Source organism: Panthera tigris, chromosome X, assembly GCF_018350195.1.
Source record: "Panthera tigris isolate Pti1 chromosome X, P.tigris_Pti1_mat1.1, whole genome shotgun sequence".
Lineage (NCBI taxonomy): Eukaryota > Metazoa > Chordata > Mammalia > Carnivora > Felidae > Panthera > Panthera tigris.
In genome coordinates, this window is record NC_056677.1 from 17,226,651 (window position 1) to 17,746,333 (window position 519,683).

Sequence of the window (519,683 nt, forward strand, 5' to 3'; positions counted from 1 at the left end):
GGTAATGTATTTTAAAGGGGATATTTATTCCCTGCCTGGGATGTAATACTAAAACTACCAATGAAATACTACAACAAAGTATAGTTATATTTAATCAAGTACTACTCTTAGATTTAATTTCTCATTATAAGCTCATTTTTATAGGTAGATGGGAACATTTAGATAAAAAGTGTAATTTTATTCCTTTTTCCATTTGAGTTTTTATAAAAGAGAACTTAAGAATTTACTATAATTCAAGGAAAAAATATTAACAAAATAAGAATGTTTTCTATTTAATTGCAAATTATGTGATCATAAAAATGACAGTATATAGACCAAATACACTTTGGAACTGACTAATTATGCCATAAACAAATTAAAAATGTGGCAACACTCTGAAATCTGTACCTTCACATCAATTTTATAAGGGGCTTCTACTGTATTTGATGGGGATTTACTCAAAAAGGAAATTATAGTTCATCCTTAAGACAAGTATCATTGATCTTACTAGTCTCAGGAGAAAGCTTTAACTTACCCTATATATTTGCATGATTAAAATTTCCAAAGTAAGCATAAATTACCATACATTTCTTGGAAGGTCAATTGTACTACTGAATTACTTGGGACTGTACCACGAGTGCATATTTGCATAATTTCTTTCTAAGAAACCTATAGAAATGAAGAAACTAAAAATGAGAAGAAAATTCCATTGAAAATAAGGCAATGAACTCCGATCCACCCTCCCACACAGTCACACAATTCCCTTGTCACTGATTTTGGAGAAATATCTGTCATATACAATAAAATTTGAATCAAATTAAAGGAGGTCTCCAAGATTCATACACTGTATAGGGTGAAGTTATCAGGTAATAAATGAAAGACTGGTGGAGAGTTATACCAAAATCCATGAAGATCTGAGGAATGTTAGCAGGCCATAGTGGAAGCATTCTAGTAGGAGCCAGTTTCCATACAGCAGTATTACGAGACAGACCTAAAGTAAAGCCCAACATGTGTTTAAATATCTTCATTTTTCCATATTCTGCCTTTGAGTTAATCAACATTCCATGGAGATGAAGTGGGAGAAAAAAAATTGTAAACAGCAATGTGCTATTCAGGTAAAATATGGTTAAGGCAGAAGGAAACGAGTGACTTTGTAGTCAAAATATACAGCTGTTTAACACAGTTCACTGAGTAAAGGTAAAAAAAAAAAACATCAAACAAACAACAAAAGAAAGTTTTTGAGCATAAAGTCCTTACACATGAATCAAGAGAAACAAAATTCTCTTTTTCATCCCGCACCTCCCTCAAATAATAATCTAGAACAGAGAGTAGAAGACTCCAAAAATTTGGTGGGGAACCTTTAAATCACAGCAGCCAACTGTCTGTTCCCTCAGCTCACCAGCACTGCTTTTCAAACAATTGGATGACTATAGTGAAAAATACATACCTCCCAGCTCAAGGTCTGAAAGAATGATTCAAGTAGTGCCTGGGAAACAATGGTAGGATTCAGTCGAATTATCCATTTATTTTTCAGTGACTAAAGTGTTTGGTACTATTGCACCATTATAAAAAAAATAATAAGCTAAAAAGCCATAAATCCTTTTCAAAAGTATTAATAAATACAAACTATACACCAATTAGAGGAATAATTATTCAAGGAAAGTAGAAAAACAGACCAAAATTCTTTTTCACTATTACACAAATAAAAAACTCTTTGAAAGAAGAAATCCTCCAAAAATGTACGAATTAAGATATCAAGACACTAGATTTTTTAAAAGAAACTGATAAACTCAAAGAAAGCAAAAAGAAAAATATCATCATTAAAAACTGAAAATTGCATTACAAATAAATAATCTACAAAAACAAAAATAAATTATGGACAAATGAATTTACCCCAGAAATGAAAGATTGACTTAATATTAGAAAACTGACTAGAAGACTAATATTTAACTATACATTTTCATTTCAATTGATGTAGAAGGCACAGATATTAATATTCAATATCCATTCAAGATAAAACCTCTAAGCCAAAAGTTAAAAGTTCTAAAAGAGAAAGGAACTTAATGTGTTTAAAACAACTATAGCAAATAGGGGCTTCTGGGTGGCTCAGTTGGTTAAACGAACAACTATTGATTTTGGCTCAGATCATGATCTCATGGTTAGTGGGATCAGGCCCAGCATCAGGCTCTGCAGTGACAGTGTGGAACCTGCTTTGGATTCTCTCCCTCTCTCTCTCTGCCCCTCCCCAACTTTCTCTCTCTCTCTCTCTCTCTCTCTCTCTCTCTCAAAAATAAATAAACATTAAAAATAACTATATTAAGTATCATACTAAATGGAAAAACAATAAATCATTTCACACATAGTTAAAAGCAAAAGGAAAATATAAACGAATACCAGAGTAAATTGAGACCAACAACATTCATGCATCAGATAACTGAAAATTTAGAATCTTAATTCTTTTTATACTGATGATCCATAACCTTAATAAAAGTTCAATCAAAATAAAATTAAGTGTTTTTATTTGCAGAACATGACAAGTGTATTCTAAAATTGGTAATGGATAGAAAAGTACTAAGAATAGTCCAAAATCAAAAAACAAACAAAAACTTCTTGAAAACAAAAAACACACTGGAGAATTTGCCCTACCAAATATCAGTAATTTTCATAAATCTAGACTAATTTACATGTTGTAGCATTGGTTCACAGGCAGATACATAAAACAATAGAACAGATCCTCACACACATAAAAACCTATATTTGATAAACTATCATCACAGATAACCAGTAAAAGGAAGTCTTCTTCTTTTTTAATGTTTATTTTTGAGAGACAGAGAGCATAACTGGGGGAGAGTCAGAGAGAGGGACAGAGGATCTGAAGTGGGCTCTGCGCTGACAGCAGTGAGCCTGAGGCAGGGCTCAAACTCATGAACCGTGAGATCATGACCTGAGCCAAAGTTGGATGCTCAACTGACTGAGCCAGCCAGGCACCCACACAAGAATTTTCAATAACTCATGATGGGATAGTTATTCACATAAGAAAAATGAATTTAGATCTCTTATAAAACATAGCACACATAAAAATCACCTCCAGAAATAGTAAATATTTAAGTAAGAAAAAAATTTAACTTTTACAAAAAATTTGGGGATATATCATAACCTTGGGGTAAGGAAGAATTCCTTAAACAACTAAGGAAAAGTAATAAACCATAAAGGAAAAAATAATAAATTTTATTACATCAAAATGAAGGGTTTCTTGCAAATCAAAACCAAAATGAGATATCACCTCACACCTCTAAGGATGTCTAGTTTCAAAAACACAATAAATAACAAATGTTGGTGTGGATGTGGAGAAAAGGGGACGCTGGTACACTGCTGATGGGAATATAAATTGGTACAGCCATTATGGGAAATAGTATGACCGTTTCTCAAAAAATTAAAAATAGAACTACTATATGTTCTAGAAATTCCGCTTCTACATAAGGAATAAAAATCTAGATTTCAAAGAGATACCTGTACTTCCATGTTCATTGCAGCATTATTTCAAGAGCCAAAATGCGTAAACAACTCAATGTCCATCAACAGAAAATCGGATAAGGAAATTATGGTATTTACATATACTGGAATGGTTTTCAGCCTTTAAATAGAAAAAAAATTCCTGCTATTTACAACAACAAGGATGGACCAGAAGTACATTATACAGACACAAAAAAATAAATACTATATAATTATATGTGAAATCACAAATATTTAAACTTACAAAAGTAGAGAGCAGAATGTTGGGTTGCCAGCCTCTCAAGTAGCAATAAATGGGGAGGTGATCATCACAGGGGACCATCAAAGGGGAACAAATTTTCAGTTATGCAAGACAAATAAGTTCTAGAGGGGCCAAGATGGTGGAGCGGCACAGAAATTCTTGGCTTCACTCGTCCCTGAAAGGCAACTAGATCAGCAAAAAAAAAACCCAAAAACAAAAACAAAAAAAACATTTTGCACACCTAGAAAATTGATCTAAGGATTAACACAACAATCTGCATAACCTGAGGTGCAGAACTGGTAAGGTACTCGGCACAGAGAGATGAACTGGGGGAGAGAAGCCACGGAGGGTAGGTAGCTATTTTTCTTTGCAGAGAGAGAGAATAGAGGGGGGTAGAGTACAGGAAAAGCACTCCCCACCAGAAGCAGCTGGAGAGAAAGAGAAAGTGGAAGTACCCAGATGCATCTGGATGAGAAAGGGAGAAAGGATAAAGGACAGGGTTTCAATATCATTAGGACCCTATAAACAGGGGAGCGCAGAGTTGGAAACTCCCCAGCTTGATACGTGCCAGTGCTCTGATGGGAAGGGCAAATCCCCAGGATCAGACAGAGAAGTCTGAGGGGTCCTTGGGTCACACAGGGAGGGGCAGTTCCCCTGCTGGGAAGACATTTGGTAGAGGCCGTGTGGTCTCCACATAGGAAAAGGTCCCAGTGGACACTAGAGAAAAGCAACATTTGCTGGTGTTGAAACAAAGACACTAGGGTTCAATGAAACCTGGTGCCAGTTGTGTGTTGTGATTTGCCATAGTCCCCTGAACTGCTGCTGCTACATGACCACACAAACTTTCTGGGGCAGGCTGGTACCTGGACACAGTCTCTGGGCCTCTGAAGTAGTGTGGTTGCGTGAGCATTCCCAGGGGCAAGCTGGAACCCTGCAATTGGTCAATCAGACCCTCTACCAGAGAGTCAGAGTGGGCAACAGCCATAGGGCCCTCAGAAGTGAGGGGTTTGGAAATACAGCCTCATCTGAGATAGAATTCGGGAGAGAGGTGCTGCCTGGCAGTCTGATGGCTTGGTCACAGACAGTATTGAAGGAGGGAGTGGAGGGAAGCCAGAGACAAAGGGGTGCCTGATGGCCAGCTGGTGAGAGCATAGAGTTCTGTTTTTTTTTTAATTTTTTAATTTTTTATTTTATTCTTTCTCTTCCTCCAAAACGATGAAAAGAAGGAATTCACCCCAAAAGAAAGAACAGGAAGAAGCGACGGCCAGAGCCTTAACACAGATATAAACAAGATTTTTGAACTACAATTTAGAATCATGATAATAAGAATACTAGGTGGGGTTGAAAAAAGCATAGAATCCCTTTCTGGAGAGATAACAGAAGTAAAATCTAGTCGGGACAATATTAAAAATGTTAAAACTGAGTCCAATCTTGAATGGATGCCATGGTAGCAAGGATGGATGAAGCAGGGCAGCAAATCAGAGATATAGAAGAAAAATTTCTGGAGAATAATACATAAAAAAGAGGGAAACTAAGGCAAAAGAGCACGATATAAAAATTAGAGAACTCAGTGACTCATTAAAAAGGAATAACATATGAATAATAGGAGTACCAGAAGATGAAGAGAGACAAAAAAGGATGGAAGATTTATGTGAGCAAATCATAGTGGAAAAATTTCCTAACCTGGAGAAAGACAGAGACATCAAAATCCAGGAAGCACAGAGAACTCCTTTTAGATTCAACAAAAATCGACCATCAACAAGGCATATCATAGTCAAATTTACAAAACAGACAAGTAAAGAATTATGAAAGCAGCAAGGGAAAAAAAGTCCTTACCTACAATGGAAGACAGATCAGGTTCTCAGCAGACATATCCACAGAAACTTGGCAGGCCAGAAAGGAGTGGCAGGATATATTCAATGTGCTATTTCTGGAAAATATGCAGACAAGAATTCTTTACCCAGCAAGGCTGTCATTCAAAATTGAAGGAGAGATTAAAAGTTTCCCAAACAAAAAGTAAAGGAGTTTGTGACCACTAAACCAGCCCTGCAAGAAATTTTAAGGGGGACTCTGATGGGAGAAAAGACGAAACAAAACAAAATAGACAAAAAGCAATAAACTCTAGAAAGGGCCATAGAACATCACAGAAACTCCAATTCTACAGGCAACATAATGGCAATAAATTCATATCTTTCAGTACTCACTCTAAATATCAATGGACTAAACCCTCCAATCAAAAGACACAGGGTAACAGAAAGGATAAGAAAACAAGATCTATCTATATGCTATTTACAACAGACACATTTTAGACCTAAAGGCACCTTCAGATGGAAAGTAAGGGGATGGAGAACCATACATAATGGTAATGGTCACACACACACACAAAAGCCAGAGTAGCCATATTTATATGAGACAATCTAGATTTTAAAATAAACTATAACAAGAGATGAAAAAAGGCATAATACCATAATTAAGGGGTTTATCCACCAAGATATAACAATTGTAAACATTTATGACCCCAATGTGGCAAAACCAAATATATAAATCAATTAATCACAAACATAAAGAAATTCATTGACAATTATACCATTATAGTAGGGGAAATCAACACCCCACTTACAACAATGGACAGATCATCTAAGCAGAAAATCAACAAGGAAATAATTGCTTTGAATGACACACTGGACCAGATAGACTTAACAGATATATTCAAAACATTCCAACCTTAAGCAGCAGAATACACATTCTTCTCGAGTGCCCATGTAAAATTCTCAAGAAGAGATCACATACTGGGACACAAATCAGTCCTCAACAAATACAATGATCAAGATCATACCATACATATTGTCTAACGACAACATTATGAAACTCAAAATCAACCACAAGAAAAAATTTGGAAAAACAACAAATACTTGGAGATTAATGAACATCCTACTGAAGAATGAAATTATTAACCAAGAAGTTAAAGAGGAAATTAAAAAGTACATGGAAGCCAATGAAATGATAACACCACAACCAAAAATCTCTGGGATGCAGCAAAGGTGCTCATAACAGGGAAGTATATAGCAATCCAGGGTTTCCTAACAAAGGAAGAAAGGTCTCAGATACACAACCTAACCTTCCACCTTAAAAAGCTGGAAAAAGAACAGCAAATAAAGCCCCAAAACAGCAGAATATGGGAAATAAAGATTAGAGCAGAAATCAATGCTATCAAATCCAGAAAAACAGGAGAACAGATAATTGAAACCAGGAGCTGGTTCTTTCAAAGAATTAACAAAATTGATAAACCTCTAGCCAGTTTGACCAAAAAGAAAAAGGAAAGGACCCAAATAAATAAAATCACAAATGCAAGAGGAGAGATCACAAACAACAATGCAGAAATACAAACAATAATAAGAGAATATTATAAGCAATTATATGCCAATAAATTAGGTAATCTGGAAGAAATGGACAATTTCCTAGAAGCACAAACTACCAAAACTAAAACAGGAAGAAATAGAAAATTTGAACAGACCCATAACCAGTAAAGAAACTGAATTAGTAATCAAAAATCTCCCAAAAAAACAAGTATCCAGGCCCAGATGGCTTTCCAGGTTAATTCTACCAACCATGTAAAGAAGAGTTAACATGTATTCTTTTGAAGCTGTGCCAAAAAATAGAAATGGAAGAAAAACTTCCAAACTCTTTCTATGAGGCCAGCATTACCTTGATTCCAAAACCAAAGGCCCCACTTAAAAGAAGAACTACAGACCAATTTCCCTGATGAACATGGATGCAAAATTTCTCAACAAGATACTGACCAAAGAGATCCAACAAAACATTAAAAGAATTATTCACAACCATCAAGTGGGATTTATACCTGGGACGCAGGGATGGTTCAATATCCACAAATCAATCAATGTGATATATCACATTAATAAAAGAAAGGACAAGAACCACATGATTCTCTCAATGGATGGAGAGAAAGCATTTGACAAAATATAGCATTCTGGAGGTTGCCAGGGTGGCTCAGGCAGTTAAGTCTCTGACTTTGGCTCAGGTTAGGATCTCATGGTTCATAGGTTCTCGCCCTATATTGGGCTCTGTGCTGACAGCTCAGAGCCTGGAGCTGCTTTGGATTCTGTGTCTCCTTCTCTCTCTGCACCTCCCCCTGTCATGCTCTGTCTCCCTCTCACTCTTTCTCAAACATAAACATTAAACAAAAATTGAAAAAAAAAAACAAAATACAGGATCCTTTCTTGATAAAATCCCTGAAGATGGATAGAAGGATCATATCTCAAGATCATAAAAGCTATACATGAAAGGCCCACCACTAATAACATTCTCAATGAGGAAAAACTAAGATCTTTCCCCCTAAGGTCAGGAACATGACAGGGATGTCCACTCACACCACTATTATTCAACATAGTATTGGAAGTCCTAGTCTCAGCAGTCAGACAACACAAAGAAAGAAGGCAAGGAGGAAGTCAAACATTCATTCTTTGCAAACTGCATGATATTCTATAAGGAAAACCCAAATGATTCCACCAAAAAACTGCTAGAGCTGATTCATGAATTCAGCAAAATCACAGGATATAAAACCAATGCACAGAAATCAGTTGCATTTCTATACACCAATAATAAAGCAGCAGAAAGAGAAATCAAGGAATCGATCCCATTTACAACTGCACCAATAACCATAAAATACCTAGAAATAAACCTAACTAAAGAGGCAAAAATCCACAAACTGAAAACTATAGAAAGCTTATGAAAGAAATTGAAGAAAAAACAAAAAAATGGAAAAACATTCCATGCTCATGGATTGGAAGAAAAAATAATGCTAAAATGTCGATACTACCCAAAGCTATCTACATATTCAATGCAATCCCTATCAAAAAAAAAAAAAAAAAACACCACCATTTTTCACAGAGATAGGACAAACGATGCTAAAATTTATATGGAACCAGAAAAGACCCCAAATAGCCAAAGCAATCCTGAAAAAGAAAACTAAAGCTGGAGGCATCACAGTTTGGGACTTCAAGCTGTATTACAAAGCTGTAATCATCAAGACAACATGGTACTGGCACAAAAACAAACACTTGGATCAGTGGAAGAGAATGGGGAACCCAGAAATGGACCCACACACATATGGCCAACTAATCTTTGACAAAGCAGGAAAGACTATCCAGTGGAATAAAGACAGTCCCTTCAACAGGTGGTGCTGGGAAAACTAGAGAGCGACATGCAGAAAAATGAACCTGGACCACTTTCTTACACCATACACAAAAATAAACTGAAAGTGGATGAAGGACCTAAACGGTCCTTAATGACAGGAAGCCATTAAAATCCTATAGGAGAAAACAGGCATAAGCCTCTTTGACCTCAGCCGCAGCAACTTCTTACTTGACACGTCTCCAGAGGCAAGGGGATCAAAAGCAAAAATGAACTATTGGAAGCTCATCAAGATAAAAAGCTTCTGCACAGCAAAGGAAACAAGCAGCAAAAGTAAAAGGCAACTGACAGAATGGGATGACATTTGCAAACGACATATCAGATAAAGGGTTAGTATCCAAAATCTATAAAGAACTTAGCAAACTCAACACCCAATAAACAAATAATCCAGCGAAGAAATGGGCAAACGGCATGAATAGACACTTCTCCAAAGAAGAAATCCAGATGACTAACAGACACATGAAAAATGCTCGACATCATCATCAGGGAAATACAAATAAAAACCACAATGAGATATCACCTCACACCTGTCAGAAAGGCTAAAATGAACTCAGGCAACAACAGATTTTGGCAAGGATGTGGACAAAGAGGAACCCTTTTGTACTACTGGAGAGAATGCAAACTGGTACAGCCACTCTAGAAAACAGTATGGAAGTTCCTCAAAAAAATAAAAATAGAACTATCCTATGACCCAGCAATGGCACTACTAGGATTTATCCAAAGGATACAGGTTTGCTGTTTTGAAGGGGCACATGCGCTCCAATGTTTACAGCGGAGCTATCGACAATAGCCAAATTAGGAAAGAGCCCAAATGTCCATCGACAGATGAATAAAGAAAATGTAGTGTGTGAGTGTGTGTGTGTGTGTGTGTGTGTGCGCGTATATATATATTTACGTGTGTGTATATATATATGCATGCATATATATATATACATATATATACATATATATATATATTTACAATGGAGTATTACTCGTCAGTCAGAAAGAATGAAATCTTGCCATTTGCAACAATGTGGATGGAACTAGAGTGTATTATACTAAACAAAATTAGAGAATGACAAATATGACTTCACTAGTATTTGGAATTTAAGATACAAAATAGATGAACATAAGGGAAGGGAAACAAAAATAATATAAAAACAGGGATGGGGACAAAACATAAGAATGTTTTAATTTCATTTAAGACTCTTAAATATAGAAAACAAACTGAGGGTTGCTGGAGGGGTTGTGGCTGGGGGGATGGGCTAAATGGGCAAGGGGCATTAAGGAAGACACTTGATGGGATGAACACTGGGTGTTATATGTAGGGGATAAATCACTGGATTCTACTCCTGAAATCATTATTGCACTATATGCTAACTAACTTGGATGTAAATTTAAAATAAATAAATAAATAAATAAATGAATAAATAAAGTGTCTCCCTCAAAATAAATAAATAAATACTTAAGTTCTAGAGATCTACTATAATGCACAGTGCTTATACCTATCAATACTGTATTGGATGCTTAAAATGCAATATAAAAAGTAGATTTTTTGTTAAGCATTCTTTACATACACACAAATATAATAACATAAAAATAATAAATGGGTGGGAGGAAACTTTGGGAGAGGATAGAAATATTTAAGGTCTTGATGGTGATAATGGTTTCACAACTCTACAATCTCAGAGACTTGCATACATTAAATATGTACAGTTCTTTATATGTCAATCATATCTCAAATTGGATAAAAAATAAACTATAAAAAAATATATGTATGTATACACACACACACACACACACACACACACACACAAAGAACCCTTAAAAAGCAGTAAGCCAATAGAAAAGAGGCAAACATTTTTAAGAGACATTTTACCAGAAGAAAATATGTGTAAACCAGGTCTTCCTCAATTAAACGCAAATGTAAGCCAGAATGATAAACTATTTCAGATCCAACACTGGAAAAAAATGAAATTTATAATACACCAGGGTTTGCAAGAGAAAAGGAGAAAAGACAGTTTTTATACTCTACTAGCTGAAAGGTAAATTACTGTGACCACTCTGAAAAATAACGACATTATCTGGTAAACTAGAAGATATACATACCCTATAATCCAACAATTCTATTCGTACATATATTCAAGACAAAAACTGTAATAAATTTGTATGAGGAAACATACAAAGTTCTTAATTTTATAATAGATAATTAAAATGTTTTACAGTAAAATGAACAAACTGTCGTATACTCATACAATGGAATGAACTACTACCAAGTATATGAACCTGGGTCAATCTAAAAAAAAAAATGTCATTGAATGAAGAAAAAACAAGATGTAAAAGGATACACAGTAAGTTATTATTTCTTCAAAGTTCCCAAACCAGTAAAAGTATATATATATATTTTTTCAGGATTTCATATATGTATGGTAAAACTACAATGAAAATTAGAATAAAAATCTCACAATTCTTGGTAGTGGTTACTTCTAGGGTGCTAGGGTTAAGAGCGACTCTGTTCAGAAAATGACACAAATAGGGCTCCTAGGTACTGGTAATGATGTTTCATAAGTTGGGAAGTCAGTATATTGATATTCACTTTACCATAATTCTTTAGGACATATATATATATATATATATATATATATATATATATATATATGTAGTATATATTATTTTACTATTGTAATACATTATGATAAACGTATATTTTAAAAATCTATGGAATTATTTAGAAATGAATTTAATAAGGACTGTCCAGGACCTATATAACAAAACTATAAAACCGTAGAGGGGAGTAAGAAGGACTCAACAAATAGAAAGTCACATTTTTTCCTAGGTAGAAAGGTTCAATAATGAAATATGTTAATTCTGACCTTAAAAATCTAAGTGTTTTATAAAACCTAATCCCAAATTCCAAAAAACTATAAAATACATTTAAAAAAATAATCTTGTGAAAAGAACCAGGAATTTTCTGATTATAAGAATAATTATAAAAAAAAACGTAAGGATGCACTTATCCTGTCAAAATGTCAAACTTAATATATACCTTGGTAATTAAAATAGCATGTTACTGATTAGGAACAGACCAAGAGAAAAAATGAATAAATTGGTTAGGCCTAATATCTATAAGAATTTAGCACATAAAAATGGTGGAATTTCAAGCCTTTAGGGAAAACATCAATTGTCAAAAAATGGAGTTGGAACAAGTTGCCAAGTAGAAAAGAAAAATACATGCTAAAAGCAGTCCTTACACTGAAATAAACTCAACATGAATAAAATATTTTAAAGTAAAATATAAAATATAAAAATATTAGAAGAAATTATACAAGAATTTTCTGATCTTGAGGTGATACTAATATGACACAGAAGAAATAATTTTAAAAAACACTGATTGTGTGACTACACAAAAGTGTGACCACAGGTTTAAAAGAGAAATAAGGAATAGAGCAAAATATTTGTAACATGTATTTTTTAAAAAGTACTTTGGCAAAAAAAAATAATAATAATAGGAATGATAGCCATTAATAACTGGGTAAAAGACAAGAACAGGTAATTCATCAGAGAAATGGATAATAAAACCACATCAGTAATCAACAAACTAAATTAAGACTTTTATTTCATTTACCAGATTAGCCAAAATTAAAATGTGCAATAATACGCAGTAATGACAAGGGTATGGAGAATCAGGCACTCTCAGACACTGTTGTTAGGAGTATAAATCAGTACATGCGTTTGGGCAGTAATTCAGAATTTTCTATTAAACTGTAAAATATGTATTGTTCATGACTCGGTAGCTCCACTTTTAAAAACTTACTCTATAAAACTCTTGTGCAATTGCACAAAAAAATATATAGAATACATACTGCAGCATTGTTGTGAAAGTGATGATATAATGAACCTACCTGTCCTTTAACAGAAAGGGGTAAATAAGTTACCAAACATCCATATAATGAAGTATTGTGCCACCATAAAAAAGAATGAGGTATAGTTACATATAATGATATGGAAAGCTGTCCAAGATAGATTATAAATTATACCTATATATGCATTACATGCATCTATAAATGCTATGTAATATATACATGCATATATATATGAAGTCATGTTGTTCACATATGCAATAGCTACTTTGCCTCCACTGAGGGAAAACAGAGAGAATCTCAGGGAAACCAAGTCAGAAACAAACAAAAAAATCACTGTGATACAGAAGTTTAGAAAAATCTAACCTCCAGACTTCGGATTATATAAAGTAATAAACATCTTAATTAAGTCAGTTTTAGTCAAATCTCCTACAACTTAGCCAGAAAATGCATAACCCTATGCTCTGGTTTGTATTTGTGTATAAACACAAATGCTGCTTTGATTGACCAAAAACAATACAACAAAATTCATTCTGTAAATTCATTCTGGGTTATCAACACAACTGTAAATCAGTAACATGATAATTTAAAAGTAACTAATGGAGGGCGCCTAGGTGGCTCAGTTGGTTAAGCGTCTGACTTTGGCTCTGGGCATTATCTCAGGGTTTGTGGGTTCGAGCCGCACATCAGGCTCTGTGCTGACAGGTGAGAGCCTGGAGCCTGCTTCAGATTCTTTGTCTCCCTCTCTCTCTGCCCCTCCCCTGTTCATGTTCTGTCTCTCTCTCTCTGTCAAAGTAAATAAACATTAAAAAAATTAAAAAGTAACTAATGGGATATTTTGGTATTATATATATATGGCCTTTTGAAAGAAAGGAAGTCCATTCTGCCCGAATGAAATATGAACTCTACTTGCATTTTTCATTGTTTCTTTTCATGGGAATAAAATTAAATTAAGACAAATCTCTTAGATTCAGAGATCAGGGAACACAATATATATTATAAATATAAATTTTAAAACGTAAACAGTTATTACTTCTAAAATACATGTAAAAATTACTTGTATTATATTTTGAAAGGGATAAAAACTTTAGAAAGTATTTTTCCTTTAACATTCATTTTGCTTAATACCACATATTAGATTTATTTATATTAGTGATACTTTTAAGTCTATATGTCTTAGCTTGATTTCCCAAAAAAAGCAATCTGACACTAGGGCTTACATGCAGATGATTTATTTTGAGGAAATGGATATGCTGAAATAGAGAAGGAAAGAAAGCCAATCAAAGAGTGCTTTATTGAGCTACCTAATGCTGTTGGTAACTGGGGCTCAAATCCACTGGGAACCCTACTAGGAAACATGCAGAATGCACTGTAGATTTGCATCCCCAAGGCCTTCCTGAGGCTTCACTTACTTCAACTGCAAAGTGAGAATTTTTTCTCTCTGTGAATCCTAAAATCACATACAGCTCTGGTTTGTATTTGTGTATAAACACAAATGCTACTTTGATTGACCAAAAACAATACAACAAAATTCATTCTGTAAGCATGAGTAATTTTATTCATGTATTTTGAAATATATGCCAAACTCCTAGAATATTGTTGCATATAACAATGCATAATGGGAAATGCAGTCAAAAACAAAACAAAACCTTTAACTTACCAGGGTTTTTTTTTCTATTATAAAACATCTACTATGCCCAGACAGTGCTAGAAAATAAACCCAAATGACTGAAGTAAGAGCTAACAACAGTTGATCCTTTAGTTGAGGATGTTTGGGATGTTTTCACTCTGCCAATAAATATTTCATTATATTTTAATGTAAATTGATTCAGTCATAAAAACTATGTGGAATCAAAAGAAAAGAAAGGAAATAGAAACTGCTATGTCTAAAATAAGAGTTTGTTAGAGTGATTCCACAGAACAGGATAATTTGAAAGAAACTTTATCACAACTAGCATTAAAGTATTTGGAGTGCAGAAGCTTTTTATCTTCATGAGGTCCCAATAGTTCATTTTTGCTTTTAATTCCTTTGCCTTTGGAGATGTTTCAAGTAAGAAATTGCTGCGGCTGAGGTCAGAGAGGTTTTTTCCTGCCTTCTCCTCTAGGGTTTTGATGGTTTCCTGTCTCACTTTCAGGTCCTTTAACCATTTTGAGTTTATTTTTGTGAATGGTGTAAGAAAGTGGTCTAGAAAACAACCAATGGAATGGGAAAAAATATTTGCAAATGACATATTGGACAAAGGGCTAGTATCCAAAATCTGTAAAGAACTCACCAAACTCCACAACTGAAAAACAAATAATCCAGTGAAGAAATGGGCAGAAAACATGAATAGACACTTCTCTAAAGAACACATCCAGATGGCCAACAGGCACATGAAAAGATGCTCAACATCACCCCTCATCAGGGAAATACAAATCAAAACCACACTCAGATACGACCTCACGCCAGTCAGAGTGGCTAAAATGAACAAATCAGGAGACTATAGATGCTGGAGAGGATGTGGAGAAACGGGAACCCTCTTGCAATGTTGGTGGGAATGCAAACTGGTGCAGCCACTCTGAAAACACTGTGGAGGTTCCTCCAAAAGTTAAAAATAAATCTACCCTATGACCCAGCAATAGCACTGCTAGCAATTTACCCAAGGGATACAGGAGTACTGATGCATAGGGGCACTTGTACCCCAATGTTTATAGCAGCACTTCCAACAATAGTCAAATTATGGAAAGAGCCTAAATGTCCATCAACTGATGGATAAAGAAATTGTGGTTTATATACACAATGGAGTACTATGTGGCAATGAGAAAGAATGAAATATGGCCCTTTGTAGCAACGTGGATAGAACTGGAGAGTGTTATGCTAAGTGAAATAAGTCATACAGAGAAAGGCAGGTGCCATATGTTTTCACTCTTATGTGGAACCTGAGAAACTTAACAGAAGACCATGGGGGAGGGGAAGGAAAAAAAAGTTAGAGAGGGAGGGAGCCAAACCATAAGAGACTCTTAAAAACTGAGAACAATCTGAGGGTTGATGGGGGGGGTGGGAGGGAGGTAAGGGTGGGTGATGGACATTGAGGAGGGCACCTGTTGGGATGAGCACTGGGTGTTGTATGGAAACCAATTTGACAATAAATTTCATATTAAAAAAAAGTATTTGGAAGTGTTTATTACAATTGTTTACAACTGGTTTCTTTTTACATATATATGTCACACCATTGTTTATTTCAATCCAGTGTTACATGTTCATCTTAACTTACTTTAATACCACTCTAAATGGGTATTTATTATAATAATATAGGTTAGAGTAATAGTATAATGCCTTCTAAGGTGTCTGGGTGGCTCAGTCAGTTGACCATCTGACTCTTGATTTCAGTTCAGGTCATAATCTCTAGGTTCATAAGATTGAGCCCTGTGTGGGGCTCTGAGCTGACATTATGAAGCCTGCTTGGGATTCTCTCTCTCCCTCTTTCTGCCCCTCCCCCACTCACACACACTCACTCTGGCTCTCTCTCTCAAAATATATAAATAAACATTTAAAAAATAGTATAATGCTTTCTAATTTATTAATTCAATTCCTTATCTAAAAATGATAGTTTATTTATATGCTTATGAAAATTCCTTTTCTTAAGAAACAAAATAGTTGATATATTTTCCCTACATTTTTGGCCATTACCTTTATATTTGTAATTAACAATGACTTGAGGGAACATTTAAGAAAATTTTATTTTTATATTTGAATAATGAAAGAAATACACAATGCATAATATAATTTCTCTGGTCAGAATTTATCATATTATCTGATGGCTCTGACTTGGTGTTTTAGGTATGTTAAGATTCAAAAACCATGTTTTATATTTCTGAGATTTTAATTTTTTCTAATAACATTAACTACTCCTATATTTTAATTATTGAAAGAAAATCTGTTATATAATCTCTGTAAAACTACTCAAGCAGATCTGATATACACTCTGTATATGTACACTGTAACTATTCTACTTATCACCAATCATAATCAATTATTTCCCAAGTCACCTTTGAATTTAGTGGATATCTTGTATATTACAGGTAAGGCCTAAGTAGCATGGACAAAAAAGCATTTTATTCTAATATCAACAGTCTTTGCACTGTTCAGGATTTGTTAATATTGCATTAAATTCTCCAATGTGAAAATGTATACTACTGTGTAGATACTTTTGAAGGTGGGTATAAATCTTCTCTTAAGCAATGAAATGAACCAAAGATTTACATGTTCACTATGGTGAGTCTCACAATATTTTGCCCCTATCAAAGTCCTTTCCCAGTGCTAATCTTTCCTAATCCATAAGGTAACACATAGTACTCTGTGTTTTTCTGTGCTGTTCAAAGGGCCTCATAACTGAACTCACAACAAACTCAACTATGGCAAAATTATTTTCATTTTTCTGTAGATCTGTGTTTTGGAGAAGTGTCACCTAGGAAATTTTGAAAAACAGCACAAGTGTGAAACAAGAGTTTGCATCTCATTATGAACTTGGGATTTTCTATAAATTGTTCCTGACAAATGTTTAGCAGATGAACATTATATGTGATGGTTAGGAAGACTCATGATAGGAAAACAGCTGTGCTAGAAACCTCCTAGTCTCTAAACCACTGGAAAAACATAGAAGTGTTTAGAATTTTAGCAACTCACTTTACAGCTTTATACAGATCAACACTTATACAGTCTAGGGTCTGAAAACATGGATACCCTCCCAGAGGTTTCTATTTTTATCATGTAAATTTTTCAACCAGAATAAATTTATGCAATTCTCTAATTTTCTTTTTAATTCTCCTCCCTACCTCAACCCATACTGAATTATCCAATAAACAAATTAAATGTATGCTACCACACCAATACAAGAGGAACATCCAAAAATCCTTTATGAAAAAATGTGATATTTGATATGTGGACACTCTCCCCCACATTAAAGTAAAATCGGCAAAAAAAATTTAAAAAGTAAAGCAGAATTGGCAGTTACAACTCAGATGGAATTCCTTCCTTTAGTATTAACATCATTTCTTTTTACTTATTTATGAGGATAGGGCACCATACCCTTCCTTGTTTAGAACCTCTAATTGTTGTCCTCATTTTTAATGTTTTATTATAGATATTTTCAAACATATACCAAAGTAGACACACTAGTATAATGAACCTATCACTCAGCTTCAACAGTCTATAACTCTTGATAATTATTTCATGTGTATTTCTACCCACTCTCATTGTGTATATTTAACTGTGCATATCTAAAATAGACTTTTTGAAAAATTCAAGTATTCTAAAAATTATAAAAATAATACAATGAATACCCATATTTCTTTTGCCAAGATTACCAACTGCTAATATTTTGCCAGATTTGCTTTATCCTTTTCTATATAGTATACAAATATATGTGTAAATATATTCCAATTATTCCTGCTGAGTCATATAAGAGTAAATTCAAATTGCAAATATCATGAACCTTTACCCTGAAAGAATTCAGCATGTATTTCTTGAGAATAGGGATACTTCCTTACATAACTATATTACAATGATCAAAATCAGGAAATGTAACATTGATATAATACTGGTCCACATTCAAATTTCTCCAATTTTCCCAGTAATGCCCTCTATAGTAAATATTTTCCATCCTTGATCTAATCCAAGATTGTATTAGGTATCATATCCTTTTAAGCTCCTTTAATGTGAAATAATTCCTTGGTCTTTTTAATTTTTTTTTGTGACACTGACTTTTTGAAAAGTATAGATCAGTTGTTCTGGGAATGTATCTCAATTGTCTTACTGTAGCTCTGACATCAAACATCTTCACTCCTATTCTCTAGGCCTTTGACTTCTTCAGGGTTTGTGGATGCCATACAGACAGGTGAAGGTGTCTTCACCTAAAATTTCTCTTAAATGTAAAGAAATGAAATGTGTTTGGATTTGTAGGGAAGCAGAAAGGCAATGTGGAAACAGAGGAAATAGGAGTGGACACTGTTAAGAATAAGCTCAAAGTCATTAAGATTCAAACTTAATGTTGTCATTATAAGCTTTTCAACTGCTTCTTTCTGTTACTATTTTTAGAACTTCAGTTGCTCCATAAAGAACATTTTAATAAGCAAGCATGTGTATCTGATGAGATTTGGTGAACAGCTGAGACCAATGCTTATAATACACTAGTTTGCTTTCTACTTGCCCTAGGCTGTCTTGGCCTTTAAAGCCATCCTCCCACTGCAGTCAGAGGAACCTGTTTAAAAATATGCTATGACTACGCCATTCCACTGCTGAAAAATCACAAGTGAGTTAAAGTTCAAGCTACATGGCATGGCATGGCATGGCATGGTATGGCACAAAAACTCTTTCATGACCTGATATATCCTAGTCACCATTACAGTTTCTCATATTTCTTTCTGAGCTTCCCAAAACATAATATGTATATGCCCAGAGATTTGAAACACTATACCACAGAGATCAGTATAGCGCAGTTTCCGAGAGCTTCAACTTTACACCATAGTAAGAAATTGTGGCAAACTACATTTTCCAAAGATGGATGCCAAAATAGATCTTATCCTACACACTCTTCTTAAATGTGAAAGTTGGCAATCCTCCCATCAAGAGATAGGCTCTATGTTACTTCCTCATGAAAGAAACTGAGTGTGTGTGTGGTGGCGGGGGGGGGGGGGGCAATGTCTGCATCAGTTCCAACCACAGCATAAAAATGACTTCATCTTTAGAAACTGTCATACCTACAAATTTAGTAAATCCAATACCACTATAATTCTATACCACTAGTTTTCAATGTGGGAGGTATATACCCCAGGGGATTTGTCAAGCTATTCATGAGAATATGGGGAAAAATATTAGAACTTGGAACTTCTTTCGATGTATTTTTTATTGTCATACATCTTTAATTTATGTTTTATGTTAAAAAAGTATAAAACTATACTATCAGATACTGTAGCCATTAGATGCACATAGTTATTGAACAAGTGAAATGTGGTTTGTCTGAATTAAGATACAAAAACTTTTTTTTTTTAATTTTTTTTCAACGTTTTTTATTTATTTTTGGGACAGAGAGAGACAGCATGAACGGGGGAGGGGCAGAGAGAGAGGGAGACACAGAATCGGAAACAGGCTCCAGGCTCCGAGCCATCAGCCCAGAGCCTGACGCGGGGCTCGAACTCACGGACCGCGAGATCGTGACCTGGCTGAAGTCCGACGCTCAACCGACTGCGCCACCCAGGCGCCCCAAGATACAAAAACTTTAAAATATATACCAGATTTCAAAGACTTAGTATTTAAAAATGTAAAATACCTCATCATAATTTTATATTGATGTCATATTCAAATGATATTTTTGATATATTAGCTTAATTAAAACATCATTAAAATTAATTCAACTTATTTCTTTTTTTTTTTTAATTTGGCTACTAGAAAATATGAAATTACATAGGTAGTTGTCATTTTGGCTCATAGTATATTTCTATTTGACAATGCTGACATATAACATAGTTTTATAGTGTAGGGGCTCAGGGTAGGCCACCCCCAAATATGCCACTTTGGTATATTGAGTATTTTGAATTAAAGTTACTTAAGAAACAGCCAATGTGGGAAGAACACTTTGACCTTCCTTTGTCTCCAGAAAGCAGGAAATGAATCTTCCAGGTGAAAGACACTCTCCTATAACAGGAGGTAAATAGACATTTATATCACCCAAGATAGAGAATTCAAAGCCAAGAAGGCTGTATAAACAAACCTTGTTACTTTTACTAATTTACTACCCCAGCCTAAATACTGTTTATAATTCCTTACTATTTGAAGCTCCCAAAGTTAAGGTTTATTTGGCCTCTCAATTCCTCACAGATTTGTTTCTTTGTCTAACGTGTATAAAAACTACATATCTTGGTCACTTCTTGGGTTCTCAATTTCATTATTGGGCCTCCATGTGCACATAATAAAATTTTTTCCCTCTTGTTAATCTGTCACATGTCGATCTAATTCTTAGATCAGCTAGAAGAATGTTGAAGGATAGAAAAAAATTTTTCTCCCCATAATTAGTAATATGATATATATTTTTTAAACTAATAAACCTGTATTGCACAGATACATGTTTACACACTTTGACGATAGGAGTGGGCAATTAGAGATGTTTAGAAAAAGTTGATCTAGGGGGAGGAGTTAAGATGGAGTAGTATTAAGAGGACCCTGAGCTTGTCTCACCCTGGAACACAGCTAGATCAACATCAAATCATTTTAAACACCTAGGAAATCAATCTGAGGATTAAGCGAACAATCTGCATAATTTGAGGGAGAGAATGTAGCAGGTATGTGGTGCAGAGAGGTGAAGCGGGGGAGAGGAGAGCCGCTGTGCCTCAGAGGGGAAAGAGCACTTATCATGGAGAGGAGAAAAAAAGAGGGGGAGAGAGACCAGTGCATCAGGTTTGCACAAGAGAGCACTCTCCCTGAAAGCAGCTAGAAAGAGTGAAAACATGCACACGGTACTGCACAAGAAAACTGTTCCCCAAAAACAATGATGGGGGGAAAAGGAGAGGGTTTCAATACTGCCAGTTTTTTATTAACAGCAGAGCACAGAGTCAGAAGTTTCAGAGGTCAGGGACTAGCAGTGCTCTTGCAAAGAAGCAGAGTGGAACCCTGGGAGAGGGCTTCAAGGTCTGAGGATCCCTGGGTCGCTCGGGGAGAAACACTTCCTCTGCTTGGAGTGCATTTGGTAGAGGTGATACAGCCTCTCTGTGAGCAAAAGACCCAGCGGGTGCCATCAAGCTGCTGCATTCTCTCCTATAGGAACAAAGATGCTGAGGACAGCAAACCCCAAACCCCAGTGCTGGCTGTGTTGTGATTTACCATAAACTCTGGAGGTACTGCTGTTGTGCAGTCATACAACCATTTCCTGGGACAAGCCAGTACTAGCCACGAAATGGTGAGAACCTCCCCCAGAGGATCACTGTAAGTGTGAACCATTGGCGTCTCTGAAGTATGGAGTTTTGAAACACAGCCTGAGATAAAACTCTGGAGGGAGGGGTCACCTGGTAGGCTGAGAGCTCTGATACAGATAGGGGGAAGATGGGGAGCTGAAAGAAGTGGGAGCCACAGGAGGGGTGACTGAATGACTGTCTATTAGGGTGCAAACTTCCCGCTCTGGAGACTAGAGGACAGGGCCAAAGCCATTTTCACCACTACCCCAACATGGATGACCCCAGTGAGCTAAATAGTGCCACCAAGTAAAGAATGGTATTGTTACCCCAAGCCCCATTCCCTGTTTCCTATGGGCATACCTCCACTAGGACAAGTTGACCTGAGAATCAGAGTAGTGAGCTACTCTGCCAGAAGACCAGCAAAAATCCACCCATGAGCTACTGCAAACAATTAGCTCTAGGGGAAATAGGATCTAGCTTCATTTGGATTTTTTTGTTCATTTTTTCTTGCTGTTGCTGCTTGTGTTTTTCTTTTTGTTATTGTTGTTTTCTTTTATTTCTTGGATACAAAAAGAACAAAATTTATTTTAATTTTTTAATTTTTAGTATTTTTTTCTCTTTTCTCTTTTGTTCTGTCAAGCTTCTATTTTTCTTAAAGTTTATTTATTTATTTGAGACAGAGAGAGAAAGAGTGAGAGCGCATGTGAGAGGCAGAGAGAGAGAATGCCAAGCAGGCTTTACACTGTCAGCATGAAGCCCAATGTGGGGCTCAAACTCACAAACTGTGAGATCCTGACCTGAGCCTAAATAAAAAATCAGATGCTTAACTGACTAAGCCACACAGGTAACCCTCTATCAAGCTTCTGTTAATAAGCAGACTAAAACACACCTAAGATCTATCTTCCTTATTTTACTTTTAAAAAAATTTTATTTAATTCTATTATTATTATTAGTTTTTTCTTCCTCAAAAATGACAAAAGGAAGGAATTCACCTCAAAAAAAAATACACACATGCATACACACACACAGGAAGAAAGGACGGCCAGCACTAGGGAGACACTGAGCTTGTTTCATCTCTGAAATGCAGCTATATCAGCACCAAACCATTTTGAATACCTAGGAAACTGATCTGAGGATTAACACAACAATGTGCATAATTTGAGCCACAGAACTCGGCAGTGGTACATGGTGTGGAGAGGTTAACTGAGGGAGAGAAAAACCAAACCAAGTAGGGAGCTATTTTTGCAGAGAGGACAGAGAAAGAGAAAGGTGGAGAGTGCAAGGAAAGCACTCCCCCAAAAGTACCCGGAGAGAAAGAGAGATAAAGAGTGAAAACACAGGGGACTGAACAAGAAATCTCTTCCCCAAAACCATTGACGGGAGGAAAGGAGAGGGTTTCAATACCACCATGATTCTATAAAGAGTGGAGGGCAGAGTCTGAAGTTCCAGAGCTCAGTGCCTGGTGGTGCTCTGGTGAGGAAACAGGGAGAATTCTCAGGAGAAGACAGCGAGGTCTGAAGGGCCCATGTGCCACCCAGAGAGAAGTGGTTTCCCTGCTTGGAGAGCATTTGATAGAGGCCATACGGCCTTCCCACAGGCAAAGGTCCCAGTGGACCCTGGATACCAGTCATGTTTACTGGTATTGGGACAAAGACACCAGAGTATAGTGAAACCTGGTGCTGGATGTGTGTTGTGGTTTGCCATAATCTCTGAACCTCTGTCACTGCACCATCACAGGAACATTTTCTGAGGCAAGCCAGCACCTGGCCATTGCTCAGCAAGACTCTCCCCCAGAGAGTCAGGGCAGGTTGGTGCTGCTGCAGGGGCCTCCGAAGCGTGGGGTTTTGAAACACAACACATCTGAGATAAAACTCTGGAGGGAGGTGCCAAAGGCAGGCAGACAGTTTGGACATGGACAGGGTAGAGACAGGGAGTAGACACAGGCTTGAGACAAAGGAGGGGTGCTTGATTGTGGGTCGGTGAGAGCATGAAGTTCCTCTGCCAGAGACCAGGGAGGTGGGTGAAGCCATATCCACCTCTCCTGTGCAAGCACATGTGCGCCACACAGATCCACCCCAGTAAGCTAAGCAGTGCTACCTAGTGGAGAATGGAGCCCTTACACCAAGCCCCGCCCAACTATACCCTCAAAGCACATCCCCTAAAAGGCCAGCACAAGTCACTCTACCTACTTAGTATATGGATAATAGAAGGCTTCATAGATTCAGCTCTAGGGGAAACTGAATGTAACTTCATTAAGGTTTCATTCTGTTTGCTAGTTCATTTATTTGTTTGTTTTCTTTGTTTCTGTTTTTTGTTAAATTCTTTTCTTCTTTTCTTTTTTTCTCTTTCTTTTCTTCCTCATTCTTGGGTACAGAAAGAGAAAAATTTATTTTTTTTTTTACTTTATTTTCTAAATTTTATTTTCTATCTCATTTGCTTTATTTCATTTTATTCTATTTTAATATGTATATTTTTAAATTTTTAAATATTTTCTTGTCTCTTTTTTCTTTCCCTTTTTTCTCTATTCTATCAGGCTTCCTTCCACAAGCAGACAAAAACACACCTAGGAGCTAGCTTCCTTTCTTTAATTTTTTTTGCCTTTAATTTTTAATTTTAATTTTTTTCACTCTCCAAAATGACAAAATGAAGGAATTCACCCCAAAAGAAAGAACAGGAAGAAATGACAACCAGGGGTTTAATCCACAGATATATAAGCAAGATGTCTGAAATAAAATTTAGAGCCATGATAATAAGAATACTAGCAGGGGTTGAAAAAAGCATAGAATCCCTTTCTGTGGAGATAAACGAAATAAAATCTAGTCAGGATGAAATTAAAAATGCTATAACTGAGATGCAAACTAGAATGCATGCCACGATGGCAAGGATGGACAAAGCAGAACAGAAAATCAGTGATTTAGAAAACAAAATTATGGAGAATAATGAAGCAGAAAAAAAGAGAGAAACAAAGGCAAAGGATCACAATACAAGACTTAGAAAACTCAGTGACTTATTAAAAAGGAATAACATCCAAATCATAGAAATCCCAGAAGATGAAGAGAGAGAAAAGTGGGCAGAAGATTTATGTGTGAAAATTATATTGGAAAACTTTACTAATCTGGGGAAGGACACAGACACCAAAATCCAAGAAACACAGAGAACTCCTGTGAGATTCAACAAAACCTGACCATCACCAAGACATATCAAAGTCAAATTCACAAAATACACAGACAAGGAAAGAATTATGAAAGCAGCAAGGGAAAAAAGTCCTTAACCTATGAGGGAAGACACATCAGGTTCACAGCAGACCTATCCACAGAAACTTGGCAGGCCAGAAATGAGTGACAAGATATATTCAACATGCTGAATTGCAAAATATGCAGCCAAGAATTCTTTATCCAGCAAGGCTGCCATTCAAAATAGAAGGAGAGAGTTTCCCATAAAAACAAAAACTAAAGGAATTCATGACCACTAAAGCAGACTTGCAAGAAATTTTAAAGAGGACCCTTTGAGTGAAGAAAAGACAAAACAAAAAAAGACCAAAAGGGATAAAGACTAAAAAGGACCAGAGAACATCACCAGAAACACCAACTCTACAGGAAACACAATGGCAATAAATACATATCTTTCCGCACTAACTTTAAATGTCCATGGCCTAAACACTCCAATTAAAAGACAAAGGGTATCAGAATGGATAATAAAACAAGACCCATCTATATGCTGCTTATAAGAGACTCATTTTAGACCTTGGATATTGAAAGTTAGGGGATGGAGAACCACTTATCATGCTAATGGTCATCAAAGAAAGCTGGAATATCCATACTTATATCAGACAAACTAGATTATAAAATAAATACAGTAAGAAGAGATGAGGAAGGACATTATATCATAATTAAGGGGTCTATACACCCAAGAAGATCTAACAATTGTAAACATTTATGCCCCCAAGTTGAACACTAAAATAAATAAATCAATTAACCACAAACATAAAGAAACTCATTGATAATAATACCACATAATAGAGGACTTCAACACCCCAGTTACAGGAATGGACAGATCATCTAACCAGAAAATCAACAAGGAAACAATGGCTTTAAACGATACACTGGACTAGATGGTCTCAACAGATATATTCAGAACATTTCATCCTAAAGCAGAAAAATACACATTCTTCTTGAGTGTACATGGAACAATCTTCAGAACATATCACATACTGGGTCACAAATCAGCTCTCAACAAGTACAAAAACATCAAGACAATACCTTGCATATTTTCAGATAACAACACTGTGAAAGTAGAAGTCGATCACAAGAAAAAAATTGTAAAGACCATGAATACCTGGAGATGAAAGAACATCCTACTGAAAAATGAATGGGTGAACCAATAAAGAGGAAGTTAAAAATTACATGGAAGACAATGAAAATGAAAACACCATAGCCCAAAACCTCTGGGATGTAGCAAAGGTTATCATAAGAGAAATGTACATAGCAATCCAGACCTTTCTAAACAAGGAAGAAAGGCCTCAAATACACAAGTTAACCCTACACTTTAAAGAGCTGGAAAAAGAACAGCAAATACAGCCCAAAGCCTTTGGAAGAAGGGAAATAATCAAAATTATAGAAGAAATCAATCATACTGAAATTAAAAAAAAAAAAAAAACAGAACAGATCAATGAAACCAGAACCTGGTTCTTTAAAAGAATTAACAAAATTGATAAATCCCTAACCATTTTGATCAAAAAGAAAAAGGAAAAGACCCAAATAAATAAAATCATGAATGAAAGGGGAAAGATTACAACCAACACTGCAGAAATACAAACAACAAGAAGAGAATATTATAAGCAATTATATGGCAACAGATTAGGCAATCTGGAAGAAATGGACAATTTCCTAGAAACACAAACTACCAAAACTGAAACAGGAAGAAACAGAAAATTTGAACAGACCCACAACCAGTAAAGAAATTGAATTAGTAATCCATCCCCGGATGGATTTCCAGGGGAATTCTATCAAACATTTAAAGAAGAGTTAACACGTATTCTTTTGAAGCTGTGCCAAAAAAATAGAAATGGAAGGAAAACTTCCAAACTCATTCTATGAGGCCAGCATTACCTTGATTCCAAAACCAGACAAAGACTCCACTAAATAGAACTACACACCAATTTCCCTGATGAACACGAATATAAAAATTCTGAACAAGATACTAGAAAACTGGATGCAATAATACATTAAAAGAATTATTCACCACAATCATATGAGATTTACTCCTGGAATGCATGCTGGTTCAATATCCACAAATCAATCAGTGTGACACATCACATTAATACAAGAAAGGATAAGAACCACATAATCCTCTCAATAGGTGTAGAAAAGGCATTTGAGAACACATGGCATCCTTTCTTGATAAAAACCCTCAAGAAATTAGGGATAGAAGGATCATACTTCAAGATCATAAAGGTCATATACCACAGACCCACAGCTAATATCATCCTCAATGGGGAAAACCTGAGAGCTTTCACCCTATGGTCAGGAACATGAGAAGGATGTCCACTGTCACTACTGTTATTCAACATAGTGTTGGAGATCCTACTCTCAGCAATCACACAACACAAAGAAACAAAGGGCATCCAAATAAGCAAGGAGGAAGTCAAATGTTTACTCTTCACAGCAACATGACATTTTGTGTGGAAAACCCCAAGACTCCACCAAAAACCTGCTACAACTGATACATGAATTCAGCAAGATTTCAGGATATAAAATAAGTGTACAGAAATTGGCTGAATTTCTATACATCAATAATAAAGCAGCAGAAAGAGAAATCAAGGAATTGATCCCGTTTACAATTGCACCAAACACCATAAAATACCTAGGAAAAAACTTTACCAAGGAGACGAAAAATCTATACGCTGAAAACTATAGAAAGCTTGTGAAAGAAATTGAAGACACACAAAAAAAATAGAAAAACATTCCATGCCCCATTGGAAGAACAAATATTGTTAAAATGTCAATACTACCCAAAGCTATCTACATATTCAGTGCAATCCCTGTCAAAATAACACGAGCATTAACAACACAGGAAACAACAAATGTTGGCGAGGATGCAGAGAAAAAGGAATTCTTTTGCAGTGTTGGTGGAAATGCCAACTGGTGTAGCCACTCTGGAAAACAGTATGGAGGTTCCTCAAAAAATTACAAATGGAACTACCCTATGACCTAGCAATTACACTACTAGGTATTTTTCCAAAGGATACAGGAGTGCTGAATCAAGGGGGCACATGCACCCCCATGTTTATAGCAGCACTACTGACAATAGCCAAAGTATGGAAAGACCCCAAATGTCCATCAACTGATGAACGGATAAAGAAGATGTGGCATACATACACAATGGAATATATTACTCAGTCATCAGAAAGAATCAAATCTAGGGGAGCCTGGGTGGCTCAGTAAAGCATCCGACTCTGGATTTCAGCTCAGGTCATGATCTCACAGTTAATGAGTCCGAGCCCTGCATCAGTCTCCGTGCTGGCAGTGTGGAGCCTGCCTGGGTTTCTCTCTCTCCCCACTCTGTCATTCCCCAGCACTCTCACTCTCTCTCTCTCTAAGTAAACATTTAAAAAAAAACTTAGAAAAATGAAATCTTGCCATTTGAACTATGTGGATGGAACCAGAGTGTATTATAGTAAGTGAAATAAGTCATTCAGAGAAAGACAAATACCATATGATTTCACTCATAGGTGGGATTTAAGATATAAAACATATGAACATAAGGGAAGGGAAGCAAAAATAATATAAAAACAGAGAGGGAGTCAAACTATAAGAGACTCTTAAATAAAGAGAACAAACAGGGTTGCTGGTGGGGTGTTGGATAGAGGAAACAGTTAAAGGGGTGAGGGGCATTAAGGAAGCCACTTGTTGGGATGAGCACTGGGTGTTATATGTAAGTGATGAATCACTAAATTCTATTCCTGAAATTATTATTATACTATATGTTAACTAACTTCAGTTTAAATTTTGAAAAGTGATACTCAGTTTTTAAAAAAATAATAATAATATTTGTATCATAGGAGTTTAAGAATATGAAGAAAGAGACAAAGGGGCACAAGTTTTGCATTAGTAAATTATAGCTGAAAATTCCTAATATGTAGACGGACACCAACATAAAAATCCAAGAAGCACAGAGAACTGCCATTAAATTCAATAAAGGCCAGGTTTCACCAAGACATAGCATAGTCAAATTCACAAAAGAGACTGACAATGAAAGAATCCTGAAAGCATCAGGGGAAAAAATTCCTTAACCTACAGGGAAAGAAAGATCAGGTTTGCAGCAGATCTGTCCACAGAAACTTGGCAGTCCAGAAAGGAGTGGCAAGATCTATTCAACGTGCTGAATGGGAAAAATATGCAGCCAAGAATACTTCATCCAGCAAGGCTGTCATTCACAATAGAAGGAGAGATAAACAGTTTCCCAGACAAACAAAAACTAAAGGAGTTTGTGACTACTAAGCCAGCCCTGAAAGAAATTTTAAGGGGGACACTTTTAGTGCAGGAAAAAAAAAACAAAAGCAACAAAGACTAGTAAGGACCAGAGAAGATCACCAGAAACAGAAATAAAATGGCACTAAATTCGTACCTTTCAATAATCACTCAATGTAAATGGGCTAAATGCTCCAATCAAAATACATAAGGTTTCAGAATGGATAGGAAAAAAAAAAAAAAACAAAAAACAAGATCCATCTTACATGATGCCTACAAGAGACTCATTTTACACCTAAAGACACCTGCAGATTGAAACTAAGGGGATGGAGAACCATGTACCATGCTAATGGTCATCAGAAGAAAGCCAGAATGTCCATACTTACATAAGATAAACTAGATTTTAAAACAAAGACCGGAACAAGAGATAAAGAAATGCATTATATCATAATTAAGGGGTCTATCGATCAAGAAGATCTAATAGTTGTAAATATTTATGCCCCCAAATTGGTACCACCCAAATATATAAATCAATTAATCACAAACATAAAGAAACTCATTGATAATAAGACAATAATATCAGGGGACATTAACACCCCACTTACAACAATGGACAGATTATCTAAGCAGAAAATGAACAAGGAATCAATGTCTTTGAAAGACACACTGGACCACATGGACTTAACAGGTATATTCAGGACATTTCATCCTAAAACAAGAGAATACACATTCTTCTCAAGTGCACATGGAACATTCTGCAGAACAGATCACATACTGGGTCACAAGTCAGCCCTCAACAAGTACAAAAAGATAGAGAACATACCCTGTATATTTTCAGAACAGCACTATGAAACTTGAAGTCAACCACAAGAAAAAATTTGGAAAGCTCCCAAATACATGGATGTTAAAGAACATCCTACTAAAGAATGAATGGGTTAACTAGGAATTAAAGAAGAAATCAGAAAATACATGGAAGCAAATAAAAATGAAACATGACAGACCAAACACTTTGGGATATAGCAAAAGCAGTCCTAAGAGGAAAGTATACTGAAAATCAGGCCTATCTCAAGAAGCAAGAAAGATCCCCAATATACAAACTAACCTTATACCTAAAGCAGCTAGAAAAGGAGCAGCAAATAAAGCTTAAAGCCAGCAGAAGAAGGGAAAAAATAAAGATTAGAGCAGAAATAATAGATCAAGAGACAAACACCCAGAATAGATCAATGAAATTAAGAGCTGGTTCATTGAAAGAATTAATAAAATTGATAAATCCTTAGCCAGACTAAATGAAAAGAGAAAGGAATGAAACAGATAAAATCATGAATGAAAGAAATCACAATCAACACCACAGAAATAAAAAATATTATAGAGAATACTATGAAAATTTATATGCCAATAAATTGGGTAATCTAGAAAAAATGGACAAATTCCTAGAAACTCACAAACTACCAGGGAACCAGGGTGGCTCAGTCAGTTAAGCTCCCGATTCTTGATTTCAAGTCAGGTCATGATCTCATGGTTCATGAGAGCAATCCCCGCATCAGGAAATCTGCTGATAGCATGAAGCCTGCTTGGGATTCTCTCTCTCCCTCTCTATCTGCTCCTCTGCTGTTCATGCTCACTCACTCTCTCTCTCTCTCTCTCTCAAAATGAATAAACATTTGAAAAAAGAAACTCAAAAACTACCAAAACAGGATAGAAATGTAAAATTTGAAGAGACCCATAACCAGCAAAGAAAATGAATCAGTAATCAAAAATCTATTAACAAAGAGCACTGGGCCAGATGTCTTCCTAGAGGATTTCTATCAGACACTTAAAGAATTGAGTTAATACCTATCTTTTCAAACTGTTCCAGACAATAGAAATAAAAGGAAAACTTCCATACTCCTTCTATGAAGCCAGAATTACTTTGATTCCAAAACCAAAGACCCCACTAAAAAGGAGAATTACAGGCCGATATCCCTGATGAACATGGAGCAAAAATTCTCAACAAAATACTAGCAAATGAATTCAATAGTACATCAAAAGAATTATTCACCATGATCAAATGGGCTTGGTTCTTCCTGGGCTGCAGGGATTTGCTGTTGCTTGCAAATCAATCAACATGATACACCACATTACTAAAAGAAAGAATAAGAATGATATGAACCTTCCAATAGATGCATAAAAAGCATGTGACAAAAAACAATATCATTCTTGATTTAGAAAAAAAAGAAAACCTCAATAAAGTAGGGATAAATGGAGCATACCTCAGCATCATAAAAGCCATCTACTAAAGACCCACAACTAATATCATCCTCAATGAGGAAATCTGAGAGCCATTCCCCTATGGACAGGAACAAGGCAAGGATGCCCACTTTCACCATTATTATTTAACATAGTACTAGAAGTCTTACCCTCAGCTATCAACAAAATTAAGGACAAACAAATCAGCAAGGAAGAAATCAAACTTTCACTATCTGCAAATGACATGAGAGTCTATGCAGAAAAACCAAAAGAATCCACCAAAAAACTTGGTAGAACTAATACATGAATTCAGCAAGGGCACAGGATATAAAATCAATGTGCAGAAATCTGTTGCATTTTGATACACCAATAAAAACCAGCAGAAAAAGAAATCAAGGAATCAATCCCATTTGCAACTGGACCCAAAACAATAAGATACATAGGAATAAACACAACTAAAGAAATAAAACATATACTCTGAAAACTAGAATACTTATGAAAGAAATGGAAGAGAACAGAATGAAATAAAAAAAAAACATTCTGTGCTCATGGACTGGAAGAAGAAACATTGTTAAAATGTCTATACTACCCAAAGCAATTTACATACTTATGCAATCTCTACCGAAATGTCACCAGCATTTTTCACAGAGCTAGAACATATAATCCTAAAACTGTTATGGAATCACAAAAGACCCTGGATAGCCAAAAGTATCCTGAAAAAGAAAAACAAAACCGGAGAGATCATGATTCCAGATTTCAAGCTATATTACAAAGCTGTAGTCATTAAGACAGTATGACACCAGCACAAAAAAGAACACAGATCAATGGAACAGAACAGAAACCCTAGAAATGGACCCACAACTATGCAGTAAACTCATCTTCAACAAAGCAGAAAATAGAATATATAACGGGAAAAAAAAGTCTCTTCAACAAATGGTGTGGGGAAAACTGGATAGCGACATGCAGAAGAATGAACCTGGACCACTTTCTTACACCATACACAAAAATAAATTCAAAATGGATGAAAGACCTAAATGTGAGCCAGGAAACCTTCAAAATCCTAAAAAACACAGGCAGCAACCTCTTTGATCTCGGCAGGAGCAACTTCTTACTAGACACATCACCAAAGTTAAGGGAAACAAAAGCAAAAATGAACTAGTGAAGCTTCATCAGGATAAAAATATTAATGTGGCGTGCTTCTGCACAGTGAAGGAAACAATCAACAAAAATAAAAGGCAGCTTACAGAATGTAAGAAGTAATTTGGAAATGACATATCAGATAAAGGATTTGTACCCAAAATTTATATAAAGAACTTATCAAACTCAACACCCAAAAAACAAAAACCCAGTTAAGAAATGGGCAGAAGACATGAATAGACACTTTTCCAAAGAAGACATCCAGATGGCTAACAGACACATGAAAAGATGTTCAAAATCACTCGTCATCAGGGAAATATAAATCAAAAACACAATGAGACAACACTCCACGCCTGTCAGAATGGCTAACATTAACAACTTAGGAAACAACAGGTTTTGGCAAGGATGTGGAGAAAGGGGAACTCTCTTGCATTGTTGGTGGGAATGCAAACTGGTGCAGCCAGTCTAGAGAACAGTACATAGGTTCCTCAATAAACTAAAAATACAACTACACTATGATCCCGAAATGGCACTATTAGGTATTTACCAAAAAACCCAGATTCAAAGGGGTACATGCGCCCCAATGTTTATAGCAGCATTATCAACACTAGCCAAACTATGGAGAGAGCTCAAATATTCATCAACTGATGAATAGATAAAGAAGGTGTGGTATCTGTATACAATGGGACATTACTCAGCCATCAAAAAGAAAGAATTCTTGACATTTGCAATGACATGGATGGAACTAGAAGGTATTACGCTAAATGAAATAAGTGAATCAGAGAAAGAAAAATACTGTATGATTTCACTCATATGTGTAATTTAAGAAAAAAAATTGATGAACCATATGGGGAATGGGACAGGGAGAGAAGAGTAGGCAGCAAACCACAGGAGACTCTTAATGTTAGAGAACAAACTGAGGGTTGATGGAGGGAGGTGGGTGGGAAATGGACTAGATAGGTGATGGGTACACTTGTGATGAGCACGGGGTGTTGTATGTAAGTGATGATTCACTGAATTCTCCTGAAAACCAACATTATACTGTATGTTAACTAAAAATTTTAAAAACTGGTGATCTAGAAAGCCAAATGGGAAATCCATTTTAAGTAATGTAGGACATAAAGTACCAAAAGAACATCCATCTCCATCCTTTTCCCTTTCTTCCTCAAAAATCCCCACCAAAATTCATTATTCTAAAAATCAATACTCACCTCCTAGAAGGGCCCAATTTGCACTACTTTCTATGCTATAGTTTTCTCCAGGTACCTTACTGGCAAAGCTGCAGCATAGGTCTTTCTCACTAACCAGCTATTTCATACAAAAGTTGCTACTCAAGCGACCTCAGCTCAGAAACTAGCTACTTATTACAGTGCTCAAAGCAAAAGGAATGTAGCGTCCCTTATTCAAAAATTAAACATTTCAGGAACATAAAAGCACAGCATTGAACAAAGTGCAAGGCCTTTCTTAGTCCTTGGCCCTGTGCATCTACACAGGTCAGATATGCGTGAAGCTGACTCTGCTTCAGGTCATACACCTTCTCAGAGCTTCCAAGTGTTCTTAGTTCTTTCATTCCCCCTAGATAATCACTGTGAGGTGCTTAGAATTCCCCACCCTAATTTAGCAGGATGATTATAGGTCTTTATAATTATAGCTCCTTAAGTAAAGACTTGGTTCTCTCATTAAGCTATGAAAACCATATGTCTTCTTATGTCTTCTCTTGATTCTCTCAGACTATCTCTGGATGAAGCATTCCTGGCCACAGCAAAGAGGGACCTTTTACTGTCTTCAGAAGAAATATATCTCATTCCTTTAGCATTCTTGGCAGTTGTTTGATTAAATTTGAAGTAGAATATTTTCCATTTTGACTAAGAGACAATGTTTTATTGATAGTTATTTTTTCACACAATATAAGGCCTAAGTGACCTAAGAAATGTTAAAAGAAATATGGAGGGCTGTCATTGTCACTATTTCAATAAAATATAAGAAATACTATCAAATTTACATATTTTATTATTGTGTGAGATTTCTATCCAATTTAAAATATCATTATTATGCCAGAATGTTGTTTAAGGATGATAAAAGGAAGGTACTAATGTTTCTGTTGAATTTAAAAAAGTGAGTTTTTATTAGAATACAAAGAATTGGTTCTAATTAACTTTGTACAAATAAATCAGAGTAATGATTTCACCACAATATACATTGATATTTTTTCTTCATAAACTGGCCTGCAAGAAAGTATGCCTTCTGAAAGTAGAGGAAGGTGAAAACTATGTATCTTATTGTGGAACAGAATAGCAGCTAGTAAAGGGATTCAAAGATACAATAAGAGGGCACCATTTCTTTAAACTGAGAGCTGCCATAAATCCCATGACCTAATTTCACTCCAAAGAGAGATAGTTTACTTTTAAATAACTTATGCCCCATACCATGCTTGCTTTCATTTTAAACTTAATTGAGTATGAACTGAATACAAAATAAAATGTGAACTTCTAAGTCAATGTAAAAAACCAAAATACAGTATTATGAAATTTTCATGAAGCTATCTTGTATTTTTGTAATAAAGAATTTGTGTATCTAACAAAGTATATATTTTTCTTCACTTTTTAAAATTTAAATTCAAGATAGTTAACATACAGTGTCGTCTTGGTTTCAGTAGAACGCAGTGATTCATCTCTTACATATGACACTCAGTGCTTATCCCAAAAACTGCCTTCCTTAATGCCCATCACCCACTTAACCTATCCCCACACCGACATCTCCTCCAGCAACCCTCAGTTTGTTCTCTGTACTTGAATCTCTTATGGTTTGCCCCCTTCTGTGGTTTCATCTTATTTTTCCTTCCCTTCCCCTACGTTCATTTGTTGTGTTTCTTAAATTCCACATATGAATGAATTCATATGTTTTTCTCTGAGTTAGTTATTTTGCTTAGCATAATACCCTCCAGTTCCAGTTCCATCCACGTTGTTGCAAATGACACGGTTTCATTCTTTTTGATCGCCAAGTAGTATTCCATTGATACATATGCCACATCTTCTTTATTCATTCAACAGTTGATGGACATTTGGGCTCTTTCCATAATTTGGCTATTGTCAATAGCACTGCTATAAATACTGGGGTGCATGTGCTTCTTCGAATCAGCACTCCTGTATCCTCTGGATAAATACCTAGTAGTGCAATTGCTGGGTCATAGGGTAGTTCCACTTTTAATTTTTTGAGAAAACCTCCATACTGTTTCCCAGAGGGGCTGCACCAGTGTGCATTCCCATCAACAGTGCAAGAGGGTTCCCCTTTCTCAGCATCCTTGCTGCCATCTGTTGTAACCTGAGTTGTTAATTTTTGCCATTCTGACAGGTGTGAGGTGGTATCTCATTGTAGTTTTGATTTGTATTTCCCCAATGATGAGCGATGTTGAGCATTTTTTCATATGTCTGTTCGCCATATGGAAGTTTTCTTTGGAAAAGTGTCTACTCATGTCTTTCACCTATTTCTTCACTAGATTATTTGTTTTTTGGGTGTTGAGCTTGGTAAGTTCTTCAGAGATTTTGGATACTAACCCTTATATGTCATTTGCAAATATCTTCTCCCATTCAGTCAGTTGCCTTTTAGTTTTGCTGATTGTTTCCTTTGCTGTGCAGAAGCCTTTTATCTTGGCGAGGTCCCAATAGTTCATTTTTACTTTTATTTCCCTTGCCTCCAGAGACATGTCAAGTAATAAGTTGCTGTGGCTGAGGTCAAAGAGCTTTATGACTGTTTTTTCCTGTAGGATTTTGATGGTTTCCTGTCTCACATTCAGGTCTTTCATCCTTCTGAATTTATTATTGTGTATGGTGTAAGAAAGTGGTCCAGGTTCATTCTTGTGCATGTTTCTGTCCAGTTTTCCCAACACCATTTGCTGTAGACTGTCTTTTTTTCTATTGGATCCTCTTTCCTGCTTGGTCAAATATTCACATGCCATACATTTATGGGTCCACTTCTTAGTTCCCTATTCTGTTCCATTGATCTAAGTGTCTGTTTTTGTGCCAATACCATATTGTCTTGATGATTACAGCACTGTAATACAGCTTAAGGTCCAGCATTGTGATGCCTCCAACTTTGGTATTCTTTTTCAACATTACTTGGGCTATTTGGGGTCTTTTCTGTTTATATACACATTTTAGGATAGTTTATTCTAGCTCTGTGAAGAATGCTGGTGGTATTCTGATAGGGTTTGTGATGAATGTCAACACAAAATTTCTAACATTATGTGTGGTCAATTATAATACCAAAAGAATAGAATTTACTTTTACAATGACATGTTACCTAGCAAATACAGTCAGTGTCAAAATTTATTTGCTTTTGGTAAGCATCCTTCTCCCCAGACATATATAAAATAAAGTAGTGGAGATCTTCTAAATTATACTGTAAGGTAAACATATACTAAACGCCCAACTGAAATGTATCCTTACTTTTAGTAACCACTGACTGCCCATTAAGAGCAAGACACTTGTTCATCTCTAAAAAATAATCATAATGCTTGCTCTGCTAACTCACCAACTAAGGACATTCAAATGAGAGAATAATTATTAAAAAAGCTTTAAAATCTATAAGTCACTGTGTAACTGTGTTATATTTGTATATCTTATAATATAAGGATTGCTTTAGTTTGGGGTTTATCTGGAGTCTCTTTTCAGGCAATTACTTCCTTCTTGTAGTTTAGGGATTATTTTTCAACTATGCTGAGACTGTCTTCCAAATGCTACCATAGCATGTTTCTTCACACTATGGACAAGCATGTGGTGAGTATGATCTCAGGCATAACATAAAGGAATTAAGTTTTATGTTATATCTTGATTAACATGACTGCCACTTACAGAAAGCATTATAAATAAAATTCATCTGCATATGCTGCCTAAGTAAACAATCCAACCTAATCACTACAGTTGAACTTTCAAGCTAATGTGAATTAAGTAGAAGAAGAATGGGTCTTAGCAGGCTGTATTTTCTTTGGATAGATGACTCATTTTTCACATGGTGGTTGATTCCTCTGTGACACATGGAAGACAGCAGGTGAATGTGAATGAGAAAGGTCACTTTGTTCAAAGTAACAAAAATTGCTGTGATGTGATCTTTATAACAGTCAATCATATTTATCCATACAAATGTTGACAGTGACAAAGCCAATTCTAAAGTGAAACACTTCTCATTAGATATCTAAGGAAAAGGAAAAAAAACCCTTCTTTATGAAGATCAATCCAGCATCTTCAGTGGTCATTTAGTTCTCATTCCTATAAATGTATCGCAATCATCTTATTTTAGTTATGTATTACAAATGTGGTAAACATGTTTTAGGGGGGAAATCTACTTATCCAAAGGCATTCTATCACAATAGTATAGCTATAATGAAATAAGATAATAACATGGGCTTGATTCAACTACAGCACCCAAAGAATTGGTGCCTGCTACTTATTAAGCATTAGAAAAAATATGTATACAGTACAGTCTCTAATTTTATTCTAAATATTCAGCTCTATTCTGAATTCTGATATTATAATTTTTCATCCTAAAATCCAGTTTTAAGGGACAAATTTTTAAAAGACAAAGATCATGGTCCTCACATTAGTACTTCATATCATAAAATCACAAAATACTAATCTGGAAAAAACCACAATGATTTTATTTATTTTATTATATATATATATATATAGACACTAAGGCCTAAAGAGTTAAAATGACTAATAGAACAGAGAAGAGCCTAAACCTGGGACTGTGAGATCCTAGTATACGTGTTTTTTAATATGAATTAACTTGCTTTTGTTACTTTTGAAAAAATGTTATCAAATTTTTCTTTCTAGGATTTTGGTCATATCATATAGATACTTGATTAAATCCTAAATTATGTTTTTTTCTGTCAGTTTCTCTCTGCCTTACACACTAGCACTATCATAACAACAACAAAAAGCTAAGTAATAAAATATTTGATATCCAAATATCACCCTCTTTCTTCCTTGAAATTGCCCTATGACCCATTTCAATTTAGATCTCCTAATATTATTATCTCTGGAGCCTCACCTGAGAAACGGTAAAAGAAAAAAGGCCTGATTAAAGAACAGTGGAGACCTACAAGCACACAAAGGCACTCTCAGTCCTCTCAATAGACTATGTTCCTGAGAAAAAGCCATGAAATGTTGCAATTTCTCCTATGGTTTATACCAGAGCTACACAGGGCATCTATTTAAACCAACTGTTTGGCTGTGTGGTTGTTGTAAGTAGACTAAAGGGTTTCACTGGCAACTATAAATGCCACAATATACCATAGAGCCTCTTTTGGCTACTGCTTCTTAGCTCATGTATCATTTCTACTCCAACAGTCTCTTTCCAACAATTAACATTTAGCAAGTATTTTTTAACATCTTTTGTGTGTCAGGAATTGTGCTGGCACTGAAGACATATGGATAAATAAGATAAACCAGGTATCATTTCCATGAAGCTGACATCCTAATCTGGCATGAGAAGAAACAAATAAAGCTAACAACTGGTTGTGATAAAACAGATTTGAGGAAATTTAAAAAGTAATATGATAGTGCCTGAATAACTTCCAAGAGGTAGCTTAAGTTAAATAAAGGGCTCAAGGGAAATCTTCCTAAAAAGGTAATGTTTGAGTTAATCCCTAAAAGGTTAGGAAGTCGAGGTGGCTGACCTGTAGAAAGTGCAGTACCATGACATAAAATGGAAGGAGATACAGGCAGGGCTGATCATGTAAAGATTTAAAGGCTGTTGAAAGAGGTTTCGATTTTATTAGTGCAATAGAAAGTCACTGACAGGGTTATGTAAGGATTGACCTTTTTATAATCTTAAAATATAATACTGGAAGAGACCGTAGTGATTATTTTAACTATTATACAGATGAGGACGGTAAAGCCTGCAGAGTTACAGTGACTAACAGAGTAAGTCAACTGCAGAGCAGAGCCTAAACTTAGGTGTCTAAGCTCTAGAGAAAGGCAAAAAAGGTAAATGTCAGGAAAAAAATAAAGAGGATATTTTTTAATCATTATATAAGAGTAACAAAAAACCATGGGATAAATATGATTTAGGTAATTTCTTCTCAATGAATAAAATGTTCAGACAAAGTAATAGCCCAAAAGCTAAATTTCAAGGTCCAAAAAAATGTATAGCACCTTTTCTGACAAACACAACATGGGACGTTTCTGTATTTTTAGGCTATCATCCTCAAAATGTAAAAAAAATACAGTCCGAAAATATCCTAGTTTCTCCCAGTAATCCATTATGACTGTAATTAATAAACTTTGTGCTGTCTACATACATTTTCAGCCATTACCATCTTTTATACCACTTCCAATGTTTGCTACCTATGATATATAACTCAAGAGTGATATTAATAAAATTCTGAAAGTTTTTTTAAATTTCTTAATTACTCTTAAACATGTTTTCAAATACCACAACAAATTTATAAAAATAACAATTAGCAGTTAATATTTGTTGAACATTATCACTAAGTGTGAAGAAAACATTTTTTAAATTATTGACTGTTTCACGTATTCTAAAGAAAACAAAGTTTAATTTAGTAGATACTTGTTTATTTATAAATTTATTTTTCTTTATGCTTTCAGCATGGTAGGTAATCATATTCATTAGTTATTTCTCAAATTATATTTATAACTATGTGTAATACCCTACACATATTTTATTTTATTTTGTTTTATTTTATTTTATTTTATTTTATTTTATTTTATTTTATTTTATTTTTGGTGTCAACTCTTTAAATTCAATTACCATTAACATCCAGTGTTATATTAGCTTCAAGTGTACAATATTAAAATTCAGCAATTTTATACATTTATCAGTGCTTATTCAGGTAAGTAATCTTTTGGGGCAGCTGGGTGGCTCAGTCAGTTGGGTGTGTCAGACTCTAGATTTTGGCTTAGGTCATGATCTCACAATTCAGGGACTGAGCCCCGTGTCAGGATCAGTGTTGGCAACACAGGAGCCTGCTTGGGATTCTCTTTCTCTCTCCCTCTGCCCCTCTCCCCTCTCGATCTCTCTTGCTCTCAAGATAAATAAACATTTTTTTAAATAAATGGGAATATGTACAACTCATACATTTGATAATAAAGTTTATGACATTAGGACAATGAACCAGTCATGCCATGGTTTATATGGTCTCTCTTTACCTTATTTACATACATTCTGTAGGCTCTGCAATCAATTTATAACCAATTAAGATGGTAATTATTGCAACTGCTTGTTGTTTAGTAAGAAACCAGAAGAAAGTACAATGCTGATTACAGAAGAAAAAGCACTTCTGTGACTCCTTAAATAACAATTAAAGCAGTAAAGTGACTATTAAATCATTATGAAATGCATGCTATAAACTTAAAAACAAGTATTTTATCCATTGGTCCTAGTAATGGCAATTCTAGGAAATTATCCCACAGATATAATATACACATATATAAAGATAAATGTAAATGGATTTTCAATGCATAATTTTTATATAAAGAAAAATCATAAAAAATTCAAGTAACCTTCACTATAAAGGAATAGTTAAATAAATAATGGTAGATACACAAAGTGGAATATTGTGCAGTCATTTTAAGAACAGAGACTCTAAAAATGTCCAAGACATATTGTTTTTGAGTTACCAAATGATATGACTACACACACACACACACACACACAAACACACACAGACACACACATATACAACACACACTAAAATTCTCACAGAAAAATATTAAAAGGTTTCTTACTAGATAATAGGATTTTAGGTGATACTCTCTACTATTTAGATTCCTGGCATTTTTGAAGGCTTACTTTTCCCCATAGTCTAGTATGTATTGTTTTTTTTTAATCAGAAGTAGTTAAAGGTTAAAATACAAATTATCTGAGTAAGAATTACTATGTATTTTTCCTTAAGTAAAGTCTAAGCTCAACCTGAGGCTTGAACTCACAACTCCAAGATCAAGAGTCACATGCTCTACTGAATGAGCCAGCCAGGTTCCCCTAGAGTTACTACATCTTAACAATAAAATATAAGAGTGTATATGTTGAAGGTTAACTTTGGAATGTGTGGATAAAAATCCTATTTACTTAAAAAATATAGATAAAAGAATTAAGAGATAGAATTGAGGCAATCTCAACATAGTGAATAAGAGACTCATATTAAAGCATGTGATAATGAAACTTCAAAATACTAGGCATCAAGCATAATTCCAAAAGCTTCTGGAAAGAAAATATACCACACACATAAAAGACTAGAAATTAGAATGCCAATGCACCTCTTAAAAGAACACTAGAAGCTAGAAGAACACATTGTCTTCAAAATTCTGAAGAAAATTTATTTCCAGCTTGAAATTCTATATATAACCAATCTAATGTGACAGTTGTATAAAGACATTTTCTGACAGATAAGAACTAAAAATATATACCTTTTGTGTCCTCTTTTTCCAAAAACTACTGGAGGATGTACACCACCAAAAGATAAATAAACCAAGAAGACATGGGTTCTAAGAAAAAAAAAATCAAATCACTCCTCACAGGAGAGATTTGAAGGAAATTCCCAGGATGATGGTAAAGGGAAGATTTAGGCAGCAAACCCAGAAAGTAACCAATCAGGAAGAGAGAGGACAATGGGTTTCAAGAAGGGATCTCCAAAGGGGGAAAAAAAGCTGATGGTTATCTAATGCATTTGAATAAAGAAAGATTAACAGGTATGTTATTTTTGTAAATTTATTTACACCAATGTGACTTTAAAATTTTGCCTGACAGATTGGAGGGTGATCTGGCTGTAACATATACCACCCCACCGATTACCAGGGGTGATTCAGCTGATTTGACTGGCTAGGCTAGACGGGTGTCCTCTTCCTCTTTCAGTACTTCATGTGTGTCCCTCGCAAAGCTGTGTTCTCAAAGAGGATGGAGGACAACCATTCTTCAAAGGTCACTGCATCCCCCTAATTGAACATCCAAAGAATCTCTCAAGTCCATTTGTAAAAGAGTATAAATAAGGTAGTGAAGCTTATAAGACTTCAGATACAAGCAAATGAGGTGCTCTATGTAGCAGTCTCCCTTCAGAAAAAAAATGCCTAGTAGGGGAATTACATTGTCAACCAAGTAGCATTTACTTTCCTTCCAAAGGTATTTCTTCAAATGTTTTACTCTATGGTGAAAGATACAGGGATTGAACATGAAAAGTACTTTGGGCTTAGAGTTACCCTCTGCTTTGCTGGTTTGAAACAATGAGTCCTTCACTGACAGAGCTAAGGATCTTCCTGTGGTATTGCTAATTCATTTCTACCATTGAAAATTCAAAAGTGGGTATTTTGCCTTGCCCTTAGAACTGAATGATTATCATGTTCATTGTTTTCAAGTGTATTTGTAAGGGGCAATACTTACAAAGAGAGATGGGATGCCTGATAAACAGTTCTTACTCCACCTAGTGTTTATAAAAATGGCCCTTCAATTCTTAGTTTTAAGAATTTAATTTTAAAATATAAATAGGCATGCCTGGGTGGCTCAACTGTTGAGTGTCTGAGTCTTGATGCTGGCCCAGGTCATGATCTTATGGTTCATGAGACTGAGCCCCCATGTTGGGCTCCACACTGAGTATGGAGCCTACTTGGGATTTTCTCTCCCGCTCCCTCTGCCCTCCCTACTCATGCTCTCTCTCTCTTTCTCTCTTCCTCTCCCTCTCTCTCTCTCTCTCTCTCTCTCTCTCTCTCTCAAAATAAATAAACTTGGAACAATAAAATATAAATATATACGTGTATGTTTGTGTGTATACTTAAAACACAGCAATATGACAATCAGTGAATGACAGACACAAATAGTACCCAAATAATCTCCCCTCATAGGTTTTAATCCAAAGGAAAAGGTTATAATACATTATTATAAGCTTGGTGACTATAATAAAAACGCACATGACAAAAGGATTTAACCTAATCTAGTCACACATGCTAAACCTACTGCTATTCACAGCTCTATCTTCTTAAACAACATACCTACTTAAGTAAAAAATACGCTTTGAGTCAGTAAACAGAGTTAGAAGTTTTTTCCACTTTCACTGCCTCGTTTAACCATCAGTGTGTCAGAAATCAAACATACAGATCCTTCAAAAATACAATGCTTGTGCATATTCCTGAGCAATTATGTTTACTTGACATAGATATGTCCTAAGACCCACTGTTTTTCTTATGCATATTCAAAATAATTAATCCAGCCTAGAATTCTATACCTAGCCAATCAAACAAGGAGGTCAGCAAACAAAAAACTTTCTACATGTCTAATTCCCAAAATCCAGATTTGTATGTCTCTGTTGATATCTCATATTTCACAGTTCTGCTGAGTCAACATTTCAATTTGTGGCTATATATTTTGATATTCTATTCATTCAAAAAATATACAATAGAATGAACCTTTATATATAAATATATAATAGAATAACTGACTTTAGGTAGAATTAAGGTACACTGAGAGATGTGCCAATTTTGTGGTGGGTAGTATGTAGTCTGATTTATGACAAACCATAAACCAAAAGACTTTAAATAAGCAATAATTAATATAAACAAATATTGATAGTACTGAGCATCTTCTCTGGTTCAGAAGATGCTCATTAAATCCACATCTTAAATCAGTTATGAAAATGAGACATATGATTTGAGAATAAACACTTGAGCTGTCTTTATTCTGAAAACTCAAAAAAAAATTGAGATTTCCTGTCTCAGGATTTTCCATTTCCATCAATGACTTTGATATCCAAGGTAGAACATAGGAAGATAAGAATAATGCTAAGGTAGTTCCCCAAATTAAAGAAATATATAGAACAGTTATTTCTTAGAACAGTTAAACATCATTCCTATAATTATATTATGATAGACACTTTATTTTCATCATAAAGCTATCATCCTACATGAATGAATGTGTGGAGTTTCTAGGATAGTCAGATTAAAGACTAGTTCCCCCAATCAACCTCTTAACTAAACAAGAACATCTTTTTAAGTGCATTGGTAAGCTGATACAAAAGAATTCTGTAGAAGTAAAACAGTGAAACCTGGGGTTTAAGTTAATATTAAAGTCAACCTCATCCTGGAAGTTTCTACTGGATCCTAGACACTATATGCTTTTGCCTTGTTAGCTGCATTAACATGGAAGGGGAACAGGAGATAAAGCTAAGACATTGAAAGTGTGAAGTATAAGAAACCCCTCATAAAGATGGGACCCAAAGGTGGAAGAGTAAATGCCTAAGAAAATCAAATAAAAATTAAACTACATGTACAAGGGACAGAAAAAAAAAACTTGCTAATCTTGACTGTAATACTGGGTGGAGCAGAGAAAAAGTCTGCCTTGAAAACTCATGCATAACCGTAAACTGGTTACCTCAAAAACCTATAGTCTAAATCCAAATTACCGGCATGGCCAAAAAATACCTTGAGCAAAGAATGCAATTTGAAGTGATTCAGAGATCCTCAATAAAGATGGCAGATGGCAGCATATGAGGATCCTGAGCTCACCTCATCCCAGAGACACACCAAGGCTGCAACTATTTATAGAGTAACTCTAAGAATGACCTGAAGACGACCAGAACAGCTCTTCCACACCTAACAATATAAGGAAAACACACATCAAGAAGGGTAAGAGGCAAAGAGAAGTGGTCTGATTGGGACTCATTCCCCAACACAGTGCGGAGAAATATGGGAAGATGAGCCCCCATAATGTCTAGCTTTGAAAATAAGTGGGGCTTAACTCCAGGAGAGCCAAAGGGCTACAGGAAACCAAGACTCTGCTCTTCACAGATCCATGCACATTGACTCAATCCAAGACCAGCACACAGCAGCAGTTTGAAAAGCATCTGGGTTGGAGCACGTAGGTGGCTAAGTCAGTTAAGTATCTGACTTGTGGTTTTGGCTCAGATTATGATCTCACAGTTTCGTGAGTTCAAGCCCTGCATTGGGCTCTGCACTGACAGCGTGAGGGCTGCTTGGGATTCTCTCTCCCTCCCTCTCCTTCTGTTCCTCCCCCACTTGCACTGTTTGTATCTTTCTCAAAACAAACAAACAAACTTTGAAAAGCATCCGGACCATACCTAAAGGGCATTTATTGACTAATTTTGTGGCAAGTGCTGGAGGGGAAGGAATCTTTAGGAACTTTATGTGGTAACAGAAGCACTGGCAGGTGCCATTTTACTTGCCCCCTTCTGCCTAACTGTACTGACTCTGGCAGGCACCAGATCTGACACTTTCTATCTACCACAGCACTCAATTTTCCCATCATGGCATTCCCCTGCTGACCACCCCACCAAACACACCTGCCCTGGCAGGCATCCTTACAAAGCAACTCCCACCTCACCATACCTGGTGGGCAGATTTGGCTGGGACTACCCCCCGCTCCAAAGTCATTGCTATACCACCACACCTTGTGAGTAGCCTTGGCTAGAAATAGTACCTCTCCAAAGTGGTTCCTGGGGAATTAGGAGAGGGGGAGAGGCCACCCACTAGGATATCTGCAATAGTAGCAACCAGGACTCACAGCCAGCCATACTTGGGGCTAGACCCACCAACAAGTGATCCTACAGCAGCCACAAACAGGCTTTTCAACCAACTTCACCAAGGTGCCAGACCCACTGAACAGCATATCTACACCAGTTGCATTCCACCACAAGAGGAGGGCAAACACAGCCCACACAGAGAACAACCTTGGAGGGCCTGGTTCTAGTGACAAGGGGAATGGTGCTTCCAAAGCACACAGGACACATTCTAAATAAAACCACTATTTCAAGACCAGGAGATGAAGATCATCAACTCAAAACATAAAAACAAACAGAGAGTCAGGCTAAATGAGGAGACAGAGGAATATCTCTAAATGAAAGACCAAGAAAAAACCTCAGAAAAAAAAAAACTAAACAAAATGAAGATAAGCAATCTACCTGATAAAGAGTTCAAAGTAACGGTCATAAAGATGCTCACAAAATTGAGAAAAATGGATGAACAGAGTGAGAACTTCAACAAAGAGATAGAATATATCAAAAAGAAAGTTGAAAAATACAATAACTGAAATGAAAAATATACTACATGGAATCAAAAGCAGAATAAAGGATAGAAAAGAATGGATCAGTGATCTAGAAGACAGTGTAGTGGAAAACATCTAAGCTGAATAGCAAAAAGAAAAAATAATTTAAAAAATGAGGACCACTAAGACAAAATCAAGTATACTAACATTTGTATTACAGGGATTCCATAAGAAAAGAGAAAAAAAGGAGTAGAAAACTTATTTGAATAATGGCTAAAAACTTCCCTAACCTGGGGAAGGAAAGAGACATACAGGTCCAGAAAGCACAGAGAGCCCCATATAAGGTGAACCCAAAAGATAAACAAAGAATCTGAAAAGTAGCCAGAGAAAATGACTACCTATGTACAAAGAAACACGTGTAATATTGTAAGCTTATTTTTCAGCAGAAATTCTATAAGCCAGAAGGCTATTCAAAGTGCTAAAGAAAAAGGAAAAAAAAATACAACCATGAATACTCTACCAAACAAAATGACCATTCAGAATTTAAGGAGAAATAAGGAGTTTCCCAGGCAAACAAAAGTTGAGTTAATCACCACTAAACTGACCTGAGAAATGTTAAATGGATATCTTTAAGCAGAAAACAAAAGGCCATAAATAAAGGTAGGATTGTGATGAAAGAAGAAAATCTCACTATTAAAAGCAAAGACACAGCTAAGATGGTAGATCAACCACTTATAAAGCTAAAATAAAGATTAAAAGAAAAAAGTAGTAATATTAACTATATAATAATTAGTTAAGGAATACACAGAATAAAAAGTTGCAAAACATGAAATTAAATACATAAAATACAGGGATAGTAAAAATGTAGTGCGTCCAGTATGTGTTTGAATATAAGTGACCCTCAGTTTAAACTAGACTGCTATGCAATCTTGAAAAAACAAAAAACAAAACTGGAAAGCATCATGATCCCAGATTTCAAGATATACTACAAAGCTATAGCAATCAAAACAGTATGGCCCTGGCACAAAAAAAAAAAGACACAAAGATTAACAGAACAGAATAGAGATCCCAAAAGAAGCTCACCATTATAGGGTTAATTTTAGACAAAGCAGGAAAAAATTATGCAATGGGATAAAGATAGTCTCTTTAACACATGGTTTTGGGAAAACAGGTCAGCCACATACAAAAGAATGAAACTGGACCATTTTTTCACACCATACACAAAAATAACTTCAAAATGGATTAAAGACTTAAACGTGAGATCTGAAATAAAATCCCAGAAGACAGCATAGGCATTAATTTCTCTGACATCAGCCACAGCAACATTTTTCTAGATATATCTCTGGAGGTAAGGGAAATAAAAGCAAAAATAAACTATTGGGACTATACCATAATTAAAAGCTTCTAAAAATCGATTGATCAATATAAAGCTTATAATTAATGAAAAATAAATTAATCAATATATAGCTTATGCACAACAAAGGAAATGATCAACAAAATGAAAACCTACTGATTGGGAGACGATATTTGCAAGTGACATATCTAATAAAGGATTAGTGCTGAAAATATATAAATAACTTATATAACCTCACACCAAATAATCCAATTTAAAAATAGGTAGAAAGCACGAACAAACATTTCTCAAAAGAAGATATCCAGATGGCCAATAATAACATAACAAGATGCTCAACATCACTCACTGAAATACATATCAAAACCACAGTGAGATAGCACCTCACACATGTCGGAATTGCTAAAATCAACAACACAAGAAACAACAAGTGCTGGTGAGGATATGGAGAAAAAGGAACCCTTGTGCACTGTTGGTGGCAATGCGAATTGGAATAGCCACTATGGAAACCAGTATGGAGGTTCCGAAAAATGATAAAAATAGAACTACCCTCTGATCCAGTAATTGCACTACTGGGTACTTACACAAATACAAAACCACTAATTCAAAGGGTTACATGCACCCCTGTGTTTACTGCAGCATTATTTACAATAGCTAAGATACAAAAGCAACTCAGATGTTCATGGGTAGACGAATGGATAAAGAAGAATAATGGAATATTACCCAGCCATAAAAAAGAAAAGAATAAATTTTGCTGTTTGCAACAACACAAATGGACCTAGAGGATATAATGCTAAGTGAAATACATCAGTCAGAAAAGCAAATACCACATGATTTCACTTATGTAGAATTTAAGAAACAAAGCAAATGAGCAATGGGAAAAAGAGATAAATCAAGAAACAGACTCTTAACTATAGAGAATAAACTGATTGTTACCAAAGGGGAAATGGGTAGGGGGATGAATGAAATAGGTGAAGGGGATTAAGAGTTCACTTATCATGATGAACACTGATTAATGTTTAGAATAGTTGAATCACTATATTTTATCACTATATTTTACACCTAAAACTAATATAACACTGTATGTTAACTATATTGGAATTAAAATTAAAAATAAGTCAATAAATGAAATGAAATAAAATAGAGTGCTATATACATGAGGTGTTATATATGAAGCTCATGATAACTGAGCCAAAAAATATGAAATACAAAATGAATGAATGAAAGAAAGAAAAGAAAAAGAAATTCAAACATAATATCAAAGAATGTCATCAAATTATAATTATTTGATAGAAGTGTAAATGAAAAGAAAGCTAAAAGTAGTAATACTTCTATCAGACAAAGCAACCTTTAAAACGAAGTTTGTAACAAAAGACAAAAGCACTCCACAATGATAAAGGGATTAATCCAATAAGAGAATATAACAATTGTAAACACCTATCCACACAACACAGGAGTATTTAAAATTTTTTAATGTTTATTTGTTTTTGAGAGAGAGAGAGAGAGAGAGAGTGAGAGAGAGCACAAGAGGTGGAGAGGCACAGAGAGAAGGAGACACAGAATCCGAAGCAGGCTCCAGGCTCCGAGCTGCAAGTACAGAGCCCAACATGGGGCTCAAACTCACAGAGTGCAATATCATGACCTGAGCAGAAATCAGAGGCTTAACTGACTGAGCCACCCAGGTGCCCCACGAGTATTTAAATATATAAAAAATATATTAGCAGATATAAAGGAAGAAACTGAAAGTAATACAATAATAGTAGAGGACTTTAACTTCCCACTTACATCAATGGATAGGTCAAACACACACACACACACACACACACACACACACACACACACACACGGAAACAGTAGCCTTAAATGAAACATTAGACCAGACAGACTTAACAGATATATATATAACATTCCATCCAAAAACAGCAGAATACACATTCTTCTCAATTGAACATGTAACACTGTCCAGGACAGATCACATTTTAGGCCATAAAACAAGTATCAATAAATTTAGGAAAACTGAAATCATATCAACATCTTTCCACACTACAATGAGATGAAACTAAAAATCAATTACAAGAAAAATGGCTTGTAAAATACAAACACGTGGAGGCTAAACAACATTTTTCTAAACAACACAATGGGTTAGGGTGCCTGGGTGGCTCAGTTGGTTAAGCATCCAATGCTTAATTTTGGCTCAGGTCATGAACTCATGGTTCATGAGTTCAAGCCCCACATGGGGTTCTGTGCTAATGGCATGGAGCCTGCTTGGGATTCTCTGTCTCCCTCTCTGTCCCACCTCTGCTCTCCCTCCCTCTTTCTCAAAATAAATAATTTTTATAATTAAAAAAATAAATTCATGGGTCCATAAAGAAATCAAAAATGAAATTAAAAAATACCGTAACACAAATGAAAATAGAGACACAATATTCCAATGTCTATGAGAAGCAGTAAAAGCAGTTCTAGGAGGGAAGTTTATAACAACACAGGCTTATCTTAAAAAAGTAAAAACAAACCAAAAAAACCCCTCAAATAATCTAATCTTATACCTAAAAGGGACATAAAAATAAAAACAAAGCCCAGTTAGTAAAAGAAAAGAAATAATAATTATTAGAGCAGAAATAAATGAAAGAGACACTAAAAAACAATAGAAAAGATCAATGAAACAAAGAGCTGTTTCTTTGAAAAGATAAATGAAATTGATAAACTTTTAGCCAGATTGAGCAAGAAAATAAGAAAGAGGACTGAAATAAATAAAATTAAAATGAAGTAAAATATTTACAACTGACACCACTGAAATACAAAGTATAATAGTGACTACTGTAAAAAAATATACACTAATACACTGGAAGAAAAGGATAAATACTTCAAAGCCATACAATCTTCTAAAACTGAATCAGGAAGAAATAGAAAATCCAAACATATCTATTTCTAGTAATGAAAATGAATGAGTAATCAAAAACCTTCCAGTAAACAAAAGTACAAAACCAGACAACTTCACTTGTGAATTCTATCAAACATTCAAAAAAATTTAAAAGCTATCCTTCTGAAATTCTTCCAAAACTCTAAAGAGCAGCTAATGATTCAAAGCTCATTTTACAAGGCCAGCATTATCCTGATACCAAAACCAGACAAGGACACCAGAGAAAAAATGCAGGCCAATATCCCTGATGAACATGGACGCAAAACTCATCAACAAAATATTAGTAAATGGAATTCACCAATACATTAAAAGGACTGCAGGCCATAATCAGGTGGGATTTATTCCAGGAATGCAAGAAAGATTCAACATCCACAAAATGAACAATGCTATATAGCACATGAATGAATTAAAGGATAAAAATCTTATGATGATTTCAACTGATGCAAAAATAGCATCTGACAAAAAGTCAACATCCATTTATGATAAAAACTCTCAACAAAGTGGGTACAGGGATAATATACCTCAAAATAAAAAAGGCCATATATGACAAACCCACAGCTAACACCATAATTAAACTGAAAAACCTTCCATAAGTTTTTCTCCAACATAGGAACGATATAAGTATGCCAACTCTTGCCACTTTTATTCAACATAGTACTGGAAATCTTTGCCACAGAAAAAAAAAAGAAAAGAAAAAAAAAACAGAAAAAGAAAAGGCATCAAAATTGGTAAGAAAGAAGTAAAACTGTTAGTATTCCCACATGATGTGATACTATGTATACAAAACCCAAAAGATCTATCAAAACACTATGAGAATAAATGAATTCAGTAAAGTTGCAGAATTAATATACAAAAAACTGATGTATTTCTATGCACATATAATGAACTATCAGAAAGAAAAATTAAGAAAAGATAGGAGGAGCCAAGATGACAGAACAGCATGGAAGTTTTTTTTGTGTCTTGTGTCCATGAAATACAGCTAGACCAACACTAAACCATCCTGCACACCTAAAAAACTGACTTCAGGACGAACACAACAATCTGTACAACCTGAACCACAGAACTCAGCAGGTACACGACACAGAGAGGTGAACTGAGGGAGAGAGAAGCCACGGAGTGCAGGGAGCTCTTTTTGCTTGTGGAGAGAGGACAGAGATGGGGGGGCGGGGTGAGAATGTGGGAAAAGCACCCCCAAAAGCAGCTGGAGAGAAAGTGGAGAAGTGGAAACAGCTGCAGTAAATGAACTAAAAAGGGAGAAAGGAGAAAGGAAAGGGTTTAAATTCCATTAAGAATCTATAAACGGGGGAGCACAGAGTCTGAAATTCTGCAGCTTGATACCTGGCAGTGCTCTGGTGGGAAGGGCGAAACTCCAGGAGCACAGTGAAGTCCGGGGTTCTTTGGGCCACATGGGGAGAGTCGGTTCCCCTGCTGGGAGGACATCTGGTAGAGGCTGTGTGGCTCCCCCAAAGGCAAAGTCCCCACCCAGGAGAACAACCACATTCACTGGTGCTAGAACAAGGTGGCTGGGGGTGAAGCCTGGTGCAAGATGTGTGTTGTGATTTGCCATAATCCCTGAAACGCTGCTGCTACATGATCACGTGAACTTTTTCAGGGGAAGGCTGGCACTCAGCCACAGTCTCCGGGCATCAGCAACAGCACAGTCCTGTGAACATTCCTGGGTGCAGTTGACACCTGGCCACTGTTTAGTGAGACCCTCCTGCAGAGGGGCAGAATGGGTCAAAGCTGCAATCCCTCAGAAGTAAGGGGTCAGGATAAACAGCCACATCTGAGATAAAACTCAGGAGGGGAGTGCTGCCGGGCGCTTGGTGATAGACAGTGTAAAAGTGGGGAGTGGATGGAAGCCAAAGACAAAGGATGGGTGCGTGATGCTGATCGGGAACAACAGAGTTCTGATACTAGAGACTGGGTAGCTGAGTGATGCCATTTTCACCACTCCTATATATGTGCATACACACCTACAAGTACCACAACAATCCACCCCAGTAAGCTAAGCAGTGCCATATAGTGGAGAACAGAGCCGTTACACTAAGTCCCACCCAACTAGGCCAACCTCACTCTTCAGGAGCGAGTCTCTCCACCTGCTTAGTTTACAGACTATAAAGCAATTCATAGTTTGACTTCTAAGGTAAAAAGAAGTAATTTCAATCCTACGTCAGTCTGTTCACTGGTCTATCTATTCAATTTTCTTTTTTTTTCTGTTTTTCGTTTCTTTTTTCTTGAATACAGAAAGACAAAAAATTTATTTTTATTTTCAATTTTTGTTGAAAATATTTTAATTTTTTCCTACATTATTTTTTAATTTTGTGTAAATTTTTCAATTTCTATTTAACTTCCATCATTTCATTTTATTCTATTTCAGTGCATTCATTTTTTCAAATTTTCAAAGGAATTCTTTTTTTAACCCCCTTTTTTCTCTAAACTATCAAGCCTCTTTCAACAAACTAACCAAAACACACCTAGGATCTAGCATCATTTATATTGTGTGTGTGTGTTGCTTTTATTTTCTTAATTTTAATTAAAGAAATTTTAACTCATTAATTCCTTTCTCCCTTCAAAATGAGGAAACAGAGGAATTCACCCCAAAGGAAGAGCAGGAAGAAATGAAAGCCAAGGACTTAACTAACACAGATACAAGCAATATGTCTAAACCAGAATTTAGAATCATGATTAAAAGAACACTAGCTGGAGTCGAAAATAGATTAGAATCCCTTTCTGAGGAGATAAAAGAAGTAAAAGCTAGTCAGGATGAAATAAAATATGCTATAACTGAGCTGCCAACTCGAATAGGTGCCACAGTGCAAAGTATAGATGAGGCAGAGCATAGAATAAACAATATAGAGGACAAACGTATGGAGAATAATGAAGCAGAAAAAAAGAGGGAGACTAAAGTAAAAGAGCATGATGTAAGACTTAGAGAAATCAGTGACTCATTAAAAAGGAACAACATCAGAACCATAGGGTTCCCAGAAGATGAAGAGAGGAAAAGGGGTAGAAGGGTTATGTGAGCAAATCATAGTGGAAAACTGTCCTAACTTGGGGAAAGACACAGACATCAAAATTCAGAAAGCACAGAGGACTCCAATCAGATTCAACAAAAACCGACCATCAACAAGGCATATCATAGTCAAATTAACAAAATATTCAAGCAAGGAGAGAATCATGAAAGAAGCAAGGGAAAAAAGTCTTCAACCTGCAAGGGAAGACAGATCAGGTTTGCAGTAGACGTATCCACAGAAACTTGTCAGGCCTGAAAAGAGTGGCAGGATATATTCAATGTGCTGAATCTGAAAAATATTCAGACAAGAATTCTTTATCCAGCAAGTCTGCCATTAAAAATAGAAGGAGAAATAAAAATGTTCCCAGACAAACAAAAATTAAAGGAGTTCGTGATTACTACACCAGCCCTGCAACAAATTTCAAGGAAGATTGAGGGGAGAAAAAAAAGATAGGTAGATAGATAGATAGATAGATAGAAACAGAAAGAAAAGAAAAGAAAAAGAAAAATACCAAAAGCAAAAAAGACTAGAAAGGATCAGAGAACACCATCAGAAACTCCAACTCTATAAGCAACATAATGGCAATAAATTCATATCTTTCAATACGCACTCTAGATGTCAACTGACCAAATGCTCCAATCAAAAGACAGAGAGTAACAGAATGGATAAGAAAACAAGATCCATCTATATGCTGTTTACAAGAGACCCACTTTAGACCTAAATACACCTTCAGATTGAAAGTAAGGATGTGGAGAACCATCTATCATGGTAACGGTCAATAAAAAAAAAAAAAAAAAAAAGCCGAAATAGCCATACTTACATCAGACAATCTACAATTTAAAATAAAGACTGTAACAAGAGATGAAGAAGGGAATTATGTCATAATTAAGGGGTCTATCCACCAAAAAGACCTAACAATGGTAAACATTTATGCTCTAAATGGGGGGCATCCAAATATATACATCAATTAATCACAAACATAAAGAAACTCATTGATAATAATACCATAATACTAGAGGACTTCAACACCCCACTTACATCAATGGACAGATCATCTTATCAGAAAATCAACAAGGAAACAATGGCTTTGAATGACACACTGGACCAGATGGACTTAACACATATATTCATTGATTTAGGGAAGATGGCGGCATAGGAGGATGCTGGGCTTACTGTGTCCTTCTTATCACTTAGATTCCACCTACACCTGCCTAAATAACCCAGAAAACCGCCAGAAGACTACCAGAACGGAGCCTCTGGAGCCAAGTACAGACGAGAGGCCCACGGAGGAGGGTAGGGAGGGCGGAGAGGTGGTGTGCGCTACACGGACTGGCGGGAGGGAGATGGGGAGGAGGGGCAGCCCACTGGCCAAGCAGAGCCCCCCACTCTGGCTTGCAAAAGCGGAGGGGCTGGACGGAGTATGTTCAGACAGCAAGCGGGACTTAATATCGGGAAGGTTATAAGTTAACAGCTCTGCTCGGAGAACGGGAGGGCTAGAGGACAACGGGAAGGAGAGTTGTTGAGCCACGGACCACGGAGCACACCTTGGCAGGGAAAAAAGGTGCTCGCCAGCACCATCTCCCTCGCCCATCCCCCAGCCAAAACCCAAAGGGAACCAGTTCCTGCCAGGGAACTTGCTTGCGCTGCGCAAACACCCAATGCTGTGCTTCTGCGGATCCATCCCTCCAGCGGGTGTGACTCCCTCCCAGTGCCGCAGGGCCGCTCCCGAAGCATATCTCCGAAGGAAAAGTGAGCTGAGCCTACCCCTCCCGCCCCCATCCACCCCAGCTAATACGCCGGATCCCCACCACCACAAGCCTGACAGTGTGCAAGTACCCAGATGGGCCACGACACCCCACAGTGAATCCCACCCCTAGGAGAGGGAAAAAGAAGGCACACACCAGTCTGACTGTGGCCCCAGCAGTGGGCTGGGGGCAGACATCAGGTCTGACTGCGGCCCCACCCACTAACGCAAGTTATTCAAGACAGCACAGGGGAAGTGCCCTGCAGTTCCGCACCACTCCAGAGACTATCCAAAATGATGAAACGGAAGAATTCCCCTCAAAAAAACGTCCAGGAAATAACGACAGCTAAGGAACTGATCAAAAACGATTAAACAATATAACAGAAAGTAAACTTAGAATAATAGTCATAAAATTAATCGCTGGGCTTGAAAACAGTATAAAGGACAGCAGAGAATCTACTGCTACAGAGATCAAGGGACTAAGGAACAGCCAGGAGGAGCAAAAAAATGCAATAAATGAGCTGCAAAATAAAATGGAGACGACCACGGCTTGGATTTAAGAGGCAGAGGAGAGAATAGGAGAACTAGAAGATAAAATTATGGAAAAAGAAAAAGCTGAGAAAAAGAGAGATTAAAAAATCCAGGAGTATAAGGGGAAAATTAGAGAACTAAGTGATGCACTAAACAGAAATAATCTATGCATAATTGGTATCCCAGAGGAGGAAGAGAGAGGGAAAGGTGCTGAAGGTGTACTTGAAGAAATAATAGCTGACAACTTCCCTGATCTGGGGAAGGAAAAAGGCATTGAAATCCAAGAGGCACAGAGAACTCCCTTCAGACGTAACTTGAATCGATCTTCTGCATGACACATCATAGCGAAACTGGCAAAATACAAGGATAAAGAGAAAATTCTGAAAGCACCTAAGGATATATACATATCCTTATAATACATATCTCATATATATAATAATATATAATATATATTATATAATAATAACAGTAATTAATAATAATATATAATGTATACTATACATCTCATATATATGATAATATATCTCATATAACCTATGAGACTCATGACCGATCTCTCTAATGAAACTTGGCAGGCGAGAAAGGAATGGAAGTAGATCTTCAATGTGATGAAAGGAAAAAAATATGCAGCCGAGAATCCTTTATCCAGCAAGTCTGTCATTTAGAAAGAGAGATAAAGGTCTTCCCAAGCAAACAAAAACTGAAAGAATTCGTCACCACTAAACCAGCCCTACAAGAGATCCTAAGGGGGATCCTGTGAGACAAAGTACCAGAGACATCACTACAAGCATGAAACGTACAGATATCACAATGACTCTAAACCCGTATCTTTCTATAATAACACTAAATGTAAATGGACTAAATGTGCCAACCAAAACACATAGGGTAACAGAATGGATAAAAAAACAAGACCCATCTATTTGATGTCTACAAGAGACTCATTTTAGACCTGATGACACCTTCAGATTGAGAGTGAGGGGATGGAGACATATTTATCATGCCAATGGAAGTCAAGAGAAGCTGGAGTAGCCATACTTATATCAGACAAACTAGACTTTAAATTAAAGGCTGTAACAAGACATGAAGAAGGGCATTATATAATAATTGCAGGGTCTATCCATCAGGAAGAGCTAACAATTATAAATGTCTATGTGAGGAATACAGGAGCCCCCAAATATATAAAACAATTAGTCACAAACATAAGCAACCTTATTGATAAGAATGTCTATCCACTTACAGAAATGGATAGATCATTTAGACACACGGTCAATAAAGAAACAAAGGCCCTGAATGATACATTGGATCAGATGGACTTGACAGATATATTTAAAACTCTGCATCCCAAAGCAACAGAATATACTTTCTTCTTGAGTAGTGCACATGGAACATTCTCCAAGATAGATCACATACTGGGTCAAAAACAGCCCTTCATAAGTATACAAGAATTGAGATCATACCATGCATACTTTCAGACCACAATGCTATGAAGCTTGAAGTCAAACACAGGAAAAAGTCTGGAAAACCTCCAAAAGCATGGAGGTTAAAGAACACCCTACTAACGAATGAGTGGGTCAACCAGGCAATTAGAGAAGAAATTAACAAATATATGGAAACAAATGAAAATGAAAATACAACAATCCAAATGCTTTGGGACACAGCGAAGGCAGTCCTGAGAGGAAAATACATTGCAATCCAGGCCTATCTCCAGAAACAAGAAAAATCCCAAATACAAAATCTAACAGCACACCTAAAGGAAATAGAAGCAGAACAGCAAAGACACCCCAAACCCAGCAGGAGAAGAAAAATAATAAAGATCAAAGCAGAAACAAACAATACAGAATCTAAAAAAACTGTAGAGGAGATCAATGAAACCAAGAGTTGTTTTTTTGAAAAAATAAACAAAATTGACAAACCTCTAGCCAGGCTTCTCAAAAAGAAAAGGGAGATGACCCAAATAGATAAAATCATGAATGAAAATGGAATTATTACAACCAATCCCTCAGAGATACAAGCAATTATCAGGGAATACTATGAAACATTATATGCCAACAAATTGGACAACCTGGAAGAAATGGACAAATTCCTAAACACCCACACTCTTCTAAAACTCAATCAGGAGGAAATAGAAAGCTTGAACAGACCCATAACCAGTGAAGAAATTGAATCAGTCACCAAAAATCTCCCAACAAATAAGAGTCCAGGACCAGATGGCTTCCCAGGGGAGTTCTACCAGACGTTTAAAGCAGAGATAATACCTATCCTTCTCAAGCTATTCCAAGAAATAGAAAGGGAAGGAAAACTTCCAGACTCATTCTATGAAGCCAGTATTACTTTGATTCCTAAACCAGACAGAGACCCAGTAAAAAAAAAAAAAAAAAAGAGAACTACAAGCCAATATCCCTGATGAATATGGATGCAAAAATTCTCAGTAAGATACTAGCAAATCAATTTCAACAGCCTATAAAAAGAATTATTCACCACGATCAAATGGGATTCATTCTTGGGATGCAGGGCTGGTTCAACATTCGCAAATCAATCAATGTGATACATCACATTAATAAAAGAAAATATAAGAACCATATGATCCCTTCAATCAATGCAGAACAGGCATCTGACAAAATTCAGCATCCTTTCTTAATAAAAACCCTTGAGAAAGTCTGGATACAAGGAACATACTTAAAGATCATAAAAGCCATTTATGAAAAGCCCACAGCTAACATCATCCTCAATGGGGAAAAACTGAGAGCTTTTTCCCTGAGATCAGGAACACGACAGGGATGCCCACTCTCACCGCTGTTGTTTAACATAGTGTTGGAAGTGCTAGCATCAGCAATCAGACAACAAAAGGAAATCAAAGGCATCAAAATTGGCAAAGATGAAGTTAAGCTTTCACTTTTTGCAGATGACATGATATTGTATGTGGAAAATCTGATAGACTCCACCAAAAGTCTGCTAGAACTGACACATCAATTTAGCAAAGTCACAGGATACACAATGTACAGAAATTAGTTGCATTCTTATACACTAATAGTGAAGCAACAGAAAGACAAATAAAGAAACGGATCCCATTCACAATTGCACCAAGAAGCATGAAATACCTAGGAATAAACCTAACCAAAGATGTAAAAGATCTGTATGCTCAAAACTATAGAAAGCTTATGAAGGAAATTGAAGAAGATATAAAGAAATGGAGATAGAGAGAGGGAAGATGGCGGCGTAGGAGGACACTGGGCTCACCGCGCGTCCTGCTGATCACTTAGATTCCACCTACACCTGCCTAAAGAACCCAGAAAACCGTCAGAGGATTAGCAGAACGGAGTCTCCGGAGCCAAGCGCAGACGAGAGGCCCACGGAAGAGGGTAGGAAGGGCAGCGAGGCGGTGCGCGCTCCACGGACTGGCGGGAGGGAGCCGGGGCAGAAGGGCGGCTCGCAGGCCAAGCAGAGCCCCCGAGTCTGGCTGGCAAAAGCGGAGGGGCCTGACGGACTGTGTTCCAACAGCAAGCGCGACTTAGCGTCTGGGAGGTCATAAGTTAACAGCTCTGCTCAGAAAGCGGGAAGGCTGGAGGACAAAGGGAGGGAGAGCTGCTGAGCCCCCGGACGACAGAGCTCAGTTTGGTGGGGAACAAAGGCGCTCGCCAGCGTCATCTCCCCCACCCATCCCCCAGCCAAAATCCCAAAGGGAACCAGTTCCTGCCAGGGAACTTGCTCGCTCCGCGCAAACACCCAACTCTGTGCTTCTGCGGAGCCAAACCTCCCGCAGCGGATCTGACTCCCTCGCTGCCACAGGGCCCCTCCTGAAGGGGATCACCTAAGGAGAAGCGAGCTAAGCCTGCCCCTCCTGCCCCCGTGCACCTTGCCTACCCACCCCAGCTAATACGCCAGATTCCCAGCACCACAAGCCTGGCAGTGTGCAAGTAGCCCAGAGGGGCCACACCAACCCACAGGGAATCCCGTCCCTAGGAGAGGGGAAGAGAAGGCACACACCAGTCTGACTGTGGCCCCAGCGGTGGGCTGGGGGCTGACATCAGGTCTGACTGCGGCCCCGCCCACCAACTCCAGTTATACACCACAGCACAGGGGAAGTGCCCTGCAGGTCCTCACCACTCCTGGGACTATCCAAAATGACCAAACGGAAGAATTCCCCTCAGAAGAATCTCCAGGACATAACAACAGCTAATGAACTGATCAAAAAGGGTTTAAATAATACAACAGAAAGTGAATTTAGAATAATAGTCATAAAATTAATCGCTGGGCTTGAAAACAGTATAGAGGACAGCAGAGAATCTCTTGCTACAGAGATCAAGGGACTAAGGAACAGTCACGAGGAGCTGAAAAGCGCTTTAAACGAAATGCAAAACAAAATGGAAACGATGACGGCTCGGATTGAAGAGGCAGAGGAGAGAATAGGTGAACTAGAAGATAAAGTTATGGAAAAAGAGGAAGCTGAGAGAAAGAGAGATAAAAAAAATCCAGGAGTATGAGGGGAAAATTAGAGAACTAAGTGATAAACTAAAAAGAAATAAAATACACATAATTGGTATCCCAGAGGAGGAAGAGAGAGGGAAAGGTGCTGAAGGGGTACTTGAAGAAATTATAGCTGAGAACTTCCCTGAACTGGGGAAGGAAAAAGGCATTGAAATCCAAGAGGCACAGAGAACTCCCTTCAGAAGTAACTTGAATCGATCTTCTGCACGACATATCATAGTGAAACTGGCAAAATACAAGGATAAAGAGAAAATTCTGAAAGCAGCAAGGGATAAACGTGCCCTCACATATAAAGGGAGACCTATAAGACTCGTGACTGATCTCTCTTTTGAAACTTGGCAGGCCAGAAAGGATTGGCACGAGATCTTCAGTGTGCTAAACAGAAAAAATATGCAGCCGAGAATCCTTTATCCAGCAAGTCTGTCATTTAGAATAGAAGGAGAGATAAAGGTCTTCCCAAACAAACAAAAACTGAAGGAATTTGTCACCACTAAACCAGCCCTACAAGAGATCCTAAGGGGGATCCTGTGAGACAAAGTACCAGAGACATCACTACAAGCATAAAACATACAGACATCACAATGACTCTAAACCCGTATCTTTCCATAATAACACTTAATGTAAATGGATTAAATACGCCAACCAAAAGACATAGGGTATCAGAATGGATAAAAAAAACAAGACCCATCTATTTGCTGTCTACAAGAGACTCATTTTAGATCTGAAGACACCTTTAGATTGAGAGTGAGGGGATGGAGAACTATTTATCATGCTACTGGAAGCCAAAAGAAAGCTGGAGTAGCCATACTTATATCAGACAAACTAGACTTTAAATTAAAGGCTGTAACAAGAGATGAAGAAGGGCATTATATAATAATTACAGGGTCTATCCATCAGGAAGAGCTAACAATTATAAATGTCTATGCACCGAATACCAGAGCCCCCAGATATATAAAACAATTACTCATAAACATAAGCAACCCTATTGATAAGAATGTGGTCATTGCAGGGGACTTTAACACCCCACTTACAGAAATGGATAGATCATCTAGACACACAGACAATAAAGAAACAAGGGCCATGAATGATACATTGGATCAGATGGACTTGACAGATATATTTAGAACTCTGCATCCCAAAGCAACAGAATATACTTTCTTCTCGAGTGCACATGGAACATTCTCCAAGATACATCATATACTGGGTCACAAAACAGCCCTTCATAAGTATACAAGAATTGAAATTATACCATGCATACTTTCAGACCACAATGCTATGAAGCTTGAAATCAACCACAGGAAAAAGTCTGGAAAACCTCCAAAAGCATGGAGGTTAAAGAACACCCTACTAAAGAATGAGTGGGTCAACCAGGCAATTAGAGAAGAAATTAAAAAATATATGGAAACAAACGAAAATGAAAATACAACAATCCAAACGCTTTGGGACGCAGCAAAGGCAGTCCTGAGAGGAAAATACATTGCAATCCAGGCCTATCTCCAGAAACAAGAAAAATCCCAAATACAAAATCTAACAGCACACCTAAAGGAAATAGAAGCAGAACAGCAAAGGCAGCCTAAACCCAGCAGAGGAAGAGAAATAAAAAAGATCAGAGCAGAAATAAACAATATAGAATCTAAAAAAACTGTAGAGCAGATCAACGAAACCAAGAGTTGGTTTTTTGAAAAAATAAACAAAATTGACAAACCTCTAGCCAGGCTTCTCAAAAAGAAAAGGGAGATGACCCACATAGATAAAATCATGAATGAAAATGGAATTATTACAACCAATCCCTCAGAGATACAAACAATTATCAGGGAATACTATGAAAAAATATATGCCAACAAATTGGACAACCTGGAAGAAATGGACAAATTCCTAAACACCCACACTCTTCCAAAACTCAATCAGGAGGAAATAGAAAGCTTGAACAGACCCATAACCAGCGAAGAAATTGAATCGGTTATCAAAAATCTCCCAACAAATAAGAGTCCAGGACCAGATGGCTTCCCAGGGGAGTTCTACCAGACGTTTAAAGCAGAGATAATACCTATCCTTCTCAAGCTATTCCAAGAAATAGAAAGGGAAGGAAAACTTCCAGACTCATTCTATGAAGCTAGTATTACTTTGATTCCTAAACCAGACAGAGACCCAGTAAAAAAAGAGAACTACAGGCCAATATCCCTGATGAATATGGATGCAAAAATTCTCAATAAGATACTAGCAAATCGAATTCAACGGCATATAAAAAGAATTATTCACCATGATCAAGTGGGATTCATTCCTGGGATGCAGGGCTGGTTCAACATTCACAAATCAATCAACGTGATACATCACATTAACAAAAAAAAAGAGAAGAACCATATGATTCTGTCAATCGATGCAGAAAAGGCCTTTGACAAAATCCAGCACCCTTTCTTAATAAAAACGCTGGAGAAAGTCAGGATAGAAGGAACATACTTAAAGATCATAAAAGCCATTTATGAAAAGCCCACAGCTAGCATCATCCTCAACGGGGAAAAACTGAGAGCTTTTTCCCTGAGATCAGGAACACGACAGGGATGCCCACTCTCACCGCTGTTGTTTAACATAGTGCTGGAAGTTCTAGCATCAGCAATCAGACAACAAAAGGAAATCAAAGGCATCAAAATTGGCAAAGATGAAGTCAAGCTTTCGCTTTTTGCAGATGACATGATATTATACGTGGAAAATCCGATAGACTCCACCAAAAGTCTGCTAGAACGGATACATGAATTCAGCAAAGTTGCAGGATACAAAATCAATGTACAGAAATCAGTTGCATTCTTATACACTAACAATGAAGCAACAGAAAGACAAATAAAGAAACTGATCCCGTTCACAATTGCACCAAGAAGCATAAAATACCTAGGAATAAATCTGACCAAAGATGTAAAAGATCTGTATGCTGAAAACTATAGAAAGCTTATGAAGGTAATTGAAGAAGATTTAAAGAAATGGAAAGACATTCCCTGCTCATGGATTGGAAGAATTAAATATTGTCAAAATGTCAATACTACCCAAAGCTATCTACACATTCAATGCAATCCCAATCAAAATTGCACCAGCATTCTTCTCGAAACTAGAACAAGCAATCCTAAAATTCATATGGAACCACAAAAGGCCCCGAATAGCCAAAGTAATTTTGAAGAAGAAGACCAAAGCAGGAGGCATCACAATCCCAGACTTTAGCCTCTACTACAAAGCTGTCATCATCAAGACAGCATGGTATTGGCACAAAAACAGACACATAGACCAATGGAATAGAATAGAAACCCCAGAACTAGACCCACAAACGTATGGCCAACTCATCTTTGACAAAGCAGGAAAGAACATCCAATGGAAAAAAGACAGTCTCTTTAACAAATGGTGCTTGGAGAACTGGACAGCAACATGCAGAAGATTGAAACTAGACCACTTTCTCACACCATTCACAAAAATAAACTCAAAATGGATAAAGGACCTGAATGTGAGACAGGAAACCATCAAAACCCTAGAGGAGAAAGCAGGAAAAGACCTCTCTGACCTCAGCCGTAGCAATCTCTTACTCGACACATCCCCAAAGGCAAGGGAATTAAAAGCAAAAGTGAATTACTGGGACCTTATGAAGATAAAAAGCTTCTGCACAGCAAAGGAAACAACCAACAAAACTAAAAGGCAACCAACGGAATGGGAAAAGATATTTGCAAATGACATATCAGACAAAGGGCTAGTATCCAAAATCTATAAAGAGCTCACCAAACTCCACACCCAAAAAACAAATAACCCAGTGAAGAAATGGGCAGACAACATGAATAGACACTTCTCTAAAGAAGACATCCGGATGGCCAACAGGCACATGAAAAGATGTTCAACGTCGCTCCTTATCAGGGAAATACAAATCAAAACCACACTCAGATATCACCTCACGCCAGTCAGAGTGGCCAAAATGAACAAATCAGGAGACTATAGATGCTGGACAGGATGTGGAGAAACGGGAACCCTCTTGCACTGTTGGTGGGAATGCAAATTGGTGCAGCCGCTCTGGAAAGCAGTGTGGAGGTTCCTCAGAAAATTAAAAATAGACCTACCCTATGACCCAGCAATAGCACTGCTAGGAATTTATCCAAGGGATACAGGAGTGCTGATGCATAGGGGCACTTGTACCCCAATGTTTATAGCAGCACTCTCAACAATAGCCAAATTATGGAAAGAGCCTAAATGTCCATCAACTGATGAATGGATCAAGAAATTGTGGTTTATATACACAATGGAATACTACGTGGCAATGAGAAAGAATGAAATATGGCCTTTTGTAGCAACGTGGATGGAACTGGAGAGTGTGATGCTAAGTGAAATAAGCCATACAGAGAAAGACAGATACCATATGGTTTCACTCTTATGTGGATCCTGAGAAACTTAACAGAAACCCATGGGGGAGGGGAAGGAAAAAAAAAAGAGGTTAGAGTGGGAGAGAGCCAAAGCATAGGAGACTGTGAAAAACTGAGAGCAAACTGAGGGTTGATGGGGGGTGGGAGGGAGGGGAGGGTGGGTGATGGGTATTGAGGAGGGCACCTTTTGGGATGAGCACTGGGTGTTGTATGGAAACCAATTTGACAATAAATTTCATATATTAATAAAAAAATAAAATAAAATAAAAGAGAAAAAAAAGAATGATTCAGCTCACTAGCAATTAGATTAAACAAAATCTAAGATAAGGTGAAGGAAAATGTGTAAAACCTCAAGAGTGCCATTCTTTCATTACTGGATTCACAAATGGCTTTCCAAGTTTAATATTCATTAAGTTTTTGAAGTAAATTCTCTCTATTCAAACTTCTTAAATCTTTACAAGAAATTGTTCAAATCTGGAGAAGAATCCACAAGAAAGATGGTAACTCTAAAGAAGTAAAAGTCAACAGAAAACTTAGTGCATCTCCATAGAAAAAAGAATGCTTCACTTATTCAAGAATATTGTTCTTTTGCTTTATAAAAACATGCTAAGGCCAGAGGAACCTACACTATTTTTAAAAATTATAATTGACTTAATTATGAGTATCTTAAGCCATGCTAGTATAGAACATACTGTGTAACTTTTGTGTATCTCAGTTTAGTGTTTGTCTTTTCTTTCTGCTACCTATATGGTTGAGTACAAAAAAAAACCCTATAAATTATAAATATACTTTGTTAACGAGAGACATTAATATTCTTGAAAAAAATCATTACAATCTCATATAATACTGGACCTTACCGACTTTTGTTTGATAGAAATGTGAACAGTTTGATTTGATGAAAGTAGACAAATGAGCATGAAGATAATACTAGAAAAGTAATTTGAAATCAAATTGGAAAAGGCTTGCTGTACAAAGGAATTTGAACTTTACACCGGTTGACAGTGGGAACCATTGGAATCAGGAGTAGGTTTATAAAGTAAGATGATTAAAGCTGTGGGTTTATAAGGATAACGTGGCTGCAGTGTATGGGGAAATTTATGGGAGAGGTAGGGGATGAAGAGAATGGAAGAAGGATGGAGAAAGGGTAGGCTGCTAGGCTACCTTACCTAAAATGTACAGTAATAAGGACCTGAAAGAGGATAACAACAGTGGGAATAGAGACGAGGAAAGAGATGACAATTATATATGCAGTCTTGTATCATCATTACATATACCATGAAGTGGGAAAATAACTTTCTTAAATTATTTGATCTCCTCAGACTTGCTGGACATTGTTTTGTCTAAATTCTCCCAATGTTAACTGAATAAATCTTTCCTATAATGGCAAAAATATATGTTCAGTAACATTAAACAGATGAGTAAGATTATTCTTTGTCTCTGAGAAGCTGGTGGTCTAATAGAAGGAATGTTCTATATGCAATTGAGTAATAAAAAAGAAATGGGAAAAGATGGTATAACAAAATATTTATTCTTTCTGAGGCATATCTTTAAAATTCCATGATGTATTTTTACACTTGTATGCTCATACATGCATTTCTATAGAAGGAAACAAATAACAAATAATGGGTATTATCCCTAAGGAAGAAAACTGGGTGGCTGGTGAAGGGTTATAGAGAGAGCTGATTTTCAACACATGCTTTTTAGTACTATTTAAATTTTGTACCATCTGAATATATTAGCTTTAATTTTTTTTAATTTTTAAAGAGGCTTTATTTGTAAGTAATCTCTACACCCACTGTGAGGCTCGAACTCATAACCCAAGATCAAGAGTCACATGCTTTACTCACTGAGCCAGCCAAGTGCCACTAAAATATTTTTTAATATATAATTTTCCAAATTCTTTGTTGTAGAAAATTATGAGTACTTGGTAAAACATAACACATTCTATAAATGAGAAGTAGTTATTAAAACAAGTGGTAAGGAGACATAGTTGATTTGGAAGGCAGGTAAGAGAGGAATATGTTATACTCTGATATACTAGCATAGATATTTAGACTTGGATATCAATCAGGGATTTAAATGCTGAATTTTTTCACATAAAAGGTAGGGGGGCTGGTAGTTACTATAATTAAACTTTGTTCCATTTCCTAAAAATGCCATTTTAAAAAGAGATTTCTTAAAAATCTTATGCATAGCATATATAGAAGTAGGATCTTTTAAAAATCTAGTAGTTTAAAATTTTTTTAATTCCAATATAGTGGGCATACAATGTTATATAAGTTTCAGGTGTACAATACAGTGATTCAACACTTCCATACATCACCCTGTGCTCATCACAAGTGTGCTCCTTAATCCCCATCACCTATTTCACCCATCCCCACCTTCCTCCCCTCTGGTAGCCATCATTTTGTTCTCTACAGTTGAGAGTCTGTTTCTTGGTTTGTCTCTCTCTTTTTTCTTTGCTCATTTTGTTTCTTAAATTCCACATATGAGTAAGTCATATGATATATGTCTTTCGTGGGGCGCCTGGGTAGCTCAATCGGTTAAGCGGCCGACTTTCATGATCTCTTGGTCCGTGAGTTCGAGCCCCGCGTTGGGCTCTGTGCTGACAGCTCAGAGCCTGGAGCCTGTTTCAGATTCTGTGTCTCCCTCTCTCTGACCCTTCCCCGTTCATGCTCTGTCTCTCACTGTCTCAAAAATAAATAAAACGTTAAAAAATTTTTTTAAAAAAGAAAGATATATGTCTTTCTCTGATTGACTTATTTTGCTTAGCATTACACTCCATCTCCATCAATGTCATTGCAAATGGCAATATTCCATTACACTTTATGGCTGAATAATATTCCATTGTATATGTATTACCACCTCTATATCCATTCATCTATTGATAGACACTTTGCTTTCATAATTTGGCTACTGTAAATAATGCTGCTATAAACATAGGGGTGCATGTATCCCTCTGAATTAATATTTTTGTATTCTTTGGGTGAATACCCAATAGTGTAACTGCTGGATCATAGGGTAGTTCTATTTTTAACTTTTTAAAGAACCCCCATACTGTTTTGAGCAGTTGCTGCACCAACTCGCATTCCCACCAACAGTGCACAAGGGTTCCTTTTCCTCCAAATCCTCATGAACACTTGTTTCCTGTGTTTTGATTTTAGCCATTCTGACAGATGTGAGGTGATATCTCATTGTGGTTTTGATTTGTATTTCCCTGATGATGAGTTATGTTGAGAACCTTTTCATGTGATTGTTAGCCATCTGGATGTCTTCTTTGGAGCAATGTCTGTTCATGTCTTCTGCCTATTTTTTAACTGGATTATTTGATTGTTTGGGTGTTAAGTTGTATAATTTATTTATGCATTTTGGATACTAAACTTTATCAGATGTCATTTGCAAATATCTTCTCCCTTCAGTAGTTTGTCTTTTAGTTTTCTTGATCATTTTCTTCACTATGCAGAAGCTTCTTATTTCGATATAGTCCCAATAGTTTATTTTTGCTTTTGTTTCCTTGCCTAAGGAGACATATATAGAAAAATGCTGCTATGGTCAATGTCAAGGACATTACCACCTCTGCAGTCTTTTAGGATTTTTATGGTTTCAGGTCTCACATTCAGTTTTTAATTAATGGTGAGTTTATGTTTGTGTATGGTGTGAGAAAGTGGTTCAGTTTCATTCTTTTGCATGTAGCTGTCCAGTTTTCCAAACATCATTTGTTGAAGAGACTCTTTTTCCCATTGGATGTTCTTTTATGGTTTGTAAAAGATTAACTGACCATATAATAGTGGGTTTATTTCCGAGTTTTCTATTTCACTCTATGGATCTATGTGTCGTTTTTTGTGCCAGGACTATACTGTTTTGATTACTACAGTTTTATAATATAACTTGAAGTCTGGAATTGTAGTATCTCCAGGTTTGCTATTCTTTTTCTTTTTTTTTTTTTTTTTTTTTTTTTTTGCTATTCTTTTTCAAAACTGCCTTGACTATTAGGGGTCTTTTGCAGTTCCATGTAATTTTCAGGTTTGTTTTAGTTCTATGAAAAATGCTGTTGGTATTTTGATAGATTTTGCAATAAATTTGTAGACTGCTTTGGGTAGTATAGATATTTAGACATTTGTTCTTCCAATCTATGAGCATGCAATGTCTTTCCATTTCTTTGTGACATCTTCAATTTCTTTCATCAGTGCTTTATAGTTTTCAGAGTACAGGTCTTTCACCTCTTTGATTAAGTTTATTTCTAGGTATCTTATTATTTTTGTTGTAATTTTAAATGGGATTCTTGTCTTAATTTCTCTTTCTTCTGCTTCATTATTAGTGTATAGAAATGTAAATACATTATTAGTGTGTATATTAGTGTATAGAAATGCAACAGATTTCTGCACATTAATTTTTTAATCCTGTGACTTTACTTAATTCATTTATCAGCTCTAATAGTTTTCTTGTAGAGTCTTTCAGGTTTTGTATATATTCCACAAACAGTGAAAGTTTTACTTCTTTTTTTTTACCAATTTGGATGCCTTTTATTTCTTTTTGTTGTCTTATTTCTTCAGCAAGGACATCCAGTACTATGTTAAATAAAAGTGGAGAGAGTAAAATACTGATAATTTTGAGATTAACTTTTTTTAAAACAAAGTCCAAGTTCATTGCTTAATGTCATAAAAAAAATCACATAACAAATCAAATTGCCTGTTTGATGAAGACAGATTTCTTGACTTTGCGTAAATGATATTAAAGAAGTACCTTTTAACAGAAAGTTGTGATATACAATAATTTTGTTTTCTTCAAATTAAAACAGAAGAATAGAAAATGAAAAGATTCTGCAATCATTCTGCAAGTTTATTGGCAAAATGAATGAACGTGTGTTTTGGTTGCTCTACAGAGACAACCTGACCTAATTGAAAGTGAAGTGTAATGCCTGCTGACAGAACTGGATAATTATCCTTTAGAAAAAAGAGTGGAATAATTACCCATCTTCTATGTTTCTTCACATAGAATTTATGATAACTGTTTCAATCCTGGAAAATAATTTATGCCCCATGAAAGTCCAAAGTAGAGACTCATATTAGTAGTTTAATTCAGGGCCTTTATTAGTAAAACAAGCACTTCCTTACCACTACGATCATTGATGAATCTGGAACTTTACTTCATCTAGAAAGGTGATATTACTGCCTTACTATCTGTAAGACATGGACTCTAAGGTGAGTTTTGGTTTTTGGTTATTTGTTTTCATTTTTGGCTTGTGCTTCTAAGTTGTTTTTTTTTTTTTTTTTGTTTCTGTTCTCCCAGTGGCTGTTTAAAATTTTTCTTACCTATGCACAACCCCTGGCTGTTTTCCTCCTGACCAATGAATTGATTTATTATGATGAGATTGCAGCCAGAAACAAATTGATGCTAAAGAGGGATATAAAAAAATCAATCAACTCTTCCTCCTTACCCTATAACCAAAATAAGACACTGTTCCTGATTATTAGCTCATTCCTCTTTAGTACTCAGGAAAGTTATGAGCTTTGAGAATTAATCTTGTTTATCTTTGTATTCTCAGTTCCTAGATTATGCACTCAATAAATGTTGGTTTGTATAGTGTAAAACCTAAGCTTCACAAAAATGCTATTACCAATGGAGCAATATCAGTTATTTGACCAGGCTGCTAAACCAAGCTCATGGAAAAATACAGAAGTTGAAAATACTTTCTTAATTGAGTTCTCACCCTTGCTATCATTTGGAATGACAGTTTTTCACAAGCTTAATTTCAAAACCAGTATGTGATGCTTTATACTCTAATGTCCAAGAAATGAGACCTATAACATAATAAAGTTGTTAAAATGTCAATTACGTTGATGAGTTCAGCTTCACATAAGTAAAACCAACAACCACTCATTCAATTCATTTGATAAACATTTATTGAATCGCATGTTATATACTAAATGTTGCAGATACAAAGATGAATGAGAGATAAACCCAAGTTTTAAAATACTATACAATCTAGTTGATCAAAGAGATTCCCACAATAAAAGTCTTATACAACAGGGTATTAGGGGACGGCAGAGGGAGGGCACCTATTCCAGCTCAGAGGGTTTAGGGAAGGTCTAAGTCTAAGAGAATGAGTAGGGAGTAGTCAGGCAGAAACGATGATTAAAGCAAAAACTTAAAAAACAGAAAGTACATGGGGTGTAGGGAGAAATATAAACATTTATGTGTCACAGAGGCACAGTGAAGAAAGGCGTGACAAAACATGGCAGAAAAGGCAAGCAGCAGCTGATGTAGAGAACAAAGGCAAAAGGAGGTATAGAAAAAGTTAAATTTTCTTACAACCTGCACCCCATTGACAAGTACTTAAGTAAGACAGGCAGAGTGACCTTGCTCCAGGAACTCAAATGCCTCAATATTAATACTAATACTTTGCTAGAGGCGAAGGCAATCTTAGCTTGACGTTAGCCACATCTACATGATCCTGTAAGTCTTCTTTATCATATAAAAATCCCTTTTGAAACCTCCTTTATCTCCTACCCCTCAAGATACATATTAGTAATCAACTTCCAAACATATGGCCCACTGATAGGCATCTGAAGGGTCTCATGAATACTCTTTTACTAGACAGTAGTAAATAATCTTAACAGTAGCTAGCGCCTCAAAGTCCTGAAAATCATGCTCCCAAATTCCTTAGAGATTTATGCTATCCCTAAACCCTTCCCAATTTATAAGTATATAATCAGTCATTCCTCACAACCCCAGTGCAGCTATTTCTGCCCACAGGTCCTGTCCCTGTGCTTTAATAAAACCACTTTTTTTTGTTTTGCACTGAAGACGTCTCAAGAATTCTTTCTTCACAGTTTGCTCCCAGATTCCAACATTTCACATCAGTAGCTAGATAGCAGAGGGCTGAATTTTCCATATTATGGAAAGTGGAAGTAAATGGAACCCTCAAAAAAAATTTAAGCAAAGCAATGTCAGGGTTAGGTTTGTATTTTAGAGGGATCATTTGAATTGGGATTAGGATGAAGTTGAAAAGTATACTATTGAAGATAGGGAAAGCAGTATTACAATAATACAGGTGAAAGATTGTGATGGCGTAAATTTGGGGGGAAAACGGGGGATGAGTTCCAGAAATATTTAACGGGGTTTGGTGATTGATGGAATGTGAGCTGTGAGGGAGACTTCCAGGTTTCTAATGGGGGCAAATAAGTGTACTACTTGCAAAGGAGTTACAGATGAAAAAAGGAGAGATGGTTTGAGAAAAGGATGAGTATAAATATACATGGCGAATTTGAGATAATGCTAGGGCATCTGATTGGAACTGTATATCAGAAAGTTAAATATGTAATTATCCCCCCATGATCTTTTGGCAGTTGAAACCATGAAAGTAGAGTTGAAGGGTGAGCAGAGAAAGTGTTAAGAGAAGTAGTACCATGGAAGATAACAAGGGAAGAATTTCAAGGAGGAACTTACCCATATGTCAAACACAAAGAGGCCCAAATGGATAGGAACTGAAAATGCTCAGTAATATTTGATAATTACCAGGTTTTCCAGAACATAATGAGAGAATTTTCAGTGGGGATAAAGGCAGAAAACTGACTGCATTAGCTTCATTGAAAAATAATGGGTGAAGAACTAGAGCTGAGTTTAGATTTTTTAGAAGTTTGAATAAGAAAATAAAGAGATAATGGTAGCTCCATTTGTTCTTTTATGAATTGTACTTTTGATGTCATATCTAAGAACTCTGCCTAATCCAAAGTCACAAAGATTATTTTCTTATGTTTTCTTCTAGAAACTGTATAGCTCTAAGTTTTACCTTTAAGTTTATGATACAATATGAGTTCATTTTTCCATAAGGTATGAGATTTAGGTCAAGGTCTATTTTTTATATATAGATGTCCAATTGTTCCAAAACCATTTGTTGAAAGAATTATCCATCCTCAACTGAATGCTTTTACCTTTGTCAAAAATCACTCGGTTGTACCTGTGAGGGTCGAATTCTGAACTCTATTCAGTTCCATTGATTTATGTTTCTTTTTGCCAATATCATACTATCTTGATTAGCTTATAAAAGCTATCTTACTAGAAAGTAAGTCTTGAAATCAGATAGTGGTGAATCTTCCAACATTTTTTTTTTTTTTTTGCAAAACTGTTTTTGGCTATTCTAGTTACTTTGCCTTTCAATATAAATTTTAGAATCAGCCTGTTGATGTCTGCAAAATAAATGCTGGTGTCTCATGGAGATTTTGTTGAATCTACAGATCAATTGGTAAAGAATTAACAACTTAACACTATCAAGTCTTCAAATCAATGAACATATTGTATGTCTCCATTTATTTAGGTATGATATTGTGATTTCTAATACGGAAAGTATATTTGGCCTTCATTCCCCATTTTTGGCACAGAGCTGCTAAAACCCTTGAAATTCCCTAAGTATTGAGAGTACTTACGGTGTCTTTTGTTATGTTAATGAGGTGGCTTTGGGAAAGCCCCCTAGACCAACTAAGGATGGGGGCTAGTCAGCAGAGGAACCAACCAAGTGATTAGAGGGTTGAAACTTTCTGTCCCATCTACCACTCCCAACCCTGGGAGGGGAAAGGGGCTACAGACTGAGCTCAATCATCAACAGCCATTGATTTAATCAATTGTCCACATGTAACAAAGCCTCCATAAAAACCCAAAAGGCCAGGGTTGAAGAACTTCTAGGTTGGTGACATGTGGAGATTTGGGGAGACTGGCATGCTCAGAGAGAGCATGAAAGTTCCATGTCCCGTCCCTATAACCTCCCCTATACATCCCTTCCATCTGGCTATTCTTCAATTATATCCTTTTTTATAATAAAGTGGTAATCTGTTAAGTAAAATGTGTCTCTGAGTTGTGAGGTGTTCTAGCAAATTAATTAAATCTAAGGAAGAGGTTGTTGGAACTTAAGATCTATAGCCAAGTGGTTAGAAGCACAGGTTAACACCTGTGCTTGCAACCGGCATCTGAAGCAGGAGAACAGTCTTATGAAACAGAACTCTTAATCTGTGGGATCTTATGTTATCTCTGGGTAGTAGTGTCAGAACTGCATTGAATTATGGAACACCAGCTGGTATCCTGAGAATCTCTTGATGGTGTGAGGAAAAACTCCTGTCCACATATTCCAAGTCAGGATAGAACCCAATTATAAGGTGTCCTTGATTTCATTAGGCTTTTAATGTTCACCATACAGATTTTACATATATTCTGTGAGATTTAAACATAAGTATTTCAATATTATCGTACTGTTCATTCAATTTTGTACTCTAATTGTTCATTGCTAATATATAAAAATATAACTGATTTTTTAATGTTTATTTAGTTTTGAGAGAAGAATAGACAGAGTTGAGCAGGGGAGGGGTAGAGAGAGGGAGACACAGAATCTAAAGCAGGCTACAGGCTCCAACTGTCAGCACAGAGCCTGATGCAAAGCTCAAACCCGTGAACCATGAGATCATGACCTGAGCCAAAGTCAGATGCTTTATCAACTGAGCCACCCAGGCCCCATAACTGATTTTTTATATTGACCTTGTATCCTTCAACCTTGGTAAAGTCACTTAATAGGTCTTTGAGTGTCTTTGTAAAGTCCTTAAGACTTTCTATATAGACAACATATCATTGGACCATGGTGTTAGCTTTGTTTACTTCCAGGCTAGAAGTCTTCTTCTTTTTTCTAGACTTACTCTATTGGGTAGGACTTCCAGTATGCTGTTGAATAAGAGTAAGGAGAATAAATGCCTTTGACCTGTTTATTCTTCACCTTATGGAGAAAGATTAGTCTTTCATCATTTAGTATGTTGACTGGGAGTAACAACCTAAAATATATGAAGTTGCCTTTTATTCTCCATCAGCTGAAATTTTTTAAATTATTAATAAACATTAAATTTCATCAAATACTTTTTGCGGATTACTGAGATATGTTACTTTTCTTCTATAGTCTGTTTATATAGTCAATTACATTGATTTTTTCCAGCTTTATTGAGATATAATTAATATATAACATTAGTAAGGTATACAACATGATTTTAAAAATGTATATACTAAAAAAAGATTACCACAATAAGGTTAGTTAATATATCCATCATCTTACATAGTAACCAGTTTGTTGAAGCACCTGGGTGGCTCAGTTGGTTAAGCGTCTGACTTGATTTCGGGTCAGTTTATGATCACAGAGTTATGGGATTGAGCCCCAGGTCAAGCTCCCTGCTGGTCAGGGAGCCTGCTTAAGATTTCCTCTCTCTCTATCCCTGTACCCCTCTCCATACTCACTCTCTCTCTTTCTAAAATACAAAAGAAAGAATAAATAAAAAATAAAAACAATCACCATTTTGTGTTGTGGTGGTAGTGGCAAGAACATTTAAGATTTACTCTGACTTATTTATGTCTTTGCTCATATTGTTTGTATTCATACTTCTGACTTTCAATGTTTATTAATTTATTTTGAGAGAGAGAGACAGAGAAACAGAGAGAGGGAGAGAGATCACCAGCAGGGGAGGGGCAGAGAGAGAGGGAAAGACAGAATCCCAACCAGGCTCCACACTGTAAGAGCAGAACCCAATGCTGGGCTCAGTCCCACAAACAGATAATGACCTGAGCCTAAATGGAGAGTTGGAGCTCAACCGACTGAGCCACACAAGTGCTCCCATACTTTTGACTTTTTGACTTTTAGGAATGAGAGAGGTTTTTTTTGAGAGTGTTTTATACATTCTAGATATTAGTCCTTTGTCATATATGTGCTTTGAAGATACATTCTCAGAGTCTGTAGCTTTGTCTTTTCATTCTCCTCATATTGTCTTTCACAGATCAGAAGTTTTTAATATTCATGAAACCCAGTTTATCAATTTTACCTTTTATGTATCATACTTTTGGTATCAAATCCAAGAATTCTGTACTTAACCCTGAATCCCAAAGATTTTCTCTGAATTTTTTTTTTCTAAAAAAAAAAACATTGGGAGGAGTTAAGATTTCAGAGAAGTAGGGGGACGGGCATTTCCCTTGTCCCTCAAACACATCTGTACTGAAATCAGATCACTTGGGACACCCACGAAATCAATTTTCAGAGTAGCAGAAGGATCTCCACAGGTGGAGAGAAACAAGTCAGTGGTATCATGGTGCGTGTATGTGAATTGGGGGAGATAAAATGGCATAGGCATGGTGGGGAGGGAACCCCTTCTGTAAAGAGACAAAAGGGAAAGACAGAGAGGCTGTGGAATTGTAGTATTGTGTTAGTACAAGAGAAAAATCTCTCTGGATAAGGGACTGGGGAATGAAAAATACAGAGACTTCCATTTTCTAGTTTTCAAACAGCTTAAAGAGCTGAAGATTGGAATTTTCAAAAGTGGGCAACTTTCTCCAGAACAAAGCCACCGTGTGCACAACTGAGGGGGAAGAGCTGGCCCAGGGGTGTCGTAGTGATAGCAGGGGCACAATGGGAGAGAAGAGTCCCCTTCCTCGAATACTGTGGAAAGAGAGTTCATTGCCTCCCCAAGGACAAAAGACTCTGGAGGCACCAAAGGCCTTTTATTGGCAAGGCTGAGTGGTACTGCACCAGAACAGGGTCCACATGGTGCAGGACCCTTTAAGACTTCGGGTTTTCAATCCCAGCCAAGTGCTTGGAAGGCTCAGAACTGTGGAGCAGGCCAGGCCAGCCATCCTTGCTATTTTGTGAGGAATGCCTGAACAGCATGGTTTGATAGGATGAGAGACTGGGATGTTGCCATTTTTCTCCCCATAACCAACATGGTGGAGCTTCAAGGAGCAGCACAGCAGCCCCCAGGGGAGGCAAGAACTGCTTACACCAAACCCAGCCCTCTGTGCCTGGCAATGGCTTATCTACTGAAGGAAGACTGACCCAATTCTGATGGGTTATCCTCCAGATCGGCACAGCCACCTGTCCCAGGAGCCAACAGACAACCATCTTGTGTTTTTATCTGTTAGTCTGTTAGGTTGTTCAACTTTTTCTTTTCTTTTATTTACTTTTGTTCTCTTCTCTTCTCTTTTTCTTTCAATACTCTTCTTTTTTTCTTTTGGAAACAGGCTCATAGTTTCTGATTTGGTTTTTAGTCAATTTTCATTTTATATATATACATATATATTATATGTGTACATATATTATATATATCAATATATATTTCTTTTTTTGTTCAATCAGGCATTTTTACTCTATTCTTTTTATACCTTTTCTATATCTCCTTCTTTATTTTCATTTCTCTCTCTCTGGATTAAGCCTTAAAGTTCTTCTTGATTCCCTACTTGTTCTTTTCTTCACCCTTTTCATTTTTCTCTTTGTATGGGATCAGCCTCTCCCCTCTTTCCTTTTTTCCAGGGTTACTTCAACATACAAATCAAAGCATACATGGTGAAAGGTCCACTCTACAACTACAAGCAAGGAGAAGCTCTACAAGGGACTAATGAGTAGGATAGAGCAGCCAAAATACAACAGCAAAGTGTACACAACATACACCAGAAATACTTCCTGAAGTGCCAGGCCCTAGAGAGTCTATGATACCTTTTTTAATATAGTGGTACTCTCAGGTACCGGACACATAGCAAGTTTTTAAAATGCAAAAGACAGAAACTTAGCCAAAATTACAAAATGGAGGAATTCTCCCAAAAAGAAACTCCAAGAAGAAATGAAAGTCAGACAATTATTCAAAAAAGATATAAACAATATATCTGAAAAAGAATTTACAATAACAGTCATAAGACTAGTAGTGGGGCTTGAAAAAAGCATAGAAGACAGCAGGGAATCTATTGCTGCAGAGATCAAAGACTTAAGAAATAGTTACGATAAATTAAGAAATGCTATAAATGAGATGAAAAATAAACCAGAATAGGGAGAGAAGGTTTATTTGAACAAATTATAGCTGAGAACTTCCGTAATCTGGGGAAGGAAACAGGTATCCAAGTCCAAGAGCAAAGAGAACCCCCTTCAAAATTAACAAAAAAGAGGTCAACACCATCATAGTGAAACTGGCAAAATACAAAGGTAAAGAGAGAATTCTGAAGGCAACTAGGAACAAATGGGGGTTAAACTACAGGGGTAGATACATACAGGTAGTAGCAGACCTGTCCATTGAAACTTGGCAGGTCAGAAGGGACTGGCAGGAAATATTCAATGTGCTAAATAGGAAAAATATCAGTCAAGGATCCTTTATCCAGCATGGGTGTCATTCAGAATAAAAGGAGAGATAAAGGCTTTCCCAGACAAACAAAAACTAAAGGAGTTCATGACTACTAAACCAGCCTGGCAGGAGATCCTAAGGGGGACTCTGTAACTGGAAAGCAGCAAAGACTACAAAGGACCAGAGACATCACCACAAAAATGAAACCTATAGATAACAAATTGTACTAACTCCATATTTTTCAATAATCACTCTGAATGTAAATGGACTAAATGCCCCAATCAAAAGACATAGGGTATCAGAATGGATTAAAAAATAAGATCTATCTATATGCTGTCTACAAGAGGCTCATTTTAGACTTGAGGACACCTTTAGATTGCAAGTGAGGGGGGGATGAAGAACCATCTATCATGCTAATGGGTATCAAAAGAAAGCCTAAATACCCAACTTAAATGAGACAAACTAGATTTTAAAACAAGACTATAACAAGAGATGAAGAAGGGAATTATATAAAAATTAAGGGATATATCCATCAAGAGCTAACTGTAAATATTTATTCCCCAACATGTGGCATAAACATTACACCTAATGAAGCTAGAAATGCAGCAGCAAAGAAAGCCCAAATCCAGCAGAAGAGAAATAATAAAGACTAGAGCAGAAAAAGAAAAAAATATACAGATAAAAAAACAACAGTAGCACAGATCAAGGAATCTAAGAGCTGTTTTTTTGAAACAATACACAAAATTGGTAAACCCCTAGTCAGACTTCTCAAAAAGAAAAGAGAGAGGACCCAAATATATAAAATCACGAATGAAAGAGGAGCAATCATAACCAACACTGCAGAAATACAAACGATCATTAGAGAATACTATGAAAAATTATATGCCAGCAAACTGATCAATCTGAAAGAAATGGACAATGTACTAGACACACAGTACCAAAAATCAAACAGGGGGTGCCTGAGTGGCTCAGTTAGTTGAGCATCTGACTTTGGCTCAGGTCATGATCTCGTGTTTGTGGGTTTGAGCCCCGTGTCAGACCTGTGCTGACAGCTCAAAGCCTGGAGACCGCTTCTGATTCTGTGTCTCCCTCTCTCTATGCCCCTCCCCTGGTTGTGCTCTGTCTCTCAAAAAATTATATGTTAAAAATTAAAAAAAAAAAAACCTCAAACGGGAAGAAATAGAAAATTTGAACAGACCCGTAACCAGGAAAGAAATTGTAAGTTATCAAAAATCTCCCAACGAATAAGAGTCCTGGGCCAAATGGCTTCTTAGGGGAATTCTACTAGAGATTTAAAGCAGATTTAATATCTATTCTTCACAAACTGTTCCAAGAAATAGAAACTTCTAGAAGGAAAGCCTCCAGACTCATTCTATGAAGCCAACATTACCTTGATTCCAAAACCAAACAAAGACCCCACTAAAAAGGAGAATTACAAGACAGTATCCCTGATGAACATGGATATAAAAATTCTCAACAAGATACTGGCAAACCAAATCCAACAATATATCAAAAGAATTATTCAGCACGATCAAATGGGATTTATTCCTGGGCTGCAGGGTTGGTTCAATATTCACAAATCAATAAATGTGATACATCACATTAATAGAAGAAAAGATAAGAAGCATATGATCCTGTCAATAGATGCAGAAAAAGCATCTGACAAAATACAGCATCCATTTTTTAAATTTTTTAATGTTTATTTTTGAGAGATAGAGAGACAGAGTGCAAACAGGGGAGGGGCAGAGAGAGAGAGACAGAATTTGAAGCAGGCTCCAGGCTCTGAGCTGTCAGCAGAGAGCCCGACACGGGACTTGAACCCACGAACCATGAGATCATGACCTGAGCTGAAGTCAGACACTTAACCAACTGAGCCATATAGGCGCCCTAAAATACAGCATATTTTCTTAATAAAAACCCTGAGGAAAGTTGGGATAGAAGGAACATACCTTAACATCATAAACACCATATATGAAAGCCCCACAGCTAAAATCATCCTCAATGGGGAAAAACTGAGAGCTTTCCCCATGAGATCAGGAACACAACAGGGATGTCCACTCTCACCACTGTTGTTCACCATAGTGTTGGAAGTCCTAGCTGCAGCAATCAGAAAACAAAATGAAATAAAAGGCATCCAAATCAGGAAAGAAGTCAAACTTTCACACTTTGCAGATGACATGATATTCTACTTGGAAAACCCAAAAGATTCCACCAAAAAACTGCTAGAGCTGATACAGGAATTCAGCAAAGTTGCAGGATATAATATCAATGTACAGAAATCGGTTGCATTTCTATATACCAATAATGAAGAAACAGAAAGAAATATCAGGGAATCAATCCCATTTATAGTTGCATCAAAAACCATAAAACAGCGGCACCTGGGTGGCTCAGTCGGTTAAGCATCTGACGTCAGCACAGGTAATGATCTCATGATTCATTAGTTCAAGCACTGCATGGCGCTCTACGTTGACAGCTTGGAGACTAGAGCCTGTTTCAGATTCTGTGCCTCCCTCTCTCTCTCTCTCTCTGCCCCACCACTGCTCGCACTCTGTCTCTCTCACTTTTTCAAAAATAAACATTAAAAATTAAAAAAAAAACATAAAATACCTAGAAATAAACCTAACCAAAGATATAAAAGATTTGTATGCTGAAAACTATAGAAAATTTATGAAAGAAATTGAAGAAGATACACATAAATGGAAAAACATTCCATGCTTACGGATCACAAGAACAAATATTGCTAAAATGTCGATACTATCCAAAGCAATCTACACATTCAATGCAATCCCTATCAAAATAACACCAGCATTTTTTCAAAGAGCTAAAAAAACAATCCTAAAATTTTTATGGAACCACAAAAGATCCCAAATAGACAAAGAAATGTTGAAAAAGAAAACCAAAGCTGGAGGCATCATAATCCCAGACTTTAGCCTGTATTAGAAAGCTGTAATCATCAAGACAGTATAGTACTGGCACATAGAAACAGACACATAGATCAATGTAATATAATAGAGAACACCACAAATGGACCCACAAATATATGACCAACTAATCGTCAACAAAGCAGGAAAGAGTATCCAATGGAAAAAGACAATCTCTTTAGCAAACGGTGCTGGGAGAACTGAACAGTGACATGCAGAAGAATGAAACTGGACCACTTTCTTACACCATACACAAAACAAATTCAAAATGGATGCAAGACCTAAATGTGAGACAGGAAACCATCAAAATCCTACAGGAGAAAACAGGCAGCAACCTCTTTGACCTAGCCCACAGGAGCTTCTTAGTTGACATGTCTCTGAAGGCAAGGGAAATAAAAGCTAAAATGAGCTATTCGGACCTCATCAAGACAAAAGGCTTCTGCACAAAAAGGAAACAATCAACAAAATAAAAGGTAACTGACAGAATGGGAGAATATATTTGCAAATGACATATTGCATAAAGGGTTAGTATCCAAAATCTATAAAGAACTTTTCAAACACCAAAAAAACAAATAATCCAGTGAAGAAATAAGCAGAAGACATGAATAGACACTTTTCCAAAGAAGACATCCAGATGTAAAAGAGACACATGAAAATAAGCTCAACATCGTTCATCATCAGGGAAATACAAATCAAAACAACATTGAGATAGCACCTTGCACCAGAGTGGCTAAAATTAACAACTCAGGAAACAACAGATGTTGGCGAGCACGTGGAGAAAGGGGAACCCTCTTGCAGTGTTGGTGGGAATGCAAACTGGCACAGCCAGTAAAACAAAGTGGAGGTTCCTCAAATAATTATAAATAGAATTATCCTATGACCCAGCAATTGCACTACTAAGAATTTATCCAAAGGATAAAAAATGCTGATTCGAAGGGGCAATGCTCCCCCATGTTTATAGCAGTGCCATAAACAATAGCCAAATTATAGAAAGAGCCCAAATGTCCATCAACTGATGAATGGATTAAGAAAATGTGGTACATATACACAATGGAATACTACTTGGCAATGAAAATGAATGAAATCTTGCCATTTGCAACAATCTGGATGAAACTAGAGAGTATTATGCTAAGGAAATAAGTCAGAGAAAGATACATGATTTCACTCATATGTGAATTTAAGAAACTTAACAGATGATCATAGGGGAGGGGTAGGAAAAATAAGATAAAAATAGAGAGGGAGGCAAACCATAAGAGACTCTTAAATACAGAGAACAAATTGAGGGTTGATGGGGGTGGGGAAAATGGGTGATGGACATTAAGGAGCACACTTACATTTAAACACATTGTGAAATGATCACCACAATAAGTCTATTTGCCATCTTTTGTATTTGTCATATAAAAGTTAATATAGTATTATTGATTATATTCCCCGTACTGTATATTGAATCCCCATGACTTATTTATTGTATAATGGGAAGTTTGCACTTGAACCCCTTTTTATGCCCCACAAGCCCCACCACCTCCCCAAGAAACCACTGTTCTCTGTATCTATGAGTCTATGCTTTGTTTTGTTTGTTTGTTAATTCCACATATAAGTGAAATCATGTGGCATTTGTCTTTCTCTGACTTATTTCACTTAGCATAATACCCTCAAGATCCATCCATGTTGTCACAAATGGCAAGATTTCATTCTTTTTTATGGCTGATTAGTATTCCATTTTATACACATACCATATCTTCTTCAACAGTACATCCATTGATGGACGCTTTGTTGTCTCCATATCTTGGTTATTGTGAATAATGTTACAATGAGCACAGGGGTGCTTATATCTTTTTGAATTAGTGATTTCATTTTCATCAAACAGATACCCAGTAGTGGAATTACAGGATCATATGGTAGTTCTATTTTTAATTTTTGAGGATCCTCCATGCATTTTTCCACAGGAGCTGCACCAACAGTGCATTCCCACCAACAGTGCATGACGGTCCCCTTTTCTCCACACACTCACCAACACTTGTTATTTCTTTTTACTTACAGCCATTCTGACAGGTGTGAGATGGTAACTCACTGTGGTTTTGATTTGCATTTTCATGATGATTACTGATGCTGAACATCTCTTCATGTGTCTGTTGGCCATCTGTATGTCTTCTTTGAAAAAATGTCTGTTCAGATCCTCTGCCCATATTTTAATCAAATTGGGTTTTTTTTTTGTATTTCGTTTTATGGTTATTTATACATTTTGGAAATTCACCCTTTATTGAATATATGATTTGCAAATATCTTCTCCCATTCAGTAGGTTGCCTTTTTGTTTTGATGATGGTTTCCTCCACTGCAAAGAAGCTTTTTATTTTGATGTAGTCCCATTTTTTAATTTTTGCTTTTGTTTCCTTTGCATTTAAAGTCAGATCCAAAACAATCTCTAAGACTTATGTCAAGGAGCTTACTGCTTATGTTTTCTTTTAGGATGTTCATTGTTTCAGGTATCACAATCAAGTCTTTAACCTTCCTTAATTTTTATATGTGGTATAAGATGTGGTCCAGTTTCATTCTTTTGCATGTAGCTGTCCAGTTTTCTCAAAATCATTTATTAAAGAAACTGTCCTTTCCCTGTTGCATATTCTTGCCTCCTTTGTTGAATATACTATATATACATGGATTTATTTCTGAGCTCTCTGTTTTGATTTATTGATCTATGTGTCTGTTTTTGTGCCACTACCATAATATTTTGATTATTATAGCTTTGTAGTATAGTTTGAAATCAGAGAGTATGATACTTCTGACTTTGTTCTTCTTTCTCAAGATTGGTTTGGCTAATCTTGTCCTTTTATGCTTCCATATAAATTTTAGAATTATTTGTTCTATTTCTGTGAAAACTGACATTGGATTTGTGATAAAGATTGCACTGAAAATGTAGATTGCTTTGCATAGTATGGACTTCTTAATATTAAGTCTTCCAATCCATGAGCATAAAATATCATTACATTTATGTATGTTTTCTTCAGTTTCTTTTACCAGTCTTACAGTTAGTGTATAAGCCTTGCTTGGTTAAATTTATTCCTAGGTATTCTGTTCTCCTTGATGAGACTGTAAATGGTATTATTTTTTTATTTATTTCTGGTAATTTGTTATTAGTGTATAGAAATGCAAAAGATTTCAGTATATGAATTTTATATCCTGAAATTTTACTTAATTCATTAGTTTTAACAGTTTTTTGTGGTCTTTTTGGTTATATATATATATATATATATATATATATATATATAGTGTCATGTCATCTACAAATAGTGACAGTTATACTTCTTTCTTTCCAATTTGATTCCCTTTTATTTATTTCTTCCCTACGTTCTGTGGGTAGGACTTCTAATACTACGCTAAATAAAAGTTGAGAGAGTGGACATCCTTGTCTTATTCCCTATCTTAGATGAAAAGCTTTCACCTTTTCACCATTGAGTGTGATAATAGCTTTGAGTTTGTCACATATGGCCTTTGTTATGTTGACATGCATTTGCTCTTATAGCAACTTTGTTGAGAGTTTTTATTATAAATGCATGTTGATTCTGCCAAATGCTTTTTAATTTCAATTGAGATGGTGATATGATTTTTATCTTTCAATTTATTGTGGTATGTCATGTTGATTGATTTGCAGATGTTTAATCATTCCTGCACCCCTGAAATAAATCCCACTTGGTCATGGTGTATGATGCTTTTAATGTATAGTTGAATTCGGTTTGCTAATATTTTGTTGAGGATTTCTGCATCCATATTCATCAGAAACATTAGCCTATAATTTTCTTTTTCTTTCTTTCTTTCTTTCTTTCTTTCTTTCTTTCTTTCTTTCTTTCTTTCTTTCTGTCTTCCTTCCTTTCTTCCTTTCTTCCTTTCTTCCTTTCTTCCTTGTCCTTGTCTGATTTTGTTACCTGGGTAATGCTGGCCCTATAAAATAAGCTGATATCTTTATATTTAAAATGTGTTTTTTTGTAGACAACATACTCTGTTCTTGTTTTTTGATCCTCTCTGAGAATCTTTGTCTTTTATTTGGTACAATCAGACCACTGACATTAAAGTGATTGATATAGTTGGAGTAATATCTAGCATATTCATTGTTTTCTGTTTGTTGCCCTTATTCTTTGTTTCTATTTTTGTCTTCCATCTTTTTTCTGCCTTTTGTAGTATAGTTGGGTCTTATTATTTTATTCACTTTGACAGTCTCATCCTTTAAGTTTTAGTGGTTAAAATATACATTTACAGTTAATCCCAGTACACTCTCAAATAACAGTATACACTTCTCAGGTAGTATGGGTGCCTCGGAGTATAGTATTACTAATTTCTCCCTTTTACATCCCTTATAACATTTCACTTATCCATAAGCTATAACCACCCCATATATTCAGTTTTGGAAATTTCTATTGATTCAGGTTCAAGCTCACTAACTTCTCAGCTATATTCAGTCTACTAATGAATCCACCAAAGGCATTCTTCATTTTTGTGTTTCTAGAATTCCCGTTTGATTCTTTCTTAGTTCCTGTCCATCTACTTAAATTATTTACTTGTTCTTGCATGTACCAACTTTTCTATTACAGCCTTTAGGATATTAATACTTTTCTATCTTAAATTCTCATTTTGATCATTCCAAAATCTCTGCCATATTTGGGTCTGGTTTTGAGGCTTGATTACTCAGAATAATTTTTTGGTTTGTTTTTGTTTTTGTTTCATTTTGCCTTTTTGTATGCCTTGGTGTTTTGTTCCTGTTTTTGATGAGACCCAGGCCTGACGTGTCAGGAAAGGAACTGACGTGAACAGGCTTTTAGTGTGAGGTTTTACACTTATCTGACAAGGAGTTAGGCTGTGTTTATTGTGTGCTGTACCTGTAAATATGAGAAACTAAGATGTCCTGTTGCTTCCTTCTGTCTGTCTTCTCTATTGTCTTTGGATTACCCTAGAAATTCCCTCTTAAATACAGCCTGAGCCTTGTAATTCCTTTAAGTTATAATCCCCTATTACTATAGAAGAGCAATGTTGATATTGTGGAAAGATGCAGGGGAAGGAAAAGCATTATATATCCCTATAAATAGATCATCTTTTCCTTGGCCTTTGCCCCTGGGGTGTAACCATGAGAGCTCCGCAGCTTTTTCCCCTTCTTTAAGTGAAACAGGAAGGCTAGAGGGGGGCTGGAGATGGGTATTTCCCTTCTTCCACACTGGTTAGGCTCTGATAAAATCCATGTGTGTTAGGATCTGGTAAAATAGTTTCTCTTAAGACCAAGTGTTAAAACAGAATGCTCTGGGCATATTTCAAAATAATTACTTTTCCCCTTCTTTTGCCAAAAGAGAGGATTTTTCTCCAATGTTTACCCTGTGAATCTGGTGGTGTTCCTGGAAATACAATTCACAGAAGTATGGGTGCCTCCCTAAGGATGAGTCCCTAGTAGTTTTTATCTCTCAAAGTAGTCCATTCTTAGTCTCCAGCAATTTGTCAATTACCCTTTATGCGTTCCTACCAGACTCCAATTGCAGCTTCTGATACTGGTAAGCTTTTATTCTCTATATTCTTTTGTCTCTCTAATTTGAGGGCTTATTATTTGCCCTGTGACTTCAATCTTCTGATAGATATAAGATGTATTGTTGATTTCCAGTCTCTTTAGTATTTTTATTCTAAGGATAGGAATGACAAATTCTAAGATCTATAAGTGTTGGACTTGAAACTGAAAGTGGATTATGGGAATTTTTTAAGCTATTCTGCTGATCTCTTTTAATTGAGGCATATAAATAACTTACATTTAATTATTGATATGTTATAGCTTAAGTTGGCCATTTAATTATTTGTTTTCCGTTTTACATTCCTCTTCTCTTTTCTTACTTCCTAGAGGGGTATATGAACATTTTGAAGGGTTCTTTCCTGATAAATTTATAGTGTTTTTGAATAGATTTCTCTGTATAGTTTTCTTAGCAGTTGCTCTAGGTATTATAATATATGTACATAACATCACAATGTGCTTGTTTCAACATTTTACCACTTTGAGGTAAGTATAGAAACATGACTTCCATTTAGGTCCCTTTACCCTCACCACTTTAAAAATATATTTGTTTAAAGTATGTCCTGTACATATGCTAAGCATTACAGCAGCTGGTGTCATAATTTTTGCTTCATCCTTCAAATATGATTTAAGAAACTCATGAGAAGTAGGATAATCTGTTTATATTAACCCTATTTTTACAAATGCAATTTCTTTCTGTTCTGAAGTCCCAAGCCTTCTTCTTTTATCATTGTCTTTCTGATTAGAGAAGTTACTTTAACCATTCCTTAATGGGAGTTTTGCTACCAAATATTTATCTTACTTTTCCATTGTCCCAGAATGTGTCTGTATTGCCCCTTTACTTCTGAAGGATAATTTTTTCAGATATAACCTTGCTCTTGACAATAATTTTTAATTCAGTGCTTGAAAAATGTGCCACTTACTTCTGATCTCCATAATTTCATACTAGAAATCTGCCGAAATACCAATCACTGCTCCTGTTTAATGAAACATTTCTCTCTTGCTGTTTTCAAGATTTTTTTCTTTGTCTTTAGCATTCAGAAGATTAATTATTATGTGTCATAGCATGAAGTTCTTTAGGTTTATTTTATGTGGAACTTGCTCAGCTTCTTGAATCTGTAGGTTTACTTCTTTTGCCAAAGTTGGATTCATTTTCAGCCATTATTCCTTGGAATAATATTTCAGACCAGCTGTCTCTCTCCTCTCTTTTTTATAAGTTTATTTATTTGAGAGAGAGAGAAAGCATGCATGTATGAGTGAGGGAGGGGCGGAGAGAGGGGGAGAGAATGAGAATCCCAAGCAGGCTCTGTGCTATCAGCATGGAGCCCAAGGCAGGGCTCGATCCCACAACCCTGGAATCATGACCTGAGCCGAAATCAAGAGTCAGACACTTAACTGACTGAGCCACTGAGGCACACAATCTCCTTTCCTTTGCAAAGTCTGACAATACAAATGCTGTCTTTTGCTATAGCCCCATAGATCCCTGAGACTGTTCGTTTTTTTTTCTATTTTCTATTTTCTCTCTGATGTTCAGATTGGGTAAATTCTACTGACCTGTAGCCCATTTATTGTACCTGTTTTCCTTACTCCTGACCCACTGATTTGTACATTTTGATTATTATATTTGTAGTTCTATCATTTCTATTTTTTTGTTACAGCTTCTTCTTTGGTGAGCTTGTTTCAATTTTTGAAGAGAACTCATAATTGCTTGTTAACACATTTTTGTGATGCCTACTTTTTAAAATTTTGTCAGATAATTTCACCACCTGATATGATGTGACTGATATACATCTATTTATTTTTTTCCTCATTAATATTTGATTTTCCTGGTTCTTGCAGTGGTGAATGATTTTTTTATATCCTCAACATATTGAAAATTGTATTATGAGACTATGAACACTATTTAATCTTTATTTTAATCAGGCAGTCCACCTATTGAAGTACATCTCCCATACCTGGTGGAGTGTATGTTTTGCTTTCTGCTGGGTCCTGCCAACTCCACCCTGACAAAAGTGGGGCACTGACTCACACCGCTTCATTGCAGATAAGTGGGGTGTAAGGTCAGCTCCTCCTTCAGTCCTGCTGACACCTTTTCTGTGAAAGTAGGATACTGGAAGGTGGGTGTAGAGGCTCAACTTCCTACTGGGCCCCTTTGGCACTGTTAGTAAGAGAAGAATAGTGCTGACTAGCCTTGCTTAGTACCGTATCATTCAGTCTCTGTGCTACTGCGTGAATTTGAAAGTTCAGTTCTTCACTGGCTTTACTGATAAGAGGGGTAGGTGGAAAGTGCAGTGCTTACTAGCCCTGACTTTGACCAACTTAGTCTCATTGATCTCAGATAGGGTAGGGGCTCAGCTTTCCACTGAGCTCTGTGACGTGGAGGAGGTGGTAAACCCTAGTAGTGACAAGCCGCACACCCTGCCACCTCATTAAGCCTCAGGACTGCTAAGTATGACTAGATGATCAGCTCACCTCTGAACCACACTGAAACTAGGCTGTTGGGGAAATGTGAGCACTGCCTGCTCTGCCAGGTGGTAGATGGAAGATTCTCTCTCTACTCAGCCCCACCAATAGAATGCTGGTAGGAGAATTAGAGCACCACTCACTTCCACCAGGCAGGGGATGGAAGATCAACTGCCCAAGTGGGCCAATCATTAGTGTCTCTACAAGAAAATCATGTAACTGCTCCCTGTTTCAAATTCCCACTCAGCTTGTTAACACCACCTAGTGGAGAAATCAGAGTGCCACTTGCACCAAGTGGAATACCACTGAAACCACGGGGGACGAAGCGCACTTTTTCTCTTACTGTTTCTCTGGTATAGAGGGGGTATTGCACAAAAGGTCTTCTGTTCTTAGGCCATCCATTTTCTGTACCTTTGGCTAGAGCATAAGAAATGGCTTTTCTTAAATGTTTTGCTTTGTTTTGTTTTGTTTTCTTTTGTTTTGTCTTTGCCTGTTTGGGGAGGTAACAAGGAAACCCAGGGAACTCACCACTGTGTCTTCCCTCAAGTTACAATGTACCTAAGCCATCACCCTTCTTCTTTCTACCCTTCAGTGTCTCTGTGATTGTAGTATATCCAGGTTTTTTAGGTTTAAAAGGGAAGAACCGGAAAGAATGGAGCTATATTATCTTGCTAGAACAAGAAGTCTCCCAAAAAGCTATTTTAAGAAGACAGTGTTTTCTGTTTGTACCTTACTAGAATTTTTTTTATTTAAAAATTTTTTTTAATGTATATTTATTTTTGAGAGAGAGAGAGAAAAAGAGCGTGAGCGGGGGAGGGGCAGAGAGAGAGGGAGACACAGAATCTGAAGCAGGCTCCAGGCTCCGAGCTGTCAGCACAGAGCCCAATGCAGGGCTCTAACTCACAAACTGTGAGATCATGACCTGAGCCAAAGTCGGATGCCTAACTGACTGAGCCACACAGGCACCCCTAAATTTTTTTTAAACAGGGAATCAATATTTAATTTTACCAAATTCTTTTTATATATTTAGAGGTTAATATGTGTTTTGACCTTTGATTTACTAATTAAGGTTAGGATGGATATTTAGAAAAACTACACATGATGGCATGAACTTTTTTTCTATGAAGGAGGTAAGATGGTGTACTGACAACTAATTTTTAAAATCTAAAAATGGATTTTAAGATTCACCACTTTTGTAGAGAACTTGATAGAAGTACTAAAGGCTTTAATATTTGATGTTTTTAAGATAAAAAATTGATGGCTAGAAAGTGCTAAAGAATCTATTGAAGCTAGAGTCTACCAGTGAAGCTGGAAACCTCCCAAACAGAAGTATGTACAAGTTAACTGGGAGCCATTTTAATGGTTATATGTGCAATATATTAGTATGAGAGCAGCTGCTCAGCCAAGTGTCTCCCAAAATTTGTTTCAGTTAACATCAGCATGCTCTTCCTCCATATCTCGTCTGACAACTGCTTAAAGTTTTCTTTATTTCACAATGTTTCAGAAATATATAAAAATTATGATAGAGGCAACACTCAACCGTTAATTGGTTCCTATCAAAAGTCCATCCTAATTTCTTGTATGTACAAAATTACAAAATAGAATTTCATTATTGAATATAAGTTATATACCACAAACAGATTGATATTGATCAGCTAGATAGAGTAAATTAAAACACAAATATATGACTTTAAAATCATGCATTAAATAACTAAAATTAAAAACAACATATAAAACCTTGAGGCATAATATTTCCTCTCAGGGATATTTCAGAAACAAAAAGAAATGGACTACACATCCACATCCCAATATGGACGAACCTCAAAAACATTATACTGAATAAAAGACAAGACACAAAAAATGCATACTCTATAATTTCACTTCTATGAAATTCTAGAATGGACAAAACTAACTTATGATGATAGAAATCAGATCATGGTTATTCTGAGGGACATTCACTGAGGTAGGCATAAAACAACTTTCTATGGTTAGGAGAATGTTCTGGGTCTTAATGATAGTATAGGTTATATAAATTTATGCATTTGTCAAAACTGAGCAGTACACACATAGTATTTAGCTAATGTATTTAATTGTACTTCAATAAAAAGCAAAGTCAAGATCTATATATAAGACTAAAAGACTTAGAAAGTGTACTGGCTTCATAAGTTTTCTCCTCCTCCCCGTAAAATAAAAGCATTAAATGTTGCAGGGCAAAGAAGAAAGGAAAATTTGAAGAGCAAAAACAAGACAGCCAGGTGTAGTGGAGGACTGTGTCCTTGCCTCTAAGTGCTAAAAAGAATCCTGCCTTAAGTGTGAGTATTTGAGAGAATATAAAGAATACTGTGTAGGGGCGCCTGGGTGGTTCAGTTGGTTAAGCGCCTGATTCTTGATATCAGGTCAGGTTATGTTCACGATTTTGATATTGATCCCTGCTTCCAGCTCTTGCTGACAGCACAGAGCCTGCTTGGGATTCTTTCTCTCCCTCTCTCTCTGCCCCTCCCCTGGTCACACACGCACTTGCTCTCTCTCCTTGCTCTTTCATATATTGTTGAAGCTTCCTTCCAGCTTTACATCTATCTTGGAGAGGAGAAGGTGAAACTTGTGAACTTCCTTAAGAAAAATAACAAAAGTAACCAATTTAACCTGCCTGTGACCAAATAAAACTTTCTCAGACATAATTTTTCTGTTACTAGATAAAATTTTCTGGGAACTTCATTTAGAGGTTACATTTAGTTATATAAATAGTAAAGCTTCCCTATTCATATGTATGTTAAACTCACAGAAAATTTGCAAAAGTAGTACAGAGAACTCCCTCATATCCTTTATCCATCACCTTACTTCCCCTATCACTAGCATTTTATATAACCATAGTTTGATTATCACAAACAGGAAATTAACATTGGTACAATATTATTAACTAAAGACTTTATCCAAAATTCACCAAATTTTCCACTAAAGTCTTTCTTTCTGTTCCAGGATCCTATCCAGGATCCCAAACTGCTATCACAACTGAGTTTGCAGCCTGAGAAATATATACCCATTATATAACCACAGATATTCTTCATTTCCCCAGTATCTTTAAACGGAACTGAAAATTTTGGCCAACTATCATAAACACTTTCGCTGATTATATACGTACAAATACCTCAAGTCTTTATATGATAACTATATGGGAAGGAGCAGCTTGCATGGTGATTTCTTCTGTTTCAATGAGCCCATGCATATGGTTTGATTGTGCAAACAACTTTCTAGGAGGCTTGCTTTCTACTTCAATGATTCTTATTTGTTCTGGAAAATCTTTTTTTTAGTTGTTTTAAACATGTATTTTTTTTTTATTTTTGAGAGAGAGAGACTGAGCACTAGTGGGGGAGGGGCAGAGAGAGAGGGAGGCAGAGAATCCTAAGCAGGCTCCAGGCTCTGAGCTGTCATGTCAGCATAGAGCCTGACACAGGGCCTGAATTCACAAACTCTGAGATCATGACCTGAGCTGAAGTCGGATGCTTAACTGACTAAGCCACCCAGGTGCCCCACATTCTGGAAAAATCTTTTATTTTTATTTTTTTTTAATTTTTTTTAATGTTTTATTTATTTTTGAGACAGAGAGAGACAGAGCATGAGCAGGTGAGGGTCAGAGAGAGAGGGAGACACAGAACCCGAAACAAGCTCCAGGCTCTGAGCTGCCAGCCCAGAGCCTGATGCGGGGCTCGAACTCACAGACCGCAAGATCATGACCTGAGCCAAAGTCGGATGCCCAACCGACTGAGCCACCCAGGCGCCCCTAGAAAAATCTTTTATGTATCTCTATAGGTAGTTAAAAATTTTTCTTGAATGACGATGCTATGACAGCAAGATTTTCTTCTGAAATAATCAAACCTTTTGCTCATGATGCTGATGTGTCTGTACATTAACTCTCAGTTATCTTGAACAGCAAAATGTTTTGGCCACGTTTTTTGCCTGGATTTGAGGCATGCAAATTCACTGCATTTAATCACAGATCTATGCAACCGGAAGTGTCTTTACCTGATAAAGCAGCCCATCCCAATTCAAATGATCACTGATGATATTGGTACTCCTCCCAAATTACTTGATGGTAGAGCTTAGCTGCTATCTATATCTGAGGAAATCATTAGATATTGGTGAATAGGGAAACAATAGGTTTTGATTACTCATTTGGTAAAACAAAGGTCATTAAAGCAGAACAATCAAAGTCAAATTGTCATAAATCTCTTTGCTTGAGAATATTTTTCTAATCAGTTTACAGGAAAATTTTTACATAAGTTCTACTCACCTTAAGTTTTTTATTTTCTCTACCAATCTTGATAGATTTCATCAAAAGCCTTCACTGTAGGAAATATCTAAGGTGATGAAGGGTAGCAAAATATGCCACCTCAAAATATGCTGCTTGGTATATTGATTATTTTTAACCTAAAGTGATTAAAGAGGAAAATGCAGGGAAAGGTTTTCTCTGAACTCCCCTAAATTCCTATGAAGATAAATCCTCCAAAGGAACTCAATTGTCAAATCCCCTCCCCAGAAGTTTTATCAACCAGATAGGACCGACTCATCACAGGAGAAAAAAACTAGAAGTCCACACTACACTCATTCAAACTCTGTCACAAATGATCATACCTCTCAACTATTCTCTTAAGGGCCTACCTTCCCTAAAAATCATTTAGTCTCCCCTAAGAATCCTATGACCTGCCTCCTCTTTCCCTATTAAGATAGTATTTAGTCCTGATCCTAAAGCTACCTCTTTTATTAATTTGCCTTTGGTTATAGGGGTCTCAGCTAAGAGCTCAGAAGGGTAGAGGGAAAATTATTTTTCCTCCCCTACAGTGATAATGGCAGCTATATTAAATCTGCAGAAACCAACTTGTAAGAAGCATAACTAAAGTGTTACCAAATGATTTAATTTTTTAATTCAAAGTGAATGCAAAACACAATTGTATAAATGGCAGGTATCAGTTGGAGTCATCTTTGTCAAATGGATACAAGAAATCTTTGTATGAATATTTGCTTTAGTTTGCTTATTCTGTGATTTACCAAAACAGATAAATTAGTGTTAAAAGATTTTCTATTTTTATATGGCTGCTGAACCAAACTTTGGTAAGATTCCATTAGAACCCAAGTATCTTTTTAATACTAAAAATCAGGTACACTGCATGTTATTAGAATACTTTTGATTACACTACACAGTTTTTAAAAGATACTTAATGCCTTTCTATTTGTTACATATTTATGTTTTAATGAACAAAGAAAAATTGGGTAACCAATACTATATTAAAAAGCCATGATAAAAGAGAAACATACTGCATATCAGAAAACAATATCCCTTCCCCCAAAACAAGATCACAATGGGTACCTCATATAATTTCTGAATAGTATTTTTTAAACTAAATATTGGTTTTCATTAATTCCATCATCTTTATTACCTATCTTTCCCTACTAACTACAACTTCATATTCCTGTTCAGGAATATATTTTGTATGTGATCAGTCTTTCTTCTTCCATGAGATTATGCATACCAGAAGCTGTGCCATTAAGGAAGTGAATTTCTACATTTTCTAAGCATGACACAATATTTTTCTGAGAAAATTACTTACAATAATTCTCTGACTTCTGTCTCCCCATGCCATGTGAGGATTCTGACAATGCTCTGTAGGAACTATATGTACCTAGGTTGAAATGGGGAAGACTGAACCACAGTTTACTTTCAATCAGCCTGAAGAAAGTGTATTTACATATATGGAAAACAAAAGCAAGGTATACCCTTTTAAGACAATTTTGTTTTATGCTGGTATACATTTGAATACGTTCACATTGAATCAGTACTTCAGTAATTCAAACATTTTCCTTTCCACTCTCTTCCTTTCTCTTCAAATCTTTACTCATAATCCTGACAAAAGAAATAGTTTACAGGAGGTGGTCAATTATTTACCTTCCTATATACCCACACAGGATAAAATACATAATCACTGAATAATTTATATGTCTCATTTTAAACAAACATAAATTTACTTGATTATTTTGTGCTCTACCTTAAACTTCCATAGAGTAGTATCTTAAACCAAACATGTAGATTTAAGATATCTAAAATTCTACAGAGTAATATCTTAAAACAAACTTGTAGATTTAAGATAAAATAACATAGGGGGAGGAGCAAAGACAGAGGAACAGCATGGAAGTTTTTTCTGTGTCTTGTGTCCATGAAATACAGCCAGACCAACACTACACCATCCTACACACCTAGAAAACGGATCTGAGGATAACACAACAATCTGCACAACCTGAACCACAGAATTCAGCATTTATGTGGCGCAGAGAGGTGAACTGGGGGAGAGAGAAGCCAGAGGAGGGCAGGGAGCTGCTTTGGTGTACAGAGACAGGACCAAGACTGGTGGGGGGAAAATACAGGAAAAGGGGGAGAACCCTATCCATGGGGAGAACCGGTTCCCCTGCTGGGAGGACACCTGGTAGAGGCTGTGTGGATCCCCCAAAGGCAAGGCACCAGTGGACCCAGGAGAACCACATTTGCTGGTGCTGAAACAAGGTAGCTAAGGGTGAAGCCTGGTACCAGATGTGTGTTGTGATTTTCCATAATCCCTGAAACGCTGCTGGTACATGATCACGTGAACTTTTTCTGGGGCGGGCTGGCACCAGACCACAGTCTCTGGGCATTGGCAGCAGCATGGTCCCACGAAAGTTCCTGGGTATGGCTGGCCATTGCTTGGTGAGACCCTCCCGCAGAGATGAAGAACGGGTCAAAGCCGCAGTCCCTTGGAGGTAAGGGGTCAGGAGAAACAGCTGCATCTGAGACAAAACTCAGGAGGGAATTGCTGCCTGGGGATCGGTCACCGACCGTGTGGAAGCGGGGATGGAACAAAAGCCTAAGACAAAGGATGGGTGTGCGATTGCTGATCAGGGAGAACAGAATTCCAATACTAGAGACTGGGTAGCTGGGTGATGCCATTTTCTCCCTGCCCAAGCGCATACGCACCTAAAGCACCACAACAATCCACCCAATAAACTAAGCAGCGTCATCCAGTGGAGAATGGAGCCCTTACACTAAGCCCTGCCCAACTGGGCCAACCTCACTCTTAAACACAAGGCTCTCTGCCTACCTAGTTTACGGACTATAAAGTGCTTCATAGTTTGACTTCTAGGGGAAAATGAAGTAATTTCAGTCATATTTCAGTCTGTTAACTGGTCCATCTATTAAATTTTCTTTCTTTTTTTTTCTTTTTTCTCTTTCGTTTTTCTTTTTTTTTTCAATACAGAAAGAGAAAAAACTCATTTTTATTTTCAATTGTCATTAAAAATATTTTTCTTTAAATTTTTTCTACTATATTTTTTACTTTCGTGTAAATTCTTTCAAATTCTATTTTACTTCCATCATTTCATTTGGGTCTCCTTCAGTGTATTAATTTTTCAAATTGTCAAATGATTTCCTTTTTTTATTTTATTCTTTCTCATTTTTTCTCTAATCTACAAGCCTCTTTCAACACCCAGACCAAAAAACACCTAAGATCTAGCATCATTTATTCGATTTTGTGTGCATGTGTGTTTAATTTTTTAATTTTAATATTTTTTAATTTTAATTTTTTTACCTCATTAATACCTTTTTTCCCTTCAAAAAGACTAAACAAAGGAATTCACTTCAACAGAAAGAGCAGGAAGAAATGACAGCCAGGGACTTAAACAACACAGATATAAGCAAGATGTCTGAACCAGAATTTAGAATGACAATAATAAGAATACTAGCCAGAGTTAAAAATAGATTAGAATCCCTTTCTGCAGAAATAAAAGAAGCAAAGGCTAGTCAGGATGAAATAAAAAATGCTATAACTGAGCTGCAATCTCAAATGGATGCCACAGTGGCAAGGATGGATGAGGCAGAACAGAGAATCAGCAATATAGAGGACAAACTTATGGAGAATAATGAAGCAGAAAGAAAGAGGGAGATTAAGGCAAAGAGCACAATTTAAGAATTAGAGAAATCAGTGACTCATTAAAAAGGAACAACATCAGAATCACAGGGGTCCCTGAAGAGGAACAGAGAGAAATAAGGGTAGAAGGGTTATGTGAGCAAATCATACCAGAAAACTTTCCTAACCTGGAGAAAGACAAAGACATTAAAATTCAGGAAGCACAGAGGACTCCCATTAATACAACAAAAACCGACCATCAACAAGACATATCATAGTCAAATTCGTAAAATACTCAAGCAAGGACAGAATCATGAAAGCAGCAAGGGAAAAAAGGTCCTTAACCTACAAGGGAAGACAGATCAGGTTTGCAGCAGACCTATCCACAGAAACTTGGCAGGCCAGAAAGGAGTGGCAGGATATATTCAATGGCTGAATCAGAAAAATATGCAGCCAAGACTTCTTTATCCAGCAAGGCTGTCATTCAAAATAGAAGTAGAGATAGAGTCCCAGACAAACAAAAATTTAAAAAGTTTGTGACCACTAAACCAGCCCCGCAAGAAAAAATTTGGAAAGGTAGCAAATACTTAGAGACTAATGAACATCCTACTTCTCTGAGGGGAGAAGAGATGAATGAATGAATGAATGAATGAATGAATATATAAATAAATAAATACCAAAAGCAACAAAGGCTAGAAAGGACCAGAACACCACCAGAAACTCCAACTCTACAAGCAACATAATAACATAACGGCATATCTTTCAGTATTCACTCTAAACTTCAGTGGGCTAAATGCTCCAATCAAAAGACAAAGGGTAACAGAATAGATAAGAAAACAAGATCCATCTATATGCTGTTTACAAGAGATGCACTTTAGACCTAAAGATACCTTCAAATTGAAAGTAAGGCGAAGGAGAACCATCTATCATGCTTATGATCAACAAAAAAGAGCCAGAGTAGCCATTCTTATATCAGACAATCTAGACTTTAAAATAAAGACTGTATCAAGAGATGCAGAAGGGCATTATATCATAAATAAGGAGTCTATCCACCAAGAAGACCTAACAATTGTAAACATTTATGTGCCAAATGTGGAAACACCAAATATATAAATCAATTAATCACAAACATAAAGAACCTCATTGATAGTAATACCATAATAGTAGGAGACTTCAACACCCCACTCACAGCAATGGACAGATCATCTAATCAAAAAATCAACAAGGAAACAATGGCTTTGAATGACACACTGGACCAGAAGGACTTAAAAGATATATTCAGAACATTTCATCCTAAAGCAGCAGAATATACATCCTTCTCCAGTGCACATGGAACATTCTCCAGAACAGACCACATACTGGGACACAAATCAGCCTTCAACAAGTACAAAAAGATCACAATCATACCGTGCATATTTTCAGACCACAATGCTATGAAACTCGAAATCAACCACAAGAAAAAATTTGGAAAGGTAGCAAATACTTAGAGACTAATGAACATCCTACTAAAGAATGAATTGGCTAACCAAGAAATTAAAGAGGGAATAAAAAGTACATGGAAGCCAATTAAAATGATAACACCACAGCCCAAAACCTTTGGGATGCAGAAAAAGCGGTCATAAGAGGGGAGTATATAGCAATCAGGCCTTCTTAAAGAAGGAAGAAAGGTCTCAGATACACAACCTAACCTTACACCTTAAACAGCTGGAAAAAGAACAGCAAATAAAACCCCCAAACTAGCAGAAGACAGGTAATAATAAAGATTAGAGCAGAAATTAATGCTATCGAAACCAAAAAATAAAAAACAAACAAAAAAAAAAAACAAAACAGTAGAACAGATCAATGAAACCAGAAGATTGTTCTTTGAAAAAATTAACAAAAATGATAAATCACCAGCCAGTTTGATCAAAAAGAAAAAGGAAAACACCCAAATAAATAAAATCAAGAATGAAAGAGGAAAGATCACAACCAACACAGCAGAAATAAAATCAATAATAAAGGACTATTATGAGCAATTATATGCCAATAAAATGGGCAATCTGGAAGAAGTGGACAAATTTCTAGAAACATATACACTACCAAAACTGAAACAGGAAGAAATAGAAAATTTGAACAGACCATAAACAGTAAAGAAATCGAATTAGTAATCAAAAATCTGCCAAAAAACAAGAGTCCAGCGCCAGATGGCTTTCCAGGGAAATCCTACCAAATATTTAAGGAAGAGTTAACACCTATTCTCTTGAAGCTGTTCCAAAAAAATAGAAATGGAAGGAAAACTTCCAAACTCTTTCTATGAAACCAGCATTACCTTGATTCCAATCCAGACAGAGACCTCACTATAAAGGAGAACTATAGACCAATTTCCCTGATGAACATGGATGCAAAATTCCTCAGTAAGATAATAGCCAACCAGATCCGACAATACATTAAAAAAATTATTCACCACAACCAAGTGGGATTTATACCTGGGATGCAGGGCTGGTTCAGTATCTGCAAACAATCAATGTGATTCATCACATCAATAAAAGAAAGGACAAGAGCCATATGATCCTCTCAATAGATGCAGACAAAGTATTTGACAAAATACAGCATCCTTTCTTGATAAAAACCCTCAAGAAAGTAGGGTCAGAAGGGGGATACCTCGAGATCATAACAGCCATATTTGAATGACTCAACGCTAATATCATCTTCAATGGGGAAAAACTGAGAGCTTTCCCCCTAAGGTTAGGAACAAGACAGGGATGTCCACTCTCACCACTGTTACTCAACATAGTATTGGAAGTCTTAGCCTCTGCAATCAGACAACACAAAGAAATAAAAGGCATCCAAATCGGCCAGGAGGAAGTCAAACATTCACTCTTTGCAGATGACATGATACACTATATGGAAAACTCAAAAGATTCCACCAAAAAACTGCTAGAACACATTCATGAATTCAGCAAAGTTGCAGGATATAAAATCAATGCACAGAAATCGGCTGCATTCCTATATGCCAACAATGAAGCGACAGAAAAGAAATCAAGGAATTGATCCCATTTACAATTGCACGAAAAACCATAAAATACCTAGGGATAAATCTAACCAAAGAGGTGAAAAATCTATACACAGAAAACTATAGAAAGCTTATGAAAGAAATTGAAGAAGACACAAAAAAATGGAAAAAGATTCCATGCTCCTGCATAGGAAGAACAAATATTGTTAAAATGTCGATACTACCCAAAGTAATCTACATATTCAATGCAATAGTTATCAAAATAACACCAGCACTATTCACAGAACTATAACAAATAATCCTAAAAATTGTACATAACCAGAAAAAGCCCCAACCCCAAATAGCCAAAGCAATCTTGAAAAAGATAACCAAGGCAGGAGGCATCACAGTCCCTGACTTCAAGCTATACTACAAAGCTGTAATCATCAAGACAGTCTGGTACTGGCACAAAAACAGACACTCCAATCAATGGAACAGAATAGAGAACCCAGAAATGGACCCACAAACGTATGGCCAACTAATCTTTGACAAAGCATGAAAGAATATCCAATGGAATAAAGACAGTCTCTTCGGCGAGCAGTGCTGGGAAAACAGGATAGCGACATGCAGAAAAATGAACCTGGACCACTTTCTTACACCATACACAAAAATAACCTCAAAATGGATGAAAGACCTAAATGTAAGACAGGAAGCCATCAACATCCTCGAGGAGAAAGCAGGCAAAAACCTCTTTGATCTTGCCCGCAGCAACTTCTTAATACATCTCTGGAGGCAAGGGAAACAAAAGAAAAAATGAACTATTGGGACCTCACCAAAATAAAAAGCTTCTGCACAGCCAAGGAAGCACTCAGCAAAACTAAAAAGCCACCAACAGAATGGAAGAAGATATTTGCAAACAACATATCAGATAAAGGGCTAGTATCCAAAGTCTATAAAGAACTTATCAAACTCAACACCCAAAAAACAAATAATCCAGTGAAGAAAATGGCAATAGACATGAATAGACACTTCTCCAAAGAAGACATCCAGATGGCCAACCGACACATGAAAGAATGCTCAACATCACTCATCATCAGGGAAATACAAATCAAAACCACAGTGAGATACCACCTGATACCTGTTGGAATAGCTAACATTAACAACTCAGGCAACAACAGATGTTGGCAAAGATGCACAGAAAGAGGATCTCTTTTGCACTGTTGGTAGGAATGCAAGCTGGTGCAGCCACTCTGGAAAACAGTACGTAGGTTCCTCAAAAAATTAAAAATAGAACTACCCTATGACCCAGCAATTGCACTACTGGGTATTTATCCAAGGGATACAGGTGTACTGTTTCTAAGGGACACATGCACCCCAATGTTTATAGCAACACTATCCACAATAGCCAAAGTATGCAATGAGCCCAAATGTCCATTGAGGGATGAATGGATAAAGAAAATGTGGTACATAAAAACAATGGAGTATTACTTGGCAATCAAAAAGAATGAAATCTTGCCATTTACAACTACGTGGATGGAAGTAGAGGGTATTATGCTAAGCAAAATTAGTCACAGAAAGACAAATATCATATGATGTCACTCATATGAGGACTTTAAGACCCAGAACAGATGAGCATAAGGGAAGGGAGGCAAAAATAATTTAAAAACAGGGAGGGGGACAAAACATAAGAGACTCTTAAATATGGAGAACAAACAGAGGGTTATTAGAGGGGTTGTGGAAGGGGAGATAGGCTAAATGGGTAAGAGGCATTACGGAATCTACTCCTGAAATCACTGTTGCACAATATGCTAACTAATTTGGATGTAAATTAAAAAATAAATATTTTTAAAAAGATAAAATAACATAGGAACTTATATGGAAACATTAGTAAAATGTAGATAAACATATTCCTTTAAGAAACATAACCAAAGAAGTATAACCTATTAGTGTTAAGCCTTGTTATCTTTTGGATGCTAATATAACTCAAAACATTTTTGGAACTTTTAAAAAATTGCCTTCAGTAATTTTATGTGGCATGCTTCTAAAAATGTCCATTTTATAGCTATTTATTTTTTTCTTCCTTAACCAAAAATAGTATTAGCTAAATGCAGCATCAACTTCACTGGGTAGACATGGTTTCACATAAATTTTGATTAGTAAAGTTATCCTTAAAGAAAAAAAAAAGGTTGCCAATTTTGAAGATATTTAGAAGACTGTGCTATGAATTCTATGCAACCTGAAAAAATATTAGCTTATATTTGTATAGTTTATAGTGATTTTGAATATATTTTCTCATTTGAGCTTTATGATAGTTCTGAGAGATGGGAATACCCATTTTGCAGATAAAAATACTGAAGGTTAGTAGAGTTATATGATTTGCCCAACATTATAGAGCATTGAACTTGAAGTTTACACAGGCGGTCCAATTCTTCTCACTCCTAATTTAGCTCTCTTTCTAAATGCATCATATTGCTTTGCAATTCTACATATCCTGGGAAGCTTATGACTATTCTCATAATTTTATATGAAATTTATTCTAATATAAGTTGTAATAACATAATTATGCAGCTGCTCTGAGATAATTTTGATGAGAACATATACTTCAATAAAAATTAACGTTTGCTACTGAAAACATACTTAACTTTGCCTTTGAATTCACATATTCAGATTAATACCTAAGCAGATGTAAAACCTCAAATTGTCATTTCCAAATTTCTGGACATCTGGTACTATAAAAGTCATTGTATTAGAATAACCAATCCTTGATACCAATTTAAAATCTGGACACATTCAAAGGACAATAAACTATAGTTCACTCTTTCTCTTAATGGTCATAATCTACCATGAAATAAACCAAAAACTAAGATTCCTTTGTAGAATATAAAAGTAGCCATTCACCAATGGAAAAAGGCTTGGTAATTATACTGTCATATAGGACTTCTGCTAAAAGTTATTTGCTTGGGAAACAAGAAAGTGCTGTCAGAATCTCATTATCAATTGATTCCAGTTTCTTCTATCACATTCCAAATCCCATGAAAATTGTGCTAACTTATAATAATGACATGGGAAAAAGTTTACCTGCTATAACTAAAAAGATGTGCTGCTTCAGTCAAGCTTAGAAATAATATATTGTTCTAAATATAAGGTTTCTGACTTAGAAGACATATGGTGAATCTTCATGAAGTCAGGGAGAGAGGACGAGTTGTCATGAAATGTGCTCCATTAGAATTGCCAGGGGGACAGACTGTACTTTACTACTAACAAACGTCCCTTTTTAATGTGGTTGTCCCCATATTTTCTTATACACAATTCCTTTACTTTTTCCCTGTGAATATGTGAAATGCTTTCTATTTTGAATTCCCAGAATTTATGTTTCTATTTACTTATTAAAACTCAAAAGGTTGTATACCCCATTGCATACAAAAGCAGAATTTGAAAAAAAACATGCTGGAAAGGAGATAACAATTCTGTCCCCGGGGATGGAGAGTGGCTGATTTAGAAAAGGCTCCAAAGAGGAAGTTACATTTCAATAGGGTCTAGATGGCTGAGAAGTGTACTTGAAGAAGAGATGATAAGACACACAAGACTATTTTTTCATGTGGTTAAAACAAAGTGTTCTAGGAAATGACCAGAAAAACTAAATTGGCTATAAACTATTTCGACCACCATGCATGGAATTTCAGTCTTTATGCTCTAGTCAGTCACAGTAGACACTTCTGGTTTTATTTAAAATATTTTTTAAATGCTTGCTACAATAATACATGCACGAGATTTAACAATCAAGTAGGATAGAAGGATTTAAATGAGAAAGCCGTAGTACTTTGCCCCACTCTCCTGTATTCCTATTTTAACTCATTTAAGCTGTTGTTACTATTAATAGATTTGCTAATTTAGGACATTATCCATGGACATTCTTCCAGGGCAAAACAGGATTTAACTAATCTATACCATACCTATACTGTTCATCCATTCCCTCCAATATGATTATTTTCAGCTCATGTGTTGCTTACCATTGTAACTTTAAAGAATATATTTACATGTTTATTTTCTTTACCATCAAATATATAAAATATCCCATCACTCTTTCCCATGTAAGATGAATAAACCAGCACCTCTACTTTTCTCCTTTAGTTTTTTTCCCTCCTTGACATCTACTTTATCTGATATTAATATAGCCACTCCTGCATTTTTTTAATTAACATTTGTTGAAAATATCTTTTTCCATCCTTTTACTTTTCAACCGGCCTGTATTGTTATCTTTGGAGTTTCTGATAGCATATAGTTGGGTTATGTTTTTTCAATCACTCCACATATCTTTTAATTGGTGTACTTAGACCATTTATTTATTTATTTATTTATTTATTTTTATTTTCTAAGTCAGCTTTTTTTTTAATATATGAAATTTATTGTCAAATTGGTTTCCATACAACACCCAGTGCTCATCCCAAAAGGTGCCCTCCTCAATACCCATCACCCACCCTCCCCTCCCTCCCACCCCCATCAACCCTCAGTTTGTTCTCAGTTTTTTTTTTATTTTTTTTATTTTTTTTTCCAATATATGAAGTTTGTTGTCAAATTGGTTTCCATACAACACCCAGTGCTCATCCCAAAAGGTGCCCTCCTCAATACCCATCACCCACCCTCCCCTCCCTCCCACCCCCCCCCTCACCCCCCATCAACCCTCAGTTTGTTCTCAGTTTTTCACAGTCTCCTATGCTTTGGCTCTCTCCCACTCTAACCTCTTTTTTTTTTCCTTCCCCTCCCCCATGGGTTTCTGTAAAGTTTCTCAGGATCCACATAAGAGTGAAAACATATGGTATCTATCTTTCTCTGTATGGCTTATTTCACTTAGCATCACACTCTCCAGTTCCATCCACGTTGCTACAAAAGGCCATATTTCATTCTTTCTCATTGCCACGTAGTATTCCATTGTGTATATAAACCACAATTTCTTGATCCATTCATCAGTTGATGGACATTTAGGCTCTTTCCATAATTTGGCTATTGTTGAGAGTGCTGCTATAAACATTGGGGTACAAGTGCCCCTATGCATCAGTACTCCTGTATCCCTTGGGTAAATTCCTAGCAGTGCTATTGCTGGGTCATAGGGTAGGTCTATTTTTAATTTTCTGAGGAACCTCCACACTGCTTTCCAGAGCGGCTGCACCAATTTGCATTCCCACCAACAGTGCAAGAGGGTTCCCGTTTCTCCACATCCTGTCCAGCATCTATAGTCTCCTGATTTGTTCATTTTGGCCACTCTGACTGGCGTGAGGTGATATCTGAGTGTGGTTTTGATTTGGATTTCCCTGATAAGGAGCGACGTTGAAATCTTTTCATGTGCCTGTTGGCCATCTGGATGTCTTCTTTAGAGAAGTGTCTATTCATGTTTTCTGCCCATTTCTTCACTGGGTTATTTGCTTTTTGGGTGTGGAGTTTGGTGAGCTCTTCATAGATTTTGGATACTAGCCCTTTGTCTGATATGTCATTTGCAAATATCTTTTCCCATTCCGTTGGTTGCCTTTTAGTTTTGTTGGTTGTTTCCTTTGCTGTGCAGAAGCTTTTTATCTTCATAAGGTCCCAGTAATTCACTTTTGCTTTTAATTCCCTTGCCTTTGGGGATGTGTCGAGTAAGAGATTGCTACGGCTGAGGTCAGAGAGGTCTTTTCCTGCTTTCTCCTCTAGGGTTTTGATGGTTTCCTGTCTCACATTCAGGTCCTTTATCCATTTTGAGTTTATTTTTGTGAATGGTGTGAGAAAGTGGTCTAGTTTCAATCTTCTGCATGTTGCTGTCCAGTTCTCCAAGCACCATTTGTTAAAGAGACTGTCTTTTTTCCATTGGATGTTCTTTCCTGCTTTGTCAAAGATGAGTTGGCCATACGTTTGTGGGTCTAGTTCTGGGGTTTCTATTCTATTCCATTGGTCTATGTGTCTGTTTTTGTGCCAATACCATGCTGTCTTGATGATGACAGCTTTGTAGTAGAGGCTAAAGTCTGGGATTGTGATGCCTCCTGCTTTGGTCTTCTTCTTCAAAATTACTTTGGCTATTCGGGGCCTTTTGTGGTTCCATATGAATTTTAGGATTGCTTGTTCTAGTTTCGAGAAGAATGCTGGTGCAATTTTGATTGGGATTGCATTGAATGTGTAGATAGCTTTGGGTAGTATTGACATTTTGACAATATTTAATTCTTCCAATCCATGAGCAGGGAATGTCTTTCCATTTCTTTAAATCTTCTTCAATTACCTTCATAAGCTTTCTATAGTTTTCAGCATACAGATCTTTTACATCTTTGGTCAGATTTATTCCTAGGTATTTTATGCTTCTTGGTGCAATTGTGAACGGGATCAGTTTCTTTATTTGTCTTTCTGTTGCTTCATTGTTAGTGTATAAGAATGCAACTGATTTCTGTACATTGATTTTGTATCCTGCAACTTTGCTGAATTCATGTATCCGTTCTAGCAGACTTTTGGTGGAGTCTATCGGATTTTCCACGTATAATATCATGTCATCTGCAAAAAGCGAAAGCTTGACTTCATCTTTGCCAATTTTGATGCCTTTGATTTCCTTTTGTTGTCTGATTGCTGATGCTAGAACTTCCAGCACTATGTTAAACAACAGCGGTGAGAGTGGGCATCCCTGTCGTGTTCCTGATCTCAGGGAAAAAGCTCTCAGTTTTTCCCCGTTGAGGATGATGCTAGCTGTGGGCTTTTCATAAATGGCTTTTATGATCTTTAAGTATGTTCCTTCTATCCCGACTTTCTCAAGGGTTTTTATTAAGAAAGGGTGCTGGATTTTGTCAAAGGCCTTTTCTGCATCGATTGACAGGATCATATGGTTCTTCTCTTTTTTTTTTTGTTAATGTGATGTATCACGTTGATTGATTTGTGAATGTTGAACCAGCCCTGCATCCCAGGAATGAATCCCACTTGATCATGGTGAATAATTCTTTTTATATGCCATTGAATTCGATTTGCTAGTATCTTATTGAGAATTTTTGCATCCATATTCATCAGGGATATTGGCCTGTAGTTCTCTTTTTTTACTGGGTCTCTGTCTGGTTTAGGAATCAAAGTAATACTGGCTTCATAGAATGAGTCTGGAAGTTTTCCTTCCCTTTCTATTTCTTGGAATAGCTTGAGAAGGATAGGTATTATCTCTGCTTTAAACGTCTGGTAGAACTCCCCTGGGAAGCCATCTGGTCCTGGACTCTTATTTGTTGGGATATTTTTGATAACCGATTCAATTTCTTCGCTGGTTATGGGTCTGTTCAAGCTTTCTATTTCCTCCTGATTGAGTTTTGGAAGAGTGTGGGTGTTTAGGAATTTGTCCATTTCTTCCAGGTTGTCCAATTTGTTGGCATATAATTTTTCATAGTATTCCCTGATAATTGTTTGTATCTCTGAGGGATTGGTTGTAATAATTCCATTTTCATTCATGATTTTAGACCATTTATATTTAAGGTAATTATTTTGTTGGAACTTAAGTTTGTCATTTTATTTTTTTTCTGTTTGTTCTCTCTGTTTTTCATTTGTTCTTTTTCCTATATTCCTGTGGGTTACGTGAATATTTTTTAGAAATTCATTTTATCAATAGTGTTTTTAAGCATATATCTTTTTTTTTTATTTTTTTCATGTTTATTTATTCTTGAGGGAGAGACACAGAGCGTGAGTGGGGGAGGGGCAGAGAGAGAGGGAGACACAGAATCCGAAGCAGGCTCCAGGCTCTGAGCTGTCAGCACACAGGCCCATGCGGGGCTCGAACCCACAGATCATGAGATCATGACCTGAGCTGAAGTTGGACGTTTAACTGCCTGAGCCACCCAGGCGCCCCTTAAGGGTATATCTTGTACAACTTTTTAGTGGTTGCTCTAGGTATTATATATACATAACTTATTACAGCATACTAGTATCATCATTTTACCAGTTAAACTGAAGTTTAAAAACCTTACCTCTCTTTGTATGACTTCACTCTCTTTCATTTATACTATAATAATCATATATATATATATATCTCCTATACACACATTGAGAACTATATTAGACAGTGTAATAATTTTTGCTTCAACCATCAGCCATAATTTAAAAAACAAGAGAAGGAAAGTTTATATTATATTGTATTTACCCATATTTTTGCTTAGTGTGTTCTTTCTTCTATCTGGATGTTCCTTCTTTTATCATTTCCTTTCTGTTTAGAGAACTTCCTTTAGTCCTTCTTTTAGGGTGGACTTGCTGACAAAATTTCTTGTCTTTCATTTGAAGATGTGTTGATCTATCCTTCATTCTTGAAGGATATTTTTGCTGAATACAGAATTCTGAATTTTGGGTTGATGGCTCTTTCAGGATGTGAAAAACGTAACATTTCTTTCTGGACTTTACAGTTTCCTCCTTTTTTTTGCCTTTTCTAAGAATTTTTTTATTGTGATAAAATAGACATAATGAAATTTACCATTTAACCATTTTTAAGTGTAAAATTCAGTGGCATTAAGTACCTTCACAATGTTGTATAACCATCACCACTACCCATTTCTTAAACATCCATTAAAAAATTGACCCCTCATACTACCCTCCCCCCAGCACCTAGTAACCACCATCCTACTTCCTGTCTCTATAAATTTGCCTATTTTAGGTACCTCAAACAGGTGGAATCATAATAGTAGTCCTTTTGTGTCTGACTTATTTCACTTAGCATAGTGTTTTCAAGGTTCATCCAAGTTACAGCATGTGTCAGAACTCCAATCCATTTTTCAAAATTTTCTTTTAATTTTTTTTAAATTTTTAAATGTTTATTTATATTTAAGAGACAGGGAGAGACAGAGCGCAAATAGCAGAGGGTCAGAGAGAGAAGGAGACAAAATCCTAAGTCGGCTCCAGACTCCGAGCTATCAGCACAGAGCCCAACGCGGGGCTCAAACTCATGAACAGCAAACAGCGTGATCATGACCTGAGCCGAAGTTGTATGCTTAACCGACTGAGTCACCCAGGCGCCCCTAAAATATTTTTTTTAATTTTTATTTTTTTAGAAAGAGAGAGAGAGAGAAAGCAGGAGAGAGGGGCAGAGGGAGAGAGGCAAAATCTTAAGCAGGCTCCGTGCTCAGCACAGAGCCTGATGTGGGGCTCAATCCTACAACCTGGGGATCAAGACCTGAGCCGAAATCAAGAGAGTCAGACACTTAACCAACTGAGCCACCCAAGCACCCCAGAACTCCAATCATTTTTAAGGTTGAATAACATTCCATTGTATGTATATGCCATATTTTGTTTATATATTCATCTGTTGAACATTTGGGTTGTTTCTACCTTTTAACTATTGTGACTAATTTTTCTATGAACATTGGTATACAAGTATCCGATTGAGTCTCTGCTTTAAATTCGTTTGGGTATATACCTAGAAGTAGAATTGCTAAATCATATGACAATTCTATTTTTAATATTTTGAGGAAATGCCAAACCATTTTCCACAGTGGCTGCACCATTTCATATTTGCATCAACAATGCATAAGAGTTTTAATTTCTCCACATCTTCACCAATTTTTTTTTTCGTAGTAGCTCACCTAATGAGTGTAAAGTGGTATCTTATTGTGGTTTTCATGTACATTTCCTTAATAATTAATGATGGTGAGAATTTGCTCACTTTTTTAGATGGGTTATTTTGTTGTTGTTGTTTTTAACTTGTAAGAGTTCTTTTTATATTCTGGATATTTCATTATTTTTTAAGATTTTATTTTTAAGATTTTATATTTTAAGATTTTATTTTTTAATCTCCACAACCAACATGGGGCTTGGACTCACAACTTCAAGATCAAGAGTTCTACCAACCGAGCCAGCTAGGCACCCTTGGATATTAATTCCTGATCAGATACGTGATTTGTAAACATTTTTCCCATTCTATAGGTTGTCTTCTCACTATTTTTATAATGTCCTTTAGTGCACAAAAGTTCTTAATTTATCTATTTTTTCTTTCATTGCCTGTGCTTTTGTTGTCATACTTAAAAATTCACTGCCAAATTCAATGTCCTGGTGATTGTCTCCAATGTTTTCTTCTAGGAGTTTTATAGTTTCAGCTCTTACACTTATATCTTTGATGTATTTTGTGTTAGTTTTTATATATGGTATAAGGTAAGTATCCATATTCATTTTCTTGCATGTGAATTTCTGGGGTTTTTGTTGTTGTTACTGTTGTTTTTTAATGTTTCTGTGGGGGAACAAGAACTTGGAGCTTCCAGGTAGCCATTTGGCTGACATCCTTCTGGATCCTATGGTTTCTGATAAGAAATAAGCTATTAAATCATGTTCCCCCTATGAGTAAGGTACTGTTTCTGTCTGGCTGATTTTTTTCTTTGTCTTTAGTTTTCAGGAATTTGACCATGGCATGTCTTGGTGTGGGTTTGTTTGGGTATCCCGTTTGGAGTTCATTCAGCCTCTTGAATTTATAGGTTTATGTCTTTTGTTATATTTGGAAAGTTTTTAGCCATTATTTCTTTGAGTCCTTTTTCAACCCTGCCCTCTTTTCCTTCTCCTACAGGACTTCAATGACATGAATTCTGGATCTATTATTTTTGTACCACAAGTCCCTGAGGCTCTATTCTTTTTTTAAAATCTATATCCTCTTTGTTGTTCAGATTTGGTAATTTTTTTTAATGTTTATTTTTAAGAGAGAAAGTACGGATGCACATGCACAAGCAGGGGAAGGACGGGGGGTCGGGGCAGAAGATCCCAGGAAGGTTCTGTGCTGACAGCACAGAGTCTGACGCGGAGCTTAAAGTCTTGAACTTGAGATCATGCCTTGAGCCGAAGTAAAACGCTTAACCAACTGAGCCACCCAGGTGCCCCTAGATTTGGTAATATCTATTATTTCAAAAAGAGAAGAAATAAAACCAGCAATGGAACTCAGACGCAAGGAATGACATGCTGGTGAGTTCTCTGGGTTTTTACATTTTTGCTCATATATTACAGAGCTGAATAACGCAGCACCCTGGAAACCTGGAAGGTGCAAACAAAAAAATCTCAGGAAGAGCCTGCTCTCTAGCTAAGTGACCAGGAAAGGGGCAGCCTAGCAAAGTAGAAAACATCAAAATAATAACCACTCTGCTCCAGCCAAATACAACAGAAAAGATCTGTGACCCTACCCCCACCTATGCCAGCAAAGGCAAAGTAGGGAGCCTACACTTCTACTTTGCTAGGATGTAGCATAGCACTCCAGTGCCCCTGTCATGGTGGTATCAGACAAGGCCAAGTGGGAACTGGAACACTCATCCTTGCCAGGCAGTAATGATCCCCCTTTTACTTCTTTCAAAGTCGTATGTTTGTTTTATACATAATGTCCAGGGTTTTTAGTTGTATTTAGTGGGAATAATAGGGAAAGGTACCTCTACTTGATCCTTCTGGAAAAAGAAGTCCCCCTCCTTAATTTACAAATATAAATCAGATCATTTTTCTGACCTGCTTACAAGTCTTAATGTCTTTTTACTGCACTACAAACTAGTTACCACACACTTACAAGATCCTGTTTTCTCCAACCCCATCCTATTTCTCTAGCTTCCTTTATGCCTTTGCTCATTCACTATGTTTCAGCCACAGTAATTTCCTTCTGTTCCTCAATCACCTCAAATTCTTTATTGCCACCTGGACTTCACACATGATTTTACTTCCCCTTGAATGAGCTATTTCTGATCTTTTCCTGCTTATATTATTACATCTTAAGACTGTGCCTAAGAAGTCACCTAGTCAGAAAAGTCTTCTCTGATCACCTTTAGGAGTTTCGTCTCTTCCTCATCTCAATAATTCTCTATCACTATACCTTGTACATATCATATCAGTACTTTTCATAATTTGCATTTGTCTACTTGTATATTGTATATTTCTCACTATGTTACAACTATGTTGTAACTCTTTAGGGTCATGAGCCATATCCATTATATTCACTAGTTTATCCACAAAGCTTAGCCTATTGTACAATGTACAAATTACATTGCCATCTTATAATCTAGAAAGATGCTTATTTATTCATTTGGTATGAATTCATATTTCCATATTATGGAATATACTCAAAATACTTTTGTATGTCTCTGTCATTTTGCTTGCTATATTATATCAAAAATATATACTGGTATGCTTTGGTTTATAGGATTTGAGGACAGCAACCATATTTTACTCATTTTTGTAATAATGCTTAGCACAAAATATATACAGAGTAGATGCTCTTGATGAAAAATCAATAAATGGTACCTTGCATTGTGCTACAAAGTATTTCAAACAGTGCTGAAGAGAAACTAAGGAAAATATTTTCATTAATTAGATCACCAAAATCACTAAGTTTCCTTTCAAAATCAAGAAAATGTCAAAAGTAGTGACAAACTTACGTCTCTCTCTCCTTCAGGATACAGTTCCTGGTCAGTGAAAATAAGTCATTTGTTCCACTTGGTATGAGCATCCTTAATATGCCAATTTTCCTAGAAGTAAATAAGACCCATTTCAGGAAAACAAAGACAAAAATCCATGGAGAAAGAAAGCAATCTTCCTTTCCCACTCCCCACCTTTATGCCTCTGTAGTCTGTCAATTATTAGATAAGGATTAAACAATTTGTCTCCTACCTTAAGTACTTTTTGCATTTAAAAAATATGATCTATAGGGATGTACCATTTACCTTATAAACAGGACCTATGAACTTATCTAGCACCAATTTTGCCAGTTCACATTTTCCACTAGAAAATAAGACTGATAAATGTTCAGAGGAAAATGGACCTAACATCTTGAATATGAAGGAATTCCCTAAAATCTAGGTGTTTTATAAAAAATAATGTCAAACCTCAGAAGAAAGGGTTTAGATCACGGTTTTGTTTTTATCATGCAACAGTAATAGAGTTTTTTTAAATTAATTATGGGGTTAACTTAGGGAACCCAAATAATTAGGGAAAATGCAGTCTTTCCCAATTTGAAATCAAGTTGCTGCTGCTGCTGCTACTTTACTAGGCCAGAGCTGGACTGCCCTACTTTATTCAGACAGAGGTTCAGCAGAGCTCACTCTTTTGGGGAGTACTTATGGACTTCCTAGATCAGATCTGTGCCAAATGGTCAAGCAGTACCTGAGCAACAGAATGGTGGCAGCTGCTAGGCTGGCTTATCACACTTCCATAGATTCGCTGGGTAAGGTGAAAACAACCCCACATGGATTTAGAAAATGTATTATTTACACAGACAGCAACGCAAGATCAGCATGTCTCAACTCCAAATGTCCCTAGTCTCAGGATGATACCAAACCAGAGGGGCCAGAGGATACAAGTGATGCAGTGCTCTGTCATCAAGGAGCCAACTCTAGGCTACAGCTGAACAGTTCTTTAGTCTGAACTGTTTATACCTGAAGCTGATGCCTCACTGGAACCAGGGTGGCAAATGAGAAATGGACTTGGGATAGCTCTGCACAAGACTCTGTTGCCACGTTCCAAGGAAGATCACCGGGCATTTTGCCAAGACATGTGTCTTACTGAGGTTGAGTCTTGCCTACATGGCCTATGTAGAGATGTGCAAGATCGCCAGGATGCCATGGCAAACATGTTCTACAATCTGATGAGGAGAGGAATTCAAACCTCGCTTAGTTTAAAAGATGCTATCATTCTATAAGTGGCAAAAATATAATCAGATAAGAGTAGAGATCATCATTAGTGTCTGGAATTTCATCAGAAAAGAGAAATGCAAGTGGTGGTGGTAAATTGAAGGATCATTAGCATTCATCGTGGAGCCATCTGAATTAGATATACACATAGGTGGCTATGAGGAAGAAGAAAAATTGACTCAAGAAAAAGTTAATGCCCTATATACCAACCCTCCCCATTTTGACATCCATTTCTTTTGCAGATCTTAATAAGGCAATGAAGGATATCCAAACTGACAAAACCATCAGATTTTTCTCAGTTCTTACTGGAACAACATCATTTTTGCACTTCCCACAGCTTTCCATGCCTTTCTACCTGAAATTCTCTTCTCACTGGGCTATCATGACATTCAATTCTCTTGGTTCTTCTTATAATTCACTTATTTTCTTTTTCTTCTATGGGCTTCCTCCAGGGGCATCTCACACTCTTCCTGTCTCATTCATATTCTTGTTTTAGTAGTGACTCTCAAATCTTTATATTCAGCCCAAACTGAGTTTCACATTCATATATATGAATGCAGAAAATGCCCACTGGAAATCCCTTCTTGGCTGTCCATAGGAATCTCATGTTTAGAATGTCCAATACAAAACTAATTTCTCAGATTACTTCTGCCTCCCAAATCTGCTCCTTCTATTTTAAGTGGAGAAGGAATAATTTATTCAGTCACCCAGTCTAGAATCCTGGGTATCATTCTTGATACTGCTCTTTTCCAAACCTCTCATTTCTAATCAATCACCAAGTTCTGAATATTTATTAAATCCATCCCTTTCTGTCCATACCCACTTCTACTATTCTATTGCTGACCCAAGACATCTATTCACTGGTCTATTGCCACATCCTCCACATTGACCTCCCCCCTCAGTATTGTCCCTCTCAACTCTATGCTCTCCATAGCTGGCAGTCAATATAAAACATAAGTATATAAATACGAGCACTTCATTGCTTAAAATTCTTAAATGGCTCTTTTTAGGTTATATTTTAGTTTGAGTTTCTTCCCCTGATCTGCTGGTGTCTACCTCTCCCAGTCCATCTACTGTCACCTCTTTTCAAATTTAGGCTTCCAGGTATCTCTACATAGTGCTCTGTAACTTTGCTCATACTGTCCTGCCTATAAGGTCTTTTCTGCATTATTGTTTGGCTGTTATCCTTTAAGACTTACAATAGTCATTATCTACTCTATAAAGTCTTCCTCCAAGGAGTTACATACTCCTCAGCACATAGTACTGGGCACATCTATCATTGCACTTATCACATTATCCTATTGAATTAACTGTGAATGTTTCCGTTCCCCTACCAGTCTCTGAGTATATTGGGTTATCTTTGCATGCACAAAATCAAACTAATTTTTCTGATCAAAAGATACAACTTGGGCCAGCACACTGGTAGTGTTTAAACAATTTTTGTTGAATACTTTTATATGCTCTTAATTAATGGCTGCAAAGTACACTAGAAACTTCCCTGATGGGCTAGGGCTTCGTGTGTTTAAAAAAAAAAAAAACACCTAGATTTCCTAATCTAGGTGGGCTTTGGGATTTTTATTAGACTATGATTAGTATATCAGGGAATACCTAGAAAGAATCCTTAAAAAACCCTATTGGGATAACCTGAACTCCAGCCATTTTCTCCTTACCTAGAGACGACTGCTGTGAATCTTGGTCTGCAAAGGACAAGGCTTGATTTAATAGTTTACCCTAGTGGCAGAGCAGCAAAGAAAGAATTTTACTAATTTAATTATAGTCTCTGGGTGCTTCTCCCTGATAATCTAAAGGGAGATTTGGCCCAGAGCATCAAGTTTATAGCCCCATTTACATTTCAAGGTCTCTTCCTACTCAATCTCTGACTATTGGAGGCAGGGGAGATTGTTATCTCCTCAGTTATATCAAAGGCTAGTTATTAGCTATTCATAGCTGTTAGCTGAATTGCACTGCAAGAAAATGAAAACATTGTTCCAAAAATTGTGCTAAGCCTTCTCTAAAGCAAGTTTCATATACTGTTCTTGAAAATAACTTGTATTTTGTTTTATCACTACCAGTCTTAGTAAAGTGCTTAGCTAATTTTTCTGATCAGGGTATACAACTTGTGCCAGCATAGAACACCTGCTTTTGAAATTATAGTAAAAGTCTGGGCAAAACTAAATGGAAAAAAAGGGCTCCTATCCTTTCCTGTATTTTAGGACATGGACTACCCTCATAGCTGCTCTGTGTTGTGACTTCTCACTCATCATTCAAAAATGAAAGATATAAGAGAAAAAAATTATGATAAAATATTACTTATTAAAAAAGAAGTCTAAAAATTAGACAGCTGTAGCAAAAACACAATGTAAACAAACGGGAAAAATCACCAGAAAAGTCTCTACAAGACATTTTCTCTAAATGTTAAATAACTAAAAACATTAAAATATGTCCTGCATGGCAAGTCTGAGGTCTAATGCAGAGCTAGCTTCTTAATAAAAGAAATAGGAAACGATTATTAAGGCCATTATAAGATAACCTAGGTTGGAATGTGTGGAGGTTAGAGATATTCAGCTTGCAGTTCCAGAAGAAGCATTCACATTATTTACTTCTGTCTACAGCCGCAAAGAGACAAAGGCTTGAAGGTCCTTCCAGTGGAAGACTTCCTCCCTATCTGACCCAAACCCTAAGAGTCACATCCATTAAGCACTTAGATTCCAGTCTGAGAACCTTTGTAAATTTCACATCTGAAGTACTTAGACTTATTATATATACTATAAAATCTTAACTGAAAATATTTTGGTCAAGAGATTTTAATTTTTTATTGACATCTAGAAGGAGAAGAATAAAAAGGCAAAACTAGAACAGCTGGATGTAAAGATTATTTTAAATGATTTGTTTTGATATGGTTGCAAACATCACACAAGTTTTATGTCTCCAATTAATTTAACTTAGTATATTTACCCTCTGCCTGCTTCCAAAAAGAATCCAAGTTTGTTTCCAAAGAATCAGTTTGGCTTTTATATCTACATTGTTGAAGTGTATGTGGTATCATATAATTTGGACCATTATGTTTTGATGTGTATTTTATGACAACATAGCTTTTCCCCTAATCTTTGGGATTATGTTGTGCATTAAGAGAAGGCAAAGTTAGGCTGCCAAAGTTTGTACATAATCACATTGTATTATACTTACAAACATGGGGCCAGGTATCAACATTTTAAATAATAGGCAAAAGAATATAAAACCTAGTTTATTTGAAAAGCTGTAGAAAGAAAAGTGAAGGAAAGATTTAGCTGAGTCATTCGGAGTTAGGAATAAAAGAGTGAAAGCAGTGATGACTTAATCCGTTTTCTTCTCCAAATTAAGGATATTTGAGTGAAAAGCCAGTTATGCTCTGAACTAATTCAATGAAATAATTAATGCCTATTATATTGTCAAAATCAAAGGCAATTCTTTTGATTTTTTGTATGTTTTGTAGAAGTCTTGAGGAGGAGAACTTAGAACATGTAAGGCCTTGGTGAACTCTGTAAGATAGTGTAACTCCATACCAACATTTTTGCTCATTCTTAGTTCTTAGAATTATTTTAGTTATTTCAGGTAATTAGACTAAATAAATTCCTTCCTGTAACATAAATAGGAGAATATGTACAACTTAATTCTGATGTAGGGTCTTCCTTAAAATCCTCTCTTCCTGGAATCTTCTTCGGCACCAATCTTTTCATGAAATACGTATTTTTTAAATTTTACTGCATCCTGGTCTTTGGCATTTGTTTTGATTGATATTTCATTCATTATGCAAACAATATCTCACTCTAAACTTCTTTGCAATATATAGGCTGGTTGCTTGTTAAGCATACCCAATCAGAATATGCAGTTTGGAGTTTCAGTCAAATTTGGTCACTTCCTACATTCTCACAGTTGCTGGTCAGGAACACTTATGGTGACTGACAGACTCCTTTGTAGTTAACTTTCTGATGAGACATATTCAGTTAACATTCAATGGACCTTCTCCTTCCAAAGTACTGTTCCGTCTTATGATACTGACATAAATGTTCTTACTAGTTTTAAAAGCTCCTACTCTGGGGCTTCTGGGTGACTCAGTTAAGTGTCTGATTTCAGCTCAGGTCATGATATCACAGTCTGCTGTCAGCACAGAGCCTGCTTTGGATTCCTGTCTCCCTCTCTCTCTGCCCCTCACCTGTTTGTTTTCTCTCTCTCAAAAATAAATAAACATTTAAAAAAAATTTTTAAAGTTCATATTCTGGAATCACCTTAACTTGGTATTACAATCATGTACCATGACCTCAAACAAATTACTTACCCTCTTTAAGCCTTATTCATTAATTTTTTTCAACATGTATTGAACAATGTGTAATAAGCTCTGGGAATAGGAAGTGAATGTGATAGCCAAGATTTTCTCATCTGTAAAATGTGACTAATAACAGAGCTGTTTTGAGGATAAAATGTATGTAACATACTTAGCACACTGCTCAATAAAATGTTCATTGTTATTATTAGCAGTATTACTTTAATGAAATTACTTTTAACGTCTCCCTATGACTGTAACCTCTGATTCATGATGGATTTGCATCCATTCCACTTCTGAACATAAAGCTACTCCATAAATTACTGATGCTAAAAATGATCTTTTCTAGAAAATACTGATGCAATGTTGAAACTCAATTGGAACATAAGCACTCCAAAATATCTTGCACACCTGATTAGCTAAAAAAGAATTGTAAATCACAGCTATTATCTGGATTGTGAATGGAAGGTGCTATATCTCTGAACCTAGACTTGTCTAGATAATCTTCTAAATTTCTTCCCATATACTTTTAAGTTTGGATTATTAGAAAAATAAACAAGTGTACAGACAGGCCATCTTAAGTTTTACTTGGTTTATATCATTAGCCTGAAAACATCAAAATATTTTAACTACTGTGGTTTGAGTTCTTTTTGTGTATGTATGTGTGCAGGGATGGCAACTTAAGTTAGTTGAGAAAAGTGGCAGTTCTGCAGCTCATGCAATAGAACTAGAGAAAATGGGTTACTGCAGGAACTGGCAAAAACAAATGACATTATTGAAATGGTTACATAAATAAAATGAGTTTCTCTTTTACTCAATGGGGCTATTTAAGAATGACAAAGAGAAAACATCTATAATGGTGGTAGAGAGTGTGCATCTATACTTTCTAGGATTATTTGTCATTTACAGTGAAGTCTCATTAGACAAACTGTCTTTTACTAAGGGTTCACAGTAGCCTCCAAACATTTCTGAAGAACATGAGTTTCGAAGAATCATGTTTACAATTTGTTACTCATTTAAATACCAGTGTCACCCTTTGGTTCTTACGTAAGATTATCTGAAAACAAAAGGACATCCTCTAAAATAGGTACTGAGCACTCTCGGCTTTGAAGGAGTTGGCCAAAAACCCAACACAGCGCCCTTCAAAAGGCACGTGGGGCCGAACCTGTCTCCGTATCACCACGACCAGCAGTTGCAGGTTCCAGGCTCCACGCCTGACTTCCCAGGCCCGGGGCACCACCAGGGGCGGTCCGACAGCACTGGCCATCCTGCCTCGTCATCGCTGCGTTTCTGGCTGGCGGAGCCGGTCACCGTCCGCAGCATTCCCCGCCTAGGTCTCCGCAGGCGTGCGCGAGGCTCGGGAATCACCTCGGAAGCCCACTCAGCAGTGAGGAGGGCGAGAGCGAGGAAAGCCCGGGCTGTCGTTGTAACCCCCGCGCTTTGGCGGTGTCCCCCACCCCTCGGCAGCGCGGCCACAGGTACCTCCTCAGCCGCCTCAGCCTTCAGCGTTCAACTGGTGGGCGGCCCGTCCCACAGCCGCCACGTCCGCTCAGAATCCCCTCCGAGCCGCCAGCACCTGACTGACTGACCCAGGGCTGGGACTCGCGCGGACACCGCTGCGCACGCGCTCCTAGCGCGCCTCTGTCCCGGGGCGGCTCGCGGGGCGGGAACACGAAGCTGCTAGCCGCCCGCACCTGCCTGACTGACAGACCCCGGGCTCGGGCCTCGTGCTGGAGCGCGCACGCGCACACGCCTCGCGCGCCTGCCGTCGGCCCCGGGGGCGGGACCGCGCGGCAGCGAGCAGGCGGGGGGCTCGTGGTGCGCGCGCCCCGCACCCGAGGGCTGCGGAGAGATATTTTGGGTGGCAGGAGGCCCCTCGTCATTTCCGCCGGGCAGCTTGTGGTGCTCGGGGCTTCACTCCCGCGCGCGAGGCGAGCGAGCAAGTTGGTTGCGGGCGTGCGGCGGCGGCGGCTCCTTTCCTCACCGTCTCGACCCTCGGCGGTGCAAGGCATGAACTGAAGCCCAGGAAGGACGGAGACCCGAGCGGAGTCGGGGAGCAATAGCAGCAGTCGTCTCTGCGGGGACCAAGCAGAGAGTCTGCACTGAGCAGCGACCCCGGCGCGTTTCTCTCCCCGTCGCCGTTCCCACCGCGCTGTCGGCCGTTTGTTAAGAGACATTGAAGCCGCGAGACCCAACACACAAAAGCCGTCTTCTCGCCACCCGCCCAGCGAGGCAACGGCCAGCAAAGGACCCCACCTGAGGGCGGCTCGGGCTGCCGAGTTCGTTTTGTGTCTGATCTCCGCGCCCCGCGCGGTAGCGACCCCGTGCTCATGGCTCTGATCATGGAACCCGTGAGCAAATGGTCTCCGAGTCAAGTAGTGGACTGGATGAAAGGTAATGCCCGCTGTGCGGAGGGCGAGGCGATTCTAGGGCCGGTGGTCCCGGAGCGCCAGAGGGATGGGGCGCAGATCAGGGCCGAGCACGCCATCGGGGCTTCCACTGACTGATTTGTGGTGCGCCGAGGCGACGGCGGGGTCCTCCAGGGCAGGGGGGGGGGCTCGGGATCTCGATCTCCTATTGTCTTCAGTGGTGGCTCCCCAGCCACAGAGGGGCGCGGAGAGCGCCGGGGTTGCCGGCGCTACCCGATAGGAGGTTAGAAGGCGGGCCGCGGAATCCCGGTGCATCTCGCCCGCTTCCCGCTGCCCACGTCGCCCATAGGCTGGGAGGACGTGGCCACCCTTGTCTCTTCCCCTCAGGGAGGAGCCCCCAGGGACCAGCTCCTGTGTTCATTCCTTCCCGGGCCCCTTTGTTCCCGGGAAACCTAACGCCCCCTCAGCGGCTGCCCCTGCCAGGTGCCTTTTCCAGCGCCAACTCTTCCTACAACTTTTAAGCCCATATAATGGGGTCAGGACGCGGCTGCCTGGGTTTGGATCCCGGTAGCTTCCCCAGATTGAGCCGAGGATGCTGGGCGGATGCGCTACTTTGGGGGAGAGGAAAACGTGCTTTCCCCTGGGACAGCATCCGCGGTGGTGTCTGTTGGCTCCCTCCTGCGCAAACCCCTGCCCACCCCCGCAAACCCTAGCGTCCTTTGCAGCCGCCTCTTCTTCTGACCCGTTGAGGCTTTGGACCTCATGGCTTTTTTATTGGGGCCTCGACGCCAGGTGTAAAGTGATACGCATTCAAGTGCCCCCCCATTTCTTCCATCTTGAAGGCTCACCCCTTTTTTTCCCTGGCAATTTCTAATAACCGGTTGTAGACACTCGCCCTCCTAGTCGCAAACGTGGGCTTTTTCTTTAGTCCCTGGGCTTTCCTGCCTCACTATCTCCCTCTGTTGTCGGAGTTAAGGGGCTTGTAGAGGATTGCCCCCTCCCCATGAGCACTTCCTCCCCTCATCACCCAGATTCCTAAATTTTGGGGAATTCTGACGGGGATGGATGGGTTGAAATAAAAGACTCTTGACCACACTTGGGAGATGTTAGAGCTTTGCTCGTGGTTATTCCTAGGCGCAAACTCTAGTCAAGGACCAAGGGATTACTATTTGTAAAAATGCACGTTGCAAAGATGAGGGAGCCCCTTCTGAGGGCTTGCTTAGCCGACTGACTTTCTAAGCTCCGGGTACTTTAGAACGAAAGGTAGGGTCATTGGAAGTGATTAAGAACGACAGAGAGAAAGTCAATTTTTTTCCCCCTTTTACGAACCTTTTCAGCCTCTTGCTTATTCTTACGGATTTTCCTTTTTACATTTGTTTTCTTTTTATTCCCTTGCTTGCCCCTTTATTCCTCATTTAGTTTTTTCTTTTCTAATATGTGAAAGTGCTTCGTAACTGCAAAGCACAGTACACTTGAGAGTCTATTGAATTAAGTGGAATTAATTATCGACTGCCCCCCTGTGTGCGGTGCATTGTGCTAGGGTGCCATGGGTGCCGTGACTAAGACAAAGTCCTGCAGTGGCTCATCTTTTCTGTTTCTTCTTTTCATATTTGCTATTGAAATTCTGCTTTCCTAGATTTCCACCAACCCCCACCCCCTTTGGATTGTCAGAGACAAACATCTGCCTTCTCTGTTTTTCAGTCATGGGATAAACAGCCAGGCTAGGCGCAAGAAGCAAGAATGCTTAATTAAAACCTTTTTTTCAATTTGCCTAAAAGGTTACTTTAGTTGGAGTCTATACTGAAATACTCAACAAAAAGCTATCTTGGCTCCATGGGAGTCTGATTACCTTCAGAGACTACCTCTCACAAATTCCCATGATGCTTGTAGTGAGTGATGCATACTCCATCTTCTTTGCCTCCACTCTCCCAGTATAATCTTGCAGTTCTTCTTTATCTACAGTTTAGGTCCACTGAAACAAGTAGAACATGTGATATACATATTCTGACACGCGTTTAGTTTTCCAGAACACTACTCCTTTAAAGATCTCTCCAGCCCTTTAAAAATGTCTCCAGTCTAAAATGAGCATCTTTGAAGTTGGGCTAACATTGTTAGCTGTGATTTTAAATGATTGTCATATGTAAGTTGAATAACTTGTTTTCATACCTGTTGGTGATGCATTTTAGAGCTATTTGAAAAGATCAAGCAAGTAGCCAAGATATAATTTGTGTATTTTTGAACACATTAGACTGGAAGAAAAAACCAGTGTCATTATCTGTATATTTCAAGTCCCAAACTGCTTACTGCTGAAATTTCTATAATATTCATATAAATTTGATGTAAGATATTATCATAAAATAAGATTTTGAAGAATAGTTGGATGAAATGAACATTTCCTCAAGTTGTAATTACACTGTTACCTTAATTTTTTCTCCCTACCCTTTTCCTCAAATAAGCTTTATAAAACACATTAAAAATATTTTCCCCCTTTTCTCAGGTGCAGTAATGTTTAAAACTCAACTAATTTAGGCTGTAGCTTTGGAATGACTAAACTTCATTTGGTGTTGTATAAGATATTGTGTTACAAAAACAGTAACAAAGAATGAATAGGACTTTTAAACAACTGCAACATTGTAGGAGTTCTTCAAAGCATGTTCCTAATGTGACAGTTTCATCATCCTTAACATTTAAAATATATGGCATATGCTCTCAGCTAGTCACAATCATAAATAGTTTTTTTTTTTTTTTTAGTAAGGTACATGGTTTATGCTCTTTCTAGGGTATTTTTCTCTTTACTAAACAGAAAAGGAGCCATTGAGCATATAAAAATAGCATGGCCATATATTCATGCTTCTAGACAATTTATACAAATGGTATAGAAACTCAGCAGAGAGGGAAATGAAGGGGAAAAATGGGCTAATGAGATTATTAAGCTTTGGTAGCATATTTTCAAGATTATTCATGAAGGACAATTTCTACATTGCAATTCATTTTGATATTTTTTATTAAAATATATTTGAGGGAGACAAATATTAAATTTATATATTATGATTAAAGATATAAGGAAACACTTGCATTATTTTTTGCTCACCCCCAACTCCACTATTTGTAAAATCCAATACTCACTGAATTTTCTCCTGATAATAAAAATTTGATGTGGCACACTGTCAATGTTAGTTACTGTAAATATATGAACTCCTCATAAGTCAGTAAAATAAGCAGTTATATTCCAGAAATCTTGATAGTACTTCAGGGAATTTGGAAATAAATAGCCTCAAAATTAATTTTGAAAATTAATTTTAGGGGTGCCTAGGTGGCTCAGGCGGTTAAGCATCCGACTTCAGCTTGGGTCATGATCTCACAGTCCGTGAGTTTGAGCCCTGCGTCAGGCTCTGTGCTGACAGCTCAGAGCCTGGAGCCGGCTTTGGATTCTGTGTCTCTCTCTCTGCCCCTCCCCTACTCATGCTCTATCTCTCTCTGTCTCTCAAAAATGAATAAATGTTAAAAAAAAATTTTAATTCATTTTATAAAAGTATTTTTTGAGAAAATCAAATGTTCATCATTTAGCATTTGAAACAGCCCTTTTTTGTCAATAGGAAATTGCATTCGATCCTCTTATAGTTTTGACAAAATTGTAAAATGTAAGCTTTTTTAGAGTAAAGGCAAAACGTTTATTGGAAGAAGGTATAGGTTAAAAAGTAGGCCAATAATGGTTTCTAATTTTTGCTCAGTGTTTTACTCTAAAATACATCATATCTCAGTTCTTATCTGTTCACTTGCAGGACCTGTAGAAATACTTCATAATCTGTAGTTGTTTGATTTACTTTTTTGCCAACTGAAATATAGCAAAAATGTCTGAACACTTCAGGCCCCTATTATTAATTTCATTATTAATTTTCCTTGTCTATGTCACACCCAATAATTCAATTTTCTTCTTCTCACACTTTTTCCAACTTTGAAACTCCTTCAGAATATCCATATGACTAAGATATTTTCTGTGACCAGCTCCCTTCATGGCATTTTTTTTCCAGTGCTCTTTAATCCCTTTTCTGATCAAACAAAATGCATTATTGTTTTTAGAGTCAATCAACAGGCCCTGCTTTGCTGGTCTCCTCTTATGGTCTCTGTGACTTAACTTTTTCTACTCTTGTAATATGATTCCTAAAATTTTAAATTTTAAGATAGCTTTTTGCAAACCATCCCACAGTTAACTGCTCTGCTCTTTCCTGTTTACTATAAACCATTTTCTTTAAAAACCATTCCCTAACTTCTACTTTCTGTCCTGATGACTCAGCCATCTTGAGGACAGAAAATGAAACACATTATTTTAGGTATAACAAACAAAGATAAAACCAACACTTTGCATACAACCCTACAAAAGAGGAAAATGCAGTGATGAAGTAAGGCCTATTTATTATTATTAAAGTTAAATGCTACAAGGAGAATGTATCTGATAAAGAAATTTTGACAGGCACAATGCTCTCGAGTAGTTCCCCCACCATAGGACCTAGAGCTGAGGTTGAAATTTATTTTAATTAGATAAAGAAAAATGTCAAATTTTTGAGTTAAACTGTATTGAGAGAGAGGAAAAAAATTTCTGGCAGGAACTTGAGAAGTTCATACTGTGCATACAGTGCATATGTAAGAAGAAAATATGTTAAATGATCAAACTGGTCGTATCACTTTTGAAAAATTAGGTTTTTTTTTTTTTCTCAATTGCAGGATGACTACATAGTCAACAACAATCACCTGCTTTGGATTTGACATTTTTTGAAACTGAATACTTGTCATTTCACACAAAGAAGAAACTTACCTTTTCTGTACATAGAGTTTAGTTCACAGGGAACATCATTTTATTTATACTATCTTTAACATTTGTTCTTTAAGGTAACATTCATGATTTAGTGCAGATTAGGAAAAAAAAGAGTATATTTATGTAGGTATATTCTGCTGCTTAGAGATTATTTACTCAGTATGTCTGCATGGAAGGGGCTTTAATGGATTGTTTTAAATAAATTATTCTCTGCTTTGGTGAAATTAGTCTCTTGTAAGGGAAGGCAGTGACATTGACAAGCCTAAGCCAAGACAGAGACCGGTGCCAACTAGAACATTTGCTAAATTTAAAAAACATTTGCATTATGTATACAAGCACCAATGGAAAGACAAGATGATGCTTTTAGTAAGTCGGAGGAATCCATGGGGAAGGTGGGGTTTTAACAACCTTTTACACAATTTATTTAACTAATTTATATTCTTAGATGGATTTAGTCCATATGCAGAGGCACAGCAGGAGACTCTAGAGTTGAAATGAGGTTATTAACCAGAAGGGTTATGTCTAAGTTTGTCTGCTTGAAGGAGAGAGGTGGGCAGTAGAGGGAAAGTGAGGGTGGAGCCATGAGTAGGTGGCACAAAAGTACAAGAACAAATCTGCATTTTACAAAGACAATAAAACTCTCATCATGTCCTGAGTTTAAATAAATACCACATTATAAAACTTTGGCTGCCAAAAATAAGCCCACAAAGAGTGTGTATTGAATTAGTACAGCTGTTTCAAATCTGTTTCTTAGGAATAATTTGGAAATAATGTTTAAGTGAGTTATTTTGAAAATTAATTACATCATTAACATGTTGGATATTTAGAATTTTACTCATCCAAATTCTGATATGAAAAATGAATATAGACTTAAATATTGCTGTTGTTCTTAAAGCAATGATAAATTTTCATTTTCATGTATAACAGAGTGATCTCAGATTAGGACTTAAATTTGTTCTTAATAACTTTTAGATTTCTATGTGACTTCACTACAGCACCTCAAAACATAAGGTTTATTGTGAAAGATGAAGGATTAGCTTTTATGAAGAGTGCTAGAAGAATAGATCATCTGTAGTAATTTAAGAAAGGGAAGTGAGAGTAAGTAATTTGAAAAAAAATACAGTCTAAAGATTTTTATTTTTTTTATTTTTGTAAATGTTACCCCCTTTTAAAATATTTTATTTACTTTTGAGAGAGAGAGGGAGGGAGAGAGAGACACACAAGTCGGCGAAGGGCCCAGAGAGAGAGAGAGAGAGAGGGATGGAGAGAGAGGGAGGGAGACAGAGGATCTAAGGCAAGCTCTGTGCTGACAGCAAAGAGCCCAACGTGGGGTTCAAATTCACGAACTGTGAGATCATGATGTGAGCTGAAGTCGGACGCTCAACAGACTGAGCCACCCAGGCACCCCAAAAGCTTTTTATTTTTTAAGACTTTGCCATAGTTTAGTGTCCGCTAAAGAAAAGCAAATAGTCTTCACTACAGGATCTTTGTGTTGAAGAACACTCATTGAGTGAATTCAGTTTTCATGCATATCATAGCTTTCTGTTCCCCAAAATGGAACATTTCTGTTGTTGTGGGAACTAAATGATCAAAAGAAGACAAAGAGTTGATTTTTGCTAAGTATTTTAAAACATTGTTTTTGTATTAAAACAAACATAGATATTATATTCATGGTGTAGGGGGTGCCTGGGTAGCTCAATTGGTTGAGCATCTGACTTCTGCTCAGGTCATGATCTAACGGTTGATGAGGTCGAGCCCCGTGTTGGGCTCTGTGCTGACAGCTCAGAGCCTGGAGCCTGCTTCAGATTCTGTCTCCCTCTTTCTCTGCCTCTCCCCCACTTATGCTCTGTCTCTCTCTGTCTCAAAAATAAATAAACATTAAAAAATTTTTTAAAAATATATTCATGGTGTAGAAAGCAAAGTTGGCATGATTTTAAAGATGAGACCAGAGGCTTTACAGGAATTTAAGCTTGCAGCAAGCTGTTTCAAACCACATTTCCCAGACCTTCCAGGGTTATGAGTATACTTCATTCAGCAATTATGGATACATCAGTGGAAAAGTTTGAGAAGTGCTGGTTTGGGTTTAAGAAAGGTAAAATTAATGTCCTTACTCTTTTTCTTCTATTGCAAGGTACCAAACTCAGTCAAGGTCATGATAATTATAGCATCTTACTTTTTTGTTTGTTTATTTGTGTGTGTGTGTGTGTGTGTGTGTGTGTGTGTGTTTGTGTTTGATCCATAAACCTGTAGTCAGAATAAACTTCTTGGGAATGTTTTCATCTTATCCAATCCTCTCACTTCTCACCCCATCAGCTTAAAAATTTTAATGGCTTCTCGCTGTTTTTAGGATAAAGATCAGAGTCCTTAATATGGCATGTAAGACCATTGAAGGTTGGCTATTGCCTTTGAAGTAAGCCTTATTCCTGGTACTAGTTATACTGGCTTTCAATTTTGTCTGCCTACCACTGAGACTTTGCACTTAATACAGTTTCTCTTGCCTCTTTTCTTCATCCATTTAAATCCTACTCATCCATCAGATACATCTCAAGCCTCCCCTACTACACCACAGAAAAGCTTTCTCCATTGCCACAGTCACATCAAATCCTCAATTGTGTGCTCTCCTGGTACCATTTGTATCTTTGTCCCATATGCCAGTTTTATTTTTACATTAATTTCTATGGTTATTTGTTGAGGGCAGGGACATCATCTTATTTGCATAACAATTCATAAGAAAGTATCTGGTGAAAAGCAGGCACTCAGGAAATGTTTGTTGAGTGAAGAAATACATACGTATTCACAAATTACTGGTCTGTCAGCAAATCTGCTCTCCTAAATGACAATGCATGTAAAGTCCCTTATAATAAGTACTCTAATGAGTACTTCAGTGCCAAGTTGTATACTGTGTTCCAGAATAGAGTGGAAGGGTTGCTTTAATTCATAGTTGTATCACTCTAGCCAATTCATAGTTTAGATTCATTATGGCCTAAATCATAGTTTAGATTCATTTTGTTAAGAAATGTTAATAATTTCGATGAATCTACGACACTTCTGTTTTTAAGCTGTAAATATTATTTGCTGATGTCACTTAATTGGCCAACACAATAGGCAAACATTGCTTAAAAAATTAAAACATACCCCTTAAGAATTTAAATTTATTTTTTATGCAGATTTTCCAACTGTTTCTTCATTTTGGTGTTTTTAAAAGAACTCTATGCATTTCGGAATGCATGGTAGAGTGAAATTGATAAATGCTTTAAGTTTCTCTTATGAGAAGAAAAAATTCATGTAACAAATTAAAATGTATTTTTCTCTTGTGAGAAGAAAATGTCTTTTATTTGTTAATTTGGAGGATAAAAATGGAAAAATTGCTTTTAATTTAATAAGAACCATTATGTTTATTATATTTAATGTTGAATTTATATTATTTATTAATAGGAATAAAACTCAGATATTTAAAAATGCATCTTAAATCAGAATTTTTTATATAATTTTCCTTCCCTCCTGATTTTGGTAGATGAATTTTAACTTTTTAAAGTAAATACAAATTTTGGCTAATTTTTGAAGGTCACTTGTTAAGAACCTATGTAGAGTTATCGTGAAGCGTAACTTTTTGAATATATGTGCCTCATTTGGATTTTTTTGTTAATTACATCTTACTGGATAATCAAATAGAAAGTAATAGGAGATTCTTCTAATAAAGCAAGCCCTTACCTACAAATTTACAATGGTTACTGTATAAATCAGAGTAAATGAAAAAATTCTTAAACTTTTTTAAATGTTTATTTTTGAGAAACAGAAAGAGAGAAAAGGAGAGAGCATGAGTGGGGGAGGGACAGAGAGACAGGGAGACAGAGGATCCTAAGTGGGTTCTGTGATGACAGCAGAAAGCCCAATGTGGGACTGGAACTCACTAATCATGAGATCATGACCTGAGCCAAAGTTGGACGCTTAACCAACTGAGCCACCCAGCCACTCCAGAATAAGTGAAAATTTTAAGACTTTAACATAGCTTTTTGTATATCTGTTAACTCTTAAGAAACACCACCTTCAGACTTAACCTTTCTAGTTAGCAGTATAAAACAATGTTTTGCAATTGTGCCCTGATTTAAATTGCAAGTAATGTACAATACACTAAATACAAATAAATTGCAAATACAAATTACAATATGATAGAATTTTTTAAACTTTAAAGATGTATTTAATTTCTGATTGGTTTTAATTTACATTACAGTCATTAATTTTTTTATTTAAAAAAATTTTTTTAACCTTTATTATTTTTGAGAGACAGAGAAAGACAAAGTGTGAGTGGGGGAGGGGCCAAGAGAGAAGGAGACACAGAATCCGAAGCAGGTTCCAGGCTCTGAGATCATGACCTGAGACAAAGTCGGACACTCAGTCGACTGAGCCACTCAGGCACCCCCAGTAATTAATTTCTAATAAAAGTTTTCATTAATCTTACTCTTGCAATTTCAGGAAAGAAAGGGTAGTGGGTATTTGCATAAATTTATTGAATTTTAAAATTTACTGAGTACGATAACTGCTATTTTAGTTTTCTGTGTTCATCTACTGAATACTTTGTCACAACATAAAATTGTTTTAAAAACTATTAAATAAGCCAAATTCAAAATGGCATTAAGGTATTATAGTTTGCCAAGATGAAAAGATTGTTATATCCACTACTTTTTATCCAGCGGAAACAAAAATACTTCTTTGAAAAGATATATGTGCCCCAATGTTTTTTGCAGCATTATTTACAATAGCTAAGGTATGGAAACAACCTAAGTGTCCATCAGTAGGTGAATGGATAAAGAAGAAGTGATACACACACACACACATACACAAACACACAGATGAATATTACTCAGCCTTAAAAAAGAATGAGATCTTGTCATTTATGATAACATGAATGGACCCAGAGGGTATTATGCTAAGTGGAATAAATCAGAGAAAGACAAATATTATATGAATTCACTTATATATGGAATCTAGAAAACAAAAGAACTGACAAAAAACACAAACAGACTCATAAATACAGAGAACAAACTGGTAATTGTTGGAGGGAAGAGTTGGGGGATGAGTAAAACAGGTGAAGGGGATTAAGAGGTACAAACTTTCAGTTATAAAATAAGTAAGTCATGGAGATGAAAAGTACAGCATAAAGAATAAAGTCAATAATACTGTAATAACATTGTATGGTGACACACAATGACTATACTTATAGTGGTGAACATTACATAATATACAGAATTGTTGTATAACTATGTTGTACACCTGAAATTAATATAACATGTCAATTATACTTCAATAATAAAAACTTTTAAAACACATAAAAGCATTACATAACTAATATCAAGTATAACACAATCTCTTTTATATTTACTTGACATTAATGTTCTTGGAAATTAGTTTCATTAGGTGGGTTACAAAGTCTTCTGATAAGGTGATAGATAAGAAGAAACCACATTGTTAGTTGTTTTTAAAGTGTTGCCCAATACCCTTTTTTTGTTTGTTTGGATTTTTTATTTTATGTCAGCTACATCTGCTATTTTTAAAATGGGCTTGCAACATGTTTTCTCAAATAATATCTACAACAAATCAGTTGAAGACTGGCTTTGATCCTGGATTTTACTTTTTTCAACTTGTTTACCAAAAATTATGAAAATCTATTTTCTAGCAAGTCATTAGATTTATAATGTGATTTATTTTTTAAGTTAAAGAGAGAATCTTTTAGTGTTTATTTATTTTATTTTTGAGAGAGAGAGAGAGAGAGAGAGAGAGAGAGAGAGAATCTGAAGCAGGCTCCAGCTGACAGCTCAGAGCCCGACACAGAACTCGAAACCATGAACTGTGAGATCATGATCTGTGCCAAAGCTGAATGCTTAACTGACAGAACCACCCAGGTGCTCTTATAATGTGATTTATTAATAAAAACCTTTAAAATACTGATCTTAAATAATTACACTGAATGATTAATTTCAACATTAGCTGAATTCTTATTATAATTTTAGTATATACTATATGTACTATAAATTTAGTATGTTATATATATATACATATATATATGAGTTTATTTCATGTACTTTTTTTTGCTTTCAACCATATACATTGTTTTCAAAATGTTTGATAGTCCTGGGATGTTGTGATTTTTTTTCCCTTGGCTGAACAGAAAATTCATATTTTAATTTCATGTAATTCATTTATATATTAACTCTCAAAGCAAACCACTGAGCTGTTAAAAACATATAAAAGAGAAAGTGTTATAGAGTTTTTGTTAATGGTGCTCAAAACAGACATGTAGTTCAGTTGCTGGTTTTCCTTCCCACTTGCCAGAACCTACGTGGATGCTGAGTTCAATGTGGTAAATATCCATTGTGCATGACAGGGCTTAGCTGCTCCTTCCCAGTTTCCCTCCATAGTAGCCTCCATGGTGAGTCTTGTGGCAGTCTCTGTTGACATCACTGTTGTATTAAATCAGTGGCAGAGGTTTTCTTATCTAAAAGACTGTTCTTTTCCTTCCAGCTGTCAGATCCAGGGTTTTCAGTTTGATGTTGAATTGTCACACACAGAGAAGCTTGATCTATTAAATATTTAGGAGTAGATAATTTTTCTTTCTACTTTGTCTCTAGACATAATGCTGTAAGTATATTTATGGTAAAAATATGTTAATTCAGATCTCATCTATTTGGGATTTGTGATAATTGTAGTAGGTTCTTATTGAAATTTAGTCTTAATATGTGAAGGAAGGGTTTGCTGATCAATCCAATAATGCAAACAAGATTAGAAAAAATTTGTTTGACGCTGGGGGATACAGTGTTTTCAAGTACTGTACTTTGCCAGGAGCCATTTCCATACTGGAAATCTGCTAACTAGAAGTGAGTTGTATTTTTAATTAGAATTTCTGCATATTTGGAGTCATGATTTTTAATTTTTTCAGAATATTTTTGTAAACATTCTGTGATACAGCTTGTTTCTTCCTCTCATTCTCCAAAGTTAGGAAGATTTCATGTCTATTTTTAGTAGTAGTCCTTAAAACAAAGAACCATTATTGACACCTTTTTACAGGTAAGGTACAGAGAAGTTAAGGAGCTCAACAGGGATTGTACAACCATTCAGTGATGGAATGAGGTTGGACATCAATTTTTTTCCCCTGTTGGATTGGATTTACACTTTAATAGCTCAAGGACACAATTCAGGTTTGTACATGATTATCTTCAGACTTGACTTTTATTTTTTTTAAGTTTTAAGTTTTTGTTTAAATTCCAGTTCATTGGGGTGCCTGGGTAGCTTAGTTGGGTAAGCATCTGACTCTTGATTTCAGTTCAGGTCATGATCTTGTGCTTCATGAGACTGAGCCCCACATGGGGCTCTGCACTGACAACATGAAGCCTCCTTGGGTTCTCTCTCTCTCTCTCTCTCTGTCCCTCCCCTGCTCTCATGCTCTCTAAAATAAATAAATAAATAAATAAATAAATACATGCATATATACATACATAAATACATAAATAATAAATAAATAAAATTCCAGTTAAAATGCAGTATAATATTAGTTTCAGGTGTACAATATAGTGATTGAACACTTCCATACCAGACTTGATTTCTAAAAAATTTCCTAAATTTTCCACCCTGTAAAAATTGGTACCATATAGTATACAGTAAAGAGCACTTTGGAATCAGATGCCTGGGTTAGATATATCCAGACTCTATTACTTCCTGGCTGTGTGATTTTTGAGGGAGAATTTAATTGCCAGATTCTCTCATTTTTGTAAAATAGGGGTGATAATATTACCTACCTTGTAAGGTTTGTGGTATACTTAAAATAATGCCTGGTACATAGTAAGTTCATGATAAATGTCAGCTTTTTTTTTTTTTTTTTGCATTCTGTTGGTAGTCTTCAGAGGCACAACTAATAATAGATAGTATTTATTCAGTACTTACTACATACCATTTACTGTGCTAGATGCTTTCTCTGCATTATTTTATCCCTATTCTAGCCCTGAAAGGTTGGAATTATCCCCGTTTTACAAATGAAGACACTTTAGCTTAGAAACATTGAATGACTTGTTCTATATACTCAATTACTTAGTGTGCACGTGTTCAATAAATATTTTAAAGAATGAATAAATAATAAGTGGAAGAAACAGAATTTGAATTTGAATAGGTTTCTAACTGGTTCCAAAACATATGTTTCCACCTTGGCTTTCTACCAGAGATAGATGTGAAATGAGAGGACTCCTGGGAATACTTTCAAAGATGTGCATGTCCTCTCCATCAGACCTACCTTCTATTGTGTGTGGTAAGATAGACTATGGTTCTTGGGTCCTTTTGGCCTCTAGAGGTAGGTGGGTGTGTGTTGAGGTATTTCTGCTTCAAGTAGGACTTTAGCCAGTGACAAAGATAACACATATAATTGTAGTCTTGGTGACATTTTCCTGATTTGACATAAACCTCAGGAGTTTGATTCTCACCTCTGCTTAGTCTAGACCTAGGCAAAAGATCTACTTAAGACCACTGCTACTACCCACCCAGTGCTAGATGCTTTGTTCTATATTGCACTGTTAGGTTATAATATGTAAAGTAATTAAAATTTAAATAAAAAATTAAAGTATTGTTAATAAAAATACATGGTGCCTTATAATAGACGTTCATAACAGCTTTACATTATACCAGAAGTAATGGCTTCTGTTATATTCTTTTGTTCAGCTTTACTTAGCAGTGGTTAGCAATTGCTATCTGCATTTCATTAGTGTGTCTTTGAACAGAAGACTTTAATCACTGCATTCCTATAGCTTTGAAACCCTTACCTGCCTATCAGATAGTAGGTTTTCCCCCCAAATTGTTTTGTTTTGTTTGGAAACTCTTTATCATCAACGAAATTGTGATATGATATGCTAGCATAGTTAATCGCAAATTAATCGTAATTGGTCAAAAGCTACTGTGAAATCAATGTAAAATATGGAGTGGTCAAGTTGAGGTAGAGATGTTTGATCAGTTGAGTACTTATAAAATGGTGGTGAAAGGTAAAATTCCATATACATTATATTTTAAAATGATACAAAGGGAAACAAAACAGATCAACATATGGGAAGGAAAAACCAAAGAGGGAAGCAAACCATGAGACTCTTAACCATAGAGAACAAATTGAGGGTTGATGGAGGGGAGATGGGTGGGGGATGGGCTAAACAGGTGATGGGCATTAAGGAGAGCACTTAATAACTGGGTGTTATATGTAAGTGATGAATCACTAAATTCTATTCCTGAAACCAATATTGCACTATATGTTAAGTAGAATTGAAATAAAATTTTGGAAAAATAAAATAAAATGATACACATCGCATGTGTGCGATGTGTGTGTGTGTGTATATATATATACACATACACCTATATATACACACATATACATATATATACACATATATATACATATGTATATATATATATATTCATTCTAGCATGTATTTAGGAACATAAAGTTGGATTTGTTCAGAGCAAAAACACAAAGATAATATTTCTTATTTTTCTTTGTTTTTCTTTAATGGAATTGAGGTGAGTTTGCTTTAGACTGGAAGTATTAAAATAAGGGGAAACAACTTAAATTGTTCTTTGCTTGTGGAGAGAATAATTTAAAGTTTCTCACTATGAAAGTTACGACAGTACCCAGGACAATAAGCAAAAAAAAAGAAAAAAAAAAAAAACTCTGGTAATTACCAGCTGTTTTGAAGTTGCCTTAGTATTATTGTCCATTGGGTATGTAAAGCACCTTTTCTCTTCTAAAGTGCTCATTATCTTTTAAAATACATATGAATTAAGATTAATTTTCTTTGGGGATGTTTGAGAATTTCATTACTTTCCTTGAAATAATTATTGACATTCCATGTTAATAAGCATTCTGGCAGAGATAGACTTTTAAATATGCTAACACCATGAATGTCCATCTGCACTAATTTTAAGATGTTTCTTATTTAATGTTCAAAGGAAATAGTTTCTAAGTTGGGGATTTTCTTTCACATGAGGCTGCTTTGCCACCTTATTCTTATATTTGTCACCAATACACAAAGAAGTTAAATATATAAGAATAATAGCTATGGATCTAATAACCTTTCTCTCCTAAGTGACACACCAGTAATTAGAAAACAAAAAATTAAAGCTGGTATATATTTCTAAAAAGTAAGGACTTAAAAATATATACATCACACCCATTCACCCCTATAACACGATTATCACACCAAAATTTATTTCTTTATATCATTAAATATCTAGTGGTTCAAATTTCTAGTTTCAGCAATGTTATAAACATTTTTACAGTGTTTTTCTTAAATCAGGAAGAAAATAAAGCATACACATTGTAGTCTACCTTATTTTTTCCCTACATCAATTCTTTAGGACCCAATACCCTCTGTAGGTACCTTATGTAATGTCTCCTGAAGCAAAACTCATAAATAATATAGCCTAACTATTAGTATAATATTTAAAAATTACTGTAATGACCATATTGTGATAATAATTTGTAAAAATAAAATAGATTTCTATGTGTAGGTGCTCAATGTAACTATATTAGGAGAAATTAACTGATATATTTCCCTACTTATAATGAGCATTTCTGGATTTAAGAGAAGTAGTAAGTTCAGAAGTCATTCCATATAAATACAAGAATATGGAAGAGCAGATGACATGATAGACACTGGACTAAAAGTGATTATTAGGAGAAGTAGTACAAGCTAGGCTTGTTTGATATGTCATCCTATTAATTCCCATTGAGCATTTAAAAGTCATGTGGGAAGGAACCACAGCTTTTGGGAGGAATGCCAGACTCTGGGGTTGGGACAGAATATTTAAGGTGAGCCTGGAGCATCTTTCAGTGCCAGAAAATAAGGAAGTGCTCAAAAACACAATGAGAGCATGTCGAAGACTTGGGATCCATTCTGAAGGAGGTCTCACTGGTTAAAACTGTAACAATTTGAGCAAGAAAGTAGTATTGAATTATAAGTCCGTATATAAAACAAATATCCATGAATCCATACTGATGTAAATAAACATCTGAATAAATAAAGAAATGAGGGAAAAGAGAAAAATCTCCCATACAGAGAATTCCTTGGACATAAGAGTGTGCTATTTCTAAACTTGTTAACAAAACCTGATTCCCAATACTCCTTTTAATTGTAGTTTCTGAGTCTTGCAAACACTATCTAGGAATGTTAAACAAGGCATGAAAATTTTTGAGCAAATAAATGTTGTAGGTTATAATAATGGATTTTAAGCTGAATATATAAATGCGAGTGTAAATACGTGTACATATTTACTTAGGGCATATATTTGCCTGGGGCAGATATACTGAAATTGAATATAGCTAAATGACCTTTTCTCACTGCTTTTCTGGAAAGAAGTCAACATTTTTCTTTTTGTCATTAAATATTACACCTTGTTTTCATTGTATTATGGGATCGTGTAGTGTGTTAGTAGCTAGGCTTGGAAATGAGGGTGGTTGTAACTTAAGGCCTCCTTTGGTCACATATCTAAGAAATTATATTTCAAAATAGAACTACTTTAAAATTTATTTTTGCGAGAGAGAGAGAGAGAGAGCTGAGCAGGGTAGAGACAGGGAGAGGGAGAATCCCAAGCAGGCTCCGAGCTCTCAGTGCAGAGCCTGGTGTGGGGCTCCATCCCACGAACCGTGAGATCATGACCTAAGCTGAAATCAAGAGTTGGACACTTAACCGACTGAGCCACCCAGGAGCCCCCAAAACAGAACTACTTTAATACTTGCACTTTATTCCTGTATCTTTTTGATTAAGCTCTTCCATGTTTCTTAGCTTACTAGTGTGAACATTCTAAAAGGAGCAAGCTCTGGTAATAAGTAGATAAAACTGACCAGGAATTTAATGCATTAACCTGATAACTTTTCTTGCCACAATAATATCGAAATGTTATAATTATCACAGTTTCAACTTACTTGATTCTTTGTTATTAATCCACATCTGTAAAAGCGTGAAGTTCTGCTGATGTTGATGTGAATGTATTAGAATTGTCTTCCTGGATTGCTACTGAATGTCTTCTTCTTGTTCTGACTTTATGCTCTATGATTACGAGCCAAGATAAACCTTAATGTGTTCTCTGTGAAATGCTTCTGCTTTTTGTACAAAGTGGTGTTTCTTAAGCTCCATGCACAGGAATGAAGAGGAGTTTGCTTTGTTTGTCTGCTTTGTTTTAGTAAGGTAAGAATGCTTTGCGTGAAAAAAAAAAATCTTAAAAAAACCAGCCTGTGTAGTTTATACACTAAGTATCAAGGGTTTGAAGCTATCTTTTTTTTCCCAATATATGAAGTTTATTGTCAAATTGGTTTCCATACAACACCCAGTGCTCATTCCAACAGGTGCCCTCCTCAATACCCATCACCCACCCTCCCATCCCTCCCACCCCCCATCAACCCTCAGTTTGTTCTCAGTTTTTAAGAGTCTCTTATGCTTTGGCTCTCTTCCACTCTAACCTCTTTTTTTTCCTTCCCCTCCCCCATGGGTTTCTGTTAAGTTTCTCAGGATCCACATAAGAGTGAAACCATATGGTATCTGTCTTTCTCTGTATGACTTATTTCACTTAGCATAACACTCTCCAGTTCCATCCACGTTGCTACAAAGGGCCAGATTTCATTCTTTCTCATTGCCACGTAGTACTCCATTGTGTATATAAACCACAATTTCTTTATCCATTCATCAGTTGATGGACATTTAGGCTCTTTCCATAATTTGGCTATTGTTGAGAGTGCTGCTATAAACATTGGGGTACAAGTGAAGCTGTCTTTAAATATGTGACTGGAAAGGATGTTTTAACTTTCCAAGATTCTTCAATATATATTCCAGGATAGAATCTGTCTCAAGATAGGTGAGCAACATTTGCATTGAAATTATTTTCACAACCTTTCAATGATACTTTTCATAACAAAATGTATAGATTTAGGATGACTACCTATTTCAATAATACAGTCTTATAATAATTAAAACCAATGTTAGAAGCAACTTGTGTCATTTGCATGACTTATGAAATACAGATGGCTTAGAAGTAGACTTGGAAACTTTTTTCAGAGTGCAGATGGACATGAGTTCTTCAGTGAAGTTAATTAAAAATAATCATTGTATAGTAACCATTGTCTTGTAGGTTGCCATGAATTTAGTATTCTATTGTCCCAAATAAAAATGCCAAATGATGCTTTTCAGGGCTGCTGAAAACCTCTTTATCACCTTTATCTTTATCACCTGTACCCATATCAAAAGACTTAGTCTCCTACCTACAATCTTCTCTTCATCTATATTTCATACCCATGGGTAAAAAAAGATTAAAGAGACAAGTATCTAGCAGGAAGCACTTTATGTAAAAGACAATACAAATTGTCTGTAGTATTGAGTTGGAACTGAAAGTCTCTCCAGTTGTAGCCCAGCCTCAGTTCTGTCCTTTATTTGCCTTATGTGTTTTATTCATTTCTTCTCAAGCCCTCAATTTCCTTATTTAAAAATGGGGATAAGGAAAATGTGCTTCATAGGGTATTGTAAAGAACAGTCAGTATGCAGTCCACATAGAAATGGAGTTAGCATGTTGATACTGGCAAATAATAGTTTATTAATAACTGAACATGATTTTAAAATGACCTTTCTGTAAAGGTTATTTTAAGAATTAAATTTCAGTTTAGAAATAAATTACTGGATATAGCTCACATATGTTTGTTTTAAGACATGACATAACAGGGGCGCCTGGGTGGCTCAGTCGGTTAAGCATCTGACTTTAGCTCAGGTCATGATCTTGTGGTTCATGAGTTCAAGCCCCGTGTCGGACTCTGTGCTGATAGCTCAGAGCCTGGAGCCTGCTTCGGATTCTGTGTCCCCCTCTCTTTCTGCCCCTCCCCTGCTCACTCTCTGTCTCTGTGTCTCAAAAATAAATAACAAAAAGAAAAAAGAAAAAAGTATTAAAAAAAAAGATTTGGCATAACAAAGAAGATTATACTGATTAAAAAATGTATGTGGGGTATGGATTCAGGTAGCTAGTTCTCTAACAGCTTTATTGGAGCATTTCTAACCAGACGAGTTTTTTCTTGAGTCAAATGGTTACTTAGGTAATTCATCCTAATTATTGGAATGGTATATCTTCACTATTCCTGTGAGGGAAGGCAGTACGAAGGCCCCCTAAGGTGTTGCTATTGATTACTGCCATTCCTGCCTAAGTCTGAACCAGTGTAAGCCTCATCTCAGTAGTAGGCTCTGCATGTCATAGTTCCTCATACTTCTCAGCATTATTTAATCAGAAGGTTCCCGATCATTGAAATCTCATTTCACTGACTTTGTCAGAAGATTGGAATATAAGAGTTTTGTCATCACAGGCATATAAATGGTGATCAGTATTATTAAACACTGACTTGTGCAATGAAAATTACAGGCACTTCTGAGCACTAGAGCTCTATTTAAGTGATAAGAATACATTGACTTTTCATAGGAGAAACAGTCAATTGTAAGAAACAAATGAACCAATTCATTTGAGCTTGGATCACTGAAAACTAGAGAGAATCACTGGCAAAACAATGCCTTTTCTTATTCATGTGTCACAAGTAGTATTTGGATTGAGGACAATTGAAAAGCATTAAGAGAACAAATTAGTTCCCATGTTGTATAGAATGGTTGTTGGAAAATGTACTTTCCTGAAGCTAGTATGCTGGCTTTTTTTTTTTTTTTCATTACCAGTAGTTTTTTTTTTTTCTCTTTAGCATTTACATTTTGGCCTGCATTTGTGTTTTTCTTGGAAAAATGCTCTATATATCCAACATTGGTGCACTTTGTGTAAATGATGTCAACTCACACATAAAATTTAGTTTAAAGGAATACCAAAAACTATTACTGTTGCAAATTAGCAAGCAGGCCATTGAGCAGATACCTTCTAAGACTTGGATAAGTCTTTCTTTGCCTGCCTTTGGTAATATTTTTTAAAAATATTTCAGTTGGCTCTAAAGTCCTACATAAAAATAAAAATATGAATTATAAACGCACTCACAAGAGCAAGGAAAACAGAGTAGTAAATGTAAGTTGTAGAGAATCTGTGAAAAACCAGTACATTTTGTTCTTGATGTTCATTTTTAAATCATACTTGTAGGACACCTGAGTGGTTCAGCTGGTTGAGAATCCAACATTGGCTCAAGTCGTGATCTCATGGCTCGTTAGTTCAAGCCCCACGTTGGGCTCTGCACTGACAGTGAGGCTCCTGCTTGGGATTCTCTCTCTCTCCCTCTTTTTCTGCCCCTCCCCTGCTCATGCTGTCTGTCTCAAAATAAATAAATAAACTTTGAAAAAAATCATACTTGCTAAAATCATGGTTTGTGTAATATAGCAGTGCTTACAGTTAATTGGCATTGAATTTATAGGATAAAATAAAAGTATACCTTTTAAAAATTCAGAAGGTCCAAGTATCTCTAGGGGTAATTAAAATGGATATAAAAAAATAAGGCTCATCATTCATTGCTTCTAAAACAAATATGAGAATGCATTAAAAATTTAAAACCACAGAAATGCAAGAGTTTTAAAGGAGAACATATCACCCAACTTTCTTTTATAGTAAAGAAAACCAGATATTCAAATTATTTTCTGTAGGTAACTGATAGAAGTGGAGCTGTCTCATGATACCATTTTTAAGGCACTCATTTAGTTAAAAACTTACATGGTTTTTTAAAAGTGAGTTATATATAGCTCAGGGCCAACTAAAAACAATCCAAATGATCTTCAAAATTTGAATGAAACAAAAAATGTGGCATATTGTTGACCCGTCATTCAGAAACATATCAACATCAAAAGGATGGAAGAAGCAATAACAACAAAATCATAGTGAAAGATACTTCTCAAAAGCTTTAAAGTCGAATACTGTTACACTGTTATTCTGATTAATATATATATATATATATATATATATATATATATATATATATACGTATATATATGTTTGAAAGATCAGGCCATTGAATTATTTTAATATTTGTTCATAGAGCTTGCTTACTATGATATCCTCCTTTGGACTGTTTTAAATATTGCTTTCTTCCTCTATATAATAGATACTGCATCATTGATGCTGTTCTTTTTTTTTTTATTGATGCTGTTCTTATCTCCTTCCAGCATCCCTATGTTTCAGAGTTAAAATCTTAACAGTTAGAATCTCTGATTTCAATGAATATTTATTTATTTAAAATCTAGAGTAGGGGCACCTAGGTGGCTTAGGCAGTTAAGCGTTTGACTTCAGCTTAGGTCATGATCTCAAGGTTCATGAGTTCAAGCCCCACATCCTGCTGTGTGCTGACAGCTCAGAGCCTGGAGCCTGCTTTGAATTCTGTGTCTCCATCTCTCTCTGCCCCTCCCCCATGCACACTTTGTCTCTCAAAAATGAATAAACGTTAAAAAAATTTTAATATTAAAAAAAATAAAATAAAATGTAGAGTATAGCAGTGTGATATAAGCATTTATCAGTGATTTGATATGGTATGTAAATTACATGACCATAGTGAGATTTCTGGTAATTATTTGTTAATAAATATATGGATGTCAAATAGGGAGAGGTGACTAAATAAAAATATTTAACAAAATGGAAGCAAACATATTAATGGATATTTTAAAAACAGTTTAATGGATTTTTCCAAGTTTAATATGTGTGTGGGTTTTATGTGTGCTGTCAAGTATTCAATAAGTAGATAAAAATGGAAAGTACTTTTCCTTTACTGAAATATCATTGTATGTTTTCTATTGTAAATTTCTTTTTTTTATGTAAATTTCTTTATAATGGCATTTACTGTCCTTCAGGAATTACTTTCTTTTACATGTTATTTTTTAGGTATTTGTTGAGATTTGTCTCCTTTAAGAAAGGCAAAATTATATTACTTAATTACTTGAGAATGAAATGTAGCATTATGTACTTTTTCTGATAGCTGGTGTCAAAGATGGAGTAATAATACTCTTCTTGCCACTATAAGAAGTGTGGTCAACTCAGGACAAGCACTGAGTCATACTTCTGGGGTCAGTAGGAAAAGTTTGCTTCATTGGCAGCCACCTGGGCTCTTCATGTTCCATGATAAATGGCAAACTGGCACATGGTGTAACTGAAAAGTTTCTCAAATGTCTGCTTCCCCCCAAAAAAAATAATGTTAAGGAGTATAGAAACAGAAGCCTATAACTTACTTTGAACCAGTAGAGTTTAATTCTTAATTTAGGTATGTTAGTTGCAAAAATTTGTAATTGTGTTTTAACTTAGCTAAATTTATATTATAGCTTGATATGGTGAAACTTAAAGCACCTTGTACAGTAAAAAGCTAAAGAATTGAGTCTTGTTTTTATAGTTCTTAATGTGTTAACCAGTCTTATTTTTTTAATTTTTCATTTTCTGGGGGTTTTTTTACTAGTCTTAATAACCTAGACAACACTGCACTGTGACACTTAACATTTTTTATATTTTATATCTAGACTGTTAATATAGCCTAGATAATTGCTGGACTTCTGAAGTATTTATACAAGTATGAAGAATAGTAATACAATATTAGAAAACATAGTTGATTGCCCTGATAAATATCAATAAAATTTTGAATCACAGAAAGTGTCCACCTCCACCTACTCAAACAACCTTAAAGCACAAAAGCTTTTTTGGAGTATATGATTGTCAATATCAGTATGATGAAAATAAGCACCCTATAAGACCAAAACCTTTAAAGGAATGGCTTCTTTTTGAAGGTATATCCTCAAGTTTTACATTGTATTTTTGTTTGTGAAAGTTAATTATATATGCTTCAAATGAAAGGAAATTTGTTTTAGAGACATTTTCCCGTCTATCTTTATAGTCGTACTTGAAACTTGTACTTTGCTAATTGTAACAGGGTTCTTTCTGTATGTTTGGGTAATATTTATGTTTATATGTGGATTGTTTAGTATTTCATAGTAAAATATAATGTGTTGCTATATAATTAGGTAGTGTTAAAAAATGTTTTTGATGTTTATTTTCGAGAGACAGAGACAGAGACAGAGCACCAGCGGGGGAGGAGCAGAGAGAGAGAGAGAAACAAAATCCAAAGCAGGCTCCAGGCTCCAGGCTCCGAACTGTCAGCGCAGAGCCCAAACCAGAGCTCAAACTCAGGAACCATGAGATCATGACCTGAGCCGAAGTTGGACACTCAACCACCTGAGCCACCCAGGCATCCCCATAGTTAGGTATTTTTAAAAGTTGCCCTCCACATTGGAGCCTACACAACCTTTTGACAGTTTGGTAGGGGCACTTAGCTGACTCAGTCAGTGGAGCATGCAACTCTTGATCTCAGGGTTTTGAGTTTGAGCCTCACTTTAGGTGTAGAGTTTACTTAAAAAAAAGGGATAGTGCAGTTATTCTTTTCTTTAGGTGATCAGAATGTGCATATTCTAATTCTGAACTTTGTGAGAATTTCTATATTGTTTAATCACATCAATTTGAACTGTCAGGCCTGAACACCATGACAGTTGTATAACTAACCACCTCTAGTTATCTACTTGAGTGGTCATTCTTTTACAGAAACCACTCTGGTAGTCACTACATTACAGTGGGGAAAATTTGGGCTTTGAAGCCAAATACACTAGGCCAGCTATACCTAGCTTTAAATTTCAGCTTTGCTGCTTACTTGTTGTATGAATTTGGACATGTAATAACCTCTTGAGTTTCAGTTTTCTCCTTTTTTTTAAAGTTTATTTATTTACTTGTTAACTTATTTATTTATTTATTTTGAGAGAGTGAGCAAGGGAGCATGAACAGGGGAGGAGCAGAGAGACGAGAGGAAGGATCCCAAACAGGCTCTGTGCTGATAGCACAGGCGCTGACAAGGCAGATGTGGGGCTTGATCCCATGAACCACAAGATCATGACCTGAGCCAAATTCAAAAGTCGCTTAGCCCAGGCGCCCCTCCTTTATAAAATGAGTGAATAACAGCACCTACCTCTTAAAGACTGTTGAGGTTTAAATGAAGTGATCTATATAAAAGCCATATACCTCAGTCATTGGTACTTGGTAAATTCTAAATAAACACTGACTATTGTTATTATCACCACCAACAGCACCTATAAAAGAGGGTTGTAGTTGGCCTGATAATGTATGCAAAGGTCATAGTAGGTACTGAAAGGTACTGGTTATTATTTGTTACTGCCAGGTGTCATGCCAGTGGCCTACAAACAATTACTGTAATTGATGATAAATGTAAAGAGATTGTTTTTGAGCCACTCCGATTTAACTTCATTGAAATTACAGAATGAAACTGGAGAAAAATAAAAGACTACCATAGACCTAAAGATTCCATAAGTACTTTTATATTGGAGTCAGAATCAAGAGTCTTCAAAGAATGGACCACCAACTCAGCATGACTTCATATAAAAATTTCTCATTAGGTGGCTCATGTCTTGATATATTGGATAACCCTGTTCTAACCACTTAAAAAGCCATACTTCTGAAATGGAGAACTCTACATATTTTCATTTGGCTATAGGAAATATTTTGTTCAGACTTACCAATATCTGAGTTTTAGAAGACTTTAATAATAGCATCTAGCATATCTGTGTAATAAATACATGTCAAATGAAGGAGGAATTAATGAAATCAACCTACCTATTATAACCCAATTGAAGATAACGATAACGTCTACTCTTAAATTTCAGTTTCATATGTAAATTTAGGGACAGGACCAGGAATATTTTTTTCATCTCTTTTTAAGATCTAAGAAAGGGGCACCTGGGTGGCTCTGGAAGTTGAGCGTCTGACTTTGGCTCAGGTCATGATCTCACAGTTCATGGGTTTGAGTCCTGCATGGGACTCTGTGCTAACAGCTCAGAGCCTAGAGCCTGCTTCAGATTCTGTGTCCTCCCTCTCTCTGCTCCTCTCCCACTCGTGCTCTCTCTCTGTCTCTCAACAATAAATAAATGCTAAAAAAAAAAAGATCTAAGAAAGATTTTTTTTATTTCAAAAGCAGATATTTCCCCTTTTTATGTTTGTGTAGATTAAACGTTTTATTGAGAGCTTTTCTTCTATGAACTAAAAGTTCAAAGTTTGTTGTCTGAATGAAAAATCAGATCAAAATATATAAAGAAAACATTTTTATTTTTTTAAGTTTTATTTAAGTAATCTCTCCACCCGACATGGGGCTTGAACTCACAAACCATGAAATCATGACCTGAGCGGAAGTCAGACACTTAACCGCCTTAGCTACCCGGGCACCCCAGAAAACATTTTTAAATGAATACATTTTCTTAATTAATTTTGGGAAGATACCTAAATTTGGAAAATTCATTGAAAAGAAAGAGTAGATGAAAGAAACATTTTAAAACTAATATATATTTTATCATTCCTTTCTTCCTTAGGTCTTTACAAGTATTTTGCAGCAGTACAAGAATGCAAATAAGTTTTTAAATCTTTTAGTTCTGCTTTTTAAGAACACCCTAGAATTGAAACATACAGCTATACCTGTTCAAGCTTGTTCCTTTTGGCAAGATGTATCTTTTATGAGCAGTGATTAGTTAAGTTAGGAATTCCATTACAAGCCTGGATGTTATCAATACTAATAGTATTAGAATGAGTATGTTTGGAAAACTTGGTTAAATGATCAGGAAACAGTCAGAAGGCCAGACAGTCCACTAAAAGGATAGTCTTAGAATAGCTGAAATTTATAAAAGCAGATAGTAAGTAACCTTTTGAGGTTCTATGTGTATGGTCAGAAACATAGGGTTTTAAAACTGGAAATAATATATGTTCCTGTTTATTGATATTTATCTAACTGCAAACATTTAATCAAAATGGTGATGGTATGAGCTCCTAATATCTGGCTCAGAGATAATTCATTTTGACTTTTTTCAAAGCCAGACAAATCACTTGTGGGTTCAGAAAGTGTGTTACAGTTAGAAATCTGTATTCGCTCTTCCTTCATTTTAGTACCTAGAGCTCCTAAAACCCTTGTAATTTCCTAAGCCATGAGAGTGTTAAAGGTGTCTTGTTATGTTAATGAGCTGAATTGGTCCACACCTAAGGATGGGAGCTGGTTGCCAGTGGACCCCCAACCATGTGATTGGAGAGTTGGAACTTTCAGACCCACCCCCCGACTTCTTGGAAGGGGAGAGGGTTTGAGATGAGTTCAACCAATAGTGGCCAGTGTTTTGATCAACCCTGCCTATGTAATGAAGCTTCCATAAAAATCTGAACGGACAGAGTTTGGAGAACTTTTTTGGGGTTTTAAATTCGTGGAGATTTGGGAAAAGTGGCCAGCTCAGGGATAAGAAGGAAGCTCCGTGCCCTTTCCCCATACTCTGTCCTAGGCGTTTTTTCCATCTGGCTTTTCCTGAGTTGTAATAAAGCGGTAATCTAGTAAGTAAAATGTCTCTATAGTTCTGTGAACCACTGTAGAAAATTAATCAAACCCAAGGATAATGGCGGTCATGGGAATCTCCAATTTATAGACAGTTGATCAGAAGTAGAGGTAACAACCTGGATTTGGGATTGGCATCCTGATTTACAGGGAATTTTTGGAACATCCAATTTGTAACTGCTCAGCCAGAAGCACCGCTAACAACAAACTGGGTTTGCAGTTAGCCTCTGAAGTAGAAAGTGGTCTTGTGAGACTAAGCCCTTTACATGTGGAAACTGATGCTATCTCTTACACACTCTGGGTAGTGTCAGAATTGAGTTGAATTCTCTGACACCCTGCTGCATTTGAAGAAGTGCTTTTTTTTACTCTGATAACAGAAAAAAGGCAAACACATGGCTGCTGCATTCAGTTGTGTAGCTTTTTACTATACTGTATATGGTTGTGCAGGTTTTGCACTGCACAACTGCACAACTTGAATGTCTTCGGCTAAGTAAAGGAAACTTCATAAAATTATTGATTTTGCTTTTCCAGTAAAATTGAGAAAATACAAATAAATCATTTATATTTTAGAATGATTTTGCATAAGTCCATACTTAAATTAGGTAAATGCTTATGCCAAAGGCTATATTTGAATTTTAATGATACTTAACAGATTTAATATTTTTAAAGAAAACAATGTTGGTATAATTTTGTTTTTAATCTAGCAACTAATCTGAAATTTTAATGGAAAATGAACATATAGATTATACTATAACATTTTACAAATAAAAGTACATTTTTTGGTATCCCAGAACATGAAAATAATTGACAGTTAGTTAGCTCTTAAATACTAGAAGATCATGCTAATATAGTAGACAGTGAAATTTTCATATTTATTTAACAATTTAATTTTTTGTGCTTAGTTTATGTTTAGTTTATGATTAGGGCATAATTCTTTTTTTTTCTTCTTTTTTAAATGTTTGTTTTTGAGAGAGACAGAGTGTGATCAAGGGAAGGGCAGAGAGAGAAGGAGCACAGAATCAGAAGCAGGTTCCAGGCTCTGAGCTGTCAACACAGATCCCAGTGTAGGGCTTGAACCCACGAACCGTGTGATCATGACCTGAGCCAAAATTGGACACTTAACTGACTGAACCACACAGGCGCCCCTAGGACATAATTCTTAAATTAATCTGTTGAATCCTTAAGCTTATAATTGAGTATATCAATCATCAAACCTATAAACCTCTCAAACCTATAAAGAAAAAGGAGAGGTAGGAAAACACTGAAAAAGAAAAACTGTAAGGGGATTAGTTTTACCAGACATTAAAACATTATAAAGCTCCTATAATAAAAATAGCAGGGTGCTGCCACACGAATAAACAAATATACCAGTGGAATAGAATGGAAAACCTAAACTAGACCCAAACACACAGAAATTTACTATATGTTAAAGGTAAAATTAGATTCATACCTCATACCATTCACAATAATAACTTCCAAATGAATGAAGAATCTAAATGTAAAAGAGGAAAGCACGAAAGTACTAGAAAAAAACCAAGATTTTACCTCAGTCTTCATTTTTAATGAAAATTTCCATATATTAGGAAAATTTTCTCTTAAAATTGGACATTTTCCCCCTCATTTTGCAGATGTCATCCTTGTCAGGTAACAGACATGGTGGAAATCTGTTCTCCTTCAGTATTCTGAATCTTATAACCCAGTACATGTATTTTATTTTTTTAAACATCACTACCAAAACTGAATTCATACTGGTACTAATTTAAAATTAGACTCACTCCCAATGACCAACATAGGTTTGCATACATTAGCAATTCTACACTGTTTTTTTTTTTTTTACATGAACTTTGGTGTCAGCTTTTCTAAAATTTTTTTGAATGTTTATTCATTTCTGAACAACAGAGAGAGACAGAGCACAAGCAGGGGTGGGGCAGAGAGAGAGGGGGACACAGAATCTGAAGCAGGCTCCAGGCTCTGAGCTATCAGCACAGAGCCCAATGTGGGGCTTGAACTCAGGAACAAGATCATGACCTGGGCTGAAGTGGGACACTTAGCCGAATGAGCCACCCAAGTGCCCCTGGTGTCAGCTTTTCTAACATAAAATATCAAAGGCAACTCAGAACTCATATTCCATGATGGTGAGACAGGGAATGTATGTTAAATTATGGGACTGTGGCTAATGAGTATAAAGTTGAATTCTAAAAAGGAGTTAACTGGTGATTGTTCAGTACATAAAGGTTTCAGAAGGAGAAAATCGTAGATAAAATTTAGTTGAAATCTGTGTTGAATTTTAAAATAAAGCAGAAGAAATATTCATTATGCAAATATGTATTAAGTGCCTTCTGTGAGCTAAGTTCTGCTCTAGAAATACAAAAATGGTATATGTAGTCCCATAGCTTGTCTTATTAAATATCTAAAATTAAATGTAGAATCATATCCTAAGTAAGGGTCATTATATTGACTCCAGTATATGACTTTCCATTCTTTATGCTGTAAAGAATAAAGCTGCTTAGTTGCTATATTTTACTTAAACCACATGCCGCTTGTCATAACAAAGGTTAAACTGTGGTACATTTTCACTGCCTGTAGAAAATAGCATTATGTAACATACTATTCCACATAGGGTCTTTCTTTTTTTTTTTTTTTAGACTATTTTTTTAAGTACTCTCTCCACCCAATGTGACACTCAAACTTACAACCCCAAGATTAAGAGTCACTTGCTCCACCAACTGAGCCAGCCAGGCACCCCCCATGTAGGGTCCTTCTTGGTAGCTTCTATATTCATAAATAGAAAACATACAGCAACATGTTCGTAAAGTCAACTAGATTGCAAGATTAGCTTAATTAGTTAAAGAATCCGTGCACTTAATCACTAACCTTTCACAGAGTCTGCTTTGAAAGAAAAAAAAAAAAAAAAAGACTGATTCTGGGATCAAAATGCAACATGCAACAGTTCTAAAAAAAAAAAAAAACAGTTCTCGCTGAAGCTTAGCTTCTTAAAGGACTAAAGGGAGAAAGGGAAGATGAGATTTTTGTCCGAAGCTAGGGCTCATGTGTGTAGTTGAAAAAGTCCCCTAAGTATCTTTCATTAGAAAAATACTAAATTTTAACGTAGCTGTATCTGTCATTATTTTCCCCTTTTTATGACAGCTCGGTCTTGTATCTTGCTTAGGAAGACCTTTTCCATTCCACTATTCTTAAATCTTTTTCTATATATTATTCCACTACATTCATTTTTTTGAACCTTAATTTAGCTTTTCAATATGAAAAAAATTTAAAAAGTACAATACATAAAGTAGGGGGTCTGACTTTATATTTTTACCAAATGGATAGCCCTTTGTTCAAACACAACTTGATAGGATAGTCTTTCTTTTCCTCCCATTTATTTTAATTGCCAACTTTATAAGAAATTAAAATGATAAATCTCAATCATGTGAACTAAAATTCATATGGATAGGTCTGTTTATGGGTTCTCATTTTGTTTCATTTATCTGTTTTCTTTCAGTGCAGTTAATGTTGCTTTATAGAACATTTGCTGTCTGAATGGCAGGCTTCCCCCCAACCCATATTTTGGTTAATTTGGGGAAAATTCATATCCCATTTGCTATTGAGTTTTCACATCCAGGAATGTATGTGTTCTCTGTTTACTTGGATCTTATTTTATAGTCTTCAGTGAAATTTGATAGCTTTTTAAAAAATAAATGTCTCCTGCATTGCCTGGGTGTCTCAGTCGATTAAGTGTCAACTTTGGCTCAGGTCATGGCTCAGGTCATCATCTTGCAGTTTGAACCCCGTATTAGGCTCTCTGCTGTCAGCGCAGAGCCTGCTTCTGGTCCTCTGTCCCCCTCCATCACTGCCCCTCCCTTGCCTGTTCTCTCTCTCTCTCTCTCTCTCTCTTGATAAATAAACTTAGAAAATGTCTTCTACATTTCTTCTTAAGTTTATTCTTATGTAGCTTATTTTTATTTCTATTGTCAATGGAATTTTTTTCATTATATTTTCTAATTGGTTTTGCTGTGGGTTAGGAAAATTATTGTATACTGGTCTTATATTTGGTCACTTTAATAAACTTGTTGATTAGTCTAATAGTTTTGCAGTTGATTTTCTTGAATTTTCTAAGTAGTTGATAGTTTTTTCTCATACTGTCTGTAACTCTTATTTTTTTTCCTTTTTGTGTTTGGCTAGGGCCACTGCTCAATGTTGAATATTCTTGTCCTTAGAATACTTTTTGAGTTTCATTTTTATATTGATTGTATGATTCTGAATTGTTCTAATTGTGCCTCTGATTTGACAAGGTCTGGTTAATTGATATGTTAAATTTAAGTTTATAAATAAGTTTTCTAATTAAAAAATATCCCATATATAAATCCTAACAATTGATTTAGAAAAGTTTAAGGAAATGATCATTAATGGTCTCTGACAGTTAAGGAATTTGCTTCCTATCTCCTAGGAAGCAAATTTACGTTGAGGATGATTTATACATATTTTCACTTAGTTTATCAAGTAACTGGCTTTCAGATTTTATGATAAAAATGCAATTTTAGCTGTAAAACAATTCTATTTTGAGTTCATTTCAGTTTATATGTATTGATGGTATCATTAATATTTAAATAATTGAACCATTAGGGCCCCTAACTATGTGCCCCCATTATTATGTGCAAAGTTTCTGAAAACTGTTTTTTGTATTCCTCTGGAAATTCATAAAGCAAGCTTCTGAGAGTAAGGGCAGAACTGAGACCATTGGACCCCTCTCTCTATTCTTTTGTTTCAAGGCAAGAAGAAAGAAGACATGGGAGTAGAAGAGTCAGTATTATGTCTTTCTTCAGTTTATAGAATTGGTGATTTCAAGTCCAAGCTTGCAATCTTCTTGAGGTCTTCTAAATATGTGAGGAATATTAATCTTATTGCTAACGTAAGACCTGCTTTTAAAAAAGAAAAGTGAGGGGCACCTGGGTGGCTCAGTCGGTTAAGCATCCGACTTCGGCTCAGATCATGATCTCACAGTTCATGGGTTCAAGCCCCGCATCGGCTCTGTGCTGACAGCTCAGAGCCTGGAACCTGCTTCTGTGTCTCCCTCTCTCTTTGCCCCTGCTCATGCTCTGTGTCTCTGTCTCTCAAAAATAAGTAAACATTAAAAAAGATTTTAAATAAAAATAAGAAAAGCGAAGTGTTGTCTGTATTATCCTCCATTTTTTCCCTAATAATCACACTGTGTAAGAACCATAAATTGAAAAGTGTCATTGCTTCTGCTCCTCATTGTAACCCTTTTAGATTTTGTAACTTTACTAGATCATGGTCATAGAGTAACAGTACTCTTTTTCCGTTTGATGGACTCTGCTGAGACTTTTAGTTGTGAAACATGGTTTAGAACTTTATTATTTCTAAAATAAATTTAAGACTTGTAAGATATTTTGAAACAAATGTAAAATTGTAGTTAACATTGTACTCTTAAAAATGATTAGAAGCTTGAAATGTATGATAAATAAATAAATCTTACTTCAGAAGAAATGCCCCTAATTTAGCACCAATATTTAGGTGTTAGTATCTGCCTAAGTTTGAACTAGTTAACCTCAAGGCTGGAATACAGTGTATGTATTGGAGAAAAGATGTCATAGTAAAGCATTGGAGTAGTTGTGATAGACTCACAGTATAAACCATATTTTGCTGCAGAAGACCAATTTCTCCAGATTAGTTCCACTCTGTTTCCTATGGTAGGCTTTTATAATTTTTAGTTTCTTTTTTTCACCACTGCTGTGTTCTTGCAAGATATCACCAACTACATGCCCCTGCTATTCAAGCAGAAATAATTTTGGTTGGTTTTCCTCCTTTTTGACAAAGTTAAAGATTGCCATGAAAAGTAATGAAATCAGCTCTTTTTCTATATAATGCTTTGCTGGGATGACATGACTCAGTTTTGAATAGAAATGCACATTTTCATTTTGAATTCTTTACCCTTTTTTTGACTTACAGCTCTGGGAGGTCAGGATCAGTGTGCTTTGTTCATAAATAGAGGTGTCCAAAATTTTCACAAGAATTTAAAGTTGTCTTTATCATTATTGAATGAATCACACTCTTCCTAAATGACTTCTAATCTCTGATGCTGTAACTAAAGAGAACATGTTTCCTAGGAGACTGCTGACAATAAAAATTAATTGTAGGTTTTCTTGCGTTGTTATATATTTTAATATATTTCATATTTTCTTTATTCAAATGTGAAATTCTTATTCACTCTAGGTTCCTTCCAAAAGCTTTCCATTTCTGGAAAAACACCTTCAATTCAGTAGCCTGCTGTTAAAGGTTATGAATAGTGAACTATTGCCTTTGGGAAAGGAGCAGTTTTGACTCAACTGTAAAATTAAAATAGACAATATTAATCCTACACACTTAGAAATATCTACCAATATTTTCATATCTTTCACTTGGATTATTTGTAGTGCTTATTACACTTTTACTTTTTATATTTATAACATTTGCAAAACAGTGCAGGAAATAGCTCTTAGTTTGTGGCTACTCTAGATGACTTGGTAAGTGCTTAGCTCCTTTCACAGGTTGACATACAGCTGTTGAGAATATAAGCCTGTGATGCAGTCAATGGTAGTATATTTATATACGTGCAAATCTTGAATCCCTCAGGATCTTTCCATTGAAATTCACCAATGGAGAGACTTGAGACTGAATTGAAATACAAGCTTGATGAAAGATTGTTCGCACAGCTGCTTTCAGGCATACACCAGAGTCTCATTGGAGTGTGAGTGAATATGCTCTTGTTGGTCCTAGCTCAGAAGTTTTGGGGTAGCACTTTGCATAATATGAAGTCATTACATGTATTGGGTTTTTTGCCCTTGCCCAAACTTCCCCAACCCCCACACTCCTTTTTTTTCTTTCTTAGTTGTCTTTCCCTTGAAGAGATAATTGTTTATGCTTTGTGTCTTGTGGAGGTAATTTTTTAAAAACTGTCTTCTCCTATCTAGTGATCTTAAATTACATTGCATGTTAGACAGTTTTTAAATTCTCAGAACTGAGTGAAGATGATGTCCATGTATTTCTTTTTTTATAAACCGCTGTCTATGAAACTAGGCTTTTCAACAGTAATTTAATGAAGAGAATCACAAGGACATTAAACTCCATTAACTGTTAGATTGACAACAATATGGATCTAGGATTAAATTATGACTTGGAACTTTGCAAATGTCACCTAAAAGTTAATTCTTAAATTCCTGGCAAGGTCTTGCAATCTGCTAAGAAACAGATGTTATGGAGGTTAATTTGTGACTAGAGAAGCAATGTTGTCTCTTCAGTAAGGAGTGAGTGCAAAATTTTTTTAAAAGTGCGCCTGTCAAATGATTTGACACAGTTTTAGTCAAGGCCCTGGAGCCCTCCCTTGCCCACTTTTTTTCTGATTCATATGCGTGTCTTTAGAACTTTTTTCTCCTTTCTACTTTTCCAGTACTTCTGATTCTGACCCACACAAAGGAATTTGACATCTGGAGGGAACACAGAGAAAGCAATGCCTGCTCATACCCTTTTCCAGTTTGGTGACAGCTATCATAGTGAAGGAGGATTTTACTGAGCAGAGAGGAATTATGAGCAATATTAGAAGATTCTCCCATTTTAGGAGCTCTTTGAGAAATGCTTAATGATAAGGAACATGAGTTTGTATTGTTTGTGGTTTCTTTTCCTTTATTTTGAAGTACTTCCACCACACACTCTTTTCTAATTGATAACAGTTGTTATGGATGAGACTAATTGTGCTCTTTTAAGCTGATGAATTTTTCCTTGGGCTTCACATTTTGGAAAATTAGGAAGTTTTCTAAATGTATATCCTGAAAACATGCAATTAAGGGTTTATTTAAATAAGTATAATTACAATTAGTTTGGAATAGCCTTTTTTCTTTCCACTTAGTTAACATAATATGCCTAGTTTATGGTTTGACAAATTTGTTTTTCTGTGGTTTATAAATTTATAATGAATATTTGTTGATCCTTGGGTATCTTTATAAATGTGTATCCAAATTGGGACTGGTAAGCCCATAATGAATTTGGCTAGATATTTAGCAACATAAACCTACTTGTGTCTATGTGTATTATCAATCATCATAATTGTTTTGTTTCATCATGACCTCATCACTTGTAGGAAAAAATCAAGTTTCTTTTTGTTTCTGACAAGCATTGCTCTCTGGTAATGCCCATTGTTACTTGGGAGCTTGTTGGAAACACAAATCTCAGGCCCCATGCCAGACCAACTGAATCAAATCTACATTTTAATCAGATCCTCAGGTGTTTTGTGTGCACATGAAACTTGAGAAGCAGTGGAAAACTGGTGTTGTTTTGAATTATAATTATTAGAAACATTTTGAAAACATCTTAGGAATTTTGGGGGAAAAGTCAGCCCCTCCATATAGCCTGTTTTCCTAGGTCAAATAAAATTTACATCATAGGCTAATAAAAATTATTTGGCTTTTAATATAACTATATGCTATTACACATTGATTCTGACACGTGAAGAAAAATGAATATAAAATTCAATATCACCACTTATGTTTTTATTAGACAACCTAGAAATGGCTATGGAATAAATGTAGGATTCCTTTTATCTTGAAAATAAATCCTTATGAAAACATCTTAACTTTGTGTTAGAAGGCCAAAATTCATAGCTTTTAATTTTAATATTAAGTAAAACTAAGCGATACAAAAATATTAGGTGGAAAATACATGTTGACTGAAAATTAAATTGGGCCTAGTATTTTAGAACCAGTTTTAGGAGACATAAAGATTTTAAAACGCCAAAGGTTTCTTTTTTGCTTGATCCTGTGAAAATATTGGTTAATAATGCTGACATTGTTTTATAGTGGGAAAGTGTGTGTGTGTGTGTGTGTGTGTGTGTGTGTGTGTGTGTGTGTGTGTGTAATAGGAGGCTCCAAACAATGGATATGAAATGCTGAAAAAGATTTGTCTTGTATTAAGGAACAGTCATAGGAGATGTATTGAAATTAGGTTTAATAGTGGATAGTACCCTTTGTTTTTATAGTCACTTTTATGCTAGTTTTCTTTTGTGGAAGTTATTTCAGTCAGAATTCATGAGTTGCCTGTGTCTGAGTTAAAATTATCTAGTGCAACTTCTAAAAGCAGTTTTTAGCTATTGCCATACCGTTTTTCTAAAATCACCAGTTTAAAAGATGTTTCAACCTTCTTATCACATTTTTCTTTTTTTTAATTAAAAATTATTTAGGTCTATTTATTTATTTTGAGAGAGAGAGAGAACATGAGCAGGGGAGAAGCAGAGAGAGAGTGAGAGAAAGAGAAAATCCAAAGTAGACGGTACGGAGCCCGTGCAGAGTTTGAACCCACGAACCTCAAGCTCATTACCTGAGACGAAACCAAGTCAGACACTTAACCGACTGAGGCACCAACATGCCCCATCTTCTTACCACATTTTTCTGTTGATTTTGATTTGTTTTTAAGGAGACCATGGATTTAGCTCAACATAACATATGGAATAGGTTCTACTTGTAGGTCTCTTCCTTATCTTCTTTTACCAAGAAAAGAGTAAGAGTGATATAGATTGGCACAGAGGAATAACATGGCCAAAGAAAGTACATGTTTGGGAAATCTTTATGCTTCAGCTCACATAGCTGAAATAGCATACAAAGTGAAGATGCTAAGCAGGAAGATGAGTTCTTACCAAGGATGATCCTTTCTTTTTATTTTATTTTATTATTATTATTTTTTATATAATTCATTGTCAAGTTAGGTAACATAGAGTGTATACAGTGTCCACCTGGCTTCAGGACTACATTCCCATGATTCCTCGCTTACATACAACACCCAGTGCTCATCCCAACAGCTGCCCTTCTCAATGCCCATCACCCATTTTTCCCTCTCCCCCACCCCCCCCATCAACCTTCAGTTTGTTCTCTGTATTTAAGAGTCTCTTATGGTTTGCCACCCTCTCTATTTGAAACTGTCTTTCACCTTCCCCCCAGTGCCATGATGTTCTGTTAAGTTTCTCAAGTTCCACATAAGAGTGAAAACATACGATATCTTTCTTTGACTTATTTCACTTAGCATAATGCCGTCCAGTTCCATTCACATTGTTGCAAATGGCAAAATTTCATTCGTTCCAATTGGCAAGTAGTATTCCATTGTATATATAAACCACATCTTCTTTATTAATCAGTTGATGGAGATTTGAACTCTTTCCATAATTTGGCTATTGTTGATAGTGCTATGAACATGGGGTACAGGTGCCCCTTGAATGCACACTCCTGTATCCTTCAGATAAATTCCTAGTAGTGCTATTGCTGCATCATAGGTTAATTCTCTTTTTAATTTTTGGAGGAACCTCCACACTTTTCTTGAGCCGCTGCACCAGTTTGCATTTCCACCAACAGTGCAAGAGGGTTCCCGTTTCTCCATATCCTTGCCAACATCTGATGTTTCCTAAGTTGTTAGTTTTAGCCACTGTGACTGGTGTGAGGTGGTATCTCAATGTGGTTTTGATTTGTATTTCCCTGATGATGTGAGCAATGCTGAGCATCTTTTCATATGTCTGTTGGTCATCTGGATGTCCCCTTTGAAAAAAGTGTCTATTCATGTCTTCTGCCCATTTCTTCACTGGATTATTTGTTTTTCAGGTGTTGAGTTTGGTAAGTTCTTTATAGATTTTGGATACTAACCCTTTATCAGATATGTCATTTGCAAATATCTTCTCCCATTCCATCAGTTGCCTTTTAGTTTTGTTGATTGTTTGCTTTGCAGTACAGAAGTTTTTTTCTATCTTGATGAGGTTCCAATAGTTCATTTTTGCTTTTATTTCCCTTCTATCCAGAGACATGTCAAATAAGAAGTTGCTGCAGCTGAGGTCAAAGAGGTTTATGCCTCTTTTCTCCTATAGGATTTTGATGGTTTCCTGTCTTACACTTAGGTCTTTTTGAGTTTATTTTTCTGTATGGTGTAAAAAAGTGGTCCAGGTTCATTCTTCTGCATGTTGCTGTACAGTTCTCCCAGTACCATTTGCTAAAGAGACTGTCTTTTTTTCCATTGATAACTCTTTCTTGGTTTGTCAGATATTAATTGGCTATACATTTGTGAGTCCAGTTCTCAGTTCTGTATCCTATTTTATTGGTCTTTGTGTCTGTTTTTGTGCCAGTGCCATACTGTCTTGATGATTACAGCTTTGTAGTAGAGATTAAAGTCCGGCATTGTGATATCTCCTGCTTTGGGTTTCTTTTTCAACATTACTTTGTTATTTGGGGTCTTTTGTGGTTCCATACAAATTTTTTGTTGGAATACAAAACATATAAACAAACAAACAAACATCCATCCAAACAAATTGTTTGTTCTAGCTCTGTGAAGAATGCAAGTGCGATTTTGATTGGGATTGCATTGAATGTGTAGATGAGTAGTATTAACATTTTCACAATATTTTTTCTTCCAGTTGATGAGCATGGAATGTTTTTCCATTTCTTTGTGTCTTCTTCTATTTCTGTCATAAGTTTTCTATAGTTTTCAGCATACAGATCTTTTACATATTTGGTTAGGTTTATTCCTAGGTATTTTATGGTTCTTGGTGCAGTTGTAAATGGTATCGATTTCTTAACTTCTCTTTCTGTTGCTTCATTATTGGTGTGTAGAAATGCCACCAATTTCTGTACATTGATTTGTATCCTGAGACTTTGCTGAATTCATTTATCAGTTCTCGCAGCTTTTTGGTGGAGTCTTTCAGGTTTTCCATGTCATGTCATCTGCAAAAAGTGAAAGTTTGGTTTCTTTTTTCCCAATTTGGATGCATTTTATTTCATTTTGTTGTCTGATTACTGAGGCTAGGATTTCCAACACCATATTAACCAACAATGGTGAGAGCGGACATGCCTGTCATGTTCCTGATGTCAGGGGGAAGGCTCTCAGTTTTTCCCCATTGAGGATGATACTAGCTGTGGGCTTTTCATAAATGGCTTTTATGATGTTTAAGTATGTTCCTTCTATCCTGACTTTCTTGAGGGTTTTATTAAGAAAGGATGCTGTATTTTGTCAAATGCTTTTTCTGCATCTATTGACAGGATCATATGGTTCTTATCCTTTCTTCTGTTAATGTGATGTATCACATTGATTGATTTGTGAATATTGAACCAGCCCTGCAGCCCAGGAATGAATGCCACTTGGTCGTGCTGAATAATTCTTTTAATATACTGTTAAATTCTATTTTCTAGTATCTTGTTGAGAAATTTATATCCATGTTCATCAGGGATATTGGCCTGTAATTCTCCTTTTTGGTGGGGTCTCTGGCTTGGGAATCAAGGTAATGCTGGCTTCATAGAATGAGTCCAGAAGCTTTCCTTATGCTTCTATTTTTTGGAACAGCTTTAAAAGGATACATATTAACTCTGCTTTAAATGTCTGGTAGAATTCCCCTGGGAAGCCATCTAGCCCAGGACTCTTATTTGTTGGGAGACTTTTGATAACTGATTCAATATCTTGGCTGGCTATAGGTCTGTTCAAATTTTCTGTTTCTTCCCATTTGAGTTTTGGTAGTGTGTGGAATCTGTCCATTTCTTCTAGGCTGTCCAGTTTGTTGGCATATCATTTCAAATAGTATTCTCTAATAATTGTTTGTATCTCTGTGGTGTTGGTTGTGATCACTCTTCTTTTATTCATGATTTTATCTCTTTGGGTTCTCTTCTTTTTGAGAAGTCTGGCTAGGGGTTTATCAATTTTGTTTATTTTTTCAAAACACCAGCTCTTAGATTCATTGATCTGTTCTACTATGTTTTTAATTCTGTATTGTTTATTTATGCTCTAATCTTTATTATTTCTCTTCTTCTGCTGTCTTTGTGTTTTCTTTACTGTACTGCTTCTAATTCCTTTAGGTGTGCAGTTAGGTTTTGTATTTAGGATTTTTCTTGTTTCTTGAGATAGTCTGGATTGCAATGTATTTTCCTCTTAGGACTGTCTTTGCTGCATCCCAAAGGGTTTGGGCTGTTGTGTTTTTATTTTCATATACTTCCATATATTTTTTAATTTTTTTCTTTAATTGCCTGGTTAACCCATTCTTTCTTTAGTAGGATTCTTTAACCTCCATGCGTTTAGAGGCTTCCCAAGTTTTTTCTTGTGGTTGATGTCAAGTTTTATAGTGTTGTGATCTGAAAATATGTATAGTATGATCTCAGTTTTTTATGTTTATTGAAGGCTGTTTTGTGACCCACTATGTGATCTATCTTGGAGAATGTTCCATGTACACTCGAGAAGAATGTGTATTCTGCTGCTTTTGGATAAAAAGTTCTGAATATATCTGTCAAGTCCATCTGGTCCAGTATATCATTCAAGGCCATTGTTTGTTTATTGATTTTCTGCCTAGATGATCCATCCATTGTTGTAAGTGGAGTATTAAAGTCCCCTGCAATTACCATATTCTTTTCAGTAAGATTGCTTATGTTTGTGATTGATTGATGTGTATATTTCGTTGTTCCAAGTTGGGGTCATCAACATTTACAATTGTTAGCTCTTCTTCATGAATAGACCCCATAATTATGATATAGTGTCCTCCTGCATGTCTTGTTACAGCCTTTAGTTCAAAATCTAGTTTGTCTGATATAAGTATGGCTACTTTTGACTTCCATAACATGATAGATTGTTCTCCATCCCCCCCTCACTTTTAATCTGAAGGTGTCCTCAAGTCTAAAACGAAGTCTCTTGTAGACAGCATATAGATGGATCTTGTTTTTTTATGCGTTCTTTTTTTTTTTAATTTTTTTTTAACGTTTATTTATTTTTGAGACAGAGAGAGACACAGCATGAACGGGGGAGGGGCAGAGAGAGAGGGAGACACAGAATTGGAAGCAGGCTCCAGGCTCTGAGCCATCAGCCCAGAGCCCGACGCGGGGCTCGAACTCACGGACCGTGAGATCGTGACCTGAGCTGAAGTCGGATGCTTAACCGACTGAGCCACCCAGGCGCCCCTATGCGTTCTGATACTCTGTATCTTTTGATTGGAGCATTTAGTCCATTTACATTCAGAGTGATTATTGAAAGATATGGAGTCAGTGTCATTGTATTATCTGTAGGTTTCGTTTTTGTGCTGATGTCTCTGGTCCTTTGTAGTCTTTGCAGCATTCCACTCACAGTGCCCCTTAGGATCTCTTGCAGGGCTGGTTTGGTAGTCATGAACTCCTTCACTTTTTGTTTGCCTGGGAAAGCCTTTCTCTCTCCTTCTATTCTGAATGACAGCTTTGCTGGATAAAGGATTCTTGGCTGCATTTTTGTCCTATTCAGCATATTGAATCTGTCCTGCCACTCCCTTATGGCCTGCCAAGTTTCAGTGGGCAGGTCTGCTGCTACCCTTTGTGTCTCCCCTTGTAGATTAAGGCCCGTTTGTCCTTAGCTTCCTTCAGAATTCTCTCTTTATCTTTGTATTTTGGCAGTTTCAATATGATATGCTGTGGTGAAGATCTATTCTTGTTGAATCTGAAGGGAGTTCTCTGTACCTCCTGGATTTGGATGTCTGCTTCCTTCCCTAGATTATGGAACTTCTCAGCTATAATTTGTTCAAGTAAATCTTCTGCCCCTTTTTCTCTCTCTTCTTCTGGAACTCCTATGATACAGATATCATTACATTCCATTGAATCACTTAGTTCTCTAATTCTCCCTCGTAGTCTAGTATTTTTACTAAATAAAATACTAAATTCTAGTATTTTCTTATCTCTCTTTTTCTCAGCTTCATCATTTTCCCTAAGTTTATCTTCTCTTTCACTTATTCTCCTGTCTGCTTCCTCCATCCTTGCTGTCACTGCATCTAGTTTATTTTGTACCTCATTTACAACATTTCTTAATTCGTTGTGACTATTTCTTAGTTCCTTTATCTCTGCAGCAATCGTTTCTCTGTCTTCTACGCTTTTTTCAAGCCAGCTATTAATATTATGTCTATTATTCTAAATTCTTGACCAGATATATTGTTTATATCTGTTTTGAGCAATTTTCTAGCTGTCATTTTTTCCTGGAATTTCTTTTGAGAATTCTTCAATTCCGTCATTTTGGCTAGTTTTCTGTCCTTTACATGTTTTAATAGCTTGTTATGTGTCCTGCACCTGTGAGCGCTACTATATTAAAAAGGGATCATAGGGATCAAAGAGCCAGGGCCTGGCTCTTCAACATGTGTTTTTGGAGTGTGTTGTGTGCTGTGTTGTGACTCTGGTTGCTTTATCTCCCTACTCATAGTTGTGGTTTGGATCTTCCACCAGGTGTGCTTTGATTTGTTCATTGGAGTAACCCTGGAAAAAATTTAAAAGGTGGTGGTGGTGGTGATGGTGGTGGTGGAAGCCTTATCCCATACAAAGACAGAAATGATAGGGACAGGGAAAAAGAAAAGAAAAAAAATTGGCAGGGCAGAGAATCAGGGAAACTATATGGCTTAATCGAGGAAGTGAGAGGAAAATAAAGAAGGAAATATAGAAGAGGTATAAACGAATAGATTAAAAATGTCCGCTTAACCAAACCAACAACCAGAATAGAGAAGGGAAGAAATAAGAGGAAGAAAAGGAAGAAAAGAAATTATATATATATGTATACATATATGTGTGTATATATATATGTATATACATATATATATATTTACTATATATGGTATAGTATATATGTATACTATACTATAGAGTTACATATATATGTATACTATAAAATTACATAGTATACATGTATATGTATACTATGTAAAATGACATATATATAGTGTATACTATGTATAGTATAGTATATATGTATACTATATATATATACACACTATATATATGTAAGTATATATGTATGTATATGTGTATATATGTAAATATATATATATATATATATATATATATATGTGTGTGTGTGTGTGTGTGTGTGTAAGAACTGTTCAATAGTAAGAACTGTTCAAGAACCAAATCAGAAAATGCAAAACTGCTGGACCGATATCTGGTGTTGCCTTGGAACTAGTGGCTACACTGGTCTGGAGGAGGGGCCATCTGGTTTGGTCACTGTCAATCTTGCTCTGGTAGATATGCATTTACCAGGCACAGAGGGGTGTGTTTTGGTGTAGGTAGGTCCTGCCTCTACTGTGGGTCTGCTATCCATTCTTTGAAGCCCCGCCTTGTTGGTGATTGGGATAAAAATGGGTCACCCCAGTCCCTCCTTCCTGACCGGGTGTCCCAAACCGCTCTGTTCAGGTCATCCACACAGTGCCTTGGAGGTGCAAGCAGGCTAGTTTGTCCTTTCCACAGTCGCCTGCACCTTCCAGGCACTCAGCTGGGATTCAAACCCCGATGTCTTAAAGGATCTTACTCCACATGCTACAGATCCGGGATAGAGCCACTCCACCCAGCCGACAGAGAGCCTCTGGCTGGTGGGCATCTGTAGGGATTTTGTCCTTGGAGAGGTTGTATACCTTCTTCCCACAGCACTCAAGGAAGGGGACTGTTCTCTCCAACCTCGCCTCTGAGCTCACTACTGAGCTGGGGCTGGCTCCCCCTCCCCCGCCCCCGGTGCGTGTACAGAGAGGCAGGCCCCAGTTTGGAGAAAGACCTGGGTCTTTCTGGATCGTGTTAGAAATTGATTCTTTCTTGGGGCGCCTGGGTTGCCCAGTCGGTTGAGCGTCCGACTTCGGCTCAGGTCACGATCTCGTGGTCTGTGGGTTCCAGCCCCGTGTCAGGCTCTGTGCTGACAGCTCAGATCCTGGAGCCTGCTTCAGATTCTGTGTCTCCCTCTCTCTCTGCCCCTTCCCTGCTCAGGCTTTGTCTCTCTGTCAAAAATAAATAAACATTAAAAAAAATTAAAAAAAAAATTGGTTCTTTCTCCATTTTTTCTGTTTTGTGGTCCATGCTTTTTCTCTTGTCCAAATACAATCCTACACTTCCACAGCCTCTCTTTCTCTTCCTTTTATTTCTCCACAGAAGGGGATCCCTCCCATCTGGGCTTATGCTGCCCTTTTTATCTCTCCCAATTTGCAATCACGTACCTATGGCCCTGTTTTCCCCATGGGCCCCTGCAGATGTTTCTGTGACTCTGTAGCCTGGATTCCTGGAATTCCTAGTCTTCTGGCCTCAATGCTTCTGTGTTTGAGAGATGAGGTAACTTTGGATCCCCCTAATTCTCCACCATATTAACTCTTCCTCCAAAGATGATCCTTTCTATGGAAGAAAGCAAACTGGCCACAAGTGACTGTTCTACACATCAAAACCAGAGGGCTTTTTAGAACACATTTCTGAACACAACCTTTAGTCTTCCTGGCTTTCTTTCAGTGTCTCACACTCTATCTTGTCTCCTACCCCTGTGTCTTTGTTGTTTCTGGAGTCTAATGCTCTTCCCTCCCTCTTTGCCTTATTGACTCCCTCTTTTCTAGACCTCAGTTCTTGCCATACTTCTCCCAGAACACCTACTCTTAATCAGTCCTATTTGGTCAAATCCTCCCATTACAGGCTTTTGGAGCACTATGCACAGGCATCTTTCCTTCCCTTCAGATTACTTGCTTTGGTTACTTGTGTGATTCTTTACTAATTGTACTTTTTTCCCAGTAAACTACTAGCTCATAGAAGGAAGAGACTACATCTGTTTCTGCTCGCCATTTTATTCATACTTCCTAGAATAATGCTTACCTCATAACTAAGCATTTGATAGATATTTGTTGAATGAATGAATAGAAGTTGGTATCAGGAATTGTAAAATCAGTGGTGTAGATATCTTGAATAGGGGACAGGAAGGGAGGGCTTCTGTAGCTCAGCAAGCTAGCTGGTAAGACCTAAGTCACATGGAGGTGTGTACTATGGTAAAAGTATAAGGAATGGACAGTTACTGATTTAGGAAGAAATCACGGGGCACCCAGCTGGCTCAATTGTTGGAGCATGCGACTTGATCTCAGGGTCGTGAGTTCAAACCCCACATTGTGTGTGGAGCCCACTTAATTTTTTTTTTTTAAATTTAAAAATCTGAAGAAATTAAGGGTACTAAGGGATGACAGGGACTGAATAAGCCAGGATTAGATGTGTCTCCAGAAGAAAGGTTGAATCATAAAGTTTTGCTCTTTTCAATTACATGACTCAAGAGTTATCCCCATCACCCAACTCTACCGCCCCTTCTCACTCCCCATGAGAGACAACCTCCTTCTACCCATGGGCATTTCCTCCCTGGAGGAAGGGACTCTGTCCTAGCATTCAGACAAAGATGACTGATTAATCCTTTGTGCTACTGTTCCTTCACAATTTTTCTAGATGGCATTTGGATACAAAATTTCTTTTTTTTCCCTCTTGGTATATCTGATTTACAGTTTTTTATAAGTTTTAAAATTCCCACCTTGCTGACAAGTTTTTGGCATGTCTTAACGTTCAACAATGTTGTTTAGACATTAGATGAAAAAAATTAAAAAGATGGCAGCTTTACTAATAAGTCCCACTGTGATTAGGCAAAGTATTATTTGTTTTAAGTAGGTTCTATGCCTAATATGGGTCTTGAACTCACTACCCTAAGATCAAGAATTGCATTCTCTACAAACTGAGCCAGACAGACACCCTTAGGCAAATTATTTTTTCATGATGAATTTGTTTGGGTGAGATGTCCTATTCATAAGTTCTGTGTAAGATTTTTTTTTTGGTTCCATGTAAGATGTACTGAATTTAGTAAATCATTGCCTTTGATGATTTCTTTGTAGTCAGTAAAAAGGAAAGTTGTGTTTCTGTCAGAGAAATTTGTTTACCCTTGAACATAGCATTTATAATCATGTATAAAATACTAATTTACATTTGTGATGTTCATATACCCATATACTTCCCCAGATGCCTAAGTCTAAGTAAAATTTGAAAGTAGCAAATTTAGGCTATTAGGTAACTTGTACTTTTCTCATTGTGGTATAATATGTATAATTTACTATTTTTACCATTAAAATTTTAATTATAAAGTACACATAACATCATACTTATTATCAATAATTTTTAAATGTACTATTCAATGATGTTTAAGTGTTTTCACATTGCTGTGCTGCCATCACCATCATCTATCCACAAAACTCTCTTCATCTTCCAAAACTAAAACTCTTTACCCATTAAACAATACCTCCCCATTCCCCCTCACAACCACCATTCTGCTTTCTGTAGTTGTGAATTCCAGGTACCTCATATAAGGTATTATATAAACTAATTATTATTAGTTTATTTCACTTAGCACAATGACTTCGCAGTTCGTCTATGTTATAGCATATGTCAGAATTTCCTAATTTTTTAAGACTGAATAATATTTCATTATATATGTACACACACACATACACACTGTATGTTGTTTGTCCATTCGTCTGTCTGTGGACACTTGGGGGTGCTTCTTTTTGGCAGTTGTGAATAATGTTACTGTGAACACAGGTGTGCAGGTATCTTTTCAAGACCTTGCTTTTATTTCTTTTGTATATACATCGAGAAGTGAAATTGGTGGTTCATATGGTCATTCTGTTGCAACTTTTTTGTTTTGAGTAACTACCATACTGTTTACCTGGTGGCTGCACCATTTTATATTCCCACTAACACTGTACAAGTGTTCCTTCCAGTCTAGTCACATCTTTGCAAATGCTTGTAATTTTCTGGGTTTGTGTACGTGTGTGTGTTTGCTGTTGTCGTTATTGCTTAGATAGTAGCCATCCTAATGGATGTGAGATGGTATCTTATTGTGATTTAGACTTGTATTTCCCTAGTGATTGGTGGCTTTGAGCATCTTTTCATGTGCTTATTTGTCATCTGTATCTTCTTTGAAGAAGTAACTATTTAATATTTTTGCCATTTTTAGTTGAGTTGCTTGTTTTCATTGCTATTGAAATGAAATTACATGCATTCTTTGTATTTTCTCAATATTAATACCTTATCAAATTAATGATTTGCACATATTTTCTCCTATTCTGTATATTCCCTTTTTCTCTGTTTATAGTGTCCTTAGCTGGACAAAAGTTTTTAATTTTGATAAAATCCATTTTATCTATTTTTTGTTACCTGTGACTTGTACTTTTTATCTTTTAATTTTTAAAAATTAGTTTAATATTCATTTAGTTTAGAGAGAGACAGAGTGCAAATGGGGGAGGGACAGAGAGAGGAAGATACAGAAGCATGCTTAGGTTCTGAGGTGTCAGCACAGATCCCAGTGTGGGTCTCAAACTCACGAACTGTGAGATTGTGACCTGAACTGAAGTCAGATGCTTAACCAACTGAGCCACCCAGGCACCCCTCACTTGTACTTTTTAAATTCAAAATCTTTAAACATGCCTTTCAAGATAAGAAGTATGACAATAGGACTCTTTAATTTTATTTTATTATTTTTTTAAGTAGACTTAACACCCATTGTGGGGCTTGAACTGATGACCCTGAAATCAAAAGTCACATGCTCCACTGACCAGGCTAGCTGGGCGCCCCAGGAATATTTCATTTCAAATTGCCATTGTATTAAATAAACATATAGTATGTATCGTCAAAACATTTTAGGCACCTTTTGACAAACTACCAATTTTCCAAAGATGATTCAAATACACTGTGCCTCTTTGTTTCTTACCCTTATAAAAGAGAAACACTGCTAGCTATTTTCTCTATAGAATTATAACCTCTGTTGATAAATTGAAACCTCTTTAAAGCCAGTAAACTGTAAATATTTTTGATGATAACGAGTTGTTATTTGGTATACAATACAATATAATTATTGGAAAAAATATTTCAGCATCACTGTAGGAAGTCCAGTATGTGTGTGTTGGGGTGGGGGGGCGGGGTCCCTGGGTGGTTCAGTTGGTTAAACATCAGGTCGTGATCTCATGGTCCTGAGATTGAACTCTGCGCTAAGTGTGGTGCCTGCTTAAGATTCTCTCTCTCTGCCCCTCTCCCCTGCTTGTGTGCATTTCCTCTCTCTTTCTCAAAGAAAAACAGAACAACAACAAAAAAAAAAGTAGTCCAATGGGAACATATATTTATTGAAACTGTTTATTGAAGGTAGTGTTCGTTATGTTACACAAGAATTTCTTAAGAAATCTTTCTCTTTTTTTTTTTTTTTTTTTTGGTTTCAGTATAGGAATGGATGAGTTTCTCTGAGAAACTGGCTTACTTTTATCTAATGAATGTTATTAACTATGTATCTACTGCTGTTTTCCTCTTTATCAGCCTCTAGCTAACTCACAACCAGTGTTCTAGCACTTCCCACACTTTCACAAGTGTAATATTTTTCATTGGTATGAATTTCTTGTATTACCATTATTTCTGGCTTCCGGTTTATTACTAATTGTATTTTCCTTTAACCATATTTTTCTCATCTACTTTTAATTTGTGTTACCTTGGTGAATTGTGTGTGGGTGTTTGTGTAAACAACATACTTAAATCCATTTTGAAGCAAAGTGTAATTTAAATAAGTGTTTTGTAAAACATTGTATTTAAAGTTGTAAATGGAAAATGAAAACAATATTTTTGGCATAACATCTTTTGGTATGGTACAGATGATTAGTTTAAGAACAATTCTGAGGTTTGGAAACAACCCTTTTCACCCTTCACCAACTTCCTCTAATTTAGTGTAGGCTGTAAGGGCAGGGATTTGGAGTCAGAAGGACTTGGGTTTAGACCCTGCCTTACTATTTAATAAGCTGTGGGATTCTGGATATGGTCTCTAAAACTGTAAAATCAAGATAACAATATGTAATTCATAAGATTGTTCTAAGGATTAAATGAGAATATTTATACAGTGCCTAAAAAGTTTTTGGCACATGGTGAGCCCAAAAAATAAATGAAAGGTATTACTGTTAATCAGCATCAATTCTTCCATTTGGAAATAATGGAAGATTATTGCCAGCTTAACATTATCTAAAAGAAATTAGGACAGAGTAAATGAGAACACGCCCAGAAGAAAATTGTCCTTCTTTTCTCTTATATTTGGTTTTATTGGGCACCCTCATCAAAAAATTCATACACTATTTGTTATAGAGCAACTGTTTGCTTGTAGGAGGTGGGTGATTTGCGTTGAAGAACGTGGGAAGATGGAAAGAAGAGTTCTCAAGTCAGCATGTATTTCATCGACTTCAGTGACATCTAAAAACTGTTATTCATTGTCTCTCCTTTCATTCATTTGAATGCAACTTCGTATCAGATGTCATCCGGGTATTGTACATTGTGTTCAGTCCATCAGTGTATAGTAGCATGGTTTTCAGTCCTTGGTAGTTTTTTTTTGGTTGTTTTGTTCTTTGATTTTTTTTATTTTTATGAAATCCAAGTTAGTTAAGATATAGTGTAATAATGGTTTCAGGAGTAGAATTTAGTGATTCTTAACTTACATATAACACCCAGTGCTCATGCCAACAAGTGCCTTCCTTAATGCCCATCAGCATTTAGCCCATCCCCCCACCCACTTTTCTCCAGCAACCCTCAGTTTGTTCTCTGTATTTTGTTTGTTCTCTGTGAGAGTCTCTTATGGTTTGTCTCCCTCTCTATTTTTATCTTATTTTTCCTTCCCTTCCCCTATGTTCATATGTGGTGTTTCTTAAATTCCACATATGAGTGAAATTATATGGTATTTTTCTTTCTCTGACTGACTTATTTCGCTTAGCATAATACATTCTAATTCCATCCATGTTGTTGCAAATAGTGAGATTTGATTATTTTTGATCACTGAGTAATATTCCATTATGTATGTGTGTATATATACACTACATCTTTCTTATCCATTTATCAGCAATGGACACTGGGGCTCTTTCCATACTTTGGCTATTGTTGAAAGTGCTGCTATAGACATTGGGGTGAATGTGCCCCTTCGAAACAGCACACTCCTTTGGATAAATATCTAGTAGTGGCATTGCTGGGTCATAGGGTAGTTCTATTTTTAATTTTTTGAGGAACCTCCATCCTGTTTTCCAGAGCGGCTGTACCAGTTTGCATTCCCACCAACAGTGCAAGAGGGTTCCCCTTTTCCTGCATCCTCACCAACATCTGTTGTTTCCTGAGTTGTTCATTTTAGCCATTCTGACAAGTGTGAGGCGGTATCTCATTGTGGTTTTGATTTGTATTTCCCTGATGATGAGTTATGTTGAGCATTTTTTGATGGGTCTGGATAGCCATCTGGATGTCTGCTTTGGAAAAGTGTTCATATCTTTTGGCAGTTTCTTCACTGAATTATTTTTTTGGGTGTTGAGTTTGATACTTCCTTTATAGATCTGAGATACTAACCTTTTGTCCAACAGTGTCATTTGCAAATATCTTCTCCTAGTCCATCGATTGCCTCTTAGTATTGTTGATTGTTTCCTTTGCTTTGCAGAAGCTTTTTATCTTGATGAGGTCCCAGCAGTTTCTTTCTGTTTTTATTTCCCTTGCCTCTAGAGACATGTCTACTAAGAAGTTGCTGTAGCCGAGGTCAAAGAGGTTGTCACCTGTTTTCTCCTGTCAGATTTTCATGGTTTCCTGTTTCACATCATTAGGTCTTTAATCCATTTCAAATTTATTTTTGTGTATTGTTTAAAAAAAAGATACACTTTCATTCTTCTGTATGTCACTGTCCAGTTCTCCCAGCACACTTTGCTGACGAGACTGTCTTTTTTCCATTGGATACTCTTTCCTGTTTTATCACTGATTAGTTGGGCATATGTTTGTGGGTCCATTTCTGGGTTCTCTATTCTGTTTCATTGATCTGTGTTTCTGTTTTTGTGCCAATACCACACTGTCTTGATGATTACAGCTTTGTAATACAGCTTGAAGTTCCAAACTGTGATGCCTCCAGCTTTCGTTTTTTTCAACATTACTTTGGCTATTTGGGGTCTTTTCTGGTTCCATACAAATTTTAGAATTGTTTGTACTACCTCTGTGAAAAATGCTGCTGTTATTACGCTAAGCATTGCATTGAATGTGTAGATTGCTTTGGGTACTATCAACTTTTTAACATTTGGTCTTCTAATCCATGAGCATGTAATATTTTTCCATTTCTTTGTGTCTTCTTCAGTTTCTTTCATAAGCTTTCTATAGTTTTCAGCATACAGACCTTTTATCTTTTGGTTAGGTTTATTCCTAAGTATTTTATGGATTTCTGTGTAATTATAAATGGGATCTATTCCTTGATTTCTCTTTCTGCTGCTTCATTATTGGTGTATAGAAATGCAACCGATTTCTGTATTAATTTTATATTCTGAGACCTTTCCGGGGTGCCTGGGTGGCTCAGTCGGTTGAGCGTCCGACTTCAGCTCAGGTTATGATTTCACTGTCTATGAGTTTGAGCCCCACGTCGGTCTCTGTGCTGACAGCTCAGAGCCTGGAGCCTGCTTCAGATTCTGTATCTCCTTTTCTCTCTGCCCTTCCCCTGCTCATGCTCTGTCTCTCTCTCTCTCTCTCTCTGTCAAAAATAAACATTAAAAAAATTCTATTCTGAGACTTTTCTGAATTCATGTACCAGTTCTAGCAGCTTTTTGGTGGAGTTTCTGGTTTTACACATAGAATATCTGTCATCTGCAAAGAGTGAAAGTTTCCCTTCTTTCTTGCCATTTTGGATGCCTTTTATTTTTTTGTTGTTGTTGTTGTCTGATTCCTGAGGCTAGGACTTCCATCGCTATGTGGAACAACAGTGGTGAGATTGGACATCCCTGTCGTGTTCCTGACCTTAGGAAGAATGCTCTCAGTTTTTCCCCATTGAGGCTGATATTACCGGTGGGCCTTTCATATATGGCCTGTATGATATTGGGGTATGTTCCTTCTATCCCTACTTTCTTGACGGTTTTTGTCAAGAAAGGATGCTATATTTTGTCAGATGCTTTTTCAGCATCTATTGAGAGGATCATGTGGTTCTTATCCTTTCTTTTATTAATGTGATGTATTACTTTGGTGTATCATGATTGATTTGTAGATACTGAACCAGCCCTGCAGCCCAGGAATAAATCCCACTTGATCATGGTGAATAATTCTTGTGATGTATTGTTGGATTCAGTTTGCTAGTATCTTGATGAGAATTTTTGCATACATGTTCATCAGGGAGATTGTAATTCTCCTTTTTTAGTGGGGTCTTTATCTGGTTTATGAGGTTATCTGGCCTCATAGAATGAGTTTGGAAGTTTTCTTCATTTCTATTTTTGGAACAGCTTCAAAAGAATAGGTATTAACTCTTCTTTAAATGTTTAGTAGAATTCCCCTTGGAAGCAATCCAGCTGTTGATTCTTCTTTTTTGGGAGATTTTTCATTACTGATGCAGTTTCTTTATTGGTTATGGAGCTGTTCAAATTTTCTATTTCTTTTTCTTTCAGTTTTGGTAGTTTATATGTTTCTAGGAATTTATCTTTTCTTTCAGATTGCCCAATTTGTTGCCATATAATTGCTCATAATATTCTTATTATTGATTGTATTTCTGTGGTGTTGGTTGTGATCTCTGTTTCATAAGTGATTTTATTTATTTGGGTCCTTTCCTTTTTCTTTTTGGTAAATCTGGCTAGGGGGTTATCATCAGTTTTGTGTATTCTTTCAAAGAACCAGCTCCTGGTTTTGTTGGTCTGTTCCACTGTTTTTTTTTATATCATTGATTTCACTCTAATCTTTATTATTTCCCTTCTTCTGGTTTTGGGCTTTATTTGGTGTTCTTTTTCCAGCTCTTTGAGGTGCAAGGTTAAGTTGGGTATTTGAGACTTTCTTCCTTCTTTAGGAATGCGTACCTTACTATATACTTGCCTCTTACAACTGCCTTTGCTGCATCCAGAGGTTTTGGATTGTCATCTTTTCAGTTTCGTTGGCCCCATGTACTTTTTAATTTCCTCTTTAATTTCTTGGTTAACCCATTTATTCTTTAGTAGGCTGTTCTTGAAACTCCAAGTATTTGTGGTCTTTCCAAATTTTTTCTTGTAGTTGATTTCAAGCTTCATGGTGTTGTGGTCTGAAAATATGCATGGTATGATCTTGATCATTTGTACCTGTTAAAGGCTGATTTGTGACCCAATATGTGACCTATTCTGGAGAATGTTCCATGTGCACTGGAGAAGAATGTGTATTCTGCTGCTTTAGGATGAAATGTTCTAAATATGTCGGTTAAGTCCATCCGGTCCAGTGTGTCATTCAAAGCCATTGTTTCTTTGTTGATCTTCTGCTTAGATGTTCTCTCCATTGGCATAAGTGGTGTGTTTAACTCCCATACTAATATCTTATTATTATCAATGAGTTTCTTTATGTTTGTGATTAATTGATTTATATATTTTAGTTCTTTCATGTTGGGGGCATAAATATTTACAATTTTTAGGTCTTCTTGGGAGGATAGACCCCTTAATTATGATATGATGCCCTTCTTCATCTCTTGTTATAGTCTTTGTTTTAAAGTATAGTTGTCTGGGCAGCAAGACGTAATAGTTTTTAGCCAGTGGTGCTACAGCCAGATTTTACTGCAATATCTAAAGGGTCAAGTAGTGATTTTGTACCACTATTATTTCAAATTTGAGTATTCTGCCATGGAACCATCCATACCAGGCTGGAACATGACCTATGAAATCTTCAATATTAAGATTTCTTTCTGCTCGGCAGCTTCTTAGGGGAATAATGACAGTTGAGATTTTGACTCTTGTGTTTTTAGAATTCAAATGGCATATTTTTCTGAAATGAATTTTTCAAGATTAATAGTTCATAGTAGGAGTTTTGTGACTTTAATTTTAGTGTTCTTGTTTTGTAAAAAAAGAAAAAAATATATATCCATCTATATATATGACTTTATGCCAGTTTCCCAGTAAGGCTCATATTCTTTTATTCACTACTCAATGATAATGTGTTGTTACAAATACTGTCACATGAGTAAATAAAAGTGAATACTTACTTAGAAGATGGAGAATGTTAAATTATATTTGTGTGATAGGAAGCTTATATATATTCTTTTGGTTATTAGCTTCCATTGCCAATTGTATTTCAAATACATAGGGTTTTCTTCCCCCCACTTCCCAAATTAACTTTTTTAGCTAGTTAGCACCTGAGGAAAAAATACATATTTGTACTACTTCACTATTGTAAATAATTTTATAATAATTAAAAAATAAATCCAATGGCCATATCAGAATATAATTTCAACATATAGCTTATCTAGATAGCTTCCCAGAGGATTTTGAAATTAGATGTAGCTGGGAGGATAACTTTGCTCAGCACAAAATTGAAACATAACCATTGACACCATGCATTTATTTGAACTTAACTGAGAATCTTTTTTTTTCTTCCTATGCCTTATTACTTTTGTGCACTTGAACTTGTGTTAATGCTTTGGGCTATCCAGGCTATCTGATTTCAGTTTGGATCTGACTGTCCATCCTAAATTCAATGTTATTTACCTGGTCTCTTAAAAAATCTTGCTGTTCCTAGTTTGCAAAACAAGATGTAAAAAAAATCTTTATTTTTGCCAAGTTGTCTTTAGCAAAACCTTGCTGAAGTTGGTTGTTTTACAACTTATAAAATGTGAAGAAACAACTAATACAGTTGATTTGTATATTAATAGGAAAATGAAAGTATTTTATGGATACTTTTGGGCAGAATGTGAAAAGGAACTTGGCATGGTGGCCTTTTTGGTGAGGCATTCATTTATTGTCTTCTAAAGTGAGTCTGTGCTTAGCTTGTACATAGTTTTTTGAAAGAAATCCCATAATCTTTATTCATTCTCTTACCTTTATATCTCATATGGCACAAGTAAAGGCGGAAGCTAAGGAGGAAGTTTATCACCTTGCTATGCTTGAGTGCCTAAAATGTGGTGACCGGCACCTGAAATAACCTTTTGAATTCCTGATGTCATTTTTATCCCCCTTCAACTTGTCAACCAGCAACTTATTTTTCCTTACAAAACCCAGTAATGTTATGATTGTTGAGAACAAACTTCATTGTTGTTAGTGCAAAGTGTCACTGCAGTGGTGTATATTTATTTTGTCCAAGTTTGAGTACCTGATTGTACAGTGTAATTTAAGCTGGTGATTGACACATATTGATTTGCTGTGTGCAAACAATAGTACTATTTTCCTGAAAACTATTCAATAAAAATGCAAAAAAAAAAAAAAAAAGAGAGAGAGAGAGATAGTTGTCTGATATAAGTATGGCTACTTCGGCTTTCTCTTGACATACATTAGCATGATAGATGGCGCTCCATCTCCTCAGTCTGCAAACCTTCAATCTGCAGGTGTCTTAGGTCTAAAATGAGTGTCTTGCAAGTAGCATATAGATGGGTCTTATTTTTTATACATTCTGATACCTTATGTCTTTTGATTGGAGCATTTAGTTCATTTACATTTAGCGTGATTATTGAAAGATACAAAGGAATTTAGTGTCATTGTGTTGCCTGTATAGTTGGTGTTTCCTGTGATATTCTGTGGTCCTTTCTAGTCTTTGTTGGTTTTGGTCCTTTTTGTTTTGTTTTGTTTTGTTTTGTTTTCTCCACTGAAAGAGTCCCCCATAAAATTTCTTGCAGTGCTGGTTTAGTGTTTACAAACTCCTTTAGTTTTTGTTTGTCTGGGAAACTCTTTATCTCTCATTCTGATTTGAATGATAGCCTTGCTGGATAAAGAATTCTTGGCTGCATATTTTTCCTATTCAGCACGTTGAATATATCCTACCCCTCCTTTCTGGCCTGCCAAATTTCTGTGGACAGATCTGCTGTGAACATGATCTGTCTTCCCTTGTATATGAAAGACTTTTTTCCATTGCTGTTTCTATAATTCTTTCCTTACCTTTGTATTTTGTGCATCTGACTATGATAGGTTTTGGTGACTGTTGGTTTTTGTTGAATCCATTGGGAGTTCTCTGTGCTTCTTGTGTTTTGATGTCTTTGTCCTTCCCCAGATTAGGTATGTTTTCAGTCATAATTTGCTCACATAAACTTTCTGCCCCATTTTCTCTCCATCTTCTGGAACTCCTGTGATTTGAATGTTACTCCTTTTTAATAAGTCACTGAGTTCTCTAAGTCTTTTATCATGATCTTTTGCCTTTGTGTCCCTTTTTTTCTGCTTCATTGTTTTCCATAATTTTATCTTCTTTCTCACTGAGTTGCTGCTCTGCTTTGTCCACCTTTGCTGTCATGGCATCCGTTCAAGATTGCATCTCAGTTATAGCATTTTTTTTATTTTGGACTGACTAGACTGTAGTTCTTTTATCTATGCAGAAAGGGGTTCTCTGGTGTCTTCTATGCTTTTTTCAACCCCAGCTTGTATCCTTATAATCATTTTAAATTCTAGTTCTGACATCTTAATTATATTTGTGTTGATTAAATTCCTGGCTGTCATTTCTTACTGATCTTTATTTTGGTGTGAATTCCTCCATCTTTTAATTTTGAAGGAAGACAAAGATTAATAAAATAAAATATTAAAATTGAAAAATTAAAAACAAAACAAAGTAAAGGAAGCCAGATCCTAGGTGTGTTTCAGTCTACTTGTTGAGAAATGCTTGATAGAATAGAGAAAAAAGAGAAAGGAAAGGAAAAAAAAAGGTTAAAAATGTTTTTAATAAAGAATTTTAAATAATAAAGTAGAATAAAATAAAATATAGTAAAAAAATAAAAATAAGTAAAAAAGAATTTGCTCTTTCTGTATCCAAGAAAGAGAAAGAAAAGAAAGAAAAAGAAAAAAACAACTTAAGCAAAAACAAAAGCAAAGAAAATGAACAAATCAATCAGCAAACAGAATGAAACTCAAATGAAGTTACATCCAGTTTCCCCTCGAACTGAAACTTTGAAGCACTCTATAGTCCATAGACTAATAAGCAGGTGGAAAGGGTTTGTACCCGTCTTCTGGGGGATGTGCCTGGAGGTCACAAGTGGGCAGGGCTTGGCATAACTGCTCCATTCTCCACTTGGTAGCCCTGCTTGGCTTACTGGGTATGATTTCTGTGTGGGGACACATGTGCATGCTACAAGTGAAAATGACTTCACCCTACTTCCTAGTTTCTGGCGCAGGAAGGAACCCTGCACCTTCACAGACCTGCGATCAAGCACCCCTCCCTTGTTTCAGGCCCTCATCCACTCCCTGCCTCGACCCTGTCCTTGTCCAAGCTGTCTGCCTTCCAGGTGGCACCTCACTCCAGGGTTTTATCTCAGATGGAACTATCTTTCAAAACCCCACACTTCAGAGACCCCTGCAGCTGGGGAAGTGTCTCACCGAGCAATGGCTGGGTGTCAGCTTGTCCCAGAAAACATTTGTGTGATTGCACAGTGGCAGAGGCCCAGAGTTTATGGCAAATCACAACACAGAGCCAGTGTCAGGATTTGTTGTCCTTTGGCATCATTGTTCCATTATCAGTAAACGTGGCTGCTCTCTGGGGTCCGCTGAGCTTTTGCCCTCAGGGAAGCCATATGGTCTCTACCACATGCACTGTAATCAGGGGATCCACTTCTTGTGTGGCACACAGACCCCTCATACCTCGCTGCCTGCTCTTGGGGATTTGACCTATTTCCTCGCCAGAGCACCACTAGACACTGAGCTCCAAACCTTCAGACTCTGCGCTCCACTGTTTATAGAATCCTGGTGGTATTGAAACCCTCTCCTTTCTCCTCATCAATGGTTCTGGGAAATAGATATTTTGTCCAGTCCCCTGCGAGTGTTTTCACTCTTTCTCTCCAGCTACTTTTTTTTTTGGGGGGGGGGTGCTTTTCTTGTGCGATCCTGATGTACTGCATTCTCCCCCTTTCTCTTTTCTTTCTCTGTCCCCTCTCTGCAAAAATGGCTCCCTACCCTCTACATCTTTTCTCTCCCCCAATTCACCTTTCCACACCACATACCTGCCAAGTTCTCTGGCTCCAGTTATACAGATTGTTGCGTTAATCCTCATATCTATTTCTTAGGTGTTCAGAATGGTTTGATGCTGGTCTAGCTGTGTTTCAGGGATGAAACAAGCTCTGGGTCCCCATACTATTCTGCCATCTTAACACCTCAATCCTTGGTAATTTTAAATACTTTTTCATGTAGGTCTGGAATATTATGATTTTACTAGCCACTGTCCTGTGTTATCCCTTCTTTGTTTTGATAACTGTATGTTTCAGTCGAGCTCAATTTACTCTTTTTTGCAAGCATATAAATCCGCTTGATTGTTAAGATATATTTTTTTAGTCTTGAAGAAGTCTGATATAGTCAAAACAGATTGGATTTAAGAATCCTCTGGGACTAGGTTTTCATCCTTGCTCTGCCAGTCGGTTACGTACTGTGTAGATTTAGGGAGCTACTTAATCTCACAAAGGTTTTTTTCCTTCATGTCTCAAATTGTTACAACAATAGTCTCTTTGACCCAACATGACACATTTCTATGCACTCTATTTGTGTCATTACAATACTTTCTGGTTAAAGTCACTGATAATCTCCTAATTGTCAAATTCTTGGTAGGCTTTGAATTCTAGTAATCTGACCCATAAGATTTGTTTGTTTGTTTGTTTGTTTGTTTGTTTGTTTGTTGTGTTTTTACCATTGTCCTTTACTGCCAATCTTGAAACATTTTCTTCCATTGGATTCCATGACACTACTTTTCTTCATGTCTTTTTTTCATTCCTCTCTGGCTGCACTTCCTTAGTTTTCTTTGTAGGTTTCTCTGTAACAAGTGTTTCCATTTTGGAGTCTTCTGGTTCAATTCTAAATCCTCTTTTCACTCTATTCCTTTTTCCTATTTAGTCTCAGTAATACTCATGGCTTCCATTTTATACTTGTATACCCATAACTTTTAAATATACTTCTCCAGAGCAGACCTTTATTTTTGACTGACTCCTCAACATTGATACCTGCCTGTCTCAAAAGAACTGTAATCCCAAATGTCCAGAAGAGAGCCAGCTACCCTAAACTACTTCTGTGGTATTTCCATTGTCTGTGAATAATGTCACCATTAATCCATTTCTGTAATTCAGAAATGTAGGTGTCATCTTCCTTCCCATGGTCTCCCCTCCATCACATCTAATCCAGCACCAATTCCTGCATGATTTTATCTTCTTTCCAGTCTTCTCTTCCTTTCCTGCCATCATCTTTGGACGAACAACAACTTTTTGATAATTAGATTATTTCAAATGTCACCCAACCTGGGGTGCCTGGATGGCTCAGTCAGTTAAGCCTCGGACTTCAGCTCAGGTCACAATCTCACGGTTTGTGTGTTAAAGCCCTGCATTGGGTTCTGAGCTGACAGTGTGGAGCCTGTTTGGGATTCTCTCTCTCCCTTTCCATGCCCCTCTCCTGCTTGTGTTCTCCATAAGTAAAAAAATTAACATTTTTAAAAATTTTAAATTAACAAAAAAATGTCATCCAACCTGCCTCTCTCTCTTGGCAGCCTACAATTCATTTACTATACTACAGCTGGAGTAATGCTCACAAAACACTTTTAATGCTGTCTCTTTCAAATCCTTCAGTTCCTTCTCATTGCTTTTAGGGTCATGGTTAGGATTCTGACCATGGACTACAAGATCCTGCATCATGTTGCCTCTGGCCCATCTCTCTAACCCCCTCTTGCTTCATTGTCTTATCTCTGCATTTCAGACACAGAAACTTCTTTCAGTTTTTCAAATGTATGGTGTTTCTTTTTGTAGCACACAATCTTTGCATATGTTGTTTCTGTTGGTTGAATTTTCCACTCCTCCTCCTTTAACCATTTTTAAGCTTGTGGATCATAATATAGTCATCGATCTCTCAAGTAAGCCTTCCATTCTTGACTTGCCACCTCAGTATATGGTTAAGTCTACTTTTTTCTTTCTCATAGCACTGTGTATTTTTTTCCTTCATGACGATTATCATAGCTTGTGTTTATACATCTATTTTGTCAATCAAATAATTAATGTTTAATGGTCACCTTCAGTATTATATCAACTCCATAAAGTCAATGGCCATGTTAGTTTTTGTTCGGCATTTGATTCCCAGTGCCTAGCACATAGTAATTACCTCTGTAAATATTAAGTAAATAAAGGAATGACTGAATATGTATCAGATGCTTGCTCTGCCCATTGCTGTATGGAGGGAGTCAGTGATGCTATCCTTCGGGGTTCTATAATCTGTTGGGGGTAATAAGATACTAATACAAACATTATAACAAACAGCGTGAGTAATAAATAAATGCCATAAGTGTAAAATCCATAGATATAAAGAGAAGAGAGATCCACCTGATTCAGTGATCAAAACCTGGCATGATTTCAACAATTAAGTATGTAGAATATGTAAATATTATTCTGGGTAATAGGAATAATCACATTAAGGAAATAGTTGAGTTGTTGACTTTGGCTGCAGCATAGGATATATAAATGTGTTAGAGATAATGTTAGAAAAATAGGTTGGGGCCTGAACTTGGAGGTTCTTGAATGTTAGAATGAAAGATGTAAGGCTTAGATGCCCTTAAGCTTCCTTAAACAAACAAACAAATAAAAAATGATTACCTATTAAGTTGTAAAATGAAAGACTTCACAAATCTCTAGATTTGCAACTAATTCCTTATGCTTGGTCTACCTTTTTTATTAAAGTCACTTTTCTGTTAATAAATTATTATTAGCAAAGACTGTGAAGACTTGCAAAGAAACAAATAGTTTCAGTGTTAGTTACAACCATCTCTGTAGTGGACTTTTTTTTTTTTTTTTTTTTTTTAGAGCACAAGCTGGGAACAGGGGCTGAAGGAGAGAGAGAGAGAGAGAGAGAGAGAGAGAGAGAGAGAGAGAGAATCTCAAGTAGGCTTGCTCCACATTTAGCACAGAGCCAGACCTAGGGCTCAATTTCATGACCATGGGATCATGACCCGAGCCGAAATCAAGAGTCAGATGCTCAACCAACGGAATCACCCAGGCACCCCTGAAATGGACTATTAATTTGAGGGGGAAAGTGTGATCTTTGAAAAATATTCTATGTGAATTCTTAGGTATCTAATAGCTTTAAGCCTCACTATAAAAGCAGTCAGTCTTTGTGTACTGAACATGTCATCAAAATCATTTTAGACTTTGTTTTTAAAATTAAAATATGAAAGTGCAGAATAATTGTATAAGATTTAGAGTTTATTACTTAAAGAGCATTTAAAAGTTTGTTTGCAAGCTGTCCTGAAAATCACTTTGAGAAAAACTGCTTGTCCAGCTCCTTTACCACGTTTGGGGTACACAACTTTAAAAATTACAAAATTATAAAACCATTCAGACATTGTTTTGTGTGACACACATTTTCAGGTTGCAATCTCAGATTACCGTATATCAGTATTTTAAAACTGAGAAGTTTTAAGCAGCTTGATAGTATGTCCATGGGTTACGTTGTCCTCTTTAGTTGGCCTTCATGTAGTGTATCACTGGATATATTTTAAGTACATTTTTTGTGAATATTCTGTTTTGATATGTCATAACAAAAACTTAATTTTTATGTAGTCAAACATATCTGTCTTTTTTCTTCACTGTTTCTTACTCTGGTTTGATACAGAACCTAGATTTCCTCTAGTACCTTTTTTATTTTGTAACATTGCATCTTTAGTCTGTCTTTTAGGTGGTTAGCAATGTCTCCTGGTTTCAGTGCTGATAAAGTTTTCTTCTTTATTTTTGCTTTCTGTTGGTCTTTTCTAAAGAGGGGAATTTTCAACCAGATATTTCTTTGAAATTCATTTTAAAGTTGCCTGGCATTAAAAATCTACTCTGGTTTAAAATGAAGAACCAGAAACAGATTGCAAGGAGGCTGAATTATTTTTGCAAAATGGAACAATTTCATATTGTTTCCCAGTCTTGATTTTTTTTAGTTTGTATCTTAAAGACAGCATTATATTGTTAGAGAAAAAAATTAGGTCTGAGAAGAGTAGAAATGGCAATGATCAGCAGAGTGGGGCCTGGCCTTATAAGACGTCTTTAGAGACAACAGGCAGTGATTGGTTTTCTAATGCATCAGTCTGCATACCCTGCGTCATATACAGCTTCTCAGAATTCTGTTTATAGCTTTCAGCTCTGCCAGACAGCAGAGCAAAGCAGTCTTTTCAAAGGTAGTTAAATGCATTAATATGCACGGCCCTAATCTTAGTAGGTGCTTAATATATAGTTGCTGAATACACTGCCAGAAACATTGTTCCCTGGTCTGGGTCTTTTATATCAAATACCATGATAAAATGCCAGAAGGAAAAATTTTTAACTAAATTTTGAGTTTAATAGTATTTTACAAATGTTTGATAGCCTGTAATTCATTTGTAATTTAATTTTTTTTTAATTTACAGAGTAAAATTGAGTTTTTTGGTGTTAGGGTTGTATGAGTTTCAACATATTTATAGAATTATGTAACCAGTACCACAGTCAGGATACAAAACAGTTTCCTCACCCCCAAAAAACTCCCTCCTGCTGCTTCATAGTCATAGCCTCTTTACATTCCCAATCCCTGGCAACTACTGATTTCCTTTCTGTTGCTATAGTTTTGCCTTTTTCAGTATGTACTATAAATGAAATCATTGAGTAACTTCTTTAAGATTTGCAATTTTCACTCAGTGAGATCCTTGAGATCCATCCAAGTATATATCATTTTTTTATTGCTGGGTAGTATTTCAAAGTATGGTTGCCCACATTTTTTATTCTTATTCATGTTGTTTCTCACTTGTTAAAATAGTTACTGCCTTTTTTTATTGGAATTTAGAATTGTTTAGTGGCATAGGTGTTTTTGAGGAAAATTTTTTCTTATTTTCTTTTTGAGTGAACAAAATATAAACTGGAGTATAATTAAAAGAATATCAAGGAGTAAATATACTTCTATTTACTAAGTAAAAGTAATGGGCTGCTCATCTCTGAATTAAATCAAGAATTTATAAGGCTGTATCATCCCAGAACTGTATGGGAATTATTAAACAGATTTTTAACTTTATAGGTTCTAGAGCAAAATTTCATTTTTCTAGAATACTTCAGGAATTTGATTTATTAAATATTCTGGGTATCTTTTAAGTAGTTTGTATATTACATACATAGGTTAGCGAGTTTTCCAATAATTAGAATACAGTAAAGTCATTTAGTGCCAACATGCTGTTGAATATAATTTCATCCTTTTCAGTTGGTTTAGGGAGTACTACAAGATCTTATTTTTTTAATTTTTAAAATTTTTTTAGTTTATTTTTGAGAGAGAGAGACACACACAGAGACAGAGATACAGAGTACAAGTGGGGGAAGGACAGACAGAGAGGAAAACACAGAATCCCAAGCAGGCTCCAGGCTCTGAGCTGTCAGCACAGAGCCTGATGTGGGGCTCGAACTCATGAACCACGAGATCATGACCTGAGCGAAGTCAGAGCTTGAAGTATCACAAAATCTTAAATGGGAATTGTCTTTTGCTGGATCAATTATCATTATATACTACTTGTGCATAGAATAAAAACATGGTAATATGAACTTTCTGGCTGTTTATAATGTATAAAACGCTTTTATTGTCTTGTAGTAGTTGTTGCAATTAATACATGAATGCTAAGTGATAATGATATCCAAGACCTCTCCCTTAAAAAAGCCTTAAAAATTAAACATTTTTGAATTTTAACCTTTTGGCAGGAATAGTCCTTGATATTTTTGAATCGGGAAATGGCTTGATCAAAGAGTGTTTTTAGAGATCTGACAGTGATATACTGAACAGACTGGTGTCAGGGGGAGTAGATGGGCATCAGGGCAGGCTGTACAGCATGAGTAATCTGGTGACAATGAGATCAGAAATGAAAGGGCAGAGCAAGAGCTATTTTGAATGAAGAAATTATGTTTCTCACTAACTGACAAGATAAGAGATTAAATTGGGGAATCTTCTAAGATGGTTCTAAGACTGTAAAAATGGTTGTAGAAATAGACAAATAACTTGCTTATGGAGAATGAGATTGTAAATGAGGCAATTGAGTCTGGTGTGATTTTGGTCATTGGTGATCTTGGGAAAAAAGCAGTGTCAAGTAAAATAAGGGGACTGAAAAGTAGACTAAAGCTAGATGGATCTTCTGCCTCGAATTATCATTCATGTATTTGAGTAAGCAAAAGGAAATCGGACTGATATGTGTTTGTTTTAATTTCCTAACCTTATTTTGCAGAAGGGACAGAATCCTCACAAATCTTCATATGTCAATCTTTATTCGTCACAGTAAATAGTGGCAACAGAACTCTAACAAATGAATTTACATTTTTATTTTTTGCTGTAAATATTAGAGAGTGTTCAGTTTATAGATACGAGCACATATATTACGTATAAAATGGTGTATAAAGTAAAATTTCCTGTAGTAGGAATAGAGTCATCCTCTTAATACCATTTTAAGTGGGTTTTTAATATTTTGAACACTAAATGTAATAATTTACACCTCCCGTATCTACTTCCACAGTATACTGGATTAATTTATTTTACTCAATCTTTTGGAATATCGTTGATTTAGTGGAAATGTGTACATCCTTAAGACATCTCTCAAATGTCATCATTTTGTAAATGTTTCATTATTTTTGGAACATGTTTCTAGATCCATGATTATGTTCATTCCTCTTCCCTAAAGATGATGGAAAGCAGTGTAATTCATTGAAAAAGTCAGAGACACATGTCATAGTAACGATTTCAAGCATTCTTTTTAATGGTTTTAGGGTGTCGTTTTAGACACAGTAATGCATGTAGTTTAATGTTTCAGTTGACAAAAGTGCACAATTTTCTTCACGGTACACTTGTGTGGTTTAGAGTATGGATCAAAATTTATTTTCTGTATGTTTTCTTAAGAAGAATAGGAATTTTTAAGTAGAGGTTATAAATTTTACTTATAATTATTTTGAAATATGTCAACAAGAAAGAGTAAGTTTGATGGAAAGTGAGTAAATAATTCATGCAACATTAGAGCTTTAAAAAAAGGGTAGATAATATTTTTAAAATTTGGTATATAGTCTCATTTTATCTAGTGAATAAATATTAGAGTATTGAAGACTAGTCATATGATCACTAAAGAATTTCTCATTCTTGAAAATGGGACAGTTCCACTTTAAATAAAATTGTGTATGAGTGAGTGAGGTTTAATTATTGCATGTATGCTGTATAGATTCTGGAATCATGACATTCAGGCCTGTAGCCCAATATTATAATGTATTGATTTTTGTGGTTTTTGTAGATGGCTTTTGGGGCCATATTTTCTTTCTTTTTTTTCACATATTTTTGTTTGTTTTTACTTTTATTTTTATTTTTTATTTTAATATAATTTATTATCAAATGGGTTTCCATACAACACCCAGTGCTCATCCCAACAAGTGCCCTCCTCCCTGTTTGGGCCATATTTTATGCATATACAGATTTCAGATGTTGATTTTGGCCTTTCAGTCAAAACAACTCTAAAATTATAAGGTCATTAATTATTTGTAATTCAAGTAAGAAAAAGTGTACATAAAAGTACCTTTTGGTTTATAAATATGCATATTATCACAGAGTGGGATTACTATAATTGTATTATAATATCCTAGCTGTATATTTGTCATATATTTTACATTTTAAATATGGGAGCCAAAATGCTATATTATGGAGTAGTATGCCTTGATAGTTAACTTAGGCACCAGTTAATGAGATGTAAGATAAGCCTCTCTCCCTTATTTCTACACTGCCACATATTATGTGACTTGGTCTATAACCTTAATGATGATGTTGGTGGCATTGGTGCTCTAGGAGGTCTTTTATCATTCCTTTACATAGAAGAATCTAGAAAAATCAACTCAAAATAATAACATTTTGTCTCATATTATTCTGCAATGTATCAAGACATGAGTGCCTCAAAATGCCATGTACCAAATGTTCTTTCTCTCCACTCTTAATTTTAGATTTAGCTCTTATTTAAAATGTTCCGGAGGAAGGCAAACCATAAGAGACTCTTAAAAACTGAGAGTAAACTGAAGGTTGATGGGGGGTGGGAGGGAGGGGAAAGTGGGTGATGGGCATTGAGGAGGGCACCTGTTGGGATGAGCACTGGGTGTTATATGGAAACCAATTTGGCAATAAATTTCATATTTAAAAAAAGTAAAATAAAATGTTCCTGATTTTCCCCAACCAGGTGATATAGCATAAAATTACACATCTGATTTGTTCGTTTTACACTTATTGAGCCCTACTCTGTGTTAGTCACTGTGCTCAGTCCTGGGTTTTCATTTAGAAGATACACTGCCAAACTTCAAGGAATTTCCAGGCTATGTATTGGGCACACAGAGATGAGAACAAAATTTAATACAATGTTGACATTTTTGTAATGGAGGTCTGTAGAGTGGGAGATTGGGAAGTATGGAGTCTGTATAGGAAGGCAAGGTCCAGATCAGAAAGGGCCTTGAACACTATATACAGGAGTTCAGATATTATTCCGTGATAAATATGAGGAAACTGAAAAGTTTTGAGGAAAAAAAATGACAAAAATTTTTAGGGGCACCTGGGTTGTTTAATTGGTTAAGAGTCTGACTCTTGGTTTTAGCTCAGCTCCTGGTTTGTGAATTTGAGCCCTGCTGTTAGCACAGAGCCTGCTTGGTATACTCTCTCTCTGCCTCTTTGTGTGCCCCTCCCCTGCTCACACTTCCTCTCTCTCTCTCTCTCTCTTACTCTCTCTCTCTCTGTCTCTCAAAATAAATAAATAAACTTAAAATTTTTTTAAAGAATTTTTATGTTGGGGAAGATGAATTGGAGGGGATAGTGAGTGACTCAGCAGAAAAACCATAAAACTGGTTTAATCTAGATGGCCGATATTTAATCTAGATGGCCTGATTTAAAATCAAGACCTGTTAGTTTTTGCTAGTTGCCTCATTTTCTTGGTATCTCTTACTTAAAAATCTAGAGAGAAGTAATCTTGTTACTCCAGTTCATCATTTGTTCATCATTTGTATCATATGTATGAAATTCATAGGCGATTGATGCTGACCCAATCTGTAGCCAAGCTAATCACTTATGAAGTGCCCTGAGTAATCCTGAAAAATGTATCCACTCTGGATTCCACTTTTGGATTTGGATGAAATCCAATTGTTAGTGGATTAGGGAGTTTATTGCAGGTGTAGGAGGGGAGGTAAGGGGCTTGGCTGTGTAGGGAAGAACAAACTAGTGGGGAACACAGGATCAAAGAAAACAAGGAAAAGTTTTTGTTTTGTTTATTTTGTTTTTTAAGATAGCAGAGGTTTGAATATAGGAGTCATTGGCTAGGAAATGGTTGAAATAAAGAGTGTTTAATTTTTTAATTGTTGAAGTAATGTTAATGTGGCAGAAGATGGGATTTCAGAGCACAGGAAGATCAATCAGTCTTATATAGGAAGAAAGTTACCTCTCCCTCTGCAGTGGAGTTGAAGAAGAAAGGGGGAGTGAGGTGCAGATAAGTTTAGAAGTGGGCACAATCTGCTTACTAGCACACTTTATGAAATAAGCAACAAAAAGAGCTGCTTAAGAAGTGACTTAAAGATTTCCAGTAATTACTGAGTAAAATTCAAATAGGAGCCTAACAACTAGGGATATGATGAAGTGGTTTTTTTTTTCCTCCTGCAGCCAAGATGTAGGTTGGAAAAAAGTGGACTAGTCCAGAGTTGAAATGGAGTTAACTTGTGACTTGGTAGGAGTTAATGCTTATTATATTTTTTCTATTTGTTTGGCTAAACTGTTTGTTTCATTCTTGTCTTCCATATTTTTTCTTTTGCAGGTCTTGATGATTGTTTGCAGCAGTATATTAAGAACTTCGAGAGGGAGAAGATCAGTGGAGACCAGCTGCTGCGCATTACACATCAGGAACTAGAAGATCTGGGGGTCAGCCGCATTGGCCATCAGGAATTGATCTTGGAAGCAGTTGATCTTCTGTGTGCACTGGTAAGGACATTAACTGGTGGAAAGTGAAACTTGTTTTATTTCATTTAAAATTTTTTCCCTTTTCTTGTTTCTTCCCTTCTTTTTTCTTCTCTATTTAAAAATAATTTAATTTTTTAAAAATTTATAACTCTCCTAATTCTCAACTGACTAGAAGTGGTATTTTCCTCCTTCATTAAATTTGGCATATTATATAGTGCCAAATTACAAATTAAAGAGGTTTATAACCCAACTAGTGACATTACATTTAGTTACTTCAAAACCATATGTTAGAGCTCACCAAGGAAGTGTTGACAGCATCATTTGGGGTATGCAGGTGAATATGATCAGTTATAAAGTCCATTCCCCTCTGAAAGTTTTGATTTAGTGTCACAAATATTAAGAAATCCTATTAGAAACATCATTGTTAAAATAATCAAATTATTTGAATGTTCTAAATGTATACATCCAATAAAAATTGAATATTGTACATTATATGGTTTATTTTGTCAAATTACAAGAGAAATCAATGTCAAAATAATCCTTCAGGAGTCTGATAACACATTATATATTCTGAAATGAACATTTTTTTTCCATGTTGGGTAAGGTGACACCGGATTTAATTTTAAATTTTTGTAGATAGTTGCAAGGGGTCTAGAGCTACAGTGAGAAAGAAAACGTGAGTCTTGTAATATAATCATCTGTGATTGACATTTGGCTCAGTTACTGACACTTGTGGGCAAGTAATTTCATCACAACCTTAGTTTTTTATTTAAAATGTTGATAATAACAACTGCCTTTTGGATGTGTTGTGAAAAGCAAATGAGATAGTGTTTATATAGTGCCTAATTCAGTGCCTGGCCCACAGTAGGCATTCAATAAGTAGTTAACTATTAAGATGATAATTAATAAGAAATGAGTAGATAATTCTTAAAAATTCAATTGTCAGTTAATACTCCCAGGACTTGTATGTCAGATGTAAGTTCCTGCCCTCTTGAAGAGCCTTAGGGGTGGAGAGTAGCACACAAATAATCACAATACTATAGTATAATTACCAAAATAAAAGTATAAGCTAAGTATTATGAGGACACAGAAGAGAAAATAGCTAGCTTTGACTATGATAGATGGGTTCATATTGCAAAAGCATCCTAGAGTAAGATGAGCATGTGTTTGGAAGAATAAGAACAAAGGGCTTTCCATGTAGGTAAAACAACACCTACACAGGCACACACAATAAAGAGCATACCTGGTAGGTTTGAACTGTGGTTAACTTTTTGAGAGGACAAAAATACGTGGGAAACATTGGCAGAAGATTAGGCTATAAAATATAGAATAGGCCCAGACTATAAAGTACCTAAACATCATGGTAAGAGATTTGTACTTTCTTTTGTGGATATTGGAAAACCATGTAGGAATGATCAAATACTTATTTTAAAAAGGTAACTGATGGTAGTGAAAAGGATGGGATGGAGTGGGCATAATCTGAAGACCAGGTGAACTGTTTGGTAATGTGTAAAATACTCTACTTAGGCTACCAGTAGGGCTTAAACTAAGGATGTGGAACAGGAATAGAGAAGATGTGGTGAATATGAGGGATGAGATAAAGGGAGTTGAGAAAGATTCCATGCTCTCTGGCTGCAGAGATAGAGTAGGTGATTTTGCAATAATGAAGATGGACAGTAGTATCAAGAATAGTTTTAGCTGGGAATATAAATTGAGTTTTAGATTTGTTGAATTTGAGACATCTCTGAGTTATCCATGAAGAAATACTTATCATATAGTTGAACAAATGAATTTGGAGGTTGAGAAGTGGCTGAAGATAGAGATTTAGGAGTCTCTAGGATATAAGGATTGAATCCATAGAGATAGAGCAGATCTACCCAAGGAGGACCTGTAGAATATAATGAACAAAGGACTCAGCTCCACATTTGGGCTGGGAAGGAAGAAGAGGAAACTGCAGGGGAGGCTTATGGAGTGGTCAGAAAAGCGGGAAGATAACTTCAAAAGAATTGTCAGAAAAACAATGGGGAGTACTTTTCATTAAGAAACATCAATAATATCAAATTTCACTAAAAGCCATTAGAATAAGCAAGTAAAAACGTGATTGAGGGGTGCCTGGCTGTCTCAGTTGGTAGAGCATGTGACTCTTGATCCTCAGGGTCATGAGTTAAAGCCCCACATTGGGTGTGGAGCCTACTTAAAAAAAAAAAAAAAGACCTGACTGAAAACAGTTTCTAAAAAAGATTACAATGTGAAACCAGATTGATTGAATATTACCTTCCACTTAGACATCTCAGTCTTAACCTTAATTGTCATTTCCTCAAAAAGACATTCTAATTGTTCTCTCACCATTGACTGTTCTAAAATTAGCCCCTTACTGTTATTATTTTAACCTTCATCTCATTTTGTAATTCCATATTTGTCAGTTTAATGTCTGTTTCATCTGCTAGATTGTAAGCTATGTGGCAAAAGTAACTATGCTTATTACACACCTCGTGTATACCACAGATCCCTGGCAATAGTGGATACTGAATAAATATTTTTTGAAAGTGGCATTGTAAAAGTCTTGAGACATTTTTCACATGATAGTTTGGGGATCTTCTTATTTTCCTATTGCTGAGATCAGAGAAATCAGTTTGGACTCGAGCATGCACTTGCACTCTATCCCTTATCAGAATCAGATCACAGAAATCATGCTGGATATAAAAGATGGTACTCAAGGTAAGGTAAGAGTCCTCCATGGTTTTGCATACTAGTCTCCAAATATGAGTCAGTGTGGCCATGAAGGTGCACTGGAAGTGGCTTGGACATGAGCACACCATCTAACAGTCCTCTATCTGCCATGTCTTTTATAACAGTAAGTAATTGGGTGTGTCAGAGTTCAGGGTGTTACGTCTCATAAGCAGAACTCCACAGATGAACCACTCACGTGCTGAACTTTGCACTGTCAGTTTGAAGAAGGAAATAAGATTGATGATTACAGTTCTACCCACAAATAGTCTGAACCTACAGGCTTTGGAGTTTGGGTCATTAACAATCTCTGCTGACCTAAACTTACTTAGAAAGATGACATCAGAGGGGCACCTAGGTGGCTCAGTCGGTTTGGCATCTGACTTCGGCTCAAGGTCATGATCTCACGGTCTGTGAGTTTGAGCCCCGCGTCAGGCTCTGTGCTGTCAGTTCAGAGCCTGGAGCCTGCTTCGGATTCTGTGTCTCCCTCTCTCTCTGCCCCTCCCCCACTCATGCTCTGTCTCTATCAAAAAATGAATAAACGTTAAAAAAAATTAAAAAAAAGAAAGATGGCATCAGAGATATATGTTTAGACTATTTCAATGTTCTCACCATGGAGCTGTGGTAAATCTCTTCATATGCTGAGTTTTAATTCCTCCACAATTCTGGGTTTAAGCACTACAGTGTTGCATCATATTCTTGGGGAAAAAACACATTAAATTCATTCTTTCTGTGTTTATTCAGCAATAAATTGGTTACATTCCCCAAGGAGGTCAAATATCAAACTTCCCTTCTACCACTTCCTAATGACTATACATCAGGAAGTTAGAAGTGCAGATACCTTCTAATTTATGCAAACGGATATTTTCCAGTGAATTTAAAGTAAATTTCTAGGCAGTGAATTCTGATTTACTTCTACATACCATTATAAAATTAGGGGATGAGATCCCTCATCAGCAAGCTGAGTTGACTAGACCAGGAGGTGTGCTGTTGGGAATGGGGTATTGTGAAATATCTCTTTGAAACTTTAATGTCTCTACTGGCTTTCTACTTTTTCCTTACATCTACTGGTTTTATTTCTTATTTTAACAATTATATATTCATGATCAAATAGTGATACCATGGGAATTACAAAGATGAAAAAGGCACAGTCCATGCTCCTAAGATGTATACAGTCCAGTAAATAAGACAATAGTCATTAAAAGATAATACAGATTTTTTAAAATCCCAGAGGATTGCAGAAGGAAATAATGAATCCAGGGATCCAAGAAATGTAGGTGGGATTTGCTTTGGGACTTGCAGGATGAGTAGAAGTTTGCCAGACAAAAAGTCGGGGAAAAGTTATCTAGGCAGAAGAAATATCATGTAAATACAGAAATGTGAAAGAGTATGAAGTATTCAGAGAAAAATGAGAATTTTGATTTGGCTGGTGCAGAGAGGGAAGTGAAAGGAAGAAAGGCAACTTACATTTTGTATCACATTATAATTTTTCACTTAGTCGGGTTTTTTTTGGTTCTTCAGTATGCTTTCTGCCCGGTGCTTACATGCAGAAGATATTAAATTAATGTTATCTTACTGAATGAAGTTCTCTGCCGTTTTCCAGAGAACTGTACATTTTTCTCTTGCCTCTGACTCTGAAGTTTCTGTTCCTAATACAACGAAGACACAAAAAATTCACCAAATTTCTTTGTTTCTTTCAAGCTATGGAATATTTTCATCTGTCTTATTTTAAAGTTAGTACTGATGGGGAATAAATGTTATGGCAGTTGATGAAAATCAAAGGTTTCTTTAGTAACATGTTCATCCATGCAGCATGTATTTATTTAAACACCAGCTATATTGTTTGTACCATGTTATTCTAGAAAGAAGTAAGCTGTTCATGATTTGGAGGTATGTTAACTCTTTCCTGCTGTTATGCTCTCATTTAGTATGCCTCAATAGAGAGCATTGTATATTAACTGCAAGAGTAAGCATAAATAAAATATATAGCTTAATGTATAGCCCTTAATTTATGCTCTGACAATACACCTTGTTATTGGGAAGTGTAAGTGGATCATTTATGACAAGATAAGAACAGCTTTCATTTCATTCTTCATTTACTTTTCATATAATAGGTATTTTGCCTGAAAATTTAGATGGCTGCAATTGCTAGGATTTGTTTCTTTGCAACATAATTGCTTGATTCATTCATCTCAAAATAATTCATTTCTAAAAAATATTCATTAAAGCAATCTTTTTACTACTCACTCATATTTATAAAGCAAAGTATTATAAAACCTAAACACCTGCTATGTGATGCAATCAAATTAAGAGCGCTGAATAAAATAGCATTGACATTGTAAAATATGTGGTGCCAATATTGAATATTTTGTTAAGTGTTTAGAGAATTTGCTACTAGTGAGGATATAGCAAATGTGATCTTCTAAAATGTTAAATATATCCTTCATTTCTTTCTTTCCTGTGCTTTCACATGCATATAATTAAAAGGAAGAACAGTACAAATAGACTGGCTGTGTTAAATCAGTGTAGCCACAATTGTTTCCTGGCAGACTACAAATAAACAAATAGGTAACATATAGGACAAAGAAAATAGCTAACTACATTTCAGGGCTAAGCTTTTGTTTTCGTGATGTAGTCCTTTCTATATCAGTAATAATACATAATTTCCCCATGCATATCCAGTAAAAAGCAAGTCTGTAATGAATAAATCTGCACTTTTTAAAAGTTGAGACAATAGGCAGGAGAGGAAGATGGTGGCAGAGTAGGAGGTTCCTAGCCTTGTCTTGTCCCAAGAACACAACTAGATAACTATTAAATCATCCTAAATACCTCAGAAATTGACCTGAAGATGGACAGAACAAACTCCACAACTAAAGGGAGAGAAGAGACTACTACATCAAAGAACATAGGAAGTGTGGAGATGTGGTTTAGGTGAGAAACAAATGGCAGTGCTGTAGAGGGGCAGGAGCCCTGGTCATGGAGAAAGGCTGGAGAGAGAGAAGCACATGGGAACACACAAGAAAAACATTTTCCCAAAGGCATTGTCTTGGAAAATAAGAGGGGCTGAATTTCATGACTTCTTGAAAACAGCAGGGCTTAAATCCTGGAGTTTTAAAGGTCAGAAGGCTTGGCTGTGATAGGGTCCAGAGGGCACTCTACTGCTCCTGAAGAAAAGGTAGGCAAACTACCTAGGGGTAGACAGCATGGAAACAATGATCTGCGGAACACCTGGGGTAGACAGGGGAGAAAGTATTCACTCAGAGTGTATCCCTGAGAGGCAGCTTTCACAGAGCTGTCTCCCCAGAAACAAAGGAGCTGGCTGGTACCATTTCCCTTGCCCATCCCTCAATATAAACCCAGAACTACTTGCAGGAAGTAGTGAAGAATGAACATTGGCCGCCTAACTTGCTTATACCAAGCCCTACCCACCCCCTGCATCCTAGTGGGGCTGCCCTCCTCAGTCAAGCTTGCCTCAGTCCCTACACAGTGGGCTCCTACCCCAGAAGACCAGCATAAAACCCTGCCCCCACCATGTTGCCCAACCAGAGAGCCTTGCCAGGCCTCAGTTCTGGTGGAGCTAGTGTCAGGTCTCATTTCACAAGCAGACTAGAGCACACCTAGTTAAAATTTGTCACATTTAGGCCAGGGACCAAACACTGCCCACAGTAGGCAAGAAGAGCCTATGCAGATGACTGGCCTGAGGATAGAGCAGCCAAAACACAACAGCAGAGTACACGCACCACACACCAGACACCCCCGGAAGCACCAAGATATGGACACTACTTGACCTCTTCTTCATAAGGCCATTACTTTCAAGGGCAGGAGACATATTGGCTTTTCTAACACAGAGAAGACAGAGACTGAGACAAAAGGCTAAGATGGAGGAATTGATCCCAAAAGAAAGAACAAGATAAGTCCACTGCCAGATATCTAAGTGAAACCAATAAAAGTAACATGCCTGTTGGAGAATTTAAAATAATAATCCTAAGGCGACTCCCTGGGCTTGAGAATAGAAGACATCAGTGAGACCCTTAACACAAAGATAAAAGAGTTAAAAAGAATCAGAGATGAAGAATGCAGTAAACAGGATTGGAAAGAGGCCTGATGAAATGAACAGCAGGCTGGAAGAAGCAGAGGAATGAATTAGTGACCGAGACCACAAAATAATAGGAAAGAATGAAACTGAACAAAAGAGAGAAGGATTATGCAACACAAGAATAGATTTAGGGAATCAGTGATTCCATCAAATTTAATAACATTCATATTATAGGAGTCCTAGAAGAAGAAGAGAGAAAAGGGGGCAGAAAATTTACTTGAAGAAATAATAACTGAAAACTTCCCTAATCTGGATAAGGAAATGGACATCCAGATACAGGAGGCACAGAGAACTCTCATCAAAATCAACAAAAGGAGGCCAACACCAAGATGTATTGTAATTAAATTGCAAAATATAGTGATAAAGAAAAAAATCTTAAAAGTAGCAAGTAAGTCCCTAACTTACAAGGAAACACCCATAAAGGTAGCTGGAAATTTCCTAACAGAAACTTAGGAGGCCAGAAGGCAATGGCATGATGTATTCAAAGTGCTGAATAGGGAAAATCTGCAGCCAAGAATACTCTATCCAGCAAGGCTATCAGAGTAGAAAGAAAAATGAAGAGTTTCCCAGACAAACAAAAACTAAAGGCATTCATGACCACTAAACCAGCCATGCAAGAAATATTAGAGGGGACTCTTTGAGTGAAAAGGAGAGACCAAAAATGACAAAGAAAGGATCAGAGAAAATCTCCAAAAACAATGAGAAAACAGGTAATAAAATGACACTAAATAGATTTGTATCTACCACTTATTACTTTGAATGTAAGTGAACTGCTCCAATCAAAAGACATAAGGTGTCAAAATGGATAAAAAAACAAGACCTATCTATATGCTGCCTACAAGAGACTCATTTTAGACCTAAAGAAACTTGTAAATTGACATTGAGGGGGCAGAGAACAATTTATTGTACAAATGGATCTCAAAAGAAAGCTGGAGTAGCAATACTTGTATTGAACAAACTAGACTTTAAAACAAGACTGTTAAAAGAGACAAAGAAGGGCACTATATAGTCATCAAGGGGACAAGCCAACAAAAAGATATAATAGCAATGTGAGTATGTATGCATCCAAATGGGACCACCTACATATATAAAACAATTAATAACAAACATAAAACAACCTAGTAGATAACACAATAATACTAGGTGATGTTAGCAGCCCATTTATACCAATGGAGAGATCTTCTGAACAGAAAAACAAGGAAACAGTGGCTTTGAATGACACACTGGACTACATAGACTTAATAGATATATTCAGAGCATTCCATCCTAAACCAGCAGAATATACATTCATCTTAATAGGGAACATTCTCCAGAATAGATCACATATAAGATCACAAAATGGATCTCAACAAGTACAAAGAGATTGAAATTATACCATGCACCTGTTCTGACCACAACACTGTAAAACTAAAAGTCAACTAGAAAAAAATTTGAAAAGACCACAAATACATGCAGGTTAAACAACATGCTACCAAACAGCAAATGGGTTAACCAGAAAACCAAAGAAAAAATTTAAAACTACATGGAAACATGAAAATGAAAACAAAGGAGTCCAACAAAGCAGTCCTAAGAGGGAAGTATATAGCAATACAAGTGTAGCTCAAGAGGCATGAAAAATCTCAAAGAAACAATCTAACCTTGCACCTAAAGGAGCTAGAAAAAGAACAAAAGATGAAGCCTAAAGCCAGAAGAAGGAAGGAAATCATACAGAATAGAGCCAAAATAAATGACACAGAAACTAAAAAAACAACAGATCAATGAAACCAGGAGCTGGTTCTCTGAAAAACATCAATAAAAATGATAAACCTCTATCCAGACGTATCAAAAAGAAAAAAGACACAAATAAAATCACAAATGAGAGGAGAAATAACAACCAACACCACAGAAATACAATTATAAGAGAATATGATGAGAAACTATATGCCAACAAATTGGACAACTTGGAACAAATGGAAAAATTCCTAGAAACATATAACTACCAAAACTGAAACAGGAAGAAATAGAAAACTTGAACAGACCGATAACCAGCAAGGACACTGTATCAGCAATCAAGAAACTCCTAACAAACAGAAGTCCAGGGCCCGATGCTTTACATGTGAAATCTATCAAACATTAAAAGAATAGCTAATACCTTTTCTTCTCAAACTATTCCAAAAGCTAGAAAAGAAAGAAAACTTCCAAATTCATTATATGAGGCCAGCGTTACCCTGATACCAAAACCACACAAGGACTCCACTAAAAAAAGAAACCTATAGGCCAATATCTTTCATGAACATAGTTGCGAAAATTCTCAATAAAATGCTAGCAAATAGAATCCAGCAGTACAATTAAAAAAATCATTCACCATGGTCAAGTGGAATTTATTCTTGGGTTTCTAGGGTGGTTTAATATTTGCAAATCAATCAACCTAATACAGCACATTAATAGAAGAAAGGATAAGAACCCTATGATCATTTCAATAGTTGCAGAAAAAGCATCTGACAAAGTACAACATCCATTCAAGATAAAAATTCAACAATTTCCCTTAGGTTTCAGTTAAGGAGTTCTCTCAGGGTATCCTTCCAGGTTTTGTCCAGAAGATTTTTTATTCTCTAATTCTTGAGTTGCATTTAAAAAGTAATTTGAGTATTATCTTAAATTTTGAAGGCTTCAAAGTATTTTTACTTTGCCTTCATATAACAACTGTATTATCCTTTTTAAATTATTCTGACTTTTTCTAAAAAACTATTTGAAATGTGAGTATTATATATAAAGCGACAAATTAATGTTTTATAGGTGCTAATGGCTATAGAGTGAATGTTACATTACAGGTTGATTGATTAGGTTCCTCTCTTTTTTTTAAAATGGACTCTAACTTTATTTTTTTTTGTTTTTTTGTTTTGTTTTTAATTTTAATTTTAATTTTTAATATGAAATTTATTGTCAAATTGGTTTCCATACAACACCCAGTGCTCATCCCAACAGGTGCCCTACTCAATACCCATCACCCACTTTCCCCTCCCTCCTACCTCCCATCAACCCTCAGTTTATTCTCAGTTTTTAACAGTCTTTTATGCTTTGGCTCCCTCCCTCTCAAACTTTTTTTTCCTTCCCCTTCCCCATGGTCTACTGTTAAGCTTCTAGGGTCCACATAAGAGTGAAAACATATAGTATCTGTCTTTCTCTGTATGACTTATTTCACTTTAGCATAACACTCTCCAATTCCATCCACTTTGCTACAGATGGCCAGATTTCATTCTTACTCATTGCCAAGTAGTATTCCATTGTGTATATAAACCACAATTTCTTTATCCATTCATCAGTTGATGGACATTTAGGTTCTTTCCATAATTTGGCTATCGTTGAAAGTGCTGCTATAAGCATTGGGGTACAAGTGCCCCTATGCATCAGCCCTCCTGTATCCCTTAGGTAAATTCCTAGCAGTGCTATTGCTGGGTCGTAGGGTAGATCTATTTTTAATTTTTTGAGGAACCTCCACACTGTTTTCCAGAGTGGATGCACCAGTTTGCATTCCCACCAACAGTGCAAGAGGGTTCCTGTTTCTCCACATCCTCTCCAGCATCTATAGTCTCCTGATTTGTTCATTTTAGCCACTCTGACTGGCATGATGTGGTATCTGAGTGTGGTTTTGATTTCTATTTCCCTGATGAGGAAGCGACGTTGAGCATCTTTTCATGTGCCTGTTGGCCATCTGGATGTCTTCTTTAGAGAAGTGTCTATTCATGTTTTCTGCCCATTTCTTCACTGGATTATTTGTATTTTGGGTGTGGAGTTTGGTGACTTCTTTACAGATTTTGGATACTAGCCCTTTGTCTGATATGTCATTTGCAAATATCTTTTCCCATTCTGTAGGTTGCCTTTTAGTTTTGTTGATTGTTTCCTTTGCAGTACAGAAGCTTTTTATCTTGATGAGATCCCCATAGTTCATTTTTTCTTTTAATTCCCTTGCATTTGGGGATGTGTCAGGTAAGAAATTTCTGCAGCTAAGGTCAGAAAGGCTTTTTTCCTGCTTTCCCCTCTAGGGTTTTGATGGTTTCCTGTCTCACATTCAGATCCTTTATCCATTTTGAGTTCATTTTTGTGAATGGTGTAAGAAAGTGGTCTAGTTTCATTCTTCTGCATGTTGCTGTCCAGTTCTCTCAGCACCATTTGTTAAAGAGACTTTTTTTCCATTGGATATTCTTTCCTGCTTTGTCAAAGATTAGTTGCCATACTTTTGTGGGTCCAATTCTCGAGTCTCTATTCTATTCCATTGGTCCATGTGTCTGTTTTTGTGCCAATACCATGCTGTCTTGATGATTACAGCTATGTAGTAGAGGCTAAAGTCTGGGATTGTGATGCCTCCTGCTTTGGTCTTCTTTAATATTACTTTGGCTATTCAAAGCCTTTTGTGGTTCCATATGAATTTTAGGATTGCTTGTTCTAGTTTCGAGAAGAATGCTGGTGCAATTTTGATTGGGGTTGCATTGAATGTGAAGATTGCTTTGGGTAGTATTGACATTTTAACAATATTTATTCTTCCAATCCATGAACAAGGAATGTTCTTGCATTTCTTTGTATCTTCTTCAATTTCCTTCATAAGCTTTCTATAGTTTTCAGCATACAGATCTTTTATATATTTGGTTAGATTTATTCCTAGGTATTTTATGCTTCTTGGTGCAATTGTGAATGAGATCATTTTCTTTATTTGTCTTTCTGTTGCTTCATTATTAGTGTATAAGAATGCAACTGATTTCTGTATGTTACTTTTGTATCCTGTGACTTTGCTAAATTGATGTATCAGTTCTAGCAGACTTTTGGTGGAGTCTGTCGGGTTTTACATGTATAGTATCATATCATCTTGAAAAAGTGAAAGCTTGACTTCATCATTGCCAATTTTGATGCCTTTGATTTCCTTTTGTTGTCTGATTGCTGATACTAGAACTTTCAACACTACATTAAACAACAGCGGTGAGAGTGGACATCCCTGTCGTGTTCCTGATCTCGGGGAAAGCTCTCAGCTTTTCCCCATTGAGGATGATATTCGCTGTGGGCTTTTCATAAATGGTTTTTATGATCTTTAAGTATGTTACTTCTATACCAACTTTCTTGAGGGTTTTTATTAAGAAAGGATGCTGAATTTTGTGAAATGCTTTTTCTGCATCAATTTACAGGATCATATGGTTCTTATCTTTTCTTTCATTAATGTAATATATCACATTGACTGATTTGTGAATGTTGAACCAGCCCTGCAGCCCAGGAATGAATCCCACTTGATCATTGTGAATAATTCTTTATATATGCTGTTGAATTCAATTTGCTATTATGTTATTGAGAATTTTTGCATCCATATTCATCAGGGATATTGGCCTATAGTTCTCTTTTATGCTGGGTCTCTGTCTGGTTTAGGAATCAAAGTAATGCTGGCTTCATAGAATGAGTCTGGAAGTTTTCTTTCCCTTTCTATTTTTTGGAACAGCTTGAGAAGGATGGGTATTATCTCTGCTTTAAATGTCTGGTAGAATTCCCCTGGGAAGCTATCTGGTCCTGGACTCTTATTTGTTGGGAGATTTTTGATAACTGATTCAATTTCTCAGCTGGTTATGGGTCTGTTCAAGTTTTCTATTTCTTCCTGTTTGAGTTCCTAGTGTGGGTGCTTAGGAATTTGTCCATTTCTTCCAGGTCATCCAGTTTGTTGGCATATAATTTTTCATAGTATTCCCTGATAATTGCTTGTATTTCTGAGGGATTTATTGTAATAATTCCATTTTCATTCATGATTTTATCTATTTGGGTCATCTCCCTTTTCTTTTTGAGAAGCCTGGCTAGAGGTTTATCAATTTTATTTTTTAAACAATCAACTTTTTGTTTCATTGATCTGCTCTACAGTTTTTTTTAGATTCTATATTGTTTATTTCTGCTCTGAACTTTATTATTTCTCTTCTTCTGCTAGGTTTAGGCTGCCTTTGCTGTTCTGCTTCTAGTTCCTTTAGGTGTGCTGTTAGATTTTGTATTTGGGATTTTTCTTGTTTCTTGAGATAGGCCTGGATTGCAATGTATTTTCCTCTCAGGACTGCCTTCGCTGCATCCCAAAGCATTTGGATTGTTGTATTTTCATTTTCGTTTGTTTCCATATATTTTTAAAATTCTTCTCTAATTACCTGGTTGAACCATTCATTCTTTAGTAGGGTGTTCTTTAACCTCCATGCTTTTGGGGGTTTTCCAGACTTTTTCCTGTGGTTGACTTCAAGCTTCATAACATTGTGGTCTGAAAGTATGCATTGTATGATCTCAATTCTTGTATACTTATGAAGGGCTGTTTTGTGACCCAGTATGTGATCTATCTTGGAGAATGTTCCATGTGCACTTGAGAAGAAAGTATATTCTGTTGCTTTGGGATGCACAGTTCTAAATATATCTGTCAAGTCCATCTGATCCAATGTATCATTCAGGGCCCTTATTTCTTTATTGATCCTGTGTCTAGCTGATCTATCCATTGTTGTAAGTGGGGTATTAAAGTCCCCTGCAATTACCACATTCTTGTCAATAAAGTTGCTTATGTTTGTGATGAATTGTTTTATATATTATATTTATATAATTTAATATATTTTATATATTTTTTTATCCATTCTGATACCCTATGTCTTTTGGTTGGAGCATTTAGTCCATTTACATTCAGTGTTATTACGGAAAGATATGGGTTTAGAGTCATTGTGATGTCTGTAGGTTTCATGCTTGTGGTGATGTCTCTGGTACTTTCTGGTCCTTGAAACATTTCACTCACAGAATCCCCCTTAGGATCTTTTGTAGGGATGGTTTACTGACGATGAATTCCTTCAGTTTTTGTTCGTTCGGAAAACCTTTATCTCTCGTTCTATTCTGAATGACAGACTTGCTGAATAAAGGATTCTCAGCTGCTTTTTTTTTTCTGTTCGTCACATTGAAGATTTCCTGCCATTCCTTTCTGGCCTTCCAAGTTTCAGTAAATAGGTCTGCTACTATTGTTATGTGTCTACCTTTGTAAGTTAGAGCCTGTTTACCCCTAGCTACTTTCAGAATTCTCTCTTTATCCTTGTATTTTGCCAGTTTCACTATGATGTGTCGTGCAGAAGATCGATTCAAGTTATGTCTGAAGGGAGTTCTCTGTGCCTCTTGGATTTCATTGCCTTTTTCTTTCCCCAGATCAGGGAAGTTGTCAACTATGATTTGTTCAAGTACACCTTCAGCCCCTTTCTCTCTTCTTCTTCTTCTGGAATTCCTATGATACAGATATTGTTCCATTTGATTGCATCACTTAGTTCTCTAATTCTCCCCTCATACTCCTGGATTTTTTATCTCTCTTTTTCTCAGCTTCCTCTTTTTCCATAATTTTATCTTCTAATTCACCTATTCTCTCTTCTGCCTCTTCAATCTGTGCTATGGCCACCTCCATTTTATTTTGCCCCTCATTTATAGCATTGTTTAGCTCCTCACAAGTATTTCTTAGTCCCTTGATCTCTGTAGCAATAGATTCTCTGCTGTCCTCTATGCTTTTTTCAAGCCCAGTGATTAATTTTATGACTATTATTCTAAATTCTTGTTCCATTATATTGCTTAAGTCGTTTTTGATCAATTCATTAGCTGTCGCTACTTCCTGGAGTTTCTTTTGAGGAGAATTCTTCTGTTTAGTCATTTTGGATAGTCCCTGCGGTAGTTCCAAACTGCAGGGTACTTCCCCTGTGCTGTTGGGAGTAACTTGTGTTGGTGGGCGGGGCTGCAGTCAGACCCAGTGTCTGCCCCTAGCCCACTGCTGGGGCCACAGTCAGACTGGTGTGTACCTTATCTTCCCCTCTCCCAGGGGCAGGACTCACTGTGGAGTGGTGTGGCCCCTTTCTGGGCTGCTTGCTCACTGCCAGGCTTGTGGTGCTGCTTCCATGAGATCTGGCCAATGGTGTATTAGCTGGAGTGGATAGGCAAGGTGTACAGGGGTGGTCAGGGCTGGCTTAGCTTGCTTTGCCAAGGGTGGTCCCCTGTGGGAGGGGCCCTGCAGCTCTGAGAGGGAGGCAGGCTCATCAGGGGGATGGCTCCACAGAAGCACAACATTGGGCATTTGCACAGTGCAAGCAAGTTCAGTGAAGGGAACTGGTTGCCTTTGGAATTTTGGCTGGGTAATGGGAGAGGGACATGGTGCTTGCCAGCTCCTTTGTTCCCCTGCTGAGCTGAGTTCTGTCTTCCGGGGCTCAACACTCTCCCTCCTGGCATCCTCTCACCTTTCCCGCTTTCTGAGAGCAGAGCTATTGACTTTTAACATTCCAGATGTTAAGCCCTGCTGGCTGTCGGAACTCATGGAGTCCAGCCCCTCTGCTTTTGCAAGCCAGACTTCAGGGGCTCTGCCCTGCCGGGCGGGCTGCCCCTCCACCGCCCCAGCTGGCCTCTGCCAGTCTGTGTAGTGCACACTGCCTCTCTGCCCTTCCTACCCTCTTCCGTGGGCCTCTTGTCTACGCTTGGCTCCCAAGGGTGCATTTTGCTAGTCTTCTGGCATTTTTCTGGGTTATTTAGGCAGATGTGGGTGGAATCTAAGCGATCAGCAGGACGCGGTGAGTCCAGCGTCTTCCTACACCTCCATCTTCCCAGGTCTGGACTCTCTTAGACCATTGGGAGGTGAACTGAGAGCTTGGAAGACCCCCTACCACAGTCCCTGGAGCACAGGCAGGGCCTGATTAGGTTCCTCTCTAATGAACTATTACTATCATTGAGCTTCTCTAAAAAATTATTATAATGTGTTTGTAAACAAATATTTCTTCATGAAAATCATTAATACACAAAAATTAAAAATGAAAATACTTTTCTACTTCAAGGAAAATGCTTTAATACAGGGGAAAACTTCCAAAAATACGTCAGGAAAGCACTTCAGATATATCATTTAAGTTTAATTCATATAGTCTCCAAAGGGCAGCTGGGAATGAGCTTTGAAGGGGACCGGCACATGTCCTTCAACTTGCAGAAGGCCTTATCCTTCCTCCAAAGAGTGAGCAATGTGCATATTCAGATGTGATTAAAGATCTTTACAAGGGGAGATTATTTGTGATTATCCCTGTGGGCTCTAAATCCAAAATCAAGTGTCCTAATGAGGGAGAGGCAGAGGGATTTGGCACACACAGAAGAGGTGGCCATGTGATCTCAGGAGCAGAGACAGGAGTTATAATGGCCACAAATCAAGGAATGACAACAACTACCAGATGCTGTCAGAGACAAGATTAGAGCCTCCGGAAGAAGCATAGACCTGCCAACATTGTGACTTCAGCCCAGTGATAGTGATTTTGGATTTCTGATCTCCAAAGTTCAAGAAAATAAATTTCTGTTGTCTTAAGCCAAATAAGTGAATAAATAATTCGATATAATTATAAGTTGTTCTTATCTAGCCACTAGAGAATATCCTTAATAACCTTATAAAAAGATTTCCTACTTAATATACTGACACACTGGACAAAATCTCCCAAATGCTTCACAGATAATCCATACTCAGATGCAAGAGAATCTGCAGAGAATGTTGTTTTATTTGTGCAAACAAAACCTTTTTACTTGAGAGAATATTGCAATTCATATTTAGTGGTGAATGTTGAATAGACTATTTTTTTAAAAAACAAGCCCATGACTCCAAAAGGAATGTTCTTAAATTCTTAGCAAAGAACATTCAGACGTGTATCACTATTAAATCTTCACTGGTAACATACATAACTTGGTATTTAATGTTTAAGTGTGCAAACTCCTCTGATACCTCTTTTTTCTCCTCTAAGTTTCTTTTCTTAAATTACTATAGAAGAAATAAATCGAAATTTCATATCAAGTAGGTACCCAGTGCTTGTTGACTTAATAATACAGCTAAATTTATTCTGCCATTTGCTTCCCTTTTTCATACCCCTAGTATTTTATCTCCCATTTTGCTTATGCATCCCCTCACATATAGCCTGGTGACTTGTAGTTCCATTCTGAACTCTGTCTACCCTAAGCTCTGTAAACACAAGGGAGAATCTCTTTGTGCCATATTGTTCTCAACTGTAAAAGGAGCATAAGTCAAACTTAGAATTTATTTGGGCCTCAGAGGCTATCTAAAATTCTTTGGGTCTTATGATTTTCTATAAGGTAATAAATAACATTTTTTATTTATACGTGACAATAATGTACATGCTGCTGAATAGTTTGACCAAGGTCATCCTTTGGGCAGGTTAACAAGCTATTTTTGGAGATGTTTTACAAGTCACAATTAGCTGTTTTAAAATTTAATTGTAACTGGGGCACCTGGGTGGCTCAGTCGGTTGAGCATCCAACTTTGGCTCAGGTCATGATCTCACAGTTTGTGGGTTCAAGCCCTGTGTCAGGCTCTGTGCTGACAGCTCGGAGCCTGGAGCCTGCTTCGGATTCTGTGTCTCTGTCTCTCTCTGCCCCTCCCCCACTTGTGCTCTGTCTCTATCAAAAATAAATAAAATGTGAAAAAAAATTAATTGTAATTCATGAAATCTTTCCCTAAAGTTTATTTGTGGAGGTCTTATAGTATATCCTATTGAATGCAGTAAAAAGAAAAAATGCTTATTTATAAATATTTATTCATATAACTTCTTTCCACATTAATATATAGGCAATATTTATGGTGAAATAATAAATATTACTAGAAATTCAAAGTGAGACCGAGGAAAGTAAGAAAACATACTTAGCAAAAAATCAGTATGACTGCTTTAGATATGCTTCATATTTGTGAGCTAATGTAACCATGACAAAAATAAAAATAAGTTTAGTTTCATAATTTCTGTTATAAAAAGGAGAAAGTTTATTGGTTTCACTAAGGAATCATTTTTTTCTTGTACCATATTATAGAAGAAATTTTTTATGTGAGTCATGGAGAGGACACAGAATAAAGCTATATTGGATATGATTTATTTCTTGCTTTTTCATTTTATAGTTGAGTTGTGCTTTCTTTACTCACTTTGAGACTACAGAATTTTTAATAGCATCTACATTCATGACTATGCATGTGCTAATAGAATAGATACTAAAGATAATTATTGATAAAAATGAATTTCACAATTAAATGGACTTCGTTTAAAAGAAAAACATTTATGTGTCTTAATGATCTTTCTTTCTTGCATGGCAGAATTCCAAGATATAATGCCCTCATCTTTGCTTGTTCTTATTAGCACCTAACACATTTTATTGTGATTTGTTTATCTGACATTTCCCCAGATCCTCACTTAACTGTGGGTTCTGCTAGGCCAGGAATACTATCTTAGTCATTTGTAATTCTAAATACTAATTTTGTTACCTGTACATAGTAATGTACTCAGTAAATATTTTAGTGAATGAATGTAATACTGAATTTAAGTTTATTTGTTTTCTCTCTTTTTATAATTCAGAATTATGGCTTGGAAACAGAGAATCTAAAAACCCTTTCTCACAAGTTGAATGCATCTGCCAAAAATCTACAGAATTTTATAACAGGGAGGAGAAGGAGTGGCCATTATGATGGGAGAACCAGCCGAAAGTTGCCAAATGACTTTTTGACTTCAGTTGTGGACCTGATAGGAGCAGCCAAGAGTCTGCTTGCCTGGTTGGACAGGTAAAATCTTCCACATGTTTCATAAGTAATCCTCCTCAGGTACTAGCCTGAATATAACATTATTTCATGTATTCTTGTGAAAGGATTGGACAGGTAGAGGAATATCAAGTGACGAGTGTCTAATTATGATTCACCACAATATAAGGGTATCATCAAATAGACATTAATTGTTTGTAAAGTTTTATATCTACGTAGCCAATTAATAATTAGTCCCTGACACTTTCAGAATACCTTAACTGCTTTATAAGCAAAGTCATTTTCGCCTGTCATAACAAGATTTATAGAACTGTTTTGTCTCCTAATTTTCTTTATTCTTTGAATTAATTGGTCATATTTAAGGAAGTGACCATTAGGATTCTATTTGCTGTTTTAAATAGGTAATTAGACACTGACACTTTCATAGATTGCATTGCATGTCTTCTTACCCTTGCTTTATTCATTCTTTGTTATTACTCACATTGCACAATCTTAGATATCATAAACATAGTTTTAGATTTTTTTTCTAGTTTAGTTTTTATTTGTCTTGGAACACATAAAATAACAAAAGTTTTCATGTTATATAATGAAAAAGATTAAAATTGAATATGTGATTAAACATTGTAATGGTAAAACAAATTATAATTTAAAAAATTAAGCTCTTTATTTTCATTTTTAGAATTTTGGTGTAAGAGGTATGTACTATGTTATAATGGTTACATAACCAAATTTTAAAATACATTTTATCTCTCATAAGAAACTCCAGCAATATAAAATTTTACCAGAATTCTTTCTTGAGTAAATGTCAGTAAGATATATATTATATATAACATTTTGGCTTTTTAAAAATATGAGGCCTTATTTTATAAATAAAGTATTTGTATTTTTAAAGTAAAAGTTAAGATAATTTAACTTTATTCTATATTATCTGAATTTATATATATTAATAATAACATACAGCATGATGATAACAAATCCAGATCTTAATACTAAGCTCTGTGTTATTAGCTTTTTGACAATTAATTGGTGGACAGCGTGTTTCTTTTGCATTATGACATGATTAAAATTTAATTCTCATCATTGTCTAAACTACATTTATCAACTGATTAAATTGGTTACATTTTAAATATATAAATTCTACAAGTTTCATAATGATCTGTAGGTAAAATATATTTAACATATGGCTTAGTCCTTAAGCAGTGTAATATATTTGTTTCAGAAGGCTTCTCACTAATTAGAAAGTGTAAAGAACACATACTCAATTTTTGTTATATCTTCTTAAACTATCATCTGCTCTATAATTGTGAATTTTCTCGGTCTCAATATTTGTATTTAGTAAATTTCATTATATATATTTTTTACACTGGTACTTGTGAAATATATTAATAAAAAGAATAATTAGAGAATGTTGTTACTTTTTGTGGCAGATATGGCTGTTTATAAAAACATACAAAAAGCTTCTTAAACACTACGATAGTTTCTCACATTTTATTGTATTACATAATTTTTTATGGTAACGTTATTTTTATCATGTAAGAAGATGCTTTTAGTAAATGCCAGTTAAGCTACAAACACATATGAGTGCATACACACATACAAAAAACACATACAAACACATGCATAAAAATCCATGAAGTCAATCAATGGTGTTTTGTGTTTGTTTCATAGAAAGAGAAAACATGATAAAAAGCCTGAAGGAAATAATTTAAATCATCTGTTTGGCTTTCATTGCTGCAAAGGTTTTCACAATGCTTATTTTGTATTCCATCATACCACGATGATTGATTAAATCAAAGACCATTTAACATTTTGACCGTAAAAATGAAATATGTACTTGGAAGGAAAAAAAGACAATATTATGATAACTTTAAAATCATCTGCTAAGACTGTAAATTGAAAAAGGAAGCTGAAGTTTATATTTTGAAGATCTTTCACAGAAAAGTTCAGGTCCAGGCTGGCTTGACTATAATGATGATCCTTTAACAAGCTTAAGTTTTAAAGAGGAAAGAAGGAGAAAAAAATTTTTTTGCCATGCTAAGGCACTTGGACTTATGCTGAAGGCCTTGGGAACCTGTTTAGGGTCATTGTGTTTAGACCTGTGGATTTTGATAATTACTAGAACTGTAGTTTTAGGAAAAATTAAAGAAGAGTAAGGGTGGAAGAAGGAAAACTAACTTAAGAGGCTATTTTAGGAATTAATCATGCTGCTGCTACATCAGTTAATCATGTTGATGATTCTGATGCTAATACCTCCAGCCACACTCATTTAATCAAAGCAATCCTAGGAGCGTTGTCTTCATTTCATAGATAGGACAACTAGCACTTATAGAAGTTAAATTCAAAACCAAATGGCAAGTAAGTGGTGGAACCATGATTCAGTCCAGGCATCTGACTACAGAGTTGATCCTGCTCTTTACTGAAGTTTTTAATTAGAGGAACAGCAGTGAAGATGGAATAATGTCAGAGATATTTATGCAGACAAATAAGACTCCTGGACAGGTAAGATCTAGAGACTATGGGAGACATCTAGGTATCTGGCTTGGCTGGCCCAGTTGATGTTGATGCCATTATCAATGTAGGAGGAACAGGTTATGGTGGAAGATGAATGTTGAATTGAGTGTCAGGCATGATAAATTGTGCAAAGGTCTTTAGAGTATTGCTGCTCAGAAAAGATATATGGTCAATAGAGATTTGGGAATAGTTAAAATAGAGATGATAAAGTCATGGATATATTAATATGGTGGTTTAAGGAGATTTTTAGAATGGATTCCTTTTATCCTGCTCCATTTGTGTTCCATAACACTTATACCCTTCTAAGACTATATAATTTACTTATATATTATTGTTTCTGTCTGATTACATGATGTATGCTTCAAGAGAGCAGGGATATTCATCTGATTTGTTCACTGCTGTCAGAATTATCTAGAAGAGTTCCTGGCCTGTAGTGGGTGCTCAATAAATATTTTGAGTAAAAGAAGAGAACTGGGATAGGGAGTGATAGGGTGGTTCAACTTTGTGAACCACCAACAACTAAAGGTTGAGTAGAAATGCTGCTTGTGGAAAAAAATGAGAAGGCATAACCGAAAAGGTAGGAGAGAATTAAACGAGAGTGGGGTCATGGAAGCCAAGGGAACAAAGAGGTTTTCTTAAATTTTTGTGGGTTTTTTTTTTTGAGATTTCAGTATTGGGTTTTTTTTCCAACTTTATTGAGCTGTAATTGACATATAACTGTGTAAGTTTAAGGTGTACAACATGGTGATTTGATACACATATATATTGTGAAATGATTACTGCAGTAGGATTAGTTAATACATCCATCACCTTTTTTTGTGTGAGTAGTGAGAACATTTAAGATGGAAGTAAAGAGTTTTATGGGGAAAAGGAAGAGGTCTGTAAGATCAAATGCTGCTAAGTGATTAGGTAGGGTAAGGACTGAAAGTGTGTGCTGCATGAGGGAATCAGGATATATGTGTTGTCCAGTTTAGTGGTTTTATTTAGAAGTCATGAAAACTGGAATACGTGAGTTGGTTATGAGTTAAAAGTGAGAACTCTTCTATGGGGCGCCTGGGTGGGTCAGTTGTTTAAGCTTCAGACTTCAGCTCAAGTCATGATCTCAAGGTTCCTGAGTTTGAGCCCCTCATCAGGCTCTGTGCTGACAGCTCAGAGCCTGCAGCCTGCTTCCGATTCTGTCTCCCTGTCTCTGCCCCTTGCTCACTCACATTCTATTTCTCTCTCTTTCAAAAATAAATAAACGTTAATTTTGTTTTAAAAAAAAGTAAGTGAGATCTCCTCTTTGAAGAAATTTTTCTTTGAAATGGTATGTAGTTTGGAATAGTTTTGTGTAATATTAACTTCCCCTTTTCATAAATTCTTAATCCCTTAGTGGTGCTAGGAAAGAGGAAAGGTAAATGATGAATGGTTACTTCTTTATTTGGGAGCTTAACTTTGCTTCCTCCTCTGCCATGGATTGTATGAATATCTTAACTGTTCCTTGGCTAAATTTCAGAAGGTCCTGAAATCAATTTAAATGTAATAGAACTTTATCTGTAACTATGCCAGGTGAAATGTTTAGGCTGTTTGTTTTCCTGACAAGTAACCCAGACTTTTGTCAGAGATTATTAGTGGGTTTGTATTTAAATTATATTTTTATTCCTTTCAAAGAAAAAAAATGTTTTCTAGGTAGCAACAAGAACACAAGACAACACTTCACATGTCCTCTTGTTTCATTATGCCCTACAAGCTACACAGGAAACAAAACACATATCATTGCTAGAATAGCCACAAGAGCAGTGTTCTAAATTACCATTATTTTGAGTCCCAGCCAAAATGTATCATGAAATAGTGCAGAGGAGTAGAAGGCTGAGAAAGAGTTGAATTTCAGCTCTCCCTCTAGTCCTGGGTAATCTTGAACATTAACTTCTGTTTTTATTTTCTTTCTAGAATAGGATGTAAAACCTGCAGAATTTGAAGTTCTCTTCTAAGCACTAATATTCTATAATTCATTGACCTTGTTCACCAAAGCTATGTGAGCAATATATCCAACTTATTTTCTTCTAAATAATATCAAAGAATGAACACTAACAACATTTGTTAATTACTTATAGAATCATGATTTAACTCCCTGCCTCTTCTCTAAATAAATTTAGTTAATATTTTTAAGTTCTAGAACAAAACTAATCTCTTTATGCTTTCTTTATAAAATGTAAGACTGTGCCTTGTTTATTTTTGTTTGCTTTTGAAGAACATAAAACTTAGGTATTTAATTATAAAATTCCATAGAAATGATGTTGACCAAAAATTCTTAATATTTTGATCTGTTGATGTAGATTTATTTTAATTTAAAGAAACAGTGATATATATTTTTTCATCAAAAATTTTTTTGCATTTGGGGAGAACTTGCATGCACAGCAATATGATATGGGTTTATTACAATTTTTTTTGTATCACTTTAAGGGGGAAAAAGGAAAAGAAACAATAGGTGAAAATCTTTAATATATTTGTAGATACTGAACTAGATGCTTTCTATATATCAACTCATTGAATTCTCATAAGGCAGGTATCATTATCTCCATTTTACATATGAAACAGTAAGTAATTTGCCTAAAGTCATTCATCTAGCATGAAAATTAAAATTTGAATCTATTTTTGTCTGATACCAAAGTGCTTCTTGTTTCTCATTTGTGATTTTCCTTTGTCATGCTACATCTTCTTTCGAATGTTGACTAATTCTCAGAAACTTTGAGGAAGTTATTCTTAGAAATGCTGCATAAATAAACATTTATTTTCATTTTGGTGTTGCTCTTCAAGTGCTGAACAAGAGTGCAATTTTTCTCTTTTTTTTGCCTAGATACTTAAAAATCACTATATAGAATTTTTATTTGTATAAAGTGTAGTTCACATTCTACTTTGAAGTCCTCAGTGAGATATCTTTTAAATCGTTGAAAACCTTTTGAATGTTTAAGAATTAAAAGTTACAGAAAAAATGTTTGCAATTCACAAAAACTTCAATTTCAGTGGAGCTTTCATTCAAATAAAATTCATTTTTAAAAACCAGGTCCTTACATTTCTTCTTAAAAATTTTTCTTTAATGTTTCTTTATTTTTGAGAGAGAGAGAGAGAGACAGAGCACAAGTATGGGAGGGGCAGACACACACACACACACACACACACACACACACACACACACACACGGAATCCCAAGCAGGCTCCAGGCTCTGAGCTGTCAGCACAGAGCCCAAAGTGGGACTCGAGCTCAGAACCATGAGATCATGACCTGGGCCGAAGTCTGACACTTAACCTACTGAACCACCCACGCACCCCTACATTTGTTAAATCATATAAAATCGAATGGTGACAAAATTGCTTTTTTTCTCCCATTTTAAATATTAACTTGAATGAAGCATCAGGCTTTTCCAGAGGAAAAGCTTCAGACATGAATCACATTTGGTAGCTTTACTGTTTATTTTCAATGCATGGTTTACTTGTCTATTTTTAACCTGAATCCCACTGTTCTTCACACCTCATCTTTCCTACAGTTTTATATGGCTTTGCCAAGTCAATCTATACTTGCGGGTTTATGGATTACTGTATGTATCACGATGTACAGTAACATCATTAACAGTATTCTAAGTATTATTTATAGAAAAAGTTTATTTTGCTATTTATATTGAAAGTTTATTATTTTCTCTCATTTTTAGTATTAATATATAATTCTAATGTTTCTAAAATACCTTTCAAGACCATTCTGTTTTGAAGTGATCAATGAGATATCTTTTTATATCATTGAAAACCTTTTAAATGTTTAAAGCGTAAGAGTAGGGTGATAAGGAAAAAATATTTTCTTTGAAATCTTTAGCCTTATCTAAAAAAAAATAGTTGAACTGATTTCTTTCATGATGGGAAACTATAGGACAAAAATGAATTCTATACCAGGAAAAAAATTATAAAAACCGAACTACCACAAACAGTGCCACATACTGTGGCCCATTGTTTGGTCTTCTTTCCTCTCCTGTGCTCACTGCTCTCACTTGGTACTTGTTCCAGAGAGAAGCACTAATGTTAGCACTGCTGCTGTTCACGGACTGCCCCTCAGGCTCAGCAGTGCCAGCCTGAGAAATAGTAAGGCATTCCAGATGTCCTTTTTAACTTCTTAGCTTATTAACTTTCCTTATTGGCTTCTAATTTGCTTAGCATTTCTGAACCATTAATAACTTTTCCATAAATGTAATACTTTTGTTTGAAAAGAACATATAAAGAATACTGTCTTAGAGGGTCATCAACGTTTGCATTTGCAAGAGGTATAAGCATTGTATTATCTATATGATGATTTAAGAGGAACAGTTGTTTAACTTTTAAGTTCTAAATAGGATAGTTCCTGTAGTGGCCATTTATTAATGAGCCAAGAATTTCTTTTTAACTTTCTGGCCTCAAGAAGCTTTCCTGCCAGGAATTTAATTTCCTTTACTTGGAGTCACTATGTTCTTTTTTTAAGTAGGCTGAGCTCTAGCTTGTTTTTTTTTTTTCCAGACTGAAGAATAAATTTCTCTTTTTTTTTTATGTTTTGTTTATGAACTCATCATGCTCATTTACTCTACAAAGATCTGTTTCTGTATCTCAGATGATCTTTAAGTCATGATGGAGTAATCATCTTTGGTAACTCACAAAGATTGGAACCCTGTCTGTCATTCTTCATTTATTTATGTATGTGTATAGCCAAAAATCATCATACCAAACATTAATATCTTCACAATAAGAATAGTTCTTTAGTATGGTTGTACATGATTTGCCTTTGAAATAAAAACTTTAGGGGAATTCACTAAAAGAGAAAATCAGTGTTTTCTTTGGTTTATGTTTAGAGTTTTTCCCCAGATTTTTTGACATTTAATCTTGAGCAAGAAGCTTGTGTTACATGAAATGTGAGTGGTCAAGAAAGCGGAAAACGCCTTAGAATTCAGTTTGCTACAGGCATTCTGCCATCAAATAGATTCTTCGTTTTATATATTTTGAAGATCACATTTATGGGAAAAACCATGCTGTATTTCATCTTATCACTTTTGAATGAAGTTTTAAAATTTTATTAACAGACTTTGACCTTTTCAAACCTAGGAACCCAAACTCTTTGTACTCATGCCAGAGCATTTTGAATTCTTAATTAAAATGCCAATTTGTACGCTTCAGTGCAGTAAAAATGGCCTTTAGTTATTTTTTAATGATTTTGTCTTAGAAGTGTTATATTTTACATATTTTTTAAAAAATGGTTTTAATGAGGCCTAATTTACGTTCTGTAAAATTCACCTGTTTTAGGTGTACAGTTTAATGAGTTGTAGTAAATTTAGATACACCTATGCAATAAATATCTCTACAATCCATTTTAGAAAACTATCATGAGAATAGATTTTTTAAAGTTGGTTCCTCACAAAGAGGTTAATTTGTTTTTAACTGAGAACATAGATTAATCAATTACATACATTTTTTCCAATTGAATTCTTAATGTCTCTTTCTGTTTTAGTAAATTATGATGAAAAATATACTGAGTTTTGGAATATAGATTAGTGGAAGACAGCCCATATTAGGCTGTGCTATATAGAATCACTTAGAAAACAATATGTTAAAACCACTGACAAAAGAAAGACTCATTTAACAAATAGTATTGGGACACTAGGTAAAGTCTTTGGAAAATAATAATAAAACACTACCTTTTGTTTACTAAAGCATTTTAAGTATATAATTTATTTAAGTGGAAAACAAATCCATAAGAAAATTATAGAAAATATAGACAAAAAATAATTGCTAGATGTACAAAGACTTAAGTGTTTTAAATATGGAATAAAATACAAATGAACATACTAATTAACTTCTACATAAAACTGAAAAATGTGTCAAAGTATAAGACAGATGACAAACTGGAAAAAATAAATACTTGCAGCAAACATATGAGAGAAGCAGAGTATTGATGTGTACTATGTGAATATTACATGCATATTTTTAATATCAAAATGGAAGAGATGAGCATATAGACATTTGAAAAAAGAGGAAACAGAAATTGCTGATAAGATGTATGTACCAAACAACAGAGTTTCAGAGTACATGAAGTAAAAATTGATAGAACAAGAAGAAAAAGGCAAATCCACAGGTATAATCGGATACTTCCTATCCACTCTCTCAAAATTAATAAAACTACCAGACATAAAGTCAGTAAGAATTAGAAGAACTGAATATCATCACCAAACAACATTATATAATTGACATCTTTAGAGTAATCCAACAAGAGCAGAATACAAATTATTTTTACGTGCCCATTGGCATATTCTCCAAGATAGACAATATCTGCCTCATAAAGCATACTTAAACACAATTTAAGAGAATTAAAATCCAGTTAGAGTGTATTCTATAACTACAATGGAATCAAACTAGAAATCAAACTACACACTTCTAAGTAATCCATGGATAAAAGACAAAGTCTCAAGGGAAGTAAAAAAAAATATGTTAAACAATGAGAAGAGAACAAATCATAATTTTTGTGGCACACAGATAAAGCAGTGATGAAAGAGATGTGCATAGGACTGAATGCTTATATCAGAAAAGAGATCTCATCAATCAGCTAAGTTTCCATCTTAAGAGAATAGGAAAGTAATTGCTAATCATTGTGTGTAAATTTTCAGTTAAGCAAGATGAAAAAGTCCTAGAGGTCTTCTATAAAATATTACAGTTAACCTGTAGTTAACCCGTAGTTTTTATTGTACTTGTAGTTAACAATATTTTCTTGTACATTTAAGGTTTTGTAAAGAGGGTAATCTTGTGTTAAGTATTCTTACAATAAAATAAAAGAAAATGGAAAAATAAGAAAAAAAATAAGCCCAAAGCAAGCAGAAGAGGGTGAGTAATAATGACAAAAGATCAAAAATCATTGAAACTGAAAACAGAAACACAATGGAGAAGTCAGTCAAAATAAAAGGATCATAAAGGAATACTACAAATAATTCTTTATACATAAATTTGACAGCTTAGATTAAATCGACCAATTACAATTCCTTGAAAAACACCAACTATCAAAACTTACCTAAGATCAGATAGATACTCTGAATAATCCTGTAAGTATTAAAGACATTGAATTATACTTAGAAACCTTGTGTGGTGGGGTATAAAAGGTCCAGGCCCAGATGATTTCCATGGTGAACTCTATATATTTAAAGAGGCAATAACACCAATTCTACACAGTCTGTTCCAGAAAAAGGATAAGTAGGTAATCTTCCATCTCAGTTTATGAGATGATCATGATCCTGATCCCAATACTCGATGAAGACCATAAAAAAAAGAAAACTACAGACCAACGTTTCTCATGAATTTACATGTTAACTTGTTAACCTACAAGTTAAAATCCTCCACAAAATATTGGTAAACCAAAGCCAACCATATATAAATAAAATTATACACTGTGACAAAGTGGGATTTATTCCAGGTATACAAGGCTCCTTTAACACTTAAAAATAAATCACTATGGGGATGCTTGGTTGGCTCAGGTAAACACCTGACTCTTGATTTTGGCTCAGGTCATGATCCAAGGGTCGTGGGGTAGAGTCCTGCATTAGAGCCTGCTTAAGATTCTCTCTCTTCTACCTCCCTCGCTCATTCTCTCTCTAAAAATAAATACATAAATGGATTTAAAATTATATCAGTGTAGTCCACCTCATAAGTGGGTTAAAGAATGAAAATCATATGATTGTAACCGTTAATGTATAAAGAGCATTTGGTAATGGTAATTGGTAATTTGGTAATTGGTAATGAATGGGTATCCTGTACCCATTCATTAGAAAACTTCTCAGAAGTGTAGCAACAGATTGGTAATACCTGAACGTGATATAAAGCATATATAAAAAGGAACAGCTAAACTTCTACTTCCCTTAAGAAACTGAATGGTTTTCTCCTAAGACTGGGAATACGGTAATGCTATCTGCTCTCACCTCTCCTATTTAATAATCTTTTGGAAGTCACATCCAGTGCAGTAGGCAAGAAAAGAAATAAAATGACTAGAGATTGGAATGAAAAAGCGAAACTTCCCCTATTTGCAGATCATATATATCCCTGTGTAGAAAATTCCAAGCTATCTACAAAACATGTTAGAACTAGTAAGTAAATAGTAAGGTTGTAGGATACAAAGTCCACACACAAAAGTTAATTGTATTCCTACATACTAACAATGAATAACTGGAAACCAAAATTAAAAATGTACAATTTACAGTTGCTCCAAAAGTAGTGAGTTGCCTACATATAAATTTAGCAAAATATCTATGGGATCAGTATGTGAAAACTATAAAACACTGATGTGGAAAATCAAATGACATAAATGAGACACATACTGTATACTGTATTCATAGGTTGGAAGTCTCAGTAAAAATGTCAATTCTCAAGACTCCCTACATATATAAGGAAATTCATATAGAAATTCCCACAGGGGTTTTTTAATAGCCACAGGCTATATGATTCTAAATTTATATTAAAGAGCAAAGAAACAAGAATAGATCATCAATTTTGAAAAATAAATTACTCAATTTTAAGTATTATATAACCATTGTAATCAAAATTGGTATTGGTGACAGGATCAACACCTAGATTTTTGATTGTGGAGAATGGATAGCCTTTCAGTAAATGGTTTTGGAACACTTGGATAGGCATCGGGGCAAAAAGTGAAACTCGAGCCAGACCTCACACATTATATAAAAGTTGACACTAAAATGAATTACAGAGCTAAAGGTAAAACATATAACTATAAAAATTTTGTTGCAAAATATGACTTTGGGTCAGGTGAAGATTTTCTCAGATATAGCCCTAAAGTTCTAATCCAGAAAAATTATCAAGTTTGACCTCAAATTAAAAACCTGGTGTGCTAAAGTTCCTGTTAAGGGGTTGGAAAGATAAGCTATGGCTCATTCTAGGGACTGAGAAGAAATATTACAGGTCACCTATTCAACAAAGAATTTGTATACAAAATGAGTTAGGAACTCTAAACTCAATAGTAAGAATACCAAAAATCCAAATAGAAAATTGGCAAAGGGCTTAAGGAGACATTTCACTAAAGAGTGACATATATATATGTATATGTATATGTGTATGTATATGTATATGTATATATATACATATATATATATATGCACAAATATGCACATGAAGATGTTCAGCATCGCCGATTAGGAAACCATTCAGGAAATACAGATAACTCTTAGATATAAATATATAAATATAAATTAGATATAAATATAATGTAAATAGATTTCTAAATAAATATAGAAAAAAACACCTTGGGGGATTAAAGACCTGAATGTAAGACCTTAAACCATAAAAATCCTAGAAAAGAGCAGAGGCACTAATTTCTGTGACATTGGCCATAGCAAGTTCTTTCTAGCTATGCCCCCTGAGGTAAGGGGAAAAAAAGCAAAAATGAACTATTGGGACTACATCAAAATAAAAGGCTTCTACACAGTGAAGGAAACAACAAAACTAAAAGGCAACCTACTGAATGGGAGAAGATATTTGCCAATGACATATCCAACAAAAGGTTAGTATCCAAAATATATAAAGAACTTATAAAACTCAACACCAAAAAAAAAAAAACAAAAAAAATGAGAAGACATGAACAGACATTTTTCCAAAGATGTCCAGATGGCCAATGATCACATGAAAAATGCTCATCATCACTTACCATCAAGGAAATGCAAATCAAAATTACAATGAGATATCACCTTACATCTCTCAGAATGGCTAAGATCAACAACAGAAGAAACAAAAGGTGTTGGTGAGGATGTGGGAAAAAAGGAACACTCCCACACCCTTGGTGTGAATGCAGACTGGTGCAGCCACAGTGGAAAACAGTATAGAGGTTTCTCAAAAAATTAAAAATACAATTACCATAGGATCCAGTAATTCCACTACTGAGTATTTACACAAAGAATATGAAAACACTAATTCATAAAGATAAAGGCACCCCTATGTTTATTGCAGCATTATTTACAATAGCTAAAACATGGAAGCAACCCAAGTGTTCATGGATTTATCCATTCATGGATAAATTTATCCATTTATCTAATGGATAAAGAAGTGGTATATATACACAATGGGATATTATTCAGCCATAAAAAAGAATGAAATTTTGTCATTTGCAACAACATGAATAAACCTGGAGGATATAATGCTAAGTGAAATAAGTCAATCAGAGAAAGACAAATACCATATGATTTCACTTGTATGAAATTTAAGAGTCAAAAAGAAATGAGCAAAGGGGAAAAAAAGACAAAGCAAGAAAAGGACTCTTTTTAAATATTTTTTTAATGTTTATTTTTGAGAGAGAGAGAAGGAGAGAGAAAGAGAGGGAGAGACAGAGGATGAGCGGGGGATGGGGAGGGGCAGAGAGAGAGACACACACGCACACAGAATCTGAAGCGGGCTCCAGGCTCTGAGCTGTCAGCACAAAGCCTGATGCTGGGCTCGAACTTACTGCAAGATCATCACCTGAGCCAAAGTCGGTAGCTTAACTGACTGAGCCACCCAGGTACCCCCAGCAGACTCTTCACTATAGAGAACAAACTGATGGTTACCAAAGGGGAGGTGGGTGGGAGGATTAAGGAGTGCACTTGTCATGATGAGTGGGTGATTAAAATAAAACCAGAAAAAAATGTCTTGGGAAAATAATTACATAGCTAATAGAATGGCCAATATCAAAAATACATGAGTGAAATATAAGCTTAAAAATAACCAATAAAGGACTTCTCTCTTATATGAACCCATGTGAGAGTGGGAGGTGCTTGAGTTGTAGTTTCCTAGAAGAAACAAATTTTTTGTAACCAGGAAGTGGTTCCATATAAGCCTTCCCAGTAAATTGCCTGAAGAGATATCAAAGAGTAGGCCTAAAGCACTAAGGATTCAATAATTTTACTAAATTTTCACCTCCATACCTTCTTTTATATTACTGACTTATTTTCTTTTCATTAAACTGGGCCTCCTAAATCCTGTAAGCTTTGGCCTTACAAAACCTCATTGTCATTCACAGATGAGAGAGGTTAAGAAGTAATGGAAAGTCATTGTGAATTCATTTGGTGGCAAAACGCTTGCTTGCTTGCTGCTATTTGTTCATAACAGCCTTGTAAATATAAACCTTATATCAGAATATATTTATTATATATGTACCAAGTTGTTTTAAAAAGGCTATGAAGTGACATAAATGATTGGTTTAGTACAAGATAAAACCTAGGTAAGTCGATAGAGGCAGTATATTAGTGTTTAACTCTGTTGACTTGTGGGCTCAGACTTCCTTGGTTTGAATAGCAGTCCTACAACTTACTAGTTGTTACCCTTTTTGTCAGCGTTCTCATCTGTAAAATGGGAATAATAATAGTGCCTATTGATGTAAGAGTTTTTGTGAAAATAACTTAGTACATGTAAAGCATTCAGAACAGTAACTGGCACATAGGTCTTCAGTGCTGGCTGTCAGTGTTAGCCCTGAATCGTGAGTATTTCAAGAAGGTAATGTATTGAAAATCTTCATTTGAAAGTAAACTAAAATGTTGTCTTTGCCTAAAGTACTCCTTTATTTGGTGTTTTATTGTAGAGGTAGTGTAGAGACCTTCGATATACCGAAGAACCAATAAATATTAAGAACTAAAAAAAGAAATTTGATGGAAAGCAAACATTATGTTTCTTGAATTTAATTGTTCTAAGCCATTTCCTCAATTTTTTTTTCTTAAATATGTCTTGAATATTGTTTTTCACTACGTAAACTTCAAAACAACTCATTTCCTATTATTCAAGATCTTAACTTTAGGCATTGCATTTTAGGACTTTTCAAAATCTGTTCCTATTAATCACTATTTTTTTTTCCTTTTCCCTTTATAGGTCACCATTTGCTGCTGTCACAGACTATTCAGTTACAAGGAATAATGTCATACAGCTCTGCTTGGAATTAACAACAATTGTGCAACAGGTATTAGCTGGCAACCTTTCCTTCTCTTAATTTATTATCTGTTTCATATTCAAACAATGAATAGTATTCCTTTTAACCAAGAGTTTGTAAGATACTGGTTTGGGAGTTTCTACTTAAAGACAAATGGTTCTAAATAAACCAAATATGTGGTTTGGGAAACTATTCATATATCCCAATAAACAAGCATTTTATTTACCAGAAGATGTAAAAATGTAAAAGTATACTGAACTTCTAGAGAAATCATTATAAGATCATAAGTCTGGTAATCTCACATTTTAGTGGGGAGGACTGTACTGCCTTTCACAAAATTAAATTTCCCCATTTAGATAACAGTCTAAGACTTTTGCTCTAAGACCCTGTTCTTTATTAGTACAATTATTAGTTTCATTTATATGTTGCACATATGAAAAAAATACTCATAATAGCTTTTAACAGTGATCCCTTTATGTGACCTGATTTTATTTTTACTTTGAATATTATCCAAACCAGGGATCCCCAAATCAAATGCCTTTAGGAGTACTGCCACTAATATAAATCAAGCCAGGCATGAGATATGGAGAAATCATAGAGTGATGAATTGACTAGTACATAGTTTATAAAATTTAATTAAATCTAATAATGAAACACATCTGAGAAGTCTGAAGCCTGCAGCCACCATTCTGTGTAAGCCCTGATGGCAGCCTCTTGCTGACGCTGCTTTCTTGGGTGCTGGTATCTGTTAACCTACCCAGTGTTTCAGAAAGAAAGCAGACAATAAAATAAGATGATACAGGAGATTTGGGGGAAAACTGATGATTTAATTTTTTATTCTACTCCCTGTCTTTTATTACCAGGGATAATTATAGGAAGGAGGGTAACTTTGTGACTTTTAATTGTGGAACACATCAGACATTCATCAATGTTACATCATGGCATTGATAAAGTCAACAACCCTTTGTTACTCAGAGACATGCATGGAGAGAGTGAATATTTTTATGAGCTTTGAGATACCCTAACAGTCTCACTGCATGTCTTTATATTTGATATCAGTAAATGTAATTTCTGAATTTACAAGGTCTCAACTGGATGATGGGGAGAAGAGTGGCATTTTAGGACAAGACTCAGCAAACATTTTGTAGAAGATAGATATTAAGTATTTAAGGTTTTGTAAGCTGTGTAGTGTAGGCAATAAGAGCCTTTTGAAACTACTCAACTCTGCTGTTTTAGTGTAAAAGCAGCGTTAGACAATGTGTAAATGAATGGGTGTGGCTATGTGCCTATAAAACTTGTTTTGCAAAAAAAAAAAAAAAAAAGCTGCAGATTGAATTTGCCCCTTGGGCCATCTTTTGCTGACAAGTGTTCTAGGGCATTGTTAGTCCAGTGTGGTCTGCGGACCAGCAGCATTATGATCCCAGGGGTAAAAAAGCAATAATATAACCTATGGGTTATTATTCTTACCCATGACATTTTTTTAAAATGTATTTTTTAAAACTCGATTTCTTTTAAAGGCATTAAACTTAACCAAAGATTTGAGATATGGACAACAGTGTGTTAGTTTCTTTCTTTTACTATGAGAGAGAAATTCTCTCTGATTTAGAGATGCATATTACACAGTATTTTTATAGTACTCTTCATAGCCTTTTAATATAGATAGTGCTCATTAGCAATCTATATTAAACAATAATAATAATAATAATATAAGAATTATTAACTGCTACATGAGAAGATCTGTGATAACTGTATTATGTGTGTTATTTAAGCTTTTTATTTATACATGAGACCCAAAACAATGAACAGATGGTGAAGTTGAATGTGAGAATTGTTTATTTTTCAAGTTTTTATACATGAGAAACTCCTATTGTCAATTCTATGAGAATGCCATCCATCTCATATCATCTTGCCAAGTAACTTCATTTCCAAGCATAATTATGACAGAAAGTGGGAATTTTTCAGTTCTTGTGTCTCCTCCAAACATCTGGACCTGGATAGCCTATTTAAAAGTTTACTTTTGAGTAATTGGCTGACTCTCTGTTGCCTTAAAAACGAAGACTGCAAATCTAAATGACAATTATGATGTTTTCTTGAAAATCTTGAGGAAGAGTACTCAGGTGTATTCATTTTCCCTTAATTAATGCATAATGTTTTCTCACATCAAAAAGGGATCAACAAAGTGATCTTGAAAAAAATTACCTTTAAGTGTACAGTGAGATCATATATGGAGAATTTTCTATGTTTAGAACTCACAGGTTCCAAAACATACCTTTGTCATTCTAACCTTCAGATGTTACATTGAGAAGAATGGCTGAAATGATTTTCAGTGAATTAAGATTTCCTGTAGAGAAATTGTCCAGTGGTGGAAGTGCGATTTCTGTCAGATATGACTAACTCCCACCTATTCTGCTATTTTTAAGAACATACCATCTAAATAACAAGTGATTCAGCTTTTGTTCCAGAATGTATGAATACCTGCTATTGACAACTACTTCATAACAAACATATGCCATTCTGATATTACCCTCAAAGGCTTATTTGTGCTGTCAACGCAACCTTTAACAGATGTACTATGTGGCTCAACATTCTCCTTAGGAATTTACTTTAAGACACTAATGGGTTTAAGTTTTGCTGTTTATAGGTCAGGAAACATGGTAGAGTATAGAGACGTGCTTTCAGAAGTTGAACTTGATGTACATTCTGTCTTGCCCAAATACAGAATTATTGAAAACACTCCAAATAATTGAAATATTCCAAATATACTCAGATGTAGAAGGACCTTCTGTACTTTCCACCCACTGTACACTCTGGTTTAAAGAGGATGCCTTGCCGTTCTTAGGACATTTTGTTCTAACATTACCTGTTTCTATTTTTTAAAGTTCAGTAGCTCTTTTGCCACAGTTCCTTCTACCTCACTCTCATTTTCCTATCACATGTCCTGTTCCACTCATCACCTTTAAGATGCTTCTGAACAAAAACCTCTATACATAGGTAGTTTTGGTTCTTGCCTTGCCCACTCCTTCCCAACTTGTACCTGACCAGATTACTTAATTCATCTACTTTAACTACATCTTTTCTGTTGTATCTTAAGGGAAATGTTAAGATACCAATTTCTCTTCATAAAATACATCTTCCTGACATCCTGATGTAATTTACTTATAAGTATAGAATCGATCACTTTCAGACTAGTCATCCCAAAGCCCAGCTTTAATTTTGTCACTTTTAGCAATTTTCCTCTAGTTTCCAAATTGATTACAAACTCCTTTCTTTGGAATTCAAGGGCATTCCAAGTATGGTACTACCATAATTTCAGTTTTACCTTCCAGTACTACCATATATCTTAATTGTAGTCTACTTCATGTGGATGACTTACTGTTAGTAAAATAGATTTTGTGTCTCATCTTTTTATGGTGTGTGGTCTCCTCAGAACATATCCTATATATCTTTATCTCAGCCTGGTAAAATCATGTTCTATTCTTTAAGGCCTCTAGGAAGTGCCTCATTCATGAAACTTTCACTATATCCCACAGCTCTTTGTACCTTCTTCCTACTTGACCATTTTTATTTAATGTAACTATTGATATGGTTGGGATCGTAACTGCCACCTTGCTGTTTGTCTTCTATGTTTACCATATGTTCTTTATTCTTTTTCTTTTCTGTATATGTTTTCATTAATTATTTTTTATGATTCCATTTTGTCCTGTTTGATGACTCATTAGCTATAATTCTTTGTTGTATGTTGTGTGTGTGTGTGTGTGTATACATGCAATGGAATATTGCTAAGCCATAAAAAAAGAATGAAATCTTGCCATTTGCAACAAATGGATGGATCTGGAGGGTATAATGCTAAGTGAAATAAATCAGTCAGAGAAAGACAAATACCGTATGATTTCACTCATATGTGAGATTTAAGAAACAAAATTAACAACAAAAAAAGGGAGACAAACACTCTTAAACAGAGAACAAACTGGTGGTTACCAGAGGGGAGGTGACTGGCAGGGGGAGGGGAGGATGGGTGAAATAGATAATGGGGATTAGAAGTACACTTAGCATGAAAAGAACTGAGTAACATATAGAATTGGTCAATCACTGTATTGTACACCTGAAAATAACATAATGCTGTATGTTAATTATACTGGATTTTTTAAAAGTCCTAATATGAACAACGCAATAAAATTTTAAAAACTATGGCATAATACTAAATACTACTTTACATACCATTTCACATCTTACCTATGAAAGTTATATTCTGCTTTGAATAATAATTATCTGACTTCCATTAGATTATGAACTTCTTAAAGACAAGAATGGTGTCTTGCTGATTTTCATATATAGTAGGTGCACATTACATACTTGGTAAAATAAATTGACCTGAGATCCAGTTATCCCCTCTGGTTAGCACATGCTCATTTGTACTCTTCCAAGAAAAATTTGGTATTAGATCCTTGAATTGGTACTCATTTTATTTCATCTCCTGTGTAAAAGCTGTCATTCTTTCTCTGCTAGTTATGTAAAGAACCCCAGAGAGGGGTGCCTGGGTGGCTCAGTCACTTAAGTGTCCAACTCTTGCTTTTGGCTCAGGTCATGATCTCACTGTTCTGAGATCCAGCCCTGCAACCGGCTCTGTGCACTGACAGTGCAGAGCCTGCTAGGGATTCTCTCCCTCCCTCTCTCTCCTCTCTGCCCCTCCCTTGCTTGTGCTATCTCTCTCTCAAAATAAATAAACTTAGGGGTGCCTGAGGTGGCTCAGGTGGTTAAAGCATCTGACTTTAGCTCAGGTTATGATCTTGGAGTTCATGAGTTCAAGCCCACATTGGGTTATGTGCTGACAGCTCAGAGCCTGGAGCCTGCTTTGGATTCTTTGTCTCCCTCTCTCTGTCCCTCCCCTGCTCGCTTGCTCTCTCTCTCTCTCTCTCTCTCAAAAATAAAATAAACATTAAAAAAATAAAAATAAACTTAAAAAATATTTTTAAAAAAGAACCCCAGAGATATCTAAAGATACCCATCACTTTACATCTTAGTTTATTCACTGAGTTAAAATAAGAGTATTGATCCTCATAACTACTTTCCAAGGTAGAATAAGAGCGAACAAGACTTCTGAAACACTATGCAAATATAGAATGCTAACAAAAAATATCTTTTGAGGAAACAGTTACAAGCATGATATATTAGTGTTTGTAAATCATCTCTTAAAATAATCTATTATTTTTCTACTGTTAGGTGATGTCATATCTTTGGTACCAAGTTTTTCTGGGCTCTAGTCTGTTACTACCTCTCATAGCAATAGGAATGAGGTTGATAAAATAATGAAATAAAATAGCTAAGTGTTTGTTTCTTGATAATGAAACTATAAGTGGTTTTATTTCATTTTGACTCTACTTTTCTGTATTTTCCAAATTTTCTAAAATGAATTCAAGTTGTCAGAAGAAAAAAAATGTTATATAAAGTAATACTGCTTTGTTTGATAAAAGAGCACAACATAGACAAATACTTATATTTTAAATGACATAGTTTACAGTCAGTGTCCATCAATGGTCTCATTCAGCCATTGTATACACACTAATCACTGCATTCACTTGGAATTGTATGCAGTATCTGAAGATAGGTATTAAACTTAAGCTACCAGTAAAAGAGGCCAATTTGAATAAGCAAAGTGTAGATTTAAAAGAATATATATATCTAGGGCATGCATTTATTGCCAGGCTTTCAAGAAATCTCATCTGAACAGTTATGATGATAGTTATACTTTGAAATATGCTGTACTTCAAATTATTTTTCACTCAACTTTAATTATTTTTATTCCCATTGCAACAAGAGGAGATGATCAATATCTAAAAATAAACTGTCACAAATAGCTTTTTTCCCTTCTTAACACAAAGGGGGTGGTACTATGAAGTAAGTGGAAAGTGCTTCTTGGTATTGGCTACTTATATTTAAAGTGGTACTAACATTAGAGGTGAAAAAAATATAAATTTCTTTTAACAAGCTCTATTTGGAGTGATTTATTTAATCCTTTATATCTATTTTACTTATTTACAGTTGTGATGGGGTTAGATAGTTATATTTGAAGTCTTTTAAAGAGATCCCTCCCCCAGTACTTTCCTTTCCACATAAGATTGGTTATCATACCACATTTGAGAAAAAGGGGAAAATAGTTTAAAATCTTAAATAGAAAGAATTCTCAAAGAACTGAAGCCTCATTTAGAGCACTGTCAGCAGAAAAATGAGGCAGGTACCCACACACTTCATGCCAGTACTGAAATAATTGCCATGATGCCTGCCCTAATGGGTCACAGCTTGACCTAAAATTATTCTATTATAACAGTTTTTTATTTTCTACCTCAAACACAAAAATGATTAGATTGTCACTAGTTAAGAAACTGACACAAAAGTATCAGTTTGCAAAGTGAAGCTTTGGTGGAATTCAGAATACTTAAGACAAGAGACAGAGGGTAGGGATAGTGACTATTGGGAGAATTGAGAATTAGGCCTATCGCTTCATGAGCATTTCACCTTGGACAAACCATGTACATTTACTTGTGCCATCTATAAACAGAAATAATTCTATTGTGAGTATCAAATTAGATGTGTTAAAAATTGTTCAAAAATGTGAAGTGCAAAACAAAAGTAATGTTTATAAAATTGGTAAGAAATACAGACTTGATAAAAGGAATTTATTTTAAATAATGAATATACACAGATATTTTTTCTCATTTTAGTGTTCATTTTCTTCAGCTGCAGTGAAATTCAGTGAAATCTGAATTATATGCTGAGAGAAAATTTTCAACATGATGTGAAACATTTTAGATCAGATTTTGAAATGATAATATACCAGAGTGAAAACTTCCTTTTAAAATTCAAGTTCCGGTAATATACTTTTACCTGAAATGTCTCCTCTAAATTGTATATATTAAAATGTCTTGCTGTTTTCTTATGGGTTTACTCATTTCTCAGCCTTTTTAGATCCATTTTCCCTGTCCTTAGATATCACTGGTTTTTTTAATAGTATTTGAAATGTTACTTTAGCTTCCCATTCCCAGCTAAAAGTTGGGTAAAAAAGAGAAAAGATTAGTAGTCTTTCACATGAGATTGTTTAAATTAACTTTTGAAAAGAAAAGAAATGCAGAGTAGAAGGAAATTTTAGAAAAAGTTCTTAAAACATCCTATTTTAAGTATGTAATTGTTACCTACTGCTTAGTCCACACTTTCCTTCCCCACCCTCTAAAATCTGAAGAAATGTCGTGTACTGTTCAAAAAATCTTAACTGAGAGAATCATCACCAAGAACTGAAAGTTCATTTAGATATTGAAAGAGTTTATTGAAAGAGATTATGATCTTTGCTTCCATTCATCCCACTGATGTTGTATGCCATAAATATAAACATTTGTATGTAGTATATCCTGCAGTATATTTTTCTACATTTTTTAAAGTAGTATCTTCTTCATAGAAAAATTTGGAGTAATGAAAAGAAAAGCATTGCTTTTAATCCTTCCATCCAAAGAAAATCCTGTTATTTTCCCTTTTTATTTCAGCCTCTTTTCATGTATATACACCTATATATTTTGAATATAGTTTTTTTCATTTAGTATTATTCCATAATTTTTTTTAATTTTACTGCATTGTCCATATTAGGACTCTAAAAAAAATCCAGTATAATTAACATACAGCATTACGTTATTTTCAGGTGTACAATACAGTGATTGACCAATTCTATATGTTACTCAGTTCTTTTCATGCTGAGTGTACTTCTAATCCCCATTATCTATTTCACTTATCCCTCCCTCCCCCTGCCAATCACCTCCCCTCTGGTAACCACCAGTTTGTTCTCTGTTTAAGAGTGTTTGTCTCTCTTTTTTTTGTTGTTGTTAATTTTGTTTCTTAAATTTCACGTATGAGTGAAATCATACGGTATTTGTCTTTCTCTGACTGATTTATTTCACTTAGCATTATACCCTGTAGATCCATCCATGTTGTTGCAAATGGCAAGATTTCATTCTTTTTTATGGCTTAGCAATATTCCATTGCATGTACACACACACACACACACACACACACACACACACACACACACACACACCACCTCCTTATGCATTCATCTATCAGTGGGTACTTGGGTTGCTTCCATATCTTGGCTATTGTAAATAATGCTGAAATAAACATAGGGACATAGGGGCACATATATCTTTTTGAATTCATGTTTTTGTATTCCTTAGAACTTTGTTTTTTAAAAAAGTTTATAACATGATAATATTCATTAATTTTTAAAAATACAGAAAACCATAAAGAAAAGTGATTTGACATTTCTATACATGATTAAATGAGCCCCATGGTAAGTCTAGTTGCTATCTGTCACCGTGCAAAGTTGTTACAATATTATTGACTGTATTTCCTATGCTATACACTATATCCCCATGACTTACTGATTTTATAATTGGGAGTTTGTACTTCAAAATCCCCTTCACTTATTTTGCTTGTGTTCCCAACTTTTCCCTGCTCTGGTAACCAACAGTTTGTTTCCTATATCTGTGAGTCTGTTTCTGTTTTGTTTGTTTGCTTCTGTTTTTAGTTTTTATTTTAAGTTTATTTATTTATTTTGAGAGAGAGAGAGCATATGCGTGTGTGAGAGGGGCACAGAGAGGGAGAGACAGAATCCCAAATAGGCTTGGTGCTCTCAGTGTATAGCTCAATGCAGGACTTGAACCCATGAACCATGAGATCATGACCCTAGCTGATACCAAGTCGGACACTCAACTGACTGAGCCACCCAGACACCCCTGTTTGTTTGCTTTTTTAGATTCTACATATAAGAGAAATCATACAGTATTTATCTTTTTCTCTCTGACTTATTTCACTTAACATAATGCCCTCTAGGTCTCTCCATGTTGTTGCAAATGGCAAGATTTCATTCTTTATTATGGCTGAATAATATTTCATTGTATATATACAAAATCCTTATCCACTCATCCATCAATAGACACAGTTTGCTTCCTTATCTTAGCTATTGTAAATAATGCTACAATGAAAATAGGGGTACATATATCTCTTTGAATCAGTGTTACCATTTTCTTGGGATAAATACCCAAGAGTGAAGTGGAATTGCTGGATCATATGGTAGTTCTATTTTTAATTTTTTGAGGAACCTCCATAGAGTTTTCCATAGTGGCTGTACCAATTTACATTCCTACCAAAAGTGTATGAGTGTTCCCTTTTCTTCACATCCTCACCAATACTTGTTATTTTTTGTCTTCTCAGTAATAGCCAAATTGACCAGTGTTATTTTATTTTTAAATCTTTATTGAAGAAAATGGAGAAAATATTCTTCAAAGATCAATATTGAAAGTGTTTATTTTTTAATGTTTATTTATCTTGAGAGAGAGAGAGAGAGAGCTGGGGAGAGGCAGAGAGATAGGGGAGAGAATACCAAGCAGGCTCCATAGTGTCAGTGCAGAGCCCAATGTGGGGTCAGTCTCAGGAATTGTGAATCATGACCTGAACCAAAATCAAGAGTCAGATGCTTAACCAACTGAGCCAACCAGGTGCCCTGAAACTGTTTATTTTTGATGGACAATTCCCTCTAAATTATGTATGTTTGTTTTCTAATCATTTTTCTTACCTGTATACTATTTTATTTTTTTAATGTTCATTTATTTTGAGAGAGAGTACACACATGCAAGCAGGTAGGAGCAGAAAGAGAGCGAAAGAGAGAGTCCCAAGTAGGCTCTGCTCAGCGTGGAGCCCAATGCAGGGCTCATTCTCACAAACCTGAGATCATGAACTGAGCCAAAATCAAGTTTGGATACTTACCCAACTGACCTACCCAGGCACCTATCCGTTATACTTTTTTCAATACAAATCAATAAAAATAAATTATTTATGAAGTATTTTCTAAATACATTTTTAAATAAAAATTTTCATAACATTGTCTCTCTCTCCCTCTGCTCATCTCCCCTGCTCATGCTCTCTCTCTCTCAAAAATAAAATGTATTAATAAGCATATTTTTTTAATATTTACTTTGGGGAGAATGCAAGTAGGGGAGGGGTGGAGAGCAGGGTACAGAGGCTCCGAAACAGGCTCTGCACTGACAGTCTGACAGCAGCAAGACCAATGTGGGGTTTGAACTCACAAACCACAAGATCATGACCTGAGCCGAAGTTGGATGCTCAGCTGACTGAGCCACCCAGGTGCCCCTGTATAAATAAGCATATTTATATTGAGTGTATTGCCCTTTTTAAAATGTATTACTGCTGGGGCGCCTGGGTGGCTCAGTTGGTTAAGCATCCGACTTCAGCTCAGGTCACGATCTTGCGGTCCGTGAGTTCGAGCCCCGCGTCGGGCTCTGGGCTGATGGCTCAGGGCCTGGAGCCTGCTTCCGATTCTGTGTCTCCCTCTCTCTCTGCCCCTCCCCTGTTCATGCTCTGTCTCTCTCTGTCCCAAAAATAAATAAACGTTAAAAAAAATTAAAAAAAAAATGTATTACTGCTGTTTAATCCAACCTGTTTTATCTTAATCAGGTTGTTATTTACTCAAGGTAAATGCTTGAGAGAAAAGAAGAGCTTTTCTAGGATTTATTGAATTGGTATTTGTGGTTTAAATTCTTAGACCATATTATCTGTGAATACTAAAAAATTAAAAATAAAGATTGCAGAATTTTGTAAAAATAAATATCCTAGAAGTGATTTTTTTCTTTTGAGAGGTGGGGAGTGGGGACAGTCAGAGAGATAGAGAGAATCTTAAGCAGGCTCCACGCCCAGCACAGAGCCTGACATGGGGCTCCAGCTCACAACTGTGAGATCATGACCTGAGCCGAAACCAAGAGTCAGACGCTTAACCAACTGAGCCACTCAAGCACCCCGATAGCCTAGAAGTGATTTTTAAAATTTCATTAAGGAGAGGTGCCTGGGTGGCTCAGTCGGTTAAGCATCTGACTCTCATAACTCAGGTCATGATCTCAAGGTCTATGAGATTGAGCCCTGAATTAGGCTCTGTGCTGGCAGTGCAGAGCCTGCTTGGGATTCTCTCTCCCCTCTCTCTCTCTGCCCCTCCTCCCTGTTCACTCTCTCTCTCTCTTTCAAAATAAATAAACATTTGGGGCGCCTGGGTGAGTCAGTTGAGCATCTGACTGTTGATTTCAGCTCAGGTCATGATCTCACACTCATGGGATCAAGCCCTTTGTCAGGTTCTGTGCTGACAGTGCAGAGCCTGCTTGAGATTCTCTCTTCCCTCTCTACCCCTTCCCTGCTCATGTTTTTTCTCTCTCAAAATAAATAAATGAAAAATTAAAAATAAACATTAAAAAATAATAAAATACAATTTAATTAAAGATTTTTTTAATGTTTATTTTTGAGAGAGAGCACGGGCAGGGGAGGGGCAGAGAGAGATGGGGACAGAGTATCTGAAGCAGGCTCTGAGCTGACAACAGCAAGCCCAATGCAGGGCTCAGACTCACGAACAGCGAAGTCATGACCTGAGCTGAAGTCGGACACTTAACCGACTGGGCCACCCAGTCTCCCTTCATTAAGTATTTACGCAAGGAAACGTGCCCTATAAGTTTTCTGACAATAGCTATTATATTTTGCTTCATTACATTTTATCTGTGTGAATGGTACATCCTTTACCTTCTTGGTGGACGTTTTATATCATTTACATTTTATGACAAAATAGGGTAGTGGGCTTTGATACAAAGTATACCTGAGTTCATCATCTTGGCTCTGCTTTTTGACAGGCTATATGAACTTGGACAAATTGCTTCACATCTCCGATACTCTTTATATGTAAAAGTGCATCATACCTTGTTGGATAATTTTAGGGTTGCAGTGAATTAGTAGAAGATCTAGCCCATCATCTGGCATTTAGTGGAAACTTAATAAATGGCCATTTTACTTACCCTATATGCAAAAGAGCCTTTGGAAACTCTAAACTTAGCTAGTTTTTGCTCTGCAGATACTTAAAGGAGTGTTGCCCTGCTTACTTTTGGTATTGAGTAGCAGTGAAGAAAGACCTATTTCTAGAAGGAGTGCTTTTTTAAAAAGGACTTTGCTTTAATTTAGGATGTTCTTTAGAGTTTAATGCAAATTGATTACTGTGCTTCATATTCTGGAAGATATTTTTATGCAAACTGGAACAAATTTTGATCACCTGTGAACCTGCCATCCCTGTCCAACACATTCAAATTACCTAGAGTTGAAAATGGAGAACTCAAAACATGTAAAGGTAAAATGCCAGTGTGTAATACTCAGTCCTACAGAATGCGTGTTGTAGAAGGGATATTAAGATTCAGGTAGTAAATATATGTAAAGTTCTAAAGTGGGGGGTATAAATTACTGGGATAGGCACTATATATATATTCTATGGTTCATATAGTCAGTATTAAAACCTATAAAAGCCCAACTAGGAGAGTCTCTCATTCATCTCAGACACAACTTTAAATAATATATTTGCTATATTAGGGTTAGTGTTTAAGCCTTCCTGAATGAGACATTCTAGGTGACCTGAAAATTGGACTGGGGCTTTTGAGATTAAAACTGGGACATTTCAGATCAAAAACCAGGGCAGATTTTATATGCAAATTTTAAACAATATGTATTATATTACTTAGTATACTTGTTGATGGAAACATAAAAGGTGATTCTGTTTTATTTTGTGTTTAAACAGCGTATTTAATTCAGTGTAATTATACTTAATCCTTTGCTTTAGCTTTTTAGTTGATCATGAAGAAGCAAAACTAGTGTTTTTTTTTTTTTAAACTTCTGTATATAATCCTAATACAGTGAATCATAAGTTATAGCTAGAACTATTAGGCATAGTAGCCAGATAACTTGAGGACTTTTATTCTAAAGACAAATACAAAACTAAAAAAATACAGAATTTGCAAAGCCGAGATTATATTATATATGTATGCCTGTATCTCTTAAAAGACCTAGAAGGTAGTCTTAAAACAAATATAAACACACACCGAAATCCTCATTCTTGATATAAAATATAAAATGTTTATTGGTAGCTGTAAATTTTCTGAAGGCTCAGAACGAAAAGGTAATTAAGAGTGATGAAATTACCACATGCTAAGACTTTAGCAAAGCACTATTTAGAACATTGGGACATAATCATTTATTATTCTTCCAGCTTTCTGACATTGGCCTGACTTATGAACAAAAACTTAAAAACTTATGTAAATTATATGAAAATGAATTCTGAAATTGATTCTTTTCAAAGCTTTATTTTTTTAAAATACCTAGACTATATTATGTGAGCATCCTGCCAAAACACTTTTAAAGATGTAGACCGTATCACTATCACCAATAACAGAAGACGAACTAGGGTTGTGTACTAATCAAATTCTTTTATATGGCAAATAGCAGGCTACTATTTCTCAGACATCTTTTTTCTTCTGTGTATTATATTTTTAAAGTTTATTTATTCATTCTGGGAGAGTGCATGCACGGGAGGAGGGGCAGAGAGAGGGCATTCCAAGCAGACACCATGCTGTGCTGCTAGTGCAGAGCCCAGTGCAGGGCTCCAACCCACAAACCATGAGATCATGATCTGAGCAAAAATCAAGAGTCAAATGCTTAACCCATGAGCCCTCCTCACCCTACTAAATATCTCACTAGGCTTTCTGTTTCTTCACATTTAAACTTTCTGCACAAAGGATTATATTTTTAAATTTATGTAGTATTTTATACATATACAAAAGAATGCATGTCATATATGTGTGTGTTTGTGTATGTTATGAAGCATAACAATGAATACTCATGAATCTGTCATATAATAAATAGGACATTACCAATATTATTTTAGTTATATTTGTGCTCCTCCCCAATCTCCTCATGCTGCCTCTTCTCAGAGTGTTTGGTTTTTCTCCTTAAAATAGTTTTAGATACTTTTCTAAAACCCTTTTTAATTATACTTGTCTTTGTAAAAATGGTATCACTGTGCATAATACCTTTTTCACTTGATTTGTGTTTCTGAATTCATTCATGTTTTGCCCAGTTACTGTAGTTCATTCACTTTTACTTCATATAATACTTAATTGTGTCTATATACTCCAATATGTTTATCGCTTTTTGTGACAATGAATGTTTGGACATATACCTACTTTTAAGTATATTACATAGGAGGGTAATTGCTGTGTTGTACAGTATGTACATGCTCATCTTTATAATTGTACCACATCCTGTTCTGAAAGTTTTATTGCTCATTTATGTAATGTACTTTCATTGTCTTTCATTGTCTGAAGTACTGTCTGTTCATCATGCTGTCTTATGATGGAGTTCACCTTTCAAGAAGCTATTAAAATTTTCTCACAAAGACCCTATAAAGATAGAACTTTTACCATTATTGCTATGTTGTGTACATGGAAACGTGTAGAAAGGTGGGTTAGGTGATTCTTAACCCTATAGGTGATAAAATAAACTTCAGAAGAGAGTCCTGATATGTTACCATTTGTATTGTACTGTGATTATTCTCTTTAAAGAATAAAGCCAAAAGTAATACCAATCCATTTAAGAAAATATTTGCTGTGGGAGACTTAGTGAAGGCAGGTATCTGTATCATGCATCTCTGTGTCTCTAGTGCCTCGAAAATAAATGATTGTTGAAATCATTCATTTTCCCCTTAAAATTTCACCAAAAAGGGGCTACAGATTTTTGATTTAGCTGCTGTAACTCTCTGTGATACTGGTGAAGATCTAAAGAGAGCCAAACAGAAAAAAGAAATGATCCTTCAAAATTGATGAAATCCAGGTATATTGTAAGTATTACAAATATACAATTAGTGCTTTACATTTTAAGGTTGCTCGTTCCTATTTCTTCTATTAATTCTTACAACTACAGGGAGATGAATGGGGGTGGGAAGGAAGAGTGGTGACAGTATCAGTCTTCTCCATGAGACAGGTAATGCCCTAGTGAATTTGAGGAGGGAGAGGTGGGCTGAGGGGTTACTTTGGAGAGGACCAAAGCCTAGGAGGAAAGGGCTGGTGTTGGAACTAGAAAAGGGTACCATTACTGTCTAGTCTGCAAACCCTCCCCAAATAAACCCATGTGTGCATTTCTGACTATCATTAAGCATGCTTTTGTAGCTTAAAAATTCCAATTTTGATTTGGTACCAAATATGGAAACCTGAGCCATAAAGGAATATATAATATAATGCTGTGAGACTATGTAATGCTAGAGTGGGAGTTATAAAAGTACCTAAGCTGGAAAAATCAAAAGGTTCGATTAGATACCTTTATGGGTTCTGGTTCTGTAACTATTTTATGAATCTGGCTCCAATTTAGGTGCCATCCCCAAACTTTTTCAATGCCTTTTTGTCTACAGTTGGGCTATTTAGCAGTTACTAATAATATAACTGTGAATTTTTGTTTTAATATCTCACTGTTTTCTATAGCCCTCCTTACCCTACTAAATATGTCACTAGGCTTTCTGTTTCTTCACATTTAAACTTTCTACACAAATATTTTACTGCTGTCTCTCCCCACAAGAATTCTGAACAGCCTTTTAGAAATGAAATGTATACTGCCCTGGGCTCTTCTGTTCACTTTTGTAACCTCTCCCTTAAACTATATCATCTAAATGCTATTCCTTATGATGTTTAAAAATTATTAGCAAGAACAAAGGGTCTATATAAAATTTAATGGGCAGGGAATATTAACATTGATATTTTGAGGTTGGCCAAGTGCTTTTACAACATATTATCAGATTTGTTTCTTACAATAATCCAGTGAAGTAGGTAGACCAGATGTCATTATCTCAATTTTGTAAGTGAGTAAATGGAATTTAAGATAGGGAGAGTGACATTAAGTGTCATGGCCAGGACTTAGATCCATGCTTTGACATTGTAATACTTTCTGCTCATTGCTCTTCAAATTGGCTTTACCTTAGAATGAAGTAATGAGCATTTTGGGGCACCTGGGTGCTTAGTTGGTTGAGTGTCCAGCTTTGACTCAGGTCACAATCTCGCAGTTCGTGAGTTCGGGCCCCGCGTCGGGCTCTGTGCTGACTGCTCAGAGACCAGAGCCTGCTTCGGATTCTGTGTTTCCTTCTCTCTCGCTCCTTCCTTACTTGTGCTCGGTCTCTCTCTCTGTCAAAAATAAACATATAAAAAAAAGAATGAAGTAAGGAGCCTTTTAAACGTACTGATATCTGTGCCCCATAAGACCTACTAAATTAGATTCTTGATGGTGGGGCTTGGCATCAGGAGTTTTTAAATGATGGCTCCATTGATTCTAAAATGGAGCCACTGTATTCATACTTAACTAGTTTATTATGAGATGAGTATGATGTGAGAAGAAAATGTATGTGTTCAAGAACAGTGTTTTCTCAAAAGCAGGGCCATGGACTATGATTCATCTGGGGAAGCTTGTTAAGATGCAGATTGTTCAGACTCCACCACAGGTTGAATGACTGAGTCCTATGGATCAGCAGGTTCAACTATTTATAGGTGATATCAGCCCAGAGGCCACACATTTACAAAGGAAGCTAGTTAAAGTTTTGAATATGTAACTCTAGTTATCAGTTGTTCATAGTCAATCTGTGCCATAAATGCTTATCCAAAAGGATTAAACGTGTTCTTTAAAACATCAAATGTAAGATATTAATGAAAATGGTCATTGACCATTTGTCATAAGGGGAGAATTGGTATTAGAAACTAATGTGTTGGAAACTAGGGTTAATAAAATAAGGAGGAATAATAATAACATTTTAGCATGTTATGAATCATTCTGCCTTACATGGATTATGTTATCTAATCATCACAAATATAGATTTTCATACTTATAAAAGGTTAAAGCATACCAAAAAAAATAGAGCTACTAGTTGTCGACACTGATTTTTTAAGGCATTTGTCTCTGCTGACAAAATAGTTTTTTTTTTCCAAAGCAGTTTTTAATAACCCAGTCCCCTTGGATTGGGTCAGCATGACCAGCAACATCAGATAGGTAATTCAGATGAAATTAGGCCTTAACACAAGTGAAATAATGGATTGAAATTATAACTGGAAGTGGAAGATTGAAGAACTGATCAGAATTAAGTAATTAGGATAAGTGAGCATGAATAAGACTTATAAAATTAGGCAAAAATTATATATAAATTCAAGATGGTAAAAGACTAGGTTTGCATAAAGGTGACAGAATGTTATCTGAGGCTGACTGGCAAATTATATTGTGTGAGGAGTGACATAGCACCTCTGAAAAGTAGCACATTTCCTGAAATGAAGTACAGGGTATAAAATTCATGGACTTGGGGAGAGGCACTCAGTCTAGAGCATGAGACTCTTGATCTCAGGGTCATGAGTTCAAGCCCAATGTTGAGCATAGAGCTTACATAAAAAAATTTCATGTAATAGTTATTGCATTAAAGTCTGCTTTGGTTAGGTCTTCATTTGCATGTGTGTTCTATTTTTGCCCCTTGCATTTAGTGGAAGATTGTATCAGTCAAGTTAAGCTAGATTATGCTGCAATAATCAACAACCTGGAAATATTTGTGCTTTTAGTATCATTCATGACCAGTGCTCATGCTCCATGTCAATTCTGGGTTACTATAGCTCTACTCCACATCCTCTTCACTTCAAAGCCCAGAGTAGCCTCTTCTTGAACACTGCTGGTCATCACAGCAGAAAGGAAAGAGAGCATGGTGAACTATGCACTAGTTCTTAATGTTTCTGCATGCCAATGGGACACATCACTTCTGCTTGCATTTCATTGGACAAAGTAAGTCGTATAGCCATGGCTGACTTCGGTGGCTCCAGGATGTTTATTTTTTCTTTAAAAAAAAAAAAAAAGGGAATGTATATTTAAAAATCATAATACAAATCTGGCACAGTAATGAATCTATAAAGAATTCCAGGATAGCATTATACTAGAATTTTAAGGAGAGTACTTTTTTATGTGTATGAACATAAGGAAAGCACAATAAAATTAAATTATGTGGAAAACATTTTTAAAGATCCAAAAAAATATCTTAGTAAAGGTTGAGTTTGAAGAGTTTCTTCTCTCTCCTCAGTGGTGTGTTTATATGCATTGGTTTGTCTCTTAGTATTTTAACTATATTCTACTGCAATAGTGGTGGGAGGGGAAGACCTTTTGAAGTTTTCCAAAGCATAAAATTTTCTTTATAAATCACGCAGTGCTACTACCAGGAAACGCTAAATGGATACTCATTATTTATGATAATGACTTTTGAGGATATACAAAACTAAGCCTAGATGTGGGCTGGTACTGTTGCTCGGACAATTTAGTATTCATTAGGATTTAAATAATTTATTATCATCAGTGATCTAAAAATATTTATTGAGTGCCTGAGTACAAATGTTATTTTTTCAGATGTTGCATATAATGAAAAGAAATGTTTCCATTTTGTCCAAGTAAATGCATTGTAAATAGATAAAAAGGACAAAAGTATGTAGGCTAAGGAACTTTTAAAATTAATACTTGGAATTTGTTTCAAATATACCATAATTTCCATTTATTTTCTGGCAGCCAAGTGGATGATCTTGAACTGATGAATTAATGTTTAATTTATATTTTCATTTATGATGTGGCATGGTATTTATCTTTGCTTGAACTCCTTAGTTGAATTTGTCATGGGGGAAAAATTGTCTCTTGTCATTTAGACCCTATAGATTTTCTTTCCCTTGTGATATATTAGATGGTCATTATTGCAAGTAACTTGAACATCTGGAATCTATTGTAGCTTTTTATTACAACAAAATGTTAGCTTTATTGTATGAATATAAATTCTTGATATCTTTTACATAATATGAGTCTGTATGCAGAGAAAATCTAATTATTTTTGTTGAAAATATCTGCTGAGATCATGCAGATTAATGTTTAAAACTAAACTCATATTTAAAATTATTTTGAAACTGAAACTCAGTCTATTTTTGTACAAAATGAGAGTGTAAAGAAACTAAATGTACTGTGCTAGTTTGGCAATTAGAAATTCTGTTTTTGAAAAAATGGCTTTAAATGTTTCATTTGTGTATTTAATCTGTAGAGCCAATGTGAAATGTGTATTATGGAATGTGAAAATAGATAATCAATGGAATAAAGTATTCATAACTGATAAATTCAGACAATCTTTATAGAGTGTACAGAACACCTTCAGAAATTAAGGAGACAGTTCCTTTCCTGACAGTCTAATGGGAGAGACTAAGACTAACAAATAAATAACTGGTGGAAACATTAAAAAATGTACAGTTAGTAGTTATCAGATAGGCCTTTCAAAAATATTTGGGTCTTGACTCAAGACATGCAGAATAAACAAACTTAGCTCATAATAGGGATTAGCTCACTGCCTTTTCAGGTTGTCAAAACAAAGTGATTAAAGTTACAGGGATCACAGTCTAACCCTAATGAGTTTTCTGGTCATTTATACCTTGAATTGACATTTTTACTTTTTATTCCTTTTGACACTTGAATCTTTGCAAGCCTCGGTGGTTTTTGGATTTGTTAAAGAGCCATTTGGATGCTGAAAAAACAGCCTTACTTCTGCCTGCGTTTCCAAGTCCCTGAATGCTAAAAGATTAGTTTCTACACCCATTCAACTATTGGGACAGTAGTATTTCATTGTCAAGTGAAAGGCTAGAATACTTAAAGCCAGATGGGGCTTCATTTTAGATGACCTCTTGGGGCAGAACTGGAGCAGAATTTTGAAGAGCAATATGGTGCAAGGTGCAGAAGAATATGGCTATATTCACTGACAGAAAGACTATAGACAACCTCTAAGGTCATACCCACTCACATTCTCCTCCCATCCCTTGCTTATTGCTCTTTTTATGTTACAACTCGATACCTTATTTGACCTAATGAAAATCTTAGCCAATTCTTTTCAAATGGGTCATTTTAAAATTTCAGTAGATACCATCCTTCATGAATTCTCCTCTTCTCATTCCCAAAACAACAGCAAGAAGACTGTTCCAACAAGTTTGTGGTCATTAAGCCAGTCAAAATGTTGAAGGGTTTGCCAGGGATGTACTTGTGGGATGATTATGCTTCTGTCTACCTTGTTTGCCAAGGACATTTATAGCTCTGAAATTAAACAGTAGCATTTTGAAAACACATTTAAGAAGACCAGTGACTCTCTATTCACTATGGATATTCTTTTCACTCAGAGCACCCAGTCAGCTTTTGGTCTTTGATGAATCCAAATTTAGTTTGGACTTTCATCTTCCATCCATTGCAAATCTTTTATCCCTAGCACTGCTTCTCTGTGTCCACAAAGCTAGGTGATGACTACTTTGAATTCCTTTCAATAGCTCTGTTCTGTGTATCATCCTACAAAGAGAATTGCTTTCATGATACTATGCTGCTACTGTAAATGTCACAATAGACTGGAATCTGCTCTTGCAAAAGGGAAAAAAGAAAGCGAATCATCTGGTCAATAACTGGGAACTAAATTTCTTCATGTTTTTCTTTTCAGATATTGCTTTTATTGTTATTTCATTGAAATTCTTGTTAAATGGCTTCCCATTTTGTTACTGTTGGGTGGACCATAGTATATTTCTCTAGACCTGACCTTCTGACTAGCATGATGACCACTAACTGCATGTGGCAATTGAAATATAAATTTACATTAATTAAAACTAAATAAAATTACAAATCCACTTTCTCCTTTGCACATTTTAATTGCTCAATAGCCACATATGCCTAGAAACTACTAAATTTTAGGCAGCACAGACATAGAACATAATAATTAGGATAATTCTATTATCACTGTAAGTTTTAATAAATATGTCTCTGTAACATCACTTTCTCCATGTACTCCTGGCTATGCAACTAACCCTTCCTTACTGCTCCTAAATACTAGCATTGTCTGAGCAGTCTTCAGTTATCTTCTCACTATACATTTTCTTTTTTAATGGATTTGTTGTTGTTTTCTTGTACCTTTAACTATCACTTCAGTGTAAATACTCCCAGATCTGACTCTATTTTAGATCCAATTCAGCTTTTTACTTGCTTACTGGACAACTTTGTATAAAATGACCTTTCAGCCACTTCTAATTTCACATGCCCCAAATATAATTATTTTATTCTCCTTAAATATTCTTCTACCATCTCTACTCGGCCATTCATCCATTTGCTCAGGTTTGAGCCCCTAGAGTAATGTTTAACTTTCCTCTCCACATTATTCTCTGTGTCTAATGTATCAGTCACCCAATTCTCATTCCTGGCTACATGTATGACATCCACCTCTCCTCATCTCCCCTTCCACCATCATAACCTCCGTTCAAGCTTTGATTATATATTATATTTTCTATTGAAAGAGCATTCCAACTGATCTTGCTGCCTTCAGTTTTTTTTTCTCTTCCAAATCCACAATTTCTTCCCCATTGTTTTCATAAAGCATGTATTTGATCACATAGTTCCCATGCTCAGACATCTTTGAGCGCTTCCTTGTATCAGAGTAAAGTACATACTCCTCCATCTTCCCTAGAGATGAAATGTCTACTTGGTATATTTAGGAAGATACACAGCTTTGCAGAGATTCCTTATCTGAGACATGACGTGAAAGTTTCCTCCACGGGAATGGAAAAAGAACTGTTAGAAAATGAATAAGAAGAGATACCTATTAGAGTTGTTAGCTAGACCAGAGAGTTTGGACTTCACTTCTCCACCCCCTACCCTGATACACTCACTCACCATTTTATCATTGCTCTTTAACACCAGGCATGGCACTATGTAAGCTACCCTGACTTCAGCCCCTCCCAAAATAAAATCACAAGAAATTATCAGTTGATCAAGTTAAGTGCAATCCTGGTGGAATGGGACTTCAAAATAAATTATTACAGAATAATAAAAATTTTATTCCCTTCAAAACAAAACTTCTCCAGGTTAGCATTGGTAGCTCTCCACAATATGACCTCGTGTTATTTTCTAGGCTTTCTTTCCTGTTGCATTCATTCCACATATCTTATGCTATAGCCTGGTATGCTTACTTCTGATTATGCCTTGTTAATCATGTTTGCACAAAGTGAAATGGTCTTTCCCTGTGATCCCCTAATAAATTTACAGATTTAAAAGCTATTTAAAGTCAGTAAAATATCTCCTCTAGAAGGTCATTCCAGAGTGAACAAGTTAGAATTTATCTCCTTTTTTATGGGATCTTCTGTTAGCATTTGTCATGTACCTTATATTATTATTTGAATGTTTTCTCCACTAAATAATTGATGATGGCCAAGGACCAAGTTTAATTTATCTTTGATCACCTTAATAGTGCCTGATAGTGAATTGCATTTAGAAGATGTGCAAAAAAAAACCTTTTTTGGTGAATGGAATTGTGACTTGAGTAAATGAATGAGTGAATGAATAAAAGTAACAGTAACTCATGAATTAGTTACTTAAGCATTGAAGACATTTTGATAGTTTAGCAATAGAATATGTGAAGTATTTGGTACGATGGTACCATTATTAAAATTTTGCATAGATGAATCATTTAAATACTACATGTAAGCAAAACAATATTCTTAAATTATTTGTACAAGTATACTATAATATACCAAAAAGAGACATATGAAAATTTATGGCATTTATAGTTCCAAAGTTTTGTGAAATATAATTATATACAGCATTTGAGACATACACTATTTCCCTTCACTCTCTTGCTTTATGTATTCAGTATTAATAACCTGTGACCTGTTCCTATGACTCTAATACACAGTTGATGAGAAATATTACTTTTACTGAACATCTTGACCCCAGGTTGCTTAAAATTGTCTACAAAGTATGAAGTATCAATGATAACATACAGGATAGAAGTGTTTCTTTGTATTTTGTTCAGTATGGCAATTGCATCACTGTTTCACAAAAACTATAACTGATTATGATCCTGTGTGAGTACATAGCTCATCTGTGGGAGACAGTTTCTGTGCACACTTATACTTTTCAAAAAGAAAAAATGATGAAAACTGAATAAACACTCATTATTTTTATGAATATTGTCTTGTTAGGAATTTGATGCATTTAAATGTGCATCACATGGTTTGTAGAAGCATTATGTATAAAAGGATAAAGAAGAAATTGCAAGTGTCATTTTGCATGCATAGTAAAAGACAGCATGAGCTTCTGAAGAGAATTCCTGGGAGTATATAGTGGCATAGCTCTAAATCCAGGTTTGAAAATCTAAATTTAATCCTAACCTAAAAATAAGTGGAACGTCAGAGGTGTACCTTTCCTTAGCATGAATAGGTTGTCAAAAATGTGGATTTCTCCATATTCAGTGCTATTTTCTTTGTAAAACTTGGGGTATGATCTTTTGGGAAAATATTTGGCCCTAAGTGTTAATAAAACCATACTTGAGAAGCAAATATTTTAATTCACATCTGGATGGAAATAAAATAACTTATTAATAAAATTAATCCCCTAAGGTACCTAGGGCTATTTAAATACTTAGCATGATAAAATGAACTCCTTAACATGATAGCTTAACTAAATAAAACACAGTCATTTAGTTTCTATTCTTCTCCCTAATATAAAATAGCAGGTTAATATATACTTTTTTTGTATTGTTCTGTTTTGTTTTTATTATGCTGTGTCCAGCCTTTGTGAAAGCCTTTGGCTTTCAGTAATGAACAGGCCAGTCTGGCTGAAAGAAGGCAGAGATATAAACAAGTAGAAGCAGTTATTCAGAGTAGTAAGTGATTAAAGAAAGAAATAAGTTTAATAGGAGGGAAAAAAGAGAAACCAACCAATAAATTGGGGAATGTGTAACAAAAGCACAAAGCTCTGAGGAATTGAAAATTGGAATGAGCCAGCAGATACTATTTTTGAATCAGTCTACTGTCTTACAGATTTTATATTTTTGATCATTTTTGGTTTGGCATTCTTCTATCACAGTATTTCCCATAAAATAGATTGTTTTTCACAGTACCATCTTTATCAAAATCATGCTAGGACCCCCACTCCAGGTCTACCCTATCTGTGTATCTGGGGCTGAACCTGGGAATATGCATTTTAACCCACTTTCCAAGTGATTGTTACATGTATACAGAGTAAAATCTGAAAACTACTGCAGTAGTTTAACAGTGTTTGAGTGCAGTTTTATTGCTTTTGCAGTAATGCCTTTATTTTCTTTGCCTAAAAACATACTTTTTCCAAAACCCAATTAAAGCTGCCTTTACTAATTCTTTTTAAGGCAGAGTTAGTTGTTTTCTCCTCTGCTTGCCCAGCCCTATGATCCTGCCTTTATTATAGTAATTGTGAGTGTCCCAAATATGTTAGTACAGATTTAAGCTTTAATAGGTTCACATGTGTGAATATGCTATAAATGTAACACACACATCCTTTGAAAATTTAATTATTTCAATTTCTTTTATAGTCCTTTAGTATTGTTTATTTCAAATAGTTTTTAATTTTAATATTTTTGACAGTTTTTTCGACTGATGTAAAACCTTGGCCGCCTCAGTCACCTGATGTATCTCTTTTAGACTTTGTCTTTTGGAGTCATGTCAGAATTATCACGTATGGATCAGTACTTCATTCTTTGAATAATCTTAAAGCTTGGATTATAGATGTATTTCTTTTAGTCACTGAGGAGCAGCAGCTGATGAAAAATTCTACAAAGTTTGAAATTTGACTTGAGCAGTGTATAGCACAACACAGTGGTCACTTTGCATTTTAATGAGAAATATGTCAATATTTTAAAATTTTAAATAATTGACCTTTGACATGTGGATTTGTATATTTTTGTCGCATTTATACTTATAAAGTTATTGAAACAAACTTCATGAAGACTTTGGAATTCTACATATTTTAACTTACTTATGTGAATGCCTGTCTCCTTAAACTGTGTTTTTCCAAGTCAGGGGACATGTTTTATTTATCTCTGTATCATGAAGACAGTTGATTAATATTCGCCGAAACAAGAGGAAAAGTACATCTATTATGCATTGTCCAATTTGCTTAATATATTCAGTATTACACAAGCATTAGTAAATATATTTGGATGTACTTTATATATTTAATGTTTATTTTTGAGAGAGAGAGAGAGAGAGAGAGACTGAGCATGAGCAGGGGAGGGGCAGAGAGAGAGGAAGATACAGAATCTGAAGCAGGCTCGAGGCCCTGAGCTGCCAGCAGAGATCCCGACACAGGGCTTGAACCCACAAACCGTGAGATCATGACCTGAGCCAAAGTCAGATGTTTAACCAACTCTTGATTTCGGCTCAGACTATGTTTTCATGGTTAATGGGATCAAGCCCCGCATCAGGCTCTGCACTGACAACACCGAGTCTGCTTAGGATTCTGTCTTTCTCTGTCTCTGCCCCTCCCCTACTCATGCACACACACACTCTCTCTCTCTCAAAATAAAATTTAAAAAGGACTTTGTAAAGCTAATAAGTGATTTTTTAATTTAGTATCAAATGTATTAATATAAATAAAACTAATATTTAGTTTACTGTTTCCATCCATTGCAACTATTATTTTTTTTAGATTCCCAAATTGCTCCATCTTTGGCCAGTGAAAATCTCTTCATGTTGACTTCTGAGTCCTACTGACACAAACAATCCTTGTATAGTTTGATAGCTTCTTTCTATGTGTGTCACAGTATAATCCAGGCTCATCTTATACATTCATATCCCAGATCTGGAATCCACTATTTTCCTTAACCAAAGGCCCAAGAAATGGTATTTGAAAATCACTAACTGTGAGGAGTTTATTTATTACTCAGTTATGTCTTTTCAGTGGGCCTAAGAAGTACATACACACGTGTGTGCATGATGCATCAAGAGACTCTAGGTTTTACTGACCTTCTTATATATGTATCTGCTTTGTCTCATGCTAAAATTATTTAGGAAACCAAAAATGATAGAATGATAGTAGTATCACATAATTGTTCATTTGCTTTATCCTATGAAATGCAGTAGTTTCAGCAAAACATTAACAGACTAACAATAACTAACCAACAATATGATTGCTGACGATAGTGTAAGATTTTAATAGTTCTTTTGTTATGTCATACTAGAGATATGCAAGTAAAGTATTATATTTTAAAGAACTTGAAATAGTTATTCTCTGTGTGATTATTGCTGTGTGATCACTGGCAGGATATACATTTAGATCATATTTACTTTTCTCCTTGAGGAAAATTCCTTTGAAGTCTGAACATTTAATCATATTCTCTGTTTCTGGGAAGGTAGGTAAATAATCAAACTTGTATCCATTATAGCTGAAGCAAGTTGTAGAGGCAGTTTGGGGAAACTGGTCAACTTTCCAACTTTTCCCAAATCATCTCTTACCAATGTAATTGTGTCTGAAATTAATTCTATAAAATTGCAGTCTTCCAAATTCTGATGTAAGTACAGTGCACTTTTCCAACATAAATGCTTTATCTATACCTTTCTTCCTCTGTACACATAATTCATACTTAATTTGTAAAGACATAGATATGGCTATATTTGTAACAAACTTCTTCTTTGGCACAGAAGCCCTGCAGAATTGCAAGACCCAATCCTTAAGTATTTCATTTAGTTTATGAAATTAATCAGACCTATATTTAACCTTAAAACTTTTACGCCTGATAAGAATATGTACTACTTCTGACAAGGTATTGTGGTGAAATGGCATTATCAAAAACTATGTTCAACAGTATTCCTTTTTGTTAAAATTAAATTCAGGGAAAGAGATGAAATGGGCTATCATTCCTTAAAATATGCAGTACTGTGAAACATGGATATTTTTTCAAAATTAGATAGCCAAATAATAATTAGTTAACTTTCTATTTTGAAGTAAAGGTAATTAGTTTACATTTTAAAAATAAAGACACAGAACAACAGTAATTCATAGTTAAAATGTATTTATCACTGTATGCCAGATACTGTGCTAAGCCATTCATCCATCTTCTCACTTAATCCTCACAACACCCTTATTGTGTTACTACTAATGTCATGCCCATTTTATGAATTTCTTCAGGAAACTAAGCCATAGAAACAGAAGTTTCTAAGCAAAGATCACTTTGCTATATGTTTGCTCATTGTAAGTCTAGCAATTGCAGGTAAAAAAACAATGGTGATTTTTTAAAATAATTTTTTTACAATTTCAAGGATTCAAATTTATGTTAAGAACTATGAACTTGATATGTACCAATTTTATAATATTAAGGATATTTAATAGCTGGAAATAATTGAAAATATAAAAGCATTTTTGAGATTAAGATATGACTATAGAAGTAAATATTGGTATTTTTCCTAATGTTCCAATCTATAATAAATTAGTATTTGAAATGTTGGAAATATTTCAACGAAATGTATTTATCAGATGTAAAAGTTTAGATAGAAAATGGTTACAATATTTTTTCTGATGTATATTATTCTGTATTGTATTCTGTGTAAAATTAGAAAATATAGTTAAGCAAATATAAGAATACCTGTGTAACTGACCATCAAAGCTAACCACTATGAATATTTTGGTATATAGCTTTCCAGATTTTATTCACATTCTTATTGCTGGTTTTGCTTGAATTGTCAAGATTTTTTCAAATTGTCGTACATTTCCTAAGAAAGTATTTTAAAAGGAATGCTTGATTTGTTTTGAAAACTAATGCATATGTTTCTTTTTTTAAAGGATTGTACTGTGTATGAAACAGAGAATAAAATTCTTCATGTGGTAAGTTTATTTGGGTTTATTTTCATCTTCCTTAGAAAACGGTTCTTTGTTTAGCTAGTAATTAAATATAAAGCTGTAGCCTATAAAAAATGAGACCTGTATATTTTATAGGAAAATTACAAAAGAACATAAAAAGTATAAAAGAACAGGTTATATTAGTTAAAATAATTCTTTTGTATCCTAATAGGAAAATATCATATAATATGATAAAAATTTTGAGATTGTAGTATGTAGAAAGGTTGGAATATAATGAAGAATCTAGAAAAAGAGAGAACTTGAAATCAGAATTTTTTACCATTCATTTGAGAAAGATACCAGAGAAAAGTATTTGGTTGTATAATGGGGTAAACAACCTATCATCATTTGGGTGAAATAATTAATAAAATAATCAATCTGCCTTTGATCAGATTCTATACTCCCCAAACCTCCTTCCAAATTTTAATTTGGCAATATTTGTTGAATCAGTTAATCATTTTGTAGATATTACTAGAAACGGAGTATGAATATACTTTTATAGAAAAGTATCTCCTTTTTTGTTAATGAACAGTTTACTGCTTTTCTTTGTAAATCCGTATCTTGGTTGATGCTCATCTGTCCTGATAACTTCTTCATCTCTGTTAGAAATGAGTGACAACATAAGTAACATTAAAGAAGTTTAGAAATGAATGCTATATATTTACTTCGGCAATTTTGCATTCAAGCTAGTGACAATTTAAAGATCCTGTTTGACGATGATTGAGACTGTGGATGGCATTAACCAAATAGTTCAGCTCAGAAAGCACTTGTATTTTCTTTCTTTTTTTTTTTTTACAGTTCTCCTATTCTTTTATTTATTTTTTTTTGTTAACATTGTTTTAAGGTTTTTTTTGAATTCCAGTAGTTAGCATACAGTGTAATATTAGTTTCAGGTATTATAAAATAGTGATTCAACACTTCCACACATCACCCGCTGCTCATCACAAGTGCACTTCTTAATCCCTATCACCTATTTCACCCATCCCCCTCACCCCTCCCCTCTGGTAACCATCAGTTTGTTCTGTGTAGTTAAGACTCTGTTTCATGGTTTGACTCTCTCTCTTTTTTCCCCTTTGCTGTTTGTTTGGTTTCTTAAATTCCACATATGAGTGAAATCACATGGTATTTGTCTCTTTCCACTTCTCCCTTCCCAGCCTTTTAATGTAAAGATGGGCTAGCCTTTAGTAGAAGGTTATATTCTTGTGTGCTACTTTTCTCACAATAAGAATTCTTTTTTAAAAATAATAAAATAGTATACTATACCACTTGGTATATATGATGCTAGAATACTTTCTTGAAAACAAAATATTCGTAAAGTATCTTTCCAGGTTTCCTGTAATGTAGAGGAAATCATGTTAAGTCTAAAGGACTGTCTGAACCCTAATTCTTTTTTTAAAAGTTTTTAATGTTTACTTTTGAGAGAGAGAGAGAAACAGAGTGCAAGTGGAGGAAGGGCAGAGAGAGAGACACACACAGAATCCAAAGCAGGCTCCAGGCTCTGAGCTGTCAGCACAGAGCTGGACATGGGGCTTGAACTCAAGAACTGCGAGATCATGACCTGAGCCACCCAGGCATCCCTGCACCCTAATTCTAACAGTTTGTATCTCAGTGACCTTAGTCAAGTAGTTTGTCTTTGATATTTTTAAGGTAAATTTTAACCATTAAAAAATTTTATTGTTGATTTACACATAACATTATATTAGTTTCAGGTATATAACATAATGATTAGATATTTGTAGGTGACTTTGTTCTTAATGTGTAAAATGAAAATATTAATTTCTTCTAAGTACAATTGTTTATAGTCTCATTACCTTCTTTCCAATATTTATTTGTTTTTTTTTATTTTCCCTTTTTCTTATTTATGTGTACCAGAAAATAAAAAGCCTGAGTTTTGATATAACTTGTTTAGAATCAAATTGTTACTGACTCTGAATGTTCTCCTTGTTCCTATGAGACTTGAGTCAGAGTGCTCATACAAATGAGTAGAGATTACAGTAACTTGAGATAGGCACTAGAACATCAACTGTCTCAGCCCAGACCCATTCCCTATGTCTATATTTTGTCTGGAGGCTAGGGGAGGCATTTATAAAGAGGAAGGATAACTTATCATTTATGAAAATCTGCTCTATCTTGGGAGTTACATAGGCAACACAAGTATCAGAGTATTCTTCAACAGCTGCGCAAACTGAGATAGTTAGGAAAGTTGTGAGGTGTATCTTTTCCTGAAATAGATCTTTATTTAGGGATGAGTAAAGAAAAAGAATGGGAAGGAGAAGGGGAACTGTCCCTCATATGTCAGAAGAAAATCTTTTTCCATGAAATAAGTTTATTAAGAACATCTATTTAATGATCTCAGTAAGAATCAAAAGAATACTGTTTGCATTAAAATAGAATACCATACTATAAAGAAAGTAAGGCCACTATAAACTGAACACAAAATAAACTAAAAAAAGTCTTTAAAACTGAGAACATGGAAATAGAAATTAAACCATGCTGAAAGCAGTAAAAAGCATACTAATTATTACAGAAAATTGAAACAGTAAGACACAAAATAAACTTTTTTATTGCTCAGATTATTAGTAAATTAATAAAAAGACAAAAAATGAGAGAAGATAATGGCTATAGAGGATAGATTATGGTTAGCCCACCTTCAACTAATTATTAGTTTCTAAAGAAGAAAACAATAGGAAATAATTAAGGATATAATAGAATAATTTAGGAATACAAATTGGGAAAATTGAATTTCTCAACAAATTAAGAAAGTGAATTGGAAAAATCACGATTTCAAGATATTTTCGTTAATATATTACAGTTTCTATGTCAAGAAACAAGTACGTTTAACTAGTAAGAAGAGATACATGGGAAGTTTTCACTTCAAAGAAATTAAACTTATATTATATTCAAATGTCTACTCTGAAACCATAACTTCCAGAAGACAATGAAACAAAATCCACAAATCGTTTTTTTCTGTTTACTTTATTTTTTATTTAAATCCAAGGTAGTTAACATATAGTATAATAATGGTTTCAGGAGTGGAATTTAGTGATTCATCACTTAATATAACACCTGGTGCTTACCCTAACAAGTGTCCTCTTTAATGCATGTCACCCATTTAGCCCATCCCCCCACCCAACACTCCTCCAGCAACCCTTAGTTTGTTCTCTGTATTTAAGAGTCTCTTATGGTTTGCCTCCATCTCCGTTTGTATTTTAATTTTCCTTCCCTTCCTGTGTTCATGTGTTTTGTTTCTTAAATTCTACATATGAGTGAAATCATAAATATTTATCTGACTTATTTCACTTAGTGTAATGTATTGTAGTTCCATCCACGATACTGCAAATGGTAAGATTTCATTCTTTTTCATCACCAAGTAATATTCCAGTGTGTGTGTGTGTGTGTGTGTGTGTCTGGGTGTGTATACACACACACACAGATACCACATCTTCTTTACCTATTTGTCAGTCGATGGACATTGGGCTCTTTCCATAATCTGGCTATTGTCAATAGTGCTGCTGTAAACACTGGGGTGTATGTGCCCCTTCAAATCAGCATTTTTGTATCCTTTGGGTAAATACCTAGTAGTGCAATTGCTGGGTCGTAGGGTAGTTCTATTTTTAATTTTTTGAGGAAACTCCATACTGTTTTCCAGAGTGGCTGTGCCAGTTTGCATTCCCACCAGCAGTGCAAAAGTGTTCCCCTTTCCCTGCATCCTCACCAACATCTGTTGTTTCCTGAGTTTTTAATTTTAGCCATTCTGACAGGTTTGAGATGGTATCTCCTTGTGGTTTTGATTTGTATTTCCCTGATGATGAGTGATGTTGAGCATCTTTTCATGTGTCCATTAACCATCTGGATGTCTTCTTAGGAGAAGTGTCTGTTCATGTCTTTTGCCCATTTCTTCACTGGATTATTTTGTTTTTGGGTGCTGAGATTGATAAGTTCTTTATAGATTTTGGATACTAACCCCTTATCTGATATGTCATTTGCAAATATCATCTCCCATTCTGTTGGTTGCCTTTTAGTTTTGTTGATTGTTTGCTTTGCAGTGCAGAAGCTTTTTATCTTGATGAGGTCCCAAAGGTTTGTGTTTACTTTTGTTTCCCTTGCCTCTGGAGACACATCAAGAAGTTGCTGCAACCTAGGTCAAAGAGTTTACTTCCTGTTTTCTCCTCTAGGATTTTGATCATTTCCTGTCCCACATTCAGGTCTTTCATCCATTTTGAGTTTATTTTTGTGTATGATGTAAGAAAGTGGTCCAGGTTCATTTTTCTGCATGTCGCTGTCCAGTTTTTCCAGCACCGTTTGCTGAAGAGACTGTCTTTATTCCATTGGATATTCTTTCCTGCTTTGTCGAAGATGAGTTAGCCATATGTTTGTGGGTCCATTTCTGGGTTCTGTATTCTGTTCCATTGATCTATATATCTGTTTTTGTGCCAATACCATGCTGTCTTGATGATTACAGCTTTGTAATACAGCTTGAAGTCCCAAACTGTGATGCCTCCAGCTTTGGTTTTCTTTTTCAACATTACTTTGGCTATTTGGGGTCTTTTCTGGTTCCATACAAATTTCAGAACTGTTTTTTCTAGCTCTGTGAAGAATGCTGGTGTTATTTTGATAGGCATTGCATTGAATGTGTAGATTGCTTTATGTAGTATCTACATTTTAGCAATATTCCGATCCATGTGCATGGAATGTTTTTTCCATTTTGTTTGTGTCTTCTTCAATTTCTTTCATAAGCTTGCTATAGTTTTCAGCATACAGATCATTTACCTCTGTGGTTATGTTTATTCCTAGGTATTTTATCGTTTGGGGTCCTATTGTAAATGGGATCGATTCCTTGATCTCTCTTTTTGCTGTTTCATTATTGGTGTATAGAAATGTAACCAGTTTCTGTATGTTGATTTTATACCCTGCTCCTTTGCTGAATTCATGTATCGGTTCTAGCATTTTTGGGGGGGAAGTCTTTCGGGTTTTCCCCATAGAGTATCATGTCATCTGAAGAGTGAAAGTTTGACTTCTTCCATGCTGATTTGGATTCCTTTTTTTTTCTTTTTGTTGTCTGATTGAAAATCCATAAGAAAAGTAATGCCCCAAAATGTTTATACCTAAATTATCATTCATGTGTGAGAGCAACAAAAAGATATTTCTAAATCAGCAAGGTCACTAAAGTACCTTGTTGAAAAATGGATTTGAGTAAGTTTACTAAATAAATGAAGCAAAAGTTTCAAATTCTAGAATAGGAAACTTGTGGTAGCAAAGGGCTGGAGATGAAGAACAAAACCAGATGCTATGGTGTCTTAGTCCATTCACAGTACTATAACAAAAATACCCTAGTCTGGGGGGCTTAAACAACACACCTTTCTCACATTTCTGCAGGCTGGGCAGTCCAAGATAAGGGCACCTGCAGATTCGGTGTCTAGTGAGAGCCTGTTTCCTGATTTATAGAGGGTCTTCACATTGATGGAAGGGGTCAGGGAGTCTTCTGGGATCTCTTATAAGGACATTAATCCAATTTAAGAGGGCTCTGCCCTTATGGACCTAGTCATCTCTCAAAAAGGCTCCACTCCCAAAAACCATCACAGTGGGGGTTAGGTTTCAACATAAGAATTTAGGGGGAAGCACAAACACTGAACCTGTCCCAGATAGTGAAGACTAAAAAAATATGAGTGCTGTTTTTTAAATGAGGGTTGTTAAATAAATCAAATAGATAAATATCATTGGATAAATCAGAAAGATAATGCAAATATCATTGCATTTATACATTTCTTAAAGAGACAAGCTCAGTATCCCTAAATTAAATCACAAAGACTACCATTACTTTCCAGTGGCAGTTTTCCTCAGAAAACAAGGAATCCCTGTAACACAGTAATGAAATTCAAACTTTCACCTATCAATTAATAAACACAAATACACACACACACACAAATACAGACTAAAAATACTCAAATGCTGGCAAAAATCTAATGAAATTGAATGGACGTACCTTACTGCTAATCATGTGCACTCATTAAACCTTTTTAAGTTTTAGGCAATTTCAAGACTCAAAAACATTAATGCTAATATTTTTGTAGTATTTATAGTATGCTGCAGGTACTATTTCAAGTGCTAAATATAAGCTAATCATTTGGTCCTCATAACAACCTTGGAAAATACGTATTAATACCATCATGTCCATTTTACAGATGAGGAAACTAAAGCCTAAAGAGGTTAGTTGACTTTCCCAAAGTGACACAGATGGAAAGGATTTAAGGTAGGATTTAACTCAAGCAGTCTGGCTCTAGAGTCTATATTCCTAAACTATCTTGGGAATCTGGTCTAAAATAAATTATAAAATACAACAGAAAGTATTTAGAGTAGCATTATGTATAATAGTGAAAAACAGAAAATAATAGGGTGATGCTTCAGTAAATTATGGTGCAATTACAGGATGAAATATTTATTATTCATAGTTACTGTTTCAAATTATATCTGATTATATAATTTAGGAATAAGTGATATTTATAAATATACATAAAATATGTTCCAATGTTAAAAGTAAGATTCTAAATAATAATGTTAAGTAAAAACCAGATTAAAAATATTATAAACATAACAAATCATCACTGTTGAAACTTTGAAAAAAAATATTCTATATGAATATTTATTGTGTTTGCTTGGTAAGGTAACAGCTGATTTTTTTTAATTTCAAATATCTTCCCAATTTTCTTCAATTAGTTTGTATTGCTTTTATAATGGAAAATTATACAAGTATATATTCTATTATATTCATAATTCTGATAGTTTTAAATGGATAATTTTATGATACACCTGCTAGATTTCTTGATGTTCACTGTTTTTATCTTTGAAACAGGATTTTTTTAATGCTTAAAATTCAAAAGCAGTAGACTCTGAAGACCAAAAGACTTGTTAGAAAAAAGTTGGTTGGTTGGTTGGTTGCAGTGGTATACGGAGATGTCTGTTAATATGAAACGTGAGAAGGAGCAAAAGGAAATGACAACTTGGGTTTCCTTTAATTTGTCATTAAGTATAATGGAACTGATGGCACAGTGCAGCCGTAAAGGACAGAAAGGAAATGCAGATCATATGTGCACTATGTATCTGCGTGATTGTTGTCTAATGATAAGCAGTAAGGTATTTCCCCTTTGTTGATCTGGTATTTCCCTCTCAGTTAGGCCTTGGCCCTGATTATACATTCTCTGATAGGCTGAAGCCCATCTGTTTTTGCTCTGCACAGATGCTTGTTTTGTACACAGTAAATCAGTTATAAGGAATCTGGAGTTCTCTTGAGTTCCGTACCCTACTTTCTCCTCACTCCCACCTTTCACTACAGTGTTTGAATGTGGAGAGAGGAGCATTCCTGAGAAGCTATTTTAGACCCTGTGCTTCAGCAGACTTAAACTGTGCTTGTCATAGCCCTGCTGCTCTTGTTGATGAGCCTGGAACACTTGCCAGCTTTGATAAACTCATGGAAATCTCAGACCAGGCAAGATCATTAAGTTACATTGTTTAAATCAGATTATACTGAGCTCAAATGCACCTTTTACATTGACCAACTGTGTGGTCTTGTGTATGGCACTTGCTTTGTAGTGGCATTTTATCCCCTATTGCTTTCATAAAAATAATGGGAAGAATAAACACAGTGAATGCCTACTTTATTATGTTAGTGTTAGGATTATCTTTTTTTTATACAGTACTTTACAGTTTATAGGAAGGAAATTCTCATGAATGCTCTCTTCTCTCTTTTCTCTTTTCCCTCTAAGCTATTTTTTTTCTTTACTAATTTAGGTTTGATCATGAATTAGGCTTATTTTGGCATGTTAACTAATTGTTTTATTTCATAAACATTCTGTGTAATTTTTTTCTGTCTTTGCATGTATGAGTTCTTCACTCCTAAACTCCATCTGGACTGAAAGTATTATGCCTTCTCTGATATCTAGTCTTGAGATGGCTAAAACTACACAGAAGCAACAGATCCAAGGGAAGAGCTTGGAGGGGAAAATAAAGAGCTCATTTGAGATTTTTCCCCACTATCTATGTCATATCATTTTTGTAAGCATAGCTTTCTTAAGATTTTGTCAAACCTTGAGGATATAGGTACCAGGTAGCAGAATGCCCTATAATAAAATAAAAATGATATTAATATTTTATCTTTAGAGATTTCTTGAAAATAGTGGCACTCAAATAACACCATAAAAATAATTTTACATTGGTTTTCAAAAGGTCCCTAATGCTTTGAAAAGGCAGCTTTGGTAATTATAGCTAGAATCTTCTCTTAAAGCTGTGGTTTGGAGCCATTGCAAATGGAGGGGGTTTTGTTTTGTTTTGTTTTGTTTTTTTGCATGGTTGACATTTTGGTTATAACGGTAGCATTTGGACATGCAAATTTTGAGCCATGTCATTAAAACATGAATTCTAACAGTTTTATAGATGAAAAGAATTAACATATTTCTTTGTTGTCACAGTTAATGTGACCCTTCTGTCTTGGCCCCCTTCACTGTCATTTTTGTGGTCACCCTGAAGATACATGCTAACACTATTACTGAAATAGGCATTGGTTTATTGAGTGTTCTATTAGATTATCTTCAGGTTTTGACATTTTGATGGTTAATTTCCTTATAAATTATTTTAACTGTAACTTCCACAATCAATGTTTTAAGGAGGAAAGAAGAAATCAGATAGAATATCATGGAGGTAAAAAAAATCTTTGTCTTTTCTGAAACAAAAAGAAAATATGTGTATACACTAAAGGGAATGTGGCCATACATAACAAATTAAGATAATCTGTTTTTAATATGTTTTATTATGATCTGCGTAGACAGTATGTACATCAGTATATTTATATGGTTGTTCTTGCTAACAATACATTTGCTGATCACATTATACATTATAAAATGCTTACACAGACTGGGTGTGCAATTGTTCTCAGAGAATATTTGTTTTTGTTGAGGAGTCAAGTGAAACAAGAGTTATGTAGTAGAAAGAGTATCAATTTTTTTTTAATTTATTTTTTTATTTATTTATTTTTTTTTATTTTTTATTTTTTTAATATATGAAATTTACTGTCAAATTGGTTTCCATACAACACCCAGTGCTCATCCCAAAAGGTGCCCTCCTCAATACCCATCACCCACCCTGCCCTCCCTCCCACCCCCCATCAACCCTCAGATTGTTCTCAGTTTTTAACAGTCTCTTATGCTTTGGCTCTCTCCCACTCTAACCTCTTTTTTTTTTTTTTTTTTCCCTCCCCCATGGGTTTCTGTTATGTTTCTCAGGATCCACATAAGAGTGAAACCATATGGTATCTTTCTCTGTATGGCTTATTTCACTTAGCATCACACTCTCCAGTTCCATCCATGTTGCTACAAAAGGCCATATTTCATTTTTTCTCATTGCCACGTAGTATTCCATTGTGTATATAAACCACAATTTCTTTATCCATTCATCAGTTGATGGACATTTAGGCTCTTTCCATAATTTGGCTATTGTTGAGAGTGCCGCTATAAACATTGGGGTACAGGTGCCCCTATGCATCAGTACTCCTGTATCCCTTGGATAAATTCCTAGCAGTGCTATTGCTGGGTCATAGGGTAGGTCTATTTTTAATTTTCTGAGGAACCTCCACACTGCTTTCCAGAGCGGCTGCACCAATTTGCATTCCCACCAACAGTGCAAGAGGGTTCCTGTTTCTCCACATCCTCTCCAGCATCTATAGTCTCCTGATTTCTTCATTTTGGCCACTCTGACTGGCGTGAGGTGGTATCTGAGTGTGGTTTTGATTTGTATTTCCCTGATAAGGAGCGACGTTGAACATCTTTTCATATGCCTGTTGGCCATCCGGATGTCTTCTTTAGAGAAGTGTCTATTCATGTTTTCTGCCCATTTCTTCACTGGGTTATTTGTTTTTCTGGTGTGGAGTTTGATGAGCTCTTTATAGATTTTGGATACTAGCCCTTTGTCCGATGTGTCATTTGCAAATATCTTTTCCCATTCCGTTGGTTGCCTTTTAGTTTTGTTGGTTGTTTCCTTTGCTGTGCAGAAGCTTTTTATCTTCATAAGGTCCCAGTAATTCACTTTTGCTTTTAATTCCCTTGCCTTTGGGGATGTGCCGAGTAAGAGATTGCTACGGCTGAGGTCAGAGAGGTCTTTTCCTGCTTTCTCCTCTAAGGTTTTGATGGTTTCCTGTCTCACATTCAGGTCCTTTATCCATTTTGAGTTTATTTTTGTGAATGGTGTGAGAAAGTGGTCTAGTTTCAACCTTCTGCATGTTGCTGTCCAGTTCTCCCAGCACCATTTGTTAAAGAGACTGTCTTTTTTCCATTGGATGTTCTTTCCTGCTTTGTCAAAGATGAGTTGGCCATACGTTTGTGGGTCTAGTTCTGGGGTTTCTATTCTATTCCATTGGTCTATGTGTCTGTTTTTATGCCAATACCATGCTGTCTTGATGATGACAGCTTTGTAGTAGAGGCTAAAGTCTGGGATTGTGATGCCTCCTGCTTTGGTCTTCTTCTTCAAAATTACTTTGGCTATTCGGGGCCTTTTGTGGTTCCATATGAATTTTAGGATTGCTTGTTCTAGTTTCGAGAAGAATGCTGGTGCAATTTTGATTGGGATTGCATTGAATGTGTAGATAGCTTTGGGTAGTATTGACATTTTGACAATATTTATTCTTCCAATCCATGAGCAGGGAATGTCTTTCCATTTCTTTATATCATCTTCAATTACCTGCATAAGCTTTCTATAGTTTTCAGCATACAGATCTTTTACATCTTTGGTTAGATTTATTCCTAGGTATTTTATGCTTCTTGGTGCAATTGTGAATGGGATCAGTTTCTTCATTTGTCTTTCTGTTGCTTCATTGTTAGTGTATAAGAATGCAACTGATTTCTGCACATTGATTTTGTATCCTGCAACTTTGCTGAATTCATGTATCAGTTCTAGCAGACTTTTGGTGGAGTCTATCGGATTTTCCATGTATAATATCATGTCATCTGCAAAAAGCGAAAGCTTGACTTCATCTTTGCCAATTTTGATGCCTTTGATTTCCTTTTGTTGTCTGATTGCTGATGCTAGAACTTCCAGCACTATATTAAACAACAGCGGTGACAGTGGGCATCCCTGTCGTGTTCCTGATCTCAGGGAAAAAGCTCTCAGTTTTTCCCCGTTGAGGATGATGTTAGCTGTGGGCTTTTCATAAATGGCCTTTATGATCTTTAAGTATGTTCCTTCTATCCCGGCTTTCTCAAGGGTTTTTATTAAGAAAGGGTGCTGGATTTTGTCAAAGGCCTTTTCTGCATCGATTGACAGGATCATATGGTTCTTCTCTTTTTTTTTGTTAATGTGATGTATCACGTTGATCGATTTGCGAATGTTGAACCAGCCCTGCATCCCAGGAATGAATCCCACTTGATCATGGTGAATAATTCTTTTTATATGCTGTTGAATTCGATTTGCTAGTATCTTATTAAGAATTTTTGCATCCATATTCATCAGGGATATTGGCCTGTAGTTCTCTTTTTTTACTGGGTCTCTGTCTGGTTTAGGAATCAAAGTAATACTGGCTTCATAGAATGAGTCTGGAAGTTTTCCTTCCCTTTCTATTTCTTGGAATAGCTTGAGAAGGATAGGTATTATCTCTGCTTTAAATGTCTGGTAGAACTCCCCTGGAAAGCCATCTGGTCCTGGACTCTTATTTGTTGGGAGATTTTTGATAACCGATTCAATTTCTTCGCTGGTTATGGGTCTGTTCAAGCTTTCTATTTCCTCCTGATTGAGTTTTGGAAGAGTGTGGGTGTTTAGAAATTTGTCCATTTCTTCCAGGTTGTCCAATTTGCTGGCATATAATTTTTCATAGTATTCCCTGATAATTGTTTGTATCTCTGAGGGATTGGTTGTAATCATTCCATTTTCATTCATGATTTTATCTATTTGGGTCATCTCCCTTTTCTTTTTGAGAAGCCTGGCTAGAGGTTTGTCAATTTTGTTTATTTTTTCAAAAAACCAACTCTTGGTTTCGTTGATCTGCTCTACAGTTTTTTTAGATTCTATATTGTTTATTTCTGCTCTGATCTTTATGATTTCTCTTCTTCTGCTGGGTTTAGGCTGCCTTTGCTGTTCTGCTTCTATTTCCTTTAGGTGTGCTGTTAGATTTTGTATTTGGGATTTTTCTTGTTTCTTGAGATAGGCCTGGATTGCAATGTATTTTCCTCTCAGGACTGCCTTCGCTGCATCCCAAAGCGTTTGGATTGTTGTATTTTCATTTTCGTTTGTTTCCATATATATTTTAATTTCTTCTCTAATTGCCTGGTTGACCCAGTCATTCGTTAGTAGGGTGTTCTTTATCCTCCATGCTTTTGGAGGTTTTCCAGACTTTTTCCTGTGGTTGATTTCAAGCTTCATAGCATTGTGGTCTGAAAGTATGCATGGTATAATTTCAATTCTTGTAAACTTATGAAGCGCTGTTTTGTGACCCAGTATATGATCTATCTTGGAGAATGTTCCATGTGCACTCGAGAAGAAAGTATATTCTGTTGCTTTGGGGTGCAGAGTTCTAAATATATCTGTCAAGTCCATCTGATCCAATGTATCATTCAGGGCCCTTGTTTCTTTATTGACTGTGTGTCTAGATGATCTATCCATTTCTGTAAGTGGGGTGTTAAAGTCCCCTGCAATGACCACATTCTTATCAATAAGGTTGCTTACGTTTATGAGTAATTGTTTTATATATCTGGGGGCTCGGGTATTTGGCGCATAGACATTTATAATAGTTAGCTCTTCCTGGTGGATAGACCCTGTGATTATTATATAATGCCCTTCTTCATCTCTTGTTACAGCCTTTAATTTAAAGTCTAGTTTGTCTGATATAAGTATGGCTACTCCAGCTTTCTTTTGGCTTCCAGGAGCATGATAAATAGTTCTCCATCCCCTCACTCTCAATCTAAAGGTGTCCTCAGATCTAAAATGAGTCTCTTGTAGACAGCAAATAGATGGGTCTTGTTTTTGTATCCATTCTGATACCCTATGTCTTTTAGTTGGCGCATTTAATCCATTTACATTCAGTGTTATTATAGAAAGATATGGGTTTAGAGTCATTGTGATGTCTGTATGTTTTATGCTTGTAGTGATGTCTCTGGTACTTTGTCTCACAGGATCCCCCTTAGGATCTCTTGTAGGGCTGGTTTCGTGGTGACAAATTCCTTCAGTTTTTGTTTGTTTGGGAAGACCTTTATCTCTCCTTCTATTCTAAATGACAGACTTGCTGGATAAAGGATTCTCGGCTGCATATTTTTTCTGTTTAGCACACTGTAGATATCGTGCCAAGCCTTTCTGGCCTGCCAAGTTTCAAAGGAGAGATCAGTCACGAGTCTTATAGGTCTCCCTTTATATGTGAGGGCACGTTTATCCCTTGCTGCTTTCAGAATTCTCTCTTTATCCTTGTATTTTGCCAGTTTCACTATGATATGTCGTGCAGAAGATCGATTCAAGTTACGTCTGAAGGGAGTTCTCTGTGCCTCTTGGATTTCAATGCCTTTTTCCTTCCCCAGTTCAGGGAAGTTCTCAGCTATAATTTGTTCAAGTACCCCTTCAGCACCTTTCCCTCTCTCTTCCTCCTCTGGGATACCAATTATGCGTATATTATTTTTTTTTAGTGTATCACTTAGTTCTCTAATTTTCCCCTCATACTCCTGGATTTTTTTATCTCTCTTTCTTTCAGCTTCCTCTTTCTCCATAACTTTATCTTCTAGTTCACCTATTCTCTCCTCTGCCTCTTCAAGCCGAGCCATCGTGGTTTCCATTTTGTTTTGCATTTCGTTTAAAGCGTTTTTCAACTCCTCGTGACTGTTCCTTAGTCCCTCGATCTTTGTGGCAAGAGATTCTCTGCTGTCCTGTATACTGTTTTCAAGCCCAGCGATTAATTTTATGACTATTATTCTAAATTCACTTTCTGTTATATTATTTAAATCCTTTTTGATCAGTTCATTCGCTGTTGTTATTTCCTGGAGATTCTTCTGAGGGGAATTCTTCCGTTTGGTCATTTTGGAGAGTCCCTTGCGTGGTGAGGACCTGCAGTGCACTTCCCCTGTGCTGTGGTGTATAATTGGAGTTAGTGGGCGGGGCCGCAGTCCGACCCGATGTCTGCCCCCAGCCCACTGCTGGGGCCACAGTCAGACTGGTGTGTGCCTTCTCTTCCCCTCTCCTAGGGGCGGGATTCACTGTGGGGTGGCGTGTCCCGTCTGGGCTACTTGCACACTGCCAGGCTTGTGTTGCTGGGGATCTGGCGTATTAGCTGGGGTGGGTAGGCAAGGTGCACGGGGGCAGGAGGGGCAGGCTTAGCTCGCTTCTCCTTAGGTGATCGACTTCAGGAGGAGCCCTGTGGCAGCGGGAGGGAGTCACATCCGCTGCCGGAGGTTTGGCTCCGCAGAAGCACAGAGTTGGGTGTTTGCGCGGAGCGAGCAAGTTCCCTGGCAGGAACTGGTTCCCTTTGGGATTTTGGCTGGGGGATGGGCGGGGGAGATGGCGCTGGCGCCTTTGTTCCCCGCCAAGCTGAGCTCTGCCGTCCGGGGGCTCAGCAGCTCTCCCTCCCTTTGTCCTCCAGCCTTCCCGCTTTCCGCGCAGAGCTGTTAACTTATGACCTCCCAGACGCTAAGTCGCGCTTGCTGTCGGAACACAGTCTGTCCGGCCCCTCCGCTTTTGCCAGCCCGACTCGGGGGCTCTGCTTGGCCGGCGAGCCGCCCCTCCGCCCCGGCTCCCTCCCGCCAGTCCGTGGAGCGCGCACCGCTTCGCCGCCCTTCCTACCCTCTTCCGTGGGCCTCTAGTCTGCGCTTGACTCCGGAGACTCCCTTCTGCTAATCCTCTGGCGGTTTTCTGGGTTCTTTAGGCAGGTGTAGGTGGAATCTAAGTGATCGGCAGGACGCGCTGTGAGCCCCGCGTCCTCCTACGCCGCCATCTTCCGGAACCCCCCGAAAGAGTATCAATTTGAGAGTTAAAGAGATTTGGTGTCCTGACCTCATTCTGGCACTTACTAGCTGTGAAGAAACTAAATTAGCCTTTCTCATTAAGTTGGGTTATAGGAGTAAGATCTAAATGCCATAATTCTTTGGTGATAATTCAGAAAATCAGTAGAAAACATTATGGTCACATGAAGTGATAAATTGAAGGGCTATCTTCATCTGAGACCATTCTTTTTATGATCAAAGACACTATGGATGTTTTTGACACTATGAATTTTTTTTAACTACAGTTACAGTCACTGTAAATATCAAGGTATCTTCATCAAGGCAATGGGATCAGTCTGGAGGCAGAAATCAAACTATAACTTAAACAACAGAAGCTTAATCTAAATAATTATTAAGCTATCATAGAAAAGTACCTATGTAAAGACACTGTAAAGCTTTCCCTAGAATGAAGGAAGGTGGTATATACAATGAAGGACAGCTGATAGGCAAACACCCTCCCACCAGGCTGAGGTGGATCAGAACTCATTAGAGCCAGAGGGTTGCCTAAGCCAGAGCTGGCCCACAGTTTCCAGGCAAGCAAGAAACAGCCTTCTAGGATATAGGCAACTGTTGCTGGTAGGAGACTCATAGAGAGAGTGGAGTGCTGCTGTGGGTATGAGGCTGAGAGGGCCCCAGGATGATGGTCACTGAGCCCAGGCTGAGACTTTGAGTTCACTGAGGGACTGCATGATCATGGCACCACTGGGTGTTGTCACACACATCCATCACTGATGGACCATGCCGCAGGAACAAGACCAAGCAAAAATGCAGCACAAGGGAACCTGAAAGAGAAGCCTCATTCCCCTTGTCACATTTCTTTGGTGCCCTCTACTGATAAAAGCTTAACATAATGCTTGGTGTAAAGCAGAAATTCTTGACAAGTCCCAGCCATTATCACAGAGCAAGCACTGAAGGGTGAATTTGGAACTGAGAGCCAGTAAAGTCATAACTGGCACAGTGCAATTAGTTCTTTCCTCCAAAAAAAAACCACATATGGCAATTTTGAATTTCTCAGCTGTAAGTGAAGACATTACCCTCCAAGTCTCTGCTATTTTTCAATATTTGCCCATAAACTAACACTCTCTCTCTCTCTCTCTTTCTCTCTTTCTCTCTTTCTCTCTCTGTGTGTGTATGTATACCTATACCATATGTGTGTGTATATATATATATATATATATATATGTATATATATATATATATATATATATATATATATATATATACACACACATACATACACACACACACACACACACACACACACACAGTGCCTGGATTTTCCAGCATTTCATTTAATTATAATGAACTCCTTCAGTCTTGCTATTTGACTCTAAAGTAAAAGGGCATCCTCTTCCTAATAACCCACTTCTTAGTTGAGCCACTTGCATGTCCAGACCCTTGTTAATTTTGAGCCTGGAAATTTTCACCCTAATGAGTGTTCTCTCAACTATCTGGGGACCCACTGCAAGCCTGTCTGGCTCTATTTCTCGCCCCTGAGAGAGCAGGCAAATACAATGGAGATTTTCCTAGATTAAATACTGGTTTCCAGCTGACTGTTTTCCTGTCAGAAACCAGAGGAGAGTGGAGTGTCTTGTGTCAACTTTAATTCAGACCAGGATGCTTCAGAGATGCAGTTGGAAATAATTTGGAAGTGTCATGGGTCTACTTCTTGGTCATCAAAGCAGGTACACATTTGGGACTGATGTTCTCTCACTGTTTGGTACTGACCTCATCCTTCATAGCCTCATCATTCGTGAATGATGGTTGTTTTAAAGTGTTATTGCCTCTTTTCCATTATCAGGAACACAAGGACAACATGTTTAATGTAAGTGACATTAAGGACAAAGCCAAATAGATTACCTGAAACACCAGGTTGTGAAATCCTTGAATGTAATAGTGGGCATTTGAATCATTAGCAGATACTCAGTGATTGTTGAATGAATGAATGGCTGTATGAAGAGTGGTGGTGGTTTCTTTTCATTCTGTTAGTTGTTTTGTTGTGTTTTTCTCCCCACCATCAGAATTTGAAACCTAAAGGAATTGCAGAGCTTTCTAGGCCTTGTTGGAACAAAGTTCATATTACCTTTATTTATTTGCTCCTACAGTTGTATTCTGAAGCTATTTGAAACTCTTAATCTTCACTGTATATAGGTATGATTTTTTACATTGGGTTAAAATTGAAATTTCGTTCTATTTGTTTTTTAGGGTTAAAAGATTGTTTCTCATTCAATTCTGTTTACTCATATGAGCAAGAAATTCTTCCTGGGTTGGGGAATATTTACATAGAATAATGCTTTTGAATATCAATTTAAATTCTGTTTGTGGATTTTACTCTTTCAAAGTTACCTCTGATTCTTTACTCCTTGTATCTTATTAGGGAGCCATCATAATTAGAACTACAAAATTGTTAGCTCAACAGAGATATAGGAAGTATTAAGATACTAAGAATACTATATTTCTGAATGAGGCTTATATCATTTAGAGTTCTCACTATTAATATTAGAATAAATGTATACTATTTTGTAAAAACAAAACCTCTCATTCACAAAATACAATGCAGATGTCATCCTAAATTGTCACAGGATTACATGATTTGTAATACTGAATTATACTAATAGACAAACCAAAGTAAAAACATGTTCTGTCCTCCAGACTATTTTAATTACAATATCAGTTATATTAATACTTTTACTGTGTATACACTATCAAAATAAAACTTTTGTTGGGACACCTGGGTGGCTCAGGCAGTTAAGCATCTGACTTTTAATTTCAGCTCAGGTCATGATCTCATGGTTCCTGAAATCGAGTCCCTCACTAGGCTCAGTGCTAACAGTGTGAAACCTGCTTGAGATTCTCTCTCTTCCTCTCTCTCTGCTCCTCCCCTGCTCGTGGTCTCTCTATGTCTCAAAATAAATAAAATAAAAAGTTCATAAAAAATAAAAAATAAAACTTTTGCTACTATTTTCCATTTTATTGATAATAAACCTGAATCATTTAAGCTATTCTTAAATCGTAGCTTTTACATCAATGTTGCCATTTTAAAATGTATATGCATCTGTTTGTTGTTTCCTCATTTTATCTTTGTTTTATATTCTTGTCCCTTGTATATATGTATATACCTGAAAAGTTTCTAGAAATGTCCTTTTGTAAAATATTTTTTTGGGGGGTGGTAGAATCTCTTGTTAAGCTCATGAGCCTGAAGTTCTTTCTTAATTGAAATGAATTTCTGATTTTTTAACCTAAAGATAGTTCCATTCATTTCCTCCAATACATTCAGAATAACTGACTCCAGCACTTCACTTATCTAGAAAAACAAATAAAAATACTTGAAGTAGTTCAATCATGTCTGAGTATGTTCTGATGGTAACTAATATAGGAAAGACTTCTTTCCTTTCCCTTAGCTTTTCACTATTGTTTGTACTTAGAATACTTTTTGTGTTCCCTTTGTAAAACATAATCACTGAAACTTTACATAGTAATCTAAAAACTATTTGATAAATTCAGTGATAATGAAATAATGCTGTTATTATTAGTTAATATGTTAATGTAAGGGTGCTGTTTTTTTCAATCTCCACAGTGACTAAAATGTTGCTTTTACAACTATTTTAAAACCATTAATTTTATACTAAACCTGCTGTGTTCAGGTGTTTTTTCCATTTTGAACTTTTAGATTTGGGTGAACCAGATGTGTGTGTGTGTGTGTGTGTGTGTGTGTGTGTGTGTGTGTGTAAATGTATATAAAATATAGGATGTATATAGAACGGAATATGAAAACTTCCCATTTCACTCTGAGAACATGCTCTATTAATTCATAGTTGAAATTAATATGAACAGTTGGAGAGAAAAAAGTCACAGTACCATTACTTCTAGCCCATGACCCTCTTTTGTTTTAAAAGGTTCTTAAGTCCTAGCTAGCCCTGTCACCTGCTATTTAGTCACTATTTTTTGTTACCATCATGGGTAGCTCATAACAGAATCCACAAGGTCAGTTATAATATTCATTGCTATCTTAAGTTTCCCTTTAACTTTATTAAAGGCATATTATGTACTAGGTTTAATTTTAGGTTCAAATTTTCTTTCTGTTTTTAGAACTAAAGATAAATAGAATTAAAAATTCTTTGGTATGAATGTTGCAGAAATACCAGAAGAATCCCCTTTATACAGGTGGTTACCAAGTCTTCTTCTAGCTAGGATAGAGTTGTTCTGCTGCTGCAAATATGGCTTTACATTTTCCCAGAGAGCTGTGTCTTTCACACTCTCAGATCTACTATTCCTTATCTAAATGGCATTCTAGATTGCAAGAATGTTTGCAGAATTGCCTCGTATTTCATTATAGTATATAGTTTAAAGGTACTATATAACATCCATTTAATACAGACATAGGATTAAGCAATATAAAAAGAAATTGATCAAAAACAAGTTCCAACTTAGGGATTGAAATGAGAGATGTTAAGCATAACGGTTAAGAATTCAAGTCCTTTTTCTTCCAAGGCAATGGACCTTGATCTGTTTATTTAGCCTTGCTTTCTCCTCTGCTATGCTGGCTATAATAATATCTACTTCAGGAAGTTGTTATAAGGATAAATGAGATAATGAATATGAAGTATAATTGACCCTTGGACAATTCACCAAACTGCTATGCAGTTAAAAAAAATCCATGTATAACTTTTGACTCCACAAAACCTTAAGTACTTAATAGCCTACTGTTGACCAGAAGCCTTACCTATAAGACAGTTGATTAACACATATTTCGTATGTTTTATGTATTTATAGTATATTCTTATAATAAATTAAGCTAGAGAAAAGAACATGTCATTAAGGAAATCCTAAGGAAGAGAGAATACATTTACAGGACTGTACTATAAAAATTCTGTGTATAAGTGGGCCCACGCAGTTCAAACCCATGTCATTCAAATGTCATCTATTTAGCATTGTGCCATATATGCTATAGGTGCTCTGTAATATTGATGTTCACTTATAATAATAAAAGATGTATTTTTCTTGCTATCTTATAATTTTCTTTTTCTAGAAATTAGGTAACAGTAGATAATGCTGTGTTTTAAAATGTTAACAACATAATATCTCGTGATTTTACTGAATGAGCAAATTTGCTTTTTACAAGAATGTGTCAAATAACTTCCCTGGAACTTTGCCTAGTACTTTTAATGTGGTTTCCTGCAGTGGCTTGATGTATGATGTAGTAATGAGTGTAGAATTAGCATATAAAACCAGGCTTTATACCCCTTCTAATTGGCTTATTAAGTCAAGTGCCAAATACTATAATATAAAGGTTCTAGTACATTATCTCTAAAACAGGCAGCAAGGTTCTAGTGGAGTTTCTTTTCTAAGTCTTTTTATTATTTTTTTCAGGATCTTTAATCTGTTAAATCCTGATGGCTTTTCTGGTAAAGTCATTGTTTTACTCATCTTTTGTATTCCAACAGACCTTGCACATAGCAAGTATTTGGCAAACAAAATTACTCAAGAAGAGGAATCTGAGAAAATGATTTGCAACTTAATACGGTGGATTTAATTGGTATTTTCTTTTTTGTAAACATGTCTACAGTCTAGTATTTCTGCCTTTCCTTCTTCTACCCCACTTCTAAGTGCTTCCAGTGCCTGAATTGGAGAGCTGCTATTGCTCATTACCAGTGTGTCCTATGAGACCCTGAATGTTGTCATGTACACGTTGAGCCATTTAAATATGTCCATTACTTTCCTATTTATTTATGCATTGGACTTTTAAAATAATTCAATTTGTAGAAACGACAAAGGTTTCTTTTTAGTGTACTGATTTAGTACTGATTTAGATTATATCTCCTTTACATTATCATGCAATCCAAGTATCCTATTTAGAAATGCTTAAGAATTAACAATATTATCAACCCCTTGAGATAAAGAGAAAATAAGAATGAAAATGTAGCCATACATAGGAGGAAAGGAATAGCTAAAAGATATAAATCTGCCCAAAAGTGTTTTCTTTCCTGTAAACATCAACAATTTGAAATGCAGCCAGTTTTTGTATGTTGAGTGCTGCCATTCTGTCCTTTCCCCCATGGCTGCTGATGAGTATTTTCAAGAGGAATTAAAACGCGCACGCACACACACAACTAGGGTGCCAAGATGTGCTACAAACATGTGAGATCTAGTGCAAAATGAAAATGTCAAGTCCCTTGTTCAAGAACAATGGAGAATTCCAAGACCTCAACAGCAGAGCATAATGCTAAGTACAGGCCCCTATGCAATTGCACAGATCAAATACATCAGGCCCTGTAGAATTCCCAATTTCTAAGAAGTGGTCTTCCTCTTGGCACTATGCTTAGCAGCTTTTCAGGGTAAATACCTTCATTGTATCTGAGCATTGAGATTTGAACATCAGAAAGAGTAAAGAGATGTGAACTCTCCCATTATGGCCATGCAATGTGATCATTGGTCATTGTAAAATGGTCAACAAGGCCATGTAATGAAGAATAATGAGATTATTCATCTCATGAGTAAAGATTAAGCCCTCTGAGGGTAGAGAAAGCAACAGGGGAAAAATAAGCATTTATATAGTGTCTTGTTTGGATTGGAGCCATATTAGGCTCTTTCTTTATACCTTAATCTGATTTGTCATATAGAGCAATTTTTATCACCCCATTTTCTACATGAGGAAATTGAGCCTCAAGGATATAAAATAACTTGCTCACAGTTACACAGCAAGTAACTGGCACTGTGATGATCACCCACATCTATCTTTATATCAAGCCCATGTTCTTTCCATGGGTATTGGTATCTTACCAGCTAATGTCTCACTTTGGAGGCTGATAGCTTCAATAAAAGTGCAACCTTGAGAAGTAGATGGAAAAAGGAGTGAAATTACAAGGGAAATTTAGTTTGGCAGTTTGTTTGGTATGAGGAAGCTGAACCCAGTGCAGAATGAGAGGCCACAGGCCATGTACAAAGAGTGTAGCAAATAAGAAGAGAGTCATTATTATCTTGACCAGACAAAGAGAACTGTCTCCCTTACAATTGAGTAATGTAGTGGTCACAGAACAAATGTAACATGTTGGAAATGGACAGAAAATGACACCTTGATTGCTGAAAAATAATAGCTCTTCCTACAATAAAGGTAAATAATAATAATAATAATAATAATAATAAACCAAATGATGGACACCTGGTTCCAGTAAGCACAGTGAGAGTCTGAAGCTTCTAAGGGCTAGCATATTTGAGGAAGTATACTCCAAGCGTCATTCACTTATGTTCCACTCTTCATGATTTTACCATGTCTCACTCTAACATATTTATATCTGTTCTATAGCAGCATGAATAGATTTATCCTAACCTAAAGTATTAGCTCTCTGTCCTCAGTCAAGCCACTCTACTAAGTGCTAAAACTCCTTTGTTCCTCAGTTTATTCAGCTCGTATTTACTGAGTACCTTATATGTTGTAAGATCTCTCTACCTGTTGTGGAGGTGTGGGGAAGGGGGAGGAAGAGAAGTCAGAGATGAGTAGGACATGGCTTCTGCCTCAAAGGATTCAGAATGAAGCAATTTTAGAATTTATGCAATTTTAGACTTCATAGAATGCTGAGAAACCAGTATTGAAGAAGTGGCAAACTTTACCTGAACGACATAGGAAATTTATAGAAAGGTAACCTTGAACAGTAAAGTATATACAAATAAGTAGAAGTTCACTGAGCAGACTTGGAACATTCATCTTCTTGGTCGTTTACTGGATTGTTTTTAAACTTTTCTGATCATATCATGGGTGGTTTTGAAATTATTGAGTTTAGTTACATCCAGAGGTTGTTATCAAGAAGTTGTGTGGTTATTAAGATTATTTAGGAATAATGATTTGATTTTAGGTCTGATGAATCAAACAAGAGAAACAAAACCATAACTTTCTTGTATTTTGATCTTTAGTTCTTGTATCCATAATTTAGAATATAGGCGTGTTGTGTATGTATTATGTTTTTTTCACCTGAATACCTATTTTATGCAGATTTTATAGAAAAAAAAGTCACCTGCTTATGCTTCTTTAATTTTTTCTTGTAAGAAAGTTATAACAAAAAGTGATTCACGTGTTACATACAACATGTGTTCATCCTAATTTTTTTTTCAGTGTAAAACTCTTTCTGGAGTCTGTGACCACATCATATCCCTGTCATCAGATCCTCTGGTTTCACAGTCTGCCCACCTAGAAGTGATTCAGCTGGCAAACATCAAACCAAGTGAAGGGCTGGTAAGAGCTACCATGTTTATCAAAGCCACCATCCATCATTGGATAGCTAATGATGTAGGCAAAGTAGCCTCCAAATATGGGAATCCATAAATTCTAACAAACTTAGAATATTTTGGTATTTTTTTTTCCAGAGGTAAATTAAAGTAGTGGGAGTTTGTTGTGAAAAGAAGTTTTATGAAGATAAGTGAAAATGAAAAGGAATTTAAAATGGCAATTTCTAAATTATCCTGTGATAAATTATTTTTTATTACATTCTTTCACTCCCCCCCACCAAAGTTCCTTAGGTTTAAAGGAAGTTTAACAGTTTTATACTAAGAACTACATTGTTACCTGCCCATGCCAGTAGGTGTTTTGTTTGTTTTGCTTTGTTTTGTTCTGGTTTTAATAGGACTCTTTTCTCTTAGGTTGTATAAGCTAAGCAAACCCAATATTGTTTATAACTCACATCCATTCTTTCTTAAAAGAGTGAGTAAGCAGGTGGATTTTGCCAAAACTAGGCTGACATCTAGAGATATATTTTTTATTATGAAATAATAATCATCTTCTATATTTTATTCACTTGATTAAAAATTATATTGGTTCTAAATTTAACCCAGAGGTTAAATTTCTTTAATGGGCCTCTAGAAATAAAGCATATAAAATTAATATTAATGAGAGAGACAAAAAACAGGAAACTGACTGGAGAACATCTTACCCCCTACACAATTGTAAATTATTAGTTTGGTGCTCCAGTGTTTCTCCTTTCTCTTTGCAGATGAATTTTCATAGGATATAATTATTGATATTTAGAAAATAGAAGTCTTGGAAATAATATAATTCAAGTAATATATTCTTAAAGATCCATAAGCAAGTTTAACTTTTTATGTGGCTTTTATTTAATGCATAATAGTGATTTTTCACTGTGAAGCCATCTATATTATAGAGTGACTTTCCTCCTGATATTTGGCAAATTACTTTTTGATAACTATAGTTTCTCCTGCTTTTGTACCTTTTATCAGTGTTTTCCTAGGAAGATGGAAATCAGTATATCAGAAAGCCAGCAAGTATACCATCATCATAGCCTATAAGTATAGTATCTAAATTTAATTAGTTTTAAGAGTTTATTTTTAATATTTATAAATTTATTTGAAGTAATATTTATGATTTTAAATTCTTACTGTTCCCTTTGGCTATCTTTACACAGTCCAGTTTCATTTAAAGCATCTTTCAACCTGTAGTATTGAAGATTTTCCTTTTTATGTTTCCCTTTTTAGTAGTTATATTTCTTTAAGTTTATTTATTTTGAAAGAGAGAGAGAGAGAGAGAGAAGGGAAGGGGCAGCGAGAAAGAATTCCAAGCAGGCTCTGCACTGTCAGCACAGGGCCCGATGTAAGGCTCAAACTCACAAGCTGTGAGATCACCACCTGAGCCAAAACCAAGAGTTGGACGCTAAACCAACTGAGCCACCCAGGCACCCCGTTTTTCAGTAGTTATAAAGAAAGGAAGCTCTCTCAGCATGATTTGTGGAGTGGGAGATTAGGAATTAGTATATATTCTTTTAGACTAGGAGTCAGGACACCTAGTTACAAATCACTTACATAAAATATAGCCGTGAGTGTTATCTTGAGGAGGTGGAGGAGTAAATTTAACCTCCTTGGCCTTGCTATTTTCATGCATAGAATGTTGGAGGAAGAAAGGGAGGGTGGACTAGATCATCTTTAAAGCTCCCTTTAGCTCTATGAGCCTGTGGTTCTAAGGACAGTATTTGGAGAAAAGAGCCTGATTTTTCCCCCCACCAATTTCCCCTGAAATCATGGGGGAAAGTAACCTTGTGAAGTGAGTCAACACAGTGCTAATTAATGGACGTTATGAAATCTTGATTTTTTAAAAATTTTTTAATGTTTATTTTTTTCCGAGAGAGAGAGCGAGCGAGTGAGCAAACAGGTGAGGATCAGAGAGAGAAGGAGACACAGAATCTGAAGCAGGCTCCAGGCTCTGAGCCATCCACCCAGAGCCTAATGTGAGGTCGAACTCACTAACCATGAGATCATGACCTGAGCTGAAGTCGGACACTTAACTGACTGAGCCACCCAGGTGCCCCAAAATCTTGATTTGTTTTAATGGAAGTTATAGCCCTGGACAGTTCTTTTATTTTTTAAATTTGAAAGAGGTAGATATGGGTCTCCTCTTTGGAACAGTCATAAACTTAAAATGCTAACAGCCAGATTCAGTTAGTCTGAGAAAGACTGGAAGAGAAAAAAAAAAACGAGTGTTTACCATTTGCCAAGTATTTTCTCACAACTCTGTAGAGTAGGTACTTTCTTATTTTCCAAATGAGAAAATGGAATCACAGATCTTCACCAATTTGCCCTATATCACATAGGTAATAGAGCCAGGGTTTAAGTCCAGGTAAATCTCAATGAAGTACATGTTAGCAAAGCTTGTTCCATTATCCCACATTTAAAGCTGGAATTGCTTAACAGAAGTGTGAGAGAATTAGGAGGGTGACTTTATTTTTTTAAGTTTATTTATTTATTTTGAAAGCCAGATGGCAGGGCAAGGGGAGCGCCAGTAGGGGAGGGACAGAGAGAGGGAGAGGGACACACAAACCCTAAGATCATGACCTGAGCCAGAGTCAAGAGTCAGAGTCAGACGCTTAACCAACTGAGCCACCCAGGTGCCCCTCAGAGGGTGATTTTAAAACTGGAACCACCTAGGGAAATCATTATTAAAGGACAATTGGCAGCATTTCATTGGGAAAATATTTCCAAAGGAGGAAAAGAAAACCCCAAAATGTTGAATATTAGTAAAAAGTTAAGTAAAAACTATTTCTTGTGATTCATATTAAAGAGATGCCTAAATATAAATTTTATATGATTCATTCAAGGTATCATTTTAAAAATCATTCACTGGGGCGCCTGGGTGGCTCAGTAGATTGAGCATCTGACTTTGGCTCAGGTCATGATCTCATGGTACATGGGTTTGAGTCACGTGTCGGGTTCTGTGCTGACAGCTCAGAGCCTAGAGCCCGGCCCGCTAAAGATTCTGTCTCCCTCTCTCTCTTTGCCCCTCCCCTGCTCGTACTCTCTCTCTCTCTCTCAAAACTAAATAAACATTAAAAATATTTTTTTTAATTTTTAAAAAAATCATTCACCACATAAACAAGTTTAGTCAGTTACATTTGAAATAAATAGATTTAAGAATTTTGGTAACATTTAGCATGTGCTTAGCCATAAGAAATGTCTAAAAGGTACATGAAGGAGAGAAATAGAAAGAGGTGGGAGAATACCAAGATTTAAAGAAGGTTAATTAGCTTACAACATCTGCAGAAGGTCTTCTGCCAGTTTCAAAACATCTTTCATAGGCAAAGGGTAACTGGTTGGTTCTTCCACTGATGAACTAGATAAATTGTTCATCAACTTTACACCTAATTAGTCAAATCCCCTAGGATTTCTTAGTTTTGAGCATCATAAGCATTATAAGAAATGATGGGAAACATACTTAGTTACGATTAAAACGTGAAACTAGCTTCTAAAATGTTTTTAAACAACAATGATTAGCAGAAAATTAAAGGAGGCAAAATGAGAACTATTGCAACATATCAAGACTAGATCAGAACCAAGAGAACTATTGCAACATATCAAGACTAGATCAGAACCAAGAGATGAGTTGAACAGAGAAGAAAGGGCTTGGGGGAGCCATCCTTGGGGAAACCATTTGGCCTCAGAGTGTCCTTTTGCTATTAGACACTTGGATTATCCTCAAATATGCCCTACTCCATTGACTTGACTGTGAGGTTGCTCTGGCTCCCATTGGTTGACATTTGGAGATCAAGTGAAGCCAATGTCACTTTGGCAAACTAAGCAGGAGAGAGGGAACTGTTCAAGTCAGCTCTGGAATTAATTAATTGGTTTTAAAAAAAGAAAAAAAGAATAAGGAAGAATGAAGGTTTTGATGAAATGAAAGACCAGATTTGTCTCTGTTCCAGAAATAGAGCCATTTGAATTACATGTCCTCCTACTGTTTGACCCTTAATGAAAGGTGAACAAATGATCAGATGTATTTCTGTGGACTCTTCATTATTTGGAAGATGATTAACTTGAAACTCATCCAAGCAACTTGCTTCTTTTACTTTCTTTGGGCACCTGACTTTTTTGGCCATTTTTCTCATTAATACTACCAAAGGGAGATAAAAACTATGAAGTCAGTTTTTATTATTAAAAGATGTTACAACAAATGGCGTATTAGGTTTGAAATGAAAATATTGCATAAAACAGTATCTTCGTTCTTTGTGGCAGTTTTAAAATGTGCTTTATTTGTATCCTATTGCTTCCATGAAGTTGCTAGAATTAAACTCTGTATACATAACTAGATCCTTCTGTATTTAAGCATTTTAAAAATATTTTGGGGGGCACCTGGGTGGCTCAGTTAGTTAAGCTTCCATCTTCGGCTCAGGTCATGATCTCATGGTTCATGAGTTCAAACCCCGCACTTGGCTCTCTGCTGTCAACACAGAGCCTGCTTCAGATCCTATGTCCCCCTCTCTCTCTGCCCTTCCCCTGATGGTGTGCATTCTCTTTCTCTCAAAAATAAGGAAACATTGAAAAAATCATTAAAAATGAAAAATATATATTTTTATCCTTATGAACAAATTAACTTTAATATAAACCATGTAACAGTTATATATAATTAATGGTGAGATTTTCTTCCTATAAATAACAGATACCTGCTTTAGCTTATAATTGCCAGTTTTGAAGTTCCTAGTTTGTGTAATAATTGCTCAAAATTTTGTTTCCAGAGGCACAACTAGAGTATGTCCATGAATTTTTATTATCTGCATGACTGTACTGCCTTTTCTAAACATTTATCTTAGAATATTAGACTTTCTCTATGCCCTAACCATTAATGAAACTATTTAGAGCTCTTGTCAGACACCTTAATTTGTAATCAGTAATGAACAATATTGAAAGAAGTGTAGAGATAAATATAGTCAACTTCTGCTTACCATTTTCAGAAGAAAAGATGAATAAAATAAGTTTGTAAAATGCCCGTTAGTCTTTATAACCACATTGCACATTGTGCAGGTGGGCTAAAGAGGTCTTCAGAATACATGTTAAACAGTCAGTGGTTGAATTGAATATCTACAATTGCCAAATATTATGTTATAATAAAAGTGAAGGTGCACAACTCTTCTGTTAATAAATCGGTAAGTCAGGAGCCTACTGGTTGAGAATGTCGTCTGGAGTCAGACTGCCTAGGCTTGAAACCTGGCTTCACCACCTTGGACAGACTCCCTAGCTTCTCTGTACCTCAGTTTCCTTATCTCTAAAACAGAAATAATGATAGTTTATACCACATAGGCTATTGTGAAATGAATAGAAAACAATTAAAACAGTCCCTGGCACATGCTAACAAGTAGGTATTTGTGATGATTGTGATAGAGAATGATAAGTTATGACTGTTGTATGTCCAAGTAATATATATTATTTCTTTCACTGTCTTTTCCCACTTTATTCTATCACAATACTTCTATGTAAAAAACCTAAAACAAAATTTAGTGTTTAGCTCTTACAAATATACTTCAGATCCTTTATTAATCTGATGTAATTTTGTTAATGCCTAGAGAAAAATGATGGCAAGGATCTTGTCCTCTTTTAACTTCTATAATAACACCATTAGATATACCTTCCCATAAATAATGAGATAAATATTAACTTAAAAAGTGAGTATGGTATACACTTGCCACCAGTGTAAGGTTGAATATTACCATATGGTCATAGGCAACAACTACTAGCCAATTTCTTAATTAATTTCTAATTGCACTTCTGTTGAGGTTAGTTATTTATTTTAGATGAAGTAATGAACTTTCATTTAAGGAACTAGAGTTCACAGGTAAATACATACCTTTTAAATTATATTCATTTTGTTTCACATTAGTGATCCAGGCTCAGCCATTTTTGGAACAGATATCAACATTTTATTTTTTTTATTTTCTTAATGTTTATTTATTTTTGAGACAGAGAAAGACAGAGTGTGAGCAGGAGAGGGGCAGAGAGAAAGGGAGACACAGAATCTGAAGCAGGCTTCAGGCTCTGTGCTGACAGCTCAGAGCCTGACGCAGGGCTCAAACTTACAAACCGCGAGATCATGACCTGAGCTGAAGTTGGACACATAACTGACTGAGCCACCCAGGCGCCCCTGAACATTTTAGGCAGAAGACATTACTGAAATGACTTCTTAATTCAAACCTACTCAGTGTTTTTTTAATGTTTGTTTATTTTGAGAGAGAGAGAGCACATGGAGTAAAGGGAGAGAGAGAATCCCAAGCAGGCTTCCACTGTCAGTGCAGAGCCTGACATGGGGCTCAATCTCACAAATTGTGACATCATGGCCTGACCCTAAATCAGGAGTCAGGCGCCTAACCAACTGAGCTACCCAGGCACCCCCAAACCTACCCAGTTTTTAATAGTACTATCCCATGAACTTTTCTTCTTCTTGTTTTTATTTCTTACTTATTTTCAATGGCAGTACATGTACATTCAGTTATCTAAATATACAATTAACCTAAAGGTATGAGAAATTAACATTATAGTAACTGTCTACATAAGTGCTAGAATAAGTGCTTTCCTGAAAAGATCTTGTTGGTTCTTTTTTTTTAATGTTTATTTATTTTTGAGAGAGGGAGAGACAGAGTGCAAGCTGGGGAGGGGCAGAGAGAGAGAGAGGGAGAGAATCCCAAGCAGGCTCTGCACCATCAGCACGGAGCTGGACATGGGGCTCAAACCCACCAACCATGAGATTATGACCCGAGCCAAAACCAAAAGGTGGGCATTTAACTGACTGAGCCACCCAGGTGCCCCCATTTATAATGTGAATATTTTCTTGTGATATTTTTTTCCCTTCAAGTCTATCACTATCCATAATTTAAAGTTTTTGTTTGCTTTTACAGTTTATACAATTTCAAGATACCTAGATAACTTTAAATTGTAATAGAGTGTTTCCATATTTAATGTGTTGTTTTTTTTTTTTTTGAGAGAGAGAAAGAGAGTGAGAGAGCATGTGTAAATGAGGGGAGGGGCCGAGAGAGAGGAGAGAGAGAATTCCAAGCAGGCTCTACACAGGGCTCAGTCCCACCAACCATGAGATCATGACCCAAACCAAAATCAAGAGTTTGACACTTAATAGATTGAGCTACCCAGACATCCCTAAAATGGACTTGTTTACATGGAAAATGGAGGGCTGCTTGGGTGGCTCAGTCCCTTAAGCATCTGACTTCGGCTCAGGTCATGATCTCGTGGTTCCTGAGTTCAAGCCCCACATCGGGCCATCGGGCTCTGTGCTGACAGCTCAGATTCTATGTCTCCCTCTCTCTCTGTACCTCCCCACCTCACGCTCTCTCTCTCTCTCTCAAAAATAAACAAACATTAAAAACAATTTTTAATGGAAAATGTAATCTCACCCTCTTTATTTGGAGGAGGATGTGCCACACATTACCTCTTAATTATTGATATAGAAGTGATTGGATATAATTGTTAAAATTTCATCAGTAAAAATGAAGGCAGGAAATACAGGGTTCCACAAAAGAGCTGGAGAAAAAAGTTTACATTAACAGTATTCTATTACTCATCTGTCTCTAGTTAGTTGTACTTGAAGTGGTTCTGTAGAAACCTATTTTTTATTGTGTAATTTGTTTCAAGTACAATATGCTAATAACCAGTATTTGAATTTCCCATTATAACTTTTATTTTGCCACAGAACAAATAATAAGAATCGTTGGGGGAGTGAGCTGTGTTCTTTCTTCAGGATATTGAATTACCATGCTACATTTTATAAGTTTTACAGGCAGTTTACTTAACAAGTAGTTACTTGATTAAGTTGAGTACAGGCTTCTTCAGCCAAACTTTAGAAACCAGAACATTCAGTTAGGAATTTTTTACTACTTTAAAGACATCATTATTGAATAGGGATTCATTGGGCCTGTAGCATTTTGATAGGATAAGTTTTTTTGTGTGTAAATGAGGTTATAATATACTTGAATATTCCAATATTCTAGTCACTTCACTTCTTTTTATGATGCTGTCTTTTTCTTAGGGTATGTATATTAAATCAACATATGATGGGCTCCATGTAATTACTGGAACTACAGAAAATGTAAGTATTGTAACATTTCAGATTTTGGTGTGTGTATTTCTTTTTATTGTTAAACAACTTACTTACCACACATAATTGAGGTTGACTTCTGAGGACATGAACAGATTAGGAGAAAAAACTAAGTAAGACACATTGAGTTAGTAAGTGCTGGTTTGGAGAGAATTTCAGTCATTTCATTTAGTTTAGAATAATTGGTTACTTAGAGTAAATCAGATGTTTTCTGTTTACAGCCAGGTATTTGCCTTTTTTAAGTATTTTCTGGTTTATGACAAGTTATTGTGACATCTGAAAGAATCCACTTCCATCTGTCAAATAGGTTAGTTATGTTAAAAAAATTGTATATAAGAAAGAAGCATCAGATAATTCAGGCTTTCTGAATACTGCATTATAATTCAGCTTAATTCATTGGAGAGACAGCATGGTATAGCTCACCAGTTTTCACAGTGAGGTCCCTCTCTGGATCAGCAGCATCACTCTCCCTTGGCAACTTGTTAGAGATACAAATTCTCACACCCCACCCTAGAACTACTGAATCACAAATTCTGCAGACCACCCTGTTTCTTATTAAAAGAGAGTATGTTTTAACAGGTGATTCTGAGACATGCTCAAATTTGAGAACCTCTGCAAGCCATGGGTCAGAGTCCCTAGACCTAAGTCCCACAATTAGTTCTACAACTTAATGGCAGTGTAATTTTTGGCAAGTCACTTACCCTATCATTGCTTTAGTTTCTTCAGCTGTAAATTGGAAATATTATCTGCACTACATACCTCACTAAGTTGATATGAAAATCAAATAAGCTAATAAATGTGTAAGGCTATGCTGTAAAGAGCTACAGAAATGTGAAATGATCGTGTTGAGCCTGAACACTATCAGTATAATAGATTTGAATAGTGTAATAAATCATTATTCCCATATTTGTTTGTCCCAGATTTCCATCTTTCTCTTAAGTAGGTGCTGAGCTATGAATTGTTTTTCTTTTAGAAATTCTGACTAACTGCATATTAATGCTGTGTTCCTTCAAAGACTGAGGCGGAGTTAGTTAATCTCTAATTATTATAGATCTCAATATCTTCCCAGCATTTTCTTTTTAAAAAAAAATCAACATTCTCTTCATCTAATTCACTTATTAATCATTTATTGTTTTTTTTTCTACTCATTTCTCTTGGTTTCTTGAGAATAGTGAAACACATTATATAGATTGCAGTTGGATTCCTGTACTGGTTTCACATTTGGTATTAAATATAAGTTATATGGGATCAGAAATATCAGTTATATGCTTATTGTCAACCATTTAAAAAATTTAAATGCAGTGATATACTGTAAACTATACTCCTGTCACTGATTGATCATTCTCATTTTTTTGTACATCCCTCTGACCCTTCATTTATTCATTTGTTCTTATAACAAACTTTTGCTTCATGTCTGCTGTGTTCCAGGCAAGGGGCTAAGTATTGAATTTTTAAACTAAACTAGCTTGCTGTTCCTAAAGAATGCAACTAGGGGTTTATGTGTGTAAACAGGTAGTGAAATTTGCATAGACAGACAAAGGAAAGAATCATAAATGCTGCCAAGTAAAACCAGAGAGGGAATCACAGAAATGTTGATGTGGAACTATATCTTGAAGAAATTGATAGGAATTCATCTCTATATTGTCTGAAGTCTATAAAAAAGTTAAACACTATGTACAGCTCATATTAATTACTCAGTAATATTTGGTAAATCGGTGAGTGATCACAGAAAGATTGATTTTGTGAGTAGTTCAGATATGAACCATATGTTAATGGCTCATCACTTAATTCTTTATTCTTGAAAGTATTTCATACTTTTTGGTATCCTTAGTCATTTATCATTAGGAGATCTGTGTTGAGTCTTAGTAAAGAGCTGCTCACTAAAGTGGTTAAGTTACTTTGCTTTGCTCTGCCCTAGTTTCTTAATTTTCTCATAGGTAAAATGAGAAGCTTGCACAAAATGATCTCTAGAGTCCCATTTAACACTGAAAGTCTATAATTTATATTATTCCCTTTTTTACTTATCTGTGAAAGAGGTTGGTTCAGTTTGTTTCAATTTTATATACCAACTATCATTTTCTTTTTACACCATGACTAGAGCCATTGGCTTGATGTGTTTCTTCTATACTCTCCTTTAAAAAGATCAGTTATGAGTCAGATAGCACAGGAACTGAGTATAGTTACAACTCTGTTACAGTAATGATTTACAAACTTGTCAGAATTACTGCATCATACTTGTCTGATTTGGTAATAAGCCTACCTTCTAAAGGTGCTATGAAAAAATACATTTTTTTCTTGTTACAATACCATTCTTAGGGTTGAGTTAATATCCTAGATGAACTACCCTTTTAAGAGTTTACTTGTATTATAACTTGAGTAACTGGATTTGTCTGAGATATCATCTTACCTTGAATTCTGGCCTATGACAGATAATTCTTTAGTGAATTTCAAAATTTGTTGAATTGAAGTTAATATTACTTCAAGACTTCTTTGTTTTGAAATAATTGGAAATTGGAAATGAATAAGAAATAAACTGCATATCACTTTTCAAGTAAATTTTAACTTTCAATTATTTTAGTTATCTATAGAATACAAACAATATATTAAACACTTGTAGTCATTTGTATTAGCTTAATTTTTTAAAGAAGATAATTGAAGTCTTGATCTAATTTAAAGATGTGGACTTACTGTAGTATTTTCAGGGAAAGGAAATGACTGATAAAATTTGTGTTTTTTATCATTTCCATTATGTTAAATTTAGTCACCTGCAGATCGGTGCAAGAAAATACATGCTGGCGATGAAGTGATTCAAGTTAACCATCAGACTGTGGTATGTATAATTACCTTATGAGTCAATGGGAGGAACTAATATAAATATTTGCTAAAGCTTTAAAAGAATACCAATTGAAATAAAACACCTGTTGTGTACAAAATGACTGAACAGCCTTTCTTAAGATAGCTGAATGAATATTCATATTTGATACAAGGTAAGGCATAGTTTTTTTAAAAACATGGTTTTAATATAAGGCTTGGAAATATTGGTGTTGACTGAGGTTACATATGCATTTCTACATGGGCAGGTATGGGATAACGTTATACACCCCATGAACTGAGATAATAATTTTGGGATAGAAATTAATATAAATGCATACAAATTCAACCTTTTCTTGATAAAACTTTTTAACTTTTACTTTACAAACTATTGAATTACCTAGTAGGTATGTTTTGTAACAGCATACATTCATTCAACTACTTTAACATTGATTTGTTCACTGAAGTGTCTGGTAGAATGGTTTATTTTAAATGTCAATTTTTTTTTAATTTTAACATTAATAGCTAAATTGGCTCTTCATTTCCCAGAAGGAGACTACAGTTTTTGTTTTAAAACTGTTGCACTTAACTAAATAAGTTCCTAAACTTTTCTTGCTCTGTGAACCTCATGAATCCATTTCTAGGCTAAGATCTTGACAGCGGCACTTTTGTGTCAGTGTTAGACTTTCAAGGGCCATTTTTCTTAATGTTAGGTTTAGAAAATGAACATCGTGATTTTTCACTTTGGTTTGTTTTCTGCCTCAGTTGATTTACTTACTTCTTCTATATCTGCCAAAATAAAGTGTATTGTTTAAAACAAATGAAGTTAAAATAATAATTATTAATACAATAAGCTTCACTTGGAAAAAAAATGTGTTTTTGTGGTAAATATTTACTTATAGCTCACTAATCCTTTAGAATTAATAATTATTTCTTATTGTACCCTTTAACCAAATTTTTTTTTGCCTATTCTAGTCATAGAAGAAACTTTTAAAAAGAAAGGCTATATTTTGGGGATAAGAAGACTGGCGTGAAAAACTCCAATCTTTTTAATTGATACTAATGTCGAGGCAGAAGCCATTTCATTTTTGGCTTTGAGTGAACTGAGAACTTTGTGATATTGTAGAGAGGCTCCTGAACACTGATAATTAAACTTATACTGTTTCTTCAATGAATTCACTAAGTGAATAAAAGTTTAAAAAATTAAACGTATAGGTGTAAGGTTAATACTAATTAATGCAGAATTTTGGTAATCAGCAAACCTTTCCACACTATGACAATTTTGATAATGAGAAAGTTGTCATTACTAGAAACTATACAAAGTGGTCGTCCTAACTAAAGTTTCTTGTCCCCTCGACTGAGGATTTGGGCAGTGGGATAAAGCAGGTACTCCAGTAGACAGGCAACTTCTTCCTCTTATAATGTTCATGCTGCCTCCATTCTTGCAATGTGACCTTAACAAACATGACATCTTTTCAATAGTTGGACCAGTATCAAGTTGGTCAATCCTAAAAGAGTAGAAATTAGTCTCTAATGAAAAATAAAATTGTTCAAAGGATACTCTTTGTGGAGCAAAGATTCTGATGTTTACAAATGAATATGAAAGTCTTTAAAGGACTACAAGTGAACTAATAAAATCTATATGGATTGGTAATACGTAAATACTGTGAAAATGTATAAATACATCTTTGCATCACAGGAATATTCTAGAATATTGAAAATGACAGAGAATGATGGTTGGGGAAACTTGCTTCTAGTTTTTGCTCTGAAATTGACTTATGGCTTTAAGCGAATCATAGTAACTAGTTAAGCATCACCTTACCATTTCATAATAATAATAACCATAGCCAACACTTACTGAGTTCTTACAGAGTACCAAGCATCATGCTAAGTACTTCATGTATTTTATGTCACTTACTACTTAAAATAATTATATGAAGAAAGTATTTGTGGAAATTGAGACTCAGAATGTTTAACTCACCTGCAACTCAAAGCTCTCTGACTCCAGGGCCTTCAATTTTGTTACATTCCCTCCCCAAACTCAAATTATAAAAGTATTAAACAAAGGGGAAGAATTCTAAGGATCATGTAAGTAAAACTCAGGATTTAGTGAGAGATTAAGCAGGGGTGAAAGGTAAGAAATTTAACTTTATTGTTACTTCCTCACTCCTTTCTTTCGGATAGATATGTAAACATGTGTCACAATACCAGGCACACATTAAGAACTCAATAAAAATTAACTTTCCGGCCTCCCTTCCTCCCTTTTACCTACAACAGCTATTGGACCAACTGGAGTCATATTTCTTGGCAAACTGCTACTAGAGCCTACAAATTGATTCTTGGGGGTAACAGAGACATTCCCTGACAGGAGAATACATTGAATTCCCTGAAAGTAGACTTCCTTAATAACGTGATCAATTACCAGATTTTCTTCTTTACGTTCAAATGAGAAGCATATTTATGTAAGAATGGTGCATTGTATTAAAGGCAGCCTAGTCTGCCCTCTCTTGCTGTTGCCTCCTTTGTGGTCTATACAATGCTTTTAACTTCTTACTAGATAATATACAGAGGTGATAAAATGGAAGTTATCTTGTTTTTGTTACTATAAAATGTTTGGTAGGTAGATAAATTAGTTGAAATAGATATAAATTATTTGTAGTCTACAAAGTCCCCTTCTATCCCTACATTAATTAACAGAGATATTCGGGGTTGGTTATGATTTAATAATTATGTTAAGGTATGACCTAAAACATTGGAAATACTTATTTAATATTATTTTTTAATCCAGTGATTAATTGACCAGTATAGTGAGATATTGCCAATATTGTTCCAAACCAATTTAGACCTAATAATGAAGAGTAATGTTCAATCTTATATTTTGAATGTTATTACCTCAGTTAGTATTTTTATGTAATTCTAAAATTTTCTACTGCTAAAGTTAGTAATGTACAATATAAAATCAGACAACTTTTCTTATTTTAAAACCCATAGAAAAGCAATTTGAAATTTTTCCCTAAGGATCTGAGAAAGTTGAATAACTCACAGATGAATTCAAATACTATTTTTTGAAATTGCTAGTATGGTATATCTTCAAGATGTCCAATTAGGTGTATGTGTTTTCTAGTTTGCTCTTTTTTTAAAAAGTATATTTTCTTATTTGAAATGAAACTGGAAGTTTTATGTCCTTTTTCATATTGCTATATTCTTTATTATAAATGGCTTTTAAGCTTTTCAAATCAACACACTTCTGTGGCTGAGAAACTGTGGCTGCCAGGTAGAAAGAAGAAAAAATCATGAACATCCAAGCAAAGCAGACTGAGTCCTATTGCATGTCTTGCCCGCCAGTGAAGATCCAACTCCTCACAGCTGCTGGAATCTCCCAAGATTTTTTCCACTTCATCTGCCACTACATCCCTCTCTCTGGGAGATACCTCGGCATAGTTTGAACCAGCAACTCTGCCCTCATGATGCACTTTTAACACGTTTTTTTAGCTGATGAGACTATAGTTATTAAATCTATTTGGGCATATTCCTAATGAATCTGTTAAATTTTATGTTAATACTGTTTTTGGTGTGTAAGTGTTTTAAAGATTCTATCCATACTAAAAACAAGTATTTTCTTCTTACAAATATCAGTTAAAAGGAGTGGGGTATGTGGTGGTTGAATCCAGCCTTTGGAAAATTTCCTTTCATTTTGTGTAAATATTCAAACATATTCACTATTATTTTGAAAGGTCTTCTGGAACCTGACTACCTTCTGGCAAGAAATGGTTTAATATATGTGGCTTATAAAGGCTACTGGGATGGAAAATAACTAGGTTGGGATAGTAAAAAAGATAGACATTAGTAAATAGCTGGGATGTTGGACACTGATTAGTGAGAAATGGAAGATGAATTCTATGAGCTAGTGGTCTTTGTTACCCCCTAAATGGTAAATAATTGCTCAACAAGATTTGCAGATGGTGGCAGTGGGGGCTGGGGGAAGGAGAACATATTAAAGAACTATTGAATCATCTGGAAAGGTCATTCTAACTTCATTTATATAATTCTCAAAGGTGTCTCCCTTATTCTATCTTATTCTCACCTCTAGTCTCTCCTTTTTGACTCTGTCCTCACCCTTTTGTTCCTTCAACCCCATAACAACAGGAGAGTATTGTTTAAAAGGGAAGCCAGCATATTCAGGATGGATGCAGAATGTGGTGGCCCATTAAAGCCAAGCTTTCCCTTCTCCTCCCTCTCACCCTACCACCCAGCCCCTGGACTTCCACAAGGAGTGGCTTAGTCAGTGAAATCAATACCATGGTATTGACTAACACCAGATGTGTGCTTTCTTTCTCTCTCTCTCTCTCTCTCTCTTTTAATTTACCAAATTATTGTCTTTATTTTTTAAGGTTTTTTTTTTTCTAATTCCATTTTCTTCTCCTTTCCTTTGCCATCCTCATCACTTCTCACTTGACTGTTTCTCCTCCAGTCTTCACATTGTTCATTTTTTTTATTCTTGCCTATTTTCTTCTATTCTTCCTTCTAAGATGAGAAAGTATTTACCTTATAATTCCTTATGCCCAATATATTAAAAACTGAGACCTCAAATGGTAGTATTTCTGGTGCACCTCATGTCTTATCCCTGTAAACACAAGATGTTGCTGGAATACAGAGATTGAATATATTAGCATGGTTTTTCACATATTGCTAAATGAATGATTATGATAATACCATAAAATAACTCTGTTAGGATTTTAAGGAATTGGTATTCTAAAACAGGACGTGAATGTTATCTTTTCTAAGGGAAAAAAAATCATGAAGAGTCATTTACCAAAAATTAAAGGAAACAGTGCATCATGGATTTTAGTTACTCATAGTAATATTTAATTTCAGATCACCTTATATAATAAGTAGTTTATGAGGTTATAATAGATTTTTTCTTCTTTTTGGCATTAAACATTGTAGATTTGATGAGAATGTGTGGAAACTGGTTTCAAAGTTCCACATATTGATTTAAGCTATATATTTTATTTTGCCTAGAGAAATTAATTCATTACTTTATTATCCAACATAATACTTTATGTGTTTTCTATTACCAACTGAAATTTATTATATTAAGTTTTATATAAAGGAGATAATTTGTATGATGCCTTAGTAATGATAACTTCCTGTTAACCAATTTATTTTTTCTGCAGATTTCTACATCCTGACATTTTTTTCTTAGCTTCACCAGGAAAACATAATTGCTTTTGAAAATGGTTACTCCAGTTTGTTTTTATTAGTAGTATACATCTTTGGTTTCAACATACAGTTAATATGATCTCACTATTTTTACATGCAATTTTAAGAGATTTTTTTATAAGTGATTATTTTGTGTTTCAAATGTATCTATTGGCTGATGTTCTTACTTACTAAGCTTACTAAGTGTGCAGCTCACTTGCAAATCAGTATCAATACCTGCAGCCCTTTTCCTACCCCTAGCAAAAAGGCAAAAGTCAGCCAGTCACAATTGCCTCATTCACTGTCTGTCTATAATAGAGGTGGGCAATTAGTAGATAACATTTAAGTGCCTGATAAAGGACAAAATTATCGCATGAAAGGGAAACACATTAGAGTATCACAAAATAGGGAATTCAAGAGATAATGATAATAATCTTAAATTCTTTTTTAGGTTACTTAGCCTTAGGATTCAAATGTAGACTTCATCCACTAAATTAATATTCTGGTCAGCCTGGTGGCTGAAATTTTAGGTAATGTAACAACTGATTACTTTTACACTTCACTCATCTTACTATCCTAATACTGGGCAATAAAGAGGTTTTTTTTAATTGGAACAAATGGCTTAGAGAGTTCACTCTGGCCCCATTTGGAGCTGACATGGAGTTACCTTTTTTGTCTGAGTTATTAGGTTTCTGACAAAATTATTTCTAAAGATAACTACAGCAGTGAAAGTATTTATAGCCATTATGGAAGTTTTTAAACTATATTTTTTATTAATAAAGATTTAAAATGCTGTTTATTTACTTATATCTGCATATATACACATGCTTTGGGGTTTTTTTTGCTACATATAGATAACTGTTGCACTGTTTGCTTATATTTTCCAGTAAATGTGTCTTTGTTAAATGTCTAACAGTAAATGATATTATAAACATTATTCATAGCAAAAGTTGTACATTTATAAGCATGTTATTTTTTGAATAGTAGGGGTTTGGTTACTTTTAATTATATTTTCCATTTGGATTCCTAAATGAAATTTAAGCATGATTTTTCATAAATACACATGTTTTCTTCATTCCTTCTCAAAATTCTTATAAATAGGAGCTATAGATTTTTAGATAACAATGCTCTGTTTCATTCCTTAGTTTCCTTGACTAAGACTCTTTGTTTTAAAAAGCCTATTTCCAACATCTTTACAAGAAGAACAGAAATGGAATATAGGAAGGAATGGCTGATATAATAATTTCTTAATATGTAAACAAAAAATTGTTTAAAATTTAACTCATGTAAATATCTTTTAAAATTTTAGTTAAAAACCTATATTATTCTGGTTCTTTTAAAATATGTTATTGATTTTGGGGAGAATGAGGTTCTGTGGTATTATTCACCCCCAAAGTGAATGTGATTTGCCTTCTTCCTCCATCTTTCCCTAGCAGAGGCTTTCAGATTCACTCAATTTTATGTTAGAATGAAATAAAAATAACATTGGCTTTTATTGAATTTTCTATAGCATATATGAATGTAAACCATTAATCCCCCAAAATAAACCTTTGGCCTTCAGAAACCACAATATTACCAAACATCATATGGAAATGGAAAAGGGGAAAGAGAGCTTTATGCTCAAGATGCTAAACTGTACCCACAGTTTTTAAATAAGCCTGCCACAGAAGCAAAGACACCAGTGACAGAAAGGTTGCAGTTAGTATATGTAATAGATAACAGGAAATTATGCAAGTAACAGGATATGTAAATCAGTCACTCTTGGTGAAAACTATGTGGGTGATTCGTAAAACTTACAGGAAAAAAATGACTGTTTTCTTCCTCCCGCGATCTTCCCCATGAGCCAACCAAGAAATTTTGATGTAGCCCTCAGAACTTGTTGGTTATGGAGAAAAAGCCTCCAGGAAGGTGGTGTGCAGTAGGTAAAACTACTAGTTTATTGTAGTCCTCAAGTTGGCTCTGTGTCTTGGACTACTTGTTCATTTTGTAGCAGTGAGAAATTGTGTTCTCTGTGCTTTCTCCTTAAATATACTACACACATTGTATATATGACTATCTGTGAAATTCACATGAAAATATTAGGTACTAAAACATACATGTAAATCAAATTGTGAGCAACTCAATATGGTCCAAGTTTCACACTAAAATTAAGCCACATAAAAAACAAATGCCTTGACATCATCTTATTTCACTGGATAAGTGACTTGTAAAGTTAAGGAGGACATGAGATGAAGCATGGTTCAATGAATAAAGATGCAAAATTGTGGAATTTTTTCCCCTAATAAAAGTCAAACTTTTAATTCCCATATTCCTTCTTTCCAAATGCTTGTTCCCTTTATCTTTTCTCTATATTACCTTTCCTAAACTAATGTTTGTAAAAATAACAATACTAAGGTTTTGTTTAAAGTTACTTCATGGGGCGCCTAGGTGGCTCAGTCGGTTAAGCATCCGACTTCGGCTCAGGTCATGATCTCACACTTTGTGAGTTCGAGCCCCGCGTTGGGCTCTGTGCTGACAGCTCAGAGCCTGGAGCTTGCTTCAGATTTTGTGTCTCCCTCTCTCTCTGCCCCTCCCCTGCTCATGCTCTCTCTCTCTCTCTCCCAAAAATAAATAAACATTAAAAACATTTTTTAAGTTACTTCAGTAACTTTTAGTAATGCAAAGGAATAGAACATTATAATAAATATCTCAGCAACAAAATATTTGGTAAAAATAGAGTGTCATCAGTCACAGCATGGTGGATTGTGTATTGAATTAAGTCTATTCAGTGCTTTTAAAAAGAGCAGAACATTTGGTCAGGGGTGCCTGGGTGGCTCAGTGGGTTAAAAAGAGCAGAACATTTGGGTATAGCATGGCTGATGTCATCAGACATTCATATAGGCACACCTCAAATCTCTTCGAAATATCCCTTGTGAAGAGGTATAATTTATACATTACAACTTGTGAGTAAGAGTGTGTGTATACACAAGAGCATGTGTAAATGTTAATGAATCTATTACTTTGTCTTGTGAAGGATAATAACTTTAAAAATAGTTTAAGAAATGTCCTATCTCCCTGTCTAGGTATAGAGATGCTTTCTTGTAACTTCAAATACAGCTGTGACAAAGGTAAAGAAGTTCTGGGTTGATAGGCCTAAATTATTCCTTTATGCTTATTTTAACTTTGGCTTCTTGGTATAGAGATTATTTTCATGTGTTGGTCAAATAATTCACCAGGTGTTTGGGAATCAGATAGGCTAGGTCATGTACTAAAGGGATCAGAGACTACTTCTTCCCTCTATGTACCAAGAGGAAAGGAAGCCACTCATCTCTTCAGCACCAAATCCCAAAACCTCTTATACACCTAATCTGGGCAACCCATTGTCCAAGGACCTGCCACTTATGGTGCCCTTCACCCAAGGAACCCCTGGTGTCTGCTAAAGCCTGATCAAAGCAATCACAAGCCCCATCTACAAGAAAGCAGAACCTCTGGCTTTTAACACTTGGGATACCTTAAAGACTCTCTTGGGAAATTTTAATCCTGTTTGTGTTGCATGTAAAATACATTTCAGTGTGCAAGTTGGAGATTACATCTAAACTAGTAAGTGGTAGGACTTGCCATTGCTTAGAGACACTGGCTTGTGCTACCTTGGACAGTCAGGAAGATAATATTAGTAGTTCAACATAAGAAAAATATACTATCTATAACTTATAATAATACATAATTTGTATAACATGCATATGGTGGTTTTTAAAAGATTCATTCCAGCCCATAATTAATATGAATGAAATATTCTAATGTTGAGAAAGAGAAACTTGGACTACTTACAACCACTATAAACATTTTACTGATTAAATAAAAACCTTCTTGAAAGTGTTTCTATAATGTGTATGATAAAGCAGAGCCTTTTTATGACAAATACATACTTTATTCACTTTTACATTTCTTGTCATAATCACATCACTATGACTTTAGGTCTGGAGTATCCAAGATGCAAATGCCATTTTTTTTCAAATGTTCATTTATAAGAAAATTTATTTGGTAATTTGGTGTAAAGAAAGTCTCTTATAACTTAAGTATCATCAAGTATATTCATTTACAGAAAAATTCAATACATCTTGGTTTTACACACAAAACTAAACTCCCATTGGAGTTTCAAGGCACCTTATTGTCTCTGAAACACATTCTCCTGTTACTATATCATGTCACTAGTCTAGTTTTTAACATATATTAAGTGTCTGCCATTTGTAAAGCACCTTATTGATTGCATGTATATCCAGACAAATAAGACTCCAGTTTTATTTAGAAATGTTTAGAATCCAGGTGATTTTAACACATGATGAAGTCTGAGAACCACATGAAAGGGAAATAATAGACAACTATGGCCATATTGACAAAGGAACTATTTGAGGAGTTGATTCTTTGGTTGGGCCTTCAGAGAAGGGAAGAATACTTTTTCACTGTAGCAGTATTTTGGAGCTGCAAAACTATAGAGACAGAAAGACCAGTTAGGACCCTATTTTAAGTCTAGCAGGCAAAGCAAACCAGAACTAAGGCAGTAAGAAAAGACATTAGTTGCTATGATCTATTCGTTAGGACACATGGATTAAAAAAGGGGGAAGTGGTCATAGGTAACGCCATACTCCAAATTTGAGAGGATGAGGAGGAACTTTTTATTGATGTTGAATGAGGGCAGGGAGATACTGAGTTTGATTTTCAAAATGTTGCATTCTTGAACTACCAGTGGGATATTTAGGGAGTGGGGCATGCTTGCTCTCATAATGCTTTGTGCTTTCGAATCAAACCCACTTGAATATGAATTCGGGCTTTGCCACTTAACCATATTTGTAATAGTAGCTGAGAAAACTTAATCTCTTTTTGCTTCATATTTTTCACATGTGAAATGGGTTTAATAGTTCACCTCATAGAGCTGTTAAGAATTAAAATATAAAAAAGCAATGTAATATAGATATGAAGAATATAGCATAGTGAATTATTGTTGCTTGATTAGTAAGTAGCTATTAGAATGGATGAACTGAACTCTTGCAAGTATGTCACTAGAGTTCTTCGAGGAAGCAGAGATGATTAGATTTGAGAATCATATACACAAAGTTGTTAATGGAATCTCTGGGAAGAGAAGAGATCATTGTAAGAAGACAGCATGCAGTATTAGGGGTATAACAGCCTAGGGTAAATACCTACATTTATTGGTTGTGAGGAGGAAGAAAAGATGGAGAATGAGCAATCAGAGAATATACCAGCACCTGATCTGTTGTTTCATTTATTTCCATTTTCCTACCCATTCTGTGCATTAGAGTTGGAATGTATCGTGGCTTTAGAAATCTGTTGTAATCATTTAGCCTCTGCAAGAATATTGAAACATTTCTGGTGGTGTTGAGCTCACTATTTCACGAGTTAGCTGATTGTGTTTTGGATGTCTTTGATTATTAGAATGTTTTTCTTCATATGTATCCTTAACCCATTATCTCTTAAAATTTAGTACCTTATTTAATTCCTTTCCATATTAGTGGATTAGTCTCTTGTGTTAGCCACCACTAGGATCCCTTCTTCCTTCTTTCAAAGCTCCCTCTATCTCCTGGTACAAAAAGGCTTTCATTGCAGCCAATGTAAAGAATACAATCATTCTTTAAAATTACTTTTATATCTTTACATGGTTTCTTGGGTCTGTCACACAATATGTTAAAACTATAGCCATAAACAAATGTGAAAATGAAAAACTAATCTTGAAAAATGAATAGTTTACTTATTTTCACATGTGTGTACCATTACCTTTAGATCCCAACATGGAGGCTCCAAATTTCTTGAAGTTGTAACTCACATACTTGCCTCTTTTTATCATACCAACTATAATCTGTCAACCATAAGTATCTCAATAACAGTTAAAGAGAAATAAGTTAATTTCAAGAAATCACTACACTTAATTATATGGCTAAAGATATGTTAGGATATCATAGAACCAAAGCTGGGAATCATTTTCCCCAGAACTGTAGTACCATGTCATCTTTGCCCTTCAATAGAACATGGTACAATGCAATAAATGGGTACAATTGTTAAGAATTGTATGTAGTAGGGGCGCCTGGGTGGCTCAGTTGGTTGAGCGTCCGACTTCAGCCCAGGTCATGATCTCGCGGTCCGTGGGTTCGAGCCCCGCGTCGGGCTCTGTGCTGACAGCTCGGTGCCCAGAGCCTGTTTCAGATTCTGTGTCTCCCTCTCTCTCTGACCCTCCCCTGTTCATGCTCTGTCTCTCTCTGTCTCAAAAATAAATAAACATAAAATTTAAAAAAAAAAGAATTGTATGTAGTAGACAAGATAGAAACTAATGAAGAAATGAACCAAATTAGAGAGTTCCAGGTAGGACTAAGGAAAAGGACTATTTGAATGAGAGATGAAAGATCTAGTTGCAACTAGCAAGCACTGGATGGGACTGATACAGCTATGGCCTACCCGTGTTCATAGAAAAAAATGTCACACATAGGCTGTGAATTACTTAGCCAGCTTCATTCCCATTCAGTAAATAACGTATGAACCTGACTTAACACTTAAGTTTATCTACTGAAATCATTTATTGAATCAAAAATCAACAGATAATATAATTCTTGACTTAGTAAGCACTGCTAATAATCTTTTTTGCTAATCATCTGAAAGGATAATTAACAGCAGACGTGATTACCCCATTGCCACCTTTCATTTTTTTAAATAGTGTTGTCTTTCTAGTTCTATACTTTTTGTGGAAATTGTTCCTCCATAACAAACAGTCCTCATTAAGTAATTAATAAAATTCATGATTATATAACTGGAATATTATATTCATGGACTAAGCCCATTTATTTTGTTGATTTTGTTGTTTATAATAATTTGTGTTTATCACTAAAAGTTCAGAAAATAAAAGTATAAAGAAGAAAATGTATATTGCAGTCCTTACTTCCATTTAGCATAACCACTGTTAGCAGTGTTGTATATCTATGTTTTCTATATTTATATAAAATTTTTTTACAAAATAGAGTTGAGTTACATTTGCTATTTTGGAACTTCTTCCCACACAAAAATTTTTATTTCCCTTACTAATGGACATTTACATAATGTACAAATTTTGGTTGGTTTTAACAGTACTGTGACACACATGTTGCACATTTATCTCTGCTTTTATTCAAATCATTTCCTTCTGGTAGTGGAAGTAGAATTGGGAAGTCAGAGATACATACTTTAATGAGTCTTCATGGATATTTGTTTACTTTTGTTTAAAGTACTACTAATGTTATGTCAGTGAGAATGGGAAGGCTGATTAAAACATAGAAAATTTGTGTTGTATGTAAGTGATTAATCACTGAATTCTACACCTGAAACTAATATTGCTCTGTATGTTAACTAACTGGAATTTAAATAAAAAGTTGGAAAAACACTGAAAAAAATACTAAAATTATATACTTTTCTGCCATTAAATAACATTCAGCTATAAAATTAAACTCTAACCAAGTTATTACTTTCTCATCAATAAACAATTCCAATTTCTCATGGAAAAGCAATTCTGTTTTGGAGAATTGCATATTCAAAAAGAGCATAGAGAAAGTTTAAAAGAACAGGATGAATCAAATTACAGTGAATATTATACAGGAAAACACCATCTAGCCTTAGAAATTTTCAACTAGTCACCATGATCATATCAGAATAAAATGGAAAGAAATTGGTGGATAGAAATGTGTAATTTGTTGTTGAGAATACATATGCTGAAAGGAAAATATGGCCATCTTATTCAATGCTTTAGTATAGTTAGTAATTCTTTGAAAAAAATAAATGATAAAATGTGGTTATTATTAAAAAGTTGCTCATAAATTCTTTGTATAAACAGTATGTTTTCTCCATCCAAACTTTGAACTCAAAAATCTGTTCACATATTTTTTGACAAGCAAAATGAACACTTGGATTTGAATTCACTTTGCTTTGACTCTTGGCTTATCAAAATGGCTTATAGAGACACTAGTTGGCTATCAGAGAAATCAGATTCAATGTAATATACCTTTGGGCACATAATAATCCTCACTTATATGTAATGGGAGATATTTGACCAGTTTCATTACTTTAGTTATCTGCATTAATGTGATTTTTTAACTGGCAGCCTCTTATTTGTGTTAGGCAAGTATCATAATGATCATTTTGATTCATATCTGAGACCCCTGAGTTTTTAAGCATTGTAACATCTCACTTCTTTTCTGTCCTTTTTCTCTTCACCATCACTCCATTCAGCTGCAAAAGAGGTTATAATTTAAATGAATGCCCACTCATTAGATAAGCCAGAGTCACCCATTATCCTACAGTGGCTGCCGTCCAGAGTACCTCTTCATCATAGTCTCAGGATCTGTGATTCTTTTGGTGGAAGTGCTTATTCTTTTCAGCTTGATCATTATCTTCCTAGCAAAAAACATGATGAATAACAGGCAAAGGCACCCATTCCCTTACACTTGGGTGCCTAGGAAAAACAACAGTACTGTTCAGACGATTTGCTAAATCCCACTTGTAATCCAGGATAAATTTTGATCCAATGTATTTGTATAACATCCTGGAAATTTCTAATCCATTAAAGTTAGGATAAAAGGTTCTCTCTTTTAAGTGTGAAGTGTGTGTTTTTTTTAATCTTGGAATCATAGCTATTTTTAATATGTTTCTTTAAAGCATAGTTAGAGGATTTCAGTTACCTGATAACTGCGTAACTAGTCCATCTTGAAGCAAACTAAAATTATTCTATGTTTAAAAGCTTAAAAGGATGACGAGTGAAGTAATTTAACATGGATAACAGTTGAGCCTGGTTTCAGGACATTTATCAAATACTTCCATTTAATTATACATTATGTTTTGAGGTGATATTCAAGTAGAATGGCTTCATTAAATTCAGCACATTTTAAGTTTATAGGGTTGTTTGGAACACATGTCCAATAGCCGCAGCATGGGAGTAGTGTTACGTTGTCATTTTTTTTATTTTATCCTTATAGCATGGGAAAGGGTTGATTTTACTGATGCTGTCTTCCATGCATCAGAATGTTGCCTTGGTTTGTCAGTACCAGCTAATGGTAGTATAAAGTCACTCTAATTTAGAGACACTGGTACCACATATCTCTAAAAGATGGTGATGAGAAAGCATGTGGTATAGGTTGTAAGCTCAGGACATTGCCAAGTCTTTGTGGATTTTTAAATTGTACTTATCAGCAGAGCTTGGATCTAGACCTTGCACAGCATTGATAATGACATAATTTCTTTAAACTCTAAATTACTCCATTGGTAGAATACCGTTTTAGTCTCTCCTTTGACATGGTAAATGTCCATTATGTTATCTCATAATAAATAACATGGACTCTAATGCAATAACATGGTTGGTTAACCAATACAGAGATAAAATTTCTTTTGAGTATATATCTCCTTAAAATTGATAGGATGGTACACCAATTATGTGATTTTCTTTCTTTTTTTTTTTTTACTAATCTTATTAAAGGGGGAGAACATTAAATCTTTGAATACTGTACCTCAATTTTATTGTAATGATTTTGCTGGTTACCAGGTGGGGTGGCAGTTGAAAAATTTGGTGAATGCACTACGAGAGGACCCGAGTGGTGTTATCTTAACTTTGAAAAAGCGACCTCAGAGCATGCTTACCTCAGCACCAGCTTTACTGAAAAATATGAGATGGAAGCCCCTTGCTCTGCAGGTAATGAAGCTTAATCATAAGTCATACACCATCATTTTAGCCATAGATTATCTCCGTAATGCTTCTTTATTGTGCCTCATCTCAGCAGCATATGGATTAATCTTGTATGCTTTTGAAAATTTGTTTGTGAAATTATCTCTTCACAGCTTATCCTAATAGGCTTAATGTGATGAAATCTGTAAGTTACTCTAACTAAAGCCCAAATGATAAAGAACTCTGCCTTAATTTGTAAACATTTAAAGCATAATTACAAAAGAACACAAGTTATTTCAAACCAAAATGTGAATAGAGATGAAAAGAGACGTTTCATTTGTAGATGTAATCTTCTATTTCAAAGTTACACTCGTACACTTTGAAGAAACTAGATGACAGTTTGTAGAATTCTTTTAAATCAGGTCATAAGATAGTAATAGTTATTTCTAAACAGTAGGTAAAGAAAGTTTTATTTAGTAATTAAAATGTACCTACTACATTCCTTCTGACTGATCTTTTTTTTTTTCTTTTCCACCCTATAGGGTGGCAAAATAGGGAAATTATTGCTTTAGAATTTCTGCATTTTTCTTCAGCATGAAACCACTCTAAAATATTACTCTGGATGTTGGTAAATGACATTCATTAAGAAGCAGAGTATCTAGGAAGTTATAAAAATATGATTCTGATTAATGAAAGACAAGGAAGTAGTACGTTTCCTTCTGTTTCAGTCAATACAATCTTTAAACACATCATAAAAGAAATTGTCTTTCACAAAACATGCATTTTTAAAATAGGAAACTATTAGCTTTCTTAGAAGTCTAATTTTTTAACAACTTAATTGCCTGTTGAACTAGAACATTGCCAATTGTTCAGACTAAAAAGAAAAGCAATATATGTAAGTGCCATTGCTATCACTGCTTTGTAAATTATTTCTAAGTCCTGTATTAGTGCCTTATACCATTCTTAGATTTTTTTCCCCTAAAATCCTAAATTCTCCATTACACATGAATGGCCTTATAGATTATAATGATTTCTCATTGTTTAAAACTTTACTACTTATTGGCCTCAGTGTTGCATTATATTTAAATAACATAAAATGTTATTAACATTAAACGTTAAAATATTCTAACATTAAGGTGTTTAAATTGTTAATGTTAATATTTAATTTTTCAAATACATACATGTACACTGTATTAATATGTCCAAATATATTTGACTTGCAGTATATGTCTATTATCAAAGATTTTTAATGTCATTAAAGTTCAGAGTTTAATGTTTTTTGACTCATTAAATCATAGATAAGCAGAACAGACTTTACCATCATATCATTTTATTTTCTTGCTGTATTATAAGTTGCTTTGTTGTTCCACCTGTAGTTTTCCTATTGACATGTCTTCTTCAAAGATCCTGAGAAGTGGGAACACTGAAGAAGAGTCCCACAATTTCAGCCATTAGGTTTTTTCTCTGTATATGTGTAGTTAAAGTTAACAACTTCTCTCTAATCCCTTCTATTTCACCTTGAACACCAAAAAAGACACTGTTTTCTTGTTGATCCATGGACACTGAGGGACTATCTCTAGGAAACAAATTGATAATTTGGTCCCTTTTTAGATTCTTTTCCACAAACACAAACTGGAGAATTAAGGTAATGACAGTATCCAGTTAGTCACTTTTATATAAAATGCTGAAATAATTGAAAGACCAACATTTCTTTTTTGCTACACATTTGATGTGCATATTCAGTGCTGGAGAACAAAGACTTTAATTTTTTAAATTATCTCACATCATTTTAAAATTATAATTATAATGGGTTATTAGCACACTGTTTCTAGGTCCATTCCTAATTGCCAAGAAATATGCCTCACCAGATCACTAATTATATTTATTCCTCATTGTCTGTTCAGTTACTCTCAGTATAAATTTACTGTTTCAGATTGCTGAAGTCAGAAAAAAAGAAAATCAGCATTTCCATAAATGCTTATATGTATCAACATTTTTGTAAATTTGTTATTTCAGCTGAACTTAGTTCAACTGAAATGTATTGTCAAAGCTCAACTCCTTAACGATAAACAATGCTGTTGGGAAAGTGGGGGATTTACTTTCTGTTTCCTTACAAATTTCTTCAGTGGTTGACCTTTTACAGAGCAGAAGGAAGAGTATTAGTTTTAAATACTTCGTAGTAGTGGTAACACAACATCTTGGTGTTAAAGAGCAATAGATAAGTCCTCTAACATACTCTACCACCACCACCACCAAATATCCCTGAAATTTTGAAGACCTGAAATTGTACCAATACAGAGTTGTTTCTTGATCGTACAGCTTTGGCCTACTCTAAAATACTAAGACACTGGAAGCATAATGGGACCTATCTGGTCAGAATTTTTAAACTGTAGATTAACCAAAGATGGACAAAACCGGATGGTACCAGAATCTGTAGATTAAAAGTAGACTGCCTCCAGAGGAGGAAACGTCAAAGAAATCATGAGATAAGAAGGTCTTACAGGCAGTTTGTGATTCCTTTGTGACTTTGCCTGAGGCCACATATTTTTTCCTAGTGGCTGAGAAAGGACCTGAGGTGAAATAAAATGCTTAATGTAGGAATAACCCTCTATGCAGACATAAGTACCAGTCTTACTGTATTCTTGCTTCTGGTATGTGTACAAATACGTTGGTACTAAAATGCCCATTAACTCACTTAAGTATAAATCTTCAGTGTTCACACCTGAAGAATTGGACCTTAGGTTATTTCTTTTTTCATTGGGCATACTAACATTCTACTAAGAATTATTTAGATATTACAAAAAGAAATAATTTATGTAATTTGTTTAATTTGATATGTCTATTTCAACTTTTTCTTCTCTACCAGGCTTACCTACTAGCATTTTCAAATAAAATATGGCAAAACTTATGTAGTGTGGAAATAGACACTAATACATGTACCTTAAAAAAGAACAACTTTATTCTAATGTAAGGAATAATTATTTTTTAAACTAACAAGGAAATAATTTGTACCTACACAAAATTTAACCTTATCTACCCTAAGGTAGAAGATTGTTATGGAATACTACATTTTAATGAAAGAAGTTTTATTCCTAAAAAATATTTTGAAAGGATAGTAACGTCTATTAATAATCAACTGCAATGATGAATTTAGATTTGGATTTTCTTTTGAAAATTATTTATGAAATAATAGCAAAATAAACAAATAAAAATAAACAAAAGCATACAACTAAACTTCATGCTCACAAAGCAATTTCATGAGTACATTTCATGAAATTTGGCAGCTCTTTTAAAATTCCTGATTTGTCAAACATTTTACAATGGAATTGAAAGACTTAAAGATACCTTAGTCAAATACTATGAACAGATTTAATCTGGAGTTGAATTCTGTTGTCATCTGCACCCATTTATAAATAGTAGAGATGTTTTACCTGAGATAAAATCTTTTATTCTATGAGAGCAAATGAGGGATTCCCTGCTTTCCAATAACTTGTTTTTAAAAACATGTTCTTAGTAGCACTTCTCATGTCCTGGATTTTGGTGAGCTTGGTGATTGCTTATGGTCAAGTTCTTAACAATTTAATGAAAAAAAAATCCCAGGGAACTCTGGATAAATCTCAAGGTATATTTTTGGTTTTTGTGGTTTCACGTTAGTGTGCATAGGTCACAAGCATGTGTAGGTGGTGTCATTTTCTTCTTAAAAGAGATGCATGGGAGAATTAGCTGGACACTACCAAGAATGTTGATTGAAATCATCACTGAGAATCAGCATTTTTAAAACCATTAAAGAACCCAGCTTTTTTGGTAGGAATGCATCTCAAATGATCACTATAATTAGTGTTGGAATTCAACATACTGATAAAGGTTTCATTAAACACATTTTTATAAGAAATAATATCAAGCTGTATTATTAGAAGTATGTTCCTAAACTGCATTCTTATCCATAAATCTCATATATCCATGTGGTAGTTTTCTTGTGTGGTTTTGTGCTTTTCATTTAAAATTTTATTGCTTAGCATTACCTTGATGCCATTTTTACAGGATATTTAACTTTGAGCAGAAAAAGAAATGGAAAGCAAATAGTCATAACAGTCGATTTTGTCTATCAACTGGTGTAACACCTGAAGAACACTTAATTGATTGTGTTACATTTCAAATACCTACAGATATGAATAGTTAAACTCATTCTGTAAAAACTGAAACATGAGAAATAATAAAATTTATTTTAATATCAAAGTTATGGGTCAGGGTGACTGAAAAATCCATTACTAACAAAATTTATGTTTCTGAGAGTTTTGTTTTAAAAGCATGTTTTGAAGAGGAAGATAACCAATATTAGGTATGACACTAAAGAAGAAAATAAATCTTAACTGAAAATGTAATTGTGTTGACTGAGAGGCAGAAACAATTATATGTTTTACATGCTCAAATTAGTAAATAGCTGCAAGCAATTGTCACATCAAATTTTTGGTCAGCAGTGTTTAAGCAAATTAATTAAAGTATCTAAATGACATTTGTTTTTCAGCCAAATGGTTTCAAGTGTTACACTGACTACAAATGATCACCTAAAATGCAAAAATTATTTTTTATTTTCTTTATTCTTTACTTAATATTCTAAAAATGATGTTTACTGTATTTTGAAAAAATTGGAAGTCCAGTTTTAATGTTGCAGTATTAACTATGCCAATAAGTCTGGACAGCATAAGAGTAAATACAGTCGTAGTAGTCTCAGTACGATGTGCAAAATATGATGACTCAGTGGATAAAGCCATTTTGTAGTGTGACTGTGAAGTCTATATTTCTTGTATATCTTGTATTTTTAAACCTATACAGATATGGTTTCCTGATCACATTAATGGTCAGGAAAAAATGTTTGTTTTTTTGGTGGTCTTATAGGAAAGGAAAGATTACATGCTTATAAAAGAAGACTCAAATCTTTTGTATTTATGAATTTAGATCCTAGAAAAAACTGTGAAAACACAGAGTGGGAGAATTTAAATACATGCATTTCCTTTGCTTAGACTTCCTTCAGATAAGTTACTACTTAAAAAAATTTTCCCAGGGAAAAGTATGCCCCAAATTTTCCAAATTATATCTAACATTTTTTATATGGTCAAGAAACATGTATGCATTGTCTTGCCTCCCAAAATCCAGCATACATTTTCTCTGGAGTGTTTAGATGATTAAGAACAGAGTTGCTAACATAAAACAATATTCTGGTACTTATGTTGGTAATTATAATAAAAATGTGTTTGAACTGAGTAAGGACTTGTGTGAATGTTCTGTGCTAGAATAATGGGGTATTGTGATCCCTATGAGTCTGTGCTTATTCCCAAGAGTGAATAAAATAAATGGCCAGGTTTTATACTTGATGTAATCATGCATATTTCAATGGGTATGTTCCCCCTGAAAGGCAAAGCAAGCTCTTTGTGATCTTTGCAGTAGTGAATTTTAGAAGTAACCACATAATGTGTAACACACTGTTTTAATCTTTAATGCTGGGGCTGTCTTTATGTCACTGGTATCATTCAAGACTTTCTATAGCTCTATGAAAGCCAGGTCACTTACCAGACAGAAGGACAAGTAAATTAAGATAAGCTTGCCACAAGTTGTTAAAATGAAAAATGTTTCAAGTAAAACCTCAATGTAAAATGTAGTTTAAGTATGGAAGTTCTTTTCTCATAATCTTTAAGACCGTAGGGGTTTCAGAGGTATACCTTCCAGATGTGCTCACTTACCTTACACGTGTTAGAATTGGGGACACAAGGGAAAGACCTGAGCCATCAGAGGATTTAAAATGAGATCTCAGTGATCCCTTACAAAGGCTGAAAACTTAATTTTACATTAATCACAATCTTTCATATGCTTTTTAAACTGAATGAGTAGGGTATTATTACTAAAGTCATCACACATGATTCAGAGGAAGATTTGTGCCGTACCATATTGTAGGATACAATTTGAAAGTATTTTATGTAGTTCAAACTGACAATATGAAAAAATGTATGTATGTCTTACCTAGTAGATTTCTAGTAGTAGTCCTGTTGATGTAGCAAGTTATCAGTAATTGACTTAAGTTTATCAATGTATATTTAAAGAGATGCATATGATCATTTTATTTAGAACCTGGATATTTTAAAAGATGCATGCCTGTGCCCCCACATATCTATCAGAGTTGTTTTAGCAGAGTAATGACGTACATGCAAATGCCTCTTCCCTTCTGGAGCCTCACTGGATCTGTGAAAGGAGAGCTTTAGGTCAGTAGGACCATTTACATATGAAAACTAAATATTTTGGCAAGGCTCTTCCAGGAAATAAACCTGTTTGCATAGAATCCAAAATGGATCCATATCATAATTGATTACATACTGTAGTTGACCAAGTTATACAGAAGCTTCATGCTTACTTGAGTAACAAGATGCAGCCTTAAAATAACCTTGTATTTAAATGATGATAATTCTTAATTCTCTTTCCGTATTTTGCCAATATAGATAAAGTAGCAAAGTAGCAAAATGGTAAGATAAAAAATATTACCCTTTATTTCTACTTTTTGCCTTAAATTGGAAATTCTTCTTAGTGCAGTGGTAACTACTCTTCTTTTACAATGTTATGAACAAATTATTGAAAGGAAATTTTGTCAAGATGGGAGAAGCTATCTTTCTGCATTTTCATGCTAACATATTTGGATATTTTTCCTGAAACTAAGAAATATGTATATTAAAATTTGAATTGGATGCCGAGAGAAGTCCTTTTTTGATCTGAGGGAAGCTGTATTTGTCACTTTTTGGGTATTTTCACACACTTAAATTGTTATTGGTGGTGGTTGTAATTTTAATGCCACTTGTTACAACTAGGAATTTCTTGCTGGTGATTTCAGCTAATAGCATCATTTATTCTGCGCTTGGTTTAGTCAAATTTTGCCTATCTTTCTAATGCTCTTTAATGCATTTTTTTCATTCTTTTAGTCATTTAATTTTGTATTCTTTCAGTTCTTGTTCAAAGGTAGAAAATTTTTAAGAGATTATAATTTTAAATTATCACAAAGACGTCCTCTTCGGTTAAGTAGCTATTGCCATTTTCCCATGAAGTTTCTATTTTACCATGCTTTATTTTCTCACTGCTTAATGTGTATTTTTAAAATAAGATTCTCAAAAACAATGTTTACTTTTTTAGTGTGGATTAGCTTGACAGAAGTAATACAATGAATAGACAAAAATATGCCAAATATATTTAATCTTTACTGTGTGTTTCATTTGGTACAAAGCATTCTGATTATCCAGATGATATCTGCATGATAAACCATTTGAAATGTTTTCTATGATTTATCAGTTAATACAATAACTAGCCAATTGAATTGAACAATAGGATTAACTAATTTCCATTTTCTTTGAAAGAATAAGTTGTGTTTTTTTAACCAATTCAATTTATTGAACCAGCTGGCACAATCAAACCTGTTATCCATTTAAACTTATTTAAGAGTCTTTCTTCTGTGTATTTGCTAATTTAGCTAATCATGCTAACTGATGATATTAATAGCGACTCCTTCCTGAAAATAGAAACCTAGACAAAATAGCAATTTGAAGGAAGCTGACAAGGCTAATATTTAAGTTTACTGGAAGGGGAAAGGCACAAGTACCCTAAATAATCCTGGTAATAATTTGAATAGAATCCTAGTAGTAGTCTAGGCAAAATAAAATATTCTGTTCATATTTACCTCACACTTCACGGCTATTTAAAATATACTTGTAACCACTATTGTTTCTCCTTTGTTCCTTCCATTTTTCCTTTCTTCCTCTTTGTTTGGGGAAGGCAGAGATAGGTACTAACCAAGAAAGATTATCTTTAGTTCTATTGATGGTAAAATAAAAGGAGAGAGAGAAGTCTTCAGAATAGAAATAGTGACCCTAAAACAAAAGAAAAAGAATAAAAATTTGTTAGATTATTTTTTGTTTGTGTTTTTAGAACTTGTTTTTAATTTCACTTGCAGTATTAGAATATTTTAAAATAAAAGATACTAGAGCATTTAAAAAGCATACTGAATATACGTTTTTCTCTCACAGTACATCTGTTAGTTTTGGAAAGTAATGCACTGAATAATGGGTTTTTCTTTATATTTCTATAATATGAAATTTAGTCAGACTTTTTTTATGTCATCTGTATTTAATACCAAGATGTCCTGACGAAAAGCAATTATAGTCATATCACAGTGACTATATATATAGTGTGTCTAAAGACTTATCTAAAGAACCTATCATTAATTCAAAGATCTATTGTAGAGGTATCACTAGAAACAATACAATTCTTCATTTTCTCAGGCTTCATGGTGTTCATCCATACAAATGATTCTTGATTGTCTATATAATCTAATAATTTCCCACTGCCAAGATTTTTTTTCTAAAAGACACATATAATTTAAGTGGACACTATTTCAAAATCAGCATAGTTAAACATAAGTCTACTGCATACTTTCAAAACATTTCAAAATTCCTTAACATGTAAAATATCTGACTTTTTTTACATCATAGAAGATAGAATATTGTAGAGTCCCCAAATAAGTTATCAATTTTTTTCCCTTCTCTCTCTCTTTAATTTCTATTTCACATAGATTAAAACTTAACCATCATTTTGGCAGGATGTGTGATTTCAACCTGTTAAGGTGAGCTGTGTAATAAGGAAGGTCAAAAACTGTGAACTGAATCATAAACTATGTAGCCTTCCCCAGTGGCCTACATTGTACATTGTATTTATGCTTGGTTTTTTGAACATTTTGCTTATCTGTACAAAAGCATTGTCACAATATTAAATAGTTGTAATATGCCATTTTGTCCAACAATACATGTTAAAGTAATAGAACTGCGGGTCTATATAGATTTGCTAAAAGTGTTTTCATATTGGCTAAAATGGCAACATCTTGTCATGTGAAGATACAGTTCATTTTGTGATCATTACGTTTGTGTTTGCAATTGCACCAAAATTCTTATTTTTACTGTTATTGTATACATAGATAATCAGTAAGATCTGTAAGATAAACATGAAAATTTGTGAATTTTAGTCTCACTTTAGAATAATTTTTTGATCCACAAGATCATTTGCAAATGCTGTGAAGCTTAGAATTGGAAGTGGTCTTAAATTAATGCATCCTGATGTATCACTTTATTCAGTATACATGATATCTTAATTTTTAAAAGTATTTAATACTTAAGCAGGCATGAAAATGGAATCTATAGATCTGTATCTAAACATTATTTAAACAGTGACAAATGTGTGTACCTCTGAAGGATGAAACGATTGTGTTCCACTAGTCACCATACTTTTGAAGATGTACCATAAATGACCTTGAGAGGACAGTTCATTGTGTTTATATTTAAAAAAACAAAATACAAAAAAAAGAAAGTATTTTCTTGTATTGGCCTTTCATCCTCCATTTTTGTAACCTTTTCTGAGAATGTGTGACATTCTGCTAACTAAAGAGTATGGTGTATCTTTTTGGGAAAAAAAATGAAATATCTTTCTTGTATATCAGTCAGGATGTGAGTGAGTTAATTCTTTTGAAAGTTCCTCTTTATTATCTTTCTTTCAAAGGTGGGATTCCAACAAAGCAAATTTGATTTAATAAGTTTCTGACTGTAAAACAAATCTTACCATTATGAAACCCTGCATGGTACTTTTACCTTATAAATACCTTTTACGTTGTTATGCCGTAGAATAAGGTGAGTTGAGAACTAAGCGAAGCCTCTAAAATAATAAATTACTTGTTTTTGGACATTCAGAGGAATATCGATGTGCTAAATAACGTGCTTCTTGATTTCAGCCAAGTTCAGAAACTTTGCAGAAATAGATAATTTTAAAATGATAACTATATGTCGTTGTTGTTGTTGTTGTTGTTGTTTTGTGTGTTGTTTGTGTGTGTATGTATTTTCTTTTTCATTTTAACCAGCCTCTTATACCTAGAAGTCCCACAAGCAGCGTTGCCACGCCTTCCAGCACCATCAGTACACCAACTAAAAGAGACAGTTCTGCTCTCCAGGATCTCTACATCCCCCCTCCTCCTGCAGAACCATATATTCCCAGGTACAGTACCAACCATCATGTTGCTGTGGGCAACTTCTATCCAGAGACTAACCTAACCGTATGTAAACTGTGAAGTAAATTCTCAGGGAACACCTTGAATATTTTCTTAGATAGGAATTCTGAACACATTCTGGAAAATTGTTGCATTGTAGAGAATGCGTTTTGGTTAATAATAATAATAACAATAACTAATCTTTATTAAACACTATGCATTAAATATCTCATAAACATGTCATATGATAGAAAACAATAGGAAAGTAATGTTAAATAACAATTAGGATTATTTTAATAAGGAAGGAATAAGCGAGGGTCTTTAGCTAAGAAGCCCCAGGAAATCTCAAGTTATTTTGAAGCATTTCATACATTTTTTTTTCTAAAAGAGAAAGTTACAGATAACTTTTATGCCCTCTTAAATGTATGCAGTGAGGGAACTTTTGGTGGGGGGAAATAGATGATGAGAAGGGAGAATATTGTTTCCCCTAATACTTATGTATCTACAGTTTCTACCTGATCAGTTCATTAATGCTTCTGTCAGGAAGTAGAGACAATTTGCAAGAGAATGAGTTGCCTTTAAAGTCTGTTTTCTAGATTTCTTGAGGCTATATCTCCATTTCATTTCCAGATTTCTATTTGAAATTCCTGGCGGGTGTGAAAGAATACAACTTTGTGCCATAATGCATTCTGTCCAAAAGCGTTCTGATACCCAGCCTCATGGAATACAAAAATTATGGAAAGAGGCCCACACTAAATGGGGATAATTAGTACCAATCACAAAGAATTTGGTTCCATTTTTAAATTAGTTGTGCAGTCATTCAAAAACAGTAGATTAAGGTCTCTTATTTTCAAGCCACACTTAATATTAAATTTCTTCAGTATATAAAAGAACTGAAATCCCTTGTGTTAATTAATTTTCATCATTCTTTAGGGCACCTAATGTTTCATTCTCTAAGATATGATGGCACTGACATTTTATGATTTAAATGCTACATGACAACATGGTGTGTCTGCAAATACTATATCGTCTGGTAATAAAACTGTAGTCCATTTTATAAACATTTTAGTTTTTAATTTTGAGAATTAAATGTAGCTGTGGGAACATGGTTTATGAGAAGATTTAACTTACTGAGCTGTCATTTCACAAATCTTTCAAGTATATAATTTATAGTCCTATGTTAAATTTATAATCAGATGTACAGATTCATTTGATATCCTAGTCAAACGCAAGTTGCATTTTAATTGTATTAAGATAGTGTCAGACTTTCTGAATATTCTTGCATGAGGAGCAATAAAAATATGTGTTTTGAATAGTGACTTTTTTGGTTTGTTTTCATTTTAATTGGAAAAACTTTTAATTTCAGTGCAAATGATTATTTAAGAGACCTTATTCCAAGGCTACATGTACAGATAAACATCAGAAAATTATTTTTATCAAATCTCTGCAGTTTTTTCATGCTTTTTCCTTTTATCTTGAGTAGGGAGGAACTTATGATAAAGAAAATATTTCCTAGACGTAAAATATTTAAAATACGCTTCAGAAGACAAGAATAAAGTAATTGGGTTCTGTCCTCTCAGTGTGGTGGCCTTATGATTACGGCAATGTATTGAGACCAATGAAAAGTTTGAACATGCTATTTAAAAATACTTGAAAATATAAGAAGTTCAAGTATCAACATGGTGGTATTTGTTTTATCAGTATTGCTTCATATTTTTCAGGAAAATTCATAATTAGAGGTGTTATCTCACTTTAATTGATTCTTAGTCTAGTGTATAATTTAATGGAATAGTCTAACTATATTTTGAGTCAAATTATTAGTTATCCAAGTTACACAATAGTTTGATATAGCACAGACAGAACAATGCATGCATCAGAGTCCCTTTTTACACCAGCCTGTATAAATTATCTGCATTTTCTGGTTTGACTTGAAGTTATGGCCATAAAACTGTTGCAGTTGTCATTCTTTCCATAGATACAGCCGCAGAACTTTTGTCCCATTTTCTCATTTTGATGTTTAATGTGGTTCACCTAATGTAACTCATCTGAACATTCGTTTCTTCATATAGTAAAAAATTTTGTTTATGTAGGATAGGCATTTTAGTGTTAATTTAATTGTAAATAATAAAAGCTTTCTCATCTTAAAACCAAAAAATACATAAAAATGTCAGGGCTAGCTGTCAAGTTACATAGAATTTTTTTCATGTAATTACCATTCTTTAAACACATTTATTCCAGAAGAAGTAACTTTTTCTCTGAAAGACACTCATGTATGTAGAGTGAGTGAAAATTCATCAGTTTTTTATTATATGTCTTGTGACTATATGCAGTTTCATTATCATAGTATATACTGCATTACATACTTAACCAAATTTCTTTTTCTATGATAAAAATCAAGAATTTGTAGGTCTTTGCACAACTCTGACGTTTAAGCACTAATTTCTCTCATTAATTTTACTCTGAGCCATTAAATGTAAAGAAAGTCCACTAAAGGAGTGTTCTGACTTTTCACCCATTTCCTTAAATCCTTTTCAGAGTAAAAGTGTAGATTTATTACATACATAACATTAAGAAAAGTTTTCCTTCAATCTGTACAGCAGAACGAATTAATACATTGAGTTATTCAGGGACTCACAATGTAAGTACATACATACAAGCACACATACAGAGATACACACACAAATGGGCACATACTTTATATACGCAATGCATGTATTACTTCATTCTACTGCAAAAATTGTTTTTGGTGCGTACATTTCTTAACTCAGCTTTATATTTGTATTTGTTTCATATATATGTGCTTCATAAATCTTCCTTGTTGGTATGAGTCCCTCCTTTCATATCATTACAGAGTAAGTAATACCAGCCCTTCCAATTTTCTGCCACAGGAATATCCATATAAATAGATCATGGTGAGTTAACTAGGGCTGAATCACCTTCTGATCTCAGCTGCATTAACATTCACATCACAGGCCTGATAGAAATGTCTGCCCATTTATAGATAGGCAAAACCTTAATCCAGTGCCACGAGTTCGTTAGGGCTATTTTCAAGCTAATTGCAGTGTCAATAAAATTCTACCTGCATTTTTTTAATATGCTTTCTTCATGTTGCCTAAGACCTAGCTATCCAGTTACAACTTAGCAATAAGCAATACTTTTATTTTTAAAAGTAGAAGAGTGAATCAGCAATGTAAATGACAATCGCAACTTCAGATGAGTTAAATACATGGGACAGCTTGCTGATTCAGTTAGTCTTGACAATAATATTATTCTACTTTTGATATATTTCAAATACTGGGAATGTAGTTCTCATTTGGAGAGACCTAATCTAGACATTTCCATATACCTACGGAAGTGTACTGTACCATAGTATGAAAGTATGAAAGTATAGTGTTCTTGCTGAAACATAACTCATATTTTTGAATTGACATTAGATTTATAAGCTCATCACCATTTTATAAGACATAGTGTAAATTAAAATTTTGTTCTTTTTATCTTTCTTGTTATAATTTACTTTATTGATTTAAGATTTCAGTCTTGGTACTTAACATAAAATTAAAGTTTTTTATCATTCATGGCACTGTTCAGTGTAGAACTGGAAACAATTAAGAAGTAGTAGGAAATAAAATTAATGACCTTCAAGAGAAGAAAATATTGCATTTACATTCATAGCTGTGTTCTAGAAGACAGGCTTTTCTAACAAAGAGTTCATAGCTAGTCAGTGAAACATCATAAAATAAACAAGGTTCAATTTAGCCCTTCCTAATGGAGTATTTCTACCAAAATACCACTCATAAGGGACCCAATTGCCTGGACTGTGTAATACTGTATGTCAGTAACAGTTTTAGGGATCCCATAAATTATTATATTTTTCTATTTTAGAATACTATAGAAAAAAATCACCTTGCCATCATCTTAAATTCCATATTTTATCAGGTTTCTCTACTCTCTCTTCACAAGAAATGTTGCTGATGTGTGATGAAATTTTGATGTATCCATTTAGAATTAGTTCTGTGAATTTATATTTTTACTATTAAATGAGATGCATAGAGTTTAAATACTCTAAGTAATTCTTTTCAGTAAGGTTTATTTTAAATTAATAACAAGCTGTTTGAAATTCTTACAGTATCAGTTTATATCATGTTAATTTGGTTCTTAAGGCTGCAAATATTGTTACAGAGGTGGTAGTTCTTAAACACGTCTTTGTTTTTAAGCAGTGCTAATGTTACTATGAATCAATTAGTTACAGTGGCAGAAGAAAGCTATATTGTTAGCAATGTTTACCTTATACCTACTGTCTTGAGCCCTAAAAGTAATTTATGTGCCAAGATGATTTTCTTTATATGACATAGTACAGTGAAAATGAACGAGAGCACAAGTTAGAAGATCCATGACCCATGTCTAGCATTGTCCTTTATTAGCTGTGTGACCTTTAGGCAAGTCATTTAACCTCTCTGATCCTCAGCATTTATTTTCTTGCAATATAGCAATAATTAAAAACTGCCCTAGAAGCCTCAAAGAAAGTTTGGAAAGATTAGAGGACACATTGTATGGAAAGGATATGACTACTTTTTTAGACCCTCTCTGCCATTTTACCACCCTAACACTTCCCTACATTCTTCTCCTTTACATTTCCCTATTTTTAGGGATGAAAAAGGAAACCTTCCTTGTGAAGACCTCAGAGGACATATGGTTGGCAAGCCGGTGCATAAGGGATCTGAATCACCAAATTCATTTCTGGATCAGGAATATCGAAAGAGGTTTAATATTGTTGAGGAAGATACTGTCTTATATTGCTATGAATATGAAAAAGGAAGATCCAGTAGTCAAGGAAGACGAGAAAGCACCCCAACTTATGGTAAGAGTTCTTTTCTTACACTGACATAAGAACATATGTCTCATATGAGAACTTCTACTTCTTTTCATAGACTTTTGGGTTATGAAAATTACTTGATTTACTTGATAGCTTTTGAATCTTTATAATTGATCTGTGCCTGTCATGTGCTTCTAATGGAATTACATTGATGTGCTTCTAATGTGCTTCTAATGCAACAATACGAAGCATGACATTAAACAGTATTCTAAAATTTCCAAAGATAGGTAAGAGCAATAAGTAGCATCTTAGCTCTTTAATGATTTATGGAAACCCTTTTGAATCACATGTAATTTTTATCATGTCAGATTTTGCCAAATTGGAATCATTCAAGGATTAATTTTTTTCGATGAATGCTTCCTACTAACATTACTTACATAATAGCTTGCTATGTGTTCTGCACCTGTGAGCACTACTATATTAAAAAGGGGTCATACACTGTCCAGGGCCTGGCCCTTCAAGAGGTGTTTTCAGAATGTGTTGTGTACTCTCTGTTGTGACTGTGGTTGCTTTAGCTCCCTACTTGTAGTGGTGGTTGGGACCTTCCAGGAGGTGTGCTCTGACTTGTTCATTGAAGTAACCCTGGAAAAAATTTTAACATGACTTATATAAAATAAACTCCTTATTCCTCAGGGATTAAAAACTCTTTAGATATACATTCTGGGGAAAATCTCACCTCAATTTTTGTTTTTTCTAAGAAGTTAGAAAATTTGAATGAAGTGGATTCTAACTAGGAAGTACACACCATATTTAAATCAGAGATGGCCTCACAGTTACAATATACCTAGCATTTTTCATCTTTGACTTCTGTTTTTCCATGCATGACCAAGAAAGCAACCTGGTCACACATGCTTTCACTTGATACATTGTATCTGAAAGATTTGCAGATAAGGCTGCCTAAAGTTAAAATAGTAAAGGTATGATCCTATTCCAAGAAAGAATGGACTTATTTGGAACTCTGTGCTCCTCATTTTCTAGTTTTCAAACTAATCAGTTTTAGTGAGGAGCATAGAGAAGGGGAAAGATAGGATCCTTGATGATTAATACAGATGAATAATGGGAGCTGAGCAGAAGGAAGGTTGTTTTAACTTTTTTTTCCACTGGCCCTCCTTACTTGCCCAGCATGGCCATATGCCTCCCTCCTGTGGTCCCAAATGATTAGTCATCATGTACCTTACTACACATGCCTTATTTCCTTACAGCTCTTTGGTAATAATTATACATGAGAAATTTTACTCAAAATGGTCCTAAAAAATAGGAACCATACTTACCTTACTTTGTGTTATTCTGTGTACATGTGCTTTTTTATCATAATAATAAGTAATGATATTTTTTAGCATAGCTCCTCAATTATACCATTCTGGTGGCAATTATTTTGAACTGTCATAATTTGAAGGTATTTGCACCGTTGCTTTCCTCCCCTATTATACTATAAACCTCTGCAGTAGAGAGCAGTGTAGAGGCCTGCCATCTTTGTTATCCCTACCCCTGCTTTATAACATAAGATCTTTATTTTTATTCATTCATACTGCATATTTATTCATTACTGCTTATTGGATAAGCAGTAATGTATATCAACTCTTTTTTTCTGTCTTAGAATTCTCTGGCTATTTTCTGCTTATTTTGAAGTATGACTAGAATGTTTAAAGGGGAAATTATAGTCACCAGATGAAGCTGATTACTGATAGCTTTATAAATAATTGGTTACTTGGTTCTTGAATGGCTATGAATTGTTAGTCTCTTCAGGCTACAATTTAAACCACCTAGTGTCATCATGTTCCACAAATCCTCTCTCTCCCAATAAAATAAAATACTGTTTAAATTTTAGAAAATTTCGATATCTTACAGATATTTGATATATTTTTATAAACAACTTAGGAGAAAAGAAATGTATATATGCCCAAAAGATTGATACAAAGTAAAAAAAAAAAAAAAGTTCTTTTACTTTTGATCCAGAATTTTTTTTAACTTTCCAACATGAAATATAATCTGAACCCTCAGTGGAGATTCTTACAGATATATATCAGTGAAGATATTCTAGCACAGCCTGTAGGTTGCTCCAGATCACTAGCGGTTTAATGTATGAAAACATTTTTAAAATCAGATTGTAAATAATAAATTCTACCTGTCACACACATGAATTTGTGTCCTTAATTTTTCCAAAGATCAATTTTTTTCTTAACTCATTCAGCTAATATTTGTTGTGTACATAAAGTCATCTAGTCACTGGGGATTCAAAGGTGAATAAAACATAAATTTTCCCTGGAAGGCATTCATAACCTAGAGGGAAGAAACAAATAAGGAGATGTGTTAGAATCACTTTAGGAAAGTAGGAAAATGTGAGCAAAGTAATACCTATAGCCCAGGAGCTGAAAAGTGACACGCTGTTTTAAATGATGAATGGTCATCCTCTATGGTTTCTAAATGTTAGTTATCCCCACCAAATACCTGGCAGCTTCTCAAACATAGGTCTGAGATCTGAGGGTTCATATAAATCTCTCAGCCCAGACCCTGATGTTTCCAGTACAAATTACTCCAAAACTTTATAAGCAATTATCAATAACTTCTTTATTTAACCTATAAGGTGGTCCCATTGCATACACTCCCAAGTGTGACAGTATTTCCTTAGATTTAAAAAATAATGATAATAAAAATACATGATTCTGCTGAAGTACATTGCAAAAAAACATAGAGTACAAGAAAGTTCATATTTTATATTTTCTGGAAATGACCATAATTTCATGTGTTAGCACTTGTATGATACCTTCAAATGTAATGAATAAGTCCTTCAGGCTTACAGTGCTCAACTTAGTTCTTAGTCGTAAATACCCTTATCTTGAAGTATGTGAGCTTAGCCACCATTCTTTCCTATTAACTCCCCAGATTACCCGTTTATTCAAGGAGGTTTAGAGTTAACGTTATAAGAGTATAGATAGGATTTTGAGAAGCAAAGAAGAAACATGATTCAGTTACTATTATGTGCTTGTGGTTAAATATGTATATACTTGTCATATTCTCTTAGTGCATTCATATTTTAAAGTTAGATATATAAGGGGCCCCTGGGTGGCTCAGGTTGGTTAAGTGTCTGACTCTTGATTTCCACTCAGGTCATGATCTCATATTTTCTGAAATTCGGGCTCCACCTTGGGCTCTGCTTGCTTGCTCGCTGTCTCTCACACACAAAGTAAATAAATAAACTTTAAAAAATAAGTAATAAAGTTAGATATATAAGACAAAAATATTTAGGGAAACTCTCTTTTTGGACAGTGACAAAGAAAAGATGTAAAGAAAAATGCCTGAAAATATCCTAATTGTGGGCTTTAAAAGACATTTTTAATGAAGGTTCTCATTTTATATCATAGACCTACTAGTTATTGCTAAGAGTGAGTTAAAAAAAAGAACAATTATTTGCTCTAAGCTATCAGACAAGTATAATATGGATAGAAAGTGGATGGCCCTTCTGGAAATAAGTAAATAATATTTATATATGCCAGGCACTGTTCTAGACATTTAAAAGGCATTGACCCATTTAATCCTTACAATAACCCAGTGAGGTAGTTGCTAATAGAATCTTTATTTTACTGATGGGTTAAGTAACTTACCTAACTAGTAAGTGGTAGAGCCTGGATGAAGTACCCATGGATATTTGTGGACTCTGTTAGTGATACTAGCTAACTAAATGTGATGAAAGTAATTTCCTAAATTATAGAGAAATAATTTCCACAAATTGTATTATTCCTTCCAAATCCAAGCATTTGATTTCAGGCAAGCAGAAGTAGGTCTGATTTTGTATGTGCTGTTTATGCTTGTATATGCTGTTTCATATTTAGTGGCACTAAAGTAAACATGTTTTTACAAAGACATGGCCCTGACAGACCTTAGGAAAAGGTAGCTAAATTGAGGGGTAAAATTAGTAACAATATGTTATGTCCTTTTTAAATCAGAGAAAATAAAATAGGTTTTACTTTGCTAAAAAGATAGATGAGAATAATTTCTGGAAACATGGAGACAGTAGGGGAAGCAGCCTAAATAAGTGGTTACTAGCCTTGGCTGTATCATCAGCCCTACTTGGTAATGCTGTCTTTTATCTAATTACTCTAGTGTGAGCTTGGGGATGTTGGTCTCAATTTTCTCCTTGGTTAAATGAAGATGATAATACCTGCCTCATAGACTTTTTGTGAGAATTTAATGACAGTGCATTGTAAGTTGCCTAGAAAGTGCCTAGCATGTGCTAAGAAGCTTTAGTATTGTGAAGAGAATAGATGTTAAGTATTCTCACCCCACAGGAAAAAAAAAGAGTAACTATGTGAAGTGATAGATGTGTTAAAATAGCTTGATTGTGGTAATCATTTCAAAATTCTATGTATATCAAATCATCATGTTGTATACCTTAAATATATACTATTTTTATTTGCCAATTATACCTCAATAAAGGTGGAGAAAAAAACAAAATAACTTAAAGATCCCAACAAGTAAATAATAATATCAGACATTTGAAATTATTTGAAGAATAAGATGGGGTGAATAAACAGTTCAATTTTAAAAAGAAACTTTAATGTGAAAATTAAAAGAAGGGAAAAGAGGACAGCATTAAATCACTTTAACTGTTTGGTCTCATATGCTCATGCTTCAAAGGCAAAGGTTCAAAATTGATGAGATCATTTGCTTGGCAACTTTTCAGAATGGTAATAATCCCCATCAGCTTTCCCTTTCACTCTTCAAGACTCTTTGCCCTTGCTATTCCATCATACCACATTCCTATGCTTAGAAATCTGCTGAAAGGTAGTCACAGTTGGCTGAGGCTCTTTGTGGCTGTGAGTGGTCATATTTTTTAATAATAGGAGGAAAACATATTTTTTACAATAACATCACATAATAGTATTGGCTTGAAGGAATCTAGACCTTTTCTGACTTACTGATAATCCAGGACCTCACTAAAAAAAAACACATGAATGAGTGCAAAGCTGTTATTTTAGAAATGCTCCTCATAAATGTTATTTGTACACATTGTGCATTGAGGAAAATTAATTTCTGTAACATACCTGCACGTTTTCCATTCAAGTAGTTGGGACAAGAGAAAACTAACTACCATGTCCCTCTTATCCACATAAATAGCAAATGGCTTGAAATGACTTACAATAGCATTGTGAAGGACCTATGGGAAATAACACTATAAACTATTTTATCAGTGTGAGGAAAAGAAATTATTTGTAGGCTCCAGGGTCTTTTATCATACTTCAACATCATCTTTCTCTTTGTCGTACAACATCATTCCAACTTTTGGCCATTTCAATTATAATTAATAGCACTATTTAAAACATTTCTTGGGCGCCTGGGTGGCTCAGTCGGTTGAGTGTCTGACTCTTGATTTCAGCTCAGATCATGATCTCACGGTCCTGAAATCGAGCCCTGCATCAGGCTCTGGGCTCAGCATGGAGCCTGCTTGGGATTCTCTCTCTCCTGCTCTCTCTGCCCTTCACACGCTCACACAATCTCTCTCTTTCTCTCCCTCTCTCTCTCTCTCTCTCTGTCTCTCTCTCTGTCTCTCTCTCTCTCAAAAATAAACAAATATTAAAAAATAATAATGATAAAATAAATAAAAAATTCCTTAAAGGATCATGTAATACACAATACATTCATACTTGTTTATTTCTGAATACAAGTCTGCTCTTTCCTGTGATTCTCAAATGTAAATTGTCTTTCTAATCAGATAAAAGTTCAGCTGTCATTCATCAGCTATGCTAGAAAGAAAAGAAATTGAGATTCTCACCACAGGAAATGTTTGTGTTTAAGTAAAATGTACCACTTCCAAGGTAGAACTAACCAAAGAAATAGAAATTAGTGAATCAAAAATGTAGAAATATGAGATGTATACTCTACTCATAGGAATTCTTGCTCCTTTGGACTTAATATAATTCATAAAGACTGCATGTTGATCAGTTTCACAAAATAATTTTCAGTATCACGCTGATGGTGATAAAGGACCATGTAATGGATAGAAAAGTAGTTCAGCAGTATTTTGAGAGAAATAGAAAATTGTCTGTTCCTAATGTAAAAATCAGAGTAATCTGCAAGGAAAGGCACTCTTCCTTAATTTGTGTAATTTTACAAATAGAAATACCAGAGCATGAGTTTTGATGTCATATAGATCTGAATTTGGTGGTACAGATTGGCCTTTTAATAACTGATTGACCTTGAACTTGAGTCTTAGCTTCACTATGTTTTTTCTTTATCTGTAAAATGGCATAGCAACACTACCTGTGGTATTTTTATGAGGATTAAATGAGATAATGTATGTCTAGTACTTAGTACTCTTCTTGCCACGTGGAAAATGCTCAAGAAATAGTATTTAATGCCATAATATATTACTCCTGCTCATAAATAAAAGTATCCCAAAGATTGTCAAGTGCCTTTGGATCAAATTAGCACTTCTTCTTCTCCCTGTGGAGGGATTTAATAAAGGACAACAGGGCTAGAAGTATTTCCTTGGTTTGGTTCCTCTAGCTACCCAATAACTAGCCACTTAAATCCTAGCAATTAAAAGAAATATGAATATGGGGCACCTGGGTGGCTCATTTGGTTAAGCATACGACTCTTGATTTCAGCCAGGTCATGATTTCACCATTCGTGAGATCCAGCCCCGCATCAGGCTCTGCACTGACAGCATAGAGCCTGCTTGGGATTCTCTTTCTCCCTTTCTCTCTGCCTCTCCCCTGCTTGTGCACTCTCTCTCTCTCTCTCTCCCTCTCTCTCTCTCTCTCTCTGTCCCGCACACCTCTCTCAAAATAAATAAAACAAACTTTTGAAAATTTTTTTCAAACTAAATATGAAAAGAGTTCGTCTGTTTCTTTTGGTTTGGTTTTGAAAAGCAGAAGGAAGAGTGTTCAAATAGGTAATAACACTAGAAACTGCCCTGATCCAAGCCTTCTTTTAAGTTCCATTATGGAAACCACTAGCTCATACTCTGGGCAGAAGAGCCTGAATATAACCTTACAGCATCAGAATTCTGAAAACAGTTCTGACCCCATACCTTTTTTAAAATTTAAGATTAATTGCTAGGGGAAAAAAGGAGAGCAAAAATAATATATAAAATAGTTGGAGACTCTTTAAAAAAATGAAACCAGGCAAGAAAAAAAAAAAGCCTGAACAAATTAAATCACTAGGTAATGGATAAAATAGTAAGATTAAGAAAAAGGAACTCTTAACCAAGTTCGAGAGTATCAATATGTGGATAAAATGGAAAGATTAACAAACCAAGTTCACAAAGCCGATGCAACAACTATCAGAGGAAAAAACTAACTCTTCAAATGAATTAATTGACAAAAAGATATGAAGGTGAAATAGTGCTTCCCTTAAAGACAAAATGGGAAGCCAAGAATAGGAACCATCTAACTCAGTGATTTTCAGTTGGGTCAGTATTGCCCTCCAGGGGACATTTGGTAATTTGGGGGGGGGTCATTTGTAGTTGTCATAACTGGGTGTGGAAATGCTACTGGCATCTAGTGGGTAGAGGCCCAGGATGCTAGTTCACATCCTACAAAGAGCAGGACAGCTCTCAACAATAAAGAATGATCCAGTCCACAATGTCAACAGTGATGCTCTTAAGAAACTCTTAGCAAAAAAATAAAATAAAATAAAAAGAAACCCTTAGCTATTTTAAGAATCAACTGTAGACAGATTTAATACAGAAGCAAGTATATAAGACTAGAAAATCAAAGAGCCCTTGTATGACACAGGGCCAATTGCCTTTTTTTTTAATTCAAAAAATCAATGAAATTATTGCCCTGGAAAGATAGACCTACATTTATTCACAATTAGCATATTCTCTGAGCAGAAGTAGTATAATGTTGTGAGTGTCTGGGATGACCTACCCTGCTGTACCATAGAATACCTAATCATGACATTCCCTGGAGCAGGAGGAGTCCCATTGTCCCTAGTTGAAATCGGAATGCATTTTCCCCTATGGAAAAAAAATTTAATAAATGGCAGCAAGGTAAAATTAAATAGAGTGGTTAGTGTTAGCTTTCACATCACAGTGTGGCTTAAGGATCCATCATTTTCCCAAATATGTTCTTTACATCTCTAGTTCTGAAAGAGGATGTTTGTAAAAGAAAGAGGTTATCTGGTTAAATATAATTGAGAAACTCTGAATATTTTATCCCTTTCTTGGCAACTAATAAGTCCACATTAGCATACTAAAGGCTTTGAAGGTCTTCTTGAATTTGGATTAGCTTATTGTTTCCCAAATGTATTTGTACATTGAATCTTTTTTGGTTTGGGTCACAAAATACTCATTAACCTCCCAATGAACTAATGTTTGATAGAGTATATTTTGGAAAATGCTGGAATAGACTTTTATAGCTCCTCTTAAAGACCCATACACTGGGGAACCTGGGTGGCTCAGGCAGTTAGGCGTCTCATGTTATGTTAGGCTCAGGTCATGATCTCCCAGTTTGTGGGTTCAAGCCCGGCATCGGGCTCTGTGCTGACAGCTCAGAGCCTGGAGCCTACTTCAGGTTCTGTGTCTCCCTTTCTCTCTGTTCCTCCTCCACTTGTGTTCTGTCTCTCATTCTCTCTTTCTCTCTCTCAAAAATAAACATTAAAAAAAATTTTTAAGGGGCGCATAGGTGGCTCAGTTGGTTAAGCGTCTGACTTTGGCTCAGGTCATGATCTCACAGTTCATGAGTTCAAGTCCCATATCAGGCTCTGTGCTGACAGCTCAGAGCCTGGAGCCTGCTTCCGATTCTGTGTCTCCCTCTCTCTGTCCCCCTCCCCCGTTCGTGCTCTGTCTCTCTCTGTCTCTCAAAAATAAATAAACATTGAAAAACATTTAAAAAAAATTTTAAGACCCATACACCAATGATAAAAATCTCTTTGTGTTTTAAGTTCCAAACAGCTGACTTAATAGATAAGCATTTGGAAAAGCCTCTATTCTTCAGTTGAAGCCTACCCCAGCAGACAAATTGTTGAATGCCATCTTCATTTTTATCTTCCAGAAAAGCCATTTTCTAGAGTAAATCTTATTTTTTATAAAAGTCCGAACTCAAGTAATAAATACTAACTGAAAAGATCAGTGCATGGTGTTCTGTACTCCAGGCTCCTTGTAGAATTACTGGTATCACTGCAAAACAATTTACCAGAAATCATAGAGGAAATAGGTCCTCGGGGGTGGGGGGTGGGGGTAGAAAATGTCAACTGTTACATTGAATCTTCTTAAAAAAGAGATAACTAAAAATTGTACATTGATCACCTTAATGACTAGAGACATTACAGCAAATAATTACGACAATATACAACCACTTATAAGTGTACATATGGTAACATAGCATTGTTTTATAAGTCTCTAAGCTTATAAGTTGACACACCTTTTCACAGCAATGTATTTTCCATCTTCGTTTAAGGCAATGGACAGCAAATACAAAGTTACATCCACAGTTTATGTTCTTATCCTCCATTAGCTCTTCACATAGCTTTTAAGAATTTTTTTACAAGACTTACAAACTGGCAGAGAGGACACTTAAACAAAAGCAGTAATCATACATCTCATTAAATTATTTTTGAAGAAAAATGAATCGGATTTTTGTGTAATGAAATGTTCTTGAATTCATCACCAAGGCAATCTCATGTAGTGAAGAGAACACTGATCGGAAGTTAAAAGTATACTCAGTCGGTTAAGCGTCCGACTTCGGCTCAGGTCATGATCTCAGAGCCCCACATCAGGCTCTCTGCGCTGACAGCTCAGAGCCTGGAGCCTGCTTTGGATTCTGTATCTCCCTCTCTCTCTGCACCTCCCCTGCTCACATTCTCTCTCTCTCTCTCTCTCTCTCTCTCTCTCTCTCTCAAAAAGAATAAATATTAAAAAAAAATTAAGTATATTCATGGGCTGACTCTAATACAGACTACCAGTGAAATCTTGAGAAATTAACTTCGGTGTGTCTTATGATTTTCATTTTTCCCGTTCTTGCTAGTTTCACTGAGTAATATAATCCCAAAGAGAAATATCTTTGAAAGGAATTATAAAGTTATTACAAGATGTCATTCTGGTTTATTTCAAAAGAGAGTCTTCATGTGACGAGTCTTAATCATTGTCTTTTTTACTCTTCATGAAAAAAGTTGACTCTTTTCCATATGTTGATAAAGATTTTCAAGATACTGCTTTACTAAGATTTTTTTTAAGTAGAGTGACTAATATTACACTGTATGTTAACTAACTGGAATTTAAATAGAAACTTGAAACTACAAAAATAAAATAAATGGAATAGTTTTTAATTTGTAGTTGTTTAACTTCAAAATGAATTGTTTTAAACCAAATAATATTTACATACTCATGTCATCTTTCTTATCCACTACTATATTAATTCTGAGCACAGCACAGAGCAAGAAGAGTTTAGCATAGCTCATTTTTTTTTACCCACCAGAGGCTTCAGAGGAGGATGCAGAATTCTTTTGCCACTTAAACTATATTTAAACCATCTGAATCCTTCCTAGTCTTCACATACCCTTCTATTGTAGAAGAATTGATTCTATGCACAGTGGCAAACATTTCAACTTAGTACAACCTATCTTTCCAAACTCCAATGTGTATTCCACATGTGCTTTCTTGGTAGAATATTTACAAAAGGTGATTTGGTTCAAAATATAATTAGCCTTGGAATCAAGTGTTAAAAGTTCCATATAATTTTTGAAACACTTCACAATTTTCTCCTTCAATAGTTTTTATGTTAATCCCCATTTAAAGCCTAGATCACTTTTAGAAAGCAATAGGAAAATTTACAAATAAGATGTAGCTTATTCTTTGAAATGAGATTTTAATTGTTTTTGTCCTCCATTAATGAAACTGAAAAGGCTTGAAGTTAATAATAATTGGGTTTTATTTGATTTAGATTGTTAGAAGGCTTTAAAGCCAATGCTTAAATCATCACATTGCAATGTTTACAATCCAACTTTTTCTCAAGCTCTTTTATCCAAAAATGAAACTTAAAAAATATGGCCCTAAAGATCAAAGTGCCTGTTTTTACTTATTTTATTAGATCCAGATATATTGCCTTTATTCTTAAAAAAAATTACTGACTTTCCATTCAATTCCTTTTATTCCTCTTTAAATGTGTGATTGTCTACCTTAAATTACCTCGGGATGTTTTCATAGAAATGCAGTCAACCATCTGAAAGTAATTTTTCTGTCTGGTATGTAGGGAGTTTGATGGGTGTATGTGGCATGCTTGTAGCTTAACATCCTTACTACTCTCATTCTCATCAAAATATTGGCTAAAATAGTCAAAACAGATGTGTTTATGTGTGTATGTATGTATATATATTTTTTCTCCTTAGACTCTAGAGAAAACTTTTTTTGTGAGTGTTAAAGGGTATGTCAGACTTAAGGAGAAATTTCTGTTGAGTCTTTTCTTAAACTCTTTGGTAACTGTTAGAGAGAAGATTGCTTCTAAGGTGCTATTTATCACCCTGAAATTTAATGATTTTAGCATGTTTGAAGAGAGAGTTTAAAAGATGGGGGGATAAATACAATTGAAAAAGGCAGCAATTCAATAGTATTTCAACAGACATGATGGGTAGCCTAAAATGGGAATGCTTCTACATATCCAGAGGCAGGACTTCTCTAGTTCTGACGTGATTACCAAACAGCTCTCTAAGGTTTAATATGTTAAAAATGAAGGAGGTTGGTCAGGTTGACATCCCTGGTTAGAAGGAAGCAAGGGAGGGAGGAAGGGAAAAGGAAGGAAAAATGACGGAGGGGAATGGAAAGTTGACAAAGAGAGAAGAGAAGGGAACTATGAAAATAAAAATTGATGATACAGCTCCCACCCTTTTCAGTCCAGTGTGTGCGGAATGTCCCATTTCCCTTTTAACAAGTTATCAGTCAGTAAATATTGAACAGTTACTATGTTTAAGGCACTGTGCTATGGGCTGGAGATACCACAGTAAACAACAGAGAAATTTTCCTTATGAAATTTACATTCTAGAAGAGGGGCAGAATTCAAGCAACTGATTTAATAAATACTTATTGGACTATAAATGGCATGCTATGAAGAAAAACTACAACAGAAAATGAGAACAAATACAAAGAAACCCAACCAATAGTAAAGTCAAGGAGAGTATCCCTGAAGAAATAACATTTTTGCTTAGCTCTGAAGGGTGTGGGTGTGAATTTTTAGCAAGAGGAAAGGAACACCAGAGGAGGACAGAGTCCTGGGTGCCATATGAAGATAATTTTACAAAGAAGGGAGTAGTCCTCTGTGTTAAACCTAAGATAGATCAGAAAAGTCAAGGGTCCTAAGAATTGTCTACTGGATTTTGCAACATGAAGGTGCTAGTGACCTTGACAAAATAGCAGTTTTGGTATAGTTTGGGGGGCAAGAGCTTAATCAGAGTAGGTTCAAGAAAGACAGAGGAGGAAATTCCACATAAAAGTGAGATCCTACACTATTTGTCTTTCTGTGTCTGGCTTATTTCACTTAGCATAATGTCCTTTGGATTCATTCATGTTATCACAGATTGAAGATTTCCATCTTTTTTATGGCTGAATGATACCCTGTTGAATACATATACCACATTTTCTGTATCCATTCATCCATTAATGGACACTTAGATTGTTTCCATATCTTAGCTATTATGAATAATGCTACAATGAATATGGGAGTTGATATATTTCTTCAAGATACTAATTTCATTTCCTTTGAATATATTCCCAGAAGTAGGGTTGCTGGATCACAAGATAGTTCTGTGTTTTTTTTTGAGGAACCTCAATACTGTTTTCCATTTTAAAGTTGAAATTTGAGAGTAGTCCTCACGTGTTCTCACCACACATATACTACACATATAAATGGTAACCATGTGAGGTGAAGGATGTGTTACCTAGATTTTGGTCATCATTTCATATCATATATGTATATTATATAATCACGTTGCACACCTTAAAAATCATTTTGTATGTATGGCCTTAATATATAACATTTTTATTTGTCAGTCATACCTCAATAAAGCTACGGAAGAAAGAAGGAGAGGAATTAGAGACTGAAAATATAAACAAGGCTTTTAGGAGTTTTTTTCTGTAAAGGGGAACAGAGAAATGAGGTGGTAGAGTGGTAGTTTGTGGGTGAAGAGAGGTGGCATTTTGGTTTTTCAAAATTGGAGAATTACAGCATGTTTCTTTGCTAATTGGAATCATTGGGTAGAAAGGGAAAAATTGATGCTGCAGGAGAAAGAAACGAACATTGTTCAAGAGATACCTTTGAGTAAATAAGAGAGACTAGGATCCAGTGAACAGTTCAGTAATTTGGAATACCCATAATGTCTAGTATCCTTCCATTCAAGCATTCAAAATACCTGCTCTGGGTCAAAGTAATTGCCAGGAGCACTTATAACAAAGATACCTAAGACCTAGTTTCTGCAAAAAAAGTAGAAAAACCTCTAACAGACAGATATATATAATACAGTTTAATAATATATAATAATACAAATATACCAAAAGCACTAGGAAGGAGCCCAGGACAGTGGGCAATTAGCTCTGCCAAAGGGCATTGTGACATTTGCAACAGCACCAAATACGCTTTATTATCTAAGGAAGAAGTTAGTTTATTTTCAAGCAATTCTGTACAGTAGTATTAAAACATAGCAATTCCATTTTAAAACAAGTACTTTAGATCATTATAAAGTACTTCATCCTTGTCAGTGTTCTTAAAATTATATTTAGTGTTCTATTTGTGTTTAATTACAGCTAAATATAGTTCATAATAAAAAAGACTGTTTACCTTTAATTTCAGAATAAAATTCAAACAAAATCCAAAAATAATGACTTTTCAACTCTACTACATTTATTAGAATACAGATACACAGTGCACAATTCTCACCTGTCTGTAAATCCAAGTTAAAAAGGTCCAGATGTGCAATAGATATGAAAGCCAAGTAACAAAGTAGTTTAACTGTGTGACACTAGCACAGAGATATCACAAGGCTTATGATAGGGTACCAAATGTACTCTACAGTTAATAAATGTTTTATGCTTAGAGGAGTAAAAAAATTATGAGGAAGTGGTCAGCAAAATTCTTAGATGGGCTCTTTTTTTTTACTATGTTCTTGGCTATAATTATTAATTTTCATCATTAATTAGTAAATGTAAGTGTCATTACCTAAAGAGATGTCTTAAAATTTTTCAGATTATTTTTAGAGATATTATTAATTTATGTACAGTTACATAAAGAATGAGTCAAATGTGTTTAATAAGCCTTTACAAACCATACAAACCTAAAAATACTTTGCATATATTAATAATAGTGTACATTTGATTTAAATCTAACAATGATGTTTATAGTACTTTTATTTTTAGCCAGTAGTACTACAGCAACAAGCTGTAAAGTTCTTTTTCCATTTGAACTTTGCTGTCTTGTGAAATTAAAATACTGCTATACGTGCAGTAGCAAACATTTCTAAGCTGCACTCAAAGATCTCTGTATTTGGAATTAGAAATAATTTAAGCTATTGTCTCTTTTTCAATTTGCCAAGGACTGATGTTTATGTAAGAATGTTACTTCATTCTCTTATTAAGTCTGTTTCAATACTGCAGCACAATAAAAAAAATTATAAAAGGAGCAATAGTTATAAGAATATGATTTCTTAATTATTAACTAATACTTCTAAAAATGGTTATTTTTACTTGCATTGCTAAATTCATAGCTTTATAATCAGTAAAAGCAAAAGCCTGATGTCTTACAAAAGTACATTTTAATTAAGATTTTGATGTTTTTTATTTAATTCAATACCTTTTTCTCAATTTTATGTTAGCAATATATAGTATACTTCTATTTAAAAATCACCAAAAAGTGTTTAATCTTCTGCAAAATTTCTCCTGTGGTTAATAATAGAACCAGACATATCAAAGGTTTAATTACATACCTCAATGACTTAGCTTATTGAGAATCTCAGAAGATGACCCAAAATACAACAAATACAATTATGTATTTCATATTCTGTGTGTGAAGTATGTTTCTTCTTGTTTTTGTACATATATATTTGACTTTAAACAACCAATCAATTCTTTGAAAAGTATCAAACTACTTTCAAATAAGATATAGAGCACATAAAACAACTGCTTATTTATTGCATTATTCACATTCTGAAAGATTTTCTTGGTGACATGTAGAAACAGTGTTAGACCTGTTAATTGCTTCAGTTTCAGTGCACATGATGAAATTGAGTTTATTTTAAAAACCAAATTCTGAAGAAATAAGTTGTAGTTTTGAAAACACAGAATTCAGAACATTGAAAATCTGGATAACTGAATATGCCAAGCAGTTGAATAGACATGACAAAGGAGACCTTTCCTAAAACCTTTACACCACGCTGGAAGGACAGAATATATTGACCTGCATCAGCTCTCCCTAAGCTTTCCCTTTGTAAAGAGATCTACTCCATGAGAATTTTGGAATCTTAGATGACTGTCTATAAATTCATTTGCATACTTTGAAAAGAAGCCATTAAATAAACACTACATTTTTTTGGCTCATTTATAATTTTATCATATCTAGTTCATTTTCAGATTTTCCAGGAGCTTAGCAAAATATACTACGTAAACTCTATCATTCATTGTACATAATATAAATCCATAAGGTTACATTTTCTGTAGGAACAGAATTAGAAGTCTCCTAATGGAATTTTTTTAAATACATAGACTGATCATAGTAATTGATCATGAAATTTAGCTGGGCAAGGAGGGAAATGAAGAGGATATACAGTGACCCAGAGGTGTCGCAAGGTGAGAAGATCAGTAGACTAAGGGGGAGGATATTTGGACTTGGAGTGCTGTAGGGATGCACTAGAAATACAGAAGGTGGTAGTGAAAAGTGGGATACTTGAAGGGATTACAGCCTTGGGAGAGGACAGGATTAAGCATATGACTACAGGAAAGGGAGAAGGAGAGAACCTCGAGAAACTCAGTGACCAGAGTATTGGAGGGTGAATATTGAAGTCCCCAAGAATCATGGCACAAGTTTCAACCCTGGTACTACATACTTCCCAACTGTGTGTCCTTGGACCAGTTACATAACCTGTCTCAATTTCTTCATCTGGTAAAATGAGGGTAAGGATAATATATTTCTCATAAGTATGAGGATTAAACAATTTAATACTTATAAAAGCACCTTAGTATTGATATATGACTTAGTACTGTTGTCATGATCATCAAAATCATTGTTATGATCCAGTCCTGTGTATGTCTTTGCTTTTCATTTAAAGTGTATTTAGCAATTATTTTATGCCAGGCATTGTGCTCGGTATCCTTTTTAAAGTTTTGTATGATTTTCTTTGGCCCTTTTGTGCTTCAGGAATTTCAAGTTGGTCAAAAATAATACACTGAAGCCTCACCAAAAAGTTATCCTTGAAGTCTGTGCCATGAGTTCTGCTTGCTTAAAGTAAAATGCTGTTTAGTAAGAATATAGACCTAGAGGGGAAGCAGAATAGGCCAAAGCAGTGATTACTTGAATCTGGAAACTAGACTTGTTCACAATAGCAAAAGAGATGCTTGGGGAGAGAGCCAGCTATAGGCCATAAAAGGGAATCTAACCATATTGCTGAAGCATGGTGGTATATCCAGAATGTATTGTGACAGGAGTTGGGGGGCAGACAAGATGGAAAGTTAGCATTGTAGTGTTTCAACATGAAACAGTGGATTAATGTCCTTGCAGGCAGGTTAAACGCAAGGGGCTAGTATCTTGGAGATTGGCTATCAAGATGTAGGCACTTGGGCATTGGAGAACAAGACAGAAGATGAAGTAAAATCTCTAAAATAATGATACTCTTTGTAAAGGACCATGCACTTAAAGTCAAGGGCTCCTAAGAAAGTAAACCTAGGCTATTCTTAATTATTTATAAAAGTATGCCTTAAGATTGCATTATCATCTGGCCAATTACTACAGGCAGTTTCACCTTCTGGCTCAAAACACACATTTTTCATCTACACAAATGCCAACCATAACGTTGCATATGGGTGAGTGTGTTTTGCAGACTGTAGCTAAAAATCAGTGTTAAGTTTGAGCAGACATGGGGAAGAAAAACAATGTGATGTGAATTTTGTTCTCTGTGTTTAGGCAAGCTACGACCTATATCTATGCCAGTGGAATATAATTGGGTGGGGGACTATGAAGATCCAAATAAGATGAAGAGAGATAGTAGAAGAGGTAAGTGTTCTAGAATTTCAGTGTAGGCTGGGTTGTTGGAACAAAAAGCAAATTTAAATGTTCTTTAAATAGGATGTTATGGCTTCAGTGGAAAACTTCATTCTGTCATTGACTTTATGATACACCCAAACCAACTCAGACCAGCATTTGACTATCTTGATATGGTATTAAATAGATATCTTCTCTGAATGTCTCTTAAGGGATTCAAGGTAGATAAGAACACTGTTAAAAAATAAATATCTGATTGTTATTTGAAAGTTACTATTTGGAAAACAAGGTCAGAAGTGTGAAACTGCATAAAAGAGTTAAGTTCAGTGAATAGGAAGAGATTGTAATCAGTCCCCATTGGTCCGCAATGCAAACTCATTACTTTTGTATTAGTAAAATCTTAAAATGAGCATTGACATACATGAGTAAAGCTAATGGAAACTGGGCCAGTGACTCTAATGAAAACCATATAGAAATGGAAAAAAAATGCTTTGCTTTTTTTTCTCTTCTGTTTGCTGTTCAGGGTTATCTTCTTACTTGGGGGTGGGCTACACTTGAAGTATCTACCAAAAGTAAGTTTTTATGTTCACTTGTCCTGCTATTGAGGTGAGCCGTAAAGAGAGCCACTGAAAGTCTCACTACTAAGTGGGATTTGACCAACTGTGGATATGGTAGGCTACTTCTGCTTTCAAAAATAGAGAGTCATAAAGTTGTAGATAAAAAATAAAACAAAACAAAAAAGTATTCATAGAACCTCAGCTCACTAAGCTTCCTTCATAAATATTGAACCCATTTGCCTGTTATTTCTAGCCACTGTACAGAATTTGCCATACAGGGATAACCAAGCACGAATATTTGCTTTATTAGTCTATTCAACACTGGTTTCACGGAGTGAGCGTTTCAGAAATGTTAGTGAATACAGGAACATTGACAGATTCCTTTACATCTATGTATTCATTCCATTTTCCAAACTTTAGTTTCTAACTTCATTTGTTTTATAGAATTAATCAAGAAAAAATAAAAAGAGAAACGCTTATCATACGCCATTTCTGAGTCACTGTTTTGGGAGTTCATATGATAGTGCTTTCTTGGGGGGAAAATGCCTTATGAAGTTCTAAGTGCTGGCTATCAGTGTAAGCATAGATTTTATGAACTGAGTTTCCTGATTCAGAATGTGGGCCTTAAGTTGTCCAAAAATGCTACCTAGCCAGTTAGAAGTCAGTGTTTGTCATCAATTTTAGCAGAATCCCACTGGGGGAACTTGTTAAAAATTGTATGAGCCACACACCCAGAACTACTGATTCAAGCTTCAGTGATTCTCATATAGTTGGTCCAGAGATAAAATCTGGAGAAATAATCTATAGGCTATTTCTGATTGCCCTATGATCCCAAATAATTAAGGTTCTCTATATTCTCACTACGTAGGTATTTTATAAATAATCCAGTTACATTTCTGAAATGACATCTAATAGCACAATTAGGAGAGAATGGTAAATTTGGAATATTTGCATATTTATATTGGTGTATTTATCTGTTTTTATATAGAAAACTCTCTACTCCGATATATGAGCAATGAAAAAATTGCTCAAGAAGAATACATGTTTCAGAGAAACAGCAAGAAGGACACAGGGAAGAAGTCTAAAAAGAAGAGTGATAAGAGTAATAGCCCGACTCACTATTCACTGCTACCTAGTTTGCAAATGGATGCACTGAGACAGGACATCATGGGCACGCCTGTGCCAGAGACCACACTATACCACGTAAGTAAAATTTCAAAGACTCTGTGCTACAGCTTTTATTGGGAGCCTGGCAAATGACTCTTTGGGGGTAAATTCCAGATATTGTGTCTTTATCTCATTGCCAGATTTCCACAAAAGATCCTAAGTTTAGAAAATTTTTAAAAAACCTTGATGGCTTGATTTGTTCTTTAGTTCATCTGTTCGGTGAGTTCATATGTTGTACCAGGTTCAATTTTTTAATATAATCATAGGCTCAAAGTGAAGGAGAATTATAATTAATTAGTTGATTAATCACCTAAAATAATAAATAGTAAATGGATGGCTATCAAGTTCAAATTAAAGATAGGATTTTTAATATATTCATGATTTCTGGGGCGCCCGGGTGGCTCAGTCGGTTAAGTGTCCGACTTCGGCTCAGGTCACAATCTTGCGGTCCGTGAGTTCGAGCCCCGCGTCGGGCTCTGGGCTGATGGCTCAGAGCCTGGAGCCTGCTTCCGATTCTGTGTCTCCCTCTCTCTCTGACCCTCCCCTGCTCATGCTCTCTCTCTGTCTCTCTCTCTCAAAAATAAATAAACATTTAAAATTTTCAAAAACTAAAAAAATAAAAGTGAGCATCTCTTACCTATTAGTCTTGGAGCATGGCGCTCAAGGCAAAACTGAGAACACATAGATAGCGCATTATTACATGGAGAGAAAGAAACACCAAGAGTTCTGATGTAAATTGATTGTTGTAATGGGTGGGTACAAGAAGTGTAGGAGGGTTAGGGGAGGGGGGCAGCCTTAGCTTTCTGGGACAGTGAGAAAAGATTTAGAATGGGGAGTGTTTGTGTGAAGAGTGAAAGATAAGTAGCAGTACTATGGGGAGAAGTATATGGAGGTGCACCACATTCTCTTGTGTGAGAATATGGTATGTTCCAGGGACTTCATGATGCTCAGAATTACCAGTTCACTAAAAACAGAGGGAAAGCACATGAGGAGGGGGCAGTAGATGGGCCTAGAGAGGTAGGCAGGACTTAGATCAGGAATTTCAAGATAAAGTACTGAGGCTCTTTCTTGCAGTGAAAAAAAAAATTATTGAAGAATTTTGAACTGGGGACTGAAATGATGAGACTGGCTTGTTGGATCCCTCTGTTGCATAGCACTAATGAAGAGGTAGGAGGCCAAAGTCAAAGCCATTATACCCAGGCTAGGTGGATGATGAGAAAGTAGGACAGTAGCAGTGTGGAGACTGAGAATCTTGTTAGCCAGAACATTCAGTTAACAAAATCAACCCATTGTATGCCATTTTCATTAAAACGGAATTTGTTGTGCCAATGTAACTGTAGCTTCTTACTAGGAGCCCTTAAAAAACATGGATTACAAGTTTTTAAGTAATTTCAACAACTCTTCTTGGTGATCAGAATATTAAAAATTTTTAATCTGTCACATGGTAAAAGGTATACCATCTAAGTATATAAAGTGTGAAAGATTTAATCATTTATACTTGAATTACTTTTCTCAGCAAATCTTTTAAATCATCTTCTTACTTATTCTATAGCTCTCTCATAAAACTAGAGTGTAGAAAAATATCTTCATTCATTTGGGTTGAAGTAGGAGAGCAGTTAGCACTCCTAGGTATTCATTCTGTACCCTCTCCAAGCGTCTTCCCCTCTAAGAGAATAGTGCCTGTCTCAAAACCTGCTCCCCTAAGTGACTGACAAATCAAATGATTATATTTGCCACAACCATTCGTAGTCAGTCTGAATCTTAGCTGCATGAAGGGGACCACTTTCGCTGTCACTGTCAGAAATGCTGTCTGAACACCAGGCTCCCTCTAGAATCTAGTGCTCTAGTCAAAAATCCTAAACATGAGAGACAGCTGATCTATTCAAGAAGGAAGTTGGTAGTGAGAGATGAGACTCAAAAAGGAAGAAGAGGCCACTTCACCCTGAGCATGTAAACTATTGAAGAGGTTGGATTTATCCTAAAAGCAGCAGTAAGCCATTGAAGGCACATTTAAACACTCCGCCTGTGCCATCCTGTCGTGCACATCTGGACAGTAGTATACTGTGAGGGAAGAAAATAGATGAATGTTGTGGATTGTGGTTTTACCTTATGGAATATAGTAAAAAGTGAATCAAACTGGTAATCAGGAATATCCCTGAGTATTGAGTATTGTAAAGGAGTATAAACTGTTACCACTTTTCTGAAGGGCATTATTTAGTTACATGTTATCAAGAGCTAGGTCTAGTAACGGCACTTCTAGAAGATTATTCCAAGAAAGAAATCAGTCTCCTTTTTGCCTCCTACGTTTATTATGTGACCTGAGTCTGTAAGAAGGTATTTCCAAGACAGGTGATATTTATCCCAACTAACTTTTGACAGAGGGATAGCATGTAAGGAATATTGTTAATTATGTCAGGGGGGTGGGGAGCAGGGGAGTCCTGCATTGTAACACTGACCCACTAATCCCGTAGTAGAAGTATTGACACTTTCTAACTCTATTCCTTGTTTTAAAATAATTGCTAGCCCCAAAATGTATGCCTAACCAATGTTCAAATGCCTATAACCAACATTCAAAGGAGAAAACATTTATTAGTGAGGTTTTCACTAGGCTCTGAGTTCCCTTGAGGACAGTTATCAAGGGAGCTTCCACATTTATTGTCTTTCAAATCTCATAACAACCGCATTTGTAAATGACAAAACTCAAACTCAGAAGGATTATATGATTTACCCAAAACTGTGTTGCAAAAAGTGTGAGCGTAAGGACTGGAACCCAGATCACCTACTCCAGTGATCTTTGCACACTCTACCCTGCTTCTCTGTGCATGGTAGGATTCCTTACACAAATGAATTTATGCTTTAACAACTAATTGAATGAATTTTCAAAAAGTTTAAGAAACATGTGCCTTCATATGTTGATTTTGATAACATTTTCAGTACCTGGATTGATGTGTACTCAGATTTCTCTTTTGCTCTGTGTTCCTATTTTTTATTAACTTCAGAAAAAACATACAGAGGCACTGCTGTTATAAAGCACAAGTAGTTATTTGGCATGATCTATTGCTGAGACTGTGGAGGATTGTAATTAAAATTCCCTGGACCTTGGAGACAAAACAACATACACTTAAATGATTGCTTTTTATATTTCGCAGGAATACTTGGTTGTTTTTGTTTATACACACCTATTTAAAAATTAAAGTATTTTTCCTTATGTTAAATTGTCCTAAAACAGAAGATCAATATCAGTATTTCATCACCTTCATGATGAACCACTGATCTTCATTCTTACAGTTATTCATTTGGATAGCACAGCCATTTTGAATGGAATGGGGCTGAAGTGGAAGCGGACTATGAAACCTGAGTACTGAGTTTCATAGACTACGATCTCTGTTGTAATATAGAACTCCCTGTGCTCTGGGTTCAAATTTAGAGAAAATTTTATTGAATTTAATGGCAGGATTATATCAATTTTAAATACCCTTTAAACAGTTTAAGAAAAGAATGGGGTGTGTGTGTGTGTGTGTGTGTGTGTGTGTGTGTGTGGCGGAGAGGGAAGACGGGGTTCCCTCTAAGAAGAACAAGATTAAAATCCCCAGTGGTCTGTTTTGGAAGGCAGCTCAATAAAAATACACAAAACAAGGCAAATACAGTTTGGTTTTACTGTTTGACTCATTGCGCTTTGCAATTATAGCAGAAATGTTTATTTCATAATAGAGAAGATTGAGACATCTGTGGTATTGTAAAATACACAGATTTTTATTAATTCCATATATTTGTTATTCCAGTTTATATATTTTTCTTAAACTTACTTAAAAGGAAATCACTCACTATGCTCTAACCACCCTGATCATCCACTTTTTGACATGCTGTGCCCTATACTGAAACTGTTTTTACCCCTTTTTCCCCCTCGGCTGACTTCTATCTAAATGTGAAATTACAGAGAGGCTTTGCACGATTACTACTACCCTAAACTAAATCAGCTTCTTCTATTATAATCTCTTAGCACTCTCTATATTTTCTTCAAAACCTTTTTTATGATTTGTAAGTATATGCCTAGTTATGTGATTGTCTGCCAAGTGTCTTTCTCCCTTGTACATAGTAGGGAGGAAATGTCCACATGCATGACAGAAAAGGATAGCTTTCCCATTTTGTTCAGCATTATATTTCAACACCTAATATAGGTATAGTAACTTATAAATGCTCAGTAAGCATGTGATGAATAAATGAATGAATGATTAAATGTGACAATAACTTCATTGCCTGTCTCAGGATATCTCCATTGTTGTCCTCAGCCTGCAAACAGCTACCTCCATGTCCTAGGCCAGCCCTGCTCAGCACAAACAGGCCTTCAGTTGGAATGTATGCATAATGGGAATTCCCAGGAACTTATTACCATAGGCTCAGTGTCCCATGTGCCAGGGGAGAGTCCTAGGACTCTGAATATCCTCTGTCATGTTTATCTAGTCCACATTACTAAATTCTGCTTTGGTTCTTGCTTCTTATTCATCACTACCATCTTATTATGGAGGTCGCAATATACCTTTCTGCCAAGCATGTTACAGTATTTTTGAAAAGACTGTAATTTTATTTTACCTACTCACTGATTCTCTGTCTGAAAATGTGGGAGTTGTTAGCTACCAAAGCCCTCATCTGATCTTGAGAGCACAGGAAGAAAAGCCAGACAGCAGTGTGTGTGTGTGTGTGTGTGTGTGTGTGTGTGTGTGTGTGTGTGAGAGAGAGAGAGAGACAGACAGACAGAGACAGAGACAGAGACAGAGGGACAGAGACAGGGAGTGGGAGAGGGAGAGAGAGAGAGAAATTGAAATGTAGTGATAAAACCCTTTAGATAAAGAATGATTAGATTCAGGTCTTTTTTTTCCTTAATAAGATATCCATATGACAACTTGTTCTCACATTAAAGCTGCTGTACTAAATCCATAAACAAAATAATAATTTATTTTAAATCTACATGTTGACATGCCAGAACAAGTAAAATTTGATTATGGATCCAGACAACGTGCAGGTATACTTTCATAAACTGATTAATTTAAAATAGATTTAGAGTAGGTGTTCAAAAATCTGGATAATCTCTTCATAACATTCCAACATTTATATGGTTTGTCTTAGGATATAACAGCAAACTTTCATTTGTTGTTTTACTTCTGATAATTACTTTTATCCATCCTCTTCAACTTGTGAAGGTATTTTTGGTGGAACTCCTGGAGGAAGGAGGTGGAGAACTGTCAAAAGACTTTTTTTAACTTAACATTATGAAACAGACACTATTCTAAGTAGTTTATAAATCTTATTTAATCTTCATAACAGCCTTATGAGGAAGGTGCTGGTGTTATTCTCATTTTACAGATTAGGAAACTGAGGCACATGGATTAAATAAATAGCAAGTGGTACAGCTGGAATTTGAACATTAGTACTGTGCCTCTTACCATTCTATATTGCCCCTCAAAAAAAATAAATAACGTAATTTAGCAGAAACTCTACAGCAATTCTAGTAGTATCAACCATGTGTAAAGCTCAATGTAAATACTGTAGAATATGTATTAACTAATAATAATATTGCAACTGCTGCTATTATGAGGGCTAACATTTATTGATTGCTTTCTCAGTTCCTATCTTAAGAATTTATACACATTATCTCATTGAATCCTCAAATTGACCTTGTGAGGTTGCTACTATTTTTATATCTATTTTGCAGAACTGAAACACAGAGTTTACCTTACTTACAGTCACACAGCTAGAAAGTAGCAGACTTAAGATGTGAGTTCAAGTAGTGTGGCTCCAAATTCCACATTTTTAGGTGAATAACGCCATTTCTACTCATAAGTGTCTTACCATCTTTTAGAGAAGACAGACCTATTATCACAATGATGCAAACTATGCTATATTGTCAAGATATAAACATTTATAATGAAATTTATCTATATTCATAAAGGTTAGTTTGTCTAATCACTACCTGACTTGGCTGCATTGCTTCAGGATCAATGAAACTGAAATAAATTTTGGTGGCTAAAAAGCCATCTCTGACCTAACAGTTGTTTATAACAACCACTTTCTTTGCATTTTTACTTTACTCACTTGGACAGCAGCCATAGTACAGTGTTACATGATGTTTTCTTCACCAGGGTGCATGCAGACATGTTAGATATGCATTATAAACATTAGTGTATTCCCATTTGTATGTTTTCTTTGATTCCCTATGGATGACTTGATTATTTATAGAGTGTTAATGTCATATTAAGAGTAGTTTAGGGCGCCTGGGTGGCTTGGTCGGTTAAGCGTCCGACTTCAGCTCAGGTCATGATCTTACAGCTCCTGGGTTCAAGGTCCACATCAGGCTCGGTGTTGACAGCTCAGAGCCTGCTGCCTGCTTGGGATGCTGTGTCTCCCTCTCTCTCTTTCCTTCCCGCACTCACGCTCTGTCTCTGTCTCTCAAAATTGAATAAACGTTAAAAAAATTGTTTTTAAAGAGTAGTTTTAGCAAAGCCCTGCACAGGAACAACCTGGACTGTGAAAAGCCTTTCCTGTTGGGCCATTTTACCAGAGCAGTGATTCTTCAAGTATAGGCAATCCTTGGCAAAGGGCTCCTACTGGCTGAGGCTTGATGCAGTGATTCTTATGGGCAAATAACACATTTCACAGACTTTCATTTTCACTTGTGACTGGATATTGCTTACTAGTAACCTACGATATAATTGTAAAAAGTTACAAATTAAATAATCTTAAATAATGTATTGATAGAGTTTGCCGAATATTCTAACTCACTGTTTCTCCAAGAAGCCTGGTATCCATGCAGCTGAGGGTGCAATTGAGCTATTATTGTACAAGCATGAACAAATGTAGACAGTTCAGGTTCCTGCCATTTTCAGGTGGAATGCTATATTGATAATATCATTAGGATTTGTTTTAAGTTATCTGTAGTTTTTGGTTGCTGTTTCCTTTTCATTATAAACTATCATTAGATTTCATCACTTTTGGTTTTAGTTTGTTTTAGGTTGCTTGCTCTTTTACCTTCTAGCATATGATTCACATTACACACGATTTTCTAAAAATGATACTATGAATCATCCAGACCACATGGTACTTATACAGTCATGAAGTGGGGACAAATGGACCATCGAGTCTGTTGGCCTGTCTTAGGGGGCCACAGTCAAAAACTGTTAAGACCCACTACTTTAGATGGAAGCCAGTCTTTTAGGTTTCATGTTTGAACAAATGTAGGTTTCCTTCTGCTAATTCCTGGTTAGATAATGGCTGTCAGGAAGCACAACACCAAATCTGGCTTAATTAGTGAGGCATCATGCAAAACAGGACACAAAACAAATGAATTAGGAATTATTGAGTTGAAATTTATTAAATTTGAATCTTATTACAAATTCCTTGTTGCCTTTGGAAAAATAAAACCTAAATTCTGAGGCGAAGTCTCTGACTTGTTGTTGAGGTCAATGTTTGGAGATATACCTGCCTTGATCAGAGAGGTTAAAGAAGCCCCATTCTCTCATGTTGTAGACCTATGTCGTCCAGCTTTCTAGCCGCAGAAAAATTTCCTCAAATTTTGTTGGCAGTAGGCCTTTTTCGCTCTGATAATCATCTCACCCACATTACTTCACCACCATAACTCCTTTAATCAAACATGTCAAGTCTAATAAAATGCCAGGTAAAATTATTTTACCCCTAGAACTCTTTAAAGCCTCTCCTGGTTGAAGGACCATAATCTATATCAAATTATTTTCTTCACTCAGCTCCTAAAATCTATTACCCCCTTGATGGTTTTAGCATCCTCCAATTCCACAAAACTATAGGCCTAGTGATTCGCTGTGTATACACAAATCTCATCCAAAGATTCCTCTTTTGTTTTTAAATATGAAACTTATTGTCATATTGGTTTCCATACAATACCCAGTGCTCATCCCAACAGGTACCCTCCTCAATACCCATCACCCACCCTCCCCTCCGTCCCACCCCCATCAACCCTCAAGTTTGTTCTCAGTTTTTAAGAGTATCTTATGTTTTGGCTCCCTCCCTCTCTAACCTTTTTTTTTTTCTTCCCCTCCCCCATGGTCTTCTGGTAAGTTTCTCAGGATCCACATAAGAGTGAAAACATATGGTATCTGTCTTTCTCTGTATGACTTATTTCACTTAGCATAACACTCTCCATTTCCATCCATGTTGCTACAAAAGGCCATATTTCATTCTTTCTCATTGCCACGTAGTATTCCATTGTGTATATAAACCACAATTTTTTTATCCGTTCATCAGTTGATGGACATTTTGGCTCTTTCCATAATTTGGCTATTGTTGAAAGTGCTGCTGTAAACATTGGGGTACAAGTGCCCCTATGCATCAGCACTCCTGTATCCCTTGGGTAAATTCCTAGCAGTTCTATTGCTGGGTCATAGGGTAGATCTATTTTTAATTTTTGGAGAAACCTCCACACTGTTTTCCAGAGTGGCTTTACCAGTTTGCATTCCCACCAACAGTGCAAGAGGGTTCCCGTTTCTCCACATCCTCTCTGGCATCTATAGTCTCCTGATTTGTTCATTTGAGCCACTCTGGCGTGAGGTGATATCTGAGTGTGGTTTTGATTTCTATTTCCCTGATGAGGAGCGACGTTGAGCATCTTTTCATGTGCCTGTTGGCCATCTGGATGTGTTCTTTAGAGAAGTGCCTATTCATGCTTTGTGCCCATTTCTTCACTGGATTATTTGTTTTTCGGTTGTGGAGTTTGGTGAGCTGTTTATAGATTTTGGATACTAGCCCTTTGTCCGATATCCCAGACTACATATCTGCATCTCTTGGCCCATACCTGGTATGACAATGAAGTTTAAGGCACAGTTGTTGACTACTGTTCCGTTCTAGTTTCTTGAAGGTAACTTTTTGAAAAACAGTGTTAAATTGTTTGCAGCCTTCATGGACTCTTCATTGGCTTTTGGCTCAGGCAGCAACTGGCAGTGGGCCAAAGGTCACTGACTCAACCTAGAATCTCAGTTGTAAACGATATTGCTAAATCTGTTTTTTAACATCTCTGCAAATATCAGACTAAGCCAAGAACAGGATCCTAATAGGCTTGAACCCAAAACCATGTTGAGAAATATATCAGTGTTTCAGTTCCTTTTCTTAATGTGAAAATAATTTTAAATTAACTAGATACAAACTTTCCTCCTATAAGAAAGAGTAGATTAAGTTATCTTCTCATATTTCCTTTTATTATAAATTTGGAGTGGCCTCAAGAGAGAGTGGTTCTAGTATTTAACCTCCTCCAGATAAAAGAAGAGAATTGTTTTTTCTGAGATTCAGATGGCCAAGAATAATGCTGTACATATATAACATGAGCTTGAAGTCAGCTGTATGAACCTAGACACATTTCTGAACCTCAGTTTCTCATCAGTAAAAAGAGGATAATACTTACCTAACATGACTATTTCACAATTAAATCATATGTTGTGTATAAAGTTTTTTTCACTGCACTGGGTACATAGTAACTATTTTAATGCCATATGGAACAGAAATTAATCTGTATACATTGGAAGGGAATTAACTTCCTGTCAAGCAAATCAGAAAGCTTTCTAGGACTAAAACATGTGTTTTCTTTGGACATTAATGAGTGTAGCAGTTAGGGTTAAATCAGGGAAGAAGCACTAAGTGACATGGAATAAAGGACTAGATCTTACTCATTTGAGGAGCTGGTTAAGATGCCTCGGCACAGCCAGTGATCATGAAGAAAATCTGGATGTGAAGCCAGGGAGAGCAAGATAAACTAGAACCCATGAGCACAAACTTGAGCCTTGCCTCCAACTTCAACAACAAAGCTGATGCCTTCCACCATGGAGATTCACAGGCTCCCAGTCCAGCACTTCAAGGAGCTGAAGTTGTAGGCTCAGCTGCTGACTCATGCATACGAACAAGCAGCTGAACAGTGACAATGTATGTGAGCCACAGCAGTGACTGACATCCTACACCAACCTTCAGAGCATAAGGGCTGCTGCCTCACTTGTGTTCTCCAAAGTTCACACAAATGTATTTGTGGCCAACCCAAACTAGAACCATATAGAGAAGGGAATTCTGAAAGACATACTTCCAGCTTTGCTAAGGTGGCACAGGAGGAAGCCAGCACACTGAGGTTTCCTTTTCTGTGGCCACTGTATGTGCCTACCAGGTTAAATCTTTGAAAATTGTCTAAGGACAGCCTGTATGAACATCAGTGGTAAAGTGAAAAATTCTAAATTATCATAAATCTGGAATGAACTCAAGGGACAGCCCACCTCTCTGAAGGTATCATCCCTATAGCCCACTGACTTAATCTTCCAAAGCATATACTGGAAAATCCAACTTCAAATTGTCATTTATCTATCTTCAATCAAGAAATTGACTAATAGAAGTAGTAATTAGGATAACATGTCTAATCTACCTGAAGGGGTTTGTACTTAATACAATATGTCTAACAGTTCCTTAAAGAATCTCTTTGCATACTCTGAGGAGGAGTACCACAAGGCTGATACCTGGACCACGTTACCTTAGCCACTTGGCGAATCTCCTTCACATAGTTACATTGCATCCTGTCCTCATTTTGTAATCAGATGACTACCCTAAGAAACAACCATATGAAATCCAATTCTTTGTTTACTATGAAAATATTTTTAAGGATACTGTGTTTTCTACTCCTTTGTGTCCTCCCCCATATATGTTTTTATAATTGGCTAAAAGCATTGGCTCCCTGTGATAACAATGTATGGAAAATATCTGATACAGTATCTGGCACTGCAATAGTACACAAATATTCTTAGTATCTTTCCTTCAACCATAGTCCCAAAATGTCCTCACCAGTGGGATGAGAACAAGCCAAACCTAGTCTAGGTACATTTAAGGCAACCAGTCTAGAGAAGTGGCAGCAAACATCAGGCCCTGTAGAAATCTAATTTTTCATATCTGAGCTTGCATAAATTGCTTTCTTTCTCTTACTCAGTCTTCTCATTTACAAGATGAGTGTAACACTGCAGAGAGGACTCTGGAAAATGCCATCTAAATCGATACCATAATGATGATTTGATTCCTGCTGCAAACACAGAATTAAAAAAAATTCCCATCAAGTCTTTCTTTCCCTTCTGTTAGATAAAAACAGTTTTGCTTTCTTAGTCTCAAAATTGTGTCCTACTAGATGGCCTACTAGATGGTTCAGTATTGAAGAGAAGAAACAGTATGATTTACCTTTTCAACTATTTTATTATCATATAGAATGACTTATAAAACTTTCTAAATTTAATTTTTATTTTTACCCAGTAGTCTCTTTGAAAGATTTTCTGATACAAAAAAAAAACCTCCAGATCAAGGAAACTGCAGCAAAAGTAGCAGATGTAGAAACACTTGAAGTGGTTGTCTTGGAGAGTTTGTCTAGTCTATAAAAGCAACAATCTCAGAATAAGAGCTCAATAAAAACATACTCTTAGCCATAAAGGTATTTAGATAAAAGCTAGCATTCTTGGAACCCATTACACTGACATGGCAAAAATTTCATGTTGGGAAAATCTTACAATATATCAGAGCAACAAACCTAAAAATAACAGTATCCAGAAAAAGCTGGTTAGTTTCATGTTCTTCTAAGCCAGTAAGTCAATAGCCAGGAAAATTTTTCAATAATTATGATTCAGTAATATCATTGCTGACATCATTATCATGCCGTATACAGTGTCTTCATTTGAGATTCTTAGGCTTTGTGCATCTTCATAGAGGTGACTATTTTTATATTATTTATTTCTCTTTTCTTTTACATATAATTTATTTCCTTGTCACTAAGTAGTCTTCAGAAGGAAAATCTGGTTCTCTCAGTTTTTTCTGATCATAAAGGTTTCTTTGTCACAAAAGATGGGTGAACGTACCCTGATTTCTCTGACACCTAGATGTTTACAGTTTGTTAAATGGAAGTGTCAGGAGCAAGAACTGCCCTAGCTCTGCTTTTCACCTGTTTAGACTATCTGCCTCCATCTTGTGCAAAATCTGTGTTCATTATACACATTAATCAAGCACCCCAAAATAGCTGTATGTAATATGGCTGGCAAGAAGTTATTTCCATACATAGTGGAGCTTTAGCGTAAACTTAAGTGCCTTTCAATGAATAATCTAGCATTAAGTATTAAGAATGACACTGATTATGGGTATACATGATTCCTAAAACATCAGTTATTGGATATACATTAGTGACTAAGGAAAAATGGCTATTTTTCCCTTCATTTTAAAGTCAGAATCATGTACAGTTAGTGATCTAAGAGATATTCTAAGAGCATTTGGTCCAAATCCCTAACACTGCAGATGAAGAAATAGAGGTCAAGAATAGTTCAGTGACTTGACTGCAATCATAGAGCTGGAATATGGGCTAGAATATGAAGAACTAGAAGTCAGGTCTCCTGATTCCTACCACATTGTTGCTCTAGTGGTACAAAGCATTCCATTCTTGGTGAAGTATAAATGTTCCAAGTGTGTCACTCCAGCTGGTGTGTTGAGAATAAACTGAAGGGGCTGAGGCAAGTGTGGGCACAGAGAGTGAAGATGTGATCTGGTTGATTCCAGTGAGAGATGACAGTGGCTTACCCCTGGGCTCTGAAGTCGAAGTGCTGAGAAGAGGTTGCACTCTGGATATGTTGTGAAGGGAGACTGGACAGAATGTGCTGTCAGATTACATATGAAATGCCATAATGCATAGCCTCAGTGTCCTGCACACATAGGTGACTAGTAACTGTTTGATTTCATGCTTTCAACAGATAATTGTATGTCACGTCCTGTGCTAGGAGCTGAGTATAGCATGGTGAGCTAAAGCAGATGGTTTCTGCCTTCATAGAAACTAATGCAGTAGTTAAAAACCACATCTTGAGAAAGTAAACCAAGTAATTTTTAGGCATTGCATAATAATCAGCAGTGTATCAGGTGAAAAATTGCATAACACAATGAATCAGCTGCAAGAGATTTCTCCTGGGTAAAGAATTAGTGGAGAGGCAGGCTTGCCTTATTTGGATCACTGATTTCCTCATCAGTATTGACATAGGGTTTTTTAATTGCACTGAGCTCAATTAACACTGTTAATAGGTTTGAATAAAATGTGATTGCAGTCCCATCCTTGTCTAACTTGGCTGAGCCTTATTACCTTTCTGTACCTTAGTTTCTATCTCGTTTGCAAAATTAAAATGTTAACATGAGCCTTCCTCTCATGAAAATATTATTAATGGTCGCCAGAAAAAAAAGAAAAAGCCTGCAAATCTTTATTTTAATCCACAGAGCAATATAACTTGCTAATTAAAATTGACAAAAGCATGAAAATTAGAAATTGATAAAATGTTTCCAGTTTGAATTATCTCCATTAATTTAAAGGTGTTACCCTTAGTATCTTTCTGTTATGTAGAATCCTTTCGTTCACATAGCAGTGTATTTATATCACATGTCATGAGAGGTTTTCTTAAGTGAAAGTCATCGTGTCAGAATCAGTTTTTCTTTACTCTCACATTGTTACTATGACTACAGAATACTTACTTGGGAGGCAGTATTGCACAGAGTGCTTAGGAGAACAGGTTTGGGGATTGACAGACCTGGGTTTGAATTTTAACTGCACTATCTCTATGGTCCTGAGCTAGTTGTTTACACAATCTGTGTCTCAATTTTCTCTCCTTTAAAATGAGGTTAATGATAACAACTGTAAAGATTTATTGTAAGGATTAAGATCAATAACTGATGTAGAGTCCCTAATACTATGCCTGACACAGAAGCCTTCAGTAAATGATAATTATTGTGATCCAAGAATGACAGTTCCTGTTTCCCAAGGGCGGTGATTCTTGTTACCCTTCTTAGCTCCTCACCATTAATCACTCTTCTTCCCACCTTACCACCCCATAGGAAAAGTGGAATCACCTTATGGGATCCTGTATAAGATCCTGTATAAGACTCCCTTCACAGTCTGATGTACAGGGTATTCTTTTGATGAAACATAGATTCTGCCCAACCTAATGAGTTTGACCTCTAGATTCCCCTTGCCAATTACTGCCTTTTTATTGTTACTTGACTAATAATTTATTAGCATGCTTAATATTTTTAAAAACACTCTTATTTTTTTTGAGTGCCTGTGGAATCATTTTGAGTCAACATAAGTCGGGTTGGCTTTATTGACAGAACCGAGAGCAACCTCACCCCACTGTACTCAGAGACCTCGTGTGTGAGCAGTGTCTCTTACCCTTTCTGCTCACTTCACAGTTTCCCTCTCAAGCACCAGAATGCGAGGCTACCACCAACAGGAAACGTGTTCAATTCTATGCTGTTATTTCTTGTAAGTGGAAGATTTCTTGATTTAATATTCAGTCCGATTAAAATCTCACCCCACTTCCTTATATTTAGGTCTTTTTTCTGCCAACGGACACTAATGAGAAAGTAAGGCAAACTACTTTTCTTTGTGAAATATTTAAATCTCAAAGGCTTTGTTATTTAAAAATTAAATAGGTGAAAGTAGCTATCATTTATCCCAAGTGTTTCAAATTGCTAAGCACCTTCTTTTCTTATGTATAAGAAAATAAGCTATTGGTTTGACTAGTCACTGCAGAAATGTTGGAACTTTGCAGAAAATTACAGTAAGAGGAAGTTGCTATATTGCAACAAGAGAGTATTTTGATTGCAAATTTTTCCATAAGTGTGGCAATTTGCAACTTGAGAAGAATTTAATAGTAGCTGAGCTTTCAAAATGTAACACAGAAACTGTCATTTTCTTCCACAATTAAAATAAGTGCTTCTGAAAGTTTCAGGATAAGAATGACCCAAATTACCCTCCCCCACATTTCCTCATCCAAAAGAGGGGGGAATGGAGTTTGAACAGAACATCTGTGGACAAAATGAAAGATAAATGGTCTTTTCAGGCAAATGTCTGAAAAAGGGATCTTTTATAGCCAAACAGAATACTATTGCATGCATCGCCATGGTTAAGTAGAGGATCAACAATACTTTCATAATGGCCTTTTATTTTAGCACATTCTATTTTTATGGGTAGAATTATGATTTCAACATGTCCATTCATAATTCATCATATAATTATTCGCATATATATCTTTTGACACAGATTTAATGTCTTTTTGCCAGCCACATCTTGAATTCAAATTTAAACTGTTAAGTGCACTAAGACTGTCTCGGTGCAAGTAATGCTAAAGGAGAGTGGATAAAAAGGAATATTTCTTAACCTACCAAAAGAAAGCCTAGTAAAGAATAGACCTATACATGGATTACTGAAGAAAGGATACTTAACTTGTTTATATCCCCTGCTGAAGGACTTCTTCAGGTTGAAACAATCACTTTAAGACTTTAATTAAGACTACATGGAGGCAGAGGGGGCAACTGACTGGCTCAGTTGAGCGTCTGACTTCAGCTCATGTCATGATCTCGTGGTACATGAGTTCGAGCCCCACATGGGCCTGCTTCAGATTCTCTGTCCCTCTCTCTCTCTGTCCCTCCCCTGCTCACGCTCTCTCAAAACTAAATAAGGCTTAAAAAAAAAAGACTACATCCAGGGCACTTGGGTGGCTCAGTTGGTTAAGCATCGGACTCTGGATTTCCACCCAGGTCATGACTCATGGGTTCATGAATTCAAGTCCCGCATTGGGCTTTGCACTGGTAGCACAGAGCCTGCTTGGGATTCTCTCTCTTTCATTCCCCTGCTTGTGCTCTCTCTCTCTCTCTCTCTCAAAATAAATAAATAAGCTTTAAAATAAATACTACATCCTTGCTCTTTACTGATGGTTTGCTCAGCTTCCATTCACTCAACCAGTATTTATTGAGCACTTTCTCTGTACTAGGCCCTGTCCTAGGCAAAAGATAAACAGTGCATAAAATAGAATTCCTCTTTCATGCCATTTACATTTGGAGGGAAGGCTGAGTAATAAACAAGAAATATAAGTATACTTTATCTTTTTAAGTTTATTCATTTATTTTGAGAGAGAGAGAGAGAGAGAACATTAGCACGGGAGGAGCAGAGAGAGAGAGGGAGAGAAAGAATCCCAAGCAAGCTCCATGCTGTCAGCAAAGAGCCTGATGCAGGGCAGGGCTCAAACTTCTGAAGCAGTGCAGGATCATGACCTGAGTCGAAATCAGGAGTCAGTCGGTTAAGCCACCCAGGTGCCCCTAAGTACTTTAATAATGCTGAGTGCTAAGGAGAAAAATAAAGCAAGGATGGAAAACAGGAAGTATTGAGGGCAATGAGAATAACAATTTTAGATAGGGAAGCATAGGAAGAATTTACTAAAAAGGAAACTTTTGAGTAATGATTTGAAGAAATTAAGAGAATAAGCCACAACAACATCTGGGCAAAGAACATCTCAGACAAAGGCAACAACAAGAGTTAAGGCCCTGAGATGGGATTTTACTTGGCATGCTCTAGGTACAGCAAGTGTGGCTGGAGCAAAGTTAGCAAGAGTAGGGGTAGGAGGCAAAGGGGCCAGGCCATACAGGGTCTTCAAGTTCTTTGCAAGGATTTTGGCATTTGTTCAGAATGGGATGAGAAGCCATTTGAGTTTTGTGTAGAGGAATGACATGACTCAAATCATATTTTAACAGAATCACTCTGGCTCTTTTGTTAAAAATAGAGGGAGAGCAGTAAGGAGATATTTCAATAATCCAGGTAAGGGATGATGGTGGCTTAGACCAGGATGCTACTAGTAGAGGTAGTAAGAAGAAGTCATATTATAAACACATTTAAGACAGAGTTGATATAGCTTGCTGGTGGATTGGCCATGTGATGTAAGAGTTAAGGTGACTTCAAGATTCTGGATGTCAGCCCCCATGAGGGTAGGGGGTATGGAATTGCTGTTTACTAAGGTATAGAAGACTGAGAGAGAAGCAGATTGGTTGACAGATAGTGGATATCATAAAGTCCATTTTGTATACATCAAATCTATTGAGTTAGGACACCTGCAGCTCAGCCAAGAAGTCCCAGCTAATGATATGAAGTCGTAAATTACTAAAGATCAGAGTTTGTAGACATTCTTAGGGAGAAAGTTCAAAGAACTTTCACCCAGATGCTCACTACAATAAACAGAAAGTATTAGCAAGGGCATTAAAAAGACTGAATAATAACTTAGGAAATAAGATTAAAAATACATTTTTAAGGCAAATAATCTTCACATATGCTTACAGAAGGAATCTATTTTTGGTGGTCAATAAGCATTAATGAGTTTATGCTTTAAATACACACACACACTGTCACACACTCACCCTACTCCAAGCATAAAAAGATATGATCATAGTCAAAAACGAGCTAGTCTCCAAGGACCAGAAAAAAGAACAAAATTGTTCAGTGATAAATGGGAACTAAGGCACATACTTGATAGCCTCTGCGTCCTGAAAGAGGTAGAGATGGCTGTGAGTCTAACATAATGGGTAACAGAGAACAAATGAACTACAACTATTTCAGGAAATGGAATTGACTCACTAAGTGAAACCAACTGGAAAAGCAAGCAGAACTTCCTCACCCATGAGTAAGGAGGTTGAATAAAAAAACAGCCACTGACCAGAGCTATGACTTGTACATGGGTGATACTTTCCTAATTATATACAACTTGTGGAAAATCCACAAAAGCCCTTAAAATAAATTTTGAAATAATAACAGGATGATTAAGAACAGTGGATATTCGGGGGACCTGGGTGACTCAGTGAGTTAACCGTCTGACTTCAGCTCAGGTCATGATCTTGTGTTTCATGAATTCGAGCCCCACATCAGGCTCTCTGCTGTTGGCATGGAGCCTGTTTCAGATCCTCTGTCCCCCTCTCTCTCTGCCCCTCCTCTGCTTGTTCTCTCCCTCTCAAAATAAATAAAGAAACTTAAAAAAAAAATAGTGGATATTCAAAAGAGCCAAACTGGGGCGTCTTGGTGGCTCAGTCTATTAAGCATCCGACTTAGCTCAAGTCATGATCTCGCAGTCCGTGAGTTCAAGCTCCACGTTGGGCTCTGTGCTGACAGCTCAGAGCCTGGAACCTGCTTCAGATTCTGTGTCTCCCTCTCTCTCTCTGCCCCTCCCCCACTCACACTCTGTCACTCAAAAATGAATAAATGTTAAAAAAAATTTTTTTAGAGAGCCAGTACCAACTAGACATCCTGGATATATAAAATATAGCCTGTAAAATAAACACCCTATAAGTGGAATAAACTTTGAATTGGATACAGTAAGTGAGAGAATTGGGAAGTTAGAAGACATCAGAATGAATTTACCTAAAAATCATTGCAGAAATATAAAAGGATAAAAAATATGAAAGATACAAGGATGATAATTGAGAGGTGGCAATATATGTCTTCAGGGGAAAAAAAGACTGGTAAAAAAGACCATTTGAAGACCTAAGACATGAGAATTTTGAGAATTAAAGAAATAATATCTTCAAGTACAATACAATGAATGTGAAATAGGATTAATTAAAAGAAATTATAACATATACACTTCATAGCACAATTGCAGATTATCAGAGAGAAAGAGAAAAATATTTTAAAAGCTACAGAGAGACTAAAGACAAATTGTAACAAATGAGAGAGTAGCTACAGTTGTCCTAAGAGTAGCAATAAATGCTAAAATAAATCAAATATATTCAAAGTGGTGATGAAAATTAATTTCAACCCAGCATTCTATGCCCAGCTAAACTATTATTCAAGAGGGAAGGATTTTTATATTTTCAGACATAAAAATCTCCAAGAGTTTCGTACTCACAGTCTGTTATGAAAGAACTTCTAAAGGATATACTTAAGCATGAACCTGGAAGAAGGATGATCTGAAGCTAATAAGAAAAATACAGGGGCGCCTGAGTGGCTCAGTCGGTTGAGCGTCCGACTTCAGCTCAGGTCATGATCTCACGGTCTGTGAGTTCGAGCCCCGTGTCGGGCTCTGTGCTGACAGCTCAGAGCCTGGAGCCTGTTTCGGATTCTGTGTCTCCCCCTCTCTCTGCCCCTCCCCCACTCGCGCTCTGTCTCTGTCTCAAAAATAAATAAAAACATTAAAAAATTAAAAAAAAAAGAAAAATACAAAAATAAAATATATTATAAATTTTCACTGTCAGGAGAAAAGCATTCATCATCATGAAAGCAAAGATTCCAGGCCTCTCTCACTCTCCCTCTCTTTTTTTAGTTATAGCATCTTATATGATCTGCTGTATTAGGCATTATAGTTATGTGTCTGTTCTTAATGTCATGCTTATTTTAAATTTCTCATGATGTCATTAGAAACAAAAAAAGTGATACCAGTGAAATATTTGTCACTCAGAATGAATATTTCCATCAGTTTTACTAGAAAAGACTACACAGGATTATAAATTTGCACCTCAGGAGTGCTTAATCACACTGTTGCTGATAATATGATAAAACCTTCACTGTCAGGAACTTATTTATGCATATGAACAATGAACAGTTTTTAATATAAGTTTGTAAAGACTCTTTTGATTATGAGGCTGTTTCAGGGGTCCCCAAGATCACACACATGTTAAGTTATTCACTAGAAAGACTCATGAGAGTCAACATGTAGTTCTGCCCACAGCGAAGATTTACAGCAGTGACACAGCAAGGATGTATAGTCAGAGCAGCAAAGAAAAAAGACACCTATGAAATCTGGAGAAATCTATGTGCAGGCTTCCTGTGCTCTCTCCTTGTGACAGATCATGCAGAGGGCATTCTCACCCAGGCAGCAAAAATGCGGTCACACGTATAGTGTCTCTGCTGAGGGAAGCACATTAAAGACTCAGCACTGAGGGATTGTATTGGGTTGGTCACGTACACATCCTCTGTCTAGCAACTACAAAACTATAGATTCCTGAAAGGAAAACAGGTGCTTAGTCCATGGGTGGGCAAAACCGTCTTATTGCTTAGTGAATCTCATGTCATTTTAGGGAACTGTTTACCAGCCAAGTTCCCAGATGGCACCTGAGGGTCAACCTTGCAAGCAAGCTCTTCTAAGATAGCAGCCTCAAACCTGCTGTATTAACTCTTTTCTGCAGAGACCTATTTCCTTAGCTGTAGTTTTCATTGTTTTTCTTATGACTTTCAAGAGCATATACAGTTGACCCTTGAACAACACGTGTTCACTTATATGTGAGCTGCGTGGGTCCACTTATATGTAGATTTTTTTTCAATAAATAGGAAAAAAATTTAGAGATTTGTGACAATTTGAATAAACTCACAGGCAAACCACATTGCTTAGAAATACTGGAAAAAATAAGAAAAAGGTATTATTGTAAGAATGTAATATATAATACATATACCATACAAACTATGTGTTATTTGTCTATTCACATTGTTGATGAGACTTCTGGTCAAGAGTAGGCTATTAGTTAAGTTTGGGGGGAGTCCATAGTTATAGTGCCCCTAACCCCACATTGTTTAAGGGTCTACTGTACTTCAGTTAATTTTTTTACTTTAGAAAATGTCTAATCACTTGGACAAATAATAAAATCTCTCTTAAGATAATTTCATTGTTATATATATATAATATATACAAAAGACATCTATGGCTTTGTTTATTTGAATGTTGCATAAATCTATATTGTGTACGTATGAGTTCTTGGGTTTCAACAATATGTACACTGACTGTAATCACAATCAGTATGCAAATATATTTATGGGGAAAGAAAAGATAATATTATTAAAAAGAAATCCTAGAAAGCATAAAATATGTTTTTGTATAGATTTTAAAATAGACCTCTATGGGGCGCCTGGGTGACTCAGTGGGTTGAGCGTCCAACTTCGGCTCAGGTCATGATCTCATGGTTCGGGGGTTCGAGCCCCGCATTGGGCTCTGTGCTGGCAGCTCAGAGCCTGGAGCCTGCTTCCGATTCTGTGTCTCCCTCTCTCTCTGCTCCTCCGCCACTCATGTTCTGTCCTTCTCTCAAAAATAAATAAACATTAAAAAAATAATAATAAAATAGACCTCCAGGATCTAAGGAATAGCATGCAAAAGGCATAGGAGGTACCTTCTATAACTCAGTTCTTTCAAGCTGTCTTTTGTCCATGTAGCTTCCTAAAAACAAACCATCCCATCTTTGTCATTTTTAAAAATTATCAGCCATAAGATTATAAGGACCACTTGTGGAAACACAAAAAGAAAATAACCAATCAGTAATTTTACAGCTTAACAATTTAGGGGAAATCATGATATGTAAGTTACCTTTACTTAAGCACACTACCCTGAGTTATTATTTTGGAGCAAAGTGCACTCAGGAAAATCAACACAGCATAATGAGTTTTATCTTTTATGTTTTCTCTGAAAAAATTGATTATGAATTTACATAGCCATGTATCCTGCAAAGTTTTTATAAACACTTGCACACATATACCACGTGCATACATGTTTCTATTGCTTTGACACTTGGGTGATTATTTCAGGGTTATGCTGTACATCAGCAAATTATATGCTACTTACCTTTAGGACTGGTATCCACCCATAATACCATATTCATGAGAATTAAGTAAACCATACGCAAAACAAGAAAATTGCTATTGTAAGTAGAATGTTATCTTATGGACAAAGATACCAAACAAGAAAGTATGTCACAGAATACAAATGTGTTGTATAAAACCAAGACAAGTGAATTTTATGTAAGCAAAATCCAGTTACCCCTTACAGGCATACCTTTGTAAAGAAAAGAAGATTCTAGGTACCTAAAATTCATTTCAAAGGAGTATCTATGAATTGAAATTACACATGTTATCTCTATACTCAGCTAGCTAATCATATAAACACAATTAACCTTATTATACCAGTGAACAACAATGTAGCTTAGCATCTGACTTAGTATCTGACTGGAACCAGTGATTTATAGTCATTGAAAGCTAGACCAGTCAATACAGCTGTGGGTTTTTCTATTAAGACATTAAGCTTTTCTTGTAGTTAGCATGGAGTAGACAGGCAGATTTAACTGATTTAACAGGCAGCTAAACTGACTATTTAGCTAGGCAAGTATGATGGAGAGAGCATGGCTCAAGGGAATGATTGTAATGGTATCTCATGATAACTGAGAAAAAAGAAATAATAAAGTCACAAAAGGGTGGCAAGGTTAATGAAATGGATGCCTCAATGAAAATTTGCTAAAAATTACTGGGTTGGAAATATTGGGCTACATAAAATGTAGGTAATAGAAGCAGTGGTTGGAGTCTGCTTAAGATAACAAACATTGTCAGAAGGATGGGTAGCTGAGGAGAGAAGTAAAGATCATTGGAGATGAGGGACTGAGGAGCCAGGGTACTGACATCACTTACATGAAGATTAGTTACCAGTAATAGCGACAGAAGTAGGTGTGAGAAGAAAATATTGATTCAAGTGCTGCAGTATTTAGCAATTGAGGGGGAGTGCCTAGGAGGATCAGTAGGTGCTGGTGGCTTATGGAAGAGAATGAACTTCAAAATAACAAGTGGTAGTCATATTTGCCTATTTCATAAGACTTTCTGAGAACCAATTGAGATATTGCCTGAGAAAGCACAATAAATCCCTTAAAAAGGGGTAAAAAGTAGTACTGTGTTTATATAAGAGCCCTGAGTTTCACCACTGCTTTATGCCCTGATTTCTCTACCTACAAAAGAAAGACAATGATAATAACCTGTCCTGCTTCATGTGAGATTAGAAAGTTAATTGCCATGATATATATGAATTTGTTTTGAGTCTTTGGAAACAGAAAGTGCTTTCTCTGACCTGGGTTCAGAGTCATTGTTCAACTCTTGAGAGTTCTTAGCAGCATGTTAGCACTGTGGATGGCATCCTGAGTATCAAATAACATTCTTCCATATCTTGGATTTCAGACATTTCAGCAGTCCTCTCTGCAGCACAAATCAAAGAAGAAAAACAAAGGTAAGGAAAGGAAGTGAAATGAAATATATAGCTGCTTATTTTGCACCGTGATAGTCACCAGCATACTTTGCCCATCCTCTCTTGCCTGAGCCCATTGTGGTTTGCAAGAGCACAGCTCCCTAGTAAGAGCTGCCAAGACCAGCTTCTCCTTCAATTGTGATGCTAGGGGTACCTTTTACAATAAATGGTCTCAACAGGGTTTGACACTGGGATTACACAATTCTGATTACATTGCATGTCACTTATCTGGGGGGAGGAAGGTATTAAAGATTCCCATAGTTTTCTCTTCTGATACAATGTAAAAATAAGAATTTTTAAGGTTGTTAAATACCCAGACTTATTTTAATGAGCTATAGATTAATCTTCTACCTTCACACTTGTATAAAATGAAAAGAGCACTTTTACCTACTATTATTTTTAGGTCCTATAGCTGGCAAGAGCAAAAGACGAATTTCTTGCAAAGATCTTGGACGAGGTGACTGTGAAGGTTGGCTTTGGAAAAAGAAAGATGCAAAGAGTTATTTTTCACAGAAATGGAAGAAATATTGGTTTGTCCTTAAGGATGCATCTCTATATTGGTATATTAATGAGGAGGTAAGATAAAATATATTTTTTCTGATCCACTTTCTATCTTTAACCCAAAGAATCACCATTTTGAGACTTAGATTTTAAAATCATATAACCACCTTAATGCTAATTCAGGAGAGTACCACTAGTTATTTTTTAATCTGCCTTCTTAAAATGATTGCATTTTGGGAGTTCTGGAAAGATAGTTATCTCAATTATTCTAATGTGGCAGCATATATGAAACAGACAAAATTCTGTGTATCTAATTAGAAATATCAAACTAATTCCAACAATAGCTTAACTAAAAGGATTATACATGGAAATTTGAAATAGATTTTTAAATGTCTCACTTTTGTTCAAAGTTTTCTATTTTTTTCTCTTTGTTTTTGGAAGATGTCCTCTAGTAATTTAAGTAAATTAATATTGCATGAACTTATTTGTTTTTCTTAAAGAATATGTGAACTAGAAGACTAGTTGAAAATCTGCAAGTATTCATTTGACCCAATTGAGGGATGGGGATGGGGAGTATATATAATATATTTAAATTGTTCTTATGAGTTCCTGTTTCATTTATAGTAAACAGATCTTTATTCAGAGTAGTTATATTATAACCTACCACCTATTACAACAGAGGCACAAGAGTATACCTTATTCCTTGATATTTTCTTTGACTCTGCATTCATTTTCACTCTTTTGCCATAGCCATCTGTCAGTTCACCTTATTAAGGTTTTTTTAACAATAATTTCTATTGTTAACTTGTTTTCTCAAAAAATGTACATAGTTTAATATAGTGTGCTGACTAGTCTTACAGAAATACTATTATGTTAAGGTATTCATCAGTTTGCATTTGAATATTAATTTTTGAAATATAATTTAACAATATAATTATGCTTACGATTATAACATAAAATATGTAGAGAAGTTATGTTTGTTATGGTTTAGAGAATAGAATTAACCCACCTGAATTACTATGCATCAACTTCCTCATTTGCAAAGAGGGAGAGTAATAATGGAGCCGAGCTCACTGGGCTATCATATGGATGAAAAGAATCAATTCATGTAAAGCCCAATTAGAACAATGCTTGGCATACATTCAATCCTCACTAAACATATGCTATTAGTAATACTTTTCAAATTGATCTCTAATTTCATTTGTAAAATCTCAAATTAATCTTTCGCTGTTTAGTACAAATGCCTATATTATATAAAAGGATTTGGTTATTTTCTGCACTTTTGATATTATTTGTGCCAATCACATAATTACCTAAAAAATCTTCTATTTCACTAAGTGTATCTTATTTTAGATATAGAAAACAATTTTACCAACATTTTCATGTAACATATATCAAATACTTTTTATATGCCAATCAAGTATTATCCAAATATAGCCTTTGTTTCCCTTTATTTTAAGGTCACTTGTAGATTTCTCTGCTGTATGCTATATCATATTCTTTCAAAGTTTAAGTGATTAAAAACTGAGGCCCTTTTTTATTGAACAGTTGCTAAGTTTCGATCAGAGGTATTACTGTGTTAGCCTTGTAAGAAATGAGTGAATAATCTCCTAGTATACACTGTAAGAATAACTTAGTGTGATTTTTTAGGAGAAATCTCTCATCACATCATTATGGGAAGATTGTATCTATCCCCCGAAATATTTTAAATTGTTTGAAATATAGAATTTTTAAGTTAAAAGACATCAAGGTTGACATAACAGAAATCAAAGTTGAAAGAGATTTGAGACTATTGTGTTTATTTACCAAGATTGGAAGAAAAAAATACTCAAATACTAAAAAAATATTGAAAAAGTTATAATACTCTCTTTTTTATAACACATTTCAGTCACTATCAGTAATATCATATTTTTATTAAGTTTTACATTTATACATACACGCACACGAAAAGAATGAGAATTTGTATTTTTTTTTTCTTTAAGGTTAGCAAATGGGGGTGTAACCTCACTTGAACTTGTTATATAAGGGGCCATTAACTGATACAGCACAGATCAAAAAGTTTGGGAGAATAAAAGTCTGAGGAGTTTGGTCATGAGCATGAAAAGGACAACAATGAAAGGATTTAGCCAAGGGTAGTCTTAGCCTATTTGGAATAATTTGTATCTAACATAAGATTTTGGATAATTCTCCTATCTTGTTTTTCCATCCCACGTTAGAGAGAGGAAGATTTTAAGGATTTCATTCAATTTTCCAAGTGGAAAATGATCTTTATATATATAGCATGTATACCAAGCTAGATATTTGAAGATAAAATCAACTTATTTCATTTATAAAATCTGGACTATACAACATATTTAATTCAGGTTTGATAAAAGATTTTTTTGGAGACAGAAAAGGAATTGAATTAGTAAACATCCATATATTTTACATCTGAACATTAAAAGTGATAGAAAATTGTGAATGGTGAATGTGGACTGAAGTTATTTTTATATGTTATAAAAGTATATATACATTCTGGTGAGAAAATTACTCATAAATCATGTTTCATTTTGAGAATTTAAATAGTTTTCTATCTTCATTCTAATATAAAAAGGATTTTTCAGAATTTCTGTGTGTATCTTAATTTGTACTATTCTAAATGTTCAAAATATATCTTCAGTTTAATGGAATATAACAAGTAAGAGTGGAACTCTAATCTCTAAAATGTCAAATTTGAGACATTAAGTAAAAAGATTTATTAGTTTATATTTTTAAGGTGTAGGTCTATAGTATTATCAGCTTCAAACCTATGTGTATAACACCCTAAACAAGATTGTTGCCTCTTTAGGATGAAAAAGCAGAAGGATTCATCAGTCTGCCTGAATTTAAAATTGACAGAGCCAGTGAATGCCGCAAGAAATAGTGAGTTGATTTTATTTGGGGAGAGGGAGAGAAGGGAAGGGTGTTTGTTGTTTTTTTTTTTATTTCTAGCTTTTAAATCATAGGTCACTCCTCTAATGCTTTCAAATTGAGGTAAAAACAAAGCAGTTTTATGGACAGTAAAAATTTTTTACTGATTTCTGTCATCATGGCATAAGCATTATATATGTGAATTCAGGTTAGATGTTGAGGTAATTTTACCTATAAAAATTATTTGGTTCTAACTTATTTTCCAATTTGAAATAAAATAAATATACTTTGTTTCCTTTTGCAGTGCATTCAAAGCGTGTCATCCTAAAATCAAAAGCTTTTATTTTGCTGCTGAGCATCTTGATGATATGAACAGGTAAAGTGTTACTAAAATTTCAAAGTACTTAGAAAGTCAGTTAGGCTTATAATTCTAAGTTTTCCATATTAATGCTTAGAGAATAATGTCACTGTGGTACATCAGTTTAAAATAAAATGGACTCAGGGCGTTGCTGCATGTAGCCATACCTAACTTCAGAGAACAGCATTTTAAAAGTCAAAATAAACTTGTTGACTGTTTACCAGGTTTACCAAAAATATGCCTGAATCCATATACAGACCAAAAAAATCCACTGTAAAAAATAGAAGATTTTTTTAAAAGTCCATTTCAAGATATGTCTTCAGGGGCGCCTGGGTGGCTCAGTCGGTTGAGCATCTGGCTTCAGCTCAGGTCATGACCTCATAGTTTGTGAGTTCCAGCCCCACGTTGGGCTCTTGCTGACAGCTTAGAGCCTGGAGCTTGTTTCAAATTCTGTGTCTCCCTCTCTCTCTCTCTGCTCCTCTCCCGCTCATGCTCTGTCTCTCTCTCTCCTTCAAAAATAAATAAAAACAGTAAAAAAAAATTTTTAAAGATATGTCTTAAAATGTGTTCCCAGGTGGGGGGAAAAAAAGGTACTCACCAAAAAACCTGACTCTTCCAAGTGCTGGGTATTCATGACATAACATCCATCTCAATTATTTAGTCCTAAACAAAGTTAGTATTTCTTTCTGTAACCTTCCTTCTATCACTGAACAAGGTTATACAGCCAAGTGATTAGATGGCTACATGGTTGGGGCGCCTGAGTGTCTCAGTCGGTTAAGTGTCGAACTCTTGATTTCAGCTCAGGTGATGCATGATCTCATGGTTTGTAGGTTCATGCCCTGTGTCAGGCTCCGCACCAGCAGGACAGAGCCTACTTGGGATTCTCTCTCTCTTTCAAAATGAATGAATAAACTTTAGATGGTTGGCTACATGGTCATTTGGAGCTGTGGGGGGAAAAATATATATATGTGTATATATAAATTTCCATCATCTACAACATTCTGCTTCAGATTTCCCACTTTAGCATTTATGAATTTGATTCTTCCTTTTCCTTCCTTTCCCCTCTCTCTTTTCTAGATTTATAGAAATTAGGTTTAAGATTCAGATGTTTCCTTTTTACAGGTCTTTAGCAGGCAGTACATATTACATACATAACTTGCCAACAGTTAGGGAGAGGTAGCACAGCATAGTGATTTAGAGAATAGACTTTGGAACCAGACTGTCCAAATCCCAGATCTCACACTTACTAGCTGTGTGATCCTGGATATAGAACTGGACCTCTTTATGACAGGTATTGACCCCTTGAAAAATGGACATAATAATAATCTCTACCCAAATGACTTTTGTCAGGAGCAAATGAGCACACATAAAGGGCTTACAACAGTCCCTGCTCAATTATAAGTGCTATGTAAATGTTTGCTAGCAATGTATATCCCTTTCATATATTTTGGGCTTTTGCGCCCATTTACCTTTCTTTATGTGTCTCAAAAAAATTAGTATCCAGATATTTTTAAGCACAAAATCGAGCAACTTTATAAATGTACTTGAGCACACTAAATGAACACTTAATATGCTTTTATAAATGATCTTGGTGTTTTGACACTTGGGAGTACAGGCATGGTTTGTCCTAAAGCAAGGATATGAATACAAGGAAATGGCAAACAAAAGTGTTGAGAACACTTGATAAAATGTTTATTATTAATAAGGGAACTGAGTCTTTCTTGTACTTCCCAAAATCTTCTTTTGATGTACATTACCATTCTTGAAATTTCACACTAGGCAATTGGAATTTGGAGAGCTTTTTCTCCTTAATTTGTTCTCAAAATGAAAATGTTTATTCACATGTTCATGGGGTAAGGAGAGGTTGTGATACTCTATTTTTTGTTTTAATAATTTTATAATTCTACTGTTCTAGTTATTCACTATTTTATCACATGTTGAGCACAGTGCCTTTGGGATGAATATGAGGGGTTTACATCATGACCAAGCAGAAAATAAGTGGTAAAAATGAGCATTATCCTATTTTACAAGATGGATACACTAGAATACAACCACCTCTATCTAAGAATTAACATGATTTAATTATTCATGAAACATGCTAATCATGGTCTTTTTATGAAGTACGAAACCATGCCTGGTCTCTATTCCCTGCCCTGTGTTAGCAATAACTTCAAAAGTGTGTCATGTCACTGCTCTTCCCTAATAATCCTATAGATGTATCTGATTCAGGATATCATAGAAGAAGCTAAAGCAGGGACGCCTGGGTGGCTCCGTTGGTTAAGCGTCCGACTTCAGCTCAGGTCACGATCTCGCGGTCTGCGAGTTCAAGCCCTGCATCAGGCTCTGGGCTGATGGCTCAGAGCCTGGAGCTTGCTTCCGATTCTGTGTCTCCCTCTCTCTGCCCCTCCCCCGTTCATGCTGTGTCTCTCTTTGTCTCAAAAATAAATAAACGTTAAAAAAAAATTAAAAAAAAAAAGAAGCTAAAGCAAACCCATTTTGTTGTTTTTGTTGTTTTTGTTGTTTTTTCTAAGCAATGAGTCAAAGTGAAAATGTGAAACTGATCAAATATGTCATCTCCACATCATACATTTAAAAGTGCTGTTTTATGTAAGCCTTGCTATGGTACACTAGAAACTTCAGAATTAAATTGTCCTGAAATACTGAATTTTTTTAAAACTTTAAGTATAATGGACTTTTATATTTTTCTTTTTCTTTTTTTTTTATAATCATATTCTCAATGTCTACTTTCAATAGGCAAGTTCTTAAAAATTACTTGTTAATAGACGGGAGGAACATCAGTGCTGTAAATAAATAGAGGATTAGAGGTTGGGAGAGATCCCCTCCAAAGATTTTGTTCAGGAACCTGATTGTTACTTAACAGCAAGATAATCTGGGTGTTGGTTCATGCTATATATAATATTTTAAAGGAATGTACCTAAATCTTCAGAGATTTTATATTTATGATATTATAATTATGCTAATCATAGCTATAAGCTTTATCTGGTTATTTCTTAATTTCCAAAAAACTATCATATACATTTTAAAAATATAGTGCAAGTTTTGACAAGAGCTATAAAGTAAATTTAATTACATGTACCTGTATATACCCAAATATATGTATGTATATACATATACCCAGATATATGCATATATATATACATATATATGTATACATATACACACGCGTGAAATATTTAAATCTCACCTTCCATTTTTTGACCAACTGTAAGTTTGATTGTGAGGTAATTTGCAAAAATACTTTGGAGGCCCCCCCCACCATCCATCTGTTTCCTCCTCAGAAATGAGCATTAAAACATGAAAAAAAAATTTTGCCAGTCTTTGTGAAATCTGTGGGAAGAAAACAAAATATCATGTTTCTCAAGTATTCTGAGACTTATTTACTGAATTCATTTGGCCTATATATTCCTTATTATGTCAGCACTTAGGTCTTTATAATTGTGAGGATTCACTCATTTCTATTTGGTAATTACTTTTTGGACATTTTTCCCATAGTTCTTACTCATTTTTTTCCTCTCAATACTTTGTTAGTATTACTTCCTCTCAATTCTTTGTTAGTTATTGATAGCTTCATGGGAAGGCTCAATATCCCCTTACCTATACTGTCTTGTTTTAAAACATCAGTGACAGAGTAAGGTGCTGAATGTGGACCTCATATCAAAGCCCTTCCCCATCACTAAATTCAGTGCTTGTATCCCTAACCACCTTTTCTTAAATTAACCGCCCCCCCATCCTTAGCACCTTTGACTTTCTAATTTTTTACGTTGCTATTTTTGTAAATGGCACTTGACACTACTTGACATATGTTTATTTGTATCCCTGTTTATTATCTGTTGCCCTAAGATGTAGTCTCCTGAGAAGGCAGGCACTTTGTTTGGTTTCTCTCTATCCTTGGAGCTTAGAATAACAGTACCTTGCAGACATAGGTTCTCAATAAATATTACTTGACTCAGTTAATGCATATGTATCTGCTGTTTATAATGGCCTATAAATACCAAATTATACTGCAGCAAGTATATAGGTAAGCCTCTTCTAGTTGAGGCCTTGAAGACAAGTTTACCGAAGACAGCACCAACGATTGTGTAGTGTTCAGCCTTTTGTGCCTATGCACGCTGACCTGAGTTTATCCACATACTTTCTGCAGAGTTTTTATCATGAACAGAATTTTTCTTCCTAAAAGTAGGCTAATTTTTCAATTGTTTTATGACATTTAGCAATTCTGGAACTCATTGAAGGCAGGAATTATGTCTTATTCATTTTTGTGCCCCCAAAACATAGCTCATTGTTCAGCATATAGCAGGCACTTAGTAAATTTGTTGAACTGAAAAATCAAAGAAGCCTTTTTTTTAGTTTCCTAATTCATCTCATAAAGACCTCATTGTTCTTTAAACTTCTGACAAAATGAAATTTCAGTGATATTTTTTATAATAGTCAATATGAGGGGTTCTCATCGTTAAGCATTTGCCTTCGGCTCACAGTTGGTGAGTTCAAGTCCCACATTGGGTGAGCTTGAGCCCCGCTTCAGGTGAACACGAGCCCCACTTCAGGTGAGCATGATCCCCGCTTCATGTGAGCTCATGCCCCATTTCAGATGAGCTCCAGTCCCGCTTAGGGTAAAAAAAAAAAAAAAAAAAAAAAAAAAAAAGACAAAAAACAAAAAAAACACAAGCCCCAGGTGAGTCCCACTTCTCTCTCTCTCTCTCTCTCTCTCTCTCTCTCTCTCTCAGAAAAAAGGAGGGGTTGGGGCACCTGAGTGGCTCAGTCAGTTAAGCATCAGACTCTTGATCTCAGCTCAGGTCATGATCTCACAGTTACTGGGATCGAGGCCCACATGCTGCTTTGTGCTGACAGTGCAGAGCCTGCTTGGAATTCTCTCCCTCTCTTTCTTCCCTTCTCCCCTGCTCACGCTTTCTTTCTCTTTCAAAATAAATGAATCAACATTAAAAAAAGAAGCACTGGGTGTTGTATGTAAGCCAATTTGACAATAAATTATAATAAAAAATAAAAAATAAATAAAACAATGTCTAGGTTTATCTATATTAAAAAATAATAGTCAATTTGAGGTACTTCATTAAAATTCACTAATATATGTTCCTGTAGTACTGTTATCATCATTTTCACCCCAAAAGCGCCAGGCACATCTTTCCTAAGAGTGCTAAGATTTGTCTTGTAGTACAAATTCAACCCCATTCTCACTACAAATGACCTATAGACTGAATTTCAATTTTGACCTTTTAACTAAGATTAGAGTCATTTTTTAAAGGTTACTCATCATGAAGTTCACTTATTAACTTATAATTTGTAATTTTTTGGAGTGGGTGTACACTATGCTACTGAATTTATTTGTTCAATCTTTATTTTATTTCCTTTATGTCCACTCCCTTCTTCACTTCCCCAAAATACTTGAGGTGATAATTACATTGTAGGCTTTCTCAAAATAAAGTTGGGTTTTAGGTGACTTATTCTTAACATTGAAGTTTAAATTTCCATGGATGTGATTTTGTCAATTAGAGACACAACTTTCCTCCCTTTCCAAGATATTCTAACTATTTGTTGCCCAGTTAATACTACTGGGCATAAATGATGAAATATATGAGTCACTGAAAAAAGCATCATCTTTCATTTGACACAGTAGATAAGCTCTTGGGAGAAAAAATTCTCAAACAATTTTTTCTTAAAAATATATCTTGATCAGATTATTCCACAGTTTAATGATGTTAACTATACTATTGATTCCAAACTTGAGGTAGTTTGGAAGAGGGGTTTTTCCTCAATTTCTGATTTGGGAAATTATATGTGGATCATACCTCAGAATAAGCTAATGGGAAATTGTCAGGTTAATTTTATTTGATCATCTGGTACAGTATAAAGAGCTGGAATAACTAACACAGGGAGAGACCTGGTGGAACAAAAGATAGAGATTAAAACACTGGAAATAGCATCACTACTGAGAGAGGAAAGAACTAAGATTTATTTTGAAGTTACTATTGTTCATGGAAATAAGTTTTTAAGATCTAAATAGAGGTTAAAATTGTATTTGCTCATTTGGTCTTTAGAAAACAAATTGTATTTAGAGACAAATTTCCAAAGTACTCCCAAGATGTGTTTCCCCCTGGAACATTAAACTTAAATAACTTTCATCAAAACTAATACTTCATAGTGAAATTTATTTTGACCAGCAAGGTCCATAACTTTTTTTCTCATCAGTATATATTATATTAAAAGAGCATTTGTTCTGAAGAAACAAACAGCAGAAATATTTGGACTGCTTCTAAATTTGGAGCAATAGAATTGATAGGGCTCTGATCATCTTAAAACCCTCTATATTACATATATTTACAGGTTTGCTTAAGACTTTTCTATCAAAATATCATCTGTACTGTGGCAGCAATTTATACCACAGCAAATTATACAGCTCATTGAAAGCTCGATGTGTCTAAGAGACTGTTAAAAACTGAGAACAAACTGAGGGTTGATGGGGGTGGGAGGGAGGGGAGGGTGGGTGATGGGTATTGAGGAGGGCACCTTTTGGGATGAGCACTGGGTGTTGTATGGAAACCAATTTGACAATAAATTTCATATATTGAAAAAAAAATAAAAGTCTCAAAGAGACTGTCTTGATAAATGTAAAAAAAAAAAAGAAAGCTCGATGTGTCAAGAATAGCAAAGAACACATCTTTTATGTAGAATTATCTCATATATTCTTAAACATTTTAAAATAAACATTTTTATTAAGTTTAAAATTTTAATTCCAGTATAGTTAGCATACAGTGTTACTTTCAGGCATACAGTATAGTGATTCAACAATTCGGCACATTACTCAGGAATCATCACAACAAGTGCCCTCCTTAATCCCCATTACCTATTTTACCCATCCTCCCACTCATCTCCCCTTTGGTAACCATCAGTTTGTTCTCTACAGTTAAGAGTCTGTTCCTTGGTTTGTCTTTCTTTTTACCCACTTCATTCCTTTTGTTTCTTCATTTCCACATAGGAGTGAAATTATATGGTATTTGTCTTTCTCTGACTGACTTACTTCATTTAGCATAATGTACTTTAGCTCCATCCATGCCGTTGCACATAGCAAGATTTCATTCTTTTTTATGGCCGAATAATATTCTGTTGTATATATACCACATCTTCTTTATCCTTAAAATAAATATTTTTTAAAAGTAAAATATACGAAATTCAATTGCAGTGTTACTGATTTTAATAGTTGTTTTTTCAGGTGGCTTAACAGAATCAATATGCTGACTGCAGGATATGCAGAAAGAGAGAGGATTAAGCAAGAACAAGGTAAAGGAATTTTTTTTTTACAGTTCTGGGGTTTTTGTTTTGTTTTGTTCTGCTGTTATCCTATACAGTGATTCACTACTATCAGTTGAGTGAAAATGCATATATCAGGCTGTGGTTATTTTTCTTTTTTGCACTTTGAATCCAAACCATACCATCTTAAAGGTGAGGTTTAGTAAATCAAACAGATGGGGAATAAATTCTAAAATTTTTGGAGCTGCTGATGTGGAGTTTGTTGCTGTCTCTCTCAGTCTGTTTCCAATGGAGGACAAAAATCTTACAAATTTAAAAATCTGTAATTGGTCCTAAATATCGACTAGAGTCCAGGTCCTTGTTGGTGAGGTTTTTTTTTTTTTCTGTTTAGTGGTGTCATAGACATTTAAGTGGACTTTTATGCAAAGAGTTCAGATGGATGATTCCTCCTTCCATAAATTATCTCAGTTAGTTATGTTCTTCAGTTCTGTTACTCTGTAATTCTGTGATCTTATGGATCTTGCCTCAGTATTGACCTCAGATATACAAAACACAACGTCATTATACAGATTTAAATTTTAATGAAAGCTGTGGTCACCATTCTGAAGTTGCTTTACATTTCCAAAAAGTGTTTATTATATATCCCTTGGAAGCATCAACAGTTTTTGGAAATCTTTTGAGGCTTCCTAAAGCTAAAAGAATTCTACAGATTGATATATACATATATATATATATACAAACTTATTTCTAGTTGTGTCTCCAGTGGGCATAGACTATTTGTTTATGTGGAAATTCTAAAAACCTTGTGTTCCCTCTCAAAGTAAAACCTCAGCCAAAACTTTTCTAAACATGTAAAAGCTGAAGGTTAGAGATATCTAAAGTAGATATCCAGATCCCAAAACCAATCTGTCAGCAAATGTTTAGGGCAGGGGTTGGGAAACTTTCTGTGAAAAGCCAAATAGTTAATATTTTAGGCTTTGCAGGCCCATAAGATTTCTGTCTAAACTACTCAAATCTGCTGTTACAGTATGAAAGCAGCTGTTACACACATGAGGATTCTGACTGGGCTGTAATAAAGCTTTACTTATGGACAGTGAAATGAAATTTCATATCATTTTTTACATTTCAAAAAATTATTCTTCCTTTGATTTTTTTTACCATTTAAAAATGTAAAAACTGTTCTTGATCTACAGACCATATAAAAATAGGCAGAGAGCCTCATTTGGCCTGCAGGCCACAGAATGGGGATGAGTAAGGCAGTGAAGGGTGAGGACTTAGGGCAGGAAGATTTCAAAGAAATAGCAAACCATGATTCCTGCCAATAGGAATATATCATCTTGTTGAGGATATCAAAGATACACACTTGAGGGGCACCTGGGTGTCTCAGTTGGTTGAGCCTCCAACTCTTGATTTCGGCTTAAGTCATGTTCTCGTGTTCGTGGGTTCGCACCTGGCATCCGGCTCTGCGCTGACAGTTCAGATCCTGCTTGGGATTCTCTCTCTCCCTCTCTGCTCCTCCCCACTCAAGTGCTCTTGTGCACACATGCTCTCTGAAAATAAATGGGTAAACATTTAAAAAAAGATACACACTTGAAATTGCTTAAGAAAAATTGAAGAACAGCAGAAAAAAATTAAAGAACAACATAAAATCGATCAGTACTAATGGTTGCACAATGTGAAACTGATTTTTTAAAAATTTGCTAAGTGGATGCAAAATTTAAAAAAAAACCTGGGAAAGAGGCAGAATTAATGAGGAAATAACTTGCTAGAGAAGTTGATCAGTGAGGCTGATGTAAAGTCAGCAGTAGAGAGAAAGAGAAGATATTTTATTCAGTATGAAGTGTTTCTGTGTAAGGCCTTCAACTAGCACACTGATTGACTTAAGGTGAAATAGGCGCCCATCCTGCCTGAAATTACACTGAATTCTAGTAGAAAAGATCCTCTTAATATAATACAGAAAATGAAATGTAACAAAGTACAAATCAAGTTCTGTGGAAATTAAGCTGGAGAGATTGCTTCCAGGAAGGGAGTGGGGAAAGGCTTTATGTTGACTCCATTATTTGAACCTATTCTCACGGGATGAGAATGAAGTAGATAGGAAGTAACAAAAAAGGGCGCCTGGGTGGCTCAGTTGGTTAGGCATCCGACTTCGTCTCAGGTCATGATCTCACAGTTCATGGTTCAAGCTCTGCATCAAACCATGAACTCTGCTGTCAGCAGAGCCTGGAGCCTGCTTTGGATTCTGCGTGTCCTCTCTCTGCCCCTCCCCTGCTCGTACTCTCTTTCTGTGTTTCAAAAATAATAATAAATGTCTAAAAAATAGAAAGTGACAAAATAAAACATTCCTGGGAGTGGAAGCAGCATGGATACTTCCACAAATAATGAGGAAACAATCTCCATCAAATCAGGGTGCACAGGTGAATCCCAGCCAGGACTATGGGGTGTCAGTCCAGTTATTAAGCCACATTTGTTCATTGTTAACAGTTTACTTAAGTTTATTTAAACTTTTCGTACTTCAACTTAATTTATAGGCCTAAAATTGTGTTAAGACTACTAAAAAATCTCTTAGCCTTCCTTCTCACATTTTTTAAAGGCATAAAACTGTATTTTATAGGTGCATATAGGTTTGTTTCTGATTTTTTTAAGATGCAAAAATTAAAAGTATAGACAGTATACTGATAGGAAATGAATCTTTGAAAAACTCGGTTTGCATAAAGAAGGAATCTTGAATTCTCAAGCTTAACTTTCTTATTTTGAAGTTTAGCATGGTCTTGATTTTAGTTAATTTTCTTTGTACGTGGTATTATATAGCCATATATCATTATGGATTAAGGAACTGGTAAGTTATACTGTACATACAGGTTCCAATAACTATTCAATGCATGGATTCATGATGCCCTGGTCTGGCATGTGAGTGCATATTTTAGTACCTTCTGCAGTAGTAGACCGTAATTGGCAGAAGCTTATAATAGTTAACAAGTCATGTCTCCCTTGCTAGCACGCAACCAGAATATCTGAAATAATTTGGTTTTCCACGTAGAGTGTATATTTCTCAGGCACTCTAACATAGGTCAGAAACATAATAGACTTCCTACCTTCTGCATTAGGTCTCATGGTATTCTATATAGAAAACAACTGTATGCATGTGTCTACTCCACACTTCTGTAGAATTATTTGACATCTTCCGAGTACTGTTCTCAGTACTGAAGTTAAGCTTCATACAAAATATAGGTGGTTGAAGGTTGGGAATATTTCACAAACATGCAAAGGAGTAACTCCAAAACACTGTTTTTATTTAAATATCCATTGCAGCTTCAAAGTGACTCTTTCATTGATTTAAATAAAAGTTTAATGAATTAGTATCTTTAGCTACAGAAGTGTAAAGGATGTGGGCTTCTCTTTCATTATTTGTTGTTGTACTTAGAGAAAATAGGGTTACACTAAATTACATGAAGATCAAAATTTGGCTAATTGCCTGTTAATAATTTTTCTATATTTTTCCACGTGCAAGTCAGACATTCATGACACATATTTTCAGTCACACAATGTCTTCCTAAAGCTTTAATCACATAAAAATGAATGAAATATATTGTAGTTTTTGGTAGTTCTAGATGAAAAAGTAATTTTTCTCAAATTATCCTTTTGTTTTTAAATATGAAATTTATTGTCAAATTGGTTTCCATACAACACCCATTGCTCATCCCAACAGGTGCCCTGCTCAATACCCATCACCCACCCTCCCCTCCCCCCCCCCATCAACCCTCAGTTTGTTCTCAGTTTTTAAGAGTCTCTTATGTTTTGGCTCCCTCCCTCTCTAACCTCTTTTTTTCTTCCCCTCCCGCATGGTCTTCTGTTAAGTTTCTCAAATTATCCTTTTGTATCAACATGAGAAGAAAGTGGAAATCTTCCTGTTCTATTGATGGCACTATTTATTCATGATTAGTTACATATAAAATTGAATATCACTGCAAGACATTAAAAGTATCCATTTATTTTTGCTAAATGGAAAGCTAAGAAAAATAATTTGCTCATAGAATGAAAATCAAACTCATTTCAGCCTCCTGAGCAAACAATGTGCTTATAATTTTCCACACAAACCCAAAAGAAGCCTGACTGAGTTTTCTATGTAGGTTCTTCTCTGTCATTGCTCTCTCAAAGACCTACAACTTACTGTGAGAAATGAAGTTAATTTACAAAGGGGAATTTCAGTCTTTTATTTGGCAACCCAAATAAGCTATAGATTGATGGTACTTTTTAGTAAACCAAAAATTACATCAAGTAGTGGACTAGAATTCTCCCTAATTTAACTGAGGTGGAAAAGCAGATTCTCCCACATCTGTCACTTGTAGTGATAGCTATAGAGATCTTGATAAAATGGTGACCATCTCCTTCTCAGCATGCTGTTAAGGACCCCTTGAGATGCTAATTCCTTGAGACCCCCAAGGAATCAGTACAGAGGTCAAGGAGAAATTCAACACAGGTGCCATAGTTTCAGGAAATAGTGGGAAAGGTAAGAGCAAAGTGATCTTGGCAAACCACTGCTTAGGGTTGGGATGGGGTGGTGCTTATTCCATTTACCTCCAGCAATGACTTCCTTATAGTATTTCAAACTCCCACAAAACTGCCTAACCCAGATCCCAGAGCTACAGAATTCACTTTTCATTGCTGGAACTTGCTACGAGGAAAAAAAAAAAAAAAAACTGATGTCCAAGAAGATAAACACAAGGCATTTACCTCCTCTGTGATCTGGGTCAGACTGTCCTAGCATGCTACCTATAAATCCACCAAAGAAAATCAGGGGTCCTAATATCGAGTGCTTTCAAGGTGCAAAGCACTTGAATATGTATTACCTTATTTAGTACCCATCCCCACACACACGTATACACGACTCTGAAAGTCAGTTATTATTAGCCCCCTTTTACAGATGACAAAACAGACTCTGGTTTAGTAACCATCACAAGAGCACAGAGATGGTAAGTAGTACACCAAGAATTGAACCTCCATCTGCCCAAGTATATAGTTCATGCTTTTCCCACCATTGTTTGTTGTGTATATCGCTGGGCAACTATATCAATTCATATTTGAGAGGAAGCTTAGTATACTAGCTGTCACCAGCATGATCCATTATAAATACCAGACACAAATTTAGATTAAGTAGTTTCTGCTTATCTTTTAGTCAAAGGGAATAATTAAAATAGGAATAGCATTTTCAAGGTTTTTGTATTTTGAGGCCTGAATGTAATAATCTCCACTGCTAAAGAATTTCTTTTCATGATAGCCAGAGTTACAGAACAGCAGGAGGAGGAGGGCTCAAAGCATCATGAATATATGTCAAATTAAACTCTCCCAGTGTGTCATTCAAAAGAGTCCCAGTGATAGCCCTCCAAGGTTTAGGGCAAGGCTATTTCTTAGCTCAAATCCCAGCTCTACTACTTTCTATTCAGCATATAGTAAGTACTCAATAAATATTAGCTATACTTATTCATAAACACCACAAGGAAAATATATATAATTATTATATAATTTTTATATATAAGCATATCTATAATTCCTGGGTGGAGAGAGACTCCTATAAAAGTATGTGCAGCATATAGTAAGTACTCAATAAATATTAGCTATACTTATTCATAAGCACCACAAGGAAAATATGTATAAATATTACAGTAAAAGATTCCTGGGTGGAAAGAGGTTCCTGTAAAAGTATGTGCCATAGTTTTTTCACCTAAATCTGATTATCAGTTAAGCCTAATGATGGTTCTTTTGATTTAGATTTTTTAAGAATAAAAATGGGTAATACTTACAGGTTTTTCCTCGTAAATCTTATAAAGAATTAACCCAGAGTTAAGAGTGGTTGCGTTATTAGTGGAACAGGTTCTGATTATTGGTCTTTGTGCTGTATTTTACTTACTCAACTAATTTATGTCTCAAAATTTTTTCCTTTCCCTCTTGCCTGAGCTCTGCCAAGTCTAGCGGCTTACATTTTCTACCCTTTTAAGTAGTTCTAGAAGTTTGGAACTTGCAGCCCACATCAGCAAATTTGCCCTTTTGCATTTGGCAAGAATCAAGGTTTGCCATGTGTTTCCAAGTAGAGGTGGGAGTATCGTGTTATAGAGAGTCATGTCAGCATGACTCTGGAAACAGTGATTGTTAGATAACCAGTGAATTGGAGCCAGAAAAGAGAATTGAGAACATTATTTTTGGAGCTGTTTATATCTGTAGAGATCTACAGTTGTATATATATTGCTTTTCTTTGAGTATTCATCTTTAGGGTAAAATGATACACCTTTAAGAGGCATCATGTGTTATTATTCACTAATTCAAGCATCAGAATAACTTGGCCTGGAATCTAAAGCACCCTAAACCTGATTTGACTTCTGCAGTGTCTTTTTCTTAACTCCTTAAAATTATAGCTATGTATAATTGCATGCTTTATTGGAATTAAGTGATTGCACTCTTCCTTCTTCTTGAACACCCAGCTGAAAATAAAAGTTTGTGGGCCTGGAGTAGTGGGTGCTGTGGAGCAGGGTATAGGAGTGGAATTTAAATGTCTTTGTGTTAGCTGGTAGTGTGTGTTCTTGAAAATATGGCTAGAAATATTTAATAGAATGAAAGTATGGCTAGAAATATTTAATAGAATGAAAATATGGCTAGAAATATTTAATAGAATGTTGTATCTGTGTGTGTGAATTTACAGATTACTGGAGTGAGAGTGACAAGGAAGAAGCAGATACTCCATCAACACCCAAACAGGACAGCCCTCCGCCCCCTTACGACACATACCCACGACCTCCCTCTGTAAGTTGCCAACAGGAATGGGCATTATTTAGCATCAGATTCTTTGACCCAAAATATCCCCATGTAGTGAATTGCACGTCAGACCTCAGGTTCCCTAAGAGGAAAGAACATAAGGAGTCTAAAAACAATAAGGGGAAAAAATTTAGTATGCAAAGACTATTTAATCAGGAGAAACAGTCACCACAGATTCCAGGCATAATATCTGCCCAGTTTTATTTTAAAAAATCCTGTTTGTGTCAGAGTAGCCTTCCTGGAAATATCAGCAACAAAAATAAGTTTTCTTAGAAAAAGATATATAAATGGACTTTATGTATCCCACACTAATAAAGTTCATTCCTATATCCTTCAGAAATGACTCATAAAAATTAATATTATATATATATGAAACATATTTTGACAGATAGCTCTTCAGATAGTCATGGGGTCTGGTTTAATGTATGTGTTTATATGGTGCTCCAGACTTCTTAAACCTGTGTAAATGATTCTGTGTATAGCCTGTAGTTTATAATCTTTTAATGGGGTAAACAACTGTCCTAGTTTGCTTGAGACTATCCCACTTTATGCCCATGGCCCATCAGAACTACTAAGAGCATCTCAGTAGTCTCCCAGTTTTGACAATACATTGCATGGTTACAGCGTCATAAGAGTTAATTCTGGCTATCTTGGGACTGAGTCTTCCACATAGGAAATGGAAGCTGAATTTAGGTGACAACAGCACTCAACCTAATTACACCTCCATATTATTCTAGAGGATTTTAAATAAGACGCTACACAAGATGTTGATAAAATTCTAGGCCATTTCTCAACCTTGGCTGTGCATAAGAATCACTTCTGTAACATTTTAGAAATGCAGATGTTCAGACCCTATCCAGACATTAAATCAGAATATCTGAGACTACAAACAGCTCACTAGACTAGACTGTGGGCCTGCTGTATTCATCTACACATCCCCATGGCTTAGCACAGCACTGGCACTTATTTATTAAGTGCTTAATAAATATTTCTGAAATGAATAAATAAATATTTATGAAATAAATGAATGGGTCCTTTTGACTAATAACTAAAAGGGAAGCCACATTTTTAATAACAGTGTTTGATGTCAATATGTCAATGTCTCTTAGCTAAGAATTGTTCCTAATATGTATGCACATTTCTTTAATAAATGCTGAGTGTAACAGAATGCGAGGATGAGCTATAGAAATGAAATCATGAAGTCAGTGACAAGATACAGTTTATTTCATATTTTCCCTCTTTGCCTAAAACATCAGGGCCTGAATAATTCCTTTTAAATATTTATAAAAGAGGAAGAAAGGGAAACTGCAGCTTCAGGGAACAGCTCTTTAATCATAGCAACTTGTGAATTTCAAGAAGGAAGCTATTTACATTGTTATTAACATGTGGGAAGATAAACTGCCCCCAGAAGATGCCATTTAACTTCTCCTTTACCCAGAGGGGCAGCATGTGCTTTTACCTCAGCCAGGCTTGTCCTGGCCACCACCTGAGCCCCATTTGCCTTGATCACATTTGACAAATTCAACTCCTCCTGCCAGAAAGGAGCCAGGGCTGATCTGTTAGCCCCGAGAGCTAGAGTAAGCCTTGTCCCCAGTAGGGGCACCTGCAAGTCTTTTACAGCATTCACTTGATGCCAGTCCATTTTCTTGGTTGTACTTTGTACTATAATATATACTCCCAAACTTTAAATTCCAAGAATAGAAATATTCCATTTTTCTTTTGTGTTTATGTACCCTGAGGTGCCCATGCCCAAGGCAGATGCTTATCCCCATCAGAGTATAATCTCACCTTGCCTATATGTTTAACTCTACAAAGTGCCACAAATTGAAAAGACCACAAGAACACCTTTCATTGGGGCCCATAGGAGGATTCATTCACCTATGAAGAAGAGGAGGGGTTCTGTCCGATTATAGGCACCTTCTTTTCACATCCAAAAGCCTCTCTCCTTGCTCTCACCCCCAAACTCCACAAAATCCAGAAATATGAATTTGGCAGCAATTATTCAGGGTTTTAAATTCCTAGAGATTTTTTAAACTTCAGATTTTTCTTAGTTGCTGAATATTTCTTACATAAGCACTCAAATTTTCTTATGCTTCACTGTTGTGCAACTTTGCATGTTAATATGTCAGACTTTTCACGAGAGTCTGGTATAGGTGCATTTCAACACTCCACATCTCAGTCTCTTAAAATATCAGCTGGGCCTAACTTTGAGATGTCTGTAAACTTGACTAGTCATTAACTTGACTGGTAAATGTTAACTGTTAGAAATCTAATGTGTTCCTTGGTAACAGAAGTAGTCTGTTATTTTCTGTGGAGACTGATCAGAGGCTCCTTTCCACAGATGAGTTGTGCCAGTCCTTACGTGGAAGCAAAACACAGCCGGCTCTCTTCCACAGAGACCTCTCAGTCACAGTCCTCCCATGAAGAGTTTCGCCAGGAAGTGACTGGGAGCAGTGCTGTGTCCCCCATTCGCAAGACAGCCAGTCAGCGCCGCTCCTGGCAGGATTTAATCGAGACGCCCCTGACAAGCTCAGGATTACACTATCTTCAGACTCTGCCCCTGGAGGATTCTGTCTTCTCTGACTCCGCGGCCATCTCCCCAGAGCACAGGCGGCAGTCCACCCTTCCAACTCAGAAGTGCCACCTACAGGATCACTATGGGCCGTACCCCTTGGCTGAGAGCGAGAGGATGCAAGTGTTAAATGGAAATGGGGGCAAACCTCGAAGTTTTACTCTGCCTCGAGATAGCGGGTTCAACCACTGCTGTCTGAACGCACCCGTTAGTGCCTGTGACCCGCAGGATGACGTGCAGCCCACAGAGGTGGAGGAAGAGGAGGAGGAGGAGGAGGAGGAGGAGGAGGAGGAGGAGGAGGAGGAGGAAGGGGAGGCAGCAGGGGAAAACATAGGAGACAAAAGTAAGTATGTTGGAGATCCTTAGCCTGTGTACACAGAGTCCTAACCTTTTCAAACTTCTTATTTTAAGAAAATAGAATTTTGTTTCCTTTTTTTTCTTAAAATAATAGTCTTGCTGCACAGGACATTAGGTATCCTTTGCTGTTTTACTTTCAGAAATTGAGTAACATGGGGGGGAGAAAGGTGGATAATGAAGCCTATATCCCAGGACACCCAAAGCTAGAGCAAATGCTTTTCTCCAATTACCCATTTTCCTTGTAAGGTTAATGATAGTCATTTCTTTTTCTCCTACCTCTTATCCACTTTCTTCTCCCTTGTATATATCATCCCTTTGGTCCACAGTCATTGCCCCCTGAGTTTGGGTTAAAAAACTAAATGCTTCAAGCACGGTGTTAGCAGAACCTTGGTTGAATACGTAAGTGAACACAGAAACACACACATACGCACACATACATATACAACTTCCCTTTTCAGTATTAAAAGATTTAAAGGAAAAATTCAAAAGAGTTTTCCAAGAAGAAATTTCAAATAGCATTTCTGTCAACTCCAAATGGCCAAAATTGTTTCTAGAAACCAGTTTGCCAAAAGCATTTATTTATTTTCTTGGTATATATGTTAATTGCAAAACTCAATTGATGTGAATCAACTTTGAAGAGAGACAAAGTCAATTAAGTAATCCTCTGACTTTTTGGCATTAAGAATATGTTTACTAATTCTCAAGTTCTTTATCCAACATGCCTTACCAAGCATCTGTTTATAATTAATGTGATACACCAGTCCAGAAAGCCAGGCTGGTTTAAGGGAAAGGCTAGAACTCAGTTACCTTACTTAGAAAGAAAATCTAGGTTTGGCTGTAAGTCCTAAATGTAAAAATTCCCTCCCCCCTCCAATAAAAAAAAAGTACAGTATTAAAGAAGTAGTATAAAACTGTTTGCATGTCTTTATTCAAAATGAAGTTTGGGCCAGTTAGTGCAGCTGACCCAAGCTAGTGTTGATGAAACCACAGTTTCTGATTTGTTCCCACCAGGGCATTAGACTTCCCTTTTTAAAGGATATAAGCAGACTATAGCCATCCACCCATTTTGTGAGTATACGAGACTTTGATTATGGGATATATTACTGTAAGTTCTTCTTCACAATTGGAAAAACAGTTCAAAGCTCACAGAGGGCCAGCAGGTCAGTATCCTCATGCCCATGTTAAACTTGGCTCATTTAAAATGAGAGTCACTTTGGAGATTATTAGCAAGAAAATACAATAGAATTCCTTTTATGGTCTTCATTGCCTTATTTAAGGGGAATTATATCTTATACCATGAAAATATGAGTTGCTGGTAATAAAAATCATATGTTAAAGCAGTTTCCATGTGAAGTGTATGTTGGCCATAATCTCCATAAGCAGCATTACAAAAGGTATACTGTTGGTGCAGGAAAAGGTAATTACCATCTACTACCTGCCAAGCCCTCCCAACATTCACATTTATCAGAGATTATGGAAGAGACTGGTAAAGAAATATCTAGGAGCCATGTGAAGTCTCCGTAGGACTTCTGGCAAGCATGATAATACATTTTTTAATGTTATGATGATTACCAAAATCAGGATACTGTTTTCTAAAATTTAACTAAAGATGAGTTAGAAACTTCATTTTGACTGTCATCTATGTGCTGCACAACTGCTGTAACTAAGTATGTGAAGTTTGTTCAGTATTCTGCAAACATATTGGGGAAAATACTTTATCTCTGCCATTTTAAGATAAATTGTGTTGAAATTTGCACAGCCCTCTGAAATAGAGAATTCTGTTCAGAAAACATATCATCATGGCCACAGGTAGAAGTCATCGATGATATCTTTTTCGCTTAAGCCAGTTACTTCCCAGTTCCCTCTGGCCATCGCAGGAGGGAGTCCCGGAAAGGAGAAGGCGCATCCTAGGGCCTGAAAGGAAAACCCGGGCCCACAGAGCATCTATAGTTAGATGGCTTTCGAGTTTGTTCTTCTACTGTCTCTTTGCTGTTTTCTTGATTGAATTTATTTTTACCTTGTACATGCACTACTAAATTGGTGGGGTTTTCCTTTCAGGTTCCCAAATGAGTCAAGTGGGCAATTTTTCGGTACTTTCCATCTCTTTCAGTGGCTCTTTTCTTGTGGAATAACTGTGATAAGGCAGAACAGTCTTAGCAAGTGTGTCTATAAATCTAATATTGCACATGTTGTCTTCACAGTTCAATATTTTGGGGCATTTCATGCTATTTCAGTCAGATCTGCTTCACTAAATGTGGCCATGCACTATATTTCAGGGCCCCATTTCTTTCTGGGCATTTTTCCCCAGATCTTTCGCTTGATGTGTCAATGTTCGTCAAACCATTCTCAGCAGAGCACTGCGTTTCATGGTTGTCTACTAGAAGATGCTTTCTATTTAATAGAATGTCTGCCTTCCTAATGATGGTTTTTCTGCATTACTGTTTTTAATATTTAGGAGTGTACGATTTGATAAACACTTCACTTGAGAAACACCAGCTTTAAAATCCATGTTTTCAAAAGAATCTTTAAGGTCTAGTTAAGGGGTGTCATGTTCATGGCTGCCCTGGGTTGGCCATTAGGACCTAGTATTCCAGGCTTATTATTCAAATCAAGCTGCTGGGTATTATGTCAACAGAGCAAAAATTATATACACGAAAGAAGCTGTGGCCATCCCACCAGTCTCAGGCTTACGGCATGCCTTCCAGCACAGAGCATTCACTATGCTGCCCACAGGTTGGCAGGCACCTGTGCTTGTTAGAGTCCAGCAGGGATGTATTACTAACTGTCATGCTCGAGGCCAGCATTTGCTTTGACCTACAATAGTGAATTTGCGCTTATCCAGCACAGACCTGCAGAGGACATAAGTTTTGTGTCTCTAGCTACACACGTTTTTTCTCAGCTTACCAAGAAATTAAAGCTAGAAAGTATCAGGCAAGTGGGCAGAAGGAGTAATGGAAGAAAATGTGAAAATATAGCCTATCTTCTGCTTTAAGGATGAAGAATTATGTCATCACCCAAACCCCTGTCTTATCATTTATGTTTACCTTAACTTTATATAATGTGATCTATATTATACAGTGCTTACAGGTTTACAAAGCAATCTAAAAAGCAAAATGTACCTAAATTGGTGATCTAGATGTGTTTTTTTTTTTTCAATTTCCCTGCTTATGAGGTATAAATGTAGCCTTCTTTAGAGCAGTCTTCAATCTGTGTCTTCTCATGGTTGGACTACTTTTTCTCTTATTTTGAAATTCATTTATTTAACTGAATCATACTATGATTTTTCACAGGCAGAATTCATTTTGGTGTAAAATGGATGGTATTAAAATTACACACATGAGACCTGTCTTGTTTTCCTTTGACTTAAAAGTCAGCTTACATATAAATTATCCTGACCTACTTCACTGGCATTTGGGAGAAGACAAGTAATTTCCTATTATCCCAATTAGCAGTTTCGAAGCTTACTGAGATGTGGGCCTTATAATACCTCAGTTATATCAAATTATAAATTATGTCAGCCTGTGCAACTTCCAAGGAGTATAAATCATTAAAGTGTGGGACAAAATATAAAGATATACTTCATTCTGAAATCAACTGCTGTAACACTAAAATACTGTTTTGGTTAATACAGCTTGAAGTCTACTTGGGATAGATCTCTTTTCTTTGCCATACTAGGCAGTTTAGATGAGGTTTTCAAAAGCTTTATCCTTTAATCCTGCTGATTTCCCTCTTGGCAGTTGTAAGAATACTCTTTACTAGCTATACATTCTTGGTGCCTCCATGTACTCAATGAAGTTATAATGTGCTCTTTTTCATTGTCTTAGAGATAACTTACCAGTATTCTCCCTTAATTTACACATGTATTAGCTTGGTCTTAGGAATGTATAGCAAAACCTACAGCTGTGGGGGATGGGGTTTGTGGGGGTGGAGGTGGAGGGTGGATAAAACCATGTAGCTACAAGTTTTTATCAGGTTATCTGGCCAAGATATTTACTGATGCTCTCAAAATGAGATTTGCTGAGAAATGGTTTTTAAAGTTATTTTTTTAAATCTAACCTCCTTTGCATAGCATTGGTAAGTTAAGAGTTGTGCAAAGTATGCAGCTCAGTGGCCTAATATCTTAAATTATCTAAGCAGAGAGGATAGATAATGACTGCCAATATAGTGTAGAAGAATATAGATTAATCCTCTTCAATCATTTTAAGGGTCCTAGAGTAATTTCCTGAAGAGTTTCTAAAAGCTATGAATTTTATTTTTTTAAGAACATTCAGGTACAAAGTATGTGGGCAAGGCGAAAATATTCCTAGAATATGAAGTTGTGTTAAAGGATAAAAAGGAGCAAGTTGAAAATAAAGAAAAGTGTTACAGCACTTTTTTACTATTTTATTGATTGTCAAGATAAATTATGCACAAAGAATTTAGAAGGGCATAATCATCAATATTATCTTAAATTATAATTCAGGCCTAAAAGAACAGATGGAAAAGATATATAAGCAATGTGAATAAAATATATGCATTAAAGTCAGAAAAAATAGCAGAGAACCTTAACTTTGTCACTTTTGTGAAGTTTAAGGGCATTATTCTTGGCTGGTTGTGTAACAAGTATATAGAGAGAACACAAAAAATTCTAGAAAGTAGTAAACAAATGTTCTCTTAATACCATATTTTCTGATTTTGAAGAAATACTGTTACAGAGACATAAAACCCTAAAGACTAGATAGAAAGTAGGGTCTAGCTATAATGCTGATACTGATCATAGGTTGGATTTGTAATCATACCTCCCCTCAGTTTTGGCTTAAATGATGAGGAAAAATTATTACCTTAACTTACAGGATGTTCAGAGGTGGGGTTGTTCCAGAGTGAATTTTGTGGCTCTGCAGTGTAAGTCTGTCACTTAACTTTTCTGTAATGCCAGTAGCTCTAAGCATCTCTTCTTATAAGACAGCATCCAGAGAGCCAAAGACCAATATCTAAAGAACCCTATCTGTAGTCCTTTTTCTGTAAGAACAAGGAAAGTCTTTCCTAGATCCTTCCAGCAGACTTAGCTCCATATTTCATTGTCCAAAGTTTCATCATATGCCCAAGTAGCAAGTGAAATGATTATGAATAGTTGAGACTAACCTTGATTTAAGATCATAAAAAACTGTACCAAACTGCTTATCGTTACTATCCACATGAGCCTGTCCACTATTATGTATGTTATATCCTCAAATATATTTGTTCAAGCAGTGTGGCACTCTTTTAATATATATATATATGTATACATATATATTATATACATATTATATACATATATATACATATTATATACATATATATGTATGCAAACATATACCCCATATCACATCACATCATTTAAGTCTTGGCACTAACGAAATGTTAGATCTATAAAAGGGGATAAATACTATGTAACCGTTGCAGTGCCTGGGTGACTCAGTAGGTTAAGCATCTCTTTTTTTAAATTTTTTAATGTTTATTTATTTTTGAGAGAGAAAGAGCATGAGCAGGTGAGAGGCAGAGACAGAGGGAAACACAGAATCCGAAACAGGCTCCAGGCTCTGAGCTGTCAGCACAGAGCCCGATGCAGGGCTCGAACTCACAAACTGTGAGATCATGACCCAAACCGAAGTCACACGCTTAACTGACTGAACCACCCAGGTGCCCTGTAAGTGTCTGACTCCTGATTTCAGCTCAGGTCATGATCTCTCAGTTCATGAGATCAAGCCCCTGCGTCAGGCTCTGTGCTGACAGCGAAGAACCTCCCTGGGATTCTTCTCTTCCTCTCTCTCTGCCCCTCTTCCACTCGTGTTCACTCTCTCATGCTCGCTTGCTCTCTCTCTCTCAAAATAAATAAACATTAAAAAAATAATAAAATATGGAGGTTCCTCAGAAAATTAAAAATAGACCTACCCTATGACCCAGCAATAGCACTGCTAGGAATATACCCAAGGGATACAGGAGTACTGATGCATAGGGGCACTTGTACCCCAATGTTTCTAGCAGCACTCTCAACAATAGCCAAATTATGGAAAGAGCCTAAATGTCCATCAACTGATGAATGGATCAAGAAATTGTGGTTTGTATACACAATGGAGTACTACATGGCAGTGAGAAAGAACAAAATATGGCCCTTTGTAGCAACGTGGATGGAACTGGAGAGTGTGATGCTAAGTGAAATAAGCCATACAGAGAAAGACAGATACCATATGTTTTCACTCTCATGTGGATCCTGAGAAACTTAACAGAAACCCATGGGGGAGGGGAAGGAAAAAAAAAAAGAGGTTAGAGTGGGAGAGGGCCAAAGCATAGGAGACTGTTAAAAACTGAGAACAAACTGAGTGTTGATGGGGGGTGGGAGGGAGGGGAGGGTGGGTGATGGGTATTGAGGAGGGCACCTTTTGGGATGAGCACTGGGTGTTGTATGGAAACCAATTTGACAATAAATTTCATATATTGAAAAAGAAATAATTAAAAAATAAATAAATAATAAAGTAAAATAAATATTATGTAGCCCTGAAAATATAGCAAGTTAGATATAATAATTATTGACATTTGAAATGAATAAGCATATTTTCCTCTAAACACTAAGTGATCGGAACTTAGAATATATTCTCTGGAGATATTCCTCCTCAGTTTAAATCCTTGCTTTGTGACTCTACCACTTGCAAATGACATGATTTTTTTTTTTGCTTCTTTTCTTTTTTTTTCTTTTTTTTTTAATATGAAATTTTTTGTCAAATTGGTTTCCATACAACACCCAGTGCTCATCCCAACAGGTGCCCTCCTCAATGCCCATCACCCACTTTCCCCTCCCCCCCAACCCCCATCAACCCTCAGTTTGTACTCACTATTTAAGAGTCCCTTATGGTTTGCCTCCTTCCCTCTCTGTAACTTTTTTTCCCCTTCCCCTCCCTCCTGGTCTTCTGTTGAGTTTCTCAGGATCCACATATGAGTGAAAACATATGGTATCTGTCTTTCTCTGCCTGACTTATTTCACTTAGCATAACACTCACCAGTTCCATCCACGTTGCTACAAATGGCCAGATTTCATTCTTTCTAATTGCCAAGTAGTATTCCATTGGCAAGCGGTATGATTGATGAAGCTATTTAACACTTCTGGTCCTCAATATCTTCATTGTTACATCAGGTGATAGCAGTACTTGAAGTTAGGTAAGAGTCAAATGAGGTAATAACAGAAAGCACTTAGTTTCCATATCTGACACACTGTAGGTCTTCCAATAAATTTTTTGTAACTATATAATTTATGTAGGTTTTATGCATATTTGGATTTAGGCAGTGAGAGCAATTATAATACTTAAATAGTGAATTAATCCTGGCAAACCTCAATAAATAACATTTACCGGACTACATGCCCTAACTTTGTTCAGTTCTAGCTATTGAGTTGAATCATATGAATTGCTGTTTTTATAGGTCAAAATGATGAAATAGCAGCAATTTTGTACATTTCAACATAATATATTAACTGTATCCTAGGAGCTAAAATAGAAATGTCCCTCACTTTACATTCTTATCACTCACTCACTACTCCTTTCATTTTTGACTTTGGACATTTGAGAATTCCAAATAGCAACAGCCTTCTATATGTTTACTGAAATATGTATTTATAGACCTTGCCAATAAGGTCTCATTTCAAATATTTTCCCCTCAGAGTCCTCCCCTGACAACCCAGTCTGACCCAGATGCCGCTTCACTACCATAGCCACCACCATTCTTTCTCTGCTATGTTACCCCATTTTATATTCTTCACAGCTTTATCACTATGAGTACAATACCAAATATTGCTCACTGATTTATTTTCCATCTCTGCCTAGCAGAATGTAAGTTTGTGAAGAGCAGGGATTTTATTCCTGTTTTGTACACCCAGTGCCTAAAATGATATATGGCCATGGTAGGCTAGACACTATTGGATGAGTGAATGAATAAGTGAATGAATAAATAATAGCTAACCCCTTTTGTCACCAATGCCTTTCCATTTTAGTATATAACGGTTAAAGCTAAAGTTAATGTTCTATCCATCATGTGACTTAAGACATGAATAAAACCATTGAAAAATTCATTTTGGGTATTTTATAGAGAAGGACAAGACTGCATGTTCAGCATACCCTCTTCATGCTGGACATCACAAAGCTGAGATGCAAATAACTGTAATTACTGCTCTTTTTAGTATGGCTCATTTACAGTCACCTTCTCTCCTACTGAAACCATACTCTTCCTGATTTAGTTGCATTTCAAAGACGAAAGCCATGAGAAAATGACATGAGAGATAACCAGTTCATTGTTGGAAACCAGATCTTCCAGCACCCCTAGGCAATTGTTTTTCCTACCAAAATCTGCTGTCTGTGGAAAGAAGGCTGGCCCCCTTGGTAGATGAAGCCGCCTAGCTTCATCCTGATTCATTTGTAAAATGTGTTGAAATTGCAACTTGTACTTGAGTTAATAACCAATAGCCCTGCATTGGCCAGGAAAATAAACTCAGGAATGTTAATAAGCAATGAAGCCAGATTTAAATGGCAAAAGAATGAATTCTAGATGCTACAGAGTCACACCAGTAGAAGATGTGGCCAGATAAGAGTTGAAGTTCACATAAAAGGATGACGAGCCCTCACCAGTATAGTTAGGACAAGTTATGATTTACACTTTGTTTTACCAAGAAACTTGATTAGGTTCAGCCACTGTTTTACTTGCTAATATTTTCACACATCAGAAAAGCAAACCACGTTTCTTCAGGTCATTATTAGCGTATTGTCAGTTTCTCAGTGGAATAATTTTCTATTTTATTTCATGAGAACCTGTCCTAAGTTCAGTCTCCTTTTACCTTGCCAGAGAAAGCTGAAGATCATCAATGCTTCCCCTTTTTCCTCTCTACATATGAAATCTACCTCATATGGTCACCAACTACTAGAAGATGGTAAATTAATACATAACAGGATTGTTTCATAAAACATAGCTTGGAAGTTTTTAAATTTCCCCATGTTTTTCTTTTATTGTTTTAATTGAAAACTAATAACTTTCTTATTGCTAAATAAATAAAACAATGGTGAAAGCAAAAAGCTACCCTCTCTCCTTATTCTACAGAATTTCTGTTCAAAGTTAAGGTTTTAAAAATTAATTCTCATATGACTTTGTTTTCTTCATGTATCTTTTTCCTGTCACTCAGTGTGAGTAGGGAGGTAAGGTATGGTTTAGTTGGTTTTCAGTTAGTTTTTCCTCAGAAATTTTTTTGATATGATCATAGTTTACAATATAAGCAACAGTCTTGTGAGACAACTTACCACCTGAGAACCCAGCCCCAACCCCAGCATATATCACCCTAGAAAATGCAGCAATTACCTGTTGACCTTTTCAGAAACAATAGGAGGAGAAGTGTGAGAAGCAAGAAATGATAGTGCCTGTTCATGCACAATTACACCCTCTTATACACACCCACACACTCACTGATCAGAAGCTCCTTGCCTACCTGCCTCATGCCTTGGTGCCATGTGACTTTTGCCCACCCTTCTTTATGAAGGTCTTCCAATAATGTCATCTTATCCCAAAGCTCTGTGCTGAAAACAGCTAAGCCAGAGACAGCTAGCTAAAAATCGTAGCAAGTCTAGCCTCTAAAAGCTAGAATGTAGAACTCAGAGATTGGCTTCAGAACCACTGTGTCTGATGGTCAGAGTTTACCTGTAGCTTTTGGCTTTAAGTTATAAAACGTTAACCCTTCTACTAAACTATCTTCCTTATTTTTTCCAGTGTTCTCATTAGCTGCATTCTTCTGGTGTTTCTTATGTTAGGACATAGGCACATGTTAGTTGGGCTTTAATAGCTCAATCTATTTTATTCTAAAACTTTTCCTTTAATGGAAGAATACTCTTATTGTGTCATTCATAAGAAAACAGTGCTTATTACTATATATTTTAAGTGCAAAAGTGACACCTTGTCATAAAAAAGTATTTTAATATTTAAACCTCATACTTGAGGACTCCTAGAAGGTTTTTACCTCAGGAATGTAATATGACAATTTTATATGCATGTTTTTCTATTACAAGCACAAAGTATGCCAATAAAATGAACCTTCTGAGTTATTTCACAGAATTTCTGAGAAATTGCAGAATACTTGAAAGTAAGAATGACAGTTATTAAACTCGTGGATTAAGTTCAGAGCTACAAATTCTTTAACTTTCTTAGTCATGGATTCTCTAACATTTCAATATCTATATGTAGCTTACTAAAATGTAAACTAAACCTCTATACTGTACTTTTGGTTTGCTGTATCAATGTATAGTCTAATTAGTTCTCAGCATGTATTCATTTATTCATATTCATATATTTGACAGACATTTTTTATTGTTTATTTACTACATACCAGGTACTATGTTAAGAGTCTTTCTTCCATAGCCCTTCCATAAGTGTACTTACAACAAAAATTTATAAATTCTCTTAAAGAAATAAGAAAGATATTCCTTTCTGATAACATGGAACAGAACAAAGAATTTAAAGTATGCAGCATCATTGTTATCTTGTACCAGTCATTTTCCCAAGTAACCAATTAATAATATTATAAAAATGATTCTTTGAGAGATGGCACATCATATCTGTGCTCATTTTAAGGTACTTATCACTTATGCAAAATTGATAAAACTTGTTAGAATAGATAAAACAGATCACTTTTAGAGCTATTTCTGCTTTGGCTCATTCCTTAAACATTATGGTTGGGGGAAAATGTATTCTGGTTACTCAGCTAGTAATGATCAATTTGTACTATCATCAAAGCTATATTAATCTATGGTCAGTATTATACTATACTGACACTAATACTATACTGGCATAGTATTATACTGACCATAGATTAATATGTCTTTGATAATTGATAAGATGCTTCCTAATTTTACAGCACAACTAACATGGAGTTTAATTTTCGGAAAAATCTAATATTAGCAGAGTGCCTAATACAGAAAATTATGTTGTACTTTTTTTTTAATTTTTTTAACGTTTTATTTATTTTTGAGACAGGGAGAGACAGAGCATGAACAGGGGAGGGTCAGAGAGAGGGAGACACAGAATCTGAAACAGGCTCCAGGCTCCGAGCTGTCAGCACAGAGCCCGACGCGGGGCTCGAACTCACGGACCGCGAGATCATGACCTGAGCCGAAGTCGGCCGCTTAACCAACTGAGCCACCCAGGCGCCTCCTTATGTTGTACTTTTATTGTCCGTTTTAGGGAAATATCAACCTTAGCTTTTTAAACAGTTTTTCACTTAATTCCACATTTATAATCCCTAATCTTCCGTGATGTTGAATCTGATATTTTTATTGTGCTGTTTTCTTGTTTGGTAAATCATTCATAGAATATATTGACTTAATGCCTAAGATCTATTCAGTGACCTCCAAACTTTCTCACCCATGACTTTAATGGCTTCTTTAGCTATATTTTTTTCCTTAAATTATTATTGTGGTTGTTCTTGGCCTAATTTAGAGTCTATTCTAACATTATAAAATGGGTATTTTAAAGCAGTCATTCACTTCAGGATTCTCAGTGACAGAAAATAGCCCACAACTTGGTATCCCTGAACTTAAACTTCATACCTTTTTCCTTGAGCATCTCTGCTGTTTTTTCCTTGTTTTTTAACAATGCCAACACACAGGGGTTTTTTCATGCCTTTTCTAAAAAGAACAGGGAGGAGAGCAACTTGGAATCAGTGTGGCTTTAATACAACCCTCTGCCAACTCTGACAGTAAGTCCCACCCCTCACTTTGTACTCTATTGTCTTCTTACATCACATGGAGTTGCTGGGCAGCCATCTCTTGATTTAGCATCCTGGGTTCTAGGACTCTTTTATTAACCTAATTAGAAGGATTTTTGCCCCAGCACTGGAGGTAGGAAAGATGTTTACCATTCCAAAAATAATTCTATACAAATACTAAATATATTTGCTGAATAATTAAGTGAAAAGTTAGGCTTTACTTTGAATGCTTCTTTAAATGTGTAACACCTTTTCTGGGTTGTTGTTGTTTTCTTTTTTTTATTTTTGGTATATATTACAGCGAACAGTATCTCTCTGGTTAATACTGTAGAACCCATTTTAAATGCTTTATATTAAGGTAAATAATTCATTTAATGGAGTTTTTTTTTTTACTGGCATAGGCATATAATATGTGCCATGCTGTATGTAAATATGCATAATAATTAGCCATCTCACCCTAGAACTTAGAGTTTTAAATATTCATTTTCCCACCTAATAGAGAAATACTCTTTATACACTTGAAAAATTTTTGAGACTCTGCTTGCATATTTTAGGCACTCAGAGCCTACTGCCCCCAGGCAGGGCAATTCATATTGAACAGTTCTAGTTAAAAATTCTCCCTTGTACTGACACAAAAGCTGACTTCCTGTAAGTTTTCCACTCTTGGACCTTGACATTGCAATTTAGAAAACTACACAAGTATTTGAATGGCTGATATGTGGAAGAGGGCTAAGATAGTCTTTGAAGTTTCAGAGGACATAATAGGTGGAAGCTACGGGCGGGGGGGGCTTTTCGATTGATATGAGGTGGAAATTTTCCAATGGTTGCATTTGCCCATGAATGGAATATCTCTTCTAGTCAGTTTAGTGGGTTCCCCATTACTCATTGCTTAAGAGGAGGGTCAGTAACCAACTACCAGTCAGGGCTTCCCAAGCTAGTTGGACACTTGAACCTGATGGCTTCTTCCATCTCTAAAGTTTTATGGTTCTCTTCAACATAGTGGCCTTGCTTTTACTCTCACTATAGTGCTGTGTACATTGTACATGTCCAAAACTATACAGTGGAATTTTGTTATCTAACATAGTTGGTGTGTCTCATCTCTGAACTGAATGCACATAATCACCTTAACTTTCTGACACGAGTTCTAGATAACTCACCATTCTGGTTACCTTCATCTGTATACCTTGTTTCCTTTTAGAGTCCCCATGCCAAGTGTATGGGAACTAGTACAGTACTTTATTCAAAAAGATATCATACAAAATTTCATCATATGCAAGGCATGCTGCCCTTGGCTTTCCTCTTATCTCCCAAACTATAGATACCGTCCAGAAAGAAAAGGCCAGCTTAAAATGCTTCATTTTTATTGAAACCATGTTGGTCCTTCTGTTGAAATTAAAAAATGAAACTCCTCCCAATAATACTCTATTCTAGAACTTTTCTATGTGTCTATAACAGATTTATCATTTTGTTCTCTGTAGAACCCATGCGGAGTATTGTTTGTTTGGATAAGAGACTCTCTTCAAGCCATAAGTCTCGAGGGATTCTGACAGTGACCCTAAGATAATTTCCAGAAAGTTTGTTCAGTTCCTAAAATCATTCTGCTGGTTCAAAGAGACCACAAGGTGGGTCTTAGTCATCCCTTACGTCAAACACTTCTTTTTAAATTTCCCAGTTTGAAGACTTACTCCATACAGGAAAAACCTAAAATATTTTTGAAGCTGTATGTTTCTACTTTCCTATGTTATTTTTTTTAAAGAAGCTCTATCTTCAGGTTTTTCATAAGCCTCAACGGAACATTTGCCTTCCTGACACTCTTTTTATAAGGCATCAGATTATTTTCTGTTTGTTCATTTCTAGTAGCCTCTTCTTCCATCTTTTATAGAAATCCTCCTTCAACTAAAGCTTAGAAAAATCTCCTTGTAACTATCTTGACTTCAGCTGCATCTCCTTTCCCTATCTTATAGGGACAATTTACATTTGTAGTACTGGAGTTTAATTTTTTTAAACTACTGACTATCAAAAACTAGTATTTGTCTGAAGTTTTAAAATAGTATTTCTTATCATCTAGGATTTATATTTGACTGTGTGTTTTCTCTCTTCACCACTAGAAAAACAAAAAGAAAACCCAAACTGATAGGGCTTCTTCTAGTCCCCTTCACATCTAGAGTGATGCTTACTTCTTCCCTGTGGTTCAGTGTTAGATCCCAAATAGATTTTACTAGTGTCTTTATATTTTTGATTCATGAAATTATCAGAATTTTAATGCATACAGCAATTACTTACATTTATTAATCTCATTTTTAATGCAGTACTCTTGTACTTAGTATATTGGTGACAAGCAAAAAAATATTAGAGCTTAAATTATATCATTTTATATTTTGTCATCTTTGGAAGGTTTCATAGATACTGATCCACCAGCTTTTATTCTGCAAATAAAGGGGAAAGTGGATATAAAAATCAGGTGACTTAATTATGACATTTTGCAAGATTTTTAATCCTTTTTTCTTACATCCCTCAATCAGTACCAGAATGTGTCAAGATAGAGTGTTAAAATCATACAGACCCTGGCTGTCTACAAAAGTCAGTAGGAATAAGGAAAGAAGAATGGAGATTTCTACTAACTTATTATTTTAGACCAGTGTCCTATCCCTGGTGAGCCATAGTTCTTGGTCAATTGCATTCACTTTTCCTAAGAATTACCATTTCTATACATAACCCAACTCACATCCACTATGAGTTATAGCCTCAAATTAAAGAAACAAGTTGCATTCACACCTCTTCATCGTAAGCCCTTTTTATAAAATAATAATGGTGGTAAAAATCTATACTATCAGTTTCTGCTCTAAAAAGCCTATGGGGTAAAATTTGAATATTTTTGTTTATTAGATTACTTGCTATAATGTATCCAGTGCTAGATATTTGCTGCCTATATATAAAGGATAAGGCTATTTCTTGAAGGTGATCTTTTATTACAGTTTTTAGGGAATACATGGTAAGATTTTATAACATATGATTTAATGAAAAGTAATGTTGACTTCCATTGTCCATGTTCTTTGAGCTTTTCACAAAAGCCAGTGATACACCTCTCTCAAATGAATAATTAATATAGCTCATGATAAAAATAAAAATAAGCAAACAAACTAGATTTGGCCCTTCAAAAACTGCATGCCTATAGTTCATTGAGCATGCGTGTGTTAAACAAGGTTTATAGCCTGTACCTCATTGTCATGGAACCAAGACTAAACAAATACTGATTAAAACTATTTGCGGGATTTATGGCTTACAAAATACTGTATACTGTTGGAGGAAGAAAGACATGGGTGTCCAAAAATTGATTTCTGATCAACTATAATAAGGAGAATGAAAAAGAGAATGGAATAACTATTCTTCTATAATTCCAGCCAAAATTTAGTAATTCCACCTATTCATTTGAGCTGTGAGTTTATAAATCACTTTCAGGTTTTTAGAGTTTTTTTAAAGAAAGTTTTATTTTTCAAAGGTTTAATTATTTTGAGAGAGAGAGAGAAAGTGAATGCAAGCAGGGGAGGGGCAGAGAGACAAGGAGACAGAGGATCCAAAGCAGGCTTTGTGCTGACAGCAGAGAGCCCGATGCAGGGCTTGAACTCAGGAGCCATTAGATCATGACCTGAACTGAAGTCTGTCGCTTAACCAACTGAGCCACCGGCACCCCAGGTTTTTAGAGTTTAATAAATACACTCCAGCAGTGATAATGAGAGAGCCAAATAACACGAGTGACGCACTATTTAAACATCAGTAATATTTCCGCTGGTGACATCATATCACAGTCTTCAACTTGTGAAATGTGTGAGGAAGTTCTACGCATTACTGATATTCAGAAATATCTTTTTAGTATACTGAGATGATTAACACCAAACCAGGAGCTTTAAGCCAGTTACACTATTTTTACAAAATGCAAAGCTCTTCTATTTTACTCTGTGTCTTAAGTTTAAAAAAGAAAAAGAAAAAAAAAGAAGGAAAAAAGACAATGCAGTTTGTTTTTTTACAGTCAGTCATCAAAAGCCTAATAAAGAGGGCTGGTTAATATCCCAAAGGTGAATCATAAAAGCAGTCATAAACCACATGTTTTTAACACATCATATATCTGACCAATGAGTAAAAACTCAAGAACAGGGGCGCCTGGGTGGCTCAGTCGGTTGGGCGGCCGACTTCGGCTCAGGTCACGATCTCACGGTCCGTGAGTTCGAGCCCCGCATTGGGCTCTGGGCTGATGGCTCAGGGCCTGGAGCCTGCTTCCGATTCTGTGTCTCCCTCTCTCTCTGCCCCTCCCCTGTTCATGCTCTGTCTCTCTGTCTCAAAAATAAATAAACGTTAAAAAAAATTTAAAAAAAAAAACTCAAGAACACTTTATTATATTTGCAGTTGACTTTCACAGAGTTAAAATGATGAGTATTGTGCCTATAAAGTTATAATTCTTAAGGATAAAGAATGGGAGCAATCTGGAAAAGGATTCATATCAGAAAAGGAATAGGTTGCCCTTGAGTTTGCAATCGTGACTTGTTCCATTGGTTTCCAAGTTAAGTACAATTATGATGTATTAATTTATTTGCCTAACCAAGCTTTTATTCTATCCATTGCTCAATTTCTAAAATCAGAGGTTGTTTGTATCTGACATGCTTGGATATTACCCCCAATAGCTCATATTGGGTAGCTCATATTCAGGTAGTTATTGCCCAATTAAATGAAAGTGTGAATGATATAAGCCATTAGGTTTGTGAAACTATGTTATAATTATCTCTAATAAGTGACTGAATCTTTAGAAAAGCCTCTTGAGTGATCCAGTGATATAAGAAATCAGATATTTTTAGTGATTGGAGAATGCTTATTTAGAATTAAGATGATCTCAATCCAGCTTTCAATGATTATTAAAATAAAAGTACGTTATATTCTAAAAGTTAAAAAGGAATGAACAAATGGGTAAATCACTCAAATCTTTGGGTAAATTTTGGCTACTCTTTTTCTGTTAAATTCTCAATATTTTATGGAAATACTGAGATGAATAGATGTGTAATATGGCATTTTAAAATAGTAACTAATGGTTATGTCATAATTGTATCTATTGTACCTGATCCATGTGGTACCGAAATCTAGTCATTCAAAAAATCTTCTTAAAGAGTAAATTTTAGACATGGCAATAAACCCTTTTCAGGCAGTTTGGCTACAAGCCCTTATAATATCTCTTTAGTGTAGCAAAGTGATAAGACTTTTTTTGGCAGTAGTTCCTTCTAATCAGCCTCTGTCAACAGAGGACCTTTAGAGAGTGTAGTTGTAGCTATATTTATAATTAAAAATTCATCCTCAGTGAGATTCTGACTCACCTCATCTACTTCTAGTATGAATGACATGTGAATAACTTGACAATCTAGGTCATTCAAAGAAAACACCCTTTGGCAGTGGTTAGACTATCACTTCATATAAGGTCTAGATCATTCTTTCTTGACATAACAGTGCCATAAATAGCAGTCTTTAACCTCAGTGACCTATCTTCCTAAGGTTCTCTCCTCTGCCACATAGTTCACATCAAAGACTTGATGTAGATCTTTTTACTAGAATTGAAAATCTAGTGAGGTAAAGCTTCTTACCAAGTTGTTCAGTACAGCTCTTTATTTAGTGTTCAGCTTACATTTCATATTCTTAGACATTAAATTAAAATGTATTTTAATTATTTAATTCAATTCAAGTGGTATTTATGGAGCAGCCACAATGTTTTGAGTACCCACTCTGCCAAGTGCTGGAAAAACAAAGATTTTTTTGAAATCACGTAATCAATGTTTGTCATCTAATGGGAGAGAAAAACATCCATATGTAACAGTATAGCATATTAAGTGTTTTCAAAGATAAACATGTTAAGTTCCACAAAAGCCCTTAAGAAGTCTTGATTATTTCTATCTTGTGAAATCAGACAAGGCTTCAAGGAGGATATAACATCTGAGCTGGATCAGTAAAATTTAACCAAGAGGGAAAAAAAGGGAGGGGTGCATTCTATGTGGTAAAAAAAAAAAGCATCAACAAGGGCAGAAATGGAAAAAAAGAATAATTTATTTTTTTTAATTCATTTATTTTGAGAGAGAGAGAGCATAAGCGGGGGAAGGCAGACAGAGAGGGAGAGGGGGGAGAAAAGTAATTTAGAGAATATGTTTCTCAAAAAAACATGATGGAGAGCCTGTGGAGATCTCCTTAGGAAGATGACAAAATCAGATATCAGTTTCAGCAAGGTCACTCTGATGGCAGTGTGGAAGATGTATTGATGTGAGAGAATGCAAGTGATAGGGAGACCAGTTAGAAAATTATTTCAGCAGTTCAGATGAGAGAGACAAATGTGGAGGCAAAAAGGTATCTGCTACTGACTGGAAGATCAACAGGTAGACAGTAAGGCTTGAAGAGTCTAATGGAAGTTTGGAGCACCCCCAATGGGGAATTGGAAATTGAGCTAACCAACCACTAACAACTGATCTGCCAAGTAGTCCTGAATGACCAAAAGTCAGAAATCAAATTTAGAATGGTGCCAGTCAGCTTGGATATACTGTTTTCTCTAGCATTGTTTAGTGGCCAGGCAGGAATAAGAAAGAAGATGGTTGATTTCTGTAAAGTGTATGTATAGTACATTTTCAAGAGGATGAAGAAATTGAAGGGTCTAGTCAGAGCGGTCCAGATTGGATAAGGAAGTGAATTCAGGAGAGGGCTGTGTTCTTGAGATCAAAGATTAGACATAATAGAAAAGATAGAAGGAGAGGAAACTGGAATCAAGAAAAACTGTAATACTTCAGAGGTGACGTGATTCACCATGACGACAAGTTGAAATGTGTGGTGTTTTAGGATTTTACAGCAAGAACCAACAAAGAGGGCACTTATTTCAAAACAGTCTTCAATATCTCACTTTTATGTTTGCATCTTGAAGAAAAAAAAATACTTAGAATACTTTGCCACATTAGTATCTAAAGTAAGCTATCTAATTGCAAGAGGAAAATACCCATTGATATAGGAAATAAATCCCATTTAATTATTATGATTCATTATGTATTTCAGTTGTTAAGTGAAATATATTCGATGAACATAACTTCTATTATAAGGAAGTGAAAATTGAAGATGTTTTAACTTGCTACCTCAGCTCTAAAGTAAGTCTTGAATTAACCTGCTTCATTCAGGTTTACAGCATCGTTAACTGATCAGTCTTTGAATAAAATAATTTTAAAGATGATATCAAGGGCATTCTGAATGGAATGACTGAATTACATGTATTTGCCCTCTACTTTCAATGGTGTCTCAGGAGAACTCTTTTTTCCTTCGTGTGAACTATACTTGTCTGTTGAATGAAAGACATTTTAGGGATTTATCTTTTCTATAAAGGTATGCTACATAGTCTGGACTTGAAATGCAATCTGCAAAGCTAGGCTTGCTCATAAATCTGAATCTTTCATTATTTTCCCATGTAGAGAGAGAAGATATCTTTCCACATGGAAGAAACACTAAAATACAATTGCCTTCCCTGAGGTAAAGCCAATACATCTATAGTGTGGTGCATTTTGTTTAAATCTCCTATGTTTAGTGAACAGTAATCTATCCAAATAATAGCTGATTTAAATGAGACCTAACTAGTAGCTGATGTCCTTATATAATATAGCTCATTTAATCCTCACAACAACCCTAAGAAGTAAATATTGTCACTGTCATCTTCTAGATGAGGACACAGTTTAAAGAACATGATCCAGGACTCCCAGCTAGTTAATAGCAGATCTGAGATTCAGACTAAGACATCCTGACAGCAGAGTGAATGCTCTCAACCACTTATTGCCTCCTCAGATTTATCACTTTAATTCAGGTTAAAACTTAGCAAAATGTGTCATGTTTGATCTATATAAAAGAAACTAAATTTTTACATTTTATTACAGCAGGTCAAAATCATTATTAATATGCTCTATCAAGTAAGGCAAAACCTGTGTACCACTTTACCTTTTATTACTAAAAATTGTAATTAGTGTACTTTCCATTTTTAACTTATGAGTATCCCAAAATCGTGTACTATGACATATGTAATCAGTGAAACAACTTGACTACACCACTTGAGTCAAAAGTCTTTTTTCATATATTCAAGTTTGACAGGATTCCTTTTACAGCTAATTTGTGCCAAGTTAATATTGGGATATTAGAAAAAAATTGCTACTTGTGAAGAATTAAGTCTTGAGACCAATTTGAAAAGTATTTCATATGGTAGCCAAAGTTTTTATTGCAGTTTTTCCTTCCAGGTTCCTCTTTATCCATCTTCCTTGAAACAATCCAAATATTTCTGCCTTTTTTTAAATCAGCTAATGGATCTTTTTATTTATTTTTGAATCTTTTGGTGGAAGTAGGGAGTGGAAGGAAAGCCACAGATTCAGGGGTACAGTCAGGAGATGCCACTGATTTTCCCAGTTCCTCTTCACAGATGCCAAGTCCGAGGTTTTGTGGGTTGCTTGGTCTTCTCTCGTGATAAAACATTACTTCCTATTCGCTTACGAACCCAGAAAGTCAGCCAAGGAACTATTAACACATGCAATATTCACACTTACATATGTTTCCAACGTCTAATTTCTCACTTTTCCTATACAGTAAGTAGTATCAAATTACCAAATTACCAAATTTGGAAATTACCAAAGCGAACTCTAGTGAAAATCTCACAGTTTCTGCATTTTCTTTTACAATATTGTATGTAGAAGCACTTTACGAAGTGAAAAGCAAACCAGAAATGTGTTAGTATCACAATCCTTGTTATTACTAAGCTAACAAGCTAAATTGATTTGCCTTCAGAATGTTTACACTAAACTGAAGAAGAGTAAAAGTTGTTCAGGGATATTTCTTAGAATTTTTTAAAAAGGAGTTCTAATTAGATTATATGACTTTTTTAAAAACAACAAGGTCTCTATCAAACTCCTAGATGCTATTTAAGAAAACCAAATTCAGAAACTAATGAATAAATTACTACTTGAGAATTGGCTTTTGATTTGACATTTCAGTAGTAACTGATGTGGGTATCTGTAACCCACCTTCCTTAGAAGATTGCCATGGCAACTCCTGAAGTACAGTACCAGTACACTGAAGCTTCAGGCTTTGTCAGTGCTACATACAGAAGCTGCATTTGATTTCAGCTTGTCTGTTTCTATGGGGAGCAATGTACCACAGTTCTTTACACTTCCCAGGTTTACTTTTTCATTACCATGGAGACCAGATCTGCCCACACAACTAAGATCTGAAACCATTCCTAGTATGGCTAAAACTAAGGCCTTGGAAACCAAGGCCTTCTACAATTAAAGTGCATTGTTTTGTTAAAGAAGAGTTCCTGCTTCTGCCTTTGAAGTATATTGATTTTCCACAAAGAGAAAACAGGCCTTCTAGTCCTGTGCTGAAGATTTACAATAAAGAGAAAGAAAATGTCATCATGACACTTTCCTTGGTCAAGTTCTGATTTTGTGTTTATTTATGGCGTATATTCTGCATAGTCAATTACTAGAGAGTAATGTTTCATTTCAAATTATGTGACAGTTTTACCTAATAGTAGACACACTTAACGTATACTTTTATGGTGGTCTTAAAATGCTGCTTTTAATTTGAGTGTGGAATTGTGCAAATTTGTTTCTAAATCCAGTGTTGGTGTCTTTTAAATTAGTTTTTCACTTGCTCACAATAAAATATGTGTGAGAAGTCATTCTAGAAATTTGATCATAACTATACATGGATTTAACAAGAAAGGATTGGTGTCATTTATCACTATAAATCCAGTATAACACAGCCAGATAGATCTGGTGAATTATTTCTGGCAGATCATATACACCAGTACAACTGTATTGTAATGTATCCTTTTTTGCAATTTTTCAATTTTGTCTTATTGTGGTAGTAATGTGGTCCTGTGTGTGTGTATGTGTGTTATATACACACCAGTATCACAAAAAGGGCCAAAGTTCTACAGAGTTTTTTGATAATCATATTTGTGAAGGAGATACTAATTACACCATAGCTGCTCCATGCCCTCCACCCAGTGGCACCAGTCAAAAGAGATGGTAAGGGAATCTTAAGTGGAACTTGAGAATCCCAAATTCACCCCTTGATTTGCACATCCTTACAAATTCTTATCCTTTGTTTGATTTTTTTTTTTACCCTAGAGAAGGTAGCATGGTCCTTGTTTTCATGTAAATACACTAAATAGGAATTTTTTTAAAGCCTGGCTTCAGTGAAATATGGAATTGTCCTTAATTTTTTCAGGATATTATAAATAAGCTAACATCACAAAGTTGCTATGAATTCATTAATTTATAAATGGAAAACAAATGTATTAGTATAATTAGGTTTTTTGTTTTGTTCACTAGCAGGAAGTTAGCAATTTATTCCTATATTTGAATACAAATTAAGTTGTATGATACAGAGAACCTTCTGACATTTCAAACATTTGTATCTTGCAAAATGAGCTATCATCCTAATGAAGTCCCTGTATGATTCTAGTTTTCTGTAATTACACTGATGAGTGTGGAATTCAACATGAGATGCTAAATGTTAAACACAGATATAGCTGGAAACCTTTTGCAGTAGCTATAAAGTCATTTGTATTTGTCCACAAGAATGCTGAGAGTCAGCATATCTCTAACTCTTTAGTAAAACTTACTTTCTTTAAAAGGAAAGTGCTATACAATTTTTTCAGGAGGGAAAAAAATGAAATTCCTATATAATAGGGAATTTTCAGTTGTTTTTTTTTTTTTTTTTTTTGAGAGAGAGAGAGAGAAAGAGGGAGAGAATGAGCAGGGGAGGGACAGAGAGAGAGGGGACAGAGAATCCGAAGCAGGCTCTGTGCTAACAGCAGAGAGCCTGATGTGGGGCTCGAACTCACGGTTGTAAGATCATGACCTGAGCCAAAGTCGGATGCTTAACCGACTGAGCCACCCAGGTGTTTGCTTCTTTAAGTTTTGTTTTGTCTTGTTTTGTTTTTTGAGAGAGAGAGAGAGAACATAATAGGGCATTTTTGAAAAGTATTCTTCATATGTTCTTAGATTCTATAGTTTTCCATCCCAAATGCACGATGAGTTTGCTGATCCAAAATAATTTCAAGACAACTAAGGTTGAGTTTGAATACTCATTCTAACTTCTGATTTTTTTGCTAAGATGGATGTTTGTGCTTATTTCTTTACATCCACGCTACATTTCTTTTTTTAATTTTTTAACACTTTTTTTGAGAGACAGAGAGGAACAGAGCATGAGTGGGGGAGGGGCAGAGAAAGAAGGAGACACAGAATCCGAAGCAGGCTCCAGGCTCTGAGCTGTCAGCACAGAGCCCGATGTGGGGCTCGAACCCACAAACCGTGAGATCATGACCTGAGCCAAAGTCGGGCGCTTAACCAGGAGTCACCCCCACGCCCCTATCCATGCTATATTTCTAAGAAACATGATTTGATAGTGATTTTTACCAAAATAATGTTTCTTCTTACCATTTATGCAGTACATTTTGAGTACTTAAATGTCATAATTTCAATATCATAATATGCAGAAGACTTTAACAATGGGGATTTATGATAATAGTTTATGGTGTAATAACTATGGAATGAAAAATAAGAGAGAATATGAAACTATTATTGATTAAGGTGGGAAATTAGATTTGTAATAGATTTGAGGTAAAGAAAAATAGGAATTATGATAAGTAACTGTTAAGATACATTTTTTTTTAATGTTTTTGATGTTTATTTTTGAGAGCGGGGTGGTAGGGGCAGAGAGAGAGGGAGACACAGAATCCGAAGCAGGCTCCAGGCTCCAAGCTATCAGCACAGAGCCCAATGCGGGGCTCAAACCCACAAGCCGTGAGATCATGACGTGAGCTGAAGTCAGACACTTAACCGACTGAGCCACCCAGGCACCCCAAGATACAATTTTCGGTTCTTATCTACGTCCCTTGAATTTTCTCTTTGACCTTTTTTGTCACTTGTTTTGCTGGGAAAGGTATTTTTGGTTATCGTTATTGCTACAAAATTTAGTTGGCAAGGCCCCCTAGAGCAGTTTCTTCTTGCCAGTGTTGTTAATGAGGAAATAATCCCAAGTATCAGGTTGGCATGCCAAGGAGGTCAGTAACAAGCCATTTTGAAGTTATTAAAGAGGGAAAGTGAATATTGTAAATGTTGTAATATTGTAAGCTCACCCAGAAAAAGTAAGCAGAAGTCTATTTCAAGCTTCTACAATCATAAACAATGTTATAGCATGAAAGGAGATAAGGTCTTTAAATATTTATAAATGTTTTTTTTAATGTTTATTTATTTTTGAGAGAGAGAGAGAGACAGACAGAGCGTGAGAGGCGGAGGGGCAGAGAGAGAAGGAGTCACAGAATCCAGGTTATTTAGGCAGTTGTGGGTGGAATCTAAGCATCCCGCAGGACGCGGTGAGCCCAGCGTCCTACTACGCCGCCATCTTCCTCCCTAGAATCCAGGGGTCACAGAATCCGAAGCAGTCTCCAGGCTCTGAGCTGTCAGCACAGAGTCCCACGCGGCTTGAACTCACGGACTGTGAGATCATGACCTGAGCTGAAGTAGGACGCTTAACTGACTGAGCCACCCAGGCGCCCCAGGTCTTTAAATTTTTAACATAAGAATTACTTTTTCTTCCTCTACTCCAAAACGTGCACACAGGCGCCCCCACAACTCTACACATGCTTTGATGTACTCTGGTTGAAAAGAATTTATTTTTTTAATGTTTATTTATATTTGAGAGAGAGAGAGAGAGAGACTGTGAGCACAAAAGCTGGAGAGGGGCGGGGGGGCGGGTGCTGTGGACAGAGAACCTGGTGCGTGGCTCAAACACATGAACCGTGAGATCACGACCTGAGCCAAAGTTGGAAGCTTAACCGAATAAGCCACCCAGGTTACCCCCCCAAAAATTAATATTTTACTCACCTTGGCAGATCAGTACCTCTTTTTCCCCTCAGTCTCAAGGGATGTCATGATACTGGAACTGATAATGATATTTTTTAATAGAAGTAATCCCACCAATATCAAGATGGCAGTACTTTGGGGCACCTGAGTGGCTCAGTCACTTGAGTGTCCCACTCTTGATTTCGGCTCAGGTCATGATCCCAAGGTGGTGGGATGGAGCCCCACGTTGAACTCTGCACTGAGCATGGAGCATGCTTGGGATTCTCTCTCTTTCTCCTTCTACCCCTCTCCCCTGTTCACGTTCTGCCTCTCTAAAATAAAACAAAGTAAGATAAGATAAAATGAAATATTTTTTAAAACATGGCAACACTTTGAGGATAGTAAATTAGTTTAGTATTAGAATAAGAATAGGGCAGACTCCATAAAGCAAAACTTCACAAAGATCTTTGTTACTACTAATTTAAAAATATATATGTCTTCATTTATTTTGGATCAAATCTTTAAGAATAAAGTTCTGCCATTGATTGCCTACTTACTAAAGAAGCTTAGGCAACAGTACAATTTGCATAGCATCAAAATTTATCTATCACAATCATGTGTGCTGATCAGAAACTTGGCAGAAGCCATAGAGCAAAGTCCTTTGTTTACTTTGATTAGATTCTGATGGAGTGAACATGCTAAATGTATCTTTATAACCCCCACTCCCCAGGTACAGATACCCTTAATACCCTTACCTTTTATTCCAAAATGTCCAATTTGGAACATTCAAGTCAAATGTGATGGGCAAATCAAATAGGTTGGGTCACAGAAGTATAACTAGTGTTCTGAAGACATTTTTTACTATCTAGTCACATAAGTGGTTCAGGTTTAGATAAGATTGGAACTGCTTTTTAGCGTGTTTATCAGGTAGCAAAGAGAATTTCCTAAAAGGGTTATAAGTACTACAGAAAAACCCACTGAAAGAAATAGACAAGAAACCAACTGAGATATAGTTGGCCCCAGTTTGCCTTTTCATTTTGGCAGACCAGATATAGTAACAGATGAAGTGTTGTCAGTATCATTTACCTGTTCACCCCATTGGCAGTTCTTACCACTGAGCGATTTCATACCAGTTATCATCTGGAGTGAATATGACCTATTTAATTATATCCTTTTACTATAATCATGTAAGGTGGTAGTAGAGGTTGAAAATTCTCATAAATTGGGGCACCTGCCTGGCTCAGTCAGAAGAGCATATGACTCTCGATCTCTGGGTCGTTGAGTTCAAGACCCACATTGGATGTAGAGCTTACTGAAATAAACCATTAAAAAAATTCTCAAATTAAAAATATTTGGTATAAAAAAGTCTATTTCCTATAGTGGGTTCATGTCTCAGACTTCAACTATGTTACCTCTGTAGCTATTACATCTGGAAATGAGAATTTTAGAGATTATTCTAAAATAAATAATTATTTGTTTATTTTTTTGATGTTTATTTATTTTTGAGACAGAGCATGAATGGGGGAAGGTCAGAGAGAGAGGGAGACACAGAATCCGAAGCAGGCTCCAGGCTCTGAGCTGTCAGCACAGAGCCCGACGCGGGGCTCAAACTCACGGACCGTGAGATCGTGACCTGAGCCGAAGTTGGACGCTTAACCGACTGAGCCACCCATGAGTCCCAAAAATAAATAATTATTAATCATAAAATAGGTTGCAATAGCAACCCATTCTGCCAATAAGCTGCCGTCCACCCACGTTGCTGTAAAGAAAAATTTTCTAGGAATGGGTGTCTTTTTATTAAGGTTATCTCATGGGAGTTTAACATGATTTTTAAATAATCTCAAAATAATTTTATCTATGAAATATTTTAAAATATGGGTGAATTAGTATAGAATGGTTAAAGAATGACCTCAATATTTTATAGAGTAGGAAAAAAACTTTTCATCCTCTGTCTTGTTAGATTCTTTTGCCTGGGGCCTGCAAATTAAACTAATGACAGATTAACAGAAGAAAATATACATTTTATTCTATGTTAGCATTTTAATTTTTATCTGCACAGAGGCCTTCAAAGAAAAGAAGTGAAGACAAGACCCAAAGAGGTAGTTAGACGTGGAAGCTTATATACCATTTTAACAAAGGACAGTAAATAGTAGAGAAGTGACAAGATAAAGGAAAGGGGTTGGGGCTTCTAGGCTGTGAATTGTGGAAAAGTAAACATATGGGGGAAAATAATGGAAGATAAAGGTTATTTTAGTAAGGTGTGTTGGTGCAAACCATCTTAATGTCAGTTTTCTTTTTTCTCCAGTGATAAGGGTGTTCTTCTCCTGGTATGGAAGAGGAGATGAAGAACACCTTTACAAAGGGAAGTTTATGTCCTGCTTTTAGGCAGATCAGGGAATAGCCAAAGGTCTTTCTGTGTTTACTCCTTCTTAGTTACCTTCAGCTCAAAATAATCCTTATGCCAAAGTGGCATATTTTGGGTTGGCATTTTATGATCCCCTTCATTTTTGAAGTCTATTGTAAGCATCAGAACTCAGCACATACATATATACAGTTATGTTTTAATTGTCTTCTTTAAATGTGCCCTAAATTTTGAGTATTTTTATTTTCTATGTATTCCAATTGTATTTATCAATTAAAATTAATATATCCATACAATGTTATTAATGTAATTATATATATTATGATTACATATAATATACATTATTAGGACAATTGTATAATTATAGTCATATAATTGAGTCTGTATACATGTATGTGTGTGTATGTATATATATAACATATGTGTGTGTGTGTGTGTATATATATATATATATATATATATAATAAAGTAGAACTTTATTTTATTGATAATTCTTAACTATAAAATTTTAAGACAAATGGAGAAAGGTCATACAACTACACCATGAACTTTTTGAAATCAGACTCTCATGTTTGTTTATTTATCCCTAACATTTGATATAGTATACATACCCATACATTTGATAGAGTATACATACCCATAGGCATCCATTAAATCCTCATTAACTAATACGTATCTATAAAAATGAATTCCTCCCATTTTCTATTTTAAAGTCTGATTGGTGATATTTAGGATGACAATATAATGTGGTAAAATTCCAGAGTACATTCTTCTGAACTATCTATGGACACTTCATTGAAAATAAACTGGTGGCAAACTAAATTAACATATTAGGTACTTTTGTGACTATTAAATATAAAACACCTTTTCAGTGATTGCTAATATATGTTACATTTAAAGGGTAGTTTAGATGTGCCTCTATTTCAGATAGTGGTTTTTAATGCAGGTAGAAAAAGCCAAAATAAGTGGTATACTCATAATAACTAATTAAGCCTAAGTGCACTCTAATGTCATAGTATAGTAATAGGTACATTACAATGAGATACTACTTTCATAAGGAAATACTGTCTCCGATGAATTATACACAGAGAGAACTGTGATTTGGCAATTTAGAGGAACATTCTAATTATATGGAAACAGTATTTCCTTATCTGTTTTGCCTGTGGCTAGGTTTATCAAATATTTTATTTTACCTGGAATTGCTATTTAAAGATCTCCATAAGTGCTTTAAGTATAAGAACAAACTGTATTACTTTTTACTACTTATCACTTTATTTTTTTAAAAAAAGAATACTTTGTTGTGAAAATTTTATTTCTCAATCATAAAATAAAGACTTTCCAGTTCCTTTCCCCTATGGTATTAAATAAAAAATAAGCAAAGAAATTTTTTAAAAATCTGATATTCTGTCTTTTTGAACTTAAACCTTTACAAGAAAATAGGCCCTCAAAATTTGGACAGATACTACTTACTCAAGCCACAATGAACAAGTCTCTTGGTTCGAACATTCTGAACCAAGGTGTCAGCCCATTCTTTCCAATACTGACACTGAGAAAAGTATCACTGATTATCAATTCATGGTGTTAGATATTCCTGTTTTTCAAAAAGAAAAACCTAAATCTGAACACACATTTAAAAGGTGAGGCTCCAGATAATAATGTTAAACAAATTTTTTTAAAGCACACAAACCGGTTCTACTCTCCTGAGAACTCTACAGTGTTGTTTGGATGTCTGCACTTGGTGACCTTTGTTATCTGCTAGCAGTTTAAGACCAGTAGTCAGTAGCTTTGCCCTTAAATTTCCCCTCAATCTCAATGATAATGGAATAGATGGAACCAAATTTTCCCATAGAACCCAGAAGTAGAAAAGTACTGGGAAGCTGGGAAGCTTAAGCGCTTCTTATTTCCATTTTCACATATTTTCTTCTCTTTCATTCATTAAGGAAACGATTTTTGTCACCTATTTTGAATTCAAACTTAATCATTCTCTCGCAAATGTTTGTGCCTATGTCCTTACCCTATAATCTAATTCTCAGGCATTTGATTCAGGGATCATCTGCTATTCCTAGCAGGTACACTATTAGAAGCCTGATTACATTTCTGAAACTTATGTTTCTAGAATCTCTATTTCTGCTAATTATCTGAATAATCCTTAGGAGATTTTTAAATTTATGAAACAAAAAGGAAAGAAAATATCCTACTCAGTAATTTCTACATAGATACAATCTGTGAAGAGCTTTGCATAGGAGGTGGATCCAGACTGGAATAAGTCATTTTATACATGACTCAACATGGTATCGCATCTGAGTTCACCTTTCTGATCTCTCAAGGGGTTTAGTAACAGTAAAACAGAATCTGTTTCTTTTTATACAGCTAGGCTGGTGGCCTCACAATTGAAGGTTTCAGTGATGAGTGGAAGTTCAATAAATATTTGTTAAGTAATATATCAAAAAGAGATATTACTGATGTGCTTGAAGCAGCATAGATGCAGGTGTGTTGCTGTTGTTTCAAAGTATAATTGTTTAAAAGCTTGCTAAATAGTGAAGTTTATTTTAAGAGCAGGAAGTAGGGAATATTTTCTAAATTTGTCTAATGTTTATTCATTTTGAGAGAGAGCGAGAGAGAGAGAGAGAGAGAGAGAGAGAGCAGGGGAGGGGCAGAGAGAGAGGGAGACACAGAATCTGAAGCAGGCTCCAGGCTCAGAGCTGTCAGCACAGAGCCTTACCCGGGGCTCAAACCCATAGACCTCGAGATCATGACCTGAGCCGAAGTTAGACATTTAACTGGCTGAGCCCTCCCAAGAGCCCTGGGGATATTTTTATAGTTAGGATACTGGCCAAAAACAAACAAACAAACAAAAACCAATCAAGAACCATGTAATTTAAGGTTTGTTTTTTTTTTTTACAAGAACATGCAACTTCCACCTACTCTTTAAAAAACAAGAATAAAACTAGTCTCATTGTAGTAAATTAGTTTTAACTGGTTTGAATATTTTGACTATTTGGGGATAAATGAAGTTGTCAGCTGCAAAGAAGAGTAGAAATAGGGAGAGAGAGAAAGCCCCACAAAAGTACAAAGGGAAAGAAAAGGAAATACTGTTGAGAATCAGAAAGGGACTTGAAAAAGTTAAAGTATGAGATTTACAGAAGTCCAAGATAGGCCTTTGTGGAGCAGTATCATTTATGAAGCGGGTTCATTTTGTATTTTAGAGATTTCATGTAGATTAACCATGTACTAGTCCATCATAACTGATCTGCCTGCCGTTGCTTCTTATACTGGAGATTCAGAATGCACAGATGTACAGTTCATTCAGTGGGCTGGAGTCTGGAAGTATCTTTATAGTTGTTCTGTTTGCCTCAAAAATTAAAATAAGCTATTTGACACTACATAAAATTTAAGTTTTAAAGAATTTATTCAAGCCGTTTTCCAAATCTTCCTGTATTCTCTGTAGACCAAGACATTTGCATCCAGTTCCTCAGCAAAAACCTTAAAATTGTTTGAGCTTTGATATGCAGTGTTATAGTTGTAGAACTTATGACTTACAGACTACTTGTATATGCAGTACAAAATTGCCATTACTCAAACAGCCCTACCAACAGTATAGCCCATCTCTCTGTGCCTGTCCTGAAGCAGGAGGTCACAAACTACACTGGGTACAAGAATCACCAGGGTTGCTTCCTTAAAACACAGATTCTTGAGTTCCATAGTTCCATACCCAGAAATTCTGATACAGTAGATTAGGGGTAGGGCCCAGAAATCTGTGTTTAATAAGCAAATCTCCACCCCTGAGATTTGGTAGCCAATGGTCCTGACCACTGCTAGTTGAATAAACATCTTGCCCTAAGGAGTTATCTTTTATGCTAATATATACTGACTGGGAACTAGCTGTAGCCATTTGTTTTTGTTTTGTTTTGTTTTGTTTTGTTTTGTTTTGTTTTGTTTTGTTTTGTTTTGTTTTAGAGAAGGGAGGGCAGAAGAAAGAAAGAATCCCAAGCCAAGCCCAACATGGGGGCTTGATCCCAACCCTGGGATCATGACTTGAGCCAAAATCAACCGAGTCAGCCAGGTGGTCCTGTAGCCATTTGAAGTAGCCATCCTTCTTCCCCCACCATCCTGCACTGTGGCAAGGTGCTCCCATGAGGTGTTTCCAGTGTCTCCGAGTAGATTTCAGCAATCCTATAGAAACAATGTCACAAATGTAACCAAATGTGACTTAATTACCAGGACTCTGCTTCAGATTTAGTGTGAACTAAATTTAACTATTAGTTAGGTGCACAAGGAAATTGAACCTGTCATGTAACATTGTTTCTGAGGGGGAAAGAAGGATGTGTTCAAAACAACAACTTAGAAACTGTTTGAATTGCATAGACAAATTAAGAACAGTTTAAATTTGGAAATGACCTTGTGCTCAAGGTTAGATTGCCTCTGATTTTGCTGTTTGCAATTCCATGACCTAACGTAATAAAGTGAAACAAGCCAAAGTTAGTGTTCCAGTACTATAATTTCTACAAATTGCAGTATTGTCTTTTCTTTCATTTGACCTACATGATTACTTAGTTCCAAGGCCCTTTTCTGCAAAAGAAGGGTATGATATGATAAAATAAAAATTAGTTCTTCTGGGGCGCCTGGGTGGCTCAGTCAGTTAAGCATCTGACTCTTGATCTCAGCTCACGTCTTGACCTCAGAGTCATGAGTTCAGGCTCATGCTGGGTGTGAAGCCTACTTAAAAAAAATAGCTGTATTCTGTTATCTAGATACTGTGCTATGGGCAACATGTCCCCTTCCCATTCTAAGGGAGGTAATAATGAGCAACATGCTTTATCTGTTCCCTCTCCCACTTTGTTCCTTCTTCTTAATATAACTCAAAAAAAGGATGCTATAGGATTCTGGAGATAAAAATCTGCCTCAGGCTAGAAAGAAAAAATATTGCTGATTTGTGCCTGATGATAATATTTGGATTCCCCAAAACCCAAAATAAAATGAACTAAAAAAGACTACAGTTTATGTTATCCTTATTGTTCTTATTTTCCCAGGTCACTTAGAAATTTTGGTCTTTTGTTGTTTCTTAATTCCTTGGCATGTGGCTAATGCTCAGGTGTAAAGTCACCATTTCATCGTGTTTACCCTGTTAGAGCTTTCATTTCTCTCCACTTTGTATTGGTCAGCATGCAGCCTCCTCATTGGAGCCATACTGATGAACACATGTAGCATATATATGAGGGCAGTTAGGTAGAAGGCAGACCAGAAAATTTTTCCTCGTGCTTTTTGATTGGATGAATTCGAGGAAAGATCTCATACAGAAATACAGTTGAATTTTCTTGAAAGACTGATCATCTTAAATGTGTATGGAGCATACTTTTACCCTAAACTTTTCTGATTACAATTATATACGTGCATATACAAGTATAGAAGTGGGAAAAGATGTATCTGCGCTGTGTATTATTTTGTATACATAAGATTGGCATTTCCAAATAACCAAACGTAAAAACAAAAATTGTCCCATTTATGGCCAAGTAGACGTGCATGCCAACAGAAAGACATGATAGTATTAAAACCATATGCAATTCTAGCCATTTTTTTTCCCTTTTCTCTTCATGGGTATTGCATGATGGTATTTCTAATACAAATACTAATGTGCTTTGGAAATAATAATGGCACTCGCAGGTCTTTCATCATATTGTATCACTGCTTTATCATATTAGGCTAATACACTGCGAGAGTTGGTAGAACCTCTCCATGCCAAATCGGATCCACTTCTGTTGGCACTCAACCCATTGGACTCACAGATTGATAAGCTAATGTTTAGAGAATTTAGATCGGAGAGAGTCGGCACGGCGCAGACTCAACATCAACCTCTTGCAAGCAACTAAAATGGCCTCGTCCTTGCTGTTTATAACAGAAAAATGACTTTTAAAAAAGGTTAGATCATCAAGTGTTTTGGATTGGGGGCCTCCCTAAAGGGATATTAAGAGGGGCAGGCCACTCTTAAGAAGAATGCAAGCTTCCTACACTGGGACTAGCGTAAGATCAAAGCCTATCAAGATGGAGCACAGTGACAGAAAACTGCCGTTTCTATGGGAGAACAGAAGGGGAAGGGTACTGACCGGGGAAGGGCTGTGTGTCGTGACACCTCAGTTGTGTTCTCCTGACACCAAGAAAGGAGAGGGATCAGCTCCGATAACTAGACAACCCTGGCTATTTAACGGACTCTTTGGTGGCCTCTTTAAGACAAAGCGAGGAAGCAAATTCTGTGTATTAAGTGTATTTTGCATTTTTAAAACTTGACGTGCTGTATTGTACTAAATTAAGTGTAATCTATTAAGGCAAGGTATACACAACCTGCTCTGAAATTTACTATGTTTATTCTATTATAAAGTGTATTCAGGTGCAACACAGAGACTGCTTTCGGTGACACTAATGAAGAAAATTCCTCATGCCAGGCTTTATTAGATTCCTCAGCTAAAATCCTAACTTTCTCCTTATTTCTTGGCACTTGTATACAAATGGTGTTGCCTCATAGGACAGGCATGAGCTATTCTTTTTCTGTAAAATTTTCCAAATCTATAGGCTGTGGTTCTCACTTTTGAAAAAGTATTTTGTCTGGATGTCTTTCGAACTAGCTTCAGATATTATTTAATACTATGTAACTGGGTCCCCTATGGCTCAATAATGCTTATTTTTCTTCTGTAGTGGATGTGAAATTTCCTTAATTTAGTTGGATTAAGACACTCTGTAATAATTTCAATGCTAATTAATGGATATTTCATACTGTGCAATGAACAAATAATTTAACATTGTATTTGGAAATGTTTTTTTCCTTCCTGTCACCGCAGTGTGTGGTATTGCATAATGTGAATACCTGTAAAAATATAAATTACTTAAAAATAAAAATATGACCAATTGGTATCAAATCTTTTTAGATAGCTAAATAATTTGCTAAGTATGCTTGATAGTAAATATCTTTCCAAAGAGGAGTAATCTATGCTTCTTTTCCACAAATGGAATTTGTGTTGTGAATAAAATCACATTGATCTGCCTTACACTTGCCTCTGTGCTCTAACCATTTTAATGTGTTTTTTAAGTATATATAAAAATGATGGTTGTGGTATGAAGAAATCCATTGAAAAGCTTTTTGTTGGCATCTAATATTAGTGGGATTTTCTTGGGTTATTCTCTCTGTTTAAGTCATGGTAAATTGTTATGATAAGAAAAATTTTAGTTTTTTCTTGTTAAGGAATATGGTGACTCCACATTGATTTTTTAATATAATCATCTCTTAGCTTTGGTTTTAAACTGTCCCCTTTATGAATTCCCATCTGAGAGCAAGGTACTTTGACCTACATGTCTCTACTAGTTAAATTTTCTATATCCTATGGGCAAATCTATAATCTGTCATTTATGTTTGTGATTGTCCTTCAAAGAACCTTCCTTTTGGATCAATATATCAATGCCAAGGACACCAAGATTTTGCCATCTGTACTATTCATCATAAAAACTACTGTAGTGCCCTGAAAATTTGACCACTGTCATATTTGTGGCAGTAAACCACACAATTTGGCAGAAATTACATGCTTAGAGAATGAAGTGTAGAATAAACTTCAGTTCTGTCTCTTTTGTCACATCTTTTAGGAAGTAAGCTTTCATGTTGTGCAGAAGGGATTGACTGACACTAATATGGGCTATACTTAATTCTGATGAAGCACAAGGTCATTCTTGCAGGAATAGGCTTCACATGTTCTTTAAAAAGAGGATTCACTCGAGCTGTTCTTTTAAAAGAAAGTTTTTTCTCACTTGAAATCATTTTTTTCATCATTATTATTTTGCCTAAAAGAATATAAATTACTTCTAATTATGAAAAGGATGGTGGGGTACAGAGCAACAAGTAAAAGCCAGCTTTTAATATCTTCTGCCTTTTTTTTTCTGATATAACAAACTGCCCTCCCTCCAGTTTTACAATGCTAGACATAACTAGTGGACTTATATAAAAACATGAATTAAGAGATCTAATATTTAATTATAAGACAATTCAAATTACAGTGCAAACTCCTGAATACATAATCATCTTTAGCATAAAACCTAGAAGCATTAAACCTGTCTACATTGAACCCATTAAACGTTTAATTGTCACCTACATATAAATAAGTTGTTTATTATGGCATGGTAGTAAATTAGTATTCACAGAAAATATTCCCGAGTCTCAATGCAAATATTAATTGCCCTTCTTGACAAGAATAGTACTCCACATACGTGACGCCCTCAGCCTGGAAGCCTCAGAGCACTCTGCGGCTGTACAAGAACGAATGCCTCTCACATCTGACTGGTGACTAATGCTGCTATGTCCAGCCTTCTCTCTCACTTGTGACTTAGCTTTTCCCAGCTTTCTGCATTACCCTGCTGTGTTGCGGAAGGAACAACTGTTTCCACGAGGACATCATTGTCCAATTTTAAAAGAGCACAGTTCCCTTCCAAAACATGTACCAGAACTGATTATCTGTTGTTGGCTTGGTTCTTCAAGAGCCCAGTTGGTATATGCATTTCGTTTTGTTTTATTTTTATTTTTTACTCTCTTACAACATTGCCATTGCACGGTCAGGGAAACGGGGAGAACACCAGCATGAAATTTTAGGTCTCCAAGTCTATATTATGCTCTCCTTAACGTTCACCAAAGAAACATGAAGGAAATTATACAATACACTGTCAGAAAAATTACACAGTCACCTGATAGGGAGTCCTCTTTGGAGTACTTCACTTTAAACGTTGGGTGCAAAAGGCACTATGCCAGGTAGAAGAATGGGGAACGCAAATGAGAAGGAGGTGTATTCTGCTCCGGGAAAGTCACAGTCTGTCTCTGAAGGAGAGTACATGCAGTGCCATTAAGGTTCAGGAAGAAAAAACATTGGAATTTCTCCTCAGGTTTTATAATTCGTCCTTTCGAATTTATTTTCTGTGTCTTTTTTATAACATGCATATCTATTAATATACAGTAATACATATATGTAGGTTATCAACAATAGAAGTGTTTTAACTGGTAAAGATGCACACTGAAAAAAGTTTGGAAACCACTGAGCATGAATGTAGGGAAATACGTCGACCCCAAGACCTTTCAGTGTATGAGAAATGCATTATCATCTGCTAATAAGCCACTCGCAAGAAAGTTCCAACAACGTATTATTTTGCGTTAGCTAATATTTTTCCTTGAACTTTTCTTTATCACCACCTGGAAGTCATGTGCCACCTGAGACCGCCGGACAGTGAGCTGTTGTGATACCACATTCCTAGAGTCACCATATTTCATAGTGTAGTTAGAGTATAAATGAGACAATAGGGGGTCTTCTTTCAACCCTGCCAAGTAGGACACAGCCAGAAATGACCTCCCCAAACACAGAATACAAGTTTAATCCATCAGTGACTTTATTGTGATCCTCAAATCTATCAATGAAATTTTATATCGGAAAGAGGAAATTTATATGTTCACTTTGCTTTTAATAAAAGTGGAAGAGTATGTCATCTGACACAGGATCAATTTGCATATTGTAAAATAACCACAAATAAAATTTGGGAGGGAATTTATTCCTGCCGTAGACCCAGAATTCCTGAGTAATTGGATACAAATTAAAATTCCATTGTAGCAGCTGATACACTTCCTCATTAGGAATTGCAGAAGGTTCCTATGCGCATCCTGTGGTTTGCATGCGGTCTTCTGCACTCTGCCAACTTTCAGAAAACATTCTGTCAAATTGCAAAAGAGCTGGTTTTCCGCCAGTGCTCCAAATGGCTGAACTGGTACACTGAAGGGAAGTCCATTGGGAAGCCGAACTCAACAACTTCTTGCCTCATCTTCGAAAGCAAGCCTCTTCTAGAATAAGAAAAGCCAAAGTTGAAAAAAGAGAAACCAGAAGAGAAGTGAGGAGATGAAGAAGAGGGCAAAACGAGAAGAAAATAAAGGTGCTTTCATATTTTCAGCTGCAACAGTAGCTCCAATTGACTTAATTGCTATTCATCTGAGAAAAAAAATCAAGGAAACCAATTGAAAATTATAAAAGAAAATAAAGGTCTGTTTTTGTCTTGAATGTTGAGTTCTGTGTTGTTTTGACTGTTGAGCACAGTGAATCAGATTTATAATGTGACTTTGCTCCTCACCCCCGTCCTTTAACAATAAAAGGACTCTTTGTCTGGTCTTAAAATGTTAAGTAATTGGTGGCATTTTGTGGTAGCCTGGCATCTCAATCCCTCATCCTTTCTCATCCCACTGCTCTGTCTTGTGGTGTTGCATATGTGTATGACGTGTATGGACTGGGGGGGAGGGGAGCCTTACTTATCTCTAATAGGAGCCGCACTATTCCCTTAATATACTTGGAAATGTTTCTGTGTTCCGTCTCATTGTGATTCCTTGTTCAAATGTGCTGCCCAAAGATAAATCTATATTCAATTCTTCTTAACAGCTGTCAAACCAGATTCTTCGCAAAATTATGTTGTCCTTTGCTTAAATGCTTTTTCCCCCTTAACAGCAAGAAGGGGGAAAAAAACTTTCCATTTTTATTTATTTAATAGCTGTGTTTGTCACTTTTTAATATGAAATCTTTATTTACCCTTCTTAAAGTAAAACCACATTGAAATTTTACCAAAAAAAAATCAGTTCCCTAGCCCAGTATTCCACAAACTTTAAGAACTGGGGAGAAAGAATGCTGGGTAAGAATGTTTTTAAACAAAATATATACGTGCTACAGTATTAGCTACTATGGAAGGTTATTGTATAATAAAAATTTACTCTATAAAATGTAAAAATACTTCTGCCTCCCTTAAATCCTGAAACTCTCATCTGAATCCCTTTTTTTCTTCATATTCTTTCAAAAAGTGAAAAACTAATAATACAGTAGGCCACCTGATACATTGACTACTGTAATTCACATAAGTCAGGCCTTCCATCCCCCTTCACTCCAGCTCTACGAAATTACATCTGGCTTTAGATGCAGTCTTGCCCTGAGGCAAGAAGAATGAGGACTACTAATTCCTTAGGGTCCTTTCCTGGCCTGTGATTTTATGAAATGGAATTATGCTGTTCAAATATATCCTGTTTTTACAACTCCCATTTAGTTACTCTGAATGACCTTATGATTTTGTGCCTTCCTGGCTCCAAACCATTCTCAGTCATAATTCCCCATATTACTTTCATCTTGCTCTTAACTCACAAAGCAATTCCCTCCTTTTCACAGTCCTCCACTCACCCATCCCTCGAAATCCTCTAGGTGTTGCAGACATTCAAGGATGAGCCAACAGAGAATTGAAAAGCTGTTGTTTAAAGGGGTGTTTGTATTTTCATAGTTTTAATTTAGGTACATGATTAGGAAGTTAAAAATTCGTTATAGAGGAATTAATGATAGCATGTGCTGATGATAACAAGGAACTTTCTAATGGAAAGACTCAATAACCATACCTACCATTAGTTGCTAACCTCAGCAGTAGCGCCAAAATTTGAGTACAAAACTGAAATGAAGCTATTTTTTAACCCTAAAGGTGATCCTTTCAAGTTAAGGTACTGTGTTTATGGACTTTGGGGGCACTTTAGGTACACTCTCAAACATTTTTTTAGAATGCTCCTTTTTAAGGAATCCTCACAAATTCATCAACACCTACTGTTAAATACACAGTTGAAATGAACACTGGCAAAATTGGCAGTGTAGAATTCTTGTTAAAATCATGGATTCTGGAGCCAGACTACCCAGTTGCAATTCTGGCTCCACCATTTACACTTCCTAAGTATGTCCTTGAGCAAGGTGCTTCCCTGCTGTAAAATGAAAACCAAATACATCTACCTTCAATATTGTGAAAATTGAAAGAGATCATGAATGTTAATCATTTACCCTTCTGCCCGGCACATACAAGTGTTAACTAGTATTGTTATCAATTAGCGATTACAGAGTCCATTTTTTTTTAACTAGGTCAGCAAACCTAAAATATTCATATGGACCATGGTAGAATGAACAACATTCCATATTTACTCCTTGAGCCAATATAATTAGTATTCCTCAAATAGGATTCTTTGGCTCTCTATTAAAGGAAATGTGATATAGCCCTAATCCTATCTACCACTCAAAGCAAAATCCGAGTTTATCTTTATCATTGTTGAGAAAGATATGACATCAATATTCAGGCAATTAAAGAAGAAGATGGGAGTTTGATTTATTCAGATAGATCTAAGTTCCTTTCCTGAACCAGTCTCTAATTTTTTTTCTCAAAAATATTTAATTGCAGTATTGTCCTCCCAGATCTTACAAATGCTATGTAGCTTCTCTTAGTATGTGCCAGATTTTTCCTTACATTTGCACATAAACATATTCTCATATTTCATTTTAATTAAAGCAATATTTTTAATGATAATATATGATAATTTACTGTATTTACAATGTGGCAGGCATTACTATGGCAGTCACATGAAACCTAATGATCTTCTATGGTACATTATTGGAAGATTTTTATAATCAAATATACTCCAGTGAATGCCATTCCATCTTATGCAGTCTGGAAAAATGTAAAAACCAGCTCATTCAGTATTGCTAAACCAGGAGAGCTCTATTAATCAGCACTTCTGTGCTTCTCAGTATAATGATAAGGGATATTCACTAATGTGTTAAAATATTAAATTATGTGCAGGATTGTTTCTGTGTTGTGTACCTTTTGTACTCTATCTTTGAACTTAATGGACTCAAGATATGTATGGTGATTTGCTATTAAGAGATATTTTGTTAATCAAACATCTTATTATTTGACCATTTTAAAAATTTTACCCAATATAACTAGCAGCTGTGGGTTTTGTTTTTTTTTTTTTTAATGTAATAGAGTGTTTTCCCAATCATTCATTATTCTGTTTCTCAAATGGTTTGGATTTTTTTTAGTAGATTTTTGGAGTATCCGATAAGTGTTCATTACACCAGATTCATTTCTCTCTTTTTTTTGCACATTGCAGGTGAAAGTAGGGAAGAAAAGTTAGGAGATTCATTGCAAGATTTATACAGGGCATTGGAGCAAGCCAGTCTGTCACCACTGGGAGAACATCGCATTTCAACCAAGATGGAATACAAGCTATCATTTATAAAGAGATGTAATGACCCTGTGATGAATGAAAAACTACACAGGCTGAGAATTCTCAAAAGCACTTTAAAGGTAAGATATGAAATGGAAAGAGAAATTCCTTTCAAGATATTCATTCTTGAAGTCAGTGGATTACCAGATACTCTAAATGAAGAAATACTAAATGGGGAGGTGGAGTGGACAGCAAGTAAACAGGAAGAACCTGAAACTGAGCTGTTCCTATAGGGTAATAAGTGCATAAAGAAGAAGTAACCTTAACTTTTCATTATCATATCAAAGCATTGGCTAAATGTTATTTGACTTAATTCTCAGAGAAAACAGGATGTAATTAAATTTTTTTCAAAAATGTGAGGCTGGTGTTATTCCTCAATCTTTCATTTTCCTAAGATAAATATGCCATGTAGTTATTAATATAGTTATTAAAAGAACACAGTAAGCATGCAGAGTGAAATAGTGGGCACTAAAAGGCTTTGAGATATTTGGTGCCTATCTCCTGCAGCACATTTGGAGTGCAGCCACAGTGATTCATGTTCCATATAGAAATTTTATAATTGTTCTGTTTACGCTATCGGTTCCAAGCTCACATGTTACTTTCTTATTCTGCATTTCCATAAGTGCTTACATTATCTCCAGTCTCTTTATTATACCACCCCCATAGTGGGGAGGAGGTAGTGGAGAGAGAGGAGCAGAGAGGCAGGAAATTGAAGGAGGCAGAAAACAGAGCCCCCTCATTGTGAGTGTATATGAGGGGACAGGGCCTGCTGTACAAAAACTCTCCATAAGCAGGCCTTGTGCCCTTGAAAAATCAAAAACAGAAAAGAACTACCATACAAAGTATGTAGTACAGTAATCTCAGGAAACAAAAGGTCAGAGGGCTCCTTTGGGAAATATTTCAGATCCATAGTATACTGCTGAGGTTTTGTGATTTTAAAGCATAGATGAGTACGAAAGAAACAAAATAGAAAATGCATGATTTGAAAAAGTTTCCAGAAGCAAGCAGCCAAGTTTTCAGAGTAAATTAGCTTTCAGTTGGTATTCATGCAAACACTACTGGAAATCTGTGGGACAACTTAATAGCCTTTTGGTAACTAAGAGCAGAATTTTAAAAAGAGCTATAATATTCATAAGAATAATTCTGCTAACCAGCCCTACTCCAAAGAGTAGTACCCCACCTTCCCACCTTATAGAGCACCCCACCCCATTCAGATCCAAACTGTCTAGTTGCGAAAGCAGAGAGGCATTTTGAAGCAGTTCGGGCTGACATATTTTAAAGACCTGCTTCTGTCTTTCTTTCTAAGCACCTCACCCCTGTCTTTTACACTCTGGATTCCCTAAAAACATTTACTTCCAGTAGCAAAGAGTTTGAGTTCCTGCCAGTGTTCAGTTCATTGAGTATTGGTGCATCACTAGGTATGTGACGCTGTGCTCCACTCTCTGGGGTAAAGATGATGAAAAGTCAGTGTAAAGAAATGCCCCTCATTGATAAAACCAAACTAGGAAGCCCTATACTTTTCAGTGTGGGAAATTAACAGAGAATGCAAATCTCCCATTAGGGAAGGATAACTGCCCAAGCAACCTTGGATGTGTGTAGTCCCTGGAATTGTCTCCCATCCAACTACTAACCAGGCCCGACCCTGCTTAGCTTCCGAGATCAGACGAGATCGGGCGCGTTCAGGGTGGTATGGCCATAGACTGTGTAGTCCCTGGAATTGTAACAGACCTGCCTCCCCAAGCACAGGACGACTCCCAACATCCTCGGCTGCAGCCCCATTGTCCCCACCTGGAACTAGAACAACTACTTAGGCACCTTGCTATCTTTCCTTCCCAGCTCTCCCTACCCACCTCCTGAAGAACATTCCCTAGACTTCCCTATCTCTTCCTTGAGCCCTTAAAAGACAGGCCTTACGGGGTGCCTGGGGGACTTATGGGACGCCTGGCAGGTGCCTGGGTGACTCAGTCGGTTGAGCTTCTGACTTCGGCTCAAATCATGATCTCATGGTTTGTGGGATAGAGCCCCCGGTCCAGCTTTGTGCTGACAGCGTGGAGCCTGCTTCGGATTCTCTGTCCCCCTCTCTCTCTGTCCCTACCCTGCTTGTGCTCTCTCCCTCTCTAAAATAAACATTTTCCACACTATATGTCAAACTAGAATGTAAATTTTAAAAATAAATAAAATTTAAAACAAATTAGAAAAATATAAATAAATATAAACATTTTATTTTAAATTTTTTAATGTTTATTTTTGAGAAAGAGAGTTGGGGGGAGCAGAGAGAGAGGGAGACACAGAATCTGAAGCAGCCTCCAGGCTCTGAGCTGTCAGTACAGAGTCCAACCCAGGGCTCGAACTCACTAACCTCAAGATCATGACCTGAGCCAAAGTCCAACGCTTTAACCAACTGAGCCACCCAGGTGTTCCAATAAATGCTTGAAAAAAAAATTTTTTAAAGACAAGTCTCAGCTTCTCAGACTGTCTCACTCCCTCATCTTCCATCCCCCTTCCCACCTGGAAGACTCACTTCTCCCACAGGTGATAGCTGTGCTGTACTGAGTTCTCTCATAATGGAGCTCATTCTTCAGCTGAGAACCAGCCCCAGCTGAGAAGGGAGGGCTACTTTGCATCGCAGACCCCCATTGCTACAGGAAAGCAGTCATGATGTTCATACAACAAGAATTATGTATTTGTAGTGAAAGAAGGGCCATGCCTTCTCTCATGCAAGGATGCGGAGCTAACCATCTGGCAGGAGAGACAGAACAGTGCAAGACTAACTCAAGACAGAATGTGAGAGAAGTCCACTCAGTGGCACTGATAAAGTGTCAGGAGGACATAAATGAGGAAGAAAACCTTTTTTTCCCATTGTTGAAGGAAAGCTTTAAGAAATGAGAGGCATTTGAACCGGCTCTCAAAGAATGAGGAAGGTTTCCATAGGCAGAGACAGGAAACAAGACTGGCCAAGAGTAAAAATTAACCACACACAGTGGGCAATACAGGCATACCTTGGGTGTAGAAAAAAGTACACTAGAACTTGATTATAAATAGCTGGGTTTGAGCAAACCAGAACTGTGTCATATGGGCTTCTTAATATTTACATATTAACTTTTTATTTTAAACTTGAACAAAAGTCTGTACCCAACTTAACTGTTGAATCCTTTTGCTTTTCAGGCCAGAGAAGGGGAAGTAGCCATTATTGATAAAGTCCTAGACAATCCAGACTTGACATCTAAAGAATTCCAACAATGGAAGCAGATGTACCTCGATCTTTTCTTGGATATCTGTCAAAACACCACCTCAAATGACCCATTAAGTATTTCTTCTGAAGTAGATGTAATCACTTCCTCTCTCGCACACACTCACTCATACATTGAAACGCATGTGTAAGTGTATTCTGCCCTCTGGCCATCTGGTACCTTTTGGTACTTTGAATAAGTATATGAGGTAGTTTTATATCAGTGTGTGGGACACTTGACAAGCTATACTTTAATGTTACCAAACTACATGAAACAAACCATATATGGTCATTATACCACTGTCTTTAATGAGCATTTGTATATTTTATATGCAATTAGTGCTCAGCTTATGTTTACCATGTGCAAAATCAACTGTCTTCAATGACTTAAAATTAACTTTTGCAAATAACTCTGAAGACAGGTGGTCTTCAAGTAGTAAAACCACAAAAAGGCAGTTTTCTATATAAGGTCATCTTTTCTCCCTTTAAGTTAATTTTATATAAACAAGACTTCAAAAGTAAATCACATTTTTTCAGGTGCAGACATCCTTGTGGGTGGGAAAGAATTTAAACCTTTTTTATATTTATTAAAATGTTCTAAGAATTTTCTTAAACATTGCACAAAGTTTAATGCTGTAGTTTTATTTTTGTGAAATGTAGATGTGCATACAAGAGTTAAGCAAAATAGAAGAGCATCAACATAAGAAAAGTTCAGGTATCTAATATTCGTCTTAATAGTCTATTAACTTGTGAAAGCTGGTTAATGGAAGTATTATTCCAAATCTATGGGGACACTTAATGGTGTATCAGGGCAAAGCTTTGTAAGATGTTTTTGTAACTAAGACCAAAATTGAAGATAGAGCTGCTTTATTTTCTTGGTTTAAATCTTCCTTTATTTTTGTAGTGATGAAATGCTGATTGTGTACAGAGGAATTTGAGAGTGGATTTTTTTAAAACACAGCTAATTCACCCAGAAAGGCAGCTAAGATAGATAGATATATATATATATATATATATATATATATATATATATATATATATATATATAATTTTAGCCCAAACTCATGTTTTTAAACTCCAGCTCCTAAAACACAAGGTATAAACTGAAATGACTCAACTTTCCAGTTATTTTTCCAATTTTCCCCCTAGTCCATTAATTAAGCTTACATAATTATACTTCAAGCAGGGGAGTAAAATATGTTTAGTTACAGGCTGGTGTGTGTTCTAATATGAAAACAATGTTGAAAAATAAAAATGTGCCTCTCTCCTGAGGAGCAAGAGGATGATGGTTCATTCAGAGATATATTATAATGAATTACATGAAAGAAAGAATTTATAGAGGTTCTTCCTAGCTTCATGAATTGTTCTGTAGAGTGGATGAAGTCTACGAAAAAGTACTCTTCACATATTTCCATTTATAAGTATCTCATTTTTGAAAGTGATCACAGCATGATAATGACTGTGCTGCTTTTTAGTGTCTGGCTGCATAACGTACAAGTCACAAGTTGCTGTTTTTTTAGGAGGAGGAAGGGGCCCTCCTTTACTATTCTATATCCTAAATCTACTTCTAATCAGCTTTATACTGTTGCCTGTACAGCTCAGTGAATGTACTTTCATCTCTAAGAGTTCAGATATATGCCAGTGAATATTTTTTGCTGTAGGGGAGGAAGTAAAAACTCCACAGCAGGGATCATTTTCTTTGCTTTTGAAATCAACATTGAATCACTATCGTTTTGCAGACTTTGCACACTGTACAGGAGAGTGGCCTTTCTACAGCACATTTTCAGTAATCCTATATTTAGTCAAAATGGATGAGAAATCATGTATTAATGTTTGTATGGAATTTGGGGTCTAGTGTAATATTTTTATCATTTAAAAAACTATTTGTAAAAACATTTATTTACTGCATGGATATTGACGTACATTAAATTTGTGGAATTTTGTATATGTAAAAAAACAAAAACCTCTTGTCCTAAAATGAAGTGTGTTTGTTACAGGTGTTAGACTTGTTGATGTTTACTAGACCAAATGTGTACATTCACTTAAAAATATCTGTACCTGATGGATGTGTCATGGATACAGCAGCAAGGTTGTACCCTGTAAACAACGAGTTGATGGAAAGACTAGCTGTGTTGCTACTAAGCAGCTTTTACCTTTGTAAAGTCAGCTCTGTTGTTTTAAATGGTAAAAATTAAACTAATGAATTTTAAAAGACTCGTGACTAGCTTAGCATGAAAGAGACCTTTTAACACTATATTTATCTGTACATTTTATTGCATTAGTTTCAAATCTAGGAGAGAGGCAGCACTGTAAACTGAAGTGAAATAAATTTAGCTCTTAATGAATCCTTACAAAGCACCTACTTTATTCATGCAGAGTTCCTCACCACATTTCTTTGAGACCTAATCACAGAGCCATCTTCCCCCTACCCCCTTCCCTAGTTATCAGTTCTAACTTTGCCACTCCACTGGTGGTATAAGCCAGAAGCAGCAGCTGTTCAGGGTATGCAAGTATGTTTTCTGAGACCCTGCAAAATCAAGCTGGTTTCCCACTTAACTGCCACAAATTGAAAATTTCACATACTCCTCTTTCCTCCTCTGTTGATTCTTGGGAAGTTGGGGGGGGGTGCACCACCAAAAATAAGTTATTGTTTTTTGGGGTTGTTTTTTTACAAATATAACCTATGGTATGTCTGCAGAATGAACACTTAAAGATGAAAGAAACAGGTTTGGGTTTTGCTAGATGTGCCGCTTAACCAAAAGAGCCTGATTATTCTGGCTCAGGACTGCTGAGATAAAACCAATGAATGGCCTAAAGCCAAGGCAAAAGCAGGCTAGGGATTAAGGATGAGGGACACAAAAACTTAACCTAGTATACTTTTTCCAAAAACAAGTGCTTTCTTAGAGATTTTTTTTTTCTCTCTCAGTTCTACATTTATATTAAACCATCAGAACTATAAACATGGTTCTGGATCATAAAATCATAGCTCTCCTTACAGTGATTTCATGCTATTTAATGAAGGCACTTTCCCTTCGCTATTTATTCAGATAATGCCATATTTTCGTACTATTTATTACAGCTTTTATAGCTAACAATTTTCTAGGTTTCGTATATAATTTCTTGTACATTTTTGGCCTTGTTTGGCACAAGTAATCAGTCTAGCACCTAAGGAAACACTTTAAGAGGGAAAACAGGGTCATATCTTCTTTGCAAAAGTCCATCTCTAGTCCAGCGTGAGTCTTCCTAGACTTCCAGCTCACTGAAGCCGATTCATATATCCTTCTGTTTTGACTCATCCTGTCTCCCATTCTCAGCTTAAGGGGAAATGTTCCTGTTGGGCCAAGCCCTTGTTTGCATATTTAAACTTCAGAAGCCGCCCTGCTCCCAGAGTCCCATTCTTAGGAAAAGCCCACGTATTACTCTGTAAACCTGCTCAAGCGCGACTTTTTCTCTCCTGTCTCCCGGAGACTGCACTAACCCATTAAGCCCAGCATTAAATCTGGCGTTTCTCCGAACACTCCCTCCCTCTCCTCATCCCCACTCTCAGCCAGCTGCAGCACTGCACACTGGAGGCCGTTCCAGGCCCAGGGTAGCGCGCAGCCAATGTCCTCCCAGCGGTCCAGGTCGAGGTCGTAGCCCACCACGTTGCGGGTAGACACCTGCCGCGAATCCCGCCACTTGAGGCCGCCCAGCAGCAGCGCCGTCTCCTCCACAACGGCCAGCCCATAGCAGAAGCGATCATAAGGTAGCGGCCGCAGTCGAGTCCACTGGTCCGTGCCGGGCTCGTAGCGTTCTATCTCAGAGAAGGGCTCATAGCGCCCCAGAAAGGCGAACACCGCGCCTCGCAGCACAGCCATGTGGTGCCCGAAGCGGGCAGTGCTCATGGGCGCCCTCTTGCTCCACGGTCGCTCCCCAGGGCCCAGGGTGTACATGTCCCGGAGGCTGCTCGAGCTGCCCTCGCCTCTCCCCGCCTTACCCCCAGAGATGTACACGATGCCGCGGTCCCCGATGGCCCCCGCGTGGCCATACAACGCCCGCGGCAGCGCCCCGGCAGCCGTCCAGCGGTCCCGGCGAAGGTCGTACATCTCTACCGACGCCAGCGCCTCGCCGTCGGCGCCCAGACCCCCGACGGCCAGGAGCGCCTCGCCCACCGCGCCGCACCAGAAGTGGGCCCGCGCTTCTCGCATAGCGGGCACCGCCGTCCAAGCGTGGAAGCGTGGGTCATAACGGTGCACTTGGGCCGTGACGGCCCGCTGTCCGTCTGCCAGGGGTGAGGAAGCGCCGTCCGAAGGGCTCTCCCCGCCCAGGACGAACAGGAAATTGCCTGCGGTGCACACGCTGTGCCCCAGTAGCGGTGCAGGCAGCCGCGTGAGACTGCGCCAGCGGTGGTTGTACACGTCGAAGGCCACCACGTCTTGGGTGAGCTCCCAATCCTCCTCCTCCTCTTCCAACTCACCTTCCTCCTCCTCCCCCTCCTCCTCCTCGGGCTCCGCCATGGCGCCCCTGCCCCTGGCTACCGGCGGTGGGGCCGCGACCTCCTCGGTCACCGCCTCCCGCGCCCTGCGCCCTCCGACCAACAAGATGCGAGTTTGGGGGCTCCGGACGCTGGTCTGCTCGCCCTGCACGAGCGGCTGGCGGGAGGGCGCAGTGTGGTAGTTGAGGGCCTGGATAATGAGGCCCTTAACCCGGGCGGGCAGCACGAGGCCAGAGCCCGAGTACACGCGCCGCAGCACGTCTGCAGGTACTAGGCCGAAGCGAACGCGCTCAAGCAGCGAGGTGCAGTAGGCCAGGCGTTCGGCCTCAGGCTCCTGCCGCAGCCAGGCCAACGCCAGACCCAGCAGCCAGGTCTCAGGCACCCGCGCCACGTCGGGGGCACCCAACACAGCCTTCAGCGACGTGGGGTTCAGTTCCAGCAGCCCCGCGGGGCCCGCGCCCCGCACCAGCAGCTCCCGCAGGTGGCGCACGATGCAGCGCTCGGCCTCGCCTAACGTGTGCGCCAGGCCGAAGCGCGCAGCCACGTTGGCGGCGAAGCAAGAATTCTCTGGAGCCAGCTGGCGCTCCAGGTAGCGACCGCACAGCCCCAATGCTTCGGTGACTTGCAGATAGCTGGCGGCCTCGAGCGTGTCCTCCACCGTGTCCATGGAGAGCGGCAGCCAGGCGGTGTAGATGAAGTCCAGCAGGCGCTGCAGGCCAGCCGCCGATGGCACGTGCAGGTGGATCACGCGCGCCCTGGATTCCCGGGTGTGGCTCTTGAACAGGGCCCTGAAGTAGTCGCTGGAACACGCGAGAAGCGACCTATGGGCCGGGAACTCGCTGCCCTCGGCCTCCAGCGTCACATCGCACAGGAAGCCCTCCGCGCGCAGGGCCTGGTAGCCGGTGAGCAGTGCACCGCCATGAGCTTTACAGTAAGATAGAAAGTAACTCATGATGTCCAGGGTGGAAAGCGGCCTGGCCGGGGCTGGGGGCCGTTGGGCACGGCCAGAGTCATCTCGGGGCACCGCTCCCCTGGGTCCCCCACGCGAGCCGCAGAGCCCCTAGCAGGGGCCCATTTTTGCCTGCTCAGCTTAAAGCCCAGGGCTCCTTCATCCAGGCCTGCAGATAGCCCTGTATCCCTCTCAGAGCAAACCCGGTCGGGGAACGGTTTCCATGAGCTCCTAGTAGCAAAGGGCACGGAGTTTGGATTCTTCCGGAGGGTGCCGGATTTGGTTCCGGCGTCTGCCGAGGCTGCCAGCACGTTGCCCAGAGCCCCCTCCCCGGCCCAGTTTGGGAAGCCCACACCTGCGCGCCAGGGGCCGCAGTGGCCACACACCATCACCTGGAAGGGCCGAGCTGAGGGTGGACTGACTCGGGGTGGGGGTTGCTGGATCTCCGACGGCGCAGATGCAAGGATGTGGCCCGCCTCGGGCGTCCCGGGAGTGCGGAACGAGGGCTCTGGCCTCCCGGGGGTGGACGAGGAGGACGGATTCTGCGGGCACCCGCGAGGGCCGGGGACAACTGGGTACGGGGCGGAGAGGGGGGTGAACTTGTTCCGCGCGGAGGATCAAATCAAAGCCTGGGGGATTAAGAAGGGGGGGCGCAGGTCAGCGCGGCGCGTCGGAGGCATGATTGGGCGCCGTACATAACATGCCGGTAGCTCACAGCGACAGGAATAGCGCGCGGCCTCGGCCTCCCCGGCGTGCCCCGCCCCGCGCCCCGGGCTGCTGGCGGCGAACCCAGGGCCGGGGCGCTGGAGGAAGCGGCCCGGGCCTGGGACTTGACTCCGGTGACCCGACCAGCCGCCGGTCACCAGGGGGTCTCGGGAACTCGGCTAGGGCTGTGGGAAGCGCTCACTGGAAGTGCGCCAGTCTCCCGGGACGCTGTACCCGGTGGTGTCTGGGGGAGAGGCGGACGGCTGGGTCGGAGGAGTGTCGACCCCCTGGTGCCTTTGCGCCTGGGAAAGAAGCCCCCTGGCTCGAAACTTTCTGCTTTGGGAAGGTCCTAATTAATCTGGCAGGGGCGGGGATTAAGCGGCGATTTTGCGCGCTGACACCCAGGAGGCCGCTGAGTTGAGAGCTACTAGCGGGAACCACGCCCGGGGGAATCTGGGGCTCCCTGCCAGGGGCGCTTCGTTACACGCCCCTCACCTGGACTCACCCTTTCGAGATGCTGGGCCTACTCTGCGCCCTTCCCGAGGCGGCCCGCGTCTTCCGGGCTGCTTCGTCTCACATTCTGCGCTGCGGGATTTGCTCCTACCCCCGCTCCCTGACCCCAGCTGAGTTCTCCCTTCCTGTTCTTGGACCCAACACAACCCATCCCTTGGCAAAGTGGACAAGAAGATTGCAGGTGACTTGGATTTTCTGCCTTTGAATGACCACTTCCTTTAAGAAAGTAATTCATTCCAGTTTCTCTCCCTGACTTTCCAGACTCTGATCTGATTACTGCCTGCTACATCTTCAACGCTGTGACGAGATAATGGGCAGTAAGGAAGGTCACAAAGTTCCATAGAGGCTAGAGTTTCATAGGGCCCCATTTCATGAAGTTATTTATAAGATGCACCCAGCACAGAAATGGTGACTAAAACCACCCAATCTTGAGACATTAGGAAGCATTTCTCCATCTCCTCCATCCTCCTCTTAAATAACTAAATGATTAATATAACTGTTCTTTCTTGCCAATTTGGAGCTTCTGTGTTTTGCTTTCATCTAGAATTGATTTTTCTGTTTTCTAATGCAACCCCTCTGGCAATCTGTTCTAAGTGAACCTTTTGAGAGCATCTGAAATAACTTGCATTTCTGACAGTTGGGATTGTGTTTCATAAAAAAGAAAAAAAATGTCGAATGAAGGATTAAAATGAATCATTTTCTTCCTCTTATGCCATTGTACTTACAACGTCTCCAATTAGAATTCTTGAAGTGCAAAAAAATATTAGTAAAATGATCCTGCTTTCTTTGTCAGAGATGGAACTGCATTATGACTTAAATTAGCCAAATTATAAAATGCAGGCAGAGGCTCAAGTTAAGGGCTTACTTAAACTCCAGAGGCTAAAAATACTCCAATTTGAATTCCTAATGTTAAAACTACAGATGGATTCAGGCAGGGTGCTGGGTGTTTTGGGTTTTTTTTTTTTTAAGTACTAAAATTTCTTAGTTCAAAAATAAGATACCAGTTTGGTTCAGTGTGCACAAATGTGAATGGTGAAATTAAATGGACTTAATAGAAATTTGCTAGAAGGGATATTATAGATCATTTAACCAAACTCTCCTTTTCCTCTGCAACTTCCTTGTTTTTCTTTTCAAACAAATGTAGCAAATGAGCCCCAGAGAGAGTACAGTTTGTCTGGGTGACTTGGATATTGAGTTACAGAGTCTGGAAGAGAATCCAGGGCTCTCTCCCCACTATATTATGTGACCTCTGTATGATAAAAATAAAATAGTGCAACACAAAGATTACTGAAACCAAATTTCAGAATAGTAAAGTTTAAATACAATTTTTAAACATGTTTTTTTACCCCAGAATCAATCACATCTTGTCAGGTCTGTCCATCATCATGCATTTAGATTGAATCCAAAATGTCACACTTACTTGAAAATAGAGATGCTGTGGAAGACTCTACATCTTGACATCAAAAAGTCAATTGTGCACAATAAGCTTGTGTTCATTGCCGGCCCAATATGCCAACTTAATGTGTTTTGCCATTGGGGATATAAATGAATTGTGTTAATTGAAGAAATTTTCATATTGGGTGTGTTTCCTAGGTTTTCTCTAGAAAATATAACTATCAGTCCATCCAAGAACATTTTTTTCCTTTGAGTAACGTTTGCAGAAAGGGTCAAAATTTTAATTTTTGTGCAATATTAAGTATACTAAAAAACATTTCAGTGTCCTTTTTTTAGTTGTGTTAGATGTGTGTCTTAAGTTGGGTCCCCTAGAAGCAGGCTCTGCAACCCAACCTGAATGCTTGGTGATGAGCACATGTGATAGGATATGATCATCATATTAAAAATGATCTGCTATGAGTGGCCTTCCCCATTTAGACTATAAGCTCCTTGAGGGCAAGGACCGTTTCTTGGTCTTTTTATTTCTAGCCCCTGTCACAGTCTTTGGCATAATTAATGTTGGGTTGAACAGATCTAGGTACCTGGTGGTACCATCAGTGGGAGGAGCAACAGGTTATTAAGAGGAACTTGACAAGAACAATTAGTTCCTTCTCTCTGGCTCTCTTTCTTGCATTCACACAGCTAGGGTTGAAGACACATCCTGGTCAGGCTGTGAGCTAACAACACTAAGAATCAAATGGGTAACCATGGGTGGCCCCTGACTGGACCCGACTCTTCAGAAAAGGCCAGACCACCTCATCCAGCCCCCACTGCAAGCCAGCACTGTCCTGCAGCCTGACTCCTTTACTCAGATCAGTCCCACATGGCTCTTGGCATCTAGTCAGACATGCTGCTGCTACTCCTCCCTGGAGGAGGGGCCCCACGTGCCCCAGTAGCTCCGCTGGGTCCCAGTTCACGTGGCTGGGCTTCTACTGAAGGCCCAGATATGCACCCCGGCATGCCTGGTGGGATCCTGCAATTTGCTCTGAACCCTTCACCCCTTGTCAGAACTGTGACCTCCTGTCAGCATTCCCTTCCATACACCTGAACCTCCTGTGAGAGAACCTAGAACCGCAGTCCTCCATGCATACACCTTACTTGCCACGTCAGGGTGGCACTGCTGTCAGCCATGGAGCCCCACTTGGCCTGAATCAGTCTTGTCTAGCTCAACCTACATTTCGTAGTCCTCGTTTCTAAAAGAATTGTGTATGTTTTAAAAAAAATCAAAAATTGCAAATATCCACATATAACAGACACAGCATTTCTTTGCAAATGTAATGTGCTTTCTTTGGTAACAGCTTTATTGAGATATGATCCACATACCATATAACTCACTAATTTAAAGTGTACAGTTCGGTGGTTCTTAGCATATTTACAGCTAGGCAACAACACTGGAGTCTAATTTGGGGGCATTTTCATCCCCTCATACAGAAACCCTGTACCCTTTCTGCTGGTAGGAATGCAAACTGGTGCAGCCACTCTGGAAAACAGTATGTAGGTTCCTAAAAAATCAAAACTAGAGCTACTCTACAGCCCAGCAATTGCACTACTAGGTATTTATCCAAAGGATACAGGAGTCCTGTTTGAAAGGGGCACATGCACCCCAATGTTTATAGCAGCTCTTATCGACAGTGGCCTAAGTATGGAAAGAGTCCAAATGTCCATCGACAGATGAATGGATAAAGAATATGTGGTATTTATATATAATAGAGTATTGCTTGGCAACCAGAAAGAATGAAATCTTGCCATTTGCAACAATGTGGATGGAACTAGGGTGTATTATGCTAAGTGAAATTAGTCAGAGAAGGACAAATATCATATGACTTCACTCATATGTGGAGTTTAAGATACAAAACAGATGTACATAAGGGAAGGGAAGCAAAAATAATATAAAAACAAGGAGGGGGACAAAACAGAAGAGACTCTTTTTTTATTTTTTTTAATGTTTTTATTTACTTTTGAGAGAGAAACAGAGTGCCAGCAGGAGAGGGGCAGAGAGAGGGAAACACAGAATGGGAAGCAGGCTCCAGGCTCTGAGGTGCCAGCATAGAGCTCGACACAAATGATGACACCATGACCTGAGTCCAAGTCATATTGCTTAACTGACTGAGCCACCCAGGTGCCCCAGAGACTCTTAAATACAGAGAACAAACTGAGAGTTGCTAGAGGGGTTATAGGTGGGGGAATGGGCTAAATGGGCAAGGGGCATTAAGGAGGACACTTGTTGAGACGAGCACTAGGTGTTATACATAGGGGATGAAGCACTGGATTCTACTCCTGAAATCATTATTGCACTATATGCTAACGAACTTGGATGTAAATTTTTAAAAAAATGAAAGGAGGGAAGGAGGGAGGAAGGAAGGAAAGGAAGGAAGGAAGGAAGGAAGGAAGGAAGGACCAACCCCTGTGCCCTTTAAACTATCACTTCTCTATGCCACCAAGCAGCCCTGGCCTCAGCCCGAGGGAACCACTTATCTACTTTCTATCTCTGGATATTTCATATAAATGCAGTCGTACAACACCTGGTCTTTTGTGACCCACTTCTGTGACTTACCATGTTTTCAAGCTTCATCCGTTGTAGTGCACTTTTGAGGAAGAAAATGATTAAGTATAGTAATAACATTGGGAACCTTTTCTCAAAACCACAAAACTCTAAACTGTGCTTGTTTGGTATTTAGGATACTGTTTTTGGCAGGTTAACTCTTTATCATCTATCTTCAGTTCTCCTTTAATTCCCAATATACTTCCTTCTTACGTAGGGCTTCTGGCAGCCTCCATAGAGAGCCTGTTACTAGAAATAGGCACATTTAAGTTAGCTATCTGTGAAAACATGATCACAAACAATAAAGACATACAGTAGAAAAACACTCCCGTGTCATCTTCCCCCTGTTCCAAGACCACTTTTTGTGCACAGGAAATGTATTTTATCTTTGTGACATGCAGTTCAAGCAAAAGAATTGCAAGGGACAGGGTGTGTGTGTTAATCACATGTGATTTTGGCATTCTGGCCCAGCTGACAGTTTAAGAAGCAGCCTGGCAATGGGGAAGGACTGGGCTTTGGGGTCAGACAGACCTGGGCTTCATTTCCAGATCTGCCCCATGTGACTTTAAGCAAGTGACTTAAATTCTATGAGTGTTGTTTTATTGTTTTTAAAAAGAGGATGATAACTGTACACTCACAGGTCTGTTAAAATTAGATTATGACTGCTCATGATGTAAGTACACACAATAAATGTGCGTTTTTCCTTCTTTTTTCTTCCTTGACTAAAGCTTTCTGAAAACTCCTAATACCAGAGTCTAAGCACACTGGAAGTGTAACTGAGTAGTGGTTCTCAGTGATCTTCCTGCAGTATCACCTAGAAACCTATTAAGAAGTGTAAATTCTCAGCCCCCCCTCAAACCTACTGCATCAGAAGCTCCACTAGTGGGGAGCCCAGTAATATGCTTCTCCAAACCCTTCTTCAAAAAGTGTGAGAAGCACTGGAATCGAGCATTGTTCTGCTACATCCTGAATTCACCATACTCTGTAACAACTTGTTCTGGGTATGATGTCAGCATTTTCCAAAGAAGAGAAGAGGCACTAGCTCCAAAAGGTCAGAGGTCAGAGACCCAGATGGGAAAAATTAGTGGCCCCGTGTCATATGACTGGTCATATTAACAAAAATAGATTGTGGGCTTATTTGCCTTTCATACTTTACATGATGATAACATTAACAGCAGATCACTGAAGCATGAGATGATGACTTGGTAAGCAATCCAGTTTCTCAAACTCTTGACTGAATACTCAAATGAGAAGCCCTGAGTTCCCATCTGGAGCCACATTTTAAGATGCCTCAGATGGATCAGGTAATGTCCAAAGAGGCCAGCTAGAAGGAGGGGAGGGTCTGGAAACATTCTTTCTCTCAAACAGGGATCAGGTAAAGGAGGTGAAGATTTTAGGCTAAAACAAAAGAATCTTTTGGAGGTTAAATGATCTTTGTTGTCAACTTTCTCAAAGGAAGGAGGGACATAGGTGGTGGTCTTGTGGCTACAGACCTAGGACCAGTAAGAAGAAGTTACAAAGAGATATTGGGCCACACAGCATAAATGGGAACCTTCTAGCAATTTAGAACTTTGAAAGAAAATGTAGAAGTAGAAGTAGAACATACCAGGCAATTAGAAGAGTTACCTGAGCCTTGGAGAAGATAGGGAACTCGTCCAAAGTGACACAGCAGACCTTGTCAGAGCCCCACCCATGCACATCCATCCCAGTCACTTTTACTCCCCAGCAACCAGCACCTGGGTCCCTGGGTGGGCAGCACCCCCCACCCCAGGCTGCTGGAGCCCACCTTGCCACTGCACCTGAACAAAAGAAAAAGTACCGAAAAATTTACACCTCCTGAGGGCCACCCTTGACAGCTCCCTTTCCAGGTGTGACCCACAGTTTCTAGAGATCCCGCATGGGATTGAGCCAAAGCCACCTTCTGTGGGATCCTGCGTGGTGACTTCCTTCTCTTCCCAGTCTCGCCTGCCTACCTATTTTTTCCAGGAATACCTCCTAATAAATGACTTTCACAGGAGTCCTATCTCAGAACGAACCCCTGCCTCTGGTAAACCCAACGCAAGATATATAAGTGGGAAATTTCTCAGAAGGTGGTGGCACATATTATATCCACAAAGAGCCATCTGTCATCCACTTGCAGCCATGTACAGAGTACGACAGATGTGCTGTGTGAATAGATGTGTGTCCGGTGGCACAGAAGACCTGGGAGTCAGGACAGCCTGATGCTGGGGCTGGGCACCTCCACCTCTACCCAGGTGGGCTTTTAGGGATCTTGTGGGGAACTGAGTGAACTCCAGGGTCCTTTCAAAGCCAGCACACCACACTTCGGAATCACTGGGCCCTGAAGTTTCATCTGCAGGTGCCATTTAAATGTGAGTTTTAGAGCCCCCGAGTCGGGCTGGCAAAAGCGGAGGGGCCGGACAGACTGTGTTCCGACAGCAAGCGCGACTTAGTGTCTGGGAGGTCATAAGTTAACAGCTCTGCGCGGAAAGCGGGAAGGCTGGAGGACAAAGGGAGGGAGAGCTGCTGAGCCCCCGGACCGCAGAGCTCAGCTTGGCGGGGAACAAAGGCGCTCGCCAGCGCCATCTCCCCCGCCCATCCCCCAGCCAAAATCCCAAAGGGAACCAGTTCCTGCCAGGGAACTTGCTCCCTCCGCACAAACACCAAACTCTGTGCATCTGCGGAGCCAAACCTCCGGCAGCGGATGTGACTCCCTCCCGCTGCCACAGGGCCCCTCCTGAAGTGGATCACCTAAGGAGAAGCGAGCTAAGCCTGCCCCTCCTGCCCCCGTGCACCTTGCCTACCCACCCCAGCTAATACGCCAGATCCCCAGCAACACAAGCCTGGCAGTGTGCAAGGAGCCCAGACGGGCCACGCCACCCCACAGTGAATCCCGCCCCTAGGAGAGGGGAAGAGAAGGCACAAACCAGTCTGACTGTGGCCCCAGCGGTGGGCTGGGGGCAGACATCAGGTCGGACTGCGGCCCCGCCCACCAACTCCAGTTATACACCACAGCACGGGGGAAGTGCCCTGCAGGTCCTCACGACTCCAGGGACTATCCAAAATGACCAAACGGAAGAATTCCCCTCAGAAGAATCTCCAGGAAATAACAACAGCTAATGAACTGATCAAAAAGGATTTAAATAATATAACAGAAAGTGAATTTAGAATAATAGTCATAAAATTAATCGCTGGGCTTGAAAACAGTATACAGGACAGCAGAGAATCTCTTGCCACAAAGATCGAGGGACTAAGGAACAGTCACGAGGAGTTGAAAAACGCTTTAAACGAATTGCAAAACAAAATGGAATCCACGATGGCTCGGCTTGAAGAGGCAGAGGAGAGAATAGGTGAACTAGAAGATAAAGTTATAGAGAAAGAGGAAGCTGAAAGAAAGAGAGATAAAAAAATCCAGGAGTATGAGGGGAAAATTAGAGAACTAAGTGATACACTAAAAAAAAATAATATACGCATAATTGGTATCCCAGAGGAGGAAGAGAGAGGGAAGGGTGCTGAAGGGGTACTTGAACAAATTATAGCTGAGAACTTCCCTGAACTGGGGAAGGAAAAAGGCATTGAAATCCAAGAGGCACAGAGAACTCCCTTCAGACGTAACTTGAATCGATCTTCTGCACGACATATCATAGTGAAACTGGCAAAATACAAGGGTAAAGAGAAAATTCTGAAAGCAGCAAGGGATAAACGTGCCCTCACATATAAAGGGAGACCTATAAGACTCGTGACTGATCTCTCCTTTGAAACTTGGCAGGCCAGAAAGGCTTGGCACGATATCTACAGTGTGCTAAACAGAAAAAATATGCAGCCGAGAATCCTTTATCCAGCAAGTCTGTCATTTAGAATAGAAGGAGAGATAAAGGTCTTCCCAAACAAACAAAAACTGAAGGAATTTGTCACCACGAAACCAGCCCTACAAGAGATCCTAAGGGGGATCCTGTGAGACAAAGTACCAGAGACATCACTACAAGCATAAAACATACAGACATCACAATGACTCTAAACCCATATCTTTCTATAATAACACTGAATGTAAATGGATTAAATGCGCCAACTAAAAGACATAGGGTATCAGAATGGATACAAAAACAAGACCCATCTATTTGCTGTCTACAAGAGACTCATTTTAGATCTGAGGACACCTTTAGATTGAGAGTGAGGGGATGGAGAACTATTTATCATGCTCCTGGAAGCCAAAAGAAAGCTGGAGTAGCCATACTTATATCAGACAAACTAGACTTTCAATTAAAGGCTGTAACAAGAGATGAAGAAGGGCATTATATAATAATCACAGGGTCTATCCACCAGGAAGAGCTAACTATTATAAATGTCTATGCGCCAAATACCCGAGCCCCCAGATATATAAAACAATTACTCATAAACATAAGCAACCTTATTGATAAGAATGTGGTCATTGCAGGGGACTTTAACACCCCACTTACAGAAATGGATAGATCATCTAGACACACAGTCAATAAAGAAACAAGGGCCCTGAATGATACATTGGATCAGATGGACTTGACAGATATATTTAGAACTCTGCATCCCAAAGCAACAGAATATACTTTCTTCTCGAGTGCACATGGAACATTCTCCAAGATAGATCATATACTGGGTCACAAAACAGCCCTTCATAAGTTTACAAGAATTGAAATTATACCATGCATACTTTCAGACCACAATGCTATGAAGCTTGAAATCAACCACAGGAAAAAGTCTGGAAAACCTCCAAAAGCATGGAGGTTAAAGAACACCCTACTAACGAATGAGTGGGTCAACCAGGCAATTAGAGAAGAAATTAAAACATATATGGAAACAAACGAAAATGAAAATACAACAATCCAAACGCTTTGGGATGCAGCGAAGGCAGTCCTGAGAGGAAAATACATTGCAATCCAGGCCTATCTCAAGAAACAAGAAAAATCCCAAATACAAAATCTAACAGCACACCTAAAGGAAATAGAAGCAGAACAGCAAAGGCAGCCTAAACCCAGCAGAAGAAGAGAAATCATAAAGATCAGAGCAGAAATAAACAATATAGAATCTAAAAAAACTGTAGAGCAGATCAACGAAACCAAGAGCTGGTTTTTTGAAAAAATAAACAAAATTGACAAACCTCTAGCCAGGCTTCTCAAAAAGAAAAGGGAGATGACCCAAATAGATAAAATCATGAATGAAAATGGAATGATTACAACCAATCCCTCAGAGATACAAACAATTATCAGGGAATACTATGAAAAATTATATGCCAGCAAATTGGACAACCTGGAAGAAATGGACAAATTTCTAAACACCCACACTCTTCCAAAACTCAATCAGGAGGAAATAGAAAGCTTGAACAGACCCATAACCAGCGAAGAAATTGAATCGGTTATCAAAAATCTCCCAACAAATAAGAGTTCAGGACCAGATGGCTTCCCAGGGGAGTTCTACCAGACATTTAAAGCAGAGATAATACCTATCCTTCTCAAGCTATTCCAAGAAATAGAAAGGGAAGGAAAACTTCCAGACTCATTCTATGAAGCCAGTATTACTTTGATTCCTAAACCAGACAGAGACCCAGTAAAAAAAGAGAACTACAGGCCAATATCCCTGATGAATATGGATGCAAAAATTCTTAATAAGATACTAGCAAATCGAATTCAACAGCATATAAAAAGAATTATTCACCATGATCAAGTGGGATTCATTCCTGGGATGCAGGGCTGGTTCAACATTCGCAAATCGATCAACGTGATACATCACATTAACAAAAAAAAAGAGAAGAACCATATGATCCTGTCAATCGATGCAGAAAAGGCCTTTGACAAAATCCAGCACCCTTTCTTAATAAAAACCCTTGAGAAAGTCGGGATAGAAGGAACATACTTAAAGATCATAAAGGCCATTTATGAAAAGCCCACAGCTAACATCATCCTCAATGGGGAAAAACTGAGAGCTTTTTCCCTGAGATCAGGAACACGACAGGGATGCCCACTGTCACCGCTGCTGTTTAATATAGTGCTGGAAGTTCTAGCATCAGCAATCAGACAACAAAAGGAAATCAAAGGCATCAAAATTGGCAAAGATGAAGTCAAGCTTTCACTTTTTGCAGATGACATGATATTATACATGGAAAATCCGATAAACTCCACCAAAAGTCTGCTAGAACTGATACATGAATTCAGCAAAGTTGCAGGATACAAAATCAACGTGCAGAAATCAGTTGCATTCTTATACACTAACAATGAAGCAACAGAAAGACAAATGAAGAAACTGATCCCATTCACAATTGCACCAAGAAGCATAAAATACCTAGGAATAAATCTAACCAAAGATGTAAAAGATCTGTATGCTGAAAACTATAGAAAGCTTATGCAGGTAATTGAAGAAGATATAAAGAAATGGAAAGACATTCCCTGCTCATGGATTGGAAGAATAAATATTGTCAAAATGTCAATACTACCCAAAGCTATCTACACATTCAATGCAATCCCAATCAAAATTGCACCAGCATTCTTCTCGAAACTAGAACAAGCAATCCTAAAATTCATATGGAACCACAAAAGGCCCCGAATAGCCAAAGTAATTTTGAAGAAGAAGACCAAAGCAGGAGGCATCACAATCCCAGACTTTAGCCTCTACTACAAAGCTGTCATCATCAAGACAGCATGGTATTGGCATAAAAACAGACACATAGACCAATGGAATAGAATAGAAACCCCAGAACTAGACCCACAAACGTATGGCCAACCCATCTTTGACAAAGCAGGAAAGAACATCCAATGGAAAAAAGACAGTCTCTTTAACAAATGGTGCTGGGAGAACTGGACAGCAACATGCAGAAGGCTGAAACTAGACCACTTTCTCACACCATTCACAAAAATAAACTCAAAATGGATAAAGGACCTGAATGTGAGACAGGAAACCATCAAAACCTTAGAGGAGAAAGCAGGAAAAGACCTCTCTGACCTCAGCCGTAGCAATCTCTTACTCGGCACATCCCCAAAGGCAAGGGAATTAAAAGCAAAAGTGAATTACTGGGACCTTATGAAGATAAAAAGCTTCTGCACAGCAAAGGAAACAACCAACAAAACTAAAAGGCAACCAACGGAATGGGAAAAGATATTTGCAAATGACACATCGGACAAAGGGCTAGTATCCAAAATCTATAAAGAGCTCATCAAACTCCACACCAGAAAAACAAATAACCCAGTGAAGAAATGGGCAGAAAACATGAATAGACACTTCTCTAAAGAAGACATCCGGATGGCCAACAGGCACATGAAAAGATGTTCAACGTCGCTCCTTATCAGGGAAATACAAATCAAAACCACACTCAGATACCACCTCACGCCAGTCAGAGTGGCCAAAATGAAGAAATCAGGAGACTATAGATGCTGGAGAGGATGTGGAGAAACAGGAACCCTCTTGCACTGTTGGTGGGAATGCAAATTGGTGCAGCCGCTCTGGAAAACAGTATGGAGGTTCCTCAGAAAATTAAAAATAGACCTACCCTATGACCCAGCAATAGCACTGCTAGGAATTTATCCAAGGGATACAGGAGTACTGATGCATAGGGGCACCTGTACCCCAATGTTTATAGCGGCACTCTCAACAATAGCCAAATTATGGAAAGAGCCTAAATGTCCATCAACTGATGAATGGATAAAGAAATTGTGGTTTATATACACAATGGAATACTACGTGGCAATGAGAAAAAATGAAATATGGCCTTTTGTAGCAACATGGATGGAACTGGAGAGTGTGATGCTAAGTGAAATAAGCCATACAGAGAAAGACAGATACCATATGGTTTCACTCTTATGTGGATCCTGAGAAACATAACAGAAACCCATGGGGGAGGGGAAGGAAAAAAAAAAAAAGAGGTTAGAGTGGGAGAGAGCCAAAGCATTAGAGACTGTTAAAAACTGAGAACAAACTGAGTGTTGATGGGGGGTGGGAGGGAGGGCAGGGTGGGTGATGGGTATTGAGGAGGGCACCTTTTGGGATGAGCACTGGGTGTTGTATGGAAACCAATTTGACAGTAAATTTCATATATTAAAAAATAAAAAAAATAAATAAATAAAAAAATAAAATTAAAAAATAAAAAATAAATAAATAAATGTGAGCTTTACCTGACATCTTTATTCTGTAGGATTGATTCGGTTCTTCCGTATCATGCCCCCCCTCCTCAGGCCAGCTGCTGCCTACAAGCCTCACCACCTCCAGCTTCCATCTGCATCGCATGTACCTTAAAGCTATGCCCAGCTTTTTCCTTCTAATACTTCTCTCTCTCCTTCCTACATGGGATGGCCTCATGTCTATTCTTTCACTCTACAGCAGCTCACACCTGAGGTCCCACTTTCATCCATGTTTGTGCATGTGGCTTGCCACACTTGGCTGCCACTGAGCTTTGCAACTGACTTGGTTTCCAAAGGGGCAGTTGATGACTCTGGTAACTCTCAGTAAGAGAGATACAAACCATCCGTGGTTCTGACCATGTGGTTGCAGACCATCAGAATCTCAGAGCTTGTTAAAATGCAGGCTTCTGGACTACATGCCAGACCAACTGGATCATAATCCCCAGGCACAGAGCAAGGGTGTCAGCCTTGTAATAAGCTTCCTGGGTGTTTCTCACACACTCTGAGGCAGCACTACTCACAGTGTGGTCAGCCAACCTGCAGCACAGCCTCACCTGGAAACCTGTCAAAGATGCATATTCTCAGGCCTTGTCCCAGACCCCCAGAATCAGAAACTTGGGAGGTGGAGTCCCGCCATGTGTTTTTTATCAAGACCTCCAGGACATTCCAGTGCACACTAAGATTTGAGAAGCATTGCTCTCAAGTTCAAGAACCATGTAGAATTTTCAATTCGTTTATTCAAAGATATTGGGGCACCTGAGTGGCTCAGTCGGGTAAGCGTCCGACTCTTGATTTAGGCTCAGGTCATGATCTCACGGTCATGAGATCAAGCCCCACGATGGGCTCCACACTGAGAGGGATCCTGCTTAAGATTCTCTCCTTCCCACTGTGGGGCACCTGGGTGGCTCAGTCAGTTAAGCATCTGACTTCGGCTCAGGTCATGATCTCCCAGTTCACGAGTTCGAACCCCACATCCGGCTGTGTGCTGACAGCTCAGAGCTTGGAGTCTGCTTCAGGTGGTATCTGTCTCTCTGTCTCTCTCTCTCTCTCTCTGTTCCTCCCCTGCTCGTGCTCTGTCTCTGTCTCTCAAAGATAAACATTAAAAAAATTATTTAAAAAAAGATTCTCTTCTTCCCTTTCCCTTTACTCCTCCCTTGCTTGTGCTCTCTTTCTCTCTCAAAAAAAAAAAATAAATAAATAAATAAATAAAAATAAATTAAAAAAAAGAAAACATTTAAAAAATATCTATTATGTTCCAGATATGCTAGGCACTGATGGCACAATGATGAGAGAATGAGTCAGAAGTCCTGCCCTAGAAAAACTTAAGCCTTAGTGGATTCCATGTCATGTTGGTGCTTCAATATGTCTTCTAGATTGCCAAGAATATTCAGCCTTCTTTGTCCCTTTCACTAGGTCTTTGCCTGTCCTACTTCATTTGGCAATAAGCCGTCTAAGTAGGAGAATCTAGTGCCAGCTCCCAAATGACTGTTGCTGAGGTGCAGACTTGGGCTGGCTGAGGGGTTTCCCAGAAGATGGAACATCCTGTGTCAGCTGATCGCACCCTGCACCAGGTCTGCAATCGGCCCACCATGAAGTGGGTTGGCTTTTAGCATCTGACCCCAGAGAGCCAGCTGTCAACCACTTACAGCTGTGTACAGATACCCAAGCCCATGACTTTTGATGGACCTTCTTCAGAAAGATGAAACAACATTCTTTCTTTGTTTGTTTGTTTTTTAATATTTTTGAGAGAGCACAAGTGGGGTAGGGATGGAGAAAGGGGGACAGAGGATTTGAAGTAGGTTCTGCACTGACAGTAGCGAGCCTGACATGGGGCTTGAACTCACAAACCGAGAAATCGTGACCTGAGCCCACAAAACGAGAAATCGTGACCTGAGCTCAACCGACTGAGCCACCCAGGTACCCCTAAACCACATTTTGACATTAACATCAGGGTCTCTTATGCATCTTTCAAAATGGCTGCATGGTTCAAGGCGCCTAGGTGGCCCAGTTGGTTAAGCGTCCAACTTCTGTTCAGGTCTTGATCCCACGGCTCATGAGTTCAAGCCCTGCATCAGGCTCTGTGTTGACAGCTCACAGATTCTGTCTTGCTTCAGATTCTGTCTTGCTCTCTCTCTGCCCCTCTCCCATTCATGCTCTGTCTCTCTCTGTCTCTCAACAATAAATAAACATTAACAAAAATTTTTAAATGGCTGCAGAGTACAAACCAAGTCATATAATGGAAAGTGGCTCAGATATGTCATTTGAGCATAACCAGAAATAAAATCATGGAATACCTTTGGGGTGTTAGTAAGTTTCTCCAATCACCCATGCCTGTTAAAGGAGTTGCAAAGCTTGGAACATCAGATGCTTTTTTGTTAACTAACACTCCTCTATAGAGGTATTGTACTCTTTCCTGAACTTTTCCTGTATCTGACACATGGCCAACATGTCAGCTGCACCAATTACTTCTGCTATTTTCAGAACCTTTTTCTAATGATGCTGGTCAGTGACTAATACAGAAAAATTCTGCACAAGATCTTGCCAACAGGAGGGAGTTTACCAGATAGTTTGCTCTCAAGTGCTTATAAACTTCTTAAAGGTATTCATAATCTTAACAGCCTCAAAATCTTGTGGCATTTGTCCATTTGTTAAGGAAAATTTAGGGGGCGCATGGGTGGCTCAGTTGGTTAAGCGGCCGACTTCGGCTCTGGTCATGATCTTGCAATTCGTGGGTTTGAGCCCCCTGTAGGGCTCTGTGTTGACAGCCTGGAGCCTGCTTCAGATTCTGTGTCTCCTTCTCTCTCTGCCCCTCCCCTACTCATTCTCATTCTCTCTCTCTCTCTCTCTCTCTCTCTCTCTCTCTCTCAAAAATAAACAAAAACACTTTTTAAATTTTTGAAAAAAGAAAAATTCTGCAAAAGTATCTACTAAGAGTTACCTATACAATCATGGGCATTAAACAGTAACTAAACAAGTGACTGTTCTCTGAGCAATGTTCAATTCTTTCACTCAGGAAGTTTCAGTTTGAATTCCAAGCAGGAGACATTTCCCACTAGAGCAATCAGATCTTCCCTGCCCTCTCACCCTAGAAAGGGCATATTACCATCAGAATTATGAGGGCACAGGGTAAGAGCAGTGTTTCCAGAACCTGCCCACTGTAGAAGGTCCATGCACCACCATATGCAACTAATGTAACCCTGCCCTCAGCCTCCTTCAGGAGTTCAGTAAAAATGGCACCAGCCTTCTCCCTGCAAATGGCAGAAAACCCAGTATTGCCCCAGTAATTCTGAAGAAACTCAAAGGACTTACATCTCTCCTAGTAACTCTTTGCTCCAATTCCTGCTTCTGCTGATGCCTCCATATCATTCATGTTTTGCCTCTTGGGGTTGTTCCCTGTTCTCTACTCTGTGCTCACCCACCAATGGAACACAGTCACTAAGCCTTTATTCTCCCCCTTTACTTCTCATACAACCTGTGAGAGTCTATAAAAACTTTTACTGAAGACTTGAGTATGACAGGCACAGAGAAACAGCAAAGCATAGAGTAGCAGATAAAATCCATACTTAGTCCAGTTTTTAAAATTTCCCACCTGTCAGTTCATCCTCTCCAGGGGCCATTACGCTGTGTAGGGCCCGGTCTCCTTCCCTTCTCCTCTTCTTCCCTGCCCCCACCACACCCCTGTCTCCCAGACTTGTTTTAGAAATACAAAATGCGTGTCATTTCATTGTTGAGAACACTTCAGATTTCTGTTTTCTCTAGGCACTTTGTCCTGGCCAGACCTGATTATGGTGTGTGTGTGTGTGTGTGTGTGTGTGTGTGTGTGTGTGTTTATTAAAGTATACATAATGCAAAATTTACCATTTTAACCATTTTTAAGTATACAGTTCAGTGGCATTAAGTACATTCACATTGTTGTGCAATTATCACCACTGTCCATCTCCAGAACTTTTTCATCATGTCACACAAACTCTGTATACATTAAACACTGACTTCCCAATTGCCTTTCCCCCTACCCCCTTCCAACCACTATTCTACCTTCCATCTCTACAAGTGTGACTATTCCAGGTACCTCATATAAGCAGAGTCATAAAATATTTTATGTCATACATACATACATAAAAGTCATAAAAACTTTTATGTCTGACTTAGGATAATGTCATCAAGGTTCATCAATTGTGTAGAGTGTGTCAGAATTCCCTTCCTTTGTATGGATGAATAGTTTTCTACTGTATGTATAGAGCACATTTTGTTTGTCCGTTCATCTGTTCATGGACATTTGGGTTGTTTCCCCCTTTTGGCTTTTATGAATATGCTGCTGTAAACACAGGTGTATAAATATCTCTCACAGTCTCTGCTTTTAATTCTTTTGTGTATATATCCAGAAGAGGGATTGCTGGATCATATGGTTATTCTGTTTAATTTTTTAAGGAACTGCCATACTGTTTTCCACAGCAACTATATACCATTTTACATTTCCACCAGCAGTGCATGAGTTTCTCCACGTGCTTGCCAACACTTGTTTTTTTGTTTTTTGTTTGTGTTTTTGTTTTTCTAGCCACCATCCTAATGGGTGTGAGGCAGTATCTCATTGTAGTTTTGATTTGCATTTTTCTAATGATTAGTGTTGTTGAGCATCTTTTCACATGCTTATTGGGCCTCTGCATATCTTCTTTGGAGAGATGTCTTTCCAAGTCCTTTGCCTATTTTTGAATTGGTTTGTTTGGGTTTTTGTTGTTAAATTGTAGGAGCTATTTATATTTTCTAGATATTAATCCCTCTTCAGATAAATTATTAGCAAATATTCCCTTCCATTCTGTGTATTGCTTTTTCACTCTGTTAACAGTGTCCTTTGATGCATACAAGTTTTCAATTTTGATGAAGTCCAGTTTATTTTTTCTTCTGTTGCTTGTGCTTTTGGTGTCATATCCAAGAAATCACTGCCAAATCTAAATTCATTAAGACTTTCCCCTATGTTTTCTTCTAAGAGTTTTATAGTTTTAGCTCTTACATTTAGGTCTTTGATCTATTTTGAGTTAATTTTTATATATAAGGTAAGAGTCCAACTTCATTCTTTTGCATGTGCACATCCAGCTTTCCCAGAACCATGTGTTGGAAATACTGTCTATTCTCCATTGGATAGTTTTGGCACCCTTGTCAAAAATCATTTGACCATATATACATGCAAGGGTGTATTTCTGGGCTCTCTATTCTATTCTGATTGTCTATATGACTGTTTTATGTTTTTATTACTAGTACGTTTTAGAGTCAAGAATTGCAAGTCCTCCCAACTTTGTTCTTTTTCAAGATTATTTTGGCTATTTGGGGTCCCTTGAAATTTTATGTGAATAATAGGATGAAGTTTTCTGTGTCTACAAGAAACATCATTGGGATTTTGGTAGGGATTGCACTGAATCCGTAGATGGCTTTGGGTAGTATAGCCATTTTAACAATATTAAGTCTTCTAATCCATGAACACGGTATGTCTTTCCATATACTTGTGTCTTCTTTAAATTCCTTTTGGCAGTGTTTTCTAGTTTTTTCAGTGTACATGTCTTTCTCCATCTTGGTTAAGTTAGTTCCTAAGTATTTTATTATATGTGAGGCTATTGTAAATGAAAATGCTTTTTTAACTCCCTTTTTTTGGACTGTTTGTTGTTAGTGTATAGAAAAGCAACTGATTTTGGCCTGTTAATTTTGTATTCTAAAACTTTGCTGTACGCATTTATTGGTTCTGTGTGTGTGTGTGTGTGTGTGTGTGTGTGTAATCTTTGGGCTTTCCACGCATAAGATCATGTCATCTTTGAGCAGAGACAATTTTGCTTCATTTTCTTTTTCTTGCCTAATTGCTCTGACTATAACTTCCAATTTCATGTTGAATAGTGAATTCAGGAGTCCCTGTTTTTTTCCATGACTATGTCTTCAGCCTTCCCTTTCATATGCAGAGAAACCTTTAAGGCATTTTTATACACATGTCCCTGACTGACAGAACCTGCACTGTGCAGAGGAGATGTGACAGTCTGGCAGAAAGTAAACACCAGGGAAATTTTGGAAATGGTCTAAATTTTGAATACACTCCTGTGCTTAGAAGTGATTTTGTAGGAAGTGTGCCCAGAAAAAATTACTAAAGTAGAGGTGAAGAGGGCCTGGGAATGGAAGGACACCAAACAAGGATGCAGCAGCCAGCAAATCCCTCAAAGGATAACTTGGGTTTGATCCTGAGGAATCCCTGGGACAATAGAGGTCATACCTCAGAATTGTCCCCATTGAAAGCACAGGAACTGGAGTGTTGATACTTCTGGATATCAGTCATTGGTCAAGGACCAAGTGCTCCTGGGGACACTTCCAGCTCTCTCTTTGCACAGGCAAAGCAAGGGCCAGCAGCCAAAGACAGTCCTCCAGCAAGGAGATGCAGTTGCTACTGTTGGGAATGAAACACAAAAATGGTGAAGGAAGGCAAGTGATATGCATGGAGCACTGACTGCATCTACTATGCCCATGTTAAACTAACAGGTCAGCAACATCTACTAATATATAGGGAGGCTCTGAGAACTCAGCATTCCCATCCCAGGAGAGCACTGGATGGATGGTGTATCCATGGTCCCAGCAATACCAGCTATTGATGACATTGCGAGGATCAGACACACTTTACCCAGATAATGCTTAATGTCAAATACTGGGAAGACTGGTTGCCCATTAAGCAATGAACAGATTTGTCCTCAGGGGCTGCATGGCTAAGCACTGGTGACCCAAAGACACTGCTTGATGCCCAAAGATCAGTAAAGCGACACATCACAGGCCCAAATTGACAGGTGTTGTGAGGGAGGTTGGAACACACTCACTTTTGCTCCCTCTCTGTCCACCTACTAGTGCAGTGGTCAGCCAGCATCCCCCATCCCCTACTCTTCAGGAGGACATTATAGAGCAATGTTACTGAAGGATGATGGCAAACTCTTGGCACACTCCTCTCCAAATAAGATTTCTGAGGGTGACTGCGTAAATCTGCCCTTCTCCTTTTGTCTCACCCCCATCTGTCCCTATTTCCCTCATTGATATTTCTTATTCCTCTGAGTCTAGCAACCAGTTGTGACTCCATAAGCAACTCACCTCTCTGTGCTTTTTTACCTACAAATAGAGACAACGTTTAATGTAGTGTTAAAAGGGTGCTCTGGAGCCATTGTGCCCAGGTTCAAATCGTGGCTCTACCTTTCTCAAGTCATTTAGTATGAGACAATTTATGAGGCTTCCCAGTTTCAGCTTTCTCATTCTGGAAGTGTGGAAGTACACAGAACAGGGATAAGGAGTGTGTTAATTCATAGCAGCACTTGGTACATTATAAATAATAAACATAGATACTCTCCCTAAATACATTATGGAAATACACATAGCTCTAGAAAAATGACTCACTCAGGAGTTTTCATATATATTGTTCATGCAACCTCAGTGTAAATATACACACATCTTACCGAAAAGCATAGAGTGACTCTTGTACTAAGGTATTTTAATAGCCAGGATTGATGGTACAATATATTAACTTACTAAGCAACCATTCATTAGTAATATATGCTTCTGTAGGAAGGAAAAATCACTAAATGGGAGGGATCAGTAAGTTCATGTCCTGTAATGAGATTTTGCCCAGGATCCCTCCATAACACTCCAAGGCACTCAAGCTTACATAGGCACAGAGTCAGACCTGGAACCCAGGTTTCCAGAGCCCCCTAGAATAATATTCTGCAATGTGATGGGAAGTGCTGCAACACAAAAACAGCATGTGAGGTCTTCCTTGTAGTCATGTTCTCAGATCAAAATAAACAGCACGAAGGGATTTCACAAAATATTTCTTTCAGCTGCAAACCTCGAAGGAATGAGCTTGTGTGACATAGATGTTTAATAGTAAATAAACATTGAATAGTTTCACAAATTGACATTGTAAACAGAGTACATCATATAAGCCTGTGACCGTTAATTGGAGGGTGCACCCCAAGCCATGGTGGCCTGGTAATGACACTCTGAGTCAGTGTTCAGATTAAGGGTTGTGCAGATCAGCCATCTTCCTATGCTTAAGGTTATGAAGCCACGTGTCTTAAAATTGACCCATTGCATAATAATATAAATACTGTTAGCATTTTTCTAACTTACACACATTTTCCCCTTAAATAAACTATGTTGTTAATTTTCCCCATCTCTGTTCAAAGATATAGAAATTTCAAATTTTTTGCCAAAACAAAGGAAGCAAAAGTACCTCAAGTCCTTCCATTCAGTAACAACCACTGCTGTCATTGGGGGTTATTACTGAATGGAACATATTCATATTCATGTAGGCTTAGGATAAATAATTTTGCACGAGTGAGATCACACCATGTGCTATTTTGAGGCCAGCTTTTTCACTTAATTACATGTTGTGGGGATATTCTCAAGCAAATGTATATGGGTCTACATACGCTTTCTAATATTTGTGTAGTATTGTTTATATGAATGTAGCAGTTTAACAAATTCTCTTCTAATAGATATTTACGTTACCTCCTTGTTTTCATTCTTATAAACTAAGCTGTAGGGAACGTCCTTATACAAAACTCTTTGAATTGCTGTGTGATTACTTCCTTGGGATAAAGTCCACAAATGTAATTCCTAGATTAGAAAGAATGCATTTTTTTAAATACAATTTATTATCAAGTTCGCTAAAATACAGTCTATACAGTGTGATCTTCTTGGTTTGGGGGGTAGATTCCGATGATTCATCGCTTACATACAACACCCAGTGCTCATCCCAGAAAGTGCCCTCCTCAGTGCCCATCACCCATTTTGCCTTCTCTCCCACTCCCCCCAATCAACCTTCAGTTTGTTCTCTGTATTTAAGAGTCTCTTATGGTTTGCCTCCTTCCCTCTCTATTTATAACTATTTTTCCCCTTCCCTTCCCCCATGGTCTTCTGTTAAGTTTCTCAAGTTCCACATATGAGTGAACATATATGATATCTGTCTTTCTCTGACTGACTTATTTCACTTAGCATAATACCCTCCAGTTCCATCCACGTTGCTGCAAATGGCAGGAGTTCAAAAGAATGCATTTTTTAAAAGGAGGCATGTATATAAGTACTTGCAGATGCAAATATAAGTCTGGGAGGGTGTGAGCCAGAATACGATCAGTAATCATAACTGAGTGAACTAGGTAATTTTGTTCTCATCTATATATTTAATTTTATAGGGCTATAGATATTTTTTCTCCTCTGTTTTTAATATTCATAGAGCTGTCAGCTAAAACCTAGGTAAGGCTATAGAGAAGTACTTGGGATAATCACAGGAATATAGATGATATATGGATAGATAGATCACAGGAATATGGATGACATATGGATGGATGGATAGATGGATGGATGGATGGATGGATGGATAAATAGATAGATAGATAGATGTGGAAGACGGGTAATGATGAGCCAACATAAGAATAATTGATGTTCTAGAAATAGAGAAGCCCGCTAATGAAAGAAGGTATGCTCATCAGTATTATACAAGAAAATCTCCCTAAAATAAAGAAATAAATGAACTTGCTGATTGAAAGGTAACATTTCATTCCAGCAAAATGTGTTGCAGAACATTCAACAATAAGACATTTCCTTTTTAAGCTTTTGAACTTTGAAATTAAAAAAAATTCAAGTGTCCAGGAAGAAAATGAAAATAGCTACAAGGGGTAAATAATAATCAGGCTGCCTCAGACTTACTCATACCCACTACTCAATAATTCTATATCTAGGAACTTAGTCTAAGGAAGTAATTAGATGAGTTTCAAGATCTATGGGGTGTCTGGGTGGCTCAGTCAGTTAAACATCCGACTTTGGCTCAGGTCATGATCTCACAGTTCATGAGTTGGAGCCCCGTGTTGGGCTCTGTGCTGACAGCTCGGAGCCTGGGGCCTGCTTTGGATTCTGTGTCTCCCTCTCTCTCTGCCCCTCCCCACTCACACTCTGTCTCTCTTTCTCTCAAAAATAAACATTTAAAATAAATTCAAGATCTACATAAAAGGATATTTAATACATTATTTATAAACATTTTTTCAAATATATGAAATTCAAGAAAGATTTAAATGCTAGAATACTAGGCAACCTTTGAAGACTACTTAATGACATGGGGAAATGCCCGTAATATGATTGTCAAGTGAAAGAATCATGTTACAAAAGAGTAATCACAGTATTACTCTAAATCTGTGCACATGCGGAGGAAAAAAAAAAATGCTGGAAGGATGTACATGAAAACGAGAAGAGCAGTTATATCTAGCAGAGTATTACAGGGATATTTTTTCTCTTTATCCTTTTCTACATTTACGAAGAAATACAAGTATTGCTTTTATACTGGGGAGAAAATGATAAATTTTATTTAATAAATTATACAAAAGATGTTACTGGTAACAAATCAGCAAGATTTATAATGTAGTATAGAGTTATAAGATTTGGGGCCAGTTTCTCTGACTAGACTTTTGGAAAACTCAGCCAATCCTATTCGTGAGCAATTAGCCTGGGGATGTGTTGATAAAAGAAATAAAGTTTTGAACACTTCAAGTCCTGAACCTGCTCATGGTCACCATTGACCATCTTTACTTGGATTACAAATCAGAAGAAATGTCAGTCGGGCTATAAATTTAAGCAGGCTACATTAGATGGGAACATACAGCATCTCTGTATGCTTTGATAGGCACCATTTGCTTCATGGTATGAATAAATGTATCTGTAAAATGGGCCTCTGAAAAAAATCTAGTATCTGACTGTTGTCAGAACACACATCAATGGTGACGCACGGTATGCATAAAAAAAGCATTTATTGAGAGACAATGTATAAAAGAGTAGAAAGCATGTGCAGTCCTCCCAAAGTGGCATTATCCCACTGCTACCATGGCCAACGTTCCAATAGAGAGGGCCCTCCTCTCCCTGTGATGCTCTACATGTAGGGTCAGGAACTGTGTAACATCGTGAACATTTCCTCTGGCCTTGGTAGAAAAAGGAAGCCTCCAAACCCAGTAACTGGTAGCAGCCTGTCCTTTCCTTGAGCTCACTAGACCTGCTGAGCCAGATTGTCCCTCAACTCCCATTAGTAGGGAGGAAATTAGGCCCCAGAGCCACCCAGATGAGTCTTACATCACTGCTGTTTGATGCATTTAGAGCTAAGACCAAGTTCCTCAAAACTGCTAGATACCTGGATTGCCACAACAAATTTCCTCCACCAAATAGGAAATAAGAGCTATTCCTCTATTTGGACACTCGTCATCCATCACGTGGAAACCCAAGATTTCTGACAAGGCCTTGCCCAAATGACAGCCTGTCCAAAGTCCACCATTCCATTCACAGCTGGAAATGATTTTTTGTCCCAACATTCTGGTTGGATGACACCAGTGATGGCTTCTGAGACTCGTTACAGCTCCTTGGTGGCCTCTCCTGGTGATATTTTAAATTTCAGAACAGTTTTAGTCATTTAGTCAGTCCTTGGTCTGTTATGAATCTACTGTTTCTTTTATTTGAGTCTTAGGAATTTCTTCCATAGTGCAGCAACATGTTAAACTGGAAGTAAGCAAAAGGGGCTCTCTCTCAACATTGTTATGCCCTAAAATCTATTGAAGACAAAAGCCCTTCCTCAGCTCTTAGTGACCTTCCAAAAATACTGCAGAGTTGGGTTTTTTCTTCTCACAAATTTCCTTTTATGATAAGCTTAACATTTCTGCAAAGAAAATGTTACAATACCAGAAACTTGTAAGTTGACATTTACTTGGTTTTTACAAGAGGAATATTTAAAATTTACACAAGGCTTACATCTGAACATCTTCAAGTTTTGTAGGTATAAATCTCAAAGGGTAACTCTAAAACAAAACTTAAGGCCACTGCATTTGCACAGGTAAACAGAAACGTATCCACATGACTGTTTCTAGATCAATATGCTTAAATCCTTGGAACTTTGCTGGGTTATGACCCCAGGTAGCCATCTGCTTGCTAGGGGAAGCCTATCGAGTGAGCTATGTACTCAGAGTGATTCACCGATGAGAAGCAACACGTATGAGCAGTTAATTATTTATATCCCCATGCCATAAAACATACCCATAGACTCCCTCTGGAATTTCGCATGAATACTTTAAAGGAGGCTGAACTATGGATTCATTCCCAGCCTTTCATCATGAGGATCATTTTGCAAAGTAACAACATTTTACAACCCCTCAGTTAATAGTGGCCCAGCTCTTCACAGTTGTCCTTTGGGAGAAAAAGAGACCAAAAGCTCCCCTGTTCTCAGCCAGAAACAACTGTTTTTGAAAATCTAAAAACAGAATGAGAAAGTATAATGGAGAAAATTGTTCACATTTACACATCCAGAATAAAATGTTAATATCGTGGCATGTTTGGCTTCCACAGTTTCCTCCTCTCTTACCTCCTGCCACAACCTTCTTTCTCTGTGTCTTATTTTCTCTTTTTTAAAGAAAAACCAGCCTTTTTTTAATTAAAAGATTTTTTTAACATTTATTAATGTTTTTGAGAGAGAGACACACACACACACAGAGTATGAGGGGAGAGGGGCAGAGAGAGAGAGAGGGAGACACAGAATCCGAAGCAGGCTCCGAGCTGTCAGCACAGAGCCTGACATGGGGCTCAAACACATGAACCGTGAGATCATGACCTGAGCCGAAGTCAGATGTTTAACCAACTGAGCCACCCAGGTGCCCCAAAAAACTAGCCTTCTTTTGTCAACACGAAACATACTTATTTTGAGGTTCACAGTCCCCCACAAAACACCATCCAAAAGCAGTTATCACTGATACTAAGAAGGTTCCAGGTGACTACTAGCCTCATGCAAAAAGATAGATAAGTAGATAGACACAGAGAGCCTTTTTTTTATTTTACTTTTTTTTACTTTTTATTTTTTAAAATTTACATCCAAATTAGCATATAGTGAACCAATGATTTCAGGAGTAGATTCCTTAATGCCCCTTACCCATTTAGCCCATCCCCCCTCCCACAACCCCTCCAGCAACCCTCAGTTTGTTCTCCATATTTATGGGTCTCTTCTGTTTTGTCCCCCTCCCTATTTTTATATTATTTTTGTTTCCCTTCCCTTATGTTCATCTGTTTCGTCTCTTAAAGTCCTCATATGATTTTTGTCTTTCTCTGACTAATTTCACTTAGCATAATACCCTCCAGTTCCATCCACATTGTTGCAAATGGCAAGATTTCATTCCTTTTGATTGCTGAGTAATACTCCATAGTATAGGTATATCACATCTTCTTTATCCAGTCATCCATCAGTGGACATTGGGGCTCTTTCCATACTTGGGCTATTGTGGATAGTGCTGCTATAAACATGCGGGTGCATGTATCCCTTCGAAACAGCACACCTGTATCCCATGGATAAATGCCTAGTAGTGCAATTGCTGGGTCGTAGGGTAGTTCTATTTTTAGTTTTTTAAAATTTTTTTTAACATTTATTTATTTTTGAGACAGAGAGAGACAGAGTATGAACAGGGGAGGGGCAGAGAGAGAGGGAGACACAGAATCTGAAATGGGCTCCAGGCTCTGAGCTGTCAGCACAGAGCCCAACGCGGGGCTCGAACCCACGGACCGTGAGATCATGACCTGAGCCGAAGTCGGACGCTTAACCGACTGAGCCACCCAGGTGCCCCTCTATTTTTAGTTTTTTGAGGAACCTCCCATACTGTTTTCCAGAGTGGCTGCACCAGCTTGCACTGCCACCAACAGTGCAAAAGAGATCCTCTTTCTCCGCATCCTTACCAACATCTGTTGTTGCCTGAGTTGTTAATGTTAACCATTCTGGCAGGTGTGAGGTGGTATCTCATTGTGGTTTTGATTTCTATTTCCCTGATGATGAGTGATGTTGAGCATTTTTTCATGTGTCGGTTAGCCATCTGGATGTCTTCCTTGGAGAAGTGTCTATTCATGTCTTTCACCCATTTCTTCACTGTATTATTTGTTTTTTGGGTGTTGAGTTTGAGAAGTTCTTTATAAATTCTGGATACTAACCCTTTATCTGATATGTCATTTGCAGATATTTCCTCCCATTCTGTCAGTTGCCTTTTTGCTGATTGTTTCCTTTGCTGTGCAGAAGATTTTGATTTTGATGAGGTCCCAGTAGTTCATTTTTGCTTTTGTTTCCCTTGCCTCTGGAGACTTGTTGAGTAAGAAGTTGCTGCAGGCAAGATCAAAGAGGTTTTTGCCTGATTTCTCCTCGAGGATGTTGATGGCTTTCTGTCTTACATTGAGGTCTTTCATCCATTTCGAGTTTATTTTTGTGTATGGTGTAAGAAAGTGGTCCAGGTTCATTCTTCTGCATGTCGTTGTCCAGTTTTCCCAGCACCATTTGGTGAAGAGACTGTCTTTATTCCATTGGATATTCTTTCCTGCTTTGTCAAAGATTAGTTGCCCATATGTTTGTGGGTCCATTTCTGGGTTCTCTATTCTGTTCCATTGATCTGAGTGTCTGTTCTTGTGCCAGCACTATACTGTCTTGATGATTACAGCTTTGTAGTATAGCTTGAAGTCTGGGATTGTGATACCTCCTGCTTTGGTTTTCTTTCTCAAGATTGCTTTGGCTATTCAGGGTCTTTTCTGGTTCCATACAAATTTTAGGATTATTTGTTCTAGCTCTGTGAAGAATGCTGGTGTTACTTTGATAGGGATTACATTGAATATGTAGATTGCTTTGGGTAGTATCAACATTTTAACATTTGTTCTTCCTATCCAGGAGCATGGAATCTTTTTCCATTTTTTTGTGTCTTCTTCAATTTCTTTCATAAGCTTTCTGTAGTTTTCAGTGTAGATTTTTCACCTCTTTGGTTAGATTTATTCCTAGGTATTTTATGGGTTTTGGTGCAACTGTAAATGGGATCGATTCCTTGATTTCTCTTTCCGTTGCTTCATTGTTGGTGTATAGGAATGCAACCGATTTCTGTGCATTGATTTTATATCCTGCAACTTTGCTGAATTCATGAATCAGTTCTAGCAGTTTTTTGGTGGAATCTTTTGGGTTTTCCATATAGAGTATCATGTCATCTGTGAAGAGTGAAAGTTTGACCTCCTCCTGGCCGATTTGGATGCCTTTTATTTCTTTGTGTTGTCTGATTGCAGAGGCTAAGACTTCCAATACTATGTTGAATAACAGTGGTGAGAGTGGACATCCCTGTCTTGTTCCTGACTGTAGGGGGAAACCTCTCAGTTTTTCCCCATTGAGGATGATATTAGCGTTGGGTCATTCATATATGGCTTTTATGATCTCAAGGTATGTTCCTTCTATCCCTACTTTCTTGAGGGTTTATATCAAGAAAGGATGCTGGTATTTTGTCAAATGCTTTCTCTGCATCTATTGAGAGGATCATATGGTTCTTGTCCTTTCTTTTACTGATGTGATGAATCATGTTGTTTTGCGGATATTGAACCAGCCCTGCATCCCAGGTATAAATCCCACTTGGTCGTGGTGAATAATTTTTTTAATGTGTTGTTGGATCCGGTTGGCTAATATCTTGTTGAGGATTTTTGCATCTATGGTCATCAGGGAAATTGGTCTATAGTTCTACTTTTTAGTGGGGTCTCTGTCTAGTTTTGGAATCAAGGTAATGCTGGCTTCATAGAAAGAGTTTGGAAGTTTTCCTTCCATTTCTATTTCTTGGAACAGTTTCAAGAGAATAGGTGTTAACTCTTCCTTAAATGTTTAGTAGAATTCCCCTGGAAAGCAATCTGGCCCTGGACTCTTGTTTTTTGGCATATTTTTTATTACAAATTCGATTTCCTTACTGGTTATGGGTCTGTTCAAATTTTCTATTTCTTCCTGTTTCAGTTTTGGTAGTGTATATGTTTCTAGGAATTTGTCCATTTCTTCCAGATTACCCATTTTATTGGCATATAATTGCTCATAATATTCTTTTATTATTTGTATTTCTTCAGTGTTGGTTGTGATTCATTCTTGATTTTATTTATTTGGGTCCTTTCCTTTTTCTTCTTGATCAAACTGGCTAGTGGTTTATCAATTTTGTTAATTCTTTTAAAGAACCAGCTTATGGTTTCATTGATCTGTTCTGCTGTTTTTTTGGTTTCGACAGCATTAATTTCTGCTCTAATCTTTATTATTTCCTGTCTTCTGCTGGTTTGGGGTTTTATTTGCTGTTCTTTTTCCAGCTCCTTAAGGTGTAAGGTTAGGTTGTGTATCTGAGATCTTTCTTCCTTCTTCAGGAAGGCCTGGATTGCTATATACTTTCCTCTTATGACCACCTTTGCTGCATCCCAGAGGTTTTGGGTTGTGGTGCTTTCATGTTCATTGACTTCCATATACTTTTTAATTTCCTCTTTAAGTGCTTGGTTAGCCCATTCATTCCTTAGTAGGATGTTCTTCAGTCTCCAAGTATTTGTTACCTTTCCAAATTTTTTCTTGTGGTTGATTTCGAGTTTCATAGCGTTGTGGTCTGAAAATATGTACGGTATGATCTCGATCTTTCCGTACTTACTTAGGGCTGATTAGTGTCCCAGTATATGGTCTATTCTGGAGAATGTAACATGTGCACTGGAGAAGAATGTATGTTCTGCTGCTTTACGATGAAATGTTCTGAATATATCTGTTAAGTCCATCTGGTCCAGTGTGTCATTCAAAGCCATTGTTTCTGACACAGAGGCTTTTTAAGAGAATGCTGTTATTTAAAATAAGAGTAAAATAGTTAAATGCTATTTTAATTTCTTACTTTTTTTGTTAAAGAAAAACTAGCTTTCTTTTGTGAACACAATACATACTTTGCTTGAAGAATTCAAACAGTTTAGGAAAGCACATTCCATCATATAATGGCATATGCACACAAAACATTAGGTAGCCAGTGTTTTAAATGTTTAAAGGTTCTAACATTTACATCGTTGGTCCATGGTTCCAGAGAGCTTTAAGAGTGTTCCGGTGATATTTGAGAAAATTGGTTGCAGCTTTTGGATGGGCTGTGAATACATTGTTCTTGCCATTTAAAATAATAGAGTATAAGCTTCCTTTATCTGAACATTTGCTATCCCACGTGTTTTCAGGAATGGATTAGATGCAGATAGCAAGGGAGGTCTGCATTCACAAAATTAATGTAGAGAGACTGAGAGGCATCTGCCAAGAATTCCTTCACAGCAGTAAAGAGTCTGTCTGGCTGAAAAACTGCCCCTTTCTTGCCTCATTTGTAACTGCCTCATGACAGAATATGTACATGAGCCAAAGGGGGAAATCGTGGGGTGGTGGTATGAAATACTTTGGGAAATATGTGAAGATTTTTTAGGATTATAAGAAAAAAACAGTTCAAGGAAACCCCAAGGGAAAACTCAAGGCTGTATGGAATAGCAGCTCAGATTCTCACTCCAAAAAATAACAATGCAGAGAGAATGACAGTCTGCAACCAGAACTGATGTGAACCAGATTCTTCAAATAACCTATTTTTGCAGGTTACCACCAGCCACAGCCAGTTAAGGACAGGTCTAAAGAAAGCTCCTGTCCTGGTGGAGCACACTTGGCTTCGTTCAAGTGAAGACTCCATTAACCAAGTCTGTACTCAAGCCTTGACATTTCTCACAACAGTCATGAAGAATTCCACTGATTATGTAAAGTTCAAAAGGAGTCAAACAGCATACAGTGATCCAAGAGAAAATTTCTTGTGGAGATAGGTGATCCAGAAAATCAGCTTTACCCTTCTGCTTCAAATATAAACATAGGTCAAAACACACACATTTTCCTTAACTCTGAGAAAATCTCTGTAAGAATAACTTACAAATGCCTATCCAGTACAGGTAAATTACATCTGGCTTGAAATACTCACAAAAGGACCCCAGGCATGTAACACCAAACAGAATCAAAGAATTTCAGCAAGAATAATGCTTTTGATTAGGCATTTATATACCATGGTCAGGGCATTTATTCCGTGACCACATTTGTAAGCCTAAATGATTTCAGAATTCACTCAGCATGTATTGAGTTACTAGAGGGAACCAGTGGTAACTTTAAAGTGGAAATTATACTGTTCAGCAAACCTTGATTGCATCGATAGCTATAAGGAATGAGGTAATATGATGCAATACTCATTTTATCTCTGCCTGAAAAGTTTGTCTGTTCTAGGAATTCTGGAAGTGGGCCAAGATTAGTCCTGTTGTAACAATTGAGGCCATATGTTTTCATATTGATAGATTGCTATATTTTCACTAGATATCTACAATGGAAGCACTTGATTCTGTAAAATTAACATGTGAAAGTATATATTCTATAAAGCAACTTCTCATTTCTTGATACAGTATGCAATCACCATTTTGTTCTATTTAAATAAACCTAACTCTATTCATAGGCACAGAATTTTTCTGTCTGCAGACTTAATCCTCCAATTATTTACTTTATTTAGAATATCTTCTATTTTGGGGGCACCTGAGTAGCTCAGGTTAAGCGTCCAACTTTGGCTCAGGTCATGATACCACAGTTTGTGAGTTCGAACCCCGCATTGGGCTCTCTGCTGTCAACACAGAGCTGCTTCAGATCCTCTGTCCCCCCTCTCTCTCTTCCCCTCCCCCACTCACACAAGTGCTCTATCTCTCTCCAGAAAAATAAATAAAACATTTTAAGAAAAGAATATGTTCTATTTTTTTTTCTTTTGAAAACAGGTACATCTCTTTCAAGTCCTTTTAAGTTTTATATCTTAAAACCTTCCCACACTAAAGTTAGCTCTCCTGGTTTGGTGACAAAAACTTACTGAGCTCTCACCATGTGGTAGACACTGAGTTGTTCTCCCAGATGGGCCAGAAAATCCCAAGATTGGCTAGATCAGAGGGAGAGAGATAGTTTAGCAAGCAAGAGCCACAGAATGTAATGGTCCCCAGATCCAAGCAGCATAGGGTCTCTGCAAGCCCTTGCAAAAGGCACTTATCTCTGTAAAGTCCAGGATTTTTTTCTGATGTCCCAGAGTGTTACTAGTATCCTTTTTTTTTTTTTTGATAGAGAACACACAAGTGAGCACAAGCAGGGGAGAGGGGGCAAAGGAATAGAGAGAGAAGTGAAAATCTTAAGTACTCTCCACACTCAGCACTGAGTCTCATGCAGAGCTTGATCCCACAACCCTGGGATCATGACCTGAGCCAAAATCAAGACTCAGATGCTAAACTGGGCTACCCAGGAACCCCGCTAGTATCCATTCTAAAGACAAGACATCAAATACCCAACATTCTGAGGTCAAGGAATTTTCATAGGTTAGGGAAAGCCATCTTAGGGCTTGCCAATGGGGAATTAGTTCAGACCCATCCTATCCCCCAAGTCTGCATAATTCTACCAAGAGTGGAACATGTTGAAGGCCTTTGGGTTAGTGCAGCATTCCATAAAAGAGGTTATTTTCTCTTCTCTGAATCTGTTGAAGCAAAAAGAATCACTAGTACACAAGTGTTGGCAGGAAAGGTCAACTGACATTTCATCTCCAATTGGATACTGGCTTAGCCATTGGACTTGTCATTTAGTCCCTGGCTTCCTTGAACAATGGCAAAGAGAACAGGCAAAAGGTGACAGGGCTAAGAAAGGAGCTGGCAACATACTTGCTTGCCTACCCACCATTTCAGAGGGGAGGATTTGGGAGCTTCCTATGGATTTAGTGGACACCTTGCAAGGTATCTGGGCTTGAGCAGTGTTGCTGGTCTCTTCCACCAAAGGGGTATGCTGCAGAAAGAGGCCAAAGGGTAGGCTGTCTTTGTTGTGGTAAAGGGTGGGAATCAAAGTGGTCCTGGTGAAGGCTGGTTTCCCAGGACAGGAAAGAATGCAGTGGGGAAGACTTACCCAGGTGTTGTGAAGGAGCCATATATGTGCTCCATGAGACTCAGGTAGCAAGGAGTCTGCTGAAACAGGTGTCTATTGTTGTGTGTTAGTGTTGGTCAGAGGAGGGGAGAAAAACAAAGAAGAGTAGTGTCAACTTAATCAGTACAGAAAGGGACATTTAGCTCTTTTCTTTTGCCTTTCCTCTGCCCTAATGCATGCAGAAGTTAGTCTTTGTAACAGGGAGGAAAGGAATGTATGTAAACAGACCATGCATCATCCCCCACTTCAAGCCTGACATAAGGGTAGAAGAATCAGATGAATGTTCAGTTGACCTTGAGATTGAAATTTCAGAGTGAAGAGGACTGAATATTTGAGCTGAATGGGAATTGTTCCAATAAGCAAAAGTGACTGGTCAAGATGTTTTCAAGGACCTGCTACCTGGTGGAGAAGGGGGAGGTAGTAATTGGACAAAAACCAAGCACACAGACTGAGAGTCCTCAACAAACCAGTTGCATCTGTTTAGAGGGCAAGGGAAGGCTTATCAGTGGAAGTGGTACCTTGTGATAAATGTTAGTGCTGCTTATGGATAATTACGCTTTTCATCATTCTTGGCACCTGGAAAGATTTTACATTTCTGTCCCCTTAATGTTAGGCAGGGCCTTGGCTTTGTGACTGTTCTGCCAGTGGGTTGTTAATGCAAGTGACCTGTGTCACTTCTAGGCCAGAGAAATCTTTTGTTGGTGTGAGACCAGCTCTTCTTTCTCCCTGTTATGGTGAGTGTGGAAACCTATGCTGATATGAGGGTACAGTCCTCAGCCAGCCTGAGGAGGAAAGCTGTCCTGGAGAGGGGGCTAGGCCTGCAAAGGACCTTGTGTGAGAGAAAAACAAACACTTGTTATCTTAAGCAACTGAGATTGAGTGTTTCTCACTGTGGCACAAGATAGCCTATCCTGGCCAATACACAAGTTAACTGAGACCTAACAGACAAAAAGTAGTCAGCCATTGGAAGGAGGACGTGGGCAAAGTGTTGCCAGCAGTGAGAATAGTATGTGTGAAGTCTAGGAAGGGAGAGAAACAATGGTACATTCTGTGACCTGAAGGAAGTACAGAAAAGTAACGGATGGTGGGATGAGTAGTTTGGAGAGATGAGGTGCCAGGAACCAGATTGTGAAGGACCTTGTCAGGCATATGTAAGAGTTTGTGCAATTTTAAGATCATGATTTCTGTAAGGACCAGGCTATAATCTATCTTCTCCAATGAACCCACTGTGGAGTTAAGTGCTATAGAAGGCTTTGCTTCCAAATTGAATCCTAACTTTCAGTTCTTTCCTAGATGAAATTTTACTCCCCTTAGAAGTAAAATTTTCTTTAGGGTTCAGAAAGGGTATCAGATATTTGCAAACTGGACATTAATTTGAAAAATAAAGTGGTTGGCCTACACAGGGACTTTTTTTTTTAGTTTATTATTTATTTTGAGAGAGAGAGTGCAAGCAGGGGAGGGGCAGAGAGAGAGGGAGAGAGAGAAAATCCCAAGCAGGCTTCATATTGTCAGCAGCGCAGGTCATGACCTGAGCCCAAATCAAGAGTCAGATGTTTAAATGACTGAGCCACCCAGGTGCCCCAGGCCTACTTAGAGACTTTATGAACATTTATCAAATGAATGAAAGCACGAATAAATAGAAGGCTGTTTTGATACAGCCACTAAATTGAATGCATCTCCTGGTTTCACAAATATAAGTAGAGAAATCTCCATTATTTTGATATTGATTAATGCCTCCAACAGTGTGCTTGTTAAAACATAGCCCACATGCTATATACATGCTCCAATAATTCATGCAGTTTATAAAAGATTAATAAAGTCTATCATATCAATGTACCCATAATTTTGCATAATTCTGTTGAGTCATGCTTCTCACAAGAGTTGATATTCATAGTTTCACCAAATTCTATACACTGTTGGTCTTCATAGCTTGGTTTGTGAAATTGCCTCATCTTCTAAACAGATATCAATGAGCAATCTTTATCCCTTGACCTTGGAAGTACTGCTCAAACCCACAAAAGTTAAAAGTAGAGAATTGGCCTTTTAAGTACCACGAGCACCAGATGCAGGGGGAAAAACATTAGGCCCGTGGCTGAGAAATTTTGTATACATTTAAAACTAAAAACTGGAAAGGATAAAATGTCAAAAGAGTGATTATTATACAAAGTTCTACTATGCAAGTTATTTATGGTGTTTTTTCTAAAACTCCTGACCCTGGAATCAATTTGTAAATCAGTTGGAAACCAAGTTTATCCTGAATGCAACCCATATATCCTCATTCAGAGCCAGCTGGGACTTTTCCATTGTTGTGCAGTCATCCTCCCATGGGTTTCTTAGCTGGGTGTGGAAAAGGGAAGAAGGGAATTGTTCCTTCTCATTTGCCTCCTGCCCAGGACAGATTTTAAGAGACATTATCTCCATGGTTCAAACCAGTTAGTTATCCATACCAATTTGTTGTGCTTTTTTTAAAATTATTATGGAAGAATTTAAATTATGTACCAGACAGAATAGAGTAATAAACACCCACGTACCCAACCACCTTAGCTTCACTCATTACCAAATCATGGCTGATCTTGTCTCATCTGTATACCCATTCAGATCTTCTTTCCCATAAAATTTTGAACTTCCACTTTGTAAGTATTTCAGAAAGGTAAGACCTTATCTTTGGATAAGAAATCACTACTCTTCCTCCCAGTTCTCTCAGATGGTCACAACAGAAAGTTACCCAACGGAGCTACCTAGAGTCCACTCTTTTCTTGCTGCCCCGAGGCATATATCTTGTCATACTGCCCATGTATCCATCTCAGGAACTCTCCTCTTACTGGCAGGCAGGAAAATGATAGCCCACATGCATCATTCAGCCAGCCACAGCTCTTTTCGGGTCCGTGGCAGAATCATCAGGGACCCAAATGCTTTTCATAAACTGGAAGTTTTTGCTTATTTCTTTCCCTAAGTATATTTCTTTTATTGATTTTTGGTTTAATCCACTTTGGTCTGAGAGCTTACTTTATATAATTTCAGTCTTTGACTTAATTGAGACTCATTTATGCTCCAGAACGTTGGTCTGTTTTGGTTAATGTTTCATGAGATTTCTCTAGGCATGCTACAAATGTCAATTAGATCATGGGGATTGATAGTATGTTTAAATTTTTTATGTCTCTACTGATTTTTTTTTCCTACTTGTTCTAGCAATTAATGAGAAAGTTTAAGTTCATACAAATAAGATTGTTGATCTGGGTGTACTTTTAGTTCTGTGAAGTTTTTCTTTTTATATATTGGAACTATGTTATTAGAAGTACATTCACATTTAGGATCACTGTGCCTTCCTGTTGAGCTGACTCTTTTTCATTATGGTCATCCTCTTTATCTCTAGTAATACTTCTTTCCCTAAAGTCTACTTCAGCATTAATATAGTTAGAGAGTTTTCTTTTCAGTATGTCTTTCCCATATTTTTTTTTATTTTTTCTGTGCCCTGATATTTTGTTTGTCTTTGTCTTGTCATTAAAGTGTTTATTCCATTTACATTTAATGTAATTATGATATAGTTCGGTTTAAGTCTACCAAGTTGCCTCTATTCCCAACCTCTCTCATTGCCCCAGTTCTTGGCAAAAGGCCTGTTGGAGAAAACTGTCTAGATGTTTGGGGCTTCTCTTGATTTCAGTCAGTTGTGCCAGCCCACACAACTGTTAGAAATTTCCCTGGTTTCTTTTTACCCCATGATGTCTCTCTGCATATGGTAAGTTTGTTCATCTACTAAATACATTCTCCTGCATACTGACAACACAATTGTCACATCAAAGAAATGTAATGTTGCTACTATAATATTATCTAGTATACATTTCATAACTTCTCCAATTGTCTCCAAAATATTATTTGTACTTTTTTTTTCAGACTGTGTGTGTGGGTGCATGCACAAGCAGAGGAGGGGCAGAAAAAGAGGGGGAGAGAGAGAATCTTAAGCAGGCACCATACCCAGTGAGGAGCCCAATGCAGGGCTCAGTCTCACAACCATGAGATCATGACCTGAACTGAAATCAAGAGTCAGACACTTAACCCACTGAGCCACCCAGGTGCCCCATTTGTATTTTTTTTAATAAAAAAATTGTATATGGCTGTTATGCATGTGGCTGTTGTGGATTTTTTTAGTCTCCTTTAATCCAGAACAGTCTCTCCATGTTTATTTATCTTTCATGACTACTGACATTCTGGATTTGTCTAATTATTTCCTCACTCTTAGGTATAGATCATGTTTTTGGTCAGAATACTACATAAGTGATACTGTGTCCTTCCCACTGCATCATATCAGGAGGAACATGGTATCAGTTTGTCCCATTACTGGAGGTGCTAGATTTGATCATTTGTTTTAAGGTGGGGTCTACCAGATCTCTCAACTGTAAAGATATCTTTTGTACCTTTGAAATTAATCAGTCATCTGTAAGGTGACATTTTGAGATTATATGAATATCTTGTTATCTAACAGCATCTCACTCATTGGTTTTAGTATCCACTGATGATTTGCATAAATCAATAACTACATTGTTGATTGTGAAATGGAGATTTTTGAATTCTATCATTTCTTCTACATGTCTAAGCTGACATTCTCTTGAAGAGCTATTCCTCCTCCCACCTTTTATATATAGTATTACTGCAGAATCATTGATTTCCTTGTTATAATCCATTACTATCATTAGTCTTTGTGGTCCTTAAATTATCCCAAATTTGGCTTTCCAGCCAATGTCTGTGCCCCTTTGATGCATCCCCACTGTTCCTTGAGCACTTCCTTGCTTTCTGCACCACAGGATGCTCCAGGCTCACATTGTACCTTCCCTGCCCCATGCCTGGAATCAGCCATTTCTCCAAGGAGGGTGGTGGTCTTCATGTGGTGTCCAACAGTCAGTGATACATAGGATGTCCAAATGCAGTGGCAGTTCTAATGATGTTTATGTGGTTTCAGTACTGGGGTGTGATTTGTGCATCTTTCTTGGCTGCATAGCCTCCTAAGCCTTATTTTCTGTCCCTACTGAGGATGTTATGAGCCACTTGATACCATTTTATCATTCCTTGTTCATTTAAATGAGCCAGAGTGTCTGTTGCTTATAGCCAAGAACCTTGATTGATACAAGCACCAAATGATTCACATAATAAGACTGAATTCCCTGTTCTCTGGGTGGCAGTAGATAATCCGGAGCCTGTGAAAAAGTGTGATGTTGTAAGGGCTCATAAGAGTAGATTGGATAAAAATGAATTTAATAGCACTTTTCAGTTCCATAGCACTTTAAGCATCATCTTTAATACCCTTGACATGTTTGAGAGCTGTATTATTTTCCTCATTTGAAAGATGGGAATTTGAAGTAAATGTTGTAAGAACATGTATTAAAACTGAACTGTTTGAAGATAAAAGGTGTGCTGAAAACTCAAGCAAAAAAAAAATAGAAAAATATACCCAAATATGGGGGGTTTTTTGGTAGTCACTTCAAGAAGCCAAATCAACAAAAGCATCCAAATGCTACTATCTAAAGCTAGGATCTCTTAATTGTCCCTGAGGGGCCATTTATCTGCAAAGAATTTTATAGTAAATTCATGAAGATATACCAGTAATCATTAAAAGGGACTATACTGAGAATACAGTAAGACCCTGGAATAAAAAGAAATGGGATGTAAATTACTGAGATAGAACATGAATTTTAAATGGTGGTTGTTTTTCACAGCCAATTGAATTAAAAATCTTATCTACATTAACTTCACTCTCTCTTTGTAAATCCCCCATAACTACTCTTGACATCCTCATATGCTTTTTCTTGACTCAGTGATTCTCCATGAGGGTGAACTGACTGGAGGAAGCATGTAGTAGTATATACTATTCCAGGTGTATTAGTTATTGCTTGCTGTGTAGCAAATTACCCCATGTCTTGGTGTCTTAAAACAGTAGCAAATTGCCCCATGTCTTGGTGTCTTAAAACAATACATGTTTATAAAGTCTCAGTTTCTGTAAATCAGGAATCTAGGCATGGCTTAGTTGGGTCCTTTGCTTCATGGTCTTTGATGAGGCTTTGATCAAGGTATTGGCCAAGGGTCCTCAGTCTCATCCGAATTTTCACCCTCTTTACAAGCTCTTCATGTGGTGTCCAACAGTCAGTGATACATTCTGTTAGCAATATTCTGTTATCTGCTGGCTATTGGATGAGGCTTCTCTCAGCTTCTCCCACATGACCACTTACTTCATCAAAACATATAAACTGAGAAGTCAGTAGACAGAGTCTGTTGCAAGACAGAAGTCACAATCATTTGTAACCTAATCATGGAAGAGACATCCTATCACCTTTGCCATATTTTTTTGGTAGAAGCAGGTGACAGGTCCCATCCTCACTCATGGAGAGAGAATTGCACAAAGGAGGGCGGGGATCATTGGGGGCCATCGTAGAAGGCAGACTCCCACACCAGGGACACTGTTCTGAATGTAGTATTGGGGCAGCCCTTCAAAAATGGCCATCCCCAGTGAGATGGAAAACAAATCTTGGGCTTACTGTGATCCATGGTATCCCTGAACCATTCTTTCCTGACTTTCTAAAACATAAGCACTTTGGGGAAACTGTGATTGCTGAACATTCTTGTTTATTTTTTAGCATAGATAGTTCTTAAAACATACATTTTAACAAGTTAATCATCATTTAACAAGGACTTTAGGGACTAAATTTTATTCAACCCAAGACCATATGTGCAGGGAGGCAGGGGAAGGATAGAGGGATGCCCTGTATTTTTGCTGCATGTAAATATAAAATACTCATCAGTGTAAAAATATTGTTACTCATCCTCCTGGGATTCCTTCCCACTATCCCACCACCCCTGCTGTGCTTTCTACTTACATATTTTCCTGTTACCTAGCACTTGCCTATAATTTCCTCTGATGAAGGGCTTTGTACCTCACTCATCAGGAATCTCCTTTGTTAAGCAAATTGCTTGCTTTTACCCTTTGAAATATTCCACACACTTTTCCTAAGCTGTATTTTTCTTCTTATGATCCTATTTTTCCTTAAAAAGATAAGCCCCACAGTTGTGAGTAATGGAAGGTGCCAGAAGAAAAGGACGCTGGGACCTCCAAAATCTGGAATGATGCTTTATCTGGTTGGTTGAGAAACACAAGATACAGGAGAGAATTGGAAGGGGAATAAGTTCCCCTTCATCCTAAGGAAATTGTTCCCACTCGACCACCAGCCTATGAGGGGCTAGTGGTAGTGGTGCTGAGGTGACTGATACTGGTGACTTTAGTGACACACTGAAGATGTAGGAAGCACAGGACTTGGTGCAGGAGCACCAGGAACATCGAAAACCCTCAAAGGAGGAGTTTGGGAAGGGTCAGGTGCAGGAGTTCCCAACTATTCTTCCATGACAGGGTAGGATGTGAAGGCTCTAAACTGCCAATGAGAAAAGAATAATATACCTGCTTTTGTACCACGAATGAAGCCATCAGCAAAATGAAAAGGCAACCTGCTGAATGGGAGAAGATGCTTGCAAACAGTATGTCCAATAAGGGATTGATATCCAAAATATATAAAGAATTCCTACAACTCAATAAAAAAACCCTAAACAGCCTGTTTTAAAAATGGGCAAAGGACCTGAATAGATATTTTTCCAAAGAAGTCATAGAGATGGCCAACAGACACATGGAAAAGATGCTCAACATCACTAATCACCAGGGAAATGCAAATCAAAACCACAATGAGATACCACCTCACACCCATCAAATGGCTTTTATCAAAATGAAAAGAAATAAGTGTTGGTGAGGATGTAGGCAAAAGGGTATCCTTGTGCACTGTTGGTAGGAATGTAAATTTGTGTAACCACCATGGAAAACAGTATGGAGGTTTCTCAAAAAATTAAAAATAGAACCTCCATACAATCCAGTAATACCACTACTTGGTATGTATCTAAAGGAAATGAAAACACCATTCTGGAGAGATATATGCACCCCTATGTTTATTGCAGCATTATTCACAATAGCTAAGACATGGAAGCAACCTAAGCATCCATCAAAAATGAATGGATACAGGGGCGCCTGGGTGGCTCAGTCGGTTAAGCTGCCGACTTCGGCTCAGGTCATGATCTCGCGGTCCGTGAGTTCGAGCCCCGCGTCGGGCTCTGTGCTGACAGCTCAGAGCCTGGAGCCGGTTTCGGATTCTGTGTCTCCCTCTCTCTGACCCTCCCCTGTTCATGCTCTGTCTCTCTCTGTCTCAAAAATAAATAAACATTTAAAAAAATTAAAAAAAAATGAATGGATACAGAAGTTGTGATACATATATTCAATGGAATATTAGCCATAAAAAAGAATAAGATCTTGCCATTGGTGACAACATGGATGGACCTAGAGGATACAGTGCTGAGTGAAATAAGTCAGAGAAAGACAGATACAATATGATTTCACTTACATGTAGAACCTAAAAAACAAAACAAATGAACAAACAAAACAGATCCAGACTCAGATACAGAGAACAAACTGGCAGTTGCTAGAGGGGAAGGTGGTGGCGGGACTGATGAAATAGGTGAAAGGAATTAAAAGGTACAAACTTCCAGTTACAGAATAAGTCAAGGGGATGTAGTGTACAGCATAGGGAATATACTCAATACTGTATTCCAAAGTACTGGAATAACTTTGGTAATAGTAACTAGTAACTATTGATGTGATCATTTTGTGATGTATAAAAATTTTGAATCAATATATTGTACACCTGAAACTAATATGTGCTTGGCCCTTGAACAACGTGGGTATGAACTGCATGGGTCCACTTATATACAGATTTTTTTGATAAAGGGTAGTACTGTAAATGTATTGTCTCTTACTTTGTCATAAAAATATAGTGTATAATGCATATAACATAAAAATATGCATTAATTAACTGTTAGTCTTTTCACTAAGACTTCCAGTCAGTTGTAAGCCATTAGTAGTTAGGTTTTGGGGAGTGAAAAGTTATATGCAGATTTTCAACTGCACAAGGGTCAGCACCCTGCATTGTTCAAGGATCAACTGTATATTGTATGTCAGTTATAATTCAGTTTAAAAATGTTTTTAAGGGACACCTGGGTGGTTCAGTCAAACATCTGACTCTTGATCTCAGCTTAGGTCTTGATCTCAGAGTCATGAGTTCAAGCCCCACATTGGGCTCTATGCTGGGCATGAAGACTACTTAAAATAAAATAAAATAAATGTTTTTTTAAAAAGAATACAATGTCCCAACACTGGAAAGTGGGGGGAGAGAGGTGTGAGGTGGTGTGAAAACATGAGCATCCTCATTGTTCATAGCAGGAAGTCTAAAATTGGAACAGGTAGTTAAAAATTTCCAACTTCAGGGGCACCTGGGTGGCTCAGTCGGTTAAGCATCTGGCTTCAGCTCAAGTCATGATCTCGTGATTCATGAGTTCGAGCCCCTCATCAGGCTCTGTGCTGACAGCTCAGAGCCCAGAGCCTGCTTTGAATTGTGTCTCCTCTCTCTGCCCCTCCCCCACTCGCACTGTGTCTCTCAAAAATAAATAAACCTTAAAAAAAATTCCAGGTTCAACCGCTTAATATTTTAGAATCTTCTTTCTTAAACTCAGGAGTCTGTTAGGAAATAATATCTGGTGAGGAAGAGATATTGATTAGGAATTCTTTAGTTTCGCTTCAGTTGTTTTTTTTCTGTGATATTCAAGTAAAACTAAAAGTAACATTTTAATTAAAATACGATTTAACTATTTCATTCTTATTTTAATTAAGAAATAGCATCCTCTTTAAAGCCTCCGTGTCTGTGTCTATCTATATACTTCTGTATCTTTTTGCATGAGCCTAAGCGCTTATCTGGAATCTTCCTAATATCAGTGATAATTGGTTTTGGATAGTGTTTTGTGGGAACTGTCAACTTCCCTAACTTTGTGCTTTTCTAAACTTTTTGAATTCTCTAAGCATGTATTGGGGCACCTGGGTGGCTCAGTCGGTTAAGCATCCAACTTTAGCTCAGGTCATGATTTCATGGTCCGTAAGTTTGGGCCTCACATCGGGCTCTGTGCTGACAGTTCAGAGCCTGGGACCTGCTTGGTATTCTGTGTTTCCTTCTCTCTCTGGCCCTCCTCCACTTGTTCTCTCTCTCTCTCTCTCTCTCTCAAAAATAAATAAACATTAAAAAATAATAAATGACGAATAAATAAAATAAGCACATATTGTGTTGACAAAAGAAGGCTAGTTTTTCTTTTGAAAAAAGAAAAAATAGGGGTGCCTGGGTGGCTCAGCTGGTTAAGCATCCCACTTCGACTCAAGTCATGATCTCACGGTTCGTGGGTTTGAGCCCCATGCCGGGCTCTGTGCTGACAGCTTGGAGTCTAGAGCTTGCTTTGGATTGTGTGTCTCCCTCTCTCTCTACCCCTCCCCACTTGTGTTCCGTCTGTCTCTCAAAGGTGAATAAATGTTAAAAAAAATTTTAAAGAAAAACTAAGGACAGAAAGAGGGTAGGAAGGAAGAGGCAGAGAGAGAAGAGAGAGGGGAGGAAATTCTGAGAGCAAACATGCCAAGATATTAGCAGTATATTCTGGATGCGTAAATGTGGACATTTTTTATTTTCTCTGTTATGCTTTCTGGTTTTTTTTTTTACATTTTCTCATAATTGACATACAGTATTACTGTTGAACAACATGGGGACTAGAGGCGCCGACCCCTTGCACAGTCAAAAATCCTCATATAGCGTTTGGCTCCCCAAAAACCTTACTGATAGACTCCTATTGACTGGAACCCTTACCAATCACATAAATAGTTTATCACATATTTTGCATGTCGTATATATTATATCCTGTATTCTAACAACAAAGTAAGGTAGAGGGAAAAATGCATTTTTCGTTTGATTTTCAAACAAAACAAATGAACAGAAGAACAGAAACAGGCTCATATTTTTTCAACTTTTGGTGTATGTCAGAATCATCTGGGGAGTTTGCTGAAGCACACAATCGTGTGACCCAGAATTTCAGATTCAGGAGACTGAGTTGGGACCCAAGAATTAGCACTTGTAACAAGATTTCTGGTGATACTGTTGCAGCCTGCATGTAGAGTGTATATGAATTTCATCCTTCTTCCACATTCAGTGAACATTGCTGAAATATAGATAACCAGGGTGGAAATAATATCTTTAAGATGCTTTAAATAACCAATGAAAATTACACTTAGTAAAATGAAATAAAAGGGCAATTTTCTAATGATGGTTATTGGCCAATGGAAGAGTTGCCTCAGCAGAGTCTGGTGGCCAGAGGAAGGAAATGGACGCTTCAGTCAGGTTGGCATTTGGGGGTTAGTAAAAGAGTCAGCGGAGCTGTAGAGGCCTCACATCTTAGAAGTCCAAATACAAGGAACTCAGGGTTAGCTTTCTCTGGCATGTGAGACTCCTGAAGTGGGTGTGACTTTAAGCCGTAGTCTGAAGCTGTAGATGTAACAACGTGAAGGGAACAAAAGTTCTCCAAGTGGCCATCTGTTCATATTCTCTTTGCTTAAGGTTATGTAGCTCTAGACAGCATGAGACAGGCCTCTCATTGCATTTTTGGAGCACGGTGCTTACTTTGGTGTCGTGCACACACTCACTGCAGCATTGGTTTTGTGGATGTGAGCTACAATTTCTTTTGAAGATTCAGCATTTGGATCCTCTTTTTCCCTTTCCTCTGATTGCTGATGAACATGAAGCTGAATGAATACTACTTTGTGAGAAAACATTTTTCATTTAATGATTGGGAACGCTCACCCTCTGGATGTTGATGGTACACATTTAAACAACATCTATCAGGCGGTGGCCGAGATAGGACTGCAACACATTCTACAGCCTCTTACCTGGACTCACTTGCAAGGTAAAAAGGCTTTCTGGAACTTGCTTACTGATTTGCAATAGCAAGTTTTTGATTCAGACAATAAATCTGGAATAAACATTTTTGTAAGTCATTTTAGTGAGTAGTTGGATAGTGAGAGTTCAGATAATGAGGGATACCTGGGTGAATCAAACCTTTACATGTGGCAGGCATAAGCCTGGGTGCTGGGTATATAGTAATCAACACAATAAATATGGTACTGCCCTCGTGGTCTTATAGCTAGTGAGAGAGCGAGACAATAAAGCAGCAAAGGAATAAAATGTATACCCCTGCAAAGCGTGATAAAGACCAAGAGGAAAATAACAGGATGCTATTAGAGATAATAATGTAGGGATGGGGAAGGGGTGGGGTGCCCTTCTGAGAAGGTAATATTTTTTGTTTTGTTTTTATGGAACATTTTGTTTTGAGTTTTCTATGGAAATGTTTAAAGTGCAAAAAAGTACCAAGAAGAAAATAACAGCCACCCACATTTCCACCATCCAGAAATAACCTCGTAGCACTTCAGCATTGTTACTTGCAATTAAAGCTTGTGAAAGATCTCCTTTGCTGCTGGGGGAGAGCAGTGGATTCAGTGGAGAACTCGGGGTGGCCTGGCTTGAGCTCCTAACTGTGGCTAAGGAGAAAGGGGGCTTGGGGATGAATGAGTAAGTGGCTGAGGAAGATGGAAGCAAATAGGATGGACCTCACGTGTTTGGTGTAGTCAAATGGGCGATAATGACGTCATGAAGGATCCAGGAATAGGGTGTGTGAAATAGGCTGGAGGTGGGTAAAGGAAACCAAAAATGCAGTAATTTTGAAGTTTCACATGAAACACCTAAATGGAGCGGTCAAGTAGGCCACTGGAGAAAAGATTCTGGGGCACAGAAGAGAGAAGATATTTATTAGAGATGTTGTATACAGATGCTATTTAAAGCAGGGGGGATGGAAGAGATCACCTGGGAAGAAAGTTTAGAGAGAAAAGAAACAGGGTCAGGACTGAACCTCAAGAAAAACCAACATGAAAATGGAAGCAAGGAATAGCAACTGGGCTAAAAGAATGAAAATGACTAACCACGAGGGTAGGAGGAAAACCTGATGAGTTCTATGGTAGGTAGAACAGTGGCCACAAAACATCCATGTCCTAACCCCTGCAGCCTGTGAAGCTTTACCTCAAATCGCCAAAGGGACTTTGAAGATGGAATTAAGGTTCTGGACCTTAGATGGGAGCACATCCTGGATTCCCAATGTCATCACACAGGTCCTTGAAGTGGAAGAGGGAGATGATGGTGGAGGAAGAGGCTAGAGACAGTCAAAGTGTAGAGAGACTTGATCCACCATTGCTGGCTTGGAAGATGGAGGAAGGGGCCATGAGCCAAGGTACTTGGGCAGCCTCTAGAAGCTGGAAGCTGCCCTCAGCTGCCAGCCCATGAGGATGTGGCACCCTTGGTCCTATAGCCACCGGGAACTGAATTCTTCAGATTCTTCCCCAGAGCTTCTGGAAAGGAACCAAGCCAACACCTCAGTTTTAGCCTGAAGGAACCTGTGCCAGACTCCTGACCTCCAAAACTGTAAGATAATACATCGTGTTGTTTTAAGCCTCTAAGTTTGTGGTAAATTGTTACAGCATTTCGTGCTCAAACAGTATTATCTATTATTATTATACTCTTTGAGACTGTCTTTTTAACTCATGAAAGTAGTGATTCTATTTCAGTAGGTGTGGGTAAGGTGAGAATTGCTTCTCTCATCTGTGGCCTGGGGGAGCCCTTAGAAAGTTCAACAAAGTATCCATACCAGAGGGCATCAGAGGCAGTGGCTGGTGAGTCTCCCATTAGGTCAGCCTGTCTTAATTGGTCTCTCAGTTCCCAGCCAATGGCACAGGGATGCCACGTGCACACTGCACAAGGTATGATGGTGTCTCACTCCCTCAGTTCTATTCAGGCCATCTGTAGTTTGCCATCAGAGTCCCTACCCTGTGCCCCCACTAATGCCGCCTCCTCAGAGAAGCAGAGAGGACTTGCATACAAAGTAACACAAGTGTCAAGACACTTTGTGCTCCCTGCCTAAATGTCAGGCTTTGAGAACTGTGCCTTCCCTATTGTTCTCCCAATGTGGGTAATGTCCTATTTCCTGACAGCTGGAATCTGCTCATCTGTTACAGCCACCCAGGGACAACCTGCAGCCCGCTGTCTTAGAGCAGTGCTTCTCAACGTTGGCTGCACATTAAAAGCAGCTGGGAAGTTTTTTGAAAATACTGATTTTTGGGCCCCGTTCCTTTTTTTTTTTAATGTTTTTTGTTTGTTTGTTTGTTTTGACAAAGAGAGACATTGTGTACCTAAGCAGGGTAGGGGCAGAGAGAGGAGGACAGAGGACCAGAAGTGGGCTCTGTGCTGACAGCAATGAGCCTGATGGGGGCTCCAACTCACAAACTGCAAGATCATGACCTGAGCCGAAGTTGGATGTTCAACCGACTGAGCCAGGTGTTGGGCCCCATTCTAAATCAAGTGAACCAGGATCTTTGGGTGTGGTGCCTGGGCATAGGTACTTTTTGAAAGCTCCCTGGGTGATTCCAAAGCCAAGTGCTGTTGGAGAAGCACTGCCGTATAGCATTTCCCTTTGGCTGCTGAGAGAGGGAGGCACTCCTTATACCCAGGCATCTGTTAAAGTCTGAGGTCCACAGAGCTGATGGACAGAGTACCCACATTGCAGAGATCTTCCGTAGAAGCCAGGAAGAGACATTCAAAGACAGACGTCTCCAAGTCAGAGTGGAGAACTCAGGTACAGCTACCTTGACTGGTGATACTGTGCTCTGGCTCATCTGGGAGATTGGAAGGGGCTAAGGCTTGAGAGACAAAGATATTTCACTCTTTTTCATAAGCTTTATTCAGGATGCTCATTTTTTTTTTTTTTTTTTTTTGGCTAAGCCATAAAATTTCCATCAGTTCTAGTTTCACAGTGTGGCAGACAAAATGATCTCCATAGGTCTTAGTCAGCTTGGGCTGCTGTAACAAAACACCACAGACTGGATGGCTTAAACAACAGACATTTATTTCTCATAGTTCTGGAGGTTGGGGAGCCCAAGATCAAGGTGCCAGCCAATTTAGTCCCTGGTGAGAACTCTCTTCCAAGCTTACAGATGGCTGTGTTTTTGCTGTGTCCTCATATGACCAAGAGAGTAAGCTCTGGGGCCTCCTCTCCATCTGTGAGCACTAATCCCATCATGGGGGCTCTACCCTCATGACCTCATCTCAACCTATTTACCTCCCAAAAGCCTCCCTTCCTAATACTGTCACAGTAGGCCTTAAGGGCTTGAACACATTAACTCTGAGGGAACACATTCAGTCCATAGCACCATATTTCCATACAATTTCTTGACAGTCTATAAATTAAAATGATCAGTGTCCTGTAGATATTTCCAGCAACCCAAGTAGCCAGAGCTTAATAAAAGTGGTAGGAAGCTATATATTTAGAATCTTTGGCTAAGACTGACAGATGATTGCTGTGGTAGGCAGAATGACTCACCCCTCCCAAAGATGTCCACGCCCTCATCTCTGGAAGCCATGACTACCATCACCTTACCTGGCAAAAGGGGCTGTACAAGTGTAGTTGAGGCTACAGGCCTTAAAATAGATTATCCTGGGTTATTGAGGCAGTTCCAATCTCATCACATAAATCCTTAAAAGCAGAGAACCTTCTCTGGCTGGTGGCAGAAAAGACACTGCAAGAGGGGAAGTAGGAGAGACCTGAAGCAGGAGAGAGACTCTGTGCCCCATCAACACAATGAAAATGGAAGAGGCAACATGATAAGGATGTGATGGCCTACAGGAGCAAAGAAAGGTTCTCAGGTGACAGCCAGCAAGGACATGGAGATCTCAATACTCTAACTACAAGCAACTGAATTCTGCCAACAGCATATTCTTCTCCAGAACTTCCAAAAAAGAGCTCAGGCTACCTGGCCCTTTGACCTCAGCCTTGACACCTAGAACAGGGGAAGCAGGGGAGCCCACCCAGATTTCTGACCTACAGAATTATGAGGTGATAAATTCATATGGTTTCAAACTACTAATTTGCAGTGATTCTTTAAAAAGCAACAACAGAAACCTAATGTAACTGCAAGACACATTTTGAACTATTGCCCTGCCAATAAACAACCTAAGTGAGTGTGGAGTACAAACTGCACGCTGACAGATGCAAAACCGGGCAAGCTTTGGTGGTCAATTTACCCCTTGAACATTTAGCCTGACTGTTGATTAGCCAAAGATGAGTTGTGATGATGGCAACTTGGATGAGGTTCCTATCTACAAAGTCCTCAGAACATAGTAAAGGGAAATGCTGATAGGTGTCGGAACTTATTATGTTCAGCCAGGCCTCTTGTGAAAATAAGATGCAGAGGTGTGAAGATTGCAAAAAAAAAGATGTTCAAAATGCATGATTTGGAAAAGAGGTTTGACTATCATCAAGACAATTTTCCCCTGTAATAGACCTAGGAGAAAGGTAGGGACTTCTGAGCAATCTATCTTGGTCATTTTCCATGGATGTTATGTTAAGCAGCCAAATGCACCTGCAGCCTTTATGTTTTTCTCAATTTCCCAGCAACAGATTTCTAGCACCTAGCCAAGGGTGTCATTAGGAAATGCCTGTATTTTGGAATCATAGCATGATCCTTTAAAAGGCTTCCTTCTGGGCATATTTTATTAACTCCAACAACAAAAACCAACTCTACTTACCTTAAGCAGAAAATTAATTTATTGCAGTAATTTATTGAATAGCTCACAGAATTAACAGGAAGGTTGGAGAATTGGCTCTGAAAATGGGCCGGAAACAAAGGAAGCCAGGCAGTTGGATCCACTGCTAAAATTATATCATGGCAAGAGTGGATTAACAAAACCACCTCTGAGCCACCAATGCTGTTACCCCTAACTCTGTCACCTCTGGATACTGGCGACTGTGACTGTAGCTGCTAAGAATTCTAAACTGTTCCCTGTTTCTGCTTCCATATCTGAAATCCCAAGTGGAAGGATTTAATTTTTCTCAGCTTAGATAATAGGGAAAAATAAAACTTTCCAGCTACCAAGGGTCAGTACAAGCACATATTTTAGTTTCCTTAGTAGGAGGCAGGATTGTTCTTCCCTCTAAAATTTAGACTGTGTGCAATTCCTCACCCATAAAAAAGGAGCAAGGTGGAGACTCATCTACACATTCGTCTAAAAAATACACACACACACACACACACACACACACATTCCCCCTTCAAATAATGCAAGCTACTCTATTCCCAAAGAATTTCCTAGTATTTCCTCGGTTACTTCTTCTGTACCCCTGCCCACGGCATCCAAGGGATATCTATTTCTGATATAATCCCTTGTCAGCCACCAGCCCACTCTATGTGCAGTAGCAGAGCAAAGGAAGAGGAAAGAAAGTGCAGTCACTTAAAATGTGTAAATATATACTTGGCGCAGTGATGAAAAGAATCTGGAAGAGGCTCTTGTCCTTGTTTCTGATCATGAGGTATTTAGGTATTTAGGACTTCCCTCCTCCATTACTCCCTCATATTCCCATAACCCTCAACCCCACTACAGCTGACTGCAGCAGTATGCTGGTAAGCGTTTAACAATCAGCTCTCCATTATAAATTGTACTGACACAAAGGATGTTTAGCACAATAATAAAATAATAATAAAATACACAATGCTTTTTATTGAAAATTCCATATTGGCAGTTGATTGTCAAAGCTTAGGTTTTTTGGAGTGTCTCATTGGGGTTCTTTTGCCAACCTGTGATTGCAGTTCAACCATGATTAGACAAAACTAGACTACAAATAAAGGCATGATGACTACTCCAACTCGGCCAAGAAGTTGCTCAAGTCATTAATAAGTGTATTTCTGACATGGATATTGGTTGATAATTCTGTTTGCATTAACAGGGAAGATGGCAGGGAAAAATAAAGATATATGACAGAATTGTATTTGTTCATCAGTGACATGAGCAACTGCTTTACTGAATCAAGTAACTTTTGAAATATTAGATGACTGTTTCCTCAGATTTTTGTGATATGATATATATCAGTCATCAGGGATTTTAAATTATGTTTCTAAGAGTTAAAAAATATTTTTTAGATTGGGGCACCTGGGTGGTTCAGTCGGTTAAGCGTCTGACTTCAGCTCAGCTCATGATCTCATGGTTCATGGGTTCGAGCCCCGCATCTGGCTCTGTGCTGTCAGAGTCTGGAGTCTGCTTTGATTCCGTCTCTCCCCCCTCTCTGCTCCTCCCCTGCTCACATTCTGCTCTCTCTCAAAAATAAATAAACATAATTTTTTAATGTTTTTTAGATTAAGTTATCATTAGTTATTTGTACACAATTGATCAAAATGACATAAATATAAATATTGATAATCATAAAACACAAAAAAGCAAATTTTAATGGAAATTACATTTCTCAGTAATATGGGAGGGGATGATTTTTAGAACCTAGTTCATGTATCTGTGGATAAATATGAATGAGGCAGGGCTCAGCAGCAATTGAACAGTTTATTTCTGTTTTTCATTGTTAGAGATGTAAGTCCTGAGAAGTCTTGCTCATATAAATAAGTATACAAGAATGGAATAGTTTGCCCCTCAATTTGTTGAACTCTTTCCAAGTATGTGCTAAAGTGACATAGTAATCTTGCAACATATGTTATTTTCAGTGAGGTATCAGCTCCTAGCTCGTAGGTTTTTCAGTTTTGTTGAAAACAAAGAATTAGAACTGTATGATTTAGGAAATAAATTGTCATCTACTCTTTGCATCATTTACATTCTCCATTTCAGAGAGTATACTAAAAATACATTACTGTGACTTACAACACAACTCTTAACATTACTTGTTGCCCTTTCTCCAACAGTCATCTTGCTTAGCCTTTATACTCAGAAAAGTTTAGCAAATCCTTTTAGCTATTTGTTGTTACAGTATTATTTATAAAGTATTTTTATATTGCCACATGCCTTATTTTATTTTTTAATATATTTTTTCATTTTCTTAATTAATTTTTTAAACATTCACATCCAAGTTAGCATACAGTGCAATAATGATTTCAGGAGTAGATTCCAGTGATTCATCACCTACGTATAACCCCCAGTGCTCATCCCAACAAGTGTCCTCCTTAATGCCTGTTGTCCAATTATCCCATCCTCCCACCCACAACCCCTCCAGCAACCCTGTTTTCTGTATTTAAGAGTTTCTTATGTTTGTCCCCCTCCCTGTTTTTGTATTAGTTTTGCTTCCCCTCCCTTATGTTCATCTGTTTTGTATCTTAAATTCCACATATGAGTGAAGTCATATGATATTTCTCTTTCTCTGACTGACTGATTTTGCCTAGCATAATATACTCTGGTTCGAGCCACATTGTTGGAAATGGCAAGACTTTATTCTTTTTGATTCCCAAGTAATATTCCATTGTATAAATATACCACATCTTCTTTTTCCATTCATCAGTAGATGGACATTTGGACTCTTTCCATACTTTAGCTATTGTCAATAACACTGCTATAAACATTGGGGTGCACGTGCCCCTTCAAAACAGCACTCTTGTATCCTTTGGATAAATACCTACTAGTGCAATTGTTGGGTCACAGGATAGTTCTTTTTTTTAATTTTTTGAGGAACCACCATACTGTTTTCCAGAGTGGCTGTACCAGTTTGCATTCCCACCAGCAGTGCAGAAGGCTTCCTCTTTTTCTGCATCCTCGCCAACATCTGTTGTTGCCTGAGTTGTCTGTTTTAGCCATTCTAACAGGTGGGAGGTGGTATCTCATTGTGGTTTTGATTTCTATTTCCCTGATGATGAGTGATGTCGAGCATTTTTTCATGTCTCTGTTAGCATCTGGAAGTTTTCTTTGGATAATTGTCTATTCATGTCTTTTGCCCATTTCTTCACTGGATTATTTGGTTTTTGGGTGTTGAGTTTGGTAAGTTCTTTATAGATTTTGGATACTAACTCTTTATCTGATATGTCATTTGCAAATGTCTTCTCCCACTCCGTTGGTTGCCTTTTAGTTTTGCTGATTGTTTTCTTTGCTGTGCAGAAGCTTTTTATTTTGATGAGGTCTCAGTAGTTCATTTATGCTTTTATTTCCCTTCCTCTCCAGAGACATATCAAGTAAGAAGTTGCTGTGGTCAAGGTCAAAAATATTTTTGCCTGCTTTCTCCTCTAGGATTTTGATGGCTTCCTGTCTTATATTTAGGTCTTTCATCCATTTTGAGCTTATTTTTGTGTATGATGTAAGAAAGTGGTACAGGTTCATTTTTCTGCATGTCACTGTCCAGTTTTCCCAACACCATTTGTTGAAGAGACTGTCTTTTTTCCATTGGATATTCCTTCCTGCTTTGTCAAAGATTAGTTGGCCATACATTTGTGGGTCCATTTTTAGATTCTCTATTCTGTTCCATTGATCTATTTGTCTGTTTTTGTGCCAGTACCATACTGTCTTAATCATTACAGCTTTGAATACAGCTTGAAGTCCAAAATTGTGATGTATATTGCCACGTGCTTTAATTATATTTTCATTCAGGGACGCCTGGGTGGCTCAGCCAGTTAAGTGTCCGACTTCGGCTCAGGTCATGAGCTCACGGTCTGTGAGTTCAAGTCCCACATAGGGCTCTGTACTGACATCTCAGAGCCTGGAACCTGCTTCAGATCTCTGTCTCCCTCTCTACCCCTCCCCTGCTCATGCTCTGTCTTGGTCTGTCTCTCTCTCAAAAATAAATAAACATTAAATTTTTTTTAAAAAAATTATATTTTCATCCAAAGCTTGGAACCACAGCTTTAGATTGAATCATTCAAGGTTTGGAAAATGTCTTCCATTTCATCTGTATGGGAAAGCCCATTTTCATTGTCAGACCAGTTCATCAAGTCATATTTGCCTCTTTTTCCATGTGACATCTCACACTGACTTTGGCTTCTCACAGTGTGGTGGTCTCAAGGTAGTTGGTCTTCTTCCAGGGAGGCTGTCTTCCAAGAAGTAGGAAGCAGGAAGTGTGCAGCCAGTTAAGGGTTACACATAAGACTGGTATGGCATCACTCCTGCCCTGTTCTATTGATCATAACAGCCTCAGACCCCACCCAGATTCAAGAGGGTAGAGAAATAGACTCTATCTCTCATTGGGGAAGTATCAAGGCCACATTTCAGAAGGCTGTTGGATGGGAGATTCTGTATCCATCCTTGGAAAAAACAGTCTGCCACAGCCTGTTTCTGAGAATGTATTTCATCCATACTTAGGAACTGAGGAAATAACCTGGGGATGGATTCCTATAGGCATTACCATGAGGTGGACTCCTGTCCAACATCCATTTATATTCTGACTATTCTGACTAATGGGCCACAGTAATTTCCAGGGTCCTCAGGAATTAGGGCTGTCTTAGAGCCAATGTCCAATAATCCATTAGACATATATGTGTTTCCCTTTTTCCAGTGCACATTTACTATGGTAAACAATACAGTTTCTCTGATGAGGGCCAGAAGAAAGACCCAAGAGGTTCTGGGGAGGTCTCTGCAGGTTCCTTGCTTCATTCAAGGAGCTCTATTCTGGGAGTTGAGTGGCTCAAGTTTTAGAATTAGATGAGAGGGGGCACCTGGGTGGCTCAGTCAGGTAGGTGTCCAACTCTTGATTTTGGTTCAGGTCATGATCTCAGGGTTCCTGAGTTCGAGCCCCATGTCAGGCTCTGTGCTGACAGTGCGGAACCTGCTTGGGATTCTCTCTCCTCTCTCTCTGCCCCTCCCCTGCTCTCTCTCTCTCTCTCACTCTCAAAATAAATAAATAAGCATTTAAACAAAGAATTGGATGAGACGCCTCAACCAGATATTTTTAGTTTTTGGCACATGCCTAACTCCTTATCTGGTTTTGTTGTTGTTTTAAAAGTTAAATAGGGCCTTAGACTACCCAGGATCTTCATATCTGGAAATCCCATGATCAGTCCTTTACTGCCAAAGATCCTCGTGGCTCATAATCTTCTGCTTCCCACTCTGGTAGCCATGATCATCTTGATTCTGGTGGTGAAGAAGTGTCCCCTGGCCTTTGTTACTCTGATGTATTTCTAACACATTGATATCAGGAAGCCCATTTCTACATTATCATATCCTGTCAGTAATTCTGGCCTACAGAGAAGAAGCTCTACCATCACAAATTTATTTCTTAAAGCCATGGGGGGGGGATCTTCTGGGGGTTCTCAAGTGACATCATTAGTGGAAGCACATAAATGAATCAATGTAAACATTACTATGTCTGTAAGTCTTTAGAATCCTTGCAAATGAATTTCTTGGATCTGTATCATTTAAGGTAAGCCACAACTGACTACAGGTTTCAGTGAAGCAGCCAAGTCAACTCTTAGAAATATTTTCAGCCTCTCAAGCTAGCCTACTAGATCCAAAATCTCTGGGAAGTGGACCCATGTTGATTAATTCAGCCCAATATAAAGTTGTGCTTTTCCATTTTTGGTCTAATACCCTCATTTCTACATTTTCCCCAGATTTTTGCTGATTATAAGTGAACATCCTGCAATTATTTTGGTGTATAAGCCTTCTTGTTCTGGAGTGACTTGATGATTGGCTACCAGAACTTGCTGGTCTGACTCTAGTGGTGGGGGGCGTAGAGAGTAAGAATTGGCTTTCTATTGAATTGCTTCCTTTAGGAAGTTAGGAGACAGATACCACATAGTAATTTTGGGTAAAGTTTAAAGTATTACTAACTAGTAATAGGAGATTAGGTACTAAATACTTTGGACAACTGTAAAAAATACAGGAATAGTTGATATAGGGAGCAGCCACTACGTCTAGGCTAAGGCAGAACACCTAAGGAAGGAACAAATATGAAAGAAGCCTTATCAACCAAGGCTGAGATTCAGACCTTGGTAGAGAGAGTAAGGCAGTAGTCCTGGAATGCAGATGAGTTCGCTGTGGTGCCACAGAATAGCTATGGCAAGCTGGAAACCAACTCCTGGAACATCAATGAAACTCATCAGGAAGCTCCCTGTTGAGATGCTGGTAGCACTTGCCAGGAAACCACCAGTGGGGGTGCACAGACGCTTACTGGATGGCGAGTCCCCTGCGCATCTTGCAGCTCCCTGGTTGCCACATGCTGAAGATGCAAGGGAAAGCACACCAGCATCAGGAGAGGCCCCTTCCTCCTACTGTGCCCTTGTAGGTCGTGTCTACTGCCAACACTTAACATCATGCAAGAGGGCAAAGGAGAAATGTCTCCCAGGTCTGGCTCTGGTAGGCAATGAGTGGATAAATGGATAGCTGGCATAGGAATGACCTCACCAAACAAAGGACTGCCCTCAACAATCCCTTGATGTTCACTGGACCTACAGCCAATGATCCTGCCATCTTTCATATTTTCATATTTTCCCTTCTGATCCTCATTGCCCCCCCTTTTTTAGCTTTATTTCTTTGGTCAACTGTTTCATTTCCCTGCCCTGGTTAAACCCAACTCTATGAAAGATGGAAGTAAAAATAAAAACAGCCACCATTTGTGAGGGATGAACAGGAAGTAATGTCCTCTGGAGAAAGGCAGGTTTTCCTTACAACATGCCCAGTGCTCTGGGTTTGTTCAAAGAAGAGATTGAAGACAGAGTGGGTTTTGATGATTACCAGCTAGGGGTTGCAGAGAGCACTTTAAAGGAGGTAGGGAGGGCTGGGAGGTGGAAACTGAATGGGGATATACAGAGCCCTGTGGGACTCTAGCAGAGAATAGAAGGGTAACATGTTAGTCTGGGCTTCTTGTAATGAAGGAAAGGAATTTAGGACACAATGAGACTAGTCCTGGTGGTCTTAAGGAGGCTGATGGTGAAGGGGTGAGTATTAGGGGAAGGTGGGAGAGATGAGAACCTACAGCTGCTTGCCTCTTCTCTCCTGCCAGGAGAAAATGATCCCACCTCTTGGGCGAGGGCTTCACTTGTGATGCTGCCAGTGGTGATGTGGCTGTTCAAGGGGGAATAAGTCTTCAATGAAGACATTATTCCAAGTGACCATGCATGTTTAATTTGCTGGTTTTCCAAAGTTCTACCCCTTAACACTGTCTTTAGAGCCAACTGGGACAAATAACTCATTCCCAATAGCTTCTGTTTCTCTAAGGCTATTTGTCACATCTCATGCCCAGATAGAAATTTCTGTATGAGTCAAGGTTTATGACTGCACATAGTAGATGCTGACCCATCACTGGCAGGATATCAGATAATTCACATATTCAGTGGGAGTGCTGGAGAAACTTGATTGGAAGGAGAATAGGAGAGAAAAGAGTGAGTGTGTCACCAAATTATGCCACAGAAAAGTTTGGTTAGGACACCAGTGTACCTTACTGAGCCATGCCTCAGGCACTGCTGCCATCAGACTGGGGAGGCCACTTCCATCGATCTGGAATGAAATCTAAATAAATTCTGAACTGTCCGCTGCTCCTTTTGCCATTCTAAAATGGCCTGCCTACCTTAATGCATGTGCCCAAGCTCTGGCTCTCCATGGAGACAAGTATCTGTCCTTTCTGTACAGGCAGGCAGGGAAAGATACAGAATGACAGAACCTCTGAATGTTAAGAAGTGAGCACATTGGCTGGTCAAACAGGAAATCTACTCCAGCAAATAACTCACACGTTCCCATATTCATCTCCATGGAAGAATCGTCATTATGCTTGTCAAAATAAGGATCAACGCGAGTAACAAAATGCTCAAAGTACAAGTAAGTGGTTCTGTTTCTTTCCCTCAGAAATGGAGGCAGTCCAAGAGGAGTGTGGTGGCTCTATGGGCCCCTGCCCACACAGCTTCCAGCACCTAGCCCGGGAGAGCTGCTCCCACTCCCACCATTACATCTGCATCTCAGCTACAAGGAAGGAGGAGCAGGGAAGAAAGAAGTAGCTGACCTCTCCCTTCAGGGATACTTACGAGGAATTATAAACACTGCTTTTGCTTAATGACCCTTAGCCAGAATTTCATCTCGGGGCTCCTGTGAGCTGCAAAAGTGATGGCTGTGCAGGTGAAGTTCAGAGGTTTTATTGCTGAGGAAGACAGGGAAGAATGAATCTTGAGGGACACCTACCGCTCTCAGCCACTCTCAAGGCATTTTTACATTAGGCAGCTGGGAAACTGCCCTCTTGCTCTTTTGGACTCCCATCACCCTGACTCACCGTGGCATGGAAGCCACTGGGTGGAAAGGACTTGCTTGCCACCCTTCAACCTCAAGGCTTTTCAGAACCTCATCTGATCTGCTCAGCCACATTTCCACCACCAGTGCTTTCACTTACTATTCCTCCTGGATGCTGTTATCTCATTTGCCATTTTCACTGCAAAGCCTAGCAGCCCACTAGATCATCAATACCGATTACACATTATGTTCAAGTCATCTTTCTCTCTCTAGCTCTTTTTATTACTTTATTCAAGGGTGCTTTCCTATTGAACTGACACTTAAGCCCCAAGTCGTGAACAGTTTTGCAATGACACATAAACAAGAATGACAAAAAGTCAAGGGTGCTTTGGGGCCATGGGGTTTAACCATGAGGATATTTTTTTGCAGCGTTCAAAAAATTCTAGGAGATGAAACTGTTTTTACAGAAAAGAGAAATCTGGGTCTGATTAACTATTTTTCTAGGGACACATCTATCTATTTTAAAAAACATGCCTTCACAGTTATAGTAATTTTGTATGTTAATTGTATATGGAGAGCAAATAAGATTAATTATGTAGTAATTATCTATATTTATATAGATATACTTACTTACATATGTATTTATATAGATATATGCCTTCCTGGCTTTATCTCTAGATCCTTATGATGAAAATGTAGTTTGACAAATATGCAGGAGGGGGGAGGGGGATAGTTGTGAAATTGAGATAAGATGTCCTATAGAATTTCTATTTTTAAAATTATTTGCATCATCAATACTGTTTCAAAATGGTTACCCTTGTAGGAAAAAAAAAAGAGAAAAGGATCCCTATCTATGTGTTTGACCCTTCACTCATCTGTAGTGGGAAAATAGCAGGAATGATTCACTTTCTGAATTAATCTGAATTAAAGTAATGTTGTATATTTTAGCCAGTCACATCTTCAGTAGAAAATGTGTCTGTGATCTTCAATAATATTTTTTTAAATTTTTTCCATTTGTACGTAGAAGTTGTAACCGGCCCTGTGCCTCACCTCTTGGCTTGTACATTTCAGCACACATGACTCAGCTTCCAACCTGCCAATCACCGCATTCCTTTGTCTGGGGCTTTCCCTGACCTGCCGCGTGCGCTTTGCCTGCTGGTGGGGCAGGCAGCCCTCAATTAACAATGGATGGGGGTTGGTGCATAAATACCCCAGCTCCCTCATTTGAACTGGAGCGAATATTCTCTTCAGACTTCCAGAGCTTCCCCTGTAGAATTAGGCTTCAGTTACTCATAGTTATAACTGCCTTCCCAGCCTCCCTCTTGAGCTGCCTTCCCGGCCTTATCTCACCTCACCAGAGCGCTATTGGCATCCCCTTCCCTATCGAAACAAGTTACCTTCACTTGAATCCTTGTCTCAGAGTCTGCTACTAAGGAAAGAAACAAAGAGCAAACCAAAAAAAAAAAAAAATGCTTATTTATGTGCTTACTACCCTGAACATTTGCCTAAATCATAACTTCTGATTTAGGTAAAGGAATCTGGATTATGGGGGGTTTAAATTAAATCCAAATGTTTGGATCATGACTTAAATCACTAGTTATATAGATTCATTTTAAATCATTGTTGGTAATTTCTCCCTGTAATTTAGCTCTCCATTTGCTCATCAGATACGGCCCTCTCTGTCACCCTCAAACAGAGTCTTTGCAACTCTTCTTTGTAAGTGTCTGGGTGAGGGACTCCACAATACAGCGTTCTTTCCTCCAGTAGTGCCTGGCTCTGTGCTGGATTAAGACACATTGCCTATTGATTTGGCCGTAGTTTTAGTTTTGAAAACACATGCAGCATTGTAAGTGACCATTACCCTAATAGAGCAGCCAGGATTTCAGTGCAAATCGATATGAGTTCAGAGACCATGCTCCTGTGTGCAGAACTGTGGAGCTGGTCCAGGAAAGCAGGAGTGCTGCTCAGAGCTGCTCTGTGGGCTGTGGCTGTGTTAATCTCACTGGAGGAAGGAGAGCAAATAAGGGATTAAGAAAGGGCCAGTGCCTGAGTCACCCCAGGGCAGTTCCAGGTCACATGTACAAGACTATGTGACATTTAGATGTCTCGGGTCACCTCAAGCCAGATTATCTTTTAGTCCTTGCTTGGCTCCCCACACGCACTTGGAAGCTCTCATGCATCCTCCTTGCCCTTCAGAAAAAAAATAGATGATGAGTGTTCGATTGTGTACAAAACAGATAGGCTTCCCCAGCTCAGCCAGACCCCTGGGAAGCCACAGAATCTTCTTCAGTGACCTGACTACCAGGCTCTAGAAGCAAATGCTCTCTCTCTTGGTCTCTCATGTCCTTTTTCTCATTCTCTGTCTCTCCCTCCTTCCCTCCTACACACCTTTCTCTTTACTACTTCTTAAGCAGCAAGAAAGCTCTGAAGTTTAAAAGCACATCCTTTGGACATGTCTTTGGGTAAAGTCATGTGACTCCAGGCTGCCCCTCAGACATTCTTTGCAGCTCCCAGCTCTCTCACCCACCCTCCTTGCATTTGGGTCTCTCAGTACGTCAGTTATCAGGTTGAATGGGTCAAGTCTCCTGAGGAAGAATCAGTTGTCCTAAAAATCTGATTCCCAGAACCATAGCAAGTGATTTCAGCTTATTTACTGGGATCAAAAGTTGGCAAATAACCATGATGTCTGAGGACAAGAGACTGTTACATAATCATCCTTTGGCAGAGACAATGAGGTCACATGTTTGCCTGTCTAATCACTGATCGGGGACATGTTTGATTGCAGATAATGTGCTCGCTGGCCCACAACTTAATTACTGAGTGTCTGAATCAACGAAGCTTTCAGATGTAGGTCTTGCCTAATGGTGCATCTGTTAGAGATCATTGCCTTTGCTCAGCCTCTAAACAAAAGGTCTGGGGGATACAATGGGTCATTGCCAGCACTGTTCTCGATGACCTCTCATTGAAAAGTATGCCAGTTCCCACAGTTTATTTTCCAAGCCAGCAATAGGCATTATTGTTTATACCCAGGGCCAAATGGAAGGAATGACTCCGGGGTGGCAGATATTGGTAAAGCCTCTGGTGGAAGCACACTCTCCAAGGAAATTAATGCCACAGTCATTTCAGTATATCTGCAGGCAGAGTCCACTTATCCAGATGGGAAGTTTCCAGAGCACAGAGAGGAGAGAGTTCCTTTCCCAGCTGGTAAAGAAAATATATTGGGAAAAGTCTGGGGAAATAAGCAATAAGCAAAGTAGGGCCAAAATGTTGACTCTGTGGTTTGGTGTCCCAGCAGTTGACCAGGATCTAACTGCAGAGTTTGGAGACCAGTGGGTCTCACTAAGGGACATCCCTCCTGGCTTTTTCCTCCTTCTAGATTTCCCACTCCATGTGTGTAGGGTTTACCTGGATTACAAATGGCGCCCCTTTCCCCCTCCTTGGCCATCATTATCATAACCACAATGCCTGGCAATGACTTAAAGATTTGGAAAAAAATAAATTTGGGGTGGGGGGGGTTTTGGTGTTTTTTGTTTGTTTGCAATTTAAGGAGTCTTGGTCTGTGCACAATTATGTAATCACTAGGCCCATTTCCTTGCCTGCAAATGTAAGTAAATGCAGCATGCCATATTAAAGAGATTATAATAAAGTTGGATTCACTCAGATTTTAGAATGCCAACCAAACGCCTAATTTCCAATACTGAGCAGAAATATCCATGCCCTCATGGGTGTTGAGCCCCCTAGGAGTTGAGATCTTTTCTTTAGTTTTTTCAAATGTTTATCACCTCCCACTTAATTCAGGAAAGCTCATCTCAGGCTGGGTGAGGAGGGTGAGGATTGCCTGAACCCAGGAATCTTTCTCTGTGTGGTCAGAGCCAGAAGGCACAGTATAAAATAAAACCAAAAACAAAAAAAGAAAAAAATGGGGCACCTGGGTGGCTCAGTCGGTTAAGCGTCTGACTTGGGCTCAGGACATGATCTCATGGTAGGTTTGAGCCCCGTGTCCAGCTCTGTGCTGAGAGCTCAGACCCAGGAGCCCGCTTCGGATTCTGTGTCTCCCCCTCTCTCTGCCCCTCCCTGACTCACGCTCTCTCTCTCTCAAAAATAAATAAAAAGATTAAAAAAATGTTTTAAACCCCTGTAAGTACAAAACCTCCCCTGCCTTTTAAAAAATGTTTTAATGTTTATTTATGAGAGACAGAGACATAGCACAAGTGGGAGAGAGGCAGAGAGAGACACAGAATCCAAAGCAGGCTCCAGGCTCTGAGCTGTCAGTGCAGAGTCTGACGTGGGGTTCGAACTCATAAGCAGAGTGATCATGACCTGAGCCAAAGTTGGATGCTTAACTGACTGAGCCACCCAGGCACCCCTTTTTTCCCACTTGACTAAAGCCTGCCATGAGCTGTAAGGCAGTGTGGCTTGTGTGAGTGCATGGATTGAACTGTGTGTTTCAGAATGTTTCTGAACAAATTCCTCCAGGACCCTGTTTTGTCTAGTGCACCATAGATGCATGAGCAATATTTAAAAGGAGGAATAGTTTCCGGAGAAGCCTAGAATTCTCATTTTGTATGTCTAGAGACTATAAGCAACCCATACTGGGATAAATTCCTGCCTGCATATCCCCCTTCACCCCAGGCACCATTGTTCCACCCAACTCAAGATCACATATGAAAATTAGATTTTAGAGTGCAGACCTTCTTTTGCTTTGCAACTCATCTGCAGGCATCTGAAGCCCAAGAGGAAAGCCCCCTTACCCTGTGGAATCCATGTCTTGAATGTATCCTCACCGAACCAGGGAAAGAGCTGGTCATAAAAAAGAGCCTTGTTATCTAATGGTGCAGTCTCTCCTAGTCAAGGGTGGAACTGAATTATTTTGCACAGAAGTCAAATGTTATGAGAGTGATTTTTCTCCTTTAATAAACAAGTATGGGGTTGAGGGATATGAGGCCAAGTGCATCCCAGAATCTGAAAATGATTACTTAATTGAGGTTGTTTTTCTTTCTCTGAAGAACACCTTTAGGTGATTGTGTTGTTACCACTGTATTCTTATTTTACAGCTGAATTCCCTCTTTTATAATCAGTGTATATATATTTTTTGACAGTATGATTTGCCTTCAGTGCAGAATCTAATCAGATTTGGTCATTTGCTTTGAGCAGAAAATGAACTCAGTGCATAAACTTGAAGGGTTTTGTTCACCTAGCAACATGCTGGTAGAGGTCATGTTCTCCCCAAGTGGTTGTTCTGTGTGGGGCTTGTTGACTGAATACACAGTTGTGTCTGAATGGGATGTTAATATATCCTCTCCTTTAGAGAAATTTCATTAATGGTATATGAGGCAAGGAACTAGCTGTGGACCACATCGATGCCTACATTCAGAAAGAGGTTAAAATCCCAAAGGAACATCAATTACCAGGTTAAATGCTGTTTCTATCTCAAGTTGATTACAAAGCCCTGGGATAATGCCACACACCCTCCAGGGGAACCAGTTGTAATTGATCAACCTGTGGTCCTTGAATCCAGATGAGCCCTCTTCTCATTCCTCATGAAACCTTCCCATGTCTTATCTCAGAGCGGGGAGCCCTGATTCTAGGTCAGCCCAAGAATGTAAGTGTGGTAGCTTCATGGGATGGTACATCCAGATTAGTACTGTTCCTTATCAAAAATGAGAGGCTTTTTGTAAATCCTCTGTTCTAGTTAGAAATAAGGGATTCATTTGAGTCATTATCATCCCCCATACCCTGGGCCTAACTTTTAAAATTCTACTACTGTCATTCATCTATTCAGGAAGTAACCTTGGAAGCAAAGCTAATTACCTTCCAATCTGTGCTCTTAAAATATAAAGATCCTAAAAAATGATTTGTTGAGAGGATTTTGGAGAGCCTTGCGTGTCCCAGATGGCTTCTGCTCCAAAGGAGATGGTTTTCAGGTGTCTCACACAGTCCTGAACCCTGTGGGGTTTTCTCTTTCATCACTCAAACACAGTATTGAAGTATCAGAAAATCCCATATGGGGATGGAGTGGGGAGAGGGGATGTGAGAGAGGGTTTCTAGCAAGGTGATATTCTGGGAGAATGTGCGCTCCTCCCAGCACTTAGCTTAGAGCCTGCCACCAAGAGTAGGCAGCCAGGCAGTGTGGGCAGGGCTGCCGAGATCACACTGGGGCATCCCCACCTATTAGCAGAACACCTGACATTTGTACCATGTAGAGTGCTGGCACTGAAAATGCTGTTCTACCTTATGCTTTACTTTAATTGCTCAAACTGATGTCATGTCTGGTTTTGTTCTCTCTCCTAATGAACCTTCAACTACTTGTATCTTGTTTCTTCCACATGGAAAAGTTGCATAATAATTGGTTGTTTACAAACAAGATATATAAGGCTCTTCCAAATATGAATTGTTAAAGAGCCATTTAGCATGAGGCTTGTGAATATTTTTAAATACCTTCATTGAAAGTAAATGCTGTCTTTTCTTATATGTGCTGTCCAATGAATGATAGAATGTGGAACTTGCTAAATCCCAAATACAGTGAATTTGAGCCTTAACAAAATAAAACACATAGTAAATTAAAAGCTGTCAACAAATCCATTGAATTTGATGACTCTGGTCTGTATTATGCTACACATTTGACTTGGGAGACTGCAGGAAAGTATGAAGACAATTTTTATAACATACAACCAGAATGTAATTTTGAAACAAACATGGATCATTTATATATAAACAAAGGGAATACTGAGGCTAAAAAAAAAAAAAAAAACCCTTCCCAACTACCCTAATTAGGAAGGAGTGGAATTGCCCAAGGCAACACAATGCCACATTATTTAGGACCTGTTCTGCTAACAGGATTAAGCTGGCAGGTTTTGTTCTGACTGATAGTCTCCTCCTATGCATCTATATTAGACTTAGATCACCAGGCTAAACCACAGCCCAGGGACGGGTGCCTTTTCAGGAAAACCTAAACTCATCAGGCCCTCCTGAATCTATAGCCAGTCACGTGTTTGTGCACAATTGTCCTGCTTTTAGAAACTGATCTCTTAAGAAACAGGAAAGCTAAAGACTAATTTTTGCTTGGGATGTTTAGAAGAACGTCTGATTTTTTTTTTTTTTTAATGGGAGGCACTGAAGCGAGGAAAATTTCATGATGCTGGGGTCTCTGTATACCCGGTAGGTGACACACTTGCCTTTAAAACATTGTGGTTTCCAGAACCTGGTTCCTCAAACCTTCACACTGTGATGTTGCCCTGGTATCTGTGAAGATCAGAAGGCTCTGGAGGGACATGAGTAACTCTTTGGTTTATGATGGTGTTGACCACTGATTAAGTTTCATAGGGACTATCTTAGCAGCAGGAGATAGGTTTCATCTTTCTTTGGACAACTAAGATATGACCTGCCCCTTCTCTTTTGTTCTGATCCTTCTGCTTTATTTTGTTGTGCCTTTTAATGAACTCTTTCCCTCCTGAACAAAGGGAATTTCTGAGCCTCTATGGAAGTAAAATGCATTCAACATAAAGGTCATCCTTGGAGGAGGAATATCAACAATGCCCAGTTCCTAGGGCAGTATTTAACTTCATTTGCAGTGATCAGTCAGCCATAATTTTACCCATGGTACCTGGTTACTCAGAAGAAGAAACCCCCTCTTAAGCAATGTGGGATTTGGTTGGTTCTTATATCTCATTTCTCTCCATGTGGCAGAATATGTAGCTATCTGAAAGTATGAAAATTAATTTAGTCTAGATTCACATTTTACATTTACTCAAGTATTTGAACTCATAAAAAGTTTATTGATATAATTGAGGACGTGAAGAACTAAAATACATTCCCCAAACTGACCAAAATAGTGTGTGAAGTAGTTTAGAGAACTTCCGATGGAAATCATTGTTATTCATATTGCCCTATCCCTCTCAGTAAATCCTGCTCTTCCTTAAAACCACACCATCCAGTTGGTGAATTCTTGAGCTTATTTGCTCTGCAAGGTGCCAAACATGAAGATAAAGTAAGAAGTGCAGCCAACTAGAAGGAAGAGATATAAATGTACAAAGAAGACATTTCTGCTAGAGTCTCAGGCATTCAGGAGGTTCATAATCTTCATACAAATATATAAAATCTTTTCATGAGCTATTTTCATTTGAATCCATTCTCTTTCTCTTCAATTCTTCACATCAAACCTGCAAAATAAAAACCAAAGGAAGAGTTAGTTTTGTTTTCATGGTTATATTTAGGGATAACTTGAAAATCAATATGTTAGGTACAAGTCAAGATTGAAGACCTTATTTTCACTTGGAAACTTCATCTCTTGATTCCATGAATGTAAAATGAACTATGAGTAGAAGCTGTGACGATCAACTTTAGCTCTAGTGATTTAAGTAATTCCAAACTAAATTAGGATGGCTTACCTCTGAAATGATTAGAATATAAGGCTAACGTTACATTTATGACTTGAAGACCTTTGGTCTCTGTGGTAAATTTGCAATCGTGTATCCAATTTTACACCCCTGCCTACTTCCATTGCCATGTAACTTTTTTGTTTCCTACTATTGTGGGTGGGGTATAATTCCTCATGTCTGAGTTTGGCTGTGAGACTTGCTTCAACCAACAGAATGAGGCAGAATGGTCTGCCAGTTATGACCCTGGGCCTCAAGAGGTATCACATGTTTTTGTTAACTCTCTTGCATGTCTGCCATTGGCCTGCCTACTTATCCCAGGAAAAGGATAAGAAACATGTGCAGTTGAGACACCCCAGCTAACATGCCCCAACAAAGCCCCATCTAGCACAGAGCCCCAGCTAATAGAGGTGCATAAGTGATCCCAACCTAAATGAGCCACAAACATATGAGCCAGTATAATGAATGATTTTGTTCTAACCCATTGGATTTTGGTGGGTGCAGCAATAGATCATGGATGTGGTGCCATTTCTTTTAAAATCTCTTGTAATGTAGAGATCTTTGGACATTATTTACACATTTGTTTTTCATTATTCCTGGGTGTCATACCTTGTGATTTTATGTGAATAGGTTGCATCTTTTTTAACAAATAAAATGCTACTTTTTTTTTTTAATTGTCAATGGCTGGAGAAAGAAAACTCCACAAACAAGGCTCTGCCACTGCTGTGACAGACACTATGGCTTGGTGCTCTCGCTTTCTCTCTCTCTTTCTCTTTCTCTTTTTTTTTAATTTTTAAAAATGTTTTAGGGGCGCCTGGGTGGCGCAGTCGGTTAAGCGTCTGACTTCAGCCAGGTCACGATCTCGCGGTCCGTGAGTTCGAGCCCCGCGTCAGGCTCTGGGCTGATGGCTCGGAGCCTGGAGCCTGTTTCCGATTCTGTGTCTCCCTCTCTCTCTGCCCCTCCCCCGTTCATGCTCTGTCTCTCTCTGTCCCAAAAATAAATAAAAAACGTTGAAAAAAAAATTTAAAAAAAAATTAAAAAAAATGTTTTATTTATCTTTGAGAGAGTGTGTGTGAGCAGGGGAGGGAAATAAAGAGGTGGGGACAGAGGATCTGAAGGAGGCTCTGTGCTGACAGCAGAGAACCCGATACTGGGCTCAGACTCACAAACTATGAGATCATGACCTGAGTCAAAGTCGGAAGCTCAACCAACTGAGCCACCCAGTCACCCACCGGCTTGTCTCTCTCTGTATCCATTCTCAACTACCTTCACCCTTGTTTTTTCTCTACTACAAAGGCTGATAGGCAAATACTCTACCTCCCAGTCTCTCTTAAAACTAGAGGCAGCTGTGGGACCCAGTCATAGACAATGAGCCCTGAGGAGAATTCTATAGCAGAGGTCTATTTTTTTTCTTTTCAAATTTTTCTTTAAATTCTAGTTAGCTAACATACAGTGGAATGGATTCAATGATGAATTCAATGATGCATCACTTACATACAATACCCAGTGCTCATCACAAGTGCCCTCCTTAGTATGCATCACCCATATAACCCATCTCCCCCCCCCCCAACCTCTCTCCATCAACCCTCAATTTGTTCTCTATCATTAAGAGACTCTTAGGGTTTGTTTCCCTCTGTCTTTCCCCCCCCCCATACATTCATCTGTTTTGTTTCTTAAATTCCACATATGAGTGAAATCATATGGCTGACTTATTTTGCTTAGCATAATACTCTCTAGCTCCATCCATGTCGTTGCAAATGGCAAGATTTCATTGTTTTTAATGGCTGAGTAATATTCCATTATATATATATATATATATATATATATATATATATATATATAACGCACGCACACACCCCACATCTTCTTTATCCATTCATCAGTCAGTGGACATTTGGGCTTTCTGCACAGTTCAGCTATTGTTGAAAATGCTGCTATAAACATCAGGGTTCATGTACCCCTTCGAATCTGTAGTTTTGTATCATTTGGATAAATACCTAGTAGTGCAATTGCTGGATTGTAGGGTAGATCTACTTTAACTTTTTGAGGACCCTCCACACTGTTCTCCAGAGTGGCTGTACCAGTTTGCATTCCCACCAGCAGTGCAAGAGGGTATCTCTTTCTCCTGTAGCAGAGGCCTTTTAGAAAGCTTTGCTTTCTGGTGTTTTTTCTTAGAGCCTGTCATGTCATTTAACGCTTATAGCATCACCGTGATGCACTCTCTGTTTACATGGGCACCCCTTGTTCTATTGTGCTTCACTTTATTGCACTTTGCTGATACTGCATTGTTTACAAATTGAAGGTTTGTGGCAACCCTACGCTGAGCAGGTCTATCAGCACCATTTTTCCAACAGTGTTTGCTCACTTCGTGTCTCTGTCTCACTTTGGTAATTCTCACAATACTTCGGGCTTTTTCATTATTATATTTGTTACGGTGATCTGTGACCAATGACCTTTGATGATACTATCGTAATTGTTTTGGGGTGCCACATACTGTTCCCATGTAGGATGGCAAACTTAATGTTGGGTGTGTTCTGATTGCTGCACTGACTGGTTGTTCCCCCATCTCTCTCCTCGGGCCTCCCTATTCCCTAAGACATGGCAATATTGAAATTAGGCCAGTTAATAACCCTACAGTGGCCTCTAACTGTTAAAGGGAAGGGAAGAGTCATGTGATGCAGCAGTCTTCACTGTTGTCTTACTTTAAGAAATTGCCACAGCCACCCCAACCTTCGGTAGCCCTGCCCTGATCTGTCAGCAGCCCTCAACACGGAGGCAAGACCAGCAAAAAGATGGTGACGCTGAAAGTTCAGATGATGGTTAGCAGTTTTTTAGTAATAATGTGTTTTATTTAAGGCAGGTATGTCATTTTTTATATATATAACATTGCTCACTTAATAGACTACAGAATAGTGTAAACATTACTTTTATAAGCACTGGGAAACCAAAAAATTCATTTCAGTCGCTTTATTGCAGTGGTCTGGAACCAAAGCCACAATGTCTCCAAGGTATGCCTATACTCGTTGTCCAGATGAAATACAGAGAGGTCAGAAGTCAAAAGTAGCTCAAAGTCTCATAGCTGGTGAATAGAAAAGCTGGGATTCGAACTCAGGTGTTTTGACCCCAGAGCTGTTTCCACTCCACTAACAGGGAAGGTTTGGATAATTCTCAGACCAGAGGGAAAGATGGGAAAAGATGAATAATTATAAAACAGAAAACATTATCAATAGCAGTTGGCATAGGCTCTCATATTTCTTTAGCATTTTTTTTTAGAAACTCCTGTCTTCTGTCCAAGCCAGTCACCAAGAGGAAGCAAGATACCAAACCCTTCCCAACCCAGGAGTTCTAGCTGAAATTCATTTTGTTGGCCAGCAAAACTCCCAGCCTCATCTGGGCCTTCCAGCCAGTCTGTATCTAACCCCTTTCCCTTACACGCCCCACACTCTGAGTTTGCTGGACCCTCACTGCTTCTGTAATGTGAGAAGAGCTGTCAGGCCTCACCCTCTGTGCTTATAACTTTTGACTAAAGTCCCTCCCCGTGACTCTCCGCATTAACACGCTGCACTGTAATTATCTGTTATATGCGCCCTCTCTCCTCTCATGTCGTTCCCACGTAGCTGTCCTGCCACTAGGCTGTGACCTCTAGGAGCGTATGAACATGTCCTATTCATTTTTACATCCCACTGCCTATCATGGCCCCTGACACAGAGCAGGGGGCCTGCTGACTGACCAGTGGGACCACTGGGGAAGTGAGAGCAGGAAGAGAACTGGAGTTGGAGTTACAGCCAAAGCCACCTTCTTCAGTGCGAGGCAGCAGGAAAGAGTGAGGGGGGACACACTAAACCAGAAGTGTTGATTTGATGTGCTACATCCCCATGGTGCTGTCACATCTGCCCTCAGCCCCAATGTGGTACACTCAAGCCATGTGATTACTGTGGTGACCGTGCTGGGTGACATATGGCCAGTCTTTCTGGCTAAGTGAGAGGCCCATGACAATCTGCCCTTGAAGCTGAGACATTCCTCCAGCTTCTCTGAGCAGCATGGAAGGGGTGATGAGTCATAGCAAATTGTCACTGAAGCATGTTCCATGAGGTGTGATTTCTCTCCAAGAAGTGTCCAGACCGTGAAGTGCCATCTGCAACCCAGAAATGGGAACCATTTCTGTAACAGACTCGATATGGACTTTGACCATCACATACATGTCCCAGGTGCCTGAAATTATGGCTGTACTTCTCAGTATAGGATGAGCCATTTGCAATGATCCTTCAGTGAGTATTTAAAAGCCCTAAGGCACCCCTCATGACTGGGTTCAGCTGGTAGACCTCTGTCTTTGGGACAGTTTTGGAAACATAGGGAAATGTTGACCCAGTTTTCCCAAATAACACTTGGCCCTGTAAGATGGCCATATGATATAGAGAAACAAATGTCTGGAGTTCTTTATGCAACACTATTCTCAGGTGAACTGTGCTCTTCCCCTTCACTTAGTGTGCCTGCAAGCCATGGGAAGCATGGGGAACCTGGTGGAAGAAGGGCCCCTATGCCCAAACCATTGGCCTGTGCTTCATAGGGGAATGGAGAAGGAGCTGATGGCGGTGGTGTCCTTTTTGACCTCCTATTATGTGCCACTTTACACAATTAGTTCATTTAATCTACAGTGTGAACTTGATTCTTCCTTGTAGAAGGAGCCAGGCAGGAGGCAGCAGATAGAGCAGAGAGGAGTTATGGCAGCTGTCCTTCTGCAGACCACCCTGTCCTCTCCCACCCCCCAGCTTTCCCTCTCCCTCCCAGGTCCCAGTGGAATCCAAGAGGACCCAGCAATCCTGGACACAGGACACTGCTCATAGCTGAGGTCACATATGGTTCTGCCAGCACTGCAAAGCCTCCAAAGGACCAGAGTCTCCATCCTTAGCCTTCTGGGCCTCAGTGTGTTCTTGGGGTACCTGTCGGTTACCAGAATACAAGAATGCAGGAATTCAGAGACCTGGGGTCAGGGCTCAATTTTAGAAATGGGAACAATGGGAAAGGATCCAGAGCTAAAATTGCCCATGCTGCAAAGCACACTTGTTTGTCGAGTTGTTGGAATGCAAGTGTGTTGGGCGGTATCCCAGGCCACACTGCTTTGCTGCCTAGACAACAGCTGTCAGCTATTCTCCTGTGTCCTGTTCTCCTATAGGGGACACTTGTGAGAATGATGGGGAATATGAGGCATTCTGCTGAACAGTCACTCGCCAGGTATCCCACACTCCTTTTGTACTTAAATCAAAAAGACACAGAGTCACCACTTCTAGTTTATATTTGGGAAAGACATACCTTGGCTGGTACAGGGGTGCTACACCAAATACCTTCCTTGTGTCACCTTAAGTCTGGGCTGAGGAGCATGTGATGTTTACACGTTGCCATGACCCATTTATAGCTCTGTTAGTCATAGTGGCTGTGGCCCCTCATACATCATTTATGAAACGGAGTCCACTCAACACTTGTCTGCATTTAGTCCTTTAACCACACACTCAGTGCCTGTGCAATGATTACTTCCTCCTGCGTGGTGCTAAATCATAGAGCCATAAACACAGTGACACTCAAAAGTAGTCAAGAGAAAGGTGTATCTCACATTCTGTCTGGTTCCATGTGCAGGGGGTAGCCATGCACCCAGAGAAAACTAGCTGAAGCTTTGGAATTGGTCAGAGGGCATTGGCAGGGCCCTCCAGAGTTAATGAAGCACATTCACACACACTGTATCATGTAAATGACAGCACGGAGAGGAGGCAGTGCAAGCTATAATCATGGCTCCTACAGAACCTCCCACACCAGGGTCAGGGAAACAAGAGGAAGTGCACAGCCTGGAATTGCACTCAAGTGAACTCCAAACCCACAGTTCTCATTAAAAGAAACAAAACTCTAAATAAAAACTTTAAAAACTTTTTTCTTAAACCATGAAACATCCACCCAAATTGGCTTTTGTGCATCATGAAGCTTTTGGTGGATAAAGTGAAATTTGAAATCTTTCTACCAATAGCTATTAGAAGCAGGGAATATGAGAAAAAGCACAAAGAGTAGAACATTTTTTTTTTAATTCTGCACCTAAAATCCAGATACAAATAGTGTTCTGTGCTTGACGTGGAAAGTTTGAGTAAGGAAAAGGCAAATTGCATGTCCAGGTCAAATCTCATTAAAACAAGCTCAGAAGGTTTTATTTTAATCCTATTGTACTGCGAATTTGTTGTATTAGGTAATCAAGCCAGAGTCGAGGGCCTGGGACAGCAGCTGAGACAACAATGAATTTGGGGAGATCTTAGTGGAGAAAAGGGCATCATCCAAGACTAGTCACCACTGACAGCTCCTGGTTTTGTGGTCAATTTCTCTCCATCTACCAGAGCACAGACCTCCCTATTTCAAAAGGAGCCAGTGACTTCACTGGAGAAAGCTGACCCAAGACTTCCCACACAAAACAGAACTTACAAACATCAAAGGTAGACAAAGTGATAAAACAAAATGGAGTAGACTACTGTCTCATCCAAGAGATTCTCCAAGTTTCCAAAGATGGCGAAACCCTTCTGTGTTGTTCAGGCCTGAGCATTCAAGGCCTATAGACAATGGTGCTTACATCAGAAATATCCAGCATCCTCTTAGAAGTATCTGGCAACTGTCTGTAGCAGTCACAGGTTCTGCAACATCCAAATGGTAAACCAATTTCTTGACATAAAGTTAACAGAATCTGTAAAATAAATATAGGCCTCTCTGTCTCTCACCCATAAGGCATCCTGGAAAACACATTGCCATTGAGATCACCTTAGAGCTGACTGACTTTGTTTTTACAGTAACAATGATGGTACCAAGAGGTCCAAAGATTCAGTATTCAAATAAAAATATGGCTTTTGATGTACCATCAGGCAAAGAGAGAACTACAAAGCTTTAAAACTATTTTTGAAGATGAACAGAACTAGAATTTTAGTATTGCTTCTCATTTTAGAAATTAGGAAGTTAAAATCCAGATACATTGACTTGCTTGTCTAAGGTCACACAACTAGTTAATGGCCAGTCCAGGATTTAAAACCTTTCTGGAGCTCTTTCCCCTATGCTAGCTAACCCCTTTTTCAAAACCTGTATAAAATGGGCACAAGTAATCTGTACATATTGACAGTATCCGAGTCGCCTTGCCTGTCTGTGGTGTATCAGTAATTTGACTTAAACATTCTTGTACTTGTTCTAATGGACACCAAAATTTAACTTAAAAATATTTCTTGCCTTCTCAGAATTTAGCAAGATTTCTTTCTAATATTTTTTGTAGAGTAAACGCACAAATCTTAAGTGAACAACTTGATGAATTTTTTAATTTATGTACATAGCATGTATGGCTTTTATTTTTACATAGATTTTATTTTTTTAATTTAAATTTAAGTTAATAATATATAGTATATATAGCTTTTAAATACTACTGTATATGCCAGCATATCCTCAAGGGTTGGTTGGTTGGTTGGTTGGTGGGTTTGAGAAATAGCAGCTCCAAGAGACAATGAAGTTTCACTTTTGAAAGAAAAGGAGGGGAGGGGGAAAAAAAAAGAAACTTTCCATGGTCAGATAAATGGAGAAATACTGGGTTAAACAAAGATAAACCATTTTCTAAGTTTTAGGGCTCCTTGGAGCTTTATTTTTTTAATGTTTGTTTATCTCTGAGACAGAGAGAGACAGAGCACGAACGGGGGAGGGGCAGAGAGAGAGGGATACACAGAGTCAGAAGCAGGGTCCAGGCTCTGAGCTGTCAGCACAGAGCCCGACATGGAGCTTGAACCCACAAACAGTGAGATTATGACCTGAGCCAAAGTTGAAGGCTTAACCACCTGAGCCACCCAGGCACCCCTACGGCTCCTCAGAGCTCTAAATATACAGATGCATATTGTGTGTTTTGGATTATGGGGATGACACCATGTAGCATTTTCAAAATTTACCTTATTACTGAACCATTTTTCCAGTTTCTACTATTTGTATTCTTTTTTCATTAATTATTCATTATATAACAAATAGTGTCTGTAGTATTTCATCAGGTGGATTCACCAAAGTTTACTTAATCATAATCCTGTTAATGGGCATTTGTGTTTTTAATCAATTTTGCTATTGTAAATGAATAAAACTTTTCCCACATGAACATCTTCTTTAGGATGCCTTCCATCAAGGCCCAACTGAGTTGGGGGAGATAGAAATTCAGTGGCTGGAACTTTTCCATTTAGTAAGCCCCACACCCTGTGTAGGCTAGCGGAGTGCCTTCTCTACAGAAGACACTATCTATTGAGGGAATGAGCAAGGGCCTGTTCCATGATCATTTTCCCATTCATCTTTGTGAATATTGTAAAAAGAAAATTGGTAACTCTTTCCATTGAGCATCCCTTTGATTACTAGTCAGGATGCACATTTTCTCATGCTTCTCTAATTATACATCCACTTTTGTGAATTGTGAGTTCATTTCCTTTATCTATTAAGGTGGTAGTGTTTTGCTTCCCAATTTTCACGGGCTCTTTATATAATTGCACATTTCATGCAAAACAATTTTCCTGATAGAGTTTGCTGTTTAATGTTTGGAACTTTTTCAAGTACAGACATTTTTTTAAATTAGCAAGAGTTTGAGATATGATTCTGATGGCTCTTCTTTTTTTAATTAAAGGGGTTTAAAAAAATTTTTTTAGTATACTTGACATGCAATGTTACAGTAGCCTCAGGTGTACAACATGTGATTTGATAAGTTTACACATTATGCTGTGCTCACCGCAAGTGTACCTGCCATCTGTCACCATACAACACCATTACAATATCACTGACTATATGGCTTTTACGTCTTTAAAAAGCTATCTGGGGAAGCTTAAGCCAATGCCTTCATTTTTCCTCCAAATCATTCCAACCATGATTTCAAGTTAGTTACGGCCAAATCCTACATTTTTAATGTTTATTTTTGAGAGAGAGAGAGAGAGAGAGAGAGAGAGAGAGACAAAGCGTGAGCAGGTCAGGGGCAGAGAGAGAGGGAGACACAGAATCGGAAGCAGACTCCAGGCTCTGAGCTTTCAGCACAGAGCCCAATATGGGGCTCGAATCCACGAACCACAAGATCATGACCTGAGCTGAAGTTGGACGCTTAACCGACAGAGCCACCCAGATGCCGCAAATTGACCTTTCAAAACTATCATCAAAGGACCTTCATTTTATCATCTGAAAAGTGATAATAAGTCAAAAAAGAAGGATGTTCATGGAAAGGAAAGAAGCATCACTCTGGAGATGTGAGGACTTGCTTACAGGCTTTTTACAGGAGTAATTTACAGGAGTAATTTTACTCCCAAAATTGTAGGGCAGGTTGTTCTTAAACTATCCACAACAAGAAACATAAACTTGGCTGCACATTAGAATCACCTGGAGAGTTTTAAAAAATCCCGAGGCCCAGGCTGCCCCAGACCAATGACTTCAGAGTCTCTGGGGGTGAGATCAGTATTTTTTAAAGCTCCCCAAGGCCTCTTACGTGCAGGTAGGGTTGACAACCACTGGCCTAGAAGGGCTTCTCAGACTTTAATGCCCATAGGAAGCACCTAGGGATCTTGTTAAACTGCAGATTCTGACTCAGGAGCTCTGGGGTAGAGCCTAGGTTGTGCATTTCTAGCAGCCTTCCAAGAGATGCTATTGCATTTGGTCCGTGGACCACACTTTGAGAATCAAGGGCCTAAAGGAGTCATTCACAGTGTGTGGGGTGGTATTTTGCTCCTCCCCATGGACATTTGGCAATATTTAGAGACATTTTGGTTATTACAACCAGGAGGAGGGGATGCCACTGGTATTTGGTGGGTAGAGGCCAGGGATGCTGTAAGCATCCTATAGGGCCTGGGACAGCCCACACCCCCAAAGAATTATCCAGCCCAAATGTGAATATTGCTGAGGTTGAGAAATGCTTCTGTGAAAGAAAATGATCCCAAACTGAGCTGGGACAGCTGTGTGCTCTAGTGTGATGAACGGTCCCTTCTGGGGCATTTGTGATAAAACATATGAATGATTTTCTGATCAACTTTGATTAGATTAATGGCCCCTTCTTGGAAATTAGATTTACCTGCCTCACTAAATTAGCCTTGTAGCAGAGTTTAATGACAACATCTACCTTGTCTAACAATGTTACCTAACCACATTTTTTTCCTATTCCAAGTTTTTGAACTCACTTTTTGAAGCCTCTTTTAGCAACTTTTTGTTGTTTTATTGAATCATAGTTGACACCCAGCGTTACATTAGTTTCAGGTGTACAACATAGTGATTCAGCAAGTCTGTATGATATGCTGTGCTCACAAGTATAGCTACTGTCTTTCACCACGTATTACTATTACAGTACCATTGAATGTGTTCCCTTGTGCTGCACCTTTCGTCTCCATGACTTATACATTCCATAATTGGAAGCCTGTATCTCTCATTCCCCCTTTTTAAAAGCAACTTTGAAATAAAGTGTTCACGTATACTTGCAATCAATTCACCAGAGAAAATGCTTTAACAGCCTTTGCCTTGCCAGCCTCCAAACTGGTTCCCAGGTGGGACCCTGTCTATATGTTCAACTAATGTTTACTGAGCGCCTAGTGTGGAAACATTTTAACGCAGATTCTGCCTTCAGATCCCGGCTCTCCTGCTTCCCAGCTGTGCTACCTTGGGCAAGTGTTCTTTTGAAGTACAGGAAACTAACAGTATGAAGCTTTTAGGGTTGTTGGGAGCATTACTTAATAAAGCATTTACCAGAGTGCCTCCCATATAGCAAAAAACAAAAACAAAAACAAAAACAAAAACAAAAACAAAAACAAAACACAACTTACAAGTCCCACAAAAAGCTTATGTCAACACATCCCTTCCTCCACCTCTGCCTTCCAAGCAAGATTCAGTATTTGTCATCTTGGCTTGAACCTGTTTGTGGTGTTGACAGCTGGTGGAGGTCTAAAGGGCTGGAGTGTAGAATTGAAAGGAGTAAACTGACTCAAAATTATACGAAAAAAAGAAGGGCTGGGGCAACCAGTGGATAGCTGGGTTTTAGGTAAATAATGAGATATTTGGGGTAAGAAGTCTCCGGGGTGAAGGAATCTTGGGCTGATAATGAATCAAGAGACTTTTGGGGTAGTGTTACTATGTGTTTTACAATGTAAATCTTTCTTAGATGAAGATTTGCATTCATTTTTGAGGCCGTTTTTGGAAATCAATTTAGGTTTCTTTTGGATGTGGCTTGGTGGTTAAATGGTCTTAAATGCCTGGCTTAAGTTTGGTTACATCATATGTCAGAAAATGTATTAGGCACTGTGGGCACACTAGTGGACAAGTGACAAGTTACCCCCTTCAAGGAATTGAACATCTAGAACGAAAGTCAGACAATAAAATAAATGACAGCTGCTGTGGGTGCTGTTGTGGGTGCTATCCCGTTAAGAGGCCATGGACATTCCAGAAAGTGTATTTAAACTGAGACTGCATGAGGGGTGGGAGTGAACCAGCTAATGGGTAGGGGAGGAGAGAAAGACTTGCAAAGAAAATTCTCAGCATGTGTAAAAGACCTCGTGTCAGCGTGGCACCTCCATGGACTGGGAGAAGTTCACTAGGGTTAGAGAAGGAATGCCCTGAAGGGGCAGAAATGCAAGATGGGGAAAAATTGGTGAGTGTGAGCCAGTTAATGCAGGCTCCTGGGGTAATGGGGAGCCACTGAAGGATGTTCAGCAGGGCAGTGACATTATCACTTTTGTTTTTGAAAGGTCTTGACTGCAGGGCTCTGGCAACTACAAACAAGTGAGAAAAGGCTTTGAGAAGGGAAGTGCACAGGTCACTTTGACAGCTGTGGGCCATTAATGCTCCAATTGTTCAGTGAGGTCACCTGTGTGACAGCAACAAGCATAGTGGATGAATGGAGTTTGCATACCTTCTTTCAAGGTGAAGAGAGGGATCAAACATATCAGAACCTCCTACCAATTGTCCAAGGGCTCTCGCCTGAGGATTGAGAAAGGAGGTCCTTCAGTATGCGCAAATGCCCAAGAGCTCCTCAGTAAAGCACTTCAGCTCCAGATATCAGACTTCCATCAAGGGCTTAGGAAAATTCCCATGGGCCACACAAGCATTTCTTAGAGAACTAAATAGGAAACAAATAGCAAGTGACCACAGACTGCTGGGCGGGCAGTGGGAACTCATACTGAGCTCTCACCTGTCAGTTCACAGTATTTTGTGGGCAAGGAAGAATCTGAACTTAAATAGAGCAGAAATGGACAGTCTCTCCAATCCCATGGCTTAATTTATTGAATAGGGGAAATAAGCCTTGGGAGGGAGACAGATCCGCTTCTAACGATTTAACCATTAATACACCCTGCTATAAATGGAACTCAGGAGAGAAGGTAGCGTGGCAGAGGGCAAACGAGTGGGCCCCATTAGACAAAATAGGTCAAGCAGGGAGAAAGCCGTCGTGTCTCCTGACAATTACATTGATCAGAGATGACAGGCCTTGTCGGTTTTTAACTGACTGAAAAGGGATAGAGAATAAGGAAGAGGTTTCTTTCTTATTGCTGCCTTTCTTAGGAGATGGCTATTTCAAAGAGGATCCTGAAGAGAAAAGAACTGATAATATTGATCAGTTCTGAGTCTTGCGGTTAAAAATCTTTGTGTGTGTATGTGTGTTTTCAGAAACATAAGTTTTTACAGAAAAAAATTCTGTGATTTTCCTAGGGAGTCCTTGTGGCCAGATCACTGTCTTTTATCTGGGATTAGTGAAACCCAAACTCCTAAGGAGGGTGGCCTTGCCAATGCTTTGATTTTTGGTGATACTCTGATTTTTTTTCTTATTTATTGTCTTCTTTTTTCTTGTTTTCACCCTCAGAAATCAAAAGAAAGAGCAGGAAAACCATCACAATATGGGAACAAGCTGAGGAGAGAGAAGAGCATGCAAAAAGGTAAAATTTATCCCTCAAACACTGGATTCTCTTCTGGATTTGTCTTCCCTTAGAGGTTCTGCTTTTTTCTCCCTCCTTCTGTAGCACTTCCTCCCTAATGACCCAACAAAATGAAGAAAAACCTTTCCTGAGTGCTCAGAGTATGCACTTTGCTTACACGTTGTCTGGTTTCTGAAGGCTTCTTCTGTTAAAAAAAAACATCAGGGAAACTGGCTTCACATTTGGAAATAATCTTTCTAATCTTCCCAAAGATAAACAACATTTGGTGTTTTAAAAAAATACAAGAAAGTGTGGGTGGTGAGGATCACTGGGGTTGAAAGAAAAACAAATATTGAAATGTTTAGGCTATGTGACTTTGGGCAAACCTCACTTCTCTGGACCTCAGTGTTCTGTTTTTTTTTTTTTTTAAAGGTGATATTGTAGGCATCCTCCCAGATGGCTCCCAGTGAGTCTTGCCTTCTGGTATTCATACCCGTGTATAGTCCCCTTCACACCAAATAGGGCTAACTTGGGTAATCAGGAGAACATTACAGAAATTACAGAATGTAACTTCTAAGGCTAGCTCATAAAAGCCACTGCATGTTGTACTTTTGCTCCCTCTTGGATCACTTGCTCTGGGAGAAGCCAGCCACCATACTGTGAGGGCACCCAAGTAGCCTAGTGGTGAGGTCCACATGGGAAGGCACCAATGCCTCCTGATAACAGTCAGCACCCATTAACCAGTGGCATGAATGCACTGTCTTGAAAGTGGATCTTTCAGCCTTAGTCAAGGCTTTAGATGACTGTAGTCCCAGCTGACGTCTTGACTGTAACTGCACAAGGGACCCCAGGCTGGAACCACCCAGCTCAATCACTGCTGAATTCTTGACCCACAGAAACTCTGAGATAATATTTATTATTGTTTTAAGCTGCTGGGTTTGGGGAAATTTGTTACACAGCAATAGGTAAGACAGTTGTTCAACAGCCAAATGATGGAAAGAGCCAAAATGTCCATCAACTGATGAATGGATAAAGAAGATGTGGTATATAGATACAATAGAATCTTACTCAGCTATAAAAAAGGAATGAAATCTTTCCATTTGCAATGATGTGGGTGGAACTAGAGAGGATTATGCTAAGTGAAAAAAGCCAGAAAAAGACAAATACCATATGGTTTCACTCATATGTGGAATTTAAGAAACAAGACAAACAAACATGGGAAAAAAGAGAGGCAAACCAAGAAATACTCTCTTAATTATAAGGAACAAACTGATGGCTACCAGAGGGGAGGTGGGTGGGGGGATGGGTGAAATAGGTGATGTGGATTAAGGAGGGCACTTGTCGAGATGAGCGCTGGATGTTGTATATAAGTGTTGAATCACTAAATTCTACACCTGAAACTATTACACTGTATGTTCATGAACTTGAATTTAAATAAAAACTTTATATAAAATTTAAATTAAAAACTGGAATTTAAATAAAAAATATATATATACATATATACACACATATATACATATATATATATACACACACATATATATATACATATATGTATATATATATACGTATATATGTATGTGTGTGTATATATGTATATATGTGTGTATATATATATGTGTGTGTGTATATATATATGTGTGTGTATATATATATATATATATGTATATATTTTTTTTTTACAATTGCTGTAAGCCAAGCCCAGCTCTTATATTTTATGTGTCAATAAATAGGTGTTACTGGTCGGAATCATGAAAAAAATGGCATTTATGTCAAAAACCAGTTCCTTAGCCACAGGGTAGGAACATATTGCTTTGGGCATTTCTGAAATGGTGGATAGCCAGACATTAGAGATCTGGCATCCTGAGAACTCATGGATTCAACTTTGCAGGAGCAGGCCAACATAGTTGACTGATCTTGAACCAAAGCTTACAGTGCAACACTTCAGCACTCAGCAGTTAGTACTTTGCATATCATACTAAAAATATAACCCACTTATATTATGTTTATACCCAAAGGTAGAACTAGTTAAAAGAAACTCCAATGGAATGGGACTTACTTGGACTCTCAATGAGTCACTCCAAAGGGTGCGACTGGAATTATTTGGAGGGGACAACAGCCCTGACAGTTTTTAGAGTGAGGTGGATTGGGATAGAGATAAAAAGTTGCTGAGTTCGTTGTTAAACCCAAGTCACTCTCCAGGGTAGGGGACATATCTGGAAAACAGGGAGTATAGAGAGGACCTACTAGACTTGGTTGGACTAAGTGACACGGATGGTCCCCTACCTATTAGAGTATGACTTTACGTATTGCTAGCTAAATACATCACAACACTGACAAGGCACAGCATACTCACTAGTGGGGACCAGAGAGTCTTCAGCCCCTACTAAGCTCAATATGGCTATTGTTCTGGACTTCTCTGGCATTCTGGATAACAATATCTCTTCCCCATGTGCTATCCCAAACAGAGGCTGTGGCTCACTATTGGACCACCCTATGAATAAGTGTATATCTATGCTACATGGCTTTTCAAGAATGCTTAGCTATTTCCCACATTTAGGGACTTTCATACCAGCAACCTTGACATTCAACCAAAGGAACACTTTTCTAAGCAAGAAACATGTCAGTTTGGTTTGTCCTGGGAGGAATGATAAACATTCTCTAACTCAATCCTTCTGACCCAAACTGCATGTTATACTCATCTTAGGATCTTGTGAAACATACCCCTCCCTCAAAGAATTATTTGGTCAGAGGTGGGTCTCAGGTAAGTCCTGGTGATCCGAGTGTGCAGTCTGCACCTACAACCACAGGTCTAGCTGTATCCAGCAATTCACTGCTGCCTGACTCCAAGACTATGATAACTAGAATAAAAACAAAGTGATTCCCACCGAAAGCTCAAGGCTGGACAACTCCGTTGTTCAGAAACTGGCTTCAGTTCTTATGCCACAATATTTGGGAAAAGCTATGCAACTGCCAATCAATCAGCCAAGTAGCTGTGATCCTGGTCCTGTCTTGTATTAGACTTGAAAAATGTTCAAATTTAGAACCTCTTTTGTGTTTTCCTTCCAATCCCTAGATATCCATAACAGTATGCTTGAATAAAGAGTATCAAATCCGGCTTTTTTGTCTCTGCATATATTTGAAACATGGCAAGGCCTTCCTGAGAAATATTTCTACAGAGATTAGAAAAATGATTTTTCTTCTTTCTTCCAAATCATTGCATCCAGGGATCTCTTTGTGTATTTCTTACAACTGTGTGTGAATCTAGAATGATTTCAAAATAAAAAGTTTAAAAAGAAAACCAGGTGGTAAAGTGTATTTGGCCTATGGGCCCTAGTTTGCCAACCCTTGGATTGTAACAGTGTCAGAACTTAATAAACAATTACATAAATTAATGTTGAATCAGTAAGGTTAAGTGACTAGCAGGTAAGTTGATGCCACTGGCAGAATTCCTCATCTGTTATATTAGGAATGTCCTTCTTAAGTTACACAGCACATTTCACCTCTATGGAGCTTACCCTATCTGCCACATGGAGAGTTAGCATGGGGTAATGGGTTGAGATTCAGACATCCTGGGGTGCCTGGGTGGCTCAGTTGGTTAAGCCTCCAACTTCGGCTAAGGTCATGATCTCACTGTTTGTGGGTTCAAGCCCCATGTCGGGCTCTGTGCTGACAGCTCAGAGCCTGGAGCCTGCTTCGGAATCTGTGTCTCCCTCTCTCTCTCTACTACTCCCCTGCTTGCACTCTCTCTCTCAAAAGTAAATTTTAAAAAAATTAAAAAAAAAAGTCAGACGACCTGGATTTGAATCCTGTATGCCCCATTGTGTAGTTGTGCCACCTTGGGGGAAGTCACATAACCTGTCTGTGCCTCAGGTTTGTCACCTGTAAAATGGAGCTCTTATGTGTACTAACTCATACTAGAATCACAAGGTAAAATACTTGGCACAGTGCCTGACCCTTGGGAGCACTTTTCTAAGCGTGAATGATTGTTGCTTCATTGATGCTTTGTGTATCTGAATTTCGGGAAGGACGTTTGACCAAATTGCTCACTATACGTTTGGATACTAGCTGTAAAACTGTGGACCAGATGATAGGTTAGTTAGGGGATTTTGAATGTCCAGACCTAAACAATCTAGATTGATGCCTCTATGTCAGTGGTTCACAAAGTATGGTCCCAAAACCAGCAGCAGCAGCCCTTGGAAACTTGTCAGAAATGCAGATTCTCAGGAAGCCCTCCACCTGATGCCGATGTGCGAGAAAGTTTGAGAACCACTGCTATAGGCCAATCTCAACGGTTTCTATTGCCACAGTCCACAGGATGCTGTCCTTGGTGCTGCCTCATCCCCACTCTCCTCAGGATCTCAGTTAAAGATAGGGACAGGCTTGCCTCTGCAGTTGGCACATCAGACATGCGAAACCAGCCTGGAGGAATAGCTGCACTCTGGCTGCTAGAATATGGACCTGAAATGACATCATTCGGCTGGCAGTGCCAGCCAAAATTCACAAAGTTGTTTTGATTTTTAATAGAGATAGCTTTATTTTTACTTGACACAAGTTTCTAACTCAAGTTTCTTGTCATTTTAACTCCTTCATGTTCAATGAAGTTGCCAGTGGATGTGGGTATCCAGGCACTGTGTTTCTTGTTAGCACTGTGGCCAGGGCTGCAAGACTGTAGCAGGCTGACCCTGGGTACAGGAGCAAAGTCCCACCTGCCACCTCTTGACATGTCATAATTTGATCACCTCATTAGAAAGGGTGCCGCCCAGGAGGGAAAAGTGAGTCTGACGTCAGTTGTGAAAGAATGGTAGTGAGATGGTGAGGAGGTTCAGGGGTCATACTATAATGCAGTTGCGTTTCCCATCTGTGCTGGTCTCCAAACACTGCCTCAGCTATTTTGTCTTATCTGGGCCATGATCTCTTCTACCCCTGTACAGGGAGTTCCTGCCAGCCAGGGGCTCTGAAACCAGCTGGGTTGGTGGTATGGCCCGTTCCTGGCAATGGAAGCAGGTCTATAATTGGCCCATAATTGAATTGGATTTGGCTCAGAATGACTCCCAGGCTTTCTCCCCTGACAGATAACTAGCAGTAAACTTCATCTGTGATTCTACAGGGAATCCAGTATGCCATTTCTTGGCTGTTGGTGACAATGAAGAGGTTTCCAGGAGAGTTTACCTTCAGGGTGATGATTTGGGGGTTTCTTAAAGGGAGGTCTTTCCCTGGGGCATTTGTTTGCCACCCAGTCTTCCTGAAATGAAGACATTTCAACCCAATTTTCAAATCTGGGATCGTGTGTGTGTGTGTGTGTGTGTGTGTGTGCTATATGTTTATATGTGTATAAAGGATACAATTTGGGGTGCCTGACTGGCTCAGTCAGTAGAGCATGTGACTCTTGATTTCAGGGTCGTGAGTTCAAGTCCCACACTGGACATGCAGCCTACTTAAAATAAATAAAATAAAGGATTAAAATACGATTTTCTAAAATTAGGCAGCAAGAAAACAGTAAATAGAGCTGAAAGTTGAGATAGTACATTTCCTTTGACATATAGCTATAGATAGAAGTGGGTAGATTAATCCTGGCTTTCTTTTTGTGTCAGTGAGAAAAATCCTCCTGTTCAGTTGTGGCCCATGCATGGGTCTTTGGTGCCTGCTACAGACTATGTCATGATCCTACTTTTCTAATTAAAAGAGGTCACACCCATTTTCTACAGATGCACTTATCTAGGCTTAATTTAATAATTAGTCTTAAAATGAACTTTCTCTGGAAGGAGATGATGATATATTCCACAATCTTCTATGCTGTATGAAGTTGGAAGTCACATAAGAATGAACTGCAAATTTGGGGCACCTGGGTGGCTCAGTCGCTAAGTGTCTGACTCTTGATTTTGCTTTAGGTCATGACCTCACAGTTCATGAGTTCGAGCCCCACATCAGGCTCTGTGCTGAGAATGCGGAGACTGCTTGGGATTCTCTCTCTCTGCCCTGACCCTGCGCATGCTCTTGCTCTCACTGTCTCTCTATTTCTATCTCTCATAATAAATAAATAAACTAAAAAAAAATGAACTGCAAATTCAATGCCCTGCCTGTCTTATGGAACTGTTGTGAGCCTCAAAAGACAACACAGAAGTAATTTGGAATTCTTAAAATCAGGTGCAAGGGCTTGTTAATATTATTGCTACTATTAGCCTCTCGTTAAAAGATGTGAGTTAGTTTTTGTCTTAAAACTCCAAATAAGCCTCTGTTTCCTCATTGCCTGGCTCATGATACCCCCTTAAGCGGCCACTCACAGTGTCTAAGCTGCCATGTTGTTTGGCACCTGTGTGTATTAATGACTGCCTACCCGTTTCACTCTTATTGCAAAGTAGACATTACTTAATGATCAAGTTAAGTAACATCAGAAAGAGGGAGAGAACACTCCTGGAGAGTAATAATAGGTGTAAGTTGGATATGAATGGGGCATGAGCCAGGACAGAATGTCATAGAGAAGACACCTCTGGGTATTCAGATTGACATGGATCTTGTTTTAGTTTCTAGACCAGACTCCAATAGTACATAGTCTGTGCACAGAAGATTACTAAAAAGATGATATGCCTCTTTTTGCCATCAAGCCCATTCTAAATGCTCAGTAAAATGGTGTCTCAAATGCATTGTTTCGCTTTTCCTTGATAGTAGTGTGGCAGCTTGACCTTCTAAATATTTCTTAAGCGATTGCCTTCAGAGAAAAGTCTGAAATTACAAACCGGATGTATCTGCTACTTAAAAATGGTCAGGGGTGGAAATCCCTTGAAGTCTCCATAACAAAATGAAAGTGCTCAAATGAAATGTTTGTAATGTTGCTGTCGAGACAAGGGCTCTGGATACTGGAGCGGCTGCCAGTTTTGAAAAATGGGACCGCAGTGCCTCCTCCAGGAGAATGAGCATACTTACACCTTAGAAATCAGCTCACGAACTGGCTCAAGCTCAAATGATGTAAGGTGGGTGGCAACTGAGAAAGAGATCCTTTCAGATGCTTACAAGTGCTGCAGTGAGCTCATCTTAGTCACAGACAGTTAATGGGGTTTCATTTTCAGTGATATTTTTCATATTCCCCAGGCAAAAGATGCAGAGCTATTCTTTAGAGATTATTTCATTTAAAAACCAACCAACTGACCCCCGCCTTTGGTAGAAAGGGTCAGAGGATGGAGGGCATAAGCAAGACATGGAGACCACAAAGGGAATGAACACTTTCTGGATGCTGTTTCATGCCAGGTCACCATCTGAGTCAATTCAGTGTCTTTATGGTTCCCTCTCAAGATCGGTATTACCACTCCTATTTATAGATGTGGCTCACAGTGACCAGGAACTTGCCCAAAGTAACAGAATTACTACGCGATATGGCTTGAAGCGGAGCGCAGATGTACCTACTCTAGCACAGCCAGTGCCTTCAATTAAGTTCTTTCTGATGCTAACATGCTATCATCAGTAATAATAGCTACCACTATGCTGAGGACTGTATACACACTGTGGAGTTCAGTGTTCCTCAGCCTTGGCATTAATGACATTTCCTGTGGGGAGCTGTCCTATGCACTGTGACAAATTCAGTGGCATCACTGGCCTCTACCCACTAGATGCCAACAGTATCTACCCTGAGGGGTGACAACCAAAAATTTCTCCAAACATTGCTAAATATCCCGTAGGGTAGGGAGCAAAATCGCCCCTCTGAGCTAGGTATTTTTGTCATTTTTCAGAAAAAGAAACAGAGCAATTATGCCAAATCACAGACCAAGGGAATTGCAAAGCCAGGGCATGAACCTACACCTGAATCACCTCTAAAGTGTACGCCCTTCCACCTTCTTTCAGTAGAATATCTGTTTTCCAGCATCCTGTCTAGAATCTTCGTCACCTATATTCAAAGGCTGTGTCTTGTCTCATCCTTCCTGCTGTAGCCATTATGTGCTAATGTCGCCTCTCACATCCTAACCTGACTGGACTGGGAGTGCCTGGAGGGGTACCTTCCTGTATCACCTGCCTCTAACATAGTGCCCAGCATGTAGTAGGTGTGCAGATGTTCACTAACTCACTGAGTAAATTATTCCAGTGCTTTAATCCTTCGCATTCAAATCCAGTTGATGCTACTACCTTGCATTATGAAGAAAAAGGTTCATTCAGCTGAATCAAATTCCAAGTAGCTCATGTACAAAATGATTAGAAGATGAAAAATAATGAAGTCTGAATAAATGGATGTGTGAACACTCAGAATTTAATAAACCTGTTTGGTAAGTTCACAGGAATTAATCACTGCATCTGAACCTCAAAGGCAGTCGTGATACCTGTCATCTGTGTCCAAAATTGAGGGTGAAGCAAGAGCTAGGCAGTGCAACATGTGTATTACTTGTTAAGGATTAGGCCGTGCCTCCTACGTGTCAGGGCAGGTCTTCTGGGATGGCAGGAAGTGCCACTGTCCTTTCTGCAGAAGGCATCCAATGACTTTTGAGCAAGAGGACATGCTTGCTTTCTGCTATTTTTCCAGCAGTCGAGATGAATTATTCTGAGCACCCTTTCTGCCACCTGCCTGGACAAAAGCAACTCCAATCTGTCGACTGCTTAATAGAAATCTCCCTCAGTGAGAAGCCAGTTGACCGACCCTGCCTGGGATTAAAGCAGCGACAACCTCGCCATCTGCATAAAGCCCTAAACCAGAGAGTGTGGAGTGATCCACAGGGAGTGGTGGCAAGGGACTATGAGTTCAATGTGCAAGTCTTGATTCACTCCTCATGATTCCTTCTCCTTCTCAAATGCCACAATGTGTGGAGGGAGTTAAAATGAGCAGTGTTGTCACAATGCAGCCAAGCCCAATTAGACAGCCTGGAATTCACTTCCCCAGTTTTCTGTGTGGGCTGCACACAGCATGAGAGGGAACGAGAGAAAAGACTTCACGGGTAGGAGCCGGCTGCCTCATGATGACACGGAGATGCCTGCCAAGCCCTCTCTCATCTCCGTGGCAAAGGCGTCCTCTGCAGAGGCCTCATGCTCCTTCTTCTGGTGCAGCTTTGTCAGCACTGAGCCCTGTCCACATTGTCCCCAGCCGCTATCAACTGCTCGTCCACCCCCTTCTTTCCTTCCTTCCCTTCTCTTCCTTTGCCTTTCTTTCAGTCCTTTTCTCTGTTATGCTCTCTCTGATATTTACCCTTCCTCTTTTTCAAGACCTTTAAAAAAAGCCAATTATTTATGCTTCATGCATTGTTCTCCCCATTCAACTGAACCCATCTAGACACTGATTCGTGTTGGAGTCTACAACACTGATATCCTCAGCACCAGGCACATGCTTGATGCTTAATGAATGCACACATGAAGGAAGTAAGGAATTAGGAAACGAAAGAATGAATGAACAAACCAACATGTCACAATTATAGTGTCACCTCTTTGTGAAGGTGACAGTTTCTGCAGTCTCTTTAGCCTTTGCTTGTTTTACTCCAAACTAACACAGTGAAAGATTTGCAAAGCCCGGAAGATAGGACTGAGAATATTTTAAAACAATGCAGTGGGTGATAGTGATTAGAAGGAGTGGCTGTGAGTATGGCAGATAACAGTTTACATCTCACCTCTGTGACTTACAACCAGGGTGACCCTGGTCAAATTTGTAAAGTCTCTTAGCCTTCTTTCCCCCATAAGGGAACGGGCATGATAGTATATACCCCATGTAGTCAGCACGAGGAGTGAATGAAATATGTGAAGCATAAGACATGCCATTGGGCATCTCCTGAACACATACTAAATGGTAGTGCTAACAAGGACAATACAAATGATGACATTGATGTTGGTGCTGACGATTGCAAATGCTTAACATTAATATTTTAAAAGACTTGATGAACTGCTAAGATAACCTACTGCTTTCTGATACATTTAAGATAAAAACCTACAAAAAGTAGTTGTGTTTAAGGCCCAATATTACAACTCAGGAATATTCCATATATACCATATATCATAAATATATTTAGTGTAGCAGCTGACAAAATAATCCTACTTAAGAGGGTTTTATCCCTAAGTCCCTGATTAATGTAAAGAGATTATAAATATTAGGCAATTAATTATTTTTATTAATGTTTTAATTTCTTTAAAATACAATGCACTGATTGTTCGAAAGGTATGTTTGCAAAAAGTTGGTCCTGGCATCAACCTTTAAACTAGGTAAATCAGGGTTACTTACTCTCAGCACTCCTAACATTTGGGACTAGATAATTCTTTGTTTTGTAGGGGGAGGGCTGTCCTTGACCTTATGAGACATTTCCTAGCATCCCTGGGGTCTTCCCACTAGATGACAGTACCAGCCATACCTCCCTCCAGTTGTGGCAACTCAAGCTGTCTGCAGACCCTGCTGCCCTGCACCAGTCCCCAAACTACTGAGACAGGGTAATGAGTTCCATTGTGTTGCAAAGAGGGCAAGTGGTGTCAGTTGTAACTGTCCTTTATCCCATGGAAATCTACATGCCAGTGTCCAGGGTTCTACAGATCTGGGTCCTGAGTCACCTCCATCTTCTACCAAGCTGACTGGAGCATTTGTGCTTCTCTGGTCTCAGGTCTAGTCCCTGAACACTCTATCGCCAGTTCCAACTCCCTCCCACCAGCTCACCTGCTCAGCCCTCCAGATCTCTGTTTTAATAGAAACCATCCAGGGGCGCCTGGGTGGCTCAGTTGGCTAAGTGTCCGACTTCAGCTCAGGTCACGATCTTGCAGTTCGTGGGTTTGAGCCCCGTGTCGGGCTCTGTGCTGACAGCTCAGAGCCTGGAGCCTGTTTCAGATTCTGTGTCTCCCTCTCTCTCTGACCCTCCCCCGTTCATGCTCTATCTCTCTCTGTCTCAAAAATAAATAAACGTTAAAAAAAAATTTTTTATATAAAAAAAAATAGAAACCGTCCAGATAGCTTCTGTGTGTTTGCTGTGGAGAGGCTCTTAAAGCAACTGCCACAATCAGCTCAAAGGCTCCTTACTTTCACCCTCAAGAGCACTTTACACCCACACAAGTTGTACCAGGGCCTAGAACAATAGCTCTGCTGGTCAGAAAAACAAATGAATAAAACCTTGAGGCAGTTCAGAACCATGGCAAAACTCATCTTTATCCTAACCAAGTGGGGAGAAAAAAAAGAGCATCACAAATCAAAAGAAACATGACTTCACTGGGGAGTGAAAAATCTCAGGATAAAGCCATTTTCTTAAAAAAAAAAGTGATAGAGTTTCTGTAACTGAGTTGAAGTGGGGAACATTTTAAAATTGAAGACAAAAATTTCTGGCAAACAACAGAAAAGATATTTGGATAAGTCTTTTTTCTTTTTTTAAATTTAGTTATCTGGAAAACAATAAACCAATCCTTTGTCTTCTGGAAAAGAGAAAAGGTTATGAATCATGATAAGCCAAACAGTGTGAGAAATAAATCATCTTAATTCTGAAGGCCACAAAGCAACATAAAGAATACTCTTCCAAGAAAATGTAGAGTGGAAAAAGTAAAAGGAGAACCAGTTGTATTGTATTGTATCCAATATGTAAACTCAGAGGAAAAGACTGGAAGGGTAGCTATCCAAATGAGTCTTATGGTAAAATGGTGATCTTATGAGTGATTATTTTTTATTTCCCACCTTCTATTTTGTTGTTATGGTATCTATACAAATTGATTTTTAACACTTACAATTATATCTTACCATTTGAAAGGAAGGATATTTCCATTTACATATCAGTTTAATCATCTGCCATGATTGATATCAATTAAGTTTAAGAGAATAAAGGGCATATTTCCCAAATATGGAACTGCTAATATTGATTTGATTGGTTGCTAAGTGATTTAAGATCTTCTTTAATGTGTTTACAACTATAAATTTCCCTCTAAGCACTGCTTTTCCTGCATCCCACAAGTTTGGTTTATTGTATTTTTTGTTTGTTTTTCTCCAAGTATTTTCTAATTTCCCTTGTGATTTCTTCTTTGACTCATTGGTTATTCAGGAGTGCTTATTTAAGTTCCACACATATGAATTTCCCAAACTTCTTCTGTTACCAATTTCTAATTTCATCCCATTTCTAATTTCAACATATTTGACATGATTTCAATCCTTTTAAACTTATTGAGACTTGCTTTATGGCCTAACTTGTGGCCAGTCCTAGACAATGTGCCATGTGCACTGGAGAAGAATGTATTTTTCTGTTATTGGGTGGAGTGTTCTATAGATGTCAATTAGATCTAGTTGGTTATAGTATCATTCAAGTCTTCTATTTCTGCTGTTTGGAGGTAGGGCCTTTTAGAGGTGAGTAGGTCATGAGGGCAGTGGAGCCCTCTTGAATGAGATTAGTGCCTTTATAAAAGATACCCCAGAGATCTCCCTGATCCCTTCCACTATGCAAGGATACAGTGAGAAAATAGCCATCTATAAACCAGGAAGCAGGGTCTCACCCGACAATGAATCTGTCGGCATCTCAATCTTAGACTTCCCCACCTCCAGAGCTCTGAAAAATAAATCCCTGTTTATGAGCGCCCCCCCACCCCAGTCTATGGTATTCTGTTACAGCAGCCCCAGAAGACTAAAACAATTTCCTTGTTATTTTTCTGTCTCTTTCTTCCATCCATTGTTGAAAATAGGGTCTTGGTCTCCTTTTATTATTGTTGAATTATCCATTTCTCCCTTCAATTTTGTCAGTTTTTGTGCCATGTATTTTGGGGGTCTAGTGCTAAATGTACTCTTCATCAAATGTCTACATACGTCAATTTGCCCTCCTGCCAGCAGTCTCAAAATTAGCCCTTGAATCAGCATGATCAACGGTGATGCATAATACTTAACATTTAAGAGTAATGAACACCTTATGCTCTCTTCTAGCAGAAATGGCATCTCATAAATATGTCTTATCTGGACCTAGATGGTCTTAGAAAAGTAAAACCAAATAACTCTTGATAATTAAATGATTTTATTCTGGTTTTACAAGGTTTTCTCCCCTTTGAAGACTATGAACCAAAACTGATGTCTTCCTTCATTTTTCAGTTTCCCAGAGGAATAATGTTATAATCTGAATTAAAGTCAAATTTCTGAGCCCTTAAGTGATCGTGGTCAACACTGTTGCTTTCAGACCTTGGAAGGAAGGCTAGTCTTACTTTTAAGTAGTAATCTCCCTGATAATAAAAGGATGTGGGAAGTTTACAAGAACGCATTTCTAGGGACCCGCAGACTTGCTATGGTCAGAGCACCTGTGACATTCTACAGACATGCCTTGTGTGTGCATGATCTATCAGGTGCCCCCTAGCCTTTGAGAAGCTATAAACAAGAAAACCAATACATCATTTTGGCAACTATTGTGACCACACAAACAGAAGATGCCAGGGGTGGGACAGAGTGCTGGAAGAAGGCACATCTCCTCTATCAGGCATCATAATAGTTCTTTTCACATACACAAAATCCAGAAGCAAGGCTGGTTGACTGATGTGGGGTATGGGATTGAGGCTAACTTGAGATCATGGTGGTATGTATGGCTACGTAGGCATTGCAGATCATTTGAACTCACTCTCACAGCCCTACCACAGTGTTTCTCAGAGTACGGTCCAGTGCCCACTGGTTGACCTCAGAAGTCTTCCTGATGCAAAAGCACAAGTGCTTTCCTCAGTCCTTAACAGCAAATGGGGATTTGGCCCTTAGATTTTCACTTATATGCATGTCCAAAAGATATTAAGTGGGTTATTAAGAATCACTAAAATGTTGCCTCTTTCTGAAACCCTGGTTTAGTACCTAATCATGAAGTCTGCTGCCACACAACATGTGGCCATACTGCACTGTCCAACACAGAGAAGAATTCCTGCAGCTTCTTCAGAACGACAGTTTCTTTCTAGTGCTTCATCGGTCCCAGGACTTTCAATTGCTGCCCTTTGTGTTCATTAACATAATTGTAGACCCAAGGCTTTACCTTTATTAATCATTTTTATTTGATATTTATTTTGTTCCTCTCCAATTCTTTGTTATCACTGAGTTCTTTTATTGCTGGAAAAAGAGAAGAGATGGTATGGGCTGGTTGTGGGATCTTATTTTGCTCTGCTCCAGAAGTTTAAGAATATTGCCCTAGAGGAACTGTTTGCTTTCACTAGATTTATCTATTAATGGTGTTCTGGGCATTCCATATGTCCAGAGGCTAATTCTGAGCCTCTGTTAAACTATTCCATTTTCAGCACCTCCTTCAAATTGTCCCTGACCCAAAATCATCATGAGTTCTCCCTCTCATAAATCATAACATAACTGCCTACTTAGGGGGTCATAAACAGCTGTTGGATATCTTGAATCACTGAACTGTTGTCTAATTCTTTAATTGCTGCCTTTTACCTTTTAGAGTATTTTATTTTATCTTTCCACCAAGACTGAAGTATCCTGAGACCAGGGGACCAAGGTTGCTATCTATATATCTTAGCACAGACTGAAGAAAATGGCCATGGTACAGAGGTTCTTTACTGGGCATCTGTGGTCTGATCTGAGGATTGAGAGGGAGCAGAAATGGACACAGAGCGTTGGACACCAGCCCTAAGCCATCCTCCAGGTGGTGGCTTCTGACTATGGACATGGGGGATTCCTGATCAAGCAGCAAACAACAAGCATGGGAGTATTGGAGGGCTCTTGGTTTTCAGACATTGCTGCTGGTCCTGTCTCTTCCTCTGGCTCCTGGGCTTGCTTAAATTACCATCTGGCCACCTTAACTCACAGCCAGGAGAATCCTGAGAGGTACGTGACTGAACACCCTACCCTGCCCCATACCCCACGACTATACCAACCTGGATTGGGGTCCCATTTGGGACAGTACTGTGTCTCTTGGTCTTGACTCAGTACATACTGTCCCTGTGTTGCCTGGCTCTGGTTCCTGATTGGGTCCAGGCCCTAAGTCCTTTGCCAAAAGCCATTCCTGGTCCTCAACTGGCTAGTTACCAGCCTTTCTGGTTCCTATCCTGTAATGTTTTTAACCAATTTCTGTGAAAAATTCTAGCCATGACATAGGACATGGAAAGAATCTGAAATCCTACTTAAAAGGAGGCATTGATCTCAGCTGGAGGAGATGCCAGTCTATCTTACATGTCTAAAATATTGTAATAGTTATAACCTGGACTTTGAGCCTTGAGTCTCGTGGTGTTCACAGTGTTTGATGCTATGGACTTATTCACTCAAACTTCAAACAACAATCTGTTTGATCGAATCATTGAATTGGACATGGTGAGGATAGGTAACAAAATGGTGGCCCAAGAAGGAGGAAATCAATCCAACCAGTGAGGGGCTAAATGATGGCTGGTCCAGGATATTTACTCCTTATAAGTCCACTGAATCAATCAATATTAAAAAAAAATGCTCTCCCTCTGTGACCACAAACCATGACCATGGAAGTCTCAAAATCTGACGTATTTACAGGAGAAGAATTGATAAGTCAAAAGCAAACCAACTTAATACCTCTCCTACAAGAAATAAAGATCATTCCTTGGCAATGTCCTCATTTAGAATTCAGATCAATTATTCTGACAATGTAGGTTCTCACATTCCTGTAAGAATAAGGAAAAATAGGCCTCTCTGAGTGGTTTTGCATTATTAGAATTGCTTCGTGAGAGAATAATCATTAAAGTCTTCTCTAGGAAAAATGAAGTAACAAAAATTTGTCCTGGATGTTTGGGTAACTTCTTGATATTTGATTGAGTTGATATTGTTCCCTATTACAGTACCCACAGATGCAAGGCTGCAGAATCATTGCCAGATAATAGTACAAGATCGTCTCTGAGCTAATTTTATTTTATGTTATTTTTATTTCTAATTTTTTTAATATTTATTTATTTTTGAGAGAGAGAGAGCGCGCGCGCAAGTGGGGGAGGGTCAGAGAGAGAGGGAGACACAGAATCCGAAGCAGGCTCCAGGCCCTGAGCTGTCAGCACAGAGCCTGATGTGGGGCTCAAACTCATGAACCATGCGATCATGACCTGAGCCGAAGTTGGACACTCAACCGACTCAGCCACCCAGGCGCCCCTTCTCTGAGCTAATTTTAAAACAGCATTCTTTTGAATCTTCGAAACCAGGTTCTTCTGAAACTGTAACTGGGGTTAAATTTAGGTCTACATGGATTTCATAAAACCAAAACCCTTTAAAGTTTACATTAAAGATTCATGTATGTAACTGGCCTTGGTTGGATGATGATGATAAATATTACAAAACATTAGTTTCCCTTCCCCGGGCTTTCTTACAAGAAGGTCCTGCAGCTTTGTCCCAAGCATATTGGAGTATTTCATCTCCGCCTGGCTATATAAGCAGGACTGAGTGTAATGATGTTCGCCATCAACTTGTGTCATTCTGTCATAAATAATGACAAGTGTGTGTAGCCACACTTTGGGTCAAATCTGCTCATGTAACTTTGTTCCCAACCAGGTTCCTGGGATTCATTCTAGAGTCATAGAGTCCACTGTATTTTATTTTTACTCCTTTGTTCTTTTATGTAAGCATGCTGAAAACACTAGATAGTGTTCTTTTATTTTAACTCAAAACAACTCCTCCTTCTCTGTACTATAAAGTAATCGTTTCCCCAGAACTAACTTGCAAATGTCATTGTAAGTCAGCATAAACATGACACAAGTAACATTGCCATTACACATGGGATTACCCCAGAGAACATTCTGTTCTCTGTTATGTCTACAGGAGAAGACACAGCAGGGCCCCAGTGCTGTGCCTGTACCTACATGGTCAGAGGACCTCACCCTGACACCCACAGGGAGTATGCCATCCTTCATAAGGCGCAGTGGGAGGAAGAGGTGAGGCAGGATAACAAGTAAGTGACAGCACTAACTTTGAAGTCACACCTCTTCTTTACGGTGCATGAAAGAGGGGGAAATCAGTCTTTCTAGAAGATCCATCTCAAGAATGAGGGCAGTAAGTGGGTATCAATAAGGCTCAACAGAAACAATGGATATGATGCTCTTCACACAGTAAATGGCACATGGTATGTGATTAATAAATGTTTCTAGTGCTCAGGACATGATAGCTGCTCAGTAAATATTGGTTGAATAAATGAGTGACTTGATAAACAAACAAATGAATGAATGGGCAGTCAGCCAGAAAAATACCTGTTTTATCATACCTGAAACTAATACAACATGGTATATTAATTATACTTGAATTAGAAAAAAATAAAATAAAAATAAATTTCTCTGTAGAAGTAAAAAAAAAATAACTGTTTTATGTTATCAATATAGATTCCTCTCTTCTAAACTTAAACTTCTGCTTAAGGAATGGAACAAACTGTGCACGGCAGGACTCAGTAATGTTAGACAAAGTAGATTTGCTCTCAGGCTTTCACAGGAGAGTTGGAAAGGAAGGCCAGGCCAGTTCCATACGCCCCCTGGTGGCAGAATTCGCAGGCGGGTCCGCATGTGTCGGGTCTGCAGATGGAGGGCAGGGCGGAGCCCTCACCAGAGGGTCATCATTGAGCAGATCCAGTTAAAATGAAAATAAGGTCACAGGCCCTGCCTGCACTGCCTCTTCGGGAGGATGGCAGGTACAGTTTTGCGCCTACCCTTCCCTCATGCACATTTTGAGTCATCACTGGGTCCTCTTGGTCCGCTTTGCACACATCTGGGTTACTGGTTTCAAGGCCTAAACTGGTCTCTGCCCCCTTTACACTTCCAGACCTCCTCAGCACCTTGCTCT

General features: G+C 36.9%; 2 protein-coding genes, 1 long non-coding RNA gene and 1 pseudogene across 6 annotated transcripts; 1 reads left to right on the forward strand and 3 right to left on the reverse strand.

Annotated features, from left to right (window-relative positions):
- The first annotated feature begins 120,056 nt into the window (after window positions 1-120,056).
- On the forward strand, window positions 120,057-417,603 carry CNKSR2 (connector enhancer of kinase suppressor of Ras 2). Of its 4 annotated transcripts, XM_015540102.2 has the most exons (22): window positions 120,057-120,219; window positions 186,886-187,049; window positions 205,218-205,420; window positions 219,779-219,866; window positions 247,389-247,430; window positions 270,546-270,665; window positions 278,736-278,795; window positions 281,566-281,634; window positions 296,365-296,511; window positions 306,419-306,552; window positions 311,191-311,402; window positions 328,514-328,603; window positions 330,137-330,351; window positions 353,105-353,153; window positions 353,575-353,747; window positions 356,500-356,573; window positions 356,866-356,937; window positions 364,166-364,233; window positions 370,898-370,998; window positions 373,352-373,925; window positions 413,902-414,098; window positions 417,184-417,603. In XM_015540102.2, the coding sequence occupies exons 1-22, from the start codon at window positions 120,156-120,158 to the stop codon at window positions 417,397-417,399; spliced, it is 3,132 nt and encodes a 1,043-aa protein (XP_015395588.2). In that variant the 5' UTR covers window positions 120,057-120,155; the 3' UTR covers window positions 417,400-417,603. The 4 variants fall into 4 exon arrangements, with proteins under 4 accessions (XP_015395588.2, XP_042830197.1, XP_042830198.1 ...); XM_042974263.1 differs by lacking the exon at window positions 328,514-328,603; XM_042974264.1 differs by lacking the exon at window positions 296,365-296,511.
- Window positions 304,229-325,376, reverse strand: LOC107180172. The gene is made up of 3 exons (XR_001510920.1): window positions 325,283-325,376; window positions 313,543-313,697; window positions 304,229-304,385 (listed from the first exon to the last, which is right to left on the reverse strand). It is a non-coding gene; the product is annotated as an uncharacterized LOC107180172 (long non-coding RNA).
- On the reverse strand, window positions 415,609-415,719 carry LOC122235551 (annotated as a pseudogene).
- Window positions 417,604-419,457: 1,854 nt separating the features above from the next.
- On the reverse strand, window positions 419,458-422,687 carry KLHL34 (kelch like family member 34). Its single transcript, XM_042974424.1, has one exon. It carries the CDS (start codon window positions 422,671-422,673, stop codon window positions 420,721-420,723), a length of 1,953 nt encoding a protein of 650 aa, XP_042830358.1. The 5' UTR covers window positions 422,674-422,687; the 3' UTR covers window positions 419,458-420,720.
- Between the last annotated feature and the right edge of the window lie 96,996 nt (window positions 422,688-519,683).

What these genes read in the sequence shown, in the direction of transcription:
- KLHL34 (XM_042974424.1), bottom strand. Translation starts at nt 422,673, where the DNA reads ATGAGTTACTTTCTATCTTACTGTAAAGCTCATGGCGGTGCACTGCTC.
- CNKSR2 (XM_015540102.2), top strand. Translation starts at nt 120,156, where the DNA reads ATGGCTCTGATCATGGAACCCGTGAGCAAATGGTCTCCGAGTCAAGTA. An exon ending in TAACAACAATTGTGCAACAG is followed by an intron (nt 219,867 to 247,388) that starts GTATTAGCTGGC and finishes CTTTTTTTAAAG; the next exon opens with GATTGTACTGTGTATGAAAC. An exon ending in GAAGAGAGATAGTAGAAGAG is followed by an intron (nt 328,604 to 330,136) that starts GTAAGTGTTCTA and finishes GTTTTTATATAG; the next exon opens with AAAACTCTCTACTCCGATAT.